Source organism: Micropterus salmoides, unplaced genomic scaffold (genome assembly GCF_014851395.1).
Source record: "Micropterus salmoides isolate LMB-PRFRI ecotype aquatic unplaced genomic scaffold, ASM1485139v1 Ms_hic_scaffold_23, whole genome shotgun sequence".
NCBI classification, from domain to species: Eukaryota; Metazoa; Chordata; class Actinopteri; order Centrarchiformes; family Centrarchidae; genus Micropterus; species Micropterus salmoides.
The window spans coordinates 5,777,822-6,293,516 of NW_024041484.1; the positions used below are offsets into that span (position 1 = coordinate 5,777,822).

A 515,695-nucleotide genomic window follows, 5' to 3' on the forward strand; every position below is an offset into this window, starting at 1 on the left:
ACTTAGGCCTAACTTTTATATGACGCAGCAAATACTTTGGTTGCACATAATTGCTACAACTTGCTTGTTATGGCATGCAGTAATGTATTTTATACACTAGTTATTCTCAACCAAACAGTCTGGTCACAGATTAGTTCCAACTGTGTTGATAATTCCCACAAAGCCCAATTAGTCATGCTTTTATATTGTTTTTGGTCTCATGTATGCACACTACTTAGAAGAAAGCATTTCAACAGTTGAGCTGACTGTTGAAGAAATGTTTTAGGCTTTTACTAATGAGTTCTTTCCATTGATTATTGGTATGAGTGTGCTGTTTTATATAGCCTACCCAAAACAATACAATCATACCCATAATGGCATAGAGCATGCATATTTTAGTCTTTTGAATGACATCTAGTAGATTTCATTGTATCCTTAATTCATAACATATTCCATCCATACATTCATTCACTGTTATCCATTTGACGGTCACGGGTGGCTGGAGCCGATCCCAGTTGACTTTGGGCGAGAGGCGGGGTCACCAATTAACTTCCTGCGAGTTTGCAGGCTGAGGGAGGAAAACATTGAAAACGTTTCTACTACTGCCCCACGAACTGTCCTGCTCAGGTGTCCTCGGCTAAGACACTAAATGTGAACCACTTCCATGGATGGACCACATCTTAGACATAGCAAAAGAAAGGGTGTTGATGGAAGCCAGTACATATTATGCTATCAGATGACTGCTGACAGTGGAATAATGTAGACTGACCACGTGTTTCCTGTGAATTTCTTCATCGGGACGTGATGGATGGAGCTCGCCTGTTTCCCAGACTTGTCCCAGCAAATGGTGCTTGAATGGAATTCCAATCAACAGCCCTAAACTATGGTGTTAAACCACAGCTGGGAAGTTTCCAAAACAGTTTTGCTGTGATACCAGTATTCTAAGTTTGACCTCAGTCTTATCTCAATACAAAAAAGAAAAAAGACCAAGCAGTGTCACAGAACAACAGATGCTTGCCTTAGTTCCCACATTTGTGTAGCTTTTAGTGACTTTGGCGCAGTGGTTTTGATGTAAGTTGTTTGTCCTTGTCAAATCGGTCAAGCTGAAGCAGACTGGGATCAACTTCAAGACAGTCGACTGTTTGACTCCTGCTGTATTCTCACTTATTTGACCCTGATTGTTTTGGTCTCCAAAGAGACAAATATTAGCTGTCTGTTTCCCTCCCTATCTAACCTAACTGTTGGACAGTTTTATAAAGAATATTATCCCTTAATTCCACTCTTGCACTATGGATAGCATCATGTCACAGCCTTCCAACTCTTCTGATAGGCCAAACTCACATCTTCAAGAAACTACCTCCTGTGCTTTAATTTGTGGGGTTTCCTCATCCCTCGATATCTGTTTGACACGTTGGAGCTTTCAAATGCCAAGACTTTTGTCTAGTTTGCATGTTTTACTTTTTTCCAGAACTGCAGATACAGCTGATATAATGATGGTGTTCAGTTTCCGCAGTTGGAAGAATTATGAGTTCTAGGATCCCATGGATTAGCCCTGTCAATAGTTGGCCTCTAGTTGCCTCTGAGCACCGTTGACTTTCCATCTGACCATGTTTCTGTACAGCCAGCAGATTTTGTTTACCCAGATTATTATTATTTTTTTTCCTCTTGTTTTCTATCCCAGCATTGAGTGCAGGCTTTTTATGGTTCTTATAAAAGGTTGGAGTTTGCTTTGAGGCCGTCTTGGTGCTCTCTCGCCAAAGCCACAGCAGATGTGCCGCTTTTGTTCTTCATTACCGATTGGCAACTGCCTGCGCTCAGAGCGGCCTGAACGTTTCAGAGACACAATGCGTGAGTGAAAACTCACCCCTCTAATTAAGTAAATGGTGAGGATTTTGTTCCTCATGTCAGCAGGGGAGACAGAAAAATTATGTTTGGAATAAAAAGTAATATATTTCTGCTGTTCTAGTGATATCAGCAGCAGGAAATCTCAATAGTCGGTCCAGGAACAATGGCTAGATTAAGTCTTGTTGCACTCACACACAAAGCAAAAGGATGCGCACACACACCAACGGACCAAAGAGTCACATCCAAAACAAAATGCATGCGCTGACTCAGACACTCTCTCATTCACTCAAATTCCTGCCGTGTGTGGAGCTCAGTCTGAGGTTTTTGATGCTGGGACGGGACCTTGCCGCTTGTTTGTCCCACAAAGTCACCAGAGCCACTTAAAAACTCATTCACTCCTGTGGACGACTGCTTTACCTCGAAGGAAAACAGCAACACACAAAGGAAGTCAACTAGGGACCACACATGCTTGTGAATGAGGCTATATTGGTGTCTGTAATGTGTCCGTGCTATGGAACAACCATTACGCCTGCCAGTATGAGACCTGTGTGCCGCTGTGGTATGACTTTACTGAAGAGGGCCCATGTAATCAAACATTACTGGTAAATCCCTCTGTACGTTTTGGATGAAAGGTTGAGAATGGCCCTCTTGCAACAGTTTCCCATTGCATATTATTCGCTGGTGAGAATGAGAAACAACACTTTGTTTGAATTTTTGTAGGGTTTTTGACACTTTCAAGAGCAATAAAATAAAATAGTTGCTTTGCATTTTACCAAAGAAAAAACATTAAAATGTTTTAATAATTTGAAACAGGCATGCTTCTGGCAACGGGCCTTTCAGAAGAAGATGGTTCTGTTTTCCTCTCTAACCAATGAAGTTCATCTTTCACCCATTCGTTATTGTGACATTTTGTTTTTGACTTGGTTTGTGTTGGCATTTTTATTTCTGCTGTTGACCCTCCAACTACAGCATTATTACTGCTTGAGGCCACATATTCAGTCGTTATCTGATCAAAATAACAATCTGGTGGTTTGTGGGTGAAAAGATTTGTATTTATGTGTCATTATTTAAACATCTTGTGCCCTCATTATCCCTTTTTTTATTTTTCACGGACAGTGATCAGTTTTTAAAGTGATCTTCTGACGGGGCTTTGCTTAAAAGAGCATGCATGTCAACTTAAAAACATGGTACACCTTTTCACCAAACAACAACTGGCTCAGGCTCAATGGCTCTTATGCATGGTAGAGGGATAGGTTGTCTAATCCCTTTTGCTCCCTATTTTGGAAATGTAATGTAATGAGGAAAGAAACAATTTGCATATTAAATTCTCAACAGGGAAGTTCTTTTTTCTCTGTTCCCCATTCCACAAAAGTCACCTGAAACTCGGTTTTAGTTTCCCACCTTTGTCACATTTCAATCACAGAGGAAGCAGTTTCACGTGTGTTGCGTTCCAGCTGAATTTCGCAATGCATATTTTTCTGATTTCCACAATGCGACGGGAGCTCAGTCCTGTTTGACGAGATGTTGCCTTCACAATTAGACAAGAGTTACTGTCAAAGCATTATGGGTGCTAGAAAGACACATGACACCAGTTCAAGTTGGCAATGGAACAATGCAGTAGTGTTGTTTATCTTCTGTTTTGACACATCTTTTTCTGGTGCCACTCACCAAGTTGCCTACAGCTCCAACTGAATCTGTGTGTGTGTGTGTGTGTGTGAATGCTAGTAATTCTGGCATGCTTCCCTCATCTCTTGTAGCTTTTGAAACCCCTGCCAACACACACCTAGAGTACAAAACATACTGTGTCAGACATCTCAGAGGCCCACGTGTGATGCCTGTGGTCCGCTGATGTACCTCGTGACCTCCTACCTCGCCTCCTTTACCCTATCGTGTCATAAACCAGACAGCTGGATGCCAAAATGCCAGGGAGCATTTCTACCCTGTAATGCCCACTTAGTCTCTTTTTTTAAACACACACATATGAAAGAGCTCGTGTTTACTAGCGATTTTATTTTTGGCAGAAACTTCCCAGCCGTGTTCTAGGGGAAAGTAGGGATAAATTATTCAGGCAGCGTGGGGAGTCGTTACCCAAAATCTATTCTGGGAGTGTGTTGTGCTCAGCAACCACTTAAGGAGATGAAAGAAATCTGTGTTATTTGAATTTTTTTTATAATTTCTGTGTATTCAGAGAATGTTGACCAAGTATGTATAAATCAGGAAAGGCACTAATTCTATTCTACAGCTATAGTGAGCTGCCCTGTACAACCACAGTATTTTGCTGGTTTAACTGGCCACCTGCTGGCAACAAGTCTGCTTATCTAACCTTCAGGTTTGCACTGATCCCATAGGTGTATTGCTGTATGAATATTACATTATGAATGATAGGCTTGACTGCATTTGAAGTCCAGATTTATGGATGTTTTGAGGTGTTTTTATATCGCCGAACGTAACAAATCCAGCTGTCCTTAAACTTCCTCTCTTTTTACTCTTCTTTTGTACATTTCCTTCTCACCTTTCCTTCTTTCCTCTCCTTTCACACTTTGTCTTTGCCCTCAGTGCATGTCTTTTTTTCAGTCATCAGAGAGACAGAAGAAGGATTTGCTGTTCAAGTTGGGGAATCATCAGACCTGTCCTACTGGAACCGCCATGTTTTTCCACAAATGCTACATTTTCTGTCTGGGACATTCTCAACTCAGTCCTCAGTTATTTTCCCCTTTGATTGACACAGTCCCCCATGCGAAGAGAAACCGCTGATTCTTACTGTTTTCATTAGGGGGGTCTCAAAGCGCAGCAGGGCTGTTCTGACCGAGCCAGAATCTGTGGGCTACAAAGTTGAAGAGGATATGTGAAGGGGGGTCTTTTCCCTCTAATTAAAAAAAAAAAAACATCTCTGTTTTTGCGTCAATTAATGCCAAAACTCTGGAGATAAAACTTAGCTAATCCCCCTCTGTTTCCTCCCCGTCATAAGCATTTTGCTCAGTAATTGTTTACATCTGCCTCACTCCAAAAAAGCTGTTGCAGGGGAAAAAAGCCCTCCAAAAAACATCTCAAGTCCCTGCTGGCCCCTGGATCCTTTGGCAGAGGATAAGAGAGGCTGTCCAAAACTCCAGCCAAGCTGCACTGCACTGCAGCAACACCAGTTCTCTCGCTCAAAATGAAGTTGTCTCATCAAAGTCACTGCTTTTTTTCTTCAGTTCAGTTGGAGCCTTGTACTTCACCGTATCAATAATGTGCAAGAAAAGCGTGGCCTTCCCTGACCCTGCTATATGCCATCCTCCAATTAGTCCCACCTGAGCTCCCTTACCTTCAACCAGTCAAGCTGTCTGGGAAGCAGAGGGCTGTTTATACCTCCATTTCATCCTCAAATATACAGTAGGCATGTTTGTTGAAACATGTGGAAGATGCGACAGGTTGCATTTTACTTCAAGTGACATGATTTATAGCCTATTAAAGGAATTGGGAAATGAGTTCTGTTAGAGCAAAATGCTGTTTGCTCTTGCAGTGCAAACTGCGGTACAGGTGATGGACGTCGCTCTGAAGATGCAGACACAAGACAAGAGTGAGCTCGTTTTAGGAACATTTCTGCAGCAGTTAGAAACACCAAAAACAACCTCACTTTTTCCTTCAGTAAGAGTGAAAACAGCCTCAACACAGGAAACAACAAGTACAGAGACCTCACAAGAAGGGAAACTGGGTATTGAGGTAAACTAAGAGCTCTCCATATCCCAGCGCCCTTCGGGATTTCCTGACTTTGTTCTCTTTGCTTCTTCTTGGCTCATCAGTGTAGCTGTGTGGCTGCATCATAGTCTGACAGGTACTAATGGCAGCAGTCTGCATCAAGGAAACATTTTTCTGCCATAGCCCCTTTACTCATGTCATCTGAGAGGAATTTAGCATCCAGTCTTGATATTGTTTGTAGATCATTTTGGAGAGGTATTTGTGCAATGGAGAGGAATGGGACATTTTGTAAGTACAACTTCTAAAACACATTGTCCAGATCTGCATTTTGGATGTCAATGGAAATTCTACAAACAATGAAGATTCCCTATATATTCAGTTCTCTTCTGTTCCATGTGAGCATTTTGGGTCTAAAGGCCTTTGAACCACTTTTCAAAAAGTGATGTTGCTCAAACATCTCTTTTTGCAAACTGTCCCTGTATGCAGAGATGCTGTGTCCGAGGGTGGGGTGCTGTCCCGCCTGCTTTGGAAAAGCCCTTTTTTGTCTTCAGGGAATTAGTTTTAATGTGTCTCTCACGCCGAGACATTTACAGCCCTCTTGATTTTCTCTGGGGCCGCTTGGAGCTGGATGAAAGCAGCCGTCTCCACTGGGGCATTTCAGCACGGAGTGAGCGCTGAAGATGTGGGAGGGATGTGGGAGCAGGAAGGAATGTGGAGGATTTCCAAAGCTCGCTGTTCAAACGGTTGTAACTCCGCCCTTTCTCCCTCTCTCCTCTTTCTATGCATCTTTCTCTCGCAATTTCAGCTAAATTTGCGTTATTGGCTTGACATGAAAAAGTCATTATTGCCAAAACATTGAGATAAAAGATCACTTTTAAAACCCATTTGTTGCTTGTGTGAGTTTTTGTGCCTGTGATTACCTCAGCATCCTTTCCCCTTCCATCATCTTCCTCGCCCCCTGTTGTGGCAGGGAGTGTGGTTTACATCGAAGTCTTTGTAAATTTGGAACAAAGTTGTGCATCTGTGTTCTGTAGTCCGGCTTTGTGGTGGCTGATGGTGTTTTCATAAAAGATGAAATGAAGCTTTCAGTCTGTTATAGTCAGAATTTAGCTGCAGGCTGGGCTTTTTTAAGAGCTAAAGCTCCGTTGATTTGGGAAGCGCACACAATCACCTCTTAACATGAGTCCAAGTAGCACTTTGATTTATGTTTTGAATTGCAGGAACCCTGCAGTGCCATTCTTTCTAGTGACTCTGTCAAGGACATAATGTCCCCTTTACTTTTCTAAATCCTATATTTGTAGTTTGATTTACTCACTAAAATCTATTTCAAAAGTGTCCTCTTAAATGTCCAGAGGCCTCATTTATAAAACTGTGTATAGAATCCTCATTAAAAGTGCATGTGCTCCCAAAAGCCAAAAATGGTATACAGCAAAAAATATTCAGACTTTTAAAACCGTGCTATGCAACGTTCCCTTTATAAATCAACTTGAAATATGAGGGAGCTCCATGTCTGACCCTTTAAACGCCCATGGTTGCCTATAAATGGTCAGTGAAATGCCCCTCATTAATATTAAAACGTACTGACTGCATGAAGAAATGGAGGCTAATTCTACAATTCTATTTTACAGAAAAGCTACAAAAAGAAATTTAACTCAGTGTGATACTGATGTTCGTTTTGGTGAAGCTGTTTGGTGGATAAAAAACGCACTTTCACACAACGAAAGGGGGCATCAGAGCTCCTCCCCCTTATAATGGATCTGCAGGAAGGGGCATCCCTCCTGAGTAGTGACGTCGCTGGCTGGAGGGACACACACACACACACACACACACACGACAGGATGACCCAGGTACTAATTTGGATTCCACAGTTTAAAAAGAGAGTAAACCAAATGCATTCCACTTGTGTTTAAAATTTATTTAGGCTACACAAACAGTCCACTCACTTAATGAGGCTGCCGATGAGTTAAAAGAAATATGATTTGTTGTAGGCTAAATGACATAAGCTTAAAGATTTACTGAATAAAATAGTGTTGTGTTTTCCATACAGTGTTTTTACAAGCAGCACATCACATCCACATGCTGGCGCAAAGCGTTTGGCTCAATAAGGCAACGAACATGTGAAAACAATATATAAAACTCATATTTGCTCGACTGACACACTGAAAACTGCATCAATTTAAATGTAATTTGTCCCCCTGTTCACCTTATTTATGAGAATAAATTGCGCTGCGTGCAAGTATTAATAACTATGATTCCTGAGTAAACTGTACAACATATTTGAGGCGTTCTTTGGCAGAAACAGAAATCTCTGTTTGTGTTTATGATCCTAAATCATGGTTCTTTTTGTGTGCAGCAAATGATCTTAGATGATGTTTTTTTTGCGCACTTCAGAAAGGCTTTAAGTATATAATACTCAGAGGTAATATTTTGATTTATTTTACACAATAGTAGCCCTATTCATTTAACCGTTTCATCCTTCTGCCATGTGAGTTGCTGTTTCTCATTTCTCCAGTTTATGTGTGTATGAGAGTACACACATAAAGAGTTGGCATGGAGAACCGCACATGCCCCCGTCAAGTTTAGTTTTTTATAGATCCCAACCTTTGCTTGGGACGCTCTTTTCCAGCCGTGTTTTGTACATACGCACCGTTTATAAATGAGTCCCCTGATAAGAAAAGCTCTGAGTTGATAAAAATGGTAAATACCCTCCCTTATTACAGCAATAAGCTTTAGAAGCATAGAATGGACTTTTTCTGCCGTTGTCTTTCAGGCTACACATAGGCTGTCTTAACTTAACCCTGCAGAACATAAAGCCCAAACAAATATGTCTGGCTGCTCAAAAACTGCAGGCACCACTCAGGGCTGAAAACACAAGGACACAGTCCTCTTCATCAATAGTACAGGAATTTATTGCTAATTGCTAGTTAGACTATCATTGTTGCGCAAAGCATTGCAACCAATTTCCTCAAAATATCTTATTTACTATTCTTTTTGTCTGTAAAGAACCTGTTACTTAATCTTATGGATGTGCAAAATGTGTGCTTTTAAGTCTCCATTCATTATTATAATATCTTCATTCACAAACCACAACTGACACTGCTTTTATTTCCTATTCTACCACCCACCGAAACAAGCACACCACTCGCTCTGCCTCTGGCTGTATTCATGTCAGAGCCATTGTTGGGTCTCATCTGTGGTTTAATTGTGTCCTTCCCAGTGTAATATTGAAGTCATTACAGCAACAGGGAAGTTTCATTATGAATCAAGGCATGGAAGCATGCACTGCAGATGAGGCTGTACCCTGGCTCAGTGACATGTTTTGCAGGATTCAGTGTTTGTTACTGGAAATGTCTTGCAGTCAGAGATTAGACAGAGTTGATGTCTTCCCAAAGGCAGAATTCCTTGTTTGGAGATAGACACACGCTCACACACACACTCTTATACAGACACACACAGACACACACACACGCTCAGTCATGATTCACCAGTCGTCAAAAGTAGGCTATGCCTGTCATTTCAGATCTCTGTATCCGCTTGGATGTATTTATTCTCCTTTCTCTTTCACAAGCCTTTTGTCTTGAGACTAAAGGTGCAGTCAATTGCAACGTTTCTTTCACACCCCAGCCACACCATGCCGTATGCAATGCCACACTGAGACAGGGGATTAAGAGATGAATAAAGTGGGAGCTTCGGCCATAACCTCTCCAGCATCTCACAGACACCAGCAGAGACGGACGCCTGGCCTCCACATATGGCCATGTCCCTCCCAGCCGGGGCATGAGGCCGAGGTGGACACATACCAACACACATTTATAATGGGACGCACACAGCCACACACTTTTCCCCTCCATGTCTTGTCTGGAGAGTGTCTTCCAGCCAGCAATAATACCTCCCAACCCCTTGTAAAGCCCTGCGATACTATGATATGTTACCATGTGCTGCAATTCTGATCTACAGGATTGTCACTTCAAAAACATGAAGCGCTGTCTTGTGGGATCAGAGAGTGTTTTTTTTTTATAAAGGCCAAGCCATATGGATTTACAAAGTAGTACAAGAAGTACATAGTTAAGTCCAAGTAATCTGACAAACATGCATTCCATTTGTTCTGATTATTCCCATTGCTTCCTATACCAAATCTCACGTAAACCAGAGAGCTATTTTTCATGTTTCCCTTCTGTTTCTATTCTTGTACATATTTGCTCCTTGGCAAGAGATCTACTTATACTGTACACATGCATTTGTAAGTGCTCTATAAAAGCCTGGATATCTTTAAGACCATTATTGCGGTTACTTTGATGAAACCACATCACTGATGCAGCCATACCCAGCATCATGACAAACACCCCTTCTGGTGTTACCACTATAACAGGATCCAACAATCCTCAGTGGCATGAAGGTTGACCGTTTGCATTTTTTTAGCATCAATTACAAATATATTTTTAAGTTAAAGGCACCACTTGGAGGCTTTGACAATAGTGAAGTTATGGTGCAATGTTTTGATGAGGAGGTCTCCACTTTGTGTTGTTGGAGGCTTGTGCTCCACTAGCACACATACAAGGATGCAGAAGCATCAAAGTGGCCAATTCAGTTTTGTTGAAAGTCATTAGAATCCACAAGCCGTGGTTTGCAACACACTCAAGTTTTTGTTAATGTTTTTTTCTCCTAGCTTTTGGAATAAACCTTCACATATTAGAAGACTGTATACACTAACCACCCCATCCCTCCTGAATCAGTAATAATTGATCAGAGGAATACAGTTCCTGCTTCGTACCAGTATACAAAATACCATTCAGCTTAAATAGTCGGTTACTCTATTACAGCCAACCACCTGCTCACAGTTCAATTGCCCCAAGGCTTCTGCTGTCCCTCATACTGACATCCAGGGGTCAGAGGTCGCCATTCTTCTCACCTATGTATAAATCTACAGTACTGTACATGTGTATACATACAGTATATATGTAAAGCCTTCCATCCAACCATAAATGAATTGGCAGTAATTCTGTGTATGCTTCCATCAATCCCTCCATCTGTCCATCACTCATTCCATCACAGACGGATATGCATCTCAGCCTGCGTGAAGTACTAATGATGGACTAATGCCAGCCATCCATCTCTGCTGTGTCTGATGGTCATGGGACACAGCAGGAGGTGTGTGTGTGTGTGTCAGTGGGGGAGTACAATGCAAGTCAGGGCTAAAGTATATGTGGCTGGAGAGAAGGGGGGAAACGTGGAAAGTGACAGATGGTGATAGAGTGATGGGGGAAGGATTGTATCACAAGGGTTGTGTGTGTGTGTGTGTGTGTGGGGGGGGGGGGGGGGGGGGGGGGGTCATGTATCCGTGTGTGCACGCTTGTAGGATTAGTGGCTGGTTGCATGTTTGTATGTACTGTGAGTGTGCATGCTTGCCTGTTGGATCTGTGTCAGTGTGTGTGTGAGGCGGCAGCAGAACCAGTCACACCCCTCACGCAAGCTTCTGTGATGCTTCTTGGACAGAAACCGGCTGCTAAACATACAAACCTGAAGTACACGCTGGACGTTTGACTCTTGTCTACCCCTCCGGACACTTTTTTCTGGGGCATGTCAGAGTGAAATTCCACCTCCCGCCTCACCATCATGAAGTGGCTGGCATCTGTGCGCGCAGCGTTGGCCGGGGGCAGCCGTAGTGCCCCCGTGACCCCTGCTGCCAGCCCTGTCGTGCCCTCCAAGGCAGATCTGCACGCCAAGCAGGTAAGCTGCGAACAGAATCCCGGCAGGATGCCCGACCTGAGAAGCAGAATGTTAATGGTGATGGTTAAAAACCGATGAGATGTGTGTTGATTTTTCTTCCTGAATTACTTAGTCTTAGTTAATCTGCTTGCCTGAGGGTTTTCCAATCAATTCTGTCAGCTAATGCTGTTTTTATGCGTCTCGCACGGCTTTTTGTCTTTTCCTGGATTGTCGTTTTTTTGATTCATTTTTATGATCCGTCTAATTGCACTGGGATTTTAAATGCAATGAAAATGAGTGCTGTGGTGTGTAGACGAGACGTGTGTGTATGCAACCTGCACAAAATCACTGTCCTGGAATGCATGCAAGAAGCCATGAATGCGATTGAGTTTATTTTGCTTGGATGTCCTGCTTTCCTTTGCTTACAGTGAGTCTGATTCAGTGATTCAATGTGCTATTGTATGGAAATAGCTATACACTCCTTCCTGTACCAAATCTCCCATTATGTCCAAACATAATAAAAATACAATCAGCTACATATTCTCAAGGTCTACGCGTAATTCCGCAGATATATTGTTGGGAAGGAAGTTGGAGAATAATGGGTCATGTGTGTTTGTGTTTGTGTGTGAAACCACAGTAGTAGTATAAATCCCACACCCTGACCCCTATCCTGAAATATCACTGCAAGCCCCTGCTTCCTGATCCTTCTCTAACACTGACACTCAGATTGAATGTTGAACGTTATACACCTGAAGCTGGCACAGTTGGAAAAATTTAAATTTTACCAACAGTTAATTTTTTTCCTAGGTGGAGAAAGAAATAATTGCCACACGTGTGGATGCTTACAGCCTTCTCTCTGGAGCATACGCACACACATGCATACACGCACAGCGGGGGTGCCATCAGCCACAATTTGTCATGAATATTAATGAGCGAGGACTGCTCCATTCAGAAAGCACCGGGGGGCAGCAAAGTCATTACACTGAGATGAATGACCCCTAAACATGTCCTCTTCGATGTGTGCGTGTGGTGATTGCGGGCAACTCCGAGTGTATTGCAAATCAAAGTTTTTCCTACTGCACCACCACCCAAGTACAACTCTGTGGCGTGTGTCTGTATTTTTATTATCTGTCCAGCTCACATTTACTCACAGCTCACAGCCGCTTCTGTTCCGTTCATTTGATACCTGACCTGATCTGAACCTTGACTCTCATAGACACGTGTTTGTAGTGCGGAAGAGTGTTTCATATCAAGGGTATTTATTCACCTCTGAAGCATTCACACCTTTTGTTTGCTCCAATTTGCCATGCTGGAATGGCGTCATTTTAATCTCAAGTGGCACCAAATTGTCTGAGATGCCTGAAACAAGACACGTCTTGGTCCTTCTCAAAGAGAGCCGAGGTGACATTTGTTGGGAGAATAAAAAATAACAACAAGGAGAAAGAGTCTGAAGTGTCAACATATACAGGTGCTGGTCATATATTTAGAATATCATCAAAAAGTTGATTTATTTCAGTAATTCCATTCAAAAAGTGAAACTTGGATATTATATATCATTACACACAGACTGATATATTTCAAATGTTTATTTCATTTAATTGTGATGATTAAAACTGACAACTAATCAAAATCCCAAATTCAGTATCTCCAAAAATTAGAATAGAAGACCAATACAAAAAAAGGATTTTTAGAAATGTTGTCCAACTGAAAAGTATGAACATGAAAAGTATGAGCATGTACAGCACTCAATACTTAATTGGGGCTCCTTTTGCCTGAATTACTGCAGCAATGCGGCGTGGCATGGAGTCCATCAGTCTGTGGCACTGCTCAGGTGTTATGAGAGCCCAGGTTGCTCTGATAGTGGCCTTCAGCTCTTCTGCATTGTTGGGTCTGGCGTATCGCATCTTCCTCTTCACAATACCCCATAGATTTTCTATAGGGTTAAGGTCAGGCGAGTTTGCTGGGCAATTAAGAACAGGGATACCATTTACTTCACTTTGGACCACTCAGCAGCAGTACTGTCCTTTTTGTCTTTAGCCCAGGCGAGACGCTTCTGACGCTGTGTCTTGTTCAAGAGTGGCTTGACACAAGGAATGCGACAGCTGAAACTCATGTCTTGCATACGTCTGTGCGTGGTGGTTCTTGAAGCACTGACTCCAGCTGCAGTCCACTCTTTGTGAATCTCCCCACATTTTTGAATGGGTTTTGTTTCACAATCCTCGCCAGGGTTGCGGTTCTCCCTATTACTAGTACACTTTTTTCTACCACATCTTTTCCTTCCCTTCACCTCTCTATTAATGTGCTTGGACACAGAGCTCTGTGAACAGCCAGCCTCTTTAGCAATGACCTTTTGTGTCTTGCCCTCCTTGTGCAAGGAGTCAATGGTCGTCTTTTGGACAGCTGTCAAGTCAGCAGTCTTCCCCATGATTGTGTAGCCTACAGAACTAGACTGAGAGACCATTTAAAGGCCTTTGCATGTGTTTTGAGTTAATTAGCTGATTAAAGTGTGGCACCAGGTGTCTTCAATATTGAACCTTTTCACAATATTCTAATTTTCTGAGATACTGATTTTGGGGTTTTCATTAGTTATAATGTTATAATCATCAAAATTAAAAGGAATGAACACTTGAAATATATCAGTCTGTGTGGAATGAATGTATACATTGTACAAGTTTCACTTTTTGAATGGAATTACTGAAATAAATCAACTTTTTGATGATATTCTAATTATATGACCAGCACCTGTATGTGCTTTAATAATAGCCGGAAGATCCTTATGCTTGGAAAGTTGAGCGTATAAAAGAGAACTGAGGGCAAACTGTAGTCTAAATCGATGCTCATACGTACAAATGTAGATACCTGATTTGTGGATGGATTGAGTCTACTCATCTATAATGATTTCAGTGCCTTTAGATAGTACAAAGGCATAAGAACAGCTGAAAGCAATATCAAACTCAAATGACTTGGCCCATTACTTGTTTTTTTTCATTCTGGTGCGGTTTTGGTGGTTAGCTGCCCTCACTTGTATTGAAAATGTTCAGACGATGTAGTGGAGTGATTACTTCCTCATCTAGGGCCCAGACAGGATTTGGGGGCCACAGAGTCAGAGTTTGTGTGTTCCTTTCCAGCCTAATAGCAGATAATGAGGGCAGAGTAATGTTGAATCACCTAATATTTACAGCAGGAATGTCTCTGACCGAGGCCTGGTGATTGATGAGCGGGTTGTGCCCCAATCATCCATTCTTATAAAATCACTGAGAGCCAGTGAGTCGGGTTGCGATGTTGTGTCTTTTCTCAAACAACCGCAGGCGGTGACAGATAGAACAAGCTGAGAAGATGAAGAGAGAGTGCCAGGTAAAAACTGAAACATTTTCTTTTCACATTTTAGCCGTTTAACTTATTCTCTCCAGATAAATTTACATGTAGTGTAGCAGGGCAGTATGCAATGACCAACATGAGCAGTTACTATTGGAGTCAAAGAGCCAGAGTCTGCACCTTGAAAACGTATGATAGAGTGATGGTGAAAGGTAAGAGTGACTGGGAAATAGAGGAAGAAAACAGCTTGAAAACTAAAATCAATAAGTGAAAACCAGAGTATGGAAAGTGCAGGACTTTAGTTGGCTCAAGGGGAGGAATGTGATTACTGGGGGATCTCTGTAATTTTAACAAAAGCCACATAAAACAGATGGCAACAAATGAAAACCACCCACTAGGCAAAAGGGTAAAGCTATCGAAGTTAAAAATTAAACCCCGCTGAAACACTCATCTTGTAGAGGAGCGGAAGGAAAAAAGAGAGAAACAGGTTTTAGGTGAAGGCAGCTGGTGAGAAAGAGAGGGAACAACGGTTCGACCTTGAATTGGCCCTTTGATTTCTTTATCAGGTCACTGACAGATAAGAAGGGAAGTACCCAGCAGCTATGTGCTGCTTAGAGAGAGCAGCTTTTGTTTTATCAGTGTATAAATGTAGCATGGATCTTTCACAGCTATCAGCATTTTCCAGTCGCACGCCTACCTTTGCTTAATCCTCTTCTCAGACTTCTCCGTAGGCTGTTAAGATCAATATGGTTACAACTCACTATCGGTGGAAGTGGTAAGGTTCTTACAGTTTATTTTGGGTCTGTGAGGTGTTTCTGAGTGGCCATGAGGTGTGACAATTGTGAGCTGTGTTGACAACTGTTGAATTGACTGCCGTTTGAACAGACTTGGTTGTCCAACAGTTGTTGTTGGATTGAAAGCAAGATGGTGACCGCGGTAAAGATTACAGTCTACCTGCTGAAGATCACCATGACCTCGTTGCGTCTATGGTAGGTGTCACAAGCACAACAAAAAAGGCATTACAATGACAAAGTGCTCCTCAACAACATCACCAACAATAAATAATTATGTACAACAAAATGACACACCCCACATATCAGCAGGATTTTTTTAACAGAGATATACTGGAAGGTATTTTGGGGGGATATTCCTACAAAACCAGATTGAGACAAATTTGTTGATGTATTTTGGATGTCTTTGCAGTCTGAAGAAATATATAATTATTTATGATAAATAAAGCTTATTTTACGCGGTTAGTGAAGTTTGTCTAATTTGGAATCACTTTTTCCACCCCAGTGGCTGTGCACACGTTTGTTAGACCTTTTTGTCACTATTCATATTATTAACCAATATGCCATTTGTAGTATCCAGTTTCACAGCGTTTGATTTCAGTTTTTCTTTTAACTATGCTACCTGACTGCTTGTCCAGCATGTCACTTGAAACTGAATCAGATGGCAGGTTAAGAGTATGCATGAGTTTGACTTACTGTGGGAAATACCACTAAAACATGCGTGAAGGTCACTAGCAAAAGATTGACATGTGTAGCCAACTAATGTATGGATGACTTGTCTTCCTCTGTTCCTCTGTGCTGCTGCATGTCCTGTCACTCAAACAGTAATTGCTCAAATCACCCTGAACTAATGTTTCCACTTTCTCCGTTCAGAAACCAGCGGTGTACGACCTCCATTGTTCTTGCACTCTGTGTCTTTCTCGCCCTCTGCCTTTTTCACTTTTTACTTGTCACAGTGTAGCTGCTTCTACACCCCATCTGCCACTTAATTCCCCTCTTCGTTTCCTCTTCTGTGCCTCCAGTAATAATAGTAATAATAGTAAAATGGATCCTGAGTCAAGTTAAAGGTTGAATAATTTAACATCAAGATTTATGTCGCTAAAAAAAGAAAACTCTAATAGATAGGTGGTCCTGCTAAGTTTAGCTGGGTTTATCCTTTATACATCCCCTTCTTGTGACTCACACTTACTCGCTTCCTCAAGTGCTATAATGCTACCAGCTCACTGACTGTCAGTCTCTCTCTCACTTTTCTCACTCTCCCTGAAGTGTTACGCTGATAAATCCCCATTGACTCTCTCTTTCTCTGAAGTGACTGTTCTGGCGCTGTAAAGCCCCATTGACTTGCCCATTAACCCTCTCGCTCCTTCTTTATTTGTGTCATCACTTTCCTCTTTGTTCTAAAAAGTCTCCTTTTTCTCCATTCCTGTCTCTGTCTTAAGATCAGTAACTCTCTCTCTCTCTTTACAGCTGTGTAGTAGCTCTCTAAGCCACCTCTGCACTAATCAGTGCTGCTGGTGTGACTACGCCACACTCATAACAACACATACACACATTTGTACTTGTACTTCTAAAACAAGCAGGAAGGCATGTGAGTTCACATCAATACACTCTCACTGGCACAACACACTCTTTTCTCTTTGGCCCTGAAGGCAACGTTGAAGCATTTCTTAACATTGCATTATTATCATGACCATAACTGAGCACAGCCAAAGCCGGCCACTCAAGGTTTAAATGAAGTATACTTACTTAGAACGTGAGAAAACACAATAAATGCTTTACTATACATGCACTATAACTTCACATACAACATACACTATACTACACCATAGAGAAAAAAACCCAATTCATTAAAGCTGTTTCCAGCATCAACAGCCACATAGATAAGTATTTAGCAGCTGAAGAGCCACGTACTTTCTGTCTGCAGTCGGTGGAGACACACACAGAGATAAATGTCATGGATGTGTAAAGAACTGTTTGCTAAAACATCTGCAATATCAAATTCAAAGGTGGTAAAATAGCAATATTTTGTGTACGCCTTGTTGTGTTGCCCCTAAGTGGCCATAAATTCTACGAATGCAGGTTTAATAGAAATAAAGAAAGATATAAGATAACATTAAATGTAATAGAAGTGAAAGTCAGAAATCAAAAGGCAGTCAGATTTTGAAGGAGCTCAGGGCAGGTCCATGAGCTGTTCCGCATGCTTTGTCATATTTTGCTGCTACCATGGAAATGTCAGATTTTTCCCCAAGGAAAAGTTTAATTTTGTTTGGTATGTGGAATTCCTGGCATCTGAATTTTGCTTTGGTGAAGAACTTGGTTCTACCAAGCTCCACCTCTTGTGATTGGCATAACGGAGACGGCCTGTCTCATCAAGATTGTCCACCAGCCCCAACAGCCAGGTTGTAGTAACTCAGTTTGTATTAAGTTAATGTCTTTCTCAGTTTCTGATCACTGGATATGCTCAGAATAGACTTAGTATTGTATTTTCACTGCTTAGTAGCATTAAAGTTTACTGTTTGTAATAGATATCCATTGGTCTCTCTTTCTTTCCCTCAGTCCAGCTAACACTCTGAACTCAAAAACCTGCCCTCTCCAGCTTGGTCTAATGCAAAAACAAAGTGGCACTTCTAAATTTTATCAAAAGCCAGGACACCCTTAGGCTGTATATAATATTTAGCTGACACTGTACATCCAACCAACAGTCCCTGAATCAGAGAGAAATGGATAGAGAGACAGAGCGAGAGAGACAGAGAGCAAAATATTAGAGAAAGGGAGCAGGAGGGAGAGAACGTGTTACGCAATGTTATTTTTGGGATTGCAGCAAAGAAAATCTTCTCACTCATGTGTCAATACGATGCTGCAGGCCTGTGAGAGAGCCGAATGTGTGTGGTATCTCCCATCCTTGATTGATTGGTAGATCAGTGTTTGTGTCTGTGTGTCTAAGAGAACGGCTCTAAATGGTATGCTGTTCCTCACATCACCGTCTCACTGCTGAATCATATCTATCCCCTCCATATTCTCCTCCTGTGCTTGCCTTAATTTGCCCCTCGGCTGAAAAACCTTCTACCTTTCCGTTAACTCTTGTTTTCCCAACATCGGTCTTCAAGAGCTGAAGTGAGACATTTTACACCTCTTTACCTAGCTGCTTTGAAATTTCCTGCTGAGCTTGTTATTGATTCAAACTAGCTCTGATCTTAAAGGATAATTCTGTTTTATTGCAACTTTGGCCTTATTTCCATGGTTTGGGCATCATCCATGTTAGTAATAATTGCATTGTGCTCAGTAGTTGACATTCTGAATGCAACAAATGTATTTCTGCACTGTTGTATTGGTGCTTTAACTAAGTAAATATCTGAGTTCTTCTTCCACAAAGCTGACAACCTAGTTCCAGCAGTCATTTCAAGTCCACTGCTACTCACATAGCATACTCTTCTCACTGCAACATAAATCCAGTTGACTCTTTTGATGTGTATTAAACCATCAGTGCCTGAAAGCTCTGCTGCTACATGTTGCTGATGTCTGCCTTCACCCCATCATCCACCTGTAGGCTCTGAGCCTATGGTGGTGGTGGTGTTTGAGTGTGGAGTGACGAGCTCCAAGACTAGACACCAACTATCAATGCTCAAGTCTTCTACATTCACATATGATCTATTCCACCTGACTGACTGAACTTATGGAGATGATTGACAAAAACTACATAAATAAGACTCAAGTTGAAATAAACAAATTCTCCTTTTAATTTAGTACCCAAGTATTGCATGCCACTCTGAGGAAGCCTGTCAGCCGAACACTCAAAATGTAAAAATGTACATTTAAGAAGGCCAAGGGCCATAGGAAGAGGGAAAAAAAGAGCCGCAGGGGAAACATCAGTCATTATACAACTTAAATGCTAGACTTTCTCATGCTATGTTATTCAACCGGAGTGGACATTATTTGAGCTGGCGCACACAGGTTTGGCCAGGGATAAACAGCAAAAAACAAAGCGGCGTCCAAGCACCATAATCAGAATCCATATACAAGTTCGCCAACCGGTCATTATAAGCTACTTAGAGCGGAGCGTCCCAGACAGAGCCAGAGAACAAGAAAAATCACAAGCTTTGTCTCCTGCTCTGACAGATTTGCTGAGGAGCAAAAGTAAAACTGTCTATCATTTAAAAGCATTCAGTATATTTTTGTGGCTCTCAATACTGAACCCCTGCGCATGACTTTTGACCTTAAAAATTGGGATTAGAACTTAGGGATGATGAATTCATGGAAGTAGCGCTTTGAGCACGTGTGTCGAGGAACTACATGACAAATTAATCTTGTTTTCTATACATGTGTGCCTGTATGCAGAGAGGACTATTTGCCCTTGAGCTCATCAGTCAAAACTTACCTGACATGTTTATTGCCCCTTTGGGAGTGACAGAACCAATTCAAACTTGATTCAATCTCTATTTGAATTTCTAAATGATTCCCATCTATTAACCAGGTGGTGGCTGGTGACCAGGCCGATCATTTTCTGTCAAAAAACTGATTCCAATCTTTGGGAAGTCAGGGGCCAATCCACCATAACACACGCTATGCTCACATTTCCACACACACTCTTCTCATGCATGTCGTAATGAGTTTTATGGCTGAGTGATTTATGCATTTAAATTGTGGCCACATTGTCCTTTAACCGTCCACAGTGAGATAACAGAGAACACATCAGCTGCAGGAGACAGTGAAATGCAGCCCTACTCTGCGCCGCTGCACAAAGGTCATTCGCCTCATCCCCTCCCAGTCAATGGTAATTACTTTGCTTGGAAGGCGAGATAAAAACATATTTTTCTTTGTATGTGATAGAAATGTAAATGAAGGATGAAGAGGCGAATGCAGCAAGGCATCAAAATTACTCCCTAATTTGTTTTTGGCTCATTACTGTAGATCCTCGCCGACACACATGCACACACACAGTCACACGACTAGATTAGCAGTAAGTTGCGTAACCAACGAACCACAATGTAGGCTATGATGACTGTTAGACACGCTTTAGGATAAATTACATATATGATGTCTTTTTTTCTTCATGTGAATAGCTTAAATAATAATTCCATAATTCCATGCTGATCCCAAAGCATCCAGTTGAGACTAATCCATTTACTCCCTTCTCATCACTAAAGGGGAGTCTATCTACAACACCTGCCCCCTTCTGGGCCATGATGGGAAACATCAGCAAGTACTGTTGTGATGATGTTTTCATTTTATTTCTTAAATTCTTCTTTAGCTTCTTTAATTCTTCTTTAGTTTTATGGATCGGTATATAATTAAAATGGATTTGTTTAGAATAGACCTTAGCACAGGCCTATTTTATGTGTAGTATGTTTTTTAGACAGTATCAATGAGAGTATTAGCATTATTACATTTAGTATATTTTGTTAATTTGATTGTGTAAGTAACACCTTCTGTCACAAATATAAAAAAAAAAGGATTTCAGACTTCAGATTTCAGCTTGCCCTTCTCAACTATGGTCTCTTTGGCTGATTCATCATTGTAGTTATTGGTTCTGCTGGTGCTCTGCCTGCAGTGTGTGGCATTAGATTTTCCTCCACATCCACCTGACGCTAGTGTAGATGCTGTTTGACGATGTGTAAAAATCGGTCTACTGTCGGTATGGAGGAGGTTCCTACCTGAACAAACGATCAAATAGAAAATGCAGTCTAAATGTTCAAAGTTATGATTTCAGACTGAAACTGTCTGATAAAACAATCACTAAAGGAGAGCATGAGCAGTCGTTCAGTCGCAGTATAATCAGTGCTATTGACACATTTTAGTCAGAGATTACCAAAAAAGTAATGAAGTTTCATACCCTCCATAGTAAAATCTGCTATCAACTTTTTAAACTATTTGCTCTCATGACTAAATCAGGTTTTAACTCCTTAAGTTTTATATAGCAGTCAAATCATTTTCCCGCTGCGACTAGAGCCGCTGATCTGTCTGGTTGTAATAGGTTGTAATGTCCAGTGATGGATAATGGACATTTACACTGACATTACCTAATTCAACCAAGGCCTATTAGCTTAACACAGATGTATACAACAACACACACAGACAATATTAGGTTGCTTTCTCTTTTGCAGTTTTTTAAATGATCAGCTGCTTCGTCCTGCTGAAAGCTCATTCTTCTTATCTTATGTTCTCTCCTGTCTTTCTCTCCTCTTGCTTTTCTTCTTTGGGTCAGTAAGAGAGGAAGAAAGGCAGCGAAGAACAGAAACCACACAGTTCAGGGAGCAGAAGGACAGTTTATGCAGACAAAAAGCAGCTTACGGCAGCACTACTTTGATGTTTGGACTTCACTGCAGCTCCCACTGGATGGCCCCTGGCTTAGAGCCCCCGAGCAGCAGCTCTCACTTTTCTGCGACACCTCGGCAGGCCACTGAGAGCCGCTAACATGGACCCGGGAGAGTTGTGTTTTTCCATGCGGCCTGCACTTCAGGCCCAGAGCGCAGCAGCACTGACAGTTATTCCAAGCCTGCTGAGCTTGTGCCTGACTAGTAACTTCTGGGAGTGTCCCAGATGGTGTAGATTATCATCTTGTGTGTGAGAATTCTTGCCTTTGTCCCCAGTTGACACACACAGTGCTAGGTGGAGCATTTTTGACACTTTTTCACTTTTGCCACATTAATTACATACTTTTAGTAACCTTAAATTAACTTTTAGTAACCTATATATCTCAACCTGATTTTTTAGCCAAAATATGAAAAGGTCTGCAATTTGCTGCAGGTTGAGTTAAAACTCGTGTTTTGCAAAATGATCTATTCAATACCTTATATAGATTTGGGAAAAGGTCATTTTAATCAGACAATCTAACCGAAAAGATGCATTACAACTAGTTCTGAAAAGATTCATTGACAAGCAATTGACAGAAAAGCAATTGACGTCAAATTTGTTGTGTCATGAGGATTCTTAACTGTGATTTTGAGGATTTGAGTACTCAGCTGTGCCTTGGATTTAGCCGCACTGTTGTCATACCCTTCAACTTTGTAAAGACCACCATCTTTGGTATTACTGCAATGATGAAAAGCATGGAAGACAAGAAAAAATTAAGCTGATTTAATTCTTATTTACGACTGTAGACATGCTGCCAGGCTCAAGTCGCTCAAGTAAACAAAATTAGTGGAAACCTAATCCCTGTAAACTAGGTGATTTGCAAAATTGTTTGTGGAGCGAATGAAATAGAAGGAATCAGAGGGAAACCAAAATGACTGCTATGGAATAAAGAGGTCATACCAGGATACACAGAAGATTCCTTGAACCTGCAGATGTACTCTGTGACCTTCGCCCGTCCCGGCGCTGCTTCACCACAGCCATTTGTCCATACGTCAGCCTTTAAGAGCTGGCTATTACCATAATGAGTAGGTGTGCTCCCGACTCACTTTTGAAAATATTCAGGAGCCTATCGCTGCTGCTTCAGGCCAATAGCATTCTTATCCACATGCCCCCCCCCACCCTACCCCCATTTGGGCTATTAGGCCCATTTCACAGTGCATGTGCACAGTGGCTCCAGTGGGTATTAGCCATGAGAAGAGAGATGGTTTCCCACCGTCCCCACAGCGAACGCTCCGCCAAACCTGGCCTCTCTCACCGCCTGACCTCACGTTCAAGTGGCCGTGCAAAGAATATGTCTTGGAGCACGGAGAAAAAACAACAGTGTTAAAAAACCCCAGGAGAGGGAATAAAAATCCGTATGTGAATTTAATTACAGCTGTGTCCGTTTTCGACTCGCAGTTGTCCACAGTTTATTAAACCAAGCTCTGCCTAATGACAAACTGCATTATCTTGCGGATTGATTTGCCGCCTTCTGTTTTTTATATTCTGACTGACAGCTCCTGACTGCCAGATATTCCCTCACACCTTCCCACTTCGCTTTTCGGTCTCTGGTATCTCCATCAAGCTTGAGATGTGTTTTCTAATTGGCATCCCTAACTCATTTTTCAGTGGCAGGGAGTTTATTTGTTTTCTGTCCCTTCTGCAGAAACCACAGAAAGGCTAATGCCCCAATCTCTCCGCTGCAGAATCTGGAGGGGAGTTTGTTTGTGAAATTGACATTCCTGGCCCTCAGTACAGAGGCAGTGAAATATGCGTTTTTCTTTTTCTTTTTTTTTTTGCCCTCTTGTAGTGTTTGTGGTAATTTCACAGTCCAGTAGTCGTGGGAGCACTCTCTAGCTGGGCAGGCGGGATGCTGCAGCCTCTGCATGCTTTCCATAGTGGGATGTTATGCCACCCTTTTTTAGCCAATCGCGTACCTCACTGAAGGCTCATTAAATCGCTTATGAGCTAATGAGAGAAGGGACAAAGTAAACTCAATCTCCTCCATACACCTACTGAGGCCAAACCCAGCCAATGAGATTATTTCTTCTGCTCCTACAACCGCTCTACCTCTGAGAAATATATTCAGAGGTAAAACTCAAATCCTCTTCTTTATGCTGAAGACAGATATAATTAAAGAAATATATTACATTTGATAAAGGTCTAATGATGGATGTTCATCCTGGGTCTAAAAGTGGGTAATACAACTAATGTTTCTTTATGAATTATGGGAGGATGTGACGGCCTCTCTCCACCGCTGCTTGGATTCAGCTCCAGTTTTCCTTTCCGTGGCAGTGCACAGAGTCATTACAAAGCCATTAAAGGTTATGAACTGGTAAGTGCCCCCACACAAGACAAAAAAAAGTTGCTTGGACAAATATAGACATAAATACATGTGAACCTCCACACAAGTACACAAAACATCTACTCAGGAATCCTCGCACACGCTCACAAACACGCTTTCTTTGATCAGTCACTCAAGCCTAACCGTGACTCAGCTCTGAGGATGTTCAGTTTCATAAACTACCATGTGAAGCACTTTATTCCACTCCAGAAAACTCAATAATCTACAGAGCCACTCATCACCAGCTCAGACTCTCCTTACCTATACTCAGTCGGCGCTTCAGTTTATCTCCTTGCTCAATAGCTGCGTTTCCATTACCGTGTTTTTTACATATCATGACAAAAGCACAATTTAAAATGTCCCACTTACTTGAAGCAGAAGAAAGCTGTTGATAGATAAAGCATGATTTAGGCTCTGCTAGTTCAATTACAAGCCATCCAACAATTCAAAACCGCCTTTGTATTTAATACAATGTCACGTGTAAAATCTCTCAGCTGTCTTTTATAGGTGTAGGTAATATTAGCCGTAAGATATGTCTGTCAAAGGTTCTGCTTTTCCCACCCCCTTTTAGGGTGCATTCCTAAACTAACTTTTTGGCACTGCTCAGGAGGTGGTAGTAAATCCAAGTTCCAGGTATTCTCAAGAGGGAAGGAATCCATCAGCTTGTTTGCAACACAACACAATTAATAAAGCAGGTCATGCGTTGAGATAAGCATGCAAGTGTGTTTCAGTATACAGACAGGCATGTTACTACTTTATCCGTGTAAACTGTAGATTGTGTGTACAGTCTTGGAAGAACCACATGGCTCTATTTTATTTTCTCTTGTAGAAACAAAAAGCTCAGCAATGATTGCACTGCATCCCTCAGGCTCTGATTCAGGTAAGAACAAAGCAGCGAGCTGGTTTCACTGTACAGAACACAGAGAGAAAGAGATGGACTGATGGTCGACCTTTCTCAAGGGACACACTGGAGAGCTGGGCGGGGGCATGAAAGCTGGTTAAATAATTCAGTGATGCTGTTTAAAAAACATTACATGTAAGTGTGAAAGAAAATCTAAAATACCGTAAAACTTCAATTAATAGCCAAGTCCCAAATAGCCGCCTACCCCGTTTACTGTCCTGGTGTGGGAACACGTCTTCACAAATAAATGCAGGTCTCCATTAAGCGCCTGGTCTGCTTTTTATAGAAGTTCTTTGGATGTACAAAACCTCTTACACCCCGCCGGGTTGCCCGCTTTAGCTGCTTCTCAGCTGCTTAGATTGTTAATACAAATTACGGCTGAAACGATTCTTGGATTAAATTGATTAAATCGATTACTAAAATGCATCGATGCAAATTCGCCGAAGCTTCGAATACTAAAATCATTGTTAGCTGCAGCCCTAAGACAAATATTAAAGGTTAAACTTATGATCAATATGCCAGTATGGACATGCTACACATCGTTAGATTGGTTACATTCTCCACATTTCAATCGCTCAGTTGATTTTACGGAAACAAGCCCCAAAGTCTAATTCATATAGATTTACCGGCATAACCGGCATGGTGGGCTAAAAGAGATGAGAGGAAAAAAAGTGCCAACTCACGTTACCCTTGAAGCTTTTGTTAAGTCCGAATGTGTCCGTTCCTTGATTATTAATGTTCCTTTAGTCTGTAAGGGTCCACCCATCAAAAGAATCAAAACAGATTTTCATCCAAGTTATGAATCCTGTCATGTGAAGTCCATCTTTCTCTGTCTGCTAACTTCTGCCACACTTCTCTCATCCTGCACCCTGTTGTTGTTTTTGTTACGTTGGTACCTACAAAATAAAAGCACAGAAGCCATCTGTCGGAGCTAGATCAAATGAACGACGTGTATTTGATATTGTTTGATAATTTAAAATTTATAACTGTATTATTCTGTTTGAAATAAATAAACTGTATATATATATATATATATATATATATATATATATGTCATAGTAGCCTATTTCAGTTTTGTGCAAGAGGAATTAAAGGCCTGTCACACATGGACGCCTGTCCCATATATAGGCAGGGTCAATTCAGTGATTTTATCAAATAAAAGCCCGGGCTATTGATCCAAGTTTTACAGTAATCCCAGTCATTGCATTTTTCAGGTCCTATAACAGTACTATACTTCCAAGCAGCACATGACAATGACATTTGTCCGGCTTCTGCCTATTTAATGGTGTATACCCAAAACGTTCTGGTTTGTTAAACACAGAGGAAATGCAAGCCAGCATCTAGAACCAAAGCCTTACAGGTTCTAAAAGTTTGGGTTATTAGAAGCTCCAAGTAATGGGTTGTTGATTTCCTGCAGTAGATAATAGACCTACAAGTTGTGTCAAATGCATTTGTTTGTTTTTGTGAAAGCATGACTCCACTTGACAGTATCATTAGTTGAAGTTCATTTTAGGTGACACAATGGCTTGGTGGTTAGCACTGTTGACACAACAAGAATCCACAGGCCGACTCCAGCCTAGGTGAATTTGAGACTAGTTTATGTCCCATTGACTCTTTCCACTTCTGCTTTATTAAGTGAGCAGAATAGATGTGTAAAGTACATGAACTATATTAGGCCACACTGCTCTCTCTCAGCTCTGTGCTATTTGTTCTGACAGGTGCTGTGACGTTATTTGTTTGGGTGGAAAATCAGCACCACAGCAGAGCAGCCACTGGGCTTGAACCACCAGTTAGTTCCATTTTGTCTTCTTGACAAAGTCAGCTACACACAGCCTGCACTTTCACCAGCACCACTAACCTTAATAGAGAGAGAAAACCTGTTTCACCATATCCCTGAATATGAAAAGACAGAATCACCACCAGGCTTTGGTTAGGGACAGTTAGTAGTCCAGCTGTGACTTTCTGTGTAAACAAATCCTATAGTTAAAGTCAAGCCATGAATGCTATTGATAGAATATTATAATATTAATATCTGGGCATCCACACACTTGTCATCTCTCTTGTTGATCTAATTGCAGTGACTGTAGGAAACTTTACCACCAAACTGTGACTTACCAGTAACCACTGTCACTTCTGGAAATCTCTTTCCTGCAGTGCACCACTATTTCCCTTGATAAATACAAAAAGACAGCAGTGGCCGAGAAGTTAGAAGAGCGAGGTTGTGGCTGGCTTTCATCCTGTGTTTCTGATCCAGGCCGGTCACGGCATCTCCAGCTTGTTTCTGGTTTTAGGAAACTGTGCAAACGGAATAGGCAGATGCTGTGTCTGACAGCCCCTCAAAGGTTTACAGCTACGAGGTGAGATAACACGGAGCAATGCTGAGTGTGTTTATCAGGCTTCTATTGGTCTCGTTGACTTGCGCACTAATTTTGTGCCCAAAGTGAGAACATTTTTACGCACAGTCTTTTTGGAATAAGGACAGACACTGGAATTTTTTGTGCATGTAAACATAGTCAATGAGTAGTGGTCACAGCAACCTGAGATTGCTCTTCTTTCTATTGTTTTGAGTACAAAATTTCCAAAATCAGATGACACAAAACTGTGCTTGAGTAATTTCAACTCAACTCAATTGACTTGACCTTTGCATATTTTTGACTACAAAATCAGGTTGTGATATACTCTTGGTTCAAGAGAGCAAAGTTGTGACTCCTTGTCAGGTCACTCTATCATCATTGTCTAGCTCTTCAGACAGGCTAATATTCTGCCTGGCTGCAAAGTGATCTGCAAATAGTGCAATTTGACTGGGTCCTAGTCCGCTGATGTTGAGATAGCATGTGCTTTTGGTCTGTTGAAAGAATGGAAGAGTGATTTGTTCCCTCAGGTCAGCCCCACAGCTGAATCAATCACTACAAGTGAGCAAAACTTTTTCTGCTATACTGCTAAGTTTCCACTGCTGTCAGTGTGGAGTTTATTGGCATGACAATAAAGCATAAAAACATGTATCAACTGTTCGTTTGAGAGGACTGCATTTAAAGATTAAGAATTCTGCAAGAATATTTGTAATAATAATGTAAAAAAAACACCACCTTATGGCAATTAGCTACATTATTATTATATCTGCCAGGGGTAAGCCTGGAGAGGATCATGTGTTTGGTCTAGCGCGCGTGTGTGTGTGTGTGTGTGTGTCTGCAGCTAATCTCGCATACTGCTGGACCCATCAGCCTAATATTTTTTGAGATTCACAATAAAAAAAAAATTAAAAAAAAGATTTTATTGACTGAGTCTATCATAAAGCTCAGACTTTCCTCTTTTCAGCAGTATTTGTCATTTTATGATATGTGTTACAACATAGCAAAAGGCATTCCCAGCAACTGGCTAAAACAAGGCTGACCTAGTCTGTTTCAGGCCACATTGTGGCCTTTGTCGTGGCTCAAAAACATCCATAGAAAAGTTTGGTCTTATCTTGAACCAGAGCATCTGCAGATTGATTCCATACCTGATATGATCCACTCAAGTTAGGCACGATAGGACATACATATCCCAGTTTTTTTTATCTTTGCTGCCATCTTGACTGGTACCCTGGAGGGACAATTGAGTTAGTCAACTCATAATTTGTTTGGGAGGGGAGAGGGAGGTAGGGAGAGGTTATATTTTGTGTGTTGTTACAACAAAAATCTTCAAAATTACCATTACATTTTTCTGTGCATCTGACAGCATTTATTGTATTCTATACTATACAGAAACAGTAAAAACTTTCCATACATCTGTATAAGAAAATATATACTATACTATACGACAATTTTTTATTAAAGATGTTGCATAAACTATACTATACTAAAAACGTTCTCAGCTTCATTCCACTACTCACGCAGCCTGCCCCGCACTCCCTGTTCCCCACCCGCATGCCCTCTTCTATTTTTTTTAGATATTCAGGAGTGAAGCTCTGTTTAGATTGCCGAGGTCCTGAGCCCTGCATTTGGAAATTCAATGTTGTGTTCAAACATCAGGCAGAACAGACGTTGTCCACAAATATCTTCATAGCACATCAGAGCTAAATTTCTAACTAGCATGGCTAAGTCAAGGCATGAAAGGGATATTTCAGCAATTTTGTCTTGGACTTTCATGAAGTTAGGCAACTCACAAGAGAGTAACAATGAGGTTGCTAGGCAACTTGCTGAAAACTTCAGAAAGTCGCTGCGCCTGGCGAAGAAAACGTTCTGCTCATATTCCGCCTTAAAACCATTACTTGTTTTTTTTGTACGGATCAGTGGTGCTGGTAGGTGGATTTTGTTGCCAGTCTTTGTGCTAAGCAAAGTAAACCGGCTACAGGCTCCAGCTTCATATTGAATAGACAGATATGCGAGTGGTATCGATCTTCACATCTAACTTTTTGCAAGAAAACAAATAAGAGTATTTCTCGAAATGTCAAACCGCTCTTTTAACACAATTCACTCCCCTACTCCCCACCTCTTCATCCAGCCTCCTAGAAATGAACTTTGAAAATAGCTGAAGGCATTTTGGATCACTTTGATAAATCATTTTTTCCCCGTCCATGACAAAGTGAGTTAGTGAACTTGTGCGGTTTCATTGCTCCCTCTGCAGAATTGCTTTACACACATAACTCAATAAAAGTTTAAGAGCAGCCTTGTCCCAGTTACATTATGCAGCAGCGAACTTACCAGCCTGTTAGCCGTAGCCATTTTCACAGCAGAGCGACATTTCATTTAAAGTTAAGTTACAGCTTAGTGTTATGGTTCACTGGCAGGAGTCTGCAATCTGTTATAACACTGCTCACAATCCTGCAGCAAGTGTAAAGTCTAGCCACCTCGCTCCAGGGCACACACACACAAACACATCCACACACTCTCCTCTGACTGGCAGTTGCTCCAGACACAGTAGTAGGAGGTGTAGGGGGGCATAGCACTGACTCCTCCAGGCCTTTTAAAGCCCTGTGCCCACGCGCCAGTGCCCACCCACTGATGATGAAGTGTCAGAGTGGGCAGCATCACACACCATGGCCTGTCAAGCCCAGAGAGCGAGATTAACTCCCCTGACCAGACTGTTTGGTTCTCGGCAGCCTGTGGCAGTCTGCCTGGGCACAAAGCGGGGAGTAGAAGACCTTAATTGGACAATGCGCATGTGGTGGTGAGGGCTGGGTAGCGGGGGTTGAGGGGGGGTTTACTGACTGACTGGCTGCCTGGCTGGTCGGCCGTTGGCCTCTCTCAGTCCCCGTTTGGTTTTCATCTGAGTGATCTGAGGAAGACAAATGGGCTTCATGCTAGAGGCTCTCAGCACTTAGCCACATGTTCAGCTCTTTAATAAGGTCTGAATGCCGCCACAGAGAAGCCAGAGCTTCATCCTCACTGTACTGAATGAGTATAGTGATCAGTTAGTTATTTCTGAGTGTGCTAGTGTATGTGCTGTATGCTCTTTCAAGTTTAGAAAGAAATACTGGTCTTCACATCCTCTAAAGAGGGTCAAGGTGAGGATAAGTGATCAGTAACTTATTGTTGCTGTTTCATAATAAAAAGACTGTAAACTAAACTGCTACATGTGGCATTGATCTACAAATAAACACAATCACCTCTGGCAAGGTTTGAGGTGTCTTCTGAGGTTTGTTTTAGCATATCATCCTTCCTTTCATCCTCTCTTTGTCTGATCTAAAGGATGGATTTGAATGAAAGAGCTAACTAAAAGTGGCTGAGAGCCCACAGTTGTTGAGGCAACTTCATTTACAGTAAAATGTGGAAATCTGATGGAGATGAGTGTGCTTTTCAGCGGCTGTGTGTTTATCTATAGATGACTGGAAAATGACTAAAGTCGGTTGGAGTTCCTTTAATTGCAGTGGCGTATTCTTGCCAATCACAACCTGAGATTGGATGTGAGCCAGCTGACTGCACCCTCAGATATGTCCCCCCTGAAAACAACTCCTTAACTCCCAGTGTAATCAAAGTCTAAACTGTGTCAGAGCCAAACCGACAGATCTGCACATGGCGATTTCTGTTTCGACTGTTTGTCTGCAGGCAACGAGCCAATAAAAGGAAGTAGGAAGGAATTAGGAGTTTTTTGGCAGCTCTGCAACTCGCTCTTTCCTCCTCAATATGATTTACTTCCACTGCTACAAGACAAAAATAAAGTCTGTGTTACTCTGGGGTATGATTTCAAAGTCAATTTAGCCCTTTAATCACATCATGGTACCAGTAACTGTACTGCAAATGACTTTTACATGTAAGTGGCTGCCGGGTCTGTGTAAAGGAAAAGTGTCGATACTGACTCTTGCCAATGGTTATCCACAGTAGCATTCGGGACGTGAGTGTTGGGACATTGTAGCGCCGGCTGCTACTCCACTGCTAAATCACGAGTTCCCCAATTCTATATCACTTTGACTAAGTGGCTTCTCCACTGCTACTACTCTCCCCCACCACAAAGTTCAGAAAAGGATTTCATGATACTCAGACTTGGTTGGTTATGACTATTATGGCTAATTAATGTCCTCCACGTGCAAATGCAAGATTCATTAACATTGTGGGTTATGTTAGAACAGGCCATTAACATCAGATTGGTCAATGCCAATTATAGTTGGTGCAGTGCAATCTCTTGTTTTTGTGTTTTCACTGTATGTGCACCGCATCGTAGAAAGGATTAGGATTAGGTAGTTAGGATTTTGAGTGCTTCCTTGTTATTCTTATTGTGACATGAAGGGTGGAATGCAGAGGATGACTCAGCAACATCGGCCAGGGTATTAACAAAAGCGTTTAACCATGGCTGAGTTAATGTCATGCCCTACCTACTGCACCACACAGGGAACAGATCCATTAAGTTTTAGGTTTCCTGCTTCACCTTTTGAGCTGCAGGATTCTAAAATTATCAGGGGCTCAGTAGAGTTGGTTTGCCAGACGAAAGCAACATAGTGGCCACATTCAGTCTGGGCATCACTTATGTACTATGTAAGAGCTATATTTCTAAATGAACTTAACCTGAGCCCAAAACGTTAAGCCAAACAAATGTTTTACTTTGTCTGGACCTGTTATGTATAGATCAGGTAGCAGATAGGGCTCAAAGTAAATTCACCAGAGAGTAGTAAATGTCAGAGATGGAAAACAGCACAATGGTCACCTTACCAAAATTAGAAACAAAAAAAAAAACATAATCTTTGTAACTAAAACATAGTTTTTATACAATACCATTTTAAGTTAATGTGAAATCCAAATTCCATCAACCAGCAATGAAATGAACACTGCAATGAAAAATAATACTGCTGTAATGTAATAGCGATATTAGTGTCAGCAATATCATCCTGATCCTGATCCAGATTGTGTTTGATTTTATGAGCATTTGTTTGCTCATGAGATTTTTGATCCCATGTAGATTATCTAAACACTAATGCTCTACACACTAGCCATGTTTCCATCCAATTGTCAAGCAGATTTTAAGCAGACTTTTGAAATGTTGCACAAAACCCCCCAAAAGTAACTGTGAATTAGGTTAGTTTCCATCAGCTGGTTTGGAGCAAATATATCAGGCTACGGCAAGTGTAGTTACATCAGTTGTTGACATTACACATGGCTGTAATAAACAAGATGTATGCGTTCCAAACAAGAAACCAAACCAGTTCCATGAACTTGATGGCCATTGATCTTAGAAATGTGGAGAGAGGTCCTCAGGAATGTGTTTGAAGCGGGCAAACTGCTACCAGCCATGTCTCCGAGCTGAATGGGAATATCCGGCAAGACGCTAACAGTGGAAACAGCTGATTAGACCTGAGTTACAAGTTCGCTACGTCAGAACTTATGCAGCTGTTACGGCCCCTATGTATTAGAAGCCGTCTTGTTCCGAATGCTGTACGCTAAGGAGCTGTAGGATTGCCCGCTGGGGATTGGACCAAACAACGCCGACTTCTGTTGTCTGTCACTGATTCTGCTGCATCTGTGTAGTTGTTTGGTGTTAGGTTCGATAGGTCTATGGGTGCTGCTCTCTTTGTGTTTTGGTTTTGAATTTGTTTGTTGTTTTTGCTGCCTCGAAAAGGTTAAGCTCGCTATCTCTCTCAGTGGAGTTTTCATTTCATTGGTTTAAGCAGCATCCGATTGGCCCTTTTTCTGTTGTAGTTTACTGCGTGTCACTTTTTACCCGACAAATAAATAACTTTTCTTTACCATTCAGTCTGGTTTATGTTATCTTCCTTGCCCACACGAGCCAGGTCGGAACAGCAGCAAAAGTGTTTCCATCTCCCCGTTTAGCGTATTTACTCTTTTTCGACAAAGGAAAAAACCACCTCAAGCGAGCGTAAAAACTTCACATTTGGGAGAATGATGAAAAAGTAACAGCTGTCGTCCCTTGAGCAGCGCCGTTAATGCAGTGTCTTGCTCAAGGGCAGGTCAACGGTTGTTCATGAGGGAAGTGAGAACACGACTCCTTGATTTCCCTCTCCAATTTTTCCAGTTTTATCCTAACCTTCTGCTTCTGTAACCTTGAGACCACCATTGACTGGATACTGATGAGTGAAATTAGCATTTCCCGCCTGTTCCCTGGGTAACAGAAATCTGACAGCTGACAGTACATCTTAGAGCTTCTCAACAGCTGCCTATTAACACCACCACCAATACTCATAAAGAACTAAAAGTATCCAGATGGTGCTTTGAGCTTGCTGATGTTACAATACATTAATTTGGTTCCATTGCATGACATACAATAAAGTAAAAATGCAGAATGAAACCATTAACCACAGGACAGATGCAGGGGTGTGGGATTTCTGCAATTGCAATCACTGTAATTCATGTTTGTCTCACAATAAGACCATCCAAAACTCATCTGGAGCAGATGGCTGAAGCACAAGTGCCTTCCACAAGAGTAGAACACGAGTATTTTTGGTTATAATTTACTTTACCAAACCAATTCAAACCTTTCCCAAGTGGACTCCAGCTTCCAGTCACATAATCACCTCTCCCACCTTTCTGCAACAGGAGAAACAGTTAACTTAATTCGTCAATGCTAGTCTCAAATTGCTGCATACTGCCAAATGTAACCACTTAGAAAGGACTAATCTGAAGTTTTGCCTGTATGTCACAGTTTCTGAACTCTACACAAATGCGTTTCAGTTTCAAACCTTACACACCCCAGTGTGGTCTACACATGTAGCATTTATTTCAAGCCTCTGCAAAGACCTCTTGCCATTTATGTATTTCTGTTGTCTTTTCAGACACATCATATTCATGTATTTTATATTCATATTTTTTGTTCAGTTTTAGACATTTATTGTTTATTTTTAGAATTCCACTTCATGAACGTTATGTATTAGATATGTGTAACATGTTACATCTCCAATATTTAGGCAGTTTGAAGATTAAACTAAACTTGCAATATCCACCAGAGTTAACTGCTAACATTTTTGAAAGTATATTTATGTTATTGTGGGGATTTTAAATCTTTCACTGTGGTATAACTGTCAGTTGCAACATTCTTGACCTTTTTGATTAGTACAATATGTTGCTTCTTCACAAGCTCAATTAAAGTAACTCTAGCTCCAACAAGATCTTTAAACATATAATCCAATCTAATCTTTGCTTTCCATAATGGTCAGTCACACAAGAAAATCAAACGGTGTGCATGTTGCCATTTAACTGTAAGAGAAGCCTGTAATAACCAGGGTCCAGAGCGCCCTTTAAGCTTTCAGCGGCTGTCATCAAACACACTGAAAAGACAGAAGAGAGTGTAAACACACTCGCTGGACCACCCTTAGTCACACACACACACACCCTTACACACACAAACAAGAGTAAACACTCCTTACAGACCACTATCTTCATTTTTTACCCCCTCATGTTCTCTTCACATTAAAGCTACTCACTTGCTCTCTTTTGCTCTGTCATTATCACTCTCTCTTGCTGTCTCTCACACTGAGTAATGGATGCCGGCTTCTCTTTTACTGCTTCTTATACAAATCCACCCAAATGCACGGACAAACTTCTTTCTTCTGTTTTCTCTCTCACTTATTTGCAGCAGGGGAAGGAAGATATGAAGCAAAGAGGAACAGAAGAGATGTAGGGACTGTGTCAGTGTAGGGCAGTGATTCTAACATTAATCTGCTCTTACTGCACACACACTGTACATATTCAAACTATCATGATTTTTGCAGAGCTGTAGAAGAAAAACTAGTAGATGTCGTATATTGATTGTGCTCAACCTATTTAGAGTCGCAAAAACATTTTTGTCAGCTGTGTTTGGATTTCATGTTATTTAGTTTCTTGTTGTTTTTCAGCACTGTTGACGTGTTTCCAGCCTCACACAAGAAGCTCACCGTGGGCCACACTCTCAAAACACCCCTGCAGCAAACCAGTATAAATCCTAAAATGTCAATACATCACTAAAATGTTCAATTGCCATAAATAAATAACACCAAAAACTCTCAATAAAACCCAGTTATCATATTGATTTTACATGTCCCGTGATAAAGTATTATAAACTTTCAACATGCCCCCCAGTCAACAGGATGCGCAGTGCGTCAGTGTGTCAGACGAGAGGAACTCCCACCGCCAACACTGTTGTCACGCACATATACAGTCATAGGTAGACACGCTTCCTGCTCATAGCGCCTCAACTGTGGAGGTGGACTTAGATCTTTCAGAAAACCCCAGAATTGTTGCTCCGTGGGTCAGAGTGTACCAATTAGATGACTGTCCTCACTCCCCTCTCCCCCTCCTCATCGCATCATAAATCAAAACAGAGCAGAGGGCCCCGCCAGCTGCTTTTTCTTAAAATCTTATGTAACAACTGTGTGTGGTTTACAAGACAGTGAGCATGTACAGTACAGTGCCGAAGGCTGTGTTTAAAGGCATCTTTAACAAGCTAGTGCTGTTGAGTAGACATTAAACATAATGAGATGTTGCACAGTGAATGCAGGCTGGTTCAGTCTGCTTTTTTTGGTATGTATGTGTGTGTGTTATCTAATCTTGTGAGCGGACACATTTCTGTATGTGCTGCACTGTATAAATGAGAGCCTATAGGTGCATCTGCACAGTATCACACTCACATCTGGACCTGTTGACAGTGTGCCAGCTTCCAGGGGTATAGCCGAAGGCGGTCAGGCAGCTTTTAAGCCTTCTTTTAGGCTTCTTAGGCTTCTTTAATCAAGCGGCGCTCTCAGACGGCGTTAAAACGGCTGTTATATGAGCCTCAGCGCTAATGAGTGCGAGTCAAAGCATCCCCAGGCCAGCCACAGATGACACCAGTATGTGTTTATCAGATGAGCAAACAACAAGCTTTCCCTATTTACTGCACAGGGGATGGAGGTTAAAAGCTGTGTGTGTCTTAGCATGCATTAGAAAGTAATGAAGCTTAAGCTAGTTACTGAAGGGATAAAGAACACTTGCACTGTTGTTTGGAAAGAGTTTGAGGTTCAAACATGCTGCCTTTGTTGATTTTATAAAGGTGTTGACCGTCAATCAAGTCAGTTTAACTTCAAGGATATCAATCTTCAAGCTCTATCAAGTGATGTCACATTCTTTGTGCACATGAAAGTGACAGCAAGTGCACTGGAGAGGCAACAACCTCCCAACACGGAATGGTTTTGCAGGTGGTGGCTACAGACAATTGCTCTTATTATTCTTCCTGACTGATTTCGCTAGTGGCCTTGTCACTACTGTTAGCACGAGGTAATTCCTGCAGCCCATTTAGATTGCACAGGTAGTCCAGCTCCTCCAAGATGGCACATCCCCGCGCACTGACCACAAAGGTTTGCTGTGTCTCCCAGCACAGTCTCAAGAGCATGGAGGAGACACCAGGAGACGGGCCGTTACACAAGGAGAGCTGGACATGTAGAAGGGCATCAACAGCAGGACGGGTATTTGCTCCTTTGTGTGAGGAGGAACAGGAGGAGCACTGCCAGAGTCCTACAAAATGACCTCCAGTGGGCTACTGATGTGCATGTTTTTGTCAGAAACAGACGGGCGGCATGAGGGCCCGGCATCCTCTAGTGGCATCTGTGCTCACAGTCCAGCACCGTGCAGCTCGATTGGTCTGCCATTGGTGCCCTGTTCTCTTCACAGATGCGAGCAGGATCACACTGATCACATGTGACAGACGTGTAAGAGTGTGGAGACGCCGTGGTAAATGTTATGCTGCCTGCAACATCATCCAACATGACCTGTTTAGCGGTGGGTCAGTGATGGTCCGGGCAGCCATATGCTTGCAGGGTCACACAGACCTCCACGTGCTATCCAGCAGTACCCTGACTGCTGTTTGGTAGTGGGATGAAATTCTCAGAGCCATTATCAGACTTCACGCTGGTGCAGTGGGCCCTGAGTTCCCCCTGGTGCAGGACAATGCCCGGCCTCATGTGGCTAGAGTGTGTTCGGCAGTTCCTGGATAACGAAGGCATTTATGCCAATTGACTGGCATGAGATGTGTCTGTGACACAACCGGTTGTTGATTTTGGTTTACACTGACGAACATTGAACTATTTTGTTTATGGAGATCTGATGTGTGATTTAATTTTTTTGAGTGGTGTATATTAATGGGAGTATGATGGTCGCAAAGTTGTGTGTTTCATTAGATCTGTTAAATGGATTTACGTGTCAGTAAAAGTAACATGAAAGCTAAAAGAACAGTTTTAATTGAATGATTGCAGTTGCATTAGTTTGACTACAATTTTCATTACCCACAGTAAAACCTGCTGAATACATCATGATATATTTGTCCCCAGTGAGTCAAGACACAAGAGGTGGTGAGAAGCCCGTTGAGATGGGCTTCCTGCTGGCTGATGCAGCGTTTCCTGAGGAGCTGAACAGCCTTGACCCTTGAGTTGAGATTGTCATCATATCGTCTCTTCACGGTGGCTGGTTTTCAGGTGGACATTTCAACATCAGCATTCAGATTGGTTTCGTTTTCAGCACATCGTAATGCAAACATGCAGAAACCTTGGGGGCAGGTTGAGAGGGACACATTATTTTACTGCTATATACTGCAATTGAGAGTTTGTAGACTGGAAGTCTGGTATAAAAACCAGGTGTAAATAGTTTTTCCCACAGGATCAGTACTTGTTGTGTTCTATTGGGAAGCTCTGACACTTTAGGCAGAGCTACATTCATCGTCACAGACGAATGTACTTTTCCAGCTGACTGTACAAACAATCCACATTTTCATCTGCATTTCCCTTCAGACTTTTGAAAGGACAAAAAAAATAAATACATACAAATTTTTTTTTAAAGAAAATATTATGTGCATTGGAAAATTGATTTGAGGTTGACAACCCTAAAGAAATGCCATATACAGGAAGCAGTGGAAGCAACTTTGTAAAGCTAGTTGGTGACTGTATTCATATTGTGATTATTTGGAACAATGAGTCAGCTGATATAAAAATAACAGTGGCTAAGATATTGGGATGTCAGATACTCACCTGAACCAGACAATCAGACACACTGACAGTTTTAGAATCATGTATAAAGGGAGCTGAAAATTTGGAAATGACCAAAACCAGTACAAATCTGAAAACCTGGATACTGGTTTGTTTTCAAGCATGCAATTTCCCCACAAATATCATTTGAAGACACTTCTGACATTGTCTCACTTTGTTGTTGTTGTTGAAATCTCTGCCCTGTAGCCACAGTAGCCAAAAACACCCTCTCTGTTTCATCTATTATGTGATGACTGTTGTGTTTGACCTGTCAAACAATATATAGTATATATATAAAATATGATTTACTAACAATAGAAATAAGTGCCCCAACATTCCTGTCCCATCGGTTTGGTATTGTATTAGGCTTGGGATGACAATGATGCAATGGAGGATGGTGCCACATTGTCTGTTTGGGGTTTGTGTTAGTCACGTGACTGAATTTCACCTTTCCATTCCTTTCGATTTACGCAAAATATCATTGTGATTTAATTAGTTATTGATATGCACGGTCATTTCTAGCAGCCACTTCTGTATGCTCCAGAGCAGTGGGAGAGATGGACCATCTAAGTCATCTTTTCTATTGATTCAAAGCATTACTGCTGTTCTGGTGTAGCATGGCTTAAGGGAGTATAGTTAATATTAGGCAAAAACATCAAATAAGTATTCCAGAAAACCAAAATTTCAAAGTAAATTTCTTCTTTCCCATAAGTTGGTTAGTGCAGCAGCTGGAGACTCCAGCACAGTTTTCATCTTAGCCGAACTTTGGGACAGCTCTACATCCTCTCTCCTGCTTGTTGTTTTTGAGGGAAGAGTCCCATTCAGAACTTCAGGACTTTATCAACTCCAGCTGTGAAATCCAAGATTTGCCTTGGACACAAGTCTTTCACAAGAAGGGAAACACCGAGATACGGGGTGGATGGGGGGAAGACCGTAGCGAATCACAGGGGAAAGGAATGTGATGGCCCTAAATGCGATTGATTTACGCCGACTCGGCCTCAAAGTATGAAAGTCTGTGGCCTTTGCAATTTGTTAAACGTGTTTTTTACTATGTGATGTGAGGAAAGTTTTGACAGTGGAGACTATAAAGTGATGGAAGGGTGAGCTGAGTGTTTGTATTTGACAGGGAGCCGATGTCATAATGTGCCAGAGTTGACATTGAGGGGTACTTTGCTGTTTAAAATGTCATCCAAAATTGCTTTCTATAATGTAGATCTCTCTATCATAGGAGTCTGAAAAACTGGAGAGCAGTTATAAGTTGTTTTAAGCATCCCACCATGTAGGAGAAAGTGCTTGAAAATGATGTATTGTCAGCGCCTTTTCCTCCCTCATCCCCCCTCTGTAGTATCATCTTATCCTTGTGTCATAGTACAAGAATGATGTGTTTTGCTTTCACTCCTCCAAGACAATGGGATGGAATCTAAACCAGTGTCAACGACTCTCTTGACATTTCTGAACATTCTTGCCATATTTCTGTACTTTACCTAAGGGACTTTGCTTGAGAGATCATTGCTGAAGAGAAGGATGGTGGAGCAACAGAGGGAGAAAATGTCTAAGTGGGAGCATGTAGGTTAATGATGGACTAACTGAGCAAATGCATAAGTGAGTGACAAGATGAGAGAATTGGAAAATACTACTGAAAGTGAATTATTAAAGTGAGTAGTGAATGAGGTGAGAATAATAAATGAACAGTTGAATGGCTGATTAGGAGAATTAATCAAATTATGCTGCTAAGTGAGACAATGCATATATTTAGAAGTAACTTAAAGCTACAGAAGGTGAATGAGTGTGATAAAGGGAGTGAGCCATTGTACATGTTAGTGAATAAAAGGGAAGAAACTGTGAATGGACAAGTACATGCACAGCTGCAAAGCAAAAGGTGTGATTGCTGAGGGTAAATATCCGAATAAGCATATATTGTCAATTAACTGAATAAGCGTAAAAATGATTGAGCAAGAAAGTGAGAGCTGGATTTCTGCTTGGTGCTGCCAGGGGCCACTGTAGAGGGGAATATGCAAAATTGTCTAGCGTTGAAAAGTAACATTTACTCAAGTAATGTATTTAAACACAGATACTTTACACGTCTACCCCCCTATTTCATCCTAGTACATTTATGTAGTTGCTAGCTACCTTATAGATTCAGATTTTACATTAAATATGATTAGCAACACAACAGTTCAATATGTAAAGTATTTTACTTTGCAGAATGGCTACTTGCCAACACTCCTGTTTTCATCATTTTCCTGCTTCTCAAAGCACACAACACCATGCAATACTGTACACTTACATATACTTTTATTTCCAGTACATAAGTACATTTTACTGCAGATAATACACGTTTGCTTTAGTTAACTTTCATATTTACATTAACTTTGAAAGGAATGTTATTCTGTTGCAGTATTAGTTTTTTTGACTTGACTAAAGAATTTGAGTACTTTTAGTGAACAATAGTTGAGACATGCTAGTATACACAGTCAAAGAGCAATCCTTGCCAGTAACTGTTGAAGAAACAAGAAAATGCATGAGTAAGTGAAATTTAAACCCATACCTTTGGGTTACTTTCATACTACTGATTCACTGACTGGTACAAATGAGATTTGTCTGCCACGCAAGGTCATTTCATTTGGTTTACATCCCAGAATACATAAAAAATGTCACTGAAAATATTTGGGCAGCAATGCAGTATTGAATATGAAAATGAGATTTCCCGTGATGATCCTCTGTTTTTTGTTGAATGCATGTTTTTTTGCGTGGGTGGTTGACTGCGGAGAAGCCAAAGGTTGACTGAGGAACAGGAATCTATTTGTGACTCCTGAACCAGACACAGAGAGAGGATGAAAGTGAGTTTATGTTTATGACCTCCCTGGTCGCGCTTGATGTATGTTGATGGCAAATACCTGTGCTCACTGAGCCGCTGTACATGCCTCTGTATGCTCAGGCACCTCTTTGTTATGTATGTGCCAGCTAAAGTGTGTGTTTGTTTTATTTTCCATGTTGTCTGACATGCGGTTGACTGATAGCATTCAGAGCGCTGACAGGGCCAGGTGCATGGCTATCCAGTGAGCCTCCCTGGGGGATGTGTTTGGATTAGATGTTTGACCCCTCTTATCTCCAACCCCCTCCCCCCTGGTGTGTTTGTTTTTTTACAGCTACAGCACAACCTCAGTGCTGACGTCATGTGACCCATGGGTAGTATCTTTTGTATAAACCACACACACACAAACCATTGCAGGCCACCAACCATCCACCCATTGCCTGGAACAGATAATAAACACATGACATTAATGATTCCATAACTCAGATATATCTGTTATTCTTGCTGAGAGAACTGCTATTAGACCTGTTTTTTTTTTCCATCCAAACCACAGAACATTGACGAACATCACAAAAGTGGCATCAAACTCAACCAGAAGGAATACATTTTGAGGGAACACATGCTACTGTTAGAAAATGTAAGCTGTACGTTATAGCACAGATAAGACTATTATCTTGAAGGAGGATTCCCTGATTTTTCCCAATACAATTAATGCGTCAGAATCTGCTTGTGGAGAGCAGCACTTCCCACCTCCCTTCTTGACTGCCACCTCCACCTTCTGTCTCCCCTCAGCTGGAATGTGTTCCCTCTCCACCAGATATTTAGTGGTGGCTTTGCCGGAAACCTAGAATAGGCAAGCTTTGCTGAGCAGCCTACACAGGAATAGTCACCGGAGCTTAAATTTACTTGTGGTGAAGTCTTTTTCATGTCTGTGCCGAAATGAAACCAAGGCATTTTAACAACAGGTTATCAGTTCAGTTCTTGGGAATTTGCCTTTGTTTTTCACACACACATATGAATACGGCTGAAGCACTTTAGTTTTGTCTTAGGATTTCTACTCATCAGTGTTATGAGCTGCTTTACATCCCCAACTGACGCCAGGCAGTAGGAAAGCAGCAAGAAATTTCAAAGGTAAAACAACAAACCTAGCAAAGACCATATGCAAATAATTTGATTCAATACAAAGAGAAGGCACAGTCAGTCACCTTCTTTTGAAGAAGACGATGGGTAAGAACCTGTTTGAGAAGGGTTTGGGTTCCTGAAACTTTTTATGCTTTTCATCACTTTTGGGTTGCATCACAGACGTCTCAATGGTTCACAATCAAAAGTGTCAAATCGGATTGGGGTGCAATGACCAAGACAGAACTGCTGCACGTTCCAGGATCTTTGGTCTCCACAGGAAGACAATGGCTCACGTAAAGCAATTTAGCTGCTGCTCATACAGATCCTTAGTCTTAAGAAGATTGTTTTGGACAACTTTAAATCTTAAGTCTTTAAGTCAATTTTAATATTGGTCCACTGTTGGATATTACTTATTTTTTCTTGTGTACCCTAGTATTCATCTCTTAGAATTACACATCTATGCTTTGATCAATCAGTTGGATGTTGAGGGGATTGGTTGTGTTCCTGAAAATATGTTGGGCTCTTTGTTCATAGTAATCAATTTAACACTTACATTGACATTCTCTTGTTTTGCCCTGATTTAGACTTAAATTTGACAGGGCCTAACCTTGGAATGGACTTGGACTCAAACGAGGTGGTCTTGACTGCAGCTCTTCCGATTGCTTTGCAGTCTGGTTGCCACATATTTTGAATATTAATCAAAGATGATAACAAAAGTTGAACAATTCAGCATACAGAATGAGCATGACATCTCCTTTAGTCAACATCTTCCTCCCACTGATGTCCATTCCATTCTTCACCTCGCCCTGTACTCTTCACATTTTAAGCATGACACAGTTGACTGCTACACTATTTTTAGAGAAGCGGTTAGCCCTGGTAGCCAAACATAAGGGTGCTGACCTGACCAACTTGATTTGTGCGGATGAAAGTGAACCTGAGAGCCGTTTTGCCGATGTTGATTTTGGAGCGTTTCACTGTTGTTAAACTAAGAACACTCAGTGCTGTATTACAGCGGTGGGCTTTTTACCTGCACACTTATTTTGCAGCGTAAGGTGATTATCTCCAGAAACCGCCAGAAACAAGGGGGGAAGTCAGAGGTTTTCTTATGATTTCTCTGAGGTTTGGTGTAAGCTTTGACTCAGCACCCCCGGGATAGGAACTCGTCAGAGACAGTTTCCTGACAGTTCCAGACGGTCCTGGGAAGTTGGCTGTCGGCCAGATATGCTCCAATTCGTGCAGCTCATCAGGCAGCAGCAGTCAAAGTTGGACTTGCGCCATTCATTCACGTGGTATCCTGTTGTTTTAGGCTTGTCATGATAGCCCCTGGTGCATGATTGAAAACATTTTGGAGTAGCTGGTGCTATTCTAGGCTGGGGGAATCAACGTCCCTATTAAGGCAATTTACTGTCAAAGCCATTGAGGCGGTGTGAAAGTGAGTAGAAGAGGAAGCAACGTTGTGTAAAATAATCATGGGTTGCTTAACTGATTTCTACAGTCCCTTGACATTTGATCTTCTTTTATAAGTCAGTATGAGTTCAGGCTCAGCTACAAACCAAAAAGGGGTACATGTAGACTCTAGGCCTGATAGAAGAAGATACATTTTAGTTGTTGTGATGTTTGTGTCTGGTTGTCCTCCCTTCCCCTGCTTTTTTATTGGACAATGGCATGTTAAATAGTTCCGGTTTGCTGTGACACTGCAATGTGCCCCTCTGATTCCAGCACATCTCCTCGCCTCTCTAAACTGAACCAGATGGAGCCTTTCCATATAAAACTTTCACCCCCCTTAGAATATGGGGGGAAAGTAGCTACATGTCATATTGTGTCAGTTTAATGCAGCCCCAATGCAGTATGGCTCCTCTGTAACTCACCAACAGTTCCCAATGCTGCATCTTTTATAGCCTTTGAAGAAATTCTCTCTTACAGATTTATTTCTGCCCTGCATTAATTCTGCTGCCCTTTCTGTAATATTTCAATTACAATGAACACACTGTAACACAAAACTCTTGCTGAAACCATCTGTGACCAATGCTTTCAAAACTTTAATCCTTCACTGATCAAAAGAAATGCTTGGAGAGACTTATTCAGGATGCAGAAATGTCATTTGTTTGAAGAAGAACAAGACCTTTTACACACTTTTGCCAGCCATTAATATTAAACCATAATGACAGCATTGGTCAGTTTTGTTTAATTTAGATGAAGATACAACCGTGCATAACAATAAGCATATTCTATGCTACTTTTAATGAATATAGCTAGCTTAATAGCCACTAATCAATAATACTCTAAGTATGAAACGTTACATAAATTATAGCATACACCAATTATATTTATTAAATGCCCGACAAAGGAATAAGCCTTCTTACCGGACAAAAAAATCTAAGACAAAAGTGTTTATGCCTTTTCCAAATGGCCACACTCAAAGGCAGGGTGAAAAGCCAGCCGTCACAGAGAGGGACAAGATGCAATGAATCATATAAGATTATAATGGGATACACAGGAAAGTGGCGCAAATAGCTGAGGAAAGAATGAAAAAGACAGCTTAACAGAGAAGTTCAAACCCTGCACACCTGGACAGCCGCTGTGAAAAGTGGGCGTTATTTTGGGATTGTCCTATTCAGAAAGTTCCAAAAACTGCCAGACGAAGCCGCACCGATTCCAACATTGGAAAGGTACAGAGGCAGACAAGCACTTCTCTTGGTCTGAAGCACACTGAGACCTATACGTTACAGAAAGTTTCCAGGATTCTTTAGTGAACATTGAATCAAGCCTTCTGGTACCTGCTGAGGCAGTAGCATGCATACTGTAATGATTCATTACTAACATTTAATAAAAAAATGCATGATTAAAATTATATTTAAAGTGATTATATATGTTATTTATATATATACACTGCTCAAAAAAATAAAGCGAACACTAAAATATGAGGTGGCGGATGGTCTCCTCCAACTCCTGGACAGTCTGTGGTGCAACGTGGCGTTGGTGGATGGAGCAAGACATGATGTCCCAGATGTGCACAATTGGATTCAGGTCTGGGGAACGGGCGGGCCAGTCCATAGCATCAATGCCTTCCTCTTGCAGGAACTGCTGACACACTCCAGCCACATGAGGTCTAGCATTGTCTTGCATTAGGAGGAACCCAGGGCCAACCGCACCAGCATATGGTCTCACAAGGGGTCTGAGGATCTCATCTCGGTACCTAATGGCAGTCAGGCTACCTCTGGCGAGCACATGGAGGGCTGTGCGGCCCCCCAAAGAAACGCCACCCCACACCATTACTGACCCACTGCCAAACCGGTCATGCTGGAGGATGTTGCAGGCAGCAGAACGTTCTCCACGGCGTCTCCAGACTCTGTCACGTCTGTCACATGTGCTCAGTGTGAACCTGCTTTCATCTGTGAAGAGCACAGGGCGCCAGTGGAGAATTTGCCAATCTTGGTGTTCACTGGCAAATGCCAAACGTCCTGCACTGTGTTGGGCTGTAAGCACAACCCCCACCTGTGGACGTCGGGCCCTCATACCACCCTCATGGAGTCTGTTTCTGACCGTTTGAGCAGACACATGCACATTTGTGGGCTGCTGGAGGTCATTTTGCAGGGCTCTGGCAGTGCTCCTCCAGCTCCTCCTTGCACAAAGGCGGAGGTAGCGGTCCTGCTGCTGGGTTGTTGCCCTCCTACGGCTTCCTCCACATCTCCTGATGTACTGGCCTGTCTCCTGGTAGCGCCTCCATGCTCTGGACACTACGCTGACAGACACAGCAAGTGAACAAAATGCCAAATATATTTCCGCAATAGATTTGCACTGATAAGGCTGTACATGCTTCTTTGTTTCTGTTCAGGTAGAATAAAGACAGAGGGAAAGACAGTACGCGAGACAGAATACACTACAGTCTAAGGCAAAGACTAAGACAAACCACTAGAACATCAAGCTCAGCTGTAGAAACCAGTTGAGCAACAACAAAACTTGCCCTCACCATAAAAACTACATTTAAAAAGTTTCTTACAAAGACAGCTCCATCCACTTCCTGCAGCTCTTCACACCAGAATTCTCCTTTTCTTATTTCAACCCTCAAATAGTCTTTTTTTAATTTCCTTCTTATGTAGAAGAGCTTTTCCCATCTCACAGTTTCACTAATTCTCTCATCAAAGCGAGGGTCAGCTCCAGATGTAGACGGAGGGAGTGAGTCTATTTCTAGTGTTCAGTGTTTGCGTGAGGAGAGAGAGAGAGAGGGACGGAGAAAGAGAGCTGTTGTGACAGTTGTGCTGGGGAGCACTGAACACACACAGGCACATACACACCGAGCCAGGTCTCAGTAATCACGGTTTTGCCGAGTGGTGGTTATACCTTCCAGTGGAGTTCACGCCCTCTTGAACTGTTTTGGCTGACTTTGTGGTACACTTCTAACAGTGAGAGAGAGGGGGGGGGGGAGTGAGGGAAGGGGAGGGAGCAGTGTGCTTGTGGGAGGAGAAGGAGGAGGGAGTGACCGGGAGGAAGGAGAAGCTTTCTCAGTTTCTGTGAGTCCTGCTTGCTGTAGGCTGCAGAATGAACGCAGTTGCTTTCCTCTCGGTCTGAGAGGCAGCTGCTTTTTTTTCTTTTTCTTTAATTTATTTATTTTTTTAGTTTGTTCTTCCTTTCCTGTGCCAGACATCAGTAGGAATCACTGCAGTTTTTTTTTTACCCTTTTACTCACGGTTCTTTTTGGACCTCCCTCCCACTCTTGTGTTATTATTTTTGTGCCTGGAAGTACCATGCCGGTGGTTGGCGTAGCCTCCAAGCTCAGGCAACCCTCCGCGGTGGGCACCAAGCCAGTGCATACTGCTCTCCCCATCCCCAGTGCGGTCAGGGCAGCCACTTCACAGGGCTACATGGCCAGGCAGCAGGAGTTCAGGACAGGTGAGGGCGCCCCGAGGCTCTCCTGCCAGCTGTCAATCAAGTCTGAGTACCAACAGGAGAGTACGGCTGAAGGCAAGTCCAGAGCTGCGACGGAGGAGAGCAAGATCTGCAAGGTTGGTGGAGGTGGACAGACTCCTGCCATGTGTCTGTTTAGTTCATCTGTGTGTGCAGGCAGCATAGTGACACTCCACAGGTGTCAGGGATGAAAGAGCCAACCGCATCAGGCCTGTCAGGCTTGCTCTCTTTTTCAGTGTCTGTCATGCTCTTTCCCCATCTTGGTTTGAGCAGGTGTCTGTCTAGCTCTGAAACAGAGTTCAAGCACACGGCGGTGAGTCATGTGTGCTATGGTGGGATGATGTCGCTGCTTTTGGTCATCAACTAAGAGGGGAAACTAGATGAGTAATACACTGTCAGTGTATTACCTCATCCTGCTGCCCATTCAGTCTGCACATAATTTAGTAATCAGTGTGTGTGTATGTGTGTTACAGGGGGAGAGAGGAGAGTTTAGGGTTTTGATTGTGTGTTTTGAAGTATTAAGATCCCTACCTGGGAAGTGAACCGTGGCGGCTTCTCTATGGAGAGGAAAACTAATACAAGGGTAATAGGTGCTACCTGAGAAGCCCCAAAGATTATGGGAACATGGTCTGAATACACTCTTTTTCCGTGGTTTTCTCCCCATTCTGTCTCCCATGCAGGGTAATATTTCAGATTATCTCAGAAGAGCATATTCTTAATACCCCCAACAGTGTCAAAATGTTGCAGATGGTTTAATGGACGCTCAGAGATCATTGTTAAGTGGTTCACCATACTAAACTCAGGCTGTGCCAAGTTCTTTCCTCTTTGCAGAAATGTTTGGCTCGGTTTCTCAGGCTGCAACAGAGAAGGCGGGGTCGGTCCGTCCTAAGGAGGAAGGAGTTTTCAAAAGTCCCCGCCAAATAGTTTCAGCAGCGCCTCAGCCCGTCCCACATCCAGAACTGTCAGAGCACAACTGAACTTTTCCTGTTTGGCCAGTTGATCCCTCCTTCTCCCCACACTGTCTCTTTCTACTGTTGCAAGGCTTCTTAACAGAGACAAAAAAAAAGTGGAAAGGCTCTGGTTTTCAGACTTTTGAAACTGAACAAAGCTGCAGATTTTCCTCGTGACCTAGAGGAAACGTGGGCAGGAGACATCAAAGCGCAGGTCAGCGTTCCCCTGCTTCTAAATCCGCCCAGTGCGTCCATGAGTCCAGACTACTGCCTGCAGGTTGAATGTGTGTGTGTGTGTGTGTGTGTGGGGGGGGGTCAGTTGTCAGTTGTTAATACAACTGGGTTCCTAAAATCTCCTGCTTGGCCCATTAAAAGTAGCTCTTAGATTCTTTTTGATTTTCCTTTATCTGAGTTTGAAGAAGAGGAAGTTGAAAGCTGATTTGATTTGTGTCAGCATCTATCTCCCATCATATTCACAGGTCCCCCCCCCACACCTTCCTTACTTTATTTATTTAGCATTATCTTCAAGCTCTTTTCGAGCAGAAATGCTGCAAGTGTGCTATGGCTCTGACCCTTGCCTTCCCTTTCGTTGGTGGTTTATAAGATTTGAGCCCTGTTCTAGTGTTCCTATGGATACAGCATCAGTTACTTGAAATGTACAATCAGTGCACCATACTATATTCCCTGTCCTCGGGAAGCTCATAGGCAGGCAGAACTTTCTTGCCTGCCCCAGCCTGTCGGTGTGGGTGAGGAATTGGTGGTATGGAGGGGGTAATTAGTCTGTCTAATTGTGTTGTGTAGTCCCTTGAGAGCTTTACTCTGCAGGCTTTTTCAGAGGAAAAAAGGGAGAGAAGGTGGAGTAAATGCTGTCGTTACTCCTTCATATTAACCAACACTCATTGTTAGGTTTGGAGTCCTATTATCAAGCAGGATCAAGCGTAGGACTGTGTGGATGTGTGCACTGCATGCTTGTTTGCAAACCCCCCCCCCCCCCCCCCCCCCCCCGTATATACAATAGTGGCAGCATGTGTTGGCTTGTTTGCTCGCAGTTAAACATATCCTAACCTGGGTGGTGTTTGCCAAAGTTGGAAAGATTTTTTTAAAGTTTTTATTCATAGGATTTTAATTACTTGGTGGTGGTGAAAAGTTCCACCTGTCTGCTCAAAAAAGAAGTTAATCAAAAGAGTATTCGACCCGTGACGCATTTATTATTACCTCTGTGTTTTTCTGTTGTGGCTGTCGTGCAGAACAACATGCAGTCAGCGTAACTGTGAAATAAGATTGGAACTCCTAGATTACCTACGTTATAAGCATCCAGAGGTGCAAGAGTCAGCATCATGTTACCCTGACAATATTTCTGCTCCTGCAGAATTGAACATGACACATTTGCAAGAAAAAATAAATAAGAGGTTTAAGCGCTGAGCACAGAAGTAGATGGAACGTTTTTCTTTGGTGTTGTGTTTGCAGAAGACAGCAGCTCTGGTGGTGTTTTGAGCAAAGCCAAGGAGGAAGCCCACGTCTTCCATGGTGGAAGATGTGTCACTTCTTATTGTGCTATTGGGGAGTCTAATGGTGTGTAAAGGGCACAGTTAAGCTCCCACTAATCTCATCTGTATGAATACAGTCTGTATGCATTGTGTTATAGATAATCACTCACTCATCTAATACACAATACATTGCACCTAGTTTCATAGGAGTGTCCACACTTTGTGTCTGCATTTGTGTTTATGTCTGTGCACAGACATTTGTTACCTTAAACATTTGTTATGAGAGAAAATACACTGACAGAGAGTAAGAGTAAAGACATGCAGAGCACTGTTGAACATGACGCACAGCTATCAGGTTTTTGAACATTGTGTGATTTGGCCACCAACAGCGAAGAATGATTACCATGACTTTTTACTGCATTTACTTTTTATACTAATTAAATTTGATTCTAGCCACTAGTATGAGGGCGTTAACTTCTTCTTCATTTTCTACATATCTAAAACATATCTATAGTTATAAGTACTGCAAATGGGAACCTTGGTGTTTTTGCCATAAGGACATTTGGTTAACATGAAATCACAAGTACAGCCTATAGATACAGATAGGTAGCTAGCTTACCACAAACTAACATGTACAAGGTGCTTTACTCCATAATGAGGGACACCTCAAACAATTCTTCTACAGTACTGTGTGATAGTAGCTGATAGTAGCTTGAATGTGACGCTAACAAACTTTGCTTTGTTTAAGTTTGGTCTGTGTATTTGCTGCCTGTGTGTCTACAAGTTCCCCGGCTAACGCTAACGTTGCGCAGCTCTCACAAACACTAGCAGGTGGCAGCGTAAGCCTCAAGTTTCCTTTGCGTTGGTGTGCAACACCTGTGCTCTTCCGAGGCCTCCCGTCTTAATCCATCTATAAGATTTTGAGCTGTCAAGGACTCCCGTTTCCCCTCCATGATGGAGACAACAAGGCAAAGCGTTTGCTCTTCCTGTTGTACTCACTGCTGACAGTTCACATCAGTCACTGCCTCTGGCACTGTGGGATGACGAGCTGGAATGAAGAGCTTATCTGAGTCGACTGGGCTTTAATGAAGTGTCAGCGCCACCACCACTGATAGGGAATTATCTTGTGCATCAAGAGTTTTGGCAGCTGTCCAAATCACATTGCTCGGGGACTTATTTAGGGGTAATTTGGAGTTCTTTTTTTAAGGTGGAACTGAAGATTTCACCCCAACTTTTTACTAAATCTGTAGTGTAGAAGAAGAACAGATGATTGGATTCACTGTTATTCATTCTTGAAGAACTGTGTGGGTGTTTATGGGATTTACCTAAAGTTATGTTTGTTCACATTCAAAGTAATGACGTTCCAGCGACAAGCTCAGTTTTTTTCAAACAGAGTTTTTTTACAAATACAATAGCTTTACACCTGTAAAGTACTATAACCAGTACATACAATACAAGTGCCTACTGTAAACCGGTTCTAAAGTTTTCTTTCTCTGCTGTCAGTCTACACTGACATGCCCTCTCTTGTGTCAACAGTAATAGAGCCATACCTTATGTGATGAATGTGTCTTTATCTTAGAAATGCACCTTATTGTATACACACATTGTGAACGTTGCAGGCTGCTGTTTTAGTGGCCTCTGATGTGAGTGAAATGTTATTCCGGAATGTTGCTCCTCGAGAAAATGTACACAAGTGTTTGCCCGGAAGTGTGGATGAGTGCCAGACACACTCAGCCACTTAGAGAACAAAATACATCCTGTTGATTCTCTTTGTGTGTGTGTGTGTGTGTGTGCTTGTGTGTGAGGAGAATAATCAGGGTCTGTTGTTGCATATTTTTCTTGTTCGGTGCATCTCCTGCCCTGACCTGATAATACTCTAGGCAACAACATGGGTGGGTTCAAAGTAGGAAAGTAAGGCGGAATGCCTCAGGGAATAATGTCGGGGTCCGGTGAGTTTGAGTGAGCAAGTAGAATGTAAACAAACCTCTGCTTCCCTCTTTCTCTGGGTGGGCCTGACGCTGTCTGTTTCCCTTGTCCTCTTTCTCTCTCCTTTTAAATTTTTTATCACCTTTTCTTCTCTTTTTCTGCCGGGTTTGCATGCAGGGTTTTCACACTGCCGTGGTTGCATTTGCATGCACGCAATATTTCAATTATTGCTAACACTCCGTTAAGCAATCAAGCCATTTACAGGCTTTTTTGATCAATATCTCCCCATTTTTTCAGGTTATGTTGTATGTATAATTATATACATATATATTAACCATTTATGACACAAATAAACATACATAGACTTGCACGACTTCCACGTAGGCAACCATTAGAGTTGAATGTAGCCTCTATTATTTGTGTGAAAACACATTTTGTACATAACACTAAACATGCTGCTTATATATATTTACATGCATAAAAAAAAGTTGCACATAGTACTACCAACACTGTCACTTATAATCATCAACATTTACATTTATTAGCTCTATGACTGTGACATTTGCATCTGTTATTAACATTTGGAGGGATATAAAGGAAGAGCAAGAACATGAAAAGGAAACTTTTGGAATATTTGATCATTTGTCAGTCATCACAATCTTAGATAACCACAGTTTTATCGGTGATGATGCATTTATGGTTTTGTCCGGCACGTCAGTGGTCAAAGCGTGCTCTGGTTGTCTTCCTGGCTCTCACTCAGCTCTCGCTCGTCCCCCTCGAGTGACTCTGACACTGCTGAAACAACAGAGAGAATAGAGGGAGCGGGAGGGGGCCAGCTTGTTCCAGCAGAGGGAGGGGTTTGGGGGAAGGTTCAATAGGATGGCTTGTGGAGGGTGTCTGAATTTGTCCTAGTCATGGGTGGTCTGGCTCGCCGTGTGCCGGACTCCATATCTGGAAGAGAAGTTGTCGTTGTGAGGGAGGTGTGAATGCTAACGAGCAGAAAAAGCAGTCTACTTTTTTTCCCCAGCCAACAAGGTCAGGCAGTGGTCTTTAAAATACACTGTGATGGTACTAGAGTGGTTGGTAGGCTCTCATTGATTGTAAATTGCATTCTTGGAAAGGGAACCACAACTTCTTCAACTTCAGTATAGAATGACATGAGAATTGACTTAAAAATTGCCTTGGTTGAAACCGCTGACACGCATAACAAAAGGATGCAGGCCAAGTTTGTTGCTGCAGTTTTTGCCATGATCTCCATGTTCTTGCCGCTGCTCTGCAGGAGCTTGTCCTTGCAATTTTATTGGCATTTTCAGTATGAAGGTCAACAGTCTGTGGTCTGTTCAACAAATTAGAAATAATGTGCTAACAGAGGAGTCCAACCCAGCACACTTGGCCTGATCCAAGTTGGAAACATGACAATGACTTTTGGTCCAACACGTGATTTTGAACCATAAGATTATCAAATTAAACCAAGAAATGTATAAAATCAGATTAGGTTAACATGTGTTGCAGCTGAACAACTACCTCTAATGTGATTCACTCACATTTTCTGCAGTTGTCTGTCCACTTCTGCATCATTCCCCAACACTGCGGAGATTCCTTAATGACCCCTGGGTCAAAATTGGGAAAATATTTCAGACATTATTATTCTTTCCAGTGGTCTCTCTACCTCCTTCTCCGTTTGCTTTTTGTCTTGCACACAGTATTGCCTTTCGTGCCGCGGGGAGTCTGCTGTCGGCCGCGGTGTTTAAATCTTGGAGTGAGAACACACAGTGTTCTGGTGTTTACAGTGCAGCCACACCGGTTAAAAATACCCTCCCCTGGAAGTACAGTCACAGTGTTCACTCCAAAACACCAAGAAAAATAAGACGCTGTGCAAAACAAGTACATGTACATGGGTACAGCAGTGAAATTCCATGTTGGCTGAGGCGTGATTCTTGTATGGATTAGTCAATACTGCCACTTTTTTAACAACAGTGAAGATTACCCAGAGTTAGTGCTTTTAGAAATTCACTGCCTTGCTCAAGCACAGTTAGCCAGGATGGACTTTTGCCTTAAAAGTGGCTTGCACCTGGGTCTCCGCACAATCTCTCTGACCACAAGGGTTCCATAATTCAACAAATAACAGAGATTAAAGAGAACAAAGCCTCCCCCTGCCCTGTTATTGTCTCATCATATTTTGAGGTTTTTCTCTGTGATTCTCATAAGTCTGTTTTGTGTGTGAGGCATCGTGAGGCTGACTGGATGCAGGAAAATGTGCGTGTGGAAGAAAGTTACCCTGCTCTCATGCAGAGGCTGGTATTGCACTAGAACATGCATACATACACACACAAACACACACGTGTGCACAGACTTGCTCCAGGCCTTCTGCTAGTTCAAAGGTAGGCTGGCTAAATGATCCAAGAGAGGGATGGTTCACTCGTTTGTTGTTTAATGATGAAAAAGAAGAAACGCACACATGCAGAAGAAGCATGCATTTGAGACGGAAACCTTTTTACGTATTCCCTGTCATCTATCTGATCCTGTTATTTATGTTTACTTTAGCAGGACATGTGACTGTAGATGGAGATTGGTGTTGCAGGATACAAGCCTGCAAAAGCTTTAATCTAGGTTTAGGTCTAGGTTTTGCTGTCCCTTCTTGTTGAAAGTGACAAGAAATGATCGGGCAACTAGGTGGACATAGAGAACAAAAAATCTAATTGTATCACAAACAAGCAAACACACAATTAAGCTAAGGGCAAGTAATATTCCAGAATAGGAGTTCTGGTTTGTTTCAGGGTTCCCTTGGCTGCATTGTGTAGTCTGCCATTTGCACTGTACCTCAATCTGACCATGTTCACATCATTATACTTTGCTTTTTCTCTGTAGAGTTACAGTATGACGTGTCCAGCGGTAAAAGGTCCTAAATTGAAAGTCAGTTCATCAATCATGTTTAATGGCGAGAGTCTTACCTGAAACTATACTCTTTCTGAATTGTCCTCATGCATGACGCTTCACCCACCTAATGCTCATATAAGGTCAGCAGAGAGAGACACTCAAACACACATGGGATGTTTGAGTGTGTAGCGGTGGCAGATCATCTTTTACCTCCACCTCAGATTTCCTCCATTTGTCTCTCTCCAGCTGTCTGTCAGCAGTCTCTCTGTCTGCTGTGTTTTCTCAGCCGTATTCTCCCCGAATCCCTTCTTTTCACATCTTCCCACCACTTCTTTTTTCCACTCCGTCTCCTGTCACTGTCTTTCTGCTCTTTCCCATTCCCAGCATTCCTCTCTGAGTCCTTCCCTGGCCTCCTTTTCTCATTCTCTCCTGACTGGAGCCTTTCTCGTATTCCACTCCCGCCAACTCACTTACTGGTATTTTCCTTTGACCTCTACCCCCCCCCCCCCCCCCCCCCCCTCTTTGTCATATTCTATTTTTTCTCTCCTTTCCCCCCATCATCTTTTCCTCCCCCTGTCCTTCTCTCTCTCTCTCTCTGTATATCTTTTTCTCTGTGATATTTATAATGAGAAAAGCAGCAGGAGAGAGTTAACACACACCTGGCCCAGTTCTGTCTCTCCAGCTGTCACAGATAACCTTTCCTCTGCTGAACGAATAGGTCTCTCCTCTCTTCTCCTCTCTTCTCTTCTCTTCTCTTCTCTTCTCTTCTCCTCCATAGTTCGTCAATCACTGTTTTATCGTTATCTCTGCAGCGTGTTTAACCATGATCCAGGCAGCTGAAAGGAAACATCTGGGAAAGCCACAACAACCGGTGTCAAAAGTGTCCGACCAAGCATGGACAGGGAGCAAACTTCCTAACGTATCCCATAACACATGCTAACAAGAGCCATCGCTCTGGATGTGTGATGTTTGTAGGCATACATGGAGAATGATTGCTGATGTTATGAGTCAAGCGAGCGGGCTTTGTGGTAGGCTATTGACTCATGGCTCACACAGCAGTGGTGATAGATCACTAACTATCAACATGATTACTGTGTTTCTTGGCACTTGGGAAGAAGGGGTGCTCCTTGTGTAACTGTGACTATACAGATTAAATACAGTTAAATGTACATAGACGTGTGGGCAAAGAGGGTATTTAGTTTTTTAAAAAGGAGTATAACCGATTTTCACCCAGATTTTATGTCCCCAAGCTTTTAAATAGTTGTTTCCTGTTTTAAGAAAACATTGTCCATCAAAATGTAGAGTAAACAAAGTCCCAACAGGCAAAGCACAGAATATGCTTCTGGTCATAGAAAGAGAAAGAGAAAGCAGAAACACAAAAAGCTGCTGCTTTTGCAACATAGCCCTTTAAAGTCATAATTACAATAAAAAATAGAAAAACACAAATGGTCATTGAAATATTGATTTTATAGAAATTGTCAGTATGTTGTAAATAAAAAAAAAATAATGACAGTAATCTTAAAAAGCACTATGTCTTAATTAGTAAAGACACTCAAAAATGCTAATCTCCTTCATCAGGAGTATGCGGGTATAATAATAACCGGCACAGTCTCACTCCTGACTCGTCACATATGGTCAAGGCCCTTTGGCGTCGGGTTTTAATACCCTGGGTACACCTTTAGCGTCATTTTTTGAAGTTTAAGGCTCTGCGGTCAAGTTAGCAACACTTAGCAACAGCAAATATGCAACGTCCGGTTAGACTTTCAAAATAAAAGCGTTTCGAAACATCACCATTTTTAAGCGGCACGTTATTATTTGTTATTTACCATCAAAAACTGACGTTACAGGGCTTCCCCCACTACGTTTAACTATGGCGCTATAGGGATCCCCAGTGCGTTATAAACTAACACCGATGGGTCTTGACCATGAGTCCATATGTGACAAGTTGGGGAGTGAGAACGGGTTGAATTGAAAGTGGACTGGCAAAATAAGAAACAACCCCACAACTGTCATTTCATTCAAATATTGCTAAATCCTGATTCGTGCACCGGTATGTGACTTCACTCATTTCCAAATAAGCTGAACATATTTTATTTAAAACCAATGAGAGCTCAGAGGAAAACCATACAGACATTGTTTGTGTGAAATAACCAAACTGGACAATCATTGGCAGAAAATTGTCTGTTCATGTAGGAGCCCGTCACTCAAAGCAAGAGAATATTTTTAAAGGCATGTAAAATGGGTAATAATAATTATTTCTGATTACACCAAACACCATAATGATATTGCCAGGTTCTCCTACCAGGAGAAATATGGATATAGAATATGAAGGATAGTTGTGTTTTTTAGGGATGGCATCAGCTTGGACATGTTCAAATGTTTGCTAGGCCATGTAGGGAAAAACCTGAGAGATGACTCAGGTTTGCTTCGGTAAAAAAAAGAAAAAAGACTGCCCTTGAAGTTGGTAGTACCCAGGTGTGAATGTTTGTAACAGTTTCAATGTGAAACAGAGTGCTGCTCTACAGCTACATCAATTCATGGGTTACATTTAAGGGTTGACTGTTGGTTGTTTTTGATAAATAAAGAGAAAACACAAACCAAACCTCAGACGCAGATGGCTGGATGAAAAGCTCGTTCTGGTGGGATACTGGGTGGTGGTTCGTTGCTGTACCCTCCCTTGGCACAAGCTTTTACAGGGCGCTTTACAGAGCGAGCACACATGTTTTTTTGGAGCGGTTAGCCCTCACATTTAGACTCATCATTACCCACAACCAGCATCTATGTTCTCATTATTTTTCCACTTTTTTTTTCAATCCAGACATGTCGGTTTTTCTTATTTTCTGCATTTTGTCTGTGCAAGGCTTATGCAAGGGCCAATAAAATGCCAAATGGAAATCATTACTCTTTCTGATATATTTCTGTATGTTTACTCAGAGCAACAGCACAATGTGAGGGATTTTCTTGGGTGCATTTGGTGGATATTTCATTCAAATTGCTTTTAAGTACTGAATGTGCATGCTTGTTTAATGTTAGTGATCAAACCCCTTAACCTTGCAGTGGATTTACGTTGTCTTAGAAAAGGTCATCAGGTCATCCGTTACAGGTGGTAAATTTAGTCAGAAGCAACAAAGAAGGCATGACACAATGAGAAACATCCCTCGGCACATTTATCATGTGAATGAATGTTTTTAGGTTCTTCCATTTGTAGCAAGAACTACTTCCTTGTCTGAAATTCTTAAAAGGGTTATGGTAGAAGGTTTTAAAACCTAAGAGAGTTTAATTATGCATGCAATGCAATGTAAGGTGAATGGAGAAGGAAAATTCTGAAATGTAAGACAGCTGTCAGTTGGCCTTTCTGATGTTATCCTGGCAGTGTTGGTGCGATGCTGCACACACTGAGAGACAGCTCTCGGAGATTTACAGTTACGGAAAGATCATGCAGGTCGAGGCAGACTCAGTGATCCAAATGTAGTCATGAGGTCATATGCTGACTCAGTGGTGCGTGACCCCCTCCAGCCTCTGGCCTGTCTGTAGAGCATTGTGGCAGCATTTGATGTGTCCATGGCCTTTTGGTAACAGTAAATTGAGTGTGAAACTGCATGTTGCAAAGCTGCAACTGGAGCCTTGTGGGTGCGTGTCTATGTCTGTGTGTCTGTGTCAATAAAAATGAAGTGAAATGAGGTCTTTTACAGTAATATAAATTACAAAGCAGTTTTTCAGTAGTAGGCGGCTTGGTGGTTGAGTTTTTAATGGTGCTGTCTCACAGTAAGAGGAATTTGGACTTGATTTTTGGCCTTAGCTCTTTCTGTATGTGGTTTACGTGTTCACACCTTGTTCAAGTATGTTGCCTCCCACCGTTTATAGACATGTAAATTAAGTGTATTGGAGAGACGGTTTCACCCATACGTATGATTATACATCATACTTAATGACAATCTACTTTATGCTGGGTTTCACACAGACCCACTGCAACCTGGATTAGGAAAAGGCTTACTGAAAAACTGAATGAGTGATGATTTTTAGTACCCCATTCTCTTCTTTGACCATATATGAGGTCTTCACTCCATGTTTTGGAAAGCTGAGTCTAAATGATCTGCATCTATCCCACTGTGGCTCACCATTTTCTATTGATAAAGCTGTTCTATTGCCATTCTGCTGTATCTTTATTTTGCTCTTCCTATGGGCTGCAGGTGGGCCTCTTTTCCATCAAAGTGCAAAGCACCTCTCCATTATAAAAATTCATCACAACCTTAGTACTGCTGCCATTCTACTGTATTAAGTTTGCCTATAAAGTGTGTTAACTCTGCCATTAATGAATGCTGAACATAAACTACTGGCCCTTGACAACGTCTCCAGAGATGGGGGGGTTGAAGTCTAACTCCCCTTTCGCTTTCACTTTTCCCTCTCCCTCCATTGGCCTCCTCACAGGGCCAACAAAGCTCTGCTGTTTTGGCCGGAGCAAGTTTTCTCACAGGATAAGTCTCCTGACACACACTGGCGTTTGGTTTTATTTACTGGCTGCTGTTGTTGTTGCTCCCACGTGAAATCTCGTACTCTCTTTTAACAACCCTGCATGGGTTTTTTTGTTGATACATCCTCTGAGGCTTTTTTGGAGCTCAGCTCATTTCCTCTCCCAACCTAAGCGGCCTTGATTGTTGTCACTTAAACAAGCAATGGTTTTGTTGAATTGAATCTGCACGAGACATTGCCAAAGCTTACACCCGATGGGAGCATGTTAATCTGTGCCAAACAAGGGACAGTTTCTTCTGAATTGCTGTTGTTGAATAGCACTCAAGGCTCAAATTTTTCTGCATAATCGTCTTTAACGTAAAGGAGAGGTGTATTACACACAAAGAGAATCTTTATTTCTGTCAACATTTGAAAGTGTTTGGCACAATGCATACATACTTTAGGTTTGAGGGTTCTGCTCATACATTACCCTGTAAGGGAGATTTGTCCAGAAGCCTTGGGCAGATGAGGAAACATCTTCTCTCATAATCCCTTAATGATATGGAAGGACTGTCAGCCATCTTGGACTGAAGAGACTCGTTACTGGAGTCATAATGAGAGGACAAGAGGTTCCTTGTAGCAGCAACCAGGGTTCACATGCTGACGGGCCGCTTGCCAACAGCTTGTCCGACCAAAGTCAGCTGCCCCTTCAGAGATATAAGACAAGAGGCTTTTATATTGCCCTACACTACTCTTCACTGCAGATGTCTTATAGGGATGCGCAAAGTTAAGCATGAAGCCTTTCCTCAATAAAGGTCCCTGGTTGGATTTAGACATTATGGGCTATCCAACCAGGGACCTTAAACCTCAGGACACACAGTAGCACAGAGAGATGTAAGATAATAGTAATGGCAATGGTAATAATGCAAATATCAATAAAGTAAGAATGACAGATTGTTGCAGCGGATGTCGAGCAGGTACATAGGGGCATTAGATGGCTTGCAATCATAGATCCAAACCGTACCACTCAGGAGGCAGAAACACCTGCTGAAAGCAACAGAAGGGGCGTGGAAAAGGACAAGAAAGCACAAAAATTTGGGAGTGGGAAGATGTCATGTTAGTAATGTGGATAATTGGAAAATAATGCATACAGATGGAGAGGGAAGAAGGAAAGGGATAGAAGGAATGAGTCGAGAGGATATGATTCATGTGGAGAGGCTGATGCAAGGTAATTCATGAAAAGATGAGTTGCCAATGTCCCAAGCTGGCGTGTGACTCTTCGAACCCTTGAGGAACCTGGAAGTACAATGGTTGAAAACATTCAGGCAAAGCGATGGCCACTCAGAAAAGGGTGAGTGAGTGACACTACTGTTTCTTTTACTATTCAGTGTTTATTCAAAAAAGATGTGGATGGTAGGAGTTAACTTGCCTCTGGATTGGAAGCAGATGCAGCCACATCATTCAGGTTTAAAAACTTAATCACTCTCTGCATCTGGCTCCCTATTCTTGGCCTTGTGGAGAGAACAGCTGAAGGTAGGATACCTAGAGAGTGGGGGTTTGAGGATGTTGAGGAAGGAAATCGGAGGGTGGGAAGGAAAAGTGTGAGCCTAAAGGGAGATAAGAAATAGTGGTAGTTGTGTCAGGGACACTGCCATGCACCATGATTTAAGCAGCTAAATATTACTCTGTAGGTTACAGTTGGAGTCAAGCCATTTGAATTAAGTTGTGAAAGGGCGTGAGAGGAGAAGAAGGAGGAAAGGAAGTGGGAGAAGGGTGGCGTTCTAAGAGTATATGCCAGGCTGATCTTATGGGATGGGGAGGTGGATGCAATGTGGACCAGGGGCAGATTTTGGACCACAACATCCAAGCTTATATTTTGTCAGTGAGGATTCAAAGTCACCTCCACATGATCTGCCTAAAGCGAAAGCAAATTTATGGTGACCCTTCTTGGGAAATGACAATTGGGAACAACTGACTTGGAGCATATTCCTTTTTGTCCAACATTTTATGGTCCACTGCCTGCCAATGAATCCATCTATCTATCCATAGAGTGAATCACACAGGAGCATCTGAATGACTGAATGTGAGTAGGTTTATGGAAGTGAGGAGACCAGCATCGCCCCCTCCTTGCTGTCATCAGATCGGCACTGGCTGATATTAATTTCCGTGAGCTTGACAGGGGCCATTAGTCTTGGGGAGGAGGCTTGAGTTACGGCGTTTAGGGGGTAAGGATCCTCTGGTGCGAGCAGCAGTATATACACTATGTGTTATACAATAGCCCAGACAACAGAGAGGAGGAGCGGGATAGAGAGAGAAGCTGTTGGACAGACATTATTAGAAGTGCAGGAAAGATAAAATGTTTTTCTTAGCCAGTCCTCCTCGCATACTGGCTGAAACTAAAAGATAGCGACCTGCTCACAACCATCTGTCTTTAGAACAGAAGCTGTTCAATGGCTTTAAATGTAAATATACGCCATTCGCTGTTTGCTAAGCATGCTATCAAGTTGAATGTACACGGAACTGATGCCTACTGCAGAGGGCACCGTGTGTCGGTTGTGGCAATTTGTATGAAGCACCAGGGGAAAGCCTCAATGCTGCGTACCAGCAGATCTGAGGCAGGCTGATTAAATTTGCCTAGACCACGAGGTCCGATCTTTGTGCTGACCGTGTTGTTCACCAGGATGTTTGAGTTCTCCTTGTGATGAGTGTGATTCTCCCCAGATGTGTGGAATGAGCAGGGGGAGGAAGGGCTGGTCTCAGTGGGGCTTCTGGCTGTCTGCTGGTCAATCTCGTACATTGTTTTCCCGGTACACAGAGTGAGAGATAGGCCTTTGGGTTGAAAGGTAATGTCCTCTCCCACAACCACCAAACCTCCACGCAATGACTGATATCTGGGTCAGTCCAGCCGTGGTAACACTCCCACCCAGCAATCTCTCCCTCTCAGAGATGTATTCCATCTGTTGATGGAATACATCGAGTACAGTGGGTGTTCAACAGAATTGACTTGGCTAATTGGTACTGACAAACTGGAAGGAAGGCTTGACATAAAGGTCCAGGTCTAAACTGAACAAAATGTCCGTTGCTCTGACCTGACACAGACAGAGTTTGGGTGAGAAGGAATGGAAAACCTAAGGTGTGTGGTGGTAAAACTTTTTTCTGTTAAATGACTATTCAGCTTCCTACAACACCTTGCTAATAGCTGAGGTGAAGGTAAAGTGTGATACCAGATGCAAGATGATTGGCACAAGAAACAAGTTGTCCAGTTACTTTTTCATAGATTTCAGGTGAGGGCTCAATATACGTGATGCTATTATTTTAAAATGTAAATTTGTTTCAAACAGACAGGAAAGTTAAGCTTTATGGTTGCTGCAGGTTTTCTGGTTGGAAAATGTTTGCAGCTTTTACCTTTTATATACTCCATGCTACCAATTATCATGCATACATACATATTTGTGCATTTGCATGTGTGTGAAATAAAATGTTTGTGTGCATTTGTATGTTGTTTGTGAGTGCACTGAGTAGATTGTGAGTGTGTGTAAAAGAGAGAGGAATGTTTGCCTTTATGTGTGGCTATGTGTGAGCCTTGTTTTCCCAGGTCTCCACTCCAGAGTAGCACTTGGAGCTGAAAGTCCCGGCTGTAACACTTTAATAGCAGAGTTGTTTACTCTTTATATCAACCCACTTCAGCCCCATTTTTGGAAAGTTCCTCTGTGTTTGGAAGCAGCATGTAGACATTTTTACAGCTTACTATGCTCAACACCATCTTGCTAACGGATTTTATGGCCCAATGGTTCTAGAGTATGTGTTTTTATAATAACTTGCAGGTGCAATCAAACTTTGGAAAGTCAGGACAGCCAAATCCTTGATCATAGCGCTTGCTTCTTCAACAGGTTGCTGAATGTGTATGTCTATACTGTGTATGTATGCTGATGTTGCAATAGTTCCATTTCTTGTACAGTGTAGCCTTTGAGTGCTAGCTCCAGATGTTGCAATCCTGCTCAGCTATTTTTTGCAGGAGATTGTAAGTTACTTTGTCATGTAAAAAATAATTAAGAAAGAAGTAAGAAAGAAGAAGAAGTTTTATATTAGACAGAACAGTGTCTTTAGTCAGAATGTGTGTATCTGCAGGCTAATATCCAGTCATTATTGCAAAATAAGCTTCGACTGGTTATGTCAAAAAGTGTTTATGACATAATGACCAGCTTGCTATGTATTAGTTTACTTACATATATATACAGTAGCTGCTGCAGATAAATCTTAACTTGAACCACAACTACTGATCAAAAGGCTAGGTGCAAACATTCGAAAGGATTTGCAGCTTATCTCATTTAACATCTGACATTTTCACAGACATCCTAGTAAAAATGTCAAAGCAGCACCTTGCAGGACACTTGGATCATACTGTTGTGTTAGCACGGTAGCCCCGCTGGGAACAAGATCGCAAACCCTGGCAGTGACTTCCACAGGGAATTTGTTTGCTTATCTTCAGAGCAAAATATGACAGTTTGCCCAGAAGGTATTACTGTATGCATTGTATTAATATCGCAGCTGCACACAGCCATGAAGGCTTCACCAACACTACAATTATTCTGCTCAAGCCTGAAGGGGAAAGTGCCATTACAATATGATGATTAAAGGTGATCCGTGCTTGCCAGGAAGTTGACATTTTCAATATTTGGCTGCAGCAACAGCCTTGCATTGCACGCACTCTGAAACTTTTCATCTTGTGTCGGGGTAACGGTTCCAAATGGAGCAGTGTGGGAACTTGACTCTGAAGTCTGTGATGGGAGGAAAAACTGATCAGTTTGATAGGGTTTGTGTGTGTGTGTGTGTGTGTGTGTGTGTGTGTGTGTTGCCTCATGGTGTTTACAACTGTTATATTCCAGAAGTAAAACCAACCGACTAACTGGGAGGAATCTTGAACAATAAAAGATGCATTATGAAGATCTCTTTTTGCATGAAAGTGAAATTTTGTTTTCCTTGTAGTATTTCAGAGTACTGTAGTTTGACAAATATATCGGATTAGTGTTAAAAGCTGGTATGTAAAATAGTGTTGCAGGGGTTGTCTCAAAGGAACGAACCTGTGCGTCAAACCTGGGTTTAATTCATCAGAATAAATACATCTGAATGAATGATAACTATATAAGCAATGTTTAACATTATTAAGTGTTAGCATTAGTTGTAGATGTCACCATCATGGAGAGACAAGGTGGTAAGAGGAAAGAGGGACACTTTAACCTAAATGAGTAATTTTGTCAGCAGACAGTCAGTGTATCAAGAGGTGGGGGAAACATTAGGAGGGAATTATGGGTACATTTTCCACCGCTGTCCTCAAATCTGCCAAGCCCAAACACCGACCTGAGACAGCAGCCAGCTTACTTAGTGGCTGCACTCTGTCTGTCCTCAGCATAAGACACTTCAGCTAATGTTTTGGGCTGGAGCATTAGCCGCACTGGGTGAAAATATGTTTGCCTTGGAGGTGGCAGTAGAGCCGGTGAGCACTGCCATCCATGTCAAGTGGTACACCGTATAATCCCGTCCAGAGCGAACTTGGACGCCTAACGTGAGGAATTACATCTGCGGTTGTTTCAACACGAGCCTGAAGTGGTCGGCCCAGAGGCAATATCCCATCCAGAGGTCAGAAGGGGTGTAATTAGGGGAAATCTGTTTAAATATTTTAACATATTTATTGATGCTCTGTGACATGTGGAATTATGCCCCTATTGCGTCAGGACTGCACAGGCTTCCCAGTAAGTTCTCTTTAGCGGCGAGCCTCCATCTGTCCTCACTGGAAAAATCGCATGGTCTCCATCAGTAAAGCCGACTGTCCGCACGTTTTTCTGTATCAATACTCTTTGCAGGCTTTGATAAGTCACGCTCACCCTGAGGCAGTTGGGAGTCGGCGTTGCTTCCATTTTTTGCCCACTGGCATCCCGTCAACACTCTCCTCTTTAGCTTTTAACGTTCTCCTCTCTTTCTTTCTCTGTTTGTCCTCCACTCCACCTTCACTTTCCACCACACAACCGTCATCACACACGCACGCACACACTTTCCACAGCTAGTCTCTTCACTGAATCGCTGAAGCTTTGAGAAAAAGGCGGTCCAGAGGTCACAGAAGCACTGTGGTTTCAATCTGGGATGGAGAATTTGAATAAAAAAAACTATTTAGTCTGTATTAGTGCTCTTAAGCAAGGCATCGGGCCTGTAAGTCCTCTGCTGGAGCTGCTCAGCAGCCAACAGATGAAGACTTCCAGACATGAAAGAGTGGAACATTGTGAGTATGAAGTCAGGCACTGCTGCAAATGCATGCTAAGTCAACCTTCCATGGATAAATAAAAACTTTTAAAAAATCCAGATTTAGGTCCAATCTTCCTCACGACCCACTACAAAAACATTAAAGCCCAAGAGGCACTTTTTATGTTGCAACATATTTTTCTCGTAAATTACAAAAATTCAATGGACCTCCTTTTTCAGCGGTGTTTTTTAAATTTATCTCTCACGCCACAGACACAAAAACACATAACGCTGGGCCTTTCCAAATGTCTTAGAATGCTCAGTGGATCATAAAAACTCAAGGGTGGTCGCCTGCGCTGTGCACTGTGCACACAGGCCAGGATCAGCTGATAGGGACTGTTTACACCGGTCAGCTGCTGGGAGCCTCAGACCCCTGTGTAGAGCATTGTAAACACTGCGCAAGTTATCTGGAAGTTGTCTCCCCCGCTGTCTGTCCACAACATTGACCATAAAGCGCTGCTCTCTCATCCTGAATGGGCCTCAGTTGTTAGGGAAGCCTCTGTTTGTGTCTTGTTACCTTCCATTTTGAGACAGAAGCTGGAAATTAGTTAGTAGCTCGTAATTGCAACCTCTGTATGTTCTATCGGACCAGTTCAGAAATATGAGCTGGGAAACATAGATGCCTATAGGAATTTCTTTAACCACTGCCACTAATATATAATGCCAACAATATTTGGGAACATTGGCTAGCTTGACTGAACTGCACAGTGTGGAATACAGTTACTTTTAGCAATATAAACATGTAATAAATAATGCTGTTTTCTCTTTACAGGTGTTGACGTGAGATTTGAGGAATGCTGGGGTGGAGAAAGTTTCCTATTTATGAAGTGAATCATCACTTTAAGGGCTGTTCAATAGTATTATTCATTTTCAGAAGTCAGACTTTCCAACATTCTGACCAAACGGTTAGAGGAAATACACTCACTCACACAGACAAGACACTGTTACTTTGGGAAGGCAGATACATGGAACATTAGCAGCCTTAAGGCCACGCTCAATTCAGTGTGCTAAACATGGAACTGAGGCTGTCAGCATGGACCAGAACCACCGAAGTGCTGAAGGAGTGGGTGAGAGTATATGAGAGACAATATGAGAGACAAAGGAAGAAAGAGAGAGGCAGATGTAGGGGTGGTCTTCACACCCTCACACTCCACACATCCTGTAAACACACAAGCTCAAGATGGAGATGTTGGCTTCACTGCTTTTCTATAGTGAAACACATGTTGCTCTTTTGTTTTGTTCACAAGAAGTTTTTTGACATGGGGAGGGGGGCTGTCTTTGTAGAGGTCATAAGGAATGATTGATTAAGGGTTATTAGAAATTGGTGATGGCGCAATGGATAAGATGCCTGCCTTTGGTGTGAGAGACCCTGGTTCAATCCCCCACTGTAACCCCCCACCATTGTGTCCCTGAGCAAGACCTCTGACATATATTGCAAAAGTCGCTTTGGATAAAAGCGTCAGCTAAATGAATCAATGTAATGCAATATAGACGTATTTTGTACGTATGGTAAAGACCAAGGACTTTTTATTTAGCGTGAACTAGCATGAAGAAGTTAGTCTATCTATTTCCTTTACACAACGCTGTCAATGTCGGAGACCCACCTTCAAATAACTTATAAGCAAGCAAGTGTGGAGCCTAACTAATTAGGATAGTCATGTTAACGTTAGAATACAGCCGGGCTGTCGAGGTTAGCAAGCTGTAGCTGCTATCGATTGCACCCCCAGTAATTCTGTGGGAAACACTGTACTGTGCATTTACAGATGAGGAGAAGAGGATTATCTTAAAGCTAATAAGCCTGTTTCTTCCATGCTGGCATTTCACTGACATGCTGCAACGTAACACTGCCCCCTGACGATCAAATCACCCATCGGTGATCTCAAGTAGCCATGATCAGACGATATGAAAATAGATCGAAAAAAAAAGAAAAGATCGCCCAAGCCTTTGCCTGATTATAGTCTGCTAGCTTGGCTGCTGTGAGTCTTGTTTTTTCATGCCCCTAAGTTTTTTTAGATTGTTGGACACCTTCCGGTAAGTTTGTATTTTCAACACTCTTCCAATTTCTATGTATCCCCTGAACCGGATTAGGATTGGCTGTCTTTTTAAAGGACACCTCAGCGAGGATGATGCTTGCTGACTCTGGTTCCATCCAAGTTTTCAGGTTAGCTAAGAAAGTCTGGCACCATAAATGACTTTGTCCTCACAGCCAGAGGCACATTTCACACAGCGCAGTTTCATAGCAGCATAATAAACAGCAACAGTGATGACTAACTTTTGAGCCCATATCATAAAGCACATGGCACATATTCAGATGTTCTGTGACTTTGCAGACCATTCAAAAAAGTGGCAGCTTTTTTTTCTCTCGCAGGCCTGTTGCAAGGTTCAGGGTTGCAACCCAGTGTCAAAGGGCATTGATTTGTGCAATTTTAATTGGAATATTTGGCAAAGACATCTTGGCATCTGATGTGGGGAGATTGTGCAAAACAAAGTGACCTCTGTTTGATAGCCTTTTCTAGTTTTTCTCTGAGAAGCTGGAGTTGTTTCAGACTGTATCCAGGCATTTCATTAAGCAGTGAGGAAATACAGACCACAGCTCTCCCTCACATGTCTTGATGGATTGTGTTTTTAGGGAGGGTGCTGTGGGGCCAATTTAGATGCGGTCATAATTGTTTCAGTGGTCAGTTTTTATAGTGGGAATGTGAGAGGGCTTTGATTGCCAGTTAGCAGTTATTTTGCATGGAGAGAAATCAACTTTTAACTCTGCTCTCTGACCAGGTCTGATCCGCTTCCCAGTTCAGTTCAGTTCTCACTGAGGAACATTAGTTAGCAGATATGATTTAATAAAAAGAACATTGAAAACATATACCAAATCACAAAATGCCTTACGAACATGAGCTGATGAGACCAGACGGAGAATTAATAGCTGGTTACAGTGCAATAAAACATTACTCATCCATGCATAATATTAAGTTACATACACAAGACTGTGTGAGTTCATATACAAATTAAACAATCATACTTATAGGGAAAATACAGACTGGGAGACTGGGTGTATGTATGGCTTTAACTAGAGAGGGGGAGAGCATGTGGGGGTTCAACTTTTACCTTTTTTTTAAAACAAGAAATGCCCTCATCACATTAAGGGCGGAATCTAGTTTATTACAACTTAGGTCTTGTTTTATAGATTTGACTATAATTCTTATCAATAATACTGACATTTTTTGCCAAGTAAATTGCTGAGATCTAAGAACATGGGAACATTTGCTGAAAAGATGTGTGATGGGGCAAGAAACACGGTAAGATGAAGAAATAAGTTGTCCTGTCACTGTTGCAATTAGCTTTGTTGTATGCAGCACATTTTATCCAATTTATAATTGGTGGATAACAGGTGTAAACAGATGAATGGTGAGAGACAGTTTCTAAGACCCGGGCTCCTCTCTGGTCATTGTTGCACTGGCAACAAAACACTCCCTAAATCTGTCTCAGTGAGGAATGAAAATGTATAATTAAGCTAGTTTCCCCTCCGTCTCAATATCTGTGCTGTGTGGTGGATGATATTTGCACATGCTTATGTGATTCACAAGCTCAGCATTTCATCCTGATAATAGCAGCCTATTTTGTTCTAAGTTACTGCGTGGCTGGAGAAGTCTCCTGTTTAATGTAGTGTTTTCATGTTTCTCAATTGCGCTCTCGTCTCTTAAATCTCCTTTCCACTGGTTGCTCTGATGAAAAAAATCACTTCTGCTTCTCTCTCTCTGTTTTTAATACTTTAGTTTTTTCTTGCTGTTATATATCTTTTGCTCAAGTCCGTTTTATATTGCCTCTCTGTGATTACAGAAGTCTTTCTCACTCTTGAATATACTTGCTTGTAAAGCCACCCTAACCATTTTTTTTAGGTTGTCTCACCATAAGAGACAGACATTTTTGTTAAGCATTAGTTTCTGAGCCAAATTAGTACTTTGTAACACTATTTAAGTAATTGCTTAAGACTATTCCATGTCCAGTTTGAGGGCAAAAAGTGGCCAGTTAAGCACAATGACTTCTTTGTTGAAACCAAGCTGTAGTTCTTTTCTCATAACTGTACGGTAGAGCTTTTTGGGTGTTTGCTGCTGATAACACTGCTCAGCCATCTTGAGAATAGGAGCGTGACTCCAACTACCTTCATCGGCTACCAACACCACTGAACAAAATATAGCTGGTTCAGTGTGTGTTTCAGTATCAGTCTGTATCTAGACATTACCATGGGTGCGTGTCTGGTGGATTCGCTTCAGCGGCTTTGCTCCAGCAATACAGGAGCTCAGCTCTGCTTTGATGTTGCGAGGTCGAGACCCATCCCAGCAGGAAGCGACAGGAGTAACTCGCCTGTCAGGAGGACCTCGTCCGGCCAGCCAACATCTGTCTGGACTAACAGAGAACACAGACACAAGTGTGTCTGAAGAATAGAGCAATGTTCATCAAGTTAGACCTGGCTGAAAGATAACCTTCTGCCTCACTTTGTTATCAGAGGAGGAAGAAAAGTAAACTGCTGTTGCTCTCTTGCAGACGCATTCAAATACACAACATTTGGAAGGCAAAGTCAAGCATGAATGAAAATCCAAATATTTCGATTTTTATACCATCCTTTTTGCACACTTCAGAAAGAGAAAAGAAGTCAGAGTGTGTGTTGAAGCTGAAACAACTGTATCATTTGTAGTCATCGACTGTGTGTGCATGCCAATGTGATGTCATTGAGTATTTTTCCTCTGGAGCTTCAGTCTGAACACTGCAAGCTCTGACAGACAGAGAGCTGTCTGATGTCTCTGTTTGAAGTGACACTGTGATGCTACCTGGGTTTGCAGGCCGTCATTCTCAGCCCAGAGCTCTCAGAAAAGACAGAATGTCTGTTCTGAGAAGAGTCTGGAGGTGTATCTCAAAGACTGCCGTAGCCTCTGGAGTTTGTGTGTGCGCGTGCTTGCATGCTTGCAGATGAAATACAATCATATACCTCTAAGACATCTGGTGTGTGTGTGTGTATGTGTGTGTGAGAGAGAGCGCTAGCAGACAAAATACGATATGCCACAAAGGCAAACATAGCAGTTGAAGCTGTGTGTGCGCTAACAGGTGAAATGAGATATTCCACAAAGACAACCGTGTCACTTGGATTTATGGTATGAGTGTGCTTACATGTGTGCGCTAGCAGACAAAATAAGACACACCTCAAAGACAATCCCGGCGCTTGTTCTTGTTGTTGTGTGAGCGCGCTGGCAGCAAAAGAACCCTGTAAAACCTCAAAGGCAAGCGTAACATTTGTGTGTATCACTTGTGTGTATGTGTGTGTGTGTGTGTCCGGGGAAGCTGTCGAAGTGTTGACATTCTCCTCTGAAGTCTCCTCCAGTGGTCGGCTTGGGTTCCTAAGAATCAACATGAAGCCCTCTGATAATAACTGACCCATCCATACCTGTCAGTCCACTTCTGACGCCTCAAACCACCTCACTGCATGGCCTGCCTCCTAGCTTTGAAGTGTCTGTTTCTCTGCGTGTGTGTTTGTTGACCAGATTCCCATCTTGTAACACATAGACACATACTGTCTTTTGCACACTTGACATGCTCTTTCTCTGTGTCTCTAAACAAGTTTGTATCCACCTCTTTTAAACTTGAGTGGAACCCCCAGGAATTTGAAAAAAAGTTAAATAATATGAAAAGATTGTGTAATGCAACAATTAGGTTGACATTTTTGGTTTTAAGTGAAATATCTTGATAACTATTGATGTTTTGCCATGACATTTGGTACTGACATAAATGCCCCCGCCCCCCCTTAGGGGGAATTGTGATGAACCTTGGTGACTTTGGTATAACTTTTCATCCAGCGCCATCACTGAGTCAAAATTATATTTTTTTCCAAATTGTTTTATGACCTAATATCTGCAAAAGTAATGAGAATTGGTTATACTTTGTGCTGAGTGGGCTAAACAAAAATAGTGAGCATGTAAAACGTTATACCTGCTTAACATCAGCATGTTAAACATTGTAATTGTGAGCATGTTAGCATGCAGAGAATAACATTTAGCTAAAAAAAAATGCTATGCCAAAGTACGGTCTGACAGAGCAGCTAGCATGGCTGTCGGTTCTTGAACATGTTAATTGTCTACATATAAAGCATGTAATATTTTCACTCCCCAATACATACTTTCCCTGCAACAAGAGCAGCGGTATCAGGTGTGTACATTGCTGCAACCCCCTATTTGATTCCGGATACCATTACTTGTTGTATGTCATTGTCTTTTCTATCACCAGAGCAGCAGATACAATTAACAAATTTAATAAGTAAAGATAAAACCCAAATGCCATCTAATGGTTGGTGCACACTAGAGGGTTTTCACATCTTTTAACCATAAAAGTAGTTGAGGGAAAGATTTGTGAAGACACATTTTAACATGTGATTTTTGCCAAAATTTATATTATGAGACAAAACTCCTGTCCTTTCTCCCTATGTGTCTCTCTAATCTAAATACAGACGCACGCACACATACACATACGCATGCGCACACACAATCATTTGACTACGCTACATTTATCTCTACAACTTTGTCCCTTCTCGTCCCCCTAAGCAGGAAACAGCAGATCAGGACAGGTTCCCATGAGGATAAGATAATACAATAACCACACACACACACACACACACACACACACACACACACACACACACACACACAGTCTGCCTCGCCTACAGCCTCCTGTTGGGATGGCGGCGTAGCAGCACCTGTTTGGAAGCGCTCCAGCTCCGCCCGGCTCATTTCAAATCACCTCCCCACTATAGCCTTTTCATGTATTTTACAGCCTTGTATCCAGTTCAGCGCTGAGCAAACCAGGCTTGTTGTTGTGTGCTTATCCCAGTTAAGACAGGTTTTGCACCTGCCGGCTCAACATACAGCTGAGGGTAGATAGTATTTAAAGATTAATCACTGAAGGCACTTGCTGCACTCTTATTTTGGCTGAATATGCAATACAAAAGTTAGCTTGTTTTTAAATTCAGCTCGCTTTAGCGTGTTTAAAAAAAGGAAATAAGCGCTAAATTGGGTTTCTGTGAAACATGCTTTCAATGTGTTACATTAAAACCTCTTTATAGCCTTAAGACTGCAAATCAGCCTTTAACTTATCCTCCTTATCTTGCACGCCCCCTCTGGGCCTCCACATGCGGCCGTTAAGCACATGGACAAGATTCACTTCCAGCGTCAAGCTCTCACTAGCACTGAGATGAAATCCAGGAGGGATTGGCTCGGCCAGCAGGAGTTCCTGTGTTGCAACTGTTCTCTCTTCTCTGAGCATGCAAAAAGCCCATTTCTCACAAAAGAAAGAGGAGGAGGAAGAAGAGGACGCTGCCCCGGGGAGAAGCATGAGTTGACACTGTCGGAGTTCATGAGAAAGGAAACGTTGGGAAGAGAGAGGACTGGCAAGATTATGGCGTTAATGATTTGCAGGGTTATTGTTTGTGATTTGTGGCTTTGCATGAACAGTCAGAACTCTGGTATTAACCAATCATGAATAGTGAAAGTAATTTCTTCAAAATATATCTTTCCAGCCAATTAATCTGTGACTATCTTATGCGTGCATCTTATTTGGCTCATTTGTGTATTGTAGCAGGTTGGTTGAACATAGAAAAGATGTGCTTAGTTCATGAAAGCCCTCTAAATCCCAAGTGGCTGGTGTCTTTTCCCATGAAAAATCATGTGACGCACAAGAAATTCGGCTTTTTACATTTCCGATATCTGTCTAATATCTTTCAAATACAGGAAGGGGTTTTGGGATAATTACTAAATGAATTGGAAACACCAACAGAAACTCAAAAAAAACCCAAAGAAAAAGTGTCCTTCACAAACTGTCACCAAAGAAGGACAGAGGTGAAGCAATTTTATGTTGACAATCTCTCTGACCGTATATTGGTGTTGTGGTCAGTTAAGGCTAGACCCTAGACAAGGCTGCCGGGATCAGAAACGTTCGAGAGCGGTCATGTTGCGTCTCACCGCAACCGCATGATTTTTCAAGGTCCTGATCTCGGCATGCCACACGACTTTGTGTCAAAGTTACTCTCCCCACATTTCAAGGTCGCTGGCAAATCAAGTCTGCCAACGAACGCCGCAGAGAGGCAGATGCTTTGCTTTCACATCATCTGATCCAGAACGGAGGAAATAAAAGGAAAACAAGAATATAAGACGTGCAAACAAAAGGAGAGGGAGCTGAGATCAATGGAGGAAACACAACTAAATAAAAAAAGGATTTAAAAGCTTCACAGAGAAACAGAACCCCAAGAGTTTTTTTTTTTAAATGAAACTTTTCTTGTTTTCATCAGATACAAGATACAGCAATACAAGCTGACAATGGCCTGGCAACAAGGAGGTCTCAAGTCAGTGAACTGCCGTGTTTTACATCTGGTCTCATTTCCTGCTTGACGCAGATTGAGAGAGATGAGATTGCGGTGCGGAGTCGCTCGCTTCAGGAAGGAAGCGTTATCAGGCGGATATTGAGCGAGGATGTGCTGCGGAGTCATTTGGAAGCAACAAACCCAAGGAAGCAACTTCGGCACTCCTCCTCCTCATGGGTTACCGTGGCGACAGGCCCTACTAATCCACTGACACACTTACTAGATCTCTATCTAGCTCTGGATTCAATTAGCTGGGTTTGTTTGGGAAGAGATAAACGGCCTTTATTAAGCCTTTGATATCGTAATGAGAGGGGATAGGAGGCATATGTTTGATTCTGTTTAGGAGTCAAGATAAGAGATAAGAGAGAGAGGGAGCTTATCAGTGACATTGGAGGAAAGGAGATTAGTCTCAAAGCATTAGTGGCAATGTAACATGATACAGTGGTTAATGATGTGTAACAAACATGCTTACCCTTGCCTCTGCTTTGTTCAATATGCAAGGAAGGGAAAAGAAAACGGGATGAATATTGTTAAACCATAATTTGTTCGACAGGGTTGCCCCTGCAAAGATGAAATTTTTCCAGCTTGTTCTCAGTGCATAATTCCTTTTGACAATTACACAGACACGGCATTCATCTTTTATGGCATGCTAATTGTGTTTACCAGCGGTCACGGCGGCTTGTTTGCTGGCTCCCGTCAGTCATGCGTAGATACGAGCGCTGCTTTTCCAGGGAAGCCTCTGTCCTCATGTCACAGAGCTACCCGTGGGTTCGGGAGTGTGCTCTTGCACCCAGAAACAACTGTTATCAAACTACATTATCAAATGCAAGTACCGGGTAAGTACCCACAAAGATTTGTGAGTGCTATTTGGTGCCAGAAATGTCAATGGAAGGTCCATTACAGGTACTTCAGGAATGGGTATCACACAGATCCAACAGTTTTCAGGTGATGTTATAGAAGCAAGGGTAAAAAGGCTTTGTTTTACCCAGGATATGTCAAAACATTATTTTCTGCTACAAAATCACCTTTCAAAAGTACCAATATCAATGCCACCAAGACAGATTCACCTGCATTCATTATTCCCACTGAGTCTGATTGTGGCCAAATCTTTTGTACCGCTCGTATGGACTTTAATACTCTACAGAGCCAACCGGGCCCTGCTGTGTATCTCCACAAAGGCAAGATAAATCAAATCCTCATTTGAATTCTCTATAGCATGCCCTTTACTTTCTTCCTCCTGCTTGTTACCTTAAACCCCTTGGAACAAATGAAAAGTAGGGAGTGAGCGGGGGGAAAGTATGAACCCTCTGGTTTTGGATTGAACAGTGAGGTGAATCTGACTGGCAGTAAGAAAGAAGTGTTGTTCAGAGGCACAACACTCTTTCTGCCTCTTTCTTAGCTTCTAAATCAGTGAGTCATTGGTATCGATCAACAGTCCCTTTAGCTCCCTGCAGATATATTACAGTCATTTTGTGCCACTGGAAGTAAATCGCCCTTCAAACAAGGGTGAAACATTATAGGTGAGAAAAAAATAATCCAAAGCAATAGACTTGAAGAAATTTATAGAAAAATAACCTCTATTCTCTCCTCATTCCTCATTATTTGTGATTGATGCAATGGTCACCAAGTCAGCCTTTGATGCAAAATTCTGTTTTTGTGACTGATAGTAGCACTGACACATCGACTGTCTGCAAGTCACTTCTCACATTAGCCTCTACAATGCCATCAAGCCTCTGTTGCAACGCCCAGCACTCTTATTCTCCCTCAGTCTTTACAGAAGTAATTGACCATATCAGCTTCTGATGTGCTTCACTGTTGCACAACCTTCCAAGATGCTGGCAGCCACATTCCTCCAGAGCTCGGGGCAAGGGGATGTACCTTTCCAGTCCCAGAAATGCAATACTACTAGTTTGTTTGACAAATGGTTGAGGGCGAAGGTTGACCCCTGAGGACTGCAAGCTGGCACAGCTCAAGGAAGCTTTCAGATACCTTTAGTGAAACCTCCGACTGACTGTCCGCGTAACTGTGTCAGAGCGATGGGCGGTGAGTTTGAGCCATACGGAACTGACAGCTGATTTTCTTGCAGAGATGTGTGAGATTGTGCAGCAAAGAATGGTGTCATTTGCGTTGGATTTATGAAAATGTATCAACCACACAGTGTCTCAGTTTCTAATATGCAGCACATCCTCTCATGGTAAAAGAATATGGTATATATCATCCTTTCAGGTGGCCGAATAAATAAAACATTCCAATCTAGTGTTTATATTAGAAGGCAAGATGGGCTGAAATGACGATGTCTAAAATTAAAAGTTAGGTTATTTGCTTTAGCATATCAATCATTTTAGTCAATAAAACAAAGACCAAAACCCAGTTTCAGGAGATTATTGAGCTATTGTGTCCTTTGATGGTGTAATTGCAGTTTCAGATGCACACATTTCTCAGGAAGACCCCTGTTGATTGAACAATACTGCTAAATTTGAGGAGTGTGCTCATGCATCTGTGCTATTAGAGTAGCGTGTTCATGTTTTCTCAAAGGGACATGTTATTGAGATAAGGACGGTTCTGACAAACCTTGTGTTTACCAGATAGCTGGCTTTGTTTACTGAAGGTCAGTCTGTGTTTACCTGACCCGTCTGGGGTCACTCTGTCTGTGGGAAGTACTTCCACCACTAGTTAGGTATTGTAGCACCTGGAGGTGACACACATTCCTGGCAGCGGCAGCGTTCTGAGGCACGCTGAGAAATGTAGCACAATGTGGGAGGATATGTTTACCAGCACTTTGGATTAACGTACAATGAGACGTGCTGAACCGTTTTCTCATATGGGTGCGATGTACCTGATGCACTGCCGGCTGATGTTGACACAAATGTATGCTGGCGCTCCGTGCACTGATGCTGTGAAACATATGTGAGGAATTACAGTGTACAGAAAATGTGTGAACAGGTGTTAGTCACATTTTCATTAGATTTTTCACCCACTTAACACTGAAGGATTTACAGATATGCGATGCTCACTGCTGGCACTTATTTGTACAGCTGAGTGTAAAGTACCTTGTTCGAAGGTACCTTTTGTTTTTAACCTTTGACCTACTGCCACCAAAAAACCTGTATTCAACAACAAATGTGTAAATACTTGCCATTTAAAAACAATGGCCTTGCACTGTGAAAATGCTTTTGGAAGTTTTGCGTGAAAGCAGAGTAGCACCAGGAGTGCTAGTAGTTTGAGCATAGCAGTGGGTCTAGCAGTTGTAGTAGTAGCCGAAGCAGCTGTAATAAAAGTTATATCAGAAGGAGTTAGCATTGTAATGGCAGTAACAAAGGTGTGATAGGAGTAGTAATGGCAGAAGCAGAAGAAGTATTAATATTTGTAGCAGTAGTGATTCCAGAAGTATTGTTTCTCACTGTAGCAAGACAGGAAGGTAAGGGGCATTCAAGGTTAAAACCAATCCTGCCAGATGTTGCTTCCAGCGGGGGCACCAGTCACTGGATAGAGCAGCGTGGATCCAATTCCACTTCAATCAGAGCCATTGACCCTGCTGAAAAATAAAGAGGGGAGGGCGATATTTCAAAATTAGAGCGCACATGTGTGTGAGTGCACGTGCACCCGCTGCCTGTGTTCCCTGCCTGTCCTTACAAACTGTTCTATGAGACGCCTGGTTGCTTCATTTGATATATGTCACTTCATTTCTCTTTTCATCGTTTTCTTTCTGCCCCCCTCAACTTTCCCCTTCCCTTCTTAGTAGATCCTCTGTATATTAGGGCAGTAAAATGAGGTTCGTGGTGATCGGGGCAATTTCCCCCATGGCTGCAAAATATCACTTTCTCCCTGTTGGGGGGATGGATTACTGACACGCACCACAAAAACCAAGTGGCCCGCGGTTTAAGGTTTCAGGGGCCCACACATTCAAAACCCTCCACTTCAGATGAGCGTATCGTCTACAAAGCCTGTCCTGGGATAGCGGTTTTTATTGGTGAAAATGACTCACTGTTTTTTAATGATTTAGTCTCATTTTGAAGAGACAGACGTCTTGATGTCACGTGGCCTCAAAGCCATGTGGAACATTCTGGGTTTTAGTGATAATTAGGGGGTTGCCCACTTTCTTTAAAAAAAAAAAAAAAAAAAAAATCTGATGGAGGATTTTTTTTTTTTTTTAATTTTCCAATGCCAAGAATATTTCAGTCGAAAAGGTTGCAGTGACCTCAATGGATGATGGATGGCATGGAAAAGGCACAGAGAGGAACAGAAGGACAAGGACGAAAAAAGAGCCCATAAAAGAAAAAGCCAGTCCTTAAAAAAATAAAGTAATTTATTTTAGAGGGCCCAAAGAAGTGGAAATTAAACTTAAGCACATGTGTCTCTAGTATCCGCATGTGTGAGTTCTATTAAAAAATGTCATAAATGACGTAAATGTTCTGATTGTTCTTGTTTTGCAGCGATTTAATTTGTGATCAGTCAAGTAAAAAAATAATCACTGCAGGTTATGAATTTGTATCAATATAATAGTCTGATATGATGCCTGCTTCCCCAGTGCATGACGCCACTCACTTTAAAGCGCATGTGATCGGCACACACACACCGTGGCTGTTAGGATTAATTGCCGCGGAGCCAGAGACTGCAGGAACTTGGTCTTGCACTCACGCTCACACACACAGTGCCATTTCCACCCACATTTGCGAAGCCACAGACACGTTGTGCTGCTGTTCACACCGCAGTGACTGAAGGCAGTGAGGTGCCTCAGCAGACAAAAAGACACTCCAGGTCGAGAAGGTGCAGGCGTCTAGTGCAGCTCCGTGTTTCGAGCATGTTACTGCTAGAATACTTTAAAAGTCTAGTTTTCCAAGCTATTTATTTTTTCTTACTGGAAAAAAAAAACTTGTCTACGGGAGATTTTCCCTCAAGATACATAAAGTTGCTTAGAAAATATAAGTTCAAAAAGAAAAGAAAGACGTACATAGAGTACTGCAGGGTGTTCAAAGAGCATGTCGCCACCAGCAGTTGGTAGTGCAAGCACGATTATTAGCCTGGGTGCAGTTACTCTTTGAAGAAATAGTTTAACAGTTTGAGAAATGCACTTGCTTTCTTATGGAGAGTTAGAGGAGAAGATTGACACCACTTTCATGTCTATTTGGTGAATACCTAAATATATGGTAAGAGGGAGCATCCAGTTAGTTGGTACAAAGATTTGGGGGGAGGTGTGGAAACAGCTAGACAGGCTCTGTCCATAGGTAACAAGACCTGCCTACCAGCATCTCTAAAACATTATTTTTTTTCTGTTTAATCAGTACAACAACCAAAGTGTATACAATGACAAATTGTCGTTTTATAGAGGGTTGTATGGCAGACTATTTTTGCCTGGGTACGTAGTGGGCACATAATCCTCCCAATAGACACAACGTGCTGTTTTTACACTTTGGTTTTTGCTTGGATGAAACAAATGAGATACAGCGTGTTAATTAATGATTTTTAAACCTGCTGGTAGAGTTTTAACTTTTGCAAAATGAGCGTTTTCAGTCTACATACTAAGCTAAGCTAAGTGTAGCTACAGATATGATAATTTCACCTATCTCATCTAAATCTCGACAAGAAAGCAAATTAGTGTATTCCCCAAAATGTCAAACTGTTCCTTTTAAAGGGGCATTATGCAGTTTCCAGCGGCCACTAGCGGTGCGGTTCTAAGATTGCAACCAGGCGTGTGCTCGTACGCGTGTTCGCTTGAAGTCATGAGTGAGCATAATCCAAAACACAACCACTGTCATACAGAAATCCTGCAATAAACGCAGAAACATTAGCATGCAGGCTGTGGCTTTTCACTACTACTTACTTCAACGTTCCCGACTCAGAGGCAGATCAACACCGGCTCCGTAACGTTACTTCATTCAGCGCAGCGAGCTACATATCGGCACAATCCTCCTGAAAAAAGGCAGAGTGACAGCGGCTATAGACAGGCAGGGAGAACAGACAGAGCTGGAAACTCAGGTAAACTCCCACTGCAACGTTACAGTAATAGTTTTATCAGCTGCAGGTTGAACTAATCCATGCTCTTTACATGATCACAATACATTTACTGCATTTAGCCGACTTGCTACATCGTTAGCTCGCCTGCTGCTTTCACTAACTATCTTTACTATCTGTGTATCTTTCACCGGAGGCTCAGCGATGTCAGCACAGCTACATGTACTGGCTGATAATGAAACGGTTCGTAAGCTGGACTGAATATTAAAATGAGATTGTGTCACACTATACAGTTGGACTGCAGTAAATAACTTTACTGTAACTAGTATTAGTGCATGGCTCTTCCTTCCTCTGGGTTGTTGTGACCAGTTTGTTGCAGTGTTTTATGTTATGTGGGTCACGTTAGTTACTGAGAGGTGGAGAAGCTGCGTACCTGAGTATTGGTAACCAAAACAAACAAACTGAATGTTACGAAGAACGAGATTTCTGGCAATGACTTACATATATCCCCTTTAAATCTAAATCACAGCATGAAACACAGCAGTAACATGTACCTTAAATGATCAAATAATATGATTCACACATGAATTTAGCTGAACTACTACCAAGCTACTGTTATGGTTAAAGCTGCTACTTGATTACTTGCATAAATGAATAAATTGTCAGTTTTAGAAATGAAAATGACATGGAACATTATCCGCCAGTGCTTTATCATCCTCCTCCAGCACTGTGCTTTACTGCCACACAGAACTGTTGCGACTACAGCCTCGTGTTAGCTGACATGATCAGAATGTTTTTTGTTGTTGTTGTTGTCGTCGTTATCACGGGTTCTCATCAGCTTCTGTATTTCTTCTTATTCTTTAAAACAAACTCAGCATGGGGCTAGGTTTATGGGAAAGCTGGTTTTCATTTTGAGAAATCCAAACTTGCTTGCTGATTTACAGGGCTGGGGGTTTGATTCCCACTGGATCCCCACCTTCCATACTGAAAAGCACTTTGGATTATAGCCTCCAAGAAATGGCATAAGTTATACTTTATATTTATATGTCAAATCTACAGCTGCACCTCGGGAAGCTCAGGGTCTGGATTGAGAATCTATCTGTGAATTAAATGGATCGCTGTCTGTTCCCAGAAGCGGTGGTTGCCTGGCCTCGGGGGCGACCACATTATATTGGGGAGGTAAATCAGAATCACACCCTGGGATCTCCCCTGTTGCTTCTTATTGAGTTCTTATTGTTTGAGCAATCGAAACATCCTTATCATAATTCTTAATTCACATTAGCCTGAATGGAAACACGAACGTAGAGGTAAAGAGCAAGAGAAGGTGATGAAAGGAAGAAGAGAGGGTGATTATTAAGTCGAGGGTAGAGGTCGGACAATGATGATGAAAAGAAACAGTGACCTAGAGAAATAGCTGCAGAGAGAAGCAGAGAATTGTATATTGCTGAGTTTTGAGGCCAGAACCCGGCTGTGAACCTTTTGCTTATTTAGTCACATAATGTCATCCAGACAAAACACCTGATTCTCTCATCATCTCCCTCCGTCTCATAGGCGAGACTGGACCTCTCTCTCCCCCTCCCTCTATAATCCCGCCAGGGTACACGCATGGCTTTGTGATCACTTCCCTGGTGGGGAAGATGAGGGGGAGAAGGAAAAGGAGTGGATAAAGAGAAGCCAGTGGAAGATGTAATGGTAAACAAAGATGTGAATGTTCAAGAACATATGAGGAAGAATGTGAAAAATGGGAGAGAATTGGTAGAAGAAGGGGAGGCAAAAGACTAAGTATGAGACGGGTGAGATAAGGGTTGAGAGAGGGTGAATATTAACAGCCAGCAGTGGATGTTGAGAGCAGAGAGGGAGGGAGATGGAGAAGCTCTTGTAATGGTACAAGATCAAAGAGGGTTTTGCAGCATTTTGCAACAGCATGGAAAGAAAGCTACAGTATATTTTAGGAACATTTTGTACATCATTCTGCCTGGTTCCCACTGTGTGCCACCAAAGTTCAACAATTATATTTTTTAGGTTGTATTTGATGGTGTTTTTTTGTAGTTTTTTTTGAGGTGGTCATCCTCAAAATGTTTTTTCAATTTTTCCCTTTGTTTGTGCTCAGTGCTTGTTTTTGTGGTTGTCTGCACTGCATATTGTAGAGATTGTCTGTCTATCAAACAGTGTGGCTGATGAATTTTCTTGGATTTAATGTTGACTTGAATTTAGATTTTCTGTGGGCAGTGCTGTTCTCTTTGTCTGGTGGCTTTGCAACCCATCCACTGCATAAAGTACATAGGTGGATTGAGTCCTACCAGGGCCGGATTAATGCCTTAGCATAACCCATCAACCTCCCATTCCTCCTGCTCTATGTGCATTGTTTGTACCAAGTTGTCTTTAACTGCCTATTATGTACAGTGCAGACAGTAGACTCCTAGCTTCACATGCTGACCAGTACTACCATGCTTAATTACTGCCTGGCCCCAGGTGTGTCAAATTGGTGTATAGTATTTTGATTTTTTTAAAGAAATCATTATTTTTAAGCACCAAATCAACTAAATAATAAAGGTTCCAAAGTTATATATTTAGATTTTTGGCTTGTCTTCGAGATGGCCTCAGGATTTATCAAGAATCACTTCTAAGGAATCGATGGTGGTTGTTGCATTTTCGAACAGCGTCTGAAACCATCCCCTTCCGCACCTGCCCGACATCAGAAGAGACCTTTTTCACAGCAGACGTTTTGGCATGCCATAGCAGGAGGAGCACAGGTGTGATCAATAACATTAGTAACAACTGCATTCCATTTAGGTGAACCAGTTCCAGGGTCCTGGTATTGTGCATTCTGGGTCACTGTCATGGCTTACTGGAACACTGATGGAACTGAGCAATGGTTAACAAAATTTGTTTCACCTCTTCTTTGTGTGTACAACTGAGTGTATCACTATGAATGGTTTGTGGCAAGACTGTCCGAAAGTGTGCAGTGTTGTGCCTATTTATACCATTCATTGTGTCACGGCAGGCTTTTCACCCCACCTTTGATTGTGGCCTTTCAGGCCCATATTATTCCTGCTGATACTATGATTTAGTTGTGCTTATTGCAAGACATTTTTTTCCTTAGTCAAATGACTATAAATCCACTGACACCCAGTGAAATTGGTGCTTTCATGGCCCCTCAAGATCTGGGACCCCTGGGCGGTTGCCCATTTGCTGGTTGCTCATGCACCCTTGAGCCTGACAGCTGGAAGATGGACCAGTCGGTCAACTTGTGTATGTATGTACCTATGTAGTTGTACATACAAAATGAAATCTAAAGACTAGTCCTGACAACAATCTGAATAAACATAACCTATCCAGAAACCAAGTTTGGAAATCACAGACCAGTGGCAGTCAACTACATTACAGCCCACTTGAAAATATGCCTGAGAGGCACTGAAAGGCTGATCCAGGCTCCTGCAGGTAGAGACCCCTGAGCCAAGCTGACAGGACGTCGTGATTGGCTTTGCTGTTGAGACTGCTGTGAAAAGGTCAGTCCTGAAATCAAAGCAGCCACGCAGGGCAGGTTCAGAAGAGATTATGTTACAGCATGGCAGGTTTAGTTGAGAAACTAAATGTACTCTTGATTTTGCTGTAGTGCAAAGTTATTTAAAAGCTTCTGCAGGAGTAAAACACTAGTGAGCAACTGTGAAGTAGACAAAATCATATCACCAGATGGATATTTATCAGTTCACTGAATAATGAACTTGAGATAATGATTTTTTTATTCTTGAATAGCACACTTTATGTGCTAAACCGCAGGCTACCTTGAGAGACAGGCTGTTACTTCAGAACAGGTTGACTCTTCAGTATTCTTCTTCCGACAGGCTGCAGATGTGGCTCGATCACCTGCTTGTTATTCAGCGCAGGTAGCAGCACTTGACTAGATACTTAACACTCGCTATCACCATCTCTCCACTGCTATGGCCAGGAAGACGAGAGTGTTGATAAAGGATTCATTGTTTCCTCTCCTTATATTTACTTCTCTCTGTTTGCCCTCCCATCCCTCCATTCTTTTTCCATATTCAGTTTGTTCTGTTACTCGCTTTGCTTGTGTGGGCTGTTGTGATATTTTGTCATTTCTAGCTGAGGTTTTCTAACCACAGACCAGATCAAGTTAGGGGGTTGTTTTTATTTTGCAAAAAATGATATACTCTTGCGTCTTGCTTTAAATCTGACCCAAGTCTCAAGTTTATATAGCTTTGAGGGATTGTAGCAAATTTGAGTTATCTTGTCTTGCCTTGGAGAGAAGTACGCAGCCAGTATTATTTCCTCCACATGCGGCCACTGTCTGCATCCATCAACTGAAGATTCTCAAGCATCAATGCTTTGTAAAAATCAATGGCTTGTTCACATATTTTCTTTGCTGCCCTTTTGACTCTTCATCTCTCATCGCTATCTGCCTCCCACATTTGAAAACTGAACAGTTTCATGGCTTTCTCTAATGTCTAATAAAGCAACAAAAAAAAAGCTGTTTTTTGAGTGGAAACCTGTTGGACACAATGCTTTTCTAATGGCTTTGCTTGTAGCACAGAAAAGTTCACTTTATCCGCACGCATTTCAAGGTCTCATCTTTTCTGGGATGGATTTTGTTTCTCCCCCAAGGTCTTATGTGTTTTAATGCTTTGCACTGCATATTGATATTGAAAAACCTCTCTACATTGGCTCTGCCAGATGTGTGTCTGTGTGCAAATACACAAAGCTATTATAGATGTCCTGTGTTTTACTGTCTACAGTGCAAGATGCTGCTGCACAGCTCTCTTTTAAATTGTTTTTAAATTTAAAAAAGGATTGCCATTAACAGGAAAACCAAACTTTTATAAAGCTGTGAAAATGCAGTACACACACATTACATGCATCAGCACTTCCACAGCCATTTTGACATTCACACCAACACACACAGTCATTTTTTAGAATTTGCTCTCTCTGCAAGGCAAACAATCGATCTACAACAATGCCAAACCCCTGGGCTCTCCAGACAGTGTGTGCTGGCGTGTGCTGCAGTGCACTCTGGGAGCGTGAAGTGAGATTTCTTAGTCGGTGTTTGGTCAGAGCCGTGCAGCTCTTAGGGTTTTTCCAGCTAAATAAGGGAAAACAAATCAATCAGTGTTGAGCACAACTGTGCTGACTCTTGAGTCGGAGTGGACTGGTGACCTGGCTTGTACTTTCTCTCTTCATTGCACTGTTCACCTTTCAGAGCCTTGATGACCCTGCGTTTTTTGAGTTTAACCAATCTTTTCAAGCTCAAGTGGGTGGAGTAATTTCTCAACCCAGAAGAAGTCATGATCACTTTGACGTGACATGAAAATGTTTGTTCTTGTGAGGTTATTTTTCTAATGGCATACATTTCTAACATGCCCCGGTGGGGATTGAACCCCTAACCCTTGTAGTTGTGGTGGCTTGCTCAGCTCTCTGATCTCCAGGTAAAAGAAGGAGTTGAAGTCAGAAAACAGGAGGCCCGTCAAGCTCTTAGACGGTCCAGAATGCTACGGTCCAACAATCCTTTTGATCATCGGACACTGATTATCAAACGCTGGGCCAAAACGTGATGTACATTAATCAGCGTCGGAATACACAGACTGCACTTCCTTTTAAATATGCACATTTCAATCCGTGCCTACATCAAACACTCTTATAGTATACTTTGATCCTTAGCACCCATATTTGATGTTTATGTATTTATCCCTTGGAAAGGATTCAGGAAACACTGTAGTTTTTTTCTCTGCGCTGCTTAAGACTCTAATTGCCCTATTTAATGGTGGCTAATGGAAGAGAGGGAGATTGTTTACTGTACTGTAGCCAGCCTTAGCCGTTGCAGTTTTGCTTTGCTAGTGGAGAGGTCATGGAAAGATAGATCGCGGTCGGGACTTTTCTCGATGGCTATCACTGGAGTTCAGTGTCCCCAGCTACTCCACAGTGCACCCTTCCATCAGTATTTTTGGACTCTTGTCTAACCCAGTCTCCGCTCTGCAATATCCAGCCTTTTTATTGGGCCTGTCCCGTTGACACTGGGTCTAGACGCGGGGCAAATAGACTGGAAAAACGCTCGCTGTCTCGTCCCAGACACATCTCTCTCCATCACTCTCAGTCCTCGGAGAGAAGAAAAGTTTTCCTGCACCGCTTCCCCTGTCTTTTATTCCTTCTTGTTGAGTTCTTTTCCAATTTTTAGAGCACTGCCACCCACCCCCAACCCGAGAGGGGTCAGTTTCAAAGCTGTCCGTCACTCTCATGGGCATTAGTGTTCTGTTGTATCTGCCTTTGACCCTGCCAGTGGACTGAAACTGCTGTCACTCTAAATCCATTACGAATGGGTCATAAATAATGTCGTCAGCCAATAGGTTTTTGTAACCTGCCCCCCCCCTTCCTTTTCTCCCTTGGAAGATATCCGGTAATTAGGGAAGCTAATAGGTGCCTAGCTTAAACAGGGCAGCAGCAGAGGGGAGGGCTGCTGTTAATGCTCAGTTTAAAAAGTGCTTTTAAAAGTGCTGTGATGAAGGCCCCTGAGATTTTCTAGCGTGATGTGAGCTTTAAAAAGGTTCCCCCAGCCTCCCCTTCAACACCCTGTCTCAAATTCCCCTCTCAACAAGACAGGGCTGAAGGGGAAAAAGAGGAAAAAAGGTTCCGTCCCTTCACTGATCTTGACAAGTCTTTTCAGACTGTGTGTGTTTTTTTTTTCCAGGGTACAAAGCCGTTCCTCGCTCACTGAGCCTCCTTTGAATGCACTTGAAGTTGCATGTGAGCAAATTGGCAGGGCTCGCCTCAGCCTTGCAGCTACTGGTGAGCCCAAGTGCCCCAAAGCAAAGGCTGTGTGGGGTTTTTCTCCCCCATGTCAGTGCCAAACAATAGCACCCAGGAGCGTAAGGAACAAAGTCACAGGGAATTGGAAAGTCTGGGTCATTTGTCAACTTGACTTTGGTCAAAAATAGCTGTTCGTGTTTTCTTTTTGCCCTGGCTGGAAGTCCTGCAGGTTCACTCATAAAAAACACGCTTCCCTCTGTTTCCTTTTGTTTTCCTTCACTTGGTTCTCTTCCCAGCATGTCACCACAGTCTGCCTGACAGCAGGTTTGTCCCCAATCCTTTTCCAATGTATTCAAAATACCATCTTTAACTTGTGTTTGACCAAATTTTGCTTCACTTTAGGATCTCATACAGTTTGCACCTTTCTTATTTTATCTATTTGTTATTTTACTCTATAACACACAATATAACTTTGACTCCAGGGCTAATTAAGCACGAAGAATATCACAAAGAGACATCTTTAATGATTGCTATGAATGTATTTAAATGTCACAAAAACACACACATTCAAGCCCACGGACTTTACACTACACTAGCTGTTCTTCAGTTACCTTTTACCTAATTCACTCCTTTTGTCTGGACTTTGTTTTTGTAGCTGTGTGTGTTGACTGAAAGTGTGGAAGATTAAGGCTGTGTGAGTGTGTAAGAGAGAGGCACATGCAGAACGGGAACCCTCCTGTTGCTTCACGTCACTAGCCATCAGCGTGAAACACAGTGTTGGTAGAAGTGTGTGCCCAGTCTCCATGCATCTGTCAAGAGAGGGCCATTTCCCGCTTGGCAGAGGCGACTTCTCAGGTAATTTCTTTTAGAAAAGCAAAAGAAGGAAATCCTGGCAGTGTGCAGACTGGCTGAACTCTGACCTCTGTTGTAACAGCTGCACATCACAGCCTGTTCAGATAGTCAGAAGCAAAAGGATAAACAATGAAATCAAAAGAATTTCTTACATAATGAAGCAGCCAAAATTATGTACTAGTTTCTGACATTTTAGACCAAAAGCTGGATTGATCAATCAAAAGAAATTGATGAATCACTAATTTAAATAGTTGTTAGTTAAAGCAGTAGAAGCAATAGCAACCGTCAAATTAGCAGAAAGAGAAGTAGTCTAGTCTTGATTGATAGCCTCAATTGGAAATCTTTGTCATCAAAACACGAAAACATTCAACACATTTGAAGGCAAAATCACTCAACAGAAAGTGAGGAAAGAAATGGCAGGAGAAAAAAAACAGAAGACTAATGGCAGCAGTGACACACAAGGCAAGAACTCGCAACTCAGTCTGTCAGCGGGTGAAAAGAGGAGACACATGAGGCAAGGGTGAGTAAAACCACGCTCTCTGGACTCTGTGACTCAGCAGCAGTCACCTGTGATTCAGAGCCGATTCACAGACCCCCAGCCCCAGATGTTAAGCACATCCACACTACATTTACAGTAAATGTCAGGGCTGATGGGTACAAGCAGCCACGCTAACCACGCCATTATTTAACCCATGTTTTTACACTGTGTTGGTGTAATTCCTTGATGGCTGGTTGCATAAGCTGGACTGTTCCTGGAACTCCCTGTCTGGAGGTGAAGTTGAGTCTGGGGTCAGTAGTAGTCATTGTGTTTTGAGGTTATTTTCTTATTCTAGGTGATGATGACTTTCTGTGATGAGTGTTGTCACAATGTCTGTTGCATAGTTTGGAAGAATCAAGTTAGGAACTTGTTTTACACATTTATTTTTATGCTGTTTAAATGTTTCATTATGTTGCTGCTTTTTAAAAAAAATCGCCTTTTGTTAAATATAGCTTTTAATTACATTTTTCCTGCACTTCAATGAAAGATTAATCAAATAAAATGAGAGATTAGATGAAACTTGAATGATTCCCATCACAGAAACTGAGCAAAATTTATCCTGCTTATACCCCTTGTACTGGCTCATTATAGGCCTGCAATTAGCATCTAATGCTGCTGCTGTCGTGCACAGTGACATGAGATTCATGAATAAGGATGACTCTGTTCATACACATAGAGGGCTCAGGTTTGACTGAGCTGGTGGATCCGCACTAAACACCATGGGGGATTAATGGCACTATCACTGGAATGAGTCAATTAATGTTCATGACCATTTTGTCTGGTCTGCAGGTCCCTCTACTGGTGCCAGCAAAGAACTGGCCACCCAGCACTGACTGGTAACCATGATTCACTGGCAGTGAAGTGCGTTTATTTACTGATGCATGATGGTTTGAGTTGTGAAATGGGTTTTTGTGGGAGTCTGGCAACATGCCTGTCTACTTGGCAACTCATGTGTCAGTTTGGTTTCTGTTTGGTTTCTGCTGAACTCTTACTCTCTGCTGGATACCTTCTGGGGCGTTATTGCGTCCTGGCTTCATTCTGAAGTTAAATTCATTAAAACTTTTATTATTTTATTTGTGTCCACTGAAGCCTCGTGTGAACCTCATGGGTTTTAGCGTTAATAACTGAGCTCTGTCCACATACTGACACTGAAGGAAGAGCTTCAGTGAAGTCATGAAGCCTTTGTGGTTCATTCAGTCCCCAACTCCTGAAGGTCATGACCCCAATCTCCCCATTTCTTTCATACTCAGCAACACACACACCTCTTGTTGCCTCCATTGAGTTCACCTATACAGTGTGCTAGCACATTTAGTAAGTAATGACTGTAAATGGGTGTGAGGAGGGCATACAGGTCATGGAAGTCTACAGAGTGCAGACAGTCTCAGATGACTCTGGGAAATGAACAGTATGGAAAATAGGGGTGAGAGAAATAAATTGGAAAAATAAGTTGAATAATTATATTTTGAATGTAACAGGTGTGGTCATAAAATCAGAGTAACTGTGGTTTTTCCTTAAATAATGGTAGTTACAATATGCCGTAAGGCTTTTTAAGCAAGCTAATAATACAATTTAATTTCCTTGGATTATCAAAATCATTAAAAATGCACAAAAATTGTTGCTTAAAATGAATGCCACATGTTTTGCTGTAATAGAGCAAAACTGTCTAACCCCTTCCTGTCCTATGCTGTCACTGCTTGCCTACACTTGAAATTCTATTTGGTTGCATGTTGTGAGAAAACTGCTTTTGTGCATAGATTGATTAAGTTATAAGTAAAAACCTAAATAAACCTCAATCTTAGATCATGATAAGGCAAACTGCCATTCATGATTACATAACTAGCAAACCCGTACATTTATGGTTTTATTAAATTAAATTAAATCCTTATCTAATTGTATACTGCTTGTTGTTGTATATTCATCAAAGTGAGTTTTGGAAGCCTGTTGAGGGACATTTCATTCTGATTATCAGTAATCTGTTCCTTTAAGGTCTGGGCAGGGGGAATCTGGTTTATAAGTTGTGGCTGCAGAGAACACAGGGAAATATGCCTCATTACTAACCAAAGATCCAAAGCCACTCTGTGTTTGAAGTGGCCACCAGTTTTGGCTTTCACTCTCAAACAGTGATTCACAGATGATGTCTTGAAGTTCATTCGTACCGACCCCCGACTGCTTTTTAGCAGCCAGCAGCTGCTCAAAAGGCAAATTCAGTTGATTTGGGTGCTGGATAAAGAGGCTGAGTTTTAGTGTAGTGGAGTCCTCTGCTGGTTGCTGTGTGGAAAACACAAGGCTGAAAAATCCCTGTAAAGCCTACCTCAGCCTTCCCTTAAAACTGGAGTAGATTTAACAGGAATTTCCACCTCACACCTTTCAACTGACTTGTGAAAGCTGTATTTCAGGGAAGACAGAGTTCTGCATTTTTGTAGAACATAGCGTAGTATCATTTTTAATCCTGTGTCATCCAAATCACATGAGATGATTAAGCTGCACGGCTCATTTTTTAGGGTGCTATTTTAACATGTGTCCAGGGGTTAGCCATCTTAGCCTCTCTAATAGTCTCAGCTATTCGTTAGTGCACAGTTATTGTACTCCCTGACATTATAGTACCTCATTTACACCTAGCACTAAAATACAATCTGGATAAGATAAACACATGTTGATGCCAAGTGTAAGTGCATGCAGAACGTATTGGGATTGGAATATAATTGGATCAGCCAGACCACATTTGGATGTCACCCAGGTGTAAATGCAATCTGTACAATGTGACCACATTCTTAAGAAGCGGACAGCAAATTGGAAAAGTCACCTCACTCTGCCTCTTTCTGCAATCTTAAGCAAGCCTGGCAAAAGCTACAAGTAGCTATAGCTAGCATGTCTTCCCTCCTACAAATTGATCTAGAAATGAATGCTGTCTGTTCGTGGCATTGCTTTCCTTGACCTGGTGCCCATCACGTCTGTAAGCCCTTTGGATTGAACACCATGGATTTTTAAAAGTGCTCTATAAATAAAGATTATTATTGTTATTATTATTATTATTATTATTATTGTTATTATTGAAAAGCCCACCAGCCCTGCCTCACTAATCTGCATATTGAGATCCGATCACAATACGGGCAGAATGGAGATTCTGAACACTAATAACATTTGGAGTGTGCTCAACTTCAGCTCCAAATAAAGTGGAGTTATTCTTTAACAATAATTAAGATGGTTTCATGAAGCCATCTTTATACCTTCTCTATACCATATCAGGTAGAAATGTAATCACTTAACGCCAGAAACTTTTCTCTAGAAATGTCTAAATTGACAAATAAAGGAGACTGAATAATTTCGCTCTTTACAGCCAACCCCTTGAAATAAATGACAATTCAAGCATCATCATGTGTTATCATTGGAGCTAAAGGATTTGCTTATATTCTAAATGCGTAATGTAAAAAACAATCAACAGCTTAGCTGTCTGACCGCTTTGCTAAGTGGCCGGGCGTGGTGTCACTGTCCTGTCCTTGTCCTCAGAGAGGCTTGTTAATAAAAACCGGCCCAGGCTCCTGGCAGTCTGGCTGGAACCCAATCAAAAACCCATTAATCTAGCGATCTACATTAATTTGTTTCTCAACAAGCAGATGGCAGTCCCGTTGAAACCAAACAGACATGTGGTGTGTGCTGCATATAAATGGGCTTTTTACAAACAACAAAGGCCAGATAGGTCCAACGAGGCTGAGAACTGATCAAGATCGTAGCAGTTGGTGGGCCTCTGATAGCCTTGTGGGCTTACCATAAGCTTAAGAATGAGCATTTGTCTACAAAACTTCGCAAGACCTGATTACAATCCCCTTGTGTTCTCATGTATGTGTTCCATGTTTTTGTCATAAAAAGGACTACAAATAAAATCCATTTTCTCACCATTATTGTCGAGAGAGGGGCTCTGCCTCCAAAGAGCAAAAGCAACACTTGCTGTGAGTGAAAGTGCTTCCAAATCAGGCTCAATTGGTGCCCAGTCTGTACTGTCAACCAACCACAACTAGTCAAACTCAGCAGCTGACTCATCTTGATTTAATGAACAGTAGGCCAGTCAAATGCTGTGAGGAAGTGTGACTAATCTGAACAGGCCAGCGGTGAGTCACACCAACAGAGATCATGTCCTCATGATTTGGTTTTTGTTGGAAGCAGTTGGGAGAATAATTCGAACCCTCTGGGGAAATGATAAGGATCTGTTTGTCTGTATCTGTAACCATATATTTCTGGCAGAGCTCCCCGCTGCAGCAGGGATAGCTAATGACACGGTAGCCTGTTTGCCTCTCCTGATTTATTTGTGACTTTTGGAGTAGGCGGAGCCTACAGAGGTCTGAAGGAATGATTACAGAGCTCCACAGCATCCCAGAATAGCCGGATGTCAGCCGGAAGCCCCAGGATGCTTGTTAAGGCCGGCATCCACCAGCCTCCAAGCAGGAAAAGTTTGTCCGCTATTCAACATAGGCCCTCAATTAGGGCTGTTACCACTATAGTGAGGTGATGCTGTGTGTTGCACAGTGATCTAAGCCTGTGGAAGTAGCTCATCTTGTGAGCTAGCAGATAAACAGCTAAATAACACAGGGCTCTCCACAGGCTCCTCTAAGAGTCTGAAGGTCACACTAATATCTGTTGGCTATTTATAATGGCTGCCAGCGCTACACGTTGTTTATTTCTTATGCATTATCTCAACTGGCGAGAGTCGACCTGAGTCTGAGATGATAACTGTTTATTTTTAAAAATTTTTTGGCATTGTTTTTGGATACATTCTTTTGTGAAGCACAGAATGGGTGTGAGAGGGAGGTGAGAGGCGTGGGGAGCTCAAAATGTTTGTGAGGTTGTGCGTGGCTGCCGGTGTGTATGTATGAATGTGTGTGTCCTTCACCAACACCGTGGTGGTATTGTCTGGCTCACAGGCCACAGAGCCAGCGAGCCAGACGCTGCCTAACATGCTGCGGTTACCATGGTAAGGTGAGATACTGCTTCTGTCTGTGTGCAAAAAGTCTCATAAACCTTGCTGTGTGGATGCAAAGTGTCTGCACGTGTGTGACTACTTGAGCATCTGCTACATGTCCATATTTTAAAGGCAGAGATGATGGCTTGAACACACTGCTTTGGTTTAGTTTATTTATGGGATTTCAAGTATTTTTATCTCAGTAGTAAAACATACTGTAGAGGGAGCGACGTTAAATAACAGTGCTTAAATGAAATGATGAAAAAACTTAAGATACATGACTAGAGTTTATACATATGATCAAATATATCAAGTGTGACTATCAAGTGTCTTTATTTAGAGAACATAGTAGTTGCATGTAGATTTGTTGTTGTCACACCTTTATATTAGCAAAAGCTGAACTTAGACAAGGACAATGGCTGTATTGTATCCCCCCTCTTTTTTTTATAGGTATTGTCGCAAACCTTTTAAATGTTATCATGTTGGCAAAACGGTAAGATCATGAAAACAAATATTTGTCGTATTCGCTCCTCTCCTCCCTCCACTTCTATTTCATTTTCACCAATTCACCTTTGTGTTTAACAGCTGTGCAAAACTGTCTTCTGGTTTGGGGTCAAGGCAGCTGGCAGAGGGAGGGAAGGGTGTTTGTTGTTTTACAATGCGTGTTTGGAGGTTGCATAAAATTACTCCTTCTCCCTCACAACATCTGATGGATTTTCATCATATAAACATGAACCAAGTGCTGCACTAATCTCTGTTTGTTGCTATAATACAGGGAATCTCTCCTCCAGCGATGCTGCTTCATAATTTTTCATTGTGCAGGTTAGATGTCAGCAGGAAATTGATGCGGATAGTCCCAGCCATTGGGTTACATTGTACTGTATGTTTTAGTGGATAGCCATAATTTAGATGTGTCCTTCATGTGCCAGACTGGCTCTATGATAGAGAATGATAGGAGATATTTTAGCATTTTTCCTGGCAAAAAAAAAGAACGGAAAGCTTCTACATGTAGTTGTTCCTGTGTGCTACCTTAAAATTGTGCTGCTTTGGCAAATAATTGTTTGTAAGTGGCACTTGTAACCACTGACAGTTATTCAAATTGGTCAACAAACACATCGGCCTGTCTTTTATTCCTCTCTGCCTGCTGCTGTCTATCTCGAAACTGCGTTGTGCTCATCTGTCTTCAAGCTGTTTTGGAGCTGTCAGTTCTTTCCCTGACCGTCCTCTCTCTCTCTTTTTTCCTCTCTTCACTCTTTGGCCTTCAATTCCCGCTGCGCTACGAGAGATCAGCACTAACTGACGTGTGCGAGCGCATCCAACATGGATTTTTGTGTCCAAACTCTCCAAGCCATGCAATTATGTCATTTTCTGCTCAGGATTTCCCCTGAAACAACAAAGTGGCTTGGCAGATTTGTGGCATGAAAAAACGATGACTGAATGTTTCAGTTTTTTTAGCAGCATGCGCTTCTCTCCTGTTATCTGCTGATCGGCATGAAGTCATGTGGTCAGTGCCAGCCTGGAAGTTAAAAGGTGCTGGTTTGAATCTTCCAGAATAGCTTGGAAAAACATTTTTTAAAAAACAACTCACTTTGGTGCTGCAGCCACTCAAGTGCCCATGTGCAAGTCACCTGTGCGTCCAACCTCTTAGATGGAGCTGCTCAGTGACGTCATCAGTAGTATAAATGTATGCAGCTGGCTAAATACGCAACAGGACCTTGAAAGCAACATGCATGATTAATCAGTTTTCCTTGGAAAAAATAAGCCAAACAAACAGTGATGCCCACTTAGTAGGCTTTCAGGAAATGTTGAGTAAGACTTGGCTGCATAGTCAAAGGAGCTTTCTTTTGAAAGAAAAGAAAATGTGAACTGACGTGTTTTCATGAGCCCCCTTTTTAGTTTGCATAAATTGATAATTCACTCTTATTCATTCTTATGTTTTATATCTGTTGCTGCATTCGATTTGTGTTTTTTATAAAGCTCCTTCATCATTCTTGTGAGTACAACTGGACAGATCTCCTCTCACCTCCAAATCCTCTAACCACACACCCAGACTTGGCTTTGATTGGCAGCTGGCATGGCAACAAAGGTGCTCCGCGCTCATCCAATTCGCATCCTCCAGACTGCAGGCCACTTCTACCTCTTAAAATGATTGTGGAGAACACTGTCACGTAAATAAAGTTATTATTTTTGATCCCTCCTCACTTGTGCCAGGCCACAAGGAAACTTTGAATCCACGATTCGTATATTGCCAGAATAAACTCCCGACTTGGGTGTTTGTGAGATTGGAAGAAAAGCCATGTTGGAAAGCTGCCTGCTGCTATTACCACTGGATTAGGTGGGTTTGAAGGATTCCTGTTTATTCCACTCCCAGGACAAGATAATGATGGTTACAGGGGGAATAGAGATGCGTCAGACTTAACCCAGCAAACACCAAAAAGAGTTAGAAAGTGGAAATGGCTTCCAGGTGTTTCAATAATGGAGCTGGACACTGACAGTTGTACCTGTCCCTACAGGATTTTTACCAGAAATCTCGTGGTTATCTTTCATTAGGACCTCCTCCTCAGTGAACATACTGAAAGAGCAGATGCTCACAGTTGGAAATCTCCAGGATTAGGCAATCCATCTCTTCTGCTGACCCTAGAAATATGAGTTCAAGCTATATTTCTATTGAATGCACGGCTGTCCAGTTGCACTAGCTTTACTTTCAGAAAAGACAAACTTACAGCATGACCTTATTGCCACAATCCTCATTCACTGGCTCCCTGTTGCAAATTTACAAGGTACCACAAGGCTTTGAGCTGCAATATCACTTACCTATCTATCTGTCTGTCTGCTAGGGCTGACCCCGAATAGTCGAAGATTCAATGCTTCGATGGGCAGAGCCTGATTCAACTGTCAATCTCACAGTCGAAGGTTCACAGCAGCCTTACGAAACAAGGATCATACGATTTTGGCAATATGGGGGTGCTCAACGTCTGATTTTACATAGAACTACTAGTTTTCTCCCAATAAGGTAAAATACAATCTGTTGAAATATAAATATCAACACAAATAAAAATGTGAAAAGAAAGAAGCTTTTAAATAGGCTGAAGTGCATGAATAAATCCAAAATTGTAACCCTAACCCTTAAGGAAGGGGGTCAGTGCTCATGTGTAGGCATAGCGTATATACGTTTGTATGTGTGTGGTGGCAGGAGAGAACACTTGCTGAAGAAACGGAGCCCCAGCTTCACCGGTGTTGTGCCGACTGGTCCGCACCTCACGGGACGTTCGGATCATTTATCAACATTGCTGAACCACACACAGAATATCATATAGTTTATAAACAGTAGTTGAAATAGACCCGCGAGGAACCGCGACATGCATGCAGTTGTCGGCCACACAGCACGCACGCAAAACTCTGCACAAGAGCGGTGAATGGCAAGCGACCAGAGCAGAGAGAAAATGGTCAACAATAAGCCTCAGTTTAGCTGGAAATGCACAATGTAAGTTACATTGACTAATGAATATAGAGTCTACAGCTTCTCAAGATTAAAGCGGAGGAGGCTAAGCCTGTTTGGGATGTGGAAACATCACATCCACTGAGAATGGGCTTCTCTGTAAAGTACTATAAAATAAGACATCTTATGCCCAGCAGTTCAACTTTAGAAATAAATTGCCACTTTCATAGATTCTGGGGTTAAAGGTAATAATGACAAGTTTTTTTATATGTCCTAAAACCTCAGTGGGTGGGACCTTTAACTTTTTTACAAAGGACATTTGCAAGAAATTTCTGAAGGTTGTGCAGCTTAGATACAAACCTGTACGCAGGAATAATTGCTCTTTGAACTTGTTTTACTTCTTTCCCTGACATCACCTGTCAGTTGAGCAGCACAGCCATTACACATTTTCTGTTGAGCTTGACTTTTAAGCGGGTGTCTTTTTTTTCCATACCACCCTCCATAAACTGTCTTGACAGCATGCCCCCATCCGATACTGGCTCTTCCCATCAGTCCCGATTCGTCATGACCCAGAGACAGAGGCAGAGGCAGAGAACCATGGAGGATGCTCCATCACATCACGGCTCCATCGATTCCACTGGCTCATCGCTCGTTTAGTTAATGCAGCTTTATGTTGTGTTTAATTACATTTAAGACCCGTGTGGGAGCGGCACCGGTGCCAAGTTGAGGTTTTCGAGTGAGTGTAGCCACAGAGGAGACGTCTTTCCTGGCTTGCCTGTTTCAAATAGTATTACACAGCTAAATGTCCTCCAAGTGATTGTGTATATACTGAAACCCCTTGAATGCAATTAAGTTCTTAATTTATTAGACAGCGTTGGAATGATGCCCTGATTAAAGAGCCCATACATTAACAGTCATTCAGTGGGAGTACATTAATAAATACAGGGGAACTACATTGACTCCTGCATGGTTGGACTTCGTCTCTGCTCCATCTCCTCTCACTCCAGCATCTCCTTTTGCCCAGCTCCCTCCAGAGGCTGAAGAGCACCACTGCAGTGCTCTGCCAATAATACCTGCGTAGCTGTAGTCACTGCATTGTGATCAGGACTGTTGAAGGCAGTTTATCTGCTCCGGGTTAAGAGCTGGCTGTTTGTTAGCGGCGTTTGGGATCCCTGGCGCTGAGTGGAGAGATCTGCAGAGGTAGCGAGGAAGAGAAGGGAGGGAAAGAGAAGACAGATACTTCATGTGCCATCAATAGAGGATAACATCACCACAGAGACTGGACTTCTGCTGATTGATACTGGCTGCCGAAAGAAAGAAAGAGGAAGGAGGGTGGGCAAGGGAAGGGGGATTCAATGTGTATGTTTGCTTGTGTATGAGTGGCTGGGGAATTTCTAGATTGTTTGTGTGTGTGTGTGTGCGTGCGCGAATGTGTGTGCGTGCGTGCGTGAGTGTTGTATCATCCAGCATGTGTGTCTCTATGATGTCAGCAGTCTCAGTCAGCACCAATGAAGGTGGCGTTACTGCTGATGTTTTGCCTCTGTCGTAGCGCCGGCTCTGCTTCCCAAAGCGATTGGGATTCAGAGAGGAGAGGCTAACGAGTGCAGGAGGCTGACAGACTGAACTCTGAGCGCCGCCGAGGAGTCATGAAGTGAGTGGATCAGTGAGTAGGCACTCATGCAGAGGCAGGAAGCAGGCGTCTTAAACCGCGTTTCTTTGATGTTTGTGCTTTGTCAGAAAGCTCAAAGAGCAGAGCAGAGAGGACCAGAGGGCAAGAGGGGATGACAGGTGACAGATGTCCCGAGTCAGGCTCGAACCTAGGACATTGCGGATAGATCTTCAAGCTTCAGCATGTTTCAAAGCTGTTCTTACTTTTTTCTATCTGAACTTACAGCTGGGATGAGAAACAAGGAGACTTGTACATGCCCTGCGTCTTGCTTTCTTCCATTGTCTCCCCTCATCTTTTTGTCTGAGCTCTGTTGAAGTTGATTCTATCCAGGTTTCCACACCTGCAGCAGAACATCTTTGATTGAGCAATGCATTATCACTTGGTAGGTTGCTGCAGATTAATTAAGATGACTTGCAATCTTTCAGTCCGGTTTAATTCCTGTGTTAAACAAAGAAATGTGAATCAATAGTGCAGACAGTTTATACAGCAATAAAATAAGGGGGTTTTGGCAAGAAACATTATTATGTCTCTGTGGAAGTGCTAAAAAGAGGTGTTTGCCAACATGATGAACGTTGCTTCCACAAGTTGACATATTTCAGTTTAAAACCGAATTTTGGAGCACACGCTGTTCCAAAGTGGGTGGGTTGGACCAAAACAAACAAAGAATGTGACTCAGCGTTATTGTGAGCGGTCATAAAGTCATTCTTCTCCAAAGTGAATACATTCCAGAAACTGCGGCTTTTCAGTAAAAAAGGGAACAGGGATTGAATAACTTTCTCCACCTTCTGCTACACAACAGTGTGAAAATAGGCGGTTTCCCAAGCAGTTGGAAGTAACTTTTTAGTTAAGTTTTTAGTTTGTTTGTATATTATCAACACTCTTGTTTTTGCAGGCTTTCGTGAAGCTGTCATATCAGCAGAATCCGTAAGCACTCTAGCAATTTTTGTAGTGAAAAAGTAAACCTGCTCAACCTTTGCTGGTGCAGCGGGTTTTTTGGTCCCAGAATCTCAATTTGAGCCTGGCAGGAAGAAAGATGTTCTGCCATGGCTGTCTGCGGAAATTTGTATCAAACGCACCCTCCGCAGTGGGATCTCTCTCCTAGTTCATTCCACAGGTGCTGTCTGGGTCTTACTGAGAGGGGCCTGGAAGGAAATCTTACATAGTACATAGAACTGATTGGGGTGCTTGAACTTCATGTGTAAGAAATGGAACCATTTGTACCCAAATAACCTGATTCTTTTAGAACATGGCTGCGTCTGAAGAACCAAGCACTTGGGGGCCAATCTTATAGGGTATCCTACTCAGATTTATCAGATGTCCAGCATGCTTAGCAGTCCCTTTCATTGCAGCTCATTCAACTCTTTATTTCATCATGGGGCTTCTGTTAAAAAATACCTAAATACCTTGAGACACTCATTTGATCAATTGTAGATAGGGATTTGGAGGCTTTGTCCCAGTCAGCAAGACAGGTGTTTGCACAGAGCATGATTTTGTGTGATTGTCAGCCTGTGTAGCTGAATTGTCTTGCTGCGGTAAACGCTGCTGATTTACCACTTCATGGAGCATAAAACAAACTCTCCAAATCAAATGCAAATACTGTCTGACCTCCAGGCTTGATAGGTAGTGTCATGCCCTGGAAATGTGTGTTTATTGGAATCATATCCCTCCAGGAGCTGCAGCAGATGCCGAGGCAGCTGGCTATTTTAGCCACGAATTCACCCAAATTGAATTCATCCGCTGGGTATCTGGATCGCTCCCTCCCTCCTCTTCTCACTTGTTCCGTCCACAAGTGTTGAGGAAGTGATTGAAAGGCGTTTCTGTTTTCCCAGAAACATTAAGTGCCCACCTGTTTTATGCGCATTTTCAATTTGCGCCTTAAAAACCTGAGTGGAAATGCAATTTTTCCTCTTCCCCGTGGAGAAGGAGTTGTAGATAAAAGCAAAATGCAAAAAAAGTGTAATGGAAACTGACTTTGTGACTGTATATGTGTGTATAAGCGTGTGATTTATTTGTCACTTGTCACTGAAGACATGAAACAAATTTCCATTATGTTTCCCACATCATTTTTGTTCACGTTTTGATGGACGCTCTTTTAATTGCATCATCTTGTCGCACCCTCTTCCTCTGCAAAGGTTAAACAATGTTACAGATCAAACTCTTCTTCTCGTCTTCCTCCCAGGGAGGAAGTTTGTAGATGTCAGCTGGAGCAGCACATGCACTTCTTAATTTCTCTCTTTTTCACACACACTTTCTCCATCCTCCTGCTTTCCTGTTTGTTTACTTGCCCCCTGATGGGATGTGGTCAGCTTTTGCGGTGTGTGTTTTTCTGTGTGTCAGTGAGCCCTGTGTGGGTTCATTTATGTGCCTTTTGTTGCAACGCCGGTTTTAGTGGCTGTGTGTGTGTATTTAAATGTGTGAGTTTCCCTGTGACGGCTCTCATTTTTTCGGGTTTGCGCTTTACGACTTCTCATCATGGAGAAAGTCGCTGACGGAAACCGCACATCGATGCGAACTTCTGAGAGGCGGCCTCTTTAAAGGAGCCAAATATCTCTCTTCCAAGAAAAAGAAAAGAGCGGGAGAGAAATGTTTTTAATTGAATGCGGTGTGTGAGGTAAACGAGCGGAAAAAGGGGTTATTTCATCATGAGAAATGGTAAAGTTTTATGAGGGAATTCCTTGGGACATTCGAGATTCTGAGAAGCCTGTTCTAGTCACAAAAACTTAAGAAATTTGAAAACACATTTCTGAGGGATTTTAACCGTTCACAGTCCTTTAAGCTGTTTTTTAGCTGTGTCTTTATATGGGCTGGTACAGATAAAAAAAAAAATGTTTTGGTACCAGAATCACAATTTGAACCTAGCAGGAAGAAAGACACTCCTCCGTGGCTGTCTGCGGAAATTTGTATCAAATGCACCCTTCCTTGGGAACTATTTTCTAGTTGATGTAAGTCCTCAGGTGCTGTCTGGGTCTTAGTGAGTGGGGTCTGGAAGGAAATCTTAGAAAGTTTGGTGATTAGAGGAAAAAAAAAATACATGGGTGAAGTTTTACGGGACATAAAACTGCTGGGGGCGCTTGAACCAGTATTTCTGGCATAGAGGAAAGCCCTAAAACACTCACAACTTCTTTGATCCTCACGTTCATGTGTGGAAAAAAAAATCTAACTATTTGTACACAAAATAAGCTGATTCTTTTAGTACATGTCTATGTTCGTGGGACCAAGCACTTGGAGGCCAAATGCAACTCGCGTCTTTGGTCTTCGGGCCCTGGTGAAACCGCAGCAGCTGTTGAGAGCAGTCCGTCTCTTGACAGACAAAGCGTTGCTTATCGTTCGGCTTATGAGCTGTAATGAAAGACGAAGCGGCCGTTAAGAGGTTTAGGTGACAATACAAAAGATTATCAGACATGCTGCTCTTCCGGGTTTAGAAAGTAATTCCACCTGTTAAAGCAAACCTCTTAATTAAGACCCGTGGTAAAAGTAATTCATTTAAAATCATAGAAAGATTCCATTTCTTGTGCAAGGTTTGCTTTCTGGTCAAATATTTGCTCTTCTATTTAATTTTTATCTGTATTTGCTTTCTCCAATGTGCTCTGTAAAGGAATTTGTGGTCCAGCAGATGTGTGAAAGATTGTGCGTTGTCTTTCACTTGAGGACTGTCGGTGCAGGCTGTGTTTGCCGGGATCATTTACAAATCCCCTGGAGAAAGATCATAAAGTGTAGTTCTCCGTGCCAAAGCTTGATGAAATATTTGTGTTTGAGTAGTGGAGATGTGCAGGGAACCCGGGTGTTTGGACAGCACTGCCTGGCAGGACATTTAGCGCTGCGCTGAAGAGAAGACTGAGAGGCAGAGCAGCGTGCTGTTAGGATAGGCAGCATGAAGAAGAAGTCAACACTTGTTTCGTGTGGTCAGAGGTTAGAGATGACTATAAGGCTAAAGTAGCCTTCAGGGGCAAAGTCAAGAACTCCCCTTTCCTCCCTTTACGCTGTAAATGTACAGTTTGTTTTGGGGTTTATCTTAGCTTCTCCAACACCAACACATCAGCCCTTTTTCTTTTCTTACTCTGTCTCAATATTTTCTCTGAAGTGCCTTTTGACAGTAAATGCATAGTTTTTGTAGTTTTGGGGAGTTTTGGAACTCAGACTCTCAGTCATCCATGTTTGTGGTTTCATTACCCAACTTATGTAATGAATAAAATGCTCTTTGGCAGCCACAATGCTTGGTTCATGTCAGCTACTTATTATATAAGAGGAAACATAGACATCAAAAAGTCACATAAAGTCACGTACATTGACTCTTTGCTGCTTACAATTACAGATCTGTATCCATGGCCCCTTTAGTGCATAAACTGATGGGGAAAATTACTCCAATTTAACCAATTTTGCCTTTATTGAACAGCTTTTGAATGTGTGTACTTAATGCACATAAAGGTACTTGGGTGTAAAAATAGCTGTTCGTTATAATGAAATCAGAATTTGAATGCTCAAATGGACTCTTGGTCCAAAACATTCATGTTCAAAGGATGTAATTTAATTTTTTTAAATATTTTTTATTGAAGATTAATGCGAAATGGAATATCTCTACAGAGCAACAGAAGGTATTTCCGCATCTACGGCATTCTTAGATTTAGCTGTCATCAGATAGCAGGCTTTCGCAGGTAGATGGGGTTGCCAGTGATAGAACATAGCCGAGGATCCTCTCAGATCATAATATTATTAACAACATTGAACTTTTAGTAATGCTCATTCCATGCTGCCACTGATATATTGTGTGCTGATAATGTTGCTGTCATGTAAATGTTTTAACGAATAGGTCTAACTTAATGGCCAATCTGCTGGATCCAAATCTGTAAAACCTGTAAAACCTGTTAGGCACACACACACACACACACACACCTCCTCTCGGTCTCTGTTTCTCACACACACGGACTGAGTGTTTTCTTCTGTCTTTGCAGATTTACACAGACTGGGCCAATCATTACCTGGCCAAGTCCGGCTGTCAGCGCCTCATCAAGGACCTGAGCCAGGACGTCACCGATGGAGTCCTGCTGGCACAGATCATCCAGATCATAGGTAGGCATCTACAGACACACACACACACTATCACACATCTACTGTAGCTACTCTCTATTATCTACTGCTGTGTCTAGTATGTTATCTGCATGATAATCATGACGGAACAGAAATGTCGACCTCGGTTACAAAGCAGTTAGAATGTCTTACTTTGGGTATAACTTTCAGTGTGTGAGAAAAATATGTATAAAGCAAAGATGAACAGATCTACGTCTTATCAGCAGAAACAAAACACTGCGTGTGTTTATAATTCATTCTGTCTGGTAGATGAAGCGACCACCCACCCACACACACACACACACACACACACACACACACTCTCTATGTTTGGTCTTTGTTGTGGTGAGTTAAAGGCAAGCTGTTCCTCAGTCTGAAATTTGGGCCAAATCGCAGCAGCCCTCCCTTGTATTGGGTGTTTGGGTGAGCTACAGCAGCAGAGATCTATGGCTCTGACACCCAGGGGTGCAGGGGCATGGGTCTCCCATTGGATAGAATGTACTTCTATTTCTCTCTCTCTCTCTCTCCCCTTCGCTTTTTATGTCTCAATGTCTTTCTTCCTTTCTGGCGCTCTCGTTCTCTTCGTCCCGCTCTGTCTGTCACACTCTCACAGTTGAACGTTTTTTAGGTTTCTCTCCCTTGTGTCTTTCATTTTGGTCTCTAATCTAACGTTCTCTTCTTCTCCTGTTTTCACCAGCCCTTGCTCTAATCAGTGTTGGGCAGTGACACATTACTGACTAATTACTATTACGATAGTAATGTGATTATCCTTTTCAACAAAGGGTAGTGTAAGGGAGTACAGTGAAAAGGCAGTAATAGCATTACAGTTACTAATCTCAGAAACACTCCACTTTGTTATTTGGAGAGGTTTTTGGAGAGATGGTCTTGTGGACAGACTGGTCAGGTCAGGGATGTGTTAGCTTGGTGCAGCAGCTAGAGGTGGGGGGAGGCGACTATCCTACGTCAAAAGAGTAACTTATTTACACGTTGCTTCCTCTTAGCTGGCTGCCAAGTCGATTGTAAGCCTAAGATTGGCCTCACCAGAAAGTCTACAGCACACGCATGCTGATCTGTTATAACTACGTTGGCTGTCAAACAGGCACAGGATCACACATTTTTTGGTAAGTTCGGTGCACGTGTACAGCCTGTGTGGTCATGAATTTTAGGCTGCACGACGATGGGCTGGGCGCTGACCTTGCAGGCATGGGCAGCTGATGAATTACAGGACATGTAGACTCTCCATGCCACACAGATTTGGAAAGTATAATCTGGGTTTTAGGCTTCACCCTACTTCCTCCTTTGCTGCCGTCGACAGTCACTAGAGGTCACTACCACAATAAACGTCAATATGGATTGTAAAAATGAGCAGCACAAACAAACTATTTGGTCGTTTTTCTGGGGAGGACAGGCTGTTACTTTCACCTGACAAGGACCTCTTCTGCCCGGGCAAATTACTGATAGTTGTCTCAGAAGCAAAGGCGAAAACGCAAAATCTGTTAGGAAAGATGTCAGGGAGAATGGATGGATCAAAATAGTGAATTTGTGATTTTTGATATTGAGCTATATAAATAACATTGACTTGGTATGACCTTTTCACTCTTCCCATCCGGCGAATGTTGATGTCATTAAACTATAATGACAGTCTTTCCCTTACCATAAACAAGTATGTTTTAATCAAACCCTAACCAGAGAGGTGGGATACAAGAAAACAGTCATATCAATAATTTTTGCATCAGTCATATGCATTGTTGTAAGCACTGCCGATAGAGACATCAGATCGGAAAATGTAATTTGCATTGTTTATGGAAGAAGGACAATGACAGACTAGTTTTAAGGAGTTGTTTCACCTGGTTTTGTTGAAAGTTACACGCCGTGTGAACCCTGTATCTTCACTGTGAGGATGGGACCTCTGGAGGGCTGCGTGGAGTCACGGAGGCGAAGCTAGTCAATGGTCTGTAAATGCCTCCAAACTGAGTGCTTACTGAACTGAGTTACTGAAGTAATAATCACACAGTAGTGAACAGTGAGTAATTCATTACTTTTTTACACAATTGTATCTGTGTCTTGTCAGACACATTTCTCTCACACATTGTGTTCTTCTTACATCTACTGTTGTTGTTCTCTCTCTCGCTTTATTTTTCTTTGTGTCTCCATCACTGTTCTGAACTTTTTCTGTTTCTGGGTCTCCCTCTGTTTATCACACACACACAAACACATTTTCCTCTCTTACATATGCCGTTTTTTTCACAGATGCTGTCTGTGTCCCTAAATCTCTCATTATTTTCAACCCCTGTCTGACTTCCTCTCTCTCTCTCTCTCTCTCTCTCTCTCTCTCTCTCTCTGTCTCTGTTGGATTGAAACTTTACCCTCCCTGCTCGCCCCAACAGACAATGAGGCCAAGCTGGCCTGTCAGTAATTCTCTGGCGGCAGCTGACGAATTAGGCAGCTTTGCTTCCCAGACCTTTCCTGCGTCGCTCTGCGTCTCAACAAACACACACTCATGCATGCACATACACACCCCCTCTCCAATGCAAACCTCAGCAACGGTTTCCTGCTGGATATGTACACCTGAACTCAAAAGTCATTGGACGTCAGGATGGGAAAGTTCAGTATGGGACGACAGTAAAAATCTTTCTTCATTTGCTTTCTCACGCAGCGAATGAGAAGGTGGAGGACATCAATGGCAGCCCCAGAAGCCAGTCGCAAATGGTGAGTGTTTCAGCCTAACTTTTATATCCTTAACTTCACCCATCCTTTAATGCAATGTCACATGACTGGGGATTATTTTTATGAGGAATATTTATCTGAAGCACTGACTTGTAACTGTTCTGCTGTTATGTTGTAATAAAGTTTTACATTTGTAGTTTTATACTGAAACGGACAGAGAGCAACAGTAAAATAAATTACAATTCCTAGATTACAGGGACAGCCAGTGTGGTAATGCAGAGATCACACAACATTTTACAGCATTCAGGTGATGCTGTCATCCACTGACAACAGCAGAACATCCCTTTACCGTCTATATTACAAACCTGTGACTGAAAATGCATACCTCAATCTCTTGTTAAAAGCTGTGAAGTAAAAAAAAAAGATCCAATTTCAGTAGCCAAAACTCTGATATCAGTCTTTCAAACTTGTTCTCAGTGTTCTGTTTTGAATTTGCTGATCAAGAGATGAGAAAATGAGATGTTTCATACAGTTTCATACATTACTCTAGTGGTGGAAAGTAACTTTGTATATTTATTTATGTCTGGACACTTGTTGCTACTTTATACTGCTCGAGGGAAATATTGTATTCTTTACTCCACTACAGGTGACAGATGTTGTGACATGTTACTTTTCAGATTTAGATAATAAAACACAATGCAGTGTAAGGCCAGTGGCTCCCAACCTGTCTGGCTTGTGAGTGTGTTTACTTAAGGCACCGTGTCACATACCAGGGGTCTACGAGTGGTTAGCAGTTCCAAGAAAGAGAGAATTTGCCCTCTAAACTTGTCAGTTTCTTTTAAATTAAATATTTGAGGCACTAATTTGTCAAATTATTCAATATTTCACAAAGATTAAATCACTCACCTGGGCCACAATAAGTGTACTTATACTAATACTTATATTAATACTTTCAAGTATATTATAATACCTATGTATTTTTTCTTAATTATGAGTTTGAATATATGTAGTTCTTGTAATGGAGTATTTTTACATTGTTTTATTGGTACTTTTACTTAAGTAATGGATCCAAATACTTCTTCCTCCACCTACCATGCTCCCTAAATTGGGAACACCTTAACAAACCTTTTACAGTGTACTGTGGTCAGTAGGGACAATATTTAAGAACAAGCAAAGACTGATCCCCGTAGTGTATATACAAAGCCAAAGCACCCAAAGACAAAGTTTCACTGTCACTTGTTAATTTAGATCATGATTTCAAGCAGCCAATAATAGCGGCTCCAATCACAAACCATAACAATCTTTACTATCCAGAATGATGATGATGACCGTAGTAACCACATTGCCACTTGGCCAAAAACACAGTAGAGCCCTCAAAAGTTCAAACCCTTACATATTTGACTTACTATGCCATTTTGAATAATCTGTCTTTCTGGCTGCCACGCGGCTGAGCATTGCTGGCAATGTCGTTTTTCCCTCTGTTAATGAGATGACGGGCTGTATAACCGCTGATTGTCGTCACTGTGAGATAATTACCCTTCACTTTAACTAGAGTTGACTAAGTGTTTATGCAGTGTTGGTTTGCCCTGGCATCTACCCTCCTGCCATTAAAAGTGACTAAAGCTATTTAGCTGCTTTGGCGCGTTTTCTCAGTGAAACACTGTGGGCGAGGAGTGTGTTTGGTCCTGACAGTGTGCATCTTTTGACTGTCAGTCTTTGTGCCCTTTGGTTAGAGCTGTGTTTTGTATATGTTTGGCTTACTGTGTAACATTTTTTGCATTTATTGGATCTTTTTTTTTCTCTGTACCACATGCATTGTCCTGATATGAGTCAGTAATTCAGTGTTTCATCACATTAGAAGAGAGGTTGGTGGATTTGATAAACTCACTGGGGATGTCTCTGAGGAAAATCAGGGAATCTTTCCAAAAGGGTCCCATCGCATGTAGCACACTGTATTTTACAACAGTTTTCAGCTGTTTTATTTTTTACGCCTTGGTGAGTCCAGCTGTAATGGAAGCAAACTGTGCAGTCTGTTAGAAAAAACACATCAAAGAACCAGGAAGGAAGAAAACGTTAAGGTCATGTGAATCCTGGTAACCCAGAATGTCATTGTGTGAGTTCAAAAACCAGTTCTGGAAAGATAAACCTGTGAATTTTCATCTTCTTTTGGTCATATGAAGTGATTTTGCCCCTGGCTAGAAACAGCTGAGTCCAAACTGACACATTGGTCACTTAAGGCGAGCTGCAAGCATGTGGCTCAATAGCAACCAGCGACCTGTGTGTTTGTGTGTGCGTGTGCAACTAGGTCTTTGTCTCAGTCACTTAGTCAGCCCATTGATCTGCTCTGACCCCACAGAGAGTCTTGGTCAGCTTGGGAATCTGAAGTTTGAGGAAGCATGGTTGCTTATAGCGTGGGCGCAAAAGGAAGGAAACATCTGACACACACACACACACACAAACATCCACAAAGATGTAGCCAGCTAGCACAACCACTGTTTGGAAATGGTTTATACTGTGGAAGGTGAAAGGAACAGTGTGTGAAGTAGTTGCTTTGAAGACATGCAAGCTCTGAGTTTGCATCAGGACATTTGAGACAAAAGTAGTCTGCACAAAGTTGGCTGCAGGACTCTATTGAACTCTAAATACGTTTGATAAAACATTTTAATGCACTTTTAATATCTGAGTTAGTCCTCCTGCATCCATATTTCTCTTATATGTTCCATTTTCCCCCCTGTTTATCCACGTTTTGGGGGACAGGAGGGGTTTCTTCTCCACATCGAAGGTCTAAGGATAGCACAGGCAGCCCAATATACTGGGACATGCAGAGACAGTTCCAGTCACTGAAGTACCTATCAGTCTGTGTGACATAATGCTTACAGCTCTTGGTTTGTTGGTAAAAAGTCAGTGTGAACACGAACCAGACCAGAAGTAAAAGACAATTATGTAGCTTTTTTTTTTCTTGGCTGGAGCAAATGAACCAATACCCTAAGAGATGAAGGTGATGACACATGAACATATGGCTCTCCGAGTGCAAAAGTATTTTGTTTGACTTGTTTATCCCATGGGGTTGAACGTGGATATCAATCTGAAACTTTAGTTATTTACTGACAACCCATCCTGAGAAAAACTAGAGCTATTTCTTTTTTTTACTTTTGACTGTATTCTTTATTGAAAACAAGAGCTGTGAATTTTGGAAACCCTGCTGACCACCTAGCACCTGGAGCTTAAACGCCTTGGCCAGAGATATCCCAGTGGCAGCAGCTGTCAGTGGAGGGGCAGATGAGTCTGATTTACTTCCGCTGCACAGATTTTTCCCCATTTGGGACTTGAAAAGGTAATCCCACAGTCACAAGCCTGTTTCTCTAAGTGGAGGGTCGCTGCCCGTCTGGCGAGTGGACAGAGGCCAACTTAGCAGCTGCTGGAAGCTGAGGAGCAGAACCCAGCACGGCACCAGCATCTGCAAGCTTTTCACCTAATCTAGATACATAATACACTCTCTTTGTCTAAACCGGTGTTGACAATGCGAGAGATCTGCAAGTGAGCTGAAGTCTTATCATTTCCTGCAGAGCTAATCCAACAGAACAACTTGGCCGATGTGTGCACGGTCACATCTGCCACCAGCCGCCAATTCCTTTTGTTTCTTTTTTTTCCCATCTAAAGTTATTTTGTTTATTAATAAAAATCTCCAGTTGCATCCATCATCTGATCAAATCAAACTATGTAGTCGCTACATTTCGTTTTCAACTGAACTCTGCCAGCCAGCCCCACTATGTTGCCAATTGGCAGCTGAATACTTAGTCCTTATAATTGGAAGGCCAAAGTGTATCACCTCTGACAGCTCAGAGAGCTCATGGGATAGCACGGCAAAGAAGAGTAGAATTATGAATTAATACCCCCCTCTTTTCCTACCTTTACCTCCTCAACTTGCTCCAATTTGCTCTCATCAAGAACAATATGTAAACGAGTCTGACCTTTGATCTCCCTTCTGTTACAGAATATAATAAAAGATGCATATATAGCGTGCAGGGATCCTCTCTTAATACTGAAAGGTCACACTTTGGTCACTTGATTGCTAATGTGAAACCAAAGATTGAAATGTCACAGCCGTTAAAATGCTTTCCCAAAACGTTCTTTAGATTTAGAATGAAAATAATGCAGTAAAAAGAGAGTAATAGTTACTCTTCCAGCCATGAACTATCAGCTTGTTGATCTTCTCTTAGATCCCCCAAATCCCTGGTTTTACTACTTGTAATACTGCAGACACATTTCCTTTCTTACTGTTTCTCTTGAGGATAGAGCAAACGTGCAGCAATCTGCAATAAAACCTCCACTCTGTCATGGAATGGAATAACAAGTATGTTTCTTTTGCATTTGCTGTAGGCCTGTGAATATCTTTGCATTGTTAATGCAAATGGGATTCTTCAACTCTTGAGGCCTGGCGTTCCCAGTGGGCAGACTGGTCAAAATTGCGAACATGTCCGTTTTTCCCAATAGAGTTTGCGGCTGCTGAGTTTTGGGGAATAGGTTTGGTTGGTGTAGGAACTAATGATTGCTGGGAATTTGTTTCTGAAATTGGTAGCGGGGTGTGTCTACAGAACCATACCCTCAGCCACATATTTGGTCCCGGAAGGAATAATTTGCAACCACTGAGTAAGCCAGTGAAGATGATGAGAATGGGGAATGACATGAGTGTGGTACGTGGGGTTTTCAACTCAGTGGAGATTTGAGTCTGGTTCTGTTTCTCTCCACTGGGTTGAAGATGTCTCCTTTCACTGTTTTTTTGTGATAATAGATAATGGCAGAGAGGACATGGATGTGATTCAGTGGCAAGAGAGTGATGTGAGACAGGAGTTTAGGCTACTCAGAGGAAGAAGATTCTCTTCTATCAGTTCATCTCTCGCTACATTTACAGTTATTCTCCAAAGCGACTTACAATTGCTTAATGTCAGAGGTTGCGTGCCACTTAACTAGGGGTTAAGTGTCTTGCTCAGGGACACAATGGTGGATGGGTCACAGTGGGAACTGAACCCGGCTCTCTCACACAAAAGGCATGTGTCTTAGCCATTGCCCCATCACCACCCATTACATGTACTATGGTCCTCACCATTTCTAGAATACTTGTATACTTGCAGTGGATGGCTTTGACCCTTTTCTCATTTTTGGATTTTGGATAAAACTGTCAGCTAAATGAACGTGATGTTAAACTATAAATGCATTCTGTGGATTAAGGATCTCACACAGTGTTTGCATGAAGCCTTCAAACCTCTCACTCACCTCACAGCACACTCTGAAATCCCTCTGCCATGTAAAACCCTGCGCCCTCTGACAGTGCAGTTTCCTGTAATTGTAAAGACATCCAAAGGAATTAGATGTGCACCCGGGTTTTTGAATGGAGTGAAGATTTCTATTTTTTTTTCATGTCTCAGAAGAATCATGCTCAAACACAGGAACGGCAGGCGGGGATGGCAGAAGAGGCCCATTCAGCAGAAAATATTAAAGCCTCGCAACACTAATCCTCCTCATTATAGACAGACATCATTAGCAAACCACAGAGCGCTTCCCTGCAATACGGATGACTGTGCAGTTTCACTTTCTGGGTATGTGTGTGTGTGTGTGTATTTGTGTGTGTGTTTAGCGACCTCAGCAAAGGATTTGAGGGAAAAACAAACACTTGTCAAAATCTTACATGAATGCAAAGATGCAGAGATGCAACATCTGTCAGGGGAAGGCTGTGCGGGTCAGGTTAGGAGAGATTACATAAAACAACTCACCATTTTTAAACTCACCTCTTTCTTCTTGCTTTTCATTTGTGGAACTGGATTTTGAAGTGTGTCATCAGTGTGTGGATCATATTTAGATTTAGCTATCCGCAGCCGTGGCTCACGCCCCATCCAGTTTGATTTCATCCATCCATCTCCATCCGCCTATCCGGGATCGGGTCGCGGGATCCAGTTTGATTTGACATCGACGTTGAGGCAGCGTTTGTGTGAAACTGTGATACAGTTTCTCAGATTGTTGGAGGAACACACCAAGTCATTGCCATGACGGGGTAATGTACATTTTTAATTCATTGTTGAAGTAAGAACGGTTCAAGATGAAGAAACTCTCGACAGCTTTGCTAGTAGCTGAAGAGAAAATGCTGTGATTCCTCACAGCATGAAAAGAGACGCTTGTTATTGTAAAACACATTCTTCAGATCATTAAATATTTAAAGGTCCAGTGTGTAATATTTCTGAGGATCTATTGACAGAAATGCAATATAAGATCCATAACTATGTTTTCAGGGGTGTATAAAGACCTTACATAATGAACTGTTATGTTTTTATTACCTTAGAATGAGTCATTTCTATCTACATAACCGCGGGTCCCCCCTTACATGGATGTCGCCATGTTGCGCCACCATGTTTCTACAGTAGCCCCAAACCACAAACTGCTCTACAGAGTGCGTTTCGTCACTACATTCTTCTTCTATGTTAAATACGTTTGAATAAGAGGAAGAAGTAATAACATACAGCATGTGTCGGCCAATAAGTTTTGCATCGGAGCAATTTGTTTTATCCATTAGACGGTGGGTGAGAACATAAGACATAATATTTACACTGTATGTTATGTTGTTTGGTTAGCTCAGTTGGTAAAGACACTCACTTAGAGGGTTGTGTGTTCAGTCCCACATTGGGAGAATTTTTTTTCCCCCTCATCAACAAATTTACATGCTCACAATAAAGCAGTGTGTGTGTTCCAGAGTTTGATCCGCATCCATCATACGGACGCTTCTTTTCATTACCCCAGTATCTCCAGGCAGAGGAAATTTAGGGGAATCACGTTTTCTGACGGCTCTTTCAGAGGTGTGTCAAGCAGGCTACAGACTACAAACAAACTTCATTGTCATTGGCCATAAACTTTACTTAAGTTAACAAACTCATTTGAATCAGCAAAGTGATAAGTAATTTCCACATATAGCCTACCAGAAAAGTCAGTATTTTGTCCATAGAAGCAGGTTTGGACTTGATGTGCTGCCTTTGAGGGCCTAGTTGAGTCTAGGGTTTCTTGGAGACTATAAAAGCCCACCAGTCTCATCTGGGCCCCATCTGTTGGCAGTCTGCACACCAACCAGACAAGAGGACTAACGGCACGAGCCACTCAGTGGTATCATCTTCACCAGCCTGGCGCTTCATCATCAACACAGCTCGCTATTAATCTCTGCTTCTAATTGATTGTGTTCCTAATTTATGTTCCTGGCCCAAGTTCCCGCAAGGCCAAAGCGGCATCTGTGTTACACTACTCTTCGGGTTGTTAATTTGAGTATAACCTGGCTGTCAGGCGACTCACCTATTATGCGTGTCATTTGGTCTGGAAATACACAGACAAATGGATGATGGGAACCGCGGGCTTCTGACACATCCCTGAGGTCATTGTGGATGCCCAACAATTGGCAGCTAGTGGCCTAAAGAGGGCAGAGGCAGATGGCTATAGCTATACGGGGGTATAATTTATCGTCTCTTCTTGTTCACAGTGTGGATGCCTAGATGATGAGCTTCTTATCAGAAGCTTTTAAGTTCAAATCTCTTGTCAGATGGGAAATCTGGCAAAGAGAACATTTGGTGTTTATCCGTCTTAATATTTCATCTGCACATTGAAAAGATCATTTTCAATGCATCAGTGTATGTTGTTTGGACCAACACACATTTGTCTTGCTTTCAACACAGTAGCCTGTGTCAAAGAAACAAAATATCTTGTGTCAGTGTGTTTCATTATAATAGGTGTTGAAAGGGGACCATGATGAATATGTGATGCCCAAAATTGGGATGTCTAGAAGTCAGTACCAAGGAATTGGAGTGTGATCCATGCAAATCAGATGAGCTGTAGTTGTGTTAAAACACCACTGCCCTCACACTGTGTGAACATCAATCTCTTTGTTCATGTGAAGGTTCTTTTGGGTCCATCGCCTTTTGCTTTGTTCCTCTTTGCTTTCTCTGCAAGTGCCGGTTTATTTATTGCAAGAGAGTGTGTGTTCTGGCGCACGGGTTGACCCTCTCGTATGTTGGCCAGTTTAGCTGCATGAACAGAGCACCCAGGGGCTCGTTACAGGCTCACTTGTAGCTCAATTGGAAGCTTTTAATCACTCATTATAACTGAACGACATCGACAGATGTTCTGTTAAGGGAGCAAAGAGCTTGCTTGTTAAAAACGGGCGCTGTGAAGGACTCGTAACCTTTGATCCTGCTCAGTTTGCTTGACTGTGAGGTACCAGCTGCAGTCTCTCTTAACGATACCGAACCTTCTCTTGCTGCTTTGGAGTACGTAATAAAGTATAAATCAGTCTGTCTTTTCACAAATTCCCTCTGTCCTTTGCTCCTTAGAATTATGCATGTGTGAGGAGGGCTGCAGTATCTTTCTTGTTCATCCTCTGTCACTCTTCCTCCTATGATATTGTTCAGAATTTTCCTAAGGACCCATTAGGAGGATTCACAAGTGGCCACTGTGGCTTGTGCTTCTCCCGCCTCCCTGACCTTAGTGAACCCGACCCGCCTGGCACCCTCTTCAGCCACCCGCCGCGTGACATGGCAAGGCTGCAAGTGATCGCTGCGTCACCCTCATTCATCAGTGCATGAACAAAAAGGGGCCTGTAGTTTGCACTGCCCTATGAAGTGAAAACAACAGCAAATGTGTGTTTTAAAAAGTCAAAGTTCATGTCTGGTTCAGATTTCTACTACTCACTAATTTTACTGTTGAATTAAAGGGGATATTTACCTAGGATTTGCTACACTTTCAGGTGCTAAACAGCCAAATTGTGTTTGTCCTTACTTACTGAAGGACGACAGGAGGGAATGTAGATAGCTGCTGCACCCACTGCTGACTGACCAATGCAGCAGAGAAAAACTGCAACTGACATTTAACACCTGGGAAAAGCTGCTGTAAAATCTGCAGCACTGTTTTATCGGACACACACAGAGGGTGAGAGACTATAGCCAGACTAGAGCAGTCAGCAAGAAAGACAGAGAGAAACAGTGAGACAACCTCAGACAATGGAAATGCTCAGTGAAAGCAGTTGCCTTAAGACTACTGCAGCAAATTGTAAAGGTTATAATGTCAATTTACAGAAGCTCTCCATTCACGACCTTAACAGAAGACAAAAAATAAGAGTAAGAGTAATAAGACAATCTGTTATTTTTCTCATGATTTTACCTGCACATCACCCCCTTCTTAATTTCCCTGACTTTAATGCCTCATAGCAGGTTTGTGTACTTCGTGATCTGGTCATTTAACTAATATTTCCCCACATATACCTTCAGTCTTACGAGATGACCAAAAGTATATCTTCTCTCAAACCAATATTCAGAGTTAACAAACACTGTTAACACTGTTAAAAGGAGGGAGCAGGGCGGTGGAGGTATTTTTCACCTTGCATTATGGCTGGGCAGCAGGTTAAGCAAACATGCGTTCACTCAGCAGTTTAACCTCATTGACCCTTTCGGGAGAAACAGCCTCAGACAGGACTGTGAGCCTAATTTGTTGGCTGTCAACAGTAATGCTGTCCATCATGTTGGTGATGAACAGTAATGCTGTCCATCATGTTGGTGATGTTTACCTATGCAGAACAGGACTGTAACAGTGTGTACGTGACAAACAGACAGAAGACAGTCGAATCATTCCCAGCCGGCTAGTGTCAGCTTTAAAGTCATCAAGAAATAATTACCATGGACCCAGAAAAACATCCTCCACTCATTTATCCTGCTCTGCTGCGTACTTGCACCCTGGTATGAAGATTAATTAAAACGCCTCTACACTTTCATTCAGCTGTTTGTTATATATTTACTTACAAATGCATCAACTGAGATGAGGTAACCCAAGATTAGGTTTCCAGCTGCATCTCATTGTTCTAGACTAGAGACCTAGAGTCCTAAAGCCTTTCTTACAGCTCTGTATGTGGACACTCACCTGGCAGGGACTCAGGGACTGTCTGACAGACTGCCGCTTCGACTTCCTCAATCTCACACAAGTGCATCACTAAATCGGCCATTTCTGAAGTCAAACTCCATGATGGCACACATTTTTTACAATGACACTGATGACGCTGCTATTGTTCTTTCACCATTTTGCTGTTGTGGAATTAGGCATAATTCCCAGGCTAAAATTTGTCCAAAATGACAGAAAGTAAAATGGAGAACAGAGAGAGAAAAGGGCGGCTCGCGTGTGCTTTGCATCCTTATGCTATTTTTTTGTGATGGCATCATCAACAGATGTGATAATGAGACTTGAGCAGTGAAATAGGATTTAAAGAGATTAACCTGGATACTGATAAGCTCACTCGTTGGTCTTTGTCATGCATGAAACATCTTTGTTTGACACTCTCTCTCTCTCTCTCTCTCTCTCTCTTTCTCAGCCACTCGTTCACACATAGCCTACAGACACATGTGGACACACAGCCTGTCTGTGCAGCAGATGCGCAAAGCCACATGGAGGCCCTCCAAGTTATTTGATGCTGTAAACATTTGAAATTGAACCACCATATATAATTGAGACATCCATGGATATAGGCTTGTGTTGCCATGCAGATCCTGTTGATTATACATCATGTGTGTTTATATGCTGACTGGGCTAGTACAGTAGTTTCTTAAAGAACTAGGAACGTCACAGCCAGTAACATCCTTAAAGAAAATCATAGTTTTATTTACACGAATATGAGGTATGATGTGATAAAAATCAGCTTGGAGCCTGTTTTGTCTCCGAAGCCTCGGCTACTTGAATTGAATCATTTTAGTTTGGTTTTCTTGCGCTAGAAAAAGTTTTATGGGGTACAGTTTCATATCGTTTAGGCTGCTATGAATGCAAACATTGACTTTGTGAGCCTGAGCAAGCGAGATAAATCTGGATGTGTGAAGTTTACACTCACAGTGTTTCTAAAAAATAAAAAAAATAAAAAAGATTTTAGGAAGGACAGGTCCTCGGCTGTCATCCGTGAAAGATTTCAGTCAGGGCAAGGGATCATGGGGACTGCCCCCGTGATCAATATTACATATAACATTTCTTTAGCCCATGCCAGATGAGAAAAAGTTTCTTTACTTTGGATTTTGACATGAGAAGCGATGAACCCTGGATTATGAGACAGGTTCCTTAACCCGGTTTCCCCTCTGTCCGTCACCTGCTCTGATACTCTGTCCCATTTGATCCGTTCTGATTCATCGTCTGTCAGCAGCTGTCTGCTTTGGACGCATTGTGAATGATAGGGCAGGGTGAAAGAGGAATCAGTGGAGTGTTTGGGACGAGACCAGTGGAAGAACAAGTGTCAGACCCCAACTCTGAAGAAAAGAGTTGACAGCAAGGCGACAGACAATGAGAGAAGTGAGTTGTTTGGTAAAACGAAGGCTGAGTGGCTTCAGATTCTGCCGGTGTAGTAAAGTATTCTAAGCTGCCATGTCCTTCAGGTCTTGGCTATTCATGGGAAAAAAAGACACAGCTAATTCTCGCCTTCTGTTATCAAAACCTTTGGGCTACAACTCAGCTGCAATGAGCAGAGGGATTTGGCTTTGTCTGCATGTAAATGTTTGGATTTCAAAGCAGCTCAGCTCAACAACAATGATTAATAAAGTATATTCTGGCGGTGAAAAGCATCCCAGTTATGTGTCGCTTCAGCATGAGTGATGGGCTCTGCTCTCATTAAGTTTCAAGTGGAATTTATAGGTACAAAACAAGTGTGTTTTCATCTTCTCAACATTCTAACTCTAACTATGATACACGGGTGTCTGAAGCAAAGCAAATTTTTAATAGGTTTAGCTGGTATTTATTTTGATCTGCCGGCAGAAAAAACAACTTAAAATGATGAGACAGTGGTTTGTACGTGAAGGATTTCTATTTGATTTATTTGGGTTCCCTTGACTCATTGCTAGACTTTGATTTCTGCCTACAGCAAAAGAAAAATCTAAAGAGATGCTTCAAAAGCTAATCAGCTCTTTTGCTGTTTCAGTTTCCTTGAGGAACACAAATAACCCAGAGCCTCTAACGTCTGTCCCTGACCTCACTGGCGATTCAGGTTCCAACCACCAGAACACGATTTGAGCACAACTTTCATAAGGGGGTAAAATAAATTAATAAACATTGACAGCATTCTGAAAATAACCACTGTGTTGAAAGTAAAACGGATAGGAAAGTAAAACTAGAAGTGAACTGAGTCATCCCAAAATGTACTCACAAAATAGCTCTGTTTGTGAAGATCGAGTCATCTGAGTTTTTGAAATGCTGACTTAGGGATTTAAGGTGGCACGGATTTTCCAGTGAATATGTAGTATTTTGGGTTAAAACCCTTCAATTATTGAGCTGTGCTTACATGCTGTAAAGCGCAAACGCCTGGTTTTCCAGTCCTGTCTTGAAGGTTTTCTTTCCCGTAGGAAGTGGTAATTAAGGTGTTGGGCCATTTACATTTGACAGTTGCATCTAAGGGATAACGCTTTCCAATTCTAGCCATCATTCATCAGTCACTTGATACCTTTAAAGAGGCCCAACGTGCCCCTGCACACTTTTTAGAAGTGAGAAGGGACGTGAACAAATTAAGCTGCAAGCATGCAGATGTAGCCAGTGTCTCATTTTGTGTCTCACCAAGTCTCACTTTTTATCAGGAGTGGAAAGTGTGTAAAAAATACTCTGAAGTACTGTAGAAATGCCACAACTTTGCTGTAGAGATTTAATGCTTTGGATGTGTCATGTTTTTACAAGGAACTCTTTTACATGTGATCGTTTCCATGCTGTATTAAAAGTACAGAAGGACAGAGTTCACTTGTCTTTTAATGTAAGAAAGAAAACGTGCCATAATGTGGCAAAACAAATTAAAGCCAATATACACTACCCTTGTCTTGTTGACTGCTAGTAGAACCATAACCGGACAATGTACAGCAGTTCAGCTACTTTTACTCAAAAAAGTGCAAGGCAAATTGCTCCCTCTGAGTTGAAAGTGAGTTGCTACCCTAAGAAAAAGAGAGAAAATATCTTGGGATCTTGTTCGCAAGTAACAGTAAAATGGAGCTTGAGATGGACAGGCGGATTTGTGCGGTTGTACCAGACCACTGTGGGGAAAAGAGAACTGAGCCGGAAGGCAAAGCTTTTCATTTACCAGTCGATCTACATTCCAACCCTCACCTATGTTCATGAGCTGTAGGGTAGTGACGGAAAGAATGACACTGTAGACACAAGCAACTAAAATGAATTTCTTCTGTAGGCGGTGCTCAGCCTAAGAGACTGGGTGAGAAGCTCAGACATCCAGAGGGAGCTCGGAGTAGAACCACTGCTCCTTTGCGTCAAAAGGAGTCAGCTGAGGTGGTTCGGGCATCTGATTAGGATGCTTCATTGGGCGCCTTCCTTCAGGGGTTTTCTGGGCACGTCCAATTGGGAGGAGACCCAGGGTAGACCCAGAACTCGCCTGAGAACCCCTCAGGATCCCCCAGGAGGTGCTGGAATACTATATCATTAAACAGTAATGTAGTTAAAGTTCAGATAGATTTTTGTTTGCCAATTGTTAAAGTCTTGGAACAGATGAAATACACATTCAAATAAGTGAACTCTATAGGACATTTGATAATTGCTGGCGGAAATCTAAATAAAGCAGCTACCATTTCCAAAAACACTGGGATGATCTTTTAACCAATTGCAGTTAAAAGAGGTTCCTTCTTGACCTTGGATTTAGCAATTTGAACAAAAACATCTCATCTCAAGCTTGAAAACACATCTTGTAGCCTTCCTCAGTGGATGGAGTTGCTCAATTGTCATGGAGAAGGTTTGTTTTGCGCATTCTTGACAAACCATCGCTGTCAGTGCCAACCTCTGTGACAAAAACTTTGCGTTTCCTGCGAGTGCTTCACAATAAATTTTTTACCTATTGAATGCTTTTAATGTGATGCAGCAGCAGTGGAAACTGTTGAGTTAGCATTATGACAGTGAACAATAAACGCGGATTCTGACATCAATGAGAAACATTAACAGTAACACTGGATTCTATGCATGCATTGTTCTGTGAATCCTTCATGTGTAGCAGACAATTTGAATCCAGTATGGCGGACTCAGCCACTAACCGTGAAAGCTACTATAAAGACAGATAATTACAGAATGCAAATACATTGAATAGCCATTGAAGAATAAATAGTCTCTGATTTCTTGAAAATCTGAAGGGCTCATCATTTCAAACACCAGAGGTTACAAGGACATCACTGCTTTACGTTCTATACCAATATAGAGCACTTTCAATCTGTCTTTTAAGACTTGTGTGCTGTACAGGATAGTAATGGATATAAGGTATAATCTTTTCCCTCAGTCTCCACCTGGAGCATAAATGCTAACTTATCAGTGATTTAAGACGAGACAGCGAGGGGCAGGTTGAAGCAGGAAATGCGGTTTTGTACTCTGTACAGCTATGGTACGAGCTTTTCTCCACTCTGCTGACTGTGTCATTTGGAACAAGATATTTTGATTTGTAGTGTGGTTCTGTAAATGAAACATTGCTTAATTGAAGCCGATTATTACTGAAACTTAACAGCTCCCCCTCATTATTCTTCCAGGCGTAGTGGCAGGTTTTCATTCCCACAGTACATGTTGCACATGTGCCGTCCTGTCACTCCTAAAATTGTGCTCCTTTTTCCCTGCTCTAAGTACTTCATGATTGGGTGAATTGTGCCTCATCAAAATGCCCTTTTCCAAATTGCTTTTAATGGCTTATGTGGATCTGTCTGATGCCAGCCTGCATTGGAAAATTAAATGATGTTGGTTTCTCAAGAAGCTGTTACAGGATGCCGCAAAGCCAAACCGCCCACCAAACTAGCAGTTAAACATCGCCAGAACCCTGTGGAACATTAATGCCCCAGCCGTCATCAACGCCTTCAATCATTATTCTGCTTGTTTACGTCATTTTAGAGTTAATGCCGACTAAAAACAAACAGCGGTTTCATCTGAAAGCCTCAGAATTTCTGTTTGGAGTATCACTTGAAGGCTTGGAGGAAGAAGGCACGGGTTGCATTGGTGATGCCTGTAAAAGACAGAGATCTGTCTCCAACTAGAGGGATTTACTGTGTGTTTATGAGTTCACTCCTTTTTGTCTTTGTCAGCTATTAAACCAGCCATCAAACACACAGATGAACCCACACGCTGCCTGTGCAACAGATGCAAAATGCTACAGCAAGGCCTTCCAAGCCTTATTTAGTTGTCCCTCAACAAAAAATAACTGTTATCATGCAAATATTGCTTATTACAGATCATCCGTGCCTATCGGCTGTTCATTTTGGCAAAGTTTGAGAACCGCTACATCCCACATCGTCCCTACGATCATTCTAAGACTGCGCTAATGAGCATTTGCAAACACTGCACATGTCTGTCCACATACAAACTTCTGAGAGCGTGTGTGGGGTAACAAGCTGGCACGCCGGCCGCACATGTGTCAGTCTGTGTGTGCAGCATGTTTGAAGAGGGTATGGAAGCCCACATGTGAGGGAGTTTGGTGCCTGCTGTGGGAATGTGTGTGGCATTGGGAAGTGGGAGGTTGTGAGTTGTGTCAGGCAGATGGAGAAGCCCTGTATGTGACTTCTTGTCCCACAGGGCTCCGTGTTGATACAACCAGTGTAAACACATCAGTCTGTGGAGAGAAAGTGACAGCGGGGGAGGTGCTCTCAAAGGTGCAGCTCAAATCTGCCATCATGCTCACATTGCATGCTCCTCTCGCTGCAATATGAATCCGACAAGCCCTTTTAAGCATGATGGTATACTTAGTTTCCTACTCATTCTTTTGCTGCCGTGTCCATGCCCTGCAGAATGATCTGACACCTCTATCACCAGGGCGAAGTCATTATAAATCCCAAAAAAATTAACTTGTGTTATATGTGACAATGTTATAGTTAAGGTTTGATTAGGTTTAGGGAAATATCATGGTTTTGGTTGCGTTAGGGTTGGGTGGGCCTTTGTTGCCATAGTGACATTAAATAGCAAGTTGTTAAGATTAGGGGACAATAGTGATAATCCTTTAAAAAACTACCAAAAGATTTTTTTTAATGATTTTGGAAGTAAATGAGAAATGAACAGCAATGTCCAATGTTCAAGTCTATTGTTTTGTTGACCAGTCCTTCCACCCAACCTCCTCCCTACAGAGACTTTGTTGCTGTATGGCAACGCTAGAGGACTCTGTAATTTGAACGTAAACAGATGTAGTTTCGGGGCACTTTCTGAAGGAACTGATGCCGTTGCTTTTCATGGTGAGGACAGTCTCCACATTTCTGCTGCCGTTGTTCAAATAGCATCTCAAAAGCCCCACCTCCACCTCATGCGGGACTGTTAGTATTAGCACTCCCCACTCCCTTTTGTGCTGAGCTTGGTGCTTCCTTGTGGGGAGTGGAAAGGTCAGAGTCTCTGTACACTGTACAACATTGACATATAATCTATTCCATGTGAGTGAGGCTGACTGAGCTCTGGTTAATTCACTGAACAATTTCATTATTATTTCTTCTAAAACCAAAACAGTGTTTCTGAAAAGCTGTTGATACTTTTTTAATGTTGTGAACTACACCAACATGTATTTGTGATGATATTATATTATAGAGGTGATATTTTGGCTTTTTCCCTTTCCTATATTATGTTATATATCTTTTCTGTGCATGTAATAGGTTTGCAAAATGAAAAAGCCACCCCAAAGGGAGTTACCATTTCACACAGAAAACACTCCTCTTAAAAAAGATCAATTTGTTACAGATTAAAAACTTACCACTCTGAAACTCTAGCTCCCATCCAAAGCAGTGGTTGCCGGCTTGTTAGGACCCGCCCTACTCTGCTAGTAGTCCCTAACTATTTAAAGTGCATGTGCATCTCCCAACAAAGATCTTGTAGAAGTGATATGCTTCACTCCATAGCTAAAACAGAGCACAGAGCTGCAGCAATGTGCAGTATGAAAATTAAACCATGTAAACCTGTTCTGGTACAATCCCTAAATATAAATATTAACTGAAAATAAGCATAATACAACCACTTTAACTACTCATTTATGTTTGAACTGACCTTTTTGTACTTCAAATACCAGTCAAGGGCGGCACGGTGGTCCGGTGAATAGCGCTGTGACCTCACAGCAAGAAGGTCGTGGGTTCAAACCCCGGTTGCCCCGGCCTTTCTGTGTGGAGTTTGCATGTTCTCCCCGTGAGTGTGACTGGTTGTTTGTCTATGTGTGGCCCTGTGATGGATTGGCAACCAGTCCAGTGTGTAGCCCGCCTGATGTCAGCTGTCAGCGACCCTGTATGCAGGATAAGCGGTTGACGATGGATGGATGGAACTACCAGTCAGTGACTTAAGTTTTACTAGGGATCAGGCCGGAATTGCTTGATTGTATGTTGTGTATTTTATGAATAAAGGTATTGGATGTAAAGATACACTATAATTATCTCTATACAGTTGCCGTAATGTGCATGTCATTCTTCAGACATTTATCATGTCGAATGGGCTGAGTTAGCTTCTTCTCAGTTCAAATACAGCAAACTTCAGAGTGCATAAACGACTGGATTTATATTCTTAAACCAAAAAGATCTCAACATAAAAGTTTGTTGAAACTACAAAATATGCATGTTCATGAGCTAACAAACGTTACTAAATGAACCATGTTCTGCTTTCTGCACCATTAAGAGAGGGCTGTTTCTCTCAGTTGAATAAATGTCACAGAAATACATTATTAAACCACTGAGGACAATCAAGCTCAGTGGGAGCAAGAGAAGAATCAGCAAGTATCCAAATGGCCTGTGTGCAGATATGACTCATTATATGGTTCTACAAAATATCCCTCTTGCTAATAAAGATATACTGGGACACTGCATGAGAGAGCATTATGACGAGAGCGAGGGAACGCTTTAGTTACAGCGCTAGTTAAGCAGTTACAGCTCATGAATCATCACTGCCTGCTGGACGTCTGGCTGATTTGCCCGGTCTGCCCTTTGTGTGGCCCTGGCACACTGCGCTGAAGCAGAGCGCTGCAACCTCTGACCTCATCACAACAGACCTCCTGAGGGGCGTTGGCGGCTGGCCACCATGCTAATGAAGCCACTCTTTAGCCACTGTCAAGGAATGCAAAAATCCCCCCAATAACTGCAACTTTAGTGGGCCTTTGTGAAACTGATACCAGTTGGCAGAGATGGCAGCTCTTGACATGTTGTGAAAGGCCTCAAGTGGGCCACACTGAGCTACACACCCTGTGTTTGTGTGTGTGTGTTTGATTCTATCTACAGTGTCCCCTGATGTGTGTGTATAGATGGGAATTTACTGTTAATTTGCCTCTAGTGTCTGTGTGATCGCATTACTGCCGACGTGCATGCATATGAGCTTGTGTGTGACGTGCTTAAGTGGGCTGCACCCCGGGCTGTGTAGGTGGCGACATACTGCGGTCACTATGTCATGCAGCCGGGTCCCAGGGTTGAGCGGGGGTCGGGTAATAACCACACAATGACGTGCTTTATGGGTAATAACGCTGATCGTCCCCGTCCTCTGAGCCCTCTGCCCCGAGACATTTAGGCTCATTGAATGTTAAGTATTGTCACATTCTTGCTGTGTCTGTCCTTTGTGCTGATTGTCTGCCGTCTTCTCGACAGATCGAGAATGTGGACGCCTGCCTCAGTTTCCTGGACGCCAGAGGAGTGAATGTACAAGGGCTCTCAGCAGAAGGTAAGAAGAATAAACAATATGCAATTCAAGGCCTGATTAAACTCTTAATTGAATCAGTGGAGCAGCAGAAGAGGGATCTCCCTGTTGTATTGCTAATCTCTAGACCTGGAAAATTCATTTGGCTCCAGCACAACCCAGGCCTGTGTGGGTAGCTTTTCGTGTCTTCACAGTACCAAATATCTTTAAGAAAAAAATATATTTCCAAGACATACTATTATATTTCACAGCAATGGAATTTACCATGTTGGTATCATGACGGGGTGTACAGTTTCTCAATCTCAAGCTTTCACTATGGCAGTGAAGGCAGTCATTAGGGCATCAAAGGGGATTGTGGGAGAATAAAAACTCCAGAGAGGGATTTGCCTCCCGACCATCAGGGTATACAGAACATGGCTTATATGACAGCCTTGACTACAGCAGTGCTCTGTACTGAATAACTTCTTGCCAAATTGAATAATCAGCTAAAATTGTCTCACAAGGCCGGGGTTAAAATTGCAGTTAAGTTCCAAACTATGCGTGATGCTTTTATTTTACACTTGATTTTGACTCTGCAGGAGGAACCCAAGATTCCCTCAAAGTTTGTAAATGAATGCCAGTTTTTTTCATGCATGCAAAGAACATCTGTAAAGTCTTAAGGGAGAAACACATCAGCTGCAGTGCGAAGCATTGCATCAGGTGATGTGTCCCATTTGACACCGTTAGCGCACACACCAGACACTTTTGTAAGTAGTCAAGGTTACTACTTTAGCATGTCACGATCTGGAGGGCAAAATGTTGCTGTCCTGTGAAAAGCTCGTACCTCCAAAATGTTAGCAGCTGTGTCTTTACCGGACAGGTGTCAACTCTGAGAAACAGGGTACTTTGTGGTGTATCTTTATGCTCCCAGTGTGCATGCTTACATAGAACACAACAGGACAGATATTGACATCACTGGGGTGTCGTTGCCCTTCACTCACTTAGTTCACCATTAAGTTCATCTTCGTCTTGATTTAATAATCAACATGTCAACATACATGTTTTATTAAACTCATTTTATCTGATTGCGTTTTTCTGGAGTCCCATACCAATTCGTTCAAGCAAAGCCTCCATTATTCTAGCAGAACATTTCTGCTGCTGGTTATTAGGACCTGTGCTTGCCCAGGCCCCATTTAGCATCTGCTCCGCTTTTAAGGAGGTGATTGTGCCCTTGACCTCTCAGCAGAAATAGTCTGAAAGCCTGACACACTGACCAACAGCTCTAAATTCAGTGCCCCCCACTACAGCACTAAAAACAGCAAAGTGACTCACAAGGCCTGGAACTTTAAAGTGGGTCTGTAAATATATGGGCTATTGGGTTACTCTGTCTATCACTGTTGCTGCTACATTTCATCACTCCCTTCGCTCAGTGATCATTACCTGTCAACTCATCTACCCCTCGCTGCCTTTGTCTGCCTTATTCTCAAAGATTACTCTGCATGTCCTGTGTATGAATTAGATGGCCATGCCTGTCCTCTCATGTCTAATTGAATCAGCTCAGAGATTTCCAGATTCTGTTGGTTGGCATGTGAAGTCTTTATTATCTTTTTACAATGGGTGGGAATAAAACATTTTTTTTCCTAACAGAGGCTACTTATTGTAATAACCTCTCTAGAAGTCCCCTTGCATCTTTCTGGTGGGAGGCTGTAAACCAAAGTTCCAGAGAAACTCATTTTGTTGAAGAGAGTTGTGGTTCTCCCTAAGGAAGGTTATACGGCATAATGAAACAAGCCATTTCTTCAACACAAGAAAAGAAAATAATGTTTCACCGGTGGAAAAACAGTGAGCTGCAGCACACCTCCCCTCTCCCTCCCAAACACTAGCTTCCCTCCAGGCAGTCAATGGATATAAAGTTGTTACTGTGATGTAGAGACAGAGCTCAGTTAAAACTTTATGAATGAAAGATACTTTTGTTACAGATTAATAACTCACCACTCTGAAACTCTTGCTCCAGTCTATGTTGCTAAGCTGGTCGGCAACATGTAGCCTACAGCTGAACCAAAGCCGTGTTTACCGGCTTCTCACTGACCCGCCCTTTTCTGCTCTTGATTGGCTAGTAGTCCTTAACTAGGAACTGCGCATGTGCAACTCCCAACAAAGATCATTTAGAGACAAGATGCAATGTGCAGTATGACATGTTTGTTTAAAAAAAAAATTAACAATGTAAACCTGTTCTGGTACAACCCCTAAATAGATTTGAAAATGAGCACAATACAACCTCTGCATTTAATCCAACAACTATAGAATGGATTGCCATGAAATTTCGTACATACTTTAGGGTCCCAGAGAATTAATTCTAATGACTTTGGTAATCCCCCTGACTCTTCATCTACCACCACCAGCAGGTCAAAGTTTTCAATTATCTATCTCAACATTAACAAGATGGATTGGCACAAAGATTGAACAGACATTCATGGTTTCCAGATGATGAACCCTTATGTTTTTGGTGATGTTTTAACAACTATTGGATGGATTACCACAAAATTTGGCACAGATGTCATGTTCCCATAAACTTAAGTGCCAATGGCAATGTCAGCCTGTCAATATACAACTTTGGTCAAGACTAATTATAAAATTTTGCACAGACATTCATGTATTCCTGAGGATAAATCCAAATAACTGGTGATACTTTAACCTATAATTTAGTGCCACCATCAGGCCAGATTATTAAATTGTCAATTAATTTGGTTTATTGACCAAATACCTGCTAAAAACTAATGACATTACTGTCAGCCTCAGCTGTACTTTGTGTTAAGTGCTAATTAGTGTATGTTTGCATGCTAACACTCTAAACTAAAATTGTGCAACAATGCTTTTTTCCCCAAGCACCGCTTTGCGCATATTCAGCAGAGCCACAAGTGTGGCTGTAGACTCTTAGTCCTGTTAATGCTCCACCTACTCAGACTCTATTAACCCCTTAGCACAAAAAATAATCAAAACCAACTAACCAAAAAAAGTTTTACTACGAAATGTGATAATTATCTACAGGAAGTTCAGTCTACCGGTACCAGCCTTTAAAAAAAGGTGTAAAGCTCTGAAATATGCATTTCCTGCAGTTGATAATGGGTTACAGTGGGGTCTTCACTACAGGTCGTTAAAGCCTCTTTCCACTGCCGCTGAGACCTTAGCAGAACAGGTCTGCTTGGTTGTAGTGCTAGCAGGAAACCTACAGTATAACCTCTACACCACAATAAAGTCCTTCTGCTTGATCTCAGTGGGTGCAATTTTCTTAAAAACAGGGTTGATTTCATTAGTCCACTTATACACTCATTTGTGCTGGGTCAGCGAGGGGTACACACTTGTTCTCTGACCATAAGGCGAGGCCTAGGGTGAGGGAAAGGCTTTAAGTTTAGTGTGTTGCCTATCCTTTCTGGCTGCAAAAAAATGGCAGACTGTGTAATAAATACTGGGCTATAAAATAAAACATAAAAGTGGGACAGTTGTTTGAAAACTTAATTGAGATCTCAGAACTAAATGGATGTCAAGCAAAGGAATTAAAACCAAGCTTACACAATGAAGTCAAGGGCAGCAGTGGAAGCAAAGACACAACCACCTGTGGAGTTGTAAAAAGAGACCCTGGCTTGACATGTTTTTTCAAGGGTTTGTCTGAGGTAAATACAGAATATATAGTCCTTAAATGATCACACAGAATTCTGCTTTGCATTACCCAGCCATGCTAGAATCTCTCCTTCATCTCTTCCAAAGTCCCCTGTGACTCAGGAAATAACTAACCTCTCCAAATAAGAAGAAAAAGATGGAATGAAACCACATCAACCACTTAAAAGGCCTCCAGAAGCAAAGGCATATTCTCATTGAGCATGGGCCAAACAGAAACACTTATCCTCTACACGGCTCTAGAGCAGCAAGAGCCCTCCTGCTTTCAGCGGATGAAAAGGCTGTGTATTGCTTACAAAAATGTCTAGTGGGAGCTTTCCCAGTGTCCTATTAGCTATCATTTACTCCATCACAATGTCTCCCAAAACTCACACTTACTTGAAAAGGGTGCAACAATAAAGAGAGCACAAGGTGGCACCTTGTAAGAGTTTTAAAATACAGTTTCAGCAGACGCACTTTGGCCTGATGACACGCTGAGCTGCAGACAATTGATGGTCAAGCTGAAAATATTTAAGGGCTGATATCTCTCTTCATCATTTTGAAAGAAAAAGCCAGTAAGGTGCTCTTTTGTCTGTGTTGCCAGTAAGAGTGCTTGAAGTTCAAGCTGAAGGTCACTTTATGTAGCACAGTCCCAGAAAGTCCCTTTCATGCATGAATCCTGCAGATGATTATTTTTCAAATATTGTGCAGCAACACCAATATAATTACTTATATATTGGTGTTAAGTATAAGTACTTTGCATTGGCCAACACGTTATGTAGGATGTTTATACATCAACATACTGATTAAGTATTGATACTACATATCTGCAAAGTATTGCAATTTTGCCTTATCACCGAGTCATCTTTTTCAATATTTAACCAAGACCACACTCTTTACCTAATGTAAAACCAGGTGTTTTAGTACCTAACCTCAACCCTCAAAAGACAAAGTCATGCATGGCTAACCATCCACTCTGATTTTGTTACACCAAGGAGCCGAAGTCCAACATCACTTTAACAAACAATATAAATGGTCTACTTCTGAAAGATGGCAACAGAGAACTAGCTAATGGGTCGAGTGATGTTAGAGGAGGTTGCATCATGGTTCAATCCGATTTAAGGCTGGTCTGAACCAATTATCCGCGCAAATATTTCTGAGGTCTGAGGGGTTTGTAGACATAATCTTAATGTTACCTATTGAATCGGAGTCTCCCCGATTTTGAATCGTAAATATCAAATGTGTTTTTATATTTACGATTTGAAATCCTGTTGTGTGAAATTAACTGCGATGGAGAATAGCCAGTGAGAGTGAAGACGAAGAAGACTTAATGAGCTGTCTAGGACATACATAGCACTTCACTTTGAAAGGTCATCCACAACAAACACCTTCAGTATTAGATATTGGACAGAATTGCATATGGTCATATGTTTCATATTTGATCCCTTAGTAAAAATATGAATCATACTATATTTTTCTACTGCTGCTGGAAGCAGATTCTCTGCATTTTAATGCAGTTTCTCAGACTAGATCACATAACAAGACAACAGAAGATAATAAATTATATCACAGCAAAGAAAATGCCAATAATAATGTTTGGACCATCCTCCATCACTGAACCATTGTTAAAGATCTTTCACATACAGGTCATGGCTAGAAATGACATGCTTAGGGGTCCTGGGCAAATCTGAGGTACAAGACCCCTCTTAGCACCCTGTTCCTTTCAGTCTTTCAGTATGTACAGTTTTTCCATGCTAAAATATTACATAGCCCAAGATTTGTTCTGTAGTAATATGATCAAACACGTGAAAGTAGGCAGAAAGCTGAAATCATGAAGGTTTTATGAGTACATTTTTAACAAGACCAAACCTTGCTGCAAACCTACACCATCAAGACATTTCCTTGAGTAAGACATACTGAAATTATCTGTTCTATAGCCAACCCTGACCTGCAGGGCAACTTCCCTGTTGAGATGGGGGCAGATTTATTCTTTCTCATGTCATCATCATCATTTCTATTACCTTTACAGTTGCCAAAAGTTTCAGTCTGCAGCGCTCTTTGGTCGGCTGAATCTGCAACATTGTCTCTCCCTAAAGCACAGAAAAGGCTGCTGTTCAGACTCTCTCTAAGGCCCAGTATAAATTAGCGCCTCTGGGTGTTTGAAAATGGAAAACAACCCCAAGAGATTAATCTTCTCCAACGTTCACTGTCTACAAACAGCATAGCCATGGATGGCTGGGGAGAATGTTTGAGCCTCGCCAGATTGATAAATCGAGTGAAAGGCCCTGCGTCAGCTGTTACTATCCTCCCCATGCCTCTGTGTGCCAGCTCTCACTGAGGGTATGATATGAAAAGTCCATTTCACAAATGGGTGCGTTAGCCACAGTGATCAATTCTTCCTCCTCCTGTGACTGCTGAATCCCATCTCGACTGTATGTGTAGGAGTCTGTGAGAGATGCATTTGTATGAGTTTTGTCCAAGATGAACTCAGGAACTGTTGAGGATAAGATTTACACTCCAGACAAAGTTGCTCATTGATTAGGAGCTTCCTTGCTGTTGCCAGCTCAGCATACCAAATAAGCAACTTCATCTGCAGGGCTGCAGTCTCTTATAGACTGCACCCCTGAGATCTTATACCTAAAACAGGAATATAATCTCTTTGATGGGTCACTTCTGCCATCAGCCCACCGCTGTACACTGCACCTGTAAATACAGTGTTTAATCAGTTCCTCACTTCATGGCAAAAGAAGAACTGTAATTAAAGTAGTCTATTTTTGGCTGTTTGGCCTCAGACTTGCCCTCACACCAGACTTCTGCCAGTTAAACACCAGTCCAGAAGGTCCCATGCTGAGCTATGCTCCTAAATGAACCAGCTGTGTGTTAGCTCATGTATGTGAGCAGATAGTTTAGTCTGGATCTATGACAACTGGTTTGTCTTGGGAGCAATGGCCTAAATTATCTGTATATGCTATATCTGTGCATATTATACACAGTATAAATATCTACTCCCTTAAAGCCAAAACAGCTGCACCTGAGCTCTATCCCCAAGTGGCTTTTTTTTAAAGTCAACTACAGTATGTTCACTTTACAGTGTTTGAAAGATACAATAAGTGGTCTGGAAACACATGAAAAACAAAAGTCCTTTGACAAAAAGGACTTTATTCCAAGAAAATGTTTGTATGCATGCAGGGTAAAGCTGGATATCACTCTGTACAGTATTAAAACATGGATGCTGGATGATTTCACATCATGTTGGAGTAGCACTCTTAAGTACCACAGCACAAAGTAGATGCTCAAATTGTCCTTATTTTTTGTCACTTTCAGAGATCAGGAATGGCAACCTAAAGAGCATCCTGGGTCTCTTCTTCATCCTGTCACGTTACAAGCAGCAGCAGCAGCAACAGCAGCAGTACTACCAATCCCTGGTGGAGCTCAGCCAGCAGACCAGCAGCCCCGTACCGTCCTCCAGCAGCCTCAAGACACAAGAGATGCAGTCCAGGTATGTTACACTCCAGATAGTTGTATTCCAGTAGTTTGGTGTTGGTTCATGTCTCATTTGGGGCAGAGGTAGCCTAGAGGTCACAGAGGCAAGCTAATGTCACTGTTTTGAATTAGTGGGCCAATTATTTTTTAGGATCCATGTTGGAATAGAGGCCTAGTGATTTATTGTTTTTGGATGCTTAATTAGGTCCAGTTAGAGCTTTTGTAAACAGGAATTCGATGGATATGACCGCCTCTCAGTGGTGTTGAAAATGAATAACAGCCTCCATGGAAAATGTTTCTCATTAGAGATTTTGCTGCATCAGCTCCATTAAGGACGTTTTGACAGGGAAGAGTCAAGCTGGCTGACAGCAGAGGAGAGCAGTTACATTAGATTTGTGTTTTTAATGCGGTCCTAGCCTCAGGCTGTATGGAAATTATGCTTAGCTTAGCTTAGCTTAATGTAAACACTGCAAGCAGGGGGAAACAACTAGCCTGGCTCTGTCTGAAGGTGACAAAATCCACACACCAGCACCTTTGAAGCTTTAAGTGATGAAGATAAACAACGTTGCACAACCCCCCCACTCCCCTGTACAATGGCTAATTATCGTTTTTTATGCTTTTATTTCAGATTAAACAAGCATGATATAACATATCCATTTAAGAGCATTGAAGTCACTGGTTGGTGGATTTTGTTACCTTTGGACAGAGCAGGGCTAGCTGACTCCCCCTTTACCAGTCTTTGATGCTCACTGGATGCATACTGCGAAAAGGCCTCTGCACTTACGTGTTTTTGGGCACATACAACACGCTCATGAGTCCTTCTCCAACTGAGACGGTTGAGCACATGCATTTCCAAAACTTCAGCTGGTCGAGCTAGCTGACTTCCGGTTGGCTCCCTGCACACATGAACGGGATAAACTAATTTAATCATGGGACATTCCAAATGTTATTGGACCAAATGGATCTGATAATGAAAAGAGGTGTGTCCTTTTCCAATAATTTTTTATAGCAAAAATGCTTTTGTGGGCCAGTATGCATGCATCAATGCGGAAGTTGCATACACTGTCCGCTAGGCCAAAATGTCATCACAGCCTCGCTCTGTTCCTTGGGGCTTGGTGTGAAGTCTGATAAATTGACTCAAGTGATGTCACTTGAGTCAACGTCTCTTGGTTCTGTAGACTACAAGTTTGAAAATGATAAAAATCTGGGGCCCTGGAGTTAAAAAGAAGAGAGCTTATCAGGCCTCTGTAGTCTGCTCCTCATCTCTGCTTGAGGCTAGCAGCTCACGGCTACACTAGCCACTACTAGCATAGCACACACAAATCTCCAACCTTGGTCAAGTTGCACTGTGGGTAGGTGCCAGGTTTTGACAAAGAAGAAGAATGTATCGATAATAAAAGATGATATCTTATCCTGCTGCATACATTTTTATCCTTTTTTTTCTACTGTCTAAAAGTACTACAGTGTTATCAGAGCGCAATGCTAATCAGTGTAGAACTTGTTTAAGAACTAAGGTAAGGTTGTCCTTAGTTTAGTAGCTGTAGGTGGATCAATATGAAAATATTGATATCAAATATGAAGATGTTATTTATGAGGTACTTATATGAAGAAATACATTGTACAGTAGATGTGTTGGCAGCTAAGCAGTAAAAGCAAAGGAGGTCCCTGTGCGATGTAAATAGACAGAGCAGGCCTTAGAAGAGCATCTAAAGGAAGGCCTGACATGCCACACATGAGCAGCATTCCCCTTGACCAGATCAAGTTACAGCATGGCCGCTCTGTTTGGCAGCACTATGTCTGCGTGTGTGTGTGTGTGTGTGTGTGTGTGTGTGTGAGTGTAAGTAGTGGCAGTGTATGTGCATAAAATCAGTGCAATAAGAGCAGTCAGTCTCAGCACTTGAGGAGAGGGCATGTGAGTAAGATGATATTGTCGAGCGCTTTAGCCTCACTCTGTATGGATAAGTTAGGAGTTGGTAGCAATGGGGTCACAGTATCGTGTGTGCGTGTGTGTGTGTGTGTGTGTGTGTGTGTGTGTGTGTGTGTGCATGTGGGGTTATTAGGGGCACAGCTGCCTCCCATTCCCACACTGCTGCCTCCCCCCAACAACAGGTGGAGAACGCTCTCATACACATACACACAGAACAGTGAAGTTAACACGGCTGCATCAGTGCAGCCTGGCAGGCATGCCAAACCAAATACACACACACACGTACTGATAAAGTCATTACAGAAGTTTCACTTTTCACCATCATACAATACAAAGAAGTGTCAACAAGTTGGTTGGAGAGATAATTGAGGTATTATTTGATGAGATGTTTGAGGTTTCTCCACCAATAAGGAGAACATATAAACGTATGAAGGAAGGTCTTTTTTAAAGATTGTCTCTGTGAAGTAGCTCACTTAATTTCCAAATAGACCCTCTTCCCTTGCTGTCCACAGCCCCAGTAATGGCTCACTCCCCTGGGCTAATAAGTTAATCATGTCTGAATGCTGGGGCCACAGTGGAGGTCAGAGGACCAGTCCATGTCCGTCAGTGATAAAGTAAGCCATTAATCTGAGAGTTTTTGGGGTTGTCTGGGCTATTCAACCTCTCTCTGTGGCTCAAGGAAGTCTGGAACGGTTTGGAGAGTTCATTTGATCTTGTCCAATGAAAGAGAAATCAGGGAAAGGATTAAAAAATGTTGCTTGTATATTATCACACATATTGTATGAAGAGCGATCCGGAGGTATAAAGTTATTTGGCCCAGTTGACAATGACAAGCCACTGTCAACATAAATCACTTAAGTTGGGGGTTTATACTGCAGAATAGAGCCAGACGATCATGATTATCTGCCACTACATGTACCAAATTCCACAGAGTTCCAAACAACATCCACTTGTTTTTTAATGTTTTAATGGGAAGCTCTTATAATGCAGCCCTACGGCAGTGCTTTTGAAATATGTAAAGGAAGAATCCTCCCTGAAATTTTCTGATTCTGAATTGCTTTAACCTCTTAAGTGCAACTGACTCACTGGTAGGTCACTCATTACAAACTTGTGCTGTACCGTCAAACATTATTTAAACCCACAGAACTGTGTTTTGAAATCTTGCGGAGGTCTTCCAAAGAAGATCAAATGTCAGGTTGATTATAGGCAAGTGTGCGTAAAATGATGCACAATAGCTTACATCTATAATATTTCAATTTTTGTCTTTGTAAAGATTATATAGCTTTTACAAGAGCTGAAGTCAGCTGAGTCACCTGGACTTGGCAGATTTGAGTTTATTTGAGGGCTTCTCTGTTTGTAGCTTGGAACCACTGCAAAACCGCCGACGCTCTGATGTTTAAGTTTGCTTTCTCTGCACTTTTCATATTGTACCATCTAAACTTTAAATTATATTAAAGATTTGTGTAATTTTTGTCTGAGGCTTCATGCCTGGCTGGCGTGCAGCCTCCCTTTCCTTTTCACCCATCTTTGGAAACACTGAAATGTAATTAAATGTACTCATAAAAACTCTCTTCTAATTCTAATTTAACACAGTGATGAATTTCTGTAAGCTCTAGCCGACCCTGAAGATTTAGCATGTCTGAGTAACTTCATAAAATATAAGATAAGAAGAATGGATGTTTTAAATTAAAAATGTTAAGCCTTCTAAATTATCAAATTATCTGTCTCACAGATTTACACGGACAGAGACACACGCGCGCTGACACATTTGGCCTACTGCACATCTACAGTTGTAGTATGGTGAGCTTTCTATAGACAGCACCTGCTGGCCTGACTGGTGTCTCTGGGGCAGGGGATGGGATGTGTGTGACTGTGTGCGACTGTGTTCGACTGTGTTTGTGTGTGTCCGAGGGGAAGTCCCCATTGGACAGATAGCGACAGCCCGGAGCCACGAGAGGTTTTCAGTGCTCTAGAAGGCAGGGGGGCCCGGGCCTGGCAGGGCACAGCAAACCCTCCCTCTTGAACTCACCATGTCCCGGGGCGAACAGGTTGACCCCCTGGTTTGGCGCTCTTCACGCCTGCCTACCGCCGTGTCTCGCGACAGAAAGAGCCGTTTGCCATATGGTAGAGCCAACATTCTGGCCAAGCCCGACTCGTCTCCTAGGTACAGTTTTAGTGTGCGGTGTGTGTGTGTGTGGAAACATCAAGGCAACAGAGTTTGGATCTTTCTGAAAAACACATGGTGGTATGAGGAGGATGGATTAGTGTCGGTGGCATCATGAACTGGTAAATGGTTTGGTTCCTCTTGTCCTGCTTGTTACTCTGAAGTGTCATACATCATGGATTTGTGTTTAGCTTTTTATTATAGGTTTTTAATACATACTGTAGATTAGGATACGAATCATTTCTTGATGTTCATCATGGGATGCTGTCGGTGAGAAGTTTCAGTTGAAGTCATTAATTAGACTCGCAAACAGCTTGTTTGATAAGTGGAGTCCTACAATAAAAGCCCAGTTTATACCGCATGTATACCGCATGTATGCTCCATCACTAAGGGGAAGTGGAACACATTTAACCTATTTTTATTTCTAGTTTGGTAACTATCTTAATTTTAGAATGGGTATGTATAGCAGTATTTCATTTTTACTGTGTACAGAATCCAGAAAATACTACCATGAATAACTAACTTTTGAAGCCACTGATGAATTATCCAATAGGTGTGCCAGATCCCAAAACTCTCATATGGGTTGTGTTAAAAGGCAAGGACAAGTTACCTATTTTGGTGCATTTTATGCCTTTATCAGATAGTCATAGCTTGGGAATGAAAGGAACGACATGAAAGTTCCCAAGCTGGACTTAAGGCACCAGTATGCTTCATTGAAAGTGCTTGTTTGATAGTCAACAGCTTCAGAAACTTCCTCCATGGGGAACTTTTTGATGTCATTCTTTTCTAGCATAACCTGGACCTTAAACTAGGGATGTTTTGGTCCATTGTTACCACGCAACAGGTAGCCTACAGTAGTTATTGAGCTGACTGTGTCACGCTCAAATGGCCATGTGACATCATGTGTGTGTGTGTGCGTCCAAGCACCAATGCTAGAAGTAGCGTCCCAACACGGAGTGCTGATTGGGCTCTGAAAGGGCAATGTTGGACAGATCCCCCCCTAGACACAAAGGTTGAGTGAAACCACATTACCTGCTGTCATCACGCTGACCTCGGTGCCTGAGCGCCCGCCATTTTTATTCTATAACCCATCAGTTTGCGACTGCCCACAGCGCTGGTGCTACAATCAAGCTGAAACTGATATTACTCGCATTTAAGGACAGAGATGTCATCCAATCTTGTTGATCCATGTTGTTTGCGATCAGAAGTGACAGACTGTAACACCCCTCTCCTTCTCATTTTCACCACCACCACCTCATCTCCTTTCCACAGGCGTAGATCCTACCCTCCTGTGTTCTGTTGTCTCTTTTTCCACATTGGAAAGATATTAAATGTTGTGGGTTGGATAAGCACTCCAGGCTGGGGACTCTACCGTTGCCTTCAAGTTTGATTACATTTTGTAAAATTGGAGATGAGGGGGAGGGGGTCATGATTGGTCTTGTGGTGGAAAAATGTGCACCACAGAACCCCATGATTTTTGTTTTACTGTCATATACAACTGTGGGCTGCTCCTACATGAGCTGCACTTAACATTACCTTCTCTCAGGCTTCTGTGGCCTTTAAAGATAACCCTTGTTCCTCCTTGCTAACAGCCTTGCACTGCACTCCCACTCTGAAAATGGACAAAAATAGAGAAAAGACAGATAGAAAGCAAAAGGACAAAAGCTATACTTTAATGTGATGCACAAATTTAAGCTTGACCCTTTTTTCCATTGAAAAGCTGAAAAAGCATTTAGAATGTGACAGGCTCCATTAATTTCTCTCTATGCTTGTCTTTCCTGTGTTGTAAGTGCCATTTAGGGTATTTAACAGAGCACAAAACATACTACAGGGAGATGAAATGTGGTGTTGGGTGTGTGTGTGTGTGTGTGTGTGTGTGAGGGGGGGATTCAGTTGCCAGGCATCATTAACCAACATGTCATGTATCATATAGTTCAGTAATAACATGATACGAAGGTGCTCACCACTGTAATGGGAAACTGCCCTGAACTTGTTTCCCCTGTGTTCTGCTGTCTGCTCCGAAGCTCGTTAGCATAACGCCTCATCATGAAAACCTGCAAGGTCAATTAGAAAGGTACAGTGACTCTGCATTTCATCGCAGGTGGTTTAAAAGTGAATCAAATTGTCCAGAGGGAGAGATGTGAATAGAGAAAGGGTGTGTGTGTGTGTGTACAGGTGCATCTTCAGTATGTGAGAGAGGCATGGCGGGAAATGTCATTGTGTGCGTTTAGAAAGAATGGGAGCCACACTTTCTTAGCGAGTTAGACAGCTAATTAAAATTTTACTCACCACCTTAAAAGATCCTTGTCGTTCACAGTTCGACCTCTCTGAACAAAGCATTAAATACCACCCTGCACTCAAGAGATTCATTGAAAATCACCTCAGCAAGGTCTGAAGCTTCTGTACCAGTTCTCCTTTTATTGTACTTATCCATAATCCATGATGCATGAGTGAGAGGCTGCCAAAATATTCATCAGCAGTCATGGCCAGAACTTGCACTGAAGCCTATACCACATAATTAAACTGTTCTATGGTATATCTGACGTGTAATTTCTTAAATACAATAATTTATTTTATCTAATTTCTCCCTGAGATAATTTTCTACTCAAGGCAATATTATGGGTTACTTTTATTGTTGCTCTAGTAATCTTTTTATTAACTTGCGGTCACAGTGTCAGCTAAATGCGTGAAATGCTGAGAAGTAAAAGTCTCATTTCAAAACTGTTGGCATTTGTTTATATTCATGCACGGTTGAGAACTGCACACTAAAAGCAGGCAGAACAGAAAATGAGATGTGTTGACGGCTGTGCGTCATTCAGCCACCCAGTATAGGTAGTTTATTGTCTCTGTCCACTTTCACTCACCAATGCCAAACCAGCAGCCCACAATCACCAACAGAGAACAAGTTGTTCCTCGTTGTCAAAAAAGAAGGACGTCTAAACAGACTGCTCATGCTTGTTGCTTCCTCTGTCCTCCAGCTGAAGCACAGCTCACTTGCTCTGGTCATTGTAGAGGACCGTTTTCAGACTGTTTTACAGTTGAACTACTGCGGCTCTGTGGCTCCCTCCTCAAAAGGAACTGATTGGAAAACCCAAGTTTCTATCGCTGCTCAGCCTGTGGAAGGTATGAATGAAAATCTGCAATTAACTGGAATGCAATTAGCTTTTTCCTATAAACTGATTTATTCGTATAACCACTTAAACTACGTGAAGGGTAAAGTCACAGTAGCTGCCAGGATGTCTAATGTATGTAATTTAATGCTCTATTACGCTATGTGGGAAGTAGAGGCAGCATTTTGTTTTGGATTGGTTCTTTAGATAATAACGTGACTTATGTCAGGCTACTGTGAACAGTGTATTTCATCCTCCTGGTGAGTTCACAGCATCCACTTTACGGTGTTTATTACAACCAAATCCCTGTGGTCATTTTCTTAATATTTTTCAAAAATAAGTTGCTTTATGTTTTTTTTTCTATTCAACTTTTAAATTCTCTAAAGCTAATAATGTTAGCGCCCATTAGCTCAGCCTGCCACAGCACTGCCTGCGATATACTTGAATTATATTTTCAACACCTGTCTTTTTTTGTGTTAGTTTTCTTTGCTGAAAGACTGGGAAAGTGTCAGGAAAGGAACATTATGCTATCTGAGAGTTATCTTGAATGTCCATTAAGAACATTTCTTTCCCCTGTGGCAGAAGTTAAAATGACACTGTTGCTCTGAGTGGGTTTTCACTTGCTTAAATAGCAATAAGGCCAGCCACAAACAATATATCTCCAGGCATTTAGAGCTACTAGTTAAAAGAGAAGATATGTCTGGTTGATAACTTTCAATAGATGCTCTGTTCATTCCGTTTATGACAACAAGTGAGAAATGCTCACATGGTTTGCGAGTCATAGAGTTCACACAGGAAGTGACACTCACAAGATTTACATGCAGGAATAAACAGCCCAGCCACCTGGCCTTCGCCATTTCATTGTTTACAGGGTGTACGTATGATGATTAAAGGCAGCTCTTTGTTCATAAAGCGCTCTACAAGTAGCTTAACTACTTCCTGCCAAACATGAATGGAGAAGCCTGCCCGCGTTAATTCCGTCTCTGTGAATGACTAACAGTGAGTGTTGGGTTATAAACTGTGACTGGTGCTGTGGGCATTTCCTTCGCCTCTGCCTCATGTGTTGTTGGGTTTTGGAGGTTTTCTTCAAACGATGCCACCACGAAAGTGATTGTGAAAGTTTTTGCGGGCCCTTTTATGTCAGCGGCCCTATAAATGGATTGAGAGATGTTATTGGCTGAGTCATACGCGTGTGGTAATAAACATGTGCGAGCCATCATGTAAGAAATCAAAAAAATGTGCACTGGCATGCGACAGTAAGTACTATGCGCTTCTTCTCTTCTCTCCCTGGTTATCTCTTCTTCTTTCTCTGTGCTTCTATCTGAATGACTCCTCTCACTCACATTATTACATTAAGCTGTGGATTAAGAAAAGTCCAGCAAGACACTGATTTCATTCCTCTTCTGTGTAACTGTGTAACAGTCTGTCCGTCATCTTTTCTGCTCTCTCATCAGTCTCACAGCACGATATGCAAGTCCTCCAGGCCACAGTGGAATAGGGTCACCACAGAAGAAAAACACAAGGTAAATATGGCAAATACTTCATGTACCTCCTCTATTTGATTGGTTGATGTTGTTATATATTCTGAGCATTCACTTTTTAAGTGTATTTCTGGACCCTGTGCCTTCATATGTCCATTTAGCTTCATGTTTTCATGTTTTTGTGATACTCTGTTACCACCACAGTGAGGTCAAAGGTCTGGGTGAACCAGGGAGCAGCTGGTAGGGATTCTTGTTTTGGTCAAAGATACTTCAGCAGGGTGTAGATGTGTGCCTCACAGTGAAAAGACTCTCTTCTGCTAAATATTCATTATCATGTTCCCCATTACCTTTGCACAGGCATTTCAGCCTAATTAAACATGCCCTTTCAGTTCTGAACACCTACAGTGTGATGGAATTTTTTTTTATTTTTATTTTCACTTTTTTACTTCACGGAGTGGTTCTTCTCATTAACGTCAAGGCTAGTGCAATCAAATAGGCACACACATAATTTTAAAGGTGCTTGTACATAATTTGCCTCAAAGCCAGTCCACCTGAGTATTGCAAAGTAAGCAAATGAGTGTTCGGTTAATATTTAGAATAAATATGTCGAAATGTCTAATTTGAAGTGAATCACACCAAAACTAGGACTAACTTTGATCAACATTTTGCAAATGTTAAAAAAAAAAAATCCTGCAGAGACTCAAGAGAATAATATTTCGCAGTCATGCCAACATGATTTGACTGACCAGTGACCATTGGAGAGTTCAGTGCATAAACACATCAGTGAGTTCTTTCCCCCGAAAAGATTGCTAGAATCACAAAAAAAAGGAAATTGAGGATCACTGTAAAGTTTTCACACACAACTTGTTTACTTGCACTTAAAGTCTGTTAATCTCTGTCCTCAATCTAACTCTTTTACTTGAAAGGTGCTGTTATGTGTGATGTGTTCTTTGGGAATAGCCCTTTTACAAATCTTGGCAAAGAAGCTGCTACTAAATAAGCTACCAGACTGTTTAATGCCAAGTTCTAGACTGTATCTAGCAGTCAGGGCACCACAGGCTTCACCTGTGCCTGAACACACACATGCACGTAGGGCCACTCACTTTCCTACCATCCCATAAACATAAGCATTTAGTCACTCCTACGTGGTACCGTATGGGGTTGTGCACTAGCACAGTTACACACACCTACCATACTCATTTCATGTGCTCGTATAACAAGAGATCCAGTTATGTACATTTGAGACATTCACCCACAAATCTACCCACACATACTGTACATAGACACCCCAGAGTCCAGTTGTCTGATGCCTGAAGCATTTGTTCCAGCTCAGAGGCAGTGGGAACTGGCGTGTTGGCAAATAATTCCTCTTCAGCCGCCACTGAGCAATGGCAAAAATGCTGCAGGCAGCAGCTTCAGCTCTATGGGTGGTAATCTGCCCTCTCACATCCCTGACAACAAACCTCACTGCTGCTGCTTTGCAGAAATAGTCCTTTAATTCCTACATACATATGATGATCCACACACAGTACAAACAAGAAACTTGTTTTGGAGGTCAGTGAGCAGTGACAGTGTAACCACTCCTCTGTTGCCATCTGATTTGCATTCATAAGAGGCTGGTTATTGTTTTATTTATTATTGTATTTAATTGCTTTCTTGCCATCTGAGAAGTTATTTTAATCATCCATGAATTGTCTCCTCTCCTACCCCGAAGCGAGCATGTTTTAGCAGCTCTAAAATGGGAAAACAATTGATGTCTCACAGACTGCACTTTCATGTGATGACAAGAGTTTTGGTGTTTTTTATGCTCTTTATGAGACATTCTGCCGTTAGCCAAAGCTAAAGAACTATCCTCTAACAGGAACATCTTCACTTTTCACTTGCAGTCACTGATAAAGATTGTTCTTCCATTGTTGAAACATGTCCAATGTGTCTGGTTAGACTCATACTGCCTAGTTGGGGGGTGCATTCTTTGATGTTATGAATGTTCTTTGGTGTTCATACCAGTTAAGTGTGCATTAAAACGCTACAATGAGCTTAGGTCCAAGACAAGAGGCTGCCCTTGTTTTATTTGTTATGCTTAGCTTTCCAAGGATGAGTAATTGATGATTATTGGTAGGGCTGACCCCAAATAGTCGAAGATTTGATGCTTCGCTGGGCGGAGCCTGATTCGACTGTCAATGTCACAGTCGAAGCTTCGTAGCGAAACAAGGATCATGCCATTTTGGCGATATGGAGATGCTCAACGTCTGATTTTACATAGAATCAGAATCAGAAGGAGAAGGATCTTTATTGCCAAGTAGTGTTTTACACATACGAGGAATTTGCTGTGGTGATAAGGTGCTACACGGAGACAAACATTCAGTCAATATAAATAAATGTAGAAATATATAAATATGGAGCTACCAGTTTTCTCCCAATAAGTTAATATACAGCCAATTATAATATACATGTCAATGTTTAATGCTGTAAATTAACATGTAAAAAGAATAAAGCTTTCAATAAATATTTTTAAAGTGCGTGAATAAATCCTAAATTGTAACCCTAACCCTGGGTCGTCAGTGCATGTGTAGCCGTAGCGTGTATGTAGTGGCAGTGGAGCAACGGAGCCCCAGCTTCACTGGTGTTGTGCCAAGTTGTCCACACCTCGCGGGACTTTGGATAATTGATCACCGTTGATGAGCCAACAAAGAATATTACATCGTTTTTAAACAGCCGGCTACTTGAAATAGACCCACAAGGAACCGCGACGTTGCATGCAGTTGTCGGCAGCATGGAATGCACGCTAAACTCTGCACAAGACCGGTGTATGGCAGGCGAGAGAGAGAGAGAGAAAAGGGTCTTCAAAAAGCCTCAGTTTAGCTGAAAATTTACCGTGTTGAAAGTTGAATAAGTAGAGACTGCAGCAAGATTAAAGCAAAGCAACCGTGGGTAACCCCCTCCCAGCACAAAAACACACATGATTTGACTATCAGTCGACTATACTACTACTGATTCGACCATGTAAATCCTTAGTCGGGGACAGCCCTAACTGAGTGCCATAATAGAGCTTCTCGTGCATTTCCACACTTCTCACAATAGGTTTCTTCCTCGTGTTGGTACTCATTTATTTCTTATTCCTGATGAAATGCTCTTTGATGAAGACACCTGCACAAAACTAAACTATCATGGCTTTACAGTCTGAATATTCCCCTGGGGTCTCCTCTGCTTATTGTCTGTGCTCTACTGGTGCTACAGGGCACTTGTGTGTACTATTGTGTTACATTAGGCTTTAAAGAACCATACCCATGTGTCTGCAAGTTTTAGTTCCTTCACTACAAGTTAGCTATACTCTAATACTATACATTTTTGCTGACCAGATTTTAATGCAGGCTTTGCAGATTTAGATTATTAAACCTAATATACCGTTCAGTTCCCGGCAGCCATTGTTGTACAAATTCAACTAGCAGACTCTCAACACTAACACAAGTTTACAAATCAATGGCTGCTGGGAACAGTAGAAGATATAATTTAAATTTCTAAAACTGGTGTTCACATGGTTTGGAAAACATGTTTGTTTATTATTCTAAATGGTATGAAGTACTGGTATGGCCCTTAAAGTTCATCATCTTTGCAGCAGGTGGTGATGTTTGACAGCCTGTTGGCCACCTGTTAGCTTGTGGTATCTTTCTACCATTTAATGAGCCTGATGTGGCTTTGGCTTTGCCCTGGAGGTAGTGTGAATTCCAGACTGGCTGGACCAGATTTTCTGTAGAAGTTGGCATAATATCGGAAAGGAGCTGGTTGGAATCCCCAGACTCACTGGGAAGAACTTGGCAGGGAAATGAACAGGATAGCCGGTGTTTGTCCCTCTCTTCTTCACCTCACCATCAGGCTTGAGATCCTTTCTGTGTCAGATACGCTTCGCCAAGTCTGGCCTAAAACTAATCATTGTCCAGATTTACATCACATTTCCCTCTTGCAGTTCCATTTTGCTGATGTATTATCAAACATGTATTTTGGAAGATGAAAGAATCTGATGATAAAAGGGACTACCTCTGATTTCCATCTGAATTGCCTCAATCTCACCCTCATTTTCCCACTGTTTATCTCTCATTTTCTCTTGTCTGTATTTTCAGCTACAGTATTTTTTTCTCTGTTTCTCTTCTTATCTGCATCTATTTCCTCATTCACTCCCATTCTCTCAAGTCTTTTCCTTTTTATTTCTTTTTCTTTTAATTGTTTGGTCTCTTATTCTCCTCTGTTCTTTCCCTTGTTGATTGTACCAGTGGGAGTGTCCCTACGGCTACTGTAGCTGTGCACGTGCATGCATGTGTGTTTAAGGGTCATTGAGGTGCTTTTAGTTCTGTTTTGTTGTGAGGTATTTCATTTGAACACCAAAATTTTAAGTGAATCACACCAAAACTAGGACTAGCTCTTTTTTCCACCCTTTCATTTCCATGCTCTCTTTCTCTTTCTCTTTCTCTCTCTCTTGCTCTCGCTCTCTGTCTTGTGTGGTTGCTACTGTACTAGTCCTCGTTTCAGCCCAGTGAGGAGCAGCCTCCTCTCTAGGCTCAGGACCACCTCTGGCAGCAGCTCAGTGCGATCACTCAGGCAGAGCACCAAGTCTCTGCTCTCAGACCTGGATCTGCATCTCTAAACAGTCCGAAGTGTGCTGGTGACGTCACTGTAGATGTACAGTTGTTTTAGGATCTAAGAAATGGAAAGGAGGGTGTAGACACTGGCACATTTACTGCTACTTCTAGATGTCAGTTTTTTTGCACTTGAGCACATTTTGTTGTTGCACAATTGTCTGTATAAAACATAGTTTGCATGGTTCAGCACATGGACTGACTCATTAGGCAGTTTTGCTTTGAATACATGCCGTGCAGGTTGCTTAATCGCTGAGCCGTGCTCTATTTTTCAAGGGAGACACACAAAGTAAACTTCAACTTTTTTTGCAATAATCTACAGTATCTTTCAAGTCCCTCTTCTGTAATAGTAGAAGCTACTAGATGCTTTCTGTGTTTCTTGTTGCATCAGAAAATGCAGCGGATGGTTAGTCTGATAAGCCCTGCAGCTTGAAGCATAATTGTCTTCACTAATATCAGTTGGTGGAGCTGCCTTCCTCTGCAAATGCTGTCCTACAGCAGCTATGTTAAAATGAACTGGGAGCATTACCATGGCCAAGTGATAATTGTGTTTTATCCAGTTTTGTGTGGTATGTGAAAACAGTGCTATTTCCTGTATCAATCTGAACCAAGTCATTATCAGAAACACTTTCTGGAAAGGATACTGTAAGCTGAGATGTGGATTGTGCAAAACAGTATCTCTCTGGACTCTCAGTTCTTGTTTTTTATTTGGACTCGTTTTGCTATAAAATAGATTCCAGATCCAGTGATGAGTGCAAAGCCAAAAGGCAGGCATTCCTGACCTACATCTTAAAGTGTAAAAAAGACAATCCAGGGAGATAAAAGACCCAAGTGTTGCTCCCTTCCCATATATTATCACTATTGATTTGGTCATTTAGTGCGACAGTATAAAGTTGACCTGATTTGTTCTCATGGTAAGTGCTATAGTGTAGAAGTAAAAGCAGGACACACGTACGTAAGTTCATCCTAGCTATTTCTGTTTACCCAAGGAATAATACAGCACTGCAGGCAGTGTAGGGAGATCTCTATCTTAATAATATAAGGCTTTTTGTCCATGCTATGTGTCAATTGGTCCTTCTATTTGTTTAGATGTATTAAATAAAGGCCTTAAAAAAAAAAAAAAAGGAATATGTTTTTTTCCACTGGGGTTTTTGACCACGTCAGGATTCCACCCTTTAAAAAAAACCACTCCTCTCCGACATCTCGGCTCCATCTGCGATACAGACGCCGAGTGACATATTCAGCGTAGAGAATCGATTATCTTTGTTAAAGGACATCGCGACAGTTTTCAGGCACGGAGACAGAAAGACACCAAGTTGTTAGAATTCAGGGTTTTTTCTTTCCCACTTATTTTTGACAAATGCCAGGCTATGAATGGAGACTGGATACAGGATAGTCACAGCGTGTAAACTAGCAGTCTAAAGAGTTTGTTAGGGAGAAAAAGAGACGAGATCGTAATGTAAAATGTGATCTTTGGAATCAGATCATAAAAATCAAGTTGTCGTAAATCTCATCATGATCCTTGAAGCAGTTGCAGAGTCTGTTTTTGAAATAACTTACCAATAAACAGATGGGTGAAAGCATCTGGCAAAGTGCATAAAAAATGCAATGTAAAGTTATTGTACAATAACAACAGGTTTTTGATGAGATGATTCTTTTAGCGCCCTCATGGGAGCCGTGAAAATCCTCCAGCTGCAGCATGGCAAATCAACATTTGACACCGGCAGCTTTGACTCTGTCGAGAGAAAAAGATTATGCAAAAGTGTGTTTGTGGATGTCAGACAGTAGAGAGATTGACTGAAAACACAAACCTCCCTGGTAGGTATATGTAAGCTTTATACAGTGTCAGTAGATGTAAAGAAATGCCTTCTGACTGTATGTAGGAGCATGAGAGGGAGGGAGGACACAAATAAAGAGCCATTATTTGTACCCCACTGTATATTTTCACATACTTGTAGTTCATTTTTCCTCCGAAAATGGGTGCTGACTGATCTCACCTGACCTATCATGAAGGAAACATTTGTGTCTTTCTATATTCTGTCACGTAGTTTTGCAATAACTCAAAGTTCACCTCCTCCTTTCATCCTTCTTCTTTCAACCCACAGGGAAACACACACTCTGTCTTACAGCACTCTCTTGATCTCTCTCCATCTCACTCACTGACACATACTGAGTGCAGGGTCAATATTTATGACCACAATGGAAGCACTCTTTCAAATCCAAGTGAGACAAACTTTCTTTGCTTTGCTGTTTGTACTGTATAGAGTTTATACAGCCTACCTTTGTCTGTAGTCGGTCTTCTTGAGTCCACAGTAGACTTCTTTAGACTTGTTCACTCCCAGCAGGGTTTTTATTTCTTCAGGTCTGCCTTAAAAATTTCAGGTGCCTGGATGTACATTGGTCACCTTGTGTTTGGTACATTGGTTTCCTATTGTCCATATTGGCCACAAAGAGATTTTCAAGTAATTTCAATGTAAGTGATGGGGGACAACATCCACATTCAGCTGAAGCTAACAGAGACTTAGGCAGTCCAAATTAGACAATTATCTCCCAAAGTCATAATCTTTTTAGTACTGAATTCCATCTTTCTTCATGCTACTGTCTGCAGCTCTGCAAGACAATGCTCGCAGCTTCAGTTAAATTTTCTTTACTGAACGCAGCGTTTTGGTTTTGTCGCCCATTAAATCATTTTACAAAGGGATCTTCATAGGTAGTATAGAAACAATTACATCAACCAATTGAAGCAGCAAGCAGCAACGAGAAGGCCCGCACACCTTCCTGCATGCCGAGGTGTGTCGCAGTCGGTCGATGCAGCTCTGAATTTTCATGTTTTGGACACTGCACAAAGGAGGTCAGTGTCGCTTCCTGTGTCTACTGCGGGGCGCTAGACAACACCCACTAATTGTACATTATGTTCCAGTAAATCAGATGTAAACTCTAACCTGAAAATTTGATGTAATTCAAATTGAAAGATTGTCACACAAGGCTTACTTCCTGTTGCCAGTAGGTGGGGCAATAACTACAACTCTCAGATGTCCTGAGGCCGTGACTCTTATGAATCACTGGGGCAGATTGGACAATGTAAACTCGAGTTGAAACAACTTCCTGTTTCGGGATGAACAATGCGTTGCTACCACAACATTTAATAAAAACTCAAAAGCTACACTATTCATCAAGGAATGAATTTGAGATGTGATTAATCTGCTCTGAGTCGTTTGTAAGAATAAACAAAGTACAGAGCCTGTAAATCACAAAAAAAAAAGAAGATTCAAAATGGCAGACTTCCTGTTGGGTTTAAGGTATGGCTCCAAGAGGCTTTTTTTGAAGTCTTGGGATGATACATCTGCCGCAAATATTTTGTACATCTCGGTGAAATGTCAGTCACTGCTCTGGCCCTAATAATGTACATATAGGCATGAGAAAAAACTCCAGAGTTGCTATGGTAATCATTTACCATAGCAACCAGAAATTGACCGGCTGTTTCTGAGTGTTCGCTAAGGATAGTATGCTGTGTTAACATCACTACACTGTAAAGTTTGCTATTAAGTATCAGGCTACGACAAAACAATTTATTTCTGATTTATTTCTGTTCGTGGAGGATATTACAAGAAACAGAATCACCACTACTAATGTCACACTGACAATGATGATGATTTCACCAGCTTTAGCTGTACATGTTTTGTCCCTATCCCGAGGCATAACATAAAGCTTACAGGCAGGTTGTCTGCTGGGCCTAAGGCAGGCACATTATGAAGTTCTTACATTTATGTGTTGTGTCCTGAAGAATGGGGTATTTAGAGATACACCTAAACACTACGTAAAATATATGATAAATTGGTTGGCTAGCTCACAACAACGTTTATGGCTTTGATGCTCTGATTTAACAAGGCGCAACAGTTTTGTTTTTAACAAGACATGACTGTGCAACTGCGCAAGCTTGGAGGATGACGTATGACTTGTGGAATTACTATAGTCACCCCTCACCACCCCGTTTTAGCAACTAAGCAACTTTGAGCACAAAATAAAGCTATTTGTCAAAATATATTTGGCGAACTATGTGGGTAATCAACATTGTAAGGAAATGACTCATAAAAACATGAAATAGAATATCACAGAAATGTCAAAATACACTGGAGGGGGGCTTTACAAAAATATTTGTGTATTGTGTGTATTTAAAACACTGTCTGAGACAATGAAGACCATCAATCTGAAATGGGTGGAGATGATTTTTCTGGCTAAGTAAAACTGCCCCCCCCCCCCTCCCCGCTGACATTTAACTGCCCCCAGAGCAGCTCTGCTTCTATAGAGTTCCAACATGTTATTTTAACATCTCTCTCTTTCACACTGGCCCCTGCAGGTTACCAGGCCCCTCCAGAGTACCTGCTGCAGGCAGCGGGGCATCCAGGAGCCCGGGCTCATCCAACCTCAACCGGCGCAGCCAGAGCTTCAACAGCATCGACAAGAGCAAGCCTCTTCAGTATGCCAGTGGCAACGACAGAGGTAAGGATGGAATATTACTGTGTTTAGTAACACAACACACACTGTAACACTTTAGAAGCAAAGATGGAGTTGGTAGAAGTTGATAGTAGGAAGGGGCGACCATTTTACATTCTCCATCCCAACCACTTGGTGGCACCACTGACTCAGACAGACAATCCGAGGGCTGCAGAGAAGCCCAGTCCCTCACTGTGCCAGTCTTAACCAGTCTGCTGAATCACCCTCGGTTCTTTATTGCAAGTGACTTACAATGGATGCCATTAAGTGGACAAAGTTTCACTGCGTGGCAAGAGCCAGTTGAGAGAAGACCGAAGGGGCAAATTCAGGGAGCCGCTCTGCCAAACATGATGAAGCTAATGAGAGTGATTATGCTTTTGAGAGAAGGGTCTCACAGTAGCTGCAAGTTAGTGTTTTTCTGTTTTTTTAATACATTATTGATTATTCACAAAGGAATAGTTGTTTTAACCGCCTAGTTCTGTTGTGAAGAGTAAAAATACCAGAGGACAATGTTTTAATCAGGTAACACCTCTTCTATTGGCTCAGTCACTGTATTTAAAATAGCTAAAATATTCATTCAGAAAATTTATTATGACTTACTGCCTCAAACAGTTATAATAATTAAAACCTATCCCATGGCTCACCGTCATTTTAATAATTTAAACCATCCCTGAGGTGTTTATGACATTATAATGACAAACCATTGGCTTTGGCTAGCAATGTGTCATAAAATGTTTTCTAATGATATCTTGCTTTTAATCTTAAAGCATTGCTCAGTCACTGATGAAAAACAGGATTTAGTCTGCAGAGTTGTGAGGTGAGTGACAGCCAGCTCTAAAAAGAAAAAGAAAACTCCAGCAAACTCTCTTTCTCTCTTGCTGTCAATCCAAAAAGTTTGCGCAAGATATACACCCAGCCTTCTGATTTCTCTCTGAAACTTCAGACTCCTCAATGAGATGAAGAATGAAGGCATGTCGAAAGATGATGGAAGGGTGAGGGTGGACAGGGAGTGTGTGATCGAGTGTTTGTAGCGGAAAAGAGAGCCGAGAGGAAGCGGAAATTATTGAGAAACTGATATATGTCTTATACAAGTCTTGTTCTTTTTTCCTTCAGCAAACCCCATTATAAAGGATTCGATCAATCAGTGTATTTTTATTGTTTTGTGAAAATGGTTGGCCCCTTTTCCAATGATACGTCCTTTTTCCGGACCGTTCACACTTTGCAGTTGAGTCCTGCCAGTAGACAAACCTTCAGTTTGCAGAGATAAGTTACCAGGCGTTGGAGCTTCACTGCAGGGGAGATGAAACAGTGTTTTGGTCTAAAGTAAAAGGTGGGGAAAAAAAGAAAAATCAATTGTGGGGAAATGTCAGCGATGCAGACAAAACCTTCTGGGCAAAAGCAGGTAGCAGAGAGAGCAGAAGACAGAAACGGATACAGGAAGTGTCTGCCACAAGCCATTTTATACATTCTCCTGCATTTATTTTCTCTCACAGAGAGTTTAATTTGGCCGTCATGTTCCATATTCTCTTGTTAAATCTTACATCCTTTTATCTTTATTTTTGCTTGTGGCTTTACAGGCCTTTTTTTCTTATTTCATATACATATGTATTTGTTATATTCCAGGTTGTGTCCTGGAATAGACGGGAATGTAAACGAATACAAATACATTATTCTGCTGTGAACAGACAACGTGTCCTAAACAGATCAGAATTTTTGCATTAAGGCTATGTTGGTGTCAGAATTGTAAAAAAAATAGCCTAAAAGTTCAGTTCTTAGCGAGGTTTTTCCTCAGTACTTCACCATGAAGGGTCCTCAGTACCTTTTCGTCAGTCACCAGATTTGTTTGCAGTGCATCGTAGAGCTTAAAAGATGTCACAGAAGGTAGGATTCAGATATAAATCATGTTTTAATGCTGAATTGGGTGGTGATGGTGTAATGGATAAGACACATGCCTTTGATGTGAGAGACACAATCCCCCACTGTGACCCATCCACCAGTGTGTCCCTGAGCAAGACAGTTAACCCCTAGTTGCTCCAGAGGCGTGCGACCTCTGACATATATAGCAATTGTAAGTCGCTTTGGATAAAAGCATCAGCTAAATGTAAATGTAATGTAATTTACTGACATACATATTTAGAACATTATGTTTTGTGTATTTTGGCAGCTAAACATATATACACATATGAGGAGTATCAATGGCTGTAAAAATTGACTTTCTGGATGAATCCGATCACAGATCAATTTATGAGATGAATAAATATAGATAGACGCTTTGTGTTCCACCCCTAACGGTGATTTGTGCCGTGTCTGATCTGTAACTTTAAAAAATATATATGCTTATGCTGCTGTGGATAAAGTGAACCTTTGTTTTCTTTCTATACTCACACAGTGAAACTCTGACCAAAGTGAAAGGGAGCTCAAAGGGCACAAAGAGCATTACATCATTCTTGTTGCCATGCAACTATCTAATTAGCTTCAGCCAACTAAACTGAAGCATCAAACGGCATGCTTGTTTTGTTTTGTTTTTTTGTTGTTGTGAAGTTGGACTGGAAAGTTGGTGATTGCTCTGCTTGTTGTTAGGATTGAGGACGAGGAGGCAATTGTGAAAGCTGAGCTGCCTTCTTCCTCTAGCATGGGGATAATTTATTATCTGTCTGGCAGAGACATAATAGGGGAGAGCATGCAAAGGTTATAAATTCAACTTGGAGTGTGACAGAATGCATCCAAAACATGAGCTGCAGAGTTTGGAAAAGAAGAAAAGGTCAGCACCGCAAGTTTTTACCTGACCAAGAGATGTTAAGTGTCCGCTTCAGGATTTCAGTTTCCGTGTATTGTCGGTCATGTGGTTGCAAACGTCACATATGTATTGTACATTTGTCAGCAGAAGGTCCACCGCCGCCCAGAAGAAGGGACATTTCATTCCTCGGCCGCTGAGGCAAAAATAAAGAAAAGAAGAGTCTGTTGCCATGGCGACAAGTCACTGCATGGTAAAAAAAAAATATAAGTGTGGCGGCGCTGCGATACAGCCTCCGGGGTGGGGAAGGAGGAGCGGGGAGGAGGGAGATCTCTAAAGACGGGGTTAATTGACTGGACACAAGCGGACAAACACACACACAGAATCACACAAATGGTTGGAACCTCTTTCATTTACATTCATAAAGTGCCTTGAGGGCCACTGCGCTATCTCTAAAGATGAGGGGTAATACAAAGGGCACACACACACACACACACATAAACACAAGAAGAGTTCTCCATTCATGTTTATGTCAATATCACGTGGCTGTCTAGACACACACACACACACACACACAAAAAGATGCAAAATGAAGGTGTCGTTTCTTTTCACAAGCTGATGTGTTTGTTTATCTGGTGAGTATCTATTAGTTAAAACTAACCCAAGTGTAGCCGGGGTTACTGGGCTGAGATCAGAACCTTCTGCATTCCGAATATATCTTTCTAACCTGCTAGCTCATTACAGTAGAACAGGAGAGTGGCTGTCAGTTCATTGCCCTTTTCAAACATGCAGAAACAATGTTCATATAAAGGCAAGGGGAGGTTTCGCTCTGGCACAAATGCACTGTCCCCATGTACACTTTCGAAGCACACACTCTTAGAAATATGATGCACACACCTAATCAGTTTTCAGGAGGGGAAGATGAAAAGTGTCATTGGCCACACTTTCTATGGCATATAAATAATTAAATACAGCTTATGATATGTTTTACCTAAACGTTGCCTAAATTCATTTATGGATTTATATTTATTGATGCTTTGGATGCAAAATTGATGACCAATATGTTTTGGTAGCCAGCTGTCTTTGTTGGATTTTTTCCTTTAAAGAGGTGGTATTATGCTTTTTGGCTTTTCACCTCTCCTTTATTGAGTTATATATCTTTTTGGGCATGTAATAGGTTTGCAGTGCTTGCAAGTGAAAAAGTCCGACCTAAAGGGAGTTCCCATCTCCCACAGAAAACACTGCTCTGAACTGCCTGAAAATAGCTCGTTTGTAGTCCTGCCTTTTCTTATGCTTTATTGTGACATCACAAGAAAACACGCGTCATAATGCCCACCAAGCGGCTAGTCCGACACGCCCTCGAAAACACCGGTGGAAAAACACTGTGAGCTGCAGCACACAGTGACAAGATGTCCACCTGCTGCTTCTCCTCTCCCTTCCAAACATTAGCCACCCTCCAGGCAGTCAATGGACATCAAGTTGTTACTCACCACTCTGAAACTCTTGCTCCAGTCCATGTTGCTAAGCTGGTAAGGGGAACAAAAGCCGTGTTTACCGGCTCCTCAGGACCCACCCTACTCTGCTTCTGATTGGCTAGTAGTCCCTAACTAGGAACTGTGCATGTGCAACTCCCAACAAAGATCTTGTAGAGGTGAGATGTATCACTCCATAGCTAAACGAAGCGTTCAACACACAGGGTGAAAAGAGGAGTCTCAGCAATGTGCAAAATGACAAAAAATATGGTGTTTTTTGAAAATGAAACCATGTAAACCTGCTCTGGTAGAACCCCTAAATAAAATGATGAACGTGAAAATGAGCATAACATGACCACGTTAATGTTTTCAGCAAGATGACTGCCATCAGCCCTAGCCATTATTATACATTTTACGGTTGGGTGGTATAGTTAATGTTATACAGCACAGTGTAAAGACAAGTCTCTGTTAGAGCCTGACAAATTGCACTTTTCACTCTGTATCTGACGCAGTGTACTGAGGCGTTATGTTTTAAGGTTTTAGAGCATGTTGTCAGAATTGTAAGCCGGTTAAAGTCTCTTGGCCACAGCTGAAGCTGAACACCCCCCCCCGTCTGCTTTAAGGGGCTTTAAACTGCAGACGGGAGGTGACTCACAGCCCTGCTCACTGTGCTGACTGACAGCCAGACAGACATTCAGTCTAATGGTGCATAACCCTTCATGCTGTCACTCCGTCACCTTCCTCTCTTTATATCCTGCCCTATGTCTAATTCTTTGTTTCCTTTTGCTTTCTATTTATCTGCCTCTCTTTCCCTCTGAACTGACCTCAAACTCCAGAAGAAGATGCATTTCTGTCTGTGCCTGCCTGCCCACTTTCGGTTCTGTCCATCATCCTTAAATACTATATTTATCTGTCAGACAGTAGATCTTGCATGAGGTAGGGAGGTCAGGGAGGGAAAGAGAAGCACTAATGGTCGGAGTATCAACCAGCCAGGAAAGGGGGGCTGTGTGTAAAGGTCGATGCTCGGCGGCGGACGCTGTAACATTTGTTTTACACGTATGATGGATGGTTTATGTGCTCTGTGTGTATGTGTGTGTGGTTTTTGCTGAGCACGTTATATTTTCCCAGCACCATTAGACTGAAAATCTGGTGGAAGTAAACACCATTTGTAATGCAGCAATCAATGCCAGTGAATGTGATAAGTGGTGAAAACAGAAAATAATGTCTTTAAAATGGTTTGAAAAAATTCATTTAAGAGCCTTCTTTGATGTTTTTTTATCATATTGATTACATGATGATTTGTAAGTGGTTTTCATAATCTTTAATCTTTAAATATAATAAAGCCTTTCACATTGTCTTTATAGTGTATGTCAGTGAGTTTTACTAGTGACTTATTTTAATTCATTTATATGTACTAAATAGTTTCCCTGTGGAGTTTTCTTGTAAACAAACCACTCTAAAAATCATTGTTCCAATGTGCTACTAGAGATCAAAAATCTCCACACGCTACATTTAACCAGATGTTTCCAGCAGCTCTGAGTTTGTTAGCTTCAGTTCAAAAGCTTCAGCGATTTTGGTTTTGATGTGAGTCCCTCAAAGAGCAAGGGTCTAGGGCTGCCAATTTTTCTACCAATGTTGAACAATCACACCTGCCAAAATCCCTGGATGCGAGGCAGACACCAATTTCCACACCCACTGCACCCTCAATATGGGGGACATATTCTGAGTTGAGCTTGCAGCACTGACTTTTTCCCATGTGGAAAAGCTCACATTCTGCATGTATAACGCAAGTGAATACAGTACAATCTCAGAATAATTCTAGGAAAAGGCAGAAAATGACCGACTTAAAAATGTTCAGGGAAAGCTGCTTCACCAAAACAGTAAATTATAAATAACTGCTCAAACCCCTGCAACCTATTGTTCATCAGAGACTGATGTTTAACAGTGAATCTGGGGGTGGACGGTTTCCTTTCAGAAGGAAATTCTCCATCCATGTGAACATAGCTGGTGTGATCTCTTTTGTTGTCACGGCTACAACGCGGTGACTTGTCCGTTATAACCACTGTTATCCACCTGCAAACGTGCTGTGACAGGCCTCTACAGAAGTGTAAATCAGGGGGTGGGAGACTGAACAGGAAGGTACAGCACACTTGAGTGCAAACTCCTTCAAGACACCAGTGTAATAATAACAGTAGATTTTTTTTCTTTTCCTGCTGTTGATATACTACCACCTGGGAATAAGCTCTCAATGTTTTTTTTACTTTTACTCAACACTGAAATCCTCTAAAAGTTTCCTGTTTTTGCTTGACTTTTGAGCTGAACGTGTTTGAAACCATAGAGGAAGGCAGCACAGACATAATTCACTATTCAGCTGTGACTTTGGAATATGCTGTTTCTGATGTCAAATAAATCCAGGAGGACTGTGAAAGTGTCATAATCCGAACTTGAATGTTTGCTCCAACTGTTTTGGTTTGCTTTGGAAATCACTCACATGTGTCAGCCACTTCAGTCAACTTCAGGAAATACTACTGCTATGTAAACATGTTCCAAAATTAGATATCTTATATACTTTTACATACATTTACACCGTACATGCTTGATCCCCTATATTTTAAGGAACTCCATGTAATCAATGTTTCCAAAGTGGATTTAATTTATGGTTATGTAATAGTCTATAATGGCCAAAATATGCACATTGGTATCTTTATAAAATTGAACCTTTTGATCAAATCAAAATGGTTGAATATGATTATAAATTTAACAGCTGGATCCTGGTAGATGTTTTAATTTACCAAATACACACTTTGAAATAATCATCCTTTCTGTTTCTCTGTTTCTCTGGTTCAGAAGCGGTGAGGGGTATCCCGGCACCCGGCGGGATGAATGGGAGCAGTATTGGTGGGACGGTTCCCACCAGCCTCAGCGGGCAGCAGCTGGCCTCTGCCATCCCCTCACCCACCGCAGGCAAGTCCTGGCGCAGCAAGTCCATGAACCTCAAGCACAGTGCCACTTCGTCCATGCTGGCAAGCCCCACGAACTCACCGTCCCCCACCCATTCACCCCAGGCCTCTGAAGGCCTTCTGCCGCATGGAAGCGATGGGTCTAAAGTCGGGTCCACTGGCGGTGGTGGATCCCAGAGGTCCATGCTGGAGAAGTTCCGCCTCATTAACCCTAGATCTGCTTCACGAGCGTCACCGTCTGTGGCCGAGATGGCTCTGCAGGAGGAGGATGACCTGTCGGAGTACGGTGAGGATGGATTGACGCCGATGGGGCCGATGTGCAGCAGTGGCAGTAGCAGTGCTTCGGCCAAGCAAATGCCCACCAAGGCACCTGCATCGTCCCTCACTGCACCAAGCAAGACATCCTCCTCTTCCTCCCCCTCCTCTTCATTTTCAAAAGCGTCTGCCAATGGCAGCAGGTCCATGGCCCAGTCCAAAGACAAGGAGGACAAAAGCAAGTTTGGGAAATCTTCTAAGGACAGCTCTCCAGCCAAAGAGGAGCGCGAGTCATATACTGACTCCACCAAGAAGACCTCCAAAATTGCCAGCCTCATCCCCAAGGGAGGGAAGCCATCATCTGGAAAGAAAGATGGCGGCGCCTCCTCAGCTTCCACTGGCATCCCAAAGCCAGGACTTAAAGCTCCCTCTACCACGACGTCCAAGCCTCAGACTCAGTCGCAGAGCCAAAGCCAGGCGGCCTTAAACAGCAGCGGCAACATGCGGGGTGGAGAGGGCGAGAGGGCCAAGCTGACGAAAGGAGGGCAGGGTGGGAGTTTCTACATACAGCGCTCCATTGGGGGCCCAGAGGGCAAAAGGACCAGCATGACCTCCTCCACCAGCACCTCAGCCCTGTCTGGGTCCAGTGGGATGCTGGGAGGAGGAGGGGTTGGAGGAGTAGGGGGAGGAGGAGGAGCGCTTGGAGGGAACGGAGTCGTTCAGCTTCCTCAGCAGCAGCAGCACAACCACCCAAATACTGCCACTGTGGCCCCCTTCATGTACAGGTGAGTGTGTGTGTGTGTGTGTGTGTGTGCGCACTATAATACTTAGGAAGCTAAACTAAGCAAAGCTGTGTCTCCCACACATTTTTCCCAGAGAGAGGTGAATATATTGACCCTGTCACACCTGCACACACACACTCAGACACAGTGTATGCACTCACATACACTCAGTGATCAGCTGGCGCTCCCCAGTGTGCATCCTGCTCTCACCTCCACATGTCTTCACAGCCATTACAGAACAAGTTGCCAAAGCCTGTGTTTAACATTCTGGGTTTCATCTTGATGTGAGAATCCGGGCACTGGCAGGGCTCAGGAACCCTCTCCCTCCTCTTCATTCAACCAGTGTTGTTGTGATGCATGCAGCTGATGCTTGGTTCCCTGACGTTACAGCCATCAGAGGTGCAGGAAGTGGGTAAATCTGCCCAGCAGCCCACCCGATTTTCTCTTACAACAGCAGAGGTAATCCAGGGAGAAAAATGGAGGAGCTGCCAAAGTCTCTGAGATGCCTTTGTGCTTGGAGAGAAAGAGAATTAGGAATCCCATTAAACAAGACTTAATCCTTCACCCCTTCTCCCCCCCATCTTCCTCCACCGTTGTGCACAGTCAGCCCAGCCACATTCAGGGATGCCTCTTTCGAGCATTAGCGTTACTTTAATCCCACACATTTAGCAAGCTAAAACTGCTGCGGCTATCAGTCCTGGGCAGATAGCAAGTGATAGTCAGTTATAAAGAAGGGAGCCAGAACTGAAACTGTAGAAGCACAGACGGCCCACTCAGTGAGCAAAAAGTAGAGATAAAGTGTAGAAAGTGTACCATCTGTGATGTCACCCACAGGTTTCTGAAGGAACATTTTGAAGCCTGGTCTAGAGTTTACCACTTGCTGCCATTTGTGTCAGTAACTGGCGCAAAAAAATTCCAAATTTGGCCATAGCACTTGGAGTTGAGATGGAAAAAGCAAGCTGCAACCACTACAGCTCCTCCCAACATACCATACATTTTTTTTTCTAAATCACCAGCAAAAACACATTAATAGACCATTACTTCATCACACAAGTTTTCTTACTCACTTCAGTACAGTTTAAGTTTCTAGTGGCCATTAGAAACCAAATATCAACAATAATGTCTGATTATTGATATTTGAAACTGTAAAGTATCTGACGTGAGTTGGTCAGCTGGGCCAATGGATAGTTTGGCTGTTGACGGCTCCACTTTTTCACATTGGTCACATCAGGAAGTGGCACAGTTTTTTTCTGTACTGGGTCGTTTACTCCCCCCTGGTGTGGAAAAACTCTCTGAGAAAGCAAGCTTGCTAACAGACATCATATCAATCATCAATGTTGTGCCGATAAAAAGTATTTTGTGCAGATTTACTTCACCTCAATGAGGGATTCCACAGATCACTGGACTGCATTGAAATAAATGGATTTGGTGCCTTGCGCTACACATTGAACCAAAGAGGGTATGAAAGCCCTGGTTGTGTTAGCACCTTGTTCTTGCCTTTGAAGTACCATGCAGATTCGTGTCAACCCTCTTCCTTTTTCCTCTGTGCCAAGATATTTCCTTGCAGGATGTTTCTGAAGCCTCCGTCTTCGTCCTCCTTTTCTCTAGCTACAAATGTTCTTCCTCACCAGCATGCAGACAGTAAGCGCAAAGGCCCCCCGCTGTGCTGCAATTTACCATTATTTTCAGCCCAATTAGGCATCTTTGTCTTGTGAGGTTTCTCTTTCTACGCCCACTTCAAGTCGTTGCCTCTGCCAAGTCTTAATAGACCAGTGTGTTTGTAGGACTTTGCTGCAGTTAGTGTGCAGGATTGATTTGTGTCTCCCCCCCCCAAACACAAAGTGTTTGCAATGCCATTAACCGTATCCTCCTGTGTCCTCCTCTGCTTCCATAACCTCAGCTGACCCGAGTTCAGAAACAGAATCAGCAACGATGGAAAATCTACAGTGATATTTACAAGTTAATGAAACAACAAACGGACATGCTTTCACAAAATTGCTACAGTTTGAATCATCAGTGTGAGTAACCAGGAATAAAGAATAGCAAAACATTGAAAACAGGCTTTACCTAAATCTTATTAATAAAGTTACCCTTCCCATTAAAAGTGGCAGGCTTAATTTTCTCCACATATCTGCTTTCTTATTTTGGGCCCACATTGTTGTGTGCAGCGGCGGCGGAGAGTATCGGGGAATGTGTCTGTGAATCCAATGAGGTGAGGGAAGCTTGCAGGAAAAGGGGGGGGAAAGCTTTTTCACATGATCTGAAGTCACAGGCTGATGCTGCTGTCGCAACTGGAAGCCAGGTTTTATCTGCAGCTCTGCAGGTGGTGGTGGTGGTCCCCGGAGTGTGTTGTCTAGATGGGAGGGATTGAATACTATACAGGAGCTAGTTCTCAGAGCTGCCTGCGTGTTTCTGTATGCAAGCGTTATGTGCTTGAAAGTGCTATGCAGGCTTTCCATTGTGTGCGTGTGTTCCTGTCAGTGTGCATTTTCTTGTGTTTGTCTGTTCATGACTGTTAGCACATATGCAGTTTTGTGTTTTCTTGCCGTTTGCTGTGCGCTCGTGTGTAGGACTGTTATCTCACGAAGTGTGTTGGACGCTCTCCTTGTTTCTTCAGATCGGCAAACAAAACAGTGGAGCATGATGCTCAGGGTTGAGGAGGAGAGGCATATGCACACAAACACATACTTCATGCATGCACACACACACACACAATCAGAGGCATTCCCAGAAAACACCTCATCAGAGGCCATCTCCTCCTCCCGTTAGAGGTGTCCATCTTAAGACCAAAACTGACCAAAAGTCTTTTCTTGTTTAACATCGCAGAAACACAGATGACAGACTGGATGCGAAGGAGGGAAGACTCTGGCTGCTGATCTAAATCACAGTTACTGGTCTTTTCAACCCATACATTCCAGCAATCAGAATGTTAAGATTATGTTAAAATGTTTTGTTTTGAAGGAGGGAAATAGGGACTGGTTAAATCTGTTAACATGTTATGTAATGTATTACCATGGCAAATGTTAACTCTCCCCCCACGGTTGCTATGAAATGACTATAGTGGTTGTAGTCGAACTTGAGTTGACCAGATATTTCAGCCTGTCTTTATATAACTGCCGTGTGTAATTTGTTTCTTTGTGCCCTTAGGACATTCTCAGAAAATGACTGCACCATGGTGGCCCCAGCCGACCCCTGCCTCAGCCCCACCAAGGGAGAGCTGGTCTACAGCAAGACAGCCAAACAGTGCCTGGAGGAGATATCAGGTACAGAAGGTCAACACACATGCTGTGGGCTCTGCATATGTGATATTTCTCTGTGTGGGCGTGTGAACGTGCACATGCCTCTGTGCATTAATATTTGTCTATTGGCCGTATAGGTTGTCTGTGCAAGCAGCTTATTCACATTCACACATTCACATTCATGTTTGTTGTTAAACAGCGACCCCTAGTGGCTGTAGTAATAATGAGGAGGAAGGCAGGTGAAGTAGTGGAAAGAGCGACAAAGTCCACGTAGGAGGAGGCTGTGGTGGATGGATGGGTAAAGAACTGGACTTTCCGCGGTTTGTATCCTGTGTGAAACCAAAAACCAATGGTGACTTATTTTAACTAACGTGCGTAAGTTATTTCACCAAAAGTCAAGCACAGCAGTTTTACCCCAGCTTAGTTACGTTACATGACTTATTTATTTCAACCCAATCCCTTAACCTAACCAAGTAGTTTTTCTGCCTAAGCCTAACCAAACTACGACCGTTTCAAAACTTTAACCACGTGTCTAATCACTGGCGAATTACCTTTTCTGTCGTTTAGGTATGAGGAGGTGTTGCAGAGGGCATGTTGATATTTACCCAGTGTTGACCTGACTGTTGCTGTAATGCTGTTCTGCATTGTGAGAGGAATTGTTCAGACGATGCGTTTACCCTCTTTGGGAAATAGAAAATCGGTTTAGCTTACATTAAGACTGTTGTATTACATTATGGATTAGCTGCTGCAGGGGGTGTTAATGGAGGATAGTTAAAGGGTAGGTGCAGGATGTGGGAGTTTTAGAAGGCTACTGCTGTGTAGCGTGCTGTACTGGTGTCATGCAGTTGTTGTGTGAGTGTGTTCTCGGTGAGTGTGCTTACTGGGGGGATTCCTGCTCCGTGCTTGTTTCATGTAGCAAATGGGAAAGGTCAGCGCTGACAGCCGGACACAGGGAGCATCTGCAGCCCGTTGCTTGCATCCCTGCAGGCTAACATCATCTGTTACAATCCCTGTGTTGCATCACAACCAGTCATGTGACACATTGGCATCAGAACATACTCACCACTTATTGTTTTCAGCCTCAGAGGGATGACTTTATGCTGTTAGTTATTTGGAGACATGGATGGACTTCACACATAAACCACATGGAAAACTGGGTATAGTAGGAGTTTTAAGCCTTTAAGATACAGAGTAATTGATTTGGTAAAGGTAAGAGGTTGAAATCACTCAGAAACAGGAACACATTCCCTTCAATTGGGTTCATTCTGTATATATTTGAAGTGTATGATCCTCTTCAACTACACCGAAAACTGCTGGTTAAAATTAAATCGTACTGTTGGTTTGCAAAGAGGGAAGACTGCCAGCGTCTTTATTGTCCTTTAATTACAGCCAGTGGACATCTGTGCAATTGAGCTTCTGCAGCTGAGAGGTCAGGTTCGAGGGACATTTGACCAGTTTAAAAGGAGTTTCTAACCACAAACTTAAATTCCTGACAAGGAGCAGGATGAGACGTTAAAAGCAGGCAACACATCATCAAAACACAAGCTGTTTCCACAGAGAAAATTCCATTGTTTCAATTGGATTTTGCCAGTTGCAAAAGAAGACTTCAGTGTCACAACTCTGTGCATTCCATTTTACATTACTGATTTGTGTCTATAATTCATCAGTCAAAATTTGGTGCTGTGTCTGACTGTGTGTTTAGGGTGCTAAATCTTTGATGAATTCCACTTGATTCAAATGGTGTAGATCTTAATTTGGAATGAAACTCTATCCGAGGTCTGGATGATAAATCAAACGGCTAACTTGATGAAAAATAAGATGTCAAGTTCAAACCGCCTATAAAGCCCAGCGTGCACAAACAACAGCGCGTGATTACGGGTTTGGGGATGTCAAGTTGGCAGGGACATTCCAAACATTTTGCTTTGGTCGCGGCTTTTCCGAAGCCCCTCATTTGAAGGATAAAGTTAGCCTGCGCAGCTGACCATTCCCTTTGTTTGGGGTCCATTTAAAACACTTGCTTTTTGTTGTCACACATTTCATGGTCGTTTCACATCCTTCGTTTTTTTTCCGACTCTTTCTCCAAAGAGGGGCAGAAATGAGTCTCTGAGAACAAAGTTCAAGCGTACGCACACCGCAAACACCACATGACAAGCCTACTCATTTTACATATACAGACTGTCAGATGTGACAATATCCACACATCAAACAAGCACTATATAACTATATAGAACTACATAAAATACTTTTACTATTAATTTACTTTACTTTTTTTTTTTACTATTAATTTTATCTGTCTGTTTTGCTGCAGATGGGTCACTCACAGTGTAAATACACAATTCCATAAACCTTAATTATGTTTTTCTGAGGCAACAGCTTCCAGTCCCTATTATGGTGGTGTGAAAAAGTGTTTGCCCCCTTCCTGATTTTTTTTTTTTTTTTTTTTTGCATGTTTATCACACTGAAATGTTTCAGATCAGCAAACAAATTGAATCAAACAGCATGATGTCTAGCTTTTGAGGATCTTTTGGTCTACTTCACTTTGTCAGGCAGGTCCTATTTAAGTGATTTCTTGATTGAGAACAGGTGTGGCAGTAATCAGGCCTGGGTGTGGCTAGAGAAATTGAACTCAGCTTTCCAAAGATGTGATAAACCACAGTTGATTTATGTTTTAACAGGGGGGCAATCACTTTCACACAGGGCCAGGTAGGTTTAGATTTCCCCCCATGATAATAAAAACCTTCACTTAAAAACTGCATTTTGTTTACTTGTGTTATCTTTGTCTAATATTTCAATTTGTTTGATGATCTGGAACATTTCAGTGTGACAAACATGCAACAAAAAAAAAGGAAATCAGGAAGGGGGCAAATACTTTTTCACACCACTGTAACTATTGGTAACTAGGATTAAAATGTGTGGAAGACAGCTGTGACTAATATGGACAGAGCTAATAAAGCTACCATTGATTGATGGGGATGTGTTGGTTCTGTGGTCTCATTGTTGAGCCACGATAAGCTGCGGGCTCACTGTTTTAGCTCCTCAAGATAGCATTTAATTAAGTCAGGCGGTCAGCGTGGTGCAGCAGAGGCTGCAAGCTTACAGGTGCACTGTCCAAACAACTCACTGTCACACTGTGAGGGAAAGATGGAGAGACAGAAAGAGAGAGTGAAAGATAATGTGAAGGAGAAAAGATACGGCTGGGAGGAGGAGGAGGAGGAGGGGTTAGGGGTTTAGTTAACAGAAAGTGAGAGAACTAGAGGATTAGGAGAAAATGAGGGTGGTAAACACAGAGAAGGAGGGCTAAGGGAGAGAGAGAGAGAGAGAGCGTACTGCAGGCTGCATGCTGGAATGAACAAGCAGACCGAGAGCTATGTGAGCCTGTTCGCCGGCTTCACCGCCCGTTCATTCTCTGCTGTGAGGAGAGAAGGACCGTCAGAGAGTCAGAGGGGAGGCAGAAGAAGTGTGGCAGTGAGGTGGTAATTAATGGAGATACAGAAGGTGGAGGGAGAGAGATAAGAGTGAAGGGGAAAGAGACTGTCATTTAATAGGGGGATAGATAAAGGGAGTGTGAGCGCAGAAGGCAGGGAGGATGTGCTAGTGAGGGAGATGTAGCAACTCGTTCATCCACGCCCCTGACTGTGGTGGAGGAGGAGAAAGGAGCCAAGAAGACAGAGAGAAAGCATGAGGACAGGAGACGGAGTGGTGGAAATAAGTGCTTGAGTCTGGCTCAGCGTCTGACCATGAGTATGGGCTGGCTCAAGGATGGATCTGGATTCTACCTACATGCCTGAGAGGGAGCTTTTCTCTCCGCTCTTCGCCCAGTGCTTGCTTTCTCTCCAGACCTCTGAATCCTGGACCTCAGTCGGGAGGCGTGGGACGCGGGGACACATCTCTCTGCCTTCTCCGTCCACCGGTTCCTCCCTCTCTCCATCTGCTCTCTCAGTCACAGCGCAGCCAAAATGGGAAACAGAGAGCCATGCACAGGTAGATCCACTTGCATGTATAGTTTCACCCACTGAGCCACCAGAGGCTGGAAAGGTAAGCCGAGAAAAGGGAGGGGGGCTGTGAGCAGAGATGAAGAGAGGAGCAGAGTTCTCGGTGTATCAGGGGGGCAGCCCAGCTCGACGCCCCCCCCAGCCTCTCCCCGACAACCTCAACCTGCGGATCAAGCAGCGTTCGCTCACAAACCTGACCCTGCTCAGTGATGGCGAGCAGCGGGTTTACTCCTTTGAGCTTGGAGAGCCATCGCCTCATTTTTCACAACCTCAGAACTCTTCACTGTACTCATCCCCCACACAGCGGGCAGGAGGCAGCCTGCAGGGAAGCCCTAGAAAGGAGGCGGTCACAAGGGGCGGAGGTGTGCGGGGCACAAGAGCTCGATCCCTGTCCCTCTCCCTCACCAAGGTGCTCTCGCAGTCAGAACACTCCCTCATCCCGGTCCCTTGGCGATGCACGGGCGCAGGCGGGCGGCCACAGCGGGCGTCATACAGCGGCCACCCACGGACTGAGCCAGCTCGGACGTCCAGGGAGGAAGGGGGAACAGATGAAGACGGCAGCAGCGGGCGTTCAGACGAGGAGCCGGCAGCGGGCAGGGGTGGTGGGAAACGGGGTGGCAAGGAGAAAGACGGCGGGTATTGGGCAGAGGAAGAGGTTTCAGGGGGAGGTCCTCGTGAGGGAACGGCTCAGCTGGATAAGGAGGTGATCCTCACCATGCTGGGCGACCTGGAGCAGGTGCTGCACACACAACCCCGCCCACGTAAGTCAACACAGCCAGCCAAGTCCGGGAAATGAGCATGAATGTAGAAGGCATTGCATACTATAGACTCAAATAACTTGGGGATTACATTCCTCCAACATGAAAGGATTATGTGACAACGCCACAAATTGGAAACTTTGTAGATGAAGTAAAAGAACTTATGTTTAAAAATCCAAACGTGAGCAGAACATGGGAATGTCAGAGCAGGAAAAAAAGCCTTCAATAAGCTGGGTATTTTTTTTAATCCTCATGATGGGGAAACTTATTTCTAAGAGCACGCTATTAGCATTTTAAGAAATGATGTAAAAGAAATTTGTGAGACAAGGCCGTGAAAGTGCACACACCCTCCCCTCATGCAATTCATACACACACACACACACACACTCACTCACAGATGTTGGTAATGCCTCCTCACCCACAAGATTTACACAAGCCGCGGTAGTTTGAATGCATGCACACAGAAAAAGATCCCTTTTATACGAAGACATTTTGTCACTTGCATCCGCGCGTGTGTGTGTGTGCAGCATTAAGTGCTGTACTGTGAATTTAGCAGCTAGTGTCTAACCAATGCCCACAGGTACCTTGTCATACCTCGAAAGCAGCTCCATTAATGTCTAGCTTATGAGAGCTTGCCATGGAATATGTTTTGTACAAACCAGGTTTTCGTGCGAGAGGAAAGGGACATGGGAGTGTGGGAGTGTGGGTGTGGAGGGGGGGGGGGGGGGGTTCAGTTGATAAGACGGACCATTTTTATCCCGTAGTTGTGACAGCAGAGACGATTATTTTGACTCTGCAGATAAAGCACAGTAAAATGCACAGCACAGCAGGGCCAGCTTTGGCAATGAGCAGATTATTACAGATTTCCTTTAAGCAGGTTGAGGCATGATGCAGCATAAAGAAGAAATACCTTGAGATGTAGATGATGGAAAAGCAACACCTCACCCACTGAAAAAAAAAGAAGCACAGCACCTCCCTCACTGCCTGTGACTCACACAGCCAACGTGATCAATAGCTTATTATTACACCTTTCATTGTGGTGTGGGCGCGTGCGTGTGCTTATCTGCTTTGTGTGAGAGATCTACCTGAATTGTTGAGAAGCCATTTGCATCTTTGAAGAACTCTTTCACCCCATCAAAGTTGGCTTTCAAAGTATCCAGCCGCAGTGCCGTGGCGGTTTGCGCTTCTGGCCTCGGAGAGCAGTTGTCGTTGAGATGTATTAACAAGCTCTCAATGTGCTGCAACGCCTGTTAGGAAACACATTCAGCAACATGGCCATATAGTTGCATGTGTATATGTCTATCAGGGTGTGCGCGTGTGTGAGAGAGAGAGCTGGCATAGCAACACACCAATGACTGACAGCCAAAGCTTTATTAGGGCTGATATGTGACAAAATGCCGCAACAAGGGTATACCTAGCTAACAGTTATGTCTTGTTGTGTATTGGTGTGCGTGTCTGTCTGTCTGTCTGTCTGTGTGTGCGTGCATTTGTGTATATTGTAATTAGATACTGAGATGGTACCTTAATAGTATTCAGCTGGAGCGAGGAGGAATCAGTACCAGCTAACATGTATTATTGAAAGAGAGAGAGAGTGAACTGGCACTAGTACCCACTGGTACAGTGTGTGTGTGTGTGTGTGTGTGTGTGTGTGTGTGTGTGTGTTGGAGTGTGTATATGAATGTGTTTTAGTTCCACATGGCAGTCATTTGCATTATGTTGTATCATCTCTATCTGGAGCAGTGTTTATTCTGCATCCAATACGTGTGTGTGGGGGGGGGGTGTGGGAGTGTGTGTGCACCTTTCTTCTTTCGTGCCCTCTTCGACCTGGTCTTACCGGGCCACGAATCCAAATGAAAGCTTTGTGGCTTCTCCCCTCTGTGTTAGTGTTGGGTACTGACTTGGAAATGCTGGCTATACATGTGTACAAGCAGCTGCTACATTAGAATATTACGTACCAGGGATTTGGCTACACACGTCTGCCACTCTTTTTGATCTACAAAAAGGTGCTGAGCTGGTAAATTGCTCATGGGTATTGTGTTATTGGATGAATATTAGTTTCCTAATGTGAAGAGGCTCCAACGTGCATGTGCATGTGTGCTTTTAACTGCGGGGTGTAGTTGTGTTGCAGAACATTCCAGCTCGCCTCTGCTCTACCTGGCCTCCACTATACCGTAGTAAATTGCCCCCACAAAAAAAACCTTACATGCACACACACGCCTTGGGCTGCTCCTCAATGTTGCATGAAGTGTCCGTTCATGATGGAGACACTAGGGCCAGATCGCCTCATGTCACATTATAATGGGATTGTAATTGGATCTTTCTTGAAGGGGCCCTGGTGGGAGGAGGAGAGGAGAGGAGCAGGGAACATGAGAAAGGGAAGAAGAAGAATAACAGAGAAAGAGAAATTCAGATGACTCAGTGATGCTTTGAGTTTGTAGTACCCGAGATCCATCTCATGTTTAATTCTTGGACTGGATCTGGTTTCCTTAACTGAACCATCTAGTCCTCTCAGGTCGTCTGGGGCAGGTCTGTTTTCTGTCCCTACAGTCAAAACTAAACATGGAGAAGCAGCGTTCAGTTGTTATGCTCCATGCAGTATCTCACAAAAGTGAGTAAATGTTTGTTTATACCTTTTCATGTGACAACACTGAAGAAAGGACACTTTGCTACAACGTAAAGTAGTGAGTGTACAGCTTATATAACAGTGTAAATTTGCTGTCCCCTCAAAATAACACATCACACAGCCATTAACACAGGACGTCTGTGACTGTTCTGTCATCCAGGTCATAGTTATCCAAAGAAGGTCAAGGACAACTTGACTTGGTTGAAGATACTAGAAGACGTTTCATCCTTCATCCGAGAAACTATTTACTACTATTTAACCTCTGTGGGGTCGTTGGCCAAGATCATCGATATCGCTGATTCGTTAGTTCTCCTGGCTGTGGTTATTAGAACCACCCGTGGCCAAGTCTGAATGACCATCGTTGGCATCTTTACCTGAGGCCAATAGGTAACGCTTGTTGAGTTTCCTGGGAAGTGATGAAAGGACAGCATTGTAAGTGCTTATCCCTACCAAGTCCAGTTTCCCTGGACTTTAACTTTTTTGGATTATCACAGAACATTTTTCACTTGGGGGGTACTCACTTTTGTTGCCAGCGGTTTAGACATTAATGGATGTGTGATGTGTTATTTTGAGGGGACAGCAAATTTACACTGTTATACAAGCTGTACACTCACTACTTTACATTGTAGCAAAGTGTCATTTGTTCAGTGTTGTCACATGAAAAGATATAATCAAATATTTACAAAATTTGTGAGGGGTGCACTCGCTTTTGAAAAGGTACAAGGTAGTTTATTAGTCATTATACAGCACAAGGCTGCATAACAAAACAAATTTTGTTGTTTCTTCATGCTACACACACAACATATTAAGTGTAGGCCTATATTAAAATATGGTAACATATATGGACCGACTGCCGAGTGCTTGCTTGTTGATGGGGCAGGTCTCTGTAACGATGTGGGCACAACAGTCTCTGAATTCTGTTATCTGGTCAGTATGAGTCCCGTTTTGTCCAGACCGGATCTCTAGGAGCAGAATTAAATCCAAGCTCGGCCAGCATGGCTCCTCTCCTGGCTCTCTTTCCTTTCCTCTGAGCAATCACCGCGCCCGCCGTGGCGCCTCTTCAGGTTATTTGGGCCAGGTGGATCCTAGGCTGCTGCTCTTTAATCCAAAAATCCCGTCTTCATTTTCATGACTGTACTTATGTCAGAGGTAAAAGGGGCGGCTGTGGCTCAGGAGGTAGAACGGGTTGCCCGTTAATCAGAAGGCTCCTCCAGGCTGCATGTTGAAGTGTCCTTGGGCAAGATACTGAACCGAATGATGTATGATGAATGTGTGTGAATGGTGAATGCAGATGTAGTGTAAAAGCGCTTTGGGTAGTCGAAAAGACCAGAAAGGCGCTATACAAATATGGAGCATTTATGTGTTTCGGCTTGCACGCTGCTTCTACAAGCTCTGCCGGTTGCCATAGCTGGAACAAACTCCCAGAAAACCTATATGTAAATGCACCATGAACTGTCTTTTTTGTTGAAATGTGCTATACAAATAAACTTGCCTTTGCCTTGAGAAATGACGGGCTGCGAGGGAGAGTTTTTTGTCTCTGGTGATTGTTTTAGATGTGTTCCATCCTGACACAAATACATTCAGGGCACAGGCGCTTCTGTGCATTGGCCGTGAACGCAGTTTTAGTCACTGTGATTTTGTGGATTCTTTTTTTAGTGTGATTTAGAACAAGATCATATGTTCCTCATCGATTTCTAATTACTGGTCATGGAGTAGACATCTGATAAGGAGTAAGAGGTTAACAACATGTGGCTCCACCTCGGCATCACGTAGTCTTCAGTCTGTTTGCTCTGCAAAGACTAAACATGACCTCAATTAACAGATTGATCTTTCCGCTGTGAGGCTATTACATAGTGCGATACAGTATAATTGAGGTCGAGTCTTGATTAAATTTTGAAAAAGATTGTTCAAATGCCAATAGTATGGTGTTTGGATTTGATATCTGGGGTCGTTTAATCAATGTGACTTAGACAATGTTAACCGGTACTAAATCCTGTAATTGGCGGCTGGTGAAAACCTATGAATCTCACCCTATCTACTACTGTTTTTTCAGGTTATTCATTAGAGTTTTAAATCCTTTCAAAAGAAAGACAATTGTGGCAAATGAGGTTCAGTTTTCCCTTTGCTATGTGCTTTTGTGAGTCATTTATTTAACCTTTATTTTAAAAGGGCATCCTGCAGACATAGACATTGCCAAGATAACAGTCACGGCATGCAAAATCGGGTTCCCATTCAAAATGGAGACTTGAATAAATTCAGTGTAAGCGCCACCAAGCCAATTTTCTGCACACTTATTGTTCCTGGTGTGCAAAGTGATTTTAACAATGTGCGTTGTCACACAGCATGCACTGAAACAGGAGATTGGTGTCTGTGTGCAAAATCAGTGGGTTGTGTTATTTATTTATTTTTTTCAGTGTTGCCAAAGATATATAATGCAGAGCACACCGTAGATTTTTCTATGAATTAAAGGGATACAGTCTGTTTTTGCTAGAAAGTTTATCCAAATGCCTTCAGGTCAACTCTGAAATAATTCTATAGAAAAACAGGGAAAAGTGGCTCACCTTTTCTGCTTATTTTCAATATCAACCCTGCTTTATATTGCTGCAGATAAACACATTTTTCTCCTCCCGGCACTGAAATGCGCCACAGGAGTCGCTGCAGGCCTTTTTCAAACCTCCAACCTACCACTGCTCCCATCTGCCCCCATTTGCCCCCATTTGCCCCAGTCACCGTAATCACAGCAGCTTGCTGTCAGTATGTCTGCTCAGAGCACATAGTGACAGAGCACAGCTCATCTTACCATCACACTACATTGTTGCCTTGTTGTACAAGACTCATTCATGGCTCATTCATCTCCACCGTGCAGACAGTTTTCTTCCTTAATCACCTTAAAACTGGAAAGCAGTGTGACCGGCATCCATGCCACAGAATTACCCATTCTGTGATACCCGCCTGCAGATATGGGCTAGCTTGACGAGCTAACAGAAAGGCTTAATTGGAGCAGACAAGCACATACTTTGGTGTGCGCCCAGAGCTCACAGTAGTGAAATGTTGCCCAACCTGAGCTTATTAGCAGCACTCCTTCAGAATAGCTCTAATGCCTGAGTGAAACAAGTGCTTCGTTTGTAAACAAGGCACTGAGAAGAACACAAAACATAGGAAGAGCTTCCATAGATGTATGCTGCTGTAGGGCGGGGTAGGAGGACGGGGGACTGAAGTGGCAGCGTTTTCCGACATGTCTGACAGAAAAGCACACGAGCTCTGACAGAGTTTGCTTTCTCAGGCACGACTGTGTCCCGAACTAACTGACAGAGCGCGTGGTGTCATGGCACGACATTTCTGCGTTGGCCTGAAGGAAAAATGTCAGTCCTGCGTAAAATAATATATCTACTTTTTAGACTTTAGAACAGAAGTGCATGTGGTGCAGCCTGACAGGCTGATTCATTTTATGGCTTCCCAATTGTCAACATGGGGTTTAGGAACATGCACCCATGCCGGCTGTCATCGTGATCGGCCATCATTCAGTTTGCCTGCTGAGACGTTCGGTGACATCCAATAAAATACTGTATGTCAGATGTCCTCATCACTTTTTATATCGTGTGTTTGTTTATGTATGGCTTTTGTGGATATGAGTGACTGCTGTGAGAATGTGTGTGTGTGCGCGTCAGGTGCAAACATCTCAGTAAATCATAAACTGTGTGTCTCCAGGAGAGGATCCCGAGACGAGACGCATGAGGACGGTGAAGAACATCGCTGACTTGCGGCAAAACCTGGAAGAAACCATGTCCAGTCTACGGGGTACCCAGATCAGCCACAGGTAGGCACACGGATGGTACTGCCCACTACTTAATGGTAATGGTAAATGACTGGTCTGTTATATTGTTGAGAAAAGTGACAGAAATGTAAACACAATGTAAACATGTAAACACAAATTTGTTGGGATATTGGTTTTCCTATGTACATATGGCAAAAAGGGACAACAACAAGACTGTGATTATTGCCCATTCTGAGCCCTTGTCCGCATTTTTCCCATGCAGTCCTGGATTCTTCGGTCATAAGCTCACTAAACTGTCGAGGCTGTAGCTACAGCACATGCAAAATTCAGCTGCCCCTATAAATCACTCCTAAAACATAGACTAGTGCCACTACTTCTGTGTTCTTCCTGTCAGTCTGTTGGAAGCTGCTTCTACACTGGCATTTTATTTAGGGATTCAGGACTTTTCAATGAGCTCTACTGAACAGTACACAATTTAAACAAGGTTTAAAAATTCAACCCAAATGATTTAAACTGAATTATTCTGCACAGCCTGGCTTAAGACAACAGTGTAAAGTAAACAGTATAACTTATATCTCACAACTCAAAAGTAAAAATACTCCCATCTGCTGCTTAGGTGCTTTAATTACTTATTTAAACTTTTCCTGGCATAAGATTAGTGTTGCTGTGTGTTGTGTCTGACCGCTACTGGAACATTTGCCTGTCGGCTTCAAAGACTCGACCCCCCACCTGGCTCACTGCAGGCACCATGCAACTTCACTCAAACGTTGTTTTTGAACTAAATCAAAGTGCAACAAAAGCCGATTTGGGTGCCAGTGCTTTTAAAATTTTAAAATATCTGCACCTGTTTTAAGAGACATGTGATGCAGTATATGTCTACAGTTAGCTGTCTGTCTGAACAATTTAAGAAAAGTTGGATTGCTGTATTCAGCTTGTTTGTGTCACTCTGCTCTATTAAAAAAAAACGAAGTGGGATTTAAATTAAAGTCACTGAATGTCACATATAAGTCAAACTCTCACCGGCTATGTAAATAGTGTTTGATCTATTGTTAGCTAGCTAATGTTGCAAGCTGGTATAGATTCCAGTGTCACTGTGACCCTTAACAGGAACAAGCAAATATGGAAAATGCTAAGCATGTAGGAGCCTCTTTTGAAATAGAAGGGAGAACTATTTTCTTGCACGAACAACAGATCAACCAGAATCGTATCATCTTATCCATAAGCTGCAGCCTATAGGTTTGCTTTCCTAGGCTATTTTCACACAGACGTCATGCATGGCAAGTCAGTAGCTGAGGGGTGTTTAACTTCCTTAGAATGCGTCATAGCCAAAACAAAAGATACACACTTTGATTGAGCCCCACACATGTCACGACAAAAAATCACTTAAAATAACCAAGAGAAGAAAAACTTCCCTTTGTGATCATTGTTTTTATGTCTCAGCACCAATTATCCAAGTCAGATTCATGTGCATCCGTTGTCCTTGGAAAATAAAAGCGCTTCTGGTTTTGTTATCTCCGACTCCCGCTAAGCAGTTTATCACACACTGATGCAACAGGGAGATATTATTAATGATGTTCCCTCTATTACCATGCCATCTTCTCCTCATGTTTCCTGGATTTTAATTAAATAAAACAGGCGTCACCTTCCTCACCAGCTGGCACACATGTAATGACATTCAGGAGTTGATGGACAACCAGCACCTTAAAAGACCGTCCCATCTGTGAGCCATGGGCAGCATGGAGAATCTAACAGGGTAGAGACTGCGGTTCAGGCGAAGACAAAATGATAACCATTGGTTTGTGTCAGCTCCCCAGGCAATGATTCCCTGCTCGTCTCTCTCCTTCTCCCTCGGTCTATTATTTTGTGTGTTTTGCCCCATTTGCAGAGGAAGATGGTGACCAGGCTGCAGACAGCCATGACAGATGGCTGTCTGTGTGAGTGCATGTGTGTGTTTTCTACTCCTTTTTTTTCCTCAGAGGAGTCTCAGCCAGGCACGATCAATACAGCGCCATTGTCTTACCACCGCATTTAATCCAATGGGGGGGGGGACCCACAGGGTTGGGGTGTGAGGTGTTTGATTGGTCTGAGTCTGCAAGTCTCATTCAAATGCATCAGACGCACAATGACAGTCAGCATGAAACACAAGCAAAATGAATCATCCTACCACCACATTACCCTCGTATACAGCGCGTCTGCATCTTTGTATGTGTGATTTGGAGCAACAAACAGCAAAGCAGTGAGCACGGGCCTCAGATGGCAGCAGCCCCATTGAAATATTGTATGGGCTACTGCACAGTTTTCAACCATTGCATTTAAGGGATAAGTGTGTGCCTGTGTCGGACATGTTTATATTCTGAATGTAAGGATAGCCTCAGAGTATGCATGCCAAATCTGTCCATGACAAAAGCCTGGCCAGACCATCCTAATCTCTCTCCATGATAAGAAACGGCTGTAATCACCATGAAGCTTTGAAGCACCTTCAGTAATTAATCACCGTTACGCTCGAGCAGACATGACTGTCATATTCATCACTCTGTCTTCCTCCGCGCTCTCTCTCTTTGGGATTCTCCCTCTATACCAGTTTATACCCCATTCATGCAGGCCGGGTGTTCAGACCCATCAAAACAGAAAAACCTTGCCCACCACAGTTATAGTCATTATGATAACAATATCAGTTGAGCCCATATGTTCTCTGAGTGTTCACCTCAAAAAAATCTACCTCTATGCGACACTAAAAGAGCAGCAACTTTACGCTTTGTATTAAAGCAGATTTGTGAAGGCGTGTCCAATGACTGTGCGTAATCGTGGTCTTTCTTTTATTTTCCATTTTTACTTGGAGCAGGATCAGAAGGTTTTCCATTCATTATTTTTTCATTTTGAAAGTATTATATTTTATTTTCATACTTTTTATCAATGGATGACAGTTGAGAGATGACTTGAAATGTCGCCCCCAAGGCCCATCCCCGTGTGCCACCACTCATCACACAGTAATTAGCAATGGGGTCACGCCTCACAAAGACGTTTGCTCCCCACCTACTCCCCGTTCCTCCACTGCATTTTTGATTTATGCGTGTCCACAGCGAAGGGGCAGCTTGCCTGGAAGTTGGTGGCAGCTAATGTTACCTGATATTACTGACCCAGTTGAAAAAGCTCTATGTGGTTAAGCTACAGTTTCAGAGGCCACTGAGACGGTCTCCCTTTCCCATTGAAACGACCTTGCTACTTTGATGCTGCAGCCATCATGGCAGCTCAGTTCACATCCACAGCATTCCTCGGAGATTCAGATTCAGGGCCTTTTCAGATAATCTGTATCGATCAAAAAACACATTTAATTAAGTTTTTTTCTGTCCTAACAATGAAAAATGGTATTGATTGACATTTAAAGGGGTAAGAAACAGCTCCATGTGTGAACAAATGCTGTGATCTTCAAGGACAAACCCGGCACAGCAAACAGAAAAGGGAAATCTCCCCTGCTTTTGTCTCCCTGTCTGCTCGGGCCTGAGGGATCCCTGTCTACTCCCATGGGGATTCAGCTACCGCCAGATGACATTTTGAACGTAATAGCTTCACGCAGTTGGGTTTGTTTATTTTGTGTTTACATTTGGAGTACAGAGAGAATGGAGCAGGCTAAATTATTCATTGCTTTGGAACTGAGGAGATAGCCCTCGGTCCTATTTGTGTGCATGTACGGTATTCTTAAACCAACAAGTTTTTTTTTTTTTAATCTACATTTCGCTGACGCTATGATACTAAGCAATTTGCAATTATTTCAACCGTACAGTAAAAGTTAAGTCCTAAACTACCAAAAGGACACATTCTTAACAGTGATGACAGGTGAAAGCCAGAGACACTTTTCCATCCCTGACAATGTTCTTGTGAGAGCAGTCAGACTTTAGTGGAGAAGTGACATGGTTCAGCTGGAGGAACGTAATACGAGGCACTTCTTGACAAGATGAGTTTTCAGTCCACGATGGAAGATGGAAAGTGACTCGGCTGGTCGGACCAGAGTGTGTGTGCATGTGTGTGAAAGATAGTTGTGAGCAATTGTTCTGAACTGCTCTCAGCCTAGTATGGTTTAACATTTCCCAGTACAAATGCCTTCCTCACTACTATGTAGACACGCACACATTCATACTATACTGCATGTATACATAGATTCACATGGACATAGACGCATGCACACAAAACAATGCATGTTACGTCATGGGAATTTTAGATGACATGTAGTAGTGATCTTTCGTTCCTATGATGCAGTACTTTCTGCCCCGAGAAGCTGGATGGCAGTAACTGTTACACACCGAGCATGAGTTACTGAGTTACGAAGTGTATAAATTTTATATCTAGGGTCTACGATGATGAGCTTGGAATATCAAGTCAATATTTCTTTCAGGTTTAAAGGCAAGTTTCTTATCTTTATGGTCAGAACATGACAAACACTTGATGACAAACTGTGAAGTACTTCACAAATCTGTGGTAGAATTCAAAACAATTATAGTGATAAAATCTTTTTTCAACAAATATGCAAGTAAAATGAGTAAAATGAAGTCCTTTTTCCAAAAACAAAAGAAATATCTTAATATAAAAATTAAGTTCTGATTCATTTGTGATTTAAATGAATAAAATCAAACACTATTATTATTATTGAACATTTGTTATATCTGTATTGAGCCCTACTGTGAAATACCCAGCGATGACACCAAATCTATTTCTAAATAACTTAGCCCTTAACATTAGAATACATGTTATTTGTAGTGTAATGTTCCGTGTACCATTTTAAAATCTTGATAATGTAACCCCAGTTTTTTAAATAAATCCAGGTTATGAAACCAGACCACTAACTACAACTGATAACTCATAGCTGGTTACATTGGTACAGTTTCCCAATAACAAAATGACAAATTACAGATAAATTGTCATCACACCAAATATGGCTGGTCCACTAGTCCACTATGCCAATTAAAGTTAGCATAATTGGTTTCAAAGCTGCTGATGTGAGTTTATGATTTATGTTCATGTTTAGCCCAACAAAAGAAAAACTTTTTCAATAATAAAAAATAGAACAGTCTAAATGTTTCATATATAAACTAATGAAGCTCAGTAGAATATAATCCTGTTAAAGGTCACTCTCTAATGGTGGGCAGTAAATATACTGTATTAAACTACTGCAATCCCACAATGCAATGGTTGAACATTTTAGTTGTGCGACACTACACTCAGTCATGATGGTGATTCTTAAGTGTCTAAAGTGTCGAGTGTACTGTTAAACAGGGTGTAATGTTGTATAGGGAGTTTTAAACAGGGGTCAGATTTTTGGATGCGGCCTTTTAAAATCTTAGTTGTGACTTTACTCTCCCCATTTGTGGTGCGACGTGCACTCAAGTTCATACCCAACTCCCCATAGAGGGATGACGGTGACATGAGCAGCAATAGTTTAGTCTGAAGAAAGCCAAAAAAGTAACCTGCACAAAATGCACAGCATGTGGACCGGACCCTCTGACTAAATCTAGTCCCCAAAAGTCTAATACTATTAAAATTTTGTATTAAACCTGCCAGGAACCTCGCCATGTCTTCTTTGGGAGGCAGCAAAAGCAGTCATGAGAGGTAAAATAATCTCCTATTCATCATACAAAAAAAAGAAAGAGAGATCTTGTGAATTACAGCTAGAACAAAAAATAAAAACATTAGAAACTACCCTTGCTGCCTCCCCACAGGAACACATGCTGAATGATCTGAGAAAATCAAAACTTGAATTAAATGAAATTATTAATAAAAAGACCCAATTTCAGTTGCAAAGACTACGCTTGGAGAACTTTGAACATGGCAATAGATCCGGCAGATTCTTAGCCAGCCAATTGAAATTGAATAAAGAAAAAATAACTATTTCTTCCTTAAAGGACTCAGCTGGGAATCTGACTTATAACCCAGAAGAAATCAACAATGCATTCAGAGATTATTATAAAAACTTATATACATCACAAATTGACCCATCTAGCTCTAACATCGATGCATTTCTGAACAATATAGATTTGCCAAGTTTAGATGATGAACAGATCAGGGCTCTGGATTCACCTGTTTCAATGGCTGAACTCCAGGAAGCTCTCTTACATATGCCGAATAATAAAGCCCCTGGGCCAGATGGTTTTCCCGCTGAACTCTATAAGGAATTCTGGGAAATACTTGCGCCCACATTCTATAGGATGGTTATGCAAATTAGGGGTACTTGCATGTTGCCTCCAACAATGAATTCTGCTAATATCAGCCTGCTCCTTAAACCAGACAAAGACCCCACACTCCCGTCCAGTTATCGCCCAATATCACTTATTAACGCAGATCTTAAAATCATCTGCAAAACCCTAGCAAGAAGGCTAGAGAAGGTCACTCCTGGTATAATACACTCTGACCAAACAGGATTTATTAAGGGTAGGCACTCCACCAACAATACACGCAGGCTACTTAACGTAATAGACTATGCCACTATTCATAACCTGGAAACTATAGTTGTTTCTTTAGATGCAGAGAAAGCATTTGACAGAGTAAATTGGAAATTTCTATTCGCTACTTTATATAAATTTGGATTTGGAAACTCTTTCATAGATTGGATTAAAATCTTATACAGTTCCCCAAGAGCTTCTGTCAAAACAAATGATCATACTTCTCCATGCTTTAGTCTCCAGAGGGTACCAGGCAGGGTTGCCCACTCTCTCCCTCGCTATTTGCTATTTTTATAGAACCACTAGCAGCTGCGATCAGACAAAATAATAATATTAAAGGAATTCAAACAGAAAATATACACCATAAGATAAGCCTTTATGCAGATGATGTATTACTTTTCCTCCTAAACTCACAAACTTCTCTTTCTGAGACAATCACACTTATAGATAAATTCTCATCCATCTCAGACTACTCCATTAACTGGAGTAAATCCATAGTTTTACCTGTAAAGTGTGATTTCCAGAGTATATCTACCACACCGCTAAAGTCTGGGAATATTAAATATCTGGGTGTCAATATTTCTTCCAGGCTGTCAGAACTGACATGGCTAAACTACACGCCTTTACTTAAATCTATAGAGGATGACCTTGTACGGTGGACATCATTACCTATATCACTCATGGGAAGAGTCTCCACCATAAAAATGATGGTCCTACCTAAAATCAATTATCTGTTTTCAATGTTACCCACCAAACCCTCTGCTGTCTGGTTTAAATCACTGGACTCAAACATCTCAAAATTTTTTGGAAAAATAAACCCCCACGAATCAGTCTAAAAACTATGCAAAAAGCAAAAGACTGTGGTGGTTTAGAACTGCCAAATTTTTATCATTACTTCCTGTCTAATAGACTACAATATATCTCAAAATGGATCAATCAGAGCCCCCTGGACCACTCATGGATGGACATAGAACAAACCTTCTGTAATGAAATTAAAATTTCCGATATGCCATTCATCAGTTCCAGCATCAAACGTCATACCTGCTTTAAAAGCATTAACATAAGCACTTCCTTGGCAGCTTGGTGGGAACTTCTCAAAATATCTGGGTCTTCACCTATCCCATGCAGATTTACCCCAATCTGGAATAATCCTGACATCCTGCAAAATAAGAAAACACTAAATTCCCCACTGTGGTATGACAAAGGGATAAGACATCTAGAGCATGTAATGCAAGGCAGTAAGGGATTTACATTCCAGGATCTAGTGGCACAATATGGAATTAGCCATAATAGATTTCTGGAATTTCAACAGTTTAAATCCATAATTCAGGCTAGATTTAAGGATAAAATAATGGACTTAGATTTACCTCCAATGATAACAGACTTTCTTAAACTCTCGCCTCCAAAACTGTTATCAAAAGTATACATGTTACTGTTAAAAACAGATAGTTCAATCTCTCTCCCATTCTTAAAATGGGAAACAGATCTATCCATTAGTCCAGACCAAAACTTTTGGATGCAGATATGTTTAAATACCTTTAGAATGACTACAAATCCCAATCTACAACTTATACAGTATAAAACTCTCCATAGAACACACTATACTGGACAAAGGATGTTCAGAATGGGTCTTATGCAGTCAAACATCTGCCGGAACTGCTCAGGTAACATATCTGATAGTTACATGCATGCTATGTGGCAATGTACACCTGTTCAAAAGTTCTGGCAGAAGATATGTGAAGACCTATCGATATGGCTAAGTTACCCCGTCCCAGTTTCCCCATCACTCTGCGTGCTGGGGGACCTAAGTGACATTAGTATAGAGGTTGACACATCATACATGCTTCTCACTGCCTTATGCATCGCCAAGAAAACTATCCTCATGAACTGGAAGGCCAAAAAGAATATAAGTATCACCCAATATCGGAATCACCTTATAGATCACATTAGCATGGAGAAAATGTCTGCTGTAAAAAAAAACAAATTGACACAATTCCAATCTCTCTGGTCCCCCTTGATCAACTTTATCACTTAATGGGGGTGGGTGTGTACTGCCTTGCTGGTCAGGGTCCCGTACGGCTGGTAGGTGTGTCTGGGGGTGGGTTGATTCTTAGATGCATTGCGGTGCGGGCGTGGGGGACTTTTTTCTAATTTTAAATGTTGGTTGATGGCATGGTGTTGGCGGGGGCGGTGATGCGGCGCTCGGGTTGCCTAGGGCGCGGGCTTGATAGGGGGACCGGTGTTTGCCCTGTATTCGGCGTGCCGCTGCTGCGGGGTGGGTAGCCACTCTGCTTAGGTGTCACGAGGTTGTTGGTATCGGTGCGCGGGTGGTGATTTTGACTCGCGCGCTGTGCGGATGTGGCGCTCGGTGCTTGGCTGCCTCCCTGTGTGTCCTGTGTGTGGGTCCGGGTTGGGGGGGGGGGGCGGGCGGCGGGCATGGCGGTGGAGGTTGGTGGGGGGGGATGCTTGTGGTGGGTTTCGGTCTGGTGGTGAACGTGCGGCGTGGGTCACGGTGTAGCCGTGGGTGGGGTCTGTGGTCTCTCTGGCTGCGGGGGGGATGGGGGCGGTTTGCGCCGGCTGGCATCTCTCCTGCGCAGCGCATTACTTGGCTGTTGTGTGCCGCTAGTTAGATTGGTAGCGGGGTAGTGTTGATTGGCTCATCTGTAGGTCATTATTGGCTTGCGTGCTTGTCGGGGGTTGGGGGCATCGGGTGCGGGCCGGGACTGGGCTGGTGTGCGGCTCTGTCCTGTGTGCATGCTGTGCATCCTGATAATTGCATTTCGGTTCTCTGAGGGGTCTGGCGACTGGTTGTTGGAGGGGTGGGGGACCGGGAAGAAGGGGTTGACGGGGTGGGTTGGGGGTGCGGGCTGGTCCTTTTTGAGCTGGTTGGGGGGTGTCCCTCTGGATTTTAGTGCCCGGACTGGATGCTTGGTGGTTGTGCCGGGATCCTGTGTATGGAGGGATTGTGCTTTGGGGTGTGTCGATGGTTGCTTGCAGTCGCGTCGCGGCCCTCTGGAGTGTGGTCGTGTTGAGTCCTAGGGGCTATTTGCATCTGCTGACTCCCTAGGGCTGAGGGGCTGTTGCTGCTGTCGCGGGGTGATTGCTGTCTCTTTTCTTTGGGGACGGTGGGGGTTTGTGTGTGGGATGCTTCGCTGCTAGGGAGGGAAGGGAGCGGGGGTGGGGGTCTTCTGGCCTGACCTGGCCTGAGTGGCATTGCCTCCTGGGTGTGGGCCACCTTCGGATCTGGGCTGTTGGGCCGTTCTGTCCTTGGGTGGGGTCCTTGCTGCCCCGGACCTGCTCCCTTGGGGGCTGGTGGTGCTCGGAGTGCTGCTGATTGTGGGGGAGCGGTGAGGTGAGGGGTTAGCAGTGGGGCTGCCGGAGGGGCCCCGGCGAGGACGGGGGATTGTTGGACTTTGGGTTGGGGCTGCACTGACCTGCCTCTGGAGTGTGTGGGGGTCTGGGGCACGGGGCTTTGGAGCCTCTGGGTCTGGGGCGGGTCTGCGCGCTGGGGGGGCTGGGCCCCCCTGGGCCCGTCCTGGGGATGGGCGGGGTTGTCACTGACTCTGGGGTGCTACCGGTGCTAGAGGGGCTCTTGCTATAAGCCCTGGGCTGGAGGGACCTGGCGTCCTCCTGCTTAGGGGGGTGGGGGACGGGACTGAATAAATGATGGGGCCAGTCAGGAATCTGGTCTTCTAGCCTCCCTATGACCTCCTTCACCTTTCCTCCTTTGGTCATGTCTCACAACATACACCCTTAGGATCCTGGGGGACGGGCAGCCTGCAGGGCGTTTGGGGGGTGGGGCTGCTTTATTGCGGCCTCGCACTTCTTCCTCCCTCACTGCCTGTCCCTCAATTTTAATACACATTAGACACAGAGGGCTTGGGGGGTGGGAGGGGCACGATGGGAGGCTCCACTACCTGACAGTTGTGGGGTGCCTGTGTCACAACTACCCTCCAATTTTAGTTGCACCTTAGTTACCACACACCTTATCTTCACTCCACCATACAACACTTCACAATCCATGACATGCATCCAACACAAAACAATACATTTACAGAGGCAGGCAGAGGGGTTGAAGGAGTGGGAGAGATTCTCATTGGCCTCGTGTCCTACCCCTGGAGCCCCGGGCGTTGGGGGTGCTGTGGGGTTGGTGGCGGCCTTGCCTGATCTGGGGTGGGCTGGGGGGGGTCGGGGCTCCCCTGGCGTGGGGGCCCGCCCTTGGCCTAGGGTTCTGCGGACTCGGGCTTGTGGCCTTTGCTCATTTCTGGGCGGGTGGTGTGTCCCTGGGCCTGGGGGCCCGTTGTCTCCTCTCCTCGCCTGGGCCCTCTTCGGCAGAGGTGAGGCTCCCGCTGCTTCCCCCTGCCAGCTCTCTCACGGTGGGGGCATTCGGGAGTCTCTGGGGCGCATGACCGGTGCTGTCGGGGTAGGTTTTGGTGCTCCTCCTTGGGGGTGCTTGACTGGGGGGGCTGGGCCCCTGTCCGGGGATGAATCGGCCTCGGGGGCTGCTGTCACTGGCTGCACTGTAGGGAGGGATGCCTCTGGCTGGGCTGGGGGACCGTTGGCCTGGTTCTCCCGCGTATCGCTCCCTGGCGGTAGCGAGCTTCCCGGCACGGCTTTCTGCTGTTCTTCCTTGGGGCGGGGTACAGCTTCCCCCTGGACATGCGGTCTGGGGTCCTTTGCGCTTTGGGGGGTCGCAGGGTGTCCTGGCTTCTGGGGGTGGGGGTCTGCGGTGGGATTGTGGGACGATTATCGATGCATCTTGATGTATTATACTTTTTCCCTGGGCAGGGTCTCTGGATGGCTGCTGGGCGTTTAGTTTGTGCGTTGGAGTCCGGGGGAGGCATCTCCTTGTTGGCTTGGAGGGACCTGTTTGCGTTCCTGTTTTGCTTCGTTGGCCTCGGATCCGTGCTTGCCCATTTCTCTGTCGGCCAGTTGTTGGACCCCTCTGGATACTGAGGTATATAGTTAGTTTTTGGGATGTGCAGTGTGGGTGCGGGGCAGGGCTGTGCTCCGGTTTGTTCTGGGTTTGTGCCTGGAGTTCTCGGCCCTTGATGGATGGGTGGGTTGTTGGTGGCATGCAGCTGAGCTAGTTGATTTTGCCTCGTTGCTGGTTTGGCTGGTGTTGCATGGCGGCCGGGGGCGCGCTGGGCATGGGGGATGTCGGCTGGCGCCGGCGGCCTTAGTTTTTTCCGGCAGTTGGGGGGACGGTGGACTTTTATTGGCGGGTGCACGGTGACCTGTGCGGCGCGTTTGCTGCCGGGCTGGGCTTGCTGCTGGTGTCTCTCTCCGCTGGCTTTCGCTGTCGTGTTGTTCCGTTTGCTCTCTCTCATTTGCCCGACCTCGCACGCGGGATTCGCGGGGGGCTGCTGGGCATGGGTGTCGCCGTGCTCGCGCAGTGTGCGCGTTGGGCTCGTCACTTGTGCATTGGTGTTGATGATTGCGTGGCATTTGGGCATTGTGGTTGTTTGCTGCGCGGCGGTGGGGTGCTGGATGGGGGAGGCCACTGGTCTATGTTGTGTCTGCGACGCGGTCGGTCCGGGCGCTGCTCTTCCTCTTTTGCGTTCCGTCGGCATTACGTTGTCAACTGGCATTTGGGTCGGGGTCTTCTGCGTTTGCATCGCGGTGCATCTGGGAGTCTTTGTTTTTTTTTGATTTGATTTATTCTTTTTCTTTCTTCCACCCCTATTGGCTACTGGGGTTCTTGCCTGCCTGTTACAGTCGTGGCGTCCCACTCTCTCTAACAACTACATTCTTTAACAGGCTTATGCGCACACACATGGACATACACACACATACAGACACATTCACCCACACGCACACAGACACACACAGACACAAACAAACTTAGGTTGTCCCTGGTAGAATTATTCCTGATGCCTTTCTTTCAGTTACTTATTTAAATTAATTATTATTCCAGCTCTCGTGGCTGTGTTGTGTTGCTTATTTAGTGTGTGTGACTGTTTCTTGTTTTCATTGTTCTCTTAGTTGTCTTAATATGTCATTAATATGTCAGCTGTTTATTGCTGCTGTTCGGCTGGTTTTCTTTTACTATTATTATTATTTTTATTGTTTTTTTTGTTTGTGTTTGTTTGTTGTTGTTTTTCTCCTCCCCAAGCCCCCCTCTCTGTTCTCTTGCAGGTTTCGTTGCTTTCTGCAATTGGTGTTTCCCACAGCTTTTCCCTGTTGTCCCCACCCTCCATCCCCCTTTCCCCCTTCTCTTGCAGGTGTTGTCCTTTCTCTGTGCTGTCTGTTTGTGCCCCCCCATCCCCGTGTCTGCCCCCCTGTCCGGCCCGGTGACAAATCAATACATAATTAAATAAATAATAAAACAGACAAAGGAGTATTTTAATACTCTCTTGTTAAAGTAAAATCTGTCTGGCACAATATGGTATCCAGGTCATTATACTCTATACCAGGCTGCTGGGCAGGACAGGTTTAAAAAAAAAATAATAATAATAATTTTGTATTAAAAAGGTTGTCTAAAAGGTAGACTGGAGGCTTAAAGGTTGCTCTCACTGTTCACTTCAAAGGGCAGATTAGACCCCCGTCTTACATTTTCACGCAAGCCCACCAATTTGTGCATTTTGACAGTGTTGTGTGTGTGTGCGCGTGTGTTTTAGAACCTTGGCTATGTGGTCAGGCGTAACAAAACAATATGGTTACAAAACTGAAAGGACTGCTCTGATGAAGAAAATGCTGCAGCTAATATAGCCTCTGAAGTGGTTTCACATTTTTACCAGGATTAGTAAATGCACCTCAACAAAAAATACATGTTTAACTGTTAAACTCCCTCATTAGCCGCAGAAAACGCTACAGTGCATTTATATTTAGCATTGCTCAGCAATAACCAATCCCCTGCTGTCAACACGGATTCTTCTCCTGTTGAGCTCTTGGCTAAACACAAGATAGCCTCCCTTTGTTAGGATTTATTCAGGTTTTGGTTCTACTTTGTACCAGATAGTTTATTGAAGCAAAGGTCCTCAAAAAGCAGCAGGGTTTATGGGAAATGTGTTCTTAATTTTGAGAAACAATAACATTCACAATACTGGACACAATGTGTTTTTTTGTACTGAACATGTGTCTTCATATGTGGTAGGTTGGATGTGTGAAATGTCTCACCCCCTTTCCTGTACTTGCTGCTCAGCCATATCCTTCAGATTGCATGCTCATTTATCTACCCACCTACACGCACACATTCTCCCTCAGTTTATCTGTCTTTCTCCATTTTTTCTCTCTCTGCTGCCTGGAGATAAAGAAGAGCTGATTTAGCAAGCTACATTGTGTACAAATGGTTAAATGATTTAGATTTCTATACCGTGGCCAATAGATTTCTGTATTCCCCACATCCTGCTACAATCGCTTGTCAGATCAACAATTGTTGTTTATTTTGTTACGTCACTGCGCGTGTCTTTGGGCTTGTGTGTTGGTCTCAGGAGGGTGTTAATAGAGATGTGTTGGGAAGAAGGCTGGCATCTCTGCCCCCTCTCATGTTGGCACTTGGCGTCACAGGGGTTCGGTGTTCTGCCCTTTATCACCCAACACACACGCACACACACACAGGGCGCAAGGCTGTTCTCACACCTCTCTCCCTGCTATGTGTGAGACACTGCTTTAAGATGTCCTTGCTTTTGTCACCTAATGAAGGCCAGCAAACAGAGGCAGGCATCCAAATGGGTGTCTCATCCCACACAGCTACTGTCGTCCACCTCAGCTGGATCATCAGCTACATATTTCCCCTTAAAATAATTTTTTTTTAAACTGAACAGATGTCTCCATAGGCAATATTGCAGCAGTAGCGCAGCAAACATGCAGTAAATTGTGTTCTTTTTTTCCTTTTTGTATTGGCTGCATTTGCACATCAGTGAGTAATGAGTAATGGCAGACAAGATGAGTGTATTTACATTAGAATGATTATGCTGATAATGCCACAATTTAGTGTATTAGCATAAACACATCATATCTTTATTTTGTGAAAATAGCATTAGCATTCATGCCGAGAGGCAAATGTAAAGCCTTAATCCTGTTTACACTTTTGCTGTATGTGTTTACATGTCTGTATATGTCATTTATGTTTTAATATACAGCACACCATTATTTTGTGTGCACAGGGATGTTTGTGACTGGAATACAAATTAGTAATTTATACTTTTAAGACACAAAACAGTGCAGCTCTCTGGTTTTATTCCAGGTTTGTTCTGTTTTATTATGTGAATGTAGTGCACTCTTTTTCCCAGCAGAGAGAGCTCAAGCTAGGGACCACTGCTGCCATGCCCTGCTCTGTGCTTCCACGTACTGTACATTAAGTTGCAGGGCTTGGTGTGTGCGTGTGCCATGAGTGTATTGTTTTTTCCTTTGGCTCATTTGCTGCAGTTCTATAGTGTTGTTACAAAAATGAAAAATCTATTAGGATTTTGCCTTCTTTTGTTGCAAACAAATGTCTGTCAGGGCCTCATTTAAAGGCTGTGTGTTGTACAGTAGTTGGCGTGTTCAGATCCTTCTGCAATGTTAGAGAAAAACAGGCTGCAGTGGCTGTTGCAGGGCTAATGGAGGATACTCAGAATAGAACCTTTTGCATGATAGAGTGTAAGGTGTCAGTAGTTTTTGCATTGCCATTTATTATTGCAAAATAAATGTAATAGTTTTTTTTATAACAATCTTTTTTGATGCAAAGAACTGCAACACAACATGGTTGGAAGGAAACACACTGTGGCGCTCTCTCTCTCTCTTCCTCTCTCTCTCTTTGTCTCTATGTGATGGACTGTGATGGTCTGACATATGTTCTCATGGGACCCTTCACAAGTCAACTCACTGGAAGGAACACTTTAGGAAGGTCACACACACACATATGCACACACCTTAAGCGATGTTAGAAACCGCATGTGATTTGAAGCGAGTGGCACTCAACTGATGTAGACGACTCTCTGCTTAAAATATGACCGATCTTTTCACCTGAATGATTTGCCCTTCACACTGGAGTGCACTTGATGATGGCTTCAGTGTCTTAGACTTGTGATTTTGGTTCATTAGAGGTACTTTTCCCAAAGCCTTCTATACTGAGCCTTTAAGTGTTGCTGATAATTTCAGTTTTTGCTGCATCATGTCAAGAGTCAAAATGGATCCCACATATTCTCTTTCTACACCTCTGTCTCCACAGTACACTAGAAACAACCTTCGACACCACGGTAACCACTGAGGTCAATGGGCGTAGTCTACCAGCCCTCACCACACGCTCCTCCCCCATGGCCTGGCGTCTGGGCCAATCACAAACCCCACGTCTCCAGGCAGGCGACGCCCCCTCAATGCCTAGCAGCTACGCTGCGCCCAGGGCGAGCACGACGAGCGCTGGCACTACCACAGGCCGCTACAGTGGGCACTCGGACCCCTCCAGGTTTGTGTACAGCGCCCCCCTGAGGAGAGCAGCAGCGGCAGCAGGGGCTAGGGGGGCGGAGCAAGGGGAGAAGGGAGGAGGAGGAGGGCTGGAAGGAGGGAAGCAGATGGAGGTGGCAGGGTACATGAGTGATGGGGACATCCTAGGGAAGAACGGCCGGATGGATGAGATCACTAGCGGGTAGGATGTCTAATGCTAAGTAATGCTAAGCATGTTAGCTTCCTCTGATGCGCTTAAAAGTTCCTACTTTAAAGGCTGAATCAATGATTTGATAATTACAGTTATATATTCATATATAATAAAAAGTTGGACTTGAGATGAGAAATTTGCATTTTGTGTGTTTCTCAGCTAATCAAGCCTTAAAATAGGCCGTCTAACCCTGTGTTAAAGGTTCCCTATGGAGTCGAACAAAAGTTATGTTAACATTCATTTAACTCACCCAAACGCATTGCGTATATTTGTGTATATTTGTCTAACAGATGTGTTAAGTGCATGTCCTTCCTCAAAAGACATTTTCAAAACTAATTTTTCAAATACTTAAAATTGTGCACTGTTTACATGCATACTTGCGTGTCTTCTTCTATGTTGTCATTTCTTGGTGCATTACATCCACCAGCTGTTGATCAGAGGAACAGCAAGCCAATTGTATCGCCCTCACGCTTACACGCATGCACGTAAATCCTTGCGTGTGTGCATGATGCAAACAAAACGCTGCTAGTGGCCAAGAATTCCACAGGGTACCTAAAGTTCAAATAAACACTCAACATAGCAAGCTTTAAATCTTATTGTCTGACGTGGACCATAAATTAAAATAGTTGCCAATCAATGTGTGAGTAATAGGAGGCAACAAACCTTTATTTTTGAATGTTAGTTGATGGACCTTGAGAAAGCTAGTCAGAATTTATTTTAAGAGTTTATTTTTGTGAACTCTGAAATTAAAAATACTTAGATTGTTAGACCATAGGAGAAAATGTACCTACCAATTTCATATGTCATATGGTAACTTTAGCTAATATTTTTTTTGGTGAACGATCTAAAATTATAAGGCGAGAGTTAGCGTTTGCGGAAGACAGCTACAAGCTTGGATTTGGTTTGATTAAGGTTAGGGTAAGTAGTTGTTCATGGATGGGTATTATCTACCACCTGAACTCATCCTTATGCTGTGCTGTGCTCTGCTGTGCTTTATTGTTTGACTTAGAAGACATCAGCTTTAGTATAGACTTGCCTGCTACATCATTTATGCTAACTAATTTGCTACTTAAAAGGACATTTTTTTGAAGGACTATAAATAAATACAAGTGACATATTTCCATTCAGTGTCGCAATGCATACTGTGTTTCAAAACTCAGGGTTAGCTGTGTATTCATACAGCCACCAAGGCCTCACCAATCTTTCTGTATACATTAATACAAATAGCCTGCTGACATCCACCACTATCATAGGTTAGTCATGCCATGAAAAGGAAGGTTCAAATAATACATTTTGCCGAACCTTGAGGGCACTCGAGACACTGACAGATTACATGGAAGAAAAAAATATAAGTCATGACGTCTCCACATGACGACAATGTATGTGCGGGCCTCTTACCTTTAGTCATTGAAAAGCATTAAATGCCTAGAGCAGGTGGGAGCGGCTGTTGGGAAAGCAATTCACATTCCACGCACACACAAACACACAGTCCCACTCCCACTTGGCATCAGTGCATTTACCGAAAAGAGTTGCGGGGGCAGGGCAAACTGTGAGGGGGAGTTGGGCAAGGAGTGATGGGGTAAAGCATCCGTAGGATTAAAGATGTGTCAGAACAGAAAATGTAACAACACGTCGGGAGGGAAAGGTGATTAGCTAAATTATTAGCTTAATTAGCTCAACACTAATGATCCCCATGTCCTATCAGCCGTGTCTGATAGCTTTCTGCCAGTAACCTCAGATGCTACCACTTACTGACTGCCACGTACACATAAAGATACACAAACCCATTCGAACATGCACCTTTTTTGTGAGTTCAAAAAATGCAAATGCAGTCTCAACAGTTCTCATTAATCATTATATCCATCAAGTCACTGGATTTTCTCGACTGGTTTAGTTGATTTAATCTGTTGCTTTTCGTTGATTAACAAAATGAAAATACTGAATTACTCAGACTTTTTATGCCAGGTTGAGGTCAGACATTGACTTCCTCTAATTAATTCTCCTCTCACAGATACCTTACAGACGGCGGCCTCCATCTGTATGCGCGGAACGCAGGCCGAGCCTCAGACGTGGCTTCTTCTCGAGAAATATCCCAGAGAGGGAGCAAAGAGGTGCAGGGCGACATAGACAGGTAAGCACGGAGTCTGACAATCATACGGTGCAGCTTGCTTTCGCTGATGTGTGTTTGATATGCAGAAGGTGTGGACTGCACCCAGATCTGGTTGCAGTTCCACAGTTTTGAGATTCATGCAAGAACACGCTGGATTTATCTAAGTTTGCATACAGTGTCTATACGTTCCACATTTCAGTTTGGATTCTCGGCATTTAGCTGGGGTTCTTCAGCTTGTAATGAGTTCAACAGCTTCAGCGGCTTTGCTTGTTGCCATAAACTTTCAGGTGGATGTTTGCAAGGGCAAATCCACCAGACTGTGCTTTTGCAGCCAGTGATGCGTGTGCCTGAGAAAAGCAGTACGCTGTGGTGAGAAAGGTGGAAAGGTTTAAACCGCATCAGCTTTCCCAAGCAGAAACTGCAGGCACATCCTCTAAGAGCCAATTGAATTGAGTTGATGTAACTTCCCGGTAAAGTATTCACCTTTTGACTGCTACCTAGGTAACAACTAAGCACTCAAACAAGGAGAAGTAACATTAGCATTTCATTTAAACAAAGTGGTACGTTTGGTATGCAAATTTAGAATTATCTACATGTGTATATCTTGTTTTTTGAAATGACAACGTGAAAGCTCGATGGTTTTGTTTACATTGCTAATTTGCACCTGCAAATATTGCCACAATGTGGGACCCTCCCTGCGCTTGCACAGAGGATTTAACGAATGTCCGCTAATCTCTGTAAAGTAGCTCTAGAGTACTAACATTACACAGAACTAATCATAAGGTGAACAGGGGTCAGGACCTGATTTTATTCACATGGAAAAGAACGGAGAAGAAATAGGAGAGAAAAAAATACAGTTGTCATTGTTTTCAGTTGATTGTACAAGGTTACGAGGGTATAAAGATAAGACACAAGACAGGGAAATGACTCAGTACCGAAAAGGTGACGGGTAAAGTGCTTTCAACCTGCAATAGATAACATGGAGCAAATATACAGTCTCGGCTCTGAATCAAATTTGTCTTAGTTGCTCATAAAATTCAAATATTCAAAAAGCATCAAGCTTAAGTTAAAAGTAGGAAGTTCATGTCCTTCAGAGGTGAAAGTCAGGGCACCCCCCGCCACACACACACACACACACACACACACACACTGCTGGAACATCCTAGACTAAATGAGGTGAAAAGGACAGGCGTGTTATCGATTTAAAGCTGTCAAGCTAAGACTGTGATGACAGGCCTTCAGAGAGGCTGCTGGGAATCGACTGATGCGGTGACATTTCCCAGTGTGGCAACTTCTGCCAAGACCTTAATGAGTGGCAGTGTTTAGAGGAGTGGGAGGCTTGAAAAGCAATCAGATATGGCTCTCAAGAATTAGTTGGCTTTTGTTATAATGCTTTAAATCACTTAAGTGCTGCAAAAAGACACTCTTGGCCAACCTGACAGCTCTCAACAAGATTGTAGTAACTCTAAAAGATTTACATAAAGCCACAATATTTTGTTAGATTGTTGTGTGGACTTCAGTTTAAGGATTCTGTTCGAGGAAAAGCGAATGAGTTTAATGCGCATGGGTACAAATGTAAACAGAATGAAGTACGACTTGCAGACATGCTGGTGATGGTATGCTTCCTGCTGTATTTGTGTCTCTGTTTTTGTTACCCGCATATATAATCCTGCTGTTTCTGTGTTAACGTGCTTGTTCTCACAGCCAGTCAAGCCAGTCAGCCGGGGGGGGTGGAGGCCGATCATATCTGTGATCGGCTGAGTGTCAAAACATTGCTCGACCTGACCAGAGGTTCAGAATAGGCGATTAACCTGCCCCCTGTCAGTCTCAAACTGATCTGCCTGTCAGACTTTGACACTCAGGCAAAGGGATGGATAGGATAAGAATAAATATGAATCCCGTGAACTGTCTCTTCCAATCGCCAAGTCTTAGCTTCACCCTGTTTATATATCTGTATTTGAATATTTTGCCTAAAGTGTCTCTCACCTTGCCTTGACATAAATCCTAAAATTGCAGCATTTCCAGGCTAAAGTCTGTGTTAGCGCTTTGGGCCTCAGGGGCGATAAGGAAATATTGATGCCTGCTTCCCCTTAAGGTGCCTGCAGGCAAGAAACTCCCGATTGGATCTGAATTTGAACTCTGGAACCCTGTTTTCCTTCCTTCCACTCTCCATTTTCCTTTTCAAAACTATATGACTGTACACATACACACACACACACACACACACACAAGTACACATAGCTTTAATGCTTTCCCCTGCCTCCCTCTGATGTGTGATTGTCAGAAGCTGAGCTGTCACTTCCCACTGACATGCGACAAAGCTTGGGGAGGGGATTCATTTCCGAAGCTATTGCTCACAAGGCTTTACACCTCAGCCCAGCTTTAGCTACCTCCATAGGCTCTGCCTTCCGTGACTGGTTCCTCCTTTATCCCATAGCATTCGTCTTCTCTTCCACATAACCCCCTGGCTTTACGTGAAATGAGTAGCGGATAAGGCCCAAGTTCAAACCATCTGTTTGCAGACTTTGAGGAACTTTTCATCTCCTCTAATGTAAATGCTGGCATTCTAGGAACAACACATACTAGCAAAGTATTTATTCCTAGACTGTAAGTGAGTCAAATGGAGAATGTGTGCTTTCTCCTGCCCTGGTGTTAACTATGTCTTTTATATTTAGCCATCTTTATGATCACTGTAAACGAACCAGAATTGGAATTGAGCCCTTTCAACAAATTTTCTACTGCTTCTTTTAGGTAGCATCATAGTAAAATTTGTTTTGGCACGTCTGCTCAATAGCTTTATTTTGACTCCCTTATCCACGAGAAAATGTTGGCGGAATACAAGGAATAGTGCAGTAGTTGACTAAAGGGAAAAAGGCTGTTATGATGTACTGTATCTTCAATTGGTGATATTCAGCAGTGATTCAGAAGTTGTAATTAATATTTTTGTTGTACTCATTAACAGACACCTAATTTAAATATTCATTTCCTTTAATGTTTTTCACTAATCCCCGGAGAAGGAATATGAACTTGGTTGTAGATTATCAGAGATTTTGCATCAAGGATCCAGCCTGACTGTCTCATGGCAACATTATGGCGCTGGTTTCTTCTTTTGGTGCTTTGGTGCCACTAGACAGCAGGTGTCACTGATTGTTACCACAGAAACAGAGCTCTCAGTTCAGAGTTAGCCTGGGGGGGTTGGTGGCTAACTTAAAAAAAGTCCACCTTTATTTTATTTCTAATCTAAGAGCAATATTAGGACTGACCTAAAACTACAGACCAAAATAAATATCTTTGTGAACCTGTCCCATGGTTATGCATGAGAAATATTTTTTTTGGTCTCCTTCTGCAATATATGTTGCAATAAAAGCATTACTGCAATATAGAAATACTTTGTTACAAGTAAAAGTGCATTCAAAACAAGAACAAAAGTATTAACATCAAAATATACCTAAAGTACACATTATGTACTGTATACCAATGGCCCATTTAGGAACATTATTCATGTAAACATCACTCCAGTGTTTAAAATTTTCGCTGTGGGTGGAGTGGAAAATTACCAGTGGAGTAGAAGTATTAAGTAGCCAAAAATACTGAAGTAAAGTTCAAGTACTGTATCTCAAAATTGCACTGAAGTACAGCACTTGAGTAAATTCACTTAAAAGTTACTTTCCACCTCTGACAACAAGCTTGTCCCTGCATAGTTGTTTATAAGAAACGTTGATGAAGAATCTCTTCCAAATTCAAAATCCTGATGTCAATTGCAGTATTTTCTGCAGTCATACAAAAATGTAGCTGCTTTGGAAATATTTGGTGTGACCTCAGGATATCTATGGACAATGTGCAGTTACTGTTACTGTGTGATTTCAAGAGTTATTTACAAGTTAGCTGTTCTGCTTCTGCCAACTTGACATAGTTTGGGTGATAGCTGGATTTGACGTGTTGTTTGGGAGAAATCCTTTCTTCACTGAGCAAAACTGTATACTTATTTGAGGTATTTTTATCTGTAAAGGAAATAATTACTGAACATTAACACCATCTCCCTTTGCATTTCCTCACGATTTTGAGCAATAATTGGCAAAGTACACACATGCAGTTTCTACTGCACCACCTCAATCAAGCATAAACAAACACGTGCAAGTACATATCCCTCCACTCTCCGGTTCTCCTGGCTCACTGGCAGTAGTCGAGAGAGATCCTGGGAGGCAGAAAGCGGGAGTCTGTCTGCGTACATAAACTGAGCTCCCATGAGGCTCATTATGCTTCACGCTTTTCTCCGTCCATAACGACTCCCCTGGCTGCCACCCATGGCAGCTTTACCCCAAACCAACAGAGCCCCTGAAGAGATTCATCTAAATGACTCATCAGATCGAGACTCATGACCAGCAGGTGTCTGAGACCATCTGGGGCTGGATCAGTGTGGGCTCATGCTTGCTGCAGTGAACCTTAGTTGAATATGTGCCTGATGCGACTATAGGTGTGTGTGAGATACTGCTAATCTCCATTTCTTGAAGAGATCACCGGCTACGTGGGTGTCCATGTTACTAGGGAAAATGTTCTGCTGTATCAGACATGATGCATCATGTTGCTGGAAGTAGATTGCTTGAAAGGGTGAAGAAAAAGGTGAGTCAAGATAGATTGAGTGTCTTTAGCATCACTATGGGACAGTATTCATGAAATGAAGTGTGATAAGATACAGAAGTAAGTACATGTGTCAAAAATGCAACACTTCTGCTGGTGTTTATTCATTTGTGCTAATAAGTAGAGTTTCATAAAACTTACCATCTGCATCAGAGCAGCTGAACAACAAAAGCTCTGATCAGTCCATGTCAAAACAATGCTGAATCCAGCCTTGGCTAAAAGCCCCTCTCTAAAAATACCCTCCAGTCATGCAACATAAATGAGCGCATGCTCGTGGCTTTACTGTCAAGAAAAGACGCCCAAGGAGAGTGTTTTGACACCGACAGGCTTCCCGTTCTCAGCAGAGACATGAATAACTAACAGGCCCCTGCTTTTAGCATTGTGGGGTCTCGTGTGTGTGTGTGTGGCACTGTCTCTCTCCTTCTCGCTCACCCTCTTGTTTGAGGGCTGGACTATGGCAGCTGGCTCTGCATTTTTTTTTTGTTATTGAAGCTTTGGGGGATTGGAGACAAGTTTGTGTGTGTGGATATGTGTTGTGCTTGAGAAAAAGAGAGCTTGTTTGTGTGCATGTCCTGTACTACATTTTATGCGCGCGTGTGTGTGTGTGCAGATTTCTGCATGTGTGTGTGCTGCTGAGCAGCAGGATCCTGGCTGTCACTCTGCAGAGCAGTGACAGTCGTGGGGAAGCTGCACGACTCGTCAGTGCTGCCGTAAGCAGCGAGGAGATTTGGAGGAGAAGGTTTTTGCCATCAATGGCAAGCCAGTCGTTATATAAGTTTCTGTGTAGTTCATCTCTGCCAAGGGCGCCACTTAGAGAGAAAATATCCTCTCTCACGTTGCACCTGAAGCTGCAGCACCTCAACGTTTCTGCTTTCTAGCTTTCTGAAGTTTTCTGGCACTTATCAGTCTCTCTTTTTTTGTCTCTCAGACATCTGTCATTTTTCAGTCTCTCCACCTTAATTACGAGCACACAGGCACACAGACTAAACTTAGCAAACTGTGATGTAAATTGGAGGAAGTTTTATCGCCGATTTGAGCTGTGTCTGGCTCTTGTGTGGTGTGCTTGTGTGTTCATGGAAATGTGTGTCCTCGACGTGTGCAGGTGCTTGCATGCAGATATCTTTCCTCACAAAATAAATCGCAGCCCACACAAACACTAATTAGCCATCTATTCATTCAGGAGCTCAAGGGAAAGTTTCCATTTTTTGGAAGCTAAGTTTTCCTCTCAATTCCCATTCTGTGGTATTGCTTCAACTTGGTCTTCCACTCTGGATGCTGCTTTCTGTATTTATCATAAATCTGAATATTTCTCTTAATACCTCGGGGGGAAGCTGATATCCTCGTTAATTATTGTAGCCTACTCACTGAATTAATTAAGTGAAGTCAAGTAGTTAAAGAAAGGGCAGTGATGAAATCAAAAGACATGTCGCACTGCTGAAGATGTCTACACTCAAGTGAAAGTTAGATTTTCCCCCCTACAGGTGCTGTTTCACTGACTGATGAGCCTCCCAGTTTAGCAATCATGCATCCATTTTGGTCTGAATTCAGACTTTTTATGGACAATTTTTATCCATATTTGTTCATTTGCATCCTGTTTGGTGGATCAGTGCTGACTTTTTTGTGTTAACTTTACGTTTTCTGAGCATTGTTCATATTCTGTATTCTGCTATGGCACCTTTTCCTTCTCTAAGCCATATTCTCTCAGCGTGATGATCTGTAGGCCATATGCCCCTCTGACTGTGAACCACAGCTCTGTCTGTCAGGGGCAGGTTATTCATCTGCTAAGACTGAGAGGTGAAAGACAGAATGGCCCTCACGGTTTCAGTGGAAGATTATAACCACATTCATTTTGAGCTGTCACAAAAACTGCAAAGATCTGATACCGTATTTTTAGATATATGTAGCTTCTAACAGTGTCTTCATTGTATTTTACAGTGTAAGCCACCAAAATTAACTGTGCAACAGAACTATTTCCAGTTTCAATGCCATAATTAGTTAAATTTTTTAACACAATTTAGAACTTACCCCACACCGAATGCTACACTTAAAATGCCATTTTCAAGAATGTTGTAGACATTCTCTCATGTAGTGAGATTTCATTTTTCTGTTGGTGTGCCGTGTAATAACATTTTCATGGAGTGACATGTCCTGATTTGAAAGTCATGTGGTTAAAAAGTCTATTTGGAACGTTTTGGGAATCACACTGCGCTTTCATTCTAAGAGTTAGATGAAAATATTGATACCACTCATTGTGGTATGCTAAGTATGAAGCTACAGCCAGCGGCCAGCTAGCCTAGATTAGCTTAAAGACAAGAAACAGCTAACATGGTTCTGTCCAAAGGTGCTGGCAGGTGAATTTTGTGGCCTTTTGACAGAGCCAGGTTAGCTATGTCCACCTGTTTCCAGTCTTTACACTAAGTTAAGCTAAGCTAACAGGCTGCTGGCTCCAGCTTCATATTTAATGGACACACATTAAACTGCTATTAATCTTCTCATCTAGCTCTCGGCAAGAAAGTAAGTAAGCGTTTCCCAAACTGTCAAACTAACTAGTTGAAAGAAGTTCAAATTCTTTGTTAGTTTTCACCGTACTAATATTTAAATGTCTATGTCTAGTATAGTAACGTACTGATGACTCATATAAAAGACCACTTTATGAATTCTCCTTGCAGCCACATGAAGAATGTATGACACCCTGTGTGACTTCATGTGCATTGTTCAGGCCTATAGAGGTCATGTTTATACTTTGTGGACGTATTTTCTTTTTCAAGATTAAAGGGATGGCATGTTGGTGATTCACACTAAGTACAGTGTAAGGCTGCTGTATTGTAATTTGGATACAAGGATTATATTTTGGTGCCCCTAACTACTTAAAACCCTACATGTAAAGTGTCGAAACTGTTGTACCACAAAGATACATTAAAAGTAACATGGTGTTATATAAGACGAGAACAAGAAGGTGACCCATGGAGCTTAACCACGCAGTGATATAGTGCTGTATTAGAAAGAGAACGATTCACTCCATTACCCGCAGTGCTTACAATATATATCCAGTTGTAACATTCTGGTGATTTAAAACTTTTAATCGAATAAGTTTGTCTTGTTAAAAGGCTGATTGTTTACAGAGAAGAAGGCTGTAGCGTATTTGACTGTTGATGCAGTGTTTGTGCCCCTGAGAGTTTACTTGGATTGGGAATCCATTTAAAAGATTGAATTGTCTGCAGTCGAAGTGTCCGCTTTGTTATGCAGTTGGCAACAAGTTGTGATAAAAAGCAAAAACAACCATGAAATGAAAGCATCACACGAGCTAATCGTGTCGTTTGATTGCATGTCTTCATGTTAAGGCAACTTTGAAAAACAAATGGAGCGTTTGAAATCATTCTTACTATATTTCTTGAATATTTGCACATGGCAGGGGTGACTTGGACATTCTTAAAAGACTTATAGTCAAGTCTTATACTGCAGTACCCTAACATGGCTGTAGGTAACAGGATTCATGAACGATCTGTCTGCAGTACTGCTGATGGATTGAGTCAGCATGCCTTAAACAGTATATAGTGCTAATGTGAGATGGATTTTAGGGTTAATTGTGCTGCAGCTGCATCAATTCATTTGGTAGAACACATCGGAGGATATGACTCCATTCATCTGACAGGCCTAATGACTTTGTAAAGATAAGAATCGACAAAGCTCCTACCATCGCTAATTCACTTTACTGCCATGGAGCCTGACTCTGTTGTGGATTGTGAAAATGTAATCTTGTTAAATGACGGGTGTTATGGTGTAATTAAGGCAGTCGAACATTTGTGAAGCTGCATGGAATCTATTCATGTTTGTGTTTCTCTTCTTTGATCAGTAAATAAAGAGGTGGAATCCTTAACCAATCAAACCATTTGATTTTCTTTCTTTCTTTATTTTCTTAATTGCTTAAAAAATATTTAAACAATCAATCAAAATTGGTGCAGATGAATTTTCATTTTGGATAATTGTTTCAGCTCTACTTTCCAGTAGTAGTACAGCCCAGTACAGTGTATGTGTTTATCCTTTGGTTTAGAGAATTTATCTCCTTTCAGGCCACAAGAGGAGGAGGTTGGAGGTTGGAAGTTGGGCCAGCGATGGGTTGCGAGCGCTTATGTGGGCTGTTTGTTTGCACATTTGCCAGCAGTTTGCCATAGAATCAAACAAACCCCTGCTGAGTTATAATAGCTTGGAATTCCCTCGCTGCTGAACGGCTGAAGATTTTGTTGTCGTCTTTGACTGCATTGCAGTAGGAAGGCTGGACGTCTTTACCAGCACAGCCAGGCAGCGCTGACGTCCTGCTGTCCGTCACTGCTTGGCAACAGACACATTTGCAGCCCATCCCTCCAAGGTCACTCTGTCCCTCTCCTTAAATGAGTTGTTTCGAGCGGAATTGGATTGTCAATGACAAGTCTAATTACTGTTTTTGTTAAAATGCTTCCCGTGACACCCTGAAGTAACAATCCAAGAGGTATTTTTATTTAAAATGCCTGCTTTGCTTTTCTCTCTGGTGATTCAACCTGTATCCAGTTCATTTCAGCCCTTTCCTGAATAAAAACATTTGATTTCAAGCATCAGGGACAAAAGTTTGATTGTAATAAAAAGAAGAATTGGGTGGTTAGCACAAGCAGTGAACAGATAAAAACATTATGGCTTGTACTGTGATCTCTTGGAAGAGATTTCTGGATAACCGGGTGGGCATTTACTGTCCTCTAACACCAGACCTCAAATGAAGCAAATAAAGATGTGATACTGGGCAGTCCTATGTGATACTCAAGTTAGTCTTCCTGACTCCTTCAGTGCCTGAGAGTCATGAATAATGTCCCAGGCTATATGGACAGACTTCTCACGTATTATGCATGAGATCACCAGTCAGAGGCATCCGGCAAAGTCAAGGCACATTCGGCTTTCATCCAGCAAAGCCCTTCCTCCTTGATTTGGCTCGATTCTGCATTGTCATCCTCCTTTAATTAACCCTTGGTCGCCCGCTGCTGACGGCATGTCTGATTGCCGCTCCACGGGCTGACGGGCCCAGCCTGGTGCGGAGGGGAGGGCAGACAGAGGGAGAGGAGGGGGAGCCAGAAGCAGCGGCAAGAGGGTGAAAGTGGAAGAGTGAGGGAGCCCTTTTCTTCCTTTGTCTCTCGCTCCCATGTCTTCCCCGGACTCCCAGTCGTCGCACAGCTTCTAGCTTCTCTGCCAGGTAGAGTCTGTGGTAGAGGACACCAAACACTTGTGTGACAAGACGACAGGCAGCGTCCATCCCACAAGAGGTGAGTTGACAGCAAAGCTAGAAACTATTTTACCCACTCCACTTCTGTTTGGAACCTGCAAACAGTTGTGTGATGTTTGATGTGCTGTGTGTTTGAGTTTGCCGAGTTTGTTCTGATAGGCTGGCTCTTTGTGCGCTCCATCAGAGTCAAGGAGAAAGTGAGCCCATCGCCGGCTTTAGCAGCCCACAAAGAGGCAGGAGAAGAAGAGTAAAGTCATTTGCGAGGATGCCTTGGTGTTTTCTCAAGTGTAATTGCAAGAGCTCAGTGGCATTAACTCGGATTATAGTGCAGGCAAATGAGGATGAGTGCTTCCCATTTACATTACAGAGCCCGGCTCTATATATGTGTATATATGTGTGGGAGGAAATGCAGATACAGTGCATTTCAAAGTTTTATGTGCGACAGATAGTTGTCACGGGTGTTGGAAAAGGACGCCTTTGTGCCTTTTCTGTTTTCTACTCTGTGCACTTTCGCTTACTATGTGAATCTCTGGGGTTATTTGTTTTAATGTGGGTGTGGTAAAGTCATTGCAGACTGCACAACTGATTAGGATCCGTAGAAAATGAATGAACTTAAGTAGAGTTCAGTTATACACATCACAAGCAGGCAATAAAAGTGCCAATATGCCCATTAAACAGTTAAACAAATACTTTACTTTTAAAGAAATAAAATAATATTTTAGTAGAAATTAAATGGCATTAATTGCTGAAAATTATATATTACAAACACAATGAAGGAACTCGGGTAACTTTCATTAGACCTTGGTATGGACTTAAGTGAGCAATATCTCTTTTGTGAATAAAGCTTATTTGTTCATTTACAAATTCTCAGCCCACACTTTCAGCCTCCCTCTTACTGTCAATCAAACAGCAGCAAACGCTTCTCTCCACTTTAGCTTTTGGCAAGAGATTTTTATGTGTACACAAACACCAAATTGAGCTACAGACGATCAAATGAGTAAGAAATAGGAATTCAATCATGAGGTGTCTTTTACTTTTAATTGCTGTCAGATGAGAGCTAGGACTGTCTTTTTTTTTTAAATCTCGTTGCCAATATCTTTTTTTATTAAATTTTTCCACAGGTTTTGAATGGGTTTCATAGAAGAGTTTCATGAATAGTTCCTTTGGCAAAGGCTAGAACATTAAAACAGCTGATTTAAGATTTTCATAATAATATATATTCTCGCTTAAGTGTGAGACACAAGCCATTCAAGAATCCAAAACTGGTCCCAGTGTCTTAAATTTTTTTTCCTGTGTTTTGTTATGTAACCTGTCCTCTAAATGCAAGTAAGTGTTGCATTCCTACATCTGTAGACAACCCATCTTCACTTACTTCAACACTATTCCCCCCAAATATGTATCAAGCTCCTTATCAGAATCTCATTAATCTCCATGATATAATGAAATCACTTGTGTTATCCTTTGTTCATGCTGCCAATAGCATTTTCTCCTCTGGGCCGTTGAAAGAACAAGACCTTGTGTATTGAATACTGCATGAGACAATGTTTGCATGGTTGAGTGGAGCCATAGCGGTGCACTCAAAGCATGGGAGCAGCTAAAGGCTGCATCACGGCAGGCATTTGCAAAATAATCTGCAAAGAAATTAAGACATTTGGAAAGGTAGAAATACATTTTCATCCTCATGATATTCACTCTTCTATGTGGTGATGTTGCGTCTTCACACCTGGTAGGCAGCATCTGACGAGGAAGAGGAGAGTTATTCTTATAGTCTTTGGTTGCAGAGATTTCCACAATAGGTCCAGGGGTTTGGAAAACAGGTCATACCTTTTTATAGCCCTTGTTATCATACAGTTCTGTACCACCACGCGAAGTGATACAAAGTTACACTATGTAAGATGTTACCATCTAAGGCATCACAGTTGTGTTTATCCAATGAACAGAACTATCCAAGAAGAGCCAGAGGAAACACAGTGTATTTTCAGATGGATTCTGAGGGGAGACGTTGACTTGTTTTGTGCCATCTGCCCATTTCACTGCCTCGCTTATGAAACATGGGAGAGAAGCCAATATCCTCCACAGCAGTCTCCTCTCAAGCATTCTGCTCTGTACGTAGTTGCTCATTGTTAATTTAAGAAGTTATGACACAAAAGTCCGGCTCGCCCACCCTCGCTGCAGGGTTATTGAGTTTGGCTGTGCAATTTCTGAGGACAGCCCCCTCCACCTCCCTGTGTTGATGTGCATGTGACAGCGTGCAGGTCTGAGGGGAGGAGCTTGGTCAGCCACAGTTCTGCTCTTTCTGAGCAATCAGAGCTGATCCAGGGAGTCGGCCCGATGAAATATTCAGCCCGTTACAGTCAGGCTAGCTCTCAGGAGAAGGAGCGCTGTATTTATGTTTTCCCTTTGTTTTTATCAAGCCTTTATACCAGGAAACTCCTCAGAGCACGGATGCTCTCTGTCAGCAGTCCCCAGCGTCCCATTCATACAGACAAAACACAGTCATCTATTACTGTTTGCTGAACAGCTCCTCTGGAGCAGCTGGGGCTATGAAGGTGCGATCATAAAGGTTTATCCAGCCCCATCTGCAGGGTTTATGGAGCTGTTGATCAATATTGATGATTCGACTATTACCTCAATGTGTGCAGAGGTATCTGGCTCTTTGTAGTTTGCGATACGAGTTTCAGTGTGCTCCCTATTCTTTGCAAAAGGGAGCTGGTGCCACTGGATGGAATGAGCTACCTTCTTTATTTTAAGAAGTAGTCTTTTCTGGGTGTCTATGACACTTTTGACCTTGTCTGCTCTCAGTTTTCTAGTTCTTTAGTTCATATTTTGCGATATATTTTACAATCATGTAAGTTCAAGTTCAGTCCTGGTTGATACGCCGATACTTGTGGTCACTGGTGGTAACAGCAAGTGCGGTTTACTAAAACAGGTCACCAGGGGGGAGCAAACGCTCGTTGAGCAGCTACTTGTCACGAAACACGACAGAATAGCAACAGGGTGCGGCCAAACAAACATTTTTACAAAGAAGTCAGTCAACAATCAGCCGTTTTCAGTCATATTACAAGCAACAGCGATATGATTTCATCCCGCAGGGCACAGTAAACTTGGCTACCTTGCTGAGGAGTTGGAGCTTTCATGTGCTCTTCATCTAACAGCTCACTGTGGCTGCTCCCGACTTTTCCACTGCTCCCTGCAACATTTAAAACTGATCCACTGTCAAAACATGCCTAAAATATCTGTATTCTTATTTTCTAGAAACATTTTTAATGAACTGTCAGGGTCAAGGGGACAAAGGCTTTGCATTTCATGTGAATGCATCACAGTAGTTGAGCAGCAGCTGATTGATACAGCTGTAGGAGAGTGACAAGTAAACAGTAAGGCTGATTACGTGCTGCATCATTGCTGACCATAAATAGTGTCAAAAATGAAGCTTGAATTTATGGAAATCTTTAATATGAAACCCTGAATGCCTGTCTCCGTCTTAATCATTTTTTTTTTACACATATATTCTAAATAAAAAAACAAAGATGAATTACTTAAAGCTCCTTTCATTGTCTTTATCAATTGCACTTTTTTTTTATTGGTTGTTGTGCGAAGACAGCATCAGGATACACAGCACATTTTGTATGTGTATTTTGCCGTCTAGCTCTGTAGTATCATCTGTCGAGGGGAACATGTTCACAACCTCTTCGCGTGTATTTCTTGTAGATTGCCTTTCCATCCAGCAAGTTATTTTTGCTTTTTAGTCTGTTCCATTGTACTAACTCAGTTTGTTTAATAATGTGAATTCGCTTGTAGAATTACATTTACAGAAGTGAATGCAGAATCTAAAGAGCATCTTTACTTTGTGACTCTAACAGCTATTCACTGTCATTATAACAATTAAGTAAGAGTTACCCAAGAAATATTTTGAATCATATTACCCACAGTTCAGACTAACTCTCCAGAAGGGAGATTTTCAATATTGTATTAGAGAGGCCACCCTGGGAGAGAAGAGCGATATGTTGCAGTCAGGGGAAGCGGCACAGGATTATTCTCATGCTTTCATAAGAATTGGAAGTCAGTGAGCTTCTTCACAGCCATCTGCTTCTGCTTTCTCATATTGTGATGATAGACTCCATGGCTAACCATCCTCTCACTGCTGTTTCGTCATTCTTCTTTTTGTATCCCCCGTGTAAATGTGCAGCACTTCATGTTATCAAGCTCAATTTGTCTCAGTTTGGGGGAAATTAATAGTGATGTGGGAAAAGTGAACCATTTCTCACTTTAAAAGAAGCTTGACTGATATTGAGATGTGCAATTAGGCATAAGGAGCAATTAGCACTCGAGAAAGACCACCTGTGTCTTTGATCTCTCCTAAAATTCTCTTCGCCTCTCTGTCTTACATCTCTTTCATGCTCTCAGAACCAGTACACAAAAAAAATGAGTTGTACTTATACAAATTACAGAGGAAGGACAAAACCTGTGTTTTGGAGTGCAGCCAAGTCACTTTAGACTGATTCATTTTGTTGCGAGCATTAAATTTGGCTCTGTCTGCCCTTGTTGTCTGTCACACACTGAAAGCTGGTCTCACAGGAAGCTGCAGAGTGCACTGCAACTCCCCTGTCACCTTTGAGGAAAGTAAAGCTGAGCTGAGGGATAACTTTAAATCAGATTGTCAAGGTGACCCGGCAGCTCCTGTCACCGCCGAAATTTAAAGAGCCAACACCAACTGCACATTTAACCCTGACACTCGGAGATATTCCTCAACTTGCTGTTGTCTTCTTTGAACAAGTCAGAAGCAGTCAGCTGCTGTCATATGGCGGCGCCCTCCATTCAAAACAAAGCCACGCAGCAAAGACGGGCTTAAGTGCAGATGTGAGGAAATGATTAGAGGGAAACAAACCAGTCATGTTTCAAAGGCATCGATTTCCACAGGCTCTGTTTGCAAGAAATGCCTCAAACACTCGGTTTGACTTCTGTTTGATATCAGAGCTCCACTCACAGCAGCCTCTTTTCTATAAAAGAACTGCAGTAAAGCTGTAGATACACAACAGCAAAGCTCAGAATGACAGAATGACAGCAAGGATGCCATTTATGTTTTTGTATGACAAGCTGCTTCATGCTTTAAACATCCATTTCTGAGACGCTTTCCCGATAATGGCTTTGAATTGCAGGAAATGAAATCTCAAAATGAGTGAATAAGGATGGCAAAATAAAAAAATTCAATAACACAAAGGCCTGTTTTCTTTTACCTTTTATTTTTTCATGGTTTGTTCTTTTCCAAATATGTTTTTTTTTTTGCCACTTGGCGACACAGAGACTTCCAGAAATGGGATGTTTTATTTTCTCAGCCTAAAATTCTGCATAATTTGTATTAAAATAAAATATTACATACAGTGTTAATATCCCATCCTAAAGCAAAATCTGCATTTTTTATTTTTATGCAGTTATGGGTCATAGACCCGGTCAGATTTTGACCGTGAAGATAAATGCTGCTCATTCTACATCTGTCATAAGAGCAAATCAATTTCGCACTGCACCAGTGGACAACTGGGTTGTCTGCTCTGCACTACATAAATTACAGACTTTTTACAGGTGTCAGGTGAATATAGATAGACCGTCTATTCTAGCAACAGCCCTTTACATCTCCACAGAAAGAGGTTCCTTAACATTTATCATAGCAAGATTCTGTGAAGAAGTTTGCTTTTTTCATTGTCATAACTATTAACACTCTATTTAATAAAAGGATGCAATAAACTAACTTTTTGTTGTCATTATCTTCCGGACAGCTACTGTACACGTCCGCACATCTCCAGCTCGCCCACATTTCCCTCCCTTCCTCCTTTGTGAGCCTTTTAAAAAATGAGTCATTATTCTCTCATTTTCAGCCTGCCTTCAGGTTTCATGCCGTCTGCCATGAATTATAGATAGCAAGCCTGAATTGACTTGCTGGAAAAAGTGTTATTAGCTTCTGGAAGTTGTTTCAGATTTTTACTTTTAAAATAAAATTCAAATGCAGGGTGTGTTTGGGCTCTGTCAGACTGAAAACAAAAGTCATTGTGGCTGTTGACAAAGACAATTGTTGGCTATTTTGTATAAATTGTTGGCCGTTTGTTCATATTCATTGTCACCTCTGTGTGTGTGTGTGTGTGTGTGTGTGTGTGTGTGTGTGTGTGTGTCTAATAGTAAGATTTTTTAAACTACACAGACACACACACAGGAGACATAGACACACATAAACGCCAATGCAGATGAGACTTGACATGTTGGCATGGAAACCAATTAGTATTTGTGGGTGTGTCCATACTGTACAAGCATATATGTGAGCTTGCTGACATTTCATTGTGTGTGTGTGTGTGTGTGTGTGTGTGTGTGTGTGTGTGAGAGAGATAGTTAGAGAGAGGACAATGAAAGAGAAGAAGAGCTAATAAATTATTATTGAAGGTGATTTATTGTGTCTGATAGCTGAAAATGGGTTTGCAGATTAGAGAAACATATTGCAGGAGTTTTCAGGGCTGTAATTCGGTTGTAATTAAACAGAGTGTGTGTGGAAATGATCGCTGTTCGATCCATACGCTCCTCACTGAGGGGGCTCTTGGTGTCTGTCAGCCTTCAACAACAGCTAAGTAATCACAGCCCTAATGAAGATCCTTTTATTCCTCCACATACTCAGAGTTAATGAGAAGCTTAACGATTAATGAGGCGATGCCTTCTTTTTTTTTCCTCTCAAAAAATAACTCAAATACCCACGAATCAGTGGGGCCCAAAAAAAGGAGCACAGCTGTTTGAAGAGACAAATTTGGCAATTACTAATGATCTACAAGCCTGTTAGCCTAGCTGGTGATTGGAAACTGAGAAAATTGAACGTGTTCTTCATTCCATGTCTTTTTTTCTGCAATCCTTCAGTGATATTTAGGACAAAGTTTTAATTGGAGTAAGATGATGATGATGACAGATGGATTGCAGGCTGTGTGCTTGTTAGTGGAGCTCTGCTGTGTAAGGTCAGAAGAAAAACGCTCCACAGCTATTACACCTGCTACTTAACTAACTACTTAAACTAGAAGGCTCCAAATCAAAACTCAACTCTGACCTTACCGACTTCCTTCTCCTCCCTTCCTCTCCTCCTGTAGTTGGGACGACAGCAGCTCGGTAAGCAGCGGCTTGAGCGACACGTTGGACAACATCAGTACGGATGATCTGAACACCCCCGCCTACTCAGCTGTCAGCTCATCACGCAAAAGCAAGGGAGTGCAGGTAAGGACACAAGCATTATCAATTTATACTATACAATTTATATCTGGTATCTGTGGTAAACATGGTAAATATTTTACATGCTAAACATCAGCATGTAAGCATGTTACAATGCTAGTGTTAGCATTTAGCTCAAAGCACCAGCAAGTACAGCCTCACAGAGGATGTATTTGCCTTTCAGTAGCTTGTAGGTGGAGTTAATCAATACCAGTGGTACAGTGATACCTTCCTAGCCGGAACTTGTTTTCTGCCATATTTATATAACTAAAGGGCCACTTCTCTTATTTTACATGTGAAGTTCAGTTTACTCTTCACAAAACATTCTTACACTTTTTCCTTATCAAACTGAAACCGTCCACCTTCTTCTGAATTCAACTTTCTCTCTTTTCCTGAACTCATTGCCTTGGTAACTCATCTTAAAACACACTTCATTCAAACTCAACAGAAGCAAAATTAAAACTCACCAAAACCATCGTGGTTAGTCTTTCCACTGTTCCAACAATCACCCAAACCTCTGGTTTGGTCGAAATAAACTCTTATTCACCAAGTTGTGATGATATTCTGGCCCGACACGCTCTCTGATACTTAACCTCCCTCCTGATTCTCTCCCGCTTAATACCTCTCCTGCCCCCCACAGTCTTTAATGAAAGATGCTGTTGAGTTGCCTAGTGGAAAATGCAGGTAGTGTTTTTGTAGCTTGACCCAGACTAGGTAATATAGTCAGGACATGTTAGCAATTTTGACCATTCTTTCTTTAATCTGTCTCTTGTGAGTCCCTCATCTTTAACTTTCAGTTTAACACAAACATGAAAGGGAAAGTATACAAAGCATACTATATAATAAATTCTATTGGCAGATCTGGCTAAATTTGTTGAAATGCGGCGTTATAAGCGTGCTGGTTTAGCATGAAATCAAGGCTAGTCTGAATGAGAGCTCTGAAATCACAGCTGAGGGAATTAGCTGCAGACTGAAGTCCACCCCTCGGCGCTCCTCACAGGCTTTTGCTGTATTCTGCCAAGTATCGTTGGCCTCTCATGAAATACTCAACAGACTGGGCTCTTAAGAGACTCTGGTGTTGCTAGGGAGACTGGCCATCTGTCAAGGTAGGCTAGTTATCACTGCTGTGTGTGTTTGTGTGGGTGTGTTTGCATGCGTCCCAAAAGAGGAGATCTGGACATGGATGACTCCAAAGATAGCTACGACTTAACACACAGACACACACCCTGCTGCTCTGTTGGTGCAGAGACTTATATCTCTTTGTAGTGGATGTGTGTTTAAATAAAACTTCTTAAAGGATACTACCAGAGCTTTAGTATGTTTGAGATTATTAACTGCAAAAAAACAATACATGACATCGAATTTATCTTCATTATGTCAAGAAGATGACTGAAATACCTTTAAATTGCTTGAAATTGGTAAATATTGTGCATTTATGTTGCCTGCATGTCAACATTACACTTTTATTACATGGTACTGTAGTGGTGACTTTAGGAAACCGCAGTTTCATGATTTTACCGATCCGTCTATTAATATCTTTATGTGCTTTCTTTGGCACCCACCACCATCACCCTCCAGTCCCAGCGAGGAGGCAGGTCCAAGCATGCAGAGCAGGAGGTGAGCAGCAGCTGGGCCGGAGCCGAGGACCTGAAGAAGGTGGAGGAGGAGCTGGACGCAAGCATGGACCCCGGCAGCGGCTCCTCCCGCTGGAAGCCTTCCGCATCCTCCTCTTCATCTCAAGCCCAGGGCCAGTACGAGGACGCCGGCCAGAAAGCCGCTGCGCTGGCCCAGATGTCCCAGACAGGCTCATGGAGGAGGGGCATGACGGCCCAGGTGGGCATTACTCCACCCAGGAGCAAGGGTACCTCTGCTGCCCTCAAAACACCAGGTAGGAGATGCAACACGTTGTCTTTTATCTTTAAACAAACGTGATCGGTAGAAATGCAGTAGGACACTCGGTGTGTAGAGGGTATTTTTTATTGACACAAGATGCATCAGTGAAAAACAGTTGACACGTATTATATTTATTTCTATATAATGATACAGGTAGTCAAACAAAAAGTTGAAAAATGTCCATGTTTAATTTTAAAAAGGATCATTTGTAGTGTGTTTAAGCTTGTTTTCCTTTCAGATTAAATAATGATAATTATTTATGATCTCAGCCAACAACCCAACAACTTAGAAACTCACCTAGAGAAACTTAAACCCCCTATACAGACACATAACATTAGCGATGGCGCCATTCTATTCAAGTTCCAGTAAACCGTGACAGCGTGAGCATGCACAACACCAGCAGCATGAGAGGGAAGCAGCTAAATGGCATTCGGTATTTTATTATTTAAACCTGTACTTTTTTTGTGGTATTTCAAAATGTCTTTAGTGAAAAAGGCCTGTAATGTGCTTCATTTATACACTACTATTTAATATAGGAAGAACATTTGGATTTGGAACATTTTGGAATGAATTATGCGTTGCAGCAGATTTGTTGCCTCTGCCAAAAAAATATTTTTCACAGATACCTGATAGTGACTTTGCAGCTGCTCTCACATTTTCAGCCCACTCTGCAAGTTTAGCAGCCTTGTTGCAGACAAGTATTGGTTTTCAATGTAGCTGATCTGCAATAAACAGGCTGCTGGCTGTTGGCCAAAATGTGCACTAATTTGGCTTTTCCTGCTCTGTGGCACCACAGGTGATAAACAAGTGCTGGGCCAAGAATATGCCGAGGGTAATGTTTTTGTATTTGTGCTAATAAATGTTTATGCAAATTGACAGGCAAAACCGATGATGCTAAGGCCTCTGAGAAGGGCAAGGCGCCTTCCAAGAGTTCAGCTGGCATCCAGCGCTCACCTTCAGATGCTGGGAAGAGTAGTGGAGATGAAGGTAAGAAACCTCCCTCTGGCATTGCACGCCCACCAACCACTGGTTCTTTTGGATACAAGAAAATCCCTGGTCCCACTGGTACCCTAATCACCTCCAGTGGTGCAACGCTCGCCAGCGGCTCAGCCACCCTGGGCAAGGCGCCCAAATCTTCAGCTGCCCTCGGCAAAGGCACAGGCATCGGTGGTGTGCGTAAGACCAGCCTTGATGGCTCACAGCCCCAGGATGACGGCGTTCTACTCAACTGCAGTGGCTCCAAATTGACCCTGCAGTACCGCTCTCTACCCAGACCTGCCAAATCCTCCAGTGGGGGCGCAGCAGGGCGCAGCGGGCATCGCTCCAGTTCCAGCAGCATCGACTCAAACGTTAGTGGCAAGTCAGCTGGAGGGGCAGCGACACAAGCGGGTGCCAAACGCAGGGACGGAAAAGTGGGCTCAGACCGCTCCAGTCCCATCTCCATTAACCAGACAGACAAGGAGAAAGTGGCGGTGTCAGACCAGGACACAACAGCAGGTCTGTCCACCTCCCCCAAGTCCAGCCCTACCTCCAGTTCAACAGGCCAATCAGGCCTCAGGCAGCCTGGCTCCAAGTACCCCGACATTGCTTCTCCTACGTTCCGCAGGTCAGACACACAAAACATGCCTACAGCTACGGTTCTGTCTTTGTCCCTCACCATGTGTGTTTCTACATGAATCAAACATTTCACCACATATTTCAGTCCCTTGATGAATACTAAAAAGATGATTTTTGCAGTACAGCACACATGCCTTTAGCTGCAATATAACTTTAAATCCTATTTTTAAAAGATTTACACGATCACATCATGATCACATCGACACATCTATTTCAGAATTTGAGCGTGTTTCCATTCATTATGATGAACTAATGTTTTCCTGATGCAGGCTGTTCCCCAGACTCCTGTAACAGATTTGGGCATTTATTGAAGACGTCATCTATAGTTGTGAAGTCTCACCGGGCAAAAATCTCATCTTTGTCAAATTTAGATATGTTTGGATGCACAAAATGAATAAAAAGACACTTAATACATCATATTTCAGCACCTTCATAGAAAAAATCGATTGAGCAAGTATAATCGGCTGCACAGCCAAGGAGTGCCATTACATAGATGAAATATATCTTTATCCCGAAGCTGATGGTCTGATGGCTTTTAATTCAGGTCAGGCAAATCTAGCTTAGCAGTCTTGATAAGAAGAGGAGACAGGAGTTTCACATCGGACAGGCGCTCCAATTGCTGACTCATTACGAGCATGAGTTCGGCAGGCGTGTCCAAACATCCACTCCATCCGATCTGTCAAGCCGACCCGTTTCATCTGCATGTCTTCAAGTTTTTTTTTTCCTCCTCCTATATATTTTACGTGATTGTAATGACAGACCGGGACAGGAGCAGTATCAGTAGCAAGCTGTCTGAGCATATGTGGGAGGCAAACAGAGTTCAGTGGCCTAACAGATTAGGTTCTTTAAAGTCACAGCGTTGAAACGGGCAAAGCTGTGAAAGCAGATGTGTCAATGTAAATTACTGAGAGTTCACAACTGAAACAAGGTGGAGTTTGCTGTGAGGGATAAATCTGTTGGGAAGTGTATTTGATCTGTAGTTTAAAGGTTGTGTTTTTCACTCTACTGCACTGAGTTTCTTGATGGGTGTGACCAATGCAGTGATATAACTTCATATGCAATATGCATTAGAAATTAACCTCAATGTAATCCACTTTCTCAACCCCAAAGTATTCCAAAGTCCTTCATTTTCCAGTATGGATCTTGCAGATGCTCATCACTTGTCCTTTGAGCATTTCTGAATGACTGCACCCACCTCTCTACCCCCAGATTGTTTGGCACCAAAGCCAGCAGCAAGGCCAGCTCTCCGGGCACGCCCGACTCTGGCAAGTGCCCCTCAATATTGGGCAGCCCCCACGGCACGCTGGCAAGGCAGGCCAGTCTGGACTCGCCCTCCTCTGGCACGGGGAGCCTGGGCAGCGCTGGCGGCCTGAGTGGTGGCAGCAGCCCACTGTATGGTAAAACCCCAGACCTGTGCACTGACTCCCCAGCTTCCAGCCCGGCCTCTGGCCTCTCCCTGCCCTCCAACGCTCGGCCCTGGCCTGCCTGTAGCTCGTCAGCTGGCAGCAAGGACACACTGAGCTGCCAAAGCATGACCAGTCTGCACACCAGCTCTGAGTCCATTGATCTGCCGATGGGCCACCACGGGCCCAAGGTTACACGAACCGGCAGTGTCAAGTCCACCCTGTCTGAAGGGTGAGTAACAGGGAATACGATTGGGATGAATCGTATTCATTGTTTCATTTGAGAACAGAGACAAAAAATGTATTCCTACCCTAAGATATAGAAATAAATGCAGAGGAAGTAATAAGAAGATGAATACATTCTCTCATCCAGCGCACAGCGTAGTTTAACTTTCTTTGTCTGGTGTGGTTTTGGTAATATCAAATCATTCATTAAAAATCTAAACTATATACATGCTGATTTTATATAGGTCAGTTTGGTCAGGACAGAAATGAAGCAGTCCTAATTTCAATTTCCCCATTTTATCTCACAGCATCTTGCTGATAACTAATCATTTTCCAAAGTCTAACCCCTTTTATTACTCACTGACCCAACTGATCTGCAAACTTTTGCACTTAATGCCAATCTTATTGTTTCTGGGCTCACAGTCAAGACAGTATTATCGTGGGTCCAAAGCCATGCCAGAAAAAGCACCTTAATAAATTAAGACCATTTTAGACGCTCATTCCCACGAGGAGTCTTTATTGGGGTGTTTCCATTGTTTTGTCCACACACTGTGCATGCAGTACATCACAGAACGTAGAATAAACAGGGCACAAGTTTATTTTCCCCTACTAGGTTAGATGTATGTCTCAAAAATGAAACAATTGATTTAAATAATGCCTGTGGTTTATATTTGTTATCTGTTGTACTGTGATGCATTAGTAAAATCTTTGTTTTCTCCATTGTGTATGTCTTTGTGTATATGTCAAGTTTGTTTGCAAAATGTTACCAAAGTCTTTTTCTTATTTATCATAAAAACAAATGTTTTCTGGTGTTCATCTAATTCACTCATCCTCTGTGTTTAACAGCATGCCTCTTGACAGAAACACGCTTCCCAAAAAGGGATTAAGGTACAACACATCTGCCTCCAGGATCCAATTCTCAACTGTTATTCTTTTATTCACTCATATAGATCATAAGTACACATTTGCATGAAAGTAATCATTCTGATATCAAGTGTGCATTCTGTGTTGTTGTACATGTTGTATAATGTGGCACCATAGCAGTGATTCCCAACCATGAAGACAATTGCTTGAGAATATGTGAAAATATGTTAAGAAGCTAAGCCAATTTGTATTCAAAAAAAAGAAAGAAAGAAAACATAGTGTATACTCAAATTGAGTAAGCTATAACAAGTTGCTTGCTAACTAGTTAGCTGCTAGAGCTAAGTAGTGGATAAATGTGGAATAGCTAAAGGTAACGGATACATGGTTGAATTATTTATCTAAAAGTAATAGATAAACAGGGAAAACAGTTAGCTTAAAGAAATTAACAAACAGTTAAAATGGTTAGCTTAAAGAAATTAACAAACAGTGAAAATAGTTAGCTTAAAGAAATGGTTGAACTGTTAAAATAGCTAAAAGTAGGCTAATGAATAAATAGTGCAATAGCAAAAAGTAATGGATACATGGTTGAATTATTTAGCTAAAGTAATAGTTGAAATAGTTGGATAAATGAGCTTAAAGTAATGGATAATCAGTTAAATAGTTTGCTTGAAGTAATGGATAAAAATTTGAATAGTTGGCTAAAAATATCTAGCACATGGTTTGTAAGTTGCTTTGGACATATGTGTCTGCCAAATGAACATAAAGTTATGTTAATGTAATAGATAAGTAAGATAGGTTAAACTAATTAGCTTAAAGTAATGGATAAATTGTTGAAGTAAACAAATTGTGATGTACTTGAGTTAATCTAACAGGGCTGTGGATGTACAACTGACAAAAAAGGTTGGGAACCACTGATTAATAGATTATTAAATCTTATGATTATCTCATGCAGCATTCACATTGCAGGGACACATTTTGGCACGTCAGACTAGCTGTGGATTAAGATTTTTTGCAGAAGACTTTATGCAGTACATGGCGCAAAGAAGAAATACAAAAAAATTCTCATCTGTTCTCACATTTTTATCTTTTACCTTTTCTTTTACCTCCACAAATTGCTGTGGCACGAAGTGATGATCTGATTTTATACTACAGATTCTTTCATTCATTTTATAAGTGAGGCGAAAAATTCTAAGCTGTATGAATGCTGCCTCAGATGATCAGGCATGTGTCCGTCTGTTTGTATATCTGCTTCTCCTTGTGCATCCTCATCTGATTCTCATCTTGTGCGCTGTTCAAAAAATGCAGCATACTCAGCCGCCATGACAGAGCAGTTCTTCCTCAGTTCCCCAAAATAGCCCAAACCTTCTGATAACATTTGCTCTGTTAGCCGAGGGGGAGAAGTAGAATGGATACTTTGAATTTAGCTGGGACTAAAGGGACTGAGACAGAAATGCCATAACCCCATTCATCACAGTGGCACAACCTCTGCAGGGAACCTCTCCAGTCAATTATACAGTACTGCTGCAGAGGGGTTTGGGTGGGGCAAGCTGGTTTCAAACCATTCTTTCATTTCATTGGCATATGGTGCTCATGCTCTTTTTGGGCCTAAATGCATAAATAAACTTAATGCCTGTTGGGTGCGATGTTCAGTGCAGACTGCAGTGTTTTCTTCTGAATGTTTTTTTTTATCACAAATATTTATGGCAGTCTGTTCACATGTTTAAATTAGGCAGCATTTTTTGCCTGGTCTTTAGATTTTCTACAAGAGGAATTTGCCCCCTTTAGTCATGTTGGTCCGGCTTATGGGCATTTTGAAAGTATACTGAGTCAAACACTGACCCTTGGGCGTTTCAGTGTGTTCCATTTCATCTCTAGTGAAGGAAGGAATGCTGCTGTGTCACACCATTCAACATGCTCTTAGACACCCAATCCCTTGTGGAGAGAATACGAAGCACAGACATGTCGGACTGGAGCAGGGTCAGATGTGACAAGCGTAGTAAAGGAATTGCAAGGAAGACAGCGCTGAAAAGGGATGAGTGCAAACTCAATTATCATCCTCAGAGGATTAAATATGGCCGATTGTCATGCCTTCGATAAGGGGGCCTTCTGTTGCTGAGCCACTTTGGAGCTGGGGGGGAGAAGAGATGAATAGCAGTGTGTTTGGCAGCTTTGAGCCAAAGCAGTATGTGTGTGTATATGACTATATGCTTGTAGATGCATGCATGTGAACATCTGTGTGGCTGCATGTTTTTTTGCCATCTGCTCACATGCTTATATTGTGTAGCTGTGCACTCATGTCATCACCAAACCACTTCGCTGCTTGGACTTCCAAATATCTTTCTTTTTGCCTTGAGTTTATTGGGTGTTTCTGGGTTTCAGGTACCCTCCGTCCTCCCGACAGACGTCCCATGAGGAAGGGAAGGAGTGGTTGAGATCCCATTCAACAGGGGGCCTTCAGGACACAGGGAGCCAGTCCCCACTGTCTCCACCTGGAGCTTCCTGCACGACTACTGGAAAATACCACTACTCCAACCTGCGTGAGTCTATAGGAAAAATCTCAATTGTACCAAATGTGGAATAGATAGCTAGAATTATACTGAAGTATGTCCATAGGCAGGGTGTTTTGTATTTGCTCTCAGTGATTTTACTTGGCAGCAATTCTGATTTAGGTTAACTTAAAGTACAGCACAAATGAACCATATAGTAAAGCAAAAATCAGTGAAGTGCATGGCAGGGAGGCTGTGGCCCAGAAGGTACAGCAGGCAAGATGCTGCCTAAATTGCTCCCGAAGGATGTGTGTTAATGTTAATTTCTGAATGTGTGTGTATGGGTGAATTTGACGTAGTGTAAAGGACTGTGTGTATAGAAGACCAGAAAGGCACTGTACAAGTACAGGCTAGCATTACCAAAATCTGAAAGCCTGAATTCAAATATTGCACACATAAAGAAATCAACAAGGGAAAGGAAAAGATGAATACCAAGGTAGCTAAAGCCAAATGGTCCAGATGTACTTTTTTAGGGCAGTGTTCACAAATCAGTTATTTTAAGGTTTAGAAGAAAATTGGTTGTATATTAGTGTGTTACTCTACTGTAATATTTTCTATATTATAGGCATACTTTATACTGTAGTTCCTGCATTCTCATCTTTCTGATGTCATGATAGTAATATTATATATAGTATATATTCTTTTTATTTTTTTTGTTTTCCTGACTTTGAATTGTTTTAACCAAGTTTGTAAGGCTCTTTAATTAACACTTTTGTATGTTCCTAAAGTGTGTGAAAATACTGTATGTGAAACGGGAAATGACATTGCCTTGGAAACAAAGTGAATGAGACTGAACTGTATGATTTAAATAAAACAATTTTTTCATATAGTGGTTAAAAATACCTTTACGTCTACAAAAATATCCTAGAACATGTGCAAGATTATTCTTCTATATCCAGCTGTAAATGGGTTCTTATTTCCTACATAAATGATTGATCTCTGATGCATTTCACGCATATAAAAATGTGACAGCAGGAACATCTTACTTATCAAAACTGACCTTGGCGTTTTTTTTTCCTCCATGCAGTGAGCCCCACTAACATCAGTCAGTATAACCTGCCACCAGGCAGCAGCAGCATGAGTCGCTCCAACAGCATCCCTGCCCAGGACTCCTTTGACCTATACGGAGAGGGTCACCCACTGGTGGCAGCGCAACCTCGCTGGAGGATCGACCACGGGCCATCAGCCGCTCCGGCTCCTTCAGGGACAGCACTGACGAAGGTAGGACACACTCTGGGACACAGTCTTAAAAACACTCTTTAAATGAATGTCCCAAAAATGACCTCCCCACTAAGAAGCCATTAGAAATGATTTTAGAGCCACATTCACCAAAGCAAAGTCCTATCAGTCATCAAGTACTTTAATACCAGATTTAATGAGCTCTCGCTGTGTGTTCACTCTGTGAGTGACTTGTCTGATGGGTCGCTCTGTTCTGATCTTTTTGTGGGTGATGTAAGAGGCTGCGGCAATCACAGCCTCTTACATCCGGATAGAGGTCAGCTTTTTAACGGGCAAATCTTGTTTTTTCTTTTCATGCTATACACAGCTCACATCATGTCAACAAGTTACCATAGCTATGAAGTGCTGATCCGTCAGCTGGTTAATCAAGAATAAATATGGAAGCAATTAAAATTACTTTAGAACTCACTCATTGTCAGATTAATTAGAAAAGGTAGAATATTTTATGGTCTCATATAATTTTTTGTCTGTAGCATTGCCCCTAATTTTTATTTATTTATTTATTTATTTAATTTTTTTTATACTTGTCCTGCCCAGCAGCCTGGTATGGAGTGTAAGGAGCTGGATACCCTGTTGTGCCAGACAGATTTTTCTTTAACAAGAGAATTTTAATATACTCTTTGTCTGTTTTATTTATTTATTTAAATATGGATTGATTTGTCGGCGAGCTGGACAGGAGGGCAAAAATGGGGATGGGGGTACAAATACCACACAAACACACAGACACCACAGAGAAAGGACAACACTGCAAGAGAACGGGGATGGGGGGTGGGGACAACAGGAAAGACAAGAGGAAAACACCAATTGCAGAAAGCATTACTCATCGTTACTCTCCACATGTGCTTACAGTCCATGGCTCTTCATTGTCTCTGGTCTCCAGCACGTCTTCACTGTACTCTGCGGTAAGTAGCTGACCATATTTTCCTCTTAAATTTTTGGCTATTCAGAATTAGTGTAACAGTTAGATGCTGTATATCTATCTATCTCATGGTGTAAACTCACCATTAAAGCTGCTCCAATCACTGTTTTTGTATTAGCAATGTATGAAATGACTAAATTAAATGTGAAAGGAATTTCTCGTAGTGACAGATGCTAAATGTGTAAATGAGAAACTGTTTGCCAACAGGTTAGTCACAGTAACTTTATAAGGTGATAATGCATCAGTGTTGTGGTTCCAGCTTGTTTTGCTGCCCCCAAGTGGTCAAAAAAACTGTTAATGCAACTTTAAAGCTACCCTATTTTGTTAAGTCACACAACAGCCCAAAAACTCAGTACCACTCACACAACAGTGAGCTAGGAGGAAATTCTTGGACAGTGAGTTTGTGCTTTTAAACACTGATTTTTGGTGGAGGGTTTTTTTTTTTTGCTAACCTCAAACAGTTGCATACTGAAGTAACATTTTTAATGCTGAAATCGTCCAGACTTTTTTAATGGGACAACACAGAGTTAAATTTTCAGCTCTTACCAGGGCTGCAGAGTGGCATTAAATGTCACATCCACTCTTCCAATTTTTCTGTCTTGTCCGTCCTGTTTCTGTAGAGCCAAAATATAACTTTCCATCATGCTTCTAACATAACTTTGGCAGAGAAGACTCTGGATAAGTGTTTCTAATGGCACAGGCAGCGCTCGAATCTTAATGTTCAGTCAGGCAGCAGATTAGTTTTAGGGAGAAGAATCGATTACCACCCACCACTGCCTGTTTCTAATAGCACTCATGAGTTGCGGAGGAAAGGCCTGGATGAATAATGGAGATAGTTTTGTTTAAAAGTTTTCCCTCAGGTCGAATTCATTTGTTTGTTTTGTGGTCATCCAAACCATTTACTATTTTGTTGCTGATTTTATCCACTTCAACACCGGTGACATGTTCTTTCACTTTAATCTCATTTTTATTAAAGTTTGTTTTAATTCTCTTTTATGTGTTGGCCATTTCTTTTCATTGACGTTAAAATGCTTCTCATGCTGTATATTGAACACAGCACACAGCCTCTAATATTTTTTTTTTTTAATGATGTGTGCTTCTTCCTTACAGACGGAGGAGAAAGCACACTCAGAGGTAAGGATGGGAAACATTCCGTCTGTCTGCATGTCTGCTTCTCTTTCCCACCTTCCTGCCTCACATTCATACAGTTAAAATTGATTCACACCTTAAAGCTGCTGTACAGTAGCTGCAGTACTGCACTGTTGGCCACTGTGCAGCTCTGCAGGTACAGGTGGGGGTGCCTTGCTCATGAGCACCTCAAAAGTAGCTGGAAGGAGTTAGTTAGGTAGTTTCAATCGCCTGATTTTATTCTGCGATTCATGTCATCAACATCCATGTCACACGCATGTTTTTGGTGCCCTTCAGGTGACTGCAGGCTGTTTTTTTTCTGTTGCAACGTATCTATATATTTAGAGATAGTCCATCTATGTCAATCAAAGCACAAACATTTATTCAGCTAAATGTGGCCCATTATTAATGATCAGTTTGAACCAAAAAGTATATGTATATGAGAAAAGTGATGGTGGATAAAATGTTAACAAGTTCTACTATAAAGCAGTTTAACCCCATGTTGCATTGCTTCAGTAAAACTTTTGCATTTATTTCATCTTTATCATAAATAACCACACTACCTTACTGTGCTACATAGGTTATTTTATAATTAACTCTTTACAAAAATGGACACTATACATATGTAATGCATGCCCTGCCTTTTGTTTGTTTGGCTTCATTCAGCATTCCTGTTCAGTTTATCACTGACTCCTTCTTGATTTCCGTCTTTTTTGTCTCTGTACTTGTTAGCGCTTTAAGCTCAAGTTTGGATCAAACAGCAATGGCAAATACACTGTGGTGTTTGTTTTAACCCTGCCAGATGGGTGGAGTTTAGCATCTAGGCCAGCACATGCAGTGCAAACTGACAATCATGGACTTCAGTCACTGTGCAGTACCACAAGGAACCCAATTCTGGAACTCTTTCCTTCAAATCTGACTCAGATTTGATGCTTTCAGATCTTGAGACAGGTGACCTGCACACGACTTGAATTTGTCTTCATGTATTTGAGACATTTGCTTTTATGTTGGCACAACAGCAACCTGGCTAAGCAGTGTTGGCATGGAGAACGAGAAACAACAATCCACAGAAATCATAAAATGGACAATTTTTTATATTTCTATTTTTTAATTGTCAATGAAATGTGTTGGAAACCAGAGAAATATGTCCTTTGTTGTATTGTGTTGTCCACTTTGGTAAACTGACACATCTGGCACAACAGGTATTTGCAAATGCTATTTGACCCAGGTCAGAAATACTTACCCACATCTCTTGCTTTGCTGCTCAAAGTCTAACCATGAGACAACCAGAACTGGTGCTTGTGATAACCTCTGTCTCTCCAGTCAGTACATGCTGTTTGATGGAGGCATGCAACATAGTGTTAATTTTTACTCTTCTCTTTTCAATCAAGGGCCAAACAGTCCTAAATTCCACGGTAATCCCCCACACTTTGTGTTCACACTTCACCCCAGTGTCTTTTTACACAGCATTACCATGTAACTGCACAGTTTTTCACATCAAAGTTTTTAACACAGGAGTTGCAAGTTCAACGCCTCTTTGCATTACTATCAGTCTTATTTTCTTAATATTTTTCAGGAGCGTGAACTTTACGTTTACCTCTGTACTTTTCTTCCCCAACCAGCAAATCAGAAAGCTGCGTCGGGAGCTGGACGCCTCTCAGGAGAAGGTGGCAACCCTGACATCTCAGCTGGCTGCCAACGTGAGTTTGTTTACTTCAAAAGACGGCGTCAAAACAGCCTGCTCATTTGCATGATAACCTGCTGTCACAGAGCTTTTATGAGAAGTGTTGCCTATCGAAACTCTGGAAGGAACATAAATCTTTAAGACGCCCACTAATTCCTTTTCTCTGTGTTTGAAGCTACCGTGCATGCATTTAGGCTTTTGCTTGTGTGTGTTTATTTTTGATTTTCCTTAGATGGGATGTTTTTTTTGTGTGTGTTTGTGTGTCTACGGTACATCGAGGATTGTCTCTTTGCTTTTGTCTCAGCCGGTGGGGTTTCAGGAGAACAGGAGCCTCTCCCAAATTCAACCAAGCAGGGAGAATCAAATAGAGATAGACGGGCGCAGAAAGAGAACAGGGAGATGGGGATATGTGAATCTAGACTCAAAAGCGTCATGCGTGGGTGAAACAGAGTGAGATACAGAGACCTCCAACCCCCAGACGAAGCTGTCTTTGTGCTGAGATGCAGATAGATTGACAAACTCCAGTGTGTGACTCTGCTCAGCCCCCCCAACCCTCAATGCCAAGTGCCTGATCAAGCGTGGAGGCAGACAGGGTCTTCGCTTCGGTCCGACGCTTTGATCACAAAGTTGTGCAGAGCTGAATCTGAAGGCTAGAACTGCAGGAAAACTTGACAAATGGGAGAGGAAGAAATTACTATATGGGAGTTATGTAGGGACAGCCAACTTTTCCTTTGTTTGAGGTTGTGTGAAATTACTTGATGTTATCCTACATAAGCTTCATTTCGACCAAAGGAACTATACCCCGGAACTAGGAACCACTGGAGGAACTCACGGTGTTTCCACTGAAGGGACTAGGGTACCGTTGTTTGCAAACTAATAAATCACAATCAACAGTCAGATAGCACACACATCTCGCCGATGTCCGCCTGAGATGTAGCTACGTCCGCATTAAATGTATTGCTCGGAAATAGCAGCCAACATGCAGCAGTGTGTTTACAGCAAACAGCTGATGGAGCTACGCTAAATACTGGGTCCGGAGTTGTTGTTTTAAGTTTTCATCAGTCAGGTTTCCTCCTCTCCAAAACAAGCGGAACAGACACAAAAAAGCTTCAGTGAGTAATATTTAATTTGTGTATTTAACTTCATTTTTCAAGTAACTTGCCCAACACTGATAAATACACACTTGTGTGTAATTTGTGGTACAGTGATTGGTAGTGTAGCTAGTATGACTCATGCACGAGACAGTGTTCACTCAGCTTTGGCTGTACGTCTCAGTGTGGCACATTTACAGGCTTTATAACACATGTCACCACCTCAGGACACCAGCAAGCCACTTTAGGGCCTTGAATTAAAGAAGAGACAATTCACTGTCAACTAGTGTCAAGTCTATAAGTCCACCATTATATCCTTTAGCAACCTCGTGGTTTTTGCAGATAGTTCACAGCCACATTCAGTGTAGTGTTTTACAACATTATAAATAAGAGGATTCTCACAGTTTCTTTACAGTTTAGTATGGTTATAGAAAAGTAAAAGCTAGCTCATGCAATAATATCATGTACAGTATTTCATACTAGCTAGTGATTTGTGTAGCAAAATGATTTAAAAGGAGATATAATCTAAGACACAGTCTGAATAAAATACTAAAAATGGTGTCTCCTATATCTGTTGTTGATACTGACTGGCCCTTAACAGAGTCACAGAGCATCAAAACAGCAGTGGAAAAGACTACCAGTCTCATGCCTTACTGTGCCAAGCCATATGCCACCACTTTCACAACAGGAACCCATATGCGCTTTACAGCTCCCACTCTAATGTTAGAGGCTTGGGATTTGAAAATCTATCTCTGGCTGTGCTGTACTAGAGCCGCATCATACTGTATCTACATGACAGCGCGGTGGGCTGCTGGTGCTATAAGCTTGTTTTATCCTCCCAGTGGGGAGTGTGACTATAGAAATGTCCTCACATGCTGTCTACCCACGGTCCAAAACTAAACACTCACTGTGACATCGCTTAAACATTTACACTACCAAATACATGTAGATATACAAGCATTTGTACAGGAACTACACATTGGTGTATATATTTGGTTAACAACACTAGGGAACTTAAACATCCATGCATGCATGTGAAAAATACTTTTAGCCTACTTACAAAGTAGGTTAAGTATTTTGAGGCCGTCTTGCTTCCTTAATGTTACATAAACTAATTTCTTTATATAATTTATTCTTGAATACATAATGGTGTGTATAGTAAAAGGTTATTTCATTTTGGACTTCAACTCAATGCATATTTGACTTTATCGTTTCATCCAAATGTAAAGTTTAACCATGAACTGAAGTCATGATTATGTCAGATTGTTTATTTTAAGGTTAGGGAGGAAGGGTATGTTGAGTAAGTGTTTGTTAACTTCCATTGGCTGAATGCATTTTAATTCATCTCCTGTATTTCCATCAGAGCGGAAATTTTCCAGTGATTGAGGGCATCTGATCTTGATCTCTCTCATTTGCTGTGCCGCTGCATGCATAATTGTTATTATAATTTTGAATTGAATTTGGATCTTAAATAAAGTATTACATGTGTGTCGATACCCTCAGCATGCTCTCCTAGAAAATGACTCTCACATTAAAAACGTATTTGCTGCTGCGCTGTCATGTTGGATGAAGTACCCGCCACAGACGTCATTTTAATTAGCAGCGTGTTTGTTTTTGGTTTTATTTGATTAAAATGGAGCAGAATTAGTAAAACCAACATCCTGTCAAAGGATGTCAAAAGGATTAAGGAGAACAAATGCTGCCTAACTGGTGAAGTATCGTACCACTCAGTATTTTTTTTATCAGCCTGTGAAGGGGATATGTTTTCCTGCCTGGATTCCGTCCACATTAAATCGGGTTTAAGAGTTCACACAGGGATCCCTCCTCCCCCTCAATCCCCTTCGTCTTTCTACTCACCCTTCTCTGTCACCCCCCCCCCCCCCCCCCCCCCCGTTCTTCTTACTCTTCTCCTCTTCCCTCATTTTGGCTGTATTCTTCCTTACCGTTCCCTTTCATTCCACCCTTCGTTCCCTCCCCTTCTTGCTGTAGTGTTTAAAGGAAATGGCCCAGCAGTAGGTGCTGGCTTAGACCACTGTAGTCGTGACTGTGCGTCGTCCATCTTTCGCCGACACACAACCCCCTTGAGATGTCATTCGCGTCTATAGTGGCGGCCTCTGGCAGCACCAACACTGATGACTTCTCCTCGTCCAGTTCACTGGTTTGGCCCACCGTCAACCTTTACCCCAGACCCCAGGATCAGGACGATGGTCAGAAAAATGGGGGCCGCCTGGGCCGGGCCCCAGGACAGATGGTTCAGCCGTGGGACGCTTTAGAGTCTAATCAGCGCCTCCTTCGGGGCGGACAGGTGGGCAGGGGGGGGTGATGAGTCGGAGCTCACAGGTGGAGTTGGACAGAAATTTGGAGTTGGAGAGATGAGTTGGAGCAGTTGGCATTTCTAAAGGTCAAGACCTTTGCTGCTTTAGCCAGGGACACAGAGTGGAAGAGGCAGCACAGGGTGCTACTGTGTGTTTCTAGATTTGTGAGGTCCTAACATCCTCACAAGGATAGAAAGATGAGGAATTTTACACATTACACATTACACATTTGGGAACACATGCTTTACAGTCAATTAATGAAAGTCCTTGAAAAGTACAACAATGCAAATGAGCATGTGCGTGTTTGTGTTAAGCAGAGATTTTCTGATCGGTCTGGGCATGCTGCCCACCTCTCTGTGTCACACCAGGCCTGACAGGTGTCTCGGGGTCTCTAGCTAAGGATGGGAGAGGATGAGCTGGCAGTATGCACACATACACAGATTTTACAGACTCAGATTTGCACAAGGACACACAAGCATGAACATAAGGCTTCACCAGACACTCGGACATAAACATATATTCCAAAAACACATGCACAAACAAACCCAGATACACACCCAGACACACAAACCAGGTTCAGCAGAGCAGATGGTGTGGCGCCACGGAACATTTGCCACCCTTGTGTCTCCTCTGCATCTTCAGGTGACAGATGAAGACTGGGAGGGCAGACGTTTTTTAACCTGTGTGCCGCTATGATACCCACCATTGTTTTGTGCTCAGTCTCAGTTTGGTACTCATAACTTTTCCCCCCCAAAACATTTAACATGAATATTGATATATATACACATGCAAGTTATAATTTGTGTTAGCTGTACTTTAAATGTTGACTGCTTATTTTACTTTGGCTAGTCGGTCAAATTAATGTTGGGTCCAGTTTTGAGAGTGTAGTTTTATAGTTAGTTTTATATTCAAAAAGAACAAAACAGTATTTTACATATGCATGTTCTGCCTTTTTAAATCTAGTTTTTTATAGATTAGATAGATTTGATTTTTTTTTTTCTGAAGCTGAAGACTGTGTCTCTCTGTGTGTCTGCAGGCACACCTGGTGGCAGCCTTTGAGAAGAGCCTGAGTAACATGACCTGCCGCCTGCAGAGCCTCACCATGACTGCTGAACAAAAGGTACAAGAGCTTAGTTCTGAATTTGAAATATACTATATATGAACTCCAAGGCAAAGGGATTAGAGGGAGGAGAAATGATTAGAAACAGGCAGCAGTTTGACATTGAAATAGTGCAGTGGAAAGTAACAATGTGGAGGTCTGCTGTAGTGGATTAATGGATATTTTTATCTTTTAGGTTCAGTTTCTGACTCATTTGAAAGGTTTTCTAGTGAAGTTTTGGTTTTCACCAAAGGTTTCCATATTAAAGTTTTAGTTGTTGAATATTTCTCTCGCTTTACTTCTAACCTTAACCGAAGATGTTTGACTTGCTTCAACTTTAAATGCTTTTGGTACACAGGCAGGTAAAAGTGTCCAGTTTTGCATGAGGATGCAAGGGTTCAGCATATTCCACGAACCTAAGGCTCCAAACCCTATTTAAAACCAAAACCATCTATTCTCCAAAAGTCCTCCAGCATTTACTTCTCCCAAGGTCTACTTTTCTCCGTTTTCTTACAAGTCAGACCTTTTTACGACAGGACGTTTCAGAACAGCTCGAATGGCACTGAAGCACTGATCACACAGCAGCAGCAATATGTTCAAAGATCTATCCCTGCCACACATTATGAATACTTCCCTCTGTTCACACACCCACACAGAGAGCAAGAGAGAGAGTGCTGACAAGCCCTGGCAGCTTTTTAATCCTCTGTAAATTAAAGCAGACTGGGATCTGGTGGGATGTCTTTGTTAAACAAGGCCGTCCCAACTTTTAATTAAAGCGGAAACCCTATCTGCAGCCCTCAGTGGGTTTTCGGGCAAAGCAGAACTGGAGACTCCCTCTATCTGATTGTGTTGGTTCAACAGAGGAAAGCTTTTTTATTCTAAGCAGGTGGTGCCGGGGTTGGGGCAAATCCACCGGGAGACTCCTTCCCTTCCACTGAATACCAGATTAATGCCAAATTTAAGATTTTGTTTCCAGTGACGGAGGTCATATGTTGATTCCACACATTTGGCCAAAAGGAGAGCAGTGCGTCATCCTTTGTTTAAAAACTGTCTGTCTCTCCAGGAGTCTGAGTTGGCTGAGTTGAGGGAGACCATAGACATGCTGAAGACCCAGAACACAGACGCCCAGACTGCCATCCAGGTGGCGCTCAACGGCCCTGACCACCTAAACAAAGGTAGTGAAGAAACCAGCAGGGGATGTTGGACCACACTTCTCTTAAATCATCTGATGTTTTGATGCCTTAAATTAAATTCCTGTTCCATGAGTGGATGCATTTTTTAGCCTGATTGGCCCCAGGGGGAATTGAACCCCTGAAACTTGAAGTGTTTGTGCTGCATAGGTCTGTTTTGTGAAAGTTGATTAGTCATCGAAACAACCTGAATTGCATGTGTAATCAGTTAGTTTACATGACTTTTTAAAGTATCCAGCCTCCTCATAACTGCCTTTTCAACTGACACCAACAAAGCTAGTTAAAATTCATAAGATTTTCATGTGTTGTTTTCAATCTTTGTCTGACATTTCCACACCGGCTACAAATTGCCTTTACACGCAGGAAACAAAGCAAGTATGTGATCCAGCGTAATTTTATAGCTTTGATTTCAGCCTCACTGCTGTGATGAATGTGTTTAATTGGCAAAACACTGGCTTTTATTCTGAAGGAGTTGCAGGACATGCAACACATTTGCCGCAGAGATTGGCACTCAACCATTCGTCATTCAAATGTGTGTGGAAAGCATGAACTCTGATCACTGATGCAATTATTTTGGGCTGACTTCTTTATTAAAACAATGTTTGGCTGCGCTGTAAACGCTCCGTATTTCAGATCAACGTTGTGGGTTTATCTTCAGTGCACTGAGGAAGATTTTGTCTGTCATTTCCAGACCTGCGAATTAGACGGCAGCACTCGTCAGAAAGTATGTCCAGTATCAACAGCGCAGCCAGTCACTCCAGCATGGGCAGTCTGGGCAAGGACGCCGAGGACAAAAAGAAGAAGAAGAAGAGCTGGGTAGGTGGAGAAGCTTGAAGAAACTTGTCAGCATTGTGAGACAAAAGTCCCAAATAAAAGGAAATCTGAACTGCTCTTCTGCACAAAATGCCATAAAATAATGGATGCCGGTGTGCACTGCAAGTTATACAACTCAGGTGTCTTCATCCATTCAGTCGCAGCAGACTTCAATTTTTTAGGGGGAGGGTTTGTCAGTGAAAGTGTCCAAATTCGGATACATAGCCTATGAATTATTCAGCGGTAGTTCTAATATACTCTGAATGTCTGCATTGAAAGATTAAATGTCTTCTTAACATAGATGAAGGCATTTTTGTGGATGTGTGAAATATAGCTTATTGTGCTGTTGCACCCACTGAAAGAGCTTCAAAATCCGTTGAATATTCATACTATACATAAGCTCAGGAGGACTAGGTTTGGTTGGGATTCCCCTGTATTCTCCAAAAAACTCCAAATCAAAGATAGTATGATCGTTTTTACCCCAAATGGCAATATATTTTTATTGTTATGATTTATTTCTCCATTCTTCTTTCTTCTTTCATCCCTTGTGAAATTGGTGTCAAAAGTGGGTGTTTGTGGGGCCGTTAAAGTAAGGTTCGTGCAGACTACACGACTTCCAGCATCAGTGGATCGCCGTGCTGTTCACACTACACAACTTGCTGTCTTGTGATGGGAGTCTCGAAGTCATTGTGGCGTTCACACTGCATGACTGATAGTGGACAGGGAGTCACACACCACACGAGCTCTCCAAACTACGTTTTGTCAAGAAAGCACACGTGAAATGTGAAACGGGAAATGACGCGACACTACACACGAAACCGCTGTTTGTTATTATATAGATAGGAATTATAAAGACAAAGAATCTGGGTGAAAGGATGGATTAGCACACGCAGGTAGCAGGGATTGTCTGAGCTACAGAGAGAGCTGGAGGTGAGTAAAAAGTGTTTTATAGTGAAAAAGTAGCTGCCTGCTCTCATTGGCTGCATGAGGATGTCAGGTTGGCCGACTCCTTCAGATATTTGGCATGTTAGATATCTGGCTGGCGTCTGCGATGTGTCAGAAATGTCGGGAAGCCGTTTTGATGCACATGAGTACACATAACGACTGCCGACTGCCGATCGATCGCTGATTTACCCCTGATCACAGGCAAATCGGGCTTAAAATCGTGTAGTGTGAACCAGGCTAAGCCTGTGAATAATTGGTTGGGTCCAATTTCAAACCCGTCACTTGACTTCACGATCCAAAAGTGTTTTTTTGTGTTTAGTCACTTTTGAGGTTGGAGGTAGAGCATGTTCAGATACATTCCCATAGGTCATCTGCAGCATCCCAAAATCGCACTCACATCTCGCTGAACCACATAACAGTCCGCCATCACACCCCTGTTGCTTGGTGACAGTGCTGAGATGGTGCCAGCTGAGTGGCTGAGGTGCCATCCAGTGGTGGGGGCTAACAGAGGGTCGAGCAGAGGAGTCAGCCGCCTTCCAATAATTTTTTAAGACGCACTTTGAATTTCACATACAGCAGCATGCAAATTAGGTTGGAAAGAAACAAAGTGGCCACTCATGTCATGGATACTGAAGTTCAGCTTAAAACCAGGGCAAGAGCTATCCAGAGGTTAGAGAAGTGCCAGTTGAATCTCTGTGCCAAGTGGGCAGGTCTGGGCAGAAGAGAAACACTCTAACAAAGTGCTCTAAATCCCTCAGTTACTCAATGGGACTTAGTTAAGTTTGAAAGTATAAAAAGACATGGGACACATCTTTATTTCTCAAAGTCTTCAACAAAGTTCACTATAATTTCTGTCTATAACTGTGTTTCTTTTGTGGCTCAGTTGCAATCAAACCTTGGACATTTACTTTATGCAATACCCATCTCCTATTTCCCTTTCTACTGAGGACGATGTCCACAAATACCCACAAATCAAGGCAAAAAAAAGCCAAGTTATCTAAAAATGCACATCCATAACCATAAAGCTCTTACTCTCCCTCTGTCCTTCTCTCTGATTTCACTGTTCTCTGCGTCACTCTACAATAGCAGCTCAGTGTCCCTGGCTGGAGAGCTGTTATTTGCTGCAGCCCCCTGAGTCAGACAGATGACATATTAGAAGTTCCGTTTCAGCCAAAGAGTGCAGAGCCAGAGCCTCTTTTCAGTCTGTACTGCAATGCAAAACGCTTGCCCTTGAAATGAAATGCATGCAAACAGCCCAAAAGTGTGACACCCTAGCAGGCCGGGTTAAGTGAGATCCCAAAAAATTCAAGTCGGGCTCATGAATACAAATCAATCCCTTATTTAAGAAGCAATTAATTATTCATTTGCATAAATTCTGCCTCAGTGCACACATGGTTGGAGACGCGGGTAGAGTTGAACTAAGGTTACTGAGAGGTAACCTGTAGAGTGAGCAGAAAAGGCGCATATCATGCTAACAGGGTGGCAAAATTAATAGGTAGAGTCCTTCAATTTGAGGCAAGGACATCCTGCCAGCAAGCATCTGACCTGCTGAAGTAGCCTTAAGCAGGACACAGACTCAGGGTTGCTTCTCTGTAGCTGATATCTGACCTCCCTGTGGAAGGTCGCAAAAATATCCGCACAGAGAACCATAAAGTGCATTATTTATTCATTTACTCAGAACTGTAAACATAAATAGACATCATGCAGGCTTATTATTTCAAAAAATGTGAGGGCTGTCATTGAATGCTCAGCCTTTAACATTACATGACTTGTTGTGGATGTGAAAGTCTGTCCGAATGATTAATGTTGTAAAATCCATCCATCCGTTCATTTTCTATAGCAGCTTGTCATGCCCAGGGTAGCAGGGGAGCCTTTCCCAGAATGCACTGGACATTATTGTAAAAATGAATTTACTTGAACTTATATTAAATGAAAGTACTGTGTTTGTGTCTTCTGTTTAGCATAATTAGGGTTCTGCTGATTTCATGCAGTCTTGTCTTATGTGCTTATCGCTGCTTCTTTGGTGCCACATAATGTACTTATACTTACAAAATGCACTGAACTTCTATATTAAAAAAATATTTTCCTAGCATGGGAACCTAATAATAACTTTTCATCCAACTTTTCAAAATTCATCCTGATTGGCACCGAACACTGTAATATGAATTTCGGACCAAAAATGCCCTCAAGTGCCCAGAGACCTACAGCTTATGTCCCAGTTTACAAATGGAATATGTCATGAGCCAAAGGGACAATACTACTTTTATGAAGGATTTACACTGATGGGGGAGCAGGAGTGTGTGTTGGTGTGGCTTAACGCTGGGTGTGTTTTGCATCTTCAGGTGGCTGATTCCATCCCTGCTCAGGTCAGTGGCTCCCAGTGTGTCTTCTGTATGTGTGCCGGAGTTATTCCCCATCCTCTGTCCCTTTGCTCCCGTATTCGTTCCTCCTTCTTCCCCTCAGAGCAACCTCTTCTTTCCCTTTTATCTGGAAACGTCCGCATGGATACGGCAACCCTCCCCTGCCCTGCCTCCTTGTTCCACCCTCCTCCTTTTCATCCTCCCTTGTTCATTGTGATTGCCTGTTCAGCCATCATTTTTAGGGTCATTTAAAAAAGCCCGGTCCCCCCCTTCTCCCTCTTACATTTCCATCTCTACTTACGGCTTGCTTTTTGTCTTTCTCTTTACCTAAACCAGACAGTGACCATTGCTTGGAAACAGCACGGAGTGACTTCCTGATCTGGCAGGATGTGATGTCACCAGAAGTTATCTCTTAGGAACTGACATGTTGTGATCGTAGAGCTCGGTGGGTGGCGATATTGATGTCTTTGCGCCTGTGTATTTGTGTCTGCCTTGCAGTTGCGCAGCTCCTTCAAGCAGGCGTTCAGCAAGAAGAAAACCAAATCCCAGTCAGCCCATGACGAGATGGAGGAGATGAGCGACTCGATGCCGTCCTCGCCCAAACTGCAGCATGACAACAGGCAGGGCAGCATTGCCACGCTGCATTCTTCACCCTCCACCACAGAGTGAGTGCCTCTCCTTTACACATACATAAATGCACACATACAGGTCATTCTCTCCCCTTGTACGTACTTACATATTTCATTGCATACAAATAGAAAAACAGTTAGCAGTTGTTCCTTTTTCACCTCTCTGAAGTCTAAATTCTTTTCACTGTTTTTGTCTTGTTTTCACAAATGTCTCTTAATCCTCACCTCACCTTTATTTTTAACCTCTTTTCTGAACTCTTCTCCTTTTCTTTAACTTCTCTTCACCTGTTGTAGCAAGTGCTTTTGCGATAGCAAGTCCTCCCCCATTTGGACTCCAAAGAAAAGGCAAAACGGTCATGTGGTCTACAAGCACAGATCTCGGTAATAGGCACTGTGTGGCATGCTCCCAGGGAGTGTGTGTGCGGTGGGGTGTTGGTGTGATTTACTTCTGCATCTTAATGCCATAAACACCTCGGTATGTTGGAAGTGATGATCTCTCTGGTTCACAAACTGGACTAAGACCTCTGAGGTGTCCAGTTCTTGCAGAATAAAGGGTGAAATGGATATGCAGTAATACTTTTTTTACTGGTACCAGACTGAATTGGCTCTATGTCACTGCAGAAGTGACCATTGAATTTCACACGGTGAACTACACAAGTGTGATAGATTCTTGTTGTGTTTTTGACTCAGCAAAATAGCTTTGCATCTAATTCTAGTTATTGTATTAGATCTCTGCCTGCGTATTATGAAAATACCTGAATCATGATGATGGGACTACTACCACAGCACTTTTATACTGTAGTTGTTAATTGTGCTAGCAAAGCATTGTAGGAACCACAGCTAGAACACACCTTTGACCTGTCAGATTGCTCTGCTAAAAAAACAAAAAAGAGGATTGTAAATGGGAAGGATTCGCTGTCCAAGTTTCCCATTCACCTCCGTGTTGTACCTGCCTGTGCGGTTTTCACCACTGACTCCAGCTTCCCTCTGAACGTCACTGTGTATTTTTGCTCTCCGGATTGTGTGAGTGTTTGGTATGACCCTTGAGGGTGACCCCCCTCCTCCTCCCTGTGTGTAATCCCCGTTGCAGGCTGTGCGAATGCACCGAAGCTGAGGCGGAGATCGTCCTCCAGCTGAAGAACGAGCTGAGGGAGAAGGAGCTCAAGTTGACAGACATCCGCCTGGAGGCGCTTAGCTCGGCCCACCACCTGGACCAGATCCGAGAGGCCATGAACCGCATGCAGGTGAAATCACACTTTGCGGCTAAACGCAAGTCAAGCTTGTGCTGACCGACCTGGGGGCATCTACTGTATTTATGTTTGACGCAAGTCAAACTGGAACAGCATGCAGAATTGCCCATTTGTCTGATCATAGTGGTGAAGAACTCATATCTAAACATCAAATTAAAATGACCTTTTAAGTTGTTTGCTAAACATGAAGGATTTTGTCTTGCCATCAGTCATGTTTATACCTTTCTTGCTACATGTTTTATTTCTGCAAAGGCTCAGAAGGCAAAACTTCACTCCGGCTGTCCAGTTTATTTGGGTTAAAGTGGTGTGTTCCTCCCTGAAGGCACTGGAGCGTAACCGCTACCAGTTAGGATGTTAACAATGCACTCAGTGGGTCACTGGATGGCGCCAGTGGGGCACCTGGAGGGCTGAAGGACAACTATCTGATCTTACACACACAAAAACACAAACTCATCAACACAGAGCCTCTCACACTATGTCTGTACACATAACACTGTTGCAGTTTAGCTAGTTAATTGTAGTTCATGACATTGTTCCAGGCCTTCATTCTCCTCGGTTGGTGAGGAAAATCTTATAGCCCTTTTTCAACCCATGAGTTCCAGGAACTGTGGATCAAGAAACTCATCTCAGAAATAAAACTGGACTAATGTTCCTAGTCACCTCTAAACCCAGCAAAGACAGCTCAGTTTGACTCTTAAAAGTGGAAATGTAACAGTGAATGGTAAGTAATTAGTAAATAGTAAGGAATTTAGAAATACAATTATTCGCTTTCTTGCCAGGAGTTATATGAAAAGACCACTAGCCTACAACTGGAGCCAGTAGCCAGTTAGCTTAGTTTAGCATAACAACAGGAAACAGGAAAACAGCTATGCAGGTTTTGTCAGAAGTTAACAAAATCCACCTACCAGCACTTCTAAAACTCACTAATAAACACGTTATTTTTGCTAAATCTGTGCAAAAATCTGAAGTGTAATAATGACAAGTAGCTGTTTTAAGGTGTTTATGTGCCAAACTATTTATTGACCACACAAGATATACCATGTTAATTAGTGAGCTTAGTTAGTTTTGATTAGGTGGATTTTGTTGCCTATGAACAAAAAATAGGCGACATTTGGATACTGTGACTTGCCAGCTAGCTTTCCAGCTATCACTAAACACAGAGCCAGCATGCTGTATCACCTCTAAAACTGGCAATTAAAAATAAAAAAATTAAATTAAAATGTCAAGGTGAACACGCATCAGAAATGTAGAAATAAATAAATTTAGTTTAATTGCCCATGAAGCGGAACAAAAAGTTTTATCCTTACAAATACATGTATTTGATTTATTTATAGAATTCTTACTGATGCATTACAATGAGATGCCTTCTATCATTTTAAAGTATAATGTTCCGAGGTGCTGCATCATTTCATATTCTTAAAAGAAGCACATTTAATTAGTTCAATTAGATTGAACATGATAACAGAACAGAATAACAAGCCTGAATGCAGGAAAATGACCGTCTGCTGTTGGAGCAGTCATTACTCAGCGTTACCAGAGTATTTAAATGCTGTTCCTGTCAGATTTTGACTCATTTTCATTCTTTTGTCAAATAAACAGAATGAGATTGAGACGCTGAAAGCAGAGAACGATCGTCTGAAGTCCAGCGGGAACGCCACGCCGACAGCCACGCCCGTCAAGACCGCCAGGCCGCCCTCCGAGACCTCCAGCACATCCTCCTCCTCCTCGCGTCAGTCCTTGGGGCTATCACTCAATAACCTCAACATCACCGACACCATCATGTCAGGTCAGTTCAGTGTCAGCTCTGGTGTCTGCAGCACGTTGATGTGTGAAGTGTTTGTGTAAATCAGCGTTAGCAGCCTGCAGTTTTTTTTTTCTGAGAAGTTGAAGCAGTCAGTGTGGGAGTGGTGGAGGTGAGTGCAACAGACTTAGCAAACCAAAAATAATACATCTCAGAAAGGTTTTACTGGCCAATGAGGACAGAGTATTCAACAGAATATACCCCAGAAACATTCTTTAGGTTTTAAAAGGACAAGTTGGCTCTTTTTGTCTTTAAAAATGTTGGCAGGTGTATTCAGCTATTAAGAATTAAACCCCCAAGCATGGCATTGTAAGTGCCACGTTCTTATGTCTAGTTAAGCCATAGGACACACTTTATGGTCTGCAGCAGCTCTCAGGGCAGAAGCTTTTTTATGTGGCAAAAAGTTGGATTAGCTCTCTCCATACTTGCCTGAATAAATGGGAGACAATTGTGCTTGCAGAGAGAAATGATCCAGAGGAGCCGCATGAAATGATGAAATAGCTGCTCTCTCTCACACACAAAGAAGGCGTGTAGCACACACACACACACACACACACACACATACACATACATGACTATGCTGAAAATCTCTCCAGGCCTGCTCTGTTTGAGAAGTGAAAGAGGTTTGTCCCTCTCACTTGTCCTGTAATTAACATGGAAGGCGCAGCTCTCTCAGAGGCCTTGGGCCCTCGTTAATAGATGGAGGGATGAGCCGAGAGCGGTGACGCGTGGGAAGACGAGTGGGCCAACAGACGTTATCACCGCAACACAGAGCCCTCAGCTAAGGGAAGCCAGTCGAATACAAAGTACCCCCTTCCCTCTCTAAAATGGAGTCTGGAATAAAGAGAATGAAGAGAGGCTTATGGTGGCTGCTGTCAAAGGTTAAAGGTGGCAGGAAACTAAACAAATAAGTCAAACTTGCACAAAGTAGAAACACGGCAACAGACAAATGTTGTGACGAGTATCCTCTATTTGCTGTACTTTTGTATTGTTTGTTATTTTGCACTCTGTGCTAGTAGTAATCCCTCATAGTTAAAGCTGCCATAATCAATATTCGTATATTAACTAAGGATCACCTGACTACTTGTATGTGAAAGCTGGCGCTTGTAAGGACAAACCCACAGAAAAGGATCATATGCCTCTGCAGTTCCCCTCAGCTCCACAGGGCATTGTAGCATGTTCAAGGTTTTGGTTTCCAAGCCCAAAACTGTTCTGGTTCACTCTCACCCGTCTCGCAGCCTTGCTTTTTGCAGCTGTTTTCAGGGAGAATGCTTGGAGAAAGCACTGACAGGCCAGAGTATCTGTCCAGCACAAATGACAGACAGACAAAAGTCGTGGCTTGCTGGTGAACATTGTGGAGCATTCAGCAGCTAAAGAGCCACATGTATTTCTCAGGAGTTGGTGGAGAGCTAAAACAGAGAAAAACACCACTCCAAATAAATGAAAATGTTGCTTCATGTTTATTGCATGTCTATAGGCAATAGGCAACTGTGTGCTGACAAATCCATCAGATCAACTTAAAAGGTGATAATATGTCAGGGTTATGTTTACAGTTGGTTTCTTCTGCCCCCAAGTGAAAAAAAATGGCCAGATATATAGATTGCCAAAATTCAGAGAAGAACTTCAGTGGTATTCAGTAAAATGTGAGGAACAAATGTGAAAAATCTGCTGATAAAATCTGAGATTTTTGACACTGTTTGATTGATCATAAAATCTGAGGGTGGTTACCTATCAATTTTGTTCCACTGCTGTCGTGATCTCCAACGTACTGATCTCTAACATACATCTCTCAACACCTGAAATACCTGAAATAAACCTCTTCCTATTGAATGAGCTCCCATCTTCATGGAATTCTTTGTCTCCCTCCCTCAGACTGTGCTCCATTTAATTTCCTAACACACAGTCATTCTTACATTGTCATGCTGTGCACTCACTAGTAAACGCTCTGTATGAAAACATTGATTAAATGTAAAAGTAATTATCACATGAAAGAAAACCCATTAGTATTCTTTTACTTTTGATTCGGTTTGTCCCTTTCCAGCTATAAATTGCCAGCAGGCAGAGTGAGTTTGTCTATAATGAATCGAGGCTCTGATAGATTAAAGTTGGTTGTGTTTCCTAACAGAAAGTTTTGTTTTCAGATATTCCGCTAGATGACAGCTACGAGGGCAATCTACGCAAAGACGGCCGGAGTGTGCGAATAGTGGTTACCATCAGCAGTGGGCCAAAAACCACCAAGGTTAGTGCATGTGGATTTTACATTGTTTCTCTTTTCCATCTGCCTGTAGTCTTATTTGTTCTCACTCCTTTTGTTTTAATACATTTGACAACTCTTCAGGGTAAACAAAGCCAGGATTACCTGATTGGGTCTATAGGTGTGAGTGGGAGGACCAAGTGGGATGTCCTGGATGGAGTCATTCGACGCCTCTTCAAGGTAAACAGACCATTGCTCATAGGTTCAGGTCAGTTATTTTGGCACATAATTGGTTTATTTTATTCCTACCATGAGAAATGTTTGTCCAAATGTTTTATGGCAGATGTCAAAGTACAGTCACACAAAACACGGTTGTCCATCGGATGGAAACTTTTGAAAATAATGTAGCATTTTATGCCCACATAAGAATTTAAAATTCTCCCTCTGGTCTTTTCAAGTGATGTCTGTATATGTGGTGTAGATGATTTTTCATGCTCCTATTCTGAAAAGGTGTTTATCAGTAATTACCAGGCATTCATTTCATTTAAAATACAGCTATTGAGAATGAAACAGATAGAAAAAAGCATGCACGGGCACTTTTTACTAATGCTGTATCCATACAGCCACACAGACACCCATATTTATTAAAGGCGTTTTATTCCACTTTCAGTAAGTGCCTGGAATTGATCCTGACCATAGATGAATGCATTATTTTACGTCTTTGGAATTAGCTGAGTTTCAATCATAATTATATGAAATTAAGTTAATTATAAAGGTAATTATATGCATACAAAAAAAATAAAAATAGAAAATAGAAACAATCTCTGCACACCCGAATGTGTGACAGGTGCATCAGAGGAAACTGAATAAAACCTGAAAAACTCCTTACTGCTAGTAAACTTATTTATTTACAGTGTTTTGGTCTGCTCGACTTTTTTCGGGTAAGTGAAAGTATAGAAATTAATGCATTATAAAACAATTACAGCTCCAGTGTCAGTTTGAAGATAAGTGTGTTGGACAACAAGAATTACAGCCTGTATGTAAGCATGATCAGCAGTGCAGTTCTTTTTCCCCACTGTCCTCTAACCTCTCTTTCCTCGCAGGAGTATGTGTTTCGGGTGGACCCTCTAACCAGCTTGGGTCTCAACTCAGACAGCATTGTCTGCTACAGGATGGGCGAAGTGGTTCGCTCCCACGCCTCCGAAGTGCCTGAGCTGCTGCCCTGCGGCTACCTGGTGGGCGACAACAACGTCATCAAGGTCAACCTCAAAGGTACGGCAGCAAGGAAACAAGTTTCTATTCCAGGATTACAGATTTTGTTTGGATTCTCAAGAAAAGTGATTTTGAGTAGAGAAATATATTAACTTGAGTCTCATTTAACAGTCTAATGTAATATGACTACATTAATTAAAATTTCTTTACCTCCTTCTATACATGCTATTCCTTGCCTCCCTCTTTCTCCCTTCCTCTTCCTAGGTGTGAAGAGAACAGTATAGACAGCCTGGTGTTTGACGCGCTGATTCCAAAGCCCATCATCCAGCGGTACCTCAACCTGTTGATGGAGCATCGTCGCATCATCCTCTCAGGACCCAGCGGCACCGGCAAATCCTTCCTGGCCGCCAAGCTGGCCAAGTACATCATTTGCCAGATGGGGCAGGAGGTGACTGAGCACAACCTGGCCAGCTTCAACGTGGACCAGAACTCCAGCAAGGTAGGAAGAGGAATTCAAAAAGGGCAGAGACAGGAAAACCAATTGTTCACACACATCACATCTACCAAACAAGGTTGTGTACATCACATGCAAATATTAACAGATCTTTAGAGATGGCCTGGTTGCATTACATTGGCGTATATATTCTGCTGCTGAGTGTGTACAAATTGCTCTCTCTGCCTCGTCTCCCTGAGATAATTGAATGCTGCTTGGCTGTTAATAAACTCAAACATAGATTTACTGCTGTGATTTGAATTTTAATCCATTCTTTTATTAGCTGGCATTTAGAGGTGAACGTACATAAAAAGTTTGTAGGGACTCAGATCATAAACTGTACACTATTATTTATTAAACCTACACTTCAAGCTCTTTACATCCAAATGAAAAGCCATCAACGCTTTCTTCCCCAGGATCTGCGTCAGTACCTGTCCAACCTGGCAGAACAGTGTAACTCTGAGGACACGGACACGGAGCTCCCCACTGTGGTCATCTTGGACAACCTGCACCACATTGGCTCGCTCAGTGACATATTCAACGGCTTCCTCAACTGCAAGTACCACAAATGGTGAGGGAATAAAAGCCAATGTCAAAAACAAATAATAATAAAAAAAACAACAACCTGTATCTCAAATTGAGAAGCCACCCTGGTGTCCATCATTACTGGCCTGACAGCAGTTATTTAGTGAAACAGCTTGATTGTGACTGTGATTAATTATGCGTGTTGTTTCTGCCTCCATCCAGCCCTTATGTTATTGGGACCATGAACCAGGGAGTTTCCTCCTCTCCTAACCTCGAGCTACACCACAACTTTAGGTTCGTGACACACACTTTAACCTCAACCTTGACCAGAAATGTCACACACAACAGTCATGTCTCAAAATGGTGTGTAAATTCTACGAGTTACTCATCACACTGTGACATTGTATCGTTTGCTATGTGTACAAATGTTAAAGGTTCCACAGAGAAATGACTTATAGTTTTGTTTGCTTTGCATCATCTTGCCTGTCAGATAATGTGTTTAGTTTCAGTTCTGTCAACATGTTTTTTTCTCACTGATTGTAATCTAAAGGCATTCTTCCACAGGGAGAGCTGTAATTACATCTCTTGGATAATTAGCCTTTTAAATGAAAATGAATTGGCTATAATGCATGTTCCGAGTGAGGAACAATTCTGTTTGGCATGTTTGACTCGCATGATGATTTGGCAACTACAAAGTCATTAGGGAAAAGTATATAAACGGGTTGGACAATAATTTAATATGAAGCTATTATAGTAAAGTGAAATAATCCCAAAACTCTCTCAAGTCTCGTCATCTCTCAGAGCTGCTTTGATGAGACATCTGGTTCCATTTTGAGCTGATTTATTAGCTCTTCTGCTTCTGTTTCACCATCGATCATCTGTCCTGCTGTAGGTGGGTGCTGTGCACAAACCACACGGAGCCGGTCAAAGGTTTCCTGGGCCGTTTCCTGCGGCGGAAGCTGATTGAGACGGAGATCCATAAGAACATGCGCAGCAATGACCTCATTAAGATCATCGACTGGATCCCCAAGACCTGGCAGCACCTCAACGGCTTCCTGGAGGCACACAGCTCCTCTGATGTCACCATAGGTCAGGTTCCCACACACACACACACTCTCTCTCTCTCTCTCTCTCTCTCGTGTGTTCTGTTGGGCCGATACTGAACCCTTCATGGTGTCTAATTTTAGCCTGTGTCTGTCCACTGAATGCACTAATACTGAGTCTCTAATTACTAGTGAATTAAATATTAATTGACTGACTATAGCTTGAATTAAAAGAGTGTGGTAACCCTGTTAGATGTTCCTGCGCCTCAACTCTTGTGCAGCACATGTGTTGAGAGTCTGCTCCATGTCTTTGGGCCTTTCACCATCATCATCTGGGCTATTTTGTGCCTACAGGCCCCCGTCTCTTCTTGTCCTGTCCCATGGATGTGGAAGGCTCTCGTGTGTGGTTCACTGACCTGTGGAACTACTCCCTGGTGCCCTACCTGCTGGAGGCTGTCAGAGAAGGGCTTCAGGTACGTCCTGGCAACTCTCTGGATCACCAGGCTAGGTGGCTAAAGGATTTGAAAGTTACCAGCCACAATAAATTTCCACTGGCCATAAGAATTCTTTTGAAATTAAAACAGGTTATACGTTTCTATCTGCATTCTATGTAATAGGTACTTTTACTTTTGATACTTGAAGTGCTTTACTTAAGTCAGTCAGCAGGACACCTCACTGTCTGATTTTTATTTCACTTCATGCAACTCTTTGGCAAATCACAAGATGCACATATATGTGAATGAAAATAGCAGGTGAGCTTGGACTCCTCCAAGTCCCTGTACACATAACCTACCACTAAGTGCTGGTTCTTGTGATTGCACCTTTATAGGAATCTAAGAATCTAAATTCAGAAAACTGCCATCAAGAATCCCTGACAAGCAGCTGTGTGTCATGAAAACAGAAAAGCACCAAAAAGCAAATATATATATATATTGTATACTCTTTCCTTACTCGGGCCTGTTCCCCCACATCATTCACATCTCATCTCCCTCTTTGACACGCCTGCAGCTGTACGGCAAAAGGGCGGCGTGGGAGGATCCTTCCAAGTGGGTGAACGACACGTATCCATGGAACGCTGCCTCACTGCAGCAGGACGGCCAGTCACTGCTCCAACTGAGGCCGGAGGACGTGGGGTACGAAGGCTACAGCTCATCCAAGGAGGGGGCCTCGTCCAAGCAGGTGTCTCAGAGTGACACTGAGGGAGACCCGCTGGTGAGATAGACATACACAAAACAATTACAGTGATTATCCTCTAAAGTCAAGGAGCTTCTGGTTTATGTATAGAATTTAAAACAATTAACAACGTAGGAGAATATTGAGGGACTAATTAAAATTGCCCCAATGTAAGAAATGAAACAGTTGTAGTGAATAATGTGCTATGGAGATAAATACATGTCCTCCAAATGAACTGTGACCCAAACCAAATTTTTAATTAAATAATTCAAATGTATCTGCATATATATAGCAGATTTATAAAGTTAATCAATTCAAGGATGCCCATTTCCATAGAAACCTAGTCTTTCCAAGTCTTTTTTCAAGTAAAAAGTACAATAAGTAGATAAGCAAGTAAAGTAGCTAGGTGGTACAGGCTCCTGAACACAACCTTAGCGCACCACACACACACACACAGAAGGATGAACTAATCAGGGAGGGGGAATAGAGAGAGAGGCAAAGTGAGAGAGTAGAGAGAGCTATTTAATTTCCTTTCGGTGGGTTATTGCAGCCCAAGAGGAATTAAAGGGTAGTCATCCAAGCACAACTGGCTTGATTTAGCAAGTGTGTGTGTGTGTGTGTGTGTGTGTGTGTGTGTGTGTGTGTGTGTGTGTGTGTGTACGTCTGTCTAGTGTGCTCAGGCTCATTTTAGGAACACTTGAAGCAATGCACCAGATGCAACAGCACTTCTGCATTATTTAGACCATTAGCTCTGTTGCAGGGATGAGAAGTTCTGTGCAGTTTTATTGTGGTGATTTGCCACAAGGTTTTATAAGTGCTTTTTAGCACGTGTATTTGTAAGTATTTTGTAAGAGAAAATTTGTGAGTCATTAGACTTTTTAGGTTTTTAATAGGTGTTTTAAGCATGGTGGTTGGTACACTTTCAACCAGGCACTGGCGCTTGATCAGAACAGTTTGATTTGATTCTGTTTTGCCGATTCAAGATTCTTGTGATCACTTTAGAGTTCTGGCAGCTGTCTACATTAAGATGGGTAGACACTGTATAGATTGGGCATGATTCTAGCTACAAATTGGTCAAACCCCCGACAAATTTTAGATTTGAGGAAGATTAATCTTAGTCTTGCTTTTGTCCTTTATTACAAAGCACTTTGTGACGTCTTACCTATAAAGGTGCTATATAAATAAACTTAACTTACATACATACTTACATCCCCACTACCACAAAAATATCTAACAAGATAGGAGTACTTAGACACACAAAGTACCTTGTTTATTGGACAGTATTGGTTACTGTCCAATAAACAAGGTACTTTGTGTGTCATCTGACTTTTATTACATTGTATAGAATTAATCTAAACAAACCACTGTGGCTTCACAAAGTAATAAAAGCAAGTTGCACCATAGATAAAGGCCAATAGCATACACACACAGTTGGAAAAACTACTACATAAAACAAAACAAAATTGTAGGTGGGTCTACAGGTTAGTATGACACCTCTGTGCACGTGTTATCTGTCTTCTGTTTTCCACCCCCGGTCTCTGTTATAAGGCGTTTCTTTGTTTGTTTGTTGCGTTTTCAGATGAACATGCTGCTACGACTGCAGGAGGCAGCTAACTACTCCAGCACGCAGAGCTGCGACAGCGACAGCACCAGTCACCATGACGACCAGCTGGACTCCTCGCTGGAGTCGGCGTTATGAGACCAAGAGCTGCGCTGGGAGACCCAGAACCCCTCGGTCGCTACCAGACACCCCTATAGTGCAGAGATGTATGATATATGAAAAGTTTTATTATCCAAAATGGTATACCAACCGTTTCAAAGAAAACACATATTTTTACATAACAGTGGTGCAATATTAAATCAAATTATTGAATGTTCTAAACAGCAGTAGCCAACTTGGTCCTCAGTGGTTCAAAATGATAAACATAAAATCATACAAGTTGGATTATTTTAAACACATTAAACAGTAATGTTAGCTAGTCATTTTTTAATGGATGTATGTATAACATTTTAGAATACAACTTTTCATATAGGCTATGTGTAGGCGGGACACGTCTGTAGTTCCTCTGAAGGTGACTTACAATGAGTAAATCACCTTTGTGCTTACCCACGATGAGCCACAGATTGCACCGTTATTTTAACTTTGGGTGTCAATCTGCATGTGAGGGGGGGGGGGGGGGGGGAGAGAAAGCCGAGAGTTTGACGTGACAAAACTGGATTTTTCTTTTCCTTATTTTTTTTTAAATCCCACATATATCTTCAGATGTTTACAATGGGTTGGGGGTGGGTTCTGTTGTTTATGTCTTTCCTTGTTTACAGAGGTGCTTCTCACACAGACACAGACACAAATGCACTTACTTACACACAGGCAGCAGGAGGACACTGTCCTTTAATCAGAGGGCTTTAATTGGTTCAAGCCCCCATGTGACCAACAATCCAGCCTGCCAAAGTGCCCTTGAGCAAGGCACTATTTATACCAACCTGGGACCTTGCTCCCTGACCCCACCTACTGAGGGATGCAAGTAAAAGGAGAATAATAAGTGTTTTCATGTGATACAATGCCCTCTGGTGGCCACAGTGGAGACTCACAGCTCTTAGAAAACTGGATGTAAACAGTATAGTAAGGCTAAGGCACACTTTTTTTGTCTCATTGTTTACCACCATATCATCTTATTTGGGGGTCTTTGCCTTTTCTGAATATAAAGACAATTATATACCTCCATGATGGCACCAGATGTGGTTGATTTGAGACATTTTCAAAGCCTCTACAGCCCAGCTAGGGGCACAAGAATGACATTTTCATAGCATACACACACACACACACACACACAACACACACTCACACACAACACAAACAAACACACACACCTCCTGCTCAGGCGTCACTTGAGCCTCATGGTGCTGGTCTCCTGCCCTGAGCCTCCTCAGTGTCAGGCACTGCCAAGTCGCTCTCTGCTGCCCTGCATGCCAACAAGCACAACGGCATTGTCTGTGTGTCATCCAGCCACATTGCTACTGTGAAGAAAACGATGGAGTGCCAATGTTTCCCTTTGATTTACTGCCAAATGTGCACACACACACAACCATACACACACAGAGACTACATAACAACGCACAGCTGACCATGCTTGTAAACTTTGATTAAGTTGCTTTTGGCCTTCCACACACCACAGTCCATTTTTTTATTATCTCAGAATGCACAATGAGAACAGCAGGCAGCGCCTTCTGTTGGCCAACACAGACCTGCACCAGTTGACTGTTCGCTAAACCCTTGACCTCTGTCAAGCTTGGATTTCTCCACATGTTAAAGTAGTGTGCAGGATGGTGAAGTGGTTTGAGAGATGCTCCTTATTTTAAGAATTTGGAAGGTGGGGTCTTCGTTAGCATTTCCAAACAGCCACAAGAGCCAAAGTTGAAGGAATAGGTTAAATGGCGTCTGACGTTAGCTGCAAGTGTTAGCATGATCGAGTAACTAGCTCTTTTTTTTAAACGCTCTTTTTTGTATTTGGGGATGTTGACACTCCAGCAACCCCAGTCAATATTAGCCTGAGATAGCATTAGCCAAACGCAGTGCTCACCCTATAAGCCTTTTCTCTTGTAATGTTAAAAAGTGAAAATATGAACAAGTATGTAAGATAAGCAGTCTAACAGAGTTGTGTTAAATCAGTCAGTCAGTCTGATCTTACTTTCTTCTCTTATAGCCTACTTATAACGCTAGGACTCACTAGCTCTTCTGCATTACAACAGTGGTTTATCAACTGCTGAGGGTGCTGACTGTTTACATGGACATGCAGCTTTAATCTCCGTATTTCAGTAGGATATCATGTCCACCAAGTGTAGCCTATATTTAAGACCCATTTACAAGATTATCATTTTAAAATGAATCAGCAGGAAAAATGAATTAGTTAGTTGAATTAGCCAGCTAGCTCCAGCTGATAAAGTCTGTCGACAGCTATCACATCAGCTGACAAAACTGATGCCTATTAGCTGAAAAAGGGAAGCCGGCTTTTGTTAACCTCTATCTGAGATCAAGGACCTATTGATTAAAAAAAATACTGATAATTTGGAGTGGCAAACGTGCTATTGATGTCATTGTAAACTGCATATGTGCGAGAATTGAAAGCTTGAGCGGTGTAGCAACAGTTACGTAGGGGGCAGAGCTTAGCGAACAGTTAATTGTCGATAGCTGAGGTCCTGTGTCACGTGCGTCAACCAGCATGGAGAAGCGGGTGGGGTTTTCTGCAACAGGGAAATTCTGTAAGAAACAGGAAAGCAACAGACTGACTTTCAAAAATGTCTAAGGCTTTTACTCCAACAGATGAGAGCTATGACGTTATTTGATCAATCAACAAAATATCGGTAATGTTGAATTAAACAATGCAAGCCAGCAGTGTCTTGCTTGCTTCTGGTACTCATTTGAGAGTCTTGTTCAGCATCTTACCAAAAAAAAGAGAAAAGAATCCAAAGTATTTTCAAATGCAAGTTAACCAGATCAGCTGAATAAGGGAACAACGATACTGGTGCTTTCTCACTGCCTTAAATGTGCAAAGGTTTGGGAGGCATCCACTGCTCCCACTGGCCATAGTGAGAAGAGGAGATGTTGACGTCAGACGATGATGATCTGCTTCTTGCTATGTCAAAGAAGCTGCTTGTACTCTTTTGTTTTTTGTCACTCCCTCTTCCTCCAAACCGCCCTTTCTTGTTTCTGACAGTTAAAGTATAAAAGAGTTGATGCTGTATTTGAAAACTTTGAAACTGACCAATATTGTAAAAACATTTAAAAAGGGGTGGGGTATTTTTCAGTTGTTGTTTTTTGCCCAGTTGAGCTGGGCTCACTTGAACTGACAGGAGCACAACCAAACTGTTTTGGGTTTTCTAGCCTGACGAGCATGTTTTCAAGCTTTTTAAAGGGGGATGCATTGAGAAGAGACCTTTAACGTTATGTATGCGTGTATTGGATGGAAGCCATTTTGAATTTTGATTGTCCTCTCTTTGTTTAACGAGTGGGTTGGTTTTGCACACTTTGAGGTCGGGGTGGGTTGTAAATACTTAAGTCTTGCACAGTGAATCAAAGATGCATTCTGCCCTGTTGATGTAACAATATGCTTAATCCGCTGAGTAAATTATTGTACTTTGAAAACAAAGAGAAAAAAAAGAAATGCAAAAACTCAACACGCTGTCAGAAAGAGGTGTGTGTCTTGTGGTGATTGGATGTTTAGCCTATGCAGGTGGCAAAAGGTGTACAGTAAGAAACTGTTTTTTTTAACTCACTGAAAATCAGACTGAGAACACAAAAAAGGCACTTTTCCAGTATTCCCCCATTCTGTCACTATATACTCTGGATCCTCTCCGTCTTTAGGAATGCCTGCTGTTTCTTGGAAGCACTTCCTCTCTGGACATTTTAACCCAAGCTTACCGCCACGTTACGCTTGCCAGCTGTCCGAGGCACTGAAGCTGACCTGACACCGTACTGTAAACATTTACCAACAACCAACAGGTGCTAATGGTCAGTCAAAGCCCATCATAGACCAAGAAGTCATGTTGTCACAACCTCAGGACAATCCTATCCCCTACAATCCTACCTGTGTTCAGCTTCACACGTGTCTCTGCAGCCAAGCCTCCGATGGTTTGAATCTGGCACACTTGGCCAGCCTTGTGTCCGCAAGTGTGTGTAGTTGTATGGGAAGGGGGTAGTTCGTACCTAGACTTACACCCACGTGTCAAACCTTAGCTTAGATCTCCCACAGTTCACCCTCTCAGCTACTCTACACTCCTATACACCATAGTGTTGATGATCAACTGGTAATTTTTCCCACTTAACACTTTGCAGTTAAATCTCAGTTGAAAACCATAGCATTTATTCTGGTTTGAGAGAAAGTTTAATTCTTTTTGGGTGAAACATTTGTCCTTAAATGTTTTATATTTTGTACATTTGTATGTAACATATCATGTAAATAGACAGAGACAGTGATTTAACTCATCTGGAGGATTTTGTAGTCTTTGTAAAGCCCTAATAAATGGTATTTGGTGTCACACGAGCAAACAACATGCTGAGCCCTTTGTCTGTGTCCATTAAATGTGTGTGTGTGGTCTGTTTTGGCCAGTTTGTGGAGTGGAGGGTAAATGCACCAGATCTGAGTAGAGTAGCCAAAAATTGTACTTTTACATTAGCAAGCACCCAAGTAGAAGTGAAGGCATTCAACACAATAAAAATTCTGTATAAGTATCTAATGAAAAAGCTATATAAGTAGTGAGTAACTTAATTAGCAAAAAGTAATGTATTCAAGAGTTTCAGAATATTACAGTGTCCTTGTACTTTGAGAAATTTGCTTCTCACCTTGAGTAATAAATTTGGAGACTCCCAGCTCGGCTGTAAACAGTATAGTAAGACTGAGGCACTCTTTTTGTCTCATTGTTTACCACCATATCATCTTATTTGGGGGTCTTTGCCTTTTCTGAATATAAAGACTGTCAGAATGAAGCTAATGTTAGCTGTAACTAAGCTAAACTGTAGAGCTGTCTTTAGCATTAAGAGTACTGTACTGTACAGCAGTTTAGCATTAGGGGTCATCAGTTAAAATATGAAAGCTACACTGTACCCACAAGCAATGTGTCATTATGTGTCATGGCAGACAACTGGTAAGAGCTGTTATTCAATTCAATTTTATTTATATAGCGCCAAATCTTAACAACAGTTATCTCAGAGCGCTTTCATAAAAGAGCAGGTCTAGACCATAGTCTGTGATGATATTTACAGAAGTCCAACAGTTCCCACCAAGAGCAAGCACTAGGCGACAGAGGCAAGGAAAAACTTCCTTTTAAGAGGCAGAAACCTCGAGCAGAACCATGGCTCAGGGTGGGCGGACATCTGCCTCGACCGGTTGGGGGTAAGAGAAAGAGAGGAACAGAGAGAAAGAGAGAGAGGGATAGAAGGAGAGAGAGGGGAGGGAGGCAGCCAACACAGTATACACACAGAGGTACAGTAAAGGTGATGTTGCTATGGACTAAATGAAAAATGGTACAGATATTTACAGTAGTGTTAATGATAATAATCGTAATGTTAATGATTATAATAACAGTAACAACAATAGGACTAGTAACAATAGTCGTTGCAGCAGAGGGTGTCGAGCAGGAACACGGGGGCAGCAGGTGACCCGCAGCCACAGATCCAGACTCCACAGCTCCAGAGCCAGAAACACCTGCAGGAAGTGATAGGAGGAGAGAGGAGAGGGACGAGAAAGCACAAGACTATTGGAAAGGGGAGAAGTTGTGTTGGTAACATGCAATAATAGGATGAGGTTGCATACAGAGGGAGAGAAAGTAGAGGAGAGAGGAGCTCAGTGCATCATGGGAAATCCCCCGGCAGTCTAGGCCTATAGCAGCATAACTAAGGGATGGTTCAGGACTCACCTGGGCCAGCCCTAACTATAAGCTTTATCAAAGAGGAAAGTCTTAAGCCTACTCTTAAATGTGGAGATGGTGTCTGCCTCCTGAACCCAAACTGGAACCTGGTTCCACAGGAGAGGAGCTTGATGGCTGAACGCTCTGCATTCTGGGAGCACAGTGCTCTGGTGGGATAGTACTATGAGCTCTTTAAGATAAGATGGTGCCTGACAATTAAGAGCTTTGTAGTTGAGAAGAATGATTTTAAATTCTATTCTGGATTTTACAGGAAGCCAATGCAGAGAAGCTAAGACAGGAGAAATATGATCTCTTTTCCTGGTTCCTGTCAGACAATTATATTAAAAATATAATGACAATCTGCATGTCACAATAACCTTGGTATGTCAAGTATAGGCAACAATACGTCAAATGTGAGCTAAATTAGTATTTTTTCCTGTAGAAAACGTAAATGCTTGCATTAATGCTATATATATGTGCATCTATGATAACACTAAATGGCAGGGAACTACGATGCTGTGTGTAGTCAGAGGATACAGTCGAATTACAAATGAATCGAAATGTGTAATGGTCTATATTCTCACAGAATGTAAGATTGGATAGACTGAAATGTCAATTTAATTTAATTTTAAAAAGCCTGTATGAACATTCTGGAAACCTAGCGTTTTATTCTGAAGGACTAAATGACATGTGGCATTCTCTTCCGGGGAGCTCGCAGTACCAGCTGTATCCAAAGCAAAGATGGGAACAGGCGCGAGAGAGTCAGAAGACCTTAAAATGTTTAAATCTAAAGCAGCGTCGGTCCCTTTACCGAAATACTCCTATTGGTTTGACTTTTGGGCATTCGTGGTCTTTGACATCGTGTTTTTCCTCGTCATGTATTTCATAGTGCCGTAAAAAGGTAAGTGTTTCTAGCTAACGTTGTAGAATTGAGAGGGCGCGGCTACGGAAGTTGCTAAACAAACTTAGGCTGCGGTCGAAAAGTCAAAAATCTCCTTTCCTAAGCATTTTTCCTTGGTCTTGATTGAAAACGTCATGAGGTCAAGGATAGATGTGAAGGGTAATTCATAGGTCGACTTGGGAAAAGACGACCGCGGTTCTAAGAGAGTCCGACTGCTCTTTTCTAAGCGACGTAGGATGTAACTGACGTGACCTGCCGTGACGAAACTACAATGTTCTGAAGATGGACTACAAAAAGCGCATGTTTGACACTGCGCCCCGCGTTGTTTTAATGCAGGCCATCTAAAGGTGAACAGTACAGTGGACTGCTACTTCAAAACCAAGATAGCAAAAGGCCTATACCAGTCACCAAATAATGGAAAGGGTTGTGCTGCCCACCCATATTTATCAACATGAATCCTAATTATTACATGTAAACACAGTGTTTTCCACAGAATGACAGCGTAACTGTGAGAGAGAGAGGGAGAGGAGGTGCTGCTGTGTAATCAAAAACGATTTTACCCATTTTAAATATTAAAAAAACAATTAGTGGCGGTCAGTGCTGATAATGTGGCAGGGCGCCACAAATAAATCCATGTGTGGGGAAACACTGAATAATATATTACATTTACTGAAGTCATCCAGCTTGATCATTGCCTTTATTAAGGCGAAGGTGTCAGCATCTGTGACTGAAGTAAAATTAATTAATGATGCTGAAGGCTGGCAATACAGTGGCCAAAAATAACTAATACTGAGCATTTAATGTGAGCCTACAAGCTGCAACATTATCCTCACTTTGATCATTTTACAAGATGAGTAACATAGCTGGCGTGGTTCTCATTTATTGTTGACTGTTCAAGACATATGCATATTAGCAAGTTATGGCATAATGAAACATAAAATGGTGTTGAAACAGTATCAGATTACAACAAAGGCAAAAGAAAACAAACCAGAAGAAAGAAGGAAACTGTAAGTGTCTTATTCAAGTATCATAATATGCGTTAAAAGTGGTCAATGGATTTTATCGTTTAAGTTTGAGAATGTGCGTCGCTTTAAATGTCGCTGCAGCAAGAAATTGTGGGATAGCAGTGCACCCTCTGCTAAAGGAGATAAGAAAGGAAGCATTGAGGCACCTTTCCTTAGCTTTTAGAGAATTCAACTAGCTGACTGCCACTGGAATACTACTTGTTCACTTCACTCAGTTAGGAACCTTCCTAAGCAAAAAAGTTTTTTTGATTGCAGCCATAGTATTTGTAACCAAATGGGAAGTTGTAGACTATTTGAGTAACCTTAACGCTATTAAGTTGTTTTCGGCCTGTCAATGCCATCACTGTACACTGCTCAAAAAAATAAAGGGAACACTAAAATATCATCCACAAATTATCAATGGAAATCAAATTAATCAACCCATGGAGGTCTGGATTTGATGTAATGTCCTTAAAACAAGTCAAAATGAGGCTCAGTAGTGTGTGTGGCCTCCACGTGCCTGTATGACCTCCCTACAACGCCTGGGCATGCTCCTGATGAGGTGGCGGATGGTCTCCTGAGGGATCTCCTCCCAGACCTGGACTAAAGCATCCGCCAACTCCTGGACAGTCTGTGGTGCAACGTTGCGTTGGTGGATGGAGCGAGACATGGTGTCCCAGATGTGCTCAATTAGATTCAGGTCTGGGGAACGGGCGGGCCGGTCCATAGCATCAGTGCCTTCCTCTTGCAGGAACTGCTGACACACTCCAGCCACATGAGGTCTAGCATTGTCTTGCATTAGGAGGAACCCAGGGCCAACCACACCAGCATATGGTCTCACAAGGGGTCTGAGGATCTCATCTCGGTACCTAATGGCAGTCAGGCTACCTCTGGCGAGCACATGGAGGGGACAGTACTGACCCACCGCCATACCGGTCATGCTGGAGGATGTTGCAGGCAGCAGAACGTTCTCCACGGCGTCTCCAGACTCTGTCACGTCTGTCACATGTGCTCAGTGTGAACCTGCTTTCATCTGTGAAGAGCACAGGGCGCCAGTGGCGAATTTGCCAATCTTGGTGTTCTCTGGCAAATGCCAAACGTCCTGCACGGTGTTGGGCTGTAAGCACAACCCCCACCTGTGGATGTCGGGCCCTCATGCCACCCTCATGGAGTCTGTTTCTGACAGTTTGAGCAGACACATGCACATTTGTGGGCTGCTGGAGGTCATTTTGCAGGGCTCTGGCAGTGCTCCTCCAGCTCCTCCTTGCACAAAGGCGGAGGTAGCGGTCCTGCTGCTGGGTTGTTGCCCTCCTACTGATGTACTGGCCTGTCTTCTGGCAGCGCCTCCATGCTCTGGACACTACGCTGACAGACACAGCAAACCTTCTTGCCACAGCTCGCATTGATGTGCCATCCTGGATGAGCTGCACTACCTGAGCCACTTGTGTGGGCTGTAGACTACGTCTCATGCTACCACTAGAGTGAAAGCACCGCCAGCATTCAAAAGTGACCAAAACATCAGCCAGGAAGCATAGGAACTGAGAAGTGGTCTGTGGTCACCACCTGCAGAACCACTCCTTTATTGGGGGTGTCTCGCTAATTACCTATAATTTCCACCTGTTGTCTTTTCCATTTGCACAACAGCATGTGGAATTGTTTGTCAATCAGTGTTGCTTCCTAAGTGGACAGTTTGATTTCACAGGAGTGTGATTGACTTGGAGTTACATTGTGTTGTTTAAGTGTCCTCTTTATGTTTTTGAGCAGTGTATGTCAGGTAAACTTACCAAAAAGGCCAGAAGTGTATATCTTTTAAGTAAGTTACTCAGCTTGCGTTAACTAACGTTGCCTGTTGCCTTTTGTTTGGGGTTGCCTGTTCAAATATTAGATATGTTACTGCAGAGGTCACCATATTGGTAATTACTATATAAAGAAACTCAATTTATCATCACACGACAAATAAAAGCAGCAAATCCGATCATCCACATCGTTATTTCTTTCGAGTTTAAAGGCTGATTTTTGCTCCGGAGTGAAAGTTGAAGAAACCTGATGGTTATTTGTGTAACACTTGAGGCTAAACGTGATTGACACAACGCAAGATTGGAATTTTTGTGCAACAATTTCAGAAGAAAATTGCATGCTTGGTGCACAGTGACTTTAAATGTTTGGTATTTAATCTAGAAAGGTTAGCTGCCAATATCTTTTACTGTTGACCACATAGTAAATAAATTGTCTGATCATTTCAGCTCTAATTCAGTGTGCCATGGAAATCTAAACTTCCCTGACTGTGTGTTGACCTTGTCTTCAGGAAATTAACTAACCAGTAATTGGATGTAAATCTTACATAAAATCTGATTTAGGCTGTGTGGGTTTTACACTTTTATAACCACGGACAACATGTTGATGCCCTTATGCAGTGCTTTTCCCAAGTTCCCGAGTTTAACCTTAGTCTTAAATGTGATTACTGTGTTTAAAGGTTTGTCCCATGGGATGGAGCCTGAAGACACGGAGGCCTGGTCCTGCCGTCAGGAACACTAACCCAGCTTTGACTGAATATAGCGGCACTTTATTGGATATCACATCCCAAGTTTCCACAGCTTGGACCCTGAAACCACCTGATTGCTGTGTTATATCATTCCCTCTGTGACCTGTTGCCAGTTGCTGTGTACTGCCTGGATGGATTCATGGTGTTGCTGTGTGGAAGAAATAAATTCCAAGTGTTTCTAATGAAAAGCGGCAGTGTCCGTTTGATAATCCAGTGTTGTGGTAGGGGGGCTTGTGACGACAGCAGAGAAACAAGACACCATGAAGAACAATATGATGTTGTGGAGTATGAGTCCAACATACTAAAGTCTTAAAAGTTTGCACGTGGAAAATACTGCAAATAAAGTATTTTGCCTACCTGCTAAATGGTGACTAGTTGTTCTTGTTTAGCTCTGCATAGTATTAAATTATCTTTTTTATTCACATTTACACATATTTCAAATGTCTATATTGATATAAAACCCTAACTGTTGTATAATTTTAGTGTTAAATGTATTATGCAAGCTTTTCTACATTACCTTGGTTGATGACCACAGGGATTACCTAATGGCAGCTAAATGTATTTGTTTTCTTCACTTAAAATATATTTTTTATGTTATATTTATTTATTATTATTGAGCATTTTTTGACTTCTGCATATTAACAGCTGGTGCTATTTATGGCAAGTAATTTTGTATCGCTCCAATGTCCTCTTGAGCAGGTTTCTACTTAACTTACCACTTTTATTTTGGAATTAATTTACTATACGTGTTTCCGCTTTGTAAAGAGCTAACAACAATTGGTTTGCAACCTTATGGTAGTTTGTTAAGTGAGTTTTAAAAGTGACTTTACGTTGTGTAAATCATGGAAACGACTGCCAGTTCCTATGAAGTGGAAAACACAGGTGCGTTTTATGGGTGTGTTTGATAATTTTGCTGCAGCTAACAGCGAACTAGCATAGTGTCGTTAGCTCGGAGCTCCAGCTAACAGCAAGGATTGAAGCTAAACTTTGTGGACGTCATGTAAACACGGCGAAACATTTAAGGCAGCGTTTACTGTAAGTTATGTGAAGTTCTAAGAACTGAAGCAATCGTACACGAAAGGATTACGTTTCCTTTGTGATTCAAAGAAGCTGTAAACCAGTCTCGCGAGCTACGTTCCCAATGTTTGGCAATGTTAGCTAACTAACGTTAAGCTTTTTTGTTTTGGATTTGGCTCATGACGATTGAGATGATTTTCTTGGTGCAGTATCAGAACCAGTTTTATTGCCAGCTATGTATATGTTACACATACCAGGAATTTTGACTCTGGATTGTACGTTGCTCACGACGTGCTTACTTATACAATAATAAAATCAAACACAGGCTACAATTATAGAGAACACATATATATATATACACACTATAAACAAACACAATAAAAACAGATTGAGACAACAGTGCAATGAGCAGAGTGCAAAGGATGCAGGAGTAAGTTATTATTATCATTATTGTTATTATGATGTACATATATGTACACAGTGCGATGGAGCATAGTGCAAGGATGCTTGGAATAAATAAGTATTATGTACTTGAGGTAGGTGGATTTGGTATACAGTATGAACAGCTCTGAAATAGAGAATGATGAATAAATAAGTGGTAACCAGTAAACAGGTGCTGATTAGAGACAGAATTATTGGGTTAATGCGCAGGAATTGTTCCTGACACTGAGTCAGAAGTCAGCTGTTCATCAGAGTGATGGCTTGTGGGAAGAAACTGTTAAGAATATGAGTGCTCTACCAACTAAGCTAACCAGTGACAGTATATCATGTGTGGCCTGTACGGTTTGAGACAGAAAAACAGTATTAGTAAAGTATCACAAAAACTGCCATAAAATGCAAAGTTCTGGAAAACAAGAGGAGATTTAACTGTGCTGTCACTAAAGTTTTCAACACTTTTCAAATAAAGACACATCAAATTATTATGAATGCATTATATTTTAGTGTGTTTTTATCTTGTCACTTGCAGCTGTGCAACCTGTATTAGTCTTACCTTTTCAAAATAACAGCAGCTTTCAGCCTAATCTTGATGCTGTTTGTGGTGTAATTTGCATCTTTTTGCTGTACTATAGTTTATGGAAAACAGGCACTCCTTGCTCCCTCCCGTTCACACCAAAACTGGTGACAGAAAATCAGAAGGTAGTCATTGAAAAACACCAGAATGCAAAAATAATCAACCTAAAAATTTAAAGTTTTATATTTCTGTGGAACTTTTGTCAGTGCTGATACTTCCACATTTCTCTTTCAGTTCAGTTTTTCTTTTCAAGGTAAAACTTTATTTATAATACCACAGGGCTGCAGTAGCTCAGTGGGCGGCAACAGCTCAGTATGTAAGCGTTAGACTGGGAACCGGGGTTGCCAGTTCACCTCCTGGGCACTCCTTCAGCAAGCTTCTGTACCCCCAACCCTACTGAGTGGCAGCCCCGTCACTCTGACATCTCTCCGTGTGTTGTTACATGTGCGTGTGTGTGTATTTCAGACCTGTGTGTACGAATAACAATAATAACACCAGAGTGGGCATATTGATGATTAAAGTATGTCTTCTTCTTCTTCTTCACTTTTAAGTCACTGTCCTGGCCCATACAGTTTCCAAATATGCACGCTGACGCCAATAAATGCACTGTGGAGGTGTGTTGGATTTAGCCTTACAAAACATTTGCCCTAATCTTAACCCTGAGCACCTGATACAGGAGGTTCCCAAATGAATGACCTACCTTTACCCGTTCACCTTTTTAATATTTAAGCCAGATTTAAACTTAAGTGTTCAACTTAAATATATCCTAAATAGATTTCAAACCCTGTGTACAAGGACATGTTTATTTTGTTAGCAAACATGCCCACATTAGAGTCAGGTCTTAGCTGTTTGTCAAAGGGGGGGAAATTGTACATTGCCATGTAACAAGAAGACTCTTGTTTATTGTGTGTGGATGTTTATGCAGATATATTCCTGCCGTTGTCGTCATTAAGGCTGCTGATACCTCCCCTGCGGCTGCTTTCTGCAGCCATGTGGCAAGTGGCTCAGCGGAGAGAGGTTCTTGATTATGAACAGCTTGATGAGTTTGTGACGCTGGTGACGGCAACAGTTCCAGACCTGCTCAATCCGAAGCAACGAGGCAAACTGCTCCTTCGACTGAGAGCCAAAGTGAGTCAGAGGGTCTCGTGAGATCAAGATGTTGCAAAAATGCAAACATTTTAAAAGTCTCACAATAACGTCAGACTTCATGGATACAGATAATTCTTGCTAAAGGGACACCTTTTCTACGTCTTTCTCTTCAGATTATTCTTGAGTTGTGCAGAAATGAGGAAACAGCCAACATTTTGTGTATACAGCCTCACCTAGAACGAATCCGCCCACCAGGATACACTGGAGTAAGTGAGAGGAGTGTTTTCAGAATTGCCTTCTTACAGTTCCAAAAAACAAATCTTTCTGGCATTGTCGCATATACAGCACGATGAGCTACCCTTTGGAACTAGGAGATTGTCTCAGTAACAATGATAGTGTCTTTCAGAGTGGCGATGCAGAGGTGGATGCAGAGGAGGCCATTTTTGTGGCGCTCATCCAAACACTACTGAAAGACCCAGCAGAGAGGGAGCATTTTTACCAGGTAAAGTAGCTTCACATGCAACCCAACCAGCACATAACAGTATTTTTTTTCCATCTATCTATGTCCCGTCCTAGTTTTTGAATAACTGTTACCTTTGTACTTCCCAGGAGGTTTTCCCAACAGAGTATGGCCTCAGCTATGACACAGACATGCAGCTCCTTGTGTGGGAGTTTCTTTCTAAAATGGAGAAACTCCTGCCAGTTCCAGACCTTAGTCAGGTAGGAATATGACTGATCACACCAGCTGCTACTTGAAACATGCACTGTGTGGATGTATTTGGTGGACTACGACGGTGTAACTAAAATATTTTAAGTTTAAAGCATGTTGTCCTTACCAACCTTTCTATTTTAAAAAGTTATAATGTAAACATGTCAGAAACATTTAAAAGAATTTGAGAACATTTTAGGATTTTTGAGTGTAGGGTTTAGCAAATGGGCTTCTAAAATTCATTTAAGTTTAATTGCTTCAATTATTAGAAAAGATACTATTCTAGTGTACTTTATGTTGTCATGTGTATGAAAATGTTTAAATATTTGCTGAAGTATCGCTATGGGTGCCTGAAAATGCAGTATTTGTAAGTAATAGCATATGCACAGATGATTAGGAGTAGCAGTATTTTAAATGTGATGTACATTGTATAAGTGTGAAATGAGCTTTGTTTTTTCACATTTCACTTTGAACTGACTGGATGATCACTTTGGTCAAGACTGTTTCATGGCTGAGCTCTGCCCCCTCTGTATTGAGGGACTGTTTGCAAGCCCTCTCCAGTCCTGACGACCTGAGGTCTCTGCTGCAACACCACAAATGCCTCGAGCACCTTGGAACACAAGGTAAACTAGGTGCATTGCTCATGTCTTAAGCGCTCCTTTATCTCATTCACTTTAATCCAGGCCCGCTGTGCCATGATCACACCAAAGCAGCAAGCGATAATAATCTATAATTCGTTTTACAGTAAATTTATGGAGTCAGATCAGTCTCAGTGTTACTGAATGCACACAGAAGGATTCACATGTAGTTTGGGATTTATATATAAATGACCGTCTCAGCAAAATTTGAATTGTTGTATATAAATGTGAAACAGTTCCACAAAAAAAGACATTAGGTTTACAAATGTATAATTAATGTACACACAAATATTGATTGTTTAAAATAAATGTAATAGAAATTCACAAATATATCTATTTAAAACTATTTGCTATTATCATTTACAACATATTTGGATGTTGTTTCATTTATATTCACACTGTTGCACCTGCATTTACAAACTGCTAGTCATTTGTGAACTTCACTGTATTTGTGTGTGAGTTTTTTGACACTACCATGGCGTGGCTCCATTCACAAATGCTTTTTTTCCCCAGATGAAAAAGTGTGTATACAAATGTTACAACATTCATACATGTTTTTGATGATATATACTAATACTTTTAAATACATTTATTTGTAGGTTTCTGTTACATTCATTTAAACTAAGAAATATTTGTTTGTGCATCAGAAATAAGTTTGTGAACCTTATTTTTTAATTTGTGAGTTTATAAACAGATTGTTTTTGTGGAGATACATTTGGGAATCCGTCTGAGTGTATGCAATAATAGTGAGCCTGATCTAACTCCAGATTAATTTGAATTTCTAGAAACCAAACATTTTGCTACGTGAATATAAAGTTGTAGGAGGCACATGAGTGTCTAGTTTTTTCTATGTTTAGCTTTGATAAAGGTGTCAGATTGTCAGAAAGGTGTAGTTCTGTCAATTTAATTTAAAAGATCTGTATTAACATTTTGTTCTTACCTGGTGCATAAACTGTGGCCGAATGCAAGAAAGACTTTAAAGGTGTTTTTTCTGTTCAGAACAAAGATATATTTTGTCTTTGTTGGCTAGATAAATATCCAGTTAAATGATTAAAGCTACAATATCAATTGGTAAGCTGTCGCACCGTTAAAATTCTTTTTAGATATTCTCCATTTTCTGAACTGACTCTTCTGTTAATTTCCTAACTCACCGCTGTCCTCCAGCAGTGTTGCCACCGTAAAGCCTGTAAAACATCCACTCTGTCCTTTCATGTGTGGGTGGGCTCATATTTACACACATTTTTACAATGGGATTAAGTCAGATGATCGGAAAAGCACGTCCTGCAGGGCCTCATCAGCAAACTGCTGTGAGGACGACCCTGTGGCCTCAGAGGATATGTTTCATATTTGCAAATTGTGCCAGTCTGTCACTACTCTCGTGGTAGTGATTTTTATCTTCTGCTACTTTTTATTTATTAAGTAACAGCAATGATATAAGAACTGTAATAATAACGTTGTGGAAATAAAAAAAAGTCTTCTTCTGTTTTGGCCCTCTGCCCACAGAATGCGCAGTTTTTATTACCTAAAAATGTAGCTTTTGAAAACATTCCCCAGAGTGGATCAATCTTAAAGGGCGTACCTGGTGTTTTCATATGGACAGTGAAGACTGAGCTTTAGGAAAACGATGATGTGAGCTGCTGTCATTAACCTTTCTGTAGGTTTATTGTGTGCATAACTTTGCGATCCTAAAATTGTGATTTAATAACCGTAGGAAACGGTGTTGGCCTGGTTAACAGGCGGCCTCTTGTCATCAAATCACTCATGCAGTTGTCTGACAACAGAAAGAAAAATACATAAGTGAAAACAACTAAATTGGTAGATGATGATTGAGCTTAGCAGCGTAACCAGACTGTCTGACCTGTGGCCTGTACTACGAAGGGAGTTTATCCTATTCAGAGTTAACTCAGGGGTATCAAGCAAACTCAGGTCTGACAAACTCTGACCGGCTACACTGGTGTTAAACGTTACTACGACGGTGAATAAGATGTCAGTTAGTTGAGTGGGTGTGAACTTGAATAGGTGCGCGTTCGCATAAAAGGAGCGTGGTCGGCCGTCAGATTCAGCAGGGAGTTTAGCCCACAACACTATATTATCATGCACCTTAGAGACTTTGCCGTGAATTGGGTGTAGGCTATTCAGAAGGAAACACCAGAGTGATTTGAATTTTTTGTGACTTTAATTTCAGGAAATTGCGATTTTTGTTCTTGTAGATTTATCCCTTTTTTGGAGATTTTTTTTTTTCTCCGCTATTAACCCCCACCCTGGCTCCGTATTTTTTGGACGTGTAAAATAGTCATTGTAAATATGTGAAAACAGTTAGGATAATTAAATTATAGCCTACAGATCAGCTACATCTCAGAAACTGTCCCGTTATTTAATTAAGATCTCCTCCCTAAAATCACAGAGGCTGCAGGGCTCGCTGTAACGTCATTTTAGCTGCAACCGCAGTGGAACAAATCAGGAGGAAATTTAAAAATATTTTATCAAGTGGTGTGGATTAATAGCCTACATCATTAACACTGAGTACAGGTGTGGTGTGTAGTCCGCATACATAGAGTAACCTTGAGTTAAAGATAACCTGCTCGGAGCAGTTTAGAGATGCAGCGTAAATTGCCATGGCAACAGACCTTGGTTAACACCTATCCACCTTTCGTAGTACTGAAGATACCTGGACAGTTACCTCGCTTCGTAGTACAGGCCCCTGCTGTCCACTAGGGGTTAGCTGAGATGCAGCGTTTTTGTTGCTGTTGCCAGCTGAAACACGACAGTTAAGGCGTTCTCTAGGAAAATAACCATTGTAAACACAAGTTTTGCAATGTCGCCAACTTATCATGGTCATATGGGAGAAGAAGGCCCATGGGAGACCTTGATTTGAAGGCCAGAAACCACAGCCTCATCTGGGTATCTGAACCCAGCAATGTTTCAGGTGAAAGGGACTTAAATCTCTTGTGCCACCAACAGTTCTTTGTTTTGCACAGGTACCACTGTGGAGATGTCCACCCAGGTCTTTGCCTGCTCCGAGTGTCCATTCTTCCACATGCAGGAGTCCTACCTGCTGCAGCACATTGAGCACAGTCACCCTGAGCAGTACAGCAAACTCCAGAGGGCCGCAGAAACAGTCGAGGCCCCCAAGAAGAAGGCCCAGCGAGCTGAGTTCCCGAAGCCTTTCCCCATCCACGACAGGCCTGACCCTCACATGTGCCAGGAGTGCGGCAAAACTTTCACACGCGCCTCAGACGTGACCCGTCACCAGCGGACGCACACGGGTGAGCGCCCGTACGCCTGCGAGCAATGCAAGAAGGGCTTCAAGAACTCTTGGGACCTGACCAGACATCAGCGCATTCACACCGGAGAACGACCCTTCCTCTGCTCCCAGTGTGGCAAGCGGTTCACCCAGATGGGGTTGCTCAAGCTGCATTTCGAACGAACCGCCTGCGGCCAGACTTGCAACCCTCCCCTCGACCTAACGACAGAGGTGGTAGTAGCAGAGGAGACGTCAGAGAAAGGGGAGGGCCACTACAAATGCCAGAAATGCGGCGAGAGCTTCAGTAGCATCCTGGAGAGGCTGCGGCACAGGCAGAGGCACGTGGTGAGGCGTCAGTACAAATGCTCCCTGTGTGAGAAGATATATAGCCGAGCGTCGGACCTCAAGAGACACCAGATGAAACACACCGGCGAGCGGCCATTCGCATGCGAGTGTGGGAAAAGCTTCACGCATGTGTGGCTTCTGAATAAGCACCAGCAGATCCACAACAGGGAGCGTCCGTACCCCTGCACAGATTGTGGAAAGAGCTTCACTCAGCTCCAGATCCTTAACAGACACCTGCTGACTCACAGCGGCCAGCGGCCTTTCCAGTGCTCCTACTGTGAGAAGAGCTTCACCCAGCTGGCCAGCCTCACACGCCACGAAAGAATCCACACGGGCGAGAGGCCGTACCTCTGCACCACCTGCGAGAAGACATTCCTCACACACGGAGAGCTGGTGAGGCATCAGCGCAGCCACAGTAACCTCCGGCCGTTCAGTTGCCCCCAGTGCCCGAAGAGCTTTAAAACCAAGCGAGCTCAGAGTGAACACCTCAACACACACACAGGAGAGCGTCCATTCGCATGCACCCGTTGCGGGAAGAGGTTCGCCAAGTCGACCTCACTCGTCCGGCACAACCTGACTCACACGGGGGAACGGCCCCACCAGTGCTCCCAGTGCGGGAAGACCTTCCTCACCTCTGGCGAGCTCCTCCTCCACAAACGGATCCACACGGGAGAAAAGCCGTATCCCTGCTCCTACTGCGAGAGGAGGTTCAGGTGCTCCTCCGACCTCAACATGCACGTTCGAACACACACCGGGGAGAAGCCGCACAGCTGTCTGCTCTGTAAGAAGAGTTTCTCTACGTCCACGAGGCTGAAGAGACACACACGCACACACATGGAGAAGGGTATAGTTGTGGAATCATTCAGTCTTTGAGCTGTTAGGAATTTTTATTTTATTTATCAGAAGATGATTATTGTTTTGACATTAAAATAAAAAGTCAGATTAATAGTTTCTTTTTTTTTTTATTGTGGTGATGCTCTTTTTCATGAAAATCATCTTTGTCAGATTTTGTAAACGCAGGAATGTTAACATTTTTGGTCTTTGCTGACAAATATGATCGAGATGTGAGACAGACAGACAGACAGATACATCACATCATATAGTAAAGTGTATTCAGCCTCCAGAGGACCAGAGCTTCGAGGGTCTTTTAAAAGGGATAGGTGTGTAGTGGAAACTGTTAATCACATGGATAATAATAATAATCTTTACTCAGCCATCCATTTCCTAAAACCAGAGTAACAAAGTGCTCTAGGTCAGATCATCAACAGTTGCATATATCTGTGGGTTATGACCAAATCAACAAAAAAGGGGAAAAGTGGGTCATTTTCGGGGGCTCGAAGAGGTTAAATTACCCAAAATACCCCACTGAGAATCTATATGTGCTTAAAATGATTGGATAACACTGAGAGTGATGGGGAGGACGTATCAAAAGGTAAATGGTCAAAGGAGAGGAGGTGGAGAATGTGGATGATAGTGGCATGAGAGGAGAGTGTGGGACAAGTGATAAAGCCAAGCAAAGTCAGAGAGCAAGACAGGGTAGAGAAGAAAGGACAATGGGAGGTCCAAAGAGGAACAGGACCAGAAAATAGGCCGGACTGTCCGCAGGGGAACTGAGGAAAAGGAAGATTCATGGAGGTGGTGAGAGCAGCGAAGCCCAGGCACAGAGAGCAGTCTTTGGTTTAGAGAAGGAAAATATGAGCGAGGAAAGCAAAATACAAATGGCCGCCAGAAACAAAGCTATGAGAAAGTGGGTGGACAAGATGCTGACTGATGGTGCAGAGGGGCCACAAAGATCTGTGGGAAACGGGGAGAAGGCCAAAGACTTTAAAGAAGAAACCACTGATCGACATGTGACGCTAAAGGAGGACTGCTCAAATATCCAAGGTGAGTTTTATATTACATGTTTCTTGTGATTGTTAATAGCTCGTTCACTCATCTGTGTAGTGTTGGAAGTAACTTATCATGCTGGTGTTAAACAGCAGTGTGATTGGATGGCCAGGCTTTGCTTGCTTCCTCACCACTGATTACAGGTTTATTTAACTGATTAAAAGGTCACAGGATGGTACATTCAAGAAAAACAATGAAAGGAATGAGGTACAAGAGCAGGGCGTTTGTAATCCACTCAAGACTGAGTGGAATATGAAAGCTTGTTAACTGAGGTTGTCTCAAGTTCTATATCCACGATGACTGCTCTGAACTTATTATATCATCCAATTAAATGATATAATGATTGTGGGTAGGGTCAATCCTATAAACCGGTTGTTGGGCAAGTTTGGGCTATCTAAAGTTCACTCTCGCTAATGAAAATGTAATTTAGACTGAACTAGTTTTGCATTGCAACATTTCTACTACCTTTTAGCGGAGGAAAAAGGAAATAATACAAACAGTTAAGCACTGAGCAGTTAGCCGATGATCATTTCCAGGATATTTATATTTTAGGGAATTAAATTATTGCACGGGTCAATAAGTTGTGAACTGCTCCACCAGCGATTTTCTAAATGTTCCCTTGAAATAATTTGTAGAGTTCAAAGAGGTCAAATGGGTCATTTCTCAAGAAGAAAAATCATTTGGGGTCATGAAAAATCCAGGAGAAAACCTTTTTAAGTACCATCTTTTCTAATGTTAATCTCATGGCTACCTGGTTTCCCTACACCCAGGCAGGGAAACTTTTTTTTTTATTCATTGAATTTGGGTTAAAAAAAAATGCAGCGATTTCACTTTAGTAGAGCTTAGTTTACTTCCCCAGATGTAGTTCCTACTGTATTTGCTTGCATTTGCTATTGTTAAATCATATTTGCAGTCTCTCATCTGTGTGACAGAACAGCCATTGTTTACTGTACATTATGTGACATCTGCATGAGGGTATCTGAAGTCTGAATTGTCTCCATTTTGCCATTGCTTTTGAATGCCTTGATAGTTGTTCAGAGCATTTTACACAAATAGCAACACAACATGTGGCTGTATATGGTGTTAGTAATTCAAACAATATTAGCTCTTTATATTACACCTGCCTTATAAAGAAAAGCACCTCTTTCACCCAGCCAGATCACTGTTACCACGTGGTAACCATTATTAGTGAACATTAAAATTCCCTCCAAGTTTCCGGCCGGACCGCTTATCTGCGGGGACTTCCTGTCCCACCCACATTTTCGTGTCGCTTCCGGGTGGCCACACAAGACTCATCCAGCGAGCCGACGTTATCTTTTCGCTGTAAACAAAAGTTACTAAACGGTTTACTTTCCACAACACATTGAACAAAAAGACATGCATATCAAAACAGGTAAGTTTGTACTACTTTCTGATATATCTGACCGAAGTTCCCCACTTTCAGATGTGTCATTTCGTAGTCTTGCCGACGGTGTTAGCAACCGCGCTAGCGTTAGCAACAGCAGCCTGCTCGCCGCTTTGAATGGGGGTTACGAAACTTTGAATTCAGCTATCATGCTAGCTAGCTGTCCACATCGTAATGTGGTCAAATAAAGCCATCTTCTAGACGACAGCTGTTGTTTTTGACATTGTTAAACTAGATTGACCGCGTAGGTACATTAAACCGTCGAGTTTAACTCGCCACACTATGACGCTGCTAATTAAAGTTTGCTAACGCCGGCGCTGGCTCATAGCTTGTGCTGTTTTGGTAGCTGCCAGAACAGCATACACGCATCATAGCATGTTGTCATATCAGAAGAGATGCTAATAAAGCAGCCAAGTTAGTCTTTTAGCGAGAGGCTATAGAGTATATAACGATACAGTCAGCTAGTTTCTCGAAAATTCTGTAGATATGTTTGAGACGAGCTCGACCTGGTAAATGACGTTACGTCGTTTGTTTTCTTTTCTTTTTTTTTTCTTTTTTTTAATGTGGCGCTTAGCAGCGGGCACGCTATTCAGGCCAGGTATAACTTACTCATTTCTTAATTATATGGAGTGTCGCACCCCTTCTTTTCTGTAACCCTACAAAGCACTTGTTGGGAGTTTCACCCTTATTGCCACCGATGAAGCATTTGAAGTTGACAAGCCTTTCAAATCTACGAGTAGTAATATCCGAGTCGGTCTGTCGGGTTCCATGTGGACAGAAAACAACACGTTAACCTTCCCGTAAACGCTTATTTACCAATCCTTTTTTCACAATGAGTGTAACGTTAATGTGTGTAACATTGATACAAGACCAGTGACGAGTGTTGAAAGCTGTGATGGGCCACACTTTAGTGATTGCTTTGTAAGACTAAGGAGGTATTGCAATGATTATACATTATAACGTTACTGTCTTATACATGTAAACGACTTTTAGCTTTGCAGCTATTTCCATTAATGACGATACGTCCGATTTTTTTTGATAGCTCATTTGGTCTATACATTTAAGAAAATAGTGAGAAATTCATGGGAGAGTTTGAGGACAACAAACCTAAACGTATTCCATTTACAACAACAAATGAGGGGAAAGAAGTAAATTGTCACATTTCAAAACTGGGACCTTGAGATTATTAGGCATTTTTCTTTTAACGGGATGGTAGATCAAAGTTTTGCTGATCAATTGTTGACTAATTGATTAATCAACTAATTGATTCTGTGTTGAAACAGTCCACTGGACAATTTGGGTTTAGCAATTTGTAATTTTTCTACTCTCTTCGCAAAACACTCTCCCTAAGACTGTTCTGCCTCAGCTCCACTTGCATAATGAAATTTCGTGGAAATGTGTCATCCAACCCTGATGTTTGTTTTTTATGAAACAGCCAAGGGCAAATATCCTTTTAACCAATGCCATGTGTAGAATCTTGAAGGGTGATACTCCTGTTTGGACGCACAGTGTCTGCTAAAGAAACTCAAGAATTTTGTTGAATGCATTTTTATTTTCTTCAATTGAATAAGATTTTTTTTAGTCTTAGTCCAAATGTTTATGTTCCCCAGTAGTGATTATTTCACACAGACATGATAGATCGATTCGAGTATATTCAGGTGGGTTGGGTGATATGTTAAGATTTTCTACTCGGAAAACAAAATAAAACTGATTTTAGATTTGAAAATATTCTGGCTGTTTTCCTTGCTCTCTCTCTCTGCTGTGGCTGGCCTTTGTGCTACTGGGTTAGCTTGCTGAATGAGAGTCTGAGCAGTGGCTCTCAATCGATCTTTGGGAGGAGGCAGACCAGTAAAGCTGCAAACCAAATATAAAAATTGCCCCCAAAAAAACAATGGCGATGTTCTCGGATTGCTGATGTATGAATTCAAAAGCCCACCTCTGCTATTTAAACTGTATGTGACAGCAGATATTTGACTGACATGTCAACACCTCTCTTTCAGGTACATGGGAAGTCAGCAACACTGTATGTGAGTCAGATACCCTGTGCGACCCAGCAGTCCTTGTTTCAGCTACCAACTCAGATCCACACATTCGCAACCGGCGCTTGTCTCCTGGCTCAGGCAACTGTGGTGGAGGCGGGGGTGGAGGCTGCATCTCAGGTGGCGACCAACAGCCCCGACGACTTTCACCCGAAGGCGACCTGATCGGACACACGCACACCTTCAGCTTCCGCAGGGAAAAAGAACGCAAGGGCCAGCAGCACAAAGGCCGCAGCCTCCGCAGGGAAAGTCAAAAGGGGGTCGGCCGGGTTAGCGAGCGGCCTCAAAAGATTGTCCAAAAGGACAGGTGGGTGGAGGACAGTCTGTCACTGCTCAAGCCCCCACCTGCCTTCCCAGTGCAGGACAGCCCCGCCAAGCTGCAGCCTGCCGTCAGCTACGCCTCCAAAGTGAAGGCAGCTAAGGGAACAGCAAGTGGAGCGCTGGAGGAGGACCGCCCCGCCATCGGCGTGCTGCTACAGAACCAGTGGGGCCTCAGCTTCATCAGCGAGGCGAGGCCGGTCACAGAGGGCGCCAGCACTCGCCACATTGCCAACGCCCTCCCTCCTCAGCCCACAGACGCCGAGCAGTCAGACCTACAGCTCGAGACAGTTCTCACAGTCCAGCCTCCTGAAGAAACGCCTATTCCTGTCACTACCTTCGTCACATGCCCAGAGACTGACGAGAGCAACGGGAAGCTGCTGCTTAGTTGCCGCCATCTAGTGGAGGCTTTAAACTACCACAGTAGAGGTGAGAGCTGTGAAAGAAGCGCCCTGCCAGTCTTGTTGTAAATTGTCATTTCAGTGCATTGCCTCTAACGGTGACTTTTTTTTTTTTTCTCTCAGAATGGAACGGGATATGTAACAAACAGAAAAACGTAAGTTGACTCAGAGTAAACCAGTCAGTGGTATCGCACACTTCTCACAAAAAAACATGGCCAAGACAGAAAATTTCCTCTGATCATGTTGTGAAATTGGCTTCAGCTCCTCATAAGCATTGTCATGTCCTGGCAATATTTTGCACTCATCTATTTTGGAAACCACTTGATGGTTGAGTTACATCCTGCATTATGTAGATCAGTCCGTTGGCTAACTTTAGGTTGTTTGCAAAACACGGTGAAACAAAAAACATATCTAATTCTAGAAGAAGTCAAATGCAGCCAACCAGCAGTCCAAGATCATACAGGCACTCAAAGTGTGGCAGTCTAGCAACTCCCTTTTGACATGTAGTTCTCTCTTTCTTGTTTTGCAGTTCCAAAAAAGGTTGTCTGGTACAAGGACACCCAGGAGCACCCAGCCTAGCAGTGTGAGAAAACCCAAAGCATATATAAACCCAGACACAACACACACCTACATGCACATTGAAACACGTAAATGTGGACAAATTTTTGAGTCCTGTTCACACACTTGCTGCACTCAGGATGATGTCTTCACGCAAAGCCACACTGAGACACTTTGGACTAACTCCCTTGAGATCTTACAGCAATGGACTTTTTTAACGCCTTACAGAAAGCCTGCCTTAATTAATCAGACCTGTTTTCATGCCATTTTTAGCTTGTATGTTTAGAGCTGGTCTTTTTTTCTTTTAAACAATCTCTGAGGAGCTGTAATTTAATTTTCCCCCTCAAGCTGCAGTTGTATCAAACTTTGTGTCCTCTGTAAAGCGAGTGGTCAATCAAGCACTTTGTTAAAAAATCCTTTGTGACCAATCCCTGTGTGCAAGAAACCCTCACCAGAGCGAATTTTTTGTTTTTTCCCTCCCCCTTCTCAATTTACAAACAGAATCTCTGTCTTGTACCTGCTTGAGTTTTATTGTTAATGTATGCAGAGGACTTGTGTATCAGTGTCTTCAGTTTACAGAGGGGTGTAGTCAAAGGCACAGTAGAGTTCACCCTTTATCCCTGTCAGATCTTAATGCTGTGTTCCTTTTTGTTGTTTTTATTTGGTTCCCTAATCTGATGAATGCTACTCATGAATCCATAAGGGATCTCACCATGTTCAGTATGTTTTTTTGAAAAGATTTATTGAATTTAAAAAAAAAAATACACTGGAGAAAGGAGGAATGTAAGTGAACAGTATTGCTTAATAAAAATGAATAAACTTGATAAGTTCCATCTTTTATTATTTAAAGTTCAGATTTACCACTGTACAGGCTGAAAGTTCAAAATCACATTTCTGTTCCCCTCAACATAAGTGCATGATAACGGATAAAAAGCAGTTTAACTGAACACAAACTGTAAACTTGTTTATCACTGTCACCAAATTATACAGCCAGATAGTTTTACGGAGAAAAGCTGTATTCAAGCCTTTACATGTAGAAGTACAGACAAATGGATTATGTTAATGAAATGTTGAGACACAAGTTGCTTATTCTGATCTCACCCTCCATGTTTTCCCCTCCACCACTGACAGAAGAAAGTGTGCACTTCACCTGAAACATCTGTGAGCTAAATATCTCCCAATATTTTAAAATCCTATTTCATTGCTACAAGTTGCCTCATAATGCAGCAGGGGGAAAAAACATAATCTGGGTCTCTTAAGCAAAATGCTTAACTTTCCCAGAATTCAAGAGTCTGCAGAGGCCAGGAGTTCTGGTACCACCTGTCATAACAGACCTGCTGCAACAACATCACTCAGGCTCTCCACGTCACCGCCACCTCATCTGTTCTGTACCTACAACAGGAGAAATGTTAATGGTGACTGAGGGCAAGGACGCAATATTACTTTTCCCGACATTCCGGGAGTACTTAGATTCAGGATTCACAATGTTTCTATATACCAAGAGCCCATTGGTGAAGATATTTTCATTTGGTTTCAATAAATACTATATGCTGGATGATGACTGCAAGCATCTTGGATCCAGTTTTGTGGGCCAATACGACAGATCATTAAATCACAAGTGACATTTCCCACAAGGATAAAAATGCAGAGGCTGGATCCAGGCGAATGTAATGAGACCAGAAGAACCAGTAATGGAGGTCTACCTTTGTGTAATCCACGAGTCTTCCAGCTCCGTCACCTGACCTGACCTAAACATCTCCCAGCCGGCTTGAGCAATCATTGCGCCGTTGTCTATGCAGAATCTGTGGCACAAAGTGAACACTGTTATGTGGACTGGAGCTGGAACCTGGGTTGAGCAACTCTGCAGTGAGGGCATGTGAGGGAGAGAAAAGATGCCAGTTTGATGTGGGCATTTTGCTATTGAGGCATCTTGTGTTGCCCCGAGTGTTAACATTTAAAGGACTATTCCAATGTTTTAGCGTGTTCAGTCTTATTTACACGTTACATTACTGCTAACCGTTTTACGAATGCCATTGTTTTCACTGTACTTAAATCTACATTACGATCAATCGCTACCTTAACTTCAAACAATCCAACATTTACCATCGTTCTCTCTTTTCAAGAATGGAGTGTTTCCACCCAGATTTTTACTCACTAGACTGGAAAAGCATGTACAGTGTACCTGCTTGTTATTGTACACCATCACGAGACAGTCACACAGAAATTCTGTTGGATGGTGGAGTGGGTGTTAGATACCTGATACTCTAGTGGGTGTGGAGTTTATATTTCAAACCCCTGACTGTAGAGCTAGTTAAAAAACATGATGAGAGCTGTTAAAGTTTCAGTTCAGGGAACCTCCAACCTCTCGTTCATGTAAATCTGAAGCGGACTCCTTTGTCATTGTAACGTGAATGAAAGCGAGTGCGGACCGGCTGGCTTACCGTTCATCTGTGGCAAACAGCTTGGCTCCTCTCTCCTTACACATCACCCCCATCATCTCCTGCAGACGCAGGTTACCTGCAGAGGAAACAACAGGTCACGTTCTCTACAAGAGTGCAAAATGGGACACATCTTCCGATGAATAAACAAAAGGGAAGGCTTTAACAAGGATTAGTTTGCTTATTTTAAATGTGACCGTATTAACCTGTATATTATTGAAACACTTTACATTCACATTTCATTTTATGAGATGCCTGGTTTTCCATAAAACAATCTTTGTCCCCATTTGGAGAATAACAAACTCTTGGACCTTTTCCCCTTTGCAAAGACAGGAGGAATCTATTGTGCTGTTGCTACTCTGCAAACATGACAGCATCTCGGTTATCAAATCCAGGAATGACAATATTTGTGTTCGTGCAAGAAGGTATTTTCCCCCAGCCATATATATATATATATATCTGTGTATCTATAATGTACAATACAATAGTGTAGTGAAATTGTGTCTCTCTGTTGTACACTTGTCTCTGTTTGACAGAAGAACTTGCAAATTGGCAGCTGTAGAAAGAAAACCTCAAACATATGCTGCTGATATTTTAGGTTACTGTGACATTGTTAACTGTAGCGTTGTAGCTACTGGAACTATCTGAGCACTGCATGTTGAAAATACCCCAACCAACAAGCATCAATTTCATTTTACTTACAGCCGACACCCCCGACGATGAGGACCTCTTGGGAGCCGCAGTGAGCCATGGCCCTCTCAGTGATCTCCACCAGCATGGAGAACACGGTCTCCTGTAGGGAGGAAGGCGTTAGTGCTGGTCGTGGGTAATACTGACAAAATGTACCATCATCATTACGATCTCTTAATATCTCAAAAGCTCAAAACACAACAAGCTTCCCAGACACGCCCAAAATAAAACGGAAAAATACTGATTTTGATTTGTATTGTGCCGATTTGAGTAGCTTTGTGTGTTACACTTTACACAATAAACCTGCAGCAGATACACTTGGGCAATGGCGGTGCCTGATTAAATGGAATTAAGATGAGCTTCAACATCAACATAGGTGGGTTTTTAGTTAGAAAAACGGGAGGCTCACCGTTCAGTTATTAACTCAACTGGGACAGGAACAGAAACGCCTCAAGTTGCCTAAAAATCCTTCGGTTTTTAAGATTTCTTCAGTATCAAATTAAATCAGTGATCGTTGTGAGTACATCCAATGGTACACAGCAAACATGAACTGTTATTAGTTAAATCGGCAAGCTGTACATTAACGAATCATAGACGGATTAAAATGTTCGGGTAATTTTTGTTCAGCCTCTCTACACTGTTTCCACCTGACCTTTATTTTCTTTGCGAGATGGAAGAATTTAGAAAGTTTCGCGGCGCTGCGGAGAGCCCCCAGCTGCAGTAGGCACATGGATTAGGCTATGCATGAAACAGGAGCATCGAACTTCATCCAGCCAGGAGGAACGACCACTATGACACCGGTCATAGAACAACATGCAGCTGCTTTGTTTTTCCGTTTTGGTTTTAAAACAAAATAACCAAAGAACGAACCCCACGCGGATTGATGTGCTTCTGTTGAGTTTGAATGAGGCTTTATCCTAAAACAGCCATGTAGTAAAATATTTTCTTTTTACTGATCTCAGCAGGAATAAAAGCCTTTAAACTTAAAAGTAGCTTTAACAAATCGTTCTATGGAACTTTTTTGTAGGGCAGCACTGTATTAAACAGACTAACTAATAGTGTTAGTTCTGAGTACCTGCAGGGAAAAGCACAGGTCCTCTGCTGAACACTGACCAGAGCTCAGCATCTTATGAGACACTTCCTATGGAAGAGAAAAAGAACTGTTAGGATCATGAATCAAAGGAATGGTGAAGTAGTAGACATATCTAACTGTAGCCTTGAGTATCAGTTTCAGCCTAATTATTAAATAAGATCTAGACCATGTCAAAAGAAAACAGAAGATTAAATCATTATTTAGATGTTGTACTCATTGTAGATATAAAGTTCCACAGACAATCGAGCCACTCACCTCAATGTAGGACAGAATCCCAGAAAATGAGACATCCATTCCTTTTACTGTATATGGCAGCTCCACGTACTGACTCCCTCTAACAGCATGGACAAGGAGCAAAGTTAAGTCAAAACATTAGCAGTGTAAAAACAAACACAGCACACTGCCTAGTGGCTCCCACTCACTTTTTGGCCATCTGCTCTATGTTGTAGCCTGGACTGGGGTCATTGGAAATCTGAGTGGAGAAACAGTTCCACACAAAGTATTATAACACGCATCTATCACATCCAGTAAAAGGCAAATAGTTGCTATAATGAGGGCTATAATAGCACACACCTTTATAACTCTGGCGAATCTGTCCAAACAGTTGCCAACCGCGATGTCAATGGTCTCCCCAAATATTCTGTACCGCTGCTCCGAGTATGCAATAACCTGCGCAGGAAGAAGGACAAGTCTACTTAGGTTTGTACCTAAATAACAAGTGACAGCTCTGCCAACACTGTTTAATTCACAGCTGATCATGACTTGTAGTTTTTCCTCAGGCATGGGGCCTACATACAGAAACCAACCTGTGTGTTCCCTCCACTAACATAAAGCACGGTGGGGTTGTCGGCTTTTGTGATGAGTCGGCCCATCTCAATGTGTCCGATGCAGTGGTTGACACCGAGGAGCGGCTTCCCCCAAAGCTGTGCGACTGTGCGAGCCACCAGAGCCACTGTTACCAAGGGGGCACCCATACCAGGACCTGGAAGAGAAGAAGAAAAACAAGAGAGTGAAAATGATTATTATATTGATTAAAACAAGGTGTGGATCCTAATGTATCTAAACTTGTAGCCCTAATCCTCGTAACAATAAGATGGCAAATTCAAATCTTGTACGACAGACACCCAGGATCTACCTTTGGTGTACGCCACACAGTCGATGTCCGCAGGCTTCAGCCCTGCTTGCTCCAGCGCCTCCTTCAGGACGGTCAGTATGACAGCACGGTGGTGCCTGGCGGTGTCACTCGGCATGAACCCTGATATAAATAACATGTTGTCAACTTCGCATGCAAGACTGTTAAACTTTGACACCACCGGTGAGGTGAAGGTGACACGTGACTTGCCTTGACCAGGTGGGGTTATGTAGGTCCGTCTAGGGTTGGAAAGCACTTCACCATCCCTGATGATTCCTATGCCGATCTTATTGGCACTGCCCTCAAATCCAATTACTACAGTCATGGCAGCTGAAAAACAATTTCAGATAAGAGCAAAGCAGTGTACAGTATCGGTTTTAAAGGGCATTTCCCCTGTAATTAGGCTACTTCATCCTCCTTGGAAGCCCATTTCTGCAAAATTAAAAATCTAATTCATTCAATTTATTCATTCATTCATTCCAGTTTAAACACTTTAAAGAGTGTTTGTTCGATATCAAGTGAAATTATGTTCATTTGTTAGGTTGTTTTTTAGGGTCTTTCTTATAAGACTATGTTAGTGCTTGGTGGAGATTAGTTTTATGATTCATTATCTGCGTTTAATATGCCTGTCTTTACGATTAATCATTGATTGATCATTAATGTGACCAATCAGCGATTAAGGAAAATGTATTAAATATCCCCCAAAGCCTGTCGGTGGCAAAAACAAGCACTTTAGTGGACGTACTTTGCAAGGATTACATTGCAGCCCTTACTCGCTGCTGCTATTTGCAGCACACTCTTAATCCTGAACCAGTTTCAAAAACTGCTGTCCTAATTAATCACACAGACACAAAAACATGTGGAAATAGTGTCCAGGTTGAAAAATACCAAAGTTATCCTTTAAGGAAGATGCCACTTCATTTGAAGTCAGTGGGAGTAACAGTACAGATTGTTGTTTACCAGTTTATGAATTCTACAAACATGTTTTGACTATTCTTTGATTAAATTAAATAACACAACTTTTCAACTTATGTGAAAAGGCCAGACACTAAAACAACAAGTTACTATGATCAAAACTTTGTTTTTAAACTTTGTTATGGCTAGGCTAGTAAACCCAAGTGCAGGACTAAGACAGGCGAGGAGTTAGACAAAAGAGCTCTAGCCATTGCAGGGTTGAAGGGACGTGATATTGAGCCAGAGAGAACGAGGCAGGGTGGAAGTCTTGATGCATGCAGATCTAGGTTGGTAGCTGGTGTGCTGAGCAGGTGGGGAAAGCTTTTATCATACTACCACTATTAAATCTTCTTATTCTACAATAAGGCTAATAGAAATATTTTAATGTGTTCATTATGTTGTTGTTTGTTTGTTGTAGCCTACAGTTTACTGATTAAAATTTAAAAACACAAATGTAAAATTAATACACCCCCTGTCAAACTGCTGTGGTCATCACTCAATTAAAGGTGCTCCCACATTGATAAGGTCTTCTGTATTTAGTTTTCCCTTTGATGTGAACTGAAAAACAGATTCAAATTTGATATATATCTAATACCTATCCAACAAACAAATCTTCGGGTCCAGCCCTAACTAGTAGCAATGTGTTTTATGCCAAACAGCAATGACTGGTTTGCCAGACCTGAGCAAATGTAGCGTAGCATGTTTGCAGTCATGGCATAGCCATGGGTGTGGCAACTACGCAAACCCCCATGCATCTTTTCAAAATATTCAGCAAACACCAGTCTAATCAAGGTAACCTCCCTTAGCCACAAAGCTAGTAGTAAGCTTACATTAAATTGCTGATGCTGGACATGTCTGCTAACTGTCCAGGTGACTCACCTATCCGGGTGTGTTTTCATGGTTTTTCAAGTGTTTTCTGGCATCCAAAATAAAGGATGCCTGGCCGTCCAAGTAACCTCATAATATTAACCTCACTGCTTCATAATGTGTCTGAAAACTCTACTTATGATAAGGAGGAGCTTAGCTCAAAGGCCCGCTTACTAAGAGTCCACCAGTATGCCAAAATGATGACATTGGCCTACTAAGCCAAAATTGTTAGATTACTAAGACAAAAAATTTATGTGCTATGTTACAATTTTTACTTACTATCTTCATTTTCAGCTTTGTGAGTTGTAACTTAATATAAATTATTTAATCATTTTAATCTATTATTGCTTAATTCGTATTTATTTTTTGCTAGACTATTTATATTTTAATCATTATCATATTTTGTCTTTGCAGAAATGGGCTTCCATAGGAGACCAACCTTACGATTTGATTCTCTCTCTCTCTCTCTCTCCATTTATATATATATGCAGACATGTATCGTTAAATTATTGAATGCGACATGTAAGTAGGCTACTTACTAACTATTCCGTAACCCTTCCGATACATCTATAACCTGCATCATGCCACATTATGGAACATCTATAAATACAGTTTATACACTCACCTAAAGGATTATTAGGAACACCTGTTCATTTCTCATTAATGCAATTATCTAATCAACCAATCACATGGCAGTTGCTTCAATACATTTAGGGGTGTGGTCCTGGTCAAGACAATCTCCTGAACTCCAAACTGAATGTCAGAATGGGAAAGAAAGGTGATTTAAGCTATTTTGAGCGTGGCATGGTTGTTGGTGCCAGACGGGCCGGTCTGAGTATTTCACAATCTGCTCAGTTACTGGGATTTTCACGCGCAACCATTTCTAGGGTTTACAAAGAATGATGTGAAAAGGGAAAAACATCCAGTATGCTGCAGTCCTGTGGGCGAAAATGCCTTGTTGATGCTAGAGGTCAGAGGAGAATGGGCCGACTGATTCAAGCTGATAGAAGAGCAACTTTGACTGAAATAACCACTCGTTACAACCGAGGTATGCAGCAAAGCATTTGTGAAGCCACAACACGCACAACCTTGAGGCGGATGGGCTACAACAGCAGAAGACCCCACCGGGTACCACTCATCTCCACTACAAATAGGAAAAAGAGGCTACAATTTGCAAGAGCTCACCAAAATTGGACAGTTGAAGACTGGAAAAATGTTGCCTGGTCTGATGAGTCTCGATTTCTGTTGAGTCAGAATTTGGCGTAAACAGAATGAGAACATGGATCCATCATGCCTTGTTACCACTGTGCAGGCTGCTGGTGGTGGTGTAATGGTGTGGGGGATGTTTTCTTGGCACACTTTAGGCCCCTTAGTGCCAATTGGGCATCGTTTAAATGCCACGGCCTACCTGAGCATTGTTTCTGACCATGTCCATCCCTTTATGCCACCATGTACCCATCCTCTGATGGCTACTTCCAGCAGGATAATGCACCATGTCACAAAGCTCCAATCATTTCAAATTGGTTTTTGAACATGACAATGAGTTCACTGTACTAAAATGGCCCCCACAGTCACCAGATCTCAACCCAATAGAGCATCTTTGGGATGTGGTGGAACGGGAGCTTCGTGCCCTGGATGTGCATCCCACAAATCTCCATCAACTGCAAGATGCTATCCATCAATATGGGCCAACATTTCTAAAGAATGCTTTCAGCACCTTGTTGAATCAATGCCACGTAGAATGAAGGCAGTTCTGAAGGCGAAAGGGGGTCAAACACAGTATTAGTATGGTGTTCCTAATAATCCTTTAGGTGGGTGTAGGTTAAGCATACTGTAGCTGTGTACGTTAGCTGTTATGCTATCAGTGACAGCATACTATACTATCTTCGTAAAATTAGCTTATATTAAAGCTGCATTGATTAATAAAATAGGTATACCTAGCTTTTCACTTTCTTTCAGTTGTCCGCATTACTCCAAATTCGTGACAGTTAAATCTTTAAACAAATAATTTTACTGCCTCGGCTAACTTTTTCAGCTCTAGCGCTCTATTAAACTACGCTCGGGGTCCCAAACATTGACAGCTGTAGAATTAGCCTCACCAAAAAGCATTGTCTACTTTTATGTTTTACTTCGGCAGCATGTCAGGCTAATTTAATACACGTTATACCAACCAGTGTTGCGTATTTTTATAAATGTTTCAAAATAAGAAATACAAAATTTGAAATGTTTGGTTTTCAAATTGTTATCAGGCATACGTTTAGGCAGTCTCTAAGTACAGCAAGCACGTGGTCAGAAATCTTTGGCGTGCTTTGTGTGTGTTTGGGGGGAGTAAGCAGCACGGACTCGACTCTTCATCCTGTTGTGAAAGTGCAAGTAAGGTTATTTGCATCTCCTTTTCCTGAAACGTGTAGCTGGTTGAAATAGCGCTACCGTTATTAAAATTTGCATGTGGCGATTAACCAAATACGCGATGTGGTACGAAGCTAATTAGTAGCTTTGTAGTTATTCTTCATTCATTACAGTGCAGGCCGTCTGCTGCTGGCCGTGGGCTTTTGAGGAAACGCGAGTGCTAGCATAGCATGCCATTAAACCGTGAAAACGGAAATATAATGTTAGCTTCTGCTGTTGGCTGTTTGTATTCTACGTGCATGCAGTTAATTTTGCATCCAGTGGGTCATAAATACGTTTTGCATGGACTAACGTTATGCTGTCTAACAATAACGTTACCCTCCGCATAAACGACTTCATCACAATAAACGCTCAGCGTGCTTCTTTGTCAGATCATTGATTTAAGTTTTGAAAAACTCTTTACCGTTTGTGAAGTTGACAAGCAACACTTGAAAAACAAAGGCATACGTGTATAACTGACATTTTGTAGCATACACATGTAACATCACTCAGAAATAACCTAATATTTCTCCTAGGAGGCAAGTTTGGCCAATAACCGATATAACCGATAGGTCGGTGCTGGTGCTGATATGCATGAATGCAAGTACACACTTGAGTTTTCAGCCTTGTCTATTTTAAGATACTAAAGTTAGTGTACGTGAAAATAATGGGGCACACAATTGTAAAAAAATTTTTACAAAATCAACAATTCCACAATAAGCCAAATATTAGCTGTAAAAACTAAAACACACCGATATATTCGCCGATATTGGCTAATTTTAGAAATGCCCATCTGTATATCAATATGTTGGCCAAAAAACAAGAACTTGTAGTACAGAAATGCCAAATATGTCTAAGGTAATTTGTACAGTGTCATTACATAGTTGGGCCATCTGAGAGTACCAACAGTTGCAAAATATTCTGCTCTGTACATATCTTACAACATGTGTATGTTTGCTTGTGTTACTGTGTGTGTCTGAAATCTTGGGAGGATTATCTTGGATTCTTATTAAATGCATTTGTTTTTCAAGTGACTGCATAGAGATGTGTTGACCGAGAACCCAAAACTTGTTGAATTGAAATTAATAACTTGTAGTTTTCTCAAACAATTTAGTATATAAAATGCCAGAAAATAGGAAAAACTAAAGCTTGCCCATGGCGAAGGCTTCAAATTGCATTTTTTGTTTATCAACAGTATAAACCCAAAATAAATTCTATTTACAATGAAATAAAACGGGAAAAGCAACAAATCCTCACTTGAGGAGCTGGAAACAGCAAATGTTGGCCATTTCCCTAGACAAGTGACTTAAAGAGAGATTTTTTATTTAATTTTTTAGAAATTGGTGAATCGACCATAAGCTAAGAACCTTAATGAAAGTCTTGCATATTGTTGTAGCATTTGACACTTAACAGTTCCACCTAAAGTCCTCTTTTGTTTTTGCAGCGGCTCGTGTGCTGTTGTGTGTGCGTGTTGTGTGTCTGCGAGGTGTGTTTGCAGTCAGAGCGAGTTCAAGTATGAAGAGAGGCAAGAAGGCAGAAGAGGCAGCTGCAGATGGAGAAAATGACTCCGGCTCTGGTACTGCAGTATGCACTAATAAACATTTAAATGCATAGTATTCTCTGTGTGGTAAACAACTTAGACATTTTCCTAACTAAAACACCTTTTACCTGATAGCTTCTGCAAAGAAAACAAAGAAGGCTAAGGAACCAGAGGCCCCAATATTGTATGATGATCCTCCTGACAAAATGACCAGCAAAGATGGCAGAGAAGCCAACACGAAGATCACCTCCTGGAACGTGGACGGGCTTAGGGCCTGGGTGAAAAAGAAGGGCCTGGATGTGAGTTTTCAGTTGATTATGATTACTAATTATTTGCCAAAGTAAGTTCTGAGACTGGTTTTAATGGTTAACCCTTGTGTTCGTCATTGTAGTGGGTGCGTGAGGAGGCTCCAGATGTTTTGTGCCTGCAGGAAACGAAGTGTTCAGAGAAAAACCTCCCTGCTGACATCACCTCAATGCCCGAGTACCCTCACAAGTACTGGGCCGTCTCGGATGACAAGGAGGGTTACAGTGGCGTTGCCATGCTCTGCAAGACTGAACCCCTCAAAGTCACATATGGCATTGGTGAGTGGTTTCTCCATATGCTGTTGAGTCGTCATCATCCGGCACATAAACCCTATGAAGTAGCGCATTTGCTTATTGTCGTTTTAGTACAGATGACATCCAACATGCCCAACTAGCTGGCGCTAGTAGGCAGGCTAGCTGTTACCCTGTTTCCAGTCTTAGTGCTAAGCTAAGTTCACCTTGACTCTAAGCAAGTAAATGTCAAACTGTCAGATATTGTTAAACATTGCAAGTAACATTGTTAAGCTGCAGTGACTTGGCTTTGCTGACTATCACTATTTCCCCAGTGAACACAAGAAATTATCAAACTGAACAAGTTTTGAATTCTGGCAAAGTAATTGCATATAATTGTTAACTAAACCTCATCCACCAATCCTCCAGGCAAAGAAGAACATGACAATGAGGGCCGCGTCATCACTGCTGAATTCCCCAACTTCTTCCTGGTGACTGCCTACGTGCCAAACTCCGGTAGAGGCCTTGTGCGCCTAGATTACCGCAAAACCTGGGACGTGGACTTCCGTGCGTACCTGAGCGAGCTTGATATACAGAAGCCCCTGGTGCTGTGCGGTGACCTTAATGTCGCGCACCAGGAGATAGACCTGAAGAACCCCAAGGGGAACAAGAAAAACGCAGGCTTCACCCCCGAGGAGCGCGAGGGCTTCAGCCAGCTGCTGGAGGCCGGTTTCACAGACAGCTTCCGCGAGCTCTACCCCGATCAGACCAACGCCTACACCTTCTGGACCTACATGATGAACGCCCGCGCAAAGAACGTGGGCTGGAGGCTCGATTACTTTGTGCTGTCGTCCAGTCTGCTGCCAGGTCTGTGCGACAGCAAGATCCGCAACAAGGTGATGGGAAGCGACCACTGCCCCATCACCCTGCACATAGCCGTGTAGATCAGTCTGGTCAGCAGGGCTATTGCTTTGCCTTCACTGTCTTCTTAGTACTTCCGTTCCAACTTTGCTGAAACTATCATGTACGCCAGTGTGCGCTGTTAGTGAGGCATTGCCTATTTAGGCAGGCAAGTCTTAAATAGGTTGACCTTTCTCGTGGGTGATGTGCTGCCCAAACTTACTCTCAGTAAGTTCAGCAGTAGCTTAGTTGTCTAGTACTTAAATCTTTACGTTTTAACATGAACTGTTATGACTCAACACTTTTCATAATGCCCGTTTGTCCTTTTCATGTAATTGAAGTTTGTCAGTAAACCCAGTGATGTACACCAAAATTCCTCTCAGCCATTCTATAAAGGCGCAACACTAAATACTCATGTCTAAGCTGATCTTCAACGGTGACCTGCGACTGGCTGTAGACCTGTTGTTAGTGTGGCTCCTGTCTGTACTACTGCTGACCTATGCCTCATTGCCACAGAACCTGCAGTATGTTTTTGTGTAACTGTTTGAAATTAAACCATTGTTTAAAGAAAATGTAACTTGTTCTAGCACAAATGTTTTAACGCCTCTTTTCAAAACCAATGTCACATTCTGTTGTAAAACATGCCCAAAATAAAGACTGGATTTATGTAAATCCTTTTTCTAGTCATTATTTGACAAATGAGCAAAGATGATTAGACAAAGTTGCTATGCAGAGGAAAAACGCACTGCTCGGCTCAGTGTGCTTTAATCAGATCACAACCTGGAAATCGAATGCATTCAGTATAATGGGACAGTAAACATGAACCTCTTCAGGCTAGAACACGTTTTAAACTAGATGCACTTGACTACAATTGCATAGAAATGTCAGTCCATCTACAGAAGCTTTTGTCCCAGTCTAAACTAATCTGTAAACTCAATATTAGCAAAATATTAATCTCCAGATCCATAAATTCAAGTCTTAACAGACTATGTTAACTTCATGATGTGGGTTCGTTGATGCATTTTGAGATTATATGACTGTCTGAATCCCTTCCCACATTCGACACACAAGTATGGTTTTTCCCCAGAATGTGTTCGCTGGTGTCTCTTCAGGCGGTTGGCACTGAGGAAGCTCTTGTCGCAGTCGGGGCAGGAGTACGGCCGGACTCCGGTGTGGTAGCGCAGGTGGATGGTCAGGTAGCAGGACTGAGTGAATTTCTTGCCGCACTGGGGGCACTGGAAGGGTTTGTGGCCCGTGTGGAAACGCTCGTGCTTCAGAAGCTCGGCGTGGGAAAAGAAGCCCTTCCCGCAGTCGGAGCAGAGGTACGGCCTCTCGCCTGAATGAGTCAGCTCGTGTCTGATCAAAGTGGCCTTATAGACAAAACTCTTGTCGCACTGCGAGCAGCTGAACACGTTTTCCCTGGTGTGGCAGCGCTCGTGTTTCTTCATGTTGCGTTCCCTCTTGAAGCTCTTACCACAGAAGGAGCACATGAAGGGCATTTCCTCGGAGTGGATCTTCATGTGGCTCAGCAAACCCCCCTTGTAGAGGAATCCCTTGCCGCACTGTGTGCATATGTGCGGCCGCTCCTTTTGATGGATGCGCTGATGTGCAGTGAGAGCTGCCCGGTAGGCGAAGCTCTTTCCACAGTTGCAGGTGTGCACTCTTTCTTCTTGGTGAGTCTGGAGGTGCCTGTGGAGGTAGCTGGCACAGCTGAAGCCCAGGTCACAGCGAGGGCATTTGTAAGAACGCTCCACCTTGTCAGCATCCTCACTGTGGGTCTTCAGGTGTCTCACCAGCGCCGACTTCCAGGCAAACGCCCGGCCACACTCTGAACACAGGTACTCGCCGTTCTCCATGTGGGTGCTCTTGTGCTCCCTCTGAGCCACCAGGGACTTGAAGAACTCCCCGCAGATCAGGCACTCGTACTTGCGCCCGGACTTGTGCGTCTGCTTGTGCCTCTCCAGTGACTGTTTGAAGGAGAACCGCCGTCCGCACTGAGAACACAGGAAGGGCTGCTCGCCTGTGTGGATGCGCTGGTGGGCTGTTAGTAAGGACAGGAACTTGAATGTCTTCTCACAGTCGGGACAACTAAAACGTCCCTCTTCATCTGTGAGGGGCTGAAGGGACAGCTTAGCATCCTCAGTCTTAACAGAGTGAACCTTGTCAATGTGCTGCTGGACCTGTGCTTCTTCTGGGTGGTGGAAGGAACACTTAGGACAGGAGAAAGCAGCTGACGAGCCATCTGCTCCAGAACCTTATGGGAAAACGGAGTCATTATTTGCCATTTAAGGATTTTCAGTAACCAAGCACATTACAGATCAGCCTGTGATTTGTCCATAACTAATATTAAAGTAAATAACATTTACTTGAGTTTAAAAACTGCCTTACCCTGCCTCAACTGTTGCCTTCAAGTATTTACACTTATATTACAGTAAACATTTTTTTTTTTTAACATAATTAAGTGGGCATTCTGACAGCCACAAGAAATGCCAAATATAAATTTCCCAGAGCTCGAGGCAAGACATTTGAATTGCTGGTTTTGTCCAACAAACAGTCCAAAATATAAATATTTACAATTTATTCAAATATATGACAAAGAAATGCTGCTCCTCAAATTTGAGAAACAGGAACAAAAGAATGTGATGTTAGAAATTAGTAAGTTATCAAAATAGTTGCTAACTTATGTTTTATTCAGCTTTAACTGAAAAAAGTCTAATATTTCTAAATTATAGCTAGAGGAATTAATTTCAATTGAATTGTTTGCAGTGTAATTATTAGTTAAATTCTGGCCTGTGAGTCACAGATTTTCAGCATTTTTAAAAAAAATGTAATTTCACATTCTCTTATCTCTCTGGTTGTGTAATTGTGGTGAGAAACAGCAAAAAATTCCAAAAGTGAAAACTCACTCTCATTGATGTCCTTTGATGAGACCGTGGAGGATCCATAAGAGTGCTCTGCACTGCTGACGAGAAAGGAAAGATAAACATGAGGCTTTTGATCTGCCTGATGTCCCACCACAGCCATCATATATTCAACTGAACATAATACAGTACTTTATATTTCTATATACTAAACCTGTAATAAAACCAGAATCAGAAACACTGAAATGAAGAAACACCTTCGTGACAACAACAGATCAAAAGTGGTTAAAGTGGACGGATGGTTTTACCAATTATAAGGAAAAGGCTTCAGCTCTGGAGGGTTCGTCTCCGTGACCTCCTTCCTTCTTTTAGTGGTCATGCGCTTCTGTAAATTTATCACCTGGATCTTCATGGTGGGTTTGCGTTTGCGTCCACTGGTGCGGACCTTCACCAGGGAAATGTCTTCATTGTGAAGTTCAGGGGCTTCAGGCTCAGAGGTAGGACGCCCGCTGCTCGGAACCTCTGCATTCTCTGGATCGTGGCCACCACTGTCATTTGCCTGCACCTGGCTGTCGGGTTCAGCAAGGGCAACAGGGGCCTCGCTGACGTTTTCATCACCTATGACAACCTCTTGCCAATCCTTGTGGCTGTCTGTGGGATTGTTTGTGTGAGTTTTCACGTGTCTTGCAAGCGCCTGCTCCCAGTTAAATTTCTTGTTGCACTGATGACACACGTAAACACCGTCTTCCACGTGCGTTTGCTTGTGCTCTGTGCGGGCTGACAAGGAGTGGAAGGTCTCCCCGCAGATTACGCAGTCGTACTTGCGGCCAGTTTTGTGCGTGTGTCTGTGCCTGTCGAGGGACTGCCTGAAAGAGAAGCAGCGACCACAGTCATTGCACCGGTGGGGGCGTTCGCCAGTGTGGATGACCCTGTGGGCGATTAGCGAAGAGGCAAACTTAAATTTCTTCTCGCAGTCTGGGCAGTCATGAGGTCCCACAGACATCTTTTGTCCGGTGGACGCCAAGTCGTCTTTGTTAACTTCTGGAAGGTCGATGTTTGGCAAACAACTTGCAGCTTCTTCTCGGGTTGCTTCTTCCCCTGCTCCACCTACTTCTTCTTCCGTGGTTGTCTCATCAGGAAGCACTACCAGCGAGTCCTCAGCCACTGCGTCTGTCCCCTCAAAGCAAATCTCTCCCGTCACCACCTCGATGTCGGTGCTTGCACCCAATTCTACCTCTGCGTAATCTGTCACTGTGATTATTTCAACTGCTACGTCATCTACGAATGATACAGTGTGTGTTTCGTCACTGAGGCCTTGCATTGGATCTGATTGGTCGGGGTGTTCTGTAGATTTTGCCACTCTGCTAGGGGGAACAGCAGAAAGTGAGGAGAGGATGCTGTCGCCCATACTAGAAGGTGGAACTGTACACAAAAAAAAAGGGACAAGAATGATGCATAAGTTATGGTCATAGTGTCTCCAACGATGAAAGTGAAATAATACAGATGTGGTTTTGGGAAGTGACTCACCATGTTGCTCTAAATGCCCGAGCTGTTTGTGGTGCTGGAGCAAATATTTCAGGTCTGAAGGCTCAGAGACTGAATGCACACAATCCTCTAAAACAGAGCATTCGGCCCCAAGCCAGGAAACAGTCTGTGAAATGTTGGAAAAGACGCACCATGTCAAATCCAATATAATCAAAAGATTTCAACTTCAGAAATAGGTTACCAAGACATCAGATTTGCGATTAAGCACATGTAAGACATATACAGTACATTGAATTATAGCATAGGCAAAACATTGTTATTACCAGTAAGGAATGTAGCACTGCACCTCATTTAGACAGCATTCACAATTCAATTCAGTTCCTAATGGTTAAACGATGTATCATATAGCAACTGCTGCTTATTGCTATAGTTTCTATAGTATATTATCTAACCTTTAGTAAACCTCATCACTGTGAAACTAAACTACATCATTATCATTGCAAATACAAACCTGACATAGTTCAGCAACAATTAGTCGATTAACAGAAATCTAACCAGCAACTATTTTGAAGTTACATAATGTGAGTTATGTCACGTAATGTACTTATTTCCACGCAAACAATGATCTTCTCCTAAACCTAACCAAGTAGTTTTGGTGCCTAAACTTAACCAAATTGCGACCACTTCACAATGTTACCCACATCTTTAAAAAGGCGTTTCATACGGATGCAGAAGGGTACCTTGTGTGTCAAACGCTGTGTGTACAGATGCTTATTTGACGCCGTGGGATGAGAACGTATAGAATAAGAAATGGAATATTTGGGGTTTTGGGCTATTGGTCAGACAATAAAACAATAATTATTGCAATATATTTTTTTATTATAACAAAAAAATGTTCAATAAATATTCATATATTCATTCAATGTTTGATTTCATTCACTTGAATCATACACAAATTAGGACTTAATTTTTTTTATTAAGATGTTCATTTGCTGAGGAAAGAGGACTGAAAAAAAGTTGTTTTACTCGTGCATATTTGTTGAAAAAGATTTTTATCATAGTTGTGTTAGTAACTATACATAGTAATGTTCTGCCTCAGAGTTGTTCAAGTGTTGAACATTAAGAAGAGATTAACCGCAATTAACCATCAGGTTCCTTCAACTATCACTCAGGAGCAAAAATCAGGCTTTAAACTCAAAAGAAATAAGGATGAGTTTTTATTGTGTTAACATTTTCGGCCATATCGTCCAACCCTGTCCGACAAACAAAGACAAAAATGAGGTCCTCGCATATTGTGCTGGACATTTGTCACAGTTTTCTGATGTTTTATAGACCAATCCACTAATCCATTAATTGAGAAAACAGTCAGCAGATTAATCTATAACAAAAATAAGATTAGTAAGTAAGTCATTAGTGACATCTTGTCCTGACCTATGCAAATTTAGTGCCTACTTAGAGCCTTCAGTTTCTAAACAAAACACTGGAGCCAGATTTCTCGTAAGACCCACAATGAAGGTGCGTGTCCAAACATTTTCCACTGTCATATACCGATTCTTACTGATATATACCACTGTGGATTGTGATATGCTGATGCTGTGTGCAGCTTATAAATGGCTTATCACTCCCTGCTATTTCCCTAGTAATTGCCAGTGGTGTGCCACTCTTGCTTTCGTGTTACATGCCACTTTGAACAGAGCTATGCGTTTGACCATCACATGGCACCAAAAACACAAGAACGGCAGCCTCTTTTCAAATTGTCACTGTTGTAATGCAAAGTTAATTTCTTCCCGTTATTGAAATTCAGATGTATTAACTTTGTAGTATAGAAACAGTGTGGTGGTTTAAGTTATTCTTTGTTGGTGACATACTGTTACTGTTTTATCAAAATGATACTTCTTACCTGCTCAAGGTCAGGAACTGGCAACAGCTGAGCCAGCCGAAAGAAGAACTCAGAAAACAGCGTCTGCAAATCACTGTCATACTGAGGTCCATACTCAGCAGGGAAGACCTCCTTTGAAAGACAAAAAGATTGAGATTAAAACTATGTTACTGTTTAACAAATACAACACTCTACTAAAATGGCTAAATATGATGTTGCTTCTTTTTTTTTTTCCTGCAACTAACAGAGCCCAGCTTCACACAAATTATAGCCCATAATGGAAAGTAATATTTACAGAGTTGGATTTGGCTCCACAGAAGTGTAAGTGAGACTGTCTCACCAAAAAAAAGTCTTGTCTCACTTCAGGATCTTTGAGCAGAGTCTGGATCAACTCAAGAAAGTTCACCGCTATTTCATCTTCTGATTCTTTCATCTGCAATATGGGCATCAAAATAACACAAATTACAAATTCTGTGTTGGATAACTACCAAAGTGGTGTTTATAAGATTGTTGCCCAGCCAATAACAGCATGTGTTTACAATTCATATTGATCAAAGAGGAAGAGATGCTACAAAAATGTAATTGTAATCAATGTGTTGATTGAAATCAACTGATCTACACTGTACACACTTACATCTACCAGGGTGGGGTGTCGCGGTTTAATGTTTTCCAGATGAGACAAGATGAAGTCTGGTTCCACAGGCTGTTCACTTCGGCACAACTCAAGAATGTACTGATGAGGAGATGAAAACAAACTTTTCACTTTACAGTTAAAACAAAAAACTAAAATAAATGTTACATTAGTTGTTAACGCCTTGTGTCCTCCACTTGTACCAACCCTGGCTCTTAATCCCAGGTTAAGGTGTGTCCTGTGCTTGTACATTAGCAGCTCAGGGACCATGTCCATCACCAAAGAGACAAACTCTGCCACTTTCCAGTAGTTCATGATGTCTTGTTTCTTCAGAACCTGCCACATGGAGGCTGCCATAAGCTGGAGAGGTGGGACCAGGAGGCGCAGCGATGCCAAAGGTAAGGGGTCCCCTGAAAAAGAGAAAAGCGTTGAAGGTAAATGTACAGTAAATGAACTATCTGTCATGTATCCTAATTCAACTAGTCGATATGTCTACGTAGGGCAAAATCACACACTTGTTCGCAGTGCTTCTGTTTTTTAGATTTAGGAACAGTTTTGTGTTTTGAATGCAACCTTTCTGAAAACACTGAGTGCATGTTCAATAACAACAACGTTGCTCAAACCCAGTTAGCTATACCTCTGCTAATGTTTGTATAGTCTGTGACGTTACATATACCACTTATATTCATATGACAACATGCATGCAAATTGATTTGCGATGCATAATAAAACGCGTCAACTTAACGTTACTATCCTACGGCAAGTCAATGGGCTATCTTACAAAGCTAAGTTAACTTAGCTAATTAGAGTAGAAGTAACGTTACTGATAAAGTAAACGCTAGCTGAACTATCGCAAACTACAAGTTTTCCTAAGTAAATTTGCTTTTAATCGCCCTTCTTATACCAGCAAAACAAACCTTTGGAAACGGCCGTGAAGACACCTGGGTCCATCTTTTCACACCGGTGCTGAAAATTATGAGTCGCTGTGATTAGCTGCAGTTAGCCAGCTAGCTAGCTAGCTAACGTTACCCACCCAGCCACGCCTGGCTAGTTACAGAGTGACAAAGATGGTACTGATGAAAAACTACAATAATTCTCTAAATAACAAGTAACAGTTACTCTAATTAACTGTAAAAAAATAAAAATAAAGCAAGCAGTTACATGATGCACTTAATTAGTTGCCAGAGGCTTCTTCTTCGCTATTTATATTTGACGGCAGGTGACATTTTTCTTGTTGCTACCGCCGCCTGCTGGATAAGATTTGCCCTGTGCTCCCCAAACTGACAATGGAATAAAAACTACAAATTTCAGGTGTCTTCCTCTGTGTTTTTGTCTCTCTTCGGTGGTTTCGTAGTTTTGGGGGGTTTTTTGGATTTGTGACAGTTTTCTCACCGTTTCCCCCGTTTTTTATAAATTATTTACATTTCTATTCACGGTCTAAATGTGTTCATGTTACATTTTGGCCAGTTCCATGCCCCTGAACACTGTGTTGCGTTTAACAACGTGCCGTACAACAAGTAAATAACGTTAGTCCTTATTATGAGCGGCTTAGTCGTGTCGCACTTCAGTCTTCATGGAGCCCTCTCAGTGCGTGCCTCTGGAGCGCTTACCTTTCAACAACACGGTGTTGAAAAAGCTTCCTGTGGATGATTCAGAGGAGACCGGGTCTCGGACGGTCCCAGCGGCATGTTTCTCCCGAATTCGGGCTCTTCAGCCTCTGGTACGTCCGACCTTTGTGGCCCTATCTCAGTCAGCGCTGACTCTGCTCGACCTGAATGTGCAGGACGTGTTGACGAACCCCCTGGGCCCGGAGTATTTGAGCGGTTCCAGGCTGCTACCGGGCTCCGAGCCGGCTGCGCACTGTTACAGCGGGCACCAGTTCGGTCTGTTCGCGGGACAACTGGGAGATGGAGCGGTGATGTACCTGGGAGAGATAGAGGGCACCCACGGGCGATGGGAGATTCAGGTGAAAGGTGCAGGAGTCACACCCTACTCCAGGTAAAATAAGATTTACTGTGTGTGTGCTGACAGTTCAGCGTTCATACATCTCATTTTGAACATAACACATTTGGAGCAGTATAACCATGCTCCACATCAAGAGCAGGTTCTAGGGCTTGGATAAAATCATGTTGGATTAAGTTTTCTCTGAGAATAAGACAATTTCAGCAGGTGACACAGCCAATCGTTCATCAGCCTTGCTCACTAGAGGCACGTGAATGCATTAACCCCAGGAGAGCTACTTAACAGCTTAATGCTTGGCACACATCAAACCCATCCCCCATTGCTTAATAATTGTGTGCTCAGTAGAACCAGTACAAGTCTATGATTTGGTCTGTTAAACACAGAGTAAAGAGTATATTTGAGTTTTTCATATTCTTGACTTAAGTATTATATCTCAGCAATCTCATTTTATTTCATAATGCAATCACAATATCTTATTTCAACTCTACAGCTAGCTGCTATTGGTGGATTTGCCAGTGCTTTTGCAACTTCCTGAAAGTTGTTGTAAATGTGGGCCACAGTGAAGGCAAAGCTGGCTGACATATTGCATTGCAAACATTTGGGATTATACTTTTAATTTACTCAATACTATTGTACAGAAGTTTTTAGTTTGCCTAGGGCTTGTTGACCCATCAAATGTATACACACGATCCATTACCAGCATTACTCGTTCATCAGACAACATAATGGCATCTAACATAGTTAAAACTAATTACATTTTTCTTTTCATTGTCCATAAACACTGTTAAACTCTGTTGACACATTACATGACAGGCCTCCTGTTTCCTGGTCCAACCATTTTTGTAATTTAGGATTTTTTGCCAAGAGAGTTTGCAAGTTATACTACTGCAAATGTGATACAATTCTGTTGATATGTAGTGGAATAATTCAATTAATTTCCCTATCTGACTCAAAACATTGCATTTTTTATTTTGTAACAGAAGCCAATATTCACAACATTCAACATATTCCCAGTATATAACTCAGTGGTTAATCAGAGTTAAATCTCAAACAAATCTGTGTGATGGACACATTACAATTTTCTCAGAGAGGGTGACGGAAGGAAGGTGCTTCGCTCCAGTATCAGAGAGTTCCTGTGCAGCGAGGCCATGGCCGCCCTGGGGATACCCAGCACCCGTGCAGCCTCCCTCGTGACCTCCGACCTCTATGTCACCAGAGATCCACTCAACAGTGGCAGGCGCATTCCTGAGCGCTGCTCAGTCGTCCTGCGTCTTGCCCCGTCCTTCCTCAGGTAGGAAACATTTCAAGCGTTTTTTTTTTTAAAGTTTAATCAGCACAACACACAATAGTGCTACCTCTGGACAAATCTGCGCATGTTATTATGTATCTCTTACCTTTGTTTTAGATTTGGATCTTTTGAGATCTTTCTGGGCCGAGATGATTTCTCAGGCCTGCAGGGACCCAGCGCAGGGCGCCATGACATTCGCGCTCAGCTGCTGGATTATGTCATTGAGACTTTTTATCCTTGCATCCAGCAGACTCATTGCAACCGAAAAGACAGGAATATGGCTTTTTTTAGAGAGGTGAGCATTGATGGTGAGCATCTGGACAGAATTTGATATTCAGTGCTAATAATGGCAAACACTGTTTAGGACTTTGTCTCCCTTAAGGTTGGCTCATTTCATGATGCTGTTTTAGCATTTCTGCCATCAAATTTGACTTGTTTATTCCCAGGTGATGATGCGAACTGCTAAGCTAGTCGCTCAGTGGCAGTGTGTTGGTTTTTGCCATGGTGTCCTTAACACAGACAACATGAGCATCCTGGGTCTTACTCTGGATTATGGCCCCTTTGGTTTCATGGACAGGTAGGCGGCTGAAAATGAAAATCTGCGTCGTCTGCACTTTATTTGACCAGTGTTTTCTGTGCTTTCACATATCCCAGTTAGATTACTCACTATCTGAAAATGGTTTCGCTCCACTAAAATGAAAAAAAAAAAAAAATTATTTTCAGCTCTGTCTCAGTAAAATTATTCAAAAGTAAGATTACAGTCTGTTTTGGCATGCAGGAACTAGAAAGAAGATGAGAATTTATAGATAACAAGATTTTGTGCCATCATGTATAATATTCTATATGAAAAGCCCTCCACCTCTGTGTCAGATTTGATCCAGATTTCGTTTGCAACACATCGGACAAAAGAGGACGCTACTCTTACCAAGCCCAGCCATCTGTGTGCCGCTGGAACCTGGCTCGCCTAGCAGAGGCGTTGGGCTCTGAGCTGGTTGGAGCTGAGGCAGGCGCTGTCCTGGATGAATTCATGCCCACATACGAAGCCTTCTACCTGTGCATCATGAGGAAAAAGCTTGGACTTGTGAAAAAAGAAGAGGCAGAGGACAGCGAGCTCATATCAGACCTGCTGCGCCTCATGCACAACACTGGTACAAAAACAGATCAGAAAGATGGGTTTTGTGTTGAAAATGAGGCAGAGCCATCAACATATACATAGTTGTGATTTTGCCGTCTTGTCACAGTACTATAACATAATGTCTTTCCAGGTGCAGATTTCACGAACACCTTCCGCCTGCTCAGCCATGTCCCCTGGCCTGACGAGGGCGACAGTGAGAGGCCCACAGTGGGGCCAGTAGTGGACCTCATCCTAGAGCAGTGTGCCTCTATTGAGGAGCTAAAGGTGGCTAATAAGCCAACTATGGAGGACCGGTGAGGGGGTGTATGGTGGTTGAATACACATGTATTATTTCAAAGAAGATGAAACAAAAACATAAAGACTGTAGCTGCCCCACCATACACTCCCAGTGAATGTGCATCTGATCCTAGCTGAGCAGAGTACTGGTTCCAAATGACTAAAACTCTCTTATCATCTAACTTGTTTTTCCTTTTACTGTATCTGCTAGCATTTTGGGGAAAAAGCTTTCCAAGACAATGTGTAAGTTAAATGTGGGTTTTGTAGCATTTTGTAGGAGTTACGCTGAGATAGTTGCAGGCGTACATAGAGCATCATGTAGGACTAGAGTTAGATTTGTGGTCAACATCAAGCATTCTCCTTTTCCTAACTTACCACTAGCGTTTTCTCCATTTCTAGTGAATTGGCGATGATTCTTTCCATGGCACAGACCAACCCAGTCATGTTTGGGCTGGTGGCAGATAGTCCGGGTGTGTCCGAGCAACTGGAACGGATGGGACGGCTAAAAGAGCTGCTTGAGACAGATCAGGATGAGCTTAAGAAAAAGCAGCGAGATGACTGGATTCGCTGGGTTAGCCGATACAGGTAAGAAGTTCCCCTCAGATCTACGGCGTCTTTTCTTCTATCTTTCAGCTGGTTGTTTACATCCCATAACTTTACTGTTTTGGTTCAGTGTCAACACTCTCATCAACCCTGTTTCCAGTAGCAACAGGCAGCTGACTTAGGCCTAGGCTTACATACTAGTTAATGAACAGAGCTATATTTTGAAATATGTCATAAATATATAGGTATAACATATGTACCTATATGAAATTGTTCCATTTTGAATATAGACATACAGTATATGACATTATAACATATGCCATATATTTAATTCCAGCATATGACATTTTCATAAATGCACATATTATTATTATTATATTGTGTATGGGATAAATCAACACTTTTTCTTGATTCTTTCAAACAATTGATCTTGCACTGAAATACCAGGAGGCGTTTAGCCAGGGAGTGTGATGCCACAAGTGAGTTGTCTGTCATCAAAAAGGAGAGACTCAGAGTGATGAACAGCACCAACCCCCATGTTGTCCTGCGCAACTACATCGCCCAGAATGCAATTGAGGCTGCAGAAGTAGGAGACTTCTCTGAGGTTAGGATACCTATAAAATGGTTCTTTCCTTGTTAAAATCTCAACTGGGACATCTGGATCCATTAAAACTTGTCTACAAGGCAACATGGGGATTAGGAGTGTATCGCAGGGTTTCCATCAGGAAATTGGTTTACTATATCAGAAATACCCTAGATGATGTTTTCTGCTACAGAAACAATATTAAGACAGGCAGTGATGCACTGGATTACTTTTAATGCTACTAACTGGGTCACTTGTATCCCTCTGAATTTGTTGTCTTAAATAATGCTAGATGGGCACATGGCTTTAGTAACCAGAAGGACTTAGGGCCCCGTAGGCAGAAGCATTACCTGCTAACGCTAGCGTTGCTTGCCTTCTGTGGACTTGACACTATCTTTTCACGTGACTTTTAATTGGTTGTTCTTGTTATCATTTGTTAATGAATGAGTCAACCACTAGGTGGAGACACAGAAATCGATGGTACCGACACTGTCCACAGACATGTGAAACTGTTGAAAAGACCAACAGCTGCTTTAATGGACTGAGTTGTCTCATCTGAGTTTGCACAGATCAATGTTGTTTTTTTGTATTTTTATGAGATTCAAATCCGAATTTTGCTTCAAAAATGAATAGAAGTCATCTTACATGCACTTTGTCCTGCAGGTCGACAGGGTCTTAAAGGTTCTGGAGAAACCATATTCAGATGCCTTTGGAGCTGAGTCTTTTGATGGATCTTATGCATGCGGTGAAAAGGAGCAGAAAGTGAGGGGGGTGACTGTCAGCTACAACAGGAAACCTCCTGCCTGGGCACAAAGAATTTGTATCACCTGATCTTCGTAGGGCCTCCTAGACAGTTGAAGGAGAGAGGTCTGCTTCCTGAAGGGAGGACGTAACCCAGTGTGTTCCAGTGTTCATCAGTATGGTTATAGATACATTTTTTGTGTGATCATAACGCCTTTATTGCAGTGTTTAAAGGTGTTAAAGAGTAACACAACATCACAGTAAAAACTGTATAAATTACCAAGTACAACTAAATGCTATGAAGATACAGCACAGTAGATGAATTAGCTGATGAAGTATGATGGCTCCGATGACCAGTCACACTATGACCTGTCTGGGTCTGAAACACCAGGAACACACTGATGATCAGTTATTTACTTATGGTCCACATGTCGATAGCCACACATATGAGCAATTCAAATGTTTACAATCAGTTTCTTAAACTTACCGCAGATAGAATAGAAAGAATGATTGTTGGCATTTTGTTTCAGACTGTTTCTCAAAGCTTTAAATAAAGTGTGTTAATTAACTTTGTATATATGTCTGCTTTAAACACGGGTCCAACACGATTTTTTTGTCAAACTTGAAACAGTTTTTCATTTTCTTTTTTTTACATGATATTTGGATATATGTGTGTTTGTGTGTGGTTTTCTCACTGGTTTAAAGAAGCCAGGGCCTAGTTAGGAAAAGGCGATGTCGCGAATTTCAGCGCAGCGTTTGAATCAAAATGATTCAAGCTGTGGGGTTGTTTAAACAGGCCACTGTCAATCAAACCGGATCAAACCACCATGATGAACCACCAGATAACTAACAAATTAATAATATAATCCACTCCATTAAATTAAACAAGTACCCTTTGAATTCATTCACCCCAATAAGACCCGTTATAGACACATACTGTGATGTGAAAAGAATTTGACAATATTTAATATGCCATGTGTTACTGTATTGATGATGGCCCATTTTTCATTAAATAAATATTCTTTCACTGTAATAATATTAAAAAAGTTAAGAGAGAGATATTACTAGTGCTTTTGTATCATCTGAGAATTATGGTAATCCATGTCATGATACCTGAGTCGACATATGAACTCAGAACACTGATTTTTCTTTAACAGACATTTTTATTGGCTGTTATTATTATGACCACAGTACCAGTTAGGTGTCTTTCTTGTTCTCATGTGGTTCTTATTCTTATCTATGCAACCACCTCAAATAGGTTTTAAGGCAATACACAGTTAGGCTATTGCCTATGCACTGCTGACAGTAAGCACTGACCTGCGCTTTACATGCTGTAAACACTGTACAATAAATAGCCTGCTACAGTATATCTACTGTCATACCAGTGTCTTACTCCTGCATTACATTATGGGAGGACATGCACATTCTTTCTATTTTGGCTAATCCGGTCACCAAAACAAGAACTTTAATGTAGATGTGACACAGAGTGAAACTATTAATGTTGTATAATGAACTGGCCAGTCTCTCTTCTCTAAACATAACAGTTATTTTAATTTACTATTATGATTTCCATACCCACCTATCACCCACTTGGCTGAACTGGCTCAGAGGGTTTCACCAAGTAGGTATGTAAAGAAATTCACTCGTATGGAAAGCTGATAAGAGTGGCGAGAACAATGCATTTCCTGTAAACAGGGTTGTTAGTCCAGTGTGCATTGACAGTGCACTCTCTATGGGGATCACATGGCTGTAAATCTTCAGTGAGCTCAGCAGGAAACGAGGAGTGAGATGACGACTACATCAGCTCAAAACTGAAACTGTTGCTGCATTTGAACCTTTCTTCGATCAGAGGATGAACGCAGAACAAAAGGACTGATTGATCACATGACAAACTGAGGACACAGACATGGCTTCTGTCCCAGAGCTTCTCTTGGACATTCTGGAGGAGCTGGTTGATAAAGAGTTGAGGACTTTCCAGTGGTTCCTTTATAGTAATATTCTCAAAGGATTCCCTTATATTCAAAAGTCTCGGGTCGATGGGGTAGACAGGCCTGGCACTGTGGATCTTTTGGTGCAGACATATGGCTACGACGGTGCTGTTAAAGTTACAGTGGATGTACTGATGAGGATGAAACTCAAACTGTGGGCTGAAACACTTATGAAGAAGTACGATGCAGGTAAAACATGTTTAAAAGGAACAATATTTGACTTTTAGTTTGTATGACAAAATACATTGGCCACGTAACAGCTATCTCTTCTCTTTGTCTCTTTATCAGTTCCATGCAATCAAGTAGGCAAAGGTAAGAAGATAAAACAACAATACCCACATACACAGTCCTGTTGACAAGTTCATACTCGTACTATATCCACGTACAGACACAGGATTAAAAGTTAATTTGCTCTGAACAGAAGTCGACCACCATGCAATCAGAGAAAAACTGAAATCCACCCTAAGGGAAAAGTACCAAAACATTTACGAGGGGAATGCTGATGAAGGAGACACTGTCTACCTGAACAAAATCTACACCGAGCTGCACGTGATCGAAGGAGCCTGGGGAGGCTTCAGCGAGGAGCATGAGGTCAGACAGCAGAAGTCCAACCAAGTGACAACGGAAGAAACCTCCATTAAAGCTAGTGACATTTTCAAACCCAAGCCCAACCAAGAGAAGCGAATTAGAACTGTGCTTACGCAGGGTATACCTGGAGTGGGTAAAACTGTCTGTGTACAGAAGTTTACCCTGAGTTGGGCAGAAGGAGAGGAAAATCAAGATGTCACCTTCCTTTTCCCGCTTCCTTTCCGTGAACTGAACCCCAACATTGGAGAGGACTACAGTCTGATGCAGCTGCTCCATCAGTTCTTCCCTGAGATGAAACCTCTTGAGACACTGGGAACTGAATACAAAGTCCTCTTCATCTTTGACGGCTTGGACGAGACTCTCCTCCCCTTGAACTTTAAGCACAACAAGGTCTTGAGAGATGAGACAGAGCCGGCCTCGCTAGATGTGGTGATCACCAACCTCATCACGGGAGATCTGCTTGGCAAGGCTCTCATCTGGATCACGTCAAGACCTGCCGCAATTAGTCGGGTCCCTCGAAAGCACATCCAGCTGTGGACGGAGGTGAAGGGCTTCGCTATCGAACAGAGGGAGGAATACTTCAAGAGGCGTTTGCGTGATGATAACCTTGCCACCAGAATCATCAACCATGTGAAGTCATCAAGAAGCCTCTACATCATGTGTCAGATACCAGTTTTCTGCTGGATCACAGTCACTGTAATGAAGAAAATGTTGCGCGACAATGTGACAGGAGGCATGCCCAACACCCTGACCGAGATGTACGCATATCTTCTTCTCTGCCAGACAGACCGGATGATAGAAGGGCACTACCCGATGGAAAGCGACAACGTTGTTTTGAAGCTAGCAGAGCTGGCATTCCGTCAACTGGAGAAGGGCAAACTGATTTTCTACGAGGCTGACTTGAAAGAATGCGGCATGGATGTCAAAGAGGCAACAATCTACTCAGGAGTTTGTACAGAGGTCTTCGTGAAGGAAGGCAGGAGGAGGAGAGAAGTGTTTAGCTTTGTACATTTAACCATCCAGGAGTTTTTGGCAGCTGTGTACGCCCATCACTCCTACATGCAAAGAAAGGAAAATGTTCTTCTTGGATACCTTAAAAGGATGTCTACGAGGTGGCTCCCCAAGTCTGTGTTCAGTTTTCACAAAACTGCCGTCGAAAAAGCCTTGGAAAGTCCAGACGGCCACTGGGACCTCTTCCTTCGGTTTCTCCTGGGACTGTCGCTGAAGTCAAACCAAGAGCTTCTGGGTAGAATACTGAATCTAGAAACAGAAGGAGAGGAGGATGTGGCTAGAACCATCCAGTTTATCAAGGAGAAGATCAAAGAGGAACCAGAGGCCAAGCTCAACCTGTTCCACTGCCTGAGTGAGCTCAAAGAGGAGTCTTTGGTGCAGGAGGTCCAGAGCTTTGTTAGTTCCGGGAGGCTTGCAGCCAAAAAGCTGTCACCGGTCCAGTGGTCCGCTCTAACCTTTGAACTGATGACATCAGAGGCAACGGAGAAGGAGTTCGACTTGAAAAAGTACAACAGATCAGATGAAGGGGTAGTGAAGCTGCTGACTGTCATTACTTCCTCCACACGTGCTCTGTGAGTTTACCCACACGATAAAAGTGTTCCTCTCTAAGCTGCAAACTAATTTCTGTGTAATACTGCAGCTTTTTCTTGTTTGTGTATTGTTTTTCTAGGCTAAATCGCTGCAACCTCACTGAGGTTGGCTGTGAAGTTTTGGCCTCCGTGTTGAGCTCTTCCTCCTCTCACCTGACAGAGCTGGACCTGAGTGACAACAACCTGAGGGATTCAGGGGTGAAGCTGCTTTCTGGTGGATTAGGGAGTCCAAATTGTAAACTGAAGAATTTAAGGTCTATAACAATTGTTAGCAGTCTTTTAGAAACCAAACATAGCACAACCCTACAAACGGCAGCATTAAATGGTTGAAAGACTTGTGGTTTAGGTTAGACTTGTGTTGGCTGTCATAATGTGCAAGTGAACAATCCACTTGATGAATATTAATAATCGAATTTTAAAGCTTTCTTTTTTTTTTTTAGATTACATAAGTGTAAACTGGAAGGAGACTGCTGTGAAGGACTGGCTATTGCTCTCAGCACAGAGTCTACCCGACTCAGAGAACTGGACCTGAGTGCTAATCACTTCCACAAAGCAGGAGTGAAGGCTCTGTGTGTGGGTATGCGCAGCCACCTCTGCAAACTAGAAACAGTGAGGTTAGATCTTCTTGCTAACAAACTTAACTCACTTGCTTGGACTTTAATCACAATTGATGTTATTAAGAACAAAATCATGTTGTGTTGGTTGAAAACTCTTTGCAGGTTGAATCAGTGCAAGCTAAAAGAGAATTGCTGTGCAGATTTGGCTACAGTTTTGAGTTCAGGCACATCTCACCTGAAAACCTTAGATCTGAGCAACAACAGCCTAAAGGATTCTGGTGTATCTCTGCTTACTTCTGGACTGAGGAATCCACACTGTACACTGGAAACACTAAGGTCAGTGCAGTCCTATGAAACGGAAGATTGTGGTTGTCCTAGCTACATGATTAGCTCTGTTTTGTCTCCACCAACTCCTGAGGAAACCATGTCATTTGGAGCTGAGCTGGTAAAGTGTGTAGTACTGTGTTTATCAGAACTTTTTCTGGAAACAACTACCTGCTGCTGCTGCAGACATAAATACAGAGATCAGTAAGACTGAACCATACAATAAGTGTGCAGATCATGAAAACAAAATAATCTGCTAAAACATGCTAATAACATCTGTAGCGCTGTGAATTTTGGTTATATAAGCATGTCACTATGAACAAACTTTCATATTACATCTATAATATACATACTGTAACTATATGTATAAAGACATTACACGATGTTGTACCACCATGTTTCTACAGTAGAGCAAACGGACAAACGAATCTATAAGCGCGTTTCATCACTTCGTTCAATATGTACAAAGAATAAGTAATAGTAACAGTAGTAGTAGTAGTAGTAGTCTGGTTTATTAGAAGTAAGAAGAGAAGTGAAATTTGGACAAATGGAGGACCACACGTGTTATTTAGCACAAGAGCCGACAGAGTGTGTCGGCCACTGTAGTGTCTCCTCCGTGGTTCATGTGGTGTCAGAATAATACGATTTTTTTCCCTCCTTAAATCTTTATTGCAAAAAGAGGAATAAAGTGTAAATGGGACATAAAGAAGTATACAGAACAGTATACAAATATAGTAAATATTTCACTCAGGAGTCAATGCAGAATGAATTCATGCTAAAAAGAGATTTAATATTAGACTTGGAGACTAATGAATGCTAATGTTCTATGCGAAATGGGTATATAGGCAACCGTTTGCTAACAAATTTGTCATTATCAACTTTAAAAGACGATGTCATTGTTGTGTTTAGAGGTTGTTGTACTGCCATCAAGTGATAAAACAATCAATTAAAATAGTTTCAATAACAAAATAATAACAAGACAATTTTTTACCACTGATGTCACAAGTAGTGCGCTCTACCTTCATTTGAAAATTTCCTTCACCTTTCAGGCTCAGCTGGTGCGGCCTTACACAGAAATGCTGCAATGACATTGGCTCAGCTCTCAGCTATGACTCCTCCCACCTTAGAGAGCTGGACCTGAGTGGAAACAACCTGCAGGGTCCAGACATCCAGCAGCTGTGTGTTGGACTGAGAAGTCCAAACTGTAAACTGGACACATTAAGGTCAGGTGACTCAGGTTCACAGGACACAACAAATAATAAAGTGGCTTATATCAGTATAGTGACACACTTTTACATTTGACATCAACTCAACTCCTGCAAGTTTCAGATCATTTTAAACTATATTGGGTACCACCTCTTAATATAGCATATAACCCGCTGGAACAAAACATATCCTGACCTCCAGGTTAAACGAGTGCAATCTCCAGAAATGCTGTGCTGATGTGGCCTTGGTCCTCAGCTCTGACACCTCTCACCTGATGGAGCTCGATCTGAGTGGAAACGACCTGCAGGATTCAGAAGTGAAGCTCCTCTCTGTGGGACTGGCAAGTCCGGGCTGTAAACTGGAGACGTTACGGTAAGCTGGCTTTACAATTAATTAATCAGCCAATGTGCAAAGGGCAAAGTAATACTACAATTATTTGAAAATCAAGGCTGATTCCTTACAGTAGTGACTCATGTTCAGTTCTAACCTGGGCTCTGCTGCATGTCATCCCTTCACTTGGCCCCTACTTTTCCTGTATCTCTATCACAGTCACAATAAAGCAGAAATGCCCAAACAATTATCTTTAAAACCTTTTTAAAAATTATACAAAATTAAAAAGAATGTCTGCACAATAACAACACAGAAACATCTAGAAATGTAAGGTAAATAAATAGAAAAGTAACAAGTAAGGGATAGAGTTTTTCAGTATTATTTTTGGTCAAATACGTCAACATGACACAAAAGGCAGATTGTGTTTCTGGGTGAAATGTGAATACCCTGCCTCCACGCAGACTGTCCTTCTGCGGAGTCACAAAGAAAGGCTGCATTTATTTGGCTTCAGCACTGAGCTCCAACCCTTCTCATCTGAGGCAGCTGGACCTCAGCTACAACTACCTGCAGGACTCTGGAGTGAAGCTGGTCTCTGTTCATTTGAACGACCCGCTCTGTAAACTGGAAACATTACGGTAAAACAATCCATCACAGCTAATAATTTAGTGTCTTTGAGCTATTTGTTCTGTAGTATCAACAATACAATTGACTAAAAATACCATGAAAAGAGACTCAAGCTAATTCCTGAAAATAAACACTGTTATTGTACACCATGTCTTGTTAAAATGGATGTTTCTTTGAATTCTCTTGTGGTTTAAAGTTTCATTTAATGATCAAGTTCCCTTTATCGGGGTGTTGATTGCCACATAGTTATCCATCCATGTTTCTTTCAGAGCTGCACACATGATAAACTGCAGAGAACAGAAAGCACAATTTTCAGAGGAAGTAAAGTGCACTATGTTCACGTGCTACAGAACATACAATAAACATTTTCATACATGCAAAATATACGTATCATTTAGTAACAAAAGCCAGATATAAAGTATTCAAAAACATCATAATGTGTCGATTAGTGATACTTTTGTGTATATTCTATCTACAGTGTGGACTATAATGCAGAGTGCTACTTGAAATCAACACTGAAAAACTGTAAGTCATTTAATTTCTATTTAACTAATTTTCACTTATAATTGAACCAAACAGACTATAAAATAGAAAATCATTGAATTAAATAAATTATTCTGATGATAATGCATGGATCTATATCTAATTTTCTTTCAATATTTAATCAAGTTTGAAGTTGAACTGAAAAAAAAAATAGAGTTTTGTTTTGAATAATTTCCTCCATCTGCCATCTGAGTTTAGTTTCACACACGTGTTCATATGCATGCTGCCATCTTTCAGCCTTTTCACTTCACATGTTGTAGTGTTATATTTGTCCAACAGATGGCAGGATAGAGATATATTAAAACCGAGAGTGCGGGTTCTGTGATCCTGATCTGGTTACTTTCTTTCATTCTGTCTGTGTCTTTTTGGTTAGATTAGGCACAGGTCAGTTGGGTCTGAAAGCTCTGGGACAGATGTGTGGCAGTTGAATGCTATACTATACTATAGCTATATTGTTGAGGCCCTGTTTTGCAGAGACCCTGAGGGCTTAATTATTTTAGTTTATATTGTGCTTACATGGTGCATTTCACTGCAAGAAAATGTGTTTATAACTTTTGCCATTTGCCATTTTTACCCTGGGTCCCCCTAATTTGTTAATATAGTTTATTAATATAATTTATTTATGAAAAAAAAGCTGAAATGTTGCTGTGTTTTGTACAGATGCATGTACGCTGACTTTGGACACAAACACAGTTGCCAAGTCTCTCTTTCTGCACGATAGTGGAAAGCAGGTGACGTGGGTCAGGGAGACACAGCAGTACCCAGATCACCCCGGCAGGTTTGAGAGTGTCTCCCAGGTGCTGTGTCGCGAAGGCCTCACCCGACGCCACTACTGGGAGGTGGAGTGGCGAGGACGCTGGGTGGACGTTGCTGTGGTGATGAGGGGGATCCGTCGGAGGGCTGGCTCTCACCTGTGGGTTTGGATACACAGATCAGTCCTGGAGTCTGTTCTGCTCTGAGGATCACTACAGCGCTCAGCATGACAACCAGCCTGTAGAAATACCAGTCCCCCCGTCTCGCTCCCACAGGGTTGGAGTGTATCTGGACTGGCCTGGTGGCTCCCTGTCCTTCTACAGTGTCTCCTCTGGGACTCTCAGTCACCTTCACACGTTCCACGGCTCCTTTACTGAGCCTCTCTACCCCGGGTTTGGGATGGAGGAGGATGACTGCTCTGTCACTATTTGCACAGAGTGTTTGCCAACATTAATTTCTCGGTCAGCTAGTGCAGAAAGAATTGAGGAATTTTGAGATGTTCACTTATGCTGTCTAAATGGATTTCAAACCTACAAGAAAAAACATATGTATGAAAACATGGACATTGTAAAAAAAAAAAGGATAATGCAAATTTGCTAGCATTTATAATGAAAAGGTCTGTTTCACTAAATAAGCTGTTATGTTGTGACAAATAAATGTACCTACCTAAAAAGGTTTCTACAATCCAACCTGCAACTGCACCACAGGACAACACTGATCCATACTTTTTTAAAGTCAAATGCTGCCAGTGAGTAAGGGCAAATATCAGTCTACATTCATGCTAGCAGCTCTCTGAGGTTGCACTTCTGTAAAGCTGCACTTTGAGTTCAATGCTAACGTCAGCAAGCTAACATGTTCAAAATGACAATGCTAACATGCTGATGTTTAGCTAATATGTTTACCCTGTTCACCATTTAGTTAAGCGTGTTAGCATGCAAACATTTGCTATTTGACTCTATATGAATAGCAAAATAATAGAATTGTGAATTTTTGCTGAAACTGTCCAACCTATGTATTTTGCAGTTGTCACAATCAGACCTGAAGGACAATAAATATGACCACAGTGTTTAAAAAAAAAGGTTAATCTTAAACAACCAACTGTAAACTTTTAAGTTATCTTGTTTGCAGTGTTTAATTTGCTAGTGCACACGAGGATTTTCAATCCATATCAGAGTAGTGATTCCGGGGACTTGGGATCTCACAGATCCCAGAAAAAACAAGTAGACTGTTGTCAGCTAGTTGCACTTTGTGTGCTATCTTTTGCACAGAAACACAAAAAACATTTAATCTGTGGAGAAACCCATGGCTGAGAAGAGGGAATCAGCATGGTTTATTATAGAGCTGGGATGAGTGATGTGTGTTTTATCACCTGCTGCGTTCAATCCAGGCCGCTTATAACACTGCATATCTTTAAGGAATTCTGTAACTGTAACATCTTTTTCATTTACAGAGCACAACCATGTAATGTGCACCGCTACAACTTAATCAGCTTACAAACTACTGTAAGTCAATACATGCCCCCAGACTCTCAAACCAGTGTAATGTTACACGAGCAACAATAAACCTGTAATCTGTTTGCAGCCTTAGTCGGCTACTTCAACTTTGGCAAGTAAACAAACACTCGTTCATCTTTTCACAACATCTTGTGAACAACAGTCGGACTTAACAAATGCTGAGCTAAACATGGTTACTAATGTGTTTTGCATTCAGCGATTCTTTTGTTGCTGTTGTATGTTTACGATGAGTTCGTTTATACATAATCCTAGAAAGTGCAACACCTAAGAAGTTATGTTTCCCTACTTTCCATCAACAAACAACCAGGTATAACCACATTACCGTCATGCACCACTGGTGGAACTACTTTTTGTATTCATAAAGAAATGTCTTTTGATGAAATAAAACAAAGTCAAATTGTAGTGCGTCTGTTAGCCTACTGTTTTTGCCATACTTGGTAACCGTTTTATAAAAGCAATAGCTCACTTCAGGCCGTGATATACAAAATTCAGACCTATCGCGAATTTAATCCTTGCAAAGCTTTCCACACGGGAGTTTTATCGCTGGACAACTGCCAAGTGTTTACACACAATAAGCACAACTCGCCATTACTACAGCTGTATGAACCGCAAGTAAACATTTTGCTGAGATTTAATAGCAATGAAACTAATGCCGAAATAACTACAATATGCTGCAGATTTGTAAAACATAGGCCGAACAATGCCCCTTAACTGCTATAATAAACGTATACCATGGCCCGTCATGAGCTGTTGCTCAAGTATACAACTCTGTCAACAACAGTATCAGTTTTAACAGCAGTTTAAAGTAAATTCACTGCATTTAAATGTCACACTAGAGCACCAGCATCTCAGTCTGAAACTTCCACCGTGTGGGATAACAGTCTCTAGTGTATAAATCATCCCAGCAGTCATTTTGAGACAGTACGAGTTTTTGTAACTGTCAGAAAGAAAACAGTCACAATCACAGTCAGTCAGAATCATCTGAAATAATGCAGGCTAGAGTCTGGTACTTCTCACACATCCAAGGCTTACAACACTGAGACATCTGGGGAGCAGAGAAGTGTTCAAAAAGTGGGAAATAACTGGGATCTACCCCTGAATTGAGGCACAGCCTATATTTCAAGTTAGCAATTTGACCAGCTGCTAAGGAACCATGTGTGGAAAAGGCTAAGAGAGGGACAGAAATAAATATATTATTTAGTTTTAATGAGTTGTTTACTTTAACTGTAATAGTCAATGGTCCTTTCTTGTGTATTATCCACATTGTTGTCATATGTTTAATCATTTGCTGAATGATTGTTGCATTTTTATTCACAATCATCTGATCATTGATATATCATATGTATATATTACACATATACACACACATATATATACACACACGCAATATATCGTGCAGTGCTCACATACTCTATATTCTTTAGGTAACCCAGACTTTTTATGCCTCCCTTTTTCAATTGCAAGGTATGGTCACTGAGTCTGACACACAGACACACACATGAGATATTTTGGGAGATAGGGTTATTCACTCTTGCCAAGAGAATGATTGGAAGATCGATACCACTCTGCATCCAGCAGCCAGTTAGCTTAGCGTAAAGACTGTAAAGGGGGGGGGGGGGGTGACAAGATGAAATGGTGAGTTGTTACATCTAGAAATGTACATTCCCATGAAGCTAAAAGTATATTTGTACATATTTGTTTAGAATAATCACAACGCTATCACTAATTGCACTTTAAGAAACTATGGTGAACTACAGTCACCACATTATACACGGTAGCAGAGCACAGGTTATCTTTAGATGTAAACATTTTAGGGATGCGTGTCCCAGCCTATTGTAATTTGTAGTAGCTATTTGAAATACCTGATCCCAACCTGGCTTGTAGCTGATTACTATCCTGTTATGTTTCTTTTGTGCTCACTCAAAATTCCTTGGATGTAAATAAGTTAGAAAAAGTGCACTTAGCTGTGCATGGAATACTGATGGAAAAATGTGTAAACTCAGACTATATATTTGCATCCCCATTCCGCTCCCCTAACACACACATCTAACCGCCCTTTTGAGGACATATGTAGGACAAGAGAACATCAATCATATTCTTAATAATGGGAGGCTGTGGGTGGAGGCTGTGTGGCAGGTGGTGGGCCAGACTCATCTCCCAGGCGTCCACCAGACGAACATTCAGTCCTTTGAACACGGCTCTGAGCACCTTGTCACGCTGCAGTGAGTACCAGTCGCTGTTGGTCAGCGTCTCATAAAGTGTCAAAGCTTTGAGGTTCGCGGTCCGGATGACGACCAGTGTGTCTGGAGCCCTGACCAACAGCCGCACCACCGCCCTGCGGATGCTCTGCAGCCGCTGTATGTAGAGCTCCATGGGGAAAGTGCTGAAGTGAGACCAGATGCCAATAACTACAACAGTGTTGCTGCCTCCAGTTAACCCATCTAGTTCATTGGCAATGTAACGCAGCTCAGTGGTTGGGACGTTGCCAAAACGGAGAGGAGGACCGTGGCAGCGATACGTCACCAAGATGTTGTTTGCATAGTCCAAGGCCATGAAAGGTCCAACTTGCTTTGGACTGTGCAGGTTAAACTCCTTAAGATCTAAAAGTATCACAGAGGGAACAGATGAAGCTGCAGTGTGAACAAAATCAAACTGTTGACAGAAATCCCTGTGGATCACTTACCTGGCAGTGCTGCGTTGAGGTGTTCAAACCACTGTCTGATGGTGGAGTCTCCATACAGGTGGACCTTCTTGCCTTTCAGACACTGACTGATAGCAGACGAGGTGTTGAATTGGTTGACCATGATTCCACCTAGTGCTCGCCACGCACCCTGGTAGTAATAGCCAGAGGGTCCAGACTTCACACTGCTGCTCTTCACCTCCGGTTTACCTGAGAGGAAGTTAAGTTTAATGATGGGGTTATTTTATATTTGTCTTATTTTCAACATATCCCATGAAAAGATAAGAACCAAGGTCTCCCTAACCTGTTTATGACAATTAAGTTATTTCATTACAACTGAAGACGTGAAGTTTTATAATTCAGTCAGGACAACTTTCATCAAAGGCATTGTTGTAATGTTTGGCAGTATGGCTCTGTTCTGGGATTTCCATGACCTTCAACACGCTTTCGTGCCTGCATCTGTGCTGCACATGATAGCGTTGTTTGATTCTTATCACCAAAATTCTTGGCCTAAATTTATTTCCCGATATGATTCCAATAATGAAATATGCCCAATCGGCCAATACTTATTGGATCTACAATTATCGTGCATCCCTACCACAGCCTGAAAGGCAGAGCTGGGGTGGCGGTGGGTTATGAGCTGTTTGCAGTGTAAGCAACAAGGGCAGGCAGGCAACAGCAGCTTAAATAGGCGCCTTGTATGTAATTTGACAATGAATACTAAGAGAGAAATCAGCTGAGCTGTCAGCTGATGTGTCTGGCTTAAGATGGCTGCTATCAGCTGATGTACTGGGATTGTGAGCTGAGCTTGACTTTGTTGCCTTCGTGAACTAACGTTAAGCATGATATGTGTCACAAATACACTGTAATTTCCTGCTAGGTAGAGTGCATTTGTTGGACTATTTTCAGCAGTGGATTAATACACATTTAGTGCACATGTATAGACCCCTTTTCTGTTAGTAAACATAATGGGGTTTTTTTGTGGGTGGAGCTTACTTGGAGGCAGAATTGGAAAAAAACGACAAGAACACGAGAGCACCTGTTTTAAAGGTGTGCTATGATATAAAGCAAACAACAACACAGCAAGTAATGCAACGCTAGCTAAGTTGTGCATTAGCATGCTGTTGTTACAGTTGATACTGTGAAGCTAGCATGCAGAGTGGACGAAGCAGTCAAGAGCCAGCATACCAGCTCCCAACAGCAATACTCACTACTCTCCTGCTACCACACTTTGGCACCATAAACACAGCAGCTGCAACCTCACCTACACCTGGGCCCCTCCCCTGTCCTTCACTTTGGAGGAGGTGACGATGGAGCTGGGGAGGCTGCATCCTGGAAAAGTAACAGGCCCAGACAGCGTATGTCCAAGACTGCTTAAGGACTGTGCCACTCAACTGAACGAGCCTCTTCAGAGAATCTTCAATCTGAGTATACAACTGGGGAGGGTCCTGTTGCTGTGGGAAACATCATGGCTTGTTCCATTACCCAACGTAGGGCGTCCGGACAAGATTAACGTCTACAAACCAGTGGCCCTCAGATCACACATCATGAAGACCCTACAGAGGCTATTTCTTTGTTGACTGAGACCACATGTCAAACATGCACTAGACCCCATACAGTTTGCACGCAAGGAACACACTGAAGTGGATGATGCTGTCCTCTACATGCTCCACCGGGCCTATTCTCACCTGGATAAACTGGGAGGATGTGTGAGGATAATGTTCTTTTTGAGTTTTTAGTGCATTTAACACCATCCATCCCTTCATGCTTAAGGACAAACTGGAGGGGGTGAGGGTGAATCCCTCCTTCACTGCCTGGATTACCTTACAGATTACAGATGACCACAATTTGTCAGACTGGGGAGCTGTGTCTGTGGGATGGCGGTGTGCAGCAGGGGGCTCCACAGGAGACTGTTCTAGCTCCTTTCCTGTTCACATTGTACACAGCACAGACTTCAAATACAACTTCAAGCCCTGCCACATCCAGAAATACTCGGATGACACTGCTATTGTGTTCGTATTAGAAACGGACAGGAAGGGGAGTACAAGGACATGACAAAGACCTTCTGTGACTAGGGTGATAAAAACGGCCTCCTGAGGAACACCTCCAAAACCAAGGAGATGGTGGTGGACTTATGTAGGTCTAAACCCCCCTGCAGCCGGTTAACATTCGAAGGGCAGACATTGAGGCGGTGCAGACCTATACATTTTTAGATGTACACCTGGATGATAAGCTAGACTGGTCCCTGAATATGGATGCCCTATACAGGAAGGGGCAGAGGTGGCTCTTTTTCTTGAGGATGTGCAGGTCCTTTGATGTCTGCAGTAAAATTATGCTTTACCTTTCTTTTTCGGCAACACTGTGACATTGGCAGGTCCTGAAGCCTGAATAGAGACCTTCATGTTGACACCACTGGAGAAAAGTCATAAAGAAAGTAAAAGCTTTTTTATTATACACCTATTGCAAATACAGTTTTTGCTCACATGTCATATGGTTGTAACCGTTAGTTGCTGTCCACGTAGAGTGACTTTAGTTATTTATTAGCATTAACCCTCATAACAAGTCAGGTAACGCAATATTTTAGAGATTTGAGGGTCTACTGATGAAGCAACAAATCTGGGATGGAATAAGCTTCAAACTGTTTCAGCATACTTGGATAGCAATATCGCATACATAACAACCCGTCTCCCAGACACTATACAAAAACGTACATGTTTTTTTTCCAAACGTACATGTTGCTCATAGACACACTGAAGTCAGAAAAAAAGAGTTCCCAACTCAGGAAACCATCCTAGGAGCACATCAATGCAGATTATAACCCACCTTTGCAGTTCCCCTTCGGTCTGCAGAGTATTGTAGTGTCTTCCAGCTAACTGCTTTTGGTGTTATGGCCTGCAATTTGCTGTTTTGGTTGATTCTCACCCCTCTCCTCAACATATTTTATTCGACGCATCAAAAAGCGCTATGACTAACCAATTGTGCACTACCTACCACTAAATAGCAGACAGACAAAGTCAGCAACTAGCTGGTGAACATACCGGATTATTAGCAGATAGAAATTTAGATATTTCACTCATGAGCTGGTGGAGACCAAACTAGAGCTGAAAGGAGAGTGAATTTTGTATTTACATTTGCCAGGTGGCCAGAAGCACTCATAACGCATGCTAATGTTGCTGCATGCTTACTGGATGTGCAAATAGGCCACTGCTTTCTATCAGTTATAAGGTATGTCAACGTTACTTTTATTGTGCACTGCCCCTACATGGAAAAAAAAACTATGAAAATGATTATTTTGATTTGAATTATATTAGACTGATTAGATTAGATTCAATCTCTAGTTACAAACTTGCTAAATTTCCCACAAACGACATACATATTTATTACAAGTCACACACAATGCCAGTCCTGTGTCTCTGCTTCCTCACCTTTGAAAGAGCTTCTCTTCCTCGGCTTTGAGGTTTTGATTGAATCCTCCCATGGAGTGGCTGATCCTGGCATCACAGTTGAGATTCTTTGGCTTGTAGCAGAACCAAGGCTCGCCTGTACGGAGGTCAGTGTAATTGCACAGCGGCTGCTGGGTTGGACGTAGGCAGACGTTACAGGTAGTAGTTTCAGAAAGAGAGCCAGAACGGAAGAGGCTGTGGAAATAAACCCTGTCTGGCTGTTCACTGGTCAGCCTGCGCAGCACTGTGACAGCCTCACTAGGGTGAACCAGCATCACCTGATGGGACAGAGAACCAGAATTTTCACTAAGTCCAGTCATATCAAAAAAGGCAAATCAAATGAATACTACTTGCTGCACACTATGTATTAGGCGTGCACAAGTTTGAGCTTTAGTCTACAATCTCTGGTGAACTGACCATTCACTCAACTAAACACCTCGAACAGAGATCTTCGAATCACAGCTTATCAACTGTAACTAGGCACAGCAGGAATGTGAAACTTTCAAACTTTTTTTTTTTACAGGTTTATATTTGGTATATCCCGTTCATGACTAACACATCTACTTTGCAGTATTTCACCATTGTTTGGAAGCCACCAAGGTGCTACTATTAGGGAGCAGGCTAACATTAGCGGCCTCACCTCAACCTGTGCGCTTCCTTCCCAGAGTAAAGAGAACACAGCAGAGTAGGAGCCATTGAGATGATCCACCACTTGTCCAGCCACACCTGCACCAAGCTTCAGGTTGTGCAGCCTGGTGAGTACGACGTCTCCCCCAGACTTCTTGGGACGGCCCTGGAAGTCATACATTTTAATCATAATCTCCAGCTGATCCCCTACATGCCAACGTCCTCCTCCTCTCCCTGGGAGAATGATGAATTTGCTGTTTGCAGGATCACTGGTCTGCTCCAGGGAAAGAGGATCTAGTAGAACTGGAGTTTCAGGCCAAGCAATGGAGTCTAGTAGGAGGCGTTCCTCCAGAGATTCTTCCTTGGACAGTGATTGGAAAGTGCAGAAGACTTGATTGATGTCACGGTCTGGGGCTGGGATGGTGGGTTTCACTTTATGCTGGTCGAGAGAGAAGGTGATGAAGATGCATTAAACAAGTGTACTAACACAACATCAAGACATCCAATTCACTCTACGTGGACAGCAAACTAACTGTTATCACCATATTAAAAATTACATGTTTGCAAAATATGTATATGCAATATGTGATTGTGCACAAATCAAAGTTCTGTATACTTCTTTTTGTCCCTTGTACACTTTATTCCTCTTTTTGCAATAAAGATTCAGGGATGAAAAAAAGATTCTGATTATTCCGACACCACATGAATGCTCCGCTCACCTCTCCCTTTCCAAGCGTGCAGGAGTTGGCTCCTGTGCTAAATAATATCTGTGGTCCTCCATTTGTTACTTCTTCTTCTTTTTCTTGTTTGTACGTACACATTCAACGTAGGCTTGGGCGATCTTCTCTATTTTCATATCGTCTGATCATGGCTACTTGAGATCACCGATTGGCAATCTGATCGCCAGGGGACAGTGTTACGTTGCAGCATATTAGTGAAATGCCAGCATGGAAGAAATAGGCTTATTACCTTTAAGAGAATCCACCAAAACATCTTTAAATGCTCAGTACAGTGTTTCCCACAGAATGAGGCGCTGAGCAAATCAATGCGCTGTGCGCAACTCCACAGTGAATTATGGTTTTACTCAAATAAATCAGTGAATGGGAAACAGTGCAGTGTGGTGCAGATTCTAGAGACAGTTTTTGTGTCAACTTAGTTCTGATCTGAAAATCATCGCATTAAAAACCAATCACTGATCATCCCTAATTCTACGTAGTGAGAAACGCTCTCTGAAGAGTCCATTTTCGGCTACTGTAGAAACATGGTGGCGCAACTGGGTGACATCCATGTAAGTGGACCCCTGATATATGTAGCTAGAAATGGCTCATTCTTAAGTAATAAAAACCTATCCCTTCATTTTGTAAGGTCTTTATACACCACTGAAAACATAGTTGGATGGATATTGCATTGCATTTCTGTCAATAGATTCTCCTAAATATTACACACTGAACCTTTAAATCATCTTTAAGGACCCAGTTGCTGGGAGTGGAGGGAGGAATGAGAGGGTCTGTGTTTTGCTTTGTTTATGGTTATACAGAGTTGCATATAGATACATAGAGAAGGGCTAGAATTGGTCTTTGGGTGCCAAGGTTCCCTCTGGGACTCTCACTTTATTGTCGTATGTTGTCTTTATGTTGTGCTGTGTTTGTGTTGTGCCTTACTTTTACAATGAAAACATGTACCCCATATTAGTAATTGCGCTCATGCACTTTTGTACACCACTGATTGTTACTTATGCACCCCATTACCACTATTATTATTGCTTACTTATTTTATCATATTTGAATAAATAGAGACCAGAACAGCTACAATATGGCCCAGTCAAGATAGTAAATGTCTAAATTTCACCATATTCCTTTACTTTAAATTTTTTTGGTTAAAATTGAAGGATAACATTAATCAAGGGGACTACATCCTACATAAAAAAAAGTAGACTTTTTGGAGTGCTTCATTAACCTTGAGTCTGGGGTTGAAGGCGGTTTTCCTATAATAATAATAATATTAATAATAATAATACATTTTAAAAACATAACAAATAACAAAACATATATAGCAAAATATATGAACATTAGGTAAAAACATGTGGTCCAGAAATACATAAGAGTGTAGGGGCGACCATATAAATAACAAATAACAAACAGCAGCAGGTGCAATACAACATTATTTGAAGTAAAAAATCTAGTCTAAAAAGGTGAGCTTTGATAAGTGATTTGAAAGAGTACATGTCACTGCAATCTCGGACGTGTCTGGGTAAGTAGTTCCAAAGGGCCTGCGATGGTGAAAGCTCTGTCGCCCTAGGTACGGTGCTCGGTCCTGATTTGTGGGGAGAGGAGGTTAATTTCAGGGGAGCAGAGGTTACGGGAGAGATTGTGGCGGTGGAGCAGGTCTGTGAGGTAGGAAGGGGCCTTGTTATGGAGGGCTTTATGTGTGAGGAGGAGGATTTTGTACTGAATGCGTTGGGGAACAGGGAGCCAGTGAAGATTCTGGAGGACAGAGGTGATGTGGTCAGGGTTGCGTGTGTGGGTGAGGAGGTGGGCAGCAGAGTTTTGGATATATTGAAGTTTATTTAGGGCTTTGGCAGGTGAACCATAGAGGATGCTATTACAGTAGTCAGTTCTGGATGTAATGAAGGTGTGGATCAGGGTTTCAGCAGCAGAGAAGGTGAGTGGTTGAGGTGAAAGAAGGATGTCCTGGTGACATGGTTGATTCAAAAGTGTGTTCAAAAGTGGGGTTGCAGTCAAAGATGACTCCAAGGTTGCAGATGTGTGGGGATGGAGACAAGGTGAAGTTGTTGATGGAAAGGCTGAAGTTGTTGGTGTTTTTTGTGAGTGATTTGGGGCCAGTGATGATCATGTCAGATTTATTGAAGAAAAAGTTGGTTTGCATCCAGGTTTGTCGGTGAGGCAGTTGGTCAGAGTTGCAGAGGTGTATGTAGTGATGGATTTGGTGGAGATGTAGATCTGGATGTCATCGGGGTAGCAGTGGAAGTGGAGGCCATATCTACATATGATAATATGGAGTGGCAGGATATAAATGATGAACAAGAGAGGACCAAGCACCGAACCTTGGGGGACGCCTTATGACAAAGGAGCAGTGAAGGAGGTGCAGTTATTGATGTTGATGAACTGTTGTCTGTTGGTGAGGCAAGAGCAGAGCCAGGAGAGTGCGGTGCCAGTGCTGCAGTGAGGTCGAGCATGATTAGGATGGTGAGGTGACCAGAGTTGGCGGAGAGGAGGAGAGGAGGAGGTCATTGGTTCTTTTGATGAGGGCTGTTTCAGTGCTATGTTGTGAGCGGAATCCAGATAGAAATGGTTCGAACTGGTTGTTAGTCGTGAGGTGGGTTTGAATTTGAGCAGCAACAACATGTTCTAGGATTTTTGATAGGAAGGGGAGATTGGAGATAGGTCGGAAATTGGACATAATGGTTGAGACCAGGTTTCTTGAGGATGGGCGTGACAGCTGCAACTGAGTGTTGTGGGGACTGATCCGGATGTGAGGGAGGAATTAATGATTTTCATGATGAGTAGGGTGAAGAGGGTGATGGATGGAAGGCAGGTCGTGATGAGGGATGATGGGATGGGGTCTAAGCTGCAGGTGGAGTTATTCATTTTTGTGGTGAATTAGGGTTAGACGGAAAACAGTCTCCAACAAATACTCTTTATTCTTTATTTGATTAATTTTGCTTAAAATTACAGTGCCTACCTGTTTTACGAGCATCAGTTGTCAATTTTAAAACATACTGTATATATCTGTGACCCATTTCTAAAGATTTATGTCTTCAGTAGGAACGAATGGGAACCAGTAGGTTGGAACACATTGATGGTTTTGGTATTGTCATTAGATGGAAAGAACAGAATAATGCCTTCCATGTCCTTTAATTAGCGAAGCTGCTGCTGTCAGCAAAGCAGTGCAAGATTTACAAGGTGAAACTATGTTAACTCAAGTTGCAATGAAGTACATTGCTGTTACTCTGAGCCACATTGCACTCTAACAAAATCCTGAAATCTGACATTTATGCTTCAAATGATCCCACTAAAACCAAGTTCTCACCTCCAGGAAATCCATCTTGCGTAGCACAAAGATGAAGCCAAACACAGCCTGAGAGAGGACGATGAAGAAGATGACGATGATTCTGTACTTTGTGAGGCGCATGCTGACCACCTTTCTTATGCAAGCTCTGACCTTCATGATCAGTGTTCAGTCTTCATCTCTGGCCGCCAAATTGCACTATGATCACTTCATCTGCTCCTGGATTTTTTTTAAAAAGGGGGACATCTTGTTATGATAAAAAGTATTACTTGCATAAACTTGAACTCAAATGGCAAATGTCTGGCTTTCAATCATTAGGACTAAACTAAACAGTTACCCAGGACATTGATGGATCAACCAACAACTAAGTCTACAACCAAAGACAGCAGCCTTCTCTCCCTCATATCTCTCTGACTTTAACGATCTCCATAATAAGTTAATGGAGGAAAAAACTGAAAATTAAAATCTTTCTAATGAATGAAGAAATTAGACTGTGTAACAAATATACTAATATACAGATATACTGTGGGGAGCACTTGCAGCGGAACAGAAAAGCTGCTCATGCAGGCGGTGATTATGCTGCTCAGCTCTGCAACAGCGAGAACAGGGTGCGCTCACAGGGACAGGTACAGACAGACATATGTTCCGATGTGGTAGTGAATTGTTGAAACTGAGTTATCACATCACGCAGGTTCGTATGTATGTAAACACGAATGTGTTAAAACGGAGTTGTTAAAATTTTATGAAGTTGTAAGGAAGAACTGAATATCTAGCAGGATCTCTTGTGCTGTTTCAGCGTTATTAATGCTGTTTAAATTCACTAGAATGAAAGAAAACCGTCTCTGTTTGAAACATTTTGTGGGGGCAGTATAAAATCTTACCCAGGGCTCCAACAATGTGAAGGACGGCCCTGGTAAAACTGAATGTGTTTTTTGTTAAAACTCAGAGGAAAATGTTTCCCATACTGAGAAACTGTTCTCATACTGAGAGATTCTGGTCAGACATGGAGTTTATTCAAGCTTATGTCATTCTGGTGTTTCTTTTTGTTTTAAGGATGTTTTCTTTTGTGTTTTTGATTTCAGGAGGGATAAGAGAGGAAAATATTTCATAGAAAATCTTTTATTCTTACTTGCTGAATACCATATCCACAGATGTACTGGTTCTAAACCGTTCTTCCCTTTCTTTAAGATTGATCTTAATGTTTTGGACCATAAAATAGGCTAATCATGAAATTATAAAGCTCAAAGGACTGTACAATGTGCTGACCTAAATACTGAAACTCTCAACAGAAATTGGTGCTTTAATCCAGATTTTTTCGTGTATCCCTGAAAAAAGGAAAGGTTGTTTGTTTCTTTATAGGTATATAAAATTTACGTAAACAACTGCCAGGAATATGTTCACGAGGCAGTCCGCAGCTGCTGCACACGGCACGCGCAGCGTCAGGCAAGTTTGGAAACCAGGAGGAAAACACCGGAAATGCAACAGTTGGATTACTCTAAACGTTCACAGAATATAAACTTTGGATCTTTTATCACCATTTATGAACCTCACAAAGAAAATAATACTATATCGTTTTTAACATTAGGCCTTGTTTGCAGTAGTAGGCCTAATCATTACGTCAGTTTTCACTTTAGCTGTAATTACGTAGGCTACATCAGAGAGAGAGAGAGAGAGAGAGAGAGAGAGAGAGAGAGCAACTAGGTTTCGTTTTTTATGAAAACGCCTTTGATTCTTCTGATCGTTTTACCTTTACGGACTAAAGGAATATACATAATCGAGGAATGGACACATATTCGGACTTTATGCTTCAAAAGGAGGGACCACTTTCTTCCGTCTCTCTTGTTTACCATGCCAGCAGGCGATATCTATCGTAAATAAACACATTGTTGCTTGTTTCCCGTAAAATAAACTGAACGATTGAATTGTGGAGAATCTAACCGATCTAACGATGTACAGCATGTCCGTTTTGACAAATGTTAAAACATTTTTATTTGTTCTGTATCTTAGCAGATAGAACCAGAACTCGTACGTTCATATTTATACAAAATACAATTAACAAATAAATAAGATGAATTATTATAGGTAGCCTAAATGATAAAAGTAGTTCAAATCAGCCTCAACTTTACCAGCTGCAACATTAAAGTGATACATGCATCAACACAATACCATGATATATATTTCTGAAATGGGCCATTGTGCACAACTGAAGGCTACTTGTGGTACTTTAAGTAGGCTATAGCCTTTGATGCTAATACTTTGATACTTCTACAAAGTACAACATTTCCCTGTTGTGGAGTAGTAGGTCTATCTCAAAACTATACACATATTAGAAAATTTAGTGGCAACATTTAGTTTTATGATGTCTATAAAACCAGACTTTAAATATAGGCTACTCAAATAAATCATGTTTTACCTGAGCAGAGACTCATTTCGAGGCAACATGGAGATGATCTCTTGGTGGGATTCTGCAGTTTCCTTTTGTAGACAATTTTGTTCTCTTTGCTCAACATTCAGGAAATACATGTGTGCAGAGCTCCACATGCTATTAGGCAATTTAACTTGCATATGCCCCTAAAATAGATGCACCAGAACAAGTATTTACAAGCACTGAAACATTTACAGTGGGCTACATTACTGCAGTAATCACAGTTTTAAATCAAACTGAGCTGTATGAAGCTGTAACTGATCAATAAACAATAATTTGTCATGCTGGGATCTGTCCCACTGATGATGGGACTGTCATAGTTATCATCTTTAAGATGATGTGAATATTTCTGAGTGACGATGATTGTGGAGCAGCTGAAACAACTTAAAGTGAGTTTTCCTGCATAGGCTATAATCTTAATGTGTTTTGACACTATTTCATTAAATGCGAAATGAGCACAAATTTTAATTTAAATTAGCCTAGATGTCTAAAAATGTAGGCTACACTCAGTTTGAACCTGGACACATTTTCAACTACAAATCACCTAAATAATTATAATGGGGATCGGACTATGTCTTTACAATCCTAGGTCAATAAGTAAACTATGTCTTCTCTGTTTTGATCCATATTTCATCTTTACTTATTGCTACCTAAATTTTGTGCCGTGAGGTTCCAGGAATTTAAAAATCCAATGTAACATACAGTGAATAGGCTTTCTGCACTTGATCATTAATTCAGGTCTGGTAAATGAATAAGAGGGCTGTACTGAATAAAATGTGGACTAAGATTGTTAACTTATTGACTCCTTCCCCCACTCCTGTCTTTTAAGATAAATGTGATTGTCTGCATTGGCAGCACTCATATTTCTAGTACCAAGGTATCCAAAGGCTTTGCTCTTTATTTACCCGTTGCCCTAGTGAAGAGTAGTATTGGAGCTCCACTGATGATCACACACTTCCATGAGGTTTCAAACAAACTCAGAGTTGATCGAAATAGGCCTCATTCTGATCAGCTGTTCTGGAACTGAAAATTCTGAGTTTCCCATCTCAGACTTAATCTACTCAGAGGTCAGGGTTCAGCTCAGAGATTGTTGAACCTGCTTTCTGAAACAGGGCCCATGCTGTAGATAGTGCATCAGCAGTGGACAGATGTAGATTTATCTTCTTAACCACCCACATGTGACACATGTGAAGTATGCCCCAGTGTGGTGACCATCTTCTTCTAACAGATTTGCATAGCTGTTTAAAAAAAAACAGCAGACTCCCGCTCCAAAGCCACTAATTAACATACAGCATGAAAATAAAAAACGAAGATGTTAAATTCCAAAAAGCTTCAGAATTCATCCGTTAGTTTCATCTGTCCAACGAATGCTGTTTAAGTCTAATCTGTCCTGTCTATTCATGAGGCTTATGAATGGATTGCACCTTGTGGTGAACACTCTGTATTTGCTCTAGTGAATTATTCTCTTTATGATAGACTTGAATAATGATTTGCCTACCTCCTGAAGAGTGTTCTTCACATGGCTGGATGTTGTGACAATGGAAAAGATCCTACGATCATGCACCACTGTTGTCTTCCGTGGACGTCGAGGCCTTTTTGTGTTGGAGTGCTCACCAGTGCGTTCTTTTTTTCTCAGAATGTAACTGTTGATTTGGCCACTCCTAATGTTCCTGCTATCTCTCTGATGCAATGTTTATTTGTTGCAGCCTAAGGATGGCCTGTTTCGCTTGCACTGAGAGCTCCTTTCACCCGATGTTGTGAGTTCACAGCAGCACTTAACAAATGTGAATGCCCATCTGGAATCAACTCCAGACCTTTTACCTTCTTAACTGATAACACACCTGTCCATGAAACAGCTTTTGAGTCAATTCTCTAATTATGTTTGGTCCCTTGAAAAAGAGGGGGCTACATATTAAAGAGCTTTATTTCCTAAACCCAATGTGATATATAATTAAGCTGAGAGACTGCACTTTAAGCCCATATTCATTATTTAACAGCAACTTGAAGATGTTTAAGTAAACAGCCAAAATAACAAAACTTGTATCAGTGTCCAAATGGACTTCACTGTAGCTGTCTAATCATAATGCTTTGTTTGCAAGTGATGAACAATCATCTGTTTTTTCTGTCTTTTATTACAGATCATTGATCATGAAACTCCAGTTGGAAGAACTTTTGTCAATTTTTTGTTAGTTTACTAACTGTGATGTCACTATTTAGGTTTGAGCGCCATCTTTAGGCCAACATGCACTACTTCAGTTCTTCCTTCAGTCCATGAGGAGAACCCACAGAGATGGAAAGAGAGGGAAACATTATACATCTGATTGTTGGTGAAAAAAAAACTGTATTTTGATGACGTAAATGTTCTCTATCTCTTCAGTGAGTCTTTAGCAACATATCTATTATTATGCGTCTTCTGCTGAACTCTACTTCACAGCACAATCCCAGCATTTCTTCAGAATCTTTAGCGATGATGCCAGAAAGGATCAACTTGGAAATCGGTGGTTGTCGGTGTGAGATATGCAAGTTAAAGTGAACATACATTTACTATAACCTCCTTTATGGACGGGTATGGTAACTGATGAAAACTGATACAACAGTCAAAAATTATATATCAAGCATGAAGAAATATAGTGGAAGGTGCCAGTTAGATGTGCAATTACACATCCTGTCGTTATATGTTTATATGATACAAAAATTACTTTAAAATGAAATGGTATTTTAGCTAAATTTAGGTGCTCAGTAAACTTGAATTTTGTCTTACTGAGATCTGGTTTTGAGGGAGGAAAAAAACTAACAGACTTTTTGGGGGAGTAAGTAATGCATCGATCTATATCTCATTTTCTTTCAGCATATAATCAGGTTTGAAGTTGAACTGACAAAGAAAAAAATTAGAGTTTTGTTTTGAATAATTTCCTCCATCTGCCATCTGAGTTTAGTTTCACACAGGTGTTCATATGCATGCTGCCATCTTTCAGCCTTTTCACTTCACATGTTGTAGTGTTATATTTGTCCAACAGATGGCAGGATAGAGATATATTTAAAACCGAGAGTGCGGGTTCTGTGATCCTGATCTGGTTACTTTCTTTCATTCTGTCTGTGTCTTTTTGGTTAGATTAGGCACAGGTCAGTTGGGTCTGAAAGCTCTGGGACAGATGTGTGGCAGTTGAATGCTATACTATACTATAGCTATATTGTTGAGGCCCTGTTTTGCAGAGACCCTGAGGGCTTAATTATTTTAGTTTATATTATGCTTACATGGTGCATTTCACTGCAAGAAAATGTGTTTATAACTTTTGCCATTTGCCATTTTTACCCTGGGTCCCCCTAATTTGTTAATATAGTTTATTAATATAATTTATTTATGAAAAAAAAGCTGAAATAGCCATATCTGTATTTTGTACAGATGCATGTACGCTGACTTTGGACACAAACACAGTTGCCAAGTCTCTCTTTCTGCACGATAGTGGAAAGCAGGTGACGTGGGTCAGGGAGACACAGCAGTACCCAGATCACCCCGACACGTTTGAGAGTGTCTCCCAGGTGCTGTGTCGCGAAGGCCTCACCCGACGCCACTACTGGGAGGTGGAGTGGCGAGGACGCTGGGTGGACGTTGCTGTGGTGATGAGGGGGATCCGTCGGAGGGCTGGCTCTCACCTGTGTGGGTTTGGATACACAGATCAGTCCTGGAGTCTGTTCTGCTCTGAGGATCACTACAGCGCTCAGCATGACAACCAGCCTGTAGAAATACCAGCACCCCCGTCTCGCTCCCACAGGGTTGGAGTGTATCTGGACTGGCCTGGTGGCTCCCTGTCCTTCTACAGTGTCTCCTCTGGGACTCTCAGTCACCTTCACACGTTCCACGGCTCCTTTACTGAGCCTCTCTACCCCGGGTTTGGGATGGAGGAGGATGACTGCTCTGTCACTATTTGCACAGTAGAGTGTTTGCCAACATTAATTTCTCGGTCAGCTAGTGCAGAAAGAATTGAGGAATTTTGACTGCACGTTGATTTGGGTTGCTGAACATTGAAATGTGATTAATAGGAGCAAAAGAGAATTCTGAATGTTCACTTATGCTATCTAAATGGATTTCAAACCTACAAGAAAAAGTAATGTATATATGAAAACATGGCCAGTGTTTGACAGAGATGCTCATAAGTCTCTGAGCTAATTTCCAAGTCAAGTCTCAAGTCTTTGAGCTAGAGTTCAAGACAAGTCTCTCATTGGTATAATGAGTGTTGTATCACCTTCTACGTTCAATCCAGGCTGCTTATAACACTGCATATATTTAAGGAATTCTGTAACTTGTCTTTTTCATTTACAGAGCACAACCATATAATGTGCACTGCAACAACTAATCACAGCTTATAAACTACTGTAAGTCAACACATCCCCCCCAGACTTTCAGACCAGTTTAATGTCTATGAAGATTCTCAGTCATCCAGGTCATAGTTATCCAACGAAGGTTAAAATCAAGGGCAACTGGACTTGGTTGAAGATACTGGAAGACATTTCGTCCCTCATCCAAAGGACTTCTTCAGTTCTGACTGACTGGCAGGGAAACTCAGCTATTTAACCTCAGAGGCCTCAGGTGAAGATACCAACGATGGTCGTTCAGTCTTGGCCACAGGTAGTCTTAACGACTGTAACGACTGTCGTCACAGCAACCAGGAACACTAATGAACCAGCGGTATCGATGACCCGAGATAACGACCCCACTGAGGTTAATAGCTGAGTTTCCCTGCCAGTCAGTCAGAACTGAAGAAGTCCTTTGGATGAGGGACAAAACGTCTTCCAGTAAGGGTAAAATAAATATGTTAATGTAGTTAATGTATATTCCTAAGCTTCTGACCTTTCAAAGGAGACCACAATTATGCATCTAGGCCTAATGGTTGAGGAGTTATTCCTGATTGATTTTGGGTATGTTATTTTAGGTGTTTTTCCTGGAAAAGGGTGTCTGTTTTCAGCAGGTTAAGTACGACTTGAGTACAAGTCTCAAATTCGCGTCCCCATCTCTGAGAGGTATAGCCAGATGGGAAAAGTCAGAGAACCAAGTCTGTAAAAACTGCTAGTGTTGAAATGTCACAGTTGTGAAAGTTGTGTGAAATACTTCATAAAAAGAGCAAGTTGCTTAAGAGAAATATGGGAAGTTACGGAGATGACTGGGTGTTTTGAGTTTGCTCCTAATCAGTCTGCATATCAGGAAGTGCCTTCATTTATCTAAAACAGAGGTGTGTTAGTTTAGTCAGCTGGAAAATGTGCCGTTTCTGTAGTTGACCAGGGATTCAAGGTTCACCCAACATATAGTAAATATTTGCAGACATAAAGGATTGGCTGTTAATGGTCGTATTTTACCATTTAGTCTTGTGAAAGTAAATGAACGTTAAATTGTCTGGTATCTCTCATTTCTAAGCCTGTCACTTTGCAAGGGTTGAGTTGTGAACTACAGTTTTTATTTGACATTCAGTGACACAGCAGCTGCCGGTGCGGTCAACATGTGTGTCTGTGCGCAGCAGATACATACAGTGCCTTGCGAAAGTATTCGGCCCCCTTGAACTTTTCGACCTTTTGCCACATTGCAGGCTTCAAACATAAAGATATAAAACTGTAATTTTTGTGAAGAACCAACAACAAGTGGGACACAATCATGAAGTGGAACGAAATTTATTGGATATTTCAAACTTTTTTAACAAATAAAAAACAGAAAAATTGGGCGTGCAAAATTATTCAGCCCCTTTACTTTCAGTGCAGCAAACTCTCTCCAGAAGTTCAGTGAGGATCTCTGAATGATCCAATGTTGACCTAAATGACTAATGATGATAAATAGAATCCACCTGTGTGAAATCAAGTCTCCGTATAAATGCACCTGCTCTGTGATAGTCTCAGAGGTCCGTTTAAAGTGCAGAGAGCATCATGAAGAACAAGGAACACACCAGGCAGGTCCAAGATACTGTTGTGGAGAAGTTTAAAGCCGGATTTGGATACAAAAAGATTTCCCAAGCTTTAAACATCCCAAGGAGCACTGTGCAAGCGATAATATTGAAATGGAAGGAGTATCAGACCACTGCAAATCTACGAAGACCCGGCCGTCCCTCTAAACTTTCAGCTCATACAAGGAGAAGACTGATCAGAGATGCAGCCAAGAGGCCCATGATCACTCTGGATGAACTGCAGAGATCTACAGCTGAGGTGGGAGACTCTGTCCATAGGACAACAATCAGTCGTATTGAGAAGAAGAAAGCCATTTCTTAAAGATATCCATAAAATTCTCCTTTAACGTTTGCCAGAAGCCACCTGGGAGACACACCAAACATGTGGAAGAAGGTGCTCTGGTCAGATGAAACCAAAATCGAACTTTTTGGCAACAATGGAAAACATTATGTTTGGCGTAAAGGCAACACAGCTCATCACCCTGAACACATCATCCCCACTGTCAAACATGGTGGTGGCAGCATCATGGTTTGGGCCTGCTTTTCTTCAGCAGGGACAGGGAAGATGGTTAAAATTGATGGGAAGATGGATGGAGCCAAATACAGGACCATTCTGGAAGAAAACCTGATGGAGTCTGCAAAAGACCTGAGACTGGGACGGAGATTTGTCTTCCAACAAGACAATGATCCAAAACATAAAGCAAAATCTACACTGGAATGGTTCACAAATAAACATATCCAGGTGTTAGAATGGCCAAGTCCAAGTCCAGACCTGAATCCAATCGAGAATCTGTGGAAAGAACTGAAAACTGCTGTTCACGAACGCTCTCCATCCAACCTCACTGAGCTCGAGCTGTTTTGCAAGGAGGAATGGGCAAAAATTTCAGTCTCTCGATGTGCAAAACTGATAGAGACGTACCCCAAGCGACTTACAGCGCAGCAAAAGGTGGCGCTACAAAGTATTAACTTAAGGGGGCTGAATAATTTTGCACGCCCAATTTTTCTGTTTTTTATTTGTTAAAAAGGTTTGAAATATCCAATAAATTTCGTTCCACTTCATAATTGTGGAACGCTTGTTGTTGATTCTTCTTGATTCAGTTTTATATCTTTGTTTGAAGCCTGCAATGTGGCAAAAGGTCAAAGTTCAAGGGGGCCGAATACTTTCGCAAGGCACTGTAGTATGTGTTATGTAAGTAGTGTATACAGTGAGGAAATTAAGTATTTCAACACCCTGTTATTTTGCAAGTTCTTCTGATTTCTGGATTATTATTATTTTTTTTTTTAGATTATGTCTCTCACAGTGGACATGCACCTACGATGACAATTTCAGACCCCTCCATGATTTCTAAGTGGGAGAACTTGCAGAATAGCAGGGTGTTCAAATACTTATTTTCCTCACTGTATATGTACAAAATGTGGTGCCAATCCATCAAGCTGATGAGAGATTTCACCAGATGACCGAAAAGTTTGACCTGCTGGTGATCCACTTAAGAGAAATACGGGAAGTTACTGAGATGACTGGGTCTGTTGTTGAGTTTGCTTCTACTGAGTCTGCATATCTGGAAATGCCGCCCATTTATCTAAACAGAGGTGTGGTATTTAAGTCAGTTGGAAAATGTTCCGTTTCTTTAGTGGAAGTGACCAGGGATACAAGGCTCACCCAAGACACAGTAAGTATTTGCAGAAAGAAAGGATTGGCTGTTAATGGTAGTATTTTACCATTTAGTCTTATGAAAGTAAATGAAGGTTGATTTGTCTGGTGTCTCTCAATTGTAAGACTATCACTTCGCAAGGATTGAGTTGTGAACTGCAGTTTTCATTTGACATTCAGTGACACTGCAACACTGCTGTGCGTGTTTACTGTACATTAAAATATATTAAAATTTAAATAAATGTAAAACATTGATATGATCTATCATGGCTAACATGTCACTTTTAAACTCTGAAAACCAGGTCAAAATGAAGAGGCTGGTTGGGTATTGTGGGCTCATCTTGGCATTTCTTTTGAGCTGCACAGAACAGGCACAGGTACATTAACCTCTCCTCCTCTTTGCAATGTCTTCCCCCTCTATTTTCTTTAATATGTTTAGGACAAGAACATATTTAGTTTCTTCTCTAGCTCTGGCTGTAATGCCTGTATTTTTAAGTTGCACATTTACAGTCACCAAGTCTCACTTTAAAACTGTTTCTGTGGTATTCCTAGGAACAGAGGAAAGCAGTTTTTTCTCAAGGTATGGTGAATGTTATTATTGCTTACAGTAGCCTATACTTACAAGTTCATGTAAATTATCCAAATGAATTACAAATTAGGTACAAGGCACAATGCATTCTAATTTAAGGTTGATCATCCTCCTCTTGTTTTTTTTCTCTTGTCATGTTAACCTCAGGAACAGACTGCACACAGATTAAGGTTCGCTCACCAAAAGCATCCAGTGGGGTTTATGTAATAAAGCCTCCGGGAGTCAAGACCCCATTTAAGGTATCATACCTAAACCTGACATGAACACACGTCAGTTTTGTAAGCTGAAATGACAACTTCCGCTTGCAGATTTCATCAGCTGTAGCCAGCTAAATTATGCTAAACCTAACTTTATGAGTCTGTTGGAAATGCCATCTTCAACTGACTTTTAATGTTTCCACATGACATTTTAAAATGAGGATGCGGTAAAGGGGCGGTAAATATGTACTTGATGGCTACATGAATGATATTGTGCTAAAAGACTGTATTAAGCATCCTTGCATGCACTTGTTTATTTAACCCATATTGTGATCTTTTCCACAGCCCTGTACAAGAAGTCTCAGTCACACACTTTCCCAGTCTTCTTAACAGTTTTGTAACAGCTGGTCTCCCTGCTCAGGTGTACTGTGAGATGCGACCTGATGGAGGCTGGATGGTGTTTCAGAGGCGCATCGGAGAAGCGGTTTCCTTTAACAGGAAATGGGCAGCATATAAAAATGGTTTTGGTAATCTGACAGGTAAGTAAAGTACTTTTAACTGTACTGTGTCATTACTTGAATTCTAATTTACAGTTTGTGTAAATATCCCTTCATACAAATGAACATACAAGATAAGGGATTCAATTTGCTGTTAAGGTAAAACATTGACAAAAAAGCAATTTTCCCTAACTTTTGAAAAGTGTTTTGAATAAGGGCATCCTCTGAGTAGTAACATGTAGCCTACTGGAGAAGTGATTTTGTGCGAAGACGAGAAATGAAATGTAAATCCTCGTGCTGTGCCGATTCCCTCAGGCGACCACTGGCTCGGTCTGAAGAGGATTTTCTTTCTGACCAAACAAAAGACCAAGAAGTGGACCATGAGAGTCGACCTCTGGGACCACGAAGGTGGCTCTGCTTTCGCTGAGTACACAAACTTCAAATTGGGCAATGAGAAAGCAGCTTTCAAACTGCATGTCGGGAAATACAGAGGAACTGCAGGTACTGCAGGCTTTTCTAATGACTTCTTTTTAGCTTTTCTCTTTTCCTTTTGCTCTTTATAAACACACAGATGCCCTCCCATTTATTTCCCTCTCTTATGCTGGTTGGAATAATCTTTTGTCTTACTTCTGCACTACTTCTGAAGTCTGTGAGCACAATTCAGTGATGGAGGTTTTATTGTATATTGTTGTTTGCCTTAAACTATTTACCCAGGAGTCCACATTAAAATATGGTTTGTTGCTTCTTTCAGACCCCAGTAAAATTTTTAGTGCTTATGGTTCCCAATAAAACTTGCTCCTTCAGTCTCTAACTAGCTAGTGTTGGCAAAACCTGTTCCTGATAAAGCTGGATAACTGGCTTTGACTCCTTATTACTTATACTATTATGCTACATTTAGCATGTCAAAGATTTTAACATTTTAATGACAAAAGTAAAACAAGAGGATATTTGAAAATGAAGGGAAATTCAATGTGCCATCATCTTGTACTGGTACTTGTGCTCACAGTGACCACTGAATTCTAAACTACAGTCTCCCTTAAATGTTTTCCAACTTTGTCCAAAGGTGATGCCATCCGTGGTGCCTATCCAGGCATTGACCAGAATGGCTACGGCTTCAGCACCAGTGACCGTGACAATGACGGCTGCTCCCCGTGCATCTTTGGTGACATCGCTGAAATGAAATGTTCCAGTAGACGCAGTGGCGGTTGGTGGTACAGCCGCTGTGGCTCTGCCAGTCTGAATGGCGACTGGCATCCTGGTGGTGACCACATTGGTTGGGCGTCAGGGCTCTACTGGCAAACCTGGAAAACTCCGCTTTACTCCGTAAAGGCTACCAGAATGATGATCAAGTCTGTGTGAGAGGACCCAACACACTTCTCACTTCATGCTGGCTTTTCTTGTAGCACAGTGAGAAATTTTATTAGATTTTAGTACATGTATCACATGGGTCACAAAAAAAAAAGTTTTGTTAGTTTTAGACACTGGTTGTATGGTTTATTTCAACACTTCCAAGGTGTTTTTTGCCTTAAGAGATCGATTACTCTTTTATACATGTAAAGTAGACATTTGATATGTGCCAGTGGTCTATGAGGTCATCATTAAGGCACTCCATTCAAAAAGTAGAGAAATTAAAAACATTCAAAATAAGAATTATAGATGCCAATAATTTCATTTACAGGCATGCCTAAAAATTTTTGTATTCTTCAACTGGTTGTTACATAAATTAAACATCTGACATAAAGGCAGTTAACTTTGGATCCTATTGCTCAATCATAACCTTTTAAAACTTGTTGTCATTATTTTACTTGTCATTTCTGGTTTACCAAGTCACCTTGCTGAAGATTTATTTCATTGTGTTCCAGAGTAAAAATACATATGTTTGCAGATGCCTGTTTTGTCCAGTGTTTTTATTACTGTTAAAACACCACACCATGTGATTAACAGAGGGCACTTCACTGTGAGTTTATCATCAAACTTACATCCAGAACCTTTGTGCGCCAGTTTATACATAATCCTAGAAAGTACAACACCTAAGAAGTTATGTTTCCCTACTTTCCATCAACAACCATTTCATACAATGTTGAATACAACTCTGGCAACAGTATCAGTTTTAGCAGCAGTTTAAAGCGGCTGTAAGCCACATTCACTGCATTTAAATATCACACTAGAGCACCAGCATCTCAGTCTGAAACTTCCACCGTCTGGGATAACAGTCTGTAGTGTATAAACCATCCCATCAGTCATTTTGAGACCGATTTATGGGTTTTTGTAACTGTCAGAAAACAGTCACAGTCAGAATCATCTGAAGTAATGCAGGCTAGAGTCTGGTTCTTCTTACATCCAAGGCTTACAAAACTGAAACATCTGGGGAGCAGAGAAGTGTTCAAAAAGTGGGAAATAACTGGGATCTACCCCTGAATTGAGGCACAGCCTATATTTCAAGTTAGCAATTTGACCAGCTGCTAAGGACCTAAGGCCTAGGCTAAGAATAAGTGAGGGACAGAAATAAATTTACACTCACAGAAGTGAGTACACCCCTCACATTTTTGGAAATATTATCTTTTCATGTGACAACACTGAAGAAATTACACTTTGCTACAATGTACAGTAAATGGAAAGTGTCACATGGAAAGATTTAGATTTAGGGGTGTACTCACTTTTGTGAGACTGTACATCATACATACAGTTAAATGTTTTTGATCTTGTTTTAGCTGTATGTTTTTCCTGTGATGTACATTGAGAGTGTAACGAAAACTGGAAAAATTCCTGTACACATACCTGGGCAATAAATCGAATCAGATCTGCTTCATCTGATTTTGCTTCGGTTAGTGAACTAACACATCTAGCCAACCTTTTGAGGGCATATGTAGGACAAGAGAACATTAATCATATTCTTAACAATGGAGGAGGTGGGTGGATTTCGTGCGGCAGGTGGTGGGCGAGGCATCCACCAGATGAACATTCACATCTTTGAACACAGCTTTGAGCACCTTGTCACCGTTCACCGCATACCAGTCGCTGTAGGCTAGTGCAATAGTACAAGTCAAAGTTCTGGGGTTCCCGGTCCGGATGACGACCAGTGTGTCTAGAGCCCTGTCCAGTAGCCGCACCACTGCCCTGCGGATGCTCTGCAGCCGCCGGATGTAGACCTCGATGGGGAAAGGGTAGAAATGAGTCCAGATGCTGAGAGCTACGACAGTGTCGGTGCCTACGGTTAAGCCATCTAGTTCATTGGCAATGTAACGCAGCTCGGCGGTTGGAAGGACGTTATAACGGAGAGGAGGACCGTGGCAGTGATATGTCACCAAGATGTTGTTTGCATAGTTCAAGGCCATGAAAGGTCCAATGTGCTTTGGACTGTGCAGGTTAAACTCCTAAAAGTATTACAGAGGGAACAGATGAAGCTGCAGTGTGGACAAAATCAAACTGTTGGCAGAAATCCCTGTGGATCAGTTACCTGGTAGTGCTACTCTGAAGTACTCAAACCACTGCCTGATGGTGGAGTCTCCATACAGGTGGACCTTCTTGCCTTTCAGACACTGATGGCAGAAGGGGTGCTGAATTGTTGAACTGCGGTGCCACCTAGTGCTCACTACACACCCTGGTAGTAATAGCCAGAGGGTCCAGACTTCACACTGCTGCTCTTCACCTCCAGTTGACCTGAGACGAAGTTGTTTTATACATTTTGTACCATCAAAAAAAAGTTTATACACAGCATCTTTATAAATGTGTCACAACTACATAGATTTTTTAAAGGTTCAGTTTTAGTATTACTCAAGGTATGCATGTGTTGAACTATTTTCAGCAAAAACACACATTTGGGAATAAGTGATCAGCATGACAGTGTATGTGGAGTGGTCACTCGCAACAGTGTGGCTCATTTATCTGTATAATCCTTGCCTATATATATATATATATATATATACATATATATAATTAGGTAGTTCCATGCTACCTTCCATCGTTGTACAAGAAACACACCCCTGGTTGAGTCTCACTGCCCTTTTCAACATACACCAATCAGTCATAACTTAATGACCACTGACAGGTGAAGTGAATAACTAATAACTAATTATCTTGTTACCATGGTTCCCGTCAGTGGGTGGGATGTATTAGGTAGTAAGTGAACCTTGTGTCCTCAAAGTTGATATGTTAGAAGTAGGAAAAATGGGTAAGCGTAAGGATTTAGGCTACTTAGAGGCCAAATTGTGATGGCTAGATGATTGGGTCAGACCGGCGCAGGAAGAGCTGCTTTTCATGTTAGGCCTGCTCTGTCTACAGCTGGAACTGTTACAATGTGTAACCTTCATCTGCATTTTCAAAGCAGCAGAGCCCTCCTCTCTGTCCCCAGCCTTGTGAGGGCATGGAGAACATGTGATATTCTACTATGCTGTGACATTGGGGCATGTGTGGTGAGTCATTACGCATTGTGCAATTCTGGGTGGGAACTGCTTAATTAGTGCTCTGGGAAGGTGGATTTTGGCTTAATGGTACCAGATGGACCCAGTAAAGCATAGACTCATACTGCTTCGCCTCTAACCCAATAGCGATAGCCTTAAGCCTGATTTATACTTTTGCGTCAAATCGACGGCGTAGCCTACGCGTAGCCCTGTTCCCTACACAGTAGCCTACGCCGTAGCTACCATGCTGTAGATACTAACATCCGTACAGCCAGCCGGATTCCTATCTGCATGTGCAAAAGTGGCCCTGTCCACCAAAGAAGGTTTCCACAAAAGCACCTGATCATAATTACTCATGTGCTGTTGTCTGATACTTTCAGAAAAGCTGACAAAGCGTTATTTGATGCAAATGCCCTGTCTAGATCTGAAGCGCTAGTAGGTAGCTAGGTACCAGCATCACCTGATGGGACAGAGAACCAGAATTTTCAGTCATGTTCAGTCATGTCAAAACAAATAAAGTACATCATATGTATAATAATATGCACACTTTTTGGAACTGAACGGTTGTAGAATACTAGTTACCTGGATGTAACTCCAGTTCTATGATTACATGCGTAGCCCTTGGGCTTTGCTGTTTTACCCTCACAGGACTCTGCCTCAGCACCTGAGACAGAAGTTTTGCACTGACTGCTGGGGTGTAGCACCCTTCCCCTATACAGTCCAGTGCATTGCTCATCTGCCTTTGAAACTCAGCAACAACACACATCATTTCATCAAATTGTTTAACAGGAGGCTGTGAGACAAATGTCATTTCCATTCTCTGTATAGACCACTGACTAGACATTGAAAGCATACTTCTTCTCGTTGGGGTACCAACAGTAACTAAGGAAGGTGGAGCTTTGCAAATGATCAACATGATAGTCTTCAGGCTCACCTCAACCTGTGCGCTTCCTTCCCAGATTAAAGAGAACACAGCAGAGTAGGAGCCATTGAGATGATCCACCACTTGTCCAGCCACACCTGCACCAAGCTTCAGGTTGTGCAATTTTCAATTTTTAGACGTTTATTATGTCCATTACAAAATAAAATCATTCAAAGAATACAACAACATTCACCAACAATAATAATATTTACATCTTTCCAGACTTTTCCCACTACAACAAATTAAACACTATTAAACATTTGTATTTTAGGAACTCTCCACATTAACAGTTTTCTTTTCTTTTCTTTTGTTGATTTGTCCTTTAGCATATAATCACTGAAGATGTTTAACATAGATCTTATAACAATTTCTTGTGGAACACAAATTTTCCTCCTTACACATACATTTCTGGCTTTCCATAAACTTTCTTTTACACAGTTGATGATAACCCACCATTTCTTTATGTTATCTGTCTGATTTCTTTGCAAGGAACCATAAGCTATGTCCTCATAGCAACCAGGAGGTTTGTGCAAAGCTTTTAGCCATGGTGATACAAGTACCCAGACCCCTCTAGCGGCGGGGCATAACCATAAAAGATGTTGCACAGTTTCATTGCCACCGCAGGAAGGCCTAGGGCACTTAACACTGCGGATGCAGTTTCTCCTCTCAAGAAAGGCTCTGGTGGGCAAACACTGGTGAATGACTTGCCAAGCCAAATCTTTATGGTTATTAGTTAGGATAGAGTGGTTGACGTTAGCCCATACAATTTCTGAAACCTCTTCCCTTAATTTGCCCACAGGAGTTAATCTTGAGTGGAGTGGGGACAGAACCTTTTCTATTTCTATTCTCGTGATTTTGTCGTATGGTACTTGAGATGCACCTTTTTTTAGACATGAAAAAACTGTCTCATACATTTTCGGCCATGTTTGCGCATATGGGATGGTTTGTGGTGGCCTTTTCCCCCATGCTCTAAGCACACCCCGCCCCACCCAAAACAAGGCAAAATGAACCCAACTTGGAGCAACTTCAGACAGGCTTTAATAATTGGGGTCACAAACATAGACTTTAGTTTACTTTCCATATCAGGGACACCTTTTCCCCCCCTTCTCTAATGGTCGGTACATTATTTCACGTTTTAGTTTTTCATGTTGTCCATTCCATATAAACTGGAAAATAATCTTCCTAAGTGTCACCATAAACATGTGTGGCACTGGAAAAGTTGTTGCCAAAAAGGTCAAGGAGGGCAAGATGTCTGCTTTTATAACCAGCACTTTCCCCACCATGGTTAGATCCCTGTCTTGCCACTGTAGGAGCTTTCCTCTTATTTTGGGTAATTTTGACTCCCAATTGGTGTTTTCCATATCTTTCCCTATTTGTATACCCAACACTTTGATTGTCTCTTTTTTCTGTATGACGCCTAGATTTTCCACTGGTTCTCTCCAGTTAAGGTAGAGTATTTCACATTTCCCTTTATTGACTTTTGTTCCTGATGCTGCAGTAAAATTGTCACACAAAAGCAAGGTATTTCTTACTGATCTATTATCTGTCAGGAGGAGAGTAAGATCATCCATGTATAGACTGAGTTTTGCCTCCCTGCCTGCTGCCCCCGGTATTGGGAGGCCTTTGATGTTTTTTTCCTGCCTTAAAGCACACGCGAGGGGCTCGATTGCGAGGATAAACAGGGCAGGGGAAAGAGGACAACCTTGTCGTACACCTGATTTTACTTTGAATGGAGCTGTGCATCCCCCATTTACCACAACGGTGCTATTAATGTCGGCATACAGCAGGTCTACCCAATCTCTAAAATTGTTGCCAAAATTAAGATGGGACAGAACAGCTTTAAAGTAGTGGTGGTTAATACTGTCAAAGGCCTTCTCCAAATCTAGTCCCAGGATACATAGAGGGAGGTCACGATCTTGGGCAAACAAAAAAGAGTCTCTAACTAAAGCTAGGCTGTCGGCCATGGATCGGCCTGGAACCCCACACGTTTGGTCTATACCGACCAGTTGATGAACTACTGGTTGCAGTCGGAAAAAAAGGGCCTTTGACAATATTTTAATGTCGACTCCGAGCAAGGTTAAAGGCCTCCAATTTTTCAAGTCCTTCCTGTCTCCCTTTTTGAAAAGAAGGGAGATGGAGCCTGTTCTTAACGAAGGTGGTAGTATGCCTCTAGAGAAACTCTCCTTGAACACTTGCAACAAAGGGGCTTTTAGCTGGTCCCAAAAGGTGTTGTAAAACTCTTTGGGTAAACCATCCAAACCAGGAGATTTTTATTCTGCATGCTCTGCATAGCTTTTGTTAACTCATTAATTGTCAAGTCTCTCTCCAGAAGATCTCTTTCTGAATTTTTTAGTTTCATGGTTAAATGAGACAAGAAAAAATCAATTGACTGTTCAGAAATGGCCTTCTCTTGATAAAGATCTCTGTAAAAGGACTTGACAACACCAAGTATGCCTTGAGGGTCACTCTCCTCCTTTCCCTCCCTGTCCAACACACCTTCAAAACAGTGCCTAGAGTTGACCATTTTATTAAAAAAATAGCGAGTACACTTTTCATTCTCTTCTAGGTGTTGTACCCTGCTCCTTGTGAGCACCCCTTTACTCTTATCATTGTATAACTTAATCATACATTTTTTAAGTTTTGCTATGTCCTCATTCACCTCAAAACCAGACAATGACAGAAGATAGTAGCGTTGCAACTTGGCTTGCAGCCTTTTTTGAATAGCTCGTTTCTTTGCCGCTGCTTTTTTACCTTCTCTCATGAAGAAAGCCTTGGTTTTTTGTTTGACATCCTCCCACCATTCTCCCAAGGAATCAAACAAAGGCTGCAAAGTGAACCACTGATGAAGCTTGTCCCTGTATCTTGTCACCACTTCTGGGTTGTCTAATAAACTAGTATTGAGTTTCCAGATACCTGGTCCGGACCTATACGAGCCCTGAATTTCTAAGGAACAGTTAAGTTTGTGGTGATCTGAGAAAGGAACTGGTTCAATTGTGCAGGTGAGTGGTGTGACACCCGATGTGGTAAACAAAAAGTCTATACGAGAGAAGGTTCTTCCATTTGTCCATGTATAACCTGGTGTGGAGGGGTTTGTTCGTCTGTAGGCATCCACTAGTTTACCGTCCTTAATAATATTCAGGAGTGTGTGTGAACTAGAATCGAGTTTCACTGTGGAGGTAGACCTTTTATCTGCTATGTCCACGATGCAGTTAAAGTCACCCCCAATTATAACTTCCCTCCCACAGTGTGTTAGGGTTCGGATGGCCTGTAACACCATTTGACGGTCTTGAGTCTCAGTAGGACAGTAAATATTTATAATCCTAAATTTTGCTCCTTTCCCTTCTATATCTACCAACAATAATCTACCATCTATAACCCTCTCAACCCTCTGAATGTGAAAAAGTTTGCTGTTGAAAAGGATTGCCACCCCAGAGGCTCTGTTGTTATTGTCGCCCGACCAAACTGACTGTCCATAGGGCCATCTGTTTTCAAAACGTTTATAATTGTCTTTGAAGGCTATAGAGCACTCCTGAAGGAGGAATATGTCCCCCCCTCCTTTACGCAAAAAACTGAAAACAGACTGGCACTTTACAGGGTCATTAAGGCCTCTAGTATTAATAGTGACAACCTTGAAAGTTGACATTATAATTTTGTGTGGTAGGGGAAAGCAGAGGGTCTACAGTTAAAATCACCTCATTGAAGGGGATTGTCTCTTTTTTTTTCTTCTTTTGGGTTCTAGAGTTCCACTCTGTTTCCTCTGTACCACTATTCATTTGGGTGGTAACAGAGAAAGCAGACAAGCTCTTAGGGTCTAGAAAGGGAGAAGAAATGGACAAGGGGTTGGGCCATACCTCTGGGTCCGGGCTAGTAAAGGAAGAATCGCCTGATGTCTCCTGGGATCGTTTTCGGGATGATGTGCATGCAAGGGGAGTGTCAGAGAGTAGAGTTAAGGAAGGGAGCACCTCCATGCCCCCACTTAAGACCTGGTTGGTTTCCAGAGAAGAAGTACCAGCTGCGCCACCAGGTGAAGGCAAGTCTCCGAGCATTAGGTCCAGGAGGTCTCTGCAGTCCCTGGATGAAACCGGAGGCCTCTCTATAGATGGTTGCTCCTGGTAACCAGGTGGGAGGACTCCTTGGGACTGCTGCATTTCCTGGGACTCCAGGGTTGGCTGGTCTAGTTGTCTGTGAGTGGCAGTCTCACCGGCTTGCTCCTTGTCGTTTGGTTTGGTAGGTAAGTGGGTGGAGTTGATAGTTGGCATTGACATATTGGCTGTCCAGTCCTCCTGGCTGTGTGGGTGTGATGTGTTGAACTCTGGTGTGATCGTGTGCTCTTTAGTCCAATCTCTCTGATTAAGTGCATCTCCTATGTGATCCTTATGCTCCTGCATGGGCGTGTCCTTCACAACAGGAGAGATTGCGCCTGGATGATCCTCCTTGTTCCTGCCGCTCACCTGCCCCAACATATGTTGATGTCCCCCTTCACTTAATGCCAGCTGGCGGTCATTAACTTCACCCTCATCTTTTTGTGTGGTCTGGTTTTGTGTGTCTGGCTGCCCTCCCAAACTGTCTCGAGGGTCTTCTTGAAAATCAGGGATGAACTGTCGAGTTCTGTTTGCATATGATTCTGGACAGGTCCTGAAAGTATGGCATGAAGAACCGCAGAGGTTACACCTCATAGGTTGTGTACAATCTTTAGTAGCATGGTCACTACCTTTACAGTTCTTGCAGTGTGTTGTATCACAGTTTGCAGCCAGATGAGCCATGGAACCACACTTCCTACAAGTCTTGGGCTGGCCTGAATAGAACACATGGCCTCTAATAGATCCTAATTGAATAGTTGAGGGCAGGTGTGAGAGTTGCCCTGATTGCTGATCTCTTCTCAGGCGGACATAGAAATGCCTGGCACCGGTTCTTATGCCATCTTCGTCTCTCAACTCCATGCCTCTATTTACGGTGCACTGGAAAGAAAGCCACGTTTGTATATCCTCCGTTGTAACTTTTTCAGAGTACATGATAACAGTCACAACTTTAGGCTCCTGCTCTGACAGTGGGGTAAGAGAGATGTTCTCAAGTCTTGGGTTGGAGTCTTTCATTTGGTTAAAGGCACTGACACACCTCTCAAACAACACATTAGTGGTAAAGATTACCTCAAAAGTCTTTTTTCCAGGAAAGGCGAAGATGAAATCCAACTGCGTAGGGGAAAATCCGAGTTCGTTCTGAATCACATATCTGCTGAACTGAAGTCTGTCCATTTCCAAAGTACCTTGAAGTTCAAACCGCACTGCATTCCTCCTGGAACCAGTCATGGCTATGACCATTGGTAATAACTAGCGAAAGCGGAGTTCTGATGGCTTAATTGCCAGACTTGTTTGTGTCTTTCCCAACAAGAGTGCCCTGGGTGAACCACCTTCTTGATCATGGTATCTCCCCTGCCAGGTAAGCTGCTTCAGGTTGTGCAGTCGAGTGAATAAGACATCTCCCCCAGACGTTTTTGGGCGACCCTTAAAGTCATACATTCTGATCATAACGTCCAGCTGGTCCCCTACGTGCCACTCTCCTCCTCCCCTCCCTGGTGGGAGAATGGTGAAGCTGCTGCAGGCAGGATCACTGGTCTGCTCCAGGGAAAGAGGATCTGGAGTTTTAAGCCAAGCAATGGAGTCTAGTAGGAGGCGTTCCTCCAGAACGTCCTTAGGTCACAATGGCTGGAAGGTGCAGAAGCTGTCATGCATGTTATGGTGAGAAGAAACCCTTGGGTATATGATGGTGAAGTTCACTTTATGCTGAAACTCTCTGAAACTCTGAAAACAGAGAGATGGTAACAAAGATGCATCAACCAAGTGTACTAAAAGCAAATTCACTAAATAATATAAGATAAGAAAAACCTTTATTTGTCCCACAGTGGGGAAATTGCGGTTTGCAACAGCAAAGACAAGAGCAGAGATAGATAAGTGAAAATAAAGGGCCAAGATGGAGCATAAAACAATAAATATTGTTAGGGGTTTGAAGAACAGTTGAGTTGTTAGCTTTAGGAATTTCTGCGTTTCCCATCTTCCCCTGTGGCCTTCTCTATGTTCTTAAAACTGAACCATGGGGAAATGCAGGAGTTTCAAGATCCGGAATCTGCTTTACACAAGATTTTGTTTGTGTGTTTCAATGACTTTCTCACTGAAATTATTGACATGTTTTTGAAACATTTTGTTTTATTTTACATCATTGGCCCAGAAGCACTATAAAGGCTCTTTCATACCTCTCTTTGACATGAGAGAAGACAGTTTTCATGGCTGAAAGATAAATGGAATTTGGGTGGTGACAGACGTAAAGTATGTTATGTAAATTAATTTAATCAATCAATTAATAATTTTTTTGAAGTTTTATGTGCTGGAGCCCATCGGGCCAAATGAGAATCAAATCGACATCAGGAGGAAACCAAAACACAGTCAACATAAGAAAGCGTATGGGTGAAGGAGAGACCGTTTTGTTTTGGATGTAAAAAATGACACAGAGTTAGCGTTCATCCTATTGGAGAGAATTTAGAGAACATTAGCTAACACCAACCAGTTTCTAATGTTATCTGTTGCCATTTACTGTGGTTGTAACGTTTTGGTTTGCCACATAACTTCACCAGCTAACGTGATCCATATTACTATCCTGTATCTGTGTTGATTTTAGCCTGCAAGAAATGTAATAACTGTTAATAATTTGTTTACTAGCCTATTGATGCCAGGCAGGGGAACCCAGCTATGTTAGCATGGATCAATTTAAAGTTAGTATCATTTTACCTATACTCAGCTACATAGCTTCTTCAGTGGTCTCAGTCACTGTAACTTACGTGTGCAGGACACATTGGAAGACTCATTCAGTAAATTGCAGTAACATTATTTACTGTGGTCTAACTCTTATTCTAAAGTTTGGCACAAACATTAGAACACTAAACATTTATAGTATCTGGTTATCTGTTTTTTCAAGCTTTATTGCTAAAACATGTATTACCTATGACAGAAATACAGTCACTGGAAAAGAAGGATGGGGTTTTTGGTAACGGACCACAGTCCACCCAGTTCGGTCAACCGGAACAGGCACCACGGCGGGTGCAGTGATGGCCCAGCTTTGACTTAAGACTGATCCTAAAGGTCCGATATGGACAAAATGGGACTCATGTTGGCCAAGCAAAGGAAATCAGAGACTGTTGTGCCCACATTGTTATAGAGACCTGCCCCGCCAACATCCCGTATCAAGCACTGGGCGATTAATGTTCCGTGTTCCGAGCTGTCAGTGCAGGACTCAGCAACTCGGCAAGATCAGAGGAGGTGGACTGCACAATGTTCTGGGTGTATACGTGTATGTATATAGTCATTGTATATAAATAACTGTATAACTTAAGGTTAGGTTGATAAGACGAGATATGAGTGGGTTGCTGTACTTTTTAAGTGATATGGTGTTTAATTAAGGACATTATGCATCCTCTAAACTAGTTAGCATCGGTGCTAAAATAACTTGCTGTTCTTTTGTAGTGTGATGTGTGTGAGCTGCCTCAAGCGAGCCAACAGTATCATTGACCACAACATATTCTGCTACTGTCATCTACATATTTTATGTATGTTATTTTATTTGAAATATTAATTTACGTGCCTGTAGCGTTGTTAGTTCAAAGAGACGTGGCCGAGTGTGCTTTGCGTGAGCTGGCTTTAGCCAATTTTTATCTTAATTTTAATGTTTAATTTCATTTTCTTTCTTTCTAAATTATGTTTCATTTTTTCACTGTTTCTGAAACTGCTGCAACATGCAAATATTCCCAGTGCAGGATCAGTAAAGTCTTATTTTATTTTAATTTTGTCAGGTTCATAAATAATGTCCATCTTACCATTTCCCCCCTGTTTTAGGTGCACACATTTGCATATTTATATTATATATTTATAATATATCCTTAATATAATATGAAATATTCTAAACAATTCAAGTTTGGGCTGTCAGGTTACTTTTGAAACTAAATATTTAAAATTAAAATGTAATTTAAATTGAAATTAAAGATGAAGGACAAAATACGTTTGCAGTTACACATTAACAAGGTCACAGGGATTGTTATTTATTAAATACAAGGGTGGTAACACAAAAAATCTAGCTTGTATTGTTGTGTTACTTTTGACCCACCTGTGTGTTACTTTTGTCCCAGCTGACGGGGTCGAAAGTAACAATGTGCAACTTATGTTCAAAGTGAAATTATACGGAAGTTGTTCTACATTTGTACAAAATACCCCCTGATATTCATAGGCCACACCTGTGAGTTAGTGACCACAGCAAAAATATATCTGTCTGAAACATTATCTTTTAAAATCATATATTTCTGAATATTGGTACTTTTGCCCCTGCTCTCCCCTACATATTCTGTTCCTGTCCAGATAATAAACGGCTGCATTGAGAAATAGACGCGCCTCATACTCATCATTCCAAACACACAACGCAGAGTCGAGGGGTTGATTGAACCAGCCAGATACAGTGAAGTGTAGCTGAGCGCGGTTACACAGGAGCACACGCTTCGAAGCATAGTGGCTGCAATCTGAAACCTCACTACTAGATGCCACTGAAAACTACACACGGCTCCTAGTGCAGGATTGTCAGGAAAAATACCATTTACTCATTTGGCATAATAATAATATAATATATTATATTATATTATTATATTCATTATTCCAGCTCTCATGGCTGTGCTATGTTGTTTTCTTTTCTCTGCGGTTTGTTGCTGTTGTTCAGCTGCTTGTCTCCCGTTGTCGCCCCATGTTCTCTTGCAGGTGTCTTCGCTTTCGGCAATTGGTGTATTTTCTCTGCTGTTTCCTGTTGTCACCCTCCATCTCCCACATGCAACTGGTATGTGAGTTTCCTGTGCCACTAAATCTACAATAAATGCTAGAAAAGCTACACAGGTTAAAATAGAAATGCTCTGTCACGAGGTAATAATTCTCACTAATAAATCGGCTATTGGTATGGGTACGGCGCCACGATCCACCAATTAGTGACCTCTGCTCTAGTATTTGAGTTATGAACAGTGTGACAACTTACACAAGTGACAACTTACCCCGCTCTCCCCTGCACTTTCTGAGGACACATAAACAGGATTTAACAGACCACATGACTTTGTTCCAGACAACAAAGGTAAAACTCACTTTCATGTGATGCTGCTCAGCCAATCAAATCTGTGCGTGGTCCGTACATGAAGTATACTGTAATTCATCTGCAGTTGTTCACATTGTATGATAAAAAAAATGCCAGTTTAGGAGGTATTACCTAATTTCATTGTCCTACTTGTGCTAATGCAAATGTATATTGAACCGAGTGAGTTCATTTTTCCAGAGCCGATGCCGCCTAAACGATGTTAGCACTATGCTGTGTTGCTGTCGTATTGAATAAAGACGTGCAATGCAATTCAGCGCAAAGTGTGTCTTGTTCCATTATCTACAATGTATGTACAATGGAAATTGGACAAGAAAGTCTAAAAGCGTAAACAAAGACAGCTAGCCTTCAAAGTAAAATGTCCATGTTTTTAACCATCAATGTAAAAAGGAGAAGAAACTTAAAACAAATAATTTAGCCTTAATATTGAACATAATTCTGCCAAAATGTCTGCCACTTTACTATACATTAACTTAACTAATGCCCATGTAATGATTAGTTTATTTATTTGATTAAGGCTACTTAATCTGTGAAAGTTAAAGGCTAGTGATGAGTGATGACTGGTAGAAAGAGTTGATTTATCTTAAACTTTGACCTTATTGCTGCGGGTATGTTGTCATGACAATACCGCTACTACGCTATCCCATTAAAAACCTGTTTAAGATTATCCTTGTAATGCAGTAACAAGATTATAAGAAGCGGCAACTCAGCCGAAGCACTGTATTCTTATATATTTAACATATGTATTTACATTTAGCATGACTAGCCTCAATTTAAATAGCATTGTCAATGAGACTTTCTCTATGCCGTGCTTCTCTGCATGTCTCTATTAGCCTACAATGGATTTACAATGTAATAACAATAAAACAGTTTTCACTTTTCAAATTGCTTTACTTTTTGAGAAATGTGACTTTGGGTTTTTCCCACACATTTATTGAGTACAAAGAAGGAAAACAGTGCAGCAAAATCTTTACTCCATCACCTCTCCTCTTCGTCTCCCCTCATGGACCCCTTTCAAACAGCACTGGAATTACCAAATATGACATATAACACAGGATACAAATTGAACAGTACCTGGAGGTTATGCCAGAATCTTAAAATCTCCACTTTTTGGTCAACATATTTTTAAAAAACTAAACCGACCAAAGAGAAATTCATTCCACACCATCTCCATAACCTCTGACAGGCCAGCCACAGAGATAGTCCTGTCCTGGGTAATTGGAGTCCTACACTTTGGGCAGTAATGGTGTCTTGAATGTTGCTCAGTGCTCACTTTATGCCCAAGACTTCCTTCTTTTATTTAGTATGACATTTCTACCATTGTGATGCACGGTGCCCAGTAAATGTTAGTCTGAAAATTGTGACAACCTATCCCGCTCTACCCGTCCTGTGGTTTAGTCTGAACTTAGCTGCTGTGTCCTGCAGGTGTAACCTAGATGCCACTAGAGGTCAGCAAGTTTCTCCTGCTGCAGACTAGCTTTAACTGAGGTTCAACTGAAACATGCTTAAATAAGTGTTTAAATTGATCTCAGTTAAAATTAATATAATTTTACTGTTTTCACAGAGCTAAATGGGAGATTTGCAACAACTGGCATAGCTGGACAAACAAGCTAAGGGCAGGACATGTTATTCAAGGTTTCTAAAGCCAATACTTATATACAAACATGCCTGCATCAACTAAAATCTCAATCCTGCAGTTTGGGGTTAGTATCGCCCTATTAGGAAGCAGTTAGTGGTGTCAATCCCATTTTATTGAAACATTCAATCTGCATGTCATCAGCCACACTCTTTTGCAGATTGTGTTGCAATTGTGTTATACTGAGTTGCCAGCCAAGTGGTTTAGATAGATCGAACTTTATTGATCCATGAGGGGAAATTGCGGTGTTGCAGCAGCAAAATTGACACAGATTACAAAAATTTACACACCAGACAGAAACTAACACAAACTAACATATAATGTAAAAATTTTGTTTAAAAAATATATTTACAATGTATATTTACAAAACTGAGATGTATACACAAGTGCAACTGTGAGCATATTCAGGATGTGCAATTAGTTTCACTTGCATTAACTGTAGTGTAATGTCCTTAACATTCACATGTCCTTCAGTCTCCTCTTGGCTCAAAGGCGCTGATCAGGCTTGCCTGACCTGCTCTTCTTCAGTGCAGTGGTGCCTTGCTTATACAAACTTAAGAGGCAGGTGTCATAAAAAGTTTCTTGAAGGTCTTAATCATAATGAAATTCACAGTATACGTATAAGTAGGTACTCGGACTGTGTGTGCTGTCATTGTAGAAATCCTGAAACGTCAGCTGAGTTCAGGAGGTGTCCACTGTGCTGAAATGGCACAGACTTTTTCAGGCAATTTCAGTATAACCTCCCGAATCACGAAAATCACATATTTTTTTTAGATATCACTGTATACCCTATAGCAATACTGCTAGCTACAGACTTTTGTGTAGTTACTGTGGTGTCAGACAAAATGCACATATGAGTATATACCACCTGATCTCTTCAGTACAGCAGGATGACGTGAATTGATGGAACCTTTTGCATTTGTACTCCCGTCACGGGCCCCCAGTGTAGCTGTCACTGTCTATACCTACGCCCTTGTACTGGAGCTTGGATCGGAATCGGAGTGGGTGATCCACTTCATGATCAGTTCCTGTCTTCCGGTGATGATATCTCTTGGTTTTGTTCTTCAAAGATCATGTTCAGATTCAGAAGAGCAGATTATGGGTTTGTACAGCCAGGAGAGCTTGTCCAATTGTTCCAAACTATTTTACTACTAATTGTAATTGAACATGCCATTTGCCGTTTCCATCTCTTTCGTAACTCAACTATTTTGCCTGATTGAGCATGTAGTTTTTCACAGATTTCATGTTTAAAATAGATTAGATATTAAAGGTTCAGTGTGTAAGATTTAGTGACATCTAACGGTGAGGTTACAAATTGCAACCAACTGCCCAGTCTACCACTGCCCCCTACCCTTTCAACGAGCGTAGGACACTGGCTGACACAGCAATAAAAGGTGTCTCTTCTGAGACAGCAGAGATTAGTCAGTCAAGAAATGAGGTTTCTTTAGGTAGATATATTTAAAAATTATATTAAACTAAGTAAATAAATACTTTGATAGCGGTGTTGAAAAGTTACTCATTTAATCACTTCTTCTTTAGTAGTTTTGCCTACAAAATAGTGCGAGAAGCTTGTTTGCTGTAATGCTTAGTTGGAATTGAATTCTGAATGACAATAAAATAGTCTGTCGCCTGCTTGACAGACTTCTGAATGAGGCATCAGCAAACGTGATTACCATAAATGTCCTCTGCCTGGATATATATATGTAGACCTATATCTAACCGTCCATTTCTCTCTAAGGTCCTGGAGAAAACAGTTGCTAAACAGCTGTGTGATTTTCTACATAGCAATAGTTTATTTGAGCATTTTCAGTCAGTATTTAGAGTTCATTATAGCACAGAGACAGCACTGGTGAAAATTACTAATGACCTCCTAATTGCATCAGACAAAGGACTTGTCTCTGTCCTGGTTTTACTAGATCTTAGTGCTGCATTTGATACCATTGACCATCAGATCCTATTGCAGAGACTGGAACATTTCATTGGCATTAAAGGAACCGCTCTAAGCTGGTTTAAGTCCTATTTATCAGATTGATTTCATGTTTGTACATGTTAACGATGAGTCCTCCATGCACGCCAAAGTTAGTCATGGAGTTCCACAAGGATCTGTCCTCGGACCAATCCTCTTAACTTTATATATGCTTCCTTTAGGCAATATTATCAGGAAATATTCCATAAACTTTCATTGTTATTTAGATTATACTCAGTTATATCTATCGATCAAGCCAGATGAAACTCATCAGTTAGCTAAACTTCAAATGTGCCTTCAGGATGTAAAAACCTGATTATATATTGCCTTGATGGCATCACCCTGGCCTCCAGCACCACCATGAGGAATCTTGGAGTTATCTTTGCATTAAGCAAATTTCAAGGACCACTTTCTTTCACCTACATAATATTGTGAAAATCAGGGACATCCTGTCTAAAAATAATGCAGAAAAACTAGTCCATGCATTTGTTACTTCTAAGCTGGATTACTGCAATTCCTTATTATCAGGCTGCTCGAAAAAGCCCATTAAGACTCTTCAGCTGATCCAGAATGCTGCAGCACGTGTTCTGACAGGAACCAGGAAAAGAGATCATATTTCTCTTGTTTTAGCTTCTCAGGTGAGTCCTGAACCATCCCTTAGTTATGCTGCTATAGCTATAGCTGCCGGGGATTTCCCATGATGATGTTGGTTGCGAGTCACCTGCTGCCCCCGTGTTCCTGCTCGACACCTTCTGCCACAATTATTGTTACTAGTCCTATTGATCATTAACATTACGATTATTATCATTAACACTACTGTAAATATCTGTATCATTATTCATTCAATCTATAGCAACATCACCTTTACTGTCTGTACCTCTGTGTGTGTACATTGTGTAGGCTGCCTCCCTCCCCTCTCTCTTTCCATCCATCCCCCTCCCTCTTTCTGAATCCGGGGCCACAGACAGGGGAACAGAGACGAGGCGCTGTCTCTGTGTCACCGGGTTGACACGCAGGCGGATGAACCACCGTTGCGGCCATCTCATGTGAAGGAGGCCCAGTAGGACCACCACGTGAGCCGCCTAGAAGCCTCATGACTGACAGATCTGCCACCGCCGCTCGAGGGATAACACGGCGGAGCAGCTCCATCAGAACATCCACCCAGCTGGGGTGAAGGGAGAGGCTGCTTATGACATCGAAGCCAGGCGGCATGAAGGCTGCCCAGTCAGCTGCAGCCAGTCGGTACAGTGTGGGGGAAATGTGTTTAACAGCGGCCGCTGACTCAGCTGAAGCAGCAGCGGGCCAGGGAACATGCTGTTAGGGCACAAATTTGTCTCAACAGAGAAAGTGCAGGCATAACATGAACAGTGAACACACAATTACCCCCCAAAAACCACGGACACCCCAAAATACACTGACTGCACAATGAACCATGAGCGGGCCACCCCCCACGCCTTGGGTAAAATGTAACTGAAATACATGCAATCAAAAGTTAATTTATTAAAAATGATTAAACACAACGTAAATATTCTTAATATAAACTGAATGTAAACAAACAGAGTAAACTTTAAGAATGATTTATATCATAAATATGAAGTAATATTTTATATATTTATGTAAAATGTAAATAAAATACATAATATCAAAAGCGTATTGTAGTTAAAATAATTAAACACAAAAATATGCTTAATATAAACTGAAAGTAAACAAATCGAATAAACTATACTAGATCCAAAAGCAGGCTGTGCGCATGTCCTTCTACTGCGCATAGTCTGCTTTGCCCTGTATTCTTTTGACTGAGCGGGACAACATGGAACGTGGATGTGACCTTAAAGTTTTATAAGGTAAGTCCAATCATTTTTCATCTGTTGTTTTACTGTGTAGCAATGTTATTTTAGAAGTACGTCGATTGAAATGTGTTTTACAAAGACACATTTTTTGGTAAATGCAATTGTGCGTACAATGCTTTGCTAACGTTAGCCTGTAAAACATTCGTTCCTAGCATAGAGTGTATGCACAGGAGCAGCTTTAGCCGTTAGCACGAGGTTTTGATGTGATTCAGCAGTAAATAAGCAGCCGTGTGTGTTTGACTATGGGTGAAGGAGCTTGTGAATGGAATTGTGTGACGTCAGTTTTTGCTAATGCTGCTGTGGCTGTTTGTAGTTAGCCCCTCAACCGCAGCAGTATCATGCAGACGGAGGGGGAAGAGCAGACTTCACACTTGTTGATACGTCTCTGGAACTCTGGCTTTGACTTCTATTAATGGACACACTGTGACCTACACTGTACATTTATTGCGAGACTGACAACTTATTACTCAGTCACTTTCAGTGTCACTTTATGTTGTTCGCTGTCTCTCATTCGCTCGTCCACTCAATCGCTATGCAAACACATGCCCTGCAGTTAAAAGACCTAACTCTGCTGCTGATAACAGCACCTGTCACGTAGATATCCTTAGATTAATGAGGAAAGGAAGTTAGCAAAACCTGGTTTACCGTAGTGATGGCAAGTTTGAGTCCAAGTCCTAGTTCAAATGAACGAAATGAACAAATTGACGTTCTCAAACACGGAAGGCTGCCTGGCTTGCTCTATTTAACAAAGTATAATGCACGCCCACAACCAAATTCAAACCATGTAAAAACCACAGAAATATGTTGTCAATATGTAATCAACACTACTCCGGCTAAATCCTTCCATTTTCACAATGTTTCCCGAGTAGTATACAACCAGACCAGCCATATAAATGCTTATGTATATAATTACTATCATTATCTCTAAAGTGCTCATTCATACAGTAGCCTAACGTCCCTATCCATGAGTAAAGTATTAATATCAGATTAGCAGTAAACATACTGAAGTTATAAGCTTGATACACTATATGAATAATTAAAATTCAACCTATTAAACACATATAAACGCAGCAGTTTGGCAGTTCTGGACGCAGAATGGGCCACATCATTCTGCTGACAGAGAGAAACAAACATGAGCACATCGCTCTCAAACACTGCAGGTTGTTCACCAGTCATGAGCTGTGAAACAACAGCACGGCTCTGTTGGTAAATAAAAAGGGACAGTTACATTGTGTTCTCTGGCGGATCTGGATCAGCTGTTTGCTGTTTACAAGGCTAATGCTAACGTTGCTATGTGGCTATGTTTTAATGACCGGGTCTGTTTGTTTTGGAGAGGAGACGACCTCTGAGGTAATTCGGCTCCCGGTAGAACCCTGGCAGGGCTCTGAAGTGGAGCTGACCCAGAACAACTCTCATCAGCTGTAAACACTAGCAGGACTAAAGTTACGGTGCGGCAGTGTTAAAAATATAGCTTAGCACAACGTCACTGCGCTGTAATAACGTTATGCTTAATAAAATGTCACAAAATAGATATTAGATATAATGTCAACCCAGTGACTGTTACCTGACAGCCGACCTGCCTCTCATTCTCCGGCGCTGGCAGTCACTCAGCCTGCCGAGTGAACGAAAGACTGAGGAGGACCCATGTGAGCGGTGAACGAGTCGTTCATTCCTGCTCCACAGTAGCTGTCACGTGACAAATGAACGACTCAAACCTAGAGACCCACAGTTGAGAGTAGTAAACTAAACAGTTCTGTTTCCTGTGCTGACGGAGCCCAGGTAGCTGCCGTGTGACGAGTGAACGTCAGAGTCCAAGATCCTTCATGCATGCATGAAAATGAATGAATCACTCACTAAGACAACCCGTTCCTCCCGAGTCATTCACACGATTAGGTCTTATGAACGAAACGTTCTTTGAACGACACAACACTAGTTTACCGTGCTCACACTGTGTGTAGGTGAAAATTTTATAGCAGCGGCGATGCATCAAATATAGGGAAACCATGTCTCTGTAATGTGCACAAAAACATTACCTTATTAATTAACATTTAGATAGCCTAATTGATTTGTGAAATCTGTGAATAAATAAAACCCGGCTTTAATAGTTGAGCATATTTACAGTACAAACCTTGTCAGTGAAATTTTATATTTATTGCCCAGCCCTAATTACTGGCCTAAATTATAGACAATATTGGCTTTTTATAGTCCAAAGTGTCCAAATGTGACTTGTTTTGTTTTTTTGTAACTAAGAAAATAATTCCTCATATACATTAGGGATGAGCGAGTAGAGCATTATCTGTATCTGTATCTGTGCTCATACTGGGCAGGGCCAAACCCGGAAGTGGGCAGGGCTTTAACCAGTATGTTATTTTAAGCATGCAATTGAAAACAGGCAGACATATTCTATATTTCAGTAGAATGTTGTAATGGTTGTGAAGGGAACTTTTTCCTCTTCAAAAGTGAAAAAAGGGAACTTACTCATATGACCTACAGCAGTGGTCGGCAATAATATCTGGCCCACGGCCAGATTGCTTGGATAGCAGAAAAATAAAAATTAAATAAATTGATAACGGCTGGTACTAAAATAGATCTCAGTTATGACAGCAACAGTTACTCACATAAATACTTAAGCTAAACACGCACATGAATTCAAACGGTTTGTTCTGGCCTGCCATATCACAAGATAAGACAAGATCCTTAAACACATTCATGACAGGTTTGACAAGTTTGACAAGTTGGACCTTGGAGCTAATGCTACATGCTACTCTGCAGAGCTGTACGGTGGAGGTTGGATATTCTGCCCATACAGAGATACAATTGGCGATTTAATCCCCTTCTCCTTAATGATCATTATTTTACTCACTATATGACTGCTTCTATAGATGAGTTTCTTACTACCAAAGATAATGGGGAAGTCTATGACTCTACTCTGTGGGAAACTTTTAAGGTGGTGATGAGGGGCCACATTATTTCATCTGAATCATCTAAAAAGAGGGAACTTAACAGTCGCCTTAGGTAAATTGATAAGACGCTTCCAGCACTTGAGGAAACGTATGGGTCCTCCCTCTTACAATCTGATTACAATAAGATCTTAAAACTAAAATATGAATATAATACAATCCTTAATAAACATGTTAGCAGCCAATTACTAAAGCTCAAACAGAAACATTTTGAACTTTGAAAGTTATTGGCAAGTCAACTTATGGGGGAGAGCAAGATAGTGGAGCCATCCATAAGATTAAATCGAGTCAGGTGCATTGTTTTCTGACCCAAAGCAGATAAATGCTTGTTTCAGAGAGTTTTATAAGGACCTATATTTCAGCAAAGTAAAGCCCACCGAAATATATTTTGGTAATTTTTAAAATATTACACAACTAGACACCATGTCTAAAGATGACATTGATACCCCAATCTCTAATTGCGACCTTTTGAAAGCTATCCGAGGATTCCACCCTGGTAAAGCAGCAGGCCCTGATTGCTTTGGCTGCGCATTTTATAAGGCGTTTCATAAACAAAAAGTCCCTCTCATGTTAAGGATGGTGAATGATTAATTGAAAAATAAGAGGCCCCCCAAGGGGGCAGTGGTAGACTGGGAAGCAAATATTTGTCTGCTCGCTAAAAAAGGAAAATTAGAGACCGACCCTGCAAATTACAGACCGATCTCCCTTCCGAACTGTGATCAGAAGGTGATAACTAAAGTTCTGGCCACGAAATTGGGTAAACATATCTCAACAATTGTACCTCCTGACCAAACTGGATTTGTACCTGGTAGATTCTCATTTAGAAATGTTTGGCCCAAGGACACGCAAGCTGCCATCTTATCTCTCGACGCCCAGAAGGCATTTGATCAGATCAAATGGCCTTATATGCTAGAGACGTTAAAACTATTTGGGTTTGGAGTGAATTTTATCTAATGGGTGAAAATAATCTATTTAAATCCAGTATCTTCTCTGACTAACACAGACAGATCGCAACCTTTTGACCTGCAGTGCGGTGTGAGACAAGGCATTTCTCCCCTGCTGTTTGACATTGCTTTAGAGCCACTTGCAATAGGAATCAGTGGTCATTCAGATATCCATGGCTTAAAGTTTGGTAAGGTACAGAGCCTTGTAAATTTAATTTAAATTTAAATAATTTAAAATAACCCAGCTTTTTTGAAATCCTTGCCATTCAAAGTGGTCATCACTTATTTTACTTATCTTGGTCTGAGGATTCCTAGAAATCCCAAAATTTTATTCAAACTAATTTCTTAGACATGGTAGACAAGTTAAAAGTTAACATCAGGAACTGGAAATTGCTTCCCCTTTCAATGATTGGCTGTATTAACGCTATTAAAATAGTTCCAAGGTTTGTATATATTTGTCAAAACCTTCCTGTCTATTTACCAACATCTTTCTTTAAACAGCTGGACTCTGTTATACTCTTGTTTGTCTGGGCAGACAAACCCCCTCGCATTGCTAAAGTTCACCTACAGAAGAATGTGATCAAGGGGGGGCCTCGGCCTTGGCTTCCAATATTTAGACATTACTACTGGGCTGCAAATGCGAGGGCTCTCACTTTATGGCGGGTGGGGTTCTTCCTGGGACGACCGGTCTTTTGTCCCCCCACTCTGATTAGAAATTGAATCCCTGTTAGTCTCAGAGACCTCCCTCCCAGTGTTGCCCCTTTTAGGGGCACATCTTTCCTACAGTTTAGTTGGTCATAAATTTGTTCTTAGGAATTCCTTGAGGATCTTCTACCAATCTATCAAATAAAAAAAACGTTTGGACTAGTGAATGTTTCAGTATACACCCCTATAAAATACAAGCTGGCACTGATGGATGGAGTGTTTTTGGAATGCAGGGAGAAGGGGCTGTGCTGTATTGGTGATCTTTACATTGACAATAAATTTGCTTAATTTCTTCTGCTCCAAACTAAGTACCGCCTCCCTCAACATAATTTTTATTGTTACCATCAAGTCAGGCATTTTGTACATGAGCATATCCCAGAATTCACAATCAAATGAAAGAGTCACCTCTTTTGACTTGATGATTTACTTCTCTTAGAGCCTGACTCTAAGCATTTGATTTTCTGGTTTGGCACTGCTTTTACAATACCAGCAGGAATCTACCCTCTCAGATAGGCCTGGGCCGCTGAACTGGGTGTTCCGGTGACGGATGAACGGAGGAATGTTTGTCCGGTATACAGAGCTGCTCCATTAGTTCTAGATACAGACTAATTCAATTTAAAGTCTTACACAGACTGCACTGCTCCAAAACCAAACTTCACAACATATTTGAATCTGAATCTGTGAATCTGTGAGATAGGTGTGGTATAGCAGTTATTCTGGTCCTGTCCAGTATTAAAAAATTCAGGGCCCTTCCTTCCCATCAAAAGCAGATTATTATTACAGGTATGGTTTCAGCTAAAGAATGAATATTACTGTACTGGAAGTCTCCACTGTCCCCATGTTTCAGAAAGTGGCTTAACGAATGCTAAGATGGAACAGATTCGCTTTAACTGAGGGTAGTCACAAAAGTACTTCTTGAAGGTATGGAAACCTTTTTTGATGTTGCTTGATGAGACTTGTCTGTCTGTTTTGTGTTTGCTGCTATGCTGTGCCTCTATGATTTTGTACTCTGATACTTTTTAAAAAATTTAATTAATTTTTTTGTTTTGTTTTCCCTTTTTCAGTTTTTATTCTGCACCTTGGTTTGTAAATACAATACTATGTGATTGTAATGAGAAAATCTGAAAATAAAGTAAACCCCCCCCCAAATCAGGCAGATAGACAACAAACAAACTCAAAACAGACCACTACAAAACCAGACAGGGGAACAGACAGAAAACAGGATCAAAAAGACTGAACATAAAGACCACAAAAAAACACTGATATCAAACTAAACCAAAAACAAGGTACCAGAAGGTAAAAACACAAAGCAGACAAGACAGAATTGTGAGACCATGTGACTTCGGATTAAGTTTGTAACGAAATGTTCTCACATGGCCAACAGAGGACCATATGGGAACATTCTGCTTATGTCCTCTTTGTAACTTTGCTATGTTACCATAAAATTAAAGAGACAGGAGCATATACAGCTCGTTTCAGACTGAGGCTGAAATGAAGGCCTACATGAAGAGTCAGTATAAGAAATTTATTTGAATCATGCAAAGCAGTCATACAGGAGTCACAAAACTACATAATAGGACTGGATAAGCAGTATAGTAGGTCTTGTTTAAGAACATCCCTAATGTTCTGTAAAGTTTCGGGATGTTCGTCACCTTTAGAGAACTGTTATGGAATGTTACACGAGGTCATGAGAATGCCCCCCCCCCTTATGTGGGATGCTAGCCATTTACCCTGTTTCCAGTCTTTATGCTAAGCTAAGTTAACTGTCTCCTGGCTTCAGCTTCATAATGAATAGAAAAATTTGGGAGTGGCATCAATCTTCTCATCTAACCTTGAACATGAAAGTGAATTAGTGCATTTCCCAAGTGTCGAACTATTCATTTAAAAAAATTGTATATTGGTACTGTTCTCCCAAAGGAAATTGTTTGAGTTCATTCAAGTTTAAAGTGTCTATTTTTGTACTCTAATTTGTTTTCAGAAACCACAAACTATGGTGAACAGTGGACCACATTTTACCTTGGAGTCAAACTACCAGAGCACAGGTTATGTCTTTATATAGTAAGCTGCTGGATGAGTGTCTTCAAATTCTAGTCTTATGTAGATCTTGCAACTCATTTTAAGCTTCATTTTTTATTTTATTTTATTTTTAAAACCTGTCCTGCCTGGCAGCCTGTTATGAGGAGCTAGATACCATGTTGTGCCAGACAGGTTTTACTTTAACAAGAGATTTTTAATATCCTCCTTTGTCTGTTTATTATTTATTTAATTACGTATTGATTTGTCACCTGGTCGGACAAGGGGGCAGAAAGGTGAATGGGAGGCACAAACACCACACAGACACCACAGAGAAAGGACAACACTGCAAGAGAATGGGGAAGGAGACTTGGGGAGGAGAAAAACAACAGCAATAAACTGCTGACATAAGAAAACAACTGAGGGAGAATGAAAAGGAGAAATGTACAGTATGTATGGCTTTTCTAATATACAGTTGAGGCCAGAATTATTAGGCCCCCTTATGAAATTATACAATATCCATGGAAATGACCATTAACAAGTGTTTATACTGTAACAAAGACAACATGTCCACTAAGTTTGATTAGGATATGTTATTGATGCATTGAAAAAAATGACACATCCAAAATTATTAGCCCTGTGCGGGCCATTCCACGACCTTGGTTTTGGTATCCTTCAGGAACTGTTGGACCAATTTCAATGTATGCTTTGGGTCTTTGTCTTGTTGGAAGACCCAGCAACGACCTAAGGATAGACTACGAGTAGATTTCTACATATTATTCCTTAAAATTTCAACACAATGTGCTTGTTCATGATGCCATGCACCTGAACAAGGCTCCCTGTGCCTGAGGCTGCAAAACAGCCCCACAGCATGATGCTCCCACCACCATGTTTAACTGGGGGAACTGTGTTCTTAGGGTTGAAGGCCTCTCCCTTTCTTCGCCTAACATAAGCAACATCCATGTGCCCAGTCTCATCAGACCAAAGCACAGACTGTTGTGATACTGCAGAATCTCCCCACTACCTTGTGTTCTTTTGTTCCCCCCTTCCCTGTGTTTTCTGTCTGTGTCTGTCTGGGCGTGGCTACACTCTCTGGCTCCAGCGGCGCACCTGGTCCTCATTCCACTAATCAAGCTCCTGCAGTATTTCAACCCCAGTCCTCCTCACATTCTTCACCAGATTGTCAGTTAACCACATGTGGATCCCACTACCTCCGGGAACTCTGCTGAACACCACACCCTGCTCAGCTCACATCTTGCCTGGACAAGCTCCCCTCCTCCGTGTTCTCCATTCTGCCCTGTTGGAACCTACCGTCCAGTCTTCCGTTGCACTTTTCAATAAAACCCTTTGTTACCCCTTCGAACTGTTCCGAGTCTGCCTTGGAGTCCTTAAGTTTTTGTATTATGACACAGACTTCCAAAACTCATCTTTACTTTTCAAACTTTCATGGGCAAACCTCAGTCTGGCTGTGATGTGCCGCTCTTTGAGTAAAGGGGTTCTTCTGGGATGATGGGCCTGAAGCCCACCACGATGAAGAGCCCTCACAACTGTGTTCCAGGCTAGGTCAGCAACAATCATCTTGGCAGATGTCTGGGGCTTCTTGCTAACATCTGATTATTTTACTCTCCAGAATAATCTTGTGCTTACGACCACGCCCAGGTTTGTTTCTTACAGAATTTGTCTCCTTGTACTTTGCATTGAGGCAATGTACAGCAGTTCTAGACCCTAAAACACTTGGATATGGCAGTATAGCCCTCCCCCTTATCATAAGCCTCCACTATCCTCTTTCTGAGATCAAGACTGATTTCCTCTGTCTTTGGCATGGTAAGTAAAAGTAGTCTTTTCAGTAGCCTCTCAATAATGTGTTCAAGTGCCCCGTTCCTTGGAGTCCTTTTATGCTGATTGAACGCTCAGGTGTTGTTAGGAAGCCAACTGACTGTACAGGTGTTGTTTGAAAGCTAATTGGTTAATTAGGTGTGCTTTGAAAGCAAAAATTAACATGGGGGCTAATATTTTTGACCACCCCATTTTTCATTATATTTTATATAAAGCAATCCTAAAAATGTATTTTATATTCCAAAATGCACCAAAAGCTACTAAATAGCATTGGTGAATGTTTGATTATATCAAGTTATATCAATGCTGCAAACATTGGAAAGAATTTTAGGAAAATGTTCATAATTCCTGGGGGACTAATAGTTTTGGTCTCAACTGTATTACTGTACAGACATTTCTAAGATATTGTTATTGTTCAAAGGGGATCTGATGGTTCGGAGATAAGGCCAGGCAAGGCGAGCTGAAGGCCCGGCCCCTACCCTCACCACCTTATAAAACTCAGTTAAAAATACTCTATTAGTTTGCCTCTTTAGTCTAGAACTTTGTAGTCAAGAACATCTCTTGAGACAGTCAAGAGTCTATGCAAAAGAGTATTTATTCCGATTAAGGACAGAAAAACCCGAGCAACATCCCATTTTGCGGACAGCGATGGCAGCTTTGCATTCGCTGACCACTCCCGTCCCAGTGGTGAATTTCTTATCCTCTGCTGCCATCTAGTGCCTGTTTACATGTAGTGGTTTGACAATTTAACCCTTTCTCTACCTTCTTGTTTTGTTATTTCTGTTTTAGCTGTTCTTTACCATAATTTGTTATTATAATATAGCCTTTAATATTTTTAACACTGTATCGGAAATTCACCATTAGGTCTCAAACTCTGTCTTACTGTACATACATACATATTTTGACACTATTAAAACTCACACACAAGTGTATTTTTTTTAAAGATTAACAAAAGAATAGCACAGGTTAACAAATCAAACATAAGTATATAATGTATCTTTCACAGAATAGGTGTCTACTTCAGCGTACAGGTGTGTTGTGGTTTTATCCCTTGGACCTGCGACACAAGACTGGACGTTTGTGTCACGATTTTATGTCAGAACCCTTACAGCCCTAATATATATATATTATAGTTTAATGCATCTGATTCTGATTCTTAATCTAATTCATCTGATTCTGCTACAGTTAGTGAGCAAGCACCCATCTAACCGCCCTTTTGAGGGCATATGTAGGACAAGAGAACATTAACCATATTCTTAATAATGGGAGGAGGTGGGTGGATGTCGTGTGGTAGGTGGTGGGCGAGGCACATCTCCCAGGCATCCACCAGACGAACATTCAGACCCTTGAACACGGCTCTGAGCACCTTGTCACCGTACACCGAATACCAGTCGCTGCAGCATAGCGCCCAAGTAGAACTGAAAGTTATGGGGGTTCCAGTCCGGATGACGACCAGTGTGCCTGGAGCCCTGTCCAGTAGCCGCACCACTGCCCTGCGGATGCTCTGCAGCCGCCGGATGTAGACCTCGATGGGGAAAGGGGTTAAATGGGCCCAGATGCTGAGAGCTACGACAGTGTCGCTGCCTCCGGTTAAGCCATCAAGTTCATTGGCAACGTAACGCAGCTCAGCGGTTTTAATGAGATGCGTCCTGATAGGAGGACCATGGAAACGGAACGTCACCAAGATGTTGTTTGCATAGTCCAAGGCCATGTAAGGTCCAACTTGCTGCAGGCTGTGCAGGTTAAACTCCTTAAGATCTAAAAGTATTGAAGAGAACAGATGAAGCTGCAGTGTGAACAAAATCAAACTGGCAGAAATCCCTGTGGATCAGTTACCTGGTAGTGCTGCTCTGAAGTACTCAAACCACTGTCTGATGGTGGAGTCTCCATACAGGTGGACCTTCTTGCCTTTCAGACACTGACTGATAGCAGAGGAGGTGTTGAACTGGTGAACTGTGGTGCCACCCACTGCTCGCCACACACCCTGGTAGTAATAGCCAGAGGGTCCAGACTTCACACTGCTGCTCTTCATCTCCGGTTGACCTGAGAGGAAGTTAAAGGATAAGGATGGGCTTATATTTTATATTTTGTATTTAAAAAACATCCCATGAAAAAAACCCAAAACATATGTCAGGACAGTGTGGGCAGGCTGTGGCTAAGGATCCAACGAAGGTTAAAAACAAGGGCAACTGGACTTGGTTGAAGATACTGGAAGATGTTTCATCCCTCATCCAAAGGAAGGAGCCACAAGATCTAAGAAGAACAAAACTACAGGGGACGAAGAAAAGAAGGTCAAACGCAACAAGATTGTGATTCCATACGTGTCTGGAGTATCAGAGAAACTCAGGAGTATTTTCTAACACAACATCCCTGTGTTTTTTAAACCCAAGAACACACTAAGACAGATACTGGTACACCCCAAAGACCGCACACCCAAACACAAGAAAAGGAATCTAGTGTATGCGGTCCAATACAGTGAGGAATGCACAGACCTGTATATTGGGGAGACTAAACAACCACTACACAAACGCATGGCTCAACACAGAAGGGCCAACTCCTCAGGTCAAGACTCTGCAGTCTACTTACATCTGAAGGACAGAGGACACTCGTTTGAGGACCACCAGGTGCACATTTTAGAAAGAGAAGATGGATGGTTTGAAAGAGGTGTCAAGGAAGTAATATAATAATAATATGGGGTGGGTAAGGGTGGGGGTTATTTTCTGAGAAAAAACTCCAAATGTACAAGATTAAAGTTGTAAATGTACGAAAGAAAAAAGTGGATTACTCTGAGATTAAGAGAGAGTCTGAGATATTCTCCCCTGGCTCCATATTATTATCCAATTGTACTTCTTGGTCTTGTTAATTTTATTTTTTTTGGTAATTTTTGTATATATTCATGTTTGTGTGTCTGCTGTACATGTTAACAGGTACAGCCTAAAAAGAGACTCAGGTCTCAGTTTGTTTTTCCCTGTTAAAAAAAAAATATATATTAATACTAATTCACCATCATGGTATCCTTACTCCTGAGTGATTAGATACACTGCTAACAGCTGGTGCCACGTTAATTAACTTTGAACTCTGACTTGGCCTGAATAAATTTCTATACAGGAGAAAGACAGCCAGAAGAAAATAGTAAGTTGTTTACAATTTTCATTTCCTGCCTGTTTTGATCATTATTATTATTATTATTATTATTAAGCAGTGGTGGCAGTAAAAAATGCTGCTTTACCTTTCGTTTTTGGCATCACTGTGACACTGGCGGGTCCCGAAGCCCGAATACAGACTTTCATGTTGACACCACTGAAGAAGAGCACAAAACAATTAAGCATTTCATTTCATTCATACATTACACAAAACTCGTTGTCCATTTTCAGTGTTAAAGCTGCACCTATTAATATTTTCATATTAACAATGGGTCCAGTGACTATAGGCCTTTCCAATTCCTCAATCCTCGACTCCTCACGGCACGTGTTAGTCCCTCCCACCCGAGATGCTAACTCTAGGAGTTGAGGAGGAGACGCGAGAGAGGAGTCGAGGAAACAGGCATTTAACAAAATTAGATGTTCTTTCCTCAGAGCCATCATTTTAAAACAATGTCAATTAAATATGACCTGTTGCACAGCTGCATCATCTATCCACTGTTTGAGCTGTGCTTTTGGCACTAAAGGCTACAGATCATATCTTCACAATCCAGAAATATGTCTGTCAACATTATAACATGTAGAAACATCTCGAGATTCCAATAAACATATAGCATCTGTTGAAAACAGTCAGATTACAGCAGCCTAATTATTCAGTTGGCTACACAGTAGGCTACTACTTTTTTAGCGATGCGCCTTTTGCCCGTAAGCAGGAGATTATTTCAACCCTCAGCCTGATGAGGTGAGAGTTTCATCATCAGTCCCTTTACAAAATGACACACTAACATTCATCTCATATAAGCCCAATTAAAACTGTCACCACAGGACTTTACTGTTGGAGTAACATGTGCAGCCTGCATAGGCACTAGTATTACAACATGAAACTGGTCAGGTCTGAATGCTCTGCTTGAATAATTTGACTTCAGCAGCTCTTTGCACTGTTTTGTCACGATTATAGCAGCTGAATTAATGTGATGTGCAGATCGGCTCGGACATTAACGGAACTCATATAGGCCTATAGGCTAAATCATCCACCCGTCCCCCACCAATAAATTATTTGATCAGATTTAGAGACCAGCATCTGTATGGACGTTTTCAGCTTCTGTAAACCACATTTAGACTCTGATGGAGCTCAGCATTGATCAGGAGGACGGCTGCTTTACTCCAAACACTACTGTATGAACCTGGACTATGTGTGAGACCTTTTGGATGTGAAGAACACAGAACACGAATTAACACTTCATCCAGCTGCTTTTTTATGTAAATTTTACATTTATATTATGTTCATCTCCTGCTGCCCATTCATACATCACATTCAACAATAACACCAGTGATATTAAAGTGAAATGACATTAAGGAATGTGGTTAGAACAGTGCTTTATGAGATGCTACACAAATTATGAGGCGCTACACAAACGGTGAAGGGCAGCAAGGTTGATCGTGCATTTTATTATTTTTAATAGGCTTATACAACGTATGAATACAACAGGAACACTGCAGCGTTCTGGTCCGGCTATGGGTTGGTCCAGCTGCTTGTCACGCCTCTTGTAAAGATCACAGTGGTTGAAAAGACTTCCGCAAATAATACACCGATGTATCACTGATGACACACTCGAGGATCGAGGGGCCTTTCCGAAACTAGGGCTGCATCCGAAAAGTCCAAAAAATCTCCTTTCCTAACCACTGTTCACCATTGCTTAGAAAAGAGCAGTCAAGATTCTCTTAGACCCGCCGTCCTCTTTTCCTAAGTCCTTTCCTAATGACCTCAGAACGTTTTCCATCGAGGTCAAGGAAAGGACTTAGGAAAAGAGGACGGTCTAAGAGAATCTTGACTGCTCTTTTCTAAGCAATGTAATTATGCGACGGCGGATTTTACTGCCGTGACCTGCCGTGAAACTACAATGTTCTGAAGATGGACTACAAAAAGCGCATCTTTGACACTGCGCCCCATGTTGTTGTAATGCAGGCTATCTAAAGGTGGACAACACGTAATATATTATTTAATAACCAAGATAGCAAAAAGGCAGAGAGGGTACCAGTCACTAAATAATGGACAGGGTTATCACAGAGAATGCTTGCTCACACTCACCCTCCTGCCCACCCATAGGTGTATCAACATGAATCCCAATTGTATGTGTGTGTATACAGTGTTTCCCACAGAATGACAGCATAACTGTGGTGAGAGAGCGAGAGAGAGAGAGAGAGGGAGTGACCGGGCGAGAGAAGACGCTGAGAGAATAAATGCGCTGTGCAGCGCTCTGTCATCAAATACGATTTTACCCATTTTAAATATTAACAACATCAATTGAAAATTAGCTTTGATAATGTGGCAGGCCGCCACAAATAAATCAGTGTGTGGGAAACGCCTACTGTAGAGGTTATCCAGCTTGATCTTTGCCTTTATGAAGGCAAGGGTGTCAGCATCTGTGACTGAAGTATTAATTTGCTGAAGGCTGCAGTACATAACATGAGGCTACGTGCTGCAACATTTTCCTCACTTTATATGTTGCCGCCGCAAGGAATTGCGGGACGGCATTCTCTCCTTTCCTTTTGTAAAGGAGGGTCAGGTGTACCCTATGCTAAAGGAGATATGAAAGGAAGCATTGAGGAACCTTTCCTTAGCTTTTAGAGAATTCAAACAGCTCTTATCATGGCTGACACTGAAATACATCTGGTTCACTTCACTCAGTTAGGAACCTTCCTAAGAAAAAAGACTTTTCGAACGCAGACCCTCTCCACTTCCACTCCAACGCGGAGTGAACTCTGGTTGAAGTCACCCTCCAGGCCAAATCAAGTCCCCTAACCCGCGTAGGGTTTAAATACAGCGACAACTTCCCTTTACAAATATGATCTGACGTTGCCGCTGCACTCACTGCTAAAATACGTGTATCAAAGAAACAACAGTGGTATTAAGATTCAGGATTGATGTTGAGGAAAAGTGTGTTTTTTGCAATAATGAAACTGAAAGCATTTGTCATTCATTTTATGTTTGTGTTTGTGTCGAATATTTCTTTAAGAACATGACTTTATATATTTATGAAAAATAAATATTATATATATATTTATGAAAAGATTGATAGTCATTGTAAAGAAAAGCCTATATATTTGAACCTCTTTAACCTGGCCTATATGATAAATGTTACATTCACAAATACAACATTTCAATATAAATCATAAGGGCTATGTTGTTAACCTGTGAATGGTGGCGTGTCAATGTTAGTGTAGTTAACACATGTTAACAAGCAAAGTCACACAGAACGACTTGAAAGAAAGGTCTCCCATCGTGCAGCAAGCCAGCATCGGTGCTGACTCGGCATTTGAGGGCAGAGTGGTAGTGGGTTGTTAACCCACTACCACTCTGCCCTCAATTGTTTCGGATGGCACTCAATGTGGCGGACCCTCTGCATGAACGCGTGAGTAGGAAAAACTGTTTATAAAATACCTATGTACGTGTGGATGTGTAGACTGTGGTTATAGGCCTGCCATTGACTGCGTATTTCACACAGCTTACACCTCCCTTTCCACTATCTGCCTGTAAACATTTTCAAAATCCCCTCTGCTAATGGTATGAACTTAAAAAAGTTAGTAGCTGTTACCTTTTCTTTTGTGAGGATATAGCCATTTTAATGCCAAGTCATGCAATTGTTCCAGTAGACAAGCTCCCCCAGACACTATTTTGTCGTTTTGAAGCTCAAAATTGCCGGAGCTGGCCGGCACCATATTGGCAGCGTGTCACTGCGCGTCACTCCCGGATAACCAAAAATGGGCAAAGAGGCGGGTCGTGGGTGGAGCTGAGGTGACGTGTTGTTGAAACCACTCCCACCTAGCTTGAAGTGACCGAGTTAGCTCATGCTAAGGAGCTGATGCTATATGCTACTCTGTGTTAGCTTCTAAACTCCCGGTGCTGTACGTTGGAGGTTGGAACCTGTGGCCGTGTTGTTACCACTTTACCGACATTACCATATCTGTTATTGACATTATCCTTTACAAGGTTTTAAATGCTTTTTAAAACATAAATGTGGTAAAGTGAACGTTATTTTGCAACACTAACGTTAGATTTTGTTGAGACAAACATCAACAGTTAGTTATTAATTACTTAAGTTTACTTAACGTTACAGCTCAAACGAACAATCTGAAGCAAATCAATTAACCATTTTACATACCGTTGGTTACGAGTCGTTTATTTGGACGTCACCGCAGTATGTTACTTGTAATAAACGGGATAAGCTAATGTTAGCGGTAGAATCCTTAGTTACATGATGGAAGACTTGTAAAACGTAACGCTATCACTTTAATTAATTCCCCACACCGCTATATTGAGTAACATTGCTAATGTCGGCAGGGCTGTGTGGGATTAATGTCTGGAATAGGACACTTGAGAGAGAAAGGTACTTTTGTATCTTTTGTCAGTTTTTGTCCCTCATGTTCACACAACTTAAGAACACCCAGCTCTCTTCGTCTCTTTTCTTTACATCGTTCCCCTTTTTCCCCCTTATTTTGATCCGCCTTATATGTGGACACAAGTACTTGCATTATTTTAAGTACATCTGGGTTAAGAGTCCCTTCCACAGGCCATGGTTGTTCAATATCAGGCCAACGTTTATGCCATTTTTCAGATAACTTAGAGTATTTCACTTAGATAACTAGAGGATTATTTTTTTGTACTACATCAACCAGAGTAGTTACTTTCAACGTTTTAATGTCCTTTTTCTGCATAGTGACAACTCTTTTATATTTCTTTATTGTAAATTATTTTTGTTGTTATTTATTTTTTATTTTTCTTTTAATTAGTTAGTTATTAGTTTTATCCCAAAATAATCTCAATACCGGAATTCCAACACGACTTTAATTCAAACAACCCCTGCACAAAAACTCCAATATGTAATATTCAAATACAGATTACAAATTAGATAGTCATAACATGAAATATGTCAGGCATACACAAATACACAAATCTGCTACTCAAAGCTTAAACTGTGGGTCTAAAATAACGTTACTACTCTTGGCTTCTGTGATGAATCTAGAATATATCAAAGATTCACTTTTTGAATTAAAGCACGTTAGAAAATTAACTTCACCACACTATTCTATGTATTAAAGTATCATCTGTATTAATTTTATATTTTTTATCACCTATGGAATTTATTACACATTTTCCTCCCAGAGTCACACTGTGGATCAGATGTCCCACCTGGTGCCAGAGAGCTGCAGAGACCTGGAGTCCTCATTGTGCTGATGGGTGGACTGACGTGGAAAGGCGTTCTCTCCTTCTGTTTACTTTGCCTTTGAAATATTGTCCATATTTGTATCATAGATCCATTTAAAAAAATATATGGTTTATGGCTCACTTGGAATAAATTCTATATATATTAGCACTCCCTGTCTTTACTACTTACTGAAAAGCTAATCTTATACCACAGATAAAACATGAAACATTAAAACTGATCTCTTGCTTAAGAACATCAGTATAGTATAAGTTAAAAAGTGAAAAAACTCCCAAACATGTTTCACATGAAATGTTGAAAAGTAATTATGCATACCTTATACTCTTAGATAAATAAGGAGCCATACATCCATATAATCACATATTGTATAACAGAGCCAGAATTTTCTGAAAAGTGCCTTGTTTGCGCTGATATAAGTCTAGTTTAAACACAGAACAATGTGGACACATCCAAACCATCCTGTGGGTAAGAGCTGAAACAAAGAATGATCTGCACAGAGTAATAATGAATCCCACTAGGTGGTTTTTATTGTGAACTTACAAACTCTGAGGTCTGATTGAATGCACTTTTGCATTCTATACAATGTATACCACACGAGACCTTCTCAGAGGTCGCAATAAATGACACTTCGCACAGGGCTTCAAAACTATTCAGTGTGCAGATCATTTTTTGTTTTTCACTACAGAGTAACATCCCAGTCAATGTCACATGTGTCTCTTAAAGAAATGTCAAAATAAAATATGTGTATAACATCCATCCATCCATCGTCAACCGCTTATCCTGCGTACAGGGTCGCAGTTTTAACAGTAACAGTAACGTTACACTTGGAGGTGCACGGCTCTCCTCGGTGTGACAGCTTCAGGCAGAACTCCGCAGCTGCTCCCCCCTCGGCTCTCTGCCTTTAAAACCTTCATGTCCATCGGGATCAGGTGCAGCCAATTATAATTGTATCTGAATAGTATCTAACTGAACAGTGATTCCATTACAGGACGTAGCTAAATCTCACATTGCTCGTTAGTAAAAGTTACCGTTAACATAACGTCAGCTAACAGAGCTGAGCCTTTACTTACAACTTCACACAGATGCCTTTTCTTCAAAGCATTATCTCCCTAATGTCTAACACTAAGGTAAATCTAATAATGTAACATTTTGGCTTCTCCCTTCTTGGTGACTTGTCTTTGACTCATTAAAAGCTGCGGTTAGAACATACCAACTTACTTACTTACACTAACTTAGCAGCTTGGGTCTGCTGGTATCTGGCTAATTAGTGTAACGAGCTAACGTTAAGCTAACAAGCTAAATGCCGACAGTGACAACCTGTTAAATGTTAACACATAAATAAAATACAGGAATTTCACTCACCAAGTAGAACACAGATTTCCTGTAAGTTCTCTCTCCAACGAACTGCGCAGCCTGTCATTATTCATCCGGTATCTGCATGTAGAAATGTCCAAAAGGCTCCGACAGGCTGAGCTTTAGAGCGCCGTATAGCTGAGTGAGGCTAACAGACGGCGGACCAAGTGCTAGCAGTGGCAGCGGCTAATGCCGTCTGTCAGTCAAAGCGGAATGGAGAACTTTAAGGCTTAATATAATTTAATCAGGTGAGTTATAAAAAAATTCACCCCCCTCACAGTTGTCACGAAGGGCAAAATTTGCGATATGCACTAAAACCATTTTTAGAACCAGGCTGTAAAAAAGATGTTTTATTCTTCTATAAAGTTGGGCATTTTAACATGGGGGTCAATGGAGATTGACTCCCTTCTGCAGCCAGCCTCAAATGGCCACTCGATGAATTGCAGTTTCAGATACTTTCGTATTGGTATCGGAAGTGAGAGACAGAGGTTGCCGCTTGAGCGCCACCCAAGACGACTACGATACGTTTAAAAGAAATACAAACAAGCCAGAGCATTTTTCTCCTATAGTAGAATGATAATGGGTGCAGCCAGACCTTTCTCCAGTGACTGACATAGCGCTGTGGAGATAGGTCTGGCTATGCAAGATTACCTCAAAGAAAGCTGTCATGAACCAGATCATTCACTGCCTACCACTAAACAGCAAACAAAGTTAGCAACTAGCTGGTAAGCAAGATATTATCCAGAGGACAGAACTAGAGCTAAAATTATGAATATTGGCCCATACATTTGTCATTAACACAACTGTTGCTCCATGTCTATTAGATGTGTAAATAGGCCACTGTTTATTAACACTTTAGCATTATCACCTTTATAAGGTGATAATATGTAGCCTAAATGTTTATGTAGCCTAAATGGTAATGTTTATACCTTGTTACACTGTCCCCAAGTGGCAATGAAATGTAAATTAATTAATAAGTAATCTATTTTCTGAATAGACCACATCTAAGATAAAATGTATAAATTTACAATAAAACATAAATGATTCGCAGTAAAATCCTGTCCAGTGTTCTTAATGTAAACTCGTATGATTAAAACTGATTAGTTTGATTTGTATTATCTTATAAAGTAAATCTTTAGTTAGTTTTTACTGCCTGTAGAGAAATTTTGGGAAATTTCCCATCAAAGAGACACAAATTTATTAGAAGTCACACAGTTCTATTTCGCATAAGCTTCACTCTCCAAGGCTATAAAGTGGGTTTATCCCTCGAGCACATGCGCAGCATTGAAGAGCTTTTTTTCAGCACTCTGAATAGCTTCTAAAAAGCACATTCCTAAGAAGAATGTCTGCAAGTAGGTCTACCAGAGCGGGGCGAAATGATGCCCTAAAGCTGAACGGCTGTGCCATAGCGATCTCCATCCCTGATACAAGGTATACCTTGGTTCTGAGCATGCCATCTTGCCCCCTTACGCCAAAACGAAGTTGCCCCTGCTCCACACTCCTTCCCCTGGAAGAGCTGCAGTGAAGGGCAGACAACTTTGCCGCCCAGGACAAGAAGATGTGAAGGTCCACCCACTGGATGAAGTATTGGAGTTCCTGCTACCGGAGGAGCAGAAGTCATACTATGTCATATTGTATATACTGTATACCTATACACCTACCTCAGGTCATAGGTCTTATTTATTTTTTCCAGCATCCTTTGCACTATGCTCCATCACACTGTGTACATGTGTACATGTATGCATGTCTGTGTATGTGTACCTGTATCTCATATTCACCTACATGTACATAGTTTTATTATTGGACAAGTAAGTACATCGTGAGCAATGTACAATCCTGAGTCAAATTCCTCGTATGTGTACACATACCTGGCAATAAAACTGATTCTGATTCTGAAATGCATATTGTTGATTTAGAATAATCATATGTACATTAAACCATAGATAAGCGCTGCTGATGAATAACAATAATAAGTTGAGACATTGCATCACTCAAGGCCTCCATTAAAAGTGATACAATGGGTTAATTGAATATTAAGTACTGTATGAGTAGTTATATAATTCAAAAACTTTCAATTATAAAATCAGTGCGCACCAGATCAAAACTAACTTAATGACTTTTCACAGATATAACGCTTATAGTCCCTCCCAACTTTAGCAAGTTTAGCTTTTTGGGTGTTGTTTAATTATAATCTCTTCTAGCTTATCCAAATTTTTGTGCACATATACGGTTATAATAATTGTTCAAAAGTATGTGAAATTGGATATTTGGAAAAGATACATTTTATTTTGGAGAGGACCCCCAACCCTGTCTATCAAGTACTTTTTGCAACATGTGATACATGTTGTATTAGTGTTTTATATCAAGATACAAATAAGGGTGCACTTTGCTAAATGCAGTGGGAAAAGTGTTTCACCTCAGCTGCTACAATTAATACTTTCCTAGAGGAAACACTGCCTACTAACTACTTGTTCGTAACATCTTAGCGCCATGGGCAAATAATTCGGTAACACAGGACCTAGACAAAGGACAAAACGACAGGGACTCAAGAACAGAACAGGCTGGTAGCAGGGGTGGACTGGTAAACTGGGATACCGGGCAAATACCCGGTGGGCCAACGAACCTTTGGGGTTGGTGTAACGTAAATTATTTATTTATTTAAGTGTTTATAAAAAACGGGCCAACATAATGGCCCAGAGAGCACGGAGAGCGGCTCATTGGGTAATTTTCTATACTGACACTGGGCTGGCCCAATAACATCTCTTACTGGCCCCCGCCCACTCCCCATCTGCCCTCTGAAAAAATAATCTTCAGACAGCTGACTGCCAAATGCTGAAAATAAGCTGTAGAATGCAGTACCCAATGTAGTGCAGGCACAGGCACATGAAGGAGTGATCAGAGCTATGGCCACTGCCAGGCAGAGGAGGTGGCGTATGTTAGCAAAGCAGATGGCCAGAGTCACCGGGGCGAGGGAGAGAGAAAAAGAGCAGGAGAGTGGAGGTGAAGCGGTAAGCATGGAGTACCTCAACCAGTTGGGAGGGAGCAGGGAGGAAGCGCATAGGTGTCATTTACTCTGGGGATGCTGGGGACATGTCCCCATCACTTTTTGAAAGCATTTGTTAAAAATGTTATTAAAAAAAAACTTGTACCAAGAAATGTTAGTTAACAAATTAAAATGCTTTGAAAAAGGTTTATTTGCACAATAAGAGAAACCTGCAATGTAAATATAAAAAAAAATACAAAAAGGTAACTTATGCTAAAAAAAAAAATTAAGCTACTGATTATTGATTATATTTTTTTATTTCTCACCGGCCACCTGAATGCTGTGTTTTCCTCAATATAAATGCAGATTCCCTCCAGACTGCAGAAATATGTCTTCAATGCTCAAAATCCTATATTTCATCAAAAAATCTATTAATTAAAATATATTCTTTTCTTGTTCTCATGACCCCAATTTTGTGCAATGTCACATCATAAATGTCCCCACCATGTTTCAACACAAAGTGATGCCCGTGGGTAGGGTAGTGAAGGGTGTCAGGGCTGATTTTTTGTCCCAGTCCAGCCCTGGATGCTAGTACCCAATTTTATCAGTTAGCCTGCACCATAGTTAATATATCTATACTATATATATACACTATATAACAGTTACGATAGTCAAAATACATGAAACCTAAATTGTCCCCCCTTTTTATTTCTTATATAGGCCTAATAACATTACATTTTTTTGATGACTTAATGACCACAAAACCGAAAATGTTTTCATTTAAAAAATCTGGTCACCTTAGTTTTGACACCCCAAACACTGTAAACAGAACTGCTAACTTTTCAGTTTAGTTTGGAGTGAGATTCTGTGTTGGAGGTCGTTTCACTTTAGGCCTTCTGTGTCATATCCCACCGCAGGAGTCGGGGTCATCACTCTTTAATCCTGCTTGCCACAGCCACATGCATGTGTAGATGAAAAGCCAAGTCAATAATCATGGTCAGATCAGTATGATCAGGATACTTGCCAAGCTCCAGTTGTGATATCCTTAATTTTGACCAAAACATGTATTGGGGAGTCTTCCCCTGAGAATCTATGTGTCAAAACCAGAGACTGTATTTATTTTAATTCTAGAGAATGTATGGAATATTATAGGCTGGTTCATAATAAGCAAGATTGTAGGTTTTCCTTTAGCAATGTAGGAGCCACGTAGGAGCAAGATCTGTATCCTCTGGCGTGGCCTCTTTGCTGGATACTTTTGTTCCTTCGGTTTGGTTCAACATGGTTAAGACCCACGCTGCTGCTATCTCAACCTGCACATATGTGGTGTGCCATTACACATTGCATACATCGCAGTGCTGGGTAGGGACTGTATTATTAGTGCCCTGGGCAGGGCACTGGACACACCTGCTCGGGGCCCCACCTCAGGGATCAGTATCTTGCCCAAGGACACTTTGACATGCAGCCTGAGGATTGAACCTCCGACCTTCTGGGCAACCCGCTCTACTCCTGAGCCACAGCCACCCCTTTTTTCTGTCTTTTAGTTTCTTCTTTTCCCTTTAAATACACTGTTTCCTAATATGTGCAATATACAGTTTTGTGCTGGACACTGCAATAATAACTACTCAAGTAGTTATCTTACAGATCTTATTGAACATTTATTATAAGGATCTTATTTTATATTTTGTATTGCATTTACATTTATTCATTGTTTTTTTTTTATCCAATGCGACTTACACTTGCTATACATGTCAGAGGTTGCACACCTCTGGAGCAACTAGGGGTTAAGTGTCTTGCTCAGGGACACAATGGTGGATGTCTCACAGTGGGAATTGAACCCAGGTCTCCCACACCAAAGGCAAGCAACTTATCTATGCGGATACTACCTGGATAATGGATGGGGGGCGCTGGCCCAAAAAAGGTTGAGAACCACTGCTTTAGAGGGCTGCACCTATACTCATAGAATCTGGAGTTGCGATATGTAAGTATTCCTGCTTCCTCACCTTTGAAAGAGCTTCTCTTCCTGGGCCTTCAGGTTTGGTTTGAATTCTCCCATGTAGTGGTTGATCCTGGCATCACAGCTCAGATTCTTTGGCTTGTAGCAGAACCAAGGATCGCCTGTATGGAGGTCAGTGTAATTGCACAGCGGCTGCTGGGTTGGACGTAGGCAGACGTTACAGATAGTAGTTTCAGAAAGCGAGCCTGACCGGAAGAGGCTGTGGAATAAAAACCTGTCTGGCTGTTCGCTGTTCAGCCTGCGCAGCACTGTGACGGCCTCGATAGGGTGAACCAGCTTCACCTGATGGGACAGAGAAACAGAATTTTCACCAGTCCAGTCATGTTCAGTCTTGACAATAAAGACAAATACAGTGAATACTATGAAAAGCTGCACATTTTTGCACACTTACACTCAGGTGTAAAAGAGTAGTTACCAGTATATAACTCCAGTCCTATGAGTACATGCATAGCCCTTGCATACCCTCACGAGGCTATGCTGGCACCTAAGACAGAAGTTTTGAACTGTCCGCCAGGGGGTAGCACCCTTGCCCTATGACACCCAGTGCATTTATTACTTTTCTCCCTTTGAAACTCAGCAACAACAACCACAACGGCCAGCTGGGTTATGGTTAGAGGGCTACAAATTAGGGGCTTTTTCGACATCACTTTTTCTTTTACTTACCTTACTTGAGTGAAGACAGAAGACAGAAAAGGCCTATCTCTCAATAGGTTGCTTCTAGTCAACACATGACATGAGCTAGTGATGCAGCCTGAGCGGTACTAGCTTACAGTTAGCCGAAAAGTGTGTTGTGGAAACAGACTTATGGTTTATCCAGTTCTATCTGACTCTTACCAAGAGATGAGTTACCCAGAAGAACCCCTGTAGTGCTCATCCTTTCATCCAGTTGTTGAACATGAGGCTGTGAGACACTTCTCTGTATAGACCTTGAAAAGCTAACTTGAACCTTCTTGTGAGTCGAGTCTCACAATTTCTATGAAATTCCAGTGATGCGAGAAGTGAATGTTAACATTCAACATGATAGTGTTCAGGCTCACCTCAACCTGTGCACTTCCTTCCCAGAGTAAAGAGAACACTGCAGAGTAGGAGCCATTGAGATGATCCACCACTTTCCCAGCCACACCTGCACCAAGGTTCAGGTTGTGCAGCCTGGAGAATAACAGATCTCCCCCAGACGTTTTCGGGCGACCCTTAAAGTCATACATTTTGATCATAACTTCCAGCTGATCCCCTACGTGCCACTCTCCTCCTCCCCTCCCTGGTGGGAGAATGGTGAAGCTGCTGTGGGCAGGATCACTGGTCTGCTCCAGGGAAAGAGGATCTGGCAGAACTGTTTCAGGCCAAGCAATGGAGTCTAGTAGGAGACGTTCCTCCAGAGCGTCCTTAGAGGACAGTGGCTGGAAGGTGCAGAAGCTGTCATGCATGTCACGGTGAGTGGAAACTCTTGGGTAGATGATGGTGAAGTTCACTTTATGCTGAAACTGTCAGGGGGCCAAGAAATAGATGGTGACAAAGATACATCAACCAGCTATACTAAAATAAAATCAGATTCCTGCGTGAATTATTTACATCATCAAAATCCCTTATAACATTGACAATTCGGACAGCAAAGACAAAAACACAACGTATTTCAACATTGTAACTTTAGTGCAACATGTATTGAAACAAATATTTAAACTTTATTGTAACATTTGAACTTGCACTTGAGTGCAGATTCATTGTAAACAGTTGTTTGTGCAACCAGGTTATCATAAAGTGTGGTTACTAATACCAGTCCCGATGTGATGTCGAATAGGTAGCCCCTTCGACCCTGTCAAAGGCTTTTCATGCATCTAGTGAGATCGCCAATGCCTTGTGTTTTTTTTTGTGTGTGGTAAATTGTATAATATTTAAGAGCCTTCTTATATTGCTGAAATAATAGCGACCATAAACAAAGCCTGTCTGATCAGAATTTATATGTGTAGGTAGTAATTTCTCCAAACGTTTGGAAAGAGTTTTGATAGCAGTTTGCTGTCAACAGAAATCAGACTGATGGGTGTATAGGAACCGCATAAGTCAGGAGGTTTGTTCTTCTTAAATATGACTGAGATATTAGCAATACTTAAGGTAGGATGAAGACAACCCCTGTGAAAGGAGTCCAAGTACATCTGTAAGGGGACTGACTAACTCCTGATTAAACGTTTTAGAAAATTCATAAGGTTCAACCTCCAGTGGCTGCAGGCTGGGTCTTTTTAAAGTGGGGAGATAGATCACACTGATAGGAGAATGGTCAGAAAGAAGCTTGGTGCCAATTGTGCAGTCCATTATTCGGCCCAGAATCGTATTTGAAGACAAAAAATAGACAATTCTGGAAAAAACCTGATGAGGAGCTGAAAAGAAAGTGTAGTCTGTATCTAAGGGGTGAAGTATCCTCCAAGCATCATACAACTGTAAGTCTTTAAGAAAGTTGCCAATTTTCACACTTTTCTTGGAAAAGGTAGGGGGGGACATATCAATATTCGGTTAAGTGTAGAATTAAAGTCGCCTCCTAGAAATAAGTATGGGGAAGAAAATGTTGCCAAATCTGAAATAAGCTGAGGGATAATAAATGACATGTTCTACGTAAAGAGGGCCTCACCCAGCCACATCTTGTAACTCGGGAAAGCTCCGAGACAGGAAGCCCATATATTGAAAGGTGAAAGTGTTGGACCTGCGACATTATATAAAGTAACCTTCAGACATCCATCTTCAGAGGTGTCATCACTGTACCACAAACAGTCTGCAGATATAGGCCTACTCCTCATTCTCCATTCGGCGAGAGTTCAGCTTTTGTTTCTACCGTGTAAATAGTGGAAAAGCATTTAAAGTATACCGTCCTTATTCAGGGTTCGGAATTGCTCATTCTTGGTTCTGAAGGAGCGTTCCTCCCTGTTGAGAGTAAAGCATAAGCTGGCCAGATAACGCATTTGGAACCGTAATCTTCTCCGGATCAGACGTTCGCAGACCCCGTTGAACTGACATTTGGCGTCCCTGACCTGGCGGATGTAAATCCTGTCGGCCTGGTAGTTAATCTTGCCTTTCTCTTGGACTGCAGCAAGGATCCGTTGCTTGTCACTGAAATTGTGCTGTTTTATAATAACAGGCCGCTTGAAATTTTTCTTTGCCGGACCTAGAGCTCTGTGTGCCCAGTCAATATTAATTGAGCCACGCTTGATCTACAGTCCCAGCCTGATTACCCTCTGCACCTTCCTTGAGACAGATGATTCGTATGTTTTCCCTGCGGCTTCTGTTTTCACTGTCCTCTGCCCACTCGGTTAAGATCTTCACTGTGTGTTCAAATTCAGCTCCATCTTGTTTTCCAGAGAGATTGTGCGAATAATCGTAATCTGCACTCTGCGCATGCGTTGGCGTCTGTAGCCACCTGTCGGAAGCTCCGTCTTAAACCGAACTCTTATCCAGTTTTAATCCACTCTTTTTTGTTACATTTTTTATATCCTTTTTATTTAACTTAAGTTTTTAACTTAAGTTTTACGTGGGTTAAGGATTTTAGCCATCCGACATGGATTTTAAGCTAGATGACTGTAATAACGCGATCAACGCTACTGATCGCAACAAAGCTCCGGTGACTATGCTAGCCGAGATAACTCTGCCCCATGAGGACTGCTCACTCCTTAAGAAAACGAACAAGAAGATTGCTGACCTTATAGAAGATATCCGACGACTTTCAGAGGAACTCAAAGAGAAAGATTCCCTGCTGACTGGCTTTATGGATGTGGCTTCAGTACAAGCCAAACAGATTGTTTCTCTTAGTGTAACCGCTAACATCCAGGACACCGTGTTTTGGGACCCCTCTATCCTTCCCAGGCTTTCATCCTGCTCGACTCCGAAGCATCAGTCAACCTGGGCTGAAGTGGTGGTCCGTGGCTGTAAGAGAGGCTCGGATGGGGCTGCCTCTCCTCCGCACATCGGCCTCTCCAACCGCTATGCAGCCTTGTCTAACAACACTCCGGTCCATCCAGCGGATGGCTTCGAGTCTCCCTGATACGGATCTCTTTCGGCGCACAGTGCCTGCCGACACTGTTACATCTCCCGCGAATGACTATAGCCAGCTAGCTGAACTGTGTCCGCCTCAATATGATTGTTTTAGTCAACCGAGGGTCAGTGGTCGGGGAAGTGGGCTAGTGAGCGTGTATAGGAAAAATTTAAAATGTCATCAAGTACGCTGTGATGAATTTAACTCCTTTGAAGTTCTCACTCTTAAAGTTGGAGGGCGGCAACCTATCATATTTGTTATAATTTATCGCCCCCAAAACCGCCTGGAGGATTTTTATCAGAACTTCCTGAATTTTTATCTACTCTGGTTTTAAATTATGACAGAATTGTTCTTTGTGTCGATTTTAATATTCATGTTGATGACCCCAACAATGTTAATGCAACTAACTTTTTAAATATGGCCACTTTCTTTTACCTTCAAACAACATGTCAAAGGACATACACATAACCGTGGTCATACACTGGACTTGGTTTTTACCCTGGGTGTCAGCAATTCCTCTGTGGAATTAGTGGACATGACCATATCTGACCACAGATGTATTGTTTTTAGCTGTGATTCGCCTGTTACTCATGCCGCCTCACCAACCTCCGTGTGTTCTCGCATCTTTAATGAACAAAGTGTTTCAAAGTTTTGCGCATTCTTTCAGAGCCAAAGCCAACACCTGTCTGATTCCAACACCAACAATCTGGTCGATCACTTCAATCATATCTGCTTGTCGTCACTAAATATTACTGCTCCTCTAAAGGTTAGGCCTACGTCTAAAGCTATTAAGCAACCCTGGATAAATGACAGCATTCGCAGCCTAAAAAGGGAATGCAGGAAAGCAGAGCACAGATGGAAAAAATCCAGTCTCCAAGTCCATTACCTCAGTCTGAAGGATTTATTAATTAACTACAATAACATGGTTAAGGATGCGAGAACACACTATTTTTCTGAACTCATTACTACACATTAACACAATCCCAGGTTTCTGTTTAAGACTGTGGATCAGCTGGTAAACCCAACCCCTCCTTGTGCTTCAGCTGGAAGTAATGATGACTGTGAATTGTTTTTATCTTATTTTACCAATAAGGTGGTGTTAATCAGAGCCTCTATAACCCCCGTGGCCTCTTACTCAGAGGTTCCTCACCAGCAACAAGAGAGTTTTAACCAGTTTTATCCCATCGACTTGTCTGAGCTTTTAAAAACAGTATCACAAATGCCCACTTGATGTAATACCTACAAAAATTTTACTGAAAATAATGGATTCTGTTGGGCCCCATTTGATCTCTGTTTTCAAAAGCTCCCTATCTACTGGTTGTGTCCCTGATTATTTTAAAACGGCTTGCGTGAACCCACTTTTAAAGAAACCTGGTTTAGATCCCTCCCTCCCACATAATTTTAGACCAATTTCAAAACTGCCTTTTATTGCAAAGATTCTAGAAAGAATTGTGTCCAAACAGCTGATCACTGTACTGGAAAATAACAAATTATTTGAAAAGTTTCAGTCTGGTTTTAGGAAGTACCACAGCATTGAGACTGCCCTGCTTAAAGTCACCAATGACCTTTTAATGTCTGCTGATGAAGGTATGTGCTCAGTCCTTGTACTCCTGGACCTTAGCACTGCTTTTGACACTATTGATCACAACATCATGTTAGACAGACTGAGGTACTGGGTGGGGATCTCTGGTACTGCCCTAGAATGGTTTTCATCCTACCTGTCAAATAGGAAGTTTTGTGTGTCTGTAAACAACTATGTCTCCTCATTCTGTCCAGTTAAATATGGTGTGCCTCAGGGGTCGGTCTTAGGACCCATTTTGTTTTCCTTGTATCTGCTTCCCCTTGGACATATTATCCATAAACATGGCATTTCTTTTCATATTTATGCTGATGACACACAAATATACCTGCCCGTCAGATCCACAGACCCTGGAATGCTGAGTTCACTTAACAACTGCCTTTGTGAAGTTAAAAAATGGATGTCAAATAATTTCCTCCAGCTGAACTCAGACAAAACAGAAATCCTGGTCATCGGGTCCCAGCAGATGGCAAATCAAATACTGCCATCTGCTGGTTCCCTAGTAAATCACATTAAGCCTGTGGCAAAGAACCTTGGTGTTTGGTTTGATAGTTGATTTAAATTTCAAGCAGCACACCACAAAGCTTGTTCAATCATGTTTTTATCAACTTAGAAATATAGCAAAAATTCGATCTATGTTAACTTTTAAGGACACCGAGACCATTTTACATGCCTTCATCTCATCACGCCTGGGTTATTGCAACAGCCTTTTCACCTGTTTAACCAAAAATCTATTGATTTACTCCAGACTGTCCAGAACTCAGCTGCCAGGCTTTTAACCAGAACAAAGAAATATGACCACATTACTCCTATTTTAGCTTCATTACACTGGCTCCCAGTATGTTTTAGAATTGACTTTAAAATTCTATTGATCACTTTTAAAGCTCTTCATGGCCTCTCGCCTTGTTATATTTCTGACGTTTTAGTCCCATACGCACCAGCACGTACCTTGAGATCCTCAGGCAGAGGTCTGTTGTCTGTTCCAGAGTCTCGACTGAAAACTAAAGGGGACAGAGCGTTTGCTGTCAGGGCCCCGAGGCTCTGGAACAGCCTGCCTGAGGAAATCAGGTCAGCTGAGTCAGTGAACTCTTTTAAGTCCCTTCTTAAAACATACTTTTATAGGAGAGCCTTTCCCGATCTTATTTGACTTTATTTTATCCCTTTTATTTTATTGTATTTCAATAATTTTATATTAATTTTTCATGCTCTTGTTTTTTTGTATTATTCTTTACACTTGTTAAAGCACTTTGTAACTTGTTTTTGAAAAGTGCTCTACAAATAAGGATTATTATTATTATTATTATTATTATTATCAGAAATACGGTTCTCAGACTCGGTTATTCTTTTTGTGTTGTCTTTGACGCGCCTTGTCCAAAGTGGAATGTAGCTCAGCAAATTTTTGTTCCATGAGAGGTAGATGAGGAAGAAGACGGATCACAGATATGAATATTAAAGTCTCCAAGAATAAGAATTTTGTCATACTGAGGCATGATGTGCTCTAAAAGGTCAGAAAATTGCTGCATAAAAGCAGAAATAAATGTAGGGGCCTGAAGATTAAAACACATAAAATGGACTGTTTGTTTTTTAATAAATTAAAGCTAAGACACTCAAAAGTGGAGAATTACTGCAAGCCCCGCCCCCCACACATTCTAGGCTGGTGAAAAAATAATAGTAATAATAAAAAAGTCAATATTGTTAAAATAAATAAATATATTAAAATCCTGACAGATAAAAGAATTATTGGAGAGAGACCTTATATTAAGTTAACAGAACTGGGCTGATTTACAATTAGGGCCATTCTGTGTGGAGATTTTTTTCTACACACTGCCTTTCAGAGATTCTGACAGGAATGAGTGAGTTTGTAACAGAAATAAAAACAGAACTAAACTCAGAACTAAAAACAGAATCAGAACCAGTACCAGCAGGATCCACATTTACAAGGATAGAGATATGTGATGCAGAGCTGGATAGGGACCTGCTGGGGAATTTAAAAAATTACAAATTACTAAAATTCACATTCAAAATTGATAACTGATATGTGTGTGTCTTTGCAAATGGTAAATCATCACAGATACCATTCTCTTCACCACAGCTCTCATGAAACCAGGCAGAACATGCATCACATTTTACCCATTCCTCATTAGCCTTAGGGTCATTTGGGTCACCATAGTGGGTTTGCAGACTTTGCAAGGTGATTTGCTTCTCTTTTTTTTTTCCTTTTGGTTGCTTGCTGCCTGGGTACTTGCTGGCTTGCTTGACTGGTTGCTTGCTGGATGACTTTTTTGTTTTAATATGTTCAATGTGTTGCTCACTTGTGAGGTTATATGATGGTGGCTTCACTCGCTTCACAAGTCAGTCAATGTGACCAATCTCACAGACAGAACAGAAAGAAAATAACAAAAAGAGCCTATGTTATTGCAAGAAATAGAATAATTATTTGGTGTACATTTTATATGATTTGGGACACACACACACACACACACACACACACAAACACATGTGTGTGTGTGTTTGTGAGTGACACAGATGATGGCCCATTATAGCTGAAACCATGTGGCCCATTTTACCGCAGTGGGTTAAGGTAAATTGGGCCGCCAAGAAAAACATCACGTTTTCAAAAAATATGTTCATATACCAAACTAACAACATTATTTCTGATTGATGCCATCAACACAGATATTATGCATAGTTTTTTATGTCCATGTTTTTTTTATTATAGATTTATCATCTTTATAATAGTTTAGTTAGATTTGGTATGCTAGGCTACTTACCATGCAGCTTTCTGGTGTAGTCTTGATTTGAATTATTCCCCCGCCCACCATAGCAACCATAAACCAATCAAATCACCTGTTATGACAACAGTTTAAAATCCTTTGCAGTCATTGGCTCTACATTCCAGAGTCTTAAATGGCCCATTTTACCTGATGGGCCATTTTACCTGATGGGCCATTTTACCTGATATCACCCTATTAGGCCTATGCTTTATGGGCCGATTGTTGGCCCATTTAAAAAAAAAACAGCTAATAAATAATTGGACTTGTACCCTACTCGATGAGTCGAGCGCATTGCTCCTCATCAGACGAAGAAAACCGAAACTGAAAACAGAAATATCACCACAATTCCAGATACATGTTCACTTCAGCACCTCTGATAAAGTGCAGCTCACAACCGCTTTAGAGGGAATGAAGCATCCTAGAGCAGAGAGACAGTCAAACAAAATCTCTGAGCGAGTGGGAGAGAGACAGCAGGACACAGAGCGACAGGTGTTAGTGTCACAGTCAAGTGTGTGTGATGATATTCTCTCACTACTATGCGGCGACTGTTAACCATTTGTGTTGCAAAGACATTGACTAGACACTGACTGACAACAATTAAATTTAAATGTATTGATCACAATTTTGCTAGGGACCATTCAGAAGTCGTGGACAAGCCCTGAAGCTGTGAGCGCTCTCTCTCTCCTCTCGTGCTCCCTTTAGACGCAGGCAGGCTGAGTAACGGTGGGGGGTCACGTTACGTGAACTTTAAACAAAATGTAGCAATGTTATTGCCTGTAGCCTCCGCTCTTTGAAGACCTGCGAGACAGGAAGCATCATGAAGATTATTAACATGGAAAATATTTTTGTTGCTGTTGTTGAGTTACATTCGGGGCTACAGTCAAAACATCCGGGGCTAAAGCCCCGGGAAAAAAACCTGGAAGCGCCGATATGTTAATCAGACTGTGGCAAGGTTGCGTAAGTTAACTGTGGAATAGTATTGACTGCAGTATCTCACCACGCATCACCTGGTATCTTTTTGTTTTTTTCTTACTGAGGAGGACATCTATCTGAATCTGGACAATTGAAGTTATATGAATGAACTTTTGATCTGCTGGGACATTGGTGCTTTGGGAGTTAAATGTGTGTGGGAAACTGTGATAATGCATGCAATGTTTGTTTGATGTCGGTGTGCAGCTGAGACTCCAACAACCAATACCTGTGTGTGCTGCCCGACGTGGTATAATCCTGATTTATCTCTAACACACGTTGTTAAATGCATCATATGGACTTTTTTTTGATAATGTACATTTTTATCAAGTGTATATAGTTGCAGTTTCTGGATTTATCTGGTTTATTTAGGGTTTGTCTAACTAAAGTAAGCATGCCGCTGGCTGTATCAGATTCGCCCATTACCTCATATTTTGCGTAATGTAGGCTAAAGTACTTTTCCATTGCTGTTTTGGTGAAAGGCGAAATGTTACAATGATTCAACTTTCAAGTGGTACCAGTAAAATAAAGTTCTCACCTTTAGGAAGGTCATGTTACCTAGCACAAAGATTAAGCCAAACACAGCCAGAAAGAGGAAGATGGTGCTGTACTTCAGAAGGTATCTGCTGACCTCCCCTCTAACAGTCTTCATTTTTGCATAGCACTGTGACCACTTCATCTGGTACTTCCTCTGGATTAAAAAAGAAAAGGACATCTTCTTATGTTAAAGAATATTATCTACTAAAACTTTGACTCAATTGGGAAATTCTCTATGCAGATAGTGTGACATGTCTGCCTTTCAATCATTAGTACATACTAAAACCAGTCACCCAGGACACTTTAATCAATCAAACATACCAGAGATACTTGTGTATTGGGGATTAGGGTTAAATAGCACTACTATTACTACTATTATTAATAATAAATTACAGAATATAATATATAAATTTCATTCTCCTTGGGGCACCACTCTTAAACAAGAGAAAATTGATAGCAAATGACCTAATTCAGCAATTGAGACTTTTTCAAGAAAGATGGAAAAAGCAGTATTATTGTGGAGTTTATTAGAAAAGCAACCTGCCTGATATGCATCAAAGAAGTTACAGTTTTTAAGGAATAATATCAAGTGTCATGTCAATTATGGTAACATATTTAGGGCCCGAGCACGAACCGTGCAAGGTCCCTATTGAAATTGTAAAGATTTTTTTTTTTAAGCTCAATTTTGGGGGCCTAAACATACCCGAGAACCTTAACGAAGCAGCCCCTGCCGCACGTTTGACCTACATGCTATCTGTGAGGTTTTGTCAATGGGTGTGTCAGTGGCGTGGCGTCAAAGATCAACTCTTCGCCATGACACAGGAAGTTGTTGTAACTTCAGTGTACATGCTCACATCTGCACCAAACTGTACATGTAGGATGAGAGTCCCGCCCTGAACACATGTACATGCCGACATTCACCCACAGTCATAGCGCCATCTGCTGGCAACAGGAATTGACCTTTAACAAAGCAGCCCACGCCGGACGTTTGACCTACCTGTACAAATTTTCTGTGGTACGTGTATCTTGTCCAGACGTCCCAAAATGCCTCCTGGAGCGATGCCCTAAACCCAACAGGAAGTTGGCCATTTAGAATTTTACGGCAATTTTTGGATGATTTACACACTCCATACTTTAACAAACTCCTCCTAGGGATTTAGTCCGACCGACCTCAAATTTCTGCTGTGCCTTCTAAAGGCATTGAAGATGAAAAGTTGTGCTATTTGCAAATTTACGTCAATGGGCGTGTCCGTGGCGTGGCGTCAAAGATCAACTCTTTGCCATGACACATGAAGTTGTTGTAACTTCAGTGTACATGCTCACATCTAGACCAAACTGTACACATAGGATGAGAGTCCCCCCCTGAACACATGTACATGCCGACATTCACCCACAGTCATAGCGCCACCTGCTGTCAACAGGAAGTGACATTTAACGAAGCAGCCCCCGCCGCATGTTTTCACCTACGTGCACGAAATTTCTGTGGTACGTGTATCTTGTCCAGACGTCCCAAAAAAGCCTCTTGGAGCGATGCCCTAAAGCCAACAGGAAGTTAGCCATTTTGAATTTTACGTCAAATTTTGGATGATTTACACACTTCGTACTTTAACAAACTCCTCATAGGGATTTAGTCCGACCAACCTCAAATTTCTGCTGTGCCTTCTAAAGGCATTGAAGATGAAAAGTTGTGCTATCTGTGAATTTTCGTCAATGGGCGTGTCCGTGGCATGGCGTCAAAGATCAACTCTTCGCCATGACACAGGAAGTTGTTGTAACTTCAGTGTACATGCTCACATCTGCACCAAACTGTACATGTAGGATGATAGTCCCGCCCTGAACACATGTACATGCTGACATTCACCCACAGTCATAGCGCCACCTGCTGGCAACAGGAAGTGACTTTTAACGAAGCAGCCCCCGCCGCACGTTTCACCTACATGCACGAATTTTCTGCGGTACGTGTATCTTGTCCAGATGCACAAAAAAGTCTCATGGAGCCATAGCCTAAACCCAACAGGAAGTTGGCCATTTTGAATTTTACACACTCCGTACATTAACATACTCCTCCTAGGGATTTAGTCCAACCGACTTCAAATTTCTGCTGTGCCTTCTAAAGGCTATTTGCGCGTTTTCGTCAATGGGCGTGTCTGTGGCGTGGCGTCAAAGATCAACTCTTCGCCATGACACAGGAAGTTGTTGTAACTTCAGTGTACATGCTCACATCTGAAACAAACTTTACGTGCTTGATAACTGTCCCACCCCGAAGACATGTACACGCCAATACCGATTTATATTCACAGCGGCAAGTGCTATGTAGCTCCACATAGGGGACACAGGAAGTGACATATAGCACCTTCATGCGGCGTCGGAACGGCGTAGCAAATTCACAGCCGCACCAGCAGAGCTCCAGAATGTGCAACTCGGCCGGCTCACACCCGGACGCGCTACAAGTGAGAGGTCCCGCCCACCGCTGCTTGCAGCTTTAATTTGTATGTTATAATCAGTTATAGTCTGAGCCAGTGGAAGCATGTAAATGTTAAACAAAAGAGGCCCCAGAATGGAGCCTTGGGGAACTCCACGTCATTTTTGTCATCTCAGATGTAAATGTAAACGCTCCGTACTTGTATAGCGCCTTTCTAGTCTTTTCGACCACTCAAAGCGCTTTTACACTACATCTGCATTCACCAGTCACACACATTCATACACTGAGCCTAAATGCTCAAACGGAAACTAACATTCACACTCACTCATACACTGGCGGAATGGCCGCCAGGGGCAATTCGGGGTTCAGTATCTTGCCCAAGGACACTTTGACCACACGCAACCAGGGGGAGCCGACCTTCCGATTAACGGCCAACCCGCTCTACCTCCTGAGCCACAGCCGCCACAGATGTGTGATTACCTATAGACACAAACTAGTCCCTGTCCTTTAAGTAGGATTCAAACCAGTTTAGTACTGTGCCAGAAAGTCCAACCCAGTTTTCAAGTCTGTCTAGAAAGATGATGTGGTCGACCATGTCGAATGCAGCACTGACATCCAATAATACTAAGACTGAAATTCTGCCACTGTCAGTGTTTAAATGGATGTCATTGAAGACCTTAACAAGAGCAGTCTTGTGCTGTGGTGGGGTTGAAATCCTGACTGGAAGACATCAAAACAGTTATTTAGTGCCAAGAAAGCACTAAGCTGTTGAAAAACAGCATATTCAATGATTTTACTTAAAAATTATTTGATATGGGCCTATAATTGCTCATTACTGAACTGTCCAGATTGCTCTTTTTTAAGAGTGGCTTAATGACTACAGTTTTCAGGGCCTGTGGGGAAAAACCTGAGAGGAGAGACATGTTGACAATTTGTAGTAGAGCTGAGGCCATGCATTTAGACACATTTTTGAAAAAACCTGTTGGCAGAATATCAAGGCAGCATGAGGAGGATTTCAGATGTTGTATTATGTCCTCCAGGTATTTATGGTTAATAGAATCAAATTGTCTGATGCTATATGAATTTTTTTTTAGTGGACACAGGGACAAGACATATCCTGTTACTGGCATGGAGGCACTGATTGCTTGTCTAATTGTTTGAATTTTGTCTGTGAAGAAGGAAGCAAATTCATTGCAGGCCCTGGTGGATAAAAGTTCAGAGGCTTCATACACAGGAGGGTTGGTTAGCCCGTCGTAAGTAGCAGACAGGGCACGTGCATTATTAGTGTTTTTGGTGATGATCTCAGAGAAGAAGGACCGCCTTGCATTTCTCAGTTCTAAATTATAAATGCGAAGTCTCTCTTTATAGATGTCATAATGAACCTGGAGATTTGTTTTCCGCCACCTGCGTTCAGCTTTTCGACACTATGTTTTTTGAGTTCTAACCAGCATGGCATTTCTCCATGGAGAACTTCTCTTACCAGAGACCACATTCACCTTGGCTGGTGCAACGGCATCAATCACATTTGACATCATGAGACCTGTGAGAGGGTGGGTGTCGAGGAGAAAGCCTCAATAAATTTTTCACTAGTGTTCTCAGTGATATGCCGTTTTGTGATTAGCCGTTTCAACGTTTCAGTTCATATTTGTGCAAGAATTTAAATTGAATTTGAAACCTGATGGCAAAGTTTGATACATGCCCAAACATACAGGTGCAGTTAAAAAACTTTGATTATTTTTTCCTAATGATTTTAGATGCACATGCATTTTATGCTAGTACTTTGGTACTTTTACTGAAGTGAAGTTTTGTATGCATTTTTTAAACGGATGTTTATAAATCTTAACCTCTTAACCTTCCTGTAAAATTCATGCAAAACGCCTATTCAAGGCATATCCAATGTAAATTGAATGTAGTTCTTGAACCATTTGGAGTATATGCATGGTTTTGGGCTTCTCTGAAAGATAACATTCTGGACTGTCTCACCCAAAAGTCGGAATGATTGTAAGTGCCACTGGAATTGATTAATATAAGTTTAAACACAATAAAACTAATATTTTTCATTTCCGCTTGAAAATGCTTGCTAACAAATGCATGCAGACAACTATAGTTGGGACCTATTTGCAGGAAATTGAGTATTTTATACAGGTTTTTCTAAGTGTATGTCTTGGCGTATTATTTCTAAAACAGTACTGCCCCACGGCGGCAGGTGGCGGCTGCTGTATCACGCTGTAGCGTGACGCAGATGTGTTTTTTTGCTGGTAGATCATGAACTTCCTACTTAAAGCTGGATATCGTTATTCGGAATTCTTCGTCAGAATTTTATTGGCTACACGAAATGTAATGGATTACAAAGTACAACAGATCCCTCTGAAATGTAGTGGAGCAGAATAATAAAGGAGCATAAAATGGAAATTAGTGTTTCCCACAGAATGACAGTGTATCTGTGGCCGGAAAGGGGCGTCTGATTTGGTCCACCTCTACAGAAGCTCGATGCAAGCATTTTTCAATATCATTTAAAAAATGGTGAGTAGAACGGGAGCGAAGATCGAGCCCTAGGGTACGCCTCTGGAAATCTGATTTTCTATAAAGACAGTGAGATCTATAAGCAAGATAGATTCTAAACCACTTCACAACCTCTTTACTAAAACCCACATCAAATAGTCTGGATTAACAGTAAGTCATGATCGACTGAGTAAAATGCCTCGGATAAATCAACAAATAATGCAGCACAGTGCTGTTTTCCATCAAGAGAATTAATAATATTGTTGGACACCAAATAGCACTAAAACCAGATTGTAACTCACTTAAAATTTATATTCAGTTAAAAACTGTTTCAACTGGACATTCACCAGAGATTCATAGACTTTGTGTGGGGCGGCTGTGGCTCAGGAGCTAAAGCGGGTTGGCCGTTAATCGGAAGGTCGGCGGTTCAATCCCTGGTGATTTGCCCCTGGCTGTTCTGCCAGTGTATGAATGAGTGTGAATGTTAGTTTCTGTTTGAGCACTTAGGCTCAGTGTGTGGATGTAGTGTAAAAGCACTTTGAGTGGTTAGATTTCAGCTAAAATAGATCATTTGGATTTGGGGCAGTAGTTCTAAATTAGTGGGGTCCCCACCTTTCAATAATGCTGTAACATAAGTAGCCTTCCATTATTTAGGAATACAACTGATCGCCAAGGACAGGTTAAAATTATAAGTAATAGGCTCTGCAATATGCTCTGCAACCAGCTTTAAAAGGTATGCATAAATGTCATTTACACAGGGGACGCTTTTTGAAAGTATTTGTTAATATGGTTCTGATAAATTAATATATAATAAAACAAGAAATGTTAAATAACAAATGAGAATGCTTTGCAAAATAAGAAACATGCAATGCAATTTAAATATAGAAGAAACGAATGTGCATTGTCCAATAGAGTAACTTAAAGAGGTGATATGGTGCTCATTTTCAGGTTCAAAATCTTATTTAGGGATTCTACCAGAACAGGTTTACATGGTTTAATTTTCAAAAAAACACCATATTTTCCTCAACTGCACTTGCTGCATCTCCTCTTTTCACCCTATGTGTTGTACACTCTGCTCTTGAGTTACAGAGTGATGCATCTTACTTGTACAAAATATTTGTTGGGAGCTGCAAATGCAGTTCCCAGGTAAGGACTACTAGCCAATCAGTAGCTCTCACATCGGGTGTAACATTAGCATTTTATAGTAATAACTTTAGCTGTGTTAGCCAGTAAAGCATACTTACAGGTTGTGATTGTGAATTTCCAGGCCCAAACAGAGTTGGAGTTGCATCGTCTTTTAGGACTAAATGTTTAACTGTTACCGGTGTTCTGATGATCTCTGCTGCCTTGCCAAAAAATGCTGCCATAGCGCAAATCGATAGACTCGACTCTACTCGGCCCTGCTCCGTTTTCCATTGCAGATAGAACCCAGAGAGTACATAGCTTGTCGTCATAGTGACGCCACACACAACTGATGCGACGTAATGTTCAATGCGACACACACACCAGCGATCCACACAGCTTTCTCTTTTTTAAGTTAAAGCATTTCAACATTCCTCAGAATGTGAAGACAGATAAGCGGTATGAAAACCTTCCAGCTGTGTTTTCCTCTGCCGTTGTTGCTGCAGCGGGAGCAGAGGGCTCTGTGAGCGGGCGGTTGGCCGGCCTCACACGCTCCTCCCGCGGGTTGGCACAGGCTTCCCCTGCAGCCACTTGCAGAGGCTCTGTCACTTTAAGAGGGTAACCTCGATCAAAATAATAAAAATTTGAAAATCTGTACAATTATTTGTTAGTCTGAGGTTCCAGTGGTTGTCCTCACTTCATGGCATGAGGAGACATATTTTGCAGCAATTATTTCGTATTTGGGCATTTCTAACCGGATAAATAGGGAAGTTTCTGTGTGTCTGATATGAATTCGAATTCGGGGTATATTTGGTTGCAAAGTGTTTTTGTCTTTGTGTTTTATATTTAGGGCATGAGGTTAGAAAGTGCAGCTCTGTCTCTACCTGTCCCCTGTCACACTGTGTTCACTCAGTCTGTATGTTGTGAACATTTTTCTTAATTTGGGACATTTTATTGTACTCAGGTAATTTGCCAGTGTGAATTCTCTTTTTAGAGTCAGATAACATTGTAATTTACTTTGTGTTTTGGTCGTTTCTTTCCAGTATTCAATATATTTTCTTTCTGCTTGCTGATAATTTGGTTTGGTCTGCTTGAGTTGGTGTTGCTGTCCTGAGGCTGTTGGGGACTTGTTACTGCAGAGAGCCTCAGGACCAGCTGGCTGAGGGCACTCTGCTCTGGTTTCAGTCCTGGTATGTTAGGGCTTTGTAATGGTCTAGGGGTTAACTGATTTTAATTGATTGTAAAATTTAAGTGATCTTTTCTGTATTTTTAGTAGGAGGTGGTACTGGCTGAGCTCTGCTCTGCACAGGTTATTTGGTGTCTTTCTCTGCACCTGCAGGATGCTCTTACAGAACTCAGTATGGAAAGATTCTATGATTGTTTTGTCCCATTTGTCAAATTCATTATTAAGTTTTGGCCCCCAGATTTCACTACCATATAGAATTATTGGTTTCAGTACAAATTTTAAGCCAGATTTCAATTGGAATATATATTTAAATTTTCTTTTTATTGCATAGAAAGCTCTCCTTGCTTTGTCCCTCAGATCTTTCACAGCCATGTTGAAGTTCCCTGTTTATGTAATGTTGAGGCCAAGGTAAGTGTAGTTTTTTGTGTGTTGTAATTTTGTGGTGTCTAAATAGAAATTGTGTGTAGTCTGATTTCTGTATTGTTTCTGAAAGATCATTATCTTAGTCTTTGCTGTTTTTACTGTCAGGGCCCAGGTCTGACAGAATCTCTGCAGATTGCAATCTCTCTCTCTCTCTCTCTCTCTCTCTCTCTCTGTTTTGTGGAGCCATGCTGTTTGTTGACATGTTAGAAACACAGTAGCAAGAGAGAGTATTGTAGTTTTACTGGCATCTATATTTAGATTTAGATGCCATTCTATAAATAGTATGGTTAATAATACTTGTATTTACATAGAGTATATTTCAATTAAATTATTATATAGTCTAATATGAAAGAAAAATATTAATGCTCCGTGATGTCTGTAATCCTGAGTGGGCTTTTTCCCAGGAAATGTTTTGTTCTTTGCAGTCAGTGCACTCCTACAAATAAAAGCTGTTGTTTTTTAAGGAAAAGGTCAACTAGCGTATTTGAAGAACTATTGCCCAACACATACAGATACATAACACATTAAAACAGGATTTTTATGGCCGCTTGCCATAATGCAAACACATTTTTTACATCTCCTAGACCGTAGCTCCAATTGCCACCAAATTTTCTCTGGATCATCATTGGCCTTAGCGTATATAAAGTTGTATAGAACTTGTTGATAGCTCTTTTCGTTTTAAAGAAGTTGACCAATAAACATGTAAAGGGTGTGGCTCAGGACATAAATAGACAAGAATCCGCAAGCGTTGGTCCAATCATCACAAAACTCACAGGATATGTCCACATGAGTGCCAGAAATATTCCCTGATAGTTTCATTCAAATCGACCACTAGGTGGCGCTTTAAATGCATCGTAACTGGATGTGGAATGATACAAATCAAGCTATAGATCAGAAAATGGTTGTCCAGTTATTACAAAACTTGCAGGATATGTTTTATAACAATGTTCAACTGTATGTGTAAAATCATTTTGATGGCGATATTGTGAAAAAAGGTATGAACCCGCGAATCGCCGCTTGCGGCTATATTTATTATTTTTTTTATTCTTATGTGCATAAAACGCATACTGCAGCCTAGACGGTAACTGCTACGGACACGACACTCATAGGGTAGATTCACAGCCTTAAGAGTAACTTTTTGCGAAAGCTGAAAAACCTATTTTAATTAACTCCTCCGAAGCTGCTAGTCCGATCGACACCAAACTTGGCACGGATAATCTCTGGACCAAGCTGATAAAAGTTTGTAGAGGAAATTTTGATCCGTCAAAAAATGTCGCAATTATATGCTAGCTAACGTTTGCAACTTTTTGGTGCAACTCGCCCCTAGATGGCGCTATTTAATCCAAGAAAATTGTTCCTCTATAACCACAAGTCACACTCACATGAAACTAGCGGCAAATTCTTCAGCATAGTACCCTTACTTCATCAGCATTACATTATTTTCAGCATCAGCATCAACAATATATACTCCGATACCTCCCACAATACTCTCCCTTCCTTAAACTTATTGAGGATTTTTTTTCAGCATGGCGGTGGAGGTTTTATAACCTCCAGCTATATCAGGATGCCCCTCATTCAAGCTATGGAGGATGCCAGCGACCAAATGGATATGATTTTACACATCACAAATGTAAAAATACACATTGGCAGATAGTGAAATATTTGCACATCATTGTACACATCTGTACGTTGTCTGTGGGTTACAAATATTAAAGTCCAATTAAATCTTCCATACAACTGCAGACCTCCACTGTCAGGCCACCTCCTCTGTCAGGCCGGTCAGTTTTTTACGTTCCCACAGGATGTAACGTGATGCATTCTCGGTTGTTTCGCTACTCTACACATCGCGACAGCCGTAGGTGACTGGTTAGCATTATCCATTGAGTAAAGTCTGAATGCATTGCTCTCAGTGTGTTCATTTTTTCTAAAGCATTTTGCAAGGGCATAGGTTTGCATTTGTCTTAACATGTTGACGACGCTCTGGTTAGTTATTTGTTCAATAAAATAAAAATCTGTATCGTTTAGAGAGTTCGGTGTAGCTTTTCACACTTAACGTTAAACAGTGTTAACCCCTGTCCTGCAGGATTTAATCTCCCCCTGCTTCAACACAGCTGATTGAAGCAGCTTCAGGATTCATAATAAGTTGATAGTTTGAATCAGCTGTTTTGGAGCAGTGAGATGTTTACTTACATGGTTATTTAAACAGTTATCCACATAAAGATACTACTCCTTACCACAGCCACTGTTGGCATATCCTAATTTGTGTGGTTTAGATGTATAAATATTGATAGTTGTAGATAGTGATATAACATTCCAAGACCCATGGATTCAGACTTTTTTTTTGTTTTGCATAATGCAAATCAGTCATTGTTGCCAACTCCTTTTCTAACTGTGTAATCTGTGTGTGTACAATGAATAATGTGAAAGTATTTTTACAGTAGGCCATTGTCTCAAAGTAAATATTTACAAAATTATCGATACAAGTATACATGTTGTATTGCATGTGTGTTCATTTTTTACGGATTGTAGAGTTTGATAGTTCAGCAGGGTTCTAGTTACGGTCTGAGCTCTTAATCATGATTCTATGGTGTTCAGTAATTAATTTAACAACAACCATTATTTTATATATATATAATGACAAATATATTAATAAGATAAACACAAACATGTTTTCCAAACAAACTATGCTGCGCACTGCATGAATGTCATTACGACATGATTAATAATTAATGATACCATAAAGGGCAGATTTGCGGTCTCTCCTTGAGCAGTAGTCTTTGTTGGTTTGTTTCAGGCTTTTAAAACTTGAAATTTGTTGCAGTATGACACACACATCTGGGGCAAGTAGTGGGCTGCTGTGTGAGAGAAAGTGTTGACCACGTAATGAGCAATGAAGTCTCTGTCCAGGCTACTATTATTTATTTATTGATCCCTGCCGGTAACGTCCGTTATACTAGACTCCTACGAAGCTCAAATTGTAGTCCAATTTCCACAGTTGTCCGTTTTTCCTATTAAATTCAGCTGATAGCACTAAAATGCCATAGTATACAGTATATTACTCTTCAAAGGTAAATTATGAACGAGAAGTGTGTGTGTGTTTCTTTTAAGATGACTGGAAGAGAGGCTAAGTTACACTCTTAATCAACGACAAAGTTTTTCTGTGAATGGATGTGGCTAGCTGTATGGACTGAAGTTGACGTCATATTTTGACAGAATAAATATATAGCTCCTGTAAAAAAAAGATACTGTTACTAGTTGAATGATTGAAGCGATATACGGTGGGCTTTGTTGTTACATCGGCATGTTAAGTGTTAAGTAGAATAGGCTCAAATCAATATGCTATATTTAAGGAATTAGCTAGAGTGAACACGGTAATCAATTGTTTTTTGTAGGCTATAGGAGTGCTTTTTGGACTTTTGCATCATAGGCCTGACATCAGGGAATAATCATTTGAATATTTCTGCAAATTCTGTATATCTCATTGTAAATGCTCTGTATTTGTATAGCACCTTTCTAGTCTTTTCGACCACTCAAAGCGCTTTTACACTATATCGCATTCACCGTTCAAAGACATTTTAGCTGAGCCTAAGTGCTCAAACAGAAACAAACATTCATACACCGGTGGAACAGCCACTAGGGGCAATTCGGGGTTCAGTATCGTGCCCAAAGACACTTCGACATGCAGGCCTTAAGATTAACGGGAAACCCGCTCTACTTCCTGAGCCACAGTTGGCCATTGTCTTTTTGTGCAAGCTATTTGTTTTTGTGTCTAGCCTCGTACATTTGTATGTGCCATGATGAGGCTCCTGCACCCTGGGTTGAGGCTGGGTTCAGCCAGATTCCTGACAGTAATCCCCGTAAAATCCCCTCAACCATTATGTCTAACCAGCCTGTCCACATCAGAAAAACAGATGTATAAGTTGATTATGCAGCAGCTTATTACAATCCAATTTAACCTTTTTTCCATTATAAGTATTTCAACCAAGAAAGCAACTGTGTGAGAAGGTGATGAAAGGGATACTATGCAATTCTGCAGAAAGCAAACATTCCCCACCCTTCACTGCTTATTCAGAAGCCCCGCCACACAAATTTAATTCCTCAAATCTCAGAGATTTATCCAGCATTCAAACACCTAACAGATGTTAACACAGGTCATCCCCTCCTCTGGTCATATAACACAATTCACAATCCCAATTCCTCAAACCTTTCCCTCTCTGGCTGTTTCTCAACCATTTTCAACAGACATAGCAGTCCCGTAATGAGTCCAGCATGTTCGAATGTACCAGTGTTCGTTTACGTTCTCTCTGCCACTGCTTCGAGCGCGCTAATGCCAACTGGTGCTCGCTCCGAGCTGCTTTGTTTGTGCTCAATTTACAGACCCAGGGCTGTGTAGGAAAACCGGATTTTTCAGTAAGAAATGAAAAGTAAGGCATAAGTCACAGTGACCATGATTACGTTTAGTTTTGATAATTTAAGTACATTTAACTGATAACTGTATTTTTACTTAGGTCAGTAGGATTTTGAATAGAGGACTTTAAATGGTAATAGAATATTTTTACATTACGGAATTGGCTACGGTGTAAGTTAGTAATGACGGGCCTCAGTGAAGTCCATTATGAAGGGGCCTTACACACAATTGACAGTTTGGCTTTAAGAGTTAGTTTTTTATTTCTTTTACAGGGGTGCCAGTCAGGTCTCCCTCCTGACATTTAGGATTTTTAGGATTTATTACGCAAATGTCACATAGGATGCACGCATAAAATGTATATGAAATATACAACAGTGTGATAAGAAAAACCAGCGCTCAAAGGTTCAGCTTGAAATAGAAGTATTTTTGTATTTTATCAAACCACAAAAGAAAAGCAAATCTCAAAATAACACACTGCAATCAAGTAAAAATGCACATTAGACACAGTTCAGTCCAGTTTAATTAAAGTAGCAACATAAATTCACTCCATCACAAAATATCATCATCTTTTCAATCCATACAAATTAGCAACTTAATTCAGCCCATCACAAATCAGCCTAGGAAAAACAAAGAAAACTGGCCAGCGCAAGTAAGGGGTTTTGTTGGACTTACGACTGGAACAACTGGATGGCGGTGATTATTATACCCAGCGGTTTTATAGAGGTGGAGTAGTTTGTGGCCAGTACGGTGATAGAACGCGATTGTCCATGACTTGAACGTTACCAGGTGATTAATTACCTCCTTTTTTTCCCGCTTCACCTAACAAACAGCTTCTCATTGAGTCCGATTAGGAGTGGGTGTGTACAGGGCTTTGCAACCTGGCAGTTGCAAGTAGACAACACACACACACACAAACACACACACACACACACAACAGTAATGTCTAGAAAGGAACCCTATACTGGCAAATTTCTATGTTTTGTTTTCTCATTGTGCACGGTTTAACAACAACCGCAGAAGAATGGATGGTGCTGACTGCCAAAATGAAACCTGGCAACCTGACCCTGAAATGATAACAGCCTTTTAAACAGGGGTATACACCAAAAACACCAAATCCCACGAAAAAGTACTTGTAGGCTACTTACCTATTTGAGCCAAACCTTCGACAATGTCTTAAGGAAAAAGAATCAAAGTTGGGAGCTTTGTGGCTCTCTCCTCCTGTTCCTTTTCCTCCTGTCTCTTCGATGTGACTGCCTGCTCTGCCTGTCTTGTCAGGTTTTGCGTTTCACCTGATCAGGTCTTCACCTCTTGTCACATGATCAAAGAGAAACTAAAATTAGACGGCAATATAGTCCTATATATTAGAAATCGTCATTGCATATGTACACTATGTGACAGGATCATCAAAGAAAATAAGACAATATTAAGTTTGTGGAATCTGTGGAATAAAATTTTTTATACTTTGCTCGCTACAGACTTTTTTTTAAAAAAAACGACTGACTGATACCATGGCAAAGGTGGATGTGCATATTTGAGGGTATATATAACAAGATAAAAATACATAGACATGTGTATAAGATATAAAATAAATAAATAAAATTTAACCTATAAATGATAGAACCTGTTTACCACTTTAACTGGTAAATCCAGCTCGCATCAGGGTGTGGCCAACTCACGTGACCGGCCCCAGTGCGTCTACACTGTCTTTACTGATGCTCCTGTGAACGGATACTACTTTAAGTAAAGGAAAGGATATTAGTACTTCTTCAGAAAGACAGTCTTAGAAGTTAGAAGAAGCTACGTGGGAGACTCTGAGGTCAGCTGGAAGAAGGTTCTGTGATCTGATGAGACCAAAATTAAGCTTTTGTGAAGCACCGAACCACCTGAGCCAATTGTTTCGAAAATGGGTTCATTACTCGAAACTTCAGTTACAGTGACCTCTCCTGGTGAAGCTAAAGCTGCAGGCAAATTAGACAGGCTTGCTGGTGGACAGGAGGCTTTTAATTACATACACGCAAGCCCCTCTTCTTCTTCTTCTTCTTCTTCTCTGGGTTTAATGGTTTAATGGTTTATTCAAATAAAGATTGATGAATGCATGTATTTTGTTATTGAGGAGAGAGTGCTGGGAAATATGGCACAGGTTGGATGTGCTGGTGTAACTATGACAGGGTGTGAATGTGTTAGATGGGGTGCACAAACACTCAAAGCTTTCGAGACGATCGAGGCAGTTCCAGTGAATCACGTGACTGGACCACGAACCAGTCGGTGATTCATTCAAGTGAAGCAGTTGCTGCTTCGGACGTGAGCCTGTTATTTATCCAGCTTTAGGGTCATATATCATATCATCCCACAGAGACACATTGTCCCTGAAGTCTGGATAACACAGAGAACGGATAGTTTGACTGTTACCTTTACACAGATTCAGTGCCACATCACCGATGAGTCTCCCTGAGTCCAGGGTTACATGCAATATGTTTGGAATTCCCATTACATTGTGCTTCTCTGTTTATTCTCTTTTCAAAATAACTGTAACTCAATTATTTGCTCAACCCTTCAGCCTGTGTTTATTTTCCATTGAACTCTTTTAACCCTGATTGTACACTGTAACTTTTATTAATTTTTAATGTGTAGTTTTTCAATTTCCCTATTTTGCTTTTAAACTGTTTGTTTAAATATTTCCCTGTTGCTTTTATGTTTTATGTAAAGCACTTTGAATTACCTTGATGTTGAAATGTGCCTTACAGATAGTGTGGCATGTCTGTCTTTCAATCATTATTGCTAAACTTCAACCAGTCACCCAGGACATTACTTTATCAGTCAACCATATCAGAGATACCTGTGTGTTGGGGTTTAGGGTTAAATACCCTCAATAGGTAACACTTTATTTTAAGGCCATCAATATATATTAAATAATGCCAATAACGCCTTTCTGTGTGGAGTTTGCATGTTCTCCCCGTGTCTGTGTGGGTTCTCTCGGGGTGCTCTGGCTTCCTCCCACCATCCAAAGACATGCAGGCTAGCTTAATTGGTGTCTCTAAAAATTGTCCTTCGGTGTGAGTGGTTGTTTGTCTATGTGTAGCCCTGCGATGGACCAGCGACCTGTCCAGGGTGTACCCCAACTTTTGCCCAATGTCAGCTGGGATTGGCTGCAGCCCCCTGCTACCCTGTACGCAGGATAAGCGGTTGACGATGGATGGATGGATGGATAATGATGATTATTACTATTATTTAGTATACCAGTTGTAGATATTATATTGAAATTCTGTCAATAGATCCTCAAAAATATTACACACTGGATCTTTAAAGAGAAAACTGATAGCCAATTACCTACTTCAGTCTCATGAAATATTCACACAATTAATTTGGCATTTGTTTGGTAATCTTGTTATATTATAATTCTATCTCTCTCTCTCTCTCTCTCTCTCTCTCTCTCTCTCTCTCTCTATATATATATATATATATATATATATATATATGAAGATTCAATGCTTTGATAGGAGGAGCCTGATTCAACTGTCAATCTCACAGTCGAAGCTTCGCAGTGAAACAAGGATGATGCAATTATGGCGATATGGGGGTGCTCAACGTCTGATTTTCCATAGAACTACCAGTTTTCTCCCAATAAGTGTAATACAACCTATTACAATATACATTTCAACGTATAATGTTGTAAATAACCATGTAAACGAAAAAAAAAAATCAAATAAATGTTTTTAAAGTTTGTGAATAAATCCAAAATTGTAACCCTAACCCTGGGTCGTCCCAGGGTCGTCGCATGTGTAGGCGTAGCATGTATGTGTGTAGTGGTAGGAGGAAAACTTGATGAAGAGACGGAGCCACAGCTTCACCAGTGTTGTGCGGAGTTGTCTGGACCTCACGGGACTTTCAGATAATTTATCACTGTTGATGAATCAATGATCACAACAATAAAACCTCTATGAAACAAAAACACATCAATGTATATTTACAAAATCTAAACCATCCTGTGCTAAGCCAAGTAACATTAACAGTTAAGCTATGTGAAGCTAATCATGCCCAGTTAGGTTACCAATCAGTAAAGAACAAGTGTCTTCGGCTGCTAGTTGTTAATGTTGAAGATATTTTATTTATCATTTAGCCACGGTGTTTGAATATTCCATATGCCTATCTTGATAACTAAATACCAGGATAATGTTTAACATGTTAATTAGAATAATGTTGAAGGTGTTTATTGAAATACACTGAACTTTGAGGTGCACTTTTCTCACAGGACTCACTTCAGACTTCACAGGAACACACACACACCTCACATTCTACAAAGACACACACACCTGGCCCGTCAAGCAGTGTTGCTAATTGGCCAGGGGGTAAGTTATGTCACGAATTAGACCTGATTCCTGACTGCAACAGTTTCCCTTCAAGGACCCTGGCTTCAAATCCAGTCCCTCCGGATTGTTAAGTCATACTCGTTTGTCTACCACAACGTACCAGCCAACTTGTTTGCTAGAGACCAGTAGTTCTGTTAGCTTTTCTGCCTGCCTCGATTGCTTGCCAGCCTTAACCAACATGTGCTGTCCTCTGTCTCTAGAACCCCCAACTGGACCTCCGTCTCTCCCAACCTTCACACATCTCTCTAGATCATCTCTCCCCGGCTTCTGCCTCACTCACCTGCCAGCCAAACCTGTCAGCTCACCATGACTCAAAAAACCCTGGACCACCATCCAAAACCCCAGCCCCACTCACCAGCCTGCTCCGTGTTATCACATTCTAACCTGCTTGTTTAATAAGCCACCTTAAACCTGACCTGTTTGTTTCTGTCTGCTTTTGGGTTCCGCCTGACGGTAATCCCCCTAAAAATCCCAGTAACCATTATGTTAAACCAGCCTGTCCCCACCAGAAAAACGCCCATATAGGAAGGTGATTAAAAATCACAGGACAATGGATACTATGACATTTCTAAGTCCCTAAACATCCCGTGGAGTAAGGCATCAGTCACAGTGTCCATGATTACTTTTAGTTTTTAGTTTTAGTTTTGTACATTTAGCTGATAATACTTATGTATTATTATAATACGTTAATAATAATACGATAACACGTTATGTATTTTTACTTAGTCAGTGCTTGAAGGGCACCGGTACACAGTACAGGCAGTTCGACACTTTACTTCAGACTTCACAGGAACACACACACACACCTCACATTCTACAAAGACACACACACCTGGCCCGTCAAGCAGTGTTGCTAATTGGCCAGGGGGTAAGTTATGTCACGAATTAGACCTGATTCCTGACTGTAACAGTTTCCCTTCAAGGACCCTGGCTTCAAATCCAGTCCCTCCGGATTGTTAAGTCATACTCGTTTGTCAACCACAACGTACCAGCCAACTTGTTTGTAGAGACCAGTAGTTCTGTTAGCTTTTCTGCCTGCCTCGATTGCTTGCCAGCCTTAACCAACATGTGCTGTCCTCTGTCTCTAGAACCCCAACTGGACCTCCGTCTCTCCCAACCTTCACACATCTCTCTAGATCGTCTCTCCCCGGCTTCTGCCTCACTCACCTGCCAGCCAAACCTGTCAGCTCACCATGACTCAAAAAACCCTGGACCACCATCCAAAACCCCAGCCCCACTCACCAGCCTGCTCCGTGTTATCACATTCTAACCTGCTTGTTTAATAAGCCACCTTAAACCTGACCTGTTTGTTTCTGTCTGCTTTTGGGTTCCGCCTGACGGTAATCCCCCTAAAAATCCCAGTAACCATTATGTTAAACCAGCCTGTCCCCACCAGAAAAACGCCCATATAGGAAGGTGATTAAAATCACAGGACAATGGATACTATGACATTTCTAAGTCCCTAAACATCCCGTGGAGTAAGGCATCAGTCACAGTGTCCATGATTACTTTTAGTTTTTAGTTTTAGTTTTGTACATTTAGCTGAAATACTTATGTATTATTATAATACGTTAATAATAATACGATAATACGTTATGTATTTTTACTTAGTCAGTGCTTGAAGGGCACCGGTACACAGTACAGGCAGTTCGACACTTTACTTCAGACTTCACAGGAACACACACACACACCTCACATTCTACAAAGACACACACACCTGGCCCGTCAAGCAGTGTTGCTAATTTGCCAGAGGGTATGTTATGTCATGAATTAGTCTTCCAAATGAGAGAGACGATGGGGCCTTGTTGGATTCTCACATAATGTTGATTGCAGCTTGGCCCAGGTACAATAACAGTAAAAAGATTTATAAACGTAGGAGGCACAGGTAAGAAGGTTCTGATATGGGAAGAAGACCAGATTTATTTATTAATATAAATTTGTGTAGATGTGCAGGTGGATCTTAGATAAGATAAAGAGTTTGAGGGGTCTGCTGCCAGGACCAGGACCTATTTGTTTATTTGCTTGAAATTATCACTAAACTTGAGTTAATCTGAACTTTACTTGACTCTATAATAATAATAAATTTTATTTATAATGCAATTTACATTTCAATGAAATCTCAAAGTGCTACAGTACCAAGGGGTTAAAAACAGTTCCCAAAATATAACAAAATCAACAAATAGTAATAAAACACCACAAAAATAAAATTTAAATCATAAGTCTGTGTCTCATTCAAAAGAATACTATTTACATTGAAAGGACAACAGTTCATCTAAGCAAAAGAGGCACTGATATCGTGACTTCGGAGAGAGATGAGGGAAAACAGAAGCTCGGTGCCTTTCAAGCAGCTTTGTGCAGAAAGTAGCTCATCAGTTTCACTTGTCGTGAACCAACCAACCACAGCCTGTGTGGGGCGGGACATTTAAACATATAGGTGTCATTTACACTGAGGATGCTGGGGACAGGTAAGAATCAGAATGTCTCCAACGCATTTCCACCATTAATTTGTGCAGTAAATGTCTCCAGAATGCAGGAAATTAAGTGTTTAATCCTCAAAGTCGTCACACCCCTAATCTGAGCCCCTATGTCTTCACCACAACGCAAAGTGGCGCAATCACCAAACTTTTTAAATGTTTAACTTGTTGTTCTGCATGAATGGTTAACAAATCAGAGACTAACTACCATGTAGAGCATTTTTCTTGCACAATAATTTAATGAATGACTGGCAGGCAGACTATCCAAATAACGTGTGTTCCTGAAGTCTCTGAACATCCCGGGGAGTACATCTCAAGCAAGTAAGGCATCAGTCACAGTGTCCATTGTACATTCAGCTGATAATACTTAGGTTTTGTATTTTTACTTAGTCAGTGCTTGAAGCGGCTGTGCTGTGTGCGTCTGGCTGCAGCAGCCTAAATTACCAGTCGTGTTGGATTATACAGTTGGCTATTCGCAAAGTACAGAAGTCAAAGAGAAGGTTATCAGAAGCATGGGTAGCGCTGACACTGTCAAAATCCTGAAACGTGACCGCAGACTTCAATCAAACAGTTGCTTAGCCTGACCCCGAAGTGATAACAGCCTTTTAAACATGGGCACCAAAGACACCAAAAAAGACAAATCCTTTGAAAATGCACTTTTAGACTATTCACTTATTTGAATGGCATCCAACTAGCCTTGCGTTGACCAAAACATTTGACAATGTCTTTAGTAAAAAGAATCTAATTTGGGAGTTTTGCGGCCCTCTCCTCCTGTTCCTTTCTCTCCCGTCTCTTCTATGTTTGAATGGAGTGACTGCCTGTTTGCAGGTGTGCTCTGCTAGTTTGTTAAACAGATTTTGAGTTTCACCTGTCGTCTTGTCACATGATCAAATAGAAACTTAAGATTGGACAACAATGTAGGCCTGCATACCCCTGTGGTAAAAATCCAGTATCTACTATATTAAATGGTTCCTGTTTCACCATTTTAACTGGTAAGCCCAGCTCGCAACAGGGTGGGGCAAACTCGCTTGATGGGACCCAGTGCGTCTACATTTTCTATCTATGGGGCTACCTATGCCCCTGGTTGTTGATACTGTTTTAAGTAAATGATATAAGTACTTCTTCAGAAAGCCACTCTTAGAAGTTACAAGAAGCTATGTGGGAGACTCTGAGGTCAGCTGGAAGAAGGTTCTGTGATCTGATGAGACAAAAATTAAGCTTTTTGTCTATCAGACCAAGGAAATGCACATTATCATAAACAACGTAGCACCCCAGCGTAAATCTACTTTTATTCAAAGTTTCAACACAATAAAACATGAAAACTTCCACAAGGATGAATCCTTTTGTAGAGTCATTATCAGTATCAGTGTTTGAGTGTGTGTGTGTGTGTCAAAATACGCACATTCCTGTCAGCCTTACATGGTAGCTACTTTTTACACTTCTGTGTCTTGCCTTGTAAAAAGCTCTGCTGAGAGAAATACTTGAAGTTATGGATTCACAAAGATTGCAAGAAAAACTCTGACATTAACGTGTTAACAGGTTTATCTTTTTCCAAACCAAGGTAAAGCACAGTCAAACGCTGCTGACATTCTTTGCTCTAGGGCTGGGCGGGGTGGTTTTTGGCTCTGGGGTGCTGGTGGTGCTGGGGACGCTCTTGCCACAAGCCCTGGGCTGGATGGGGGGCAGGGGACGGAAGTGAATGCTGGGGTCAGTCAGGAAGCTGACTACTAACTAAGTTATTAAGTTAAGTTTTAATTACGTTATTTATTTAAATTAATTAATAATAATCCACCTGCCCTTCTCGGGGAACAAGGGTTACATACATAAACCGAGACGTTCTCTTGCAGATGTCTTCGCTTTCGGCACTTGGTGTATTTTCTCTGCTGTTTCCTGTTGTCACCCTCCATCTCCCACATACAGTACAACTGATCTGTGAGTTTCCTGTGCCACTAAACCAGTACAGTAAATGCTAGAAAAGCTGCACAGGTTAAAATAGAAATGCTCTGTCACGAGGTAATAATTCTCACTAAGAAACCGGCTATTGGTCCGGGTCCGGAGAGGATGGCGACTGGCCCCGGATCTGGACCGTGGTCCGCCAATTAGTGACCTCTGCTCTAGTGTTTGAGTTAAGAACAATGTGACAACTTACACTAGTGACAACTTACCCCGCTCTCCCCTGCACTTTCTGAGGACACATAAAAGGGGTTTAACAGACCACATGACTTTGTTCCAGACAACAAAGGTAAAACTCACAGACCAATTGCATGTGTTCCAATCAATATTGGACGCTCTGAGATGAGAACGGGCTGTCACTTCAAACTTCACTTTTTAATTAATTTTTTCTCAAATTAGGTACTTTATTTTAAGATAAATAATGCAGCCTTTAGTTAAATTTAGAATTATAGAGTTATTATCATCCCTCCAGATTGATGTGAAAATTGACAATAGCCTAAATATTTTTGAAATATTTGATTTGACAGTCAGTTGTTGACTAAAAACATATGTTGATACAACTATACATTATGGTACTGAATAATAACCCAAATTAGTCGTTATGATGTTCCACATCTTTGCTTCAGGAAATATTCTCTGACTGGACCTCTTTGAATTTTAATTGAATACCCCTGCACTTGAGGCTCTATCTCAAAAATCATACAGCCACTTTGTGTGACTTCTTGTTCTATGGTCAACATTCCTGTTCACATGTGGTCAAGGTCACTCTAATACAAGGTGAATATTTTATGCATAATTTTGCACAATTTAGAGGAGACTATAACGTGTCTTTTGATACTTCAGCTGAAGTGCTGCGTTAAGCTAATCTTGAGATTTAGCCAACATTACCACAAATGTCAGTTTGGGGTAAGTTGTCTCAATGACTTTGGTCTCACGTGACAACTTGTCACAGTAAAAATAGACACATAGAACATGCTCAAGAAACAGCGTGAAATTGTGTAATTACCTCTGACAGCAGTATTAAATGATACTGTAGATTATACAATGTAGTTTACAGCAGCAGGCACATTTCTGGAGTACACTGAATTTATGACACTGTATGAAGTAGTGTGTATGTTCATGTGGGAAAATATGGTCTCACACTGTAGGCATGCAATGTGTAGACAAGCACATGCATGCGCTACATCATAAAGTTAATAATTTAGTTAGGCAACAAGGATAGTAGACAAATTTATTAATTTAAATTTAATATTAAGTAGTTGTGTTTTTACTGTTTGAAAATTCAGAGTGACAACTTATCTGCCGATGGGGAAAAATGTCACACTCAACAACGTGCACACTCTCTATTCAACTCTGTAATGAGATGAGATATGAAGATGTGATGAATACAAAATGTGTGCCCAAGACTTCCTTCTTTCATTTGGTATAACTTTTCTATCATTGTGATGCACGGTGCCCAGTAAATGTTAGACAGTGTCTGAAAATTGTGACAACATACCCCGCTCTCCCCTTCCTGTGGTTAAGTCTGAATTTAGCTGCTGTGTCCTGCAGGTGTAACCTAGATGCCACTAGAGGTTAGCAAACCTGTTTTGATAAAAAGTTCAATCTGCATGTCATCAGCAACACTCTTGTGTTACAATACTGAGTTGCAAACCAAGTGGTTTCTATGTTGTTGTGATTGGTGCAGCACAGTGTTAATCTGCTCTTGTATTGTGTTATGCACACTGGAGCCATGAAGCTAAATGAAAAACTTATTTTAGATGTTTAGGGAACCAATGGTGCTCCTATACTTGTTCCTAACAAACATTGTCATCCATTTTGTTGTGTTATGTCTAATGATCTCCACAAAAATGTTTGTATAACACAAATGAGGCAGATGATTTACCTTCTTTCTTCCAAATCACAACAACAGTTATCTCACAGCGCTTTTCATAAAAGAACAGGTCTAGACCGTACTCTGTGATGCTATTTATAGAAGCCCAACAGTTCCCACCAAGCACTAGGCAACAGAGGCAAGGAAAAACTTCCTTTTAAGAGGCAGAAACCTCGAGCAGAACCATGGCTCAGAGTGGGCGGACATCTGCCTCGACCGGTTGGGGTGAGAGAGAGAGGGAGGGAGGGAGAAAGAGAGAGAGAGAGAGAGAGGGCGAGAGAGGGCAAGAGAGGAACAGAGAGAAAAAGAGAGGGGTGGAAGGAGAGAGGGGAGGGAGGCAGCCTACATAATATACACACACAGAGGTACAGACAGTAAAGGTGATGTTGCTATAGACTAAATGAAAAATGGTACAGATATTTACAGTAGTGTTAATGGTAACAGTCGTAATGTTAATGATTATAATAACAACAGTAGGACTAGTAACAATAGTCGTTGCAGCAGAGGGTGTCGAGCAGGAACACGGGGGCAGCAGGTGACCCGCAGCCACAGATCCAGACTCCACAGCTCCAGAGCCAGAAACACCTGCAGGAAGTGATAGGAGGAGAGAGGAGAGGGACGAGAAAGCACAAGACTACCAGAAAGGGGAGAAGTTGTGTTAGTAACATGCAATAATGGGATGAGGTTGCATACAGAGGGAGAGAAAGTAGAGGAGAGAGGAGCTCAGTGCATCATGGGAAATCCCCCAGCAGTCTAGGCCTATAGCAGCATAACTAAGGGATGGTTCAGGACTCACCTGAGCCAGCCCTAACTATAAGCTTTATCAAAGAGGAAAGTCTTAAGCCTACTCTTAAATGTGGAGATGGTGTCTGCCTCCTGAACCCAAACTGGAACCTGGTTCCACAGGAGAGGAGCTTGATAGCTGAACGCTCTGCATTCTGGGAGCGCAGTGCTCTGGTGGGGTAGTAAGGTACTATGAGCTCTTTAAGATAAGATGGTGCCTGACCATTAAGAGCTTTGTAGGTAAGAAGAATGATTTTAAATTCTATTCTGGATTTTACTGGATGCCAATGCAGAGAAGCTAAGACAGGAGAAATGTGATCTCTTTTCCTGGTTCCAGAAACTTGATTTTTTTTTGCTTCCTTTTAAAAATATTTGCTCCTTCAGTCACACTGATACAGCTTTTTTACCTTTCATCCACCATGTGCTGTCAGCAGAAGCTCAAATAGCTTTACGTGTAGCTCTGAAATAACTGCAACCTCTTCATGTTTCGTGGGGTAGGCTAAGCATTCCAGCAGCTTCAAATCCAGGCTTGATATACTGTATAATTGTAGAGCCTGACATTCTTTTCATGAATCATCTTATTTGTCTAGATTAATTGATCTACACATGACACAATTCTACATATGACAGCTTTAAAGTTAGACGGTGTTTTGAAAGATAAAATATAATTTTCTATATATAAACACAAAACGTTGACTATATATATATATATATGCTACATTATAGCAGGTCACAGATTTAAAAATTTTAATGACAAAAGTAAAATAAGAGGATCTTTAAAAATGAAGGCAGATTTAATGTGCAATCATCTTGTACTGCCACCTGTGCTCACAGTGGCCACTGTTCAGCAAGTTCCCAGTTCTAAACTCCAGACTCCCTTAATTGGTTTACAACTTTGTTCAAAGGCGATGCCATCCGGGGCATCTGCAAAAGTATCCAGGCGTTGACCAGAATGGCTACGGATTCAGCCGACTGTGACAATGACGGCGGCTCCCCATGCATCTCTGGTGACATCGCTCAAAGGGAATAACGTTCCTTTTCACATTGTGGTGGGTGGTGGTACAGCATCTTGCTGGTGACCACATCAGTCAGGCCTCTGCTGGCAAACCTGGAAAACTCATACACCAACCCACATTTCACTTTATGCTGGCTTTACTTGTAGCTCAATGAGACTGTATTAGATTTGAGCACATACTGTATACCATAAGGGACACTTTATAAACAATGCATTTTTTGTTGTTGTTGTTATTTTTAGACACTGATTGTATGGTTTATTTCACACTTCCAAGGTGTTTGTGCCTTTAGAAATGGATTACTCTTTATAAATGACAAAATTACAAAAGACACGTAAAATGGACATTGAGCAGCCAATTATGTGGACATTTGGTCTGTGCCAGTGGTCTATGAGGTCATCACTGAGGTACTCCATTCAATAAATAGACATCAAAAACATTCAGAATAAGGATTATCAATGCTGACATTCTTGGATTCTTACACACTGGTTGTTACATAAATCAACCAAACAGCTGAAGTTTGAACAAGGCAATTTATTTAATGAAAGAAAGTCTACATACATAGTTTGTAAAGGCACAGACTGCATTTATTTTATTATGATACACCTGAGTTAAAAATACATATTCATATTCATATTAAATGGTTTTGTTTGCAGAACCCTGTTCTGTCAAATCTTTTATTACTATTGAAGAATCACACCATGTGAACAGAGGGTAGGCTACATTTCCCAGTGAGTTCATCTTCAAACTAATATCCCACTTTCCATCAACCCACAACCAAGCAGAACCACATTAACATTTCATACAGTATCAGTGGTTTTAACAGCAGTTTATATGGACTGAAAGTGACATTCACTTCCTCTTAATGTCACACTAGAGCACCAGCAGCTCAGACTAAAACAAATGCAATACAGCTGCAACCCACCAGACTCCACTGAGAAAAACAGTGATTTTACCTCGCAGCTCATCATAAAACACACTTCATTCAAACTGGACAGAAACAAAACAGAGCTCACCAGCCGGCAGCCGCAAAACAGGCTGCAATGGCTTCTGGGGACAAATGCGCCCGTCAAAGTACGTCCACTAAAATTGCTTGTTTTTGCCACTGACAGGCAACATTAATATTACCTGGCAGATCATTGTTAAATACGGAAGCCCTAAGCAGCCATCAATTCAACTATGTTGAAGAGGATAATAAAAAAGTTAAATATAAAATAAGTAAGACAATATTTGATTGAATGGCCACTTATGTGTGTGTATATACAGCACCAAAGAAATAAAGCCTAAAAAAACCCTGAAGGCGTTTTTAAATTGTGTTTAATTGCATTTCTAATTTGTCGCTTTTTATTATTGTGTTTACTTTTGATCTGTATTTATTCAATTATATTGAGGGAATAATTAGACATTTTGGGAGATATGGTTATTCCCTCTTACCTAGAGAACGTTTGAAAGAAAATCAATACAGCTCTAATATCTATTAGCTCTAGTTAGCTATTCTGTGCATGGAATGCTGATGGAAAAGTGCTGCCCAATTCCTCTCACCAAACAAACACACATCTAACCGCCCTTTTGAGGACATATGTAGGACAAGAGAACGTCAATCATATTCTTAATAATGGGAGGTTGTGGGTGGAGGCTGTGCGGTAGGTGGTGGGCCAGACTCATCTCCCAGGCGTCCACCAGACGAACATTCAGTCCTTTGAACACGGCTCTGAGCACCTTGTCACGCTGCAGTGAGTACCAGTCGCTGTTGGTCAGCGTCTCATAAAGTGTCAAAGCTTTGAGGTTCGCGGTCCGGATGACGACCAGTGTGTCTGGAGCCCTGACCAACAGCCGCACCACCGCCCTGCGGATGCTCTGCAGCCGCTGTATGTAGAGCTCCATGGGGAAAGTGCTGAAGTGAGACCAGATGCCAATAACTACAACAGTGTTGCTGCCTCCAGTTAACCCATCTAGTTCATTGGCAATGTAACGCAGCTCAGTGGCTGGGACGTTGCCAAAACGGATAGGAGGACCGTGGCAGCGATACGTCACCAAGATGTTGTTTGCATAGTCCAAGGCCATGAAAGGTCCAACTTGCTTTGGACTGTGCAGGTTAAACTCCTTAAGATCTAAAAGTATCACAGAGGGAACAGATGAAGCTGCAGTGTGAACAAAATCAAACTTCTGACAAGAAATCCCTGTGGATCAGTTACCTGGCAGTGCTGCGTTGAGGTGCTCAAACCACTGTCTGATGGTGGAGTCTCCATACAGGTGGACCTTCTTGCCTTTCAGACACTGACTGATGGCAGACAAGGTGTTGAATTCTCGAACTGCAGTGCCACCCAGTGCTTGCCATGCACCCTGGTAGTAATAGCCAGGGGGTTCAGACTTCACACTGCTGCTCTTCACCTCTGGTTGACCTGAGAGGAAGTTAAGTTTAATGTTGGGGTTATTTTAACTTTTTCTTATTTTCAAAAAATAACAACAGGGGATAACAACAATAAGTAGTAAGGTATAGTGAACTATCCTTACTCATGAAGTAGATAAAATAATATAAAAGGGCCGTGGTCCTTTTAAATTATTAATTATATTATTATTATCATTTTATCATAGCCTGTGCTATGTTCATGAACTTTTATGTTTGTAGATGTACTTCTTACTCCCAGCCCTCTTCTCAAATTGGTCTGGATACATCTCTCTGGTAAGTTGTTTACAAATGCTTATTTCTATCAGTTATACTTTCATTATCTGTAACACAATCTGTTTTGAATTATTATTATTACCTTTCTTTTTTGGCAACACTGTGATGCTGGCAGGTCCTGAAGCCTGAAGAGAAACCTTCATGTTGACACCACTGGAGAAGAGCACATATGATAAAATATTTCTTACACACACTATAAGATAAATACAAGAAAGGAGGAAATGAAAAATAAAATATTTTCATGTAAACAATGGGTCCAATGACTATTTGAAATGTGCAAGGTGTCGCTGATAACTAAATAATGATAATAACTTGACTTTGCATGGGATTTACTTTTCCCAGATGTTGCTAATGTTGCTGCATGTCTTCTGGATGTGTAAATAGGCCACTGTTTGCTAACACTTTAACTATATCAACGTTATCACGTGAAGTCAGTGTGATTTTTATAGCTTGTGCACTGCCCCCGAGAAAAAAGTGTGCATCTTTAAGTTTCAGAAAAGAACTTGTCCAAAATAAATGTATACATTTACAATAAAACATTTTAAACACAACAAATACTATCCATTTAGATTCAGTCTTTGCTGCCTGTAGTTACAAACGTGTGAAGTTTCCCACCAAGGAGATACATATTTATTAGAATTCACACACAAAGTCATGTTTCTCTTCTTCCTCACCTTTGAAAGAGCTTCTCTTCCTTGGCTTTGAGGTTTTGTTTGAATCCTCCCTTGGAGTGGTTGATCCTGGCATCACAGCTCAGCTTCTTTGGCTTGTAGCAGAACCAAGGCTCGCCTGTACGGAGGTCAGTGTAATTGCACAGCGGCTGCTGGGTTGGACGTAGATAGACGTTACAGGTTGTAGTTTCAGCAAGAGAGCCTGAACGGAAGAGGCTCTGGAAATAAACCCTGTCTGGCTGTTCACTGGTCAGCCTGCGCAGCACTGTGACGGCCTCACTTGGGTGAACCAGCGTCACCTGATGGGACAGAGAACCAGAATTTTCACTAAGTCCAGTCATGTTCAGTCATTAATGACAAATCAAATGAATACTACTTAAAGCTGCACACTTTGTCTCAGGTGTAAACCAGTTTGAGCTTCAGACTCTCTGGAGAACTGACCATTCACTTGACTAAACCTCTCAAACAGAGATTATCCAATCACAGTTCAGCAACCGTAACTACGCAGGGTAAGTCTTTCAAGCTTTGGATTTCTCCACATGTTGAAGTGGTGTGCATGGGGTAAGAGTGTTTAGAGAAGAGTTCTTTATTGTTTTAATTAACTCTGCCTGTTTACAGTGGCTAACAACCTTACCTACATCATACAGTATTTTATGGGGTTACAGGTCACGTTAAAAATGTCCCAGTCATGACCAGCACATCTACTGTGCAGTATTTCTCGATTGTTCAGGAGCCTCCTGGGGGCTACTATGAGGAAGTATGCTAATATTAGCAGCCTCACCTCAACCTGTGCGCTTCCTTCCCAGAGTAAAGAGAACACAGCAGAGTAGGAGCCATTGAGATGATCCACCACTTGTCCAGCCACACCTGCACCAAGCTTCAGGTTGTGCAGCCGGGCGAGTAAGACGTCTCCCCCAGACTTCTTGAGACGCCCAGGAAGTCATACATTTTAATCATGACCTCCAGCTGATCCCCTACGTGCCACTCTCCTCCTCCCCTCCCTGGTGGGAGAATGGTGAAGCTGCTGTGGGCAGGATCACTGGTCTGCTCCAGGGAAAGAGGATCTGGCAGAACTGGAGTTTCAGGCCAAGTAATGGAGTCTAGTAGGAGGCGTTCCTCCAGAACGTCCTTAGAGGACGGTGGCTGGAAGGTGCAGAAGCCATGTTGAATGTCACGGTCAGGGGAAATTCTTGGGTAGGATTTCACTTTATGCTGAAACTGGCGGGGGTCGAGAGAGAGAGAGAGAGAGAGAGAGAGAGAGAGAGAGATGGTAACAAAGGTGCATCAAAATACTAAAACCAAATTAAACAAATAAGCCAACTGTGCAAACTATGTTCTAAAAATGGACCCAAGGGATAAAATGTCTCAAGATACTGAAACAGCTTTGCACAAGGTAAAAATTCAGATTCAGAAAGAGTTTTTTAAAGGTATTTTTGGAGCACTTTTTTGACTTTGTTTTGACAGGACAGTGGATAGAGTGAGGAAAAAGGGAAAGCAGCAAAGGGCTGCAGGTTGGATTTGAATATTGGGATATTTTCAGTGGCACAGTGGCTGTTTCATGCCTAGTGGTTTGCCAGGTACTGATGACAGAGGAAGATTTTCATAGCTGAAAGATGCAAATAAACACAAGGCAGACACACACACACACACACACGCATACACACACACACTAAAAAAGCTATTAATATCAGTTGGACTTTAACACCAGGCAGAACAGTAGTGTTTAACTGCCTTATTACATTCTATTCAAAGTATGTGTCAATACTTTATGAACAGGCTTTTGCATTTCATCATATTTGAATAAATAGAGGCCTGAACAGACAAGTAAACTGACTGGTCACAGCTACAGGACGTCCCAGTCATGGACATTAATGTCTAAATTTCACCATAATCCATTACTTTACTTTAATTTTGTATGATCACTGATTAATTTTAGGATAAAGGAAAATGTGTGCTAACTTATATACATGAGAACAACATTAGCCTACATAGTAGAGAAAGTTTCCTTTTTGGAGTGCCTCATTAAAACCTAATGGACCCTGGCACCTATTTCCAGGAAAAACACCTAAAATAACATACCCAAAATAAATCAGTAATATCTCCTCAACCATTAGGCCTAGATGCATAACTCTGGTCTCCTTTGAAAGGTCAGAAGCTAAGGAATATAAATCCATTGTACATTAACATATTTGTTTTACCATTAAAGACTACATGGAGATGAAATACAGAAAAAATATGATATTTTCATCCTCGCCTGTTACAGTTTTTCACAGTCACTTTGGTGCATCTCTCAGATCAGAATTGAAATTCTCAAAACTAATTGTTCAACCTCCACAACATCTCGTCACTTGTGCACATCATAAAAGCACTTTCTCATTGTTTTGAACAAATTGCAAATGACTTGACACACCGATGCAAATGATTCTGTACAATTGCCTGCTGTTTCCTACATTATCAATTGCTTATGTCCTGCTGATCACAATGAATTATACCAGTCTCTGTTGAACAATCTTATCCCCCAAAACATCTAGGCATAAGCTCATTGCATTTGTCACTACATGCAAAATGGTTGAACACGTTTTCAAAAATCAAAGTTAAAATACTTTATTCATATCCTTTGCCGTATAGTAGTATAAACTGTAGCTAAAGAAAATGTTGTTTCTTAAGGACCATAAACAAAGTAATAATAAACCACAACAACATCACAATAGCAACACTCATACCAATACTCAATACCAGTAAACAGTAACAATACACAGTGAGCAGTAATATATATAAATATATATATATAATATGATTCCTGTTCTTGTTGACTTTTTCTTCTTTTGTGTGTATAATCCTCTTCAGCAAATTTGTTATGAAGAGACTGAGGGGAATCCAATCACACATTTCCCTACGGCTATTTCAAAGGTTCCGAAAGTCATCAGGAAATGTGTAACGTTACATGGATTCCCCTGAATGAGAAGGAATTTCCTCTGCCTGGGAATGATGGGGAAATGAAAAGTCCATAGGTTGGTGGAGCGCACATAGTCCAGCACGTGCTTTACAGTAATGTGAACATGTGAAACAGTCTTTTCATAAGAACTTTGTTGAATAGGATTATGAAAAATATAAAAAAGAAAAATTTAGTCTTCAGTGAGAATTGAGCACACAACCTTAAACCTATAAGTCCTATGCTCTACCAAGTGAGCTAACCAACGATACAACAAATCACACTATAATTACCATTATTGTTACCTCGAAATCACGAGAAAATGATGAGTAAAAAAATATTTGATTAGGGCTTCCATATATATATATGAATGTATAGATAGACATTCTATACATGTCTATTAGAATTTTTTAGTAAATGTGTCCTGAATTGATGAAGATATCTGTTGCGATGTGGAAGAGAATCTGTGATACAACAGGCAACAGTCCTTTCTTTTCTTCTTACAATGACATGCTCTGTCAACAAATTACAGTACGAACAGTAAAAGCATAGCTGTGATTCCTGTCCTCTCTCCTGCAATGTATAACTTTGTACTGGTGAAAGTGATATCTGCCATACAAAAAAAGTGCAGCCATTTTCATTGTCATGAAAATCTTAGCCAAAATGTACACCAGAAAATACTTACAGAGTACACTGTTATATTGACAAGATGGCTAAACATTCTGACTTGCTTGTTCATAAACAAGACACAAGGACTTGTCGTTCTGATGGCACTGACAAGTTCAATGACATAAAGATTTGCTTTTGAGAGATAGACTAAGGATTTTGAGCAAGTTATGGGCTTTTGTAGGTAAACCACTGTGTTGTGCCATTTGTACTACCTGTTTCGAGAAATGCACTTACTGTTTTGCAAATGTTAAGGATGATTTGAGAAATGCACCAAAGCGAATGAGAAAAACTGTAAAAGAAAAAAATGTTTTAATGCAATAAACCATCAGAACCATCATAAGGTAGATTATCATGCACCTGAATATCTTCTAATACACGTGGAATACAACTGTAACATTCTCTTACTCTTCGTATTGAATAGATAAATCGATGGTATCCTACATGTCTGTGTAGCTCCTACGGGTCGCAAGCAGAGGCCTCCGCCAAAGCAAACTCTTCTTCTCTACTTCAATCTGACGACAGAAACGAAATTTACAGGGTGCTTCTCAAGTCTCTTAATGGCATCCACGTTTCCCTCACTTGCGTCTTTTCCTTGCGTCTTAGTCCCGCCCACCTGGGATGCATGGAGAGATGTAAGGAAACCAAGCCAGGAGAGAAGGAACAAGGAAATGTTTTTAGAGACATGAGCCCTTTCCTCCGAAGCGTCATTTAAAGCAACGTCAGTTTCTGATGATGGCGGCACCTGATCAGCTGTCAGTCGGCTCTAACAGCTTGAGAGACTTTTGATGGGGTTTATTGTCTACATACATGTGCACTGTGTTGGTACTAGTAAAGTCTCAGTTATCAGTGCAGAGCAGCATGATTATGTTACCTGTTTAACAAACTTGCACATAAAAAATTATTTAGCCTTCTGTATGTCCTGCTCAGAGGCACAGGATCATTTCTACTGGTACAATGCTGATATTATCTTCATCTGATTCTGATTGTAAATTCGTTATTGAATAACCCAGATTATGATCTTGGTGTCGGGAAACTGAAATCTGAAATGATGTAACTTGACTCAGTTTTAGGCTTTCCGTTTATTTCCTGTTCTGATATCCTTTAACACTACTGGATACATTCTATTTGCAAATCACATCACTCTTCACCAATCGATCACTGTGTTCCATTATATCAATCTGACGCTCAGTGCAGCAGCTTTCATTCATACTTTCATCAGCTGATTTTACTCGCGGAGCCGCCGGCTGCTTTCATCAGATGCTTTGCTTGCTTCATTAGATACTTTGGTGCAGTTTAGTGACTTGTACTACTCCTCAGTGTACTGTTTTATCGCGTCTATTTGGGCTAAACACAGGAATGAGCAGCCTCACATGTGACTGAATAGAAATGACGATAAATTATGTAAAACATGTTTCTTGCAGACAGGCTCTGCGACTCCCTTTGACTTTAATTGTCTCCATAATAAAAGTTGATGGGAGAAATAAAAGAAAGAAAACTCTCAGATTTAAACTATACAGTGAATCATAAAACAAATCAAATATAGCCTAACATTTTCCAGTAATGCACTTGAGTTTAATGTTATCTATCCTGATGTATCAGATCAGTCCAATCAGCTGCAGCGTCCAATCATTACAAAGGCTAACCAGTAAGGGGGCGTGTCGGTCAGTAACAGACTTCCGTGAAGGATGCACTGGTGTATCCTCGCTCATAGGAAACGAAAAAATGAGAGACTTGAGAAGCACCCACCGACGAAGCTGACCTCACCAAGATGGCGGCCCTCTCTGTTGACACAAAGGACCGCTTTTTTTGTTTTTGTTTTTGTTTTAGAACAGTGAAAATCGATTACGCCCCCTGTATCGGGTCAGTCCGTTTCCAAGTGGTTCCTGGAGTCTGGGGTTCAAATACTCTATTTACTTTTGCTTGAGTAATGTTTGCTTACCACTACAGTGCCCAGCTGTAACTATATTTGTGAACCATTTGTAAAGATTAGTGTCTTCAATAGGACAGATGGGAACCAGTAGGTTGGAACCAGTGCTTGAAGTGGACCGGTACCACCCAGAGATCCTGATGTGGAGAGGACAGAAAAGAGTACCAGCAGGGCAGAGTAGGGAGAAGGTCAGGTGCTTTTCTGTTGTGAAGCGTGTGCATGAAGTTGCTGGTCAATTTTAGTTAAATGTTGAACTCCTTGTTCTGCATGAAAGTTATGATTATTGACAAGTTAGTAGGCCACTCAGCATAAACACATTAGAGACAAATCACTATGTAGAGCATTTGTCTTGCATGAACACAACCCACTAAAATAAAACTGCTGTCCAACTGAAATTAATATCATGCTAGTGGTCAGCCACATAGTATACTATTATCTGCAATGATAATGATAATAAAACTAACATTAGCCCTAATATCAAATCTTAACCACAGTGGTGTAAAATGGTTTTATTTGTGAAACAGTTGAATTACACGCCAACACGTGAATGGGGCACACTGCCCCAGGTACTCGCCCCCAAGTTTTTTCCACTTCAGGCTCTGGTTGGAACACATTGACGGTTTTGGTATTGTCATGAGGTGAAAAGCCAGCCGTGTCCTTGCACTGCTGTCAGCAAAGCACAGTGCAGGATTGTGTGGTAAAATATGGTGAACTACGATTTCAATGAGGAACATTGCTGTTATCCATCCTTCAAACGGTCCCACTAAAACCAAGTTCTCACCTCCAGGAAGTCCATCTTACGTAGCATAAAGATAATGACAAACACAGCCAGCAAGAGGAAGATGGTGCAGTACTTTGGAAGGCGCATGCTGACAGCTTCTCCTATGCAAGCTCTGACCTTCATGATCAGTGTTCAGTCTTCATCTCTGGCTGCAGCATGGCACTGTGACCACTTCATCTGGTACTGGATTAAAAAAAAACAAAGGGGATATCTTGTTATTTTAAAAAGTATAAGTTGTGAAAACTTGAACTCAAATGAGAAATATCTGGTTTTAAATCATTAGAACTAAACTAAACGCAGTTATCCAGGACAATGATGGATCAACTAACAACCAAGGCCACATCCAAAGACAGCAGCCTTGCAGTTCAACATGATGATTCATTTCCAGGTGATGCTATGATGTACACTATTTAATTACATTTGGACAATGAAGTATTTTGTAATCTGACACCACTGTCTGCAGTCACCCTTACAACAAGTTGCACAAATATCTGTTTTCACCAGTGTCCTGCTAAGTACAGTTTTCCACAGTTATTCAGATGAATTCCTGCCAAGACTGCAAATGCAGATGATGTAAGAGAAATATAATCTCATCTAAAATACAAATACAGGCACATTTTGTATATTCATTGTAAATTCCTTTATGCATACTGATACTGCAGTATTCACATACACAAAAGTAAATACGAGGAAACAGCAGGAGCAGCTCCGAACAGGATTTTTGTGGTCGATCCCAGATCGCTGGAAGCACTATTGATCAATACTGATCATGATGGATGACAGAGGTAATGTAAGAGTAGGCCAGGGGGCAATTGATGTGTGCATTGTGTTCTGCAGGTATGTGTTTTCCTTCTGTTTATTAATGTAACTTTTGTTGACTCTGTCACCTCCCACACACACTTTTTATTCAGACCACCAGGTGTCGCTGTTAGGCGCTGTTGTTTTAAGGAAACCTATGTACTGTTTTTATGTAATTGTTGCATTTAATATTTAGTATTTTCTGAACAGTGTTAATGGCTTTCTATGAACACTATGTACACTATGAGCAGAGTGACTCATGTGATGTTGGAGTAATGTGTTTGTAATGTATTTTGAATACATGAAGCTCGCAGTTGTGTCTGAGGGAAGCAGAGGTAATGTAAGAGAGGCCAGGGGGCAATTGATGTGTGCATTGTGTTCTGCAGATGTGTGAGCCAATAAATCGTGGAAAAGAGGTGATCTCAAGAGTCATCCTTCACACACCCGACCACACCCGTTACATGGACACCCCGAGATGAGAACGGTCTGTGCATTATTGTGTATTATGTGCAGGGCTGCCAACTTTTCAGTTTAGTTTGGAATGAGATTCGGTGTTGGAGATCGGTTCATTTTAGGCCTTCTGTGTCATATTCCATCGCAGGGATCGGGGCCATTCCTCTTTAATTTGCTTGCCACAGCCACATGTATGTGTAGATGAATAGCCAAGTCAATAATCATAGTCAGATCAGTGTGATCAGGATATTTGCCAACCTCAAGACATTATAAGCCTTAATTTTGACCAAACCTAACTATGTACTGGGAAGTCTTCCTCACACGTAGAATCTAGGCCTATCTGTCAAAATCAGAAACTGTATTTCTTTTAATTCTAGAGAATGTATGGGATATTAAAGGTTAGTTCATAATAAGCATGAGTGTAGGTTTTCGTTTAGCAATGGAGGAGCCACTTATTTAGGTGGGGTGGTCCTCCCCCAGCAAATTTTTAGCATTAAACACTTAATTTCTTGAATTCTGTTGAAATTTTCTGCACCAATGCCTGCCTTTTCTGCATCAATTTATGGAGGAAATGTTTTTATCTTGGCTACGTCAATGGAAACACAAAACCCAGACACCAGGTGACTATTTAAAAGATAAAATATACCAGAATATAATTCTGTAGGTGTATGGCTTTCAAGCATTCTGTATTTCTTTTTCTTTTAATGATTTAGTCTTCCCTCCCCTTTGTGTCTTTGTTTGGGGAGCTTCCTCTTTAAATGTGGCACCCTTTCACCTCAAGGATAAATTAATTAATTTTAATTCAGTTAGAAACTCCTAGACTGAATGTTCAAAATATTTTGCATCTATTGCACACATCTGTGTAATCAGACATCTCCAGAAAGATTTTTCTGAGAATAACGTCATCATTTAATCACAATTCATAATATTTTTCAAAATCTCCCTGCCCTATAATCTGCTGTTCATTATTCTGCTGATATGATAGAATCCCAGACAGACAGACACAGAACCCGTTTGGGACTGTATAGATGAGACCTATCAGATTATACATCTGCCGCTCACTGTGCAAGAGTGGATTCGCTTGATTCCTGTCGCAGCGTCCGCCGGTGTCGCATCAGCTGGGTGGAGTATAATCGCACCGAGTCGACGCTATATTTTTCCAATGTGTGACAAATTTGTTGTATGACGTGAGGGCGTGTGAAAAGTGTCAATTGCGTGAGTCTCACGCTGAATGTGTGAGAGTTGGCAGCTCTCAGCGGTAGATCCGTGCTAATGTAGCTGGTTGCGTCAAGGCTAGTATAAACAAATTGCTCCACATTTGCTTTGTACCGTTACATACTTTCTTGCAGGTTAAAATTAACACTTAATACATAATCCCGGTGGTACATAGTAAGTAATATGGATCACGTTAGCTGGTGAAGTAATGTGAAGGCCATAACGTTACATATTACACATTGCTCCGAATACTGTTCCGTGACTCCAGCCTTGGATGGGCAGTGCTTGTGGTTGCTTTTTGTTTAAGCTGATACACATGTCCCAGAACTGATTCATTTGACTGATTTTGATTTATGGCAATCTCACTATTATCAAGTTTCATGTGTGTATATTTTTGTTTTTTGTCGCTAATTGAAAGTTTATATGTATTAATATTGCTAGGTTGTTTGGTTACCTTTTGCCTGTGGTTTGCCTTTTAACGGGATTCCATTTTTTTTTTTTTTTTATGAAATCAGCTTTAACAGCCATCTTATGAAATATCCTAATGATATCAACACTGGCCTTCTTTTCTCTGGCAGGGACATTTTGATTTTGGTCATATTCTGATGTGTCATTGATCAGAACAGGTGAGTTCAAGGCCATGATGAATTTGTCTACACTGTCTGGGGCCCCTCTGTAAGTAGGATTTAAATTATTCAGGTTACTGATTTCCCTTCGTCATCAGTCCCCATCTAAGGAAATTAAGATCCTTTGATGTGAGCGAAATCTGCTTTATACCTTTTATCAAGGAACTATAGCCAGTGTTCTTGTTTATTCTGTGCTTTGCTGGGGAGTCCTGTAGAGGATAAAAATAGGATCAATAAGTTGATTAAAAAGGCTGGCTCTGTGATTGGCCTTCTCCCTGAGTCACTCAAAGTCACTTTAGAAAAGAGAACAAGAGCCAAACTGAAGAATATCATGGATCTTGTAGACCATCCACTCCACAGTGTCTTTAAGACACTGACTAGTTCCTTTAGTGGCCGACATAAGATGCCTCAGTGTTCTACTGAACGCCTCAGAAGGTCTTTTATCTCAACAGCAATTAAATTTTTTAATGAATATTTCAGATTTTTGTTTTCAAGCTCTTCAGCTGGTCACATTTTTAAAAAATCTAATCGGGGTTCTAAAGGCTTTAAATGAAAACACAATGAGTTTTTTTTTGTCTTGTCTGTACATGCTGGTTGTCCTTTCTGTTTATACTGTAGGTTGTGTGATGTACAGCTGGTGGCAATTGAGTTTCCCCATTGGGGATTAATAAAGTTTTTCTATTCTATTCTATTGTATTTGACCTGAGAGTTTGAAGAACACATTTATTTGCTTGTGGTCTGAAAGGGGGGATTGCTGTTTTGACAGTGAAGGCACTGATAGTGGAGGTTTTTTTGGTGACTTTATACAGCCTAGCCTACAACTGAAAGCGAACATACGGGGAGAGAGAGACGGTAAAACCGCTTTTCCACTGCATGATACCAGCTCGACTTGCCTCGACTTTACTCGCCTTTTTTTGGTTTTCCATTGTGTAAAAGTTGTACTTGTACCTGCTACCAGATACTTTTTTTTTGTATCACCTCCGTCTTATTTGTTGTTACATTCTGAGTAATGTTGAAACGTTTTAACTTAAATCAAGAGACAGCTGTGTGTGGGTCACTGGTGTGTGTGTCTGATTGAACATTACGTTGCGGCAGTTGTGTGTGGTGTCGCTATGACGACCAGCAACATTGAGGGGTACTATCTCTGGGTACTATCTGCAATGGAAGAAGGAGCACGGCCAAGTCGAGGTGAGGTGAGGTGAGCTGGTTCTAGTAATGGCTTTTTGCAGCAGAGGTACGTCAGATCTGTGAATGTGAAGAGAACTGAAGGAGGCAATTCAATAATTGAGTGATACTTAAGATGTAGAATGAAGTCTAATTAAAATGGTAAAAGAAAAAGAAAGAAACAAGCTAAGTTACTAAAAATAGTAAAAACATGCCCGCTAACCCTAACCCAAAAACATGGTTGTCACCCTGTGGGTCAGTGACTTCAGGTTCACTTCCTGTCATCCATTCAGATCTCCAGTTAGAAACACGTTTCCCTGGGCCTGAAAATAGGTGATTTATGGGTGACAAAAATGTCTTCTTCAAAATAAGGAAAATCTACTGGGGGTATGACAAGATACAAAATCTGTTATGCCCAGGGTTTGGTCTAATCTTAACCAAAGACCAAAACAATAGAGCATATGTAGTAATTATGCATGGGGGTTGAGCAGTTGCCACTGTTTATTTATGTATATCTTATTTAGCCCACTGCTTTCTGTCTAAAAAAAAAAAAGTTCTTCTTTTGTGTTTTTAGTTTAATCAAGTATGTATTTTCATGATCTATGAAAAGTAATTATTAGTTTTAGATTTTTTTTTTTTTTACAGTGCAGACATGTACTCAACACAGAGAAGCAAGATTATTGATAAATACAATAAAATAATACAATTCTAATTAATATTTATTGGCTTAAAATAATTGTTCTGGTTGTTTCCTCTGTTTCATAATTTAAATCGCTTCTGAGGTTGGGTACTAGGACCCTGAGGAAGGATGCATTTCATTGCTGCTCTGCTGAGCTGCCTAGAGAGTTACTATACACACACACACCACACACACACACACACACACACACACACACACACACACACGAATGGTGTAAGAAGATTGATTCAGCATAGTGAGTGATACAGAGGGAAACTGTAAGTTGTTGTTAATTAAAGTTACTGGCTTAACTTTAACTGCATTTACTTGATGGAAAGGAAAGGGGATATTTTAGTTGGCTGTGGAAAACACTAGTCTAGGTTGTGTGAACACCATTAATATCTAGTATTTCTAAACAATATTAGTCCCCATATAATGTTGTTGTCAGTGAAAACTTAATGTCATAGTGTCCCTGTTAATGCTATTGTACCGGTGTATCCTTCAATTCATTGACCAGATGGATATTGAAGATATTTTAGGAGAAAGAGAAGCAGGAGATTGGCAGGGCAGCTGATTCTGAGGTCTGTAGTGGTCTACAGGTCCAAGGAAATGTGGGGTGTTTTGTTTTCTTCTAACAATAGGCATTTGTTGGCAGGTCTTGGCACAAAGGTATAACCTAAACTACATTATTTCATGATAATTATCAATCAATCAATAATTAATTATTACATTTGCTATATTCTGATCTACTCAACCTTCTGTATTTATTGGCTGTAATAAATTAAATTAATATGTGGATGTTGACAGAAGCCACTTTAAATGGGATCCTTATCAACAGCTTACATAATAAAGTATTTATTGTAAGCCAAACTACAGAGCAAAATCACACTCTGATTGAACCAATCTACAGAGCAGTAACAGTAATTAGTGTAATTAAATAGCATCATTTGGACCTGCAACATATCTAATAGAGAGAGGAATTAGATACGGTATTACCTTTTCACACATTTCCATGAGCAGACGGATAGCATTTAAGTCCAAATCTACAGAAGAACTCAGCAGGAGCACAGTCTGGCCTATATGAACTGTTCTCCTGTTGTCTCCTTTGATTTGTCTAAAAGCTACCATTACATTAACTTTAGTCCAACAGAGGAGAAATAGAAGAAGAGAATATGCCTTGGTGGCTAAGCCCCCCCCCCCTTCAATCCTAGTGACGTCCCTGAGTGGAAGTTAGTAATGACGGGAAATGATAACAGCCTTTTAAACAGGGGCATACACCAAAAACACCATCCATTGAAAAAGCACATGTAGGCTACTTACCTATTTGAGCAAACCTTCAAAAATGTCTTTAGTAAAAATCCGAAAGAATCTAATTTGGGAGCTTTGCGGCCCTCTTTTCTCTTCTTGCAACCACTTTTATGTTTGAGTGGTGTGACTGCCTGCTTGCAGGTGTACTCTGCCAGTCTTGTCAGGTTTTGCGTTTCTTCACGTCTTGTCACATGATCAAATAGAAACTTAAGATTGGACAACAATATAGGCCCATATATTACCCAGCAATCATCATTGCATATGTAGACTATGTGACAGGTTTTTTTTGTCTTGTCTGTACATGCTGGTTGTCCTTTCTGTTTATACTGTAGGTTGTGTGATGTACGCTGGTGGCAATTGAGTTTCCCCATTGGGGATTAATAAAGTTTTTCTATTCTATTCTATTGTATTTGACCTGAGAGTTTGAAGAACACATTTATTTGCTTGTGGTCTGAAAGGGGGGATTGCTGTTTGACAGTGAAGGCACTGATAGTGGAGGTTTTTTTGGTGACTTTATACAGCCTAGCCTACAACTGAAAGCGAACATACGGGGAGGGAGAGACGGTAAAACCGCTTTTCCACTGCATGATACCAGCTCGACTTGCCTCGACTTTACTCGCCTTTTTTTGGTTTTCCATTGTGTAAAAGTTGTACTTGTACCTGCTGCCAGATACTTTTTTTTGTATCACCTCCGTCTTATTTGTTGTTACATTCTGAGTAATGTTGAAACGTTTTAACTTAAATCAAGAGACAGCTGTGTGTGGGTCACTGGTGTGTGTGTCTGATTGAACATAATTTTTTATACTTTGCTTGCTCCAGACTTTTTTTTTGACAAAACTACCGACTGACACCATGGCAAAGGAGGATGTGCATATTTGAGGGTATATATAACAAGATAATAATACATTGAATAAAGTTTTATCTATAAATAATAGAAACTGTTTAACCACTTTAACTGGTAAATCCAGCTCGCATCAGGGTGTGGCCAACTCACGTGAATGGTCCCAGTGCGTCTGCACTGTCTTTACAGATGTCCCTGTGTACTAATGCTACTTAGTACTTCTTCATAAAGACAGTCTTAGAAGTTAGAAGAAGCTATGTGGGAGACTCTGAGGTCAGCTGGAAGAAGGTTGTGTGATCTGATGAGACCAAAATTAAGCTTTTTGTCTATCAGACCAAAGAAATGCACATTATCATAAACAACGTAGCACCCCAGTGTAAATCTACTTTTATTCAAAGTTCCAACACAATAAAACATGAAATGTTCCACAGGGATGAATCCTTTGTACCGTCATTGTCTTGTGTGTCAAAATACACACATTCCTGTCAATCAGCCTTACTTATTTGCTACTTTTTTACCCTTCTGTGTCTCGCCTTTTAAAAAGCTCTGCTGAGAGACATACTTGAAGTGATGGATGCACACAGATTGCAATAAAAACTGTGACGTATGGCCTTGAGGGTGTTGACAGTGTTTACTGGTTTTTCCTTTTCCAAACCAAGATAATGTGTTCACAGGAAGCCTGAGGCTGATTTTTCAGTTCATTCCTGAACAGGCAGTAGGATTCCTTAGTGTGTCGGTCCAGCTGTCAGTGTAGATGGATAAAAGGTGAATCAACTTCATTCAGCCGCTCTGCTTCACCTATAAGAGCAGACTTTGACTTGTAAGAGAGTATTTTTACACTGGTATTAATACTTCCATTAATAAAAGATGTTCTCCTGTAAATCTGACAAAAAATAAAACCAAAATCTTCAGTAGATTTTTAATCGAAATGATTGAACTCAAAGACTACCTTAAAGGACGAAACCAGTCTAAATTGTGGTCTCAAAAGCAGTACATGAGTTATGATGGATGAGTTTAATTATAAGGTGACAGGAGGTTGGACGGCATTCACTCACACTTTCAACCAGACTTCTGTGCAGAGAGGTAGGAATGTTGCCAGGTGAGATCTGCTTCATGATTATCTGAGCTAGTTTGAAATGCTGCCACTTTTTTGAAGTAACATTTATTTAAGAAAACGGTCAGTAATGTATGGAGGACTGAGATAATTGTGATCAGCATGACATGAGCAATTGATAATGTAGGAAACAGCAGACAGTTGGACATAATCATTTGCATCAGTGTGTGAAGTCATTTGCAATTTGATCAAAGCAATGAGAAAGTGCTTTTATGATGTGCACAAGTGACAAGATGATGTGGAGGTTGAACAATTAGTTTTGAGAATTTCAATTCTGATCTGAGAAATGTATCAAAGTGACTGAGAAAAACTGTAATAAAAGTATTTCTGCCAGCTTGTGAAAGGGTGAGACACAGAGCCATAACCAGGGTTTAGAAATTAGTGAGGTTCAGATTTTATTAACAGTAACACAAAACACAACCAAAGTTAACACAGTGACACAAACTAATGATCTGTATACAAAGGGACCTGTTGGCAAAAAATGTTGCTCTCTTCCTCTGTGTGCGTGTTTGTGTGCATACGCAGTATCTTTCAGTGTCTTTCTCCCCACTGCTTGGCTCAGTAAAATTGCATAAAATAAGAGATACAAAACACACAAGCTATGGTCAGGTAGTGCAAAAAGTGAAATTTTGGTTTAATGATCTTCACACCATGCATTAGGCTAAATGTGTCACTAGACAGAAACACCAAACATATATACACAGGGATAACAAGCTGAGAGACACGAGGGACTAATCAGGCACACAGGCAGGCAGAGTGATCACTGGGGAAACAGGTAGACAAGTAGGCAGAGGGATTATTAGGGGGAACAGACAGAAGCAAATCAAAATGCGGAACACAAACTGAACATCATAAGGCAAAACTAAACAAGGAAACAAGCAGGCTGAACACAGAACAAGACCAGATACGAATACACAATTAAACAGGTACAGACTGAACATAAGATAACAGACAGACAGGACAGAAAACCAAAGCACAAACTAAATAACAGATACCAAACTGATCAGTAAGTAAACAACCAGTGAACTAAACTCAGCAGAACTAAAAAGTAGATACAAAACCCCAACCTCAGAATCAAGAACCAAAACCCAGAAACAGAGAAACCAAAACACATAGAAGGCAACACAGACAACCTCAGGACAGGATCGTGACAAAATGTATCTCAAATGTAGCATACAGCTGTCATCACAGGACTATACTGTTGTAATGGCATCTGCACACTACACAATAGGCACTATTGTTACTATATAACAATATAAATAACAACATAAAATACAGCAGGTTAGTGCTGAATTCAGAGGATGCTCTAGTTGATATTACAGCCTGATAATTTGATGTAAAATTTATGCAGCAAAACTAAAAAAATGTAGTTATAAACTATACAGGACAGGACCAAGGTCATTATCGTTAATGAAGACGAACAAAATAGCTGCTCCATTGTGCTGACTCTTTTTATCCACTTATCTCGTGGCCACAAGGTAATATCTCGTTCCCATATTAATTACCTTGTGGCCATGTTTCAATTATATATTTTTTTCATTGACTGGAACTTGCAGGACTCAGTAGAGAACAGACTGAATGATGGCTTGGTAGAAATGTCCTGGGTTGAGCTTCCTGAGCTGGCCATCTTGATGATGTTGTCTGTGTTGGGCTCCCACTTTAGGTCCTGGGAGATTGTGGATCCTAGAAACCTGAAGGTTCCAACAGCAGACACAGAGCTGTTGTTGGGGGGCAAAAGTGGGGGGATCCTCTGTCATTTAGAGCATATTATGCTCCAAGTTGTTACCACACTAGAGGGCAGCTGTTCAGCCTAGTGTCTGAATGCAGATTTGTCACTGTCCTGGATGATGCTAATGACCGTTGCGTCATCTGCGAACTTCAGGAGTTTGACAGATGGGTCTCTTGACCTCTCTCGCTGGATGTGATGTTCCCAAGCCTCACCTGCTATCTCCTGTCGGTCAAGAATTTTGTGATTCCCTGACAAGTGGAGGCTGGCACAGTGAGCTGGGTGACTTTGGTCCACACTAATGCAGGATGGCTGGCTGAAAAGTTGTTTTCTAGCTTTTCAGAGTAGCTCTTCTTTGCTGCTTGGACCTTCTTTGTCAGCGTGTTTCTGGCATGGTTATATAGTTATATAGGTTATATTCTGTCCCCTCTTCTGTAGGCCTCCTCCTTGGTCTGAGAAAGTTTTGCTGTAAACCAGGGTTTGTAGCAGGGCTGCTTAGTCGCACAGGTAGCTCCAAAGTAGGATGCTGTTCCTAGACTCTTCTCCCTCCTATCATATTCATTGCCCTCACCTCACCTCAGCCATGGGCTTTGCCCAACTTGGTGCTGCCTCCTGCCTAAATACGTGTTCCACCACAACCCTGCACGTCTGAGATGGAGTTGCCTTGTTCCAGACTGGCCTAAGCAACCCCTCCCTTCTTGCACTTGGCCCAAGATATACCGGTGTTTGAGCGCTGCGTTTGCCTGCTTATTAATCTAGTCTACAATGTTTGATTTAATTTACCAAAGCAGATTAGGAAGTGTTTGACTAGTATGATTTGGGTTGCTCCTTTGATGAAACGAATCAAGGTTATGGTTCTACAACACACCTCCCATCCATTCCATCGCTCTCAGATTCAGAGAGAAGCACATGATTACATACTGTCGCAAGTTAATAAGTGTTGTTAATTAATATCTACAGTGTACATGAATTAAGGCTATTGAGTTGCCACACAATACAGAGCTGCTCAATTATGCCAGATTATTGTGAGGAAAGAAGTGTAACTGCTGTACTAAGAGGAAATGATCTGTTCAAGGGCCGATATCTTAAAAATACAACCTCTGTAAGAACAACTTCATCATCCATACTATCATAGCAGGATACTTCAAAACACATTAGAGAATTTAAATATTCTCTTCATAATATCCACTGATTATAGCCAGAATGGCTCATTTGAATTATAAATATTGATACATTTAGGAACTAATAATTGTTATAGAATCACCTAAAATTGTGCACATCCATTATGCTAACATGATGCACTATAGCTAATTTAGTCTTAAATTAGTCTAATTAAGTCTTATCCCGACTGGAATCGGATCCAGTAGAGGTGACGTAACTAGATAATTTTTGGAATAGTTAAATTTAGGATAGGTGCCTGAGTATCTGCTGTTGTTAAAGAAAGTGAGACTATATTCCCTGAGCAGTGTCAAACTCTACTTTCCTCCTGTAATATATAGTTATTCAGATGATGATTCAGTTATCAGTCATGGTTACATGACTTAAGTGGTGAGAAAAATGAGTGCGTGCCAACTATCAGCTTATTATATTATAATAATCGTTAAGGTTGATCCATTTCCCTTTATTGATGAGAAGTTGACTCATTTTCTATTTTGATAGGTTTGAATCAAGTTCCTCTAATTTTATGTAAGTAATAAAGCTCCAAAGTAGATATTTCCAAGATCATAGATAAGAAATGTAATGATATTGCTTGAGAATGTTGTTAACACTACATTATAAGTTTCACACCAATGGACTTTTGATGACTTTAATCTTATAATAATAATCTGGAAAAAAGAGGACAGGCACACTTCCGGTTTTACTTCTCCCTCCATCCAAATTGAGGAAAAAGAGGTTTCTGGGGGTGTGCGCCTGCAGGGACAGACCTCCTCAGGGTGAAATCCATACTTTATGGTTAGTGAGTGCTAAGACTTGTTGCAAAGCGGGACAAACTCTGTCAATGCGGGGTAGAGAAATGTTTTGTGTGGCTTGTCAGTCACAAAGAGGGGACTGTTGAAGACATTTTATGTAGCATTTCTTTATTTTTATTTTTATTTCTTTATTTATTTTTTTAAAACCTGTCTTGCCTGGCAGCCTGCGTATGAGGAGCTGGATACCATATTGTGCCAGACAGATTTTACTTTAACAAGAGAGTATTAACATACTCTGTCTGTATTGTTATTTATTCACATTTATTTGTCACTGGGCCAGACAAGGGACAGACATGGGGATGGGGAATAGAAACACCACATAAACAGACAGCACAGAGACAACACCTGCAAGAGAACGGGAATGGGGGGGTGGAAACAACAGGAAATAGCAGAAGGAAACACCAATTGCAGAAAGCAAAAAAAACCTACAAGAGAACGGGGAATCAACAAACAAAAACAAAGAGACAACCAGCCGAACAGCAGCAATAAACAGCTGACATAGGAAGACAATTAAGAGAGAATGAACACGAGAAAAATCTGGCCTAAATAAACTACACAGCACCGCCGAGAGAGCTGAAACAATAACAATTAATTTAAATAACTGAATGAAAAAACATGAAGAATAATTCTACCAGGGAGAACCTTTGTTTGTGTGTGTGTCTATATGTGAGACTGTATGTGTCTGAGTGCATGTGGGTGAGTGTGTCTGTATGTGTATGTGTGTGTATATGTTTGTGTGCATAAGCCTGTTACAGATTGTAGTTCATAGTGAGAGTGGGATGCCACAACCGCGCCGCACCGGCTCCAGCGACAGGCAGGCAACAACCCCAGTAGCCAATAGGGGTGGGAGAGAAGTCGACTCCCGGATGAATCGCGACGCGAACACAGAAGACCCCGACCCGACCAACAAATGCCAAAGACACCGGTGATCCATATGCCAATCGACATCGCAATGCCGTTGGAAAGCAAAAGGTGGAACCCGCAGATGAGCGGCAACCAGACCAACCGCGGCGCAACACACAACAGAGGCCAGTGTCCTCTCGCTCTTGGCACCCCACCGCCGCAGAAAGGGCAACCAAACCGCTAAAAAATGCCACGCAATCATCAACATCTGCGCGCAAGTGACGACCCCAACCTGCACACTGCACGAGCACAATGACACCCAACACCCGGCAGCCCCCTGCGTACACCAAGCGTGAGACCGAGCAAATGAGAAAAGAAGCGGCAGAACACAATGGCGAAAGCCAGCAGAGAAAAACACCAGCAGCAAGTCCCAGCCCGGCAGCAAACGCACCGCCCAGGCCACGGTGCACCCGCTGATGAAAGTCCGCTGCCCCCCCAACTGCCGGAAAAGCAGGGGGCCACTAGCGCCAGCCCAACATCCCCCATGCACAGCACGCCCTCCAGCCACCATGCAACACCAGCCAAACCAGCAACGAGGCAAAATCAACTATCCCAGCTGCATGTCACCGCCAACCGACCAACCGTCAAGGCTCCACAATCCCATCGCAGCCCTCCGAACCGCAACCAGACCAACCCGCCAGAGACCCCCACCCCTAGTAGTCAGGGCACCCCACGACCCCCAAAAGTGCAAAGGACCCCAGACCACATGTCCCGGGAAAAGCTGCGTCCCGCCCTGAGGGAGAACAGCAGAGAGCCGTGCCGGGGAGCCCCCCCAGGGCCGACGGTCCCCAAGCCCAGCCGGAGTGCATTTTGCGTGTGCAGTCTTGAAAAAAGTAGACAGTTTTGAAAACGTGTGTAAGAAGTTGTAAAAAACTGTCATTTGGAGAGAACACAGATGAATTCTTAGTGTGATAATGCAGTTTAACAACAAGTTGAACTTGGTTCTGTTTGCTTGACTTGAATCTCTACGTTGATGTCAATTCTTCTTAAACACTCTCATGTGGCCAATGTAAGCCTTAATATAAGGCTTGAATGAATGCATAATTAAGGGCATATGTCACAATTTGTTGTGTGTGTGCTGGCAGGAACAGGTTTCAGGACCCAAAAGCAGGACACAGACGCGGAGCAGGTTCAGTTTCTGGGTATTTATTTAAGCCCACAGAACTTACGGCAGAGTCCAAACAAAGGTTGTCCACAGAGCAGCAAAAACAGAGTCATAAATAAATGATCCAGGGGAAGACAGAACAAAGGATAAGCCAACAAACTTGGTAGCAGAGGCAGGCAAGCAAGACACATGGCAGTGAATGAACACACAACGAACCAGCAACAGCTGGATACCGGAGGTGAGCAGACATAACACAAGTACTGAACACCAAAAATATCAAAGTAAGAAGTAACAGATCAGAATAACAAGAATAACAAAGTAATCCAGACAGCATCAGACATATTACCACTAAACTAAAATCAACAAGGAACACAGACTGAAGCTAAGTAAAACACTGAACTGGGAAATAAGACTCCAAGAAGACAGACACATGAGTGAAACCCAAAACACAACAGACTATATAAGAGATACTGGACACAGGACAGAATCCAAACACTAAGATAAAACTAAACAGACTACAAATAACATGACTGACAGAAACTAAATGAACAAAGCAGAACAGACGTTCGTTTTGAGTGACAGGTGGGTGCCGTCACAGGTAACTGCAGCAACCAGGTTTCATTTGGCCTGCCTCAGCTCCACCACCACTCTACCTCTTTGCCCAAGCGTTGTATGATTCACAGTTGAACTATACAGGTACATCTAAAAAAAAAAAAATCTAATTTTTTGAGCTGCACCTGTAAGTCATGGCATTCGTCTAATTCTGCAATCAGATTTCAAATCCAAATTAAATCCTTGTAAAAATATGAATTGTCACATACATTGTACTAGTTAAAGAAAATGTGTTTTCTCCCAAACCAGACAAAAACTAAATCAAGTGCAGCAAAAGAAACAACCCTATTTTCCAAATTTTTTAGATGCACCTGAACTGGCTCTTTATGCCGGGGACGCACAGGAGACTGGAAGGTTAACCAATTGGAACGTTCAGATAGACCATGATGGCCGGCCAACACTCTGATAATCCAGCCTGTCGTCACCTGAAAAACAACTATAGGTTAATTGTTCAAGCTTCTTACAAAGCGTATTTACGTTTATTGTTACGCAGTAACCTCTAGTGGCCGTAGTAAGTGTAACAGAAGCAAATTCAGTAATGTGATTTAGTATAATAGTGTGACTTACGTTACTTAGGTCAGGTGACTTATGCAACATAGTTTTTTTAAACCACGTTCCTTTTCTAAACCAAGCAGTTTGGTTGCCTAAAAGAATGTTCTCTCTCCTCTGTCCTTTGAACAACATGAACAGCGGAGGAACTAATAACAACAGGCGGCCGAGAAAGCAATCCACCAGATTCTGTAACTGAATAGGAATGTGGAGCTGCTGGCTGCTCATTACCTGTGAGTGACAGTTGGTGAGTAAGCTAAGCTAAGTTACATTCTTATTTGTTGCAAGAAACTGCAAGACCACAAGAATTGTGATTGGTCGGCTGGGTGCAAAACTACCACTCTGTTATTATCATCACTCAGTTTAAAGTGCTCCCACACACCTGAGAGCTTTGCTTTGTTTTCCCTGACCTCCTGTCAGCGGAGGTCAGGCTTGTGTGAAAAAACCCTCAGTATTCAAATAGTTGAAAATCGAATGTGTACCCAACGATTGAATATTTGGGTCCAGCCCTATTATGTTCACTTGCTGCCTAATATAATCCCACCCACTGACACGTGCCATGGTAACGAAATTGTCAGTGTTGTTCACTTCACATAGTTGAATTTTTTATTGATTTGATGTACCCCTTTCAAAATAGCTGAACTTCTCCCTCACCTACCTAAACGTTGTTTGACCTCATGCCCTACCTTAACTAACACCTTGCAGCTGGACGATCCTCTCCATCACAGAATTCTCAAACCCCCAATTTACACCAGGTATTAAAATATTATCTGTATTATCCTTATAATAATCTATCCAATCTTGCCTTTGTGTTTACACGTCGTAGTTTTATTGCTTTCTTGTTATCCTCACTGAGATCTGCAAGTAACAGCTGGTGTGGGAAAGAGTGCGCTTTCTGTAATTTTTTACCTTTGGGAGAATGTTGTATGCTTGGTATATTTTGGTTTTGTCTGTCTGTTTTGTCCCTCTCTCACATTGGGTGGGTGTGGGCGTTGCTTTTGCCCTTCCTGGTTTGGCACGTTTCCTCACCTGACTGCAATCAGGTATGTCGTTCATCTCTAGATCCACCAACTGGACCTCAGTCTCTGCCAGCCCTGCCAGCCAGCCTTCACACATCTCTCTGGATCATCTCTCCCCGGCTTCTGTCTCACTCACCTGCCAGCCAAACCTGCCAGCTCACCTTGACTCAAGAGCTGCTCTTACTGTTCATATTGTATATGCTGTATACCAAATCCACCTACCTCATTTACATAACACCTGCACATAATACTTATTTATTCCAGCTTTCTTTCCACTCAAACTGTGTACATGTATGCTTGCATGTGTACATGCACATCCACCTCCGACAAGTACATAATAATAACAATAATGGTAATAATGATTTACTCCTGCACCCTTTGTACTCTGCTCATTGCACTATTGTCTCAATCTGTCTGTTTTGTTTATAGTGTCTATATATACACTCACCTAAAGGATTATTAGGAACACCTGTTCAATTTCTCATTAATGCAATTATCTAATCAACCAATCATATGGCAGTTGCTTCAATACATTTAGGGGTGTGGTCCTGGTCAAGACAGTCTCCTGAACTCCAAACTGAATGTCAGAATGGGAAAGAAAGGTGATTTAAGCAATTTTGAGCGTGGCATGGTTGTTGGTTCCAGACGGGCCGGTCTGAGTATTTCACAATCTGCTGATTCAAGCTGATAGAAGAGCAACTTTGACTGAAATAACCACTCGTTACAACCGAGGTATGCAGCAAAGCATTTGTGAAGCCACAACACGCACAGCCTTGAGGCGGATGGGCTACAACAGCAGAAGACCCCACCGGGTACCACTCATCTCCACTACAAATAGGAAAAAGAGGCTACAATTTGCAAGAGCTCACCAAAATTGGACAGTTGAAGACTGGAAAAATGTTGCCTGGTCTGATGAGTCTCGATTTCTGTTGAGACATTCAGATGGTAGAGTCAGAATTTGGCGTAAACAGAATCAGAACATGGATCCATCATGCCTTGTTACCACTGTGCAGGCTGGTGGTGGTGGTGTAATGGTGTGGGGGATGTTTTCTTGGCACACTTTAGGCCCCTTAGTGCCAATTGGGCATCGTTTAAATGCCACGGCCTACCTGAGCATTGTTTCTGACCATGTCCATCCCTTTATGGCCACCATGTACCCATCCTCTGATGGCTACTTCCAGCAGGATAATGCACCATGTCACAAAGCTCCAATCATTTCAAATTGGTTTCTTGAACATGACAATGAGTTCACTGTACTAAAATGGCCCCAACAGTCACCAGATCTCAACCCAATAGAGCATCTTTGGGATGTGGTGGAACGGGAGCTTCGTGCCCTGGATGTGCATCCCACAAATCTCCATCAACTTCAAGATGCTATCCTATCAGTATGGGCCAACATTTCTAAAGAATGCTTTCAGCACCTTGTTGAATCAATGCCACGTAGAATTAAGGGAGTTCTGAAGGCCAAAGGGGGTCAAACACAAGCCCCCGAAAGAGGGCGACCGAGGTTCCCTCCATCGTGGCAGCTCAGGCAGTGGGCGCAGGTATCCCGCCGCGACGCTTGGGACACGCTAGCCTCCAGCAAGCACGCGCCATGCTGCCTGCCCCGAGGGGCCATAGTCGGCAGGCGCTTTGGCTCGCATACCATGGGCTGTTGGCGGGATCTCCCTGGCGGACCTCCACTGCAGGGTGCCACGGGGAACCCAAAGCGGAGACCGAGGTCCCCTCTCTCATGGCATCTCAGGAAGCAGGCGCTATTATCCCGCTGCATCGACACCAGGGACGCGCTGGCCTCCAGCAGACACGTGCCAATCTGCATGCCCCGAGGGGCCGCAGGTGGCACAGTTTTCGCTCACATACCGTGGGTTGTCATACCGAGGGCCGACGCAGAACACCGGCCACCAGCCCCGATTTTAGATCTACGGCTCTTGAACAAATCTCTGAGGAGATTCAGATTCAAGATGCTCACCATCCCTGCCATCGTCAGTCAGATTCAATCCGAGGATTGGTTTGTCACGATAGATCTACAAGACGCATATTTCACATCTCCATCCGTCCCTCTCACAGGAAGTTCCCGAGGTTCGCCTACGGGGGAGTGGCATACCAGAATTGGGTTCTCCCGTTCGGCCTAGCACTCTCTCCTCGCACGTTAACGAAATGTATGGATACAGCGGTTCGGCATCGAGATGTCGTCCTCGCCCACCTTCGGCGTTTGGGGCTGCGGCTCAACACAAAGAAGAGCGTGCTGCCCAACAGACTACGTTCCTAGGGGTGGTGTGGAACTCGATGACATTTCGGGCCCACCTGTCACCTGCACGCGTCGGGTCCATTGTGTTCTCAGTAACCAGGATAAAGCTAGGCCGCTCCATCACTGTGAAAAACTTTCAGAGAGTGTTGGGGCTCATGGCAGCAGGGGGAACCAGGGGGATCTGCGCTCGCGCCCATTATGCAAGCTGGCGCATCGGATCCTCCTGTGGTCCCAGCAGAGACTGCTGTCCCTCAGAGCGATGTACATCCCTGGGACCCAGAATCAAGGAGCAGACCTGCTGTCGAGACAGGGGCTGAGGCCCGGGGAATGGAGACTCCACCCCGAGGTGGTGGAGTTATTGTGCGAAGAGTTCGGCCCCATAGACGTGGACTTGTTTGCGTCTCAAGAGACGACGCACTGTCCTCTGTGGTTCTCCCTCTCGCCCCCAACCCCACTAGGGCTGGATGCCATGGTACAGACGTGGCCAAGGCTGCGGCTGTATGCTTTTTCCCGGAAAACTGGATTGTTCAGACTATTTCCCTGGCCTATCAGGTGCGCGGGTTACCTTCACCTATGGCCTTAAGGGCGCACTCTACTCGAGGCATGGCGGCTTCTAGGACCCTCCTCGCAGGGGTGTCACTCCAGGATTTGTGTGATGCGGCTGGCTGGGCCACCCCTCACACCTTCATCCGGTTCTACAGTCTGGACCTTCCTTCTGCACCTGGCACCCGTGCGCTCTCCTCCTAGTCGTGCCGTCAGGTACTGCACACTGGGGGCAGGCGGGGTTTTGGCGCGGCCTAAGTGGGTATTCTCGTTCCATAGAAAAGGGCTAATGTGTCCTGTGTGCCGGCGTGCTTATATACGCCTCCATTTACGCCATCACACGCTACCGTTCTAGCAACACCAATAGGATTGGAGTAGTTTCATTCATGTTCCAGCCCTGCCACGCCCAGAGGCGTTCCCGTAGTCTCGTTTCCCTTCTCGGGAACAAGGGTTACATACGTAATCCAAGACGTTAGGTTCACAGGATAAGTTGAAGTTAAAACCGTCAGTTTCTCTTGACTCTTGTCTGACACACCATTTCATTTCCTCATTCATTCTGTCGATTTCAAAGTAGGCCTACATATCGTAACACATTTACATCTTTAAAAAATTTTAAATCGTTAGTTTTTTACCCAAACATGATCTTGAACATGACCGCTTTATGATCAATCTGTTATCGATGTAAGGACAGATCTCCACTCATCGTGGATTTATGCTCAGCACAGAATAAAATCTATGTCCGTCTTTAAGTATAACACTGTGACTCTGTGGACAGTTGCACTGAAACACTTACTGTGTGCTAAATTACTGCAATGACCACTGTTTAATATGTAACCTATAAAACTGATAGATAGATAGATAATTCTTTTCAGGTCGCATCGAATCTCGTATCTGTGGCGAATATGATTGTAGAAGTGAGCACTACACTCGAATTTCTAACTTAAGTAGCCTACGTCAGCATCAAGGAAGCATTTTGTTTTGGGCTGATCTGAAGCAGCTGGTTACCTGAGCGATCTAAGAAAATACCTGAATATGTTTATCAAGGGTTTTTCCCTCAAGGCTACGGCCAGGTTGTGACCTCCTCTCCCTCACCATGTATGCTTCAGCCACCCACTCTCCTTCCCCCTCCGTTCACCCTGCTATGGGTTGTGTTGCCAGTGGAACCAGCGCACTGAACGGTCAGTGGTCGTTCCCTCTGGCTGGATGAAGTCTGAGCTCTTGATTTTACGCATAATCTGTGTGTTACTGCAGCGAGAGGCTCTCCGCAGTGCTGCGCAACTTTCTAAATTCTTCCAACTCACAAAGAAAATAAAGGTCAGGTCGAAACAGTGTATGAATCGTTAATATACAGCTCTCCAAATTAACTAATGGGCTAACAGTTCATGATTGCTGTGTAGGGTACCATTGGCTGTAGTTACTGACAACTATCACTGAATTAATTTGAGAAATCTTAAAATGTTCCAGTTGCTAGTGAGTTACGAACTGAACATTGATACAGTATTATATAGCTGCAGCCTCCGGTACTGCAGCTATATAATATCGTCCTGTTTTTCTAACTAAAAACCCACTTATGTTAATGTTCAAGCTCATCTTAATTACATTAATCAGGCACCGCCATCGCCCAAGTGTATCTGCTGCAGGTTTATCAAGTGTAACACACAAAGCTACACGAATCGCAAAAAACACTTGGTTTTTCCGATTCGGTTTTGAAATGAAATAATCAAAGAGTGAACCATACACAGATTAGAAGGGAACCCTATATTAGCTAATTTGTATGCTTTGTTTCCTCAATGTGCACAGTTTAACAACAAATAAGATCAGATGCAGTAAATGCCAAACCTACTCAAGTCAAAGTTCCTGAAATCAGTGTCTTGTCCATATTAACACAATCAATTGAACAGTTCTCTTTGAGTGCGTCACATACTGTTAATATGTGTGGTGTGGTTGAGCAGGTTGGAGGACCCAAATGCAGGACACAGAGTGGAACAGGTACACTTCAAAGGGTTTAATTCCAACAAAAGGTGAGCCCACAGTGCCTGAGTCCAAAACAAATCCAAACAAAGGTATGGGGAAACAGATCTAATGCACAGGCAGGCAAGGGTACAGGCAGATATCCAGGGCGGAACAAACAATACAGAAGATAGAGCATTAAGCTACAAACTACACATGACAGAGCAATAGCAACCTACAGCAATGACACATACACACATCCGCTGCTGCTGCTGCTGCAGCTGCTGTGTGCCTGGCCGCAGCAGTCTGAAGTACATGTGTTGGATTTTACAGTCAGTATGTGTTATCTAGACTATAGTAATTACAAAGTACAGAAGTCAAGAGAAGGTTATCAGACTTCAATCAACAAGTGCTCAGCGACAACCTGACCCAGAATTGATATTTCATTTGGCATACACCAAAAACACCCTTGAAAAGCACTTGTAGGCTACTTACCTATTTGAGCAAAACCTTCGACAATGTCTTGAGTAATAAAATCCAAAAGAATGTAATTTGGGAGCTTTGCGGCTCTCTCCTCCTGTTCTTTTCTCTCCTGTCTCTTCTTGTAACCACTATTATGTTTGAATGCTGTGACTCCCAGCTTGCAGGTGTGGTGTGCTAGGATGCTTGTCAGGTTTTGCGTTTCACCTGGGGCCTGTACAACAACGTTGTTCAGGATAGTCTCATGACTGGAGGCCCAAAGTTGACCCTAATATGCCCCTAGGTGGCCCTGTAATTGCAGTTTAAAGACGTTTGTTGAAATTCACTTACATTAATTTCATATCGCCGCATGTATCAGTCCGATTACCACCAAACTTGGGTCAGCTTGCAAGGGTTAGGGTTAGAGGTTAGGGGCGTGGCTCGCATCGGGAGGCTTGGACTGAGCTCTGAGCACCTTGTCACCGTTCACCGCATACTAGTCGCTGCAGCCTAGCGCCAAAGTACAAGTCAAAGCTCTGGGGTTCCCGGTCCAGATGACGACCAGTGTGCCTGGAGCCCTGTCCAGTAGCCGCACCACTGCCCTGCGGATGCTCTGCAGCCGCCGGATGTAGACCTCCATGGGGAAAGGGGTGAAATGAGCCCAGATGCTGAGAGCTACGACAGTGTCGGTGCCTCCGGTTAAGCCATCTAGTTCATTGGCAACGTAACGCAGCTCGGCGGTTGGAACAATGGTATAACTGAGAGGAGGACCGTGGCAGCGATATGTCACCAAGATTGTTTGCATAGTCCAAGGCCATGAAAGGTCCAACTTGTGTCGGGCCGCGCAGGTTAAACTCCTTAAGATCTAAAAGTATTAGAGAGAACAGATGAAGCTGCAGTGTGAACAAAATCAAACTGCTGTCAGAAATCCCTGTGGATCAGTTACCTGGCAGTGCTGCTCTGAAGTACTGAAACCACTGCCTGATGGTGGAGTCTCCATACAGGTGGACCTTCTTGCCTTTCAGACACTAACTGATGGCAGAAGGGGTGTTGAATTGTTGAACTGTGGTGCCACCTAGTGCTCACTACACACCCTGGTAGTAATAGCCAGAAGGTCCAGACTTCACACTGCTGCTCTTCACCTCTGGTTGACCTAAGAGGAAGTTAAAGAATAAGGATGGGGTTATTTTATATATTTTGTACTGTCAAAAAAAACAAAACATATGTCTCTCACTAATTGGTTTGTGGAACACAGTCCCAAGTAATTTTTTACTACTGAAGACATACTGTATATCTTTATAAACGTGTCACAACATAGATTGTAGTTTTTAAAGGTTCAGCTTTAGTATTACTCAAGGTATGCACGTGTTGAACTATTTTCAGCAAAAACACATTTGGAGCACTAGTAGGCTCATTTATTTGTTTAGTTTTTGAACAACAATGAAGCTCACAGAGGAATGAGCCATTCACAGCCTTATCATTTAAAGCAATATCCTGTCCAATGTTGAGGCTCAAACTCACTATCTAGAGATGTAAATTGTCTAAATATTTTGTAGTTTACTGGGAGCAAAACCTTATTGGACTTAATGTACCTCACCAGATGTATGAATGTAGAAAATTGGTCTTCAAAACTGGAAGAAACTATGATAATGCAAATGAGAACACAAGGGCATCTGTTTTTACTTCTAAGTGTGGCTAATGTACCTGCTAGCTGCTAATAACAGCGACTAAAACTAATATGTGATACTGAGATATTGTCCCTCTGCTCAAACGTCCTAATTCACCATAATACTACTCTTACTCCTGAGAGACTATATACACTGCTAACAGCTGGTGAATTGGCCTGAATACATTTCTATACAGGAGAAAGATAGCCAGAAGAAAATAGTAAGTTGTTTACAAATGTAGTCATTTTCTGCCTGTTTTACTTTTGTCTGTAGCTCATTCAGTTTTGAATTATTGTTGATTATTATTATAGGCGGTGGTCGCAGTAAAATATCATGCTTTACCTTTTGTTTTTGGCAACACTGTGACACTGGTGGGTCCTGAAGCCTTAATGTAGACTTTCATGTTGACACCACTGAAAAGAGCACATGTAATAGAATATTTTTTACACACACTACAATATATATTCTACCATGCTGTGCCTTTGGGGCATGTGTGGTTAGCCTTTACGCATTGCTTAATGCTGGGTGGAGACTGCTTAATTAGTGTTCTGGGAAGGTGCGTCTGAGCTTAGTGGTACTCGATGGACCCAGTGATGCATTGACTTATACAGCTATGCCTCTAACCCACTAGCGATAGCCTTAGGCTACGTTCAGACTGCAGGGCAAAGTGACCCAAATGCAATTTTTTTGCTGATATGTGACTCAGATCTGATCTTTTTATAACAGTGTGAACATGTCAGGTCACATGGAATCTGATCTTTTCCAGTTCGGATTTGGGCCACTCATATGTGGTCCAGATCAGACACAGATCGGATCTTTTTAAATGTGTGAATGTCTGGACACTGAGGTCGGAATTGATGCGACTTTGACGTCACTCAAGAGCAGCTGTTCTAGCTGAGCTGTCACAGTTCTGCTGTACACGGAGCCACGGTGAATGAAAAAGCTCCACAAAAAAACATTATAAACACGTGGCTCTTTTCCTTCTCTACCTCGCTATCATCTGCTCACAAATTCCCTTTCTTACACTTGAAATCCACCGGACCGCGAGCTCTCTTCAGAGTTACGCACATGCTACTTTTGCCCGTGCGGCACTGTGAGGAGAGAGAGAGAGCGAGAGTAGTAAGTTGTGTGGCAGTTTCGTTACAGAGCCAGAAACCGTAATGAAAAGAGCAGAACTGCTTTACACTCTATACACCTATGACTGCCCACCATCCACAGCAATAACACTTTTATTAAATTTGTGGACGACACAACTGTGGTGGGCTGCAAACAAAACATGAGTCTGCCTACAGGGATGAAGTCCAGAAACTGACTGCGTGGTGCCACATTAACAACCTGGTACTCAACTCCTCAAAAACAAAAGAACTTTATAATTGACTTTAGGAGGAAGGAAGAAGAATATGCTCCTCTATATATCAAAGGAGACATGGTCGAGCGAGTCAGCAAACTTAAAATTCCTGGGCACACAAATCTCTGAGGACTATTAACACTACCACACTTGTGAAAAAAGGCAGGGGAGCGTCTCTATTTTCTAAGGGCACTGAGGAAGGCCAGAAGCTGCTGATTTCCTTTGTAGCATAGCTAGGCTACGTAAAATTTTAATACAGTTATGAAAATTAATATTTCCGGGAATATTAATTTATGCCTCGAAATTAGGAGCACCACCTAAAGATTTGCTTGTCCGCCAAGGCTTTAGGTCCTTGAGTATAGCCTGAGAATTATACGAATTTCTGGTAATTCATTTAGTTGTTACTGGTTCAGTTATTCTGAAATCTTAAAGTCAATCAGTCAGTCTCAGATCTGAGCATAAGTTCTATGTATAGGGACTCTAGATTCTTAACACACACCTCATCACCGTGCTCAAGGTGAATTTATTAACTAACAAAAGAGTACAATAGTGGGTAAATGTGGTAATATTACAGGGTAACAGTCAATATGACAACCAGGAGGTAATAAAACAGGGTGGCCTGTGTAAGGCTCGACTGAATTTCAGTTTGTATTGTAGAGAGAGAATTCTACAAGTATGAGGGAACGAATGACCGAAATCAGGTTGCAGATTTAGTTTGACTAATCTAAGGGTTATTAACTGTGGATGGAGCCACTAGAGAACACCAACGAGTCACAGAGTGTGGTTTGTTTTGCCCTACCGTTGCCGCAGGTCCCGTATTAAGGCTGCCGGTTGGCTCGTGAAGTCGGTTCTGGCCCAACACCAGTGGCGTTTGAGTTGGGTTCGAAACCGGTGGATTGGGTCCGGAGTCCTCTGTGGGAAGCGCTTGCAGCAAAGGGCTGTCAGCCAAGGCTTTTGATCTGATCTCAGTTCGTTTGTTGTCGCTATAGCGGAGCCCAATAGTGGTTTCATTTGTTCAGGGACATAAATGAAGGCTTCTGAGTTTCTGGTCCAAAGTTGCTCACAACGGTCGGATGAGGTTGCAACAACAAAATCAAATAAACTCACACATTCGCCGTAGGTTCGCGAGGCCTCAGGAATATAGGCTATTTAATGTTGCTGAGATTAAGCAGGCGGCTCCAAACAGAATAAAATTGGATTCAGGGGCTTTCTCAGCTCGTCTGAAGGAGATTAAATACGAAACGAAAAAAATCGGAATTTCAAAAAGTAAAGGAAGTTAAGAGTTTAGTTTCAAGAAAGTTTTTAGAAGAGAGGACCTTTTTTTTTTTTGAAGAGAAGAGAGCGAACAAAAGACAGCAGGGCCTTTTTATTGATTCCACTAGGTAGTGTGACGTCAATTTTGGGGTGGGGGGGTGTCTCCCTAGGAGGTCGCTAACGTGTTAAGTTTTTGGGATAACTAAATATACCATGCGCGTATTTCCCTTTAATCTCCCTCTCTACAATATCGACATTTGGAAAAATACTTAGTTCTAAACATTCGGATAAAGACAGTTAAAACAAGGCTAAACACTATGGAAAAAGGTTATAATGGTTATACAAAACGTAACAAAATTTTATTTTTTCAATTTAATTACCTGTCCTCAGTATACTTGCTGGTTACTGGTTTTAACTCACGAGACAATTTAGATGTAAGCGGGACAGCAAAATTTCATTTATGCAATTACATGGTGATATGCAGCACACCTGGACACACCACCGGTCACTGAACAGATCTCTGCCTCACTGCCACAAATAACTGTCTCCACCTGCTGGCATGTAAAGCCGTCTGCTCCCAGCGATGTTCCACAGACTTCTATTCCTGTCATCATCACGCATAGACCAGTAAACCGAAATGTGCACATCCCACACAGAAATAATAGTAATCTTATAAGGATTAGGACAACTGCACCAACTCCAGCACCCAGAACAAACTCATTTAAAATGGCTCTCTTCAATGTGAGATCACTTTCAAGTAATACTTTTATCTTAAATGATTTTATCTTGTCTGCAAATCTAGATTTTATGTTTTTAACTGAATCCTGGTTGCAGATGAATGACTATAGCCAGCTAGCTGAACTGTGTCCGCCTCAATATGATTGTTTTAGTCAACCGAGGGTCAGTGGTCGTGGTGGTGGGCTAGTGAGCGTGTATAAGAAAAATTTTAAATGTCATCAAGTACGCTGTGATGAATTTAACTCCTTTGAAGTTCTCACTCTTAAAGTTGGAGGGCTGCAACCTATTATATTTGTTATAATTTATCGCCCCCCAAAACCGCCTGGAGGATTTTTATCAGAACTTCCTGAATTTTTATCTACTCTGGTTTTAAATTATGACAGAATTGTTCTTTGTGGCGATTTTAATATTCATGTTGATGACCCCAACAATGTTAATGCAACTGACTTTTTAAATATGGCCACTTCTTTTAACTTCAAACATGTCAAATGGCAAACACATAACCGTGGTCATACACTGGACTTGGTTTTTACCCTGGGTGTCAGCATTTCCTCTGTGGAATTAGTGGACACGACCATATCTGACCACAGATGTATTGTTTTTAGCTGTGATTTGCCTGTTACTCATGCCGCCTCACCAAGCTCCGTGTGTTGTCGCATCTTTAATGAACAAAGTGTTTCAAAGTTTTGCGCATTCTTTCAGAGCCAAAGCCAACACCTGTCTGATTCCAACACCAACAATCTGGTTGATCACTTCAATCATATCTGCTTGTCGTCACTAAATATTACTGCTCCTCTAAAGGTTAGGCCTACATCTAAAGCTAGTAACAACCCTGGATAAATGACAGCATTCGCAGCCTAAAAAGGGAATGCAGGAAAGCAGAGCACAGATGGAAAAAATCCAGTCTCCAAGTCCATTACCTCAGTCTGAAGGATTTATTAATTAACTACAATAACATGGTTAAGGATGCGAGAACACATATTTTTCTGAACTCATTACTACACATAAACACAATCCCAGGTTTCTGTTTAAGACTGTGGATCAGCTGGTAAACCCAACCCCTCCTTGTGCCTCAGCTGGAAGTAATGATGACTGTGAATTGTTTTTATCTTATTTTACCAATAAGGTGGTGTCAATCAGAGCCTCTATTACCCCCGCGGCCTCTTACTCAGAGGTTCCTCACCAGCAACAAGAGAGTTTTAACCAGTTTTATCCCATCGACTTGTCTGAGCTTTTAAAAACAGTATCACAAATGAGAGTGTCCTCCAGCCCACTTGATGTAATACCTACAAAATTTTTACTGAAAGTAATAGATTCTGTTGGGCCCCATTTGATCTCTGTTTTCAACAGCTCCCTATCTACTGGTTGTGTCCCTGATTATTTTAAAACGGCTTGCGTGAACCCACTTTTAAAGAAACCTGGTTTAGATCCCTCCCTCCCACATAATTTTAGACCAATTTCAAAACTGCCTTTTATTGCAAAGATTCTAGAAAGAATTGTGTCCAAACAGCTGCTCACTGTGCTGGAAAATAACAAATTATTTGAAAAGTGTCAGTCTGGTTTTAGGAAGTACCACAGCACTGAGACTGCCTGCTTAAAGTCACCAATGACCTTTTAATGTCTGCTGATGAAGGTATGTGCTCAGTCCTGGTACTCCTGGACCTTAGCGCTGCTTTTGACACCATTGATCACAACATCATGTTAGACAGACTGAGGCACTGGGTGGGGATCTCTGGTACTGCCCTAGAATGGTTTTCATCCTACCTGTCAAATAGGAAGTTTTGTGTGTCTGTAAACAACTATGTCTCCTCATTCTGTCCAGTTAAATATGGTGTGCCTCAGGGGTCGGTCTTAGGACCCATTTTGTTTTCCTTGTATCTGCTTCCCCTTGGACATATTATCCATAAACATGGCATTTCTTTTCATATTTATGCTGATGACACACAAATATACTTGCCCGTCAGATCCACAGACCCTGGAATGCTGAGTTCACTTAACAACTGCCTTTGTGAAGTTAAAAAATGGATGTCAAATAATTTCCTCCAGCTGAACTCAGACAAAACAGAAATCCTGGTCATCGGGTCTCAGCAGATGGCAAAGCAAATACTGCCATCTGCTGGTTCCCTAGTAAATCACATTAAGCCTGTGGCAAAGAACCTTGGTGTTTGGTTTGATAGTAATTTAAATTTCGAGCAGCACACCACAGAGTTTGTTCAATCATGTTTTTATCAACTTAGAAATATAGCAAAAATTCGATCTATGTTAACTTTTAAGGACACCGAGACCATTTTACACGCCGTCATCTCATCACGCCTGGATTATTGCAACAGCCTTTTCACCTGTTTAACCCCCGGGGCTCTGGAACAGCCTGCCCGAGGAAATCAGGTCGGCTGAGTCAGTGAACTCTTTTAAGTCCCTTCTTAAAACATACTTTTATAGGAGAGCCTTTCCTGATCTTATTTGACTTTATTTTATCCCTTTTATTTTATTGTATTTTATTAATTTTATATTAATTTTTCATGCTCTTATCTTGTTTTTTTTGTATTATTCTTTACACTTGTTAAAGCACTTTGTAACTTGTTTTTGAAAAGTGCTCTACAAATAAGGATTATTATTATATTATTATGATAGTTAGGCCTACTTAGCGATCCTGTCAGTGTAAGCCGAGTTTTAAACACTTGCGTGTTATACCTTTCTTGTCCCCTTGGTGGCGCTTGGGTCACACAAGAAAAGAGTAGACATTCCACTTTAACTGAGAGGCTGGTGATGCACACGAGCGTTTCAATGGATAATTTAGTAGGAAATTGTATATGAAACATTTAACTAAAGCATTAGTTAATACTGAACAGACAGTGATTACTAGGGAGTAACAGGGATGAATTAAAACAACACAGAAAGAGGTTAGAAAACTAGTTCAAGATTACTTTCTTATGGGTCTGCTAGTCAAACATCACTAAAGGATAACAACAGGGTCATTACTTACTAAACTCAGAGGCAAACACCGCTGCTCACTTAGCAAGGTTATTATTTAAACAGAATAAACACAGTTATAATGGAACCTTGCTTGGTTCGAGAAACAGGGGTTTTTATGGTCTCTTTTCTTTGCATTCCTGGCTTATCGCATCGGCTATCAGAGAATGAAATGGTGGTTTATGGCTCAGCCGTTCTGTGGAGAGAAAAGAGTCAGGTTGAGGCTGGAGGTGACCTGCTGGAGGGAGAAGGGGTCAGATCGCCCCCTTTCCTGTCCTGTGGACTGTCTTTAGTGACACCTTTACGGCTAGAAAGGTTCACTAAGGCTCTTTGAATACACAATCCTTAAGCGATTCATTGTCTGATTGAGTCTCTTTCGGTCCTTACCAAACACCAGGCGATGTCTCGGGGTTTTACATGTGAAAAGGTCAACTCTCGGGGAGGGAAACTTCCCTCCCTCTTTTGACACCACCTGACCTTCTTTGAAGTGCGTCTGGTTGAGTTCACAACACCTTTTACAGAGGTTCTGTTGAAAGTGTCCTCTCTCACAACTTTCTGGTGTGGTTCACAAGGTCCATTAAGACCCGCATCTCCAGATTCCTGAACATTTTCTTCCTACAAGCCATAAAATAACTGAACTGTCAAAAACAATGAAACAGGGTGACGAACTTGGGACTACTCAGTATCATGGCTGAGTGCTATGATCACTACTGGAATTGGTGCAAGGTTTTTAGAGTTTATTACTTTTATATTACATTAACTGTGAAATATTTGTTTTGATTTGTAGACAATATTGTTTTACTCCTGCTGATTCTGTTTATGAGATGCGCATGTGGGTCACTTTCAGGCCGCGGACAATTCACACTGAAGTCTGATATGAGCCACATTTAAAGAGGTCATATTATGCTCATTTTCAGGTTCAAAATCTCATTTAGGGGTTGTAGCAGAACAGGTTTACATAGTTTTTTTTTTTCAAAAAACATCATATTTTTGTCATACTGCACATTGCTGCAGCACCTCTTTTCACCCTGTGTGTAACGCTTCATTTTAGCTATGGAGTGATATATCTTACCTCTACAAGATCTTTGTTGGGAGTTGCACATGCACAGTTCCTAGTTAAGGACAATTAGCCAATCAGAAGCAGAGAAGGGCAGGTCCTGAAAAGCCGGTAAACGGGCTTCGATTCAGTTGTATATGTATCTTTTGTAAATGTATCTTTCATCCATAAAGTTTTACATCACAGTAACAACTTTACGTCTATTGACTGCCTGGAGGGTAGCTAGTGTTTGGAAGAGGAGAGGCAGCAGGTGGGTGTCTTGTCACTGTGTGCTGCAGCCCAGTGTTTTTCCACCGGTGTTTTTGAGGGCGTGCCAGACTAGCCATTTGCCGAGCATTATATATAAAAAAAGAGATAAAAAAAAATACACAGTATTCGTAATATTGATGTTTTTGTCTAATGTTTTATTTGAGGATTTAAAAAATAAAGATAACAATAATAATAAAATACAGTTTAATGTATTTGTCTCATGTATTGTGTGCTCGTCGGCCGGCGGCAATCTGCAATAGAATGAAGCTCATTCACGGACATAGTTACACGAACATGTCCCCCCACCCCCACCCCGGAATAACTACACATAAGCACTCGCTTTGTGTGGCGCGTCTCTTATGGGAGTTGTAGTTTTAAAGTATATTGGTATATTTCTCACAATTAGAAGTTAAAAGTGTAAAATTTTGGATACACCCTGTGTTTTTTTGGGATGGGGAACACACTGGTGTTATCAGATTTCAAAAAATTAATCATTACATAGGTGAGATAGCTTATTTTCATATTTGACAGTGCTTATACAGTGGGTAAACTTTGGTGACCATATCTACATGACAGCAGAGGCCCAGAGCTTTATATATAAATGCTGTTCTTATGTGTTTAGCACCTTCTGTTGCTAAATTACAAACCAAGATGGACTGGGTTCAAAGTTCAGAGGTCATTGCTCTCTGCAATGCTCTTCTGGCTGTACTTCCATCTTGTGCAACTAAACATCTACAAATGATCTGGAATGCTGCAGCTCGTCTTGTCTTCAACGAGCCCAAAAGGGCCCACGTCACTCCTCTGTTCATCTCTCTGCACTGGCTGCCACTCTCTGCTCGCATCAAGTTCAAGGCCTTGACACTTGCTTACAGATCGACCACTGGCTCAGCTCCCTTCTACTTTCACTCGCTCTACGAGTCTACACCCCACCAGAAGCCTACGATCGATCAATGAGCGACGGCTTGTGGTACCATCACAAAGAGCCACAAAATCACTCTCTAGAACATTCTCATTCACAGTTCCATGCTGGTGGAATGATCTGCCCACCCTCATCCGGAATGCAGAATCCCTGACAGCATTCAAAAGACAACTGAAAACTCATCTCTTCCGAAAGCACTTAACATAAAAAAATAAAATAAAAATAAAAATCCTTTAAATCCTCACTTGCCTAGTTTATGCTACTCTGAGCAATGTTTGAACTTTGTATTTTGAGCACTTCTTGTGTTGTTATTGCCTCCTCACGATAACTTGTTTGGTTTAGACCTCAGATGTAAGTCGCTTTGGATAAAAGTGTCTGCTAAATGACTAAATGGAAAATGTAAATGGAAAATGTATGGAGAATAAAGATGGATCAGACCACATTCTTTATGCTTGCCTGGAGAGACTGGTTTCTATTCTTCTCCACAACCTTCATGACAGTCATATTAAAATGCTCTGTAATGCAGCCTTGTATAACATTAAACCCTCTGATTCACTGTGAGTGTTTGCTCTAAATGATAACACCCACTTTCAACACGGGCCTTCCAGCCAAAGGTATTGTCCATATACACCCCAAGGTGCCTGTAGGAGCAGAGCTGATGGATTGGTTCATCATTTATGACTTCTAATACCTTCTGACCCTTTCATCAACTTGTGAAATGGTTGAATGAGATATGCGAGTTGTGTCTGTATGCTGTAAGCCGAGGAAGAAGTGTACCAAAAATGCCAAAACACATGTTGTATACTGTATGTACACTAACCCTAACCCATAAATTGAAATTTTAAAAAAGTAATTCATTTAAATTTTAAAACTACTAATAATGCAGTGTGATTTTAAATCAAAGTCCCACCCATAAATATGCTCTCATGTTTTTTCCCCTTTAGTCTCTGCTATTAACATTTATCAACCACAAAATTTTAAAACCAACCACAAAATTGCTTTTTTAAATAACTATGCATGGAAAATAAAAATAAAAATGCTTCTCTTTTTATAGTTTTATTTTTTTGTTTTTCACAATAGTACAACAAATCCAAATTAATCAAACAAGCCATTAGGCTGTATTTTTAAACACTCAACTGTAGTTTTTTTTATATAGTATATAAGGCAAATCAAAGTGCTTAGGTCAGGAAATGTAGTTATTAAAGCAAGTCTTGAAGTAATTCAACGACACTTCCCAATTAAACATCCAAATTCAGAAAAATTGGTTTGTGTGTGTATATAATAACCACTATAGTGTCTATAATTAAGTCACATTTTCAAGTTTTGGGCCAGTTTTTGCATTTGTTGAAGCTCTATGTACCTTCACTGCACATGTGAAGCAGCTGAAGACCTGTCAAGGATGCTTTCAGAGACCATCTGTAGCAGGTGAGTTGATGCAAGAGTCCAAATTCAGAAAAAAATGGGGTTGTGTGTCCATGTAAAACTGTCAGAAAACTCAGATTTGCTACAGCAGATGACATCAGTGGAATTATGTTTATTATTATTAGTAAAATACACATATTTACACCTTCCTGTAAACTTTTCTGCACATAGTTTTGTTCTACCATAAACAGAAGACGACTATTCGAAAAACAGTTTCTTAAATTAATTTCAGTTTGTATAACTACATTCATTATTATTGTTGTAATGTAACATGTAGATATGATAATTACTATTATTCAAGCATATCTGACTTACAAACAGTGTTTCCTCTTTGTTGATTTGACCGTGGTGGCCCCCCACACCAACATTTCGAGATGGTTCTCACTGCGGAACATGAAATCCATGGGGAGGAGTCGGATCCAGATCCAACTCCTCCCACCTTACATACACCTAAACCTACCCAATCCCTAAACCCAACCCTAATCCTACCCATTTCCACCCCTTGGATCTTGATCCGACTCCTCCCCGTGGATCTCATGTACTGCATTGAGGTGTTACTGAACATTTCTGCCCCCCCACGGTATCAGAAATAGGGCGATTATAGTGTCGATTTCACTGAATATGATCAAAAAATTTTTGCCGACGGCAGCTTTAACTGGTGATTTTTTTGGACCTGCCCCCACTACTAAAAACAAACAAACAAAGGAAACACTGACAAATATAAGAAATCGAACCAAAAGTGAATAACTGGTCATTTATCACTTCGAGAGCTCCTCAAACTGACAGTTCAGAATCACTGTCGTATCCATCCCAATCATTCTGGAAGTCCATACTTGTTCCAGTCAAAACTTGAGCATAGCAGTCTCTTGCATGCTTCATCATTCTGGTGACTTCTTGCTTCTTTCTCAAAGTTAAACTGAGGAAACCCTTGATCCCTTCTTCATTTAGAGCCCACAGCTCACCTTATGGGAGTAAAACAAAAAATTATCAGAAAAAAAATTACAATGTAGAGTATAGTATTACAACACATTACTTAAATACGTACTTTGCAATGCCTCACTGGAAAGCTGGGATGACATCTCCTTGAGTGTGTCTGCACGAGTGGAGAGAGATTTCCAATGCTTTGCCATCTCAGAAAGAACAATCTTCTTCTTAAGTCTCCTTATTGCCATCACAACATCAAACGCCTTCCTCTTGATTTTCAAATCTACAGCGTCTGGGATACAGTTGTGGAAAATAAGTAAATTGTAAGTATGATTATTTTTCAAATAATATTTGAGATAATCTGGGATACGGCATAATTGGTTTTGTGCTACTATGTGAATCAAACAAAATTGTCAACAGATTTGTGTACATACCACCATGTGAAAGTTGCCATGGCCAAACTGTCTCGTCAGAGAGAATGATGTCAAAGACGATTCTTTCTGTATCTGGAACCATACTGTTGTATTTTTCAACGACAGAGCTAAGAATGGCCTTCTCCTCCCTGATTTTGCGCCGAATCCGGGCCCGACCTTTGCTGCCATCGGTGTCTTTGTAAAGGCGCTGGGACCTTCTTTTAATGCTGGCCACCAGCACCTCCATTCTACTGGTCACGCGTCAAGATCGGCATTCTTTTGGGATGTTGTTGCTGAGAAGAAAAGAAGTGTAAACATTTCACTTACATTTTCATGGCAGTAACTGAAACGAGCTAAGTCTCAGTGTAACACAGAACGCCACAGGGAAGTCATAAAGATTACCTTAACCTCTTTGCTGCTTTTTTTTTTCTTTATAAAAAAAAAGCTCCTGGAGGAAGGACAGGTGAGTCTCAATATTCATTTCATATTTATTAGCGTGTACAGGAAGTATGTAACAGGGTACCAAAGAAAATGACAACGTAGCCAAGATGGGATCCGCTAACTGCAAGAAATTTCGGAAACACTTTATTTTACGGTGTCCTTGTTACATATGTTACATGAACTTAAAATAGTAATAACAATAAATTATGCATAATTACATGTAACTAACCCTCAACCAAATCCTAATCCTACCCTAATCCTATAGTAAGTACATGTAGTTAATTAATATTACTCCGTATTTAAATGTATAATTACACTCTAAGAAGGACACCTTAAAATAAAGTGTTGAATGTCACCGAAATGTCCAATGTTCCAACTTTTGGACTGTGCACCATTCAGGTACTTTCAGGGCACTTTGTTTTGACATGATTTCCAGTGTGCATGCACTACATACTAAAATTTGGCATTTTAACTGCACAAGTAAATGACCAAGAAAACAGTGTATGTATGATTTCATTTTAAAACAGTAATTACTTGCAGAAGCATGTCTCCCATTATTCCGCAGAACTGAGACATTGAAATAATAGTATAACTATCACCTTCTGCCCACTCCTCCAATCAGTGACCCAGCCCTCAACTTTAACCTGTGTCACTGCCAGCTGGATTTTCATGCTTTCCAGATCCTAAAGTTGGATTTCCAGGTAACAAAAAAAGGAAATGAAATAAAAATGTTATACCTACAAAAATATACAATAGAAGGTATTTACAATATAAGAAAATAACAATACTCATCTCTACCTTCTGATATCGGCAGACAAGTGAAGCAGCCAAGTTATTAAACTTTTGCTGATTCCAGCGCATGGCCATCAGTGTAAGCATGTCTGTACATCCTGTAAAAAAGAAAAAAAAATACACTAATCTGTGTTGTACCACATGTCCCTCACTGGCTACAATTTTCTTGTAAAACTTTCAATCTAAATAGTGCAGTGTGTGGTTACCTTACCTGCTTTGGACATGTGCTTTGTGGTCACAGCAATCCTAGAGAGGAAGGCGTTACACTGCTCAACCTCCTCCCCCAAGTGTCAATCCGGCCCCTTGCTGGTAAGCTCCACTCCATTTAACCTATTGAAGAAAATACTTAAAAGCTGCCAACATACCTTTGCAGGTGTTTAGGGACGGTTAATGACATGGTAATGTTTTCTTACCTCGCATTTAAAATCATGGGCTTTGGCATGAAACACTGAGAGGAATGGTTTCATGCTCAGAAGGTGCTGGAGCTCCTGGCAGCTTTTTGTCACTTTGTGGAGGTAGGGCCAGTACTTGCAGGTTACATCCATGGCAAAAAAGCTTATTGACTTATTTGCCAGCTTGTTCTGCAGGTAGAGGGGATAAGCATATATTTCTCCCCTGAACATGTTGAGAGCGCCGAGAAAAACTCCATGTCGACAGACCGCAAGCTCAAGTCCCTCCTCATCAATTTTACTAGAGGATCTCTGAGAAGTTTCCCTGGCAGCTGACCACTCCCCTCCACAGACACCTCTTCCAGAGACCTACAACATGGAAAAAGGTTGATATAAATAGTCAGGACTCACCCAAACAATGTCAACTGTAAAATGTTATTGGTCGTGTTTTTTGAAATATTATACAACAAGTTTACATGGTTGGTGTTGGAATGAATGTAATCCACAAATCTTTCTACTTCATCATCTTTTGCAATGAAGATGCCATCAAATAAGGCTTGTTCTTCAGATCTAATTGAAAGAAAGGTACACATTGACCTTCAATATGACACAGCAAAGGTTACTTTAACAACACTGCAAATTACACACATTTTGTAAGTACCTTGCTGTGTTCTTAAAGCGGTAGTGCTTGCGATTTCCATCCACAGAAACAGCAAGCATGTCTGGGGTGCATGCAGGACAGATAAAATGCTCCTCCCTGCAGATCTTATCCACTTCAAATCTAACAGCCTCCCACTCCAAAAAGCTTTTTGTGAAGCTGTCTGCTGTGATCTTCCCAGTCTGTTTCAGAACAGTAAAACATGTCAACATAATTCACAGTTAAGTTAACTAAAGTTAATAAGGTCAAAGGTCCGGTGACACCAAATCCTCCTGCATCGAGCCTCCACAGGCAGTCGCTCAGCCCAGTGGATCTTTGGAAATCTTTTGGCTCTTTGTATGTCACGGACAAAAAACATCACGACCAAAGTCCCCCCCAAAAAAGACCACAGCAAACTCGACTCCCACAGCAAACTTAACCAATGTCTTTATGGACCTATTTGTTTTTTTTCTGAATGCAAACTGCATGACTAGGATGTGACATCACTACTTGATCTTATACACAGGTCTAATGTTTTGAGTGATTGAGTTGATAAATTGCTCCAATATTTTTGTACATTTAGTGTATGAATTTAGATTCTTTACTGAGTGGTAGTTTTACACAAAGACTTTGAATCTTAGATGATGTTCTATTAATGTATCGAGTCCAGCTGAATCACTGTTTTGATTTCATCAACATGCTCCAATTATAATAATCAATGTGTTGATAATGTCACCATAGTCATTCTGCGATACACATCAATACTAGTACTAGTTGTTAGTGATTCCCACCACTCATACTCACACGGCCAAAGCGGACAGTTCGTTGATCAAGCATTCTTAAGAATGCTTGGCAGGACAGTCCTGGTGCTGCCATCTTCAATTCTTCATAAGAACAAAAAACATCTGTAGCGTACACCGTGAAAAAGTGAAGGGTAGCAGGCCAGTAGGCATTACGGACTAAGTCATCCACTCCAGCGCTCCATGTGGCTTTGCATGCCTCACATTTCATCTCAGGCATACTGAGATCATATCGTCCTGGAAAAATCAGGAAAAGTAGCTTACATTACTATCACCTATGTAGTACATTCAGAACTAATAAAACTTAAAATTTGTCAAGTGCCTCTTTTGTGAGACAGAACGCAAAACTGAACATCCCTCCTGCCTATCCTGGGTCTTTCACAGGCAGGAGATGCACATAAGGTATAGATGCGGGCGGGAGCGGGACTAAAACACATTATTGCGGAACGGGATAGAATATTGTGGGAACGGGGGGTGCAGGACTGAAAATCCTGCCCAGCGCAGACCACTATAGGGAACGTTTGAATAGAAATAGGACACATTTACAAAGCCAATAGCACTGCCTTGTTTTTTTTTCTATTCAAATAGGACAATGAAAAGTGGCAGGAAGCGAGTAGGAGAGCCCTATGGGGTGGAATCAGGTTAAAGTCCAACCCAGGTCCCTATGGGCACTTTGCCCAGAATGTGATATGGACGCTAAAGCCACTTGATCTGGAATGTTCCCTTAAGTTCATTTTATTCTTACCATTCATTGTAACCACAGCAACAACTTTTCCTGTGTTGACACTCAACAATCTCCTCATCCTCTCCCTCCTGCCACCATCCCTATCCGGAGCCAGATGAAGCCATCTTTTGATGGTGGAATCTATTTCTTGGTCCGTGGCCCCAGATGTCAGACGGTTACGCCTCACAGCAGCTAAAAAAAAAAAAAACACACACAATTAACTTGTGACTACAGGATTTTAAAGGACATAGAGTACAATATGAACCAGTAATGGCTGCCTATGGCTTTCTACTTAAACTGATCTGCAAAATTATGGTCTCTGCATGTAGATATCACACCAGAATGTCTGTCAAAAGGGCGTTGGTTCAGTTTAAGGGAATTTTTCTTTTAAAGCAACCAGCCATTCTCAATTTCCCCTGCCCGAATCAATTATCTCTAAATAAGTCCTATTGTATCTATTCCAATAAAAGATAAATCACGGTATTTCCTCTCCTCTCCCCTGCTCATCACCTCACCCGTCTTCTCTTCCTCTACTGTCCTCTAATGACCCTTCTCCTGTCCACCCCTACCCTCATCTCTCTTCCTGTCTTCTCCTTTCAGCTCTACTTTCCTTCACATTTCCTCATCTTGTCCATCCCTGCTTTCCTTCCTTCCTTCTTAAGACCCTGAACTATCAAGTTATATAACTGTTAATGGTTCTTAAACATATACATGCCAATGTTGGTATGAAGGCCAACTTACCAATCACAACATCTCTTATCTGTAGGCGCTGAAAGCCAATCTTTCCATTTATTCCTCTCATTCCACTCACGAATGTCAGTCCCCCCTTTGAGAGCCAGCGTGTTCACCTGAAATCATATTTCTTAATTAGTTTTTTCCCCCCAGCAATGGTTTCATATTTACGTATTTTAAGGAATGGATAGAATGTATAGCATAAGTAAGTGGTGTTCCTGTAGCTAGCTGCTTAGTTTTGATGGATTTACTTATCATGGCAACCTTTAAGTTTCAGGCAACAAGGAAGAATGTTGTTTCAACATAAAAAAAGTACAGTTTTGCAACAAACACTTGTAGCATACATTTATGATTATGGCAGTTGACGGAAAATAAATTTAAGGCTGGTTTTGTCCTTTAAAGTTAGTTTTAAAATATATAAACCCACATGAAAAACATGTTACACTGTGCTTAAGCAGGGTACCCCCAAGATTGTCCGAATTAAATTTAAGACTTTTAAAGACCTTTGTAATACCACTTAGAATGAAATTTAATGCCAATTTAACAGCCATACTGGCAAAAGTATGAAGGATATAATGGAAAATCAGTATGGATTTTACCAGGTACTTAAATTTTAATATACATCTGTGCACACTCCACGATCACACTAAACTTTAAGATTAGTTCAGTAGTTGATAGATTATTTTTAATGAATAGGAGACAGCAGCAAAGGTTGTTGCCTGTTTAAGACCTGGTGGCCTAATTGTTAAAGAAACAGTAATATTATTCAGGAAACTCAGATCAAACAGCTGATCAGTCTCTGTTGATAAACTTTAGGAAAAAGTTTGACATTTCAACTCTGGCGGGCGCGTGAGACGAGCCGCGACAGTTTCACGGGATTCGTGCCAGCTACACAGAAGCCGTTGCCATGGTTACCTCGTGGAGTGCTTGTTTGCCTGAGTGCAGAGCGACCACGCGGATCAAAGCCGTCTGAAAAGGCCTTACAAACCTTGTTGCAACCATTCACAAGAAATTAATTTAAAACTTGCCAAAACATAAGGACTTAAAAAGCTACCATTCATACAGCAAAGTGTAGGCTATATAGTCTAGGTGATTGATCAATCGACAACAAAGTCAAAGTAAACATTAGATAGCCTATAACAAGCAATAATCAAAACATACCCAATTTATCCGATCTTACTGTCAACTTAGTGTTGTTCAGAAATAATACAGCTACTTACTAGTTACTTAGCATATACTCCTTAAAAAAGTAATATTAGCTACTCTCTTTTACTGGGTGATTAACGCCACTCTCACCCATGAGTCCAAGCATCACTGGCAGCGGCCGGAGTTTCTTTCTGAGTTTCACGTTGCTGTGTTGCTTTAGCTGATGCTTCAATTAGCTTAAGTATAAATGCAGAATTGTTCGCAGTCAAAAACTTTTTGCTGGTCGCACAAGGTTTACAACGGACGGCAATGTTCTTTGCATCTTAGACTGTGACACAATAATGGCAATAAAGTTATTTACAGCTGTCGAAAATACCTCTCTCTGCCTGTTCTCCACTTTTCCTTTAGCTTCTTGGCTAACAGCTGACTTGAACTGCAGAAGGGCCGGTGCCACTGAGCTGCAGCGCGGTCGCACATTCACGACAGGGATGGTGCGTTCAGTAGCGCAGTGTTATTTGGATTAGTAACTGTAATAATATAACTGTTTTGGAAGTAGTAATCCCTTACATTACTCTTTACCCGGAAAAGTAATATTGCAGTATTACTGCCCAACACGTTACGTACTACTGATGCGCGAGAGCGACTGTGGTACACACTGTACAGGAAGAAAACTTTACACATGTCAGCCTGTAGATGTCCTCAAATCCTTTCCATTTCACTCAGTGAGCTCCTGTTTAAATTGTTTTTATTACAGATCTGCATGATGCATGCGGGTCATATTTTCAGGTCGGAAAATCAGGAATTCCGGATTAATCCAGAAAAATCACATCCCTGATATTTAAATAGTATTTCCTTTTTGTTTTTGTATATAGTGTTTTGATCATAAAAAATTAATGCTTTTTTATTACTTTTAAGTCCCTGCGGGTACCTGGTCAGGCTTTCATGAGAGAATTTAAGGAAAATAAAAGCTAGCCAGCTAAGTAGGAAATATGTCACTGTATTTGATATGCCAACATACCAACTGTTTGTAGAGGTCAGGAATACTCTGCAGTTGTTCCTCCAGGTTCTGAAGAGAACTGACGTCTTTGACGGGCAACAAATTTCGATCCAGGCCTATCTCTGCCTCATCAGTCGCTTTCATACCCTGTAGGGTCTTAAAGATGATGCGCAGTTGGTCCATCATCATTTCCTGTTTTGTTAATATACTACGCAGAAGGGCTAAGAAGAAAACAAGCAAGAAAGATAGATTAGAAACAGTATAAAACTAGTTAAGCCACCGAACTGATAGTCTTATCTGACCACTGTTAGTCATCTGTGTATACTTAATGTTGGAAGTCTTATTTTCCTCATTATCTGAAGAAACCATTTAGCCAAATAAAGAATTCATACAATGTAACAAACATCATTGAATACTCACAAGTTTGCAGACTGGATGTCTACTCCCTGGTCTGGTGTGCCTCGGGGTGCCTTGATGGGAGTATAGATCGTTCGGTGTGCCTCGGCGTCCGGCGGCTCTCGGTGCTGGCGTGCCTCGGCGTCCGGCGGCTCTCGGTGCTGGCGTGCCTCGGCGTCCGGTTCTCAGTGTTGGTGTGACAGCTTGAAGGAAACTTGGAAGTACAGGAGTGCTGACTTGGGCTTGGCTCAAGACTGCTGTTGCCACTTGGTGGGAAGTCAGGACTGCTGTTGCCACTTGGTGGGAAGTCAGGACTGCTGTTGCCACTTGGCTGGAGGTTCTGGCCTTGCTTCCCTGGCTTTAATGTAGGAGTTTTGTACTGCCTAGGGATCTTTGGAGCATTGGGCAATGTGACTTTCAGGGTGCTTTCCATCTCTTCATCGTCTTCCCCAGGGAAAAGAATATTCTTGCGTCTAAAAACACATTTAATAATTTTAAGAAACAGTATGTGTGCGCGAGTGCATGCATATTGACTACCAGCTATATACAGCGTGCTAGTCTCGAAAATCCAGCTGCTTATAACATTAACTTAGCTCTCCTTATTAGCTAGGCTCCTTACATGCTTACTAATAATAATAATTTGTGCAGCTGTGTTCCATGAGGGAGAGAGGGAGAGAGAGAGAGGTACAGGTGAGTGCGAGAGAGAGAGGGACGAGTGAGAGGAAGTGCTGCATTAATGCGCTATGGCGCTCTGCAATCAAATACGATTTTAAATAGGCTTAGTAAAAAAAAATCTAAAATCAATGTGTGGCAGTCAGCGTTGATATTGTGGCGGGCCGCCACAAATAAATGAACGTACGGGAAACACTGCTGCAGATTTATAAAAAAAACAAAAAACATACATTCTTTTTCTTTTAAATTTAATTGGCGAGTCCCCTCCGTCACTTCCAAGGTCAGTGTGATCGACAGCCTGAGGTAGTTTAAGCCTTGCTTCATTGTAGTCATCTAGAAAAACAAAATACAGGGGAAAAAAGTAAATTTAAGTGATATTATGATCTATCATTAGATCAATTTAAAAGGTAGAGGTGATAACACTTAACTTACGTGATGCGAAGATAATTCTGGCCTTATGGGGCATCCATCCATCTCCAGGACATTCTTGAGATTTTACAGCTTTTGCCACATCAATTTTATTTGGAGGCCACATGCACTCTCCATTTTCTATCCAGACTGAAGGCACAACTTCAACCTCATTTGTGTTGTCAAAGACAACAATATGAAACATCTGAAAATAAGCAACCATGACTACATAAATTCCATAGCCAACTAAAATACAAGAGCAACTTCAGGGTTACTAGTTTCAATGCAAGAGTGGAACAACAACAAATCTGTTTCGAAATGGTAATCTTACATACTTCTGTAGCTTCTTTTCAATCATAAAACACTTGATATTGGTGGAGAGGTTGGAAACCACATAAATTTCCAACTCTTTTGAGTCAATTGGATATTTAAAGAAATGTTCCACCTGTTTATATTCATTACCCACAAGGTACACAATTCCTTTATCCTCAACAATGTTTCGGACTAAAACAAACTTGTTATCGACTTTGATACAAGAATCTCTCTCATTGGGCTTCACAACTACAGTGGGGGAAATAAGTATTTGACCCCTTGCTGATTTTGCAGGTTTGCCCACTTACAAAGAATGCAACAATCTTCCAGAAAATCACATCATATGAATTTATAAAAATTGATAACCATCTGATGAGGAAAAACAAGTATATGACCCCCTACCAAACAGCAAGTATTCTGGCTCCTACAAGCCAGTTAGTCTTTCTTTAAGACACAGCCCCAATCCCAACCAATTATCTACATCAAATACACCTGCCTCACCTCGTTACCTGTATAAAAGACACCTGTCAACACCCAAACAACCAGCATCCAACATCACCACCATGGGCAAGACCAAAGAGCTTTCTACAGACATCAGGGACAAGATTGTTGATCTGCACAAGGCTGGGATGGGCTACAAGAGAATTGGAAAGCAACTTGGAGAGAAAAGATCAACTGTCGGTGCAGTTATCAGGAAAAACACACTACACCGTCATGGATTGAAATCCTGCAGCGCACGCAAGGTCCCCCTGCTCAAGAAGAAACATGTACAGGCCCGCATGAAGTTCGCCATTCACCACCTGGACGACTCAGAAGAGGCCTGGAAGAAGGTGATGTGGTCAGATGAGACCAAAATAGAACTTTTTGGGCTCAACTCAACTCGTCATGTTTGGAGGGCAAAGAACACCGAGTACAACCCAAAGAACACCATCCCCACCGTCAAGCATGGTGGTGGCAACATCATGCTTTGGGGGTGCTTTTCAGCCAAGGGGACGGGACAACTCCATCGTATTGAGGGGAGGATGGACAGGGCCATGTATCGTGGAATTCTGGACCAACATCTCCTTCCCTCAGTGAGAGAGCTGAAGATGGGTCGAGGATGGGTGTTTCAGCACGACAACGACCCTAAGCACACCGCCAAAGCAACAAAAGAGTGGCTGAAGAAGAAGCACATCAAGGTTCTGGAGTGGCCTAGCCAGTCTCCAGACCTGAATCCAATTGAAAATCTTTGGAGGGAGCTTAAAATTCGAGTTGCCAGGCGACAACCTCGGAACCTGAATGAGGCTGTCTGCAGGGAGGAGTGGGCCAACATCCCTGCCAAAATGTGCACAAACCTTGTCACCAACTATAAAAACCGTTTGACATCTGTGCTGGCCAATAATGGCTTTTCTACAAAATATTAACATGCTGTTTGTCCAGGGGGTCAAATACTTGTTTTTCCTCATCAGATGGTTATCAATTTTAATAAATTCATGATGTGATTTTCTGGAATTTTCTTTGGGATTCTGTCTTTCACTGTTAGAATGTACATATGATTAAAATTATAGATCGTTGCATTCTTTGTAAGTGGGCAAACCTGCAAAATCAGCAAGGGGTCAAATACTTATTTCCCCCACTGTATATCATCAATAGCCAATACTTTAAATTGACGAACATGTTGTGAGAAGCACTCTGGCACTGGCCCGCCCATATGCTCTTTATCCAGTTTTTGAGTTGCCTCTTTAACATCTGGACTGTAGCTGCCATTTTCCATTTCTGATAATCTGCGTAACACCTGAGTCAAAGGACTGCATGGCCCCCGAACCAATTTTTTAAGTTTTCCTAAGAAATTTTCATAGGGAAATGCTGATATAAGATCTAAATTGCCATGTATTTTGACATCTTCACTGAGATGCAACAGACCATGAATATTGTAAACCCAAAACTCTTCACCATAAAGCTGTCCAAAGTGTTCAAAAAATGAAACCAGCAGAGTGTGAGCAAGGTCATTCATCTCCATACAATATTTTGGACTTGCCAAAATATACACATCTACTGACAAAAGCATGAAGTTGTCATAGATCTGAGGTTTTAAAACACCCCTCAGCACAACCGGACCAGTGTATAACAAGAATTGGCGGAATTCTGTGGCTTTCCACCTAATCGTTCAGCCAGTGCCCGTGGCCTTCGAGCAAACTCACTGGGAATGTAATTTTTCAGAGCAAGAAGTCTATCCGTAACCATGGAAGCTAGACTAGATGAAATGCGACAGCGCAAAGGACCAGTGGTGCTGATCCACAAATCTAAGAGACGCCTCATTACACCCAGACAAACCAGGTGCATATAATCGTATGGGAAACAAGCCACCATGTCAATGCCAACATCTGCAAGAGGTGAGTGATGGATGTGATGTTCCTCATCTACTGCTTGCCTAAAACTGTCATCCGTTCTGCGCCTTGCATTGACCTCAGGAAATGTCATTCGATTAGATTTGCGGACACCCGTTTGGTGACACTTGTCACACCCATGGTATCCAGTGTGTGACTTCACACCTCTTATGAAGGCTCGGGCTGGGGTATCGCACACAACAGAAACACCATTCACAAAGAAGGTTTTCTGCTTGAACAGAAACCCACTTTTCAACATTTTCAACTCTTGAACCAGATTATGAAGATACTCGGCCAACGAATTTGGCTTAGAAGTACCACAAAATAGTCCGATCAACATTGGTTTCTTGGTGTATCTTTGCAACATACCAAGAATTGGCCAAAACTGTGTACTAGTACTCTTGCAAAGCGGCAGACCATCAAAATTCAACTGCAGTTTAAAAGCATGTCCGTCTGGCACTGTAGACCACACTTTATCTAGAATTTTCCTGATAGAATTCAGAATTCCACAATAGTGGAACACACCACCAGCTACACTGTTAATGTTGTAGCATGTTTTTGTTTTCAGCAGTGTTCGTCCATCCTTTGGCAGAGAGGGATGGTAGATTTTGAGAATGCTGAGAAGCGCTGACAGAGCTATTAGAGAAATACCAAATTCAACTGCCCAATCTGCCAGAGAGCTCCGCAAATCACCATCACTATGACTGCACTGTTCTCCAAGATCAGGCAGATCCTCAACAGAAGCTACAGTCTCTTCATATACTTCCTTTTCCTCAACATGAAGACACTGATCACTTTCTTCATCACTAAATAGCATCTCAGATTCTTCTGAATCATCAACACAATCACCTAACTCTAAATTGGCATCCACCATCCCTCCCCTATCCAGCTCATTTTCAATCAGTTTACTGACTGTCTTTAAACCCTTCTTCGTGCATTGCCCCTATCATTGTACATCCACGCCTTTTCCATACCGTGACTTTCCTCAAACTTTTGTCCTTCAACCTGAAACAGACAAAGAAGAATATACCAAATTACATTTTTTTATGTTATATATTTATTTAGCTTAAAATGAGAATGAAATATCAATGACAAGAGCTAAGCTATTCTGCAATTAAATATAGATTACATTAGGGTGTTCGATTATTGCAAAAGTCATAATCACAATTAATCTGGTAAATATTGAGATCACAATTATTTAAAACAATTACTGCCTTCGGGAACATCCTGCATCTATTTAACTTTTAAACTTTTTTTTAAAATAATAATGCATTAAGCCAAATTCCCAAATAGCCCAAATAAGAAATAGTAATCCAATAACGTTAGTATTAAAAGACAGCAAGCAGTGTTTCCCCAGGTTGAGGATGGGCCATTGATGGGGCTTCATGTCTGTGTGTATTAACGTCAGTCAACCTTACACACGCAGCAGAGCAGGTGACATATGAACTACTCGAGCTGAACTAGTTATTTCAAAATTATTTCAAGATTAGTGACACTGCATTGATATAGATAATCTTGTAATACGTAAAATATTTTTTCTGCGTGTTTGAAATTTAAAGGAGAGCTGCACGGCCATGGCGTGATGGTTGCACGCGCATCTCCAAATGCCGCTAAATTCAAAAATCCTGCCGTTACTTTTCAAAACTACATTAAGTTAATGTTAGCCAATCTATATCAAGGCATATCACTTAGCTTGAAAGAATACCATTCTCTAATGTTATCTAAATTTAATTGCAAAATAGGTTAACCAAAAATAGCACTTTTCACAAGCTTACTCGGAAATAACATCTTTTTAATAGCCTATGACGATTAGCTAGCTAGCTAACGTTAGCTTATACCTAGCCTAGCCCCATCCTTGCAGTAACATTCAAGCTAGACTCCCGACCTCTCCCGAATGTTAGCTTTGTGAGCTAACAGCAAATGTAATAACTAAAACAGTAACGTTTTCATAAACATGAAATTATTGTTTCTCACTCACCACTTCTTTGCTGGCTTGTAGCCACAGTGCTCTGGGCAACTTGCTATTCCCCAACTTAGTCCGTGACCGTGAGTGCAGTGAGTCAGCACTCTCTCTTTTTCTCGGTAGTCTCGACCGTTGGCTCGTTCCAGTGACGTCGCTGTCCACGGCCCTGGTGCAGCCTACACTGAGTGGATACGTTGATAAATTCAATTGATTGACATCAGAACGGTAACGCCTACTATTTCCAGGGCCTTGTTTCAGAATTAAAATTCCCATTAGTTTTTCCTTTTCAGAAGATCACCATTTCAAGACGGCTTGAATGGAGCTAAATCCCTACAGGATCATGACATTATTTGAATTAATTCCTAACAAAAAATAAATAAATCTTAAAACGTTTTTTTTTACTGGCAAGGTACAAAAATAGTGGAGGAGGTGTCTAGATTTTGTATTTTAAAAAAGAAAAAAAAAAACTCATCATGGGCCTAATTTGTTTGTTTACAAATACAAGTCATGGAAGTATGCTTTTAAATAATTATTAGCACCTTACTCAAAAATATCTGAAATTAAACTGTGGGACAAGACCGGTCATACATCTGTGGCCCACATTTCTAATTTGACATCTGGGCCAAATACAACGCTCAACAACTGGCCCATATCTTGTTTGCCGCCTTAAAGGCGGTGCCATTGTCTGCCACACCTGGGCCATGTTCGGTTCATATGCCTTATGCCAGTGCCGACTCAGTGCCAGCAGTGCCAGCTTTAAGCCAAATCTGGGCCAGATGTCACTGCTATGTGGGGGGTTGCGGTGTGGTGATCGACCCAAGACGTCAAATTTCAACGCTGTTGAGTTCTATAGAAGTCTATTGGACTGCCCCGCACGCTGAAAAATGAAGCCGAAGGTATACCCAGTGCGTCAAAAAAGTGACGCCAGGGTCCCTTGACCATGCGTCAGACATTTGACGAGTAGGGAGTGAGACTGTGTTGCACCGTCGGAATCGAGCAAAAGGAAATAAGGTTACTCTGTTTCTCGTGGGTTTGTTTTTTCTGGTGTCGAAATGTTTCTCAGTGTTGGTGAATTCTTAAAAAAACAACAACACTTAATTTCAGGTTAAAATGCGTTGTAACGGCGTTAATGACACTGCAACGGGTATAAGGAACACACAAATATAATTATACTCAGATCTACTCGTGCCCTAATGATGGGTCAAAGATATTATAAGTATACGCTCTGTCCTTCTACAAGTGGCAGCTGCGGCTGTGTTAGCCTGTGTTATGTGTTTAACTTCTTCCTGTAATGGTCCTGTTACAGTTTGTCCTTCGTTGCTGCAAACATCGGCTCTTTTAAGGGAACTCGCAGGGGGAAAAATCCTGCCAGCTGAAAAAAATGGTGGATGCAAACATCAGCAGGTAGGCTACACAATCTGTTTAGCCAAATGATGCATCCACCTCTTTGTTCGTTCAATTCATGTTTCCGCATTCAAAAAAAAAATAAAAAATCCTCTATTTATAGTTTATAGGCCTATCTGTCTAAAATACTTGTAACACATTGATAAAAAAAAAAACACCAGAAATTTCATGAATTTGTGGTCATCCTTATCAAAGAAATGCTACTTCTACAGTTTGATGACTCCAAGTGTTCATAAAATATAGACTTTACAATGTTTTGGAGTTTTCCCTTTAGCTCCCAAAGTGATGTCAGAGAGAGAGAGAGAGAGAGAGACGAAGGTTATTTATTTCGACTTGGATTCATTTTTATGAAAATCCGCATTTGATTCTCTTGATCAGTGTACTTTTACAGAATAAAGGAATATAAATAATTAAGGAATGGACACATATTCGGACTTTATGATCGGTTCAAATGGAGTGATTCGCTTCTTTCTTCTGTCTCGGTTCATCTCAATGAATTCTACTTTGATGCTTAAGGTTCCCGTAAAATGAACTAAACAACTGAATTGTGGAGAAGCTAATCAATCTACCAAAGTGTGTGTTTTTATTTGTATAGTGTTGTAGCATTAAACTAGAACTCAAGCGGGGTACTAGTACTACTTCAGTGTTTCCATATTATACTCAGCTACCTTTTGGAGGCAAATAAAGTTTTACTTGGTAATTTGCCGATCCAGATTAATACAAAATATAATCAGCAAATAAATGAGATGCATTATTACTGATAAATTATGTAAAGTACATTTCCCTCTGAAATGTAGTGGAGCAGAAGAATAAAGTAGCATTAAATGGAAATAGTAAAATACAAATAGGCCTACCTTAAAAAATATACACATTAAAATGTTTAGTGGCAACATTCAGTTTTTATGGTGTCTATAAAATGAAACTTCAAATTTACTCAAATGAATAATGTGTCTTACCTGAGCAGAGACTCATTTCAAGGGAACACAGAGATGAACAGAGAACTCTTTTGTGATCCTGCAGTTAAATCTTTTTGGGAACTTTGTTCTCTTGGCAGGACTTCCAGGAAATTAATCTGTGGATGCTGGGCTCTACAGTGCGAATATGTCACTTGCATATGGCCATAAATCCGCGGATTTATCGGAACAGTGTGCCAGTAAAGACTACAACTCTAATATTCTAATCAAACAGCCTGAATAGGGTGGGGCATTAAAAAAAGGTTGACGTGTTACAGCAAACTTTCTGATGCATGAATGCATGAATTGTTGATTGATTATTGACGAGTAAGTAGCATTAATAGATTAGAGATTAACCACCATGTAGGGCATCTTTCTAGCGCAAGGATTAAATATAAACAACCCACAAAAATGAAGATCCTGTAACTGGAATTAATATTATACTAGTGGTAAGCTATATAGTATACTATTATATTAAATTCTAACAAATATAGTAACATCATTTATTTAATATATTAATATTATACTAGTGGTAAGCTATATAGTATACTATTATATTAAATTCTAACAAATATAGTAACATCATTTATTTAATATATTAATATTATACTAGTGGTAAGCTATAGAGTATACTATTATATTAAATTCTAACAAATATAGTAACATCATTTATTTAATATATTAATATTATACTAGTGGTAAGCTATATAGTACTATTATATTAAATTATAACAAATATAGTAACATCATTTGATTAATATATTAATATTATACTAACTTACTTGTTTACATATGTTTGAATAAAGTTATTGTTATAAATATTGTTCAGTAATCATGTTGTGGTGTGGGTGGGTGGTGCTGGTATTTTGGATCTGTCCCTGGTTCAAAAACATCTAGTCCGCAAGTTTTCTGATGACTTGTCAGTGTTTAAAAATATGTGTCCTTGTTTTAAAAGCTGTTTTGAATCTGTCAAATTAAAAAAAGCTTTGAGAATGTTTGAGATTGTCCAGGTACCAGAGTCCTCCACTGTTATCATTATTGCACACAGAAACACACAGTATAAATATGTAATACACTGTTTGTTAATAAACTCTGTTACTTGTTAAAAAAAATCATAATTAACTAGGGAGAAATAAATAAAAGAAAACCTGTCAACAGGATTTTTATTACAATTAAACAGAAAGTTAATAAAACAATGGTTAAAAGAATGGAAAACTAGCTTTCCTTTTTAACAGAAGGAGAAGCCAATTCCGTAAACATAAAGTAGAAAGAAGTTACTTTAACAAATTTAAATACAAACAAACCCTCTAACAGAGAGGGGCAGACTGTGTTTGTTTTAACATTGCTCACCGGTCTTAAACATACACACTCCCTAGGGGCAATACCAGGATGAGCACAGGACAGACAGAACAAATTGATAATTATTATTCCATTCTGCTAATTGCTGCTGATACTGTCACTGATTACTGTAAAGTGATTTCATGTTCATTGCATTGTGCTAATTGCTAAATTTTCATTGCATCCATTGCTATATCATTCAAGCTGGTTCCTGCTCATTGCTGACATTATCAAGTCAGTTAGTCATGTTCATTGCTGACCTCATTCAAGCAAGATCTGTGACATTTGATTAGTTCCAGAAAAAAATAGATGTAATCAGATTACAGGTACATTTTGTAAAATCGGAGATTACTCATAGGGATTACTTTAATCATAAGTTTTCCATGAAACAGAAAATGCAGTTCTATTTGCTTCTGTATATGTTTTTTTATATACAGTCTATGTACGTGTTTCTGTAAAAATACAAAGCTAGCGAGGGACGTGACGCAGACATTGATCAGCATTTACAGACGCTAATCTGTCCGCCAGGTTGCTCCGAGCTCCCAGTACGGGGAGAGCTAATCTGAGCAGTGGCTGCACAGCCAACTGAGCTAGTTGGTTGTTAACTAACTTCAGCAACAAGTAAAGCTGTGTGCCCATCAGGAAACTCTGAATCACAGAATTGAGGCAGATCTGCTGGGGGACATAAGAGAGAAAAGTAGAATATATTTTCTCCATATTTCTAATATTTCTCTATCAAATATGATCCAGTTTCACCAAAATCAGTGAAAAAAAAATGTGTTTTTGTACAGTAATCAGTGGGGCCCAGTCCCAGAAACACTATACTTCAGCAACATTATATTGAGAAATCTTTTCATTAAGTACAGAATGAGAACATTTTAAAATTCTCTTTCCAAATACAAACTCTTAAATATCATCAAGAATACCAAAACATGTTTTTTTGTCATTGATGGGCCAGAAACTGCCATGGTGTTGACATAGTGCAAAGCATATCATATAAAAACATTTAAGCATGGATTTTGATTTCATGGGAATGGAAGATTTTGTATATTTCTCTAAAAATACACTGAGCAGACAACGTATCAAGTAATCTGAAAGTAATCAGGCTACATTACTTTTATTGGTACTTGGATTACATTACTTATTACATTTTAACAATTCGTAATTGTTCCGGATTACATTTTTAAAGAATCCTCCCAACCCTGAGTACAGTATAAAATACACATTTATTCATTTTTTACACAACTAGTTTTATCAATAGCCATAAATTTGTTAACAGTATTGTTTATGTTACATGTAATTTAATTATGTTGCATTAATATTCTGATAAACATTTAATGTTGACTTGTAAATATATGTTACATCATGAAACTTAAAGGCAAACCTAGCACTCTGAGCATGAGTACTACACTCTGCAACTGGATATATGGCTTCCTCACAAACAAACTACATACAGTTTGGACTGACGGTCACTTTTCCATCACTCTAGTACTCAGCCCCCATCTGTACACTGACCCCTGACTGCAACACCCGACATTGAGAGAACTCTGTTGTGACGTTAGCGGACAACACCACCATTATCGCTAGGAATTTAAACCAATGACGAGACTTCATATTGGGAGGAAATAAACAATCTTGTAGAGTTTTGCACAGAGAACAGCTTACTGCTTAACATCAGCAAAACCAAGGAGCAGATGATTTAGGAAAAAGGAGGTGAAGACAAACGCCCCTGTCAACATCAGTGGAACTGAGGTGGACATGGTTAACTGTTTCAGATTCCTGGGAATCAGCCCCCTGATGACTGTATTTCCTATAGAAATGTAAGAAGAGCATAGCAAAATTCTTGTGGCTTCTTGTTAACTTTTACAGAGGAACAACTGAAAGCATCCTGACTGGAAACATCACAAATTGACATGGAATCTGCACAGCCCAGGACAGCTCTGCAGAGGGTGATAAAAACCACCAGAACCAATGATTTCTGGGCAGTTTGCAGAGCATCAGTGAATTCAGTGAGGTGCCCGACTACTAAAAGATAGTATAGACTATAGAATGTAAGAAACGCCCATCCTGTGGGATAACAATAGTATCTGGTGCATACACCATCCCAGCAATCATTTTGAGACAGATTTTCATGGTCCTAGATCACGTAAAATATTTACCAGTGATTGATGACCACCAAATACCATTTAAATACATAGTCAAGTGTCATTTTACAACTTAATGAATTGCTAAGGATCACCTAAAAATCTCTGTTAAACAGCTGCATGGTACATAGGGGATTGTGGGATAGCACATAGGGCTGCAAATGGTACATCATACTCCAGAATCTGCAGGATCTAGACCCTGAATTGAGGCACAGCCTGTTTTTCAAGTTTCTGGAGATTTTACCTTTTTACCAGCCAAAGTTAGGGGAGGAACATAAATGTTGAGTTTTAAAGAGTTACAAACTTTAACTGAACTATTATTTTTAATACATTTATTCAATTAGAATTGTGTTAACATAATTAATGGTTGTTGTATCATAATCCACAATTTCTTCATCAAGTCTTAAATTATACATTTTGATTCACAATCATCTGGTCATCCGTTTGTATTAATTTATTCTTGTGTTTTTCTTTGTTAAATCTGCAGTCAGGAAAGGTTTAGAGGTGCTGGTAGATTCTGTTTCCTTCCAACAGAGCCATGCTAGCAGTTTCCCCTGTCTTTATGCTAAGCTAAGCTAACTGGTTAAAACTTCTTATTGAATGGACAAATATGAGAGTGGCATCAATCTTCTCATCTGGCGCATTGCCAAGTGTAAAACTATTTATTTAAAGTAGTCTGTTGGTACTTTTCTCCCAAAGTAAATAGTTCAAGTTCATTAAACTATCAAACTATTCAAACTATGGTGAACATTGACCACATTTTACCTTGGAGTCAAAGTAGCAGAGCACAGGTTCTGTCTTAAAGGTAGATTGTTAGCTGCTGGATGAAATCCCAGCATAGATAGGATAACTATCTACAGGGCTTCTGTATGTGTGTTTATGGCAACAGTACATTTTCTAATGTAAGAGACATTTTTTAACACAAAAAGAGAAAAATGTTACAGTTTAATGTTTTTGTTTATCTTGGTGATCTTGTTTTAGCTGTATGTGCTGTATGTCTATTTTTGTGTAAGTACATTGAGAGAGGAACAAAAACAGTCAAATTCCTTGTATGTGTACAAATACCTGGCCAATAAATCTGAATGTGATTTTTAATCTGCTTCATTTGATTCTGCTACAGTTAGTGAGCAACCACACATCTAACCGCCCTTTTTAGGGCATATGTAGGACAAGAGAACATTAATCATATTCTTAATAATGGGAGGAGGTGGGTGGACGTCGTGCGGCAGGTGGTGGGCAAGGCACATCTCCCAGGCATCCACCAGATGAACATTCAGACCTTTGAACACAGCTCTGAGCACTTTGTCACCGTTCACCGCATACCAGTCGCTGTAGCCTAGTGCTATAGTAGAAGTCAAAGCTCTGGGGTTCGCGGTCCGGATGACGACCAGTGTGCCTGGAGCCCTGTCCAGTAGCCGCACCACCGCCCTGCGGATGCTCTGCAGCCGCCGGATGTAGACCTCCATGGGGAAAGGGGTGAAATGAGCCCAGATGCTGAGAGCTACGACAGTGTCGCTGCCTCCGGTTAAGCCATCTAGTTCATTGGCAACGTAACGCAGCTCGGCGGTTGGAACAATGGTATAACTGAGAGGAGGACCGTGGCAGCGATATGTCACCAAGATGTTGTTCGCATAGTCCAAGGCCATGAAAGGTCCAACTTGCATCGGGCCGCGCAGGTTAAACTCCTTAAGGTCTAAAAGTATTAAAGAGAACAGATGAAGCTGCAGTGTGAACAAAATCAAACTGTTGGCAGAAATCCCTGTGGATCACTTACCTGGCAGTGCTGCTCTGAAGTACTGAAACCACTGCCTGATGGTGGAGTCTCCATACAGGTGGACCTTCTTGCCTTTCAGACACTGACTGATGTCAGAGGAGGTGTTGAATTGTTGAACACTGGTACCAATTATTGCTTGCCATGCACCCTGGTAGTAATAGCCAGAAGGTCCAGACTTCACAATGCTGCTCTTCACCTCCGGTTGACCTGCGAAGAAGTTAAAGGATAAGGATGGGGTTATTTTATACTGTCAAAAAATCCCATAAAAACAAAAACAAAAAAAACCCACTGTCTCTCCCCAAACTGTTTGTGGAACTCCAGTCAATTTGTTACTACTGAAACATAAATCCTTGGAAATATGTCACAACTTTATTTTATTTATTTATTTATATATATATATTTTTTTTAAAGGTTCAGTTCATTATTCAACGTATGCATTTGTTGGACTATTTTCAGCAGTGTATAAATACGTATTTGGTGCACTATTGTTCAGCAGGACAGTGGGTTTGGAACTGTATTGACACAAACTACAGTGCCCACATTCATTGCGATAAAAGAATGTCACTTGCAACAGTGTGGTCTGTTTGTCCAGACCTTAAAGTCTGGACAAAACGGGGCTCAAGTTGTCCAAGCAATGGAAGTCAGAGACCGTTGTGCCCACATCTTTACAGAGACCTGCCCCATCAACATCCCAGATCAAGCACTCGTCATGCAGACCTTGTTTGGCAAGATGAGAGGAAGTGGACTCTTCTGTGATTCTTGGTGCTCAAACGCAATTGAGATGGTCAGACTTTTATATGAAGATGAAAACCATATTACCATCTTGTTGCTGTGGTTTACATTCAGATGCAAATTCCAAATAATGCACGGCTAACTAAAGCTAATATGGGGGATGGTAAGTGATTAGTTGTTTACAAATGTCATCTTTTCTACCCGTTTCATTGTTTGAAGCATATTTTGTTTTGAACAAGAGTAATTGTATTATTATTATTCGGTAATGGTGGCAGTAAAAAATGCTTTACCTTTCTTTTTTGGCATCACAGTGACACTGGCAGCTCCCGAAGCCCGAACAGAGACTTTCATGTTGACACCACTGAAGAAGAGCACATATTATAGAATATTTCTTACACATACACACCACAACATAAATACAAGAAACGAGGACATGAATGAGAAATAAAAACCTTTTAATTAAAGTTAAAACAAAAACACAAAATGGGAAACAACTGCTTGAAAATTTCCTTCAACATTACATTTATTCATTTAGCTGACGCTTTTATCCAAAGCGACTTACAATTGCTATACATGTCAGAGGTCGCACGCCTTTGGAGCAACTAAGTGTCTTGCTCAGGGACACAACGGTGGATGTCTTACAGTGGGAATCGCACCCAGGTCTCCCACACCAAAGGCAAGCATCTTATCTATACGCCATCACCACATTAGAGATAAAGTTGCACTATTTAATATTTTCATATAAACAATGGGTCAGATGACTGTGTATACTGCGCAAGGCGTTGCTTGCAGTGACAAACCCAATATTGCGGTTTCCTTCAGCTCTACAGATTGTAGTAACATCTTACAGCTTGTTTTATAGCCTGCCATTCTGGTTGAGTCGAGACATAGAAGGCAGTGTTTTCATCAAAGATGTAAACTGTACTGGATGTAAACTGTAGGTTAAAGCCTGCCATTGGCTGTGTATTACACACAGTATACCCCTTTTCAAAATCCCTTTAGCTACTTGAAACAGCAACAACCTCAGTGTTATGATCTGGTCAATCAACCTCTGCAGACTTAAACTCCAGTCCTTCACCTCAGAATTCACCTGATCACCGGCCAGTTTAGTGGCAATTCGCACGCTATGGCCTCTGCGTCTAGTCTCTCAGTCTAGTGTCTTTTTCACTTGTCTTGTGCCTCGACAGTTTTTTTGTCTCAGCACATGGAAGCGCAGTCGTCTTTTTTGGAACTTGTATGCCTTCTCTCCACCACTGCCCTACAGGATTTTAACGTTCACCGTCCTGTTTATTGTTCAAGAAATCTTCTATGTAAAATCTAACCCCTGCTACCGTGTCTGCTCTTGGATCTTTTGTGCTCAGTTTACCACTCAGGCAAGCAACCTACATTCTGAAAATAGTTACCCTAACCTGGTCGCTAACAGCTCAAACATAAAAAAGCCAGTGGCTGTAACCTTTTCTTTTGCTGGGATATAGCCATTTAAACAACAAGTTGTGCAAATGTTCCACCAAACAAGCTCCTCCAGACACTATTTTGCAGGGGCATCGTCGCTGCATTCAGGGCTTAGCACCACCAAAGACGATAAGACGATGTAATTGGTAGACGATGTAATTGGTTTAAAAGATTTACAAACAAGCCAGAGCATTTTTCCCCTACTGTAGAATGATAATGGGTACAGCCAGACCTTTCTCCAGAGTTGACACAGCGCTGTGGAGATATGTCTAGCTATGTGAGATTACATCAAAGAACGCTGTGATTAACCAAATTATTCACTACATCTCACTAAAAAGCAGACAAAGCTAGCAATTATAGCTGGTTAACATAGCGGAGCCAGATATTTCCCTGGAGACAGAAGCTAAAACGCCTTACTTTTGCCATTAACACAACTCCAAATGAATGCTAAAGTTGCTCCATGTCTACTGGATGGGTAAATAGGCCACTGTTTGCTAACACTTTAGCATTATCAACTTTATAAGGAGATAATATGTAGCATGTTTATACTTTGTTACACTGTCCCAAAGTAGAAAATATAAATGTAAGTGTGCAAGACTTCTAAGATAAAATGTATAAATTTACAATAAAAACATAAATGAATTACAGTAAATTCCTATCCAGTGTTCTTATTGTCTACTCATATTATTCTGATGGATTCATTTGATTTGGATTATCTTAGAGTAAATCTTCAGTCAGTGTTTACTGCCTGTAGTTGAACTTTGGGAAACTTCCCATCAAAGAAATACATGTTTATTAGAAGTCACACACACTTGTTTCTCTGCTTCCTCACCTTTGAAAGAGTTTCTCTTCCCCTGCCTTGAGGTTTTCTTTAAAAACTCCCCTGGAGTGGCTGATCCTGGTATCACAGCTCAGCTTCTTTGGCTTGTAGCAGAACCAAGGCTCGCCTGTACGGAGGTCAGTGTAATTGCACAGCGGCTGCTGGGTTGGACGTAGGCAGACGTTACAGGTAGTGGTTTCAGAAAGAGAGCCAGAACGGAAGAGGCTGTGGAAATAAACCCTGTCTGGCTGTTCACTGTTCAGCCTGCGCAGCACTGTGACAGCCTCACTAGGGTGAACCAGCGTCACCTGATGGGACAGAGAACCAGAATTTTCACTGTCCAGTCCTGGTCAGTCATGTCAATAAAGACAAATCAAGTACTAGTGTTTTAAGCTGCACACCTTGTCTCAGGTGTAGTTACCTGGAACTCCAGTTCGATGAATACATGAATAGCCCTCGGGCTTCGCTATTGGTTTACCCTAACAAGGTTCTGCCTCAGCACCTGAGACAGAAGTTTTGAACTGGCTGATGGGGGGTAGTTCCCCTATTATGGATTTATTGCTCGTCTCCCTTTGAAACTCAACAACAACCACCACAACCACCTGGGCTTGTGGTTAGAGAGCTACGAACTGGGGGCTATTTCAACATCATCTTCCCCTTACTCACGTTATGAGTTAGGGCCCATGTCTCAGTGGGTTGCTTCTAGACAACGTGACATGCTTCTGAAACAGCCTGTGTTTCAGTGTAGCAATGTGGAAGTGTTTAGATGTTCCACTGGCAAAATGAGGGATAAAACCAGAGGCTGGGGGAGACTGTGACCATCTGACAGTCTGTCCCTCATTCACCCCTAGCTAGTGCTAAAAAGATCTAGCTAGAGCCTGTTAGCTTGTGACACAGCCTGAGCGGTACTAGCCCAGTTAGCAGAAATGTGCTGTGGAAACAGAATTAAGGTTTATCACGTTGTGGCCATCCTTTTCCAGGAGATGAGCTTCCTTTATCAGTTGTGTTCATTAAGATGCAAAGTTTCCCAGAAGAATTTAGTGCTCTTCTTTTAAATCACACCATTTAACAGTAGAGCTGTGAGACAAATGTAATTTCCATTCTATGTAGATACCACTGACTAGACATTGAAAAGCATACTTGAACCTTCTTGTGAGCTGAGTTTCACAATTACTAAGAATTCAAGTGGTGCGAGAAGTGAAAGTTAACAGGGGTATCAACAGTAACTCAGGGGTGTGGGGCTTTTGTGAATGATCAATTGGACACCTACAGTACAACTAAAGTCAACATGATAGTGTTCAGGCTCACCTCAACCTGTGCGCCTCCTTCCCAGAGTAAAGAGAACACAGCAGAGTAGGAGCCATTGAGATGATCCACCACTTGTCCAGCCACACCTGCACCAAGCTTCAGGTTGTGCAGCCTGGAGAATAAGACATCTCCCCCAGACGTTTTTGGGCGACCCTTAAAGTCATACATTTTGATCATAACTTCCAGCTGATCCCCTACGCGCCACTCTCCTCCTCCCCTCCCTTGTGGGAGAATGGTGAAGCTGCTGCGGGCAGGATCACTGGTCTGCTCCAGGGAAAGAGGATCTGGTAGAATTGAAGTTTCAGGCCAAGCAATGGAGTCTAGTAGGAGGCGTTCCTCCAGAGCGTCCGCAGGGGAAGGTGGCTGGAAGGTGCAGAAGCTGTCATGCATGTTACGGTGAGTGGAAACCCTTGGGTAGATGATGGTGAAGTTCACTTTATGCTGAAACTCTCTGAAACTCTGAAAACAGAAAGAGTTGGTGACAAAGATGCATCAACCAAGTGTACTAAAAGCAAATTAACTAAATAAAATAAAGGGCCAAGATGGAGCATAAAACAATAAATATTGTTAGGGGTTTTAAGAACATATGCGTTGTTAGCTGTGGGAATTTCTGCGTTTCCCATCTTCCCCTGTGGCCTTCTCTATGTTCTTGAAACTGAACCATGGGGAAATGCAGGAGTTTCAAGATCTGGAATCTGCTTTACACAAGATTTTGTTTGTGTGTTTCAATGACTTTCTCACTGAAATTATTGAAATCGGCTATTTTATATCATTGGCCCAGAAGCACTATAAAGGCTCTTTCATACCTCTCTTTGACATGAGAGACAACTGTTTTCATGGCTGAGAGATAAATGGAATTTTGTCCGTGACAGAAGTAAAGTATGTAGTTTAATAAAATCACTTAAATCAATTAATAATTTTTTATTGCTTATTTGGGAATGGGTTGTAACCTCACATAAAAATGAACCACACACCTGCTTTCTCTGTCCCTTGGAACAGCCACTATGCTGAGGCCTATGTGAAGAAATCGGGTCGGATTTTCTGCATGCTCTCTCCCGAACCTCCTGCCTACTGAGTCTGAACTGTACACTCAGCAACAACACTGCAGCTAATGAAATGGGGTCCACTAATGCAAAAAAACGGCCGGCTCCCAGCAAAACATAGACTCCAACACAAACTTCAGTAAGGATAATAAACAACAAAAAAGTTTTATGTGCTGGAGCCTGTTGGGCCAAACAAGAATCAAATCGTCAGCAGGAGAAAACCAAAACACAGTCAGTATAGCCGCAAGCGGCGATTCGCGGGTTCATACCTTTTTTCGCAATATCACCATCAAAGTTATTTCACACATACGGTTTAACATTGTTATTAAACACATCCTGCAAGTTTTGTAACAACTGGACAACAATTTTCTGATCTATAACTCAATTTGTATCATTCCACATCCAGTTACGATGCATTTATAGCGCCCTCTAGTGGTCAATTTGAATGAGACTTTCAGGGTATGTGTGAGGTGGTGATGTAGACATATCCTGCAAGTTCTGTGTTGATTGGACAAATAATATGCATTTGTAGCCTGTTTTTCGTTTTATCCCCTGCAGTTTGTTTACATTTATAGCACCCTCGGGTGTTCGATTTGAATGAAACTTTCAGGGCATGTTTCAGTTACTTATGTGGACATATCCTGAGAGATTTGTGATGATTGGAGAATGAATATGGGATTTATAGTATAATTTGTGTAATGCTAAGCACCTGTCTTGCACTTGTAGGGACGTATGTACATCAAAATGTCCAGGTATATCCGAAGCACCTATCTGAACATATCCTGTGAGTTTTGTGATGATTGGCCCTACGGTTGTTGATTTGTGGTCATTCATGTCCAGAGCCACGCCCCATTCAAAGTTCATTGGTCCATATCTTGAAAAGTAATTGAGATATCGACATGCTTTATACAACTTTTAATAGGCTTGATCCAATGATGATTCACTGAAAATGTGGTGGCAATCAGAGTTACGGTCTAGGAGGAGATGTCAAAAATGTGATTTTCAAAAAATTCAAAATGGCGGAAAAAAACTCTAGACGGACCTTAATAGTCCTTGAGGCTTTTTTGTAGAGCACATTGAGCTGCACCTGTGTGAGAAATTTTAAGTCAATCAGACTTACGGAGTAAGGGGCGTGGCCTTTCAAAGTTTGCATTTTTAAGCCTTAATTATAGCGCCACCATGTGGCCGATTGGGTTCATATTTCTGTGGAAGCTGATGCACACCATTTCCAGTTATTCCCCCAAGTTTCATGTTTCTAGCTCATTCCAGCTCACGGGAATTTGAGCCAGCGCGGCAGAACACAAATAATAATAATAATAATAATATCTAAAACACACAAAAACAATAGGGTTCTACCGTATGAACCCTAAATATAGAAAAGGTGTATGAGTCAAGGAGAGACCTTGCCTCAAACACCTTACATTTGTTTTGGATGTAAAAAGCGACCCAGAGATAGCTTTCATCCTATTGGACAGGTAAACTAACATTACTGCAAAGCATGTGAAATATATTGATGGGGATTTTATGTTTTAGTTAGCTCAATTTTGAGAACATTAGCTAACACCAACCAGTTGCTAATGTTATCTGTTGCTAAATACTGTGGTTGCAACGTTATTACTTCAAAGTGTTGTTTTTAGCCTGCAAGAAATGTGATAACGGTACAAAATGTGGACAATTTGTTTATTATCCTATGGATGCAAGGCAGGGGTATTGGCATGGATCAATTAAGAGTTATTTTCATTTTACCTATACTCAAGTTCAGAGCTTCTTCAGTGGTCTCAGTCACTGTAACTTATGTGACCCACATAATATACAATAATGAAACATAACGCTGCAGACAACAACACGCAGTGAAAGACCCATTCAGTAAGTTGCAGTAACATTATTTACTGTGGTCTAACTGTTCTACTAAAGTGTGGCCACAATCTCATTTATAATATCTGGTTATCTCTTTTTTCGGGCTTTATTGCTGAAACATGTATTACCCATGACAGAAATACAGTCACTGGAAAAGAAGGATGGCGTTTTTGGTTCAGGAGCAACGGACCACAGTCCACCCAGTTCGGTCAACCGGAACAGGCACCACGGCGGGTGCAGTGATGGCCCAGCTTTGACTTAAGACTGATCCTTGGCCAAGCAAAGGAAATTAGAGACTGTTGTGCATTTTTGTAGAGACCTGCCCTGTCAACATCCCGGATCAAGCACTGGGCGATAAATGTTCCGTGTTCTGTGCTGTCAGTGCAGGACTCCGGCAAGTTCAGTGGAGGTGGAGGTTGCACTGCAGAATGTTCTGGGTGTATACGTGTATGTATATAGTCATTGTATATAAATAACTGTATATCTTATGGTGAGGTTGATATTGATAAGACGAGATATGAGTGGGTTGCTGTACTTTTTAAGTGCTATAGTGTTTAAGACAATATGCATCCTCTAAACTAGTTAGCATTGGTTCTTTTGTAGTGTGCTGTGTGTGAGCTGCCTCAAGCAAGCCAACAGAATGATTGAGCACAACATATTCTGCTACTGTCCATCTACATATTTTAATGTATGTTATTTTATTTGAAACATTAATTGACGTGCCTGTAGCGTTGTTAGTTCAAAGAGACGTGCCCGAGTGTGCTTTGTGTGAGCTGCCTAAAGCGAGCCAACTGTATGACTGACCAGTACATATTCTGTTCCTGTCAAGATAATAAACGGCTGCATTGAGAGATACACAACGAGTCGAGGGGTTGATTAAACCGGCCAGATACAGTGAAGTGTAGCTGAGCGCGGTTACACAGGAGCACATGCTTCGAAACATAGTGGCTGCAATCTGAAACCTCACTACTAGATGCCACTGAAAACTACACACGGCTCCTAGTGCAGGATTGTCAGGAAAAATACTCATTTAACTATTATTATGAGTCAACATTGACATTTCTAAGAAGGTCTATTCTTCAAGTTGTCCCAGTGAAACAAAGTTCTCACCTTTAGGAAATCCATGTTACCTAGCCCAAAGATTAAGCCAAACACAGCCAGAAAGAGGAAGATAGTGCTGTACTTCAGAAGGCATCTGCTCCCTCTATCAGTCTTCATCTCTGCATAGCACTGTGGCCACTTCATCTGGTGCTGAATTAAAAAATAAAACCAATGGTTATGCTAAAGAATATTATTTACTAAAACTTTGAGTCAATTGTGACTTTCTCTTCATACAGATAGTGTGGCATGTCTGTCTTTCGGTCATTGTTACAAAACTACAACCAGTCACCCAGGACATTCCTTTATCAATCAACCATATCAGAGATACCTGTGTGTTGGGGTTTAGGGTTAAATACCCTCAATAGGTAACACTTTATTTTAAGGCCATCAATATATATTAAATAATGCCCCGGCCTTTCTGTGGGGAGTTTGCATGTTCTCCCCGTGTCTGTGTGGGTTCTCTCCGGGTAATACCGGTAGATATTATATTGAATTTCTGTCAATAGATCCTCAAAAATATTACACACTGGATCTTTAAAGAGAAAACTGATAGCCAATTACCTACTTCAGTCTCATGAAATATCCACACAACGAATTGGCATTTGATTAATAATATAACAAGATTACCATTCTTATACATATATTAGGGCTCAACCCAAAAAGTCGAAGATTTGATGCTTTCATAGGAGGAGCCTGATTCAACTGTCAATCTCACAGTCGAAGCTTCGCAGTGAAACAAGGATGATGCCATTTTGGCGATATGGGGGTGCTCAACGTCTGATTTTACATAGAACTACCAGTTTTCTCCCAATATGTTAATATACAGCCTATTACAATATACATTTCAACGTTTAATGTTGTAAATAAACAAAAAACTTCCAATAAATGTTTTTAAATTGCGTGAATAAATCCAAAATTGTAACCCTAACCCTGGGTTGTCAGTGCGCATGTGTAGGCGTAGCGTGTATGTGTGTAGTGGTAGGAGGAAAACGTGATGAAGAGACGGAGCCACAGCTTCACCAGTGTTGTGCGGAGTTGTCCGGACCTCACAGGACTTTAGGATAATTTATCACCGTTGATGAACCACAAAGAATATTATATTGTTTTTAAACAGCCGCTACTTGAAATAGACCTGTGAGGAACCGCGACATGCATGCGGTTGTCGGCAGCACGGCAAGATCAAATTAACTTAAATTAACTAAACTACGACTAAATGAAGACAAAGTAATGGGCGTGTGTGTGTGTGTGTCTTGTGTTCTGCCATTTATGTGTCTCGCGTGCACAAGCGCACATGGTCAGACAAAGAAAGAAAGTGCTGTGGGAACTTTAAGTTTCCTCCTGCATGTGTGTGGTTGTGTTTAAGGCCGAATCAGAAGTATATTTCTGTTTGTGTGATCTGTGTAATGGAGCCGAGTTAAAAGGAGTCAGTTAGCATGCAAAGACTGTGTCTGTGTGAAGCATAACATTTATAACAATTTTGTAGCGGCCGAAAACTATGGTTACATAATCTTACGTTAACAACGATCACAACAATAAAACCTCTAAGAAACAAAAACACATCAATGTATATTTACAAAAGCTAAACCATGCTGTGCTAAGCCAAGTAACATTAACAGTTAAGCTATGTGAAGCTAATCATGCCCAGTTAGGTTACCAATCAGTAAAGAACAAGTGTCTTCGGCTGCTAGTTGTTAATGTTGAAGATATTTTATTTATCATTTAGCCACGGTGTTTGAATATTCCATATGCCTATCTTGATAACTAAAACCAGGATAATGTTTAACATGTTAATTAGAATAATGTTGAAGGTGTTTATTGAAATACACACAGGTGCACTTTTCTCACAGGACTCACTTCAGACTTCACAGGAACACACACACACCTCACATTCTATAAAGACACACACACCTGGCCCGTCAAGCATGTTGCTAATTGGCCAGAGGGTAAGTTTCCCTTCAAGGACCCTGGCTTCAAATCCAGTCCCTCCGGATTGTTAAGTCATACTCGTTTGTCTACCACAACGTACCAGCCAACTTGTTTGCTAGAGACCAGTAGTTCTGTTAGCTTTTCTGCCTGCCTCGATTGCTTGCCAGCCTTAACCAACATGTGCTGTCCTCTGTCTCTAGAACCACCAACTGGACCTCCGTCTCTGCCAACCTTCACACATCTCTCTAGATCGTCTCTCCCCGGCTTCTGCCTCACTCACCTGCCAGCCAAACCTGTCAGCTCACCATGACTCAAAAAACCCTGGACCACCATCCAAAACCCCAGCCTCACTCACCAGCCTGCTCCGTGTTATCACATTCTAACCTGCTTGTTTAATAAGCCACCTTAAACCTGACCTGTTTGTTTCAGTCTCCTTATGGGTTCCGCCATTATGTTAAACCAGCCTGTCCCCACCAGAAAAACAGCCATATAGGAAGGTGATTAAAAAGCACAAGACAATGGATACTAAGTCCCTAAACATCCCGTGGAGTACAGCTCATGCAAGTATAGCATCAGTCACAGTGTCTGATTACTTTTAGTTTTGTACATTTAGCTGATAATACTTAGGTTATGTATTTTTACTTAGTCAGTGCTTGAAGGGCATCGGTACACAGTACAGGCAGTTCGACATTTTACTCCTATTCCAGCAACTTTTTCTTGAGTACCAGCACTTCTCCCAAGCTGCCGGTACTGTTTTCTGCCCTCTCCATATCAGGTACTCTGGGCACTACTCGATGCTCACCTTTTCCCGTTCTCGCCTGCCAGCTGACATGTGAATGGAGAGTACTGGCACCTATTTTTTCCCCTTAGTAGTTCAGTAGATTTCGAATAGAAGACTTTGACTGGTAATGAAGTATTTGTTAGTAAATACTGCAAGCTATTATTACGCCTTAGGCTCCACACACACACACACACACACAGTGTTCGTGTCTAGAAGGGAACCCTATATTGGCAAATTCATATGCTTTCCTCATTGTGCATGGTTAACAACAAATAAGATTAGATGCAGGAACTGCCTAACTGGCTTAATGTAAAGCTCCTAAATTCCGTTTTGTGTCCATATTAACAGATAAAACTGAAAAGTTCTCTTTGAGTCGGTCTCTCTCCAACACACACACATAAGCTGCTGCTGTGGCTGTGCTGTGTGCGTCTGGCTGCAGCAGCCTAAATTACCGTCGTGTGTTGGATTTTACAGTTGGCTATTCGCAAAGTACAGAAGTCAAAGAGAAAGTTGGGTAGTGCTGACACTGTCAAAATCCTGAAATGTGACTACAAACACCTGAGTGCAGGGGAGGTCTGTGGTGCTGAAATGACCGCAGACTTCAATCAAACAGATGAAATGATAACAGCCTTGTAAACATGGGCATAAGACATCAAAAATATCAAATCCTTTGAAAAAGCACTTGTAGACTACTCACTTATTTGAATGGCATCCAACTAACCTTGCGTTGAGAAAAACCTTTGAATGTCTTAGTCCTTCCTGTTCCTTTCCCTCCCGTCTCTTCTTGCAACCACTTCTATGTTTGAATGGAATGGAGTGACTGCCTGCTCGCAAGGGTGCTCTGCTAGTCTGTTTATCAGATTTCTTGTTTCACCTGTTGTCTTGTCACATGATCAAACTTAAGATTGGACAACAATGTAGGCCTGCATTTATTACCCAGCAATCATCACTGCATGTAGGCTATGTGACACAAATACCAAAGAAAATAATTAGATACTGATATACTGATAGATAGATGAAACTCTAGTATCTACTACATTGAAGGGTTCCTGTTTCACCATTTTAACTGGTAAGCCCAGCTCGCAACAGGGTGGGGCAAACTCGCTTGACTCACTCGCCCCAGTGCCTCTACATTGTCTAGGCTACCAATGTTCCAACACAATAAAACATGAAAACCTCCAAAAGCATGAATCCTCTTGTAGAGTCATTATCAGTGTGTGGCACCTTTTAAAAAGCTCTGCTGAGAGACAAACTTGAAGAGATGGAGGCATAGAGATTGCAATAAAAACTGTGACGTTAGTGTTAAGCCCCTTTTCGACCAAAAGTCCCCAGATCTTTTTTTAAGGAACTAAAAGGTTCCTTCAGCCCACTGTTGTGTGCGTTTCCACCGTGCAAAGATTAGGCAAATTAACCAGCTGACTTAGGCTGTATGCCTGGCTGTAGAAAGCCATGCACAGGCATCATTATTTGTAACCACGATCCATGAGCAACATTTATAAATGAAAATCAAATTTGATGTAATATAATGAAAAACTACAGGCTGTGTTTGACCATTAAAGCAGCTTTTTTGTGTGGGAGCTATAATGAAGAGACACATGATAAAGTTTGCGACAAGAGCTGCTGCATCACGTCTGTGTTGCCTGAGCGTTGGAGGAACAAGGTTTTTTTTACGAGCTTTATTACCAGCTGTAATCAGCTGTTCCGCTTGTTTTGGAGACTCAGGACCCAGTATTTAGCATAACTCCATCAACTGTTCGCTGTAAACACACCGCTGCACACTGGCTGCTGTTTCCCAGCAACACATTTAATGCCGACGTTCGATCTTAGGCGTCGTTGGTGAGACTTGTGTGGCTCTCTTACTGTTAATTGTAATTTATTGGTTTGCAAACAACGGTGGAAAAGAGAGGAGCGATAGCAGACAAACAGCTGACATTCTCTACATTCAGAAATTTACTTCAAGGCAAGCAGGATGGCCGGTGTGGCGCTGTTGCACCATACCACTCTTACTAACAAATACATTCCCTGACAGGCTTCGGCACACACACACACACACATTTGGGTTGTCCGTGGTTGTCAGCAGGTAGTTTGCCTTATTATTCATGCTTTTCATTAAGTTAAGTTAATTAAGTTATTTATTTAAATTAATTATTATTATTCCAGCTCTCATGGCTGTGCTATGTTGTTTTCTTTTCTCTGCGGTTTGTTGCTGTTGTTCAGCTGCTTGTCTCCCGTTGTCGCCCCACGTTCTCTTGCAGGTGTCTTCGCTTTCGGCAATTGGTGTATTTTCTCTGCTGTTTCCTGTTGTCACCCTCCATCTCCCACATGCAACTGGTATGTGAGTTTCCTGTGCCACTAAACCAGTACAGTAAATGCTAGAAAAGCTGCACAGGTTAAAATAGAAATGCTCCATCACGAGGTAATAATTCTCACTAATAAATCGGCTACTATCGGAAACTTACACAAGTGACAACTTACCCCGCTCCCCCTGCACTTTCTGAGGACACATAAACAGGGTTTAACAGACCACATGACTTTGTTCCAGACAACAAAGGTAAAACTCACTCTCATGTGATGCTGCTCAGCCAATCAAATCTGTGCATGGTCCGTACATGAAGTATACTGTAATTCATCTGCAGTTGTTCACATTGTATGATAAAAAGGAGGTATTACCTAATTTCATTGTCCTACTTGTGCTAATGTAAATGTTTATTGAACCGAGTGAGCCGATGCCGCCTAAACGATGTTAGCACTATGCTGTGTTGCTGTCGTATTGAATAAAGACGTGCAATGCAATTCAGCGCACCAAAGCGTCGGCTTGTTCCATTATCTAACTTGTACAATGGAAATTGGACAAGAAAGTTTAAAAGCGTAAACAGAGACAGCTCGCCTTCAAAGTAAAATGTCCATGTTTTTAACCATCAATGTAAAAAGGAGAAGAAACTTAAAACAAATAATTTAGCCTTAATATTGAACATAATTCTGCCAAAATGTCTGCCACTTTACTATACATTAACTTAACTAATGCCTATGTAATGATTAGTTTATTTATTTGATTAAGGCTACTTAATCTGTGAAAGTTAAAGGCTAGTGATGAGTGATGACTGGTAGAAAGAGTTGATTTATCTCAAACTTTGACCTTATTGCTGCGGGTATGTTGTCTTGACAATACCGCTACTACGCTATCCCATTAAAAACCCGTTTAAGATTATCCTTGTAATGCAGTAACAAGATTATAAGAAGCGGCAACTCAGCCGAAGCACCGTATACTTATATATTTAACATCTGTATTTACATTTAGCATGACTAGCCTCAATTTAAATAGCATTGTCAATGAGACTTTCTCTATGCCGTGCTTCTCTGCATGTCTCTATTAGCCTACAATGGATTTACAATGTAATAACAATAAAACAGTTTTCACTGTTCAAATTGCTTTACTTGAGAAATGTGACTTTGGGTTTTTCCCACACATTTATTGAGTACAAAGAAGGAAAACAGTGCAGCAAAATCTTTACTCCATCACCTCTCCTCTTCGTCTCCCCTCATGGACCCCTTTCAAACAGCACTGGAATTACCAAATATGACATATAACACAGGATACAAATTGAACAGTACCTGGAGGTTATGCCAGAATCTTAAAATCTCCACTTTTTGGTCAACATATTTTTAAAAAACTAAACCAAAGAGAAATTCATTCCACACCATCTCCATAACCTCTGACAGGTATATGACCTCTGACTGATAGTCCTGTCCTGGGTAATTGGAGTCCTACACTTTGGGCAGTAATGGTGTCTTGAATGTTGCTCAGTGCTCACTTTATGCCCAAGACTTCCTTCTTTTATTTAGTATGACATTTCTACCATTGTGATGCACGGTGCTCAGTAAATGTTGAAATTTGTGACAACCTATCCCGCTCTACCCGTCCTGTGGTTTAGTCTGAACTTAGCTGCTGTGTCCTGCAGGTGTAACCTAGATGCCACTAGAGGTCAGCAAGTTTCTCCTGCTGCAGACTAGCTTTAACTGAGGTTCAACTGAAACTTGCATGCTTAAATAAGTGTTTAAATTGATCTCAGTGAAAATTAATATAATTTTACTGTTTTCACAGAGCTAAATGGGAGATTTGCAACAACTGACATAGCTGGATAAACAAGCTAAGGGCAGGACATGTGATTCAAGGTTTCTAAAGCCAATACTTATATACAAACATGCCTGCATCAACTAAAATCTCAATCCTGCAGTTTGGGGTTAGTATCGCCCTATTAGGAAGCAGTTAGTGGTGTCAATCCCGTTTTATTGAAACATTCAATCTGCATGTCATCAGCCACACTCTTTTGCAGATTGTGTTGCAATTGTGTTATACTGAGTTGCCAGCCAAGTGGTTTAGATAGATAGAACTTTGATTGATCCCTGAGGAAATTGCGGTGTTGCAGCAGCAAAATTGACACAGATTACAAAAATTTACACACCAGACAGAAACTAACACAAACTAACATATAATGTAAAAATTTTGTTTAAAAAATATATTTACAATGTATATTTACAAAACTGAGATGTATACACAAGTGTAACTGTGAGCATATTCAGGATGTGCAATTAGTTTCACTTGCATTAACTGTAGTGTAATGTCCTTAACATTTACATTTCCTTCAGTCTCCTCTTGGCTCAAAGGCGCTGATCAGGCTTGCCTGACCTGCTCTTCTTCAGTGCAGTGGTGCCTTGCTTATACAAACTTAAGAGGCAGGTGTCATAAAAAGTTTCTTGAAGGTCTTAATCATAATGAAATTGACTGTATAAAAGTACAACTCTATTTATTAAAACACACACACGCTGCTGCTGCTGCAGCTGTGTTGCGTGCGCCTGGATGCAGCAGTCTAAATTATCACCATGTGATGGATTTTAGAGTTGGACTGTGTGTGCTGTCATTGTAGAAATCCTGAAACGTCAGCTGAGTGCAGGAGGTGTCCACTGTGTTGAAATGGCACAGACTTTTTCAGGCAATTTCAGTATAACCTCCCGAATTTTTTTAGATAGCACCATATACCCTATAGCATACTGCTAGCTACAGACTTTTGTGTAGTTACTGTGGTGTCAGACAAAATGCACATATGAGTATATACCACCTGATCTCTTCAGTACAGCAGGATGACGTGAATTGGGTGTTAACTGATGATTGATGGAACCTTTTGCATTTGTACTCCCGTCACGGGCCCCCAGTGCAGCTGTCACTGTCTATACCTACGCCCTTGTACTGGAGCTTGGATCGGAATCGGAGTGGGTGATCCACTTCATGATCAGTTCCTGTCTTCCGGTGATGATATCTCTTGGTTTTGTTCCTCAAAGATCATGTTCAGATTCAGATGAGCAGATTATGGGTTTGTACAGCCAGGAGAGCTTGTCCAACTGTTCCAAACAACTTTTTTACTACTAATTGTAATTGAACATGCACAGAAGTGGGACAGAAATTGTGTTTCCATCTCTTGTAACTCATCTATTTCGCCTGATTGAGCATGTAGTTTTTCACAGATTTCATGTTTAAAATAGATTAGATATTAAAGGTTCAGTGTGTAAGATTTAGTGACATCTAGTGGTGAGGTTGCAAATTGCAACCAACTGCCCAGTCTACCACTGCCCCCTACCCTTTCAACGAGCGTAGGACACTGGCAGACACAGCACAAAAGGTGTCTCTTCTGAGACAGCAGAGATTAGTCAGTCAAGAAATGAGGTTTCTTTAGGTAGATATATTTAAAAAATTATATTAAACTAAGTAAATAAATACTTTGATAGCGCTGCTGAAAAGTTACTCATTTAATCACTTCTTCTTTAGTAGTTTTGCCTACAAAATAGTGCAAGAAGCTTGTTTGCTGTAATGCTTACCATAAATGTCCTCTGCCTGGATATACACCCGCCTAAAGGATTATTAGGAACACCATACTAATACTGTGTTTGACCCCCTTTGGCCTTCAGAACTGCCTTAATTCTACGTGGCATTGATTCAACAAGGTGCTGAAAGCATTCCTTAGAAATGTTGGCCCATATTGATAGGATAGCATCTTGCAGTTGATGGAGATTTGTGGGATGCACATCCAGGGCACGAAGCTCCCGTTCCACCACATCCCAAAGATGCTCTATTGGGTTGAGATCTGGTGACTGTGGGGGCCATTTTAGTACAGTGAACTCATTGTCATGTTCAAGAAACCAATTTGAAATGATTGGAGCTTTGTGACATGGTGCATTATCCTGCTGGAAGTAGCCATCAGAGATGGGTACATGGTGGCCATAAAGGGATGGACATGGTCAGAAACAATGCTCAGGTAGGCCATGGCATTTAAACGATGCCCAATTGGCACTAAGGGGCCTAAAGTGTGCCAAGAAAACATCCCCCACACCATTACACCACCACCACCAGCCTGCACAGTGGTAACAAGGCACGATGGATCCATGTTCTCATTCTGTTTACGCCAAATTCTGATTCTACCATCTGAATGTCTCAACAGAAGTCGAGACTCATCAGACCAGGCAACATTTTTCCAGTCTTCAACTATCCAATTTTGGTGAGCTCTTGAGCTCTCAAATTGTAGCCTCTTTTTCCTATTTGTAGTGGAGATGAGTGGTACCCGGTGGGGTCTTCTGCTGTTGTAGCCCATCCGCCTCAAGGTTGTGCGTGTTGTGGCTTCACAAATGCTTTGCTGCATACCTCGGTTGTAACGAGTGGTTATTTCAGTCACAGTTGCTCTTCTATCAGCTTGAATCGGTCGGCCCATTCTCCTCTGACCTCTAGCATCAACAAGGCATTTTCGCCCACAGGACTGCCGCATACTGGATGTTTTTCCCTTTTCACACCATTCTTTGTAAACCCTAGAAATGGTTGTGCGTGAAAATCCCAGTAACTGAGCAGATTGTGAAATACTCAGACCGGCCCGTCTGGCACCAACAACCATGCCACGCTCAAAATTGCTTAAATCACCTTTCTTTCCCATTCGGACATTCAGTTTGGAGTTCAGGAGATTGTCTTGACCAGGACCACACCCCTAAATTCATTGAAGCAACTGCCATGTGATTGGTTGATTAGATAATTGCATTAATGAGAAATTGAACAGGTGTTCCTAATAATCCTTTAGGTGAGTGTAAGTCAAATGACACTGAAGGAAGCATCCAGGGTGGTGTTACGGATAATGGCACAGTAGGGATATATCTTCCTTGACTTAATGTCATGTCTCCAGCTATTTCCTCACATTTCCATGCAAAACACCCTCGTTTGGTCCTTTCACTCTCCCAACATGGGAGAAGTATATTTGTTGTAGGATGTTGATCCTCAGACTGCCCTTGCAGATTTACCCAGTAGTGCATCATTAACTGTTTGCATCTAATATGCATTTCCCCCACCTCAACCTGAAGAGCAGACACAGGAGTTGTTTTTACAGCCCCACAACAGAGTCTCAAGGCTTGAGCTTGTACCACCTCCAACTTCTTTAATTAAGTTTTTGCTGCTGATCCATAAGCGATACACCCATAATCTAATACTGATCTAATCAGCGCTATATGCAAACCACATAACCAAAAATCTAAAGACTTTTACTTGCTCCATCTTTTGCCCATACATCTTTAACTGAGCATTGACCCCTCTCTTTTTAGTGAAGACTACTGTCTTAGTTTTCCCAATTGCAAACTTGAATCCCCACCACATTAACTGCCTCATGTATTTTACCCTTAATATGGTTAATATTCTTTCCCCTTTTCCACAAGGCTCCGTCGTCAGCAAACAGTGACTGTCCAATATCACCATGAACTTGAGAAAAAACGTAATTAATCATAATGGAAAAGAGTATAGGGCTAATGACACTGCCCTGAGGAGTACCATTATCTACCATATATCTTCCTGATACAGCTGTCCCAATTCTGACTTGTATACTTCTCTCGAATAAGAATTCTTTAATCCAATTATATGTCCTACCTGTTATTCCTATCATTTTTAATTTTATCATTAATCCCTCCTTCCAAACCATATCATATGCCTTCTCTACATCAAAGATCACTGCCATTACAGATTCTTTATTAACTTGCGCTTTCCTTATCTCTGTTTCTAAACATATAACAGGATCCATAGTTCCTCCACCCCTCCTAAATCCAATCTGATGAGGTGATAAAATTCCTCTTCTTTCTATGTAAAATGATAATCTTTCTGTAATGATTCTTTCCATTATTTTTCCTATATGTGACATAAGTGCTATTGGCCTATAGTTCATTGGACTTGACGAATCCTTCCCTGGTTTCCTGATAAGAATAATTATTGATTATTTCCACCCAGCTGGCAATTTCCCCATACTTTATTATAAAAACCTAGCAATTTAGTAGATGCTAAACGCCTAATTGTTCTAAAATTGCATAGCAAATATCATCCTTCCCCGGAGATGTTGGTCCAGATCTTGCTATTGCCCTCCTCATTTCCTCCATAGTAATTGGAAAATCCATAGTACTGTTAGTATCAACCCTACTTTCAAGTAATAATAATAATAATAATAATAATCCTTATTTGTAAAGCACTTTTCAAAAACAAGTTACAAATGCCTTTAACAAGTGTAAAGACAATAATACCCAAGAGACAATAATACAAAAAACAATACAAGATAAAAGCATGAAAACATTGAAAAGACTAAAATACAGATAAATGTAAAATTAGTAAAATACAATAAAATAAAAGGGATAAAAATAAAGTCAAATAAGATCGGGAAAGGCTCTCCTATAAAAGAATGTTTTAAGAAGGGACTTAAAAGAGTTCACTGACTCAGCTGACCTGATTTCCTCGGGCAGGCTGTTCCAGAGCCTCGGGGCCCTGACAGCAAACGCTCTGTCCCCTTTAGTTTTCAGTCGAGACTCTGGAACAGACCTCTGCCCGAGGATCTCAAGGTACGTGCTGGTGTATATGGGACTAAAAGGTCAGAAATATAACAAGGCGAGAGGCCATGAAGAGCTTTAAAAGTGATCAATAGAATTTTAAAGTCAATTCTAAAACATACTGGGAGCCAGTGTAATGAAGCTAAAATAGGAGTAATGTGGTCATATTTCTTTGTTCTGGTTAAAAGCCTGGCAGCTGAGTTCTGGACAGTCTGGAGTCGATCAATAGATTTTTGGGTTAAACAGGTGAAAAGGCTGTTGCAATAATCCAGGGGTGATGAGATGACGGCGTGTAAAATGGTCTCGGTGTCCTTAAAAGTCAACATAGATCGAATTTTAGCTATATTTCTAAGTTGATAAAAACATGATTGAACAAGCTTTGTGGTGTGCTGCTCGAAATTTAAATTACTATCAAACCAAACACCAAGGTTCTTTGCCACAGGCTTAATATGATTTACTAGGGAACCAGCAGATGGCAGTATTTGCTTTGCCATCTGCTGAGACCCGATGACCAGGATTTCTGTTTTGTCTGAGTTCAGCTGGAGGAAATTATTTGACATCCATTTTCACAAAGGCAGTTGTTAAGTGAATCTGACGGGCAGTATATTTGTGTGTCTTCAGCATAAATATGAAAAGAAATGCCATGTTTATGGATAATATGTCCAAGGGGAAGCAGATACAAGGAAAACAAAATGGGTCCTAAGACCGACCCCTGAGGCACACAATATTTAACTGGACAGAACGAGGAGACATAGTTGTTTACAGACACGCAAAACTTCCTATTTGACAGGTAGGATGAAAACCATTCTAGGGCAGTACCAGAGATCCCCACCCAGTGCCTCAGTCTGTCTAACATGATGTTGTGATCAATGGTGTCAAAAGCAGCACTAAGGTCCGGGAGTATCAGGACTGAGCACATACCTTCATCAGCAGACATTAAAAGGTCATTGGTGACTTTAAGCAGGGCAGTCTCAGTGCTGTGGTACTTCCTAAAACCAGACTGAAACTTTTCAAATATTTTGTTATTTTCCAGTACAGTGATCAGCTGTTTGGACACAATTCTTTCTAGAATCTTTGCAATAAAAGGCAGTTTTGAAATTGGACTAAAATTTTGTGGGAGGGAGGGATCTAAACCAGGTTTCTTTAAAAGTGGGTTCACGCAAGCCGTTTTAAAATAATCAGGGACACAACCAGTAGATAGGGAGCTAAAGCTAAAAGGTAAAAACAATTCACAGTCATCATTACTTCCAGCTGAGGCACAAGGAGGGGTTGGGTTTACCAGCTGATCCACAATCTTAAACAGAAACCTGGGATTGTGTTTATGTGTAGTAATGAGTTCAGAAAAATAGTGTGTTCTCGCATTCTTAACCATGTTATTGTAGTTAATTAATAAATCCTTCAGACTGAGGTAATGGACTTGGAGACTGGATTTTTTCCATCTGCACTCTGCTTTCCTGCATTCCCTTTTTAGGCTGCGAATGCTGTCATTTATCCAGGGTTGCTTACTAGCTTTAGATGTAGGCCTAACCTTTAGAGGAGCAGTAATATTTAGTGATTGACAAGCAGATATGATTGAAGTGATCAACCAGATTGTTGGTGTTGGAATCAGACAGGTGTTGGCTTTGGCTCTGAAAGAATGCGCAAAACTTTGAAACACTTTGTTCATTAAAGAAGCGAGAACACACAGGGCTTGGTGAGGCGGCATGAGTAACAGGCGAATCACAGGTGAAAACAATACATCTGTGGTCAGATATGGTCGTGTCCACTAATTCCACAGAGGAAATGCTGACACCCAGGGTAAAAACCAAGTCCAGTGTATGACCACGGTTATGTGTTTGCCCTTTGACATGTTGTTTGAAGTTAAAAGAAGTGGCCATATTTAAAAAGTTAGTTGCATTAACATTGTTGGGGTATCAACATGAATATTAAAATCGCCACAAAGAACAATTCTGTCATAATTAATTAATAAAACCAGAGTAGATAAAAATTCAGGAAGTTCTGATAAAAATCCTCCAGGCGGTTTTGGGGGGCGATAAATTATAACAAATATGATAGGTTGCAGGCCTCCAACTTTAAGAGTGAGAACTTCAAAGGAGTTAAATTCATCACAGCGTACTTGATGACATTTTAAATTTTTCCTATACACGCTCACTAGCCCACCACCACGACCACTGACCCTCGGTTGACTAAAACAATCATATTGAGGCGGACACAGTTCAGATAGCTGGCTATAGTCATTCATTTGCAACCAGGATTCAGTTAAAAACAAGATAAAATCATCTAAGATAAATTACTTACTTGAAAGTGATCTCACATTGAAGAGAGCCATTTTAAATGAGTTTGTTCTGGGTGCTGGAGTTGGTGCAGTTGTCCTAATCCTTAAGAGATTACTAATATTTCTGTGTGGGATGTGCACATTTCGGTTTACTGGTGTATGCGTGATGATGACAGGAATAGAAGTCTGTGGAACTTCGCTGGGAGCAGACGGCTTTACATGCCAGCAGGTGGAGACAGTTATTTGTGGCAGTGAGGCAGAGATTTGTTCAGTGAGCGGTGGTGTGTCCAGGTGTGCTGCATGAATGATGAGTCATTCACGTAAGTCATGTGTGGACCGCACTACATGCTGTATGTGCGCAGCTAACATTTCTGAGCCCCGTTTGTTTGGGTGAAGTCTGTCTGTCTTAAAAAGAGACATTCTTTGCCAGAAAATATTAAATTATCCACATAATATTAATTATCCACATAACACACACGTTGAGCCCTGCAGGCGGACTGGAGCCAGTCGTGGAGGCCAAGGAGTCTACTGAAGCGGCCAGCACCGCGACCAACTGTGGGAATGGGACCAGAGATAAAAACGTTTAAAAAGTTAAAAAGACTGTTAAAATCTGATTTTGTCAGCTCAGACTGCTGAAGAGCTGTGTCATTTGTCCATCCGATATGGACTATCACTCTTGTGATGGAGGACGGGAGCGACGGCATCAGGTCCTGGAGTTTTTTTAAAATGTCAGCCGTGGTGGCACCAGGGAAGCAGTGAGTGGTAGCGTTAAAGAAACGGATGTTTCTGGTTATGGAGTCACCAATTATTAGAGTGGTTGGGGAGAAAAGAGGACGAGGAGATGCCGGTTGTGGGGTTCCAGAGCAGGACTGAGCAGTATCTGCATCAACACTGCGTGCGGACTGAGGATGGAGTGTTGTGTTGGAGCAGCAGTAACAGACCTGAGAGAAGGGCTTGTACTGAAGCCACATCCATAAAGCCAGTCAGCAGGGAATCTTTCTCTTTGAGTTCCTCTGAAAGTCGTCGGATGTCTTCCATAAGGAGGCTTTCTTAAGGAGTGTGCAGTCCTCATTTGTTGCGATCAGTAGCGTTGATCGCGTTTTTACGGTCATCTAGCTTAAAATCCATGTCGGATGACTAAAATCCTTAACCCACGTAATACTTAAGTTAAAAACTTAAGTTAAATAAAAAGGATATAAAAAATGTAACGAAAAAGAGTTCGGTTTAAGACGGAGCTTCTGACAGGTGGCTACAGACGCCAACGCATGCGCAGAGTGCAGATTACGTCAGCAATTACGTCAGCGATCTTGTGACAAAGTAAGTCGCCATGCGCTGATCTTGTCATTGCCCTTCCTCTCTTACCCTCCTCCGTCAAGTTATCGGAACTATGGATAAGAGTAAGATCCTTCGCTATCATCTCTGCCTTCTCTTCGTCAGACACTGCTACTTCCTTCCCCATCTTCAGTACTGGATACTGCCATTCCCTTCTGATTCCTTGCATGTCCTTAATCATGTTCCACACACCTCCAACAGGTGTTGCTCTACCAATTTTACCACAAAGGGCCTGCCAGCTTTGTTTTTTTGCTTTGCGTATAATTTTCCTAACCTTTGCTTGTGTTTCTTTATATTTAATTAAATTATGAAATTATGGGTTCCTCTTAATAATAAATTTGTTGTCCAGCTTTATATTGTCTGGCTACAGTAACACGATTCACTCGCATTGTATTTGTAATCACTGTTCAAGTGAGCACACACCATACTACATCGTAGCCCACATTCTCATCTGATTTTAGTTTCTACACCCCCTGCTTCCAACTTGTGTTTGTGTGTGTTTGCTAAATGAGTGAGTGATATGGGACACGAGCGATGGTAGATACAGCTGTTGGATCACAAGTTAACTTGAGCATGTACCATGGCCACAGCTGACTGCATGCTGTGTTCGGACAGTGTGACTGAGTGTAACTTTAGCCTAAACTTCCAGACTGTTTCTCTTACGCGTGACAAACTGTACTCATAATATGAAACGCTAAAAGGCTCACATTACGCCACTTTCCTACCTCGTTTTGTTAAAAAAACTGTGTAAAAAGCTTTTTACGCCGCCAAAAAGCAAAACGCCGTAAAAAGCGCTGTGGAATTGTGTAAACAACGACGCATTTTTCGTCGGTCTGAAGGCGGCGAAAAAAACATCGCTCTATGTGCTCATGTAACGCCGCTTTTCACCCCCCTTTTATTTTTTTGATAAAGGTGAAATGTGTCAGAAAACGGCATCATGAGATGCTCTGGCCTACAAATCTTGTTCTTGAGATTTAAGAAGTCATGTTTGTTTTGTTACAGACCCCAATTTCTTTCACATGGTGATATATTTAATAGTTTATTCAGTGAAATTTATTTCTAATATAATAATTCCCACACTAATTGTGAGTTATATGGCAATATCATGTTTTTACCACTGATTTGTCATGACAGTGATTAGTATCATGGTTAATAGGTATCACTGAGTGTGTTTCGGGCTATACCCTTTGGTTATCGTGAGCATTTCATGTGGGATGACTCAGTTTGTGTTTTTTCCCTAAGCTTTCATCGAGTTCTCCATCCCAGCTGGCAGCAGAGGCATCTGAGTTTATGATGAGATGGGAACTAATGTGGATGCAGACGTCTCTGAAGAAGTAGCACAGCAACCCAACGCTGGTGTATTTACTATCAGATCTGACAACGGTAAACTTGATTCCCATTTCTATCACCATAGTCCATGGATTATGACTAAGACCCAGTTACACTTTAGCTGTGAAAAACCTACAAATGGTCTCTCCTCCCTCTCTCTCCTGAACTACTGTTAGATTCCAAGGGGACAACCTCTTCCAGCTCTTCTCAGTCCACCAGGCCAGTGCTTGATGTCATAACCAAGTCAGCACTGTAAGTTTCAGCTTGTGGCTCAGATGATCTAGTCATCCTGGATGAGATTTATTGTGAGAGCCTCCTTTGCACAGTTTTTGATTGGTAGCTATTTCTGTAGGTGTATTTTCTGTAAGTTCTTCATGATTATTTATTTTAGTGAATACTGTCTTGATTTCTACTCCTTTCACAGTTGGTTGAATCTGCACTGACCAAGAAACCTGGTAGAAGTGATCATCAAGGCACAGAAAGCTCTGACTCACTCCTCACAGCAACAGATGGTTAAAGGATGATACTGGCCCCACTTTCACTTATTTTGGTGTGAAATGACTTGTAGGTACAGAAAGTTTTAAATCAGTGCAGTAGGGCTGCAGCTAACGATGATTTGAGTATTCAAAGCGTCGATAGATTATTTCAACGATTCAGCGATGCGTCGTTTAACAAGTACTTGCATGGCGGCAGCGGTGTTGTGGTGTTCACACTATGTGACTGATCGTGACAGGGAGTCACAAACACTACAAGAGCTGATGGCTGTGTCACCTGACGCTGGTCTCCAAACCACGTTTTGTCAAGAAAACACTTGAAATGTGAAACGGGAAATGAGCGATCCTGCACAGGAAACAGCTGTGGTTTGTTATAAAGATGGCAATTATAAAGACAAAGAATATGGGTGAAAGGATGGATTAGCACACGCAGGTAGCAGGGATTGTCTGAGCTGCAGGGGAGTTAAAAGATGCAGTTCCCCGACTCAACTCATGACTGAGGTTAAAACTCGCAGCCCAAAAAGGAGAACAACAAACGCATGTGTGCACATTTTCAGCTGAGGACTGTGGCTTTATTTGGCTAGCCTTCAACTCAACAATCAATCATGACTTCAGTTAAATACTAAAGTTGCTGTTACTGTTACCTTGTCTGTGGTCTGCTGGCAGAAGACCGGCTTCTTTCTGGTCAGGTACAGTCGTGTTGTTTTACGGTGGACGGACAGAGTTGTTTTTTTCTTTAACTTGAAATAATCCCAACTGTGGACACTTTCTTTTTTGTCCCTCGCTGTTTTCTTTCTCTTCCGGCTTTCTCTCTCTTACCACTTTGCAAACAGTTCCATCATAATCACGTCGTGTTCACAGCGTAAGCGCAATGTGCGGCAGTAACAGATGTCCCTGCGAAACACTGTTCTGTATATCCAACGAAGGTTAAAATCAAGGGCAACTGGACTTGGTTGAAGATTGATTTCCCTTGATTTTAACCTTCGTTGGATAACTATGACCTGGATGACTGAGAATCTTCATAGACACTGTTCTGTATAGTTACATGGATTAAATGAAGCATCGTTGCGTCGAATTTGGGTCGAAGCATTTAATGAATTGATTTTATTGATTTTATCGATTTAACCAATGAATCGTTTCTGCAGTATAATAGTGAGTGCTAAGAGAGCTGTCGCACTGAAACAGAACTACAAACTAAACCTTAAAGTTAAATGTTTTTATTTTTAATAAATTGTATGGATTACATGAATGTTATGGTGGTTGTTGTTTTTCCCCCTGCACACAAGTTTTACTTGTTTTAAGTAAGCTAAAGTAGAAAATTGTAAAACACTAGATTTTTATTTCAACAAGGTGTTTAGCAAGAATAACACTTACGGTGAGTAAATATTAGTGAATTTTAGCATTTGCAGGAGTCAATGAAAAGGTTTAACAATCATGAAGAGTGAATTAATAAGAGTAAATTATGAATAACAGTGAATGTTCTATCTTTTTTAGTGTAGAAATTTGCATTTCTTAGTCTGGTGTAGTGTTAAATGTTAACTTTACACTCTAATGTTCAGACTTACTGCTGACTTTACTGAGTAGCTAACCTTGTAGTATAATAGACAGTTAATTCACACAATAGCTTCAAGAGAGAGGCTGCTGGCAGACCTGCTGTGGGATGTGGCTGACCAGCTTGAAAACAGGAAGTTTCAACTGTTACATCCAGTGCTTAAATTGAAAAAGTAGATTCCAATACTCCCCATTCACATGTTGGCGTGTGTATTGGTTGGTACACACAAAGAGGAGGCTGGCTTGAAGCTTGAAGGAGAACATTAGCACAGTGGCATCCTGATGCTATACTGCAGAGGCACAACCTGAATGAGTATAAATTAGTGTTAATGTAATGTTATACCATTAAATAAAAAGTATACTGGTGATATATGCAATAATGAATTACTGTGTGGAAATGTGGAAATACAGGCATAAATAAATGTGGAAATCAATAAATATATAAATAAATCAATAAATACATAAATAAATGTAGAAATAAATCAATAAATATATGTAGAAATAAATGCATGTAGAAATACATAAATAAATACAGCAAATAGCTTTTTTTAATGACCAAAATAAATTTAATTTTAATTTCTTTATGCATTTAATTATGTATTTCTGCATTTATTTATTTATTCATTTATAGATAGGTCATTTTTAGTCCGTCATAATCAACAAGGAAGTTTGTTTGCGTTCAGCTGCCCATTCCACACCAGCGTAGTGTGTACCACAGTTGTACTCACACATCAGTGGTAACGTGTTGGGCAGTAATACTGCAATATTATTTTTCCCAGTAAAGAGTAATGTAACGGATTACTATTTCCAAAACAGTTATATTATTACAGTTACTAATCCAAGACACTACGCTACTGAACGCACCATCCCTGACGTGAATGTGCGACTGCTACACAGCAACGTGAAACTGCTGCCAGTGATGATTGGACTCGCTGGGAGACAGGGCAATAAATCACCCAGTAATAAGTAGAGTAGCTAATATTACTTTTTTAATTACTTTTCTAGGTAATAGCTACAGTCTTATTATTAGTAACTTGGCCAACACTGTGTTGACAATAAGGATCGGAAAAAAATGTAGGTTTGAATTATTGCTTGTTATAGGCTATCTAATGTTTACTTTGACATTGTTGTTGATTGATAACTCACATAGCCTATAGGCCTATACACTTTTCTGTATGAATGGTTGCTTTTTAAGTCGTCCTTGGAATAATTTCTTGTGAATGGTTGTTACGGGGTTTATATAAGACCTTTTCAGTTAGCTTGGATGCGCGGGTTGCTCTGCACTCCTCATCAACAGACAGGCAAACAAGTGCTCTGCGAGGTAACCATGGCAAAGGCTTCTGTGTAACTTGTGCGATCCTGTGAAACTGGCGCGGTCCTTCTTATCTCACCCACACGCCCGCCTGCTGCCAGAGTCGAAATGTCAAACTTTTTCCTACAGTTTATCAATAGACAGAGACTGATCTGCTGTTTGATCAGTTTCCTGAAGAATATAACTGTTTCTTTAACAGTTAGGCCACCAGGTCTCAAACAGGCAGCGTCCTTTGCTGCTGTCTCTTATTCATTAAAAATAAACCCTGTAAAGAGGGGAGGACAGCTAGCCTTGCTCTGTTCAAAGGTAACAAAATACACTTACCAGCACTTCTAAAATTTTAAATGTTAAATTGACAAGATGAGAAGGTTAGTTGTTAGATCCAGAAACGTACATTCCCATGAAGGTAAAATTATATCTGTACCCTAAATTGTTTGAGAAATCATTAAACTAAAGTTTACTGCACTTAAAAGAAAACTACACTCACCACATCGTACATTAGAGTCTAGCAGAGCACAGGTTATCTTTAGATGTAGACAGGTTGCTGCTGGATGAGTGTCCTCAAATTGCATAACCAATTTTCACGTTGCGTCTCAACGTTTACCTGACCCCAACCTGGCTGATATACATCCTGTTATGTTTCTTCTCTGCCCATTTCACATTCCCTTGTTATATATAGGTTAAAACATGTGTAGTTAGCTAGTCTGTGCATGGAATTCTGAATTGAAAAATGCTGCACTTGAAATGTAATGTAGACAACATGTAAACTCGGTATGTGGTTCCTTGCCCCATTCCTCTCACCAAACAAACACACATCTAACTGCCCTTTTGAGGACATATGTAGGACAAGAGAACGTCAATCATATTCTTAATAATGGGAGGTTGTGGGTGGAGGCTGTGCGGTAGGTGGTGGGCCAGACTCATCTCCCAGGCGTCCACCAGACGAACATTCAGTCCTTTGAACACGGCTCTGAGCACCTTGTCACGCTGCAGTGAGTACCAGTCGCTGTTGGTCAGCGTCTCATAAAGTGTCAAAGCTTTGAGGTTCGCGGTCCGGATGACGACCAGTGTGCCTGGAGCCCTGACCAACAGCCGCACCACCGCCCTGCGGATGCTCTGCAGCCGCTGTATGTAGAGCTCCATGGGGAAAGTGCTGAAGTGAGACCAGATGCCAATAACTACAACAGTGTTGCTGCCTCCAGTTAACCCATCTAGTTCATTGGCAATGTAACGCAGCTCAGTGGCTGGGACGTTGCCAAAACGGAGAGGAGGACCGTGGCAGCGATACGTCACCAAGATGTTGTTTGCATAGTCCAAGGCCATGAAAGGTCCAACTTGCTTTGGACTGTGCAGGTTAAACTCCTTAAGATCTAAAAGTATCACAGAGGGAACAGATGAAGCTGCAGTGTGAACAAAATCAAACTTCTGACAAGAAATCCCTGTGGATCAGTTACCTGGCAGTGCTGCGTTGAGGTGCTCAAACCACTGTCTGATGGTGGAGTCTCCATACAGGTGGACCATCTTGCCTTTCAGACACTGACTGATGGCAGAGGAGGTGTTGAATTGTTGAACTGTGGTGCCATCTAGTGCTTGCCATGCACCCTGGTAGTAATAGCCAGAGGGTCCAGACTTCACACTGCTGTTCTTCACCTCTGGTTGACCTGAGAGGAAGAAAGGATAAGGATGGGGCTATTTTATATTCTTCCTATTTTCAACATATCCCATGGAAAGAAAAAAACAAGGTCTCCCTAACCTGTCTGTGACATTCAAGTCATTTCATTATGGTTGAAGATTTAGTTCTTCAGAAATGTGTCACAAATACACTGTCATTTCCTAAAACAGCTGGGTATAGTGCATTTGTTGGAATATTCTCAGAAGCGGATTAATACACATTAGGTGCACTAGTGTATTCAATACGCCATTTCAGTCTTTGGCTACACAATACATTCAGTATTGGCTTTTTGCTGGACTTGTTGACAATAAGATGAATACAAAATACTATCAGCCTTATCATTTAAAGCTTTACTCACTAGTCATAGACCTAAGTGGTGTAAAAATGTTGTCTACCACACATGTAGAAATGTAGAAAAGTGGTCTTCAAATCTGGAAAGAACAATGATGATGCAAATCAGAACACAAGAGCACCTGTTTTAATTAACCTAAACATGACTAATGTGCCTCCTGGCTGCTAATAAAAGAGACTCCCCCTTTCCAAAAGTAGAAAAGTGGAAGTTGTTCAGTTGTTGTGTATTGTTATGGTACACTGGTACACGCAAAGAGTAAATGCTCAATCCACACAGTTCTGAAAAAAGTGTGCCAAGTGTCCAACTAAAATCAGTCAGCACCTGCAGCTCCTCCTTATTTGGGAGATAACAACATATGTAAGTAGTAAGGGAAAGTGAACCTCTTATGGGCTGTCCTTATTCCTGAGATAATAGATATAATAATATAAAAGGGCCGTGGTCCTTTTATATCATTTTATCATAGCTGGTGCTATGTTCATGAACTTTTATGTTTGCAGATGTACTCCTTGCTCCCAGTGCTCTTCTCAGATCGGAATCATCTCTCTACAGCAGGACACTTGCCAGAAGAAAGTGGCAAGTTGTTTACAAATGCTTATCTGTTATACTTTCATTATACAGGTGCTGGTCATATAATTAGAATATCATCAAAAAGTTGATTTATTTCAGTAATTCCATTCAAAAAGTGAAACTTGTATAATGTATACATTCATTCCACACAGACTGATATATTTCAAGTGTTCATTCCTTTTAATTTTGATGATTATAACTGACAACTAATGAAAACCCCAAAAATCAGTATCTCAGAAAATTAGAATACTGTGAAAAGGTTCAATATTGAAGACACCTGGTGCCACACTCTAATCAGCTAATTAACTCAAAACACCTGCAAAGGCCTTTAAATGGTCTCTCAGTCTAGTTCTGTAGGCTACACAATCATGGGGAAGACTGCTGACTTGACAGCTGTCCAAAAAACGACCACTGACACCTTGCACAAGGAAGGCAAGACACAAAAGGTCATTGCTAAAGAGGCTGGCTGTTCACAGAGCTCTGTGTCCAAGCACATTAATAGAGAGGCGAAGGCAAGGAAATGATGTGGTAGAAAAAAGTGTACAAGCAATAGGGATAACCGCTCCCTGGAGAGGATTGTGAAACAAAACCCATTCAAAAATGTGGGGAGATTCACAAAGAGTGGACTGCAGCTGGAGTCAGTGCTTCAAGAACCACCACGCACAGACGTATGCAAGACATGGGTTTCAGCTGTCGCATTCCTTGTGTCAAGCCACTCTTGAACAAGACACAGCGTCAGAAGCGTCTCGCCTGGGCTAAAGACAAAAAGGACAGTACTGCTGCTGATTGGTCCAAAGTTATGTTCTCTGATGAAAGTAAATTTTGCATTTCCTTTGGAAATCAAGGTCCCAGAGTCTGGAGGAAGAGAGGAGAGGCACAGAATCCATGTTGCTTGAAGTCCAGTGTAAAGTTTCCACAGTCAGTGATGGTTTGGGGTGCCATGTCATCTGCTGGTGTTGGTCCACTGTGTTTTCTGAGGTCCAAGGTCAACGCAGCCGTCTACCAGGAAGTTTTAGAGCACTTCATGCTTCCTGATGCTGACCAACTTTATGGAGATGCAGATTTCTTTTTCCAACAGGACTTGGCACCTGCACACAGTGCCAAAGCTACCAGTACCTGGTTTAAGGACCATGGTATCCCTGTTCTTAATTGGCCAGCAAACTGGCCTGACCTTAACCCTATAGAAAATCTATGGGATATTGTGAAGAGGAAGATGCGATACGCCAGACCCAACAATGCAGAAGAGCTGAAGGCCACTATCAGAGCAACCTGGGCTCTCATAACACCTGAGCAGTGCCACAGACTGATCGACTCCATGCCACGCCGCATTGCTGCAGTAATTCAGGCAAAATGAGCCCCAACCAAGTATTGAGTGCTGTACATGCTCATACTTTTCATGTTCATACTTTTCAGTTGGCCAATATTTCTAAAAATCCTTTTTTTGTATTGGTCTTCAGTAATATTCTAATTTTCGGAGATACTGAATTTGGGATTTTCATTAGTTTTAATCATCACAATTAAATGAAATAAACATTTGAAATATATCAGTCTGTGTGTAATGAATGAATATAATGTCCAAGTTTCACTTGAATAGAATTACTGAAATAAATCAACTTTTTGATGATATTCTAATTATATGACCAGCACCTGTAGTTTGCTAGTTTGCACAACCCCAGAGAACTCCTCCTGTTTACACCGTGACGTCATTCATCACCACGGCTGGATCTGAGAGGGAGAATCTGTATCATAATCATCAATAAACTGGAGTAACATTCTAAGTTTTTCCAGAAAAGACTCAACATGGTGCTTTGATCATTTTTCCTTATTTTATCTTTGACTATTACCAGTGAGGTGATCCACAGAAATGGTGAACATGATGATCTTTCCCCACATTCCCAGAAATATCTGGGCACCATGTGGGATTTTGGCCCTATGGACATCAAACTCAGCTGGAATCCACAGACTATTGGTGACTACAGAACTTTATATTTATTTGATCTTGTTAAGTTACTTGGTCCACATGATTGGTTTCAATGTTTTTCTTTTGTACTGTTTTTATAGAAAAGTAGCAGATAGTTGCCCTCATTCTTATACTCTCTGGTAGTGTTCATCCTAACCCTGGTCCAGTGCTTAATAATTTGAATACTCCAGATGAATTCAAAACTAGAGCTGGACTAGGTTTTATTCATATTAATGTCAAAAGTCTACTCCCCAAACTCAATTTTATACAACCTTGGGCCCACTCAACAGATACTGATATTCTTATAATCTCAGAAACATGGTTTAGTAAATCTATTTTAGATAAGGATATAGCAATCAAGGGCTACAATGTCTACCGTTGTGACCGACCCAGGAAGGGTGGTGGCATTGCTATTTATATAAAAAATAATTTTCCTTGAAACATTGTGTATTCAGTATCCATTAGTAAGCAGCTAGAGCTTTTAGCCTTGAAGCTGGAGCTCGCATTGGGGCAAACAATGACGGTCATAGGTTGCTATAGACCACCCTCAGCAAGTACTGAGGCTCTTTGCTCTTTAAATCATCATCTATCGAGCATTGAATTTGGAGAGGTACTTTTAGCCGGGGATTTTAACTTGGATTGGCTGTCCTCCATTTCAGATGGTTTTAAATCTGTCTGTGACTCTTTTAATATTACTGTAGTGGTGTGTGTTTTCTAGGCAGGCTTATAGGTTTTTAGCCTTGCTCTTGAACTCACCTCTGGAGCATCAAAATAGCTCCACCCAGATCAAACCCCCTCATTGGCTGAGCTTATTTAAAGCAGCAGTAGTATCACGGCTGCCTTTTTGAGGTGATTGACTGGAAGTAGAGCATTAGAAGCGTTTGGATTTTTGAAGGCGAAAGAACGGTAGCCAGGTTGTAGCTGAAAAAACAACGGTGGTCGTACCAACAGAACAACTACCCGAGGACTGTGGAAATTGAGATTGAACGGAAATAATTGCAAACACAACAGGAGTTCGGTACGGTACGGCTGTACTGTGACTGGACCAGATATGGAGGAAAGAGGTGGAGGTGGAGGAGGACAAGGAAAGGGCAATGGTGGAAAGGGAAAGCAGGTAGGGAGTTGAAATGATAGTCTGATTAAGAAAAGGAAGAGAGGAGAGTGAGGTATTTACACAAGAGGATCGTGGTATTGATGAGTATAAAGTAGTTATCCGGTGTGTAGAGATGGAAGAGGTTAAGATTAATATAAGAGGGGGGACTCTAATGAGTGCTCAAAGACTACAAACAACAAGAGATGGCGGTAAGGAAGATTTGTCAGTTTTGTTACAGTTTGAGGGAGGGTACCTTCCAGGAAAAGTAACAATTGGATATATGAGCTACTTTGTGAGACTGTACGTGCCTAAACCACTTAGATGTTATAACTGCCAGCGGTTTGGACATGTAGCAGTAATGTGCAAAGAGATAAGAAGGGGTGCCAGATGTGGAGGAAATAATTATGGTCAGTGTGGGAAAGGTGTCCCACCTAAATGTTGTAATTGTGGGGGTGCACATAGCATGGCTTATGGAGGGTGTGCAATGATGAAGGAAGCGGTGCAAGTGCAACAAGTGAGAGTGGGACAGAAAGCGTCATACGCAGAAGTGGTTAAAAAGGTTCAGAACCAGACAGCAGGGGGTAGCAGTGAGGCTAATTTAAGACATGAAGCAAGGCAAGTCAAGCAGAGTGGATGTTAGAAAGTTATTGCTGGTGTGATTAATGGTACTGCAGATGTAAAGTCAAAGACAGAAAGAATACAGCTGATGTTGATGGCAGCAGTATGGCACTTGGATGTAACAGGGCTGACATGGGAAACAGTGAGAGATGATCTCAAACATCAGTCTAGCCAGGAATCATGGGTTGGTTAATATATATCATGGTGTTATTATTACATTGGAATGCCCGAAGCCTGGTTGCAAATGGACAAGAGTTTAAATGAGTTATTGATGAAATGGTGCAGAAGCCAGATGTTATCTGTATTCAAGAGACCTGGCTAAGACCAAATCAGGATTTTTGTGATACAGGGGTATGTGGATGTCCGTCGAGATAGACGCACTGGAGGTGGGGGAGGATGTGCTACATTTATTAAACAGGGTGATGACACTGTTATTTACTGTACTGCATCATCTGCTGCACAAGCCCTTGATCTTTTGCAGTCTGCTTTCAATATTGTTCAGAGCCGTTTAAAACAGCTTAAGTTGGTCTTAAATGCAGAAAAGTCCAAAGTAATGGTATTCACAAACTCAAGACAACTTCCAGTTACTGCTATAAGCATCTCAACTTTTGAAGGAAATTAAATTGAGTTAACAGTTATAAATATTTAGGTATAATCGTTGATTGTAAACTGTGTTTAAGAACTCATAATAGCAACTTGGTTTCTAAGCTCAAGATAAAGCTTGGCTTTCTCTACAGATCAAAATGATGCTTATCCATTCGTGCTAGAAAATACCTGGGGACAGTCACTTTTTTCCCCCATACTAGAGTATGGTGATCTGATATATATGAATGCTTCTGCCCAATGCCTACAGAAATTGGATGTTGTGTATCATTGTGCATTGCGTTTTTTCACTGGCTGTAATCTTAGGACACATCATTGTACCCTTTACTATAAAGCTAAATGGCCCTCTCTTTATGCAAGAAGGTACACTCATTGGCTGTGTTTCATCTATAAGGCACTTGGACTAGCTCCTACCTATTTGAGAATCTTTTTACAAGTATTCAAGGCCATTATGGATTACGTTCAAAGGTCGTCCTACACTTGTTGGTCCCCCGTGTCCGAACAGAATTAGGTAAAAAAGCCTACATATTTCTGAAGCACCTTCTGCTCGGAACCTTCTTCAGAACTCGTTGAAATTGACTGCCTTTATTCCTTCTAGACATTTTGTTTCAACTCTTAAGGATATGGAGCAGGTGAACATTGGTCATTGTTGCTGTTTATAAAGTTGTATTCTGCCTTATTCAACACGGGGGCTTGTCTTATACGTATGTGTACTTGATGTCTTTTATATGTTGGAAACTGTTCTTTTATGCTGCGTCTTGGCCAGGTCTCTCTTGCAAAAGATATTTCAATCTCAATGAGACTCACCTGGTTAAATAAAGGTTAAATAAAAAATTTAATTATCTGTAACACAATCTGTTTTGAATTATTATTGTTATTATAGGCAGTGGTGGCAGTAGTAAAAATCATGCTTTACCTTTCTTTTTTGGCCACACTGTGACATTGGCAGGTCCTGAAGCCTGAAGAGAAACCTTCATGTTGACTCCACTGAAGAAGATAACATGGATTTACATTTGCCAGGTTGCCGGAATCACAACTCCAAAGGCATGTTAATGTTCCCCTTTGTCTTCTGGATATGTAAATAGGCCACTGTTTGACAGTTTTGTTGGTGGTTTGAATAACCATATAAATGTTATAACGTGAAGTCAGTGTTATGTTTAAAGCTTGTGCACTGCCCCTGAGAAAAATAAGTGTGCATCTTTAAGTTTCAAGTTTTAAGTTAAGAAAATACCTCATCCAAAATAAAATGTATGCATGTACAATAAAACAACCTAAGCACAGCAAATACTATCCATCTATCTTACTGAAAATCAGCTATCATGCCGGTCCTGCGTCTCTGCTTCCTCACCTTTGAAAGAGCTTCTCTTCCTTGGCTTTGAGGTTTTGTTTGAATCCTCCCTTGGAGTGGCTGATCCTGGCATCACAGCTCAGCTTCTTTGGCTTGTAGCAGAACCAAGGCTCGCCTGTACGGAGGTCAGTGTAATTGCACAGCGGCTGCTGAGTTGGACGTAGGCAGACGTTACAGGTAGTGGTTTCAGAAAGAGAGCCTGAACGGAAGAGGCTCTGGAAATAAACCCTGTCTGGCTGTTCACTGGTCAGCCTGCGCAGCACTGTGACAGCCTCACTAGGGTGAACCAGCGTCACCTGATGGGACAGAGAACCAGAATTTTCACTAAGTCCAGTCATGTTCAGTCATTAACGACAAATCAAATGAATACTACTTAAAGTTGCACACTTTGTCTCAGGTGTAAACCAGTTTGAGCTTCAGACTCTATGGAGAACTGACCATTCACTTGACTAAACCTCTCAAACAGAGATCACAGTTCAGCAACTGTAACTAGGCAGGGTAAGTCTTTCAAGCTTTGGATTTCTCCACATGTTGAAGTGGTGTGCATGGGGTAAGAGTGTTTAGAGAAGAGTTCTTTATTGTTTTAATTTAACCTGCAAATGTTTACAGTGGCTAACAACCTTACCTACATCATACAGTATTTTATGGGGTTACAGGTCACATTAAAAATGTCCCAGTCATGACCAGCACATCTACTGTGCAGTATTTCTCGATTGTTCAGGAGCCTCCTGGGGGCTACTATGAGGAAGTATGCTAATATTAGCAGCCTCACCTCAACCTGTGCGCTTCCTTCCCAGAGTAAAGAGAACACAGCAGAGTAGGAGCCATTGAGATGATCCACCACTTGTCCAGCCACACCTGCACCAAGCTTCAGGTTGTGCAGCCGGGCGAGTAAGACGTCTCCCCCAGACTTCTTGAGACGGCCCAGGAAGTCATACATTTTAATCATAACCTCCAGCTGATCCCCTACGTGCCACTCTCCTCCTTCCCTCCCTGGTGGGAGAATGGTGAAACTGCTGTGGGCAGGATCACTGGTCTGCTCCAGGGAAAGAGGATCTGGCAGAGCAGGAGTTTCAGGCCAAGCAATGGAGTCTAGTAGGAGGCGTTCCTCCAGAGCGTCCTTAGAGGACGGTGGCTGGAAGGTGCAGAAGCCATGTTGAATGTCACGGTCAGGGGAAACTCTTGGGTAGGATTTCACTTTATGCTGAAACTGGCGGGGGGGGGAGAGAAATGCATCAAAAATACTCAAATCAAATTAAACAAATAAGCCAACTGTGCAAACGATTTTCTTAAAACGGACCCAAAGGGATAAAACGTCTCAAGATACTGAAACAGCTTTGCACAAGGTAAAAATTCAGATTCGGAGAGTTGTTTAAAGGTATTTTTGGAGCACTTTTTTGACTTTGTTTTGACAGGACAGTGGATAGAGTGAGGAAAAAGGGAAAGCAGCAAAGGGCTGCAGGTTGGATTTGAATATTGGGATATTTTCATTGGCGCAGTGGCTGTTTCATGCCTAGTGGTTTGCCAGGTACTGATGACAGAGGAAGATTTTCATAGCTGAAAGATGCAAATAAACACAAGGCAGACACACACACACTTTAGAGTCAAAAATAATGTCAACGTGTTTTTTAAATGCCCTTTTCATCTCAGCCAGCTGGAGGGGCGTGTCAATATCTGTGTTTGATTGACAGCCGCTGGCAGAGGGCCAGTAGAGGAGAGAAAACGTAAACAAACTTGAGCTGTGGCTACATGTAAATGGGCAGACAGCATGTTGATGGAGGTTTTGAAGAGTAACGACCCAAGTGTCATCAGCAGGTACATTAACATACTGTTTAATGTGCTGCTGCTGAGAAGCTAATTAGCTAACTTGCTCACAAACTGATGTCAGCAGTGCACTCTTCCCTGATGAATGTTTGTTTAGTCGCGTATATAACAAGCTACTGTACAGGACAGGTTCATGTTTGTAAGTTGGATAAGATGGAGTCTTTAGCAGGAAAGCTGATGTGGGTTACTGCTTCATGCAAATTTTGATTGGCTGTATCAAAATAAGATCCTCTTCATCTAAGTCCACAGAAACCTAACGCTATTCAAATTAATTCAAAACTAGGGGGCGCCATTAAGAAACCAAAAAATATAAAAGGGAGCTTTTGACAGTATTAATTCCCTGATTTGGTTATGCTCCAGTTTTGGCTGCTCCTCGGTGGGATAAGCTTTTAAACTTGATGTTAGTTAAGTGGGCGCAGGGGCAATGTTGCTGCAATTTGAAGATTTGGGGATAGATAGGCCATTTTGTTTCTTTTCGAGGAAATTCAATAAACATCAGTTGAATTTTCAACAAGAAACTTTAATTTTTTGTTTTTGCAGCATTTCTATGTGTATGTTAGCTCTGTGCCTGTGGTGGTATATACAGATCATGACACTTTGACCTTTCTCAGTTCCTTCTAGTGTCCTAACCAGAGGCTAGATTGCTGCGCTCTGCTCTTCCTACAACCTGGACGTTCGTCACATCAATGGGCGTGACATTGTAGTGGCAGATGCATTGTGTCGGTCTACTTGTAAGTAATTATTATGTGTGCATCTGTTCTCTGCTTTGTCCCCATCTTCATAGGTCTTTCTCTTTCTCCTTAAATCAGCTTTGAGGACCCAGAGCTGGGGATGGGGGGAGGAATTAGGGGGGCTATTTGTTTATGGTTATATAGAGTTGCACTTAGATGTTTGGGTTGTGCCTTATTTTTACCCCCTTTTGGTGTCTGATTTCTTTTCTCAAAGGAGAACACCAGGCACTTTAACACCAGGCAGAACAGTAGTGTTTAACTGCCCTTATTACATTCTATTCAAAGTATCTGTCAATACTTTATGAACAGGCTTTTGCATTTTATCATATTTGAATAAATAGAGGCCTGAACAGACAAGTAAACTGACTGGTCACAGCTACAGGACGTCCCAGTCATGGACATAAATGTCTAAATTTCACCATAATCCGTTACTTTACTTTAATTTTGTGTGATCACTTTCATTTTAGGATAAAGGAAAATGTGTGCTAACTTATATACATGAGAAGAACATTAGCCTACATAGTAGAGAAATTATCCTTTTTGGAGTGCCTCATTAACCTGGAGTCTGAGGTTCAAATACTCTATTTACTTTTGCTTGAGTAATGTTTGCTTACAAAAGGTTGACATGCTACTGCACACTTCATTAAATGTTGAACTCCTTGTTCTGCATGAAAGTTATGATTATTGACACTCAGCAAAAAACACATTAGAGACAAATCACTATGTAGAGCATTTTTCTTGCATGAACACAACCCACTAAAATAAAACTGCTGTCCAACTGAAATTAATATCATGCTAGTGGTCAGCCACATAGTATACTATTATCTGCAATGATAATGATAATAAAACTAACATTAGCCCTAATATCAAACCTTAACCACAGTGGTGTACAATGGTTTTATTTGTGAAACAGTTGAATTACACGCCAACATGTGAATGGGGCACACTGCCCCAGGTACTCGCCCCCAAGTTTTTTCCACTTCAGGCTCTGGTTGGAACACATTGATGGTTTTGGTATTGTCATGAGGTGAAAAGCCAGCCGTGTCCTTGCACTGCTGTCAGCAAAGCACAGTGCAGGATTGTGTGGTAAAATATGGTGAACTACAATTTCAATGAGGAACATCCTTCAAACAGTCTCACTAAAACCAAGTTCTCACCTCCAGGAAGTCCATCTTACGTAGCATAAAGATTATGACAAACACAGCCAGCAAGAGGAAGATGGTGCAGTACTTTGTGATACGCATGCTGACCACCTCTATTATGCAAGCTCTGACCTTCATGATCAGTGTTCAGTCTTCATCTCTGGCTGCAGCATGGCACTGTGACCACTTCATCTGGTACTGGATTTAAAAAAACAAAGGGGACACCTTGTTATTTTAAAAAGTATTACTTGTGAAAACTTGAACTCAAATGGGAAATACCTGGTTTTAAATCATTAGAACTAAACTAAACACAGTTACCCAGGTAATTAACGGATCAACCAACAACCAAGGCCACATCCAAAGACAGCAGCCTTGCAGTTCAACACGATGATTCATTTCCAGGTGAACCTATGATGTACACTATTTAATTACATTTGGACAATGAAGTATTTTGCAAACTGACACCACTGTCTGCAAAGTCACCCTTACAACAAGTTGCACAAATATCTGTTTTCACCAGTGTCCTGCTAAGTACAGTTTTCCACAGTTATTCAGATGAATTCCTGCCAAGACTGCAAATGCAGATGATGTAAGAGAAATATAATCTCATCTAAAATACAAATACAGGCACATTTAGCATATTCATTGTAAATTCCTTTATGCACTGTTGCTACAGCAATGTGCCAGGAACAAACAAACATAAAGCTCAGTTTTTGTCCAGCTTTAGTTTACAAAAACTGATACTGCAGTATTATGCAAGAGTAAATAGGAGGGAACAGCAGCAGCTCTGAATAGGATTTTTGGGGTTGATCAATACTGATCACGATGGTGGGGTCTGTTTGAAGCCTTTTATTTGCTGTGTTGCGTCATTTATATATATAACTGTTCTAAATAAACATTGTATATTAAGAATTAAAAATTAAAGGTAGTTTTCAGTGGCCCCTAGCGGTGCGGTTTAATAAATACAGTGCACTGAGCACAATATGTTAGGCCAATTATTATGAGCATATATTTTGGTATTCGAGTTCAGTTTAATTTGAATATGTTTGTTATAACCTAACTCTTGGTTGCATTCCCTTCTTATAGGCCAATTATAGAGACTGGTGATGTAGCTCCCACCTTTTGTTATTTGGCGCAGGTAATGTGATGATTTTTCAGTATTGAAGGACCTTTCATGTCATGAGAGGTTTTTTTCGTTTCCTTGCTTTATGAAGGTAATTTAGAACAATGTTTGGAACATTTTTGAAATTGTTAAATAAATGAATCTGATGTTTGAAGTGACATGTTCTTGAAAGTGAGTTGGAGCGAAATTAGGAAAATAGGATGAATGTCTCCCCATTAAGTAAAAGGCTGTGCGTATTTACGCACGAGGTACACAACAGCATAACGTCACTGATTATTTGAATCTCCCGACCCTCCGACAGGATCCGTCTGGATGAACTGACAGCAGCCTCTCTGATCATGAAAGCAACGTGTTAAAGAAAACCTATAGCCTAGAGAAATCTATTTACGCATCAGGGGAGCTACCGTCCTGTTAAGTCTCCACCGTCGGAATCGAGCAAAGGGAAATAAGGTTACTCTGTTTCTCGTGGGTTTGTTTTTTCTGGTGTCGAAATGTTTCTCAGTGTTGGTGAATTCTTAAAAAAACAACAACACTTAATTTCAATGCGTTGTAACGGCGTTAATTACACTGCAACGGGTATAAGGAACACACAAATTATAATTATACTCAGATCTACTCGTGCCCTAATGATGGGTCAACGATATTATAAGCATACGCTCTGTCCTTCTACAAGTGGCAGCTGCGGCTGTGTTAGCCTGTGTTATGTGTTTAACTTCTTCCTATAATGGTCCTGTTATAGTTTGTTCTTGTTGCTGCAAACATCGGCTCTTTTAAGGGAACTCGCAGGGGGAAAAATCCTGCCGGCTGAAAAAAATGGTGGATGCAAACATCAGCAGGTAGGCTACACAATCTGTTTAGCCAAATAATGCATCCACCTCTTTGTTCGTTCAATTCATGTTTCCACATTCAAAAAAAATAAAAAAATCCTCTATTTATGGTTTATAGGCCTATCTGTATAAAATACTTGTAACACATTAATAAAAAAAAACACCAGATTGTTCGCCCTCAGAAATATTAAGAGAAGGAAATTTCATGAATTTGTTGTCATCCTTATCAAAGAAATGCTACTTCTACAGTTTGATGACTCCAAGCGTTATTTATTTCGACTTGGATTCATTTTTATGAAAACCCGCATTTGATTCTCTTGATCAGTGTACTTTTACAGAATAAAGGAATATAAATAATTAAGGAATGGACACATATTCGGACTTTATGATCGGTTCAAATGGAGTGATTCGCTTCTTTCTTCTGTCTCGGTTCATCTCAATGAATTCTACTTTGATGCTTAAGGTTCCCATAAAATGAACTAAACGACTGAATTGTGGAGAAGCTAATCAATCTACCGAAGTGTGTGTTTTAGTGTTGTAGCATTAAACTAGAACTCAAGCGGGGTACTAGTACTACTTCAGTGTTTCCATATTATACTCAGCTACCTTTTGGAGGCAAATAAAGTTTTACTTGGTAATTTGCCGATCCAGATTAATACAAAATATAATCAGCAAATAAATGAGATGCATTATTACTGATAAATTATGTAAAGTACATTTCCCTCTGAAATGTAGTGCAGCAGAAGAATAAAGTAGCATTAAATGGAAATAGTAAAATACAAATAGGCCTACCTTAAAAAATATACACATTAAAATGTTTAGTGGCAACATTCAGTTTTTATGGTGTCTATAAAATGAAACTTTAAATTTACTCAAATGAATCATGTGTCTTACCTGAGCAGAGACTCATTTCAAGGGAACACAGAGATGAACAGAGAACTCTTTTGTGATCCTGCAGTTAAATCTTTTTGGGAACTTTGTTCTCTTGGCAGGACTTCCAGGAAATTAATCTGTGGATGCAGGGCTCTACAGTACGAACTTGCATATGGCCATAAATCCGCGGATTTATCGGAACAGTGTGCCAGTAAAGACTACAACTCTAATATTCTAATCAAACAGCCTGAATAGGGTGGGGCATTAAAAAAAGGTTGACGTGTTACAGCAAACTTTCTGATGCATGAATGCATGAATTGTTGATTGATAATTGACGAGTAAGTAGCATTAATAGATTAGAGATTAACCACCATGTAGGGCATCTTTCTAGCGCAAGGATTAAATATAAACAATCCACAAAAATGAAGATCCTGTAACTGGAATTAATATTATACTAGTGGTAAGCTATATAGTATACTATTATATTAAATTCTAACAAATATAGTAACATCGTTTATTTAATATATTAATATTATACTAGTGGTAAGCTATATAGTATACTATTATATTAAATTCTAACAAATATAGTAACATCGTTTATTTAATATATTAATATTATACTAGTGGTAAGCTATATAGTATACTACTATATTAAATTATAACAAATATAGTAACATCATTTATTTAATATATTAATATTATACTAGTGGTAAGCTATATAGTATACTATTATATTAAATTATAACAAATATAGTAACATCATTTATTTAATATATTAATATTATACTAGTGGTAAGCTATATAGTATACTATTATATTAAATTATAACAAATATAGTAACATCATTTATTTAATATATTAATATTATACTAGTGGTAAGCTATATAGTATACTATTATATTAAATTATAACAAATATAGTAACATCATTTATTTAATATATTAATATTATACTAGTGGTAAGCTATATAGTATACTATTATATTAAATTATAACAAATATAGTAACATCATTTGATTAATATATTAATATTATACTAACTTACTTGTTTACATATGTTTGAATAAAGTTATTGTTATAAATATTGTTCAGTAATCATGTTGTGGTGTGGGTGGGTGGTGCTGGTATTTTGGATCTGTCCCTGGTTCAAAAACATCTAGTCCACAAGTTTTCTGATGACTTGTCAGTGTTTAAAAATATGTGTCCTTGTTTTAAAAGCTGTTTTGAATCTGTCAAATTAAAAAAAGCTTTGAGAATGTTTGAGAGTGTCCAGGTACCAGAGTCCTCCACTGTTATCATTATTGCACACAGAAACACACAGTATAAATATGTAATACACTGTTTGTTAATAAACTCTGTTACTTGTTAAAAAAAATCATAATTAACTAGGAAGAAATAAATAAAAGAAAACCTGTCAACAGGATTTTTGTTACAATTAAACAGAAAGTTAATAAAACAATGGTTAAAAGAATGGAAAACTAGCTTTCCTTTTTAACAGAAGGAGAAGCCAATTCCGTAAACATAAAGTAGAAAGAAGTTACTTTAACAAATTTAAATACAAATTTAAATACAAACAAACCCTCTACTGTGCAGACTGTGTTTGTTTTAACATTGCTCACCGGTCTTAAACATACACACTCCCTAGGGGCAGTAGCAGGATGAGCACAGGACAGACAGAACAGTGGAACAAAAATAACAAAACACACAACTCTCTAGCCGTAACAGCTTCATAATATCGACAACAGTACCCTAAACCCCACTCACCGTCCACCTCCACCATTGGCTCTAAGTCCTCTGCCAGGTTTGACCACATGTGTCACATATACAGCGCCCAACTCCTCCCACTCCACAATGGCGAAAAACCCCAGCAAGCTCTGACTGACATGTACTGGGTCCAGGCTTCAAGGAAAATGGCACTCATGACTCTTCCCAGGACAAACCGGGGCCCGGTGTGCTGTTAGCCTTCTCCATCCCTCTTCTCCGACATCATCACCAAAAACACTAATAATGCACGTGCCCTGTTTTCAACTGTCGACGGGCTAACCAACCCTCCTGTGTCTGTAGCCTCTGAACTTCTATCCACCAGGGCCTGCAATGAATTTGCTTCCTTCTTCACAGACAAAATTCAAACAATTAGACAAGCAATCAGTGCCTCCATGTCAGTTACAGGATATGTCCTGTCCCTGTGTCCACTTAAAAACAATTCATATAGCATGAGACAATTTGATTCTATTAACCATAAAAACAAAGCTTAGTGCTTTCTTGGCACTAAATAACTGTTTTGATGTCTTCCAGTCAGGATTTAAACCCGACCACAGCACTGAGACAACTCTTGTTAAGGTCTTCAATGACATCCATTTCAACACTGACAGTGGCAGAATTTCGGTCTTAGTATTATTGGATCTCAGTGCTGCATTCAACACGGTCGACCACAACATATTACTAGACAGACTTGAAAACTGGGTTGGACTTTCTGGCACAGTACTAAACTGGTTTGAATCCTACTTAAAGGACAGGGACTATTATGACTGTTTTCCATAATTATGCAGATGACACACAGATTTACATAACCATATCACCAGGGGACTATGATCCCATACAAGCGCTGAGTAACTGTATAGAACAAGTAAATGATTGGATGTGCCAGAATTTCTTCAATTAAACAAAATTTAAACAAAACTGCAGTTATTGTGTTTGGAGCCAAGGAAGAATGATTGAAAGTCAGTACTCAGCTTCAATTGATAAGGTTAGGAACCACAAACCAAGGAAGAAATCTTGGTGTAGTCAAGGACTCAGACCTGAATTTGAGGAGCCACATTAAGACAAATACAATGTCAGCCTATTATCACCTGAAGAATATATCAAGGATTAAAGGACTTATGTCTCAGCAAGACTTATCCATGCATTTATCTTCAGTCAACTTGACTACTGTAACGGTGTCTTTACCCGGCTCTCTAAAAAACCATCAGAGAGCTCATTCAGAACGCTGCTGCTCCAGTGCTCTCTAAGACCAAAAAAGTGGATCACATCACTGCAGTTCTGAAGTCTTTACACTGGCTTCCTGTCTGTCAAAGAACTGATTTCAAAATCCTGCTGTTAGTTTATAAATGTTTTAGGACCAATGTACATTTCTGGTCTTCTGCTCAGTTATGAACCATCCAGACCTCTCAGGTCGTCTGGGACGGGTCTGTTCTCTGTCCCCAGAGTCAAATCTAAACATGGAGAAGAAGCGTTCAGTTTTTATGCTCCATATATCTGGAACAACTGCAGGTCTGCTGAAACTGTCAGCTCATTTAAATAAAGACTTAAGATTTTTCTTTTTACCACTGCCTTTAATTACATCAAATGTGAAGCTGTAGATATAGTAATAATAAATAATATAGTACACTGCACTGTGACTTTTACTGTCCTGTTTTACCCTGTTTCTATTTCCCATTTAACTCTTTAAAATGTATTTTATCCTGTTTTATTTTCTATTTCACCCTTTTAAAATTTATATTTTAATGTGTTTTTTTCAATTTCCCTTTGTTGCTTTTTTATGTTTTATGTAATTGCCTTGTTGTTGAAATGTGCTATACAAATAAACTTGCCTTGCCTAAAGAGCTTTACAATAAAGAAATTACACAAAGCAAGCGCTTCACGTGACAGAAAATAGACATAGAAGGAATGTAAAAACAGGAATAGAATCCATCGGCTCATATAAATAAAAAAATATATAATATATTGTAAACAGAATCCATAACATAAGGAAATAAAATCAAACCCATTGAATAATAAAAGAAATTACATGCACTGAGTATGTCACATGTAAATAGACAGAATTAACATAAAAACAGGGATAGAATGCAATAATTGATGCCATAAAAAAAAAAAAAAATAAAAAGAATACATAGTTTGCATTCAGTTTAGTTTAAAACAGAATGCATAAAAATCAAGTAAAGTAGTAGTATCTTAAAAGAAGTGCTGCAATGCATAAGAGTCAAATGAGTGCAAAAGGCCTATTTCAGGAAAGTCATATCTAACCTTCTGACCTCTGCAATAGGAAGTCTTCCTGTGCCTACATTGGTATTTTTGTTTATTGTGATGTCATTGCTTGGTGTATCAAATGCCTCACATCCCTAAAGCTGTACAATAAATCCTAATCGATAAAAGCATTGAAATTGTCTCCTAAATAAAATAAATTATGGCATGATGATTGTGCGTGTTATACAAAGGAAGGTAATATGTTTCTATTGAAATTGTATTGCATAGCTTTCTTTCCCACTCCTCTCCTCAGCCCCATTTTTTCAGTATTACCTCAGAATTTTCAATTAATACAAATGTCTCCAGTGTCCACTTTATCACATCCTAGTTCCCCTATCTACTATGGCGATATAATTGTATATTTGTGATACAAAGAGCGTAGATCTGTTAGAAGAAGATTACCATCATACGGGGGGCACCTACTTTGGCACAATGGAGTGGTTAAGAAGAATTGGCCTCAACAAGACACGAGAAAATGGGAGTAGGGCGAGGGAGTAAGTTTGGTCCCAGCACTAACCAGCTCTTGATCAGTGAGCTCCAACAGGGGGGAGGAAGGAGAAAGTGTTTCTGGAGATAAGGGTGACCTAGATGCGGATTGGGGGGTTAAAGATGGTGAATCCTCACTGTTGGTTTTCAGTGACGGAGGTGGAGACTCTTCCTCTTGGCTCTGATGTCTCCCACAATCAGAGCTTGCTTCCGGCGGGAGCTGTGGTGGCTCTCCTTCAAGGTTTCTGGCGTGTTGTGTTATGTCTTCTTCTTGTTTTGATTCCTCTTGTCTCTTGTCCTTGGCAGAAGGAACAGATGAGTGATGCAGAAAGTAAAACAGGTTGGAGCTGAACAATTTTCTCCTGACTTGTTAAGGCGAAGTCCATCTGCCTCAAAAAGATGTCTGCGGTCCCAGAGAAAGTTAAAATTTTCAATGAAATGCACTGAATGGACAGAACATGCTGTTGAGAGCCACGTGTTCAATGCCATCAATCTGCTGAATCTCTCAACTCCTCTTCGGATTGACGGTATAGGGCCACTGATAAAAACCTCAGCATTCAAAGAGCTGACTGTGTTCAACCGATTATTAAAGTCCTCTTTCAACACTTCAGACTGTTGCTTCACAACATCATTGGTCCCGATGTGCAGTATGATGTTTTTCACAGTAGAATGTTCAGCCACGATATGCAGGATTCTTTCTGCCAAGTCAGACACCGTATCCTTCGGAAAGCAGATTATTTTGGTGTTCTTACTGCACATGCTTCTTACATCGTTTACAGCAGAGTCACCCACAATCAGAGTTTGAGGCCCAGTCGTTAGCTTTCCCTGCAGCCTTTTACTTTCTGATTTACTCTCAGTCCTTACACAGGTAGTCAGACGGAGATCCAGTGGTGAAAATCTGTTCTGCTGTTGCACACAGGGGGGAGGTTTGTTGCTAACTCTCCCTTTCGGAACTGTCCACAGCTGCTTCCTACTAAGAACAGGGGTTGAAGAGGCGCTCTGCCTGGATGATAATTCAGGCCAATCTCTGGGCGCTGGGTTCTGCCTGTTACTCGTCCTCCCATTTCCCCAGGAAATGATTTACTCTTAGGCTTTGCACTAAGAGCGTTCCAGGGAGGACTCACACTTTTAGATTTATTACCCAGTACCCAGGCCTCCTGCTTCTTGGTAGTCTTGTTGATGCTAACTAGCCATGTGTTAGCATGCTCTTGTCTGTTTTGGGTAAAGTAGTGTCATTCCCACATAGTCCATTCACTTCCACATTCACTTCTAACCTGTGGATCTTGGTTTCCAGCACTGCAATTTTCTGTAGAAAGTCTTCCATGGAGAAGGGGGGCATCTTGTTGCTAATTAGCATTAGCTATAACTCCAGTCACTGCAGTACAGGCTAGTGCTATTGATAGGCTGCACTTGTGTAGCACTTAAAGCATAAAAGTGTTTAAAGTATGGCAATAGCCTACTTTATCTGAATAGATGACAGTCCCAGTGATTTAAAAGTAT

At 41.6% G+C, this 515,695-nt stretch overlaps 16 protein-coding genes, 1 long non-coding RNA gene and 1 pseudogene across 27 annotated transcripts; 8 read left to right on the forward strand and 10 right to left on the reverse strand.

The window, feature by feature from the left end:
• The first annotated feature begins 46,723 nt into the window (after positions 1 to 46,723).
• On the forward strand, positions 46,724 to 246,478 carry LOC119917988 (neuron navigator 3-like). The gene is given in 40 exon segments (XM_038738477.1): positions 46,724 to 47,216; positions 102,609 to 102,726; positions 105,380 to 105,432; positions 123,981 to 124,053; positions 130,987 to 131,161; positions 139,801 to 139,869; positions 148,816 to 148,958; positions 156,006 to 157,158; positions 160,303 to 160,418; positions 171,476 to 171,584; positions 187,128 to 187,541; positions 189,562 to 189,681; positions 206,656 to 206,779; positions 208,352 to 208,661; positions 209,546 to 210,272; positions 211,493 to 211,918; positions 212,758 to 212,799; positions 215,155 to 215,312; positions 216,349 to 216,452; positions 216,455 to 216,542; positions 217,410 to 217,462; positions 218,590 to 218,613; positions 220,230 to 220,307; positions 224,734 to 224,817; positions 225,860 to 225,971; positions 226,678 to 226,802; positions 230,087 to 230,110; positions 230,603 to 230,769; positions 231,824 to 231,977; positions 233,583 to 233,769; positions 235,926 to 236,023; positions 236,123 to 236,218; positions 237,082 to 237,254; positions 237,458 to 237,689; positions 238,100 to 238,254; positions 238,431 to 238,502; positions 239,101 to 239,297; positions 239,606 to 239,724; positions 240,260 to 240,463; positions 242,004 to 246,478. Coding segments are annotated over 40 exon segments (7,254 nt in total). The 5' UTR covers positions 46,724 to 46,958; the 3' UTR covers positions 242,124 to 246,478.
• LOC119917989 lies at positions 51,994 to 53,516 on the reverse strand. The gene is made up of 2 exons (XR_005447376.1): positions 53,026 to 53,516; positions 51,994 to 52,432 (listed from the first exon to the last, which is right to left on the reverse strand). It is a non-coding gene; the product is annotated as an uncharacterized LOC119917989 (long non-coding RNA).
• Positions 246,479 to 253,002: 6,524 nt separating the features above from the next.
• LOC119918185 (zinc finger protein 2 homolog) lies at positions 253,003 to 261,277 on the forward strand. Of its 3 annotated transcripts, none has more exons than XM_038738773.1 (7): positions 253,003 to 253,154; positions 255,227 to 255,429; positions 255,564 to 255,656; positions 255,797 to 255,892; positions 256,000 to 256,110; positions 256,599 to 256,722; positions 259,716 to 261,277. In XM_038738773.1, the coding sequence occupies exons 1-7, from the start codon at positions 253,115 to 253,117 to the stop codon at positions 261,197 to 261,199; spliced, it is 2,151 nt and encodes a 716-aa protein (XP_038594701.1). In that variant the 5' UTR covers positions 253,003 to 253,114; the 3' UTR covers positions 261,200 to 261,277. The 3 variants fall into 3 exon arrangements, with proteins under 3 accessions (XP_038594701.1, XP_038594702.1, XP_038594703.1); XM_038738774.1 differs by having other exon boundaries at positions 253,008 to 253,154; positions 255,255 to 255,429; XM_038738775.1 differs by lacking the exon at positions 253,003 to 253,154 and adding an exon at positions 253,216 to 253,307.
• A 2,175-nt stretch (positions 261,278 to 263,452) lies between these two features.
• On the forward strand, positions 263,453 to 267,758 carry si:ch211-214j24.10 (uncharacterized protein LOC558894 homolog). The gene is made up of 4 exons (XM_038739240.1): positions 263,453 to 263,606; positions 265,619 to 266,404; positions 266,500 to 266,530; positions 266,904 to 267,758. The coding sequence occupies exons 1-4, from the start codon at positions 263,591 to 263,593 to the stop codon at positions 266,953 to 266,955; spliced, it is 885 nt and encodes a 294-aa protein (XP_038595168.1). The 5' UTR covers positions 263,453 to 263,590; the 3' UTR covers positions 266,956 to 267,758.
• Positions 267,759 to 276,202, reverse strand: LOC119918477 (O-sialoglycoprotein endopeptidase). Its single transcript, XM_038739237.1, has 12 exons — positions 276,046 to 276,202; positions 272,498 to 272,617; positions 272,291 to 272,410; positions 271,962 to 272,137; positions 271,729 to 271,824; positions 271,578 to 271,627; positions 271,411 to 271,489; positions 271,138 to 271,203; positions 270,075 to 270,165; positions 269,376 to 269,451; positions 268,638 to 268,736; positions 267,759 to 268,326 (listed from the first exon to the last, which is right to left on the reverse strand). Exons 2-12 carry the CDS (start codon positions 272,610 to 272,612, stop codon positions 268,287 to 268,289), a joined length of 1,008 nt encoding a protein of 335 aa, XP_038595165.1. The 5' UTR covers positions 272,613 to 272,617; positions 276,046 to 276,202; the 3' UTR covers positions 267,759 to 268,286.
• A 153-nt stretch (positions 276,203 to 276,355) lies between these two features.
• Positions 276,356 to 280,144, forward strand: apex1 (APEX nuclease (multifunctional DNA repair enzyme) 1). Its single transcript, XM_038739238.1, has 5 exons — positions 276,356 to 276,481; positions 277,941 to 278,072; positions 278,172 to 278,335; positions 278,428 to 278,620; positions 279,002 to 280,144. Exons 2-5 carry the CDS (start codon positions 278,012 to 278,014, stop codon positions 279,514 to 279,516), a joined length of 933 nt encoding a protein of 310 aa, XP_038595166.1. The 5' UTR covers positions 276,356 to 276,481; positions 277,941 to 278,011; the 3' UTR covers positions 279,517 to 280,144.
• A 77-nt stretch (positions 280,145 to 280,221) lies between these two features.
• Positions 280,222 to 288,049, reverse strand: LOC119918474 (zinc finger and SCAN domain-containing protein 2-like). 3 transcript variants are annotated; one of them, XM_038739235.1, is made up of 9 exons: positions 287,939 to 288,049; positions 286,536 to 286,738; positions 286,332 to 286,430; positions 286,038 to 286,130; positions 285,719 to 285,829; positions 283,861 to 283,984; positions 282,642 to 283,755; positions 282,379 to 282,434; positions 280,222 to 281,726 (listed from the first exon to the last, which is right to left on the reverse strand). In XM_038739235.1, the coding sequence occupies exons 2-9, from the start codon at positions 286,683 to 286,685 to the stop codon at positions 280,459 to 280,461; spliced, it is 3,015 nt and encodes a 1,004-aa protein (XP_038595163.1). In that variant the 5' UTR covers positions 286,686 to 286,738; positions 287,939 to 288,049; the 3' UTR covers positions 280,222 to 280,458. The 3 variants fall into 3 exon arrangements, with proteins under 3 accessions (XP_038595163.1, XP_038595162.1, XP_038595161.1); XM_038739234.1 differs by lacking the exon at positions 287,939 to 288,049 and adding an exon at positions 287,246 to 287,440 and having other exon boundaries at positions 282,379 to 282,431; XM_038739233.1 differs by lacking the exon at positions 287,939 to 288,049 and adding an exon at positions 287,246 to 287,440.
• On the forward strand, positions 287,615 to 293,424 carry selenoo2 (selenoprotein O2). Its single transcript, XM_038739236.1, has 9 exons — positions 287,615 to 288,326; positions 289,378 to 289,581; positions 289,696 to 289,873; positions 290,025 to 290,155; positions 290,449 to 290,726; positions 290,844 to 291,006; positions 291,389 to 291,574; positions 291,980 to 292,136; positions 292,779 to 293,424. The coding sequence occupies exons 1-9, from the start codon at positions 287,902 to 287,904 to the stop codon at positions 292,953 to 292,955; spliced, it is 1,899 nt and encodes a 632-aa protein (XP_038595164.1). The 5' UTR covers positions 287,615 to 287,901; the 3' UTR covers positions 292,956 to 293,424.
• Positions 293,425 to 294,577: 1,153 nt separating this feature from the next.
• On the forward strand, positions 294,578 to 302,439 carry LOC119918124 (NACHT, LRR and PYD domains-containing protein 12-like). Its single transcript, XM_038738669.1, is given in 12 exon segments — positions 294,578 to 295,033; positions 295,133 to 295,156; positions 295,266 to 297,015; positions 297,114 to 297,287; positions 297,474 to 297,647; positions 297,753 to 297,926; positions 298,964 to 299,137; positions 299,322 to 299,492; positions 299,912 to 300,085; positions 300,553 to 300,599; positions 301,278 to 301,534; positions 301,536 to 302,439. Coding segments are annotated over 12 exon segments (3,720 nt in total). The 5' UTR covers positions 294,578 to 294,762; the 3' UTR covers positions 301,866 to 302,439.
• Positions 302,440 to 303,104: 665 nt separating this feature from the next.
• On the reverse strand, positions 303,105 to 317,734 carry LOC119918125 (NXPE family member 3-like). Of its 2 annotated transcripts, XM_038738670.1 has the most exons (8): positions 317,587 to 317,724; positions 316,077 to 316,234; positions 313,685 to 313,882; positions 309,648 to 310,073; positions 308,990 to 309,285; positions 307,906 to 307,976; positions 305,568 to 305,774; positions 303,105 to 305,484 (listed from the first exon to the last, which is right to left on the reverse strand). In XM_038738670.1, exons 3-8 carry the CDS (start codon positions 313,820 to 313,822, stop codon positions 304,931 to 304,933), a joined length of 1,692 nt encoding a protein of 563 aa, XP_038594598.1. In that variant the 5' UTR covers positions 313,823 to 313,882; positions 316,077 to 316,234; positions 317,587 to 317,724; the 3' UTR covers positions 303,105 to 304,930. The 2 variants fall into 2 exon arrangements, with proteins under 2 accessions (XP_038594598.1, XP_038594599.1); XM_038738671.1 differs by lacking the exon at positions 316,077 to 316,234 and having other exon boundaries at positions 317,587 to 317,734.
• A 1,714-nt stretch (positions 317,735 to 319,448) lies between these two features.
• LOC119918517 (stonustoxin subunit alpha-like) lies at positions 319,449 to 320,536 on the forward strand (the record flags this gene model as incomplete). Its single annotated transcript, XM_038739295.1, has 1 exon — positions 319,449 to 320,536. A coding segment is annotated over one exon (636 nt), but the record flags the coding sequence as incomplete, so codon positions are not given.
• Positions 320,537 to 323,454: 2,918 nt separating this feature from the next.
• Positions 323,455 to 326,838, forward strand: LOC119918126 (fibrinogen-like protein 1). The gene is made up of 7 exons (XM_038738673.1): positions 323,455 to 323,685; positions 323,969 to 324,043; positions 324,219 to 324,246; positions 324,403 to 324,494; positions 324,874 to 324,991; positions 325,265 to 325,450; positions 326,013 to 326,838. The coding sequence occupies exons 1-7, from the start codon at positions 323,470 to 323,472 to the stop codon at positions 326,306 to 326,308; spliced, it is 1,011 nt and encodes a 336-aa protein (XP_038594601.1). The 5' UTR covers positions 323,455 to 323,469; the 3' UTR covers positions 326,309 to 326,838.
• Positions 326,839 to 354,186: 27,348 nt separating this feature from the next.
• On the reverse strand, positions 354,187 to 369,485 carry LOC119918518 (NXPE family member 3-like). Its single transcript, XM_038739296.1, has 5 exons — positions 369,099 to 369,485; positions 368,048 to 368,343; positions 356,576 to 356,646; positions 355,183 to 355,389; positions 354,187 to 355,104 (listed from the first exon to the last, which is right to left on the reverse strand). The coding sequence occupies exons 1-5, from the start codon at positions 369,483 to 369,485 to the stop codon at positions 354,551 to 354,553; spliced, it is 1,515 nt and encodes a 504-aa protein (XP_038595224.1). The 3' UTR covers positions 354,187 to 354,550.
• A 34,480-nt stretch (positions 369,486 to 403,965) lies between these two features.
• LOC119918129 lies at positions 403,966 to 461,643 on the reverse strand (annotated as a pseudogene).
• On the reverse strand, positions 433,092 to 434,498 carry LOC119918128 (NXPE family member 3-like). The gene is made up of 2 exons (XM_038738677.1): positions 434,350 to 434,498; positions 433,092 to 434,268 (listed from the first exon to the last, which is right to left on the reverse strand). The coding sequence occupies exons 1-2, from the start codon at positions 434,401 to 434,403 to the stop codon at positions 433,900 to 433,902; spliced, it is 423 nt and encodes a 140-aa protein (XP_038594605.1). The 5' UTR covers positions 434,404 to 434,498; the 3' UTR covers positions 433,092 to 433,899.
• LOC119918127 lies at positions 446,537 to 459,316 on the reverse strand. 3 transcript variants are annotated; one of them, XM_038738674.1, is made up of 16 exons: positions 459,155 to 459,307; positions 458,151 to 458,181; positions 454,523 to 454,703; positions 454,321 to 454,423; positions 453,443 to 453,891; positions 453,044 to 453,243; positions 450,889 to 450,995; positions 450,169 to 450,339; positions 449,428 to 449,660; positions 448,648 to 448,826; positions 448,463 to 448,556; positions 448,011 to 448,355; positions 447,809 to 447,927; positions 447,604 to 447,695; positions 447,405 to 447,488; positions 446,537 to 446,657 (listed from the first exon to the last, which is right to left on the reverse strand). In XM_038738674.1, exons 7-13 carry the CDS (start codon positions 450,947 to 450,949, stop codon positions 447,868 to 447,870), a joined length of 1,143 nt encoding a protein of 380 aa, XP_038594602.1. In that variant the 5' UTR covers positions 450,950 to 450,995; positions 453,044 to 453,243; positions 453,443 to 453,891; positions 454,321 to 454,423; positions 454,523 to 454,703; positions 458,151 to 458,181; positions 459,155 to 459,307; the 3' UTR covers positions 446,537 to 446,657; positions 447,405 to 447,488; positions 447,604 to 447,695; positions 447,809 to 447,867. The 3 variants fall into 3 exon arrangements, with proteins under 3 accessions (XP_038594602.1, XP_038594603.1, XP_038594604.1); XM_038738675.1 differs by lacking the exons at positions 454,321 to 454,423; positions 454,523 to 454,703; positions 458,151 to 458,181; positions 459,155 to 459,307 and having other exon boundaries at positions 453,443 to 454,269; XM_038738676.1 differs by lacking the exons at positions 450,889 to 450,995; positions 453,044 to 453,243; positions 453,443 to 453,891; ... (1 more) ...; positions 454,523 to 454,703; positions 458,151 to 458,181 and having other exon boundaries at positions 459,155 to 459,316.
• A 4,261-nt stretch (positions 461,644 to 465,904) lies between the features above and the next one.
• LOC119918521 (NXPE family member 3-like) lies at positions 465,905 to 475,089 on the reverse strand. Its single transcript, XM_038739299.1, has 6 exons — positions 475,075 to 475,089; positions 471,065 to 471,523; positions 469,769 to 470,064; positions 467,775 to 467,845; positions 466,753 to 466,959; positions 465,905 to 466,671 (listed from the first exon to the last, which is right to left on the reverse strand). The coding sequence occupies exons 1-6, from the start codon at positions 475,087 to 475,089 to the stop codon at positions 466,118 to 466,120; spliced, it is 1,602 nt and encodes a 533-aa protein (XP_038595227.1). The 3' UTR covers positions 465,905 to 466,117.
• Positions 475,090 to 493,292: 18,203 nt separating this feature from the next.
• Positions 493,293 to 511,547, reverse strand: LOC119918130 (NXPE family member 3-like). Of its 4 annotated transcripts, none has more exons than XM_038738679.1 (7): positions 511,451 to 511,547; positions 506,880 to 507,062; positions 503,940 to 504,377; positions 503,168 to 503,463; positions 502,736 to 502,806; positions 496,409 to 496,615; positions 493,293 to 496,324 (listed from the first exon to the last, which is right to left on the reverse strand). In XM_038738679.1, the coding sequence occupies exons 2-7, from the start codon at positions 507,000 to 507,002 to the stop codon at positions 495,771 to 495,773; spliced, it is 1,689 nt and encodes a 562-aa protein (XP_038594607.1). In that variant the 5' UTR covers positions 507,003 to 507,062; positions 511,451 to 511,547; the 3' UTR covers positions 493,293 to 495,770. The 4 variants fall into 4 exon arrangements, with proteins under 4 accessions (XP_038594607.1, XP_038594609.1, XP_038594608.1 ...); XM_038738681.1 differs by having other exon boundaries at positions 506,997 to 507,062; positions 511,451 to 511,534; XM_038738680.1 differs by lacking the exon at positions 511,451 to 511,547 and adding an exon at positions 509,709 to 510,198 and having other exon boundaries at positions 506,997 to 507,062.
• Between the last annotated feature and the right edge of the window lie 4,148 nt (positions 511,548 to 515,695).

What these genes read in the sequence shown, in the direction of transcription:
- LOC119918477 (XM_038739237.1), bottom strand. Translation starts at nt 272,612, where the DNA reads ATGACTGTAGTAATTGGATTTGAGGGCAGTGCCAATAAGATCGGCATA. An exon ending in CTGTGTGGCGTACACCAAAG is followed by an intron (nt 272,138 to 272,290) that starts GTAGATCCTGGG and finishes CTTCTCTTCCAG; the next exon opens with GTCCTGGTATGGGTGCCCCC. An exon ending in CTGTTTGCCACAGATGAACG is followed by an intron (nt 268,737 to 269,375) that starts GTAAGCCAGCCG and finishes TTTGTGCCACAG; the next exon opens with ATTCTGCATAGACAACGGCG.
- LOC119918127 (XM_038738674.1), bottom strand. Translation starts at nt 450,949, where the DNA reads ATGAGAGGAATAAATGGAAAGATTGGCTTTCAGCGCCTACAGATAAGA. An exon ending in GATAAGAGATGTTGTGATTG is followed by an intron (nt 450,340 to 450,888) that starts GTAAGTTGGCCT and finishes TTTTTTTTTTAG; the next exon opens with CTGCTGTGAGGCGTAACCGT. An exon ending in CCCATGATTTTAAATGCGAG is followed by an intron (nt 447,928 to 448,010) that starts GTAAGAAAACAT and finishes TTTCTTCAATAG; the next exon opens with GTTAAATGGAGTGGAGCTTA.
- apex1 (XM_038739238.1), top strand. Translation starts at nt 278,012, where the DNA reads ATGAAGAGAGGCAAGAAGGCAGAAGAGGCAGCTGCAGATGGAGAAAAT. An exon ending in AGAAAATGACTCCGGCTCTG is followed by an intron (nt 278,073 to 278,171) that starts GTACTGCAGTAT and finishes TTTACCTGATAG; the next exon opens with CTTCTGCAAAGAAAACAAAG. An exon ending in TGAAAAAGAAGGGCCTGGAT is followed by an intron (nt 278,336 to 278,427) that starts GTGAGTTTTCAG and finishes TCGTCATTGTAG; the next exon opens with TGGGTGCGTGAGGAGGCTCC.
- LOC119918126 (XM_038738673.1), top strand. Translation starts at nt 323,470, where the DNA reads ATGACCGAAAAGTTTGACCTGCTGGTGATCCACTTAAGAGAAATACGG. An exon ending in CAAGGCTCACCCAAGACACA is followed by an intron (nt 323,686 to 323,968) that starts GTAAGTATTTGC and finishes TCTGAAAACCAG; the next exon opens with GTCAAAATGAAGAGGCTGGT. An exon ending in GAAATACAGAGGAACTGCAG is followed by an intron (nt 325,451 to 326,012) that starts GTACTGCAGGCT and finishes CTTTGTCCAAAG; the next exon opens with GTGATGCCATCCGTGGTGCC.
- LOC119918185 (XM_038738773.1), top strand. Translation starts at nt 253,115, where the DNA reads ATGGAAACGACTGCCAGTTCCTATGAAGTGGAAAACACAG. An exon ending in AGAGGGAGCATTTTTACCAG is followed by an intron (nt 255,893 to 255,999) that starts GTAAAGTAGCTT and finishes TGTACTTCCCAG; the next exon opens with GAGGTTTTCCCAACAGAGTA. An exon ending in CGAGCACCTTGGAACACAAG is followed by an intron (nt 256,723 to 259,715) that starts GTAAACTAGGTG and finishes TGTTTTGCACAG; the next exon opens with GTACCACTGTGGAGATGTCC.
- si:ch211-214j24.10 (XM_038739240.1), top strand. An exon ending in TTTAAACTACCACAGTAGAG is followed by an intron (nt 266,405 to 266,499) that starts GTGAGAGCTGTG and finishes TTTTTCTCTCAG; the next exon opens with AATGGAACGGGATATGTAAC. An exon ending in ATATGTAACAAACAGAAAAA is followed by an intron (nt 266,531 to 266,903) that starts CGTAAGTTGACT and finishes TTCTTGTTTTGC; the next exon opens with AGTTCCAAAAAAGGTTGTCT.
- LOC119918521 (XM_038739299.1), bottom strand. An exon ending in AAGGAGGCGCACAGGTTGAG is followed by an intron (nt 470,065 to 471,064) that starts GTGAGCCTGAAC and finishes CTGTCCCATCAG; the next exon opens with GTGACGCTGGTTCACCCTAG. An exon ending in TGTGATGCCAAAAAAGAAAG is followed by an intron (nt 466,960 to 467,774) that starts GTAAAGCATTTT and finishes ACTTCTTCGCAG; the next exon opens with GTCAACCGGAGGTGAAGAGC.
- LOC119918518 (XM_038739296.1), bottom strand. Translation starts at nt 369,485, where the DNA reads ATGCATGACAGCTTCTGCACCTTCCAGCCACTGTCCTCTAAGGACGCT. An exon ending in AAGGAAGTGCACAGGTTGAG is followed by an intron (nt 368,344 to 369,098) that starts GTGAGCCTGAAC and finishes CTGTCCCATCAG; the next exon opens with GTGAAGCTGGTTCACCCTAT. An exon ending in GAAGAGAAGCTCTTTCAAAG is followed by an intron (nt 356,647 to 368,047) that starts GTGAGGAAGCAG and finishes GCTCTTCTTCAG; the next exon opens with TGGTGTCAACATGAAAGTCT.
- LOC119918130 (XM_038738679.1), bottom strand. Translation starts at nt 507,002, where the DNA reads ATGAAGGTCAGAGCTTGCATAATAGAGGTGGTCAGCATGCGTATCACA. An exon ending in GTAAGATGGACTTCCTGGAG is followed by an intron (nt 504,378 to 506,879) that starts GTGAGAACTTGG and finishes CCCCCCCGCCAG; the next exon opens with TTTCAGCATAAAGTGAAATC. An exon ending in AAGGAAGCGCACAGGTTGAG is followed by an intron (nt 503,464 to 503,939) that starts GTGAGGCTGCTA and finishes CTGTCCCATCAG; the next exon opens with GTGACGCTGGTTCACCCTAG.
- LOC119918474 (XM_038739233.1), bottom strand. Translation starts at nt 287,279, where the DNA reads ATGGACCCAGGTGTCTTCACGGCCGTTTCCAAAG. An exon ending in TGAGACAAGACTTTTTTTTG is followed by an intron (nt 285,830 to 286,037) that starts GTGAGACAGTCT and finishes TGTCTTTCAAAG; the next exon opens with GAGGTCTTCCCTGCTGAGTA. An exon ending in AAGCCTTTTCCTTATAATTG is followed by an intron (nt 282,435 to 282,641) that starts GTAAAACCATCC and finishes CTTTCTCGTCAG; the next exon opens with CAGTGCAGAGCACTCTTATG.
- LOC119918125 (XM_038738671.1), bottom strand. Translation starts at nt 313,822, where the DNA reads ATGAAGGTCAGAGCTTGCATAAGAAAGGTGGTCAGCATGCGCCTCACA. An exon ending in AGTGTTGCCGAAAAAGAAAG is followed by an intron (nt 305,775 to 307,905) that starts GTAAAGCATAAT and finishes ACTTCCTCTCAG; the next exon opens with GTAAACCGGAGGTGAAGAGC. An exon ending in CCTCAACGCAGCACTGCCAG is followed by an intron (nt 305,485 to 305,567) that starts GTAAGTGATCCA and finishes TGATACTTTTAG; the next exon opens with ATCTTAAGGAGTTTAACCTG.
- LOC119918128 (XM_038738677.1), bottom strand. Translation starts at nt 434,403, where the DNA reads ATGGAGACTCCACCATCAGGCAGTGGTTTCAGTACTTCAGAGCAGCAC. An exon ending in CTTCAGAGCAGCACTGCCAG is followed by an intron (nt 434,269 to 434,349) that starts GTAACTGATCCA and finishes TAATACTTTTAG; the next exon opens with ATCTTAAGGAGTTTAACCTG.